The sequence below is a fragment of the Podarcis cretensis genome (assembly GCF_951804945.1).
Source record: "Podarcis cretensis genome assembly, chromosome: 4".
Lineage (NCBI taxonomy): Eukaryota > Metazoa > Chordata > Lepidosauria > Squamata > Lacertidae > Podarcis > Podarcis cretensis.
In genome coordinates, this window is record NC_137173.1 from 97,712,180 (window position 1) to 98,261,495 (window position 549,316).

General features: G+C 44.4%; 1 protein-coding gene and 5 long non-coding RNA genes across 9 annotated transcripts; 3 read left to right on the plus strand and 3 right to left on the minus strand.

Moving 5' to 3' along the window:
- Positions 1–1,872: 1,872 nt before the first annotated feature.
- LOC307214411 lies at positions 1,873–60,244 on the plus strand. Its single transcript, XR_013838053.1, has 4 exons — positions 1,873–2,131; positions 18,420–18,516; positions 57,376–57,609; positions 59,845–60,244. It is a non-coding gene; the product is annotated as an uncharacterized lncRNA (long non-coding RNA).
- A 2,177-nt stretch (positions 60,245–62,421) lies between these two features.
- LOC307214487 lies at positions 62,422–63,479 on the plus strand. Its single transcript, XR_013838148.1, has 2 exons — positions 62,422–63,387; positions 63,447–63,479. It is a non-coding gene; the product is annotated as an uncharacterized lncRNA (long non-coding RNA).
- A 104,649-nt stretch (positions 63,480–168,128) lies between these two features.
- LOC307214440 lies at positions 168,129–202,520 on the minus strand. The gene is made up of 3 exons (XR_013838093.1): positions 202,306–202,520; positions 170,683–170,855; positions 168,129–168,425 (listed from the first exon to the last, which is right to left on the minus strand). It is a non-coding gene; the product is annotated as an uncharacterized lncRNA (long non-coding RNA).
- On the minus strand, positions 195,362–196,653 carry LOC307214580. Its single transcript, XR_013838227.1, has 2 exons — positions 196,456–196,653; positions 195,362–196,315 (listed from the first exon to the last, which is right to left on the minus strand). It is a non-coding gene; the product is annotated as an uncharacterized lncRNA (long non-coding RNA).
- Positions 202,521–235,449: 32,929 nt separating the features above from the next.
- On the minus strand, positions 235,450–254,855 carry LOC307214450. Its single transcript, XR_013838104.1, has 3 exons — positions 254,804–254,855; positions 252,566–253,317; positions 235,450–235,743 (listed from the first exon to the last, which is right to left on the minus strand). It is a non-coding gene; the product is annotated as an uncharacterized lncRNA (long non-coding RNA).
- KLF12 (KLF transcription factor 12) lies at positions 251,328–487,077 on the plus strand. Of its 4 annotated transcripts, none has more exons than XM_079972930.1 (7): positions 251,328–251,521; positions 341,045–341,133; positions 387,096–387,633; positions 407,257–407,392; positions 421,299–421,358; positions 451,781–451,938; positions 477,401–487,077. In XM_079972930.1, exons 2-7 carry the CDS (start codon positions 341,068–341,070, stop codon positions 477,580–477,582), a joined length of 1,140 nt encoding a protein of 379 aa, XP_079829056.1. In that variant the 5' UTR covers positions 251,328–251,521; positions 341,045–341,067; the 3' UTR covers positions 477,583–487,077. The 4 variants fall into 4 exon arrangements, with proteins under 4 accessions (XP_079829056.1, XP_079829059.1, XP_079829057.1 ...); XM_079972931.1 differs by lacking the exon at positions 251,328–251,521 and adding an exon at positions 251,602–251,784; XM_079972932.1 differs by lacking the exon at positions 251,328–251,521 and adding an exon at positions 330,173–330,239.
- The last annotated feature ends 62,239 nt before the right edge of the window (positions 487,078–549,316 follow it).

Sequence of the window (549,316 nt, forward strand, 5' to 3'; positions counted from 1 at the left end):
GCTGAAGAATAAAAAACCCCTCTAGAAATAAATGCCCTTGAGGTAATGAGAACACTTCTCCACTATGAACGCTAAGGATTTGGCTATCAATGGGCAGTACAAATGAGAAAGAAACTTCTCCTTCTTTCTTCTTTGGTGATCAGTAAGATGAGTAAGATTGTCTTTCATGAACACGGTTTTAACAGTAAGTCCATAAGTGACTGTGGAGGCCAGTTCTGGATCCACACATCCTTCCACAGTGGGGAACTGGGCAGGAGTTGATCACGGTGAGGGTTTGCCAAGTGTGCCTTCCTCTTAGCATGTTTCTCTCTTTATTCCTGAGTTTTAGCATCTTCAAAGCCCATGTTCTCCAATTGGAGCACTTGAGGGCCAGCGTTTCCCAGTTGTCGGTGTTTATACTACATTTTTAAAAGATTTACCTTGAGAGAGTTTTTAAACCTCTTTTGTTGACCACCAGCATTACGCTATCGATTTTTAAGTTTGGAATAGAGTAGTTGCTTTGGAAGATGATAACTGGGCATCCGAACAACATGGCCAGTCCAATGAAGTTGATGTTGAAGAATCATTGCTTTGGCGCTGGTGATCTCCCAAGAAACAAACAGTGTGGTGTAGTGTCGGACTAGGACCTGGGAGTCCAGGGTTCGAATGCCGACTCAATCATGAAGCTCACTGGGTGGGCTTGCACCAGTCACTCACTCACTCACTCACTCACTCACTCACCTAACCTACCTCACAGGGCTGTGGTGGGAATAACATGGAGAGGTGGAGACCTGTGTATTCCACCTTGCGCTCCTTGGAGAAAGAAGTGGGATATAAATGTACTAACTAACTAACTAATTAAATAACTAAACATTCTCCTTTCTCAAACATCTCTGCTCTTTGAAAAGGAACTTTTCTGGGGGATCTTTGGAAGCACATCAGAGGTAAGTGAGATAGGAATCTCATAAGAATTTTGTAGAGGAAAAGGAAATGAATGATGTGACTGTTGTTGCTGAGGACACACAAGCTTTTTTTCATTTGTTTACTGCTGTTGATTGCACAAATTGGTTTGTACTCTGCAATCCAAATCACCACTACTATCATTGTTGGCTAGATGCAGTCAAGTGCTTATTTATTTAAGAACATTTTAAACCAACCCTTCACTGACTAGCAATCTCAGGGTGGAGTGCAACAAAGCAAATAGAAAATAAAATAAAAATAACAATTACATGAAGATCAGATCAAAGGCCAGGTTGTTGTGTGTGTTTTTAACAACTCAAACAACAAACATAGCAAAAAGCAAATTGCCTGAGCAAATAAATATGCTTTTAGCTGACAACGAAAACTCTACAGTCAGAGTCAGCTGTATGTATCCGAAGGGCAGACATTCCAGAGGGAGGCTGCGACTGCAGAGAGGTCCCTCCTGTAGATTGCTGCAAAAGGGATCTCATGATCTGAACTCAGAGGAAGGTTGATTCACATGAAGATGCTCCTTGAAGTATTTAGGTCCCAAGTTGTTTAGGGCTTTTTAAGTAATCACGTGAAGGGGCATACCTAGAGGTTAACCAGGTGGGCCCCTGCCAAGGGTGCAGGCCCAGGAGGGCACAAAAACCATGCCTCTCTGAAATGTAGGTGGGCTCAGCCATGACCCAAGACCAGATTTCAGCTCAAAAAGGATTTATTGTAACATCAAGAGGGATGGCAAACAGAGACACTCAGCCCAGGCAACACACCTCCCCGCCTGTGATAGGTCGCCTTATGCTGTAACTGGCGAATCACAATGCTGGCCCTATCACAGCAGGGATTGGCTGCCTGCCATCTGCCAGCAACTGTCATTGGAGGGTTTTAGAATCCTGTCTTTTGTGATGCAGGTGAAGCTCCTGAGCTCCAGGTGGCAGCAATGGCTAGGCTTGCAGTCTCCACTCTGGCTCACAGGGGCTAGGAGCCCACCCATTTGTGGCCACCCCCAGGCCGCTCCTCCGTTGCTCTGGGTGGCTGGATGAAGCCCCGGGCAGTTTGGTGGAGGAATCTGGCCACTGGCATGGGCCGTTGCAGCAGCCTTGCAGGGCTCCCTCTCCAGTTTGGTGGTGTGATTAGAAGTCTGACCGGAGCGCCCAGCATGACTCAGAGGGAAGAAAGGCAGAGAGAGCAGGTGAGAGTTGCAGCAGGAGGGAAAAGGGAAGGAGGCAGAGAAGTAGAAGGAAAAGGGGCAGAGCAGACTCAGTCCCCACGGGCACAGAGGAAATTGCTGGAGGAGCACAGAAAAGCAAACTTTCTGCATTTCTGGTCCCTGGTCTTTCCCAGCTTTGGAGGTACCGATACATCAGTGCCAGATTTACGTATAAGCCAAACAAGCTATAGATTGGGCCCCACTCTCTTTGGGCCTCCAAAAAAATTTAAAGGAAAAATACCCACTGGATGTACATTTCCAAAATATAAGCTAAAAAACAAATAAAATAAAACCAGTGTTGTGTGTTGTGTAGGCCCCTATGATGTTTTCCCATAGAATCATAGATACTAAGGATTTGCAAGGATACTTATCTCTCATACCTATGTCTGCGGTCAAGAAGCAAAGTTACAGGGCCTTCTCAGTAGTGGTGACCAGCTCCCTAAAATATCACTGGTTCGCTCCTTTCTATGTATAGAGTGCCTATATTCTGCATGGACTGGTTATTTTGTTATGTGCAAATGGCTTCAGATACCTATTAGGTCCATAAATTACCATATAGCATATATTCAACACAAAAAAACAGTGACCTTTTGTTGTTGACAAAGGACAGCTGGACATGTAAAGGGCCCCATTGCCTTCAGTAGCTTAGGGCCTTGTCAAACCTAAATCCGGCCCTGGTCCCGGTACAGCTGTTTGACAAGGGTACAAGGGAACCCAGGTGCACTTCTGACAAGCCCCTTGAATTTGACCCAGTAGCATATCGCCAGGCACTGCAATGCCTTCATGACCTCTGTGAAATGATGTTGACAAGTTGCTAAGCTCAACATGCACAAGCCGCAGCATGCGGTCCATTTTTGAAGGCAGCCCCGTAAAGATCCCATTACAGTAGTCCAACCATGTGTTGTTTGAGGTTGCAGAAATACAAACTTGAGGAAGCACAATGTCACTGTTGTGACATAACATTTATTCTCTGTGACAATAATGGGAATCCTACAGAGAGTGTTTTTATATTTTTGTAAAATGGAGATATCTGAATTGTTAAGCTGCATTAAGGTAAAGGTAAAGGGACCCCTGACCATTAGGTCCAGTTGTGGCCGACTCTGGGGTTGCAGCGCTCATCTCGCTTTATTGGCTGAGGGAGCCGGCATACAGCTTCCGGGTCATGTGGCCAGCATGACTAAGCCGCTTCTGGCGAACCAGAGCTGCGCACGGAAACACAGTTTACCTTCCTGCCGGAGCGGTACCTATTTATCTACTTGCCCTTTGAGGTGCTTTCAAACTGCTAGGGTGGCAGGAGCAGGGACCGAGCAACGAGAGCACACCCCGTCGCGGGGATTCGAACCGCTGACCTTCTGATTGGCAAGTCCTAGGCTCAGTGGTTTATAGCTGCATTAGACAATTGGTAACTTGAAAGGGCCTTCATTCGGCATTTTGTGGTCCTTCTAAAACACCAAACGAAACATTGGAGCCCAAGTGGAAGTAAACAAAATCATATGCAGCACAATTGAACCAATACGGAGCATCTTTAAATTCCACTGTGCAAGAAATGCTTGCCATTCGCTGGATCTTGCCCATGTTTATTGCTGTTCGTCATGATTCTATTTAAATTTGGAAATTAAATAAAAAACACCACAGTGAAACACTAGAAGAAAATTTTCTCTTTATTCCCTTCTTCGCCGTTCTGCCTCCTTCTCTTCCAAGGAAATGAGATTAATGGCAGTTTTACTGGAATCGGTCTATTACAAGATGATTACATTTAGATTAAGGAATGGTAGATTTATAGAGAACTCAAATATATTGAAGATGGAGAGCTCATTTAAAGGGCTGGGAAGAATTTATGGGTTGTAAATACAGATGCTTTTTATATATATAAAGAATGCTTGTAGTTTGTCAGTAAATGCAAGTTAGAATACAATCACTATTCTAAGCTAAGTTATTCTTCAAATGATCAGGTCTCTATTCCACATTTGGTTGGGAATGGCGGAGTGCACCTTTCAATCCACTTTGTCACTTGTTTATGGGACAACCTTTTTCGCTGTATGCCTTTACAACGTGGGTGTAAAGTCTGGGTGTTACTGGGCTAAAACTTCCATCACCCCTGACCGTCGACCATGGTGCAGAGAGGAATGGGGCACTGATGAGAGTTGCAGTCCAAGAACACTGGAGGGTCACAGGTCAGCTACCACTGTTTTATAGAACCGGCTCGTTTCTCTTGCTGCTTGCTTTGGTAGTTGAAGCAACCCTTTTGCTGCATTAAGATTGGAAGCACAGATCACGCCCGCACTGGAAAAATAATAATAAAGAATGAATACTGGTTCCTGGTGTGGACAAGGGCTGCTGACATCAGCAAGGGCAGTGATGTTGTGCACTTGCATGTTGTGGACCAAGACCCTTCCTGCCTCCACCACCACCTCCCTGCTAGATTACCAGGCTGTGGATCCCAACAGTTCTGCTGAGCTAAGTGCACCTCTCAGCCATGCCCCATCTGAAGAGTGCAGTTGCTGAGCAGGGACCTAGATAGGGTGAGGTGGTACCTGAGGAACCCTTGGTTGCAAGTTGTTTCTGTGGTAAAGAGCAGCAACTATAGTTTTGTGGCACCTTAAACATATAGGACATGGTTTTTGGTGAGAATTTTCAGGGAGGCAGGAAAAGATATATTTTTTATTACTATCCTTCCTAATTTGCGCTAGCAAGTTCTATAACTTACCAGAGTTTTACATTCCCCTTTTAAAGGCACAGTAGATATAGCTGGTTGCAGGCTTGTTTAAGCCTCTCAATATTAGAATCCTGGTAAGTTCCCTTATACCCCTCTTAAAAGAATAAACACGCCACAATCTTGTGTAAAGTATATAAAAGAAGTTTACTCACATTATCAGTTCACAGTTGGATCCCTGAAGGCAGACTTAATTACAAAGTATATACATGTGGATCTATCCCATATGGAGATAATCCCAGTGTCCACTGTTGGCTAGGAGCCAACAGAGCAATTCTAGCTAAAAGCTGGTCCAACGAGGGAGGAAATCAAAGAGACAGAGATGGCTGCGTGCCTTGTCCTTTTTGTTACCTGGACAGGTAAGGCCATGCCCACCTCTAGTCACATGCAAGGAAGGATGCTCCAGCCCAGGAGGAAGTTTTGACTGGCTGGACCAACATCCCCTTGCATGTCCACTCTAGGAAAACAAGGAATGTTGTATTTGACTGCTCCCAGTGGATTACATCCCACAGTTTTCTCAGTAGTGACGCCACAATTCTGTAACTGCAGCCAGGGAGACCATTGCCAGTAGATATGGATATTTATGGATATTAGATATGGATATTTAAATCCACAACCTAGGCATGCAACTCACTGGGCATTAGGCCTCTCTCTCGCTTTCTCCATGAGACCAAGCTTAGGAACTTGCCAGAATATGAAAACATGGTTATGAAGTGGACTCTAACTTAAAATAAATTTGTTATTCTTTAAGGTGCCACAATACCCTGTTGCTTTATTCTGTATTATTATTGAATATATTAGTCACCATCCAATACAAACCAATATTCCAGGTGAGGCAATAATACAATTTAAAACTAAGGCTGCAATCCTATGCCCATTTACCTAAAACTAAGCCTTATTGAAGTAATGGGACTTACTTTTGAGTAGATGTGCATAGGATTGCACTGTAAGAGTTTAAAATACTAAAGAGATTGCAGAGGCAACCCTCCATCCAGCTAGCAATATGAATAGCAGGGGTAGTCCTTAGTTGAATCAGAATAAAATTATTTTGCTTCTTTGTATTTGACATTATGAAGCTGTCCTCCATCATTTTCTTCAAGCACCTGCAGCTGCGCTCCCTAGATATATTTATCCATTTGAGTTCACCTTGAGCTTATCACATGCACATCACCATAAAATGATTGGGTTCAGTTAACAAGATGCTTTCTTGGGTATTAATAAAACAAAATGAAGGACTAGAAATCTAAATCATCTTGGCCCAGAATCTCATGCCCTGGTGCCCAAAGACCTTACGCTGATCCTCATCATTCCTGGATATAATAATCACAAACAGCAGCACCATATAAAGATATAATTGAATGAGTTCTTAATGTGTGGGATGTGGAAAGCCCTGTGAGGAAAATTATGAGGTTGCTCTTGGTCTGTGACTCTTAGGAGCATTTCACAAATAAAAAGATCAAATCCGTTTAAAATAAAATTAAAAATTAAAATTAAGGCCATCACAGAAGGATTCTGTAGTCTGAGAAATACAGGTAGATTTCAAGGCAAATATCAAACATTAAAGTCCATGGAACAAATGTCACTTTTTAAAATTAAATTTCTTAAACTTTCATTTGAAAACAACATAGTTTCACTGTACCGAGTAGAAGGACTGAAGAACATAAGTTAACTGTCCGCTATAATTATTATATGTACTTGTCTCCTACTGAATATATCTATATATCTTTATCTATGCTGATGACACTCTTCTTCAATTTTAAAAAATGTACCTTTCTATATCAAGTATGAAGCATAAATACATCTCCTATAAAATATATCTGTATCTATGCTGATGACACTCTTCTTCAACTATGAAGCATTAATCACTTAGCACAATAAAAATGACTTTAAAAGTTTATTTGCGCATACTAATCACTGGTACAATTCTTTTTAAAATTGTTAGATCATTGTTAGATCATTTTTAAAATTGTTAAAGTTCCAGTAGTATGAAATCTCTAAAAATAATCCACATTTATGTGTACTTTATCCAGTTCTATATATGCCAATTGTAGACTGCAAAAAAAAAAAAAGTTTCCAGAATTTTTAATTATTATTTATATTTATAATATATAAATATTATATTTATACAGATGGGTGCATCTGGCTAGGTTTGCCCAGCCACAATTGTGAAAGGATGGAGAGTTAGCTTTTAGACCAAGCCAGAACAGAGGAAAAAATAGGAATCATTAATGTGTATATTTCACATCAGCAAATCAACCATATGCAAACTGGATGCCACTGACATGTCTTTTAGTTAAACATTTCTGTTTATACATTTTATGGCTTAGGGCCCTTGTATCTACGGGACCGCCTCTCCTGGTATGCCCTGCAGAGGACCTTAAGGTCCGTGAATAATCATAGTTTAGAGGTCCCGGGCCCTAAGGAAGTCAGACTATCCTCCACCAGGGACAGGGCCTTCTCAGTGATGGCTCCGACCTGGTGGAATGCTGTGTCCCATGAGACTAGGGCCCTGCAGGATTTAACTTCCTTCCGCAGGGCCTGTAAGACGGAACTATTCCGCCTGGCCTTTAATTTGAATTCAACCTGATCTTTTATTTCCCTTCTCTTCCTTCTCCGTCCCCTTTTATGAAGATCACCCGCTCTGAGACCCCACAGCTAATTCTCCCCTGGCCTCCTCACTGGCCCAAGTAGGACCAATTCAGCCAGCTAGCCCTGGGGATTATCTAATTGATTTTTTATTTTATTGTTATTCATGTTTTTATACTGTATTTGATGCTGCTTTTATAATTGTTTAAATTTGTTGTTACCCGCCCTGAGCCTGGTTTTTGAACCAGGAAGGGCGGGGTATAAATACAATTTTTTTATTATTATTATATTTTTGCATATCTCACCTTGAGAACATCTGATGAGAAAGCAACTGAAATTTGGTGTGTGTGTATATATATATATATATATATATATATATATATATATATATAATAAATAAATATTAAAAGATAAGCTAGAACAGTGTTTCCCAACCTTTTTTGGGCAAAGGCACACTTGTTTCATGAAAAAAATCTCGAGGCACACCACCATTAGAAAATGTTTAAAAAATTAACTCTGTGCCTATATTGACTATATATAAAGTAACTCTCTTTAATAGGAATCAAATAAACACAAAGAAAGTATTTTATAATTACTTTATTATGAAATAGTAAGTAAACAGAAATATGAAAAATTATAAAATACTTTATTCAGTGCGCCTTTTGTCCCTCTCCTCGAAATGCTCCAGCTCAATGTTCCTCCGCGGGCTGGCCATTGGAGAGCCGTGTCGCCCACACCGCAGCCCAATACAATATGAACCCTCCCCTCGCAAGTGGCAACCCCTCCACACTCCCCACCTTAAGCCTCCACACGCGCCCTGCCCAAAGAGATGCCCGCCCGCGCGCGAGGGGATCCTTTACCTCAGCATCCCACCAAAAAAAAAAAAAAGAAAAAAGAGGGCAGGAGACTGCGGTCCCTCAGAGGCTGGGCGTTAGGAAGAAGCAGCCGCCTTCATCCAAGCAGGAGCAGCAGCAGCTGTAGCTGTAGTAGCGCCAAGCTGTGCCGGGGACTCCGTGCCCATGAGGGGAGGGAGGGGAGAGAGAGGAGAGGCAGCAGGTCGCCCTCTTAAGTCACGCGCGCGCAGGCACCACCACGCATCCCTCGCGCCCTCTCGCAGAGCCCCTGCTCAGCACCTCCCGCCTCGGGGACGCTCCTCATGAGCCGCTGAGAGGCCGCCAAGCCTCCAGGCTGCTCCCATTCAGCCTTAGGCGCGCGCCCGCCTTGGGAAAAGCGGTGCTGGGAGGCGGAGAGAGAGAGAGAGAGAGGACGCCGCTGGCCGCATCCCACCCTCAGTCAGTCGGCTCGGAGCTACTGAGGAGAGGGAGGTGGGGACGATGGCGCGTCTGTTCCGCTCGGGGCCAGCGTGCCCCCACCCCCCTCTCCAGAATCCCCAACTAAATACGATGCGCTAAGGGAGGGGGGAGAACCCACCCACAAAGAGGACGCCTTTCTGCAGGGCGCCTAAGGCCTCTCGCCGCCCGACTCGCCCGCCTTCCTCCCACGGCACACCAGGCAACGTCTCGCGGCACACTAGTGTGCCGCGGAACACCGGTTGGGAAACACTGAGCTAGAATATGGCCTCAGATTGGGGTAGAGCCCTTCTGATGCTGTTTAACTCTGATCATCCTCAGCCTGAAGGGCCAATAACGGATGATAGGAAATTAGTCCAACATTATCTGTAGGAAACCACAGTGGCTATGCTTCCCTCAGATCATACAGGATTATAATCTGAAAATGCTATTACTATAAATTGAAATGAAAAGTTGGGAGTCTGCTCATTTTTTGATGTATATATTGCTTTAACCGACATTGCAGAGTTGTATTAATTCATTCCAATTGGAAAATAACTCAGGATAGGTATGGATTTGAGCAGAGACAGATTATGAATTGCCAAATCATTATTTCTTCCTTTCTTTCGGCTGCCACCACAAATGACAGCGGCAGCCATGTTGGCAGCCTGGCAGCCATTTTGCATCCATTCTGTGGCATTGTCGGGGGGGGGGGGGAGGTTGATGCCAAACAAACAAAAATGGTTTAAAATATCCAGGGGTTAAAATCTACGTAGTAGACTTCTACCCCCTGAGGAGTTTGAAAAATAAAAATCTCATAAATTTTCTCAGGGGGAAAAAGCAGAAACTATTTTACAGCTAATTCCTTTGCCTGAACCTAATATCCAATGAGAACTAAGCCTGGTCTACTTCTGCTTTCTTGTTTTAGCAGCCAGCTGAGCTACTTGATCTCATCAGCTTGAAGTGGACCTTTATTGATCACCAGAAAAATAGAATATCTATGAAGGGGGAGGACTTTTAAGTCCTGAAATGTAGTCCAATCCATTTAACTGAGAGGCACTTAGACCTGCTTCATAAGAAACCTTTCTGCACTCAGATACATAATGTGGGAGGTGTCAGTAACGCAAAGTGCATGTCCATGCATTTTTCAGTGCTCTCCTCTGTAAAATGCACATCTTCTTGACCCACTTGCAGGCCCAGGCTGTGCACACACACACACCCCAGATGTGTTACCAAAAAATGACACCACACCATTGAATGGGATCAAATCAGGCTGCAACTTTTATTGACTACAGATGAAGAAGTTTGGCATAGGCCAGGCTTCCTCAGTCTTGGCCCGCCAGATGTTTTTGGCCTACACCTCCCATGATCCCTAGCTATCCGGACCAGTGGTCAGGGATGCTGGGAATTGAGGTCTCAAACATCTGGAGGGCCGAGGTTGAGGAAGCCTGGCATAGGCAATAGGTAACTGTTATGTACTGAAATATACTCGGAGTCGAGAGTGGAATTCATGTTCTTTATTCAGCTCATAGTGGTGAGGAGGAATGGAAGTTTCCCCAAAGTATCTGCTTTATATACATTATTTACACAATGGGCTGCACGTGATTGGCTAATTCCAGGATTCTCCTGTAGGCCAATCAGGTTGTGGATTCACTTCCATCTGGAGCTGGATTGGGTGGCTCCTGCGGACCAATCAGACTGCTGCATTTTGGATCCTATTGTTCTAGGACCAATCAGACTGCTGCATTTTGGATCCTATTCAACTCAGTACATAACACCCCTCCTCTCTAAGTTCCAGTCCTGCCCGGGAGGTCGCATTCATAGTCCTCAAGGTATGCTGGCCGCCTACGTGTGCATTGCAGCCTGGGGTATTCCCTGGTCTGGGATTCGGGTTCTGGCTCGAATAGGATATTGAATAGGATATTGAATAGGATCCAAATTGCAGCAGTCTGATTGGTCCACAGGAGCCACCCAATCCAACTCCAGGTGGAAGTGAATCCGCATCCTGATTGGGTGAATCCCGGAACTAGCCAATCACGTGGGGCCCATTGTGTAAATAAAGTATATAAAGCAGACATTTCGGGGGAACTTCCATTCCTCACTACTATGAGCTGAATAAAGAGCATGAAATCCACACTCGACTCCGGGTATATTTCAGTAACCATTTATTTCTGGCCCGCCTACTGGAAATGACATCAGGGTCAAACTGGCAGTGGGGATTCCTATGGCTTACATCAAATAGGGGATCCCCACGAGGATCGGTGCCTTTAAGAGCACTGAGGCCCAAGCCACTCTCTGGGCATATGGACAGAAACAAGCCCTTCACGGATCCCTTTAATGGGATACCCTATTACTGGAGATGTAGGCGAGGGCACCCTCCCCCCCCCCCAAACAAATGGAGTTCATGCTCCGGCAAGACTAATTGCCAGCATTCCAGCTTTGCATTGCCAGGGAGGAGGCACTGGCCGCAGGATGTGGGTGGCGCTGTGGTCTAAACCACTGAGCCTCTTGGGCTTGCCGATCAGAAGGTTGGCGGTTCGAATCTGCACAACAGGGTGAGGATATCCTATGCAAGACAGAATGGATTGGGTAAGGTTGAAAATAAAACCACCACATAAAAATCCATCCTAGGGCTCGGTTGCCCATTCCAGACACATCGTCTGAACTCTCATTGCAGGGCTGTAATGACTCTCTGCTGCATGGGGCGACTGTCCAATGGTGCAGTTAGATAATTTTACCCTCTGTACTTAGGAGTCTTATCTGGGGGACTCTAGATGGCAATATGTATTACTTCGAATTGTGGTAAGCCAAACCTGCTGCATTCTGGAGGGGCCTCCTATTCAAGGCAGGGTGAATTGGCCACTTCTTTGGATTCCCAGGTAAGGGTGTTGGGGTAGGGCAATACAGCAACATGTCCCCGTGTTGCCTCAGGTGGCAAAACAGGACAGAATGCCTCTGCTGCAACTCATTTTGCTGTGTGGGGCTCAGGACCTTAGTTCCAAAGTCCTACCCTGACAACACCACTGGAACTGTCCCCTTTGGAAAAATATGGTGCTTGACCTGATATGATCTGAAAGTGTCATCTGTGGTGGTTCATTCACACTTACACATCAGAGATGCTGGTGGCGCTGTGGTCTAAACCACTGAGCCTCCTGGGCTTGCTGATCAGAAGGTCAGTGGTTCGAATCCCCGCAATGGAGTGAGCTCCCGTTGCTCTGTCCCAGCTCCTGCCAACCTAGCAGTTTGAAAGCACACCAGTGCGAGTAGATAAATAGGTACTGCTGTGGCGGGAAGGTAAACGGCATTTCCATGCGCTCTGGTTTCCTTCATGGTATTCCATTGTGCCAGAAGCAGTTTAGTCCTGCTGGCCATGACCCAGAAAGCTGTCTGTGGACAAATGCCGGCTATCACGGCCTGAAAGCGAGATGAGCACCACAGCCTCATAGTCGCCTTTGACTGGGCTTAACCATCCAGGGGTCCTTTACCTTTCTACCTTTTTTACCGGCCGCCCCACAAAGCCGCCCTACCTAAAGAAGGGGTAAGCAGACTTGCTGCTCTCATGTGTTCTAAAGGGACAAGCAATAGAAAAGGAATGCACCAGCACTTTTTATCTAAAAGAACTGCATGCATACATTGTGTTGGTCATCACACTCACAAAAATACTGAGAATTAAGTGGACTCTATACCCGATAGCACTAGCCCAGCTAATATAAAAGAGTAGTAGTAAAGGTAAAGGGACCCCTGACATTAGGTCCAGTTGTGGCTGACTCTGGGGTTGTGGCGCTCATCTCGCTTTACTGGCCCGAGGGAGCCGGCGTACAGCTTCCGGGTTATGTGGCCAGCATGACTAAGCCGCTTCTGGCAAACCAGAGCAGCGCACGGAAACACCGTTCACCTTCCCGCCAGAGCGGTACCTATTTATCTACAGTGGTACCTCTGGTTACGTATTTAATTCGTTCCGGAGGTCTGTTCTTAACCTGAACCTGTTCTTAACCTGAAGCACCACTTAAGCTAATGGGGCCTCCTGCTGCTGCCACGCCGCCAGAGCCCGATTTCTGTTCTCATCCTGAAGCAAAGTTCTTAACCTGAAGCGCTATTTCTGGGTTTATGGAGTCTGTAACCTGAAGTTTATGTAACCTGAAGCGTATGTAACCTGAGGTACCACTGTACTTGCACTTTGACATGCTTTTGAACTGCTAGGTTGGCAGGAGCAGGGACTGAGCAACGGGAGCTCACCCCATCACGGGGATTCGAACCGCCAACCTTCTGATCGGCAAGTCCTAGGCTCTGTGGTTTAACCCACAGCACCACCCGCGTCCCAATATAAAAGAGTAGTAGTAGATAAGAATAATTACTCTCCAGAGGTTGTTCCTTTGGATGTGAATAACAAGAGCAGATCCAATATTCTGGCTTTTCTTAAGTGGAAAACTGCTCAGCAAACACAGAAAACATGTGCAGAGTGGGTCTGCACCACTCACTGCATCTGAGGAGTGCTGTTGAAATGTGCACAATGTCAATGCATTTTGGATTACTCACTTGTCTCCCCAAACTGGCTGCCTGCATCTTTAATGCAGAATGGATGCCCATCTACGTCAAAATTGATGCTTCTCTCCAGCATGAGCAAGGAATGAGATACCAATCCTTCTGCCTCTGTGAGTGGGTTCATTCCTTAACCTTTACTCAGAAACATGCCCATCACTGTAAACATTTCAAGATGAGAAATAAGAGTATTGCTAGCTAACCTTAGCAGAATGTTGAATTACGGGGATGCAGTTAGATGGTTCCTCGGGGTTTCGCTCCCCCTCCAAGCTGACTTTCCCATCCACTTTTGTTAGATATCATGATCTCGGGGCGTCTAAACCTGAACAACCAGCAAGGAACTGGCAGCATTTACAAAATGGTTATGATGTGTGCACGTTCAGCCCAGTCTGAAATAAGTTAACTTAGAATAGCAGCCGCTCTTTGCTGTTATAGCTGACTTTCTTCTAGGGTAAGAAAATAAAGCAGAGGGAAAGACAAGCTCCTTACTAAATCTTGACACCTTGATTGCAAATGGAAAATTAGCCATTTTCCACCCCCGGCATTTTAACATTTCGAAAGGTTTTTCTTGGCAAAGCTTGTCGCCAACACAACAGGAGATATGAAGGGGAAATATTAACTGACCTTGATAACCAAACACCTTGGGGTGGGGGGTGGGGATTGAATGACCATTCAAGTGTATAAAACTGTACTGTACAAGACAAGAGAAGAAAGCTAGTAAGGCAGAAAATGGCTGCAAAAGGAACTATTTGGAATACATATATTTTCTAAAGTAAGGTATTGTTTATGAGTGAGCTTTGGTATGTAGCTATGTAGAGATTTGGTAATTTGGAGGATGGGAGAAATTTGCCCCATTAACATTCATAGATATCACCTTGGCAAAGATGATTTCCTGGAGAATTAATGGCTGAGTGGTACTAATGGCCCTGCGCAATGCCTCAGGCCACCAACTCCCAGCCAGCATTTAATCTGCAGGAAATACATTGTGCTTTGACTGCTGCTCAGAATGAGCATTCAGCCTGTTATTCTGGAATCTCTCTCTCTCTCTCTCGCTCTCACTCTCTTTTAAGGGATAAAAGGACCTAGAATTCAGAGTCACACCCCCAACACTCCCACCCATAATTTTGCAATCAGACTCAAAAGAGCAGTGAAAATGCACATTCTATGATCCGAATGAATTATTCCAATTATAGACATGTGTATGCTTGTTTGTTGTTGTTGTTTAGTCGTTTAGTCGTGTCCGACTCTTCGTGACCCCATGGACCAGAGCACGCCAGGCACTCCTGTCTTCCACTGCCTCCCGCAGTTTGGTCAGACTCATGTTTGTAGCTTCGAGAACACTGTCCAACCATCTTGTCCTCTGTCGTCCCCTTCTCCTTGTGCCCTCCATCTTTCCCAACATCAGGGTCTTTTCCAGGGAGTCTTCTCTTCTCATGAGGTGGCCAAAGTATTGAAGCCTCAGCTTCACGATCTGTCCTTCCAGTGAGCACTCAGGGCTGATTTCCTTCAGAATGGATACGTTTGATCTTCTTGCGGTCCATGGGACTCTCAAGAGTCTCCTCCAGCACCATAATTCAAAAGCATCAATTCTTCGGCGATCAGCCTTCTTGATGGTCCAGCTCTCACTTCCATACATCACTACTGGGAAAACCATGGCTTTAACTATACGGACCTTTGTTGGCAAGGTGATGTCTCTGCTTTTTAAGACGCTGTCTAGGTTTGCCATCGCCTTTCTCCCAAGGAGCAGGCGTCTTTTAATTTCGTGACTGCTGTCACCATCTGCAGTGATCATGGAGCCCAAGAAAGTAAAATCTCTCACTGCCTCCATTTCTTCCCCTTCTATTTGCCAGGAGGTGATGGGACCAGTGGCCATGATCTTCGTTTTTTTGATGTTGAGCTTCAGACCATATTTTGCGCTCTCCTCTTTCACCCTCATTAAAAGGTTCTTTAATTCCTCCTCACTTTCTGCCATCAAGGTTGTGTCATCTGCATATCTGAGGTTGTTGATATTTCTTCCAGCAATCTTAATTCCGGCTTGGGATTCATCCAGCCCTGCCTTTCGCATGATGAATTCTGCATATAAGTTAAATAAGCAGGGAGACAATATGCAGCCTTGCCGTACTCCTTTCCCAATTTTGAACCAATCAGTTGTTCCATATCCAGTTCTAACTGTAGCTTCTTGTCCCACATAGAGATTTCTCAGGAGACAGATGAGGTGATCAGGCACTCCCATTTCTTTAAGAACTTGCCATAGTTTGCTGTGGTCGACACAGTCAAAGGCTTTTGCATAGTCAATGAAGCAGAAGTAGATGTGTTTCTGGAACTCTCTAGCTTTCTCCATAATCCAGCGCATGTTTGCAATTTGGTCTCTGGTTCCTCTGCCTCTTCTAAATCCAGCTTGCACTTCTGGGAGTTCTCGGTCCACATACTGCTTAAGCCTGCCTTGTAGAATTTTAAGCATAACCTTGCTAGCGTGTGAAATGAGTGCAATTGTGCGGTAGTTGGAGCATTCTTTGGCACTGCCCTTCTTTGGGATTGGGATGTAGACTGATCTTCTCCAATCCTCTGGCCACTGCTGAGTTTTCCAAATTTGCTGGCATATTGAGTGTAGCACCTTAACAGCATCATCTTTTAAAATTTTAAATAGTTCAGCTGGAATATCATCACTTCCACTGGCCTTGTTATTTGCAGTGCTTTCTAAGGCCCATTTGACTTCACTCTCCAGGATGTCTGGCTCAAGGTCAGCAACCACACTACCTGGGGTGTACGAGCCATCCATATCTTTCTGGTATAATTCCTCTGTGTATTCTTGCCACCTCTTCTTGATGTCTTCTGCTTCTGTTAAGTCCTTACCACTTTTGTCCTTTATTATGGTAATCTTTGTACGAAATGTTCCTTTCATATCTCCAATTTTCTTGAACAGATCTCTGGTTCTTCCCATTCTGTTGTTTTCCTCTATTTCTTTGCATTGCTCGTTTAAGAAGGCCTTCTTGTCTCTCCTTGCTATTTTTTGGAAATCTGCATTCAATTTCCTGTATCTTTCACTATCTCCCTCGCATTTTGCTTGCCTTCTCTCCCCTGCTATTTGTAAGGCCTCGTTGGACAGCCACTTTGCTTTCTTGCATTTCCTTTTCATTGGGATGGTTTTTGTTGCTGCCTCCTGTATAATGTTGCGAGCCTCCACCCATAGTTCTTCAGGCACTCTGTCCAACAAATCTAAATCCTTAAACCTGTTCCTCACTTCCACTGTGTATTCATAAGGGATTTGATTCAGATTGTATCTTACCGGCCCAGTGGTTTTTCCTACTTTCTTCAGTTTAAGCTTGAATTTTGCTATAAGAAGCTGATGATCTGAGCCACAGTCAGCTCCAGGTCTTGTTTTTGCTGACTGTATAGAGCTTCTCCATCTTTGGCTGCAGAGAATATAATCAATCTGATTACGATGCTGCCCATCTGGTGATGTCCACGTGTAGAGTCGTCTCTTGTGTTGTTGGAAAAGCGTGTTTGTGATGACCAGTTTGTTCTCTTGACAGAACTCTATTAGCCTTTGCCCTGCTTCGTTTTGATCTCCAAGGCCAAACTTACCAGTTGTTCCTTTTATCTCTTGATTCCCTACTTTAGCATTCCAATCCCCTTTAATGAGAAGAACATCCTTCTTTGGTGTCACTTCTATAAGGTCTTGTAAGTCTTCATAGAATTTGTCAATTTCAGTTTCTTCAGCAATAGTAGTTGGTGCATAAACTTGGATTACTGTGATGTTAAAAGGTCTGCCTTGGATTCGTATCGAGATCATTCTATCATTTTTGGGATTGCATCCCAGTACAGCTTTCGCCACTCTTTTGTTGACTATGAGGGCCACTCCATTTCTTTTACGGGTTTCTTGCCCACAGTAGTAGATATGATGGTCATCCGAACTGAATTCGCCCATTCCCGTCCATTTTAGTTCACTGATGCCCAGGATGTCAATATTTATTCTTGCCATCTCATTTTTGACCACATCCAACTTACCCAGGTTCATGGTTCTTACATTCCAGGTTCCTATGCAATATTTTTCTTTACAGCATTGGACTTTCCTTTCGCTTCCATGCATATCCGCAACTGAGCGTCCTTTCGGCTTTGGCCCAGCCGCTTCATCAGCTCTGGATCTACTTGTACTTGTCCTCCGCTCTTCCCCAGTAGCATGTTGGACACCTTCCGACCTGAGGGGCTCATCTTCCAGTGTCATAACTTTTATATGCCTGTTGTCTTTGTCCATGGAGTTTTCTTGGCAGGGATACTGGAGTGGCTTGCCGGTTCCTCCTCCAGGTGGATCACGTTTGGTCAAAACTCTCCACTATGACCTGTTCATCTTGGGTGCCCTGCTCGGCATAGTTCATAGCTTCTCTGAGTTATTCAAACCCCTTTGCCACGGCAAGGCAGTGATCCATGAAGGGGTGTTGTTGTTTGTATGCTTGTTTACATTGCCTTTTTTCCTTCAAATTACCAAATGGCAGGCAGTTTTATGGGTGAAATAGAGAACATGGAGCGGGTGTGTGTGTGAGGGATATAGAATATGAAAGTGTATGAGAGCCACACCCCACAAGTACTATATAAAAAGGAAAGTAATCTAGATTAGATGTTACAGTCTACTGATCATTGGGAGCCCCACTTAAAATGCAGCCCCCCCAGTGTTGACTGGGGGAGATTAGGATGCTGTGCAGACCCCCTCTCTTGTCCGCCTGATGCAGCCACTGATGCAGGACCAACGTTTGGTGGCCCCAAGCTGCAGCTTGACAGTGTCAAAAAGTCATAGCTCTCAACCTTCCCTTTTTTTGCGGGAAATTCCCTTATTCCAGTGCCGTTTCCCGCTGCTATCCCAGATTGTTAGATATCCCTTAGACTGTCCCCGGGACAGGTGAGGCTGCTGATCCCTTATTTTCAAATCTGAAAGTTGACAGCTATGAAAAGTGTGCCAGCAGTAAATCGCACCATTCAAAGTTGGAGTTAACTCTTTATTAGCAAAAACATGATCTTCACAGATTTGGCAGAGTATCGTGCCTAAGGAGCACAGCAGTTCACCCAAAGCAGTCTTAACCCATTCATCAGTTGCTGAAACTGAAAGTCTCTGCCTCCTCAAACGTATCTTAATTCCCCTCCTCTCCAGGGCTTTCCCCAAGCAGTCAGAGACTGTTCCACCCATTTCGGCCCTCTTCTGGTTCAGGAAGACAAGAGGAGCTTGTTTGCTGTGACTTCTGGAAACGGTGAGTAAAAGATTCACTTGTTTGCAAAGCTAAGTGTCTATGATTTATTCTATACTAAGTATTTTTGCAGGAAACATTTGTTTAAATTTAGATGAGGGCACATGTAAATCTAACCAAGTTTTAATGTGCTTGGAGCAATCACCATTGTGCTTAACTCTGTTACCGGAGGGTAGGAATCTCTCTTCCAAACCACTCTCTCCAACAATAACAGCATCAGGAACAATTCTCAACAAGAGAAATTGCTGAATTATAACTCATTACCAAACTAAAAACCTGGTCTGAATAGAGATATTGGATTCATGTCTTATTATACATGCTAAAGCTAATTTTGGTCATCTATCCGTGCGCTGCTCTGGTTCGCCAGAAGTGGCTCAGTCATGCTGGCCACATGACCTGGAAGCTGTATGCCGGCTCCCTTGGCCAATAACGTGAGATGAGCGCCACAACCCCAGAGTCGTCTACGACTGGACCTAACGGTCAGGGGTTCCTTTACCTTTTTATCCCTTTAAAAATCCCTTGCCCTTCCCTGTGGAACCAACTGCCATCATTAACAGTCATCAACACTTATAAGGTTGTAGCAACCTCTGCTTCAGAGTATCTGAAGAAGTGTGTATACATACGAAAGCTCATACCTAGAAAGCTTATACTTAGTTGGTCTTTAAGGTGCTACTGGAACATCTTTCAATAAATTAAAAAAATATATCTTTCACCATTGTTATTTATTACGACAGACCAATATGGCTGCCTACCTGAATATGTAATTCTCAACAGGGAAATGGTGCAAGGAGGAAAAGGGTTAAGCACTCCTCCACACCCCTGTCTCATAATCTCAATCTGGATTAGGGTCCCTGTGGGACTGATCTGTGAAAGAGGCAGTAGTTGTAAGTCTGTGGTTTTCAAAGCATGTGTTTAATGTGTATATTAACTATGACTGAGAAATAAGGTGAATTTTGTCTTATTGCTGACAGCTGTTGTGGTTTTAGCACTCTAAATCATCAATTTAACCTCTAAGAATGACTATCAGTGCCACTTTTATACAGTTGCCTCTGTGATTTCTAAGGGGAAACCTTGTCTGTGCTTACCTATTAATGTATGATCTTCCTTAGATTTGGCCAGCCCCTTTCTTAATTAAGTTTACATTGAAAATATGTTTTTTATTGTCAACTGACCTTTTAAATGCTAATGGCAAATGTAACCTCTAAAGTGTTATTGCAATCTTACGACTGCACTATTAATGCCATCTTTGTGTTGTCAGATTTACGTTGATACCGTGAGATAACTTTCTCTTGATTCATGAAAACCTAAGTTTCATTTATCAGAGTTTTATCTGATGCTTTGGTAATTGTGATACAAGTTACCATTCTTCTTGCAAACAGCCAGTTTACAATTTATTCTCAATCAATATAATAACTTGTATGCTTCTGGTATTCTGTGAAATTGGTTAACCTTCACAAATGGACATGAGAGAAAGGGGCGTGGCACCAGCCTGGGCAGTATGGTCTATTCTACCAAGTGAAAGCATCCTATGGCAAGTGGGGATTAGACTGGATCCCAAACTCATTCAGCTTGGTCATGTGACCTGGCAAACTGGCATAGAATATTTTTAAATGCTTCTTTCCCCTCTGCTAGGATAAAATATGTACTCTACTGGTGTCATCGTAGTGTTGTAAGCCAAAAATGGTTAATCTTCTGAGTTTACGCCAATAAAACTCAGAGACAAGAGGAGTTAGGAGTCCATTGTTGTTTATTGCAAAGCAATAGGTTACAGTCGAATCTTTACGGAAAACTGCAACCCGCCCAAGGGTCAGGGCGGTGGTATTTATAACATTTCAAACAAAGGATTTGAATTTTCACCAGTCATGTACATCATTACCTCATTTCATGTTTAATACACATGCGCAATAAGTGTTGCAAACTAAACTTTGATTCTCACCGTGATCAAACTAACATTGTGTTAGTGTGCATGTTGGGAACCTGTGTTACGTGTAGCCCTTTGCACCATGTATCAACTTATGTTCTAGCTTATGAGCTGTATCTCCGTGATTTACGTCTTAGCTGTCCTTCTGTCCCAGTGGGGGACGCCATCTTGCAAAATCATTAGTTTCTTAAAGCAACAGGTTACCATAACTTCTCTGTTGGGGGCATATTCAAGGATTTATAGGGGTTCACATTATCACATTCATTGGGGCCCTTTGGGCCACTACCACATAAGGAAGAGTTGAGACATCAATGTAGCTATTTATTTATTTTTAACTAATAAGTGTACACAGTAGGGATGGAGAATGTATGGTCTGCCCAGTTGGGCCCTCTAGTGACACAATCTGGGGTGGCACCACAGCCACCAATGAATCTTTGCACTTGACATGGGAGCCCTGCATTGCAAGGCGAGCCCCCCCACCCCAGTGGAAATAAAGACACATGACACAGATATTTAAGGTTAATGGGCTAAATATGGCCACAACTTTATTGGTTACAGGTGATGAGCGGTATTGGCTTAGGCATTGGTCCTAACCAACTATCCGGCTTCAGCCTGTTCGCTTGAAGTCCGGCAAGGGTAAACTACCAGTAGGGGGAGTCCTGCTGATGCACATCAACTAGGAATTCCCCCGGGATCACCGGTCGGGGGTGTGCCTTAGGCCCTCACCTCCATTGGCTTCGGACAGGGCCACGCCCCCCAGAATCCTTTATCGGACTACCCTTCAATATGCGGGGCAGGTGATGGCGCTTTCCCCCCCCCTCCATCTACATAACAATACCAATACCAATGCCTAACCACCAATACCAAGGAAGTTGTGACGATTTGCTACGAGGTAGGCAAAAAACCAAGTGGCTGGTGCCAATTTGCCAAGTGGGAAAATTCCTACCAGGCCCCTTAACGGCGACCAACCGAGGTCCATAGCAAGGTCAAAGACGAGAAAACCTTAAAGGGCGGGAAGGTGGGAAACCGGAGCAGCTGGAGGCGGCAAAGAGGGAGATCCCAGGCCGTCCCTGCGTTAAGTGGAGCAGGCCACGCCCCGCAGGCCAGCCGATGACACGATCGGGATTCCCTCAATCGCACGGGGGCTGAGAGCCAGCCCCCACACGCATGGTGGGAGGGTGAAGCCCGCAACCCCACCTCCTTTCTACGTCGCTGAGAGCCAGCCCCCGCGCGCATGGTGGGAGGGTGAAGCCCGCAACCCCACCTCCTTTCTACGTCGCTGAGAGCCAGCCCCCGCGCGCATGGTGGGAGGGTGAAGCCCGCAACCCCACCTCCTTTCTACGTCACTGAGAGCCAGCCCCTGCGCGCATGGTGGGAGGGTGAAGCCTGCAACCCCACCTCCTTTCTACGTCGGAAGTGGCTTTAGCAACACAAAACATTGGGCACTGTGGAAAATACAGTGGTGCCCCGCAAGACGAATGCCTCGCAAGACGGAAAACCCGCTAGACAAAAGGGAAACGAATTTCCTATGGGCTTGCTTCGCAAGACGAAAATGTCTTGCGAGTTCCTGCGGGTTTTTTTTTCCTCCCCCCCTTTTTCTAAGCCGCTAAGCCGCTTATCTGCTTATCCGCTAAGCCAATAAGCCGCTAAAAGCCGCTAATAGCGCTAATCCGCTAAACTGTCAATGGGCTTGCTTCGCAAGACGAAAAAACCGCTAGACGAAGAGACTCACGGAACGGATTAATTTCGTCTTGCGAGGCACCACTGTACAACATTGGGCCAACAGCTTCCTGGCCTAGGGCACTGGCATCACCAGGCAAGCCCATCTGGAAGGAGGGTCCGAATCTTTCATATATTTCCCACAATGTTCAGCATCCTGCAAAGCCAGGGGTTTCAAGTGGGACAAGTGGCAGTGCCAGGGAGGTGATGGTGGCAACCGAACCCAGGCCTAGTCAGGGGACAGGTGGAACCAGTGGGGCTCTTTCCTAGCAGTACGTTGAGCCTGCTTACGCCTTTTGCTGGTCATGGCAATCTCATAAGTTGCACAACTCTCCCCCCAACACGCACCAAAATCTTTTTTTCAAATAATAATTTTTATTAATTTTAAAATATTAATTATAATACATACCACAAAATTTCATCATTTATACAATCTTTTTTTGGACTTCCCTCAGCACCTCTGATGATCCACCGTTTTAACCACTTCTTATGCATTTCTTAAATTATTATTACCTTTAATTGTCTTAACTAACCCTTCTCCCCCTTATCTATTTTTGCAATAATTCCAATAATACTCCTCACAAAACTTCTGGCAAACCTATGAACGTAGTCTGGTCATCACAAATACTTTTCAAATAATCTGTAAACTTACTCCAGTCTTCTGTGAATTTCTGGTCCTGCCGATTTCGGATCTTTCCTGTTTATCCAATTCTGCATAGTCTATTAATTTCATCCTCTATTCTTCTTTCATCGGTAATTCTTCTTGCTTCCATTTTTGGGCCAATAACATTCTTGCTGCCGTTGTTGCATATAAGAACAGCTTACATTCCTTTCTATTTATATCACCTCCTACAATGCCCAATAAGAATGCTTCTGGTTTCTTTATAAATGTATATTTCAACATTTTTTTCATCTCATTATATATCATCTCCCAGAAGCTTTTCACTTTTTTTCATTCCCACCACATATGATAAAATGTTCCTTCTTTTTCTTTACATTTCCAACATTTATTACTAACTTTATACATTTTAGCTAATTTGACGGGTGTAATGTACCATCTATACATCATTTTCATCACATTTTATTTTAAGGCATTGCATGAACACACACACCAAAATCTGGAAGTGGGAAGATTTAAATTTTTGTCTGTGGGAACAGAATCACCTAGGACTTGAGCCAACCTGTGTTGTTCTGGAGCTCTGCAACATCTTTAAGAAATGGTACTTGGTTTTGAGGGAATGCAGTGCACCTGTCTCTGAGGAAGAATAATCCTTAAATTGAGATAATTCATAAAATCATAGAATTTTAGAGTTGGGAGGGACCCAAGGATCATCTAGTCTAACCCCTTGTGATGCAGGAATCTAAGCTAAAGCATCCATGACGAATGGTCACCCATCCAGTGGCGTAGTGTGGGGGGTGCAGGGGGGCTGGCCGCACCGGGCGCAACATCTGGGGGGGGGGGCGCGCTCGCCGCCTCCGGAGTCGCCGAAGAGCCTCGGGCGCAGGCTGTAGCAGAGCCCCATGTCTCGCGGAACCAACGAGCTGTGCGCACGTCCGGGCTGAAGGCGTCCGGCAGGCAGCAGCTCTCAGCGGTCCCCGCGGTCCCCACGCATCAGGGCTGCAGAGGACACGCCAGGCAGCCCCTCCTCACAGCCCCACTGCTGCTGCTGCTGCAGCTGCTAGGCCATGTTGCATTTTCCTCGCCTCTCTGCCCTCCTCTGGGCAAGCGGCGTCGTTTGGGCGGCAGCGGCAACTCGCCTCAGATCACCTGACACGGACCCGCCGCCGCTGCCGTGGCTACCTTACCGTAAATACCCCAGCCCAGGCAGCAGCAAGAAGAAGCTGGCAGCGGTGGCAGGTTAGGGGTTAGGGGGCGCAAATTACTTGCCTTGCCCCGGGTGCTGACAACCCACGCTACGCCGCTGCAGCCATCCTTTGCTTACACACCTCCAAGGAAGGAGAGTCCATCATCTCTTGTGGGAGTCTGTTCTACTGTCAAACAGCTCTTACTGTCAGAAAGTTTTTCCCTATGTTTAGTTGGAATCTCCTTTCTTGTAACTTGAAGCCATGGGTTTGAGTCCTACCCTCCACAGGAGGAGAAAACAAGCATGTTCCCTCTGAAAGAAAGAGGGGGGGAGACTCACTTTGTACGATTCACAAACACAGAACAGAGCAAAGCTCTCATCCACAGTGCAGTTAAATGAGGCTGTGGAAGCCTAGGTTATTTCCTACAATTTTTAATGTGAATAAGTTTCACTATCATTTTCTGTAATGCAACATCTGTTTTTTCCCTATTACATTTTTATGTGACATTTGTGGAAGCTACACGGCTTAATAAGATAAATGGCTTATTTTCTAAGTGCTTGAATTCAAACAAGAGCACACTCAAAAATATCTCAAAGAAGAAAGCTCTCTATTTCCCTGGAGATTATTACTGTATGATTATGGCAGATACATTCCAATGAATTTTACAATTGATGTTGATTTTATCGCATGCTGGGTGTAATCAAGATAGCAATTTCTGTCCTTGGCTTAGAGAGCTTTGGCCACAGAAACATAACCGGGGGAAATCAGGAAGTAGGTGACCACTTGTCTTGAATGGTACAGGAAAAACATTGTTAAAGCGGCAGAGACTTCATTCGCAACACTGTACCTTCCCAAGACATTTTGGTGCTTGAGGCAAAACAGTAAACAACTCCCCTTTCCAATACAAAGTGCATAGTACCCAAGGCTTAGGGTTGCCATATTTCAAAAAGTAAAAACCAGGAAGATCCCCAAATTGTTGAGCTTTTTTTTTTTTTTTTTTTTAAGGAAATCACCAAAACTGGTTATTCCACAATTGCCTTTCTCTGGGAATAAATACCCAATATAGTCAATATTCCCCTTCCACGATGGCCCAAACCAGGGCGCTTTTTCCCAGCCAGAACTTGTCAGAACTCAGTTCCAGCACCTCTATTTTCTATTTATAGAAAAATAAAAAGGCAAAAAGGTCAAGGACCCCTGACAGTTAAGTCCAGTCACAAGCGACTCTTGGGTTGCGGCGCTGGCCGAGGGAGCAGACGTTTGTCCACAGACAGTTTTTCCGGGTCATGTGGCCAGCATGACTAAGCCACTTCTGGCGAAACCAGAGCAGCGTCATTATTCAATGCCATCAGGGGTCTAACCCATTCTCTAGCCCCTCCCTCTAGGTGTCCGATCACAAAGGCTACCCTCGCCTCCTCGTCGGCAAAGTCATCGTACTGCAGGTTCAAGGCATACTGCATCTCTGTCTTAAAGCTTGGTAGTTCCTTGGGTCACCCCCGAATTTATGCACTAACCCCGGTACCTTCCTTGCAATGGGGGTGGGTTTCCCCTGTGCATCCTGAGATCTCCTTTCATCAAGCCGCGCCGTTAGCAGAGCCAGCTGGTGTTCCAAATCTCTGTTTCTCTCCTCCAGAGTTGGTCCTCCTCCAGCTCCCCCCGCTCCTCCGACTCCGGTTGGGTTGCTCATGATGCCCTTCCTTCGCACAGGCAGCGTCGAAGACTGACGGATTACTGTAATGGGATAAGGGGCTGCTTGTGCGTGAGCGCTAAGACTCTCACAGTTTTGTAGTTAGTTTTAAAACTCTCCCTCTCCGCGCAGCCATCAGTGCATGGCTGCCTTAATTGCTGGCAGAATCCGTCAGTGGGCGTTTCCTGAATTTCTTCCAGCATAAAAGTTCTTTGACAGAAAGTCTCCTCCTTGATTCCCTACGTGACAGCTTTCTGCGCAGAGTAGGCGTTCCAAGGGGAGGTCCTGAGCTCTCCCCACTGGCCTCGCTGGAAGCGTCTCTGAGCCTCCCCTCCAACTCTGTCTCCTCCGCCTCCCCTCCTGCTTTCGCGGAAGCTCTCCCTCTCCCCCTGCTGGTTCCCTCCTCAGCATCAGAGGGTCTCCCAGCATCCGAGAGCCTCTCCACCACCTTGAGCTCCGATGGCAGTTCCCTGACAACGTGCTTTCGAACTGCGGGGATTCGAACCACCACCCTTCTGATTGGCAAGTCCTAGGTTCAGTGGTTTACACCACAGCGCCAACCACATCCTATTATAGAACAATAATCCTGCCCAAACCCAACCGCCTGAGGTGGCTATCCACACTGCCTCATATACAACTCACCTGTTGTATCAGAGTCAGACTAACCAGTTGGTAGTTTTCCAGATATTCCATTTCTCCCTTTCAACTTTTCCCTTTTATGAAAATGGCCATTCCCCAGCCCTGTTGATGTGATGGTGTCATAATGCCACACCGACATCAGCATGCATGCGGATTTGTCTGGTGCCTAAACGCAATTCAGAAGAAGGGCAACACTTCCTAGGAGAACACTCTTGAAATAATTAGTAAATAAATAATCAGAGAGGTTAGGGTGACCTCTTTGGAAGTCAAAAACGAGAACATTAAACACAGCGAATTGTTTCACAGTTGAAATAGTGATGTCTGCTTTTTTTAATAGGTACTGTATATATAATGTGTAAAGGCTGTGTTTAATTTTTTTATAAAATGCAGATGTGGAAATCCACATTCTTATAATAATAATAATAATAATTTATTATTTATACCCTGCCCATCTGGCTGGGCCTCCCCAGCCGCTCTGGGCGGCTTCCATAGAAACCAAAAATACAGTAAAATATCACACGTTAAAAACTTCCCTGAACACGGCTGCCTTAAGATGTCTTCTGAATGTCAGGTAGTTGTTTATCGCTTTGACATCTGCTGGAAGGGCGTTCCACAGGGCGGGCGCCACTACCGAGAAGGCCCTCTGCCTGGTTCCCTGTAGCTTTGCTTCTCGCAATGAGGGAACTGCCAGAAGGTCCTTGGCGCTGGACCTCAGCGTCCGGGCAGAATGATGGGGATGGAGACGCTCCTTCAGGTATACTGGACCAAGGCCGTTTAGGGCTTTAAAGGTCAGCACCAACACTTTGAATTGTGCTCGGAAATTTATTGGGAGCCAATGTAGGTCTTTCAAGACCGGTGTTATATGGTCTCGGCGGCCGCCCCCAGTCACCAGTCTAGCTGCCGCATTCTGGATTAGTTGTAGTTTCCGAGTCACCTTCAAAGGTAGCCCCACGTAGAGTGCATTGCAGTAGTCCAAGCGGGAGATAACCAGAGCATGCACCACTCTGGCGAGACAGTCCACAGGCAGATAGGGTCTCAGCCTATGTACCAGATGGAGCTGGTAAACAGCTGCCCTGGACACAGATTTGACCTGTGCCTCCATGGACAGCTGTGAGTCCAAAATGACTCCCAGGCTGCGCACCTGGTCCTTCAGGGGCACAGTTACCCCATTCAAGACCAGGGAATCCTCCACACCTGCCCGCCTCCTGTCCCCCAAAAACAGTACTTCTGTCTTGTCAGGATTCAACCTCAATCTGTTAGCCGCCATCCATCCTCCAACTGCCTCCAGACACTCACACAGAACCTTCACCGCCTTCACTGGTTCTGATTTAAAAGAGAGGTAGAGCTAGGTATCATCCGCATACTGATGAACACCCAGCCCAAACCTTCTGATGATCTCTCCCAGTGGCTGCATGTAAATGTTGAAAAGCATGGGGGAGAGGACAGAACCCTGAGACACCCCACAAGTGAGAGCCCAGGGGTCTGAACACTCATCCCCCCCACCACTTTCTGAACACGGCCCAGGAGGAAGGAGCGGAACCACTGTATGACAGTGCCCCCAGCTCCCAGCCCCTCAAGACGGTCCAGAAGGATGTTATGGTCGATGGTATCAAACGCCGCTGAGAGATCCAGCAGAACTAGGAAACAGCTCTCACCTTTGTCCCTAGCCCGCCAGAGATCATCAACCAGCGCGACCAAGGCAGTTTCAGTCCCATGATGAGATCCCACTGGAAGGGATCCAAATGGTCCGCTTCTTCCAGGCGTGCCTGGAGTTGTTCGGCAACCGCTCGCTCAATCACCTTGCCCAAGAATGGAAGATTTGAGACTGGGCGATAGTTGGCCATCGTGGCCGCATCTAAAGATGGTTTTTTAAGAAGCGGTTTAATAACTGCCTCTTTCAGCGGGTCTGGGAAGGCTCCCTCACGGAGGGAAGCGTTCACCACCCCACGAAGCCCATCGCCCAGTCCTTCCCGGCTAGCTTTTATAAGCCAGGATGGGCAAGGATCCAGGAGACAGGTGGTTGGTTTCACTCGTCCAAGCAGCCTGTCCACATCCTCGGAGGTAGCAGATTGGAATTGATCCCACTCAACTTGACTAGACAGAACTCTAGCACTCTCCCGCCCCGGCCCTGCTCCCACGGTGGAGTCTACTTCTTCCCGAATCTGAGCGATTTTATCTGCAAAAAACTTTGTAAAATCATTGCAGGAGAACATGTGGCCCGTACTGGGCCCTGATGTTGCAGGTGGTTCCGCTAAATTGTGAACCACCTGAAAGAGTCTCCTGCTGCTGTTTTCTGCAGATGCAATAGAGGCGGTGAAGAAATTCTTCTTCGCCGTCGCTATTGCCACTTGGTAGGCTCGACGTTGAGCTCTAACCTGTGTCCGGTCAGATTCGGAATGAGTTATCTGCCACCGGCGCTCTAGCCATCTCAACAATTGTTTCATTGCCCTCAGATCCGTGGAAAACCACGGGGCTGTCCGGGCTCCATGCAATCGGAGAGGGCGCTTCGGAGCCAAACAGCCAATAGCCCTGGTTAACTCCACATTCCAGTGGGCCACCAGGGAATCAGCTGAAAGGCCATCAACATGGGATAAAGCATCCCCTACCACTCTCTGGAAACCATTTGGATCCATTAAGTGGCGGGGGCGGACCATCCGAATTGGTCCCACCTCCCTGCAGAGGGGATGGGTAACAGAGAAGTCCAGTTGCACCAGGAAGTGATCTGACCATGGCACTTCTTTCGTTTCGCTTTTACTTAGTGTCAGATCACCAACATCCATAGAGGTAAACACCAGGTCCAAGGCATGTCCGTGGCTATGGGTCGGGCCAGACTTATTCAGGGACAGCCCCATGGAGGCCATGCTTTCCACGAAGTCCCGAGCGGCCCCTTGTAAGGTCGTGTCGGCATGGATGTTAAAATCCCCTAGGACGACCAAGCTAGGTGTCTCCAGGAGAACATCCGCCATGACCTGAAGCAGCTCAGGCAGGGAATCCTTGGTGCAGCGGGGAGGTCGGTACACCAAAAGGAATCCTGTACTGCCTCTATTGCCCAACTTCCAGAACATGCACTCGGAAAACTGGGTCTTCCCAGTAGGACGCCTGGTGCAAACTAATGACTTCCTAAAAATCACTGCAACCCCCCTCCCTGCCCACATGACCTGGGTTGCTGTGCGTAAGAGAAACCTGGTGGACAAGCAGCGGCAAGGACAGGCCCATCTGCTTCATCCAACCAAGTCTCTGTTACACATGCCAGGTGAAGTCCTCCATCCATGATCAAGTCATGGATGGCAGTGGTCTTATGAATCATTGACCTGGCATTGCACAGCAGCACCTTCAGGTCATGTGGGTATCCCTTGCTGATTCTAGTATCCATCCGGTCAGGACCAGACCCGGAGGCAGGAATAGTCCTCAGACAACGACTAAACCTGCCCCCTCTGTAATGATATGGTCTAGTCTTAGCGTAACTCCTCCTCCTACCCGTGATCACTGAGATCGGTTGTCCCAGTGCATCCCCCCCTGTGGAACATGCCCCAGCCATTTTGTGGGATGGGGCCCACTCCCGGCAGCCCTGACCCCTCCCCCTTAGCCTGTTTTGGAGATTAGCTCGTATTAATGTATTATACTTGATAGTCCAAACACACCCATGGTCTCCTGTTTATGATGCAGTAAAATTTTACAAACCTCTGTGACAGCAGCATTTGGCACAGATGAATTTGACAAAGCAATGATGAGGTCAATAAGATGACAGAATAGAGGATACATAAAGATTCACTCTCCAGGTGGATAATTTCCTGGCAGTGCATTTCTGGGGAGTAAGCAGGGACATATAACTTTACAAGTGGGCTCTAGACCTCAGGAAATGCCTCTCTCGTTATACATTCCCCATTTATTACTGGGGGAAAATCCTGTAGTAATTTTGGATGCCTTTTATGTATACACAGCCACTCTCTTTAAAACATTGGCTTGAATTTCAAAAAGAGAAACAGGTGACTGGAATTTTATGGTCAGCTATTGGAGGCCAATTGGTTTCACATGACAATTGTTTGACCTGGGGGGAACGCTCTTTGGGGTTTGTTTCACAAAAGATAAAACAGAGCTCCAGCCTAGTTATGCTTCACTCTTTGTGAATAACTTTAAAACATGTATCCTCTGGTATCCCTGGAAGATGGCATTACATTATCTTGTCGCAATCCTTTTCAGGGTCCATTAATTTCCAGGTGCAAGCTGGAATAATGTAGAATAATATCATCATTCCATTCCATTTATACCATACGTGCAAGAGCAAAGCTGATGCACGTAGAAATTTGTACCTGCCACTGACAGAAATGAAGGCTGAGCCGACACCACAAACTCCCTCAGGCGCAGCATTGTGGCTGTTACCCAGCCCCCCCCCCCGCCCGGATTATTTAGCAGCTATCTCTTTGCAATGTTGTTTGCATGTTGCCTGTTGTGGGTGGGGTGGGAAACAATGAAGTCAGCCACCCACCATGGCGCAAAAATAATCCATAGATTAAGGTGGGCTAATAAAACACTCTAATTAATGTGAATTATGTCTTTGGGAAAATGGAGGCTGACGTGGATGGAAAAATAATTAAGGAAAACGGTGGATACTCGCACCTACAATTATGACAGAAGAGAAAAGGAAGACCTCAGCAAGATCTCTGAGAAACAGTAATGAATTAGGAAGCAACTGCCGCAGTGAAAATATGCAGGGGAGAAGAACGTGTGGTTCTAAGCTTGATATTTTTGCAGCACTTTAAACCCATTGATTATATTGATACTCTGCGATCTACGTTTAATGGAAAGCTTGATCTTAGGTGAACACTCTGGCTGGCAGTTGCATACCACATCGCGAGGGTGTGATGTTGTTTTGCTACCTCTTCTTTGATGCTGGTAGATTGCAGAAGCAGAGAAACATGCCTGAGAAGTATTCCCACAGAGGGAGGGAGGGAACTGAAAAACTACAGTGGCTCTTTGCAGAGCTTGTGTCTGAGGTACCAGCTTTTCAGAAACTGCAGCATTACCAGCCTTGTGTGGCAGCTCATGATGAATATGTGCAGCACAATCCTAGGCATGTTTAGCTTGGACAAGAGCCCCATTGTGTTCAGCAGGGCTTATTGCCTAGGAAGTGTGCATAGGATTACAACATTGACTTGCAGGGTTTCCGTACTGCTTTTCAACTTGCACCCCCAAAGCAGTGTGAACCAATTTTGCGAACCCATCAAAAAGCAAAAACTGAAGCAAGAGCACAGAAGCAGGGCTGTGCTGCTGGTCCTGACCCACAATTGCACGCCTCCCTCTCTACCTGGTGGTATTAGTTTCATGAGTTGTGGTTGTCTGCAGGGAGAAAGCCTCTGCGTGTGGATAGCTGAGAGGTTAGGAAACCACCCATGCTGCCTTGAGCTCACTGGGGGAAAAGCAGGATATAAAAGTACCGTAATAAAAGCATGAATAAATAAACAACAAAGCTGCGCAGAAACCATCCAAGTCAGAATGAATGCAAATGGCAAGCTGATACTTGTGGTCTTATTGTCAGCCAAGATTTGCTCAAGCCTTTTGAAACAATTTAAATCTATTATAATACAATATAGGAAGTTAAGGGATACATGGGAGATGAGTAGCTCAGTATTTTCTTGGGAGGGGAAGAACTTTCTTAGACATGGACCATAAGAGCAGCACACCATGTCACCTTGGTAAAGGGACCCCTGACCATTAGGTCCAGTCATGGCCGACTCTGGGGTTGCGGCGCTCATCTCGCTTTATTGGCCGAGGGAGCCGGCGTACAGCTTCCAGGTCATGTGGCCAGCATGACTAAGCCGCTTCTGGCGAACCAGAGCAGCGCACGGAAACGCTGTTTATCTTTCCACCAGAGTGGTACCTATTTATCTACTTGCACTTTGACGTGCTTTCGAACTGCTAGGTTGGCAGGAGCTGGGACCGAGCAACGGGAGCTCACCCCGTCGCGGGGATTCGAACCGCCGACCTTCTGATCGGCAAGTCCTAGGCTCTGTGGTTTAACCCATAGCGCCACCCGCGTCCCAGTTCACCTTGAGTCACTAGCAATAATTGCACTGGGAACAAGTGCATGTATTTGCAATGCTGGATATTCTCTCTGTGTGAGCCACCCAGCTATCGTTATGCTGCAAATATTCATTGCATCTGGAGTCAATCTGGATCTGTGATTTGGAAGGTTCTTCTCTTTGGAAATAGAACCGTGCAGTTCAGTTTTCCCAACATAATCCATTGAGTTAAATGCATCTGATTTTCACAATTGTGGAAGTTTTACTTTGTCGCCACAGTGCTTTGGCATTTCAGTAGTCCAGCATGTGCTCCCGACTCCCAGTTGTTTAAGAGTATTAGCCACAAAGTGATTTTTCCACTTAAATCAGGTTGTTGAAACATAGAAAGCTGACCAGGGATGTGAAAGGAGTGGAAGGCTGACTACCCCTGTTGTGACTCTCTGATTTTAAATGTTTATTGACCCTAACTATCCCTTTCTGCATGTATGCATCCCATAATGTACAAAACTAACATTCGTCATTCTCCTTAATTTGTGATTTGGCTGGCTCTTGGAAATCTTGTTTTAATGAAGGGAAGGTTGTGCATCTGAAGTGGTAAATGCCCTAATGTTATAAACAATGCAGCCTAAGCAATGAAGGGGGAACTAGTGATTTCCATGACAAGAGAAGGCAGCTCCACCTCAGCTGAGTTGCTCTGGAAATAGGCCAGAGCAAACTGCTTTGCCTCCATTTTGAGGGAAAACCCCTGAGGACTGTCCTATAATTAGCACTGTACACGGAAGGGGCAGCCGCAGCTACTGCAAAGCCTGTCACTGAGCCCGAGGGGATCAGTCAAAAATGTTCAGTCAAAAGCAATGCTCAGATGAGAATTTCAAGAAGCAGCAGAGCTCTTTCCTCCAGTGACCAGGCATCATAGTGGTGGCCTGCTACCCAAACCAGAACAAGTTGCAGAGACGTTCATAAGATCCAGTGGGCTGTTGCAGTGGCGTAGCGTGGAGGGTGCAGGGGGGGCCAGCCGCACCAGGCGCAACATCTGGGGGGGCGCGCTCGCCGCCTCCGGAGTCGCCGAAGAGCCTCGGGCGCAGGCTGTAGCAGAGCCCCATGTCTCGCGGAACCGACGAGCTGTGCGCGCGTCCGGGCTGAAGGCGTCTGGCAGGCAGCGGCTCTCAGCACTCGCCACGGTCCCCGCGCGTCAGGGCCATGGAGGGCGCGCCAGGCAGCCCCTCCTCACAGCCCCGCCGCCACCGCTGCAGCTGCTGGGCCATGTTGCATTTTCCTCGCCTCTCTGCCCTCCTCCTCCTCCGGGCAAGCGGCGTCGTTTGGGTGGCAGCGCCAGCGGCAACTCACCTCAGATCACCTCACACGGACCTGCCGCCGCCGCTGTGGCTACCTTACCGTAAATACCCCAGCCCAGGCAGCAGCAAGAAGAAGCTGGCAGCGGCGGCAGGTTAGGGGTTAGGGGCGCAAATTACTTGCCTTGCCCCGGGTGCTGACAACCCACGCTACGCCGCTGGGCTGTCGTAAGGAGGGGCGTGCGCAGGAGGTGAGAGTATAGCCCCACTTTGGTCATGATATGGAATGCCTGTGGTAGGATTGCCAGATTGCAACAGGGGAACCTATGTTTTAACTTTTGATACTGATAATGTAGTGCAGTTCTCTTCCCACTAAGCTGCTCCTATAATATTCTGTCCAGTCCAGTGTTTGCCTGTCTTTGCATCCTCTATGGCAGAGTCATTTCACAGAGAACAAGGTAAAGGTAAAAGCCCCCTGCACGGTTAAGTCCAGTCAAAGGCGACTTTGAGGTTGTGGCGCTCATCTCGCTTTCAGGCTGAGGGAGCCACCGTTTGTCCACAGACAGCTTTCCGGGTTGTGGCCAGCATGACTTAAACCACTTCTGGCACAATGGGACACCGTGATGGAAACCAGAGCATAAGGAAATGCCGTTTACCTTCCCACTACAGCCTTATCTATTTATCTACTTGTACTGGCGTGCTTTTGAACTGCTAGGTAGGCAGGAGCTGGGACAGAGCAATGGGAGCTCACCACATTGCACAGATTCAAACCGCCCATCTTCCGATCGGCAAGCCCAAGAGGCTCAGTGGTTTAGACCACAGCGCCACCCATATCCCTATGTACTAATACAGTGGTACCTCAGGTTAAGAACTTAATTCGTTCCGGGGGTCCATTCTTAACCTGAAACTGTTCTTAACCTGAGGGACCACTTTAGCTAATGGGGCTTCCCATTGCCACCGCACCGCCGGAGCACAATTTCTGTTCTCATCCTGAAGCAAAGTTCTTAACCCGAGGTAATATTTCTGGGTTAGCAGAGTCTGCAACCTGAAGCGTCTGTAACCTGAAGCATCTGTAACCTGAGGTACCACTGTATATACCCATTAGCTTTCAGAACTGCAACCTGATTTTTCAGGAGCAGCTGGTACCCATTGAAGCAGATGGCTGGAGGGCAGGGCACAACGCAAGACACACATCTGCAACCCAGCCACACACTTGATTCAGACATTCACAGTTCTTCCCTTAACCACTTTATAAGTGGACAACAAATCACGTATCTCTGTTGGCACTGTCCATTTCCCCCGCTTTGCCACCGTGTGCATTAAAAGTGAGAGTATAGGCCCACTTTGGTCATGATATGGAATCCCTGTGGTAGGACTGCCAGATTGCAACAGGGGAACCTACATTTTAACTTTTGATACTGATAATGTAGTGCAGTTCTCTTCCTACTAAGCTGCTCCTATAATATTCTGTTCAGTCCAGTGTTTGCCTGTCTTTGCATCCTCTATGGCAGAGTCACTTCACAGAGAACAAGGTAAAGGTAAAAGCCCCCTGGACGGTTAAGTCCAGTCAAAGGCGACTATGAGGTTGTGGCGCTCATCTCGCTTTCAGGCTGAGGGAGCCACCGTTTGTCCACAGATAGCTTTCCGGGTCATGGCTAGCATCATTAAACCGCTTCTGGTGCAATGGGACACCATTATGGAAACCAGAGCACATGGAAACACCATCTACCTTCCTGCCGCAGCGGTACCTATTTATCTTCGTGCACTGGCATGCTTTTGAACTGCTAGGTTGGCAGAAGCTGGGACAGAGCTCACCCCTTCATGGGGATTCGAACCACTGACCTTCTGATCGGCAAGCCCAAGAGGCTCAGTGGTTTAGACCACAGCGCCAACCGTGTCGCTACAGAGAACAACATATCACAGTGTACAGTGGTATCTTGGTTCTTCAAGTTTTTGAATGTTTTTCGGAAGCCAAACATCCATTGTGGCTGTCGGCTGTTGTTTCCGGGGTGCCTGCACCAATCAGAAGCTGCACCTTGGTTTTTGAACATTTCGAAAGTCAAACGGACTTCCGGAACGGATTAAGTTTGGTGCTTTTGTTTTTGCTATTTATTTTGCGTTTTTGAGGCTTTTTTGGTTAATTTGTTTTTGTGATTGTGTGGAACCCAGTTCAGCTACTGATTGATTGTGTGACTGAGGAAATGGATAAAAGCCCCCCATCCAAACAATGACTATCATCAGTGCTGGTAGGAAAGAAAAATAATTTTAATATCATCTGTAGTACTGTCTTATTTATTTTATAGTACAGTACATTATTACTTTCATTTTATGGGTCAATGGTCTTGTTAGATAGTAAAATTCATGTTAAATTTCTGTTTTAGGGGTTGTTTGTAAAAGTCTGGAATGGATTAATCCGTTTTGCATTACTTTCTATGGGAAAGTGCACCTTAGTTTTGGAACGGACTTCCGGAATGGATTAAGTTTGAGAACCAAGGTACTATTGTATTATAATTATTTATTATTATTTTTATACTGCCCTTCATCTGAGGCTTATAGGGTGCTTTGCAGTGTAAAACACAAAAATACATAACCTAATAACAAACAAAACAGTACCCCAACACACACACAATTTAAAAAACCATAGATTGTTTAATTAGCCGAAGACCTTGATGAAGAGGGACGTTTTTACCTGGTGTCTAAAGACATGTAACAAAGTCGCCAGGCAAGCCCCCCTGGGGAGAGCATTCCACAAGTGGGGAGCCACCACAGAGAAGGCCCGTTCTCATGTTGTCGCCATATGGACCTCTCATGAGGGGGGCACATGAAGAAGGGCCTCAGACGCAGAGATGGCTAGATGGACTGGGAAAATCAGAAATCAGGAGGATCAAACCTTCTTCAATGGAGAATGGGACAAATGTAGATTGTACGGTGGTACCTCGGGTTAAGTACTTAATTCATTCTGGAGGTCCGTACTTAACCTGCAACTGTTCTTAACCTGAAGCACCACTTTAGCTAATGGGGCCTCCTGCTGTTCTCATCCTGAAGCAAAGTTCTTAACCTGAAGCACTATTTCTGGGTTAGCGGAGTCTGTAACCTGAAGTTTATGTAACCTGAAGCGTATGTAACCCGAGGTGCCACTGTATTTGCGTGACCAGGCAGCGACAGACCCAGACCCACGGATCATAAGGAAGGAATAAAGACGTTATATGGAATTAAAATTAGGCCACAACTTTATTGAACTTCTGAATGTAGGAAACCCTTGGTTGAGGCCTTGGGTGTGTATCCCTCCCAGCCCTCCAGCTGGGGGGAACTGGGGCTCATCAGGATAAATGGGATATGGGGGTGCTCTGCGAGACTTAAGTATAGCAGGCAGACAAGCCATATCTCCACATGCAGGGTAGTTCACTGACGACTTTTCAGTGTATGGCCAGGGACACCCATTATATATCTCCTTTAAGAGGGGGACCCTGGAATCGCTGCCGCAGGGGGGTGAGTCACCACCCCCACCTCCAATATAGGGAAGAAAAGACTAAAGGATTCCACCCAAGTCCATAACTGCCAAAGTTGTGACGAATTGTTACGGGGAAGACAAAACCTGCCAGTGCAGGGAAATTTCTTCCCAGTCCTTCAACAGCAACCAGTCAAAGACCATAGCAGAGGTCCGGAGGCGGCGCCTATCGGCAATGGCGGATTCCTTCTAACCGGAGGGAGAAGCTCCGTAGAAATCGGGTCCACCGCTGCAGCGAAGCGGGGGACCCTTAAAAAACCTGCAGGCGGGAGAAGCCTGAGGCCGTGGGGCTCAGTGGGCACGCGGAGCGCACCCCGAACTGTCAAAGGAGCTCTGTAAAGAGCTCCAGAGCGGAGCGGGGTTGCGCTGTGCTGGGAGTCGATCGCTACTTCTACGGAGTGAAGCTGCATAGCAGTTGCCGGAGAGCGCTGACCTTTTTCCTGTGAACATCGAACTGAAACATCTACCCGTGAGTAAGACTTGGGAAACTTTGAAAGGATCAAAGGAAAGGACTTAAAATAAGCGAACCAGTAATTTGACTTTGACTTTGACACTTTGATCCTGGGACTTTGATCTTGAATTTGAATCTGAAATCGGCAAAGTTTAAACAGGAAGCCTGCTTTGCCGACTTGTAGACAGCTTAAAGCAAGGGACATCGGAGCTGGGAACCACAGAATTTGAAATTTTATAAAGAGCTAAATCTCACTGCCTGACAGAAGAACCCCCCCCCCAAAAAAAAGGGAAAGGGGGGGATTGAATCTACCACCTAACCCTTGACTTCGGTCTGCCTTAAGTAATTAAAAGGTCACTTTGAATGCACTGTTTTATAGACATTGTAACTATTACAGTAGACCTCTGCAAAAGATTGGTAACATTTTGGGACTATCTGAGCTTGTAACTGTTGCTTTCTGTGTAACACTATTATATTTACGAAGACATTGTTCTATAGTCGTCATCCATGGAACATTTTGCTACTCTGCTCCCCCAGAGGCATCTTGTGTTATAGCTGGGAATTTTCCACTGCAGCTGCCTTTTTACTATTGTTGAGAACAATCCTGGGAGCTGTGAGAACTGTGTAAGTGACCTTGACTTCTTGAGCCGTAGGAATGGATCAAGACAAACCACAAGATAAGGCTCAGGAGAAGGCGCAAGAGAAAGTTGTAAAATATAAAACCAGACAACAGCAGCAATTGTTGACACAGCAACAACAACATTACAGAAGACCATCTCTAACAGGCCTTTCTGTCCCACAAGTTACAGAAAGAGAAGAAGCCAAAGGAGCAGGACCAGTAGGATCAGATTCTGCAACATTGGATAAGATTCTCTCAGCTCTACAAAATTTGTCAACCAAGATAGACTTAAACACTTCAACTATTAAAGACCTTGGACAAAAGGTGAATGATGTGGGGCAGAAAGTGAACTCCAATACCCAGGCAATTGATAGGCTACTGCAGGAATCCAAGGAGACAAAACAGACAGCAGAGGAAGCGAAAGAGAGGATCTTGGCGGTAGAGGAAAAAATACCGCCAATTAATAGAAGATTGGATGACTACAAGGCACAATTCTCTTTGACTGAACTTAAGGAAAAGCAGGCCAACTTGAGAATAAGAGCAGTCCCGGAAACTGAGGAAGGAGAATTGATAGAGTTCCTCACACTGGAGTTTGAGACTTTCTGGGGTCTGAACCCTGAAGAAATTAAGATAGTGAGTGCCTTCCGACTGGGAAGGGTCAGAAGGAAGAACAAGGCGAGGGACTGCTTGATTTCGTTAAGATCAAAAGAAGAAAGAGACAAAATATTGAGCCTACATTACCAGAAAGCACTTGAGATTGGAAGTGAGAGAATTGAAATTTTTAAAGATATCCCAAAATACCTATTAGATCTTAGAACCAACTACAGTGATTTGGTCGTGCTACTAAGAAAGAACAATATTTTGTTCAGGTGGGAATTTCCGCAAGGCCTCTCGTTCACATTCAAAGGAAAGAAAATTAAGATAAGATCAAAGGAAGATAAAGTGAGTTTCCTGAAAGATTTTGGTGAAGAACTACGAAAGGAGGCAAGAACAAAAGACCTGGAGGCACTAGGATTGGGACCACCTGACTTGGACAGGCACCCCCTGGGGTTGGACCGGCCAGAGAAAGAGACACAACCATCAGAGGAAGAACAACTTTTAGGAGCAGTCGGAGGAACGTCATAATAATTACAACATGTCTCTGCAGATGCTAACTTGGAATATCCGGGGCCTAAATTCCCCTAGTAAGAGGAAGAGAATTTTCCATATATTAAAAAAGGAACAATTGGACTTGATTTGTCTACAAGAAACACATATAACCAGACTCCACAGGAAATTATTGATAAATAAGCGACTAGGCCAAGAATTTATCTCATCGGATAAAGTCAAAAAAAGAGGAGTAGTGATATACGCAAAAGAGAAATTGGCACCAAAATTTCTGTTTAAAGATGAACAGGGACGATTTATTGCAATTGAAATACAAATATATGGAGAAAAAGTTTTAATAGTTGGAGTCTATGCACCTAATGAGGGAAAATCAGACTTTTATAAAAAACTGCATGAGACGTTGCTCGATTACATGGACCAAAACATCGTTTTGATGGGAGATATGAACGGAGTTGTGTCAACAAATATGGACAAATCTGAAAGACAGGTAGTTACAAAAGATGGAAGGCTACCAAAGACTTTCTTTGAATTGACAGACAATATGGACTTGATTGACATTTGGAGAACTAAAAATCCCCTAGGCAGAGAGGGGACCTTCTTCTCTGAAGCCAATATGACATGGACAAGAATTGACCAAATCTGGATTACAAGAGGGATGGCACCTAAGATACGGAAAGTGGAAATCTGCCCAAAAGCTTGCTCCGACCATAACCCTGTGAAAATGGACATGAAATTAACACCGATTGGTTCCTTTAGATGGAGAATGAATGACACCTTATTCAGAGACTGTGAAATTATTAAGAAGGCCCAAAAAACTATGAAAGATTATTTTGAAATAAATCTGAAGACAACTGTAGAAAAAAGAATAATCTGGGATGCGAGTAAGGCGGTTATGAGAGGTTTTCTGATTCAACAAAACACTTTAAAGAGGAGACTTCAAGAAGAAAGAAAAGGAAAGATTTTGGAGAAAATTGGAGATGGAGAGAAGAGGCTAAGGACGAAACCAAAGTCACAGGAGATCCTGCGAGAAATTAAATTATATCAGGCACAATACTTGAAACTGGTTAATCAGGACATAGAATGGAAGATTAAACAAATGAGACAAAGAACTTTTGAATCAGCTAATAAGTGTGGAAAGCTGCTAGCATGGCAGCTGAAGAAAAGACAAAAATTAAACACTGTGACTAATCTTGAAGTAAATGGAAGGAATGTACAAAACCCACAGGAGATTAAAGATTGTTTCCAGAGATATTTTAAACAACTGTATGCACAAGGGCCACAGAATGAGACCAAGATTGACGAATTTTTAGAAACAAATGGATTACAAAATATTTCGCAAGAGAACAAACTAATATTGAATGAAAAAATTTCTGAACAGGAGGTTGAAGGTGCCATAAAGAATTTGCAACTCGGCAAGTCTCCAGGCCCAGACGGGCTTTCCTCCAAATATTATAAAGTGATGAAAGACTATTTAATTCAACCACTAATGGAGGTTTGCAATGAAATTATGGAGGGGAAAAGAGCGCCGGAGTCGTGGAAAGATGTTTACATCACTCTTATACCGAAAAATGAAGCGGAAAAGACACAGCTTAAGAACTACCGCCCCATTTCCCTACTTAATGTGGATTATAAAATTTTTGCAGATATTTTAGCTAAAAGACTGAAAAAAGTTTTGGCAGGAATTATACATAAAGACCAAGCAGGCTTTCTTCCAGGTAGACATATGTCAAATAATACAAGGAATTTAATTGATATTTTGGAAAAATTACAAGTTAATATCAATACGAAAGCAGTATTGATATTCATTGATGCTGAGAAAGCCTTTGATAATATCTCTTGGAGTTTTATGAAGAAAAATTTGCAAGGGATGGGGGTGGGAGAAAGGTTTGGAAACGGTATAGGGGCGATTTATTCTGAACAAAAGGCAAAGTTAATTGTGAATAATGCGGTTACAGAAGAAGTCAAGATAGAGAAAGGGACACGACAAGGCTGCCCAATTTCCCCTCTACTTTTTATTTCAGTCCTGGAGATATTGCTGAACATGATTAGAAGGGACCAACAGATTCAGGGTATACAGGTCGGAGTGAAACATTATAAATTAAAAGCCTATGCAGATGACCTAGTTTTGACATTACAGGAGCCAATCCCTAGTACTAGAAGAGCTTTGGAATTAATACAAGAGTTTGGTCAAGTGGCAGGGTTTAAACTCAACAAATCAAAAACTATGGTTTTAGAGAAGAACTTAACACAAATGGAGAAGGATAGGTTTCAGAGAGAAACAGGTTTAACAGTGGTGAAAAAAACAAAATACCTAGGGGTGAACATGACTTCAAAGAATGTTAATTTATTTAAGGATAACTATGAAAAATGTTGGTCTGAAGTGAAAAAAGATCTTGAAATATGGACAAATTTAAAATTATCCTTACTGGGTAGAATAGCAGTTACAGATAGGTAGCCGTGTTGGTCTGCCATAGTCAAAACAAAAAAAATTCCTTCCAGTAGCACCTTAAAGACCAACTAAGTTAGTTCTTGGTATGAGCTTTCGTGTGCATGCACACTTCTTCAGATAAAGCTCATACCAAGAACTAACTTAGTTGGTCTTTAAGGTGCTACTGGAAGGAATTTTTTTTGTTTTGGGTAGAATAGCAGTTATTAAAATGAATGTATTGCCAAGACTATTGTTTCTGTTCCAATCGCTACAGATAATTGACAAGATGGATTGTTTCAAGAAGTGGCAAAAAGAAATTTCTAGATTTGTCTGGCAGGGCAAAAAGCCCAGAATTAAATATAAAATTCTTACTGATGTGAAGGAGAGAGGGGGGTTTGCCCTGCCGGACTTTAAACTATATTATGAGGCGGCAGCTTTTTGCTGGCTGAAGGATTGGCTGCTTCTTGAGAACACAGACATTCTTGATCTGGAAGGGTATGATAATGCTTTTGGATGGCATGCATATTTGTGGTATGGCAAGGATAAAGTACAAAGGTCGTTCAAAAACCATATTGTCAGGAAAGCGCTGTTTAATGTCTGGGTCAGATATAAAGATCTTTTGGAGAATAAAACCCCAAGGTGGCTCTCTCCAATGGAGGCTAAGGCCTTAAAAAAACTTAACATGGAATCTAAATGGCCAAAATATTGTGAAATTTTGGAGCAGGAGGGAGATAAATGGAAATTGCAGAGTTATGAGAAACTTAAAGATAAGGTGCGTGACTGGTTACATTACTTTCAAATAAGAGAGGCCTATAATTTGGACAGGAAAAATGGCTTCCAGGTGGAAAAATCGAAGCTGGAAACAGAATTACTAGAACCCAGGGCTAAGGTATTGTCGAGAATGTATAACTTGCTGCTGAAATGGAATACTGAGGATGAAACGGTCAAATCTGTCATGATAAAATGGGCACAAGATATTGGTCATAATATTATGTTCGCTGACTGGGAACGGTTGTGGACCACCGGTTTGAAATTTACGGCATGTAATGCCTTAAGAGAGAATATTATGAAAATGATGTATAGGTGGTACATGACCCCAGTCAAGCTTGCAAAAATCTATCATTTGCCCGATAATAAATGTTGGAAATGTAAAGAGGTTGAAGGTACATTCTTTCACCTTTGGTGGACGTGCCCAAGGATCAAGGCTTTCTGGGAGATGATTTATAATGAAATGAAAAAGGTATTTAAATACACTTTCCTAAAGAAACCAGAAGCCTTTCTCCTGGGCATGGTCGGCCAATTGGTGTCAAAGAAGGATAGAACCTTTTTTATGTATGCTACTGCAGCAGCAAGAATACTTATCGCAAAACACGGGAAGACACAAGATCTACCCACCTTGGAAGAATGGCAGATACAAGTAATAGACTATATGGAATTGGCAGAAATGACCGGCAGAATTCGAGATCAAGGAGAAGAGTTGGTGGAAGAAGACTGGAAGAAGTTCAAAGTTTATCTACAAAATCATTGTAAAATTTATGAGTGCTAAGGGCAGTGTAAATGAAATGATGGGGTTCCAGTGATTAGGATAAGGAAGAGTATAAAGGGAAAGATAAAGGATAAAACGAATTTGAATGAGCTTGCTGGAAAATTTTTTAAAGTGGAATACAAGAAGGGAAGGCGGGAGGAAGCAAGGAAAATAAGGTTTTGAAGACTATTAGAACGAACCAGAGTTTTCTTTTAATGTTTCTTCTATTATTATGTTGAATCTTTTGTATGTTTTTGTTTTTTATGTTTTTTGATATTGTTTGTATTTCTGATGTTTGTTGTTTGTTGTCTCGAAGTTTGTTATATTTTGTGAAACTTAATAAATATCATTAAAAAAAAAACAAAAAAAACAAAGACCATAGCAGAGCCCGCTAAACAGGAAGAAAAAGTTAACCTGCAAACAAGAAACATTAAACTAAGGGAGGGGAGGGAGGGTGAATCTCCAGAGCCGACTGCCTGGCTATTGTCGGTTCCACTCCCTATTTATAAATGGGGCTGGCCCCACCTCCCAGCAAGAAACTTGATTACTGAGGCTGGGCATTAACCTCCAAAAATTAACACTGAGAGGCAAGCCAGCCCGTTTGCCAGTAAGTTCCCGGGGATCCCACAAAGGGCACCCACAATGTAAAGTGGGAGTTCTCATTAAAAGAACACTGTGAACACTTGAACTCTTTGGCAGGCTTCGAATAACTCTTGCAATATTATAAAGACTTTGGATATTTTGGAGGACTATAATTCAGATGAACTATAATATGCAGATGATTAAGATATTTAAAGGACCCTCAAAGTGGTGAAGGGAAGTCCTAAGAGTCAGAAAAATCTTGTTTTATTTCAAAATTTAATTGTGTTATTTATTTTGTAAAACCAATAAAAAATATTTCAAAAAAAGAGAGAAAAAAATCTCACCAAAGATCACCCTCACCATGAATTTACAGAGTGGTCTTAACTTAAGCTAGAAATTATTTCAGTATCAGACGTCTCCAAACCTCTGCCAGACTGTAAAATGGAAATAATCAGTGTTTTTTTCTGGGGGGACGCAGACGCAGGGGCACACATACCCCTCAACATTTTGTGAATCTTTGTACTTTTGTCCATTTACTGTATTTATTTTTCCCCAATTTGAACTATAAAATGGTGATTTTCTTGAGTCAAAATGAGAGTACCCCTAAACTTTTTTTTTTAGAAAAAAAGGCACTTGAGATAATACTTGCCTGTTCCTACATAGTTCTTACAAAACTTTTCATTTTTAGAAAAGTGATGCTGGACTAGATGGATCCTTAGTTGGATCCACCAGCACTACTGTAATTCAAAGCGGTGTTCAAACCCAATGGAAAAAACTAAATATTTGTGGGGGGGGGGTTGTCTATTTGTTTATTTCAAATCTTGCTTGCTCATTTCTTCGGAACGGGCAGCTTGGAGTGTTTATTTCTACATTTTGTACCCAATCTTTGCATAAGCTTACATCTAACAAGAAAGTGTCCTTTAAAAGTTCTTAAATGATACAGTGGTGCCTCGCAAGACGAAATTAATCCGTTCCGTGAGGCTCTTTGTATAGCGGTTTTTTCGTCTTGCGAAGCAAGCCCATTGACAGCTTAGCGGATTAGCGCTATTAGCGGTTTAGCAGCTTTTAGCGGATCAGCTGATAAGCGGCTTAGGGCTTAGGAAAAGTGGGGGGAAAGGGAAAACCCCCCGCAGGAACTCGCAAGGCATTTTCGTCTTGCGAAGCAAGCCCATAGAGAAATTTGTTTTGTGAAGCGCCTCCAAAACGGAAAACCCTTTCGTCTAGCGGGTTTTCCGTCTTGCGAGGCGTTCGTCTTGCGGGGCACCACTGTACTGGTATTCGAAAGCAGTTGCTATTAAGTAGTCTCCAAGCAGTTGCTATTAAGTAGTGGGTGGACATAGCAGACGACACAGAGATTTCTCCAAGTAGTTCTTTATAAGTAAGCTGGAACTGAACCGAACAGCAAACAGCTCAGCCGGCCTGCTTTTATAGGCAGCTGGCTGTCAACACTGTGACGACAACAACCCAGGGTTTCCCGCCTAAATTAACTGACGTGGACCTGAGTGAAAACTATATACCCTGGTGGCTAGGGTGAGAACTTCAACACATAACAGTTGCCAAATGTTCCAAACGACCAGTACCCTGGAGTTATGATTTGTGTTGTTCTGAGCATTGCTGCATTCTAACTGCCTCAGAACTCCAAGGAGCAATTGCTAAGGTGACCAGCTCAGACCAGCTTCAGTCTTCTCAGGTCTTCTCTGAGGTCAGAGAAAGCCCTTGCGTACCAGAGACTGGTTGAAGAACCAATTTCACCATGCCTTCAGTTGCCAGCCTTCCCAGTACCAAAGCTAAAATTCTACTCCAGGCACATTATGGCTCCTTTCCTGTTCGGCTGTTGTGCAGGGTATCCTGTTTTCAACTTGGTGCCTTTGTCCTGGCTCTTATCGGCTGCATTATGAGCATCTGCAGCACAGCCAATATCGAATGGAGAGGGTGGCAGGTTGGGAACATCATGGGCAGCAACAAACCTGGCATTGTGGGGATTGGGATCTGGGGCGCCTGTTCCGTGAGTAGAATTACAGTGAAGAAAATAAACATTATATGCACAGCGTTAAACGATGAGGAGTCCCTACCCGCTGAAATAACCGCTGCCCAGGACTTGATGCCATTAGCCATCGTTGCAAATGCGGTGGCCGTTTTTTGTATGGCCTTTGCACTCTATAACATCTTCAAGCCTGGAAAACACGACAATTTCATCTTTACCTTCTTTTCCATTGGAGCAATTATGGACTTGGCAGCGGGAACATTTGTACTGATTTCCATTTCGTGGAATCTGTATTCTGTCCTTGCAAACGAAGGAATGAAACTTCCCCAAGTTTTAGGAGTGCCTCTCGTTCCAAAAGACCAACGTGCTGGGTTTTCTATCTATATGGGGTTCCTTGCTGCAGCTTCACAGCTCTTAAGTGGAACGCTGGTCCTTGGAGAAAAATATTTCTGGAAAATCAGTCAAAAAGACACTTCCGGAGGGAAATTTGTAACCGATCCGGAAAATGTTAAAGAAAATGAAAGCCCAGAGCTAAGGATGAAATGCAGGCAGTATTACTCTACTGTGAAACCTGAGTGTGAAGATCCACTCACGATTCTGCGGAGATATCAAAGGCATATGCAAACAGAAACCCATAAGGAATGTGGCTAAGGAATGGTTCCAGTCCTGGAACTGGCTTTTTTAAAATGGTAGCCTGGAACATTCTGTATATTTATTATCAAATTTGTTGGTTATATCTTTTCTTATGCATTTTCTGTTTCATTTTCTGTTTTTAACTGAATGCTTCTGTATCCCACCCTAGGATGGTTACAACATACAGCAGGCTTCCTCAACCTCGGCCCTCCAGATGTTTTGGGACTACAACTCTCATCATCCCTGACCACTGGTCCTGTTAGCTAAGGATGATGGGAGTTGTAGTCCCAAAACATCTGGAGGGCCGAGTTTGCCTATGCCTGAAATATAGGGTGAACTATAGATAGGGAAAATAAATGAAAAGTATCAAACTGTTCTATTTAGATATTGATTTTATGCTATATCTCTTTTAGCAGTAAAAAGAATACTATCTCATTGCAAAAAAAGGGGGGCCTCAGATGATGATCGCAGGGTCCGCGTTGGTTCATATCGGGAGGGGCAGTCTTTGAGGTATTGCGGTCTTGAGCATGTCCACAAAATATGTATAGTTCAGTTTTATTAGCGGGCATGCATTGTATTTTTCTGCTGTTACATGCTACAGGACTATTTATATTCCATAAGCTTACTATAGTCTGAGGTGTAACAGAATTTGGAACAGACTCACAACAAAAGAAGTACATTAGGAGCGAACTCTGCCTGCCTGCCTAATGATTACTTGGCCTTTTGCCACGCTACCTATGGATGCGATGTCTTCAGATCTTGGACGCTGAGCAAGCATTTATGGAAGATCACATTTTGCTGGCCGCTTGTCTTGGGATTAGTCACCACTTGGATGGGCCGACTCCAAGGAAAGCGGAGGTGCTGGAGGATATGGTATTGGTGAGTCATTAAATGCCAATTTGTTCTTGCTTGAGTCATGGCTGGGTCTCTGCTGTGACATCTTTTAGAAAGATGCTCTGCTCCCGAGAGTGTTTTTGTTTTCCCCACATTTCAGCTGATTCATAGCACTGCAGTCTTTGGCAAGGTCCACCTAATCACTCTTTTCAGCCGTACTTCATTAAAGAGCATCGGGGTCAAAATGCTGAACCGTACATATTTGCTACACATCACTTCGCAGCTAAATTCGTAGCAGGCTCAATTCATGCATGTGCTCCAATATGCTGTCTGTAATTCTTCAGATGGCAGAGAAACCAGAACAGATCTTAAAGGATGTGCAGATTTATATGGGTGATATGGCTATATAAGGCTTTCAGTGCCTGAAACATCACTTTGAATTGAAGTGGGGAACAAACTGGTAACTGGCCAGTGTAGGGAATGATACCCTGGTGTTATATGTTCCAGCCTGCCACCTTCAGTTAACACTCTGGCGGCTGTGTTCCGAACCAACTGTAGTTTTCAAACAGTCTTCAAACTTCAAAATTCAATAAGGCAGGCCATATTGCAGTGTTCTTATTTGGCAGTTGCCACATCTGGCTCCTTGAGGGAAGGGTATGGTTGGCACACCGGCTGAAAGCACTCCTGGTCATTCTAAATGTAGGAGTCATCCCCTAAATAAAATGGATTTTTTTGGGTGTTGTAGCAGTTTCTTAAAGCAATAAGCTATCATTTTTGAAGCCCTTTCTTAGCAATTTCTTAAAGCGATAGGCCAGGCACCCCCAAACTCGGCCCTCCAGATATTTTTGGGACTACAATTCCCACCATCCCTGACCCCTGGTCCTGTTAGCTAGGGATGATGGGAGTTGTAGCCCCAAAACATCTGGAGGGACAAGTTTGAGGATGCCTGTGATAGGCTATCATTTTTGAGGCCCTTGGGGTCCCCACACAGTGTAACACCATTCAAAACAGGTTACATATTTGAAGATTTCCTAAACATCAGCCACCAGACCTTTTTCCTTCCTTGATTAAGCTTTCGTTTGTTCACCCTCGTCCTCATCCAATACTATACTGACATCAGTATTTCAGGAATGAAAAACACAAAAGACATCTGGGTGTCAATCACATATGGATGACATGCCTCAGCCCATAGACCGATATCTGGGCAAGTCTTCTGAGACGGCAAGCAACCAATCCTTTCTTTCCTCTGTCTTTATTTGTCCTCTTTGCCGTGCAGGCTGCGAATGCCTATTTTTAGATGATATCTAAACATTTCACATGTAATAGTTATTGCAAAGCAGCTGTGAGTACATTTTCATGAAAACACCTGAAGGCCAAGCCAGACACTGTTTTCCTCTCCCCAAGGGAGGATTTTAAATCTTATTCAGTTAATTTAAAACAACACTTGAACAGTAAAAAATGGTTTGCTCAGCCTTGCACAGTAAAAACACTGATTTACGACCACAGCGACTTTAGTGATAGCTTTATTATATTAAATTATTTATTGCTGGGGATTCAAACAAATGAATACTAAATACAAAACCAATAATAGACCCCCCTTTCCCTCCCCGCTCTCTTTTAAAAGTGGTTTCATTCCTTCTTCCTTCAGTGTTCTTCACCAAAGTGAATCTATGACACCACATTGGCTCTTACTGATGCTGTAGAGTGTTCTGCTAATTTCTTCTAGACAGGAATCCCTTTAATGATGCTTTCACGTGTCCTGCATCAGTTGTGTGGCTAACTTTTCTGGCAAGTGTGCCATAAGGCAAATTCCACACAGTGTTGAATTATAATAAGACCGGACTCAGGGCTGCTAACAACAGATTTAAAACACTTAATTGATGCAACAAAAAACAGCATAAAATACAATATAAAACGTGAATAACAATAAATTCAGAATTCAAAAATCAATTTGGGGGGAAATCCATCCAATAAACATTAGATGGTCACCAGGGCTAGCTGGCTAAATTAGTCCTATTTGGGCCAGCGAAGAGACCAGGAGAGAATTAGCTGTGGGATCCCAGAGTGGTTAATCTTCATAAAAAGGGGAGGGGGAGGGGAGGAAGGGGAATAAAAGATCAGGCTAAGTTTAAATTGAAAGCCAGGCGGAATAGCTCTGTCTTACAGGCCCTGTGGAAAGAAGTTAAATCCTGCAGGGCCCTGGTCTCATGGGACAGAGCATTCCACCAGGTCGGAGCCATCACTGAAAAGGCCCTGGCCCTGGTGGAGGATAGTCTGACTTCCTTAGGGCCCGGGACCTCTAAACTATGGTTATTCATGGACCTTAAGATCCTCTGCGGGGCATACCAGTAGCTCCTTTTGCCAGGTTTTTCCTGTAATATACTGAATATGGGAAATAACAAACCAGAGTATAGGTGCTATTCTATGCCACAGCCTAATCCAGTCCTCAGGACTCATAGCTACTTTTTCGGTGCACTACGGTCTTTTGTTGTTCATGCCACTTTTTGAAACCATGACGCACGCTGCCCATATCCTATGGTTACAACTCAGAGCAACACAGTTCCAGATTGCCATCTGATATTTGGAACAGGGCAACTTGGAGGCAGAGCCAGACCAAACATTTGAAACACAGTCAAAGCACATGACTTACCTCAAGGAACCACGGGAACTGTAATTTTCCCCTCAGAGAACTACAGTTTCCAGCACCATTAACAAACCACAGTTGTCAGGATTCCCTATGAGAATTCATTTTATTTAAAAGTGTATGATGTGGATTTGCCCTTTGCCATCAATACACAAAAGGAGCATATATCCTCTGCTTCAGTTCTCCCACACCCTGTGCTCTTGTTTTGTACAGAAATCAGTCATTTGGACCTACATATGAATATCCCTTGTCCCAAACCTTGCTTCTTAACCATTATTTCACTTCTGAATGTGTTTTGTCTATTGGGTATTCGGTGTGGGCACTACAGAAGCTCAGTCAAGCAGTTAAACTCACCACAGGAAACAGCTATTTAGCAAAATAAAAGAAAAAAAATTCCTTCCAGTAGCACCTTAAAGACCAACTAAGTTAGTTCTAGGTATGAGCTTTCGTGTGCATGCACACTTCTTCAGATACACTCACACACACTCTTTATGCACACATTATTTATAGGTGTTACAAGAAATCTTCACTCTCTGAGCCCAGAGAGGGTTCTTTGCTACAAAACCCTTGCTGTGCCAAAATCCACAAGTCAAGTTATGAGTTCAGTTGCTTGTAAAGCTCAGCAACCCTTCACAAAGTCTTCAGTCTTCCACAGTTCCAATTCCTCCACAGTTCCAATTTTCCACGCCACTCCAAACTCTCTGCACTATCCCACACTAAATGCTGTAACCTGAGATCCTTATCTACCCAGCATTACATGCCATTTCTGCCCAGAAACACTGATGCTTGCAGCTGCATTGAAAATGAGTCATCTCTGTTGACTCATGGAGAATTAACCCTTTTTTTCACTTAACTTTGCTTTGTAGGGATCAAACTAGATTGTCACTACTAGTCTGTACTGCAGACATCTGTGGATGGCTGCCGTGTGCTTCCACAAACTCAGACTAATCAATAGTATTAGTTCTTTGCATGAAGAACAGTCCTATGCAGTGATATCCCTGCTTTTCACAAGAATACAATATACTCCAAGTTTGGACTGCATGTCTGAAACTATATTTGGTATTTTGCACCCAAGTGCAATCTGCCTGTGCTCTCCTTGTTGCTGCATGGAACAATGCACAAATCAGACCTTTGGATTTAGTAAGTAAAGCTTTTAAACTTAATTAACAGTGTGTACTCTGTTCATTGGTAGATGGATAGAAAGAGGGGGGCAAGGATTTTAAGGCAGACTAAACAGGATATGCAAAAAGGTTTAACAACCTATATCCCGTGCTATACTGCTGGTTAACTCTGAGACTGTTTTTAACTCTGTTGGGGGCTCTCTACTACTGGGGAGTGTGCAGAGCCCCACGTTTTGAATTGAGACGCCCAGCCAATTCTTTTGTTAATTACCCGCATGTGGGCCATATATACTTTCTACCTCTGCATATGAGCCCACCCTGAACTGCTATTTCCAGTTTTCCAAAGCTACTTCCCTTCTCCTTCTCCCCGCAACTCCCCTGGCCTTGAGCACTGGAAATAAATTAAAGATTTGCTCATGGAAGGGTATACAAGATGGCCAGAAAATTATTTCATATTGATTTTTGTATGAAATTGAATTATTGTGGAGTTAAGAGGGATTCAGGTAAAGTTAGCTATGTTTTCCATACAGCTGGTTGTTCCTGCAGTCTCTCCTCTGTATTTTCTGGAAGCCTGTTTCAAGATTACATTTAGTGACTAGACACCATAGCCTGAATTCTCAATAAGGAGAAATTGGACACCGCACAGGTACCCACTGATAGGCTAGGTTGAGCGGTGAGAAAAGAAATGGAGCCATCCAATTTGAATAATCCAATTTAAATCCCAGGGTGCTGCACAAATCATTACACATTATTTAGAAAGCAAAACAAACTGATGGAGAGATGATGGCTAACAAAGCAGAAATTAATCCAAAATAATATATGTGAGTGCTGGGGAAATGTCAGTCAAATGGAAGCCCAAGACAATTTTGATTAAAACCAGGAGAAAGAAATGAGTTAACTGTGCTCCGAGTTGATAATAAGCAACATTAGAAGGCATATTGTAGTCGGTGACAGTTATACATGAGAAGAATGACACTGATACAGAAATAATTGGAGAAATTAGTTGCCTGACATCCATGAGAAAGCATTGCTTCCAATAATGTTAAATATGCAATCAATCAACTGGAGCACGGACATTATCATGGGAAGGATGAAAAAGAACACTGTAAGTGATAAGTTCTTACTAATGACCTATAGAAACTATAGGCTATTGAAGCCATTTGCATTCTATGGCTTAATGTGGACAAGAAAAATACCAGCAAGAGCTCCCCCTAGCAAACAACTACAACAACAATGTCCAATAAAATCTAGTATCCCCAAAGGAATGACATTGTGGTGACTCACAGATATATTACAAATACTGATTCAGGGGCAGTAAACCATAGGCGCTTGGGGGGGGGGGGAAATACACAGTACATTGCACGGGAACCTCTTCTAGGGAGTTAACATTAAGAAATGCTCACATGGTTATAAAGGATCTACAAACAGCAATTCTCTTGTTCCAGCAGCTGCACATTCTACCACTTATAACGTGTCTGGGCAGCTGGCCCATTTAATAAAGACTTTGGTCAAGAAGGATCCTAAATGTATACATTGATGGGCTTGATTTCCCTGCTAAGTATGTTTCTGAAAGGTGATAATCACAGACCTCAACAATTAGCAAGTCAGTTGATCTTTGAATACTCAATATATAAATTAGGGGCCTTCCAGGTATTTATGTTGATACTCATCCAAACCATCCTCATCAGCTTCCAGTGATGTAAAGGTAAAGGTACCCCTGCCCGTACGGGCCAGTCTTGACAGACTGCACCCATCTCACTCAAGAGGCCGGGGGCCAGCGCTGTCCGGAGACACTTCCGGGTCACGTGGCCAGCGTGACAAAGCTGCATCTGGCGAGCCAGAGCCGCACACGGAAACGCTGTTTACCTTCCCGCTAGTAAGCGGTTCCTATTTATCTACTTGCACCCGGGGGTGCTTTCGAACTGCTAGGTTGGCAGGCGCTGGGACCGAGCAGCGGGAGCGCACCCCGCCACAGGGATTCGAACCGCCAACCTTTCAATCGGCAAGCCCTAGGCGCTGAGGCCTTTACCCACAGCGCCACCCGCGCCCCTGTGATGAGTACCATCACAGTGCCAGTGATGAGTACCATTTAATTGCAGGCAAGGGCCAGCAGGTTTGTTTGAAGTGCACTGGATTGTGGCCAACAGTTTGATATCAGGCAAACATTAGTAAAGGTTTTCTATTGATAGCAATGATGGGAGATGTATTCATGCAGCTATTTTGGGCTCATTTTTGGTGTGGTGGTCAGTCAGAGGTAGTTCTTACCATATTCACTAAATGTGTTGTTTTTCTTAAGTGGCCTACTGATAGAAAACCCTACAAAGTTGGTTTCTTTGAAACTGAGCATAAGGAGAGGTCCTCATTATCAGCACATTCTATGCCCAGATGAAGATCTATGAAGATATATTTAGAGGGAGGGAGAGACTCTTTTCTTTCCTTCATCGCTATTCTAACTACTGGACCAGACAGGGAATCCCAGTTCTATTAAGGCCATATGCCAGAGGGAATGGAGTCTACACCTTTTCCTTTTCATATCTAATTTTCATTGCAACAGAACTGTTACTCACAAGCCACCTTATTGTGTAAACCAGAAGTGGCTAACTTGTGGCCTTCCACTTGGTATGTTGGGTTGCCATTGAAGATGACTTGGAAACTTCATCTGGTCCAAAATGCAGCAACCTGATTACTGGCTGAGAATGTGCATAAGCTGTGTTGTAAAATGCCTGCACTGGTTCATGTCTGGGCTCAATCCAAGGTACTCACATTAGTGCTTAAAGTCCTGAAAGACGTAGGCGCCAGATATCTTTCAGATATCCTCTATTGAACCTTTGGGGCATTAAAATCCACATGGTAGTTCCATGACCTCAGAGGTTCTGGCAGCTTCCGAGAGGGCCTTGAATTATGGTGCTGGAGGAGACTCTTGAGAGTCCCATGGACTGCAAGAAGATCAAACGTATCCATTCTGAAGGAAATCAGCCCTGAGTGCTCACTGGAAGGGCAGATCGTGAAGCTGAGGCTCCAATACTTTGGCCACCTCGTGAGAAGAGAAGACTCCCTGGAAAAGACTCTGATGTTGGGAAAGATTGAGGGCATAAGAAGAAGGGGACGACAGAGAACGAGATGGTTGGACAGTGTTCTCGAAGCTACAAACATGAGTCTGACCAAACTGCGGGAGGCAGTGGAAGACAGGAGTGCCTGGCGTGCTCTGGTCCATGGGGTCACGAAGAGTTGGTCACGACTAAACGACAACATATTTAGCAAGGAGGTTTCTGTAGTGGATCTGGTGTACAGCATTTGTCCTTCCCATTATTTTCTTTTCTTCCAGCTATTTTCACCTCATGTAAGGAAGAAGCATACAGACTGTTAAAGGTTGTTTTACATCTTGGTATTGTTTTATGCTTTGACTTTTTTAAAAAAAGAATAATAATTGGAAAGATTTTTTTAGGAACTGTCAGTAGGATTTTGATGCTGGTGTCCCATAGATGGCTTTGAATGTCTCTCAGCTTTGATGACTTCATGTTTTGCAAAAGGGATAGAAATATTTTTATTCTTTGCCTTACTAGCTGCAAGGGCTTTTAGTGCAGTGCTCCGGGTAATTGTGTGTGTCTGAAATATTTATATGTTAGCCCATTGATCTCCGACAGCCCGTTTTGTAATACCTTTCATCATGTGACTGTTGGCTATGAGGAACACCTGCTGAGCTTTGCAGTGCTTTGCACTGTATAAGGGTTCCTTCCTATACTAACATGTCAATATTAGCTACTGAACAGCTAGAACAATTTCTGTTCAGAGAAATTGCTAGTTCCGCTCTGTGTTTGGCAAAGTGCTAAAAAACAACAACAACAAAAACACGTGTGGGGAAGTTAAATGGATGGGACTGGTGCAATCGAGGGGTGGGGGAAGAGCTTAAGGGACCACTTAACCTCTTCCCCCACCCCTCGAGAGCCAGTGTGGTGTAGTGGTTAAGAGCGGTAGTCTCGTAATCTGGTGAACCAGGTTCGATTCCCCGCTCCTCCACGTGCAGCTGCTGGGTGACCTTGTGCCAGTCACACTTCTCTGAAGTCTCTCAGCCCCACTCACCTCACAGAGTGTTTGTTGTGGGGGAGGAAGAGAAAGGAGAATGTTAGCCGCTTTGAGACTCCTTAGGGTAGTGATAAAGCGGGATATCAAATCCAAACTCCTCCTCTTCTTCTTCTTCTTCTTCTTCTTCTTCTTCTTCTTCTTCTTCTTCTTCTTCACTCCGCTGGTGCCAAAACCACTATATGAGGCCATAAAAGGATGTTAGACATTAATGCCCCAATCAAGTTAAGGGGACTGATAGATATTAGAAGGCTTCTGTACAGACACTTCTTCCTGGACTGGGAAAAATGAGCATCAGTTTGATGCTCATCCAACTGCTCGTTCAATTTAAAATGTTGTCTGCCTGCAGCACATTGCTTTGAATGGGCCACACCCTCTGGTATGTGTTTGAACGCCACATTCTTGTGCAAGTAAGGTAAAGGTAAAGGTAAAGGTAAAGGTACCCCTGCCCGTACGGGCCAGTCTTGACAGACTCTGGGGTTGTGCGCCCATCTCACTTAAGAGGCCAGGGGCCAGCGCTGTCCGGAGACACTTCCGGGTCACGTGGCCAGCGTGACATCGCTGCTCTGGCCAGAGCCAGAGCCAGAGCCAGAGCCGTACACGGAAACGCCGTTTACCTTCCCACCAGTAAGTGGTCCCTATTTATCTACTTGCACCCGGAGGTGCTTTCGAACTGCTAGGTTGGCAGGCGCTGGGACCGAGCAGCGGGAGCGCACCCCGCCGCAGGGATTCGAACCGCCGACCTTTCGATCGGCAAGCCCTAGGCGCTGAGGCTTTAACCCACAGTGCCACCTGCGTCCCCTTACTTGTGCGTCCCCTACTTGTGCAAGTAGGTGCACATTAATACAGTCATATCTTGGGTTACAGGGACGCGGGTGGTGCTGTGGGTTAAACCACAGAGCCTAGGACTTGCCAATCAGAAGGTCGGTGGTTCGAATCCCTGCGACGGGGTGAGCTCCCGTTGCTCAGTCCCTGCTCCTGCCAATGTAGCAGTTCGAAAGCACGTCAAAGTGCAAGTAGATAAATAGGTATCGCTCCGGCGGGAAGGTAAACGGCGTTTCCATGCGCTGCTCTGGTTCGCCAGAAGTGGCGTAGTCCTGCTGGCCACATGACCCGGAAGCTGTACGCTGGCTCCCTTGGCCAATAAAGGGAGATGAGCACCGCAACCCCAGAGTTGGCCATGACTGGACCTAATGGTCATGGGTCCCTTTACCTTTACCTTGGGTTACAGACGCTTCAGATTGCGTTTTTTTTTTTGGGTTACAGACCCACCGAAACCTGGAAGTACCGGAATGGGTTACTTCCAGGTTTCGGCAGTCACACATGCGCAGAAGCACTAAATTGCGCTTTGCGCATGTGCGCCAAATTGCAACCCACACGTGCGCAGATGTGCCGCTGCGGGTTGCAAACACTGTGGGTTGTGAACATGCATCCCGCATGGATCACGTTTGCAACCCGAGTGTCCACCGTGCCCTCCTTTCATGCAACTAGAGCTGGATCAGTGCCTCAGAGCTTCAGGTTTCTGACCAAACGGTGAGGTTTACAACAAAATGGACATTTATCACCGTCTATTTAACATTGCCCTCGGCGCAGAATGAAACCTTCAGTTCAGGATGCCAAACCAGTTATCGCATCTTGGCTTAATTCACTTGATTCACTCACTCCATAAAATAGACTTCTTGCATTTGGCAGACTAAACAAGAAGTGATGAGGCACTTAGAGAAATTACGTTTCTACATTATTTCGTAATAAGATGTTAATGATATAGAAATCATACCAGTCATGCAGTTTTGGTCCATGGGAAACCACATGGATGAGCGTGAGGCTTGGAGATGCCAGAGACCAGCCTCCTCTGACTGACATGTTAATGTATCGATGGCTCCCTGCATGAGTATAAAAACTTTTATGACATTATATACAGCTTTTATTAATTCTTCAGCACTAGGTAACTCAGAGCCCAACAGTGTTATCTAAAATGACAAATTAGAGATCTTGGCTCATCATGCACTTTTTAATTTCATGCTTGTCTTCTGCAAAATCTTCCGCTATATATTTTACTTGCACAAAGCATAGATGCGGCACAAAGCTTTAAAAAGCTTTGCAGAAGCTTTGCAGAAGCAACTGTGGGAGACTGGAAACTAGATAATCCTCTGATCCAGTCTAACAGGACTCTTGCGTTCTCCTATTCTTTTGGTTCAGAACCCCTGTAATACTAGCAATCTCTTTGCTTTTGCTGATGTACATCTTTGTCCGTCTCCACTTCAGGAGACATTCAAGAGAATTGTGAGAATTGGCTGTGTAGTAATGAGCAGCTGGATCTGTGAAGGTACCTTGGTTGCATACCCTCCAACATTTCTCCAGTGAAAACAGGGACATCCTGTTCTGCATAAGGAAGCTTCTCCTGCGTTTGATCTCTTGCAAACATAGACATCATATACACATCTACATCATTGCGGTGATGCTGATAGAAACTGAGAATGATCAGGAACATACAAGACAGTAAGTCCCATTGAGCTCAGTGGAACATGGTTCTGAGTAAAAATGCTTAGGATTGCAGTGTAAGTCTTTACCCAATTATCTGGGAGTAAGCTCTGTTGAACACAGTGGGACTTACTTATGAGTAGACAATGTAAGGCCCCATTTACAGTAAAGGAATAAGCATACCCCATGTTTCCGAAGAAATGGCTGGCTGCTGAAGCCTTGCAATTAATTTTTTTTGTCAAGTGGATTGTTGACATTTTCCTTCAAAATTATAAGAAGGACTTTGCTTCACTGTTTCCTTCACTTGGTACAGGTATTTTGTTTTCAGTATGAACAAAATACTGTTTCAGTATGATCTTTTTTTTTTACATTCACACCACTTTTACTTATTCTCAGTGGCGTAGCGTGGGTTGTCAGCACCCGGGGCAAGGCAAGTAATTTGCGTCCCCTAACCCATGGATTTGCGCCCCCTAACCCCAACCACCAGATGTTGCGCCCGGTGCGGCCGGCCCCCCCCTGCACCCCCCACGCTACGCCACTGCTTGTTCTCTTAGATGTGGGAGGAGGAAAAAGGGAAATCAGGACATTCCACGATCAAATTGGAAACTGGGACAGTTTCTGTAATTCCAGGACTGTCCCTGGAAAACTGGGACACTTAGAGGGCATGTACAGTGGTACCTCGGGTTAAGTACTTAATTCGTTCCGGAGGTCTGTTCTTAACCTGAAACTGTTCTTAACCTGGAGCACCACTTTAGCTAATGGGGCCTCCCGCTGCTGCCGGAGCATGATTTCTGTTCTCATCCTGAAGCAATGTTCTTAACCCGAGGTAATATTTCTGGGTTAGTGGAGTCTGTTTCTGAAGCGTATGTAACCTGAAGCGTATGTAACCCGAGGTACCACTGTAGTTGCATATACACATTCATGCCATACTCCTGTGTCCAGAATGACACAGAAGTGTGTTTTGACAAGCAAACAGGCACAGGAGTGTCAATGAAAGCACAGCAACCAAGGTTGCTGAAGAGGCCAAAGACCATCTTTCCTACAGGGCCTGCTGCTCAGGAAGCCTAGAGACTCTTGGGGTGGCATATTGTTTAGGCATCAAAGTTTCATTTTAACTGCAGAAAGGTGGCATACAAATAAACGATGAAGAAGAACGATCACTATAGTGAATGGAATACAATTATTGTGGCTTCCATGGACACTTGGCAAAATTCTGTATACCAAATCTGTGGTTGGTACAGGATTGCCCACCATATCTCATTTGATCCTGGCTTTCATGTATCCATTTTAACATTAAATGAGATATATGTATTGTTCTGAATGCCGGGGGGGGGGGTGGTGCTGTGCTTCAGAGTTATTGCTTTTTGGACCTCTTGAACTTCTGCAGTCTTCTTATCGCTGTGACGCATAGGTAGAGTCCATTCCAGACAGCAAGATAATTTTGTGTCAGAAAGGCCCACTTGGCCATGTCTGTTTTCTGGTACCCCAACTCAGTGTGCATGCCCATCCCTATGCATGTGCACACAATATGTTGTATGCAAGAGGAGCAAAGGGGCATACATTATTCAAATATCGCGGTTAACACAATATAGCTTAGGAACGCAGGACACTACAGGAATTCGGTGTAGATACGTAGAATGCAATGTGTATGCCCTTTTTAAACACATGATATTGAAAGTGTGGAGCTATGCTGTACCACATATTTACATGCCCTATTTGGAAAAAGTGTAGACAAGTACAGGATCAGGCGATTCTGTTTTCAGAGGGGAAATAAGTTTATAAATTAAACTCTTAGTTACTAATGGAAAGCTAAGTGTTTCCCAAAATGCTAACTGAAATCATAGTATGTCTGCATCCACCCAAACACCATAACTAATCAATGATCTGTAGTTGGCTGATGATGATGATGATGATGATGATGATGATAATCCTATTAACTCTGAGAGGGAATTTTGTGTATGTGTAACTGCATCACAAGGCTGATACATCCACGCAGGAGTACCTATTTTAGTCATTAATTGGTGACATTTAAAAAAAAACCCCAACAACATTGAGCAAGATAGGATTGGCAGGAGAAAATGTTGTCAAGGCAATGTTGTCATCAGCCTGGAGAAATCATTTCACGATGACGGCAAAATGGCTGTGAAATAATCCTTATAATGCATATGCTCTGTGTAACCAAAGTAAATGCGGTCAACCGCCATACATCAGGATGTGTTTTGAGATACACATTTCACTTGGTGTGCCCTGTAGCTAATGAACATCTGAGAAGGTGAGTCACCTCATCCATCACCTCCTCTGTCTCCAGGCCCTGAAGCTCTAAATCAAGCTGATGCTGAACACAGTATAGCAGGACTGACAAGGCCTACACAGAGACAAGCTCCTTCTGATGTCGGAGGATGAATGAGGTGAAATAATTGGGCAAATACACCTGGTACAACACCTCCTGTGTGCTGGGATTGCACATGCGTCTACCTCACAACCTGGTTCTGCATCTGAAAGAAGAACATTGTTTACTGAATGTAACCAAATACCAAAAACATTGAGCATTTGCAAAGAATATTCTATAACACACCATCAGGGAATTTTACAGAAGAACATAAACAAAAAGGCCAAATTTATGTTTGATGGAATAAACTGCTAACACTTTCTTGATGCTGTCACTTAGTGTTTCCTAATTACTTTCATCAGCATCAACACAATTTTCTGATTTGATACAACTTGATTCATCAGATAGTTTTACAGACAGCAAGTGATTAACCAGAATGATATGATGACCTTGATGCATATAATTTTTTATACCAGATTTCTCCAGTCATACCAAAGCTGTACTTGATTTTTTTGAGATCAGAAGCATAGTTGATTAAAACAACCAAAACCCATAGGATAGGCCAGATTAAAATATGCTAACTATTTGTTGTTGTTTAGTCGTTTAGTCGTGTCCAACTCTTTGTGATCCCATGGACCAGAGCACGCCAGGCACTCCTGATGCTAACTATAGTAAGCAATTAACAAATCTTCATCGGAACTGTTTTGGCTTCATTTTCAGGGCTTCTCTGTTGCACTCTGTGCTCTCTAGATCTAACTGCCTTTGATGTTAACAGTGACTGACATTGTTATAACCAATTCTTATGCTATCTCCACATTCAATAAATTGGGTTCTTTTATCCTAGTAGATCTGATCCGCGATTTAGCCAAATTGCCACCCACTTGTTTTGCCTTGCTTTCATTGTTGCTTAAGACAGATCCAAGGTGATTATTTGGTGTTTAATTCCATTTTGTGTTTAATACCATTTTGTGCTTTGGTCCATGGGGTCATGAAGAGTCGGGCACGACTAAACGACTAAACAACAACAACCATTTTGTTATCCACTGTCTCTAATTTCCCACTATCTTGCCTAAGCGGATACGTTTTACTTTGGCCTCCTGGTGGTTTAAAAGCTTTCCATCATTTATTTTTCTTGGTGCCACTGATTGTTTTTTGTTTTTTGTTTACTTGCTACAGTAGACCTTTGGATCAATCACTGTAAATGATTTGTATTTACTCCTGGTGTTCCTCTCTTCTTTTTAGAGACAATTCAAGACATAACCTAGTGTACTTAAGCCTATTGATATCAATGATGTATTTAAATCTCTCTTAGATTGTGGCCCTTTAGTAGATCTACAGCTTTGCCTCACATTCTGCTGCTCGGAGTTCTTAAAATTTAGAGAAGCATTTAGTTCCTAAGCAGATCACTAATTTGAGCTGCACAGACTCAAAAGGGATAAATAGGGTGATGTATTGCAGATGTTCTGCATTTAATCATAGTTAGTTGGTTATAATTTTTGTACCAAAGTTGGCACTAAACATGGCTAGCTTTGATTCACAACTCCAGAGGCGATTTAAGTGTAGCATGGCCAGTTTGGCTGCAGGGGGTGCCACAACAATGGTGTGGAATGGAGCATGAGAGGCAGGGGGTACTGAATTTTAGCATCACACAGGGCGCCGCTGAAATTTGAGAGCCCAAAGTCTGCCACTGACAAGTCCCTTTCAACCTAAGTCAAAGGCAAGTAAAGCAAATGGCCTTAGTAGGTGTGCTGGGCCCGGGGGTAACCCGTGAAACGCAGTCCAGGACTGGTCCAGAATCCAAAGTTTCCGCTGGGAGACAGTCCAACAGGGCCAAGGCAGGACACGAGGCAGGAAACCAGGCAAGGACAGGTACAGGATCTCATGCAGGATCTATCATACAGCAAGGTTGCTCCCGCAACCTGGGGCGGGGTCCGACAGCCTTTTATCTTTGTCGGGGTAGCGGCCGGTCCTGATCCCCCAGCGACTTACTTCCCTGTTTCACCCGAAGGTGAGCACTCCTCCTGCAAGTACTCAGGTCTCTCCTCTCAGACCTTAGTCTCTGCAGCTTGGGAGACATTGGTGGGTTACTAGACCTCAGCCTCCCCTGACCAAACCAGTAGAGGAGCAGCTGTAAGTGATGGCCCACCTGAAGGCAATGAGGTAATCCCCACATCTGGAGCCAGGGCAGGCTCCGGCCCCTGACTCGGCCCAGCTGGTGTTTGTTGCAGGGGAACCTGTGCAGCCTGGGACTCTTCAGGATCAGGCCCCAGACTTGGTTCAGATGATGCCTGAGGCAAAGGATCTGGTGCAGACTGAGTCTCCTCTGGTTCTGAGTCCGAGCCTGAGTCCCAGGCCATCACAGTAGGAGAGAGAAGAGGGTGCTTCATTCTGTCTCCTCAAAGCAGTAAGCTACAGCCTTCAAAGTCTGCATTTAAAGCATCTCTCTCATCATGAGCCACTTCCACAAATACCCTCCATGGACATTAATGGAGCCCTGAACTCCGGCACTCTGTAATCCGGAGAAATGGGCATGGGTGGCCATCATGAAGTTCAGTTCCTTGTTCTAACACAGGGGTCAGCAAACTTTATCAGCAGGGGGCTGGTCCACTGTCCCTCAGACCTTGTGGGGGGGCCGGACTATATTTTGAAAAAAAAATAAAAAATGAACAAATTCCTATGCCCCACAGATAACCCAGAGATGCAGTTTAAATAAAAGCACACATTCTACTCATGTAAAAACACCAGGCAAGACCCACAAATAACCCAGAGATGCATTTTAAATAAAAGGGCACATTCTACTAATGTAAAAACACGCTGATTCCCAGACCATCCGTGGGCCGGATTTAGAAGGCAATTGGGCTGGATCCAGCCCCCAGGCCTCAGTTTGCCTACCCATGTTTTAAGACATGAGGTTAGAAGTGGATCCATCAGCTGCAGTTTGAGCTAACTAGGGTTAGCATTAACAGTGGTGCAGACATAATAATGCATCTTAGCTCTGAAAAGGGATTGGAGGAGATATTTATGCATGAAAGGGGAGGGGAGAAGAAGGGGAAGGGCCTATCCAATGATGATTGCGAGGTCAAAAATATTACAGCTGTAATCCTCCTTACTTAAAAAAAAAAAAAGTGTTAGCCACGTTACGGAAAAATAATGAATAATGAGCCAAAGTTAAGCACCTTTTAGTCCTATTTGATCTAACTGGAAGTGATTGACAAATTTGCTTAACTCTGCCATTGAAATCAATGAGACTGAAAAGTATATATCTTTGATAAGGTTCATTGTATTATGTGCACCTGACTGTTTTGCTCTTTTCTGCTATATTTCAAGATGACCAAAACTGTTTCTTCAGCACAGACCTAGCTAGAGCGTGAAACATATTTCAGTAGCTTAAGGAGCCACCAGCCATCAAAAGCTATTAACTGGAACCCTGTTGTCAACCATTAAGAATACAGAAATCTAGTGGGCAGGTGTGTCATTTGGAATAGCAGAGGCTTAAAATAAGTATTGAATAGGAAGAGAGGGAGAGAACTTCAGATAGAATGCAAGTTCTTGGGGTTTTTTGAATTTTTTTTGCATAAGAAGTACAAATAAATAGTATTTCCCCACAAGTTATAGCTCTGGCTAAAGGGCCTGCTATATTAAATGGCAGATAAAGTTTTCTGATACGGCTTTAAATTTTCCCATCTCTGATACTGATCTCATTTATCAACCCTACAATAAAATGTCTTCCAAAGTCAATTAACTTCTCCTGTTAGACCAGCCTACTACCTAGTATGACAGACGTTAAAGAGAATTGCGGATTCTGAAATAAACTATCTGATTTAGAACTAAGGCACTAAATATTTGGCTCCACATCCTAAAATCCGGTTAATAAAAGAACCAGGTTTATGATGATAGTCCTTTAGAATGGAAGGATCCCTTTCAGTTCTATCCTCTTGGAAATTGTTCCACTTTGCCAAGCCATTGGGAAAGCACCAGGAGGGACGGGTGGGTGGAAGACTCCAGTTGGGGGTTATGAACCCCAAATTGCCAACCCTTGAATTATTTGACGACATGCCAGAGAACTGTGGCTTAATCTGCTTCATCATGACAATTGGTTTGAGTGGTTTTTAATGAAAATATATTTCGAAATAGCTCATCTTTCAGGCAAATCATTTCAAGGCTGATATCGGAGTCGCTTCCTTTGCGGGAAATCTCATTGTCATTAGCACAACAGATACTTAAAGCTTGAGCTGGGATTTAATTCTGTAACGGGAGAGTTCTGGGATGATGTGACACTCGTCTTATGTATTTTTTATTGTAACATTTAATTGCACATTAAATATGTATCAAATTTGACAAAGACAAAGTGAACCTCAGAGAATAAACAACTCAACTTAATTCTGTTGCTTTGCAAAAGAAATGAGCCCAGCACATTCCTTTCCTTGCCTCTTGGCGAGCAAACAAAGCAGGGGTGAGAACCTTTGGCCCTGCTCCTTCAATCGCTGCTGTTGTCACCTTCCAATTTGTGAAAGGTTACTGTGTGAAGCTGGGAGCCATCTGTAGTCCTGTCTCGGCCTCCAGGGTTTTACAGGGTTCCAAAACAGCTTTGCAAGCCTGTTGTGGTATTGCTAACATGTGTGTGAACGTCAAAAAGCGCTATGTAAATTATGAGTATTATTTTACTATCAAGTATATGCATAATAGGGGGCCATGGGTGGCACTGTGGATTAAACCACAGAGCCTAGGACTTGCCAATCAGAAGGTTGGAGGTTCGAATCCCCATGACGGGGTGAGCTCCCGTTGCTCAGTCCCTGCTCCTGCCAACCTAGCAGTTTGAAAGCACAAAGTGCAAGTAGATAAATAGGGTCCGCTGCAGTGGGAAGGTAAGCAGCGTTTCCATGCGGTGCTCTGGTTCGCCAGAAGCAGCTTAGTCCTGCTGGCCACATGACCCGGAAGCTGTACGCCGGCTCCCTTGGCCAATAAAGCAAGATGAGCGCCGCAACCCCAGAGTCGGCCACGACTGGACCTAATCGTCAGGGGTCTCTTTACCTTTTTATATGCATAATACTTCCTTGTTGTTGAAATTAGCAGGCCCCAGAAGCACTTGATATTGGCTCGATTGTGCCCAGTAATACACACACACACACACACACTAATATTGTGGTAGGATTGCTGTTATTTGTAGCAAAGTATATAGTGAGACAAGTCATCTTTTGCCAGTCATTTATATTATATTATATTGTTCATGAAATGATCCAGTTCTGCTGAAAGTGATACATGAATGAGAAACATTTATGAGTCAAGGGTCCAAGAGTGTCTCGAGTCATTACGATTTTCCATGTTTTCTGTGGAAATCAAAGACCTCACTTCTCTCTTTTGAAGCAGCTGCTGTTGGTTTATGGAGCCGTCAATATACTTGGAGATTTTTCTTTCTTTTTTACTGTAAACATTGATTGCTGTACAAAGGAATTATAGACATTGTGGAAAGCCTCCCATAAGCTAAGAACTACACGGCTGTCACTGTGCCACAATGTCTGGGATGTTAAGTTTCCTTGATAACAATTTAAGGTGACTTTCAATATTGAAAGGGATCCCGCAACTTCTCAGAGAAACTTGGAAATCATTCTATAGAATGTTTTGCATGTCCTTTACAAAACATGTGCCCACTTGTTAATTTGTGGGAACAATCTAAATTCATGAGGAGGAATCCTAGTGTCACTGCCAGGGCTCCTAGCTGGCCACTGCATTGAAAACCGGATGATAGATAGGATGGGCCCTTGATCTAATCCAGTTCTTGAGTGAGTGGAATTGTGTGAGCTCACTTGTGCAATAGAACTTCCTTTCCCTCTGTTTCTGTGCTGGTGCAAGGGGGAGGAGGTTACCGTGGGGCGAGGTCCAGGACCTGAGTTGAGGGTTGGCAGACAGTCCTCCTCGGGTGAAGCGGGGTCCACAGAGGGAAGCCGGGCAAGGACAGGAACTCTGGGGGAAACAGGACTGGATGCTGGCCGAAACAGTTCATCAACGACGTTGCTCTCGCAACCTGGGACCAGGCTGACTGGCCTTTATCTTCTCTGAGGCCAGGTGCGGTCCCGGCCCCCAGGAGACCCGCCTCTCCTGGCCTTAAGGCGAGCACTCCTCCTGGGAGAAACCAGTTCCCTTCGCCTCTCTGCCCTGAGCCTCTGCAGTTCAGGAGAGGCTGAAGGGTTACTGGGCCCAGGGGGAGACTCACCTGTAGGCACTGAGTCCTCAACCACCTCTGGAGCCAGAGTGGATTCACCTGGTTCCTGCTCCTGAGGATCCAGCACGGGTGCAGGCGCTTCAGAATCAAGGCCCTGCCCCAGTTCAGCCGGCCCTGGAGGCGGGGACTCCTGTGCAGGCTGGGATTCCTCCGGTTCAGCCTCTGAATCGGATTCCCAGGCCATCACAGTTTCCCTTGTTTGTCCCTGGGGTGGGGCGGGGTGGACCCAGAACAGGGTGCAAGCTACCCACCCTTTCTTTCTCTTTTGATTACCCTTTGGAAGGTGCATTCTTACCCTTCTTTTTCTACTGATGTTGAATTTATTCAGTTATGTTCTGTAAGTGTAAAAAGAAAAGAAAAGAAAAGAAAGCCAGCATTCTGAAATACGGCATTGAATCCAGACTTAGTATTGCTTAAAGTAGACCCAAGTGACTCTAAACATGACTAAGTCTGGATCCAACTCATAATTTTAAAAAGTTTTTCTTTTTAAGGCAGGCAATGAACAGATAAACCAGGGCCGTCTTAATCATAGGTGCTAGGGGTGCAGGGGACCTGGGCACCAGGTTCTCAGGGGCCCCAGGCCGAGATTCTGGGGCCTGAGAGTTGAAGTCTGGGGAAGAGCCTGCCCATCGGTTGGAGCGCCACAGCGGGCTCTTCTGCTGTGGGCGGCTCTGCGCCACAAGTTCAGAGGCCAGCGAGCCAGCTCCACCCTCCTGCGCGCCTGGGATTGGCGTAGGGCCATGGAAAGGCCCATCCACAACTCTGGGCAACCTGGGGGCGGGGGGGTGTGCTGGGAGGATCTTTGCACCCTGGTGCCGCATATGCTTAAGACGGCCCTGGGGTACCACTTTTAAAAACGATGCAATTTGGTAACAAACTTTTCTTATCCCAGCTGATTGGTGAGATGCTTGTGTTTTCTCAAGTACGTCTGTCTGCTGCAGTACTTCAGAAAAGGAGCTCCATTAACTTGGTTTCCTTTCACTCTGCTTACTAGGGACCATTTATATTTTCTGCCACATTGGCAGACTCCCGTGTACTTTATAGCCAGAGATTGGCAGACGGCACTTTTGGCTCTATTCACTTTTAACTTCATTGCATTTAGGGAGGTCCTTCCTTCATTTGTTTCGATCTGCTGGACTTCATCTCTCCCTGGATGCTTTCCACCTGGAATCTGATTTTGTTCACCTCTTGTTTAATTATTTGTCGGTTTAATTTGGCACTCAGATTAGCCACAGCAGATTCTGCAAGTTTCTGCAGTCCCTTGGCACCCACCTGATAGGTGGCAGAGAGGATGGATGACTGACCAAAGTTAATTCATGCATATATGTGTATCTGGCATTCAAATTAGGAAGGAAGGTTCACACCATCGCCCTGCTCTTTCTCTCTATCAGATCTCATTTTAAATTAAATCTTTGTCCATACTTAAGTTCTTGTAACTGTTGTGCTGCTGTTTTTCTGAAAAAAGGCTCACTGTTTGGTAGGGTGAGCAGGGGCCTGTTTCCTGCCCCCACCTCTATTGCCATTCTCATATTGGGAGCTGAACATCTGCAGCAGGGAGTTTTTTCTCCCCTTGGGGGTTCCATATGTGATTCTGATATTCCAGGGTTCTAAATTATGAAGGGATCTTGCACAAATAAAACAAGTGTGCAACCCTCAAGACCAGGGCTGGATTTAGGTTTGATGAGGCCCTAAGCTACTGAAGGTAATGGGGCCCTTTTTTTGTCCAGCTGTCCTTTGTCAACAACAAATTGTTGCTATTTTTGTGATGCATATAAGCTATATGGTAATTTATGGACATAATAGGTATTTAAAGCCATTTGCTGCTTTGCTGTATGTAGGTTTTATTTTATTTGTTTTTATCTTATATTTTGGAAATGTACATCCAGTTTTCTTCCTTTAATTTTTTTTGGGGCCCCCAAGAGAGTGGGGCCCTAAGCTATAGCTTGTTTAGTTTATACGTAGGTCCCACACTGCTCAAGACCCCTTGCAGTCAATTGAGAGGCATGCATATTCCTTTAGTCTGGGACACCATAGATTTATTGTGGCATCAGCTTTTGCTGGCTGAAACCCATTTTGGTGCAGGAATAGGTGAATTCCTTTTTTTTTAAAAAAAAGAGTTAACTGATGCTATTTTTTTTTTAAAAAAACAAGCAAACAAATTATAAGAAATAGGGACAAATCATAAAATGATACACTGTGAACGGGAAGCTTATGTCAGGTTTTGGGCCTCCAAATGTTGGGGCATGGATTACTTTGATTATTATTATCAAATTATTTATTTATTTAAATTTGTATACCACCCTTCCTCCTCACATCTCAGGGCAGTTGGCAACATAAAAATACAAGATAGAAAACACAAACTACATAATGAAAACAAGAACAAGAGCAAAATAAATCAATAATCCCGCCTACCACAAATGCATTTAAAAGGGTGTCAGGTGTCAATCAGCCAAAGGTCTGGTTGAAGAGGAACATTTTCACCTGTGCCTGAAAGTGTATAATGAAGGTGCCAGCCGAACCACCTGGGGAGAACATTTCACAATTGAGAAGCCACTACAGAAAAGGCCTTTTCATGAGCTGAAGGGCCTCAGATGATGTTCACACGGTCTGGGGAGGTTCCTATGGATAGAGGAGGTGTTACAGTCCTGGCTGAGGCTAGTGGAAGTGATCCAAAATGTCTGGAGGGCACCAGGTTAGGGAAGCCTATGCTTACACTTTCAGGAGGACGGGAATGGAGATGTGATGGACAATAAATTGTCCATGATTGGGTACCCAACCCTGGGGAGGATTATTTGCGCTCTCAGGTGAATTCACAAAGAATCTCCCTTCAGACCTTCTCCCCCAATGTGGAAAGACGGGGTAAATTCAGCATATGTGATGCGGGCACACAGATTCAGACAGTAATGCCCAATGATATCAGTGCAATCCTATGCATGTTTCTCTGAATGGAAGTCCCACTGTGTTCAGTAGGTTTTACTTCCAGGTAAGTGTGCAAATTTTCCTGCTTTTCATGTCGAGTGATTCCCTTCACATTCCGTTTTATGGAAAGAGAGAGAAATCTGTCAATGGGGTATCACAGCGAAGTCTGACAGTGTAAGTCTGTAACACAGAGACTGAATAAAGCAAATTTAATGAACCTGGGAACTGTTAACCCACAGAAGGTGATGAACAACAGAGAGTCATGATACCTGAGGCCTTGCTTTTGACTTATGTCTACATAGATAGTGTTGCCATGACGACTCTTTGACTTTTCTTCGGGGGGGGGGCAGAAAGCTAGGGGAACTCCACATTTCTCATGAGTGTGTGGAAACAATAGGACAACACACTATATTCTGCAATAGTCTTAGAAATTGCACCCTTTTGAATTGCGTCCCAGTATGTGTTTCTTAAAATGACATAGCTAAATAACATTAAAATGGAGACAAAATGTTTAGTTATTTCTCCTTTGTTCCTGAGTCGTAGAGAAAACGTATCTAGGCCGTTGTTCATTCTGAAGGACTTCAGGACTGTGAGCACATAAAGATGTCATCCATCACCCACACCCGTAACACGATCTTCACCTTTGTATTGCTTTTGTGTGTGCAGCTTGGCAATGCAATTTATGGGACCTGGCAGACATGGATACAGAAACAGTTGCATGAAGGATAGGTAAAGGTAAAGGTACCCCTGCCCGTACGGGCCAGTCGTGTCCGACTCTAGGGTTGTGCACCCATCTCACTTAAGAGGCCGGGGGCCAGCACTGTCCGGAGACACTTCCGGGTCACGTGGCCAGCGTGACGAAGCTGCTCTGACGAGCCGGCACCAGCGCAGCACCCGGAAACGGCGTTTACCTTCCCGCTATAAAACGGTCCCTATTTATCTACTTGCACTTAGGGGTGCTTTCAAACTGCTAGGTGGGCAGGAGCTGGGACCGAACGACGGGAGCTCACCCCGCTGCGGGGATTCGAACCGCCGACCATACGATCGGCAAGTCCTAGGCGCTGAGGTTTTACCCACAGCGCCACCCGCGTCCCTGTTGCGTGAAGGATACTCCATGCTAATAATGGGAAGTGTGCTCCACACAATTACCAGGAAGTGGGGGCCACTGCTGTCGTTGCTGCTATCAAGCACATCACTGACCCCACCACTAGATGTCCATGCAGTGACCACTGACACACATGCATAAGCTCCGTCAGATTAGATATCCATGCCAATGCATGGACATCAAGGGGGTGGAGACTACAGTGTGCTCAACACTGATTGGGCGAGCAATATGACCTCACTTCCTGGTATTCACATGCAGGGGCACTGAAGGTTTCTGGAAGTGTAGAATCTAAGGTATATTGTCAAACTACCTGCTTATTTAAGAGCAGTTTCCAGGGTTCTTATTATTGACAGGGTTTTTTGCTTACAATGGCACATAGATCTTGAATATATGGTCATACCTTGGAAGTCAAATGGAATCCATTCTGGAAGTCCATTCGACTTCCAAAATGTTCCAAAGTGCGGCTTCTGATTGGCTGCAGGAAGCCCCGGAAGCCCCGTCGGACATTCGGCTTCCAAATATAGTTCATAAACCGGAACAGTCACTTCCGGGTTTGTGACGTTCGGGAGCCAAAACATTTGAGAACTAAGCCGTTCAACTTCCAAGGTGCGACTGTAATTGGAACTGATTTTACATATAATTTTGCTGGACTTCTGTCAAGGTTGTTGTTGTTTAGTCGTGTCCGACTCTTCGTGACCCCACGAACCAGAGCACGCCAATATTTATTAATAAACCACTTCTGTAGGCAACTTATTTAAGCCAATAATATAAACGTTTCTTGTGCCATTTTCTAAATGGAGAATTTAGTTTTAGAAACAACAAAAAGTTTTAAAGGACTTCACTGAACACCTTGAAGGTAGCTTTTCCAACAGAAAAGACTGGCCTTTTGTGTTTATTGGAGACTAATATCCGAGTGGCAGAGAGACTGAAGCGGCAATCATATCAGCACTTATCTGAGAATGAAGCCCACTAAACCTAGTGCGACTTACTTCCAAGTAAACATGCACAGGAGTGCCCTGTAAAACCTGTGCTAAATTGGGCTTAAAACCACTTAACTTTGGCTGAAGTGTGTGCCCAAAATTTTGAGACTTCATTATCTAGAGATCAAGGTTTGGCAGTATAAAGAACTATGCCTACAGCTTGATTAAAAGCAAAATACAATGGTACCTCGGGTTACAGACCCTTCAGGTTACATACTCCACTAACCCAGAAATAGTACCTCAGGTTAAGAACTTTGCTTCAGGATGAGAACAGAAACCGCACAACGGCAGCGGGAGGCCCCATTAGCTAAAGTGGTACCTCAGGTTAAGAATGGACCTCCAGAACGAATTAAGTTCTTAACCCGAGGTACCACTGTATAAGATTCCAGCTTCATCAGCCCATCTATCTGTGGTTCAGCTGAAAAGTAGGAGACTGTATACGTTGTATTTTACATTGTCTCCTGTATGAGTAATTTGGGCATCAAATTTTTGGAGAAATATTTCTTCGTATAGGTGATGATTAGTTAGCGGTGTGGGGAGTGCAACTTGCCAGCTGATAATATATTATGCATAGGATGTCATTATTTGACATTAATGAAAGAAAATGGCTTCAAAAATTTAGAAGCTGAGATAGCATTTGCCTGCAGGAGTGATCATTTGTTTTGAAATATCATTTGTCTGGAATTGCATGGGTATAATTGTTATTTTGGTTTTTATAATCGTGCAATGGCTTATGTGCTGTGTACAGCGAAGACAATATCTGGCCTCATGCGCTAACAGATGCACCAGGACTTCACCTTCCCTTCCTTTACCTTGCAGCCCCCATGCCCCCAGTCTTCCAGAGATGACTTTTTGGGGGGTGTACTAGAGCCTTTTTACTGTCCTTACGCTTCTCTAATTTGTATTCATGTCCGGAGCCCTCTTGAGTATGCAATGCAATTCGTGTTCCCTTTTGAACATTGCATTTAATCCAACCAAGATATGTTGTTTAATTTGCACTACTTGAAATCAATAAGAGAGGTATTCTACTGGAGCTCTTGAAGTTTTTGGGTGCCAGGCAAAGGAGTTCAGCAATAGCTTTTGAATTCTGTTCAGATGCTACAAGTTGCTTTTCAACAGCTGATCTAGTTCAGGTCACCGAAAGGTCTCTCCATTGTTAGTGAGCCAAATGCTTAGAAAGAAATTCCAGCTGGTGTTTTATTCTCATACTTCATGAGCCAATTCTCTCCACCATTGCCCACCAAGATGATTCTCTTCGGTATCTCTATCATATGCAATAGTTCAAATAAAGGAGTTCCATTATAAACACCATTGCACATAAAAGCTCTTAGCAGCTATATTAAATTCATTTCTTCCCATTTAAGCTATTTGAATGTGGCAGGCTCCTGGCTTTCTTTCCCTCTCCAGATCATCAGTGCAAATGAGAACAGAGTTCATTCATTCCAAAATTCCATACCCCAATGGATCCATAAATGTCTAAGATAGCCATCCTGCACATGCTGACCTGGGAATAAGTCTCATTGAACCCAATGAGACTTACTTCTAAGTAGACATGCAGAGGATTGCCCTGTAAAATGCATAAACTTTAAAATGACCAGATGGAAGGAAGGATAGAATTCCCATATAATTGAGAAAGATTTTGGCAAAATGGCCAGATGTAAAGAAGTATCAAATTCCAATATATTTAACAGTTAAGGGATGTGGGCAGCTGAAAAATGTGATGCCGGATTGGAAAGAAATGTACACACTGGAATACTTTATTTTGTGCACAGCTAATATTGTGGACTGCCCATACATGTGGTGTTCTGCTTTTATTTTTTAAAAATAATCTGGCGGTCGTGTAAATATCTACGTCAACAGAACAACTGAAACGATGTACAAGTACCACAAAATCACTGATTTTCACCTACAAGTACCACAAAATCACTGATTTTCACCTATGGGAAAACAGAAGATTCAGGAATATCTCCAAAGGTTACAAATGTAGAGGTGATTATAAAGAAATACTTATAGTTCATCTTTATAGAATTACACAAATATATAGAAGTAAATGTCCCTTCTCTTGGCTGAGCATGTTTCCTACTTGCAAGGAGTTGTATTATGGGTGTTCAAGCATACACTCACACTCACTTTAGGTTGGAAGGCCACACAAAATTATTTACACGCGTATGTGTGAACTAGGCCTTGACCCTTGCTGATGGAGAAGACAACCTGACTTCTCATTCTTTCTCCTGTGTGCATGCCCATCAGCACATCTTTCATGCTTGGTATTGCTTGCAGTTTCACTTCTAGCAGAAGCCATGCAAATAAACCTTAAATTATAATGTTGGAGGGAAGTGGAACTCAGGCATGCGCCTTTAGCAGTCTCTGTGTTACACTTTTTAATAGTATGGACCAGTCTGTGACAACTGAGTGGAGTTCATATTTCATGGAGGAAGGAGAAGATACTGTTCTAAGTCCAAAAGGAGCCATAAGTAGTGTGTGACCCTTGTGCATGAAACACACTGAAATGTGTGTGTTTTGATACACATGTATCAAAAGCAGGGGTGGAGGAAGGGGGGTGCGGTGGGTGTGGTCCACCCTGGGTGTCACCAACACAAAATGCGGGTGGCACTCACCATGGGGCCTGCAGTGCGCCCAAGCAACGCATCTCTCCTGGGAGTGACGCGGTGGCTTGAGTGCCCACAGGCTCCACTCTGCCCCAAATGGTCTGCCTGCTGCCTCCCCTCCCTCCAGCTGTAGGGCTGAGTGGGAGGAGGCAGGCAGACTCCGGCGGCCCTGCGGTGCGCCCTGCCCCATGCGCCTGAGCGGTTTCCTCCACTACTGATCAAAAGATCCCAAAGAGAATACAGTGGACGCTTGGGTTGCGAATGTGATCTATGTGGGATACACGTTCACAATCCGCAGCGCCACGTCTGCACATGCACGGGTCGCGATTCAGCGTTTCTGTGCATGCACAAAGCACAATTTAGTGCTTCTGCGCATGCGTGACTGCCGAAACCCGGAAGTAACCCGTTCCGGTACTTCTGGGTTTCGGCAGTCCGCAACCCAAAAAAACACAACATGAAGAAGCAGTAACCCGAGGTATGAATGTACAAAAATCAAGACATCATAGAAGGGTTGTGAATCTGAATGTCACGGAATTGATGTATGTGTATAATAATGTACACATCTAATCCAAATATATTGAGAACTTTTTCTGCTTTTAAACTGTGTCTTTATTTCTATCATGCGTTTTGTTTATTGTACATTGCTTTGGAAACATTTAGCTGGGAAGTGGTTTATAAATTAATCAATAAATAAGTTAAGAAAAGCACAATGTAAACAGCAGAAACAGGTAACAATGCCACCAACCAATAAATTATAATATACGATAGCAATGGCAGCAATAACCTTCAAGAAATACAATACTATTAGGACTACCACCCTCAATAACAATCAATGCTACTAAATAACAGGAACAGCAAAAAAATTTCCCTTTTTGCCCCACATGTGCTTTGGTGATGTGGGATAGCTCAGTTGGTACAGCATGAGACTCTTAAACTCAGGGTTGTGGCTTCGAGCCCCACATTGGGCGAAAGAGTCACGCATTACAGGGGGGTTCACTAGATGACCCTTGTGGTCCCTTCCAACCTGTCCTTCTGTCCCACTCAGGATGACTCCAGAACATTGAGAGACTTTTTAGGAGGCTATAGCAGGAGGCAGCAGCAAAACCTTCCATTTACAGATCTCATGTTCAAGGCCAATTTTTAAAACTGTCTTTTCTTGAAAAGGAAATTGCCAAGTATCTCTATGCATATATACACAAGAATCTTAGGGAAACTGTCGTCTGTTTTATGTGGTACCAACTTCCATGTTAAGTGGAGTTGTAATTGCAGTGGAGGTAGGGGTAGACATGAACTGCACACATTGTTTATAGTATTTTTTCCTGGACAAATCAGGTTGCTATGGCAGACATGTTCCAAAAGGAAAATGCTTATACCTCATGGTTTTCTTTTGCGTGGACAGGCGGAGTCCCCAGATCCCGCACGCCCCCCCCCCCGTCATGTGGAATAACGACTCAGGACAACATGCTATGGGATTAAATTGGCCACAACTTTATTAAATTTCAAATGTGGGTAGACCTTGGCTCAGGCATTGGGCGTTCTCCCTCCCCAGTCCCCAGCCGGGGACCTAGGGAGCATCAGGGTTATCCAGTGTGTGTGTGGGGGGGGGGATAGGCCGGCTCTGGAGAACATATGTTCAAGCAGAGATAGCCACCCCCATTACGCCGCTGCCGCAGGGGAGAGCAATGACGACCTTTCGGCGTACGGTCAAAGCCTCCCTTCAGAAACCCCTTTAACGGGGAACCCTGGTATCGCTGCCGCAAAGAGGAAGATGGACTAAAGGATTCTGCCCAAGGCCTGATACTGCCAAAGTTGTGACATTTTGCTACAGGAAAGGCGAAACCTGCCAATGCAGGGAAATTCCTTTCCGGCCCTTTAACAGCGACCTTGACGTAGTAGCGCCCGCATACCTGTGAAGAAAAGTTAACCTGCAAAATAAGACATTAACTGAGGGTGGGTAGGGTGGGAGAAGCTCTGGAGCCAAGTGAGGATTCCCAGGTAAGATCCTCCCTCTATTGTGTGGGCAGGTAATCCCTCCCCTACCTGGCCTGGTCTCCTTGGCAACGCTTCCCCCCAGGTGGGATTGGACAACTGACTGAGGTAGGCGGAGACCTCCAGGTATCCCACCTGAGGGAAGGCAAAGCCAAGCCTATGCTGTTGGAGCCGCTCCAGATCTAGGGGCTGCACGCGTCCACGCAAAGGGCGCCCCCCATTTTAGGCGGGGAGCGGTCATTCTTTTCTTTCTCCTGTGATGGACAGATGATCAGGGCTGGAGGCTTGTATTTTCTCTTCCCATGCAGTAAGTCAAGTCCCTTTCGACTCCTAACATCCAGCTGTTCCAGCTGTTCTTCTACAGCAATAACCATAGCCATTTGATATTGTTGTGTGTTCAAGCCTACTTCAGTTTTGGTTCCTGAAAAGACTATTTCTCTGCTGAACAAAGTGGTTTCTACACTTCTCACTCCTAATTTGTAAGCTTCAATCTTCACATGTTCTCCAGCTTGGTCCATTCTTGGTTCCCTCTTCTCCAGTTGCTTGTGGACTCCATTGGTGTCAAAGCACATTTTTGGGGGGGAGGGGGAGTTCAGTTCTGAAGTCTCAGAAAGTGCCCTCCATGTTCCAACACAAATCCGAGAGAGTGAGCTGGCTGTGCAAAAGGGCACTACATTTGATCTCAGGTGAAGAGCAAAAATGATGTATCTCTGGAGACCTTCAGCCTTTTCAAGAGCCTGTGAGGCATTGAGAGATTTATTTTAAGGCTTTTGTATACAGTGGTACCTCAGGTTACATACGCTTCAGGTTACATATGCTTCAGATTACAGACTCCGCTAACCCAGAAATTGTGCTTCAGGTTAAGAACTTTGCTTCAGGATGAGAACAGAAATCGTGCTCCGGTGGCATGGCGGCGGCAGGAGGCCGCATTAGCTAAAGTAGGCCTTCAGGTTAAGAACAGTTTCAGGTTAAGAACAGTCCTCCGGAACGAATTAAGTACTTAACCCGAGGTACCACTGTACTGTTTTCCAGGTATACAGCCTCCCAAAGTGGTTTACAAAATAATTTTGTAGGGGAAGTGAGATTAATAATAAAAAATGCACACTTTACTAAACATGAAGCATGTAAATAAGCAAGCAGGAAACTAAACAACCTGAAAATCCCAGGTGAATAAAACAAAGCCTTGAACAGGTGACAAAAATGATCCACTTCTTCTCCATGTTTGCTGTCTTAACTGCCCTCCAACAGTCTCAAATTTCAGCAGTGTCCTGTGCGATGCCAAAATTCGCCCCCTCAACCTCTTGCTATCCATTCTATATAATAGTTGTGGTGTCTCCTGCAGCACCCAGAGATGGAGAAAGATGGGAGAGGTGGGTCCAGTCCACGCCGGGTGCCATCCCTGAGGGGGGTGACATCGCCGTGCCGCCCCGACGCTTGTCTCGGGCACCACCCACCCAGGATGCCACGGGCGGCACCCCTGGGACATGCGTGGTGGGCAGCGCACCCCCTGGGATGCTTGCCCCATCCCCCTGGGACGCTCGCCCTGCCCCCTGGGATGCCAGCTCCACCCCCAAGGGCAGCTAGCCCCGCCCCTGGGTGCACGCCACTCCAGGTGCCATAGCAGCTAGCTCCGCCTCTGGCAGCACCTGCAAGGCTCTGCACCCGGTGTGACTGAAGGGGCTGTGCTCCCCTAAATCTGCCTCTGCCTCCGACTCCCTCAATATTTCAGTTCCCTTGAGTGGCACCACCGCCAATGGCAGCTCCGGGCCCTAAAGAAGCCAGACTATCCTCCACTAGGGCCAGGGCTTTTTCATTGACAGCTCCAACCTGGTGGAATGCCCTGTCCCACGAAACTAGGGCCCTGCAGGACTTGATCTCCTTCCGTAGGGTCTGCAAGACAGCGCTATGGCCTGGCCTTCCATTTGGATTAGCCTGATCCTCCATTCCCTTTTCCCTTTTCTATGAAGAAACCCTACTGGGACCCCACATTTAAACTCTTCCCTGGTCTCCTTGCTGGCCCTAGTAGGACCAACTTGACCAGTTAGTCCTGGTGATCATTTGATGTTTACTGATTGGGGTTCTCCCCTCCAAAAATGACCCCTGAATTTTTGAATTTTATTGATGCTGCATTATGTTGTATTTTCTGCATTTTTTCTGCTGTTTTAAAGTCACATTTTAATCAGTGTTTTATATTTGCTGTTAGCCGCCCTGAGCCTAGTTTTTAAACCAGGAAGGGCGGGGTATAAATAAATTATTATTATTATTATTATTATTATTATTATTATTATTATTATTATTATTAGCAGTGGCAGCTGTGAGGGAGCATTCAATTGCCTCCCCACGATCTCTCTGTGGCTGCTGCTGCCGGATTCCTCCCTTGGGCAGCTCATAGCAACTGCTGCACACCAGGCGAGGAGGAGTAGTGGCTGCTGCTGCTGAGGCCCAGCCTCTTGTGATGTTCTAGCTCTGAGGTGCAAGCAGAGGACAGGGCCACCCTTTTTTTTTTAAAAAATTAATTTTTTAGAAAAATTTTCTTTTACAGATTTAAATAACACATTCACATCCACTATAATATCAAATTCTTTTGGACTTCCCCCCGCTCCCTCCACAATCCTCATAATTTTATATTTATTTCACATTTCCTTTATAATTGTATTGCCAGTTAGTAAATCTTTACAACTCTTATCCCTCTCACAATACCCTTTCTCATCACAAAGCCTCTTTAAATCCAACTAGCGTTGTCTGTTCATCACAAATATTTTCCAGATAAATCGTAAACTTTCTCCAGTCCTGTGTGAACTTGTGATCTTTCTGGTATCTAATTTTTCCTGTCAGTTTATCTAATTCAGCAAAGTCCATCAATTTCCGTCTCCATTCTTCCAATGTTGGTAATTCTTCTTGTTTCCATTTTTGAGCCATTAAAATTCTTGCCGCAGTCACCGCATATTGAAAAAGTTTGTAATCACTTCTATTAATTTCTCTTCCTGTAATTCCTAACAAGAAAGCTTCTGGTTTCTTCACAAACGTATATTTAAACATCCTTTTCAACTCATTATATATCATTTCCCAGAAGCCTTTTACTTTCTTACACTCCCACCACATATGATAAAATGTCCCTTCCCTCTCTTTACACTTCCAACATTTGTTACATGTCTTATACATTTTTGCTAATTTTACGGGCCCAGCCTCTTGTGATGTTCTAGCTCTGAGGTGCAAGCAGAGGACAGGGCCACCCTGGGCAGGAAGAAAGAGGAAGCAGAGTAGAGCATAAGGAGTCTTGATTTTTTTATATAAAAAAATGCTTTCTGCATCCATGGGTGGATCTACCCGCAGGAAAAAACACGCTATAAATAAGTTATAAATTAAGTCGTTATATCAAAATAAAAGAAAAACAATATGTAAAATCGCATAGAAAAGTTTTGTGCTCTACAGCGCCATCTGGGGTTGCATGTTTATAACACATTTAAAATGCCTTTTTTTTTTTTTTTTGTGCTAATGTAGCTGACTTCCATGTCTAATCCTGAGCTTTTCTGAGATTTATTTATTTATTTTTCTTGTTGTAAATCTTCCTGAAGAATAGAATAGCATCAGGATTGGGGAGTTTTCTCAGGGCAGTCGAGGGTGTGTGTGCTTTGTCCCATTGGTGTGGTTGTGGTGGGAATGCTCTGCCACCACTATTCCTCAGTAGCTGCAGTCCAGGGTAGTCACCTTTGCCTAATGGTAGAGACAACCCTGCTCCATGGGATGGGGAACTGCGCTGGTAGATGTCTTCTGCATAAATGGACCATCAATTCAGTCCACCAGAGGGGCTATGTTTCAGCTCCGTTGTCCTGACTATACTTTTGTCCTTAAGCAAAGTTCCCAGTCGGGTGGCCCAGGACTGACAGAACTCAGCTTGTTGTCATGTTAATAAGTGGTTATTTATTGGCTTCCTTGACAATTCTCTACAAAACATGCATAGGGGGACGGAAAACATTTATTGACTGATCAGCCTGATTAATCATCTAACACATTTCTCACAAATTAAAGATGGCAATCTATGACAAGCTGTGTAAAACACAGTTGTATTCAACTATTTTTTTTATTACTCTGTCTAATGATTAACCGGGTTACTGAAGTCCCTTTCCCCCCAATCGGTTACCTGACAGTCCCAATTTACAAATTACTTTTTTTTTTTTTAATTGAGTTTTGTGCAAATACAAAAAAGACTCGACATAACAAACAAATCTACAGAAAACAAAGAAACAAAGCAAAGAACAGAAACAATAAGGGAAAAAACCATGGACAAAAATGAAGTGAAATTAACTATACAATACTATCCCAAAACATCAGTTCTCAAACAGAGTACTTTCCCTTTTGGAATAGATCTCGATTCATTCTATCTGTCTGATACAGTTTTCCCCTGTATTTCAATTCATGTCCTCATCTTGGTATAAGGAAACATTTTTTTCTATTTACAGATTTATTTTAGGCACAACCAAATTTGCTTGTTGAACCTTATCTCATTAGATAAGTGTTAAAGCATTCCCACTCCTTTTGGGCTACATCAATTGGTTTATTCCTTAATAATTTGGTCATTTTTGCGAGTTCCAAGTACTCGCTTAACTTTAATTCCCATTCTACTCTAGTAGGGATCTTTTCACTTTTCCAGTACTTGGCTACTAGCACCCTAGCTGCCGTCGCTGTATATAGAAATAATCTTGTTCTTTCTTTTGGTATATCATTAGTTAAAATCCCAAGAAGGAATGCTTCTGGTTTACAAATTACTTTTAAGACAATAAAATGGTGTCTACCATGTCAATACTAGAAAGTAGGCGCAGAAGTATGAATTTATATACGAAGTATCTTCAAATAGGAATAGAAGAAGAAGAAGAGGAGTTTGGATTTGATATCCCGCTTTATTACTACCCGAAGGAGTCTCAAAGCGGCTAACGTTCTCCTTTCCCTTCCTCCCCCACAACAAACACTCTGTGAGGTGCGTGGGGCTGAGAGACTTCAAAGAAGTGTGACTAGCCCAAGGTCACCCAGCAGCTGCATGTGGAGGAGCGGAGACGCGAACCCGGTTCCCCAGATTACGAGTCTACTGCTCTTAACCACTACACCACATTGGCTCTCATAGAGGATTTCTGGGAGTTATGGTAAGGTGATCTAGATAGGAGCTTTGAAGATGTGGACTGAGAAAGAATATAGACTAAATCTGCATTAAAAACTATTTGTGCCAGGATCCAAGAGGCATCCAAAACTAATTGTTTGATGGCATTGGACACCATCCAAGCTGTCTTGAATAAATAAGTCCATCCATGTTAAATGTTCAGAAAAATGGGATCCTCCTTAATGAGGGTCCTGGTTGTGTGCGGGCCCCTAAGGCACCCCTGCTGGGAGAGTTGTTGCTGGGCATGGCACAAGCCTTAACCATTGGGCCCCAGGATCGCGCCAGGCTGTTTGGGCCAATCGGGGCAGTTGGCACGATTCCTGGGGCCTATAAAAGCGGCAGCGCAGCGTAACTGGGGGTACTTGTATCTCGATGCCGAACACCCGCCCTCCCTCCCTAATTTTAGGTGGTACTGCTTTGGCCTTGCTTTGGATTGGGTCGCCTGCTTTGGAGCAGGGGCTGAGTAGGAATTTTTCCATTTGGCAGATTGGATGTAGCCACTTGGTTTTCGCCTACCCCCTTAGCAATCGTCACAACTTTGTAAGGTTTGGTGGTTAGGCATTGGCTTTTTGAAGTGTGTGGGAGGGGAGGTGTGGTCATCACCTGCCCCTCCATGAACAAGGGTATTCCGGTCAGTAAAGGAATCTGGGGGTCCTGGATCTCGTCCGAAGTCCGCTTCAGGGGCTAGGGCCATGCCAGGACCACAGGAACCCCGGGGTGAGCTTCGTTTGTCTTCATCGATGTTGCTCCCTCGTTTGGTGTTTACCCTTTCAGAATTCCAGCCAGAGAGGCAGGAGTCAGTTATAGTCTGTTGCCAGTGCCTAAGCCAACACTGCTCACTTTGCTGTAAGAGAGTCTGTGTACTGGTCCAGTAAACGCTTCCGCTGCGCAACCAGCAACAGTTCTCTTTGCAGAGCATTAATTAAGTCCAGTGCAGAGATTCTTGTTGCAGTACATGCTTCAGAGTCTTAGCAGCAAGGAAATAACGACACAGGGAAGCCTGTCTTTCCAAAGACAGGTTTATTGCAGAAAGATAACAGAAACACCTCCGGAGCTTTCAGACATTTTGCTTCACGCCCCCCAGGCAGAGAAAACAAACACTCTTTATATACTGAGCAACTTAACAACTTAACAAGCTTGACTACTTAAAGTCACATGACATTGCTAACTTGCCAGCGTCTAAGGTTTCACACCCTAACACCCCCTCTCGCTGGCAATACAAAAACAAAATTACTTCAGACCCATTTCTTCACAAAAGTTTTCATGCCGCTGAAACCCAAGCGGTTTTGTAAAACCATCAGCTTGATTTTCATGACTGGGACAGTAATTTAATTTAACAATTCCTGCTTTTACCGTTTGACAAACATTTTGAAAGCGGATATCCAAATGTTTTGTACGACCTTTAAACTGCCCATTTTGTGCTAACTTAAGACACGGTTGATTATCACCCCATACAGTGATTGGAGTGATAGCCTTTTCATACATCTCTTGTGCCAAGCATTTGTAAAATTCTAGATCTCTACATAACTCAGATAAGGCACAGAACTCAGCTTCTGTTGACGACAAAGCAATCAGGTTCTGTTTCTTGGATCTCCACCCAATCAGAGAGTTACCAAATTTTATTACACAGCCAGACACTGATTTTCTATCCTTTAAATTTCCCCAATCACTATCTGCCCAACAAGTAATCTGTGCTTGTCCTTCAGAAGATAATTCAAGGCAAAAATCTTTGGTGTATTGTAAATATCTTAACACTCTTTGAATTCCTTTCCATGCATTTACACTAGGTTTTGAAGCTCCTCTGCTGAGTAAGTTAACAGCGTAAGCAATGTCTGGTCTACTCCATTGCGAAAGATGAAGTAAGCTTCCCAGTGCTGACTGAAAGATTTCAGCACGCTTGAATTCAGCACTATCCTTGAACTCATTGTCTTTTACAAAACCCATTTCCATTGGCGTTCTAACACCTGCACACTCCGTCATGCCAAACTTTTTCAACATTTGCAATATCTTGCCTTTTTGATTCAGTAGAAAACTGCCATTTTTGGTCCTATTTATCTGAACACCAAGATAGACCTTTACATCACCAAGATTCTTAACTTTGAAGTGTTTATTTAACTCTTTGGCTAGTTTTTTTACTTGTTCTTGTGTCTTTGAAGTATAAATCAGGTCATCTACATAAACAAGCAAAGATTCTTGGGCATCTCCTGAACCTCTGAAATATAAGCAATTGTCAGCCTTGCTCCTGCTAAAACCAATGCCTACCAAAACGTCATTCAAACACTCATTCCAATTATGAGCAGATTGCTTGAGTCCATAAATAGATTTATGTAGTTTCCATACCTGATTTGATTTACCAACTTTCAATCCTGGCGGTAGCTCCATATAGAGCTCTTCAGCCAAGTCTGAATGAAGATAAGCTGTAGAGACATCAAATTGATTCACTTTGAACCCTTTCTGAGCAGCAACTGCTAATAGTGCCCGAAGGGTTTCACTCCTTGAAGTGGGTGCATAGACTTCGGAATAATGTAACCCCTCTCTTTGCATAAAACCTCGAGCTACAAGCCTTGCTTTGTACTCTGGTTTCCCCATCGCTGTTGTCTTTATCCTGTACACCCACCTACAACTTACTGCCTTGGTACCTTCTGGCAGTTTGGTGATGGAAAACACACCCAGTTCTTTCATAGAATTCAACTCTTTTTGCATGGCTTCACGCCACCTACTGGCCTCCTCCTGGGGTAATTGCTCAACCTCCTCAAAACTTTCAGGTTCGCAATTTGCCAAACCAGCCCAAACACTAATAGCTTGGTACCTTTCAGGAGGTATACCTTTGTTGGTACGCTTGGAACGCCTTAACACTTCCTGTGATGTTCCTTCAGTTTCCCCCTCTGACCCAGAATCACTAGTCGTCACCTGTTTATCACTAGTAGTTGAAGAACTTTCTGATTCTGACTTTACACGTCTCTCTTGCTGTATGGGTGAACTTTTAGAGCTAGAAGATTCTGACTTTACAGACTTGGGTGAACTAGGCGATTTCTCACCCTCGTCCTCAGACTCAAATTCCTCAGCCTGTTCTGGAACTAATACCTGCCCTGGGGCCTGAGTTTCATTGTTACTGTTCACCACATCAAATAGTATGTCAGGATTTCCATGAATTTTATTCCAACCATCCTGTTCACAAAATTCCGCACTTCTGCTGATTGTGATTTTTGTTTGATTGCCTTCTACATTCACAAATCTCCAACCTTTTGTGTTGGCTTGATAACCACAGAAAAGCATTTCTTTAGATCTAGGATCGCCTTTCCTACGTTGTGCCCTAGGCACCAGCACATAAGCACGACATCCAAAAACTCTTAGATGATCAATTTTTGGTTTTTTCCCAAATAGCATGAAGTAAGGAGTGTTGCCTACTGTGCTATTGTACACTCTGTTAAAAGTATAATTCGCATACAGTGCAGCCTCAGCCCAAAACCGCTGTGGAAGTCCAGAATCAAACAGCAAAGCAGCAATGGCTTCCTGTAATGTTCGAAATTTTCTTTCGGCAACTGCATTCTCCTGTGGTGAATAGGGATTGGTAAGTCTATGAACTATACCTTTCCTTTTTAACCACGTCTCCAGCGTGTGGTTCACATATTCCCCACCACGATCTGATTGTATTTTACGCACCCTGGTGTCAAATTTACATTCGACTTCTTCAATCCAATCCATCAGGATGGAAGCTGCTTGTGATTTTTCTTTCAGAAAGAAAACCCAACTAGCCCTTGAAAAATCATCCACCAAAATTTGCATAAATCTCGCACCTCCAAGCGATTTGACTGGCATAGGGCCACACACGTCTGTGTGCACAAGTTCAAAGGGTTTCTTGCTTACTCTATCAGATCTAGGATAATTACATGTCTTAACCTTAGCATGTTTACAAGCACAACAATCCAGAAAATTTGGACAGGGTTTAATGTTACACTCCTCAGCTAAATCTGGCATCTTGCTTACATACTTAAAGCATATATGAGCTAACCTTCTGTGTAGCAGATGTGCACAACCTGTATGAGGAGCCTTATTTACACACTTAGCTTGCGCTTCACCTGTTGAACATCTACCTGCTGCTAACTGCTCTTCATCCAAAACAAAAAGCCCATCCTCACAGGGAATTTTAACTAGCTTCTTCCCCTGTTTCGAAATGGTGCACACATCATTTTCAAACTCAACCTTAAAACCACTTTTTACCAGGCATGACACACTCAAAAGTCCATTCTTCATTCCTGGAAGAACGAAAACAGGAAGGTTAGTTTGCAAACAATTAACATAAATTGTGCCTTTAAGGTTCATTTCTCGTTTACTATTGTCTGCTATAGTCACAGTTTTTGCAACTGGCAATGTCTTGCAGTTCATCAAGCTGCCACTAGATGTCGCTGGAACTAAACTGTGACTTGCTCCACTGTCAATTATCCACTTCAAGGTTTGTTGGCTCCTTTTAGGACTCTGTTGTGCTGCCATTGCAGATAGTCCCTTATCAGCACCTGCTCCCCCTCTGGATCGTTGATTCTTGTAGTTCTCACTTTGTCTTCTCCTGTAGCTCCGGAAACTGACCTTGGACTGTTGAAATTCCTGTTGCTTTTCTGGACACTTTGCTATCAAATGAAACCTGCTGCCACATCGAAAACATGACTTGCTGGCCATAGCAGACACTTGTGAGGCTTCCTTACAGCTCTGCCTGCTAGTTCCCCCACGCTCTATGGTGGCTCTAAGGTGAATTCGCCTAAGAGCTTCCCAAATTTCAAATGCAGACCTTAAATTTTCCACATGAGGTAATTGGGAATCGTCTATCGATACCATCAACATGCATCTAGCTTTAGTGTCCATTTTATCATGTTCCCTGTTCTGAGCATGTGCAGCAGCCTGCTGCTCTGCTGTGGCATCTGCTGCAACAGCCACAAACGGCTTTCGCCTCTGGACATAGTCAGCCCACACTTCTTTGGCTTCCAACCAGACTTGAGCCCTCTTAGACCACTGCACGTAATTAGCAGAGTTCAACTTTGTAAAGGGAACCTGGAAATTTTCCCCTGCCATTCTTGGGGTCAGCTGCTACTCCCTCTGTGTGCCCTTGCTTCTCTTTGCCCTTGGGATTTGTTTTACTCACTTTTCAGACGCCTCCAGCCTTCTCTGAAGCCTTTTAAACTTTTTTTTCCTCCGTCTCTTCACTAGCAACCTACCACCGTCCTCTGGTTTTAGTTAACAAAACAAAAACACAACGGGAGGTCAAGCTAGCCTTTTGCAGCCTAATGAAGCTGTAAATCTTCACTTACGCAGCTCTCTCAACTTTCTGCAGCCTCTCAGTTCCTTTAAGAGCTGGTCTTCTCTCATCCGAAAGCTGCTCTCACTTTCTCTGCACACAATACAGCTGTAGAAACGTAGAAGGATCCATAACCTAAGAGAGTCTGTGTACTGGTCCAGTAAACGCTTCCGCTGCGCAACCAGCAACAGTTCTCTTTGCAGAGCATTAATTAAGTCCAGTGCAGAGATTCTTGTTGCAGTACATGCTTCAGAGTCTTAGCAGCAAGGAAATAACGACACAGGGAAGCCTGTCTTTCCAAAGACAGGTTTATTGCAGAAAGATAACAGAAACACCTCCGGAGCTTTCAGACATTTTGCTTCACGCCCCCCAGGCAGAGAAAACAAACACTCTTTATATACTGAGCAACTTAACAACTTAACGAGCTTGACTACTTAAAGTCACATGACATTGCTAACTTGCCAGCGTCTAAGGTTTCACACCCTAACATGCTGTAATCAATAAAGTTGTGGCTTAAATTTTGCCCAATAACTTAAACTAAAATTATGTGTCAGTGTGAAGTTATTTTCAGGGAAAGGGCTTGGGGGCCTCAAAGCACAAGTCAGAAGCCCAAGGCAGTATAAGTTCCTCAACTAAGTTTATTCAACATTTGTCAGTGACAACAGCTCACTCATAGGAACACACAAACCAAACTGACTGGACTACACAATAATAAACCCGAGCATGAACTGACCGCTGACAGTTGACAGTTGAAAGTACATGCGCTTACTTGCCATTAGAACGTCTGTCTACCAACGCTTATACGATTGGTTAGAATGCGCCTTGTAACATAAAATGTGTTAAACCCAATACATAACATCTCTCATGTGTTGAAGCGGCTGCAACACCAAGGTGACATTATATACTGCTCTTGTTCAGTTTGTCTCAGTAAGGTATTATCATTTCCTTTTCTCTTTGGACTCCCATCTGCTTTATTCCAGTCACTCTGCTAAGAACGCGGCCACTTATATACTGCCAAAAATAGAGGAAATGCCGCAACAATAGCAAAAGCCACAGAGTTTCAAAAAGTCTGCATATGATAATTTATATGTGTACGGTGCTAATGTAAAAATAAAAGACATCTCCCCTTATTAGGGAAGCTGGTGACCAGGTGGCGTGTAAGCTTGCTCAGTCTTATGTCTACGTGTTAACCTCCTGCCTTCCTTTCTTATGGTTCTGGATCTTGCTCTTTATTGTTTGTCAGCCGCTTTGGGATCCATGTGAATTAAAAGCGGCAAAGAAATGCAACCAACTGATCATTCTTTATCTTTAAATCAGATGGATTTTCAAACAGGACTTCTTAAAATAAAGGAACGCCCACTGTGAAGTAGAACCCACAGTCATCCTAGGCGTTGCTTTCTTCTCCACATGATTACACTTTCAGGGAGAGAGGAATACTCCCCAGTAAAGGCTCCGAGAGACTAAGGAGTAGACAAGAAAATTTAGGAATGTAGGCACCTAAATGACCAAGGCTGTTGATCTAATTGTTGTCCAGGCATTGAGGTCTGCCTTGGATCCGTTTATAGGCAGGCGTGGTCAGGTCGGATCACTGGGATGTCTAAGTGGATGGAGCAGTGCTGTTATTTGAGAGGATTGTTGTTCTTTAGTCGTTTAGTCGTGTCCGACTCTTCGTGACCCCATGGACCAGAGCACGCCAGGCACTCCTGTCTTCTACTGCCTCCCGCAGTTTGGTCAAACTCATGTTGGTAGCTTCAAGAACACTGTCCAACCATCTCCTCCTCTCCTCTCAAGAGTCTCCTCCAGCACCATAATTCAAAAGCATCAATTCTTCGGCAATCAGCCTTCTTGATGGTCCAGCTCTCACTTTCATACATCACTACTGGGAAAACCATAGCTTTAACTATATGGACCTTTGTTGGCAAGGTCATTTTAGCCTCTGTAGTCGAGTTCCTGAGCACCAGGGGCAGCAGCACACAGATCTGGTTCGAGTCCTGGCTGCTCCCGACATACCCTTGTTTTTTTGCAAGAGACAAAGGAGGTTTGAAGAACCATACTCTTGCCATTGTCTTGCAGATGAATGCAGCCCTTTAAGTTCCATGTATTCCTCCGAGGTTCAAACGCCAGGTGATGAGATCTTTGAACAAAGGGGCACCTGCTACGGTTACTTGGTGTTTACACTGAAACTTGAGTGGCAGGCCCTATTTCCAGAGTCCAATTACTTTCACCACCCTGGGTATTGTGTAACAAGACACACCGGAGGCTCTTTGGCGACCTGGCACATGGAATGGAAAAAAAGAGCAACAACCCAGCAGCATTCCAGGGGTGGGTTGGAAGCAAAGTGGAGCGCAAGCTCCCTCGATGAAAAAAACCCAGAAACCTTTGGAACAGTGTCTGGCCTATGACTGAGTCTAAGCGTTTCATTTCTCTAATGAGTTATGTAAATCCACTCACTGACTTGTAAAATTATTACCGTTTCATTAACTGTGGGACGGGCGCTAACCAAAACAGCGCCAGCTTTGAGAGCATTTTTACACATGGGGTTTAAAGCGATTCTTGCTTTGATTGCTTCATAATGCGAATTTAAAATCTGCATTGGCCAGAATATTCCTTCGGGTGACCTGCCTTGTGCAGTCTTCCTCTCTTTAATAATAATTTTTTATTGGTTTTTACACATATTTTCCAGCATATCATCCTTTTAAACATCATTTCAAAATCTTTGGCTATCACAGCCTAAGACTTCCCCCAACCTCAACTGATAGTTTTCTAAAATCGTTTCTAATTATGCATTCTGTTGCTATAGTTATAGCTATAAATTCAAATCTTAATACCTATTCTTAATTCTTTTCACAAGAATTTATATATTACTCCTTACAAAACTTCTTTTAACCCTACAAGTGATGTCAATTGGTTACAGTTGCTTTCCAAATATATCAAAAACTTCTTCCATTCCTTTAGGAAAGTCTGGTCCTGATGGTTCCAAATTTTCCTGGTTAATCTCGCCATCTCAGCATAGTTCATCAATTTCGCTTGCCACTCTTCTTTGGTTGGCATTTCTTCTTGCTTCCATCTTTGGGCTAACAATATCCTTGCTGCAGTTATCACATATAAAAACAATTTTTTATCATTCATATGAATTTCTGTACCCACAATACCCAATAGAAGGGCTTTTGGTTTTTTAACAAATGTATATTTCAACATTTTTTTCAGTTCATTATAAATCATTTCCCAGAAGTCCTTCACTTTCTTACATTCCCGCCACATATGGTAAAAAGTACCCTCCTTTTCTTTACATTTCCAACATTTGTTATCTGTTTTATACATTTTAGCTAACTTCAACTATCAGGTGTCGGGGAAACGGCTTTGCATATATGAAATTTATAACATATCTGCTGGTGACACGGATACAATTTCAAATGCATGGCGGGTGTGTGTGTGTTGTTGTTTCTGCAGAAGCAAGCAATGAGTGACAGTTAATGTGGCACATAAGATCCAAGTGACTGGTCCGGGAGAGTGATTGTATGTGCAGTGGTACCTTGGTACTCAAACGCCTTGGTTCCCAAAGCCAAAAACCCAAAAGTAAGTGTTCCGGTTTTCGAACGTTTTTTGGAAGCTGAAAGTCCGATGAGACTGTTGGCTATTGTTTCTGGGGTGCCTGCACCAATCAGAAGTTGCAGCTTGGTTTTCGCTATTTATTTTGCATTTTTGAGGCTCTTTCAGTTAATATTTTTTTGTGACTGTGTGGAACCCAGCTCAGCTACCGATTGATTGATTGATTGATTGATTGATTGATTGTGTGACTGCGGAAATGGATAAAAGCCCCATCCAAATAATAACTATCATCAGTGCAGGTAAGAAAAAAAATAATTTAAATTTTTATCATTTACAATACTGTCTTATTTATTTTATAGTACAGTACACATGACCCAGAAAAACTGTCTGCGGACAAACGCCGGCTCCCTCGGCCTGTAAAGCGAGATGAGCACCGCAACCCCAGAGTCGTCAGCGACTGGACTTAACTGTCAGGGGTCCTTTACTTTTTACATTGATTTTTACCTTTATTATTGCTTTCATTTTATGGGTTGTCACATTAGATAGTTAAATTCATGTTAAATTGCTGTTTCTGGGGTTGTTTTTAAAAGTCTGGAACGGATTAATCTGTTTTGCATTACTTTCTATGAGAAAGTGTGCCTTGGTTTTGGAACGCTTTGGTTTTGGAACGGACTTCCGGAACCGATTAAGTTTGAGAACCAAGGTACCACTGTATTGCTAAGTCTTGAAATCCCAAATTCAGGGCTGGCGACAGAGCCCAGAGCCTAAGGTACAGTGTCTGAGTGAAGCTTTTGGGCAGGACCTTGTGGCTTCTGGTCAGTTTAAAGATGGATTAGGGCAGTGTCAGCTCAACTTCTATCTTCATCATCACCATCATTTTCATATTTGTATCCTGCTCATCTGACTGGGTTGCCCCAGCCACTCTGGGCTGCTTTTGAAAAGTCTTTGGGTAAGACACCCTCCATTGTCCCCCCTCAGTTCTCCATGAGAGGAGAACCTCTGTCCTATAGCCTCATTGGGCCTGCTAGGCTCCACATTTCGTCCCTGGGGCCTTTTCAGCCAAGCCACACCCACCTGATGTCCCATTGGCCACCTGTCATGGATGCTTTAGTTGAGATTCCTGCATTGCTGGGGTTGGACTAGATGACCCGCACGGGTTCCCTTCAAACTCTACAATTCTGCAATTCTGTGTCATGTTTGGGGTAGATATCGGCAGGTCTTGGTCAAACGGCAAAATCAGTTTTGAAGCACAGGGTAAGATAGCACTTTGAGAGGAGCTTTTGAAGACACAGAGACCTCTTTCAAAGCATTTCTTTCCACTGAATAGCTGAAAATCAGCTTCCTGCACACCCCATTTCAGCCATGCCCTGGCTGGCTCCAGCTCAGTAAAGCAGACTATAGTTCTGAAAAGCTTTTTTCCATAATAAGTTTGTGATCTTTAGGATGGCACAGGGTTGTTTTTTTACATATAGAAATGTTGGGCATCACTCAAAAGCTGAGATGTGGTGCCTGCTTAGCTCTAGAAACCCTGACTAGAAGACGAGTCTCAAAATTATTATTTCTGGTGTAAATATGGAATGCTCACTGCAACAATACCAGACAGCATTCATGCCAAACTTTGCTATCAGCACTATCAGGGAGAGTGAAACTTCCCCCTTCACAACCTTTAATGACGATTGATTTCTTCATTATTTTATCACTTTGGATCCTTTTCTAGATTCCCTTGTTGACTCAGTTGCTTTCCCAGTCTTGGAGGTTTCCCTCACTTCTTTCCAGCATGTTCCCTGCTTGTGCAATGGAACATTTAAAAAATATTATTATTATTCCCTTGCACTAAACTCGTGACTATCCAGCTTTTTAACTTACTATGCAGAGATATAAAATATGCCTCCATGAGTCAATGGTGGCATCATAAATACTCCATTATAGGATATTAATGAAACGTATTGCCATGTTACCCATCATCCTAGCATAGCAGAGGCCCCGTAAAAACAGCAATAAATCAGGTGGTCTTAACAGCCAATCTACACACTTCAACACATAAAAATGTGGCCTTCCTCAGATATATGGCCCCAGGTTCTCTGGGTCCACCAGTCTGGTGTCATGTATAATGAAAATGGCCAGGATAATGACCTTATCAAGCACTACCAAACTTCATTTATAGACTAACTCCTTGTCTCTTGAACGCATGGTAGAAATTGTAGGCATCGTAAAGACACATCTGTTCGCTGAGTAATTCCATCAACCATATGCTCCCTGAAAAGATATATGCAGGGAGAAGTTGACGGTGGAGTTGGTGCTGCAGCTGGGCAGTCCGATGGAAAATCCTGCAGAAAATACCGCTAGTTATGGAGACACCCGGCACTACCCACTCATTCAAGGCAAGCGTTTCAGTCACCCTAAATTTGGACCCTCGACAAAAATATCCAAGAAGTAGAGTGCCTCTTTGTACTAGGCCGTTGTGAACTGGAATGTCTATACAGTGGTACCTCGGGTTACATACGCTTCAGGTTACAGACGCTTCAGGTTACAGATTCTGCTAACCCAGAAATAGTACCTCGGGTTAAGAACTTTGCTTCAAGATGAGAACAGAAATCGTGCTCCGGCGGCGCGGTGGCAGCAGGAGGCCCCATTAGCTTAAGTGGTGCTTCAAGTTAAGAACAGTTTCAGGTTAAGAACAGACCTCCAGAACGAATTAAGTACTTAACCTGAGGTACCACTGTATTGGCCTGCTCCCACCAGTTTGGACAGCGCTTTTTGAGAAATATATAGAACAATTATTTACTTGAATGCAAGTGTCTGCTGAAGGCATATGGCAGGGGTCCGGAACGAATTAAGTACTTAACCTGAGCTACCACTATAGTTAGTAGGAGAGATGGATGTTGAGTACTTCCAATTTCCTTTGTGTTGCATTGAGGGAGGCAGGAGGAGTATACCCCCCTGAAAAACTGAAAAATAAAATAACCAGGCAATGGATTTCTCTTGCCGTTGGGATGGCCTTTACCTAAGGCAAGCTGGGGCATATGTGGACCTTACGAAGTTGGTGCCTTTAAGGTTTGACCTTGCATGCAGTCATTGCTCAGGTGACAAGTAGAGTCCAAGAAAACTCTCCCATAAACTTTGCACCGCTGCATCATTCACATAGCAAATTGTTCGACGTTTCCCCCCTAGTTTATCCGTCACAGCAGCTAAGATCCTAATAAAGCATGAAGAGATAATTGTTTCTGCATGCTTCTTCATTGCTCAACACATTTCTGCTGCTGCAATATGTAAAATGAAAAATTTGGCATGTATCATTTGGTCCTCTGTTTTGTCAAAGCTGGGTGAGGGGGATGTCAGTAGAATGGGAAAAATTAACAAGAGGATGAGCGGCTTCACGAGCACGTGGAAATGGCAGTGGAATAGTCCTGGGATGACTTTGCGTGTCGAGGTCCCCCAAGCCACCCCTAAATAATTCACAATTCACACATAATTTTTGTTTAAGGTTTTTGGCATAATTTTGGCCACAACTTTATTAAAATACATAAATGTGAGTGGTTGCTTAGGCATTGGTTATAACTATGGTGCTGAAGGAGACTCTTGAGAGTCCCATAGACTGCAAGAAGATCAAACCGATCCATTCTGAAGGAAATCAGCCCTGAGTGCTCACTGGAAGGACAGATCCTGAAGCTGAGGCTCCAATACTTTGGCCACCTCATGAGAAGAGAAGACTCCCTGGAAAAGACCCTGATGCTGGGAAAGATGGAGAGCACAAAGAGAAGGGGACGACAGAGGACGAGATGGTGGGACAGTGTTCTCGAAGCTACCAGCATGAGTTTGACCAAATTGCGGGAGGCAGTGGAAGACAGGAGTGCCCGGCGTGCTCTGGTCCATGGGGTCACGAAGAGTCGGACACGACTAAACAACAACAACAACATCTGACCCCACGCCCAGGGACAGAACTGACTTCTGGATTCCAGCGAAAGCCAGTGAGGGAAAACAATATTGGGGAGAGCATGGAGCCGGGCATCAGACCCTCATCCCCCCCCCGCATGCTTCCGGGGGCTTGCGCGGCCCTAAGCCCCATTCAGGGGTACGGACGAAAGAATGGCAAGCCCCTGGATTCCTTTAACAGAATTCCCTTGCAGCAGCAGCACTGGAGGCGCAGGCCCCTCCACCAACCAATTTTTTAACCAATGCCTAACCGCAACCTTACAAGTTGTAATTATTTGCTACGCAGTAGGCAAAACCAAATGGCACCAGCCAATCTGCCAAATGGACAAAATTCATACCAGGCCCTTTCCCCAAAAGCAGGCGACCCCATGACAGGCATAGCATGGTCAACGCAATAGCCCTAGATTAGGGAGGGTGGGCACACAGCAAAAGAGCCCAGTCAGTGCTGTGTGACTTGATTTTATAACCTTTAGTCTTTTTTTATAACCTTTAGTCTGTTCCCCTAAATGGCAACACCAAAATTTGCCCAGTAACCCAACCGCCCAATCACTGCAGATGGTCATCCATACTAACCCACTCAGCAACAGAGGGTTGGCCTGTTCAGACCCCACCGCAACATGTGCTCTCTATGAAGGAGAACACGCTTTGTCAAGGTATGAATAGGTATCCTAGGCTAAACTCACGCATATGTTTAAAAAAGGCAGTTAAGACTCAAAGTAAGATACCCACCTATCTCATAATGAATGGCATATGCAACAGACATAGTAGACATCCATGGTCATCTTTTAAAACAGACTGCATTGGAAGCTTCAGAAAGGAGGGGAAAGAACATGTGATCATAGGAACAAGTTTCCTGGAAATGATAAAGTTTCAACAGAATGAATGGAATAGGATGTCCCTATTTTCACTGGCAGATATGCAAATGACACAACCTTGATGGCAGAAAGTGAGGAGGAATTAAAGAACCTTTTAATGAGGGTGAAAGAGGAGAGTGCAAAATATGGTCTGAAGCTCAACATCAAAAAAACTAAGATCATGGCCACTGGTCCCATCACCTCCTGGCAAATAGACGGGGAAGAAATGGAGGCAGTGAGAGATTTTACTTTCTTGGGTTCCATGATCACTGCAGATGGTGACTGCAGTCACGAAATTGAAAGACGCCTGTTTCTTGGGAGAAAAGCAGTGACAAACCTAGACAGCATCTTAAAAAGCAGAGACATCACCTTGCCGACAAAGGTCCGTATAGTTAAAGCTATGGTTTTCCAGTAGTGATGTATGGAAGTGAGAGCTGGACCATAAAGAAGGCTGATCGCCAAAGAATTGATGCTTTTGAATTATGGTGCTGGAGGAGACTCTTGAGAGTCCCATGGACTGCAAGAAGATAAAACGTGCCCTCCATCTTTCCCAACATCAGTCCAAGGAGAAAGGGACGACAGAGGACGAGATGGTTGGATAGTGTTCACGAAGCTACCAGCATGAGTTTGACCAAACTGGGAGGCAGCGGAAGACAGAAGTGCCTGGCGTGCTCTGGTCCATGGGGTCACAAAGAGTCGGACACAACTAAATGACTAAACAACAACAAATTTTCACTGGAGAAATATTGCAGGGTATGGTAACTGAATCAAGCCTGTTCCTCTCTGCATCGCCCTGTCTGGGTTGTGTTTCTTGGTCATGCTAGCATATATGACAGCCAGCCAGAAGACTGTTACAGAGCTTTGGGAACTTTTGTACATTTATCTAACTGCATTTTAACCAACGTACTTCAACCTAGGACTGGAGTATTCAAGGACAACGTGCAGTTCAATGAACTCAATCCATTTGAATGGCATAAACCCAAAGGTTGTGCTTTTTTTTGTCCCAATCCACAAATTCTGCTTTATGAAATTCAGATGGCAACTTCATTTAATTTTTATAACCCACTGAGGTGACAAGGCTGACAATGAAACAAATGAAAATGTCACAAAATTAATTGCCATGTGCTGACACATCACAAAGTACCACGTCAAACAGTGAAGCAAATGTCTGGATTTGTTTAATCTGCATTATACATGTTAATTATGTAGCCTGCAGTTGGCTGATAATGAATCACATGGAGAAGGGCACATTACTGATTGGATAACTGATGAATGTAGAACTCCAGGGGGTTTGCTAAGTTAGTGTGTTGCAGTTCTGCTTTCATTTTCACAAAGACTAATTAAATGAACTAAACAAACACGAGTAAAATCAGAATACATTCATTTAGTACAAAATGCCAGCAAAGATCAGAAAGGATACAAACACTGATTTGCATATATTATGATGAGAAGTAAGTCAAACATAACTCATATCTCTTGCTATCATTGCCTCTCAAATAGCACTATAGTAGCAGAAATATTTTAAAGTAATCCAACTGACATCAGAATAACTATTCCAGAGTTAAATTAAATACACATATATTTAATTATACTGGGACGCAGGTGGCGCTGTGGGTTAAAGCCTCAGCGCCTAGGGCTTGCCGATCGAAAGGTCGGCGGTTCGAATCCCTGCGGCGGGGTGCGCTCCCGCTGCTCGGTCCCAGCGCCTGCCAACCTAGCAGTTCGAAAGCACCTCCGGGTGCAAGTAGATAAATAGGGACCGCTTACCAGCGGGAAGGTAAACGGCGTTTCCGTGTGCGGCTCTGGCTCGCCAGAGCAGCGATGTCACGCTGGCCACGTGACCCGGAAGTGTCTCCGGACAGCGCTGGCCCCTGGCCTCTTAAGTGAGATGGGCGCACAACCCCAGAGTCTGTCAAGACTGGCCCGTACGGGCAGGGGTACCTTTACCTTTACCTTTATATTTAATTATATTAAATTAGTCTCATCAGGACTGCAGTGGAACTCCCTCCAAGGATTGGAATTTTGTTGTTGTTGCATACGTTTTTCAAACGTTTTGAATTTGTATTCCTTTCTGTGCTTTAAGAAAGCAAAAGTATGAACAGACTGCCCTACACAAAAGGGACAACATACCCCATTGATTTAAAAGAAATGTAATGTATTCATTATCTAGAATACTAAAATATGAGGGGTGAAAGGCCAGTTATGAATGTTACGAACCACATTTAAAACTTCTTGCCAAAGTGAGGGAATTTAATAAGGCACTGCAAGTTCAGGAAGTCGGGACTTGCTGGCCTTAAGTCTGTACATGCAGAGAGAAGATCAGAAGGAATTCCAAACCTGCCTTTCCAGGTTATCGCATGTAGACTCTTGCCTTCCGTTTGGGAGGGGAAAGACAGCACCTGACTGAAAAAGAGCTGCTGGTATCTTTTATGAAGATGAAGCAGCGACTCTGTTCAGTTCCCAGAGCCTAAGGCATCCACAAGCCCTTATTTTACATTTCTGCTGGAGAGGAGATATTAGCATGGAACTTTAGAAGAAGCAAATATAAATAGTAGGTAGATGCTCATGGTGAGACACTTGAAAATTGTTTCTAATGGATATTGGCTTCCTCCTAATTTACATACACCCACACCCTGAGACATAAAATAAATAAAAATATTAATTAATTGATCCAACACTGCCACATATATTGTACAACCAACAAGTATAGTGCATTATTCATTTGCCAACCCACCGAAGAAGACTCGAGATGAGAAAGCTGGGTGACAGGTTATTAAAATATAACAACTATACAATCTGCCAATCAGAATAATTGAGCCAAATTAACCAAAACCAATGAGGTCAATTGGTAGGAGGATTTCGACTCTCCCATCTCCTGAGCCAGATGCCAGACACACACTGTGAACATGCAACAAGACCCGATGAAAATCCTCCCCACTCACTGTGGCCTCCTTGGGTATACGGGCCTGACATGTGCACTGTGGCCCCATGGGCCCTGTAGTTCACCCTGGCAGGCCCAAACACCACTCTGGCTCCAATATTGGTCAGATGTTCTCCAAAATCCATTCATCTACCAGGAGCAAAGGCCAATTAGCCAAATTCAAATGAAACACTACTCCAGCGATAGAGACAACATTCCAAAACAGTGGGAAGTAGGCAAAAAAAGTGTTACACAGACCAAATGGTGTCACCCCCAAAATTCCTCAGTCCCCTCAACTAGCAGAGTCTATGCTGCAAAAGGGGGAGAAGGTTGGTTTTTCAGTGGGAAGAGTTTGGGCTGGAGCAGGCTTAAATAGCCTGATCTCTACTTCTCTATAGGGCAAATCGCCCTCCTCTTCTTGCAGGGAAGAAGGGTTTGAGAAATGTGTACCCCAAACAGGGAAGGAACAAAATTATCTGTAATATTCAAAATTTCCTTTTGCCAGAAACCATTAACGCTTCCACTTTCCTGACTTTTAATAGTGTCCGCTTATCAAAACTCATCAGAAAGTCATTCACAACTCTAGCTCTTTTAAAGAAAGCCCAGTTCTTTTCAAGTGGAGGACAGAAATCAAGAGTTAGTCACACTATTGTGTAGCTTAGTGTTTACGGTTCTGTTATATGACTGACATTCTCCAGTTGTAACTTGACTAACTCATGCATTGTGCAGGGTTGGAATCGACAAATCTCTTGATTCTATGAAAGAGGAATAAATTGGAAGCTCCACGTAGCATTGCATCAAAAATAGAGGTGTAGGAGAGCATAATTTCTGTGCCACCTGGATTTTGTTGCATGCAGCACTGTTTCCATTCCGCTGCAGTTAGTCTCTGCCCAAAATGATGTTACTTGTTTTGCTGCCTGCTGTAGCAAGATTATGTAAATCACATAACAGCATGTGATACCTTCAACATGAAGTTCAAGATTCAGTGTGGTTTAGGACAGATATGTTATTAACAAGCAAGCAGCCATATATGTATAGCTCAAGTGAGCTCAAGCTCCTCTAATTGAACAAGCTAACTGACAGGCTTGCTCTTCCTCGTCTTAAAGATACAGTATTGTGTATGATCACGGGGAATGCTTGCAAAGGGGGCTGCAGAACAGGAGACAGGGTGAAGCATGGAAATGGGGGTGGTCTGCGTCAAAGAAAGTTGATAAAAGGAGGGAGGAGGAGGGAGGGAAAAGGGGGTGAGGGTGATAACAATATGAGGGAGAGAGAGAGAGAGCGCATCTGCAGAATGGGGGTGAAGATAAAAGCAGAGGCATGGAAGTCTTTACAGAATAGGAGAGGATGGTGGCTTCATGATTGGGCAGAAGGCGAAAGAGAAGTGGCTTCAGAAATGGGCTTGGGAAATATAATAATAATATTATAATAATTTATTATTTATACCCTGCCCATCTGGCTGGGTTTCCCCGGCCATTCTGGGCGACTTCCAACTGAATATTAAAACAACAAAAATATTAAAAACAATACAGCATCAGACATTAAAAACTTCCCTAAACAGGGCAGCCTTCAGTTGTCTTTTGAAAGTAAAATAGTTGTTTATTGCCTTGACATCTGCTGGGAGGAATAATAATAAGTGAAAAGTGAGCTTAGTAATTGCATGGGGTGAAAAGGAGAAGCTTTAGGGGTTGGTGGAGAAATGGCAGAGGGCTTGGCGAGTGCTCAAGCAAGGGGTACAGCCACTAGCAAGGTGTGATAGCTTTCTTGTTGCAGAGCGTGATATGTATATTCTACAAGCGCATCCATACCCCCAAATATTATACTTTAGAAAGCAATGTGAGCATTGTATTAATAAACCCAGGCTTTCCTGCAAAAGCAAAAAGTATGTTTATTTCAAAAGTAATCACATTAGGATAAATATTTTAATGCTTCAACTTCAAACCGTTTACACTTGAGCAGCCCCATTGATTCCAGTGGGGCTGGTTTCTAAAACTGCTTGTAAGAGATTTAAGGCGCTGCTGTGTCTAACTTATCCATATGCATTTAGGTAAATGTTTCCACAGAGCAAACAGCTTATGAATATGAAAGCAAATGTTTGTCTACTGAGTCAATATTTTAATAGTGGAATATTTTCCAGTGCATCCAGGATGCAAAATAAATATAGCTGCAGCCTGAAAGTTACGGGCCCTTGTTTACCCAGTTGTAAGTCCTAACATGTTAAATAGGCCTTACTCTCAAGTAACTGCATAGGATTGTAGCCTGAATCTGTGTGGGTGTTGGTTTTAATATTGTGTTAATCATGTTTAGATTTCTTTTTTTTATGGACTGCTGTGCACACATGACTTAGTGTGAGAGTCTGCTTGCCTATGGATGTGTCAGGTGGTATTAATCTTTTGCAGTTTCTTCCCCACTGATTTGCAAACTGCTTTTAAATAAAAAACAGAATTAAACGCCTCTTGTAGTTTTGTTTACTGGGGTTTGTGTGTGTTTTTTGTTGCTGAATCATAGTACAACTACAATGGCATGATGTCTGAAGTTAAGCATGGACTTTACCTCAGTGGTCAGGTGCTATTATTTTTACAGCTGTTGTAATAATGCTATGCTGCTGCAATGACCACTTTACACACACACAGAGTCATAGCTGTCAACTTACAGATTTGAAAATAAGGGACCAGCATCCTCGAAAATTAGGGATCAGCAGCGAAAATAAGGGATTTTCTTAGCTTATGCAGAAATCCGGCACTAATGGAGCCATGCTGCTTTTGCTGTGACTGACTGTGTTTTGCAGGAGGTTGGACTAGATGATCCTAAGGGTCTACAACTCCGACCAAAGAAGAGTGGCAGACAAAACTGATGAACGACGTCAAGATGGCAAAGCTTACAGGCAGAATTAGAAACCAGGAAGAGGACCTCTTTAATAAAGAATGGGGGAAGTTTATAATTTATTTGAAAAGCTATTGTAAAGAGTTACATACATTGGTAGGCTTGACAGAAAACTTGTAGTAAAAATTTGAACTATGGATGGAGAAATGATTTATAAAAATAGAGTTATGAAAGGGATGCAGAGGGGGAAATCACTACATTAAGATGCTGCACTGGTTGGAGGGGATGCTAAGCAGCACGTCGGGGCTGCCGTTGTCCTGCTGTGAGGAGTTCCATCGACCCTTCCCCGCCCAAGAGAGAGGGAGGGAGGGAGAGAGAGAGACTCTCACCCACGCTGCCCGCGAGCCTGGCATGAGACGGTTGCGGTGACACGGCGGCCGCTGAAGCGCCGCCCTTCTGCATCCCTCCCCATCCCCTCCTCTGCCTCCTCCCTCAGGCCACCTCCTCAGCCGCCGCTGCCAACTCCGGCTTCCCCTGGCAGCACGGCGGAAGTCTCGCAAGAGAGGGGCTGCCTGCCTGCCCGCCTGCCGCCACCCGTCTCCTCACAACACGCCCCTGAGGGGGGAAAGGGAGAGACAGAGACGATGGCAGCTCGTGCGCGCGCTCTCGTGCGACGGAGGACCCCGAGCTGCTGCTTCCCTCCCGAGCTGGGCAAGCATGAAACCTGGGAAATTTAAGGGACATCATCAGTAAGGGACAGCAGCGGGACACTGCGCTGGGATAAGGGAGTTTCCCGCCAAATAAGGGACGGTTGACAGCTATGAACAGAGTCCCCCACCATCAGATGGAAGGGAGTACCCAGCTCACATCCCTCGGTTCAACCCACCCCCCTTCCTCTTTGGAGAAGTTATTTAGACTTAGTCCAGCCTTTCGCTTCCCTGCGTCTCCCTGAGTCCTCTTAAGGTAGCGTTGTTTGTGGCTTCCAGGCAACAGGGGAGTTAAAATGAGAAGGGACCGAAAAAGTTTTATGAAACAGGATCTAAGGTTTATTAAGACAAAAATATGGAGTTTTAAGAAAAGATGTTCTATGTAAAAGTCATAGAACACCAGCCCCGAGCGAAGCAAAAGAACAAGCAGATGGTAAAACGTAATCGGTTGCCCCATCTCTAAGCACATCCCTTCGCCTCCTCTCTCCCAATTTTTGGGCGTCTCTTGAGTTTCTCCTTGTACAGACACCTCCAAGCAGTGCCAGATTTACGTATAAGTTAAACAAGCTATAGCTTAGGGCCCCACTCTCTTGGGACCCCCCCCCAAAAAAAAAATTTAAAGGGGAAAAAAAGCTGGATGTACATTTCCAAAATATAAGATAAAAAATAAAATAAAACCTACATACAGCAACAGTGTTTTGTGTTGTGTAGGCTCCTATGATGTAAGTAATGGGCCCTGCCTGCTAGCCTGCTCCCTAAAATATCACTGGTTTGCTCATTTCTATATAAATTACCTTGATGAAATACATACGGTGGTGCCTCGGATTAAGAACTTAATTCGTTCTGGAGGTCCGTTCTTAACCTGAAACTGTTCTTAACCTGAGGTACCACTTTAGCTAATGGGGCCTCCTGCTGCCACACAATTTCTGTTCTCATCCTGAAGCAAAGTTCTTAACCTGAGGTACTATTTCTGGGTTAGCGGAGTCTGTAACCTGAAGCGTATGTAACCTGAGCTACCACTGTATTTTGTTATGTGCAAATGGCTTTAGATACCTATTAGGTCCATAAATTACCATATAGCATATATCCAACACAAAAAAGCTGTGACAATTTGTTGTTGACAAAGGATAGCTGGACATATAAAGGGCCCCATCAGTAGTTTAGGGCCTCATCAAACCTAAACCCAGCCCTGCCTCCAAGTCAGCTACCAGGAGTTTGACCCACTGCAGTTTAAAGGACCCAGGGCAACAGTTTGGATGGTCTATTCGCACTGCGTCACCTTCGGTGGGATGGGCATCCAAGTGCATATTCCACAGAAAGAAATGCCATGTGAATATGTAGCATCCTCACCGGCGTGCAAATGATGGCTATCTGCCTTGCATTGCTTTCAAGAGAAAGTGCACATTGCAGCTGAGAGGCAGAGAGCATTTGCACCCGGCTGCACAAATACATGCTCAGCCACAAGGAGAGGAAATGGTGCGGTCCACATTTGTTTAACAAATTGCAAGCACAGAAGAGCATTTTTTTAAAGCATCAGAATGTTTCCCAGGCTTATTAAGTGGCTGGCGGCTTCGCCACGGAAGTGACAGGAGTACCACTTCATTTTAAACTGAACTTGTTCTGAAGTACCCTTCTTGCCCTTTGCATAGGCAGCGTTATTTGATTTCGCTCAGATATTTAATGCTTCATTGTTGCTTTGTATGAGAGCAGCGCACAATCTAATTTCTATTGATCAAAGCAGTTTACAAAACGAATCCCTGCAAGCAAATCCCACTCAGATTATCACTAGTAATTTTGAAAGTAGCACTTTTAGATTTACGAAATCCCAATTAGCAGTGCAGGCAGAATTAGAGATATTCTACTGATGTTAGTAAAAGTCTATATTTAAAAAGACTAATAACGCCCTATGTAGATGTCATGACTGAAAGCACAAATACTTGCTTTTAAACTGCAGGATTTCCCAATGTTGCATTTATTTTTTCAAGTGTTTATGTGTTTGTTTATTACTCCCCATGGAACATCTTGAAGCAATTTCACAATCAAAATGTATTCAAAGACCATTGGCATTTACTATAATTTTTTCAGCACAAGTGTAACATGATGGCGATATTCTGTCCCAGTGAGCGGTCAAACTGCAGCATTTTACTCAGGTTCTGGGCCAATCCTTTTATTTCCTTATCTACCTTGAGCAGTTTGATATGGAAGGTGGGATCTGCAATCAGGCCACTGCAGTTTTTGAACTTGGCAATTGGAGATGAGGGGTAAAAACTCTCAGAAATCCAAACCTCTTAGTATATTGAATATGGAGAGCCCTAAATTACTTGCAAAATAATTTAGCCACTATGGCATGGCCAGACAAAAGTGTTATTTCCTGCAGTATGAGCTAATTGGCAGAGATAGCAGCAAATTCCTTAATGGAGGTGGTGGTGATTTTAAAAACTGGATTGCACGTGTATGTTCCTCATCAATTAATCTTAGACTATACTCCTAACTGGTCTAAAGTCTAAACCCAATTGGACCCAGCATCAGCACATGACATCTTCTGGCCACTGTCAGGTCCCCAGCAGGGGACGAACAGACAGCTGGGTCTGCCATTTTCATTACCCACAATGCCATGGAAAGCTATATCACAGACATGGTATGGAATTAAAATGGCAGCTCCTAGTAGTTCTGCATCTGCCTGTTGTTCTCACCAGTCAGATGAAACACACTGGGATTCGTCCACAAAGGAGGAGCGTCACCAACATAGAAGATACCCCACTATAATGGACTTTGCTGAAGGATCCCATATAACCACAGCCTGCCCTGGTATCTGTAGTGGGCCTTTTGAACTCATCACAACAGTAGTGGGCATTAGTAGATGACATGGTTGGGCTTACCTGACTTCTGCTTACCAGGAGGGGGAGCCAACAACAAGGTCAGCACGGTGCAAACACACCGTTGAGCCAATTTGGCACTCTCGCACCGCACCGACCTCACAACCACCTTCTCCCCTATCCTCCTCTACCTCCTGGTAAGCAGCAGGCACGCAACCAAGCATTTATGGCATATTTTAACGTGTAGGGCAGTAATTGTTGAGTTGTGGGTGAGCATATCAGACGACACAGCGATTCTTCAAACAGCTCTTGTTTATTCTGAGGCCAGAACTGAACTGAACTGAGGAGCTCAGTCAGCCTGCTTATATAGAGCTCCAGAACAGCGTAACTGTTGCAACTTTCTAAAAACTATCCAATCACTGAACGTCACTTTCGATCCTTCATTTGCATAACTATCTACAGTATCCCCCTGCTGGCCCAGGGTGAGAACTTCAGTACATAACAGTAATCACCGTAACTCTGATGATGATCATTTATTAGACTTCTTAGACAACTTGTACACAAGGCCTCTGAGTGACTTGCAGCGTATTTTTCACAAACAACAACAACCATAAGCATAAGTAAGCAAAAATGCATTATAATATTGTTACCCTGTTGGAAAGACAGAAGTTTCATAGATTTGGAAAATGTCCCATTTCAAACACAGATCTCAGTTGGTTGCCCAGGTTCACATGTAGAGAAAATATGCCTTGTTTAAAGAGGTCAGACACAGGTCAGCCTTGAAGACTTCATGCTCTGAAAGCTGCCAAGATCTGACCCATTGAATACAGCTGAAGTATATGGATTTGCATCAGCTGTATAGAAGGGCTCGCATGCCAGTAACAGGTGATAGAAGCCACAAGGGACTCAGCTACACAGTTGCAAATAAAACGTTTTAAGTGTGTTGTAAGTGCATTATACAAATGTGACACCAGGTGGCGATGGTGATCTTATGGCAAATTCAATATATATTTCTAAAGCATTTTCACAGCATTTTTTTTTATACGTGTCTAGATTCCACATTGGTTTACGCTGGCTCTTTTTTATTGAAAAAGCATAGCAGAGGCACCATGCAATCCTAACCATGTTTACCAAACAAAACAAAACCTTGCCTTTGAATTCTCTGCTTCTGGCTGCTTTTAAAAAAATGTAACTTTACGTTCTTGTATTTTAATGCTGGCTTGGGCCCTTTTTTTAATTGTTTAATGCCATTTTTAGGATTCATGTTTTTGTTACTTATGCACACACCTGTGTGTAGCAACTATACACACAGACATAGCGGTAACTACTGGGTGTCTAGTAACTTTTATAAATAAATAAAGTAAATAAGCTATACTGAATTTGCATTACTCTGGAGCACCGCCCCTTTAAACTCACGCCCCTTGTCTTTCGTAGCAGGGCTTTTGCAATCATCAGACTCACTTTAGTACTGAACTCCTGCCAGAGAAGCTTTTGCCTTCCTTGGGAGCCTTAGCTGTGTGCATTTGTACTTTGGCACTGCCTGGAAGGTTATTTGCTGCCGTACTGAGCAATGCTAGGTGAAAGTCAACACCTGTCAGATGTGGCTTCATTCCCTGTGCTTGGACAAAGAGACCAAGGGTTGAACAATCTCTGGGGTGAAGGCCTGCGCTGGGCAGAATGAGTTCTCGCCCCAGGAACCCTCCATCTGTTACAAACCACTCATGCCGTCTTTCAGAGTGATTAGGAAGCTTGATTCCTGTTGCATTTCAACCGTTTATTGCAAGGTACATTTCCTCCTAATGTGGATACGAAGGATTTAAAATTAACCGTCCCCCTTAAAAAAAAGCAACAACAATCCTTAATTGAATTTTAACAGATTCTGTGGTGCAACCCAAACCAGTCTACAAGTAGGAGAAAGAGCTCGTGGTCTTGTTCATATCTGAGGCTTACTAGATGATGATTTATTAGATTCATATACCGTATTTTTCGCCCCATAGGACGCACCGGCCCATAGGACACACCAAGGTTTTTTGGGGGGAAATAAAGAAAAAAAATTCCCCCCCCAGGCGCTTGCGGGGCTGGCAGCAGGGAGAAGCGCTCTTCTCCCCGCCGCCTGCCTTCAGACCAGGTCCGGGGACAGCGGGAAGACACGACGCGCCTCCCCATTGTCGCCGGAGCTTGCGGGGCTGGCGCTAGGGCTCTCCTGAAGCCTGGAGAGCGAGAGGGGTCGGTGCGCACCGACCCCTCTCGCTCTCCAGGCTTCAGCGAAAGCCTGCATTCGCCCCATAGGATGCACACACATTTCCCCTTCATTTTTGGAGGGGAAAAAGTGCGTCCTATAGGGCGAAAAATACGGTACTAGCCTTCATCTGAAGATGTGACTCTTAATTAAGAGTGGGTGGTGGTGGAATTTAATCCACTGCACGTTTAATGGCAAGCCTACCTAATTAGGGTTTTCCAAAACAATATGTGAACTGAAACACGGCTATCCTTCAAAATTTGCACTTCTCCGAATTTAGCAGTGCAGTTCTCCAATCAAGCAGCACGTCCAAAAATACTACATATACTGTATTCAAGTGTGCATAAAAATGCACATATTAATGAAAATAAAATATTAACATGCATATAATGTTCAGGAAAGTCGCTTTGCAAAGCTGCGTATATTTGGGGAAATTGCATACAAACAAAAATTCCAAGAAGGATCAAGTCACAATCCTAAAATATATTTGAATTTGGAGTTTAAATTTTTGATTTCAGGTATTTAAATACATGACACTAGAATATTTTGTTTTAGACTGCAGTCACATAACACTATTAATATTGAATTTTCATAGCAACAACAACAAAATCTCTTTACACAAATGTTTGACTGTTTTGCCACTTCTAGATGAACTGTTTATTGAGCATTCCTCCAATGATTTGTTTGCTGGGAAGTTAGATGATTTGTGTCAAGCAAGTATTATCCCATACTTCCTTTATTACAAATAAATAAATAAAATAAAATCTTGGAGGAAAGAGGTTTGTTGCACTTGAGTTTCAAACCAACTTTGATTGCACTACTTGAATTTGTGTTTAGAGAAGCCAAGCTACATGCAAGACAAAAGCAAATATAATTTTGAACATTTTGGAACAGAGGGATAGAAATGTCTGAAACCTGAAAAACACCATTTTTTTTAAAGGCAAATGTAGTCTGTCTAAGTGAACTAATTTCTAAATTAATTTTTATCAAAATGATTGTGATGACTGCATGATCCCATGAGAGTTACATTTTTATTATTGGAGAGTAGAGCAGAACGTTAGTGTGGATGACTACAGCTGCAAATTTAGTACTTAACTGATAAGAGATTCATTACCTCATCACTTCACATTATGTTTGTGACACAATCTGTCTATAGATGATGGAGGGTAGAGGGAAGTAGCAGTTTCTATAGGTACCGAAAGCCGTTTGCCCTTGGTAGAATTTAGCAGTGATATTTATCCTGCCTGTACCATTCTGCCTCCAGAGTAGTCTTACCTGCCTGTCTGCAAGTGTCCATCTGACGGGAGCCTGAGGCAAAGCCAGGCAGTCCCCTAGGTGCAGCGTGGCTAGGCAACAGCAGCAAATCACCTCCCTGCTCACATGCACGTTCTCTCTGGCTCCCTTTCTTTTCCACACTTCAGCAGCTGTGTGTAGCATGATAAATTGGGAGGGGGCACGACAGATGTAGGAAAAGCCAGGGCTAATAAGAACTCCAGCTTTCAGGGGGGCGGAAACGACTCTGATGGTGCCCATTGTGCCATGTGTGTTTTTAATGCACACGGTGGCAAAGCGGGGGAAATGGACAGTGCCAACAGAGATACGTGATTTGTTGTCCATATATAAAGTGGTTAAGGGAAGAACTGTGAATGTCTGAATCAAGTGTGTGGCTGGGTTGCAGATGTGTGTCTTGCGTTGTGCCCTGCCCTCCAGCCATCTGCTTCAATGGGTACCAGCTGCTCCTGAAAAATCAGGTTGCAGTTCTAAAAGCTAATGGGTATATACAGTGGTACCTCAGGTTACAGATGCTTCAGGTTACAGACGCTTCAGGTTGCAGACTCCGCTAACCCAGAAATATTACCTCGGGTTAAGAACTTTGCTTCAGGATGAGAACAGAAATTGTGTGTGGATGTCAATTAGGAGGAAGCCAATATCCATTAGAAACAATTTTCAAGTACCATACCATAAGCATCTACCTACTACAGTGGTACCTCGGGTTACATACGCTTCAGGTTACATACGCTTCAGGTTACACACTCCGCTAACCCAGAAATAGTGCTTCAGGTTAAGAATTTTGCTTCAGGATGAGAAGAGAAATCATGCTCCGGCAGCGCGGCAGCAGCAGGAAGCCCCATTAGCTAAAGTGGTACCTCAGGTTAAGAACAGTTTCAGGTTAAGAATGGACCCCCGGAACGAATTAAGTTCTTAACCTGAGGTACCACTGTATTAGTACATAGGGATATGGGTGGCGCTGTGGTCTAAACCACTGAGCCTCGTGGGCTTGCCGATCGGAAGATGGGCGGTTTGAATCTGTGCAATGTGGTGAGCTCCCATTGCTCTGTCCCAGCTCCTGCCTACCTAGCAGTTCAAAAGCATGCCAGTGCAAGTAGATAAATAGATAAGGCTGTAGTGGGAAGGTAAACGGCATTTCCTTATGCTCTGGTTTCCATCACGGTGTCCCATTGTGCCAGAAGTGGTTTAAGTCATGCTGGCCACAACCCGGAAAGCTGTCCTTGGACAAACGGTGGCTCCCTCAGCCTGAAAGCGAGATGAGTGCCACAACCTCATAGTCGCCTTTGACTGGACTTAACTGTCCAGGGGTCCTTTACCTTTATATATTAGTATGAATATTTGCAAGAGCTTTTTTGTTTTGGTTTGGTTTTTTGAAGCCTGAGTGCTGTGTTCCCTCGATCAGGGCCTGCATATCAGCCAGGAGAGAGAGATCGGGACATAAGTGGCTCTGGCCAAAGCGTACACAAACCACAAACATGCACAGCCCTTGGGGACCATTTTGGGGACTGAGAGATGCCCATCATTAAAGGGACAGGCTTCTGGGCGGGTGTCAGATCTCAGAGAAAAGGACAATCTCAAAAAAGGACAGGGCAGGGACAGAAGGCACATGACATAGACTCATAAAGCTGGAAGGGACCCACAGGATCATGTAGCCCAGGCATGTCCAGCTCCCAAGAGACTGCGACAGTAACTGTTGTAATCTACCCAATGGCTTGACCAAAGTTATTGAGTTTTTTTTGGAGAGCTAAAGTTTGAGCTGCTTCTTCTTCTTCTTCTTCTTCTTCTTCTTCTTCTTCTTCTTCTTCTTCTTCTTCTTCTTCTTCTTCCTCTTCCTCCTCCTCCTCCTCCTCCTCTTCTTCTTCTTCTTCTTCTTCTTTGTCTTCTTCTTCTTCCTCTTCCTCTTCCTCTTCTTCCTCCTCTTCCTTCTCCTCCTCCTCCTCCTCCTCCTCCTCCTCCTCCTCCTCCTCCTCTTCTTCCTCTTCTTCTTCTTCTTCTTCTTCTTCTTCTTCTTCTTCTTCTTCTTCTTCTTCCCCCTTTTCTATCTGGATCATAGGATCCACAAGGAAGGACCCGTGATCGCGATTGACCAGTTGGACATGCCTGATGTGGTCCAATGCAGGAATATGCAGCACGATGAAGGGAACAGGTAGCGAGCTTTCATTAAACATCACAATATGATTTTCGTTGGAAAGTGGCTGTGGAGTCTCAAGCTGTCTCTGGCCTGAGGTGTCCCTTGAAGGGAAAGGTGGGGATCTTTCCCAGGAGATGCCAATTTAGACTTGATCCAATGATTAGTGGAAGATGCTGGAGGATGCCTCATTGCTGCTGTCCAAGCATTAATTGATGCCGGATAAGGGTGTCTCCTTGCACTGGATACAACAGAGTTTCCAGGGGCTAATTAGGATGGCACTTACATGTGCCATTATGCACATCAGTTCTTGTGGGGAAATTCCCCTGAGCAGCAGCCCCTATTTGGCATAAATCACTAGAACTTTCTCTGAATACTTCACTTCAGCTTCCTCTATATAAGTGATACTTAGTTTGGACATCTTCTGACCATTTACACTAGCACCATGTTCTTTGATCAGAGTGTAGCTAAAATAAATGCATAGTCTCAGGGCATGTGCAGAGTTCCAGTTGAATTGAGCTTCTTGGTAACAAAGCAGATTTGTTTTAATTAATAACTATATCAATGTTTTCATTGATTAACAGGTTGAGACTGCTGCCTTTTTTCTTTTTCTTTTCTTTTTTTACCTGTAGGAGCATTTTTTTAATCTGGGGTGCTACAAGTTAAAGGTGTAATTTTTATTTTCTGAAGGCTGTTTTGGCTTGGGCAAATTGCCAAAATTTGGGGATGCAAAAATGCTAAAGAGGGACTTGTGTTTGCTGAACAGTAAGTGATCTTGCAGTGGCTTCAGTATCTCAAGGAAAGCACCTAAAGTATTGCATGCCTCCAACGCTTTAAAGATGAAAATTGTGTACAAGGGGGTCCGTAATGTCACACCATGGGTGCTTTCCTGCGAGACTCTTCCCACTGTTTTAAGGAACTCTGCAACAGCATGCCTCCTCAAATAGGATGTGTGTGTAAACTGGCCCCAAATGTTCCACTTAGCTGCAGTTGAAAAACATGGAGCAACTACTCGCATAGGTGTGTGTGTGTGTGCATGGAATGATGTAAAGGGAGCCTAGCATGGACATTGTGTGCACATATTTACCTTCACATGAACTAGTCAAAAATATGCATCATCCCTACTTTCCCACACCCCACCTAGGGATAACTGAGGAATTCAATGTATGTGAATTCTAATGCCAGCTGACCAGAACTGCCCCTGCTGTCATAATGTGCAGGTCAAAATGAAATGATCCTCCGGATTTCATACTTCTCTGAATTTTGCATTAGCCGTCTCCTAAAAAAACACAACACAACACAACACAACACAACACAACACAACACGGCGCCAATGTGCATCTGCAAATACCTTTAGAGATACATACACCAAAATTTGGTACAAATTTTCATGAGGCTTTTAAAATCCACAGATTGATGCAGAAATGGGTTAGAACAGGTTTATGAATGAACACATGTGAAACTGATGTGGACTGGAAGCAGGCTGATCCATCTGTTCCTATCCTCACCTGAGAGATATTTAATAATATAAAATAATAATAATAATAATAATAATAATAATAATAATAATAATAATAATAATAATATTTCTAAGGCCCTGGGGCAGAGGGCCAAAATAATTGGGGGGGGACACCTCATGTGCTTTTGTGCACATTATGAGGATGTTTTGAAACACCATTCCATAATATCTCCCCAAAAGGCCAAATGGGGACAACCAGACATAGATTCCAGAAAATAGATACTGTCTATTCCTGATGTTGAAACAGGCAAACAACGCAGTTGGAGCATATGAAGTTCTGGAACTCAGCAAACTTATTTCAGTTCGATTTATCAATCCATTAATTAGAAACCAGATTACTGATTTTATACAGATAATGAAATGAAGCAAGTCAATTTGATGGGATCGAGCAAGTCCAATTTTAATCAGAAAAGACAACTTTGAGTGGGTCTCCACTCTCTTTTAATTGTTGTGGTTTCTCAGGGCACCATCAGAAGAGATTCTCCTTCTACACAATAGTCAAACTACTTCACTTTGACACACTTCAGCACTGTTTATTTCATGGCCACAACACAAGGGATGATCGAATGTGCTTCAGGCACGGCATGTTGTGACATAAATGTAAAGAGATAATTCTCTTGTTTTATGAAATCAAGGTAACCAAGCAGTCACATTAGTGATAAATAATAAGCTAGATAACGTTCAGGCTTGTAACCGTTGAGTGTTCAGAAATGCTTTGAAATCCTTAAAGATCTCATATTCTTCCAAGCCTAATCTTTCATGTCTGGGAGGTTTCACTTGGTTAGGGAGCACAGGAGCTTTCACTTTAATAAATGCAAGTCTTTGTGAGCCACTTGTGCCCATAGCTTGTGCATGTCCTGGAAGATTTTTTTTTTTACTTCAAAGAAGAGTCAAAATACTGTATCACATGCAGGTTTTGGAACTCCTCTCGTTTTTCAAGTGTGGTTTGCCGTGAAGCATTTGATGGGAAGCTGTTGAATGAAAAACTACTTATGTGGTTCTTTATTTAACTTCCTGTTTATGCAGTCAAAGGCAGCAGTTAATTAAATAAATGGTGCATCTATCAAGAAAATGGTGAAGTCCTTTGGATGTTACCAAGTATAATGTTGAGAGCAGAGACCATAACTTATGGTTTGATGTTCTTATGTCTGCAGCTGCTGACCAGGTTCGTTTTTTTTTCTCCTTTCCCCCTTTTTAAAAAGCCTTAATGGCGCTTCTCTGACTTTAGCACATCAAAGACAAGTCATAGCATTCTGATCTGGGCTTCTCTGGTCCACGGTTCATAGCAGAGGTGGGAAATCTGTGATCCTCCAGGTGTTGTTGGATGATTCCAACTTCCATCACTTTTAGGCATGCTGGCCAGGGCTGGCGGGAGTTGGACCACAGGTCCCTGAACCCTGGATTGCAGGGATTGAATTTATACTTGCACCCCATTGTCCATCAGTGAAACTATGGCATTGAGATGTGCCGCAGGCTGATGAGATACACGTTTCAAAGCTTTAAATGGCCAACATTTGGAAGGGAATCCGTTCAGTGCAAACTGAACACAATTACACTTCATTTCCAAATAAGCTTCCATCGCTTTTGGGGAGGGTGGAAGAGAGGGGAAAACATTATGACTAAGTAGCTTGGCTTAATGTGTTTTTCTTTGCGCAACTTAATGTACTTGGTACACTTTGACCTACTTCTCATGACCGACCTACATGCTACACCGGGAGATTTGATTAAATCTCCAAGTGTGGGCTTTTGTTTTCTTGTTTTATGAAATGCTGTCATGGGAAGGAGTTGATCAGGGGAAATGACTTGGTGGCTGCGGGTGTCGGTGCTTCCCCCACCTGTGCCACAGTCCCAAAATAAATCAGCTTTTTCTTTCTTTCACACACACACACACACACACACACCTATTAGCTGCTTAGGGATTACAATGGGAGCTCTTGTATAGTTTGTGTACAGTTTTCTTCTCTAATGCAACTAGCTTAAAGAGGGATATATAGATTATTATGATTTTTTAAGACAATGAATAGGGTAAGGGTAAAATACCTGCTTGTAGTGCTTTCCTAATCAAATTGCTCAGAGGGAGAAAACATCTGGACTCCTGGCTCTCCTGATATAATGTGCAATTTGTACTGAAGTAGTAAGCCTGTGTCTGTACTGTGACGCCCATTTTTCTGTCCCCATCCCACCCGGGCAGAGCATTTCCATCCCAACTACACTGATGAGACACACCACATACCCCCTCCACTGCCCTAAGAAAATGCTTTAATCCTGATTTCACCTTATTTTATTATTTGGTAGAATTGCAAAAAAGAAAAACACACATCAATAAATAAAGTTTAGAAAGGGACTAGATTAGATGCAGATTCACAAAGCATAAATAATAATAATAATAATTCAAGACTCCTTGCACTCCACTCTGCTCCCTGTTTCTTCCTGCCCGGGTGCCTGCACCTCAGAGCCAGTGTGTCACGCGAAGCCGGGCCTCAGCGGCAGCAGCCTCTGCTCATCCTCACCTGCTCTCCAGCAACCGCTGCCAGCTGCCCAAGGGAGGAGGCCGGCAGCAGTGGCCATGGAGAGGTTGTGAAATCCTCCTTCACAGCTGCCACTGCTGCCACTCAGAACAAGCACTAGCTCATTCTCCCCCAAGCTCAGCAATGGCAGCACTGGTAGGAGAAAGGGGGACATTCCAGGATCAAATCAGAAGCTGGGGTGGCTTTTATGATTCTGGGACTGTCTCTGAGAAACAAAGACCCTTGGAGGGTATGCTCATGGAAGAGGCACACAAAGAGGGGCTTCAGATGATGATCTTGGTAGGTTCATATGGAGAGAGGCAGTCCTTCTGTTGCTTATGTAATTCACATTTACTATGGACAGTATAAAGGCAAGCATCTATCCTAAATAACCATAATAAAGTCTTATACCAAACGGAACGTGGGTGGCGCTGTGGTCTAAACCACTGAGCCTAGGGCTTGCCGATGGGAAGGTCGGTGGTTCGAATCCATGCAACGGGCTGAGCTCCCGTTGCTCAGTCCCTGCTCCTGCCCACCTAGCAGTTCGAAAGCACGTCAAAGTGCAAGTAGATAAATAGGTAACGCTCCGGCGGGAAGGTGAATGGTGTTTCTGTGCACTGCTCTGGTTTGCCAGAAGTGGCTTATTCATGCTGGCCACATGACCCAGAAAAACTGTCTGCAGACAAACGTCGGCTCCCTCAGCCTATAGAGCGAGATGAGCGTGCAACCCCAGAGTCGTCCATGACTGGACCTAACAGTCAGGGGTACCTTTACCATTTTAAGTCTTTTAAGTCTTATACCAGGTTTGAGGGTTTGCCCCTGAGATGTTTTTGGATTCCGGACTTCCGGGTTAGCGCAATCTGGTTAATGGCGGATTCCCTCCGAGCTCCGGAGGGAATCGGCTCCGCTGGTGAAGGGTTCTACCGCGACGGCGACGCGGGGACCCTCAGAAACCGCAGGCGCTGAAGCCTGTGGACTTGGTGACTCGGCGGGCACCTAAAGCGCCCCCCGACCGACGAAGAGCCTTTTTAAAGGCTGCGGAGAGGGTACGGGGAGTGGCGTGGTGCTGTGAGTGGACCACTACTGCAGTGGAGCGAAGCCGCGAGCCATGGCCGGAGACCGCTGACTTTCTTCCCTGAAATTCGGACTTTAATTAATCCGTGAGTAGAATGGAATTTGGACTTAAAAATTTGTACCCTTGAATTCGGTACGATCAGGGGATGTGCTAAAGGGAAGTCCGCACCCCCCTGCTTACAGAAGATTTAAAGCAAGGATCGGTGAACTAAGGTGGAGAGTTTTTTCTTTTTGGTGTTTTTTTAAAAGATAATATTTTCATGAATTTGACAGAAGAAGATTTGTGCTGGAGAGTAAGAGTGGAATTTTAGAAGCATTTGTTTAAACCCCCCCAGACCCGGGAGTGTCCTGTATGTGAGCTGGAGGAAAAGGAACAAGGAGTTTGACAGCTGTCAAAGGAGCTGTCAAACGGGCAGTGAAAGTTAAAAATCTTATTATTTAACACCTTTCTGGACTAAATTTGTTATATTTGAATTAAAGTGGTTGGGAACAAAGCAGTGAAATAACAAAGTAACGGACTGTTGGGAAAAGACTATTAAGTAACCAGAATCCCCCTAGGGGAAACATTGAAACACTACAATGGCTGCAGATGGTAAATTACAGGCAGAGATAGAAAGAATGTTTTTTCTCGTGGGAAAGTTGCAGGAGCAGACTACGGCTATGAGTAAACAACTTATAACCTTGAACTCTAAAATAAGTGACTCTGCTGAATGCACAATGGACTTGACCGGGTAAAAATCTGCAGCTGAATTAGAAGAGATAACTTCGGAACAGGAGGAGAGGGAACAAGGGCCAGTACAGATGGAGAGTACCAACCAGAAGCCTACATTGTCAGAACACAAAGAAGAAGACCTTTGGATTACAAACTTGCGAGAGATGCGAAAGAGGAGGGAGGAAGCCCCTGGAACACTTGGAATATTTGAATTTAAAAGAAATAAGAAATATGATTGCGGCTTCCTCTTTGAGCATGGATTGGCTGACCTTTCGCAGCAGCTGGTGTCAAGTACTTTGGATGGAAGAAAATCTGATGAGACTGAGCTAGAACTCCTTCGAGACCCGAGGACCAACAAAGAGGGCTACCAACAAAATCGGCAGAGAGAGACTGACAGAGATTTAAAGGCCTCAGATGTGAGGAATCCAGGCTAAAGACTGTTTTTGTGGACATGGGGACATTGGGAAGGGACAGAAACCGGGGCGGGGGGGGGGAAAGAATTTTTAAAAATATGTTTATGACCTTTGTGTTTGATTATTATGACCTATTTTTAAGATAAAAGGGAAATTCGTGGAAGGAATTCGAGTCGACCTTAGAAAAGGATTTAATGTTTATAAGAAAATTGGATAAGTAAAATTTGGCCGAGTAATAAGAATTAAGTATTTCTTTAAAAATATATATATATATAATAATAATATGTAAAGGATGAGAGATATGAACTTGCTGAGCTAATTTAATTGAATTAGGATGTATGAAGGGGGGGTGGGGGGAGGTCAAGAACTGGGGTTAGGAAAGTAAGGATATGAAATTTTATATGTGTTGTCTTTGTCTGTGTGTGTGTGTCTGTGTTTATAAAATGTGAAAACTCAATAAAAAATTTATAAAAAAAAAGAGAGATGTTTTTGGATTCCAGTTCACACCAACCTCAGCCAGCGTGGCCATCACTGGCTTAGACTGGCTGCTCTGTTATTTGCTTCTCCCATGAGACCAAACTTTGACAAATCAGTTTAATTTCATTAATTACGCCTTTAAATAGGACCAATGCTTAGGGTTTCAACCTTCCACTCCTATCTATGCATCTTTACACACAGGAAAATCCCACTGAGTTCTGTGGGTCCCATAGTTAGAGTCACTGCTTAGGAACAGCCAAATCACTTGATGGTTCATGGCTCTTCTGCATGTGCTCATCCGTCAATCTGTTCCGACCCTTTTCACATTAGCATGCAACTTTCTTAAAGGTAATGGTACCCCTGACCGTTAGGTCCAGTTGTGGACGACTCTGGGGTTGCACGCTCATCTTGCTCTACAGGCCGAGGGAGCCGGCGTTTGTCCCCAGACAGCTTCCGGGTCATGTGGCCAGCATGACTAAGCCGCTTCTGGCGAACCAGAGCAGTGCATGTAAATGCTGTTTACCTTCCCTCCAGAGCAGTACCTATTTACCTACTTGCACTTTGACGTGCTTTCAAACTGCTAGGTGGGCAGGAGTCAGGCCGAACAACGGGAGCTCACCCCGTCGCGGGGATTCGAACCACTGACCTTCCAGTCGGCAAGCCCTGTGGTTTTGACCACAGCGCCACCCACGTCCCTTTCATAAACTTTAACTTTCTTAAACACCCACGCAAAAACAAACATTGTAAATATGTGCTTCAAAGTATATCTTCTATCCAAATATGCACTGGTAGATGTATTTTCATTGATTTACTTTTCTGAGTTGACGATTGGATTGGCAGATGTGTGAAGCGAGAGAGCCGGTAGGTCTCGTAAGTTTCGATCAGCACATTTGTTCGAGAGAAGCTGATAGGCCAATTCATACTGGGATTTCCAAAGGTTGAATTCCTCGAGCATCATCTCTAATGGCTGATGTCTTTCCCACATTCCAACAAAGCACATAGCAATTCTGGGAACTGGGTGAAAACTGACGGAGGATGCATTTTTGTAGAAGCACAAATTGGCAGAAACCTGAGAGCTTTGGCAGTGGCCATTGAATGGGGATTGCTGGCTGCCAATGAACAGCTGCAAAGTGTTTGAGTGAAGAGCATAACTTTCAGGGGGGAAGTGGTAGTGGGGGGAATGCTTGACCCTTTTCCTGATGGCATTTTTCTTCTGTCACTTCCCACAGCCCATTCCTGTGTTGTGCTGCAGGGAAAAGCAGCAGTTAGAGAGAAAGGGAGACTATCCATTCACCTCCCTTCTTTGCTAGCACTCTCCTAGTGGAGGTTAGTGTGAATGAGGCTCTGCCCCACCAGCTTCAGTCTGCCCTGACCTGCACCCAGCCCTTCCTACACCCAGTCCAGTGGGTGGCAATGGCTGCCAGTTTCCTCCCCCTTAAGTGTCATGGATTGGTCGGATGCAGAAGAATGGTGGGCGGAACCAGCTGGGTAACCACACAGAGAAGAAGGCTCAGATCTCAGGGAATGGTGGTGGGACAACAATGAGTAGTCAGAGGAAGAAGAGGAGGTGTCAGAAGCCGAGGAGGTCACAGGGCTTAGTGAGCTGGCAGAGAGAAGTCCTGAATCAGAGGCTGAAGCAGGTGGGTGGAGGGTGGAAACCCAAGAGGTAGAGATGAGTCAGGTTGGTGAAGAGCCATGAGTGACTCCCCCTCCTGCTGATATAAGCTTCTCCTGATCTCCCAGAGCCAGAAGAGGCAGAAAAAGGGCAGAGGAGAGGTTGGCGATGCATGGTCACAGTCTCTGAATGCTTGGGGAAAACCCTGGAGAGGAGGGGATTTAGGCAGAAGTGGGGAGGTGGGGACCTTCAGACCTTCAGTCTCAGCAACTGCTTCATGGGGGCAACACCTACCAGAGATGAGTTGCTGTGCCCATGAGGCCTGACACTCCTGTGTTGATCGTTGTTGTTTTCTTTTTTTGCTAAGAAATAGTTAACTCCAACTTGCTCGGTGTGATTTACTGCTGGCTCGCTCTCAGTGTCTCCCCTTGTAGAACTCAGCAGGGAGAAGGATGGGGACATAACTCGAATAAGTTGACTGCCTGTCATTGGTTCTGCCTCCACCCACTGTTGGTCTTCCTGCTTTCCACCCCACCAGTCCCAATGGGCATCACTGAGCTCGCCTCTTGCTCTCTGCAGTATTTTGGTGACCAGCTCTGCAGCTTTGTGTGTGCCACTGAGCACATTGTTCATCTCTTCTAGGAACAAAATATGTACAGCATTTATGTTCTCTAATATCCTCCGCGGTCTTCTAGCAAATCAGAAGACTATGTCCCAGTGGTCGTATCCTAGGGACTGGGAACTCTTACCTCACCACTGAATGGATTTCTAGAATAGCTTGCATGTTTTATTGTTTCCAGGTGTTAGTGGTTGTTCATACTTGCCCTCTTTCTATGGTTAGCCAGTGACCTGACCTCTTACCAGCTGAAGCAGTTTATGCAGCAACTCTTTCTGACAAGGCAAAAAATGTATAGGAACTCAGCAACTATACCTCATTTGTCAGTTTCTGTTGAATACGAGACAAACGTCACTGGAATATGGGGCAAATAATATCCATAGAATATCTCTGTGAGTTGCCCTTTGGTCTTCTAGGAATAGCTCAAGAAGGACTGTGATTTCCCAATAGAACACGCTAATAAGATCTTTCCATAGCTACTCTAGATTTTTATTGATCAGCTTTCCTTTGTGTGGTTTTTCCCCACCCTCCCCAGAGCCTTAGAAATCCCTAGCTATGCAGTTTAATGCCAAATGTCTACATAACAGATAGCAAAGATGATGAGGTCACATAAGGTTGTGTCTAGATGGTTTGGCCAGGAGAGAGTTGTGATGAGGTGCTTTGCAACCAAAATGCAGAATGCAAGAGAATCTCAACTTTTCTGCCAATATGGCAGTGCAGTACCATGCGTGCTTGTGGGTTTGCTGTCCCTGCACCTGCCTTCTCTTCCCATAAGTTTTCACCCATTCCCCCAATTTTTCCAGTACTGAACTTACAAAACATACAATAAAAATCCTGAAAAACCACGAAAACAGAAAACTGCAAACATATATAACCCCCTTAACAGCAATAAGAAGGAGAACTTAATTGTAAATCAATCAAATGCTTGTTACAGCTAAATACAAAGAGACTGCATGAATCATTAGCTTATTGTTGGACATTATCTTTATTAGCATCAAGAAGGATGTCCCCAAAATGCAGCAAGCCTTCAGGCTCCCCAGAACTCTTCATCAAGCTGTCAGCAGCAGATGGTGTGCCACCACTCACCTGCTCTCCCTTTGGCTGAATTCCTGCTGCATGCTGGGGTGGAGAGGGAGATGAGCAAGGCAGTAGTGGGGTCACCACAGTGCAAAAAAGCCAGCAAGAGTGCAGGATTGGCTCCACACTGACAATGCTGCCTAACCCATCGCCATTTTCTCTCCCCCCCCTTTAATATTTTATTTTCATTTTTAAACACAATTTTTATACATTCACAACCTTTTCAAATTTTTCACTCCTGGGATTACTTAAATCCCTTGGACTTCCCCCCACCCCACCCCTGGTTTCCAAATTTCCCCTTATTTCTTTGCATCTAATTGCATTTTCTAGTTCATTTTGTCACTCTTTCCTTTCCTTTAACTAATATTACATTATATGTGTTACAATATTCCTGCTAACATTTTTAAGTATACACAGTGGTTTTTAAGATATTCTATAAACTTTTTCCACTCTTGATTGAATTTCTTGTCATCTTGGTGTCTGATCCTCATGGTCATCTTTGCCATTTCGGCATAGTCCATCATCTTGGTTATCCACTCTTTGGGACTTTTTCTTCCTTCCACTTCTGGGCATGTAGCATTCTTGCGACTGTTGTCATGTACATAAATAGTCTTTTTAATTCTTTTGGTATTTCATCTCCTGCTAACCCTAGTAAAAAGGCTTCTGGTTTTTTTGATAAAAGTTACCTTAAACATTTTTTCAATTCGTTATATATCAATTTCCAGAAGTCTTTTACTATTTTACATGTCCACCACATGTGGTAGAAAGTACCTTCTTTATCTTTACACTTTCACTGGTATGTAGCAGTGACTCAGCTGGAGGGAGGTGCATCCCTACCACATCATCTGCAACCGCAAGATGTTAAAGGGAGCAGGGAAAGGAAAAGGAAACACAATCACAAATGGAAATGAGACTGATGTTGTAGCCATGGAGTCAGCTTGTAGGCTCTACCACCAACCCGCAGCTCTTGTTCACTCAATCCCTTGCCTTGTTCTGTATTTCCAAATATATGTGATATTTAAAGATGGAGTCCCATCCACGTTTCGAGCATCAAAAATGGTCTTCTGATAACGTTGAGCCCCACGTGGAATTTGGTGAGAATCCTTAATAGCGTGGAATCCATGGGGTTACGACCACACAACACAGCTGTGCAAAAATCAAAAGCAATCTTCAATTTTGGCGAAACCCAGCCAGATTCAGCGGAGGCTGGTGAGTGATATTGGAGCACTTGCGGGGGAGGAGGCATTTGGAATGGGAGAAGGACTATTTCATTTTTGAGTGGACCATCCAGAAAAAGCCTGAGCTGTCCCCCACAAATACTGCCCTACTGGGTTTTAGAATAGGCTCCATCTTTCCAAGATCGGGACGCGGGTGGCGCTGTGGGTTAAACCACAGAGCCTATGGCTTGCCAATTAGAAGGTCGGCGGTTCGAATCCCCGCGATGGGGTGAGCTCCCATTGTTCGGTCCCTGCTCCTGCCAACCTAGCAGTTCGAAAGCACATCAAGTGCAAGTAGATAAATAGGTACCACTCCTGCAGGAAGGTAAACGGCGTTTCCGTGAGCTGCTCTGGTTCGCCAGAAGCGGCTTAGTCATGACCCGGAAGCTGTACGCCAGCTCCCTCAGCCAATAAAGCAAGATGAGTGCCGCAACCCCAGATTCGGCCACGACTGGACCTAATGGTCAGGGGTCCCTTTACCTTTACCATCTTTCCGAACTTGTCCATCTCAAGCCTTTAGAATAGGGATGAAGACCCGTGCCCCCCCTCCAGAGGCTGTTAGTCTCCATCTCTTGACAATCCCAGCCAGAATGGCCAGTGAACAAAAGTGAAGGGAGGGGTGGTTCATCAATTTCCCATCCCTGCTCATGTGAGCTTTAAAATGTGCATCTCCACAGCTGCATGCAATACTTGAACCAGTTCTGGTGAGCCGTTTTCTTCCTGCACAAAAGCTGACACCTCTGCTATCTTTCCATTCAAACCCAGGCATTGTGGTGGCAAGTGAATTCGGCTTGTACTTGCTCGATAATGAATTGGTGCTTCTTTCCCCCTTTTCTGTTCTGTAGATTTTCTTTTCATACTTCTGCTCCACTTTCCCCCTCTGGCATACATTATAAGAGTACTTGACTGTAGACTCCAGTTCCACTCAGATGTAATTGCTCTCCCTCTCCCCGTCTCCCTCTCTTGCTCTCTGTTTGTGTGTGTCTAAGGGGGAGACAGAGAATGGATGGTACTTTTGCTTCTGGGCTCTCTGGAAGCCAATTAGTCTCCTACTGACACCTCAAGGAATCCCTTCCATGGGCTTAGCTAACCTTACCTGCTAGCTTTTATTCTGCCAGCCAGTGGTCATAGCTGTATGAAGACACCCAGAATCTAGACCTTAAATTTATCAGCCTTGATGCCTCCTGTAAAAAAAATGTTTTACATATAACACATACGTTCTTTTTTACTTGCTAACCATTGTGTGCCATTTCCTAGCTTGTTTTTATAAGCCACTCTCTGTGTTCTTTTCCCTAGCAAGACTACTCAAGATTTATTGGTTCTGCAGAGGCATCCATTTTTATTAAAGTAAGCCCAAGGCTGCAAGACCAAACAAATGTAACCTCCATCCAGGCTTGTTACGACTTGTTGCACTCTGTTGGAGACCTGAAATAGAATTTCTAAAGAACAACCAAAGCTCTCAATCCTAGCGGATGCATAGTTTTCACGTGTGTCTCCTTTGGCCGGGCCATTTCAGAAAGGAAGTAGTTTCTCAGGGTGAGGATTCCTTAAGTGCCTCATCATCACTATGCAAAGAATGAATGTCTCCTGGTTTTAATTAGCCGCAGTGATGACCTCTGCAGTATTTATAGCATACCAGCTCTAAGTCAAAACATGAAGCCGGAGGCAATCAATGCATCGCTTTATCAAGACCCAGCCATTGACAGCTCCATATGATGAGATTAAGGACCAAACTAGAAGTGGCAAGGACAGCTACATATGTATGCATTATACATTTAAAGCAGCGTCATAGCATGGTTTCCCCCCAAACAATCCTGGGAGGTATAGTTTGCAACGATCACTGATTATTGCTAGGAGACCCCTATTCCCCTCACAGTGCTACAGTTCCCAGACTCCCCTTGGAAGAGATCGACTGTTAATCCAATCTGAAGCACACGCACACAGTACAGTGGTGCCCCGCAAGACGAACGCCTCGCAAGACGGAAAACCCGTTAGACGAAAGGGTTTTCCGTTTTGGAGGCGCTTCGCAAAACGAATTTCCCTATGGGCTTGCTTCGCAAGACGAAAATGTCTTGCGAGTTCCTGTGGGTTTTTTCCCCTCCCCCCTTTTTCTAAGCCGCTAAGCCGCTTATCAGCTGATCCAATAAGCCGATAAGCCACTACAAGCCGCTAAGCCGCTAAAAGCGCTAATCTGCTAAGTCGTCAATGGGCTTGCTTCGCAAGACGAAAAAACCACTAGACGAAGAGAATCGCGGAATGGATTCTTTTCGTCTTGCGAGGCACCACTGTACTGCTAAGGAAGAGAATATTGTGTGCAAATGTAAAAGAGCAAAGAGCCACATGAAGGTTTAAGGTGAGCATTGACAGATCTGCCCATGCTCCACTCCCAGCTTACGTTTTGTGCCTGGAGGCCTGGCTTCAGAGAGAGAAAGAGAGAGCAAAGCAGATGAAAAGGACAAGAATATTTCTGCCCTTCCTATGTGAGACAGTTGCTCGGTGTGCGTGGGATCTATTGCTAGCGATTTTTATGACTGGCTAAGCAGAGAAGATGGACAGAAGCCTCTCAGGCACTGAAAATGTGCTGGTGTTGTTGTGGGGGGCAGGGGAAAGACTGGACCTCATGGCTTTGGGGATTTCAGGGGGTTGAGAAACTTAGCAGGACTACACCTCACTTTGCCCTCGCTGACTGGCTGTCATTATTGGGAACAGAATGATAGACTTGACTGATTTTGATTTAAAGCTTTCTATTATGGGTAATGTTCACCAGCTTCACTAAACAAAAACTCCCTATGACATGTGTTTTTTAGAAGGTTCACGAGGGCTTTTTTTCTGAGAAGTTACACTCAACTCCATGGGATCATTAGTTGATGAAGGATTTTTACATATTGCATGCCAGGGCAGCAAAAATAACAATTATTGACTACACAACTTGAACCCATTAATATACATTTCTCTCAGTCAGGCAACTGGGGGGAGGGGTATACAGTCTCTCAGCTGTCCTTCTAAATTGGAGACCCGAGTTTAGTTCAAAAGCTCCTGAAATATCTCCAAACACATTCACCATTAGCCAAGTAGAAGCACCCATTTATTAGTCCTGCACAAACAGCATTGTTAAAGCAGACATCAAGTTTCCTAGTTCTGGAAACCAGTAAAAACCTTTGCAGACATATTTGTGGTTTTCCTGTTTTGTTCATGATTGCCCTGGCACTGGGCCACCTAAGGGCTGTTCTCTCCCCACACACCCCATTCTGGCAGTGAGGAACAGCAGAGGCTTCAAAGACTCATGACATGATGGAGGGGGAAAGGAGCGGAAATATTATTAATAATGAACTTTACTACTTGCAGGACAAACCAGAACGTTATGCTAAACCTGTGGTTGCTACCAAAAAATACCCTGCCACATTCTACCCCTTAGCCATCTCTGTTGTCTGTAAGCAATTGCTTGCGTCCTCATGCCATGACATGCTGTGTTTCCTCACTGCTGCTCCATTGGCTGCCCCTAGTTGTTAGTGGGAAAATGCAGATGGTTGAAACCCACCACAAACCAAGACATTCAACACCAACTTCGTTATAGCCTGTTGGTTGAAACTGCCTGGCCACCTCATTCTCTGTCGGGAAGGCCCGGTTCAAGTTATTTTCACATGCCGTAAAGGTAAAGGGACCCCTGACCATTAGGTCCAGTCGTGACTGACTCTGGGGTTGCGGCGCTCATCTCGCTTTATTGGCCGAGGGAGCCAGCATACAGCTTCTGGGTCATATGGCCAGCATGACTAAGCCTCTTCTGGCGAACCAGAGCAGCGGATGGAAACGCCGTTTACCTTCCCGCCAGAGCAGTACCTATTTATCTACTTGCACTTGATGTGCTTTTGAACTGCTAGGTTGCCAGGAGCAGGGACCGAACAACGGGAGCTCACCCCGTCACAGCGATTCGAACCGCCAACCTTCTGATCGGCAAGTCCTAGGCTCTGTGGTTTAACCCATAGCACCACCCGTGTCCCTTAGTTATTTTTACATGCCATAAGACCACCCAAAAATGCAGCTGCCACATCTTCACATGGTGTGCTTATTGCTTCCATTAGCAATATATTGTGTGTTGCTGAACCATCCCAGAGCAAACCTTCAGGTTCAACCGTTTCCTCATATGAGCACCGAGTGGGGCCTCAGATTCAAATAATCCATATTCACCATTTAAACCGGCATGGAAAACCTACCTGAGGGCAGCTGTCCCTCCTCAAACGCAGCGTAAGAACTGGGAAACACAACATGCCCTGCTCCTACTTGGGAAGTTCCATGGGGGCATGTTCACACATAACAAAAATCTCTGCTGCTGCTTGCGTGAGTGTTGGGAAGACCGCTCCCTCTCCTGCCAACTCCATCCGGCTTAGGGGGCGGGGCCTGCACTCGCACCCACAGCATAAGAGGCCTGAGAGAGGCCTCCGGGACACGGCTGCTGCTGCTGCTGCTTGCGTGAGTGTTGGGAGGACCGCTCCCTCTCCTGCCAACTCCATCCAGCCTAGGGGGCGGGGCCTGCACTCACTGCCACAGCATAAGAGGCCTGAGCAGCTACCGGCAGCAATGGACAAAATGGTTTTAAATGTTTTAATCGCTTTTAATTTGCAGCACTTTAAATGGTGGTTGTTGTTTTTTATAATATTATATTATTTCATGATTTTATTTTTGCTTGGGGTGGGATAAGCACTGAGTCAGCACTATTGTTCCTTGTTTTGTTTTGTTTTGTTTTGTTTTGTTTTGTTTTATTATTATTATTATTCTGTTAAATTATTATATAGTTTGTATTTTGCCTTTTAAGGGGGAGGGTCATGGCTGCCTGGGAGTGGGCCTCAGCCAATAGATTGGGTGGGGCAGGTTCCACAGGGGGAGATGTATTGGGACACCCGATCTCAGTGATCACGGGCAGGAGGAGGAGTTATGCTAAGACCAGACCATGTCATTACCGAGGAGGCAGGTTTAGTCGTTGTTTGAGGACTATCCCTGCCTCCAGGTCTGGTCCTGACCGGAAGGATACAGTAATCAGCAAGGGAAACCCACATGACCTGAAAGTGTTGCTGTGCAATGCCAGGTCAATGATGAATAAAACCACTGCCATCCACACCTGATTGTGGATGGAGGATTTGACCTGGCATGTGTGACAGAGACCTGGTTGGATGAGGCAGATGGGCCTGTCCTTGCCGCTGCCTGCCCACCAGGTTTCTCTTACGCACAGCAACCCAGGTCATGTGGGCGGGGAGGGGGGGTTGCAGTGATTTTTAGGAAGTCATTAGTCTGCACCAGGCGTCCTATTGGGAAGACCCAGTTTTCTGAGTGCATGTTCTGGAAGTTGGGCAATAGGGGCAGTACAGGATTCCTACTGGTGTACCGACCTCCCCGCTGCACCAAGGATTCCCTGCCCGAGCTGCTTCAGGTCGTGGCGGATATGCTCCTGGAGACACCTAGCTTGGTTGTCCTGGGGGATTTTAACATCCATGCCGACACGACCTTACAAGGGGCAGCTCGGGACTTCGTGGAAAGCATGGCCTCCATGGGGCTGTCCCTGAATAAGTCTGGCCCAACTCATAGCCACGGACATGCCTTAGACTTGGTGTTTACCTCTACGGATGTTGGTGATCTGACATTAACTAAAAGCGAAACAAAAGAAGTGCCATGGTCAGATCACTTCCTGGTGCAACTGGACTTCTCCGCAACCCTTCCCCTCCGCAGGGAGGTGGGACCGATTCGGATGGTCCGCCCCCGCCACTTAATGGATCCAATTGGCTTCCAGAGAGTGGTAGGGGATGCTTTATCCCAAGTTGATGGCCTTTCAGCTGATTCCCTGGTGGCACGCTGGAATGCGGAGTTAACCAGGGCTATTGACTGTCTGGCTCCGAAGCGCCCTCTCCGATTGCATGGAGCCCGGACAGCCCCGTGGTTTTCCCCGGAGCTGAGGGTGATGAAACAATCGTTGAGACGGCTAGAGCGCCGGTGGCGGAAAACTCATTCTGAATCAGACCGGACACGGGTTAGAGCTCAACGTCGAGCCTACCAAGTGGCAATGGCGACGGCGAAGAGGGCCTTCTTCGCCACCTCCATTGCATCTGCAGAAAACAGCAGCAGGAGACTTTTTCAGGTGGTTCGCAGTTTATCGGAACCACCTGTACCACCGGGGCCTGGTAGGGACCCCAAGATCTCCTGCAATGCTTTTGCAAAGTTTTTTGCAGATAAAATCGCTCAGATTCAGAAGGAGGTAGACTCCACAGTGGGAGCAGGGCCAGGGCGGGAGAGTGCTAGAGTTCTGTCTGGTCCTGTTATATGGGATCAATTCCAATCTGTTACCTCCGAGGATGTGGACAGGCTGCTTGGACGAGTGAAACCGACCACCTGTCTTCTGGATCCTTGCCCATCCTGGCTGATAAAAGCGAGCCGGGAAGGGCTGGGCGATGGGCTTTGCGGGGTGGTGAATGCTTCCCTCTGTGAGGGAGCCTTCCCAGACCCGCTGAAAGAGGCGGTCATTAAACCGCTTCTTAAAAAAACATCTTTAGACCCGGCCAATTTGGCCAACTATCGCCCAGTCTCAAATCTTCCATTCTTGGGCAAGGTGATTGAGCGGGTGGTTGCTGAACAACTCCAAGCACGCCTGGAGGAAACGGACCATTTGGATCCCTTCCAATCGGGATTCAGGCCTCACCATGGGACTGAAACTGCCTTGGTCGCGCTGGTTGATGATCTCCGGCGGGCTAGGGACAAAGGTGAGAGCTGTTTCCTAGTTCTGCTGGATCTCTCAGCGGCCTTTGACACCATCGACCATAACATCCTTCTGGACCGTCTAGAGGGGCTGGGAGCTGGGGGCACTGTTATACAGTGGTTCCGCTCCTTCCTCCTGGGCCGTGTTCAGAAAGTGGTGGTGGGGGATGAGTGTTCAGACCCTTGGGCCCTCACTTGTGGGGTACCTCAGGGTTCCGTCCTCTCCCCCATGCTTTTTAACATCTATATGAAGCCGCTGGGAGAGATCATCAGGGGGTTTGGACTGGGTGTTCATCAGTATGCAGATGACACCCAGCTCTACCTCTCCTTTAAATCAGAACCAGTGAAGGCGGTGAAGGTCCTGTGTGAGTGCCTGGAGGCGGTTGGAGGTTGGATGGCGGCTAACAGATTGAGGTTGAATCCTGACAAGACAGAAGTACTGTTTTTGGGGGACAGGAGGCGGGCAGGTGTGGAGGATTCCCTGGTCCTGAATGGGGTAACTGTGCCCCTGAAGGACCATGTGCACAGCCTGGGAGTCATTTTGGACTCACAGCTGTCCATGGAGGCGCAGGTTAACTCTGTGTCCAGGGCAGCTGTCTACCAGCTCCACCTGGTACGCAGGCTAAGACCCTACCTCCCCGCGGACTGTCTCGCCAGAGTGGTGCATGCTCTGGTTATCTCACGCTTGGACTACTGCAACGCGCTCTACGTGGGGCTACCTTTGAAGGTGACCCGGAAACTGCAATTAATCCAGAATGCGGCAGCTAGACTGGTGACTGGGAGTGGCCGCCGGGACCACATAACACCGGTTCTGAGAGATCTGCACTGGCTCCCAGTACGTTTCCAAGCACGATTCAAAGTGTTGGTGCTGACCTTTAAAGCCCTAAACGGCCTCGGTCCTGTATACCTGAAGGAGCATCTCCACCCCCATCGTTCAGCCCGGACACTGAGATCCAGCGCCGAGGGCCTTCTGGCGGTTCCCTCATTGCGAGAAGTGAGGCTACAGGGAACCAGGCAGAGGGCCTTCTCGGTAGTGGCGCCCGACCTGTGGAACGCCCTCCCATTAGATGTCAAAGAGATAAAGAATTACCTGACATTCAGAAGACATATTAAGGCAGCCCTGTTCAGGGAAGTTTTTAATATGTAATGCTGTGTTGTTTTTAACACTGATTGGGAGCCGCCCAGAGTGGCTGGGGAAACTCAGCCAGATGGGCGGGGTATAAATAATAAATTATTATTATTATTATTATCTGCCTCCCTCTCACCGATCTCAGCGAGAGGGGCAGCATTCTGCTAGGCCTTGAGGTTCATCTTCTCCACCCCAGGGGCAGGGAGGATGGACAATAATGCCATGTGCTGGAACACTCCCAGTGAGAGTGGGTGTTCTGCCTGTGGTGGAAGCAGTGGGGCAGGGCAGGGTACTGCCTCTTGTTCTTCTGCTGTCCGAGGCAGCCTCTTCACCCCGCCTCATGGGAGGGCTAGTTCTGTTTATGTGTAAACATGAATATTTACTCTACATCCAGCAAACTGCAGGGCCATGGGATGTTCTGAGTGGATGGTCCTAGTTTGAGGCCATTATCAGTGTTTGTGTGTGGTCACAAATTGAGGTGCACCTGTGAAGAGTGGATATGCGCAACTCAGATCCCCAAAAGATTATCATTTTTGCAATGGACTTCCTCTAAAAACCTTGTTCAGAGTAAGAAACTGCTCGGCTCTTCATGCTCATGTGTATTCTGATGCAGACATTATTGCTCTGCTTAATTCTTCTATACCTCAAAATATAAGATGAGATTTGGCACAAAATGTGGTTTTAATTCATCGTTGTTTTTAAGACTTGGCCCCACTGGACATCTCAAATGGAGCTGAGGAAGCTCCCTCAAATTGTGATTTTTTGAGGCTCCAGGGAACTGTGGGCAATCTCTAGAGTTTAGAGGAAACAGCACAATCTCTCATCTTGTTTAACCAAGCACAGGAAAACTTCCCAGCCCAAATTCAGCTACTGTGTTTATACAAACACAGTATTTACTCTCTCAAAGCTCTCCCCCGCCTCTATTTTTTTTGACCTTGTTAAGAAAACAAGCCTAAAAACTTTCCTCCCAGGCATCTCAGTATTTAAATGCAAATGCTGCATTTAACTGATACATGCTTCCTCTCCAGGCTCTCAAAGTTGCTTGGACTTTGCAACCATTCCCTGGAGATGAAAAACAACCACCACATTTGGGGGCATTTTTGGGGACTTCTTATCAGTATCCAGGACTTTAACAAAAATGTACGGAATTTCAGGGAGCAGTTAAATGGCCAACACTGAGTCAATTTTGAAATCTTTTTTTAAAAAAAACCAAGAACCTTTTGTGTTCTGTTTTCCAGGGCTGTCGGCAGCTACTGAGTTCTGAATTACAGGAAGGGCAGTTTGCCAGGATTAAGATGCACGATTCTTATGGTATCATATCCTCTCAACAATTCTGTGAGGAAGGCCCAAGACTGACCCGAGGTTGTCTAATGGACTTCCTAATTGAGCAGGATTTTTAACCCCAAGCCCCCTCCAGACCAACAATCAGTGGCAGAGGAAGCCGCTCAGGTGCCTAGGGCATAGCTGTCAACTTTTCCCTTTTCTTGCGAGGAATCCTATTCGGAATAAGGGAATTTCCCATTTAAAAAGGGAAACGTTTACAGCTATGGTCTAGGGTGCCACACCCAGGGGCAGGGCGAGCCGCGCATTGGGGCAGGGTGCACAATGGGGCCTTCAGAGTCTGCCTGCCTCTTCCCACTCATCCACCCTGCAGCTAGCGGGGAGATAGCAGACGGACCCAGGAGAGACGTGTGGCTTGGGCGTGCTGCAGGCCCCACGGTGAGTGCCACCTGGCATTTTGTCACCCCCCTCAGTGGTGACACTTGGAGCGGCCCACACTCACCACACACACCCTTCCTCCACTCCTGCCAACAATTACACTGGATCTCCAGGCTCCATGTTAAGAAGTAATTTTATTCAACTACTGTGGCCCATCAGTGTAAGGTTCCACTTGGTCAATGGGACCACGCCTCTTTCCTCTCCCCAAAATTCCATTGTGCAAATAGAATGCACTGAGGAGCATTCACATAGTGCTACACTGGATACCCTAGGGATGAAATCTGAGCATTTCAGCTCTCTCAGTTTTTCATTTTTCCAGTTCTCCGCATTTCCACATCACCTTTTAAGGACTCGTCCCCAAATTTCATCAGCATTTCCCTTTCTATACACATTTTTATATGCAATTTTCCCCAATATAACACATTTTTGTATATTATTTTCACTGATAATGCATTTATATGCACACTTTGTACACATTCCTTGGCTGGAAAATTGCATTGCAAAATTCAGAGCTGTGTGAATTTCAAATGATTGCTGTATTTTGGGTTTGCCTGTAGTTTGGGAAGGTGAGAATTATGTACGTCCACCTTTCAGTGCGAATGGTATTGTATTTCTCCCACATTCCTAAATGCAACCCATTGTATTTTTTACATCTATGGATTCTGGCTATATTTTGCATACCAGCTTCTCTTTGCTGTATTGAACACTACTTCTGAAATTACAAATAAGCACGCAGTCGCAGGCACACCTTGATAATAATGCACATCTCTTGACTGAGCTTTGCTCTCAGTGACCAGCAACAGTTGGCTAAATTGCTGCCCCTTGATTCAAAGCCCTGTAAATAAATCCTCTCCCAGACGCCGGTTAAACTGTCTGGTTTATTTCTAGCCTGTCATATCTTTGAAGATCATAACTTCATTGAAAAAGGCTCCTGCAATGAGTTGTGGCGATATAATAATGCATTGTGAAAGGAATTTATTCATTGGCAATAATTTCCTGCAAGTAAGAGCGTTGTGGTGTTTTTTTTAAGGGCCTCTTTTCATTCAGAACAATTTCCGCCAACTTAGCAGAAATCAAAAAGGAAATTTTAAAAATGATTTTGAGTACTTATAGAAGAGAGAGAAACCAGATAATAGACTTGGCGTAGAGTAGTGCTGACGCCTTTGCCATCTGGGTGTTGAAGCCAGCAACCCAAAATATTGCTTATGTTCTTTTATACATAAGCTGTGATACCATTCCTACAGGTTTGCTTGATTTTATTACTCCCAAAGCTTTATTTACCTGACAGACAATACACATCCGATAGGGATGTGCTTACCAACCATGAGATAAGTGGGTAGGTCAGCCTTCTATCTTTCCCAGCTGTTTTCTTCCCACCTTTCTTTCATTATCCAAGTCTTCTTTATTTTCTGATATCCTTGTGTTGTTGTTTAGTCGTTTAGTCGTGTCCGACTCTTCATGACCTCATGGACCAGAGCATGCCAGGCACTCCTGTCTTCCACTGCCTCCCGCAGTTTGGTCAAACTCATGTTTGTAGCTTCGAGAACACTGTCCAACCATCTCGTCCTCTGTCGTCCCCTTCTCCTTGTGCCCGCCATCTTTCCCAACATCAGGGTCTTTTCCAGGGAGTCTTCTCTTCTCATGAGGTGGCCAAAGTATTGGAGCCTCAGCTTCAGGATCTGTCCTTCCAGTGAGCACTCAGGGCTGATTTCCTTAAGAATGGATCGGTTTGATCTTCTTGCAGTCCATGGGACTCTCAAGAGTCTCCTCCAGCACCATAATTCAAAAGCATCTGATATCCTAACTGCCCTCAATTCTTCACCAGGATCTTCCTCCTCTTCAACTGGAAGGAGCATTTTGAGATATCTCCATGTGGAAGACCATAGGCTCCCCCATACTGAGGAAACTGACCAATCCCTGTCAGTTTTCTGATGGTACCATTCACCCCCACTGCATTCAAAATATGGACCAAACCAATCTGAAGGAAGCCTGCCGCTCATTGCACAACCAGCAGGTTGTTACTTGGTGACAATGTGGAAGGAAGCCTTCTGAGTGATAGCTTCAGCCCTTGGGAATGTTCTCCCTCAGGTAATTTGTGGTCAAATTGTGGTACCCTTTTAAATGCTGCTTAGAAATATAAATGTTTATTTCCTGTACTCTGACTCTTAATTTTTAATTCTTGGTTCTCTTTGTGCTATATAGTTCTGTTTTGACCAGCAAATGTTATCAAACATTATTGTTTTGCATTTCCGTTGTCTATTTTCTCAGACTCTCCAAGTGTCCCTATTTTCCAGGGACATCCCTGATTTAGAGAAGCCGTCCTGGTTTCTGATTTGATTCCGTAATGTCCACTTTTCCTTAGGATGTCCCTATTTTCATTGGAGAAATCTTGGAGGGTATTGTGTTATCCGACCTCCCAACCCTTCTGAAGGCAATCCAGTATAGGGAAGCTTTTTTTTTAATGTTTAATGTTTTATTATGTTTTTATATATGTTGGAAGCTGCCCAGAGTGACTGGGGCAACTCAGTAAGATGTGTGGGGTACAAATAGTAAAAATTATCATTATGGAATGGGATGTCCCTATTTTCATCTGAGAAATGTTGGTGGGTATGTTGTCTTGTATTGAGATAGACTATTATCTTTCTTTGTGTATACTGTTGTTGTCATCTGTCTGTCTAGGGAGACAATGGGAGAGTGCACCTTTGGGGTTGAAGTCAAGCCACTGGAAAGTTACAGAAGGAAGACTACTCAGATAGCATTTAGTGTTTGACACCCCCACTTGCCCACATTTATAGAATAAATAATATAAAACTGAACCATTGCCCCATCCATGGGCATCTCTAGTCTCCGCTGCTCCTTGGCCCCTTTTCTATACCTGAATGACACAGAGAGTGTGTATTTTGTGCAGCTGAATAAGCTGCTGTGACGGGTGATGGAGAAGGAAAGGGGTATTTCAGATTGCCATATGAGCTGTCAGATGCAATGTGTTCAGTGATATTTATAGGTGCAGGTTGCCGCAATGAGGAAGAAAAAGAAGCAAAGTTAAGGTTCTGCAAAAAGGGAAACAGTGACAGTATCGTCACTGTGCCTCGGCGATGCCATATGTGTATTCATTGTGACAATCTCAGGCTTTGAAATGGGGATCACAAATTCTAAAAATATCAGAAATTTGGGAAACTGGCTCAATAGGAAAGGCTTGTTTCTGTGTCAGGATATCCTTGGAGGAGCTGTCAAAGGCCATCTAGACCTAGGTCAGATGTGGCGAACCTCCCCCCTGGATATTGCTGAACTACAAATCCCATCATCCTCAGCAACCATGGCCAATGACAAGGGATGGTGGGAGTTGTAGTTCAGCAACATCTGCAAGGCCAAAGGTTGCCCACACCTGGTCTAGAAAGTTCATAAAGTAGAGAAAAAGCTATTTTCCTCTCTTATGCCAAAAGGATATTTTTTGGAATGCCTTTAAATACCATACTTAGTTCCATGTGTGACTTCCAGATCTGCTCAGGTCTGAAGATTTTGGATATGTCCAATCACAAGCAATGCTGTCAGCTTCAAGCTGAGGTGAGAGACATTTATGAGGCACCTCTGCCAAGCATTCAAGATGGTTTGGCTCTCCCTGGGAATGACGCTGACCTCTGGGGTTTCCGAGCTAGGTGATCTCCAGCCTTATGACCCCAGGTCGGGCGGAAACCCCTCACAATAGGATGCTTTTGGGATGCAAATATAAAAAGATGGATGTGCAAACCTAAAAACTGGTGCAGGGCAGATGGAATATCCAGTAGTCTGGGGAGCATTTCCCCAAGACACCTCCCTTGCTCCCAGTCTAGCACGACAATCCCCAAGGGCAAAATAGGCAGCTCCCTTCTGTGTGGATTTAACAGTGAATAAAACAGGCGTAGTCAGTGGGTTCACCTGTTCTGTGGGTTCCCCAGCGCTGCACACATACAGACACACAGCGTTGCCTGCTGTCCGGAACAGCTTCCTTTGTCTGACATTTCCCGATCCAGGACTTGAGGCCCCTGCTGTGCGTGACTAGAGCGACAGCCTCAAGTGCTTTGCATCCACAAGAGGAAATTAGGTCAGTGCCCTTCCCAAGGTTGATGAGTTGCCAGCTTGTGAGCAGAGGACATCTGCTCAGTTTCAAGTGGGCTGGCATAATGTTTAGCTAGAATAAAGGGGCTGAAGGAGAATTCTATGGGGTGGCGGAAAGTGCATTTCTGACGCTGCTACCTTACCTGACCTACCAAGAGCAGCAGTCTTGATCTGCCGCCGCTGTTTTGTTGCAAACGCCACGGGCGTTCACTCTCTCATAACCCCCCCACCCCACCCGCTTTTGTTCTCCTTCCTTGTTGGCTGCAGAAGTGAAGAGCTGCAAAAATAGGAGAAGAAATCCAATCCACAAGTATGGGGTGGTGGTGTGTTGAAATTAATCTAGATGTCTCAGATACCTGCTCTTCCAGGTCTAGAAGCCCACTAAGTATGGCTTGCCCACAGCTGTCAACTCTGCCCTTTTCTTGCGAGGAATCCTATTCGGAATAAAGGAATTTCCCTTTAAAAAAGGGGAAAGTTGACAGCTATGGGCTTGCCCCCCACTCTGCCCCAGAGCTTCTGACATCCTTCAGTCACTGACCTAGAAATAAAATTTTAAAAATCCTTCCAGTAGCACCTTAGAGACCAACTAAGTTTGCTATTGGAATGAGCTTTCGTGTGCATGTGGTTAAATCACAGAGCCTAGGGCTTGCCGATTGGAAGGTTGGCGGTTTGAATCCTCACAACGAAGTGAGCTCCCATTGCTCAGTCCCTGCTCCTGCCAACCTAGCAGTTCGAAAGCACAAAGTGCAAATAGATAAATAGGTACCACTCCGGCAGGAAGGTAAACGGCGTTTCTGTGTGCTGCTCTGGTTCTCCAGAAGAGGCTTAGTCATGCTGGCCACATGACCCGGAAGCTGTCTGCAGACAAACGCCGGCTCCCTCGGCCAATAAAGTGAGATGAGCGCCGCAATCCCAGAGTCGTCTGCGACTGGACCTAACGCTCAGGGTCCCTTTACCTTTAAGGTGCTACTGGAAGGATTTTTTTTATTTTGTTTCGACTACGGCAGACCAACATGGCTACCTACCTATATCTAACCTGGAAATAGCAGAGGTTGTATCATCATCTCTAGCGATTCCACTCTAAATGGTTCAACATTTGATCTTTTTCTTTCCCTTCCCACGCCTCTCCACATCCAGGAACCCAAATCCACAAAGAGTGCTGTTTACAATGTTGTTTTGTTTTGTTTTGTTTTTTTAGAAAAAAAGGTGTGGTCTTCTAGACTTTGTAAAATTGTCTTTTAGAATTGTAAAATCCTCCCCACCTTGCCACTCAGCTGGTACCGGCCTAAAGGCTCATTTAAACAAACAAACAAACAAAATGCAGGGATTTAAAATTCTCAGGGTGACTTTCAAAACGTCAAAGCACAAGGGGTAAACAGAAACAGACCCCAAAATAGCTCAGTAGAGCATGAGACCCTAAATCACAGAGTTGTGGGTTCGAGCCCCATGATGGGCAAAAGTTTTCTACAGTGCAGGGGGTTGGACTAGATGTCCCTCAGATCCCTTTCAGCTCTACAATTCTGTGATTCTATGTACTAAAAACAGCACCATAAAGACCACCATAAAAGTGTGACAAGCATCATTCAAGATAAAAGATGCAGAATCCTGGGTTCCAAATCTATACTCCACTCTGGAGCACGATCAGCAGCAAAATACATTTTGCTGCCAAAGGTGAAAGACAAGATTTCTGCCCCATTCCAGGCTGGCGGCTGAATCTGGTGTTATTTTGAGGGTCATTTTTTTTTTAAGGGTAGATCGGTAAGTGCATTTTGAAAGATAATAAGCGTCTTCCAGGTCTCTAATTCTTTGCATTTATTCTCTTGAACATCGCCATTTGGCTAAAACCATTTTGTTTCCCTGTTTTTAAAAGCCACATGTTGTTTAAACTGTGAATGAGTGCTGCCAGTACCTGGCTTTCTTGCAGAAGCTGCTGCTGAGACGGAGGATCCAGCTGCGCTGGGTTTTTGTGTGTTTTTAAGGAAAAACTTTATAATTGGCCGAGTTGCAGTGACTGTGTCATTCTGCGTTCCTTGTTCAATTCTCCCCACATTCCAGCCCTTTCGTGAATGTGATTTCCGGGCCTCCCTTTGGGGATCTTTCTTAGTCCTCCACCATCTCTCTCTCTCTCTCCCCCCCCCTCTCTCTCTCCCTCTCTCTCTCTCTCCCTCTCTCTCTCTCTCTCTCTCCCCCCCCCCTCTCTCCTTGGGCATCTCAGCTGAGCTCCATCGCCTACACAGTTTCACCTGCTGAATGCTGATAGTGACAGGAGCAGATAGCACTTTGGGGCAGTGACATTCCCCCTGTCTCAAAAAGAATCTAGCAGGCAGTGAATGCAAGAGCTGTACATCACCTTCCACTTTCTCTTGCCCTGGGGCCGGTGCTGCTTCCTGCTAGAAGAACAACCTTATTCCCTGTCCTTCAAGACCTTCAATTATTTCCCAGAATGCCCAGCCTGGGTCATAGCAACGCATGCTGTGGGAGCTGGCTGCTGTATACGTCAGGCTTATCTGTTTTTGGTCTTCCTTCTCTGCCTGCGTCTTAGCTCAGGGTCCTTCATTATATTCAGCCATACATTTATTTATGGCTCTTTCATTAAAAATGCTCAAAGCAGTGCCTGTAGGGAACCACAGGAGGGGCGAAGTGCATTTCTGGAGAAGGGCAGGCTCTGTTCCACACACTAGGTTTCGGCTGGAGGAATAGCGGTTCATTTCACTTTAATGTTCCCACCGTCCACATATTTATTTACTCTGAAGTGAGTCCTATCGATTCTGATGGAGTTAACTTCCAAGGCAGCGTCTTTTAAGATTGCTGCCCTGCACTAATTTAACGGTGGTCATAAAGTGCTCTGAGGGTGTGAAAAGTGGCTCTCTGTCAAGGAACCTGAAAGGTGGCCAGAGAAATGGGGAAGGTAATTGTGTGTATATGCGGGGGGAGGAGGGTTCCCCAAACATGGTACATGAAAAAGAAAAGAAATAATTCACCAGGCCATAAAAGAAAGACGTAGAGAAGGTGGAAAAAGATGTAAAGTTTAAAGAGAAGCCATGACAGATTCTCTCCACCTGGGGCGTGAGCCTGGTTTCCACTTCACAGTTTGCGTGGCAGCTGTACATGCCATCAAGTCAAAGACAACAACAACAGTAATAATATTTCTTGTACCCTGCCCATCTGACTGGGTTGCCCCAGCCACTCCGAGCGGCTTCCAACATAATATAAAAACACAGTGAGACGTCCGACATTAAAAACTCCCTGATACAGAGTTGACTCCAGGTGTCTTCAGAAAGTCGTGTAATTGTGTATTTCCTTGACATCTGATGGGAGGATGTTCCACAGGGTGGGTGCCACTACCGAGAAGGCCCTCTGCCTGGTTCCCTGTAACTTCTCTTTTGCAGTGAGGAAACCGCCAGGAGCTGGACCTCAGTGTCCGGGCAAAACGATGGGGGTGGAGATGCTTCTTCAGTCATGAATAGTGCCCCTCCCCTCTACTTCAGGTTGGCAGCCAGACTTTTCTTTTCTTCTAAATCTTAGCTGGAAAACCAGGATTTACCATCCTGATGGGAAACATCAGTGTATTGGGGGATGTGTGTGTCATCCTTCTCTGCTGCTGCTTTCCTAATGAGTGTGCTTAAATATTGTTATGGCCAGGATAAACCTAGAAATTAATAAATGCTAGGCTTTGGGTTATTTGTGGTATGAAGGGAGAATGCAAGCTGGGTGGGAATTCATGGGCTGGCTTATGCAAACCAGCATTACAAAAGAGGAGCACTACAAAAAAGTATTGACGGGCCATAGAAGGATCCTTTGGCCTGGGGAGTCAGATGTCACAAGGGTCGCTGGGGTAACTGTGTGTTTGAGGGGACTGGAAAAGGGGGGTTTGAAGCAGGGGCTTCTGGGCAGGAGGAAGAAGGGGAAAAAAACAAAACAAAGGATGAGATGCATCCTGGCGGGAGAGAAGGAAAGGTTGCCTGCAAAGCTTTGAGCCATGCTGTAAAATCTGGACTCCCTCCATGCAGACTGAAGGTGTATATAAGCAAATAAACCATATTTCTTAAAGCACGACAATCTCTGCAAATTCTCCAAAGGGACACAGACCCTATATGTGGGCCTGTGACCCCATGCACTGTTGCCACTGCTTGGCGGGGGGGGGGGGCAGGCACTGGGCTTTTGTAACAATATTTTATTTCACATTAAGGAGACCTGGATACCATAACTCTGCACTCTCCGTTCTTTCCTCTCTTCAATTAATCTGCCCTATTATGCCTTTATTTAGCCAAAATTCCAGGGCTTTGAAAGAGGATCCTTATAAGATCCACAGAATGGGCATAATTCCTTGCCTCCTGTGTATTGTGAATATGGAGTCTTTGTTCCATGAACTTCAGCCTACCATAGAAACATATTAAGTGCGCAGCAGCAACTATTTCAGCAAGGGCACCCATAGTGAGTTGACAGCACCACTGGAAACAATCATGATATATTATTTGTTGATTTGTTTTAATGAGTTAGAAATACATATATTTCTTGCGTTTATTTGCATTTGTTTATGTGTTTTGTTTTTTGGACCCCTTTTTATTTTATTGCAGCATAAGGAATCAAGCTGTCCATTCTTTCTTTGTCTCCTTTGGGCGGTTTGGGGCTTTGGGTTTGTGTTTAGAACTGCAAGAGTAAAACAGGAGGGGTGTTGCAAGGGAATTCTGTATGTTCACCTGACTGTGTGGATTCTGTGTGGCTGTTGATGGGTTGGCTGGCTTGGGAGGAAAAGTAGGCTTTGAAGGCGGGATAGCTAGCTGAAAAAGTCTAAAGAAACACAGATCCACACTACATACTGTATACCTGTTTTATTTCAGATAATCTATAGGTTCTTGCCAAGAATTCTGGAAGGAAAAGCTCAGAAGTCATATAGTACATGTGAAAGTGACTCCACATAATCTCAGGGGAGTATGGCTGTTCTCTAAAGTTGCATGGCTTCTCCTAGCTAGCCCTCAGCATCCATAGGGATATCTGCAGGAAGAGAGGCAATGGGCATAGATCTCTCTGAGCACAGGCCTTCCCAGGAGCTAGAAACCTGCACGATCAAGGTCCCAACTCCCAAGAAAGCCTAAACACACAGATATCTAACTGCATATGCCAGCTTTCCCCAACTTATTGTCTTCCTAATGTAACTTCCATCAGTCCAAGCTAGGTCAATTGACATGGGTTTTCCACTTCTATTCCTGGTATGTTGATGTTGTGGGAAATTGCAGTCAAATGAAACTATGCATGAGTGCTAGTTAGTGCACAAAAGAGTTAAGACCACAGAGTTCTGTTTCTAGACTCAGCTAGGTGATATCCTCACCTTTCCATGAGGGAGGAAGTGAAGCTGATTCTATTCCTTTTCCTCACTCTTTTTGCACCATATAATCCAGAACAGACATGTCTGAACTTTGAGTTCAGACCGCTTGTTTGAAGCTATATTGTGTATTTTGCACCTGTGTTCTCCTCGCTGCTACATGGAGTAACACATGAACCAGACCTTTGGGTTTAGTAAGTAAATCATTTTAAACTTAGCTATCAGTGTATATATTCAACACTATGCTGCTGGTTTACTCTGAGAGTGCTTTTATCTGCTGGGGGCTCTGTCCTGCGGGAGAGTATGCAAAGGCCCGTGTTTTGAATCTAGGCACCCAGCCGAATTGTTTGTTAATTACCCACACGTGGGTCAGATCTATTTCCCACCTCCACAGATGTCAGGGTTGGAACTGGTCAAAGTTGCCTGACATTGTGGCTGGAACTGGAAGGACAGCCTTGCTGATCCTTGGTCACATGGAGAACAATGTGTGAAGAAGTCCATAGTTTGATGAGCTTCCTGAGAAGCCTATTGGACACCATTGGTCTCCCTTAAAGAGCCTCGGATCTCAGAATTCTGTGGGGGAAAGCAACGGCTGTTAAACCAGCCCATAGAGGAGCCTGTTGCATCCTCCGTACAGGAAATCTGCAGGAGCAAACCTCTTTCCATTCAGTGACTGCTACCAAATCAAGGCAATTAAACATGTTTGAGGAGTGCTGTGTGTCTGAGAAGTAAATCAGTTTTAGCATAGAGCAGGTGCCATCTGGCATCACGTTATGTGTTGTGTTAGCATTGCCTCCTGGTCAATTTGAAAGGTGTTTTCACACACGGGGTTCTACCAGGCAGTTTCTTTTCTCCAGTTTGGTTTGTGAAACCCAAGTGTAAAGCTGGCACTGGACAGATGATTCATCCGCCTCACAGATGCCTTTCCTTCACCTTCTCTCCCGCATTAGCATAAGACGCAGGCGGGAGCCTGGCAGGCGAAAATGCCCTAGCTTACCTGTAGCGAATCACCTGCTGAATTCACTCCTTGGGGATAGCTCTGCAGCTACCTAGATGTCAACAGATTCGGTCCTGTCAGTATAGAAACCAAAGGGTGAAATCTTAATAAGTGCACAAACCCCTGGAAGAGAGAATATTTTGACATCACTGGACCTTTTCTCATTTGTTTCTAGCCATTGGGGTCAGAGCTGAGGACACGCAGAGCCCAGATGCTAAAATGAGGATATCATCTTTGCGGTCGCTGCATCTGGCTCGTTGGCTGACTTCCGGGCTGATCTGCTGGCAATCCCAGATTTGCCTGTGGGTCTGTCATCTGTCATATTGTTAGGCTGCTGACAGGCTGCCTCTGCGTGCCTCGCCTTCCGAGGCGGCTCTGCCTTTCAGCCGCATTTGCTGCCGCCGCCACTGATTGTATTACAGGTTGAAGAACAAAAGGAAAGAAAACACGGCTGTGACCTGTCATTTAGAAGTCAAACTCAGGAGAGCTTTCCATCCTATCTAGGTAGATGTATGCAGCTGTACGGCACATATTTCTCGTGGCAGAGATTAAGGGGGAAACAACAATAATCAGTGGATTTGAAATCCACAGAGACTGTTTTGTCAAAAAGCTGGATTCAAATAGGGTGCAACCGAGCCAAAGGTCATCCCATTTTAAATCGCATTTGTTCCAAAGGGGAAGCTAAGCACCTGCTTAACCTCCTCTCTCTCACTAAAGTCAATGAGAGTTCATTTGGATGGATTGCATCAATATTCTCATTTTAATCCACATTCTCCCACTAGATCAGCTATTATGGCTTCCTCCAGAGAATTCTGGGAATTGTAGTTGGTGAAGGTGCTGAGAATTGTTTTTAGAGAGCTTCTATCTCCCTCAAATAAATGCGTTTCACTGCTGAGATGGAGTGACTGCTAAACCAAAGCAACTGAAATAGAATGTTAGGGTTGCCGTATTTCTAGAAGTAATATTCAGGAGCTTTTTTTTTTTTTTTTTTTTTTTTTTTAGGAAACTCAGAATCTTGGGAATATGGAAACCCTATAATACATACTGTAGGTATGGCAATGCAGCCATACATCTGGAGTTAAGGATTGCATCATTAGAGACGGTCATCTGGAAGCGAGTCTTTGGCTATTGGCTGTCCAGCTGGCATAGGCTTCCCGACCATTACCTCTTTCAGTGCCTCTGGCGGGATGACTTTGTTAACCCGTGGGTAGGAAAAATCCATGCCAAACTTCTGAGCATCGGAATTTCCCCAGCGGACTCCTTAAAGATGAACCTATGCTCAGCCAAAAGCCTTATCGAGCAAAGATTAGCAGACATTGAAAATCAACACAACCTCTCCAGGGGTGGGGGTGTCTGCTCCCCCAGGTATCACAGAATAACCCCACCACTTGGCCTTCCATCATACATGTCATCTCTTTCATCTGTACCACACCGACTTGTATTTATTCGTGCAAGGTTCAATGTTTTTCCATCGAACCTGCTGAGCCACAGATTTTCCAAGGGTTTGGTGTCTCCGCTATGCGAGTGTGACGGGAAAACAGTTGAATCTCTTCCACATATAATGTTCAACTGTCCCTTACATAGCATAGCTAGGACTAAATTCCTGGGTCCTGCTTTACTGCGCTTGGTTGGCAGGCCTGTTGAGTCACATGCCGCACTGCTTTTGCAGGATACAGATCCTTCTGTAACTCTGCAGGTGGCGAGATTCCTGAATGCGGTTATCTCACACACAAAAACCACCAAAAAACAACAGCAACAACAAAAACTAATCGGACAGTTATGATGAGAGTGCATGATGGATCTCGTCTCCAGTTCTCCTTTTTCTGTGAACCATCCCTTGGATCTTTCCGGGCCCCAAGCTGTTATTTGTCACTGCTCAATGACCCACCCTTGCATCGTCGTGTTCCCCTTCTGTTGTTAGATGTATTGGTTTTTTATGCTTCTGTGCTTTTATGTTTGTACATATTTTATGGGCTAATAGCCGTAAATAAATTTGAATATGAATATACATACTGTAGGTATGCACTTTGAAAGCAACATGAAAGTCACTGGGTGTCCTTCAAGAACAAGACCTAACTTTTGTGCCACCTGCCTTGAACCCTCAGGACAGCACAGGCTGTACACCAGTAGGAAGGATTTTTAAGAAGTGTAAGTGGGAGGTGCAGCAAAAATTGCAGAATGAAGTGCTCATGTCCAGCCAGCCAGCCAGCCAAGTTCTCTCTCAGGATGACCCGCTTTGTTCCTCCTCACTTCAATTTTCTTTCCCATCCCCAATAGCACTCAGAGTGAGTCACTGAGCATGTTTAGTTCTCAAAGTGCTGTTACGTACACACCCTGCCCCACAGGTTTCACCCCTTATATTTTTAGTATTTCTGTCGATACCTTTCTCTTGTGCATGGGTATTGCAGTTTTGGATATCTGAAGATTGGCAGTGTGGATATTTTTTACTAATACTAATGCACTGGGAGAATATGTACTGGTGGTAAAGTCATTCTCATGTGCCATATTTGAGGGCATGATCCATACACAAGAAGGATGTATCCTACTATATAGGATCCAGAGAGAGAAAGAGAGAGATATGTTTTTGTTTTTTTTTAAAAAATATATATTTTATATTTATTTTATATACATATAAAATGTTACAAAACATAACATCATGAAACGAGAGTACAGATACCGAACAAGGCTGAGCCCACAAGAAGTAACAGACAGATACCCACCAACATTTCTCCGATGAAAATAGGGACGTCCCATTCCATAATGATAATTTCACTATATATACCCCACACATCTTACTGGGTTGCCTCAGCCACTCTGGGCAACTTCCAACATATACAAAAACATAATAAAACACTAAACATTTTTTTTAAAAAAACTTCCCTATACAGGATTGCCTTCAGATGGCTTGGGGATCTGAAAACTCCATACCCCACAACATTTTTCCAATGAAAATAGGGACATCCTACAGAAAAGTGGGACACTCCGGGATCAAATCAGAAACCGGGACGGCTTCTCCAAATCAGGGACGTCCCTGGAAAATAGGGACACTTGGAGGGTCTGAGACAAAATACAAGACACAGAATACTGTTGAAATGAAACCACAAGAAGCTAATACAAGAAAATCATAGCCCTATAGTGTCCCACCACAACTGACTATGTTTCTGAAGTGGTTTCCTGTTACACACAGTTACCTGAGGTGCTTTAGAACTTCTTACTAAATATTTTGTATTGTTTATATATTGTATTGTATTTTTTTCCCCTTTTCTTGTTTTATTTTCTTTTTGTCTTTTTTCTTCTCTTTTCTTTTTGTAAGTTTTAAAAGTAATAAATATTATTTTTTTTAAAAAAATAGAACTTCTTACTAAATATAAGCTTCTGAATCGCAACAATCATATACGTAATAGGATCTATGTAAAATTTAGTCACATGCTGTGCAAAGAAAAATATTTTTGGTAGCACCCTCAGTCTAAATATCTGAACTTGGTCATTTGCCTGTGGTATCTGAGTCGTGTCTATGTGACTCCTGAGTGAAACTGTCAGGCTTGGTAGTTTGTATGAGTTTGCTTCAAAATGGTGACACTTGCTATTAATTGGGTTATTTTCATTTCTACACACACACACACACACACACACACACACACACACCTGGCAGATGCTTACATCAACAATTACTGCTTAGCAGAGGAGTTGTGGGTCGTGTCTTGAGCAGACTGTAATTTATCACGAGTTTCCTCATCTCTGCCTCCTTGGCACATAATAATTTGGGGGAAATGGTTAAAATATTAAAGGAGGGAGAGAAAACAAATTTCTGTTAGCATGCCCAGTGGTGAGAGAAAATTACAGGTTTCATTGTGCTTTCTGCACCATCTGCCTCCATACAGAGCTTTAACCTGGAGGCTCTCCCCAGGGAAATAGCTATGGATAAGTTATTCAATTAGAACAGCATTATTGGGCAGCTACCTTGGAGAATTGGGTTGATGATGCTGTGATTATCCTCCTCCTGCATTCCTTCACGTCCCAGACAGGCTGCAGTGCTATTCAACTTCCTTAAGTGTTCACTCAGCTATAGAGAAGGTGAGCAATTGAAAAAGGGGCTATCAGGCACTGCCTGGAAGCTTTCAACTTTCCTGGTTTTAAACAGAGCCTATCTATTCAAAGACAAATTGCATTTAAAAAAGAACAACAACCCACAACACATCGCAGGGTAGCAAAGAACAACAAACCACTGAATCTTTGCGGGGAGGAGATAATTTTATCGTGTGCATTTAATCTGTTTCGTGCCTCAGAATTCAAGGAATGAAATATTACTCATTCCGTTTGGCATCGTTACCATAGATCTGGGCATACGTGCTGCTTAAAAAGCTGCAGATTGAAGCCTTTTGTATGTGGCATTCAGACGCTTTAACACCTTAATTTTGTCAGTTCAAAACTTGCCCTGTGCTCAGAGGCAGCTAACAATTCAAATAACAAATTCACAAAACAAATAAACTTACTTCTTCCCCAACAGAACCAGCCATAGCCAATGCAAGAGTAAAACCAGCATATTAGGCACTGAGTCTCAATTTGAAATTAAGTGCTTTGCCTGTTTGCCTCTGAAAATTCAGAGAGAGAGAGAGAGAGAGAGAGAGAGAGAGAGAGAGAGAGAGATGTTCCTCATTTCTGAAGTTTCTAAAACCAGCCTCAAAGGCCTTTAGTGCTCTCTCTGGGAAAAATCCAGTAACAACCAGTGAGGCAGCATAGGTGGGGCACCATTGCTGGCTGCTGCTGGGTAGACCGCCTCCCTCCTTGTAGCAAAGTTAAAACTGATATACTTAACCCAGAGCTTTCCAAACTTTTCATGTTGGTGACACACATTTTAGACATGCATCAGTTCATGCCACAGTAATTCAGTTTTACTAGCAAACTGGACGTTAAACTAACCCAGAGGTCGGCAACCTTATCTGAGGATGAGCCGGTTGACGCTCCGTCCATTGGAGGATGGGCCAGAGCGTGTGCGCACGGATGCTCTTTCGGGTCAGAGGAGCGCCCATGCGCATATGCTATTTCCGATGCTCCTCCGACCCGGAAGTGCACCAGAAATAGTGTGTGTGCATGCGCACGGTGCTTCTCCATCCCACACGCATGCGCACACGCTATTTCCGGTGCACATCCGGGTCGGAGGAGTGCCCATGTGCACAGGCACCATCAACCCAGAAGCTGGTCCCCGTGCCGCACCAGTAAGAGCAGGCGGTGGGGTGGGGAGGGCGGCACGGTCACCATGGGCTGGTTAGACAAGCCTTGTGAGCCGCTACTGGCCCATGGGCCTTAGGTTGCTGACCCATTTCCAGCCCCAGAAGAAGCGATGGGAGACACCTGCCCACTGCAGCCGACACACTAATGTCTCACGACACACAGTTTAGAAAGCTCAGACTTTGTAAAAAATTCATACATTTCAAAAAATTTAGAATCATTTTAACATTTCGAACATTGCCCTCTCTTTCTGCGGTTCCTTGATTTGTTTATATTTTCTGCATATTCCAAATTATCTTAATTTGCTCATTTACTCATCTACTTTAAATGTATACTCTTATAAAATTGCAGGTTATTACAATAATCCTGCCAATGTTCTTATCTGTTTACAGTTTGTTTGTAAATATTCAATAAGCTATTTCCATTCTTTTGTTAAAAGTTTGTTATCTTGATTTCTTATTTTCCCGGTAAGTTTCGCCATTTCTGCATACGAAGTTTTTGTATCCATTCTTCTTTCGTCGGGACTTCTTCTTCTTTCCATTGTTGGGCAAGTAACATTCTTGCCACATACATGAATAAATTTCTATACAGTTTGGGTATTTCTTTTCCCTGTAATTCCCCAAAAGAAAGCTCTAACTTAACCACTTGCACTGAGTGTGAGAGAGAAGAAACTAGGATCAGAATCCGTGTTTGCTTTATGGGACCCTGCTTTATGGGGGCGTGGTGCGTATCTCTTTTTTTTTTTAAAAAAATAGACAATTTCAACATAGCAAATTATCAATCCAAATAATCAATTACATTATTTTTTTCCCCTTTCCTACCCCACCCTCCCTCTCCCCCCCCCACCAAGGACTTCCCTCAGCTCCCCTCTCTGGTTTCTTTGCACATACAGTGGTGCCTCGCAAGACAAAATTAATTCGTTCCGCAAGTCGCTTCGTCTTGCGATTTTTTCGTCTTGCGGAGCGCGGATTCCCCGGGTATTAACGGTTTTACGAAAAAGGAAGCAAACCCGCAAGACGTTTTCGTCTTGCGAAGCAAGCCCATAGGGAAATTCGTCTTGTGAAGCACCTCGGAAAACGGAAAACCCTTTCGTCTAGTGAGTTTTTCGTCTTGCGAGGCATTCGTCTTGCGGGGCACCACTGTATTGTTCTCAGCATGTTATAAAATTGTACATATCCTTGCCTTATCTACCATGTGTTCAACTAATAAATTTGTGGATATTTATTCAAAACCTGCCAAGGTGTCCAGATCATTTTGTTGTCTTTTTAGGTAGGGCCTGGTGCGTATCTCGGGGGTGTGGCGCACTGCCCACAGGGGCGTGGCACGCATTCTGGGGGCGTGGCGAGTCACCCACAGGGGTGTGGCATGCATCCTGGGGGCATGGGGGGCAGCCGAGTTGGCACTTGGATCGTGGTGCCAGGGACGGTGCGCTCTCCCCGCCCCCCCTCTTCCTCCGCCAGTGTCCCCAGGTCTAGATGTGGAGCACAGGTAATCTCTGATCAAGAAAAGCTACTGCATGAGGAGTCCTGTGGCACCTTAAAGACATTTGATGAAGTGCACTCTAGTCCAGCAAAGCTTTGGCCATGATAAATTTGTTAGCCTTTAAGGTGCCACAGGGCTGTTTGCTGTTATTGCTGCCACATGCTAGAACAGCCCCTTTACTGAAAACTGCTGCATTACAGGCAGCCCTGAGTCTGTTCCCTTAAAGTACACCCCTCAAACTTACTCTCTTAGAAGGGTTGCTTAGGACTGCAATTCTGATTATTGAAAATGCATGCCTTCTAAATGGAAGGGGTGTGTTTATATCATGAAAAACTAACCCCCCATGCTTCCTTAAGGATTTTGAGTATTCCCAGAACTGAGAAGCAGGAAGAAATCTTACTGGACTCTCATAGTCCCCACCCCAGCCCCAGTATGGAAACAGACTAAGCAGCTCGCAGGTGCACAGCTAGAGTTGATGAAATCATGTACATTGTTGTGAATAGATGCCACAGGGAATCTAAGAATGGCCTTTTTATTTCTTCCAGATGGGACCCAAACAAATGCTCTCCACTCTCCTTCCAGTAAAATATAGACTGGCTTGGTAGATATACAGGTTGAATCATGTTTGTTTTCAGCATAAATGTCATCAAAGCCCAGTAGAATAATAACAATAACAATAACAATAACAATAACAATAACAACAATAATAATACAATTTGCAAACCATTTTCCCCTCACTAAAACGTGTGTTTGTGTAGTGTGTAGATTTGGCAGACTTCCTGTTACTCACAGATTTTTCAGTCTTGTATGGAACCTTTCATACTGATGCTCTAAAGGCAGACGGCGTTGGTCTTCACCTTTCTGGCACACAAAGCAGCAAACTAGCTGAACATGAAAATGTTGATGCATTGACTCCTCCAATCCTAGATTTACTGGTTTGAAAACAAGCACCAGTGCTCTGGCTGGAACTGTCTTGTTGTAAGTAAATGTGCTTTGGGTCATAGCTTAGAATTTTATTTTATTTTTTTGGAAACTTAGTGTATTCTAGAGTATGCTACACCACGCCTTATGATGCTCAGAAAGGACATAAAGAACAAACTTGGACAGCTCACTAGTCAACACTCTTAAGCACACCCTAGTAATGGCCAGTACATCATATTAAAATGTGTGTGTGTGTGTGTGTGTGTGTGTGTGTGTGAAGCTCAATGTTCCAGTTGTCAGGATTTAGCCTTAGCTATTTTCTCCCTGTTTTTTTCCATCTAGAAAGGTGACCATAAGTCTCTATTAGAGTTAGGCTGGAGATCTTCTATAACAAGTCAAATACAACAGTTCTAAACACACTCCAAATATTTTTTTAAAAAAAGGTTAAGTCCAGTCACGAACAACTCTGGGGTTGCGGTGCTCATTTTGCTTTACAGGCCAAGGGACGTTTGTCCACAGACAGTTTTTCTGGGTCATGTGGCCAGCATGACTAAGCCGCTTCTGGCGAAACAAGAGCAGCACATGGAAATGCCATTTACCTTCCTGCCAAAGTGGTACCTATTTATCTACTTGCATTTTGACATGCTTTCCAACTGCTAGGTTGGCAGGAGCTGTGGCAGAGCAACGGAAACTCACCCCGTCATGGGGATTCGAACCACCGACCTTCTGATTGGCAAGCCCTAGTCTCAGTGGTTTAGACCACAGTGCCACCCGCGTCCCGCAAAGATGTAGCATCTATCAAAGCTACACTCTCACTTTTAACTCTGCTTTTTAATAGACATGTGCGAAATCCAGAAGAACAATCTGCAGAAGCTACATTACTCATGACACAACATAAGAGAAAATCAATGGCAGCCTACATGGTGGGGATTTTACCCTCCCGACTAATATTTCTGCAAAGTAGTCATCTGGAAACCTGTGATGAGAATGATCTGATCCGTGTCAGGCTCCCGGGCAATTGCGTAATTCTCTGGCCCCAATGCCTAGAAACCTCTGCAAAGGTAATGGGATCTCCAGAAATAATGCACATTCTGGTAAGCCAATTACCTTTTTTTTACTACCAGAACCCAACTTGTTAGCTTTCCCAGTTGAAATTGAGATTCTCATAAGCCTTCCCCCTAATGTGCATGGCTGGACAGGTGCGTAACAATTAGATAAAAGGCCATTTTGTGGGTGCATCTAAACTGCAAAACTCCCTGCAGAGACATACGTCTTTCAGGTGTCAGGTAAAGCCTGTCCTGTTCTCTCACGTCTTTAATAGTTTTAAGTACCTCTCTGCTATTTTAGCTGATTAGCTCTACATTTATTTAGTTTGCCCTCCGCTAATCTAAAAGTCCTTTATTGCTGCTTGTTTACATTTTTTATTGTTTGGAGTCTTGTGAGCTGTCTCAAGGCCATTTGGCAATGAGGTGCGATAGAAATTGGAATACCTTAAATAAGTAAAAGTCTGTTCAGCATTATTTTGGCTAATTGTGGAGAGAAATCTGTGTGTAGACATGTGCTGCAGATCTGGATTTAGATCAATCTCCCTGTCTACAACATAATAATACTCATTCAGGCCCCATTGAACTGGCTTAATGCACCACTGCATGTGAATGGGTGTCTGGGGCTACCAGCAGTCATGTATGTCTAGTTGTGAACAAGTAAAGCTGGATAGGGACCTAATATTTTCATTCGAATAACACACATTGGCTCAGTTTTCCTCCTCCTGTAATACTACTCTGGAATTTAGAAGACTATTCCAGTATGAGTACAGTATCCAGAAAAGTGCTGAACTGGCAAAGAAATGAGTGTCTGTATTTGTCAACTTAACTGACTGAATAATATAAGGAAGTCATAAAAATTCAGAGAGAGAACCTGACAGAAATTTTGGCATAAGCTAGGCCTAGGGGGGAAATAAAAGACTTTAGGTGGACTAAATCCAAGCAAAATACTTTGGACTGGTTTCATGTTTATTCTTCAGGATATTTAATAACATTTCTACTTCCAGGGCTATTTTTAGTATATGACAGAATATTGAACACTTTTGTTTTGCTTTTTTAAAAGAAGGAGCAGGACAGTGTTGTCCGAATGTTACTTTGTATTTATGAGAATTGCTGTAACCAAATTTTGGCATAATCAGAAAACTGAGCCAGAGGACCTTAATTCTAAACATCTTACTTTTAAGCCAGTCTCATTAAAATCAGTGCCCACAAAAAAAGCCCAACTTTTACTTTTTCTAGATCCAGCCTAGTAAGTTTAGTAAACAATCTGTTTACTTACACACTCTTCAAAGGTCAGGTTCATGTGCTTTTCATTCATCAGTTGGAAAAGTTGCACAGGCAGTAAAGCTTAGATCAGTTTCAAAGTGGTGAAAGTTCTTAAAATATTGGTATAGGAACACAAGAATGGTTTGCGAGAGTCAAGCGGCTAAGCTGGAGAAACATACCTCTTTACACACTGAGTCAGGTAGACTGAGATACAACAATAGGCTTGATTACCCAAGGTGAGGGAGAGTGACTAGACTAAGCCTGACAGGACAGCTTACTCTATGGTCTTAACCCTTTCATGCATTTATTAGACTTAAGCATGTTGGTTATATGAGTCTGGTTATCCCAGAGGATCAGAGTTTCTAAGTGACTTGGAGAGTTGGGCATGAGAGCTACTGAACATGAAACTGCATTTATCTCTTTTCTTTCCATGGATCTGTATTTGATGGGTCTAAATTAAACAAGAGCTTGTTGCTCATAATATTTGAAGGAAGTTTAAAGGACATCTAATCAGTCATATTCAAAGACACCACACAACTCTATTCTGAGATGATTTTAGAGGAGTTCTTTAGAATGAAATATTCTTAGGTAGCTTTCAAAGGATTAGCTCATCATGTTTCTGTACATTAGCAAAAATCAATACATGCCTTTAAAAGAATAACAATTACTTAAAATGTTCATCTGAAGTGATGATGATAAAGGAAGAGCAAAATACTTGTGTTTTCTCCATTGTTGCTTCTGGGTTTCATGCAAAGTAGGGAGATAATTATACTAGAGAGAATGTGACAAGACCCAGATGGAAGAACGTAGGAATCACACTTCCTGAAGCCAAACTTCCAGGAGGCTGCTAACCATGGATTTTGAAATTCTGGGTCCTTGGGCAGAGCCAAGAAAAGGAAGCCATGATATGCAGACTTAGCAGGACAGAGCCTAGATATAGTTTGGTTTCTGTTACATTAATAGAAGTAAAGCCTGACACAAGAAGGCTGCAATCCTATATCACCTTACATTTCCATTGGACTCAGTGAGACTGACTTCTGCATAGCTATGCACAGGATTGCACTGGAAGTGTAGAACAGAGGAAAAATAACAAGAAGTTGCAAGCTAATAAATGCAACTTCCAATAGCTGGACACAGAGGCAGCACACACACCATTCAGTTAAAGCAAACCCACCCCAGAGAATCATGGGAAGTGTAGGTTCCCCTACACAGAACTACAATTCCCAGCACCGTTCACAAACTAAAGAATGGGTGGGGGGGGTATAAGTTAATTATAAGAAATATCTGTTCACCTCCCTGCCTCCTAGATTTATACCACCTAATGGATGGTTTACATTCCCCAAACTTCTGAGCTTTCAGTATAATTTTAATTATATTTTTTCCACATTTGTTATTGCTTAGGGAGTGAAAAATCGCAATAAGCTGCTGCTACTTGAATGATTTACTGTGCTGTTGATCTATGCCGTTTCATCTTACCAGTAAAGATCAAGTAGGTGGCAGTCTTAAACCTTTATTAGGGAACTGTCATATCACTCTCAGCCCCCATCTGATAATGGAGACGATTGTGATACCGTCTGGATGCGACACCCACATGCAGCCATGCAGCTCTCAGCTTCCAGCACAGCGATAACACTGGGCTACATTGCAGATCTGTGTGTGCATGGCTCTCTCCCTTCTTTGCCCAATCTGCAGTGCAGGGAGAAAAGGACTGCACTGTGTTGAAGCGTTGTTGTAATCTACACTCTCAGACTCATCCCCCTCCTCCTGCAGTGAGACAATGCATTGGAGTTTGCATTGGCAGGGCGCTTTTATTTATTTTTTGTTCTGTTCCATTTTATTTTAGTCCTTCTGCTGGTTGATTTTATCTTGCTTTTAAGGTCAGGTTCTGCCTTTTAGTTCTTGTGCCTTTGATACGGAAAGGGGGGGCATGTCTTCTTCACCCCTTCCGCCGGTCACCAGAGGATCCGAGGCGATGACCTCAAGGGCACCCGGCCCTACATGGACCCCTCAGCCCCCCCACTGTTACACAAGCACCGATTTTCTTGCTTTCGGTGCCAATTTACTCCATTTCTCTAGGACTCCATGACACCTCCTCTGTCCTCCATAATCCCTCAAGCGAGGTGTCAGGTGACAGACAGTGCCAGGTGACAGACTATGCATGCCTGGACTATTGTCCTTTCATCACCAGTACTCAGGAATTAATTTGGGGCTGGTGGTGGGCTTCCCCCGCCAGCCCCAAAGAGCAGGTCGAAAGGAACCTGAAGCCTGGAGAGCGAGAGGGGTCGGTGCACACCGACCCCTCTCGCTCTCCATGCTTCCAAGGTAGCCGCCTGAACGGCACCTTGTTTTAGAGCGGGAAAACAAGAGGGGAAAAATTCTCCCCCTCTCTGCGCAGCGCCTCCTGCCGCTTCGCTGAAGGGGCGCTGGGCAGAGAGGGGGAGATTTTTTTTTCTTGTTCTCCCCCCTCTAAAACAAGGTGCGTCCTATTGTCCGGTGCAGTGGTGTAGCGTGGGTTGTCAGCACCCGGGGCAAGGCAAGTAATTTGTGCCCCCTAACCCATGGATTTGCGCCCCCTAACCCGTGGATTTGCACCCCCTAACCCATGGATTTGCGCCCCCTAACCCTAACCCCAGATGTTGCGCCCAGTGCGGCCGGCCCCCCCTGCACCCCCCACGCTACGCCACTGGTCCGGTGCGTCCTATGGTGCGAAAAATACGGTACATAATACAGGGTAGGCATGGCAATTTTTAATTTCCATGTTGGCTAAATGCCTTTCTTTAACATGGTACTGCACGAAGCTTTAATTAGTTCAGAGCAGTTGCTTAACTTTAAAAGCTTTTACGCAATTATTTATTTTCTCCTAATGTTCATTAGATTCTCTGGAATTTGAAGAGGAAGTGGTATGTTCAGGCTTGAGAAAAACAATTATAAGAGAGAAGTGGATAGCTAAAATTAATTCAAAGCTGATAATCCAATAAGGCCACTTTTCTTATCGCAATAGCTATTAAAATCTAGTTTAGGATATCAGCACTGTAATTTTTAATCACAGCCTACTTGGATTATAGATGACTTCAAATTTGGCATGCAGACTGCAGCTTGGCTTAATCCAGAGAGAGCTGCAGAATATATAAAAATTGACATCGACTAGTACAAATTGAGAAAACATGACCTTTTAACGATGTTACAAGGCACCTCACCAAAATGAATAATCAGTACCAATCTGAAAGTTTCCTTATGCTATATAATTGGTTGCGTTTCCTGAAAAAATACACTGCCCTGATAAATGTGAACACTTGTCAGACATAGCCTAGATTCCCAGTCTTTTCCTGATAATGACAAGACAGAAACAGCAAAGATGTACGGGGGAGTGGGGAGACCAAGCAGATAGGTAGAAGACAAAAAATACTTTTACGGTCTATTAAGTTGTTGATGCACATCATGTGCCCACTGATTTTGTTGTCCCTATATCACATCTGGTCAAATAGGTTTTGCAAGATTTTGTAATGCTTCAAAATCCTGTATGACCTGTTTACTGGTGATGATAGAAAAATAAATGTCCACAATGATATTGCCTTGTCTTTGGTCCTACTGTGTTCTTGTTGTTGCCACAGCTATATATAAAGAAGTTCCTTGTCTTTTTGATGTTGTGTAGATTTAATATTTACCCCTTTACTCTCTTCCAGTATTAGCACAAACACGTCTAAAGGTTCTACTTTGCTGAAGTCAGAGTAGTGAAATAGCAGCTAAGGTGCTCAAATCATATATATACATGACTGACATCCTTCTTTGAAAATTAAAACAATGTCCAGACTTTAATATTCAAAAACTTTACTTGTGGAAACTTATAGTTATAGATAAATTAAAACATAATATTTACAGTCACATGCTTCTTCAAGCATGGGTTTACCATCTCTTCTAACTGGCAGTTAGAACACCTATATTTCCCTCTCTTTCCAGAGCTCAGCACTCAGCCTTCGGCGTCATATTTAGGCCATGCCTTGCAGCTCCCATGAGAGATTTCCACTTTTACCTTCTCCTGCACCTTTGCTCTCTTTATTTCAAGCAGAGAAGATACACTCCATTCTACTTAGCAGTGTTCACAGTGGATCCTAAAACACAGCCATCTTGCTTTGCATAAAAGAGAGTCTCTCCTTCAGTTCAGATTAGAACTGCTAGAGAACTTTCTAGAATTCAGTTACCAATCAATCAAATTTAAACACATAGTGATGCATACACGCATTTACAATTTCAGTGAATTAAGTTACTATAATTAACACACTTGACGTTGCTTTAGTATCAGGGAAATTATCACAGGGATATGGGAGTTGTAGTCTAGCAACATACGGAGGGTCACAAGTCCATCACGCCTTCTATGTGTACCTGGGAGTAAGTCTCACAGAGTTCAGTGGGGTTTACTGCTGAGTAGACAAGCATGACAGATGACACAATCTTGATGGCAGAAAGTGAGGAGGAATTAAATAACCTTTTAATGAGGATGAAAGAGGAGAGCGCAAAATATAGTTTGAAATTCAACATCAAAAAAACAAAGATCATGGCCACTGGTCCCATCACTTCCTGGCAAATAGAAGGGAAGAAATGGAGTCAGTGAGAGATTTTACTTTCTTGGGCTCCATGATCACTGCAGATGGTGACAGCAGCCACAAAATTAAGAGACGCTTGCTTCTTGGGAGAAAAGCAATGACAAACCTAGACAGCATCTTAAAAAGTAGAGACATCACCTTGCCAACAAAGGTCCGTATAGTAAAAGCTATGGCTTTCCCAGTGGTGACGTATGGAAGTGAGAGCTGGACCATAAAGAAGGCTGATCGCCGAAGAATTGATGCTTTTGAATTATGGTGCTGGAGGAGACTCTTGAGAGTCCCATGGACCTTAAGAAGATCAAACCAATCCATTCTGAAGGAAATCAGCCCTGAGTGCTCACTGGAAGGACAGATCGTGAAGCTGAGGCTCCAATACTTTGGCCACCTCATGAGAAGAGAAGACTCCCTGGAAAAGACCCTGATGCTGGGAAAGATGGAGGGCACAAGGAGAAGGGGATGACAGAGGATGAGATCGTTGGACAGTGTTCTCGAAGCTACCAGCATGAGTTTGACCAAACTGCGGGAGGCAGTGGAAGACAGGAGCGCCTGGCGTGCTCTGGTCCATGGGGTCACGAAGAGTTGGACACGACTAAACGACTAAACAACAACAGACAAGCATGGGATTGTGCTGTGAGTCTCCTCGCCCTCCTCTGCCTGGCAAAAAAGAGAAAAAACACCAAAATATGTCATGTGAAGTTTCAGAAAGATCCCCTCTTTAGGTTTTATGAACGAAACAAATCAGGGGTCTGAAATAATCACTTGATCCCACATATAGTTGCTGAAGGACCATCTAGAGTTAACTTTTGGACACGGGAGTTAAATATCTGCTACCTAATTTGTGCCCCAGCATCTAAACCTACTTAATTTCATCTGTCAGTTTACAGCAATTTCTATCTTGTACTCATGTGTTTTTCTAGCCACATTATCCTGTCTTTCAGGGGAATGTTTGAAAATTAATAGCATTAATAAACATGATTGATTAAAAAATACCCCAAGACTTCATGCTGGGTGCTGTGAATAATTATGAAATAAATCACCAGGATAATCTTCACAATCAAGATGTCCTTGTTCCTCTTTATTTTAAAATCTGGGGCTCAGCTCTTTGTAGAGGGACCTCAGAAAAAGTCCTCATAGACCTCAGAAAAAGGGAGATGGCGCCAAGCAATCGCCACAGGCGTGGTTGACTCTGAATTTGCCCAATCCCCCCCCTTTAAAACCATCTAAGCTAGTCAGTGGTCTTCACCTCAATTTGAGGTAGTGAGTTTCATAAGTTACCATACTTTTCCGTGTATAAGACTATGGTTTTTTTACTCTAAAATAATGTTCAAAATTTGGGCTCGTCTTATACACAGATAGTATCTCCCCCCATTTTCTTAAATTTGAGTCCCCAAAAATAGAGGGCGTCTTATAGACGAAAAAATACGGTAATTATGTACTTCCTTTGGGCTGTCCTGAATCTCCTTCCAATCAGTTTCACTGAGCATCCCCAAATTTTAGTATTGGGAGAAGCCTCTGTCTGTCCGGGTTCTTTACACCACACACAATTTCCAGTGTGTTCCTACTTAGTTGGGTCTTTTTTTTTTCTAAATTAAAAGCTTTATAGCCTTTCCTCATAGGGAACCTTCTGCAGTAATTTTGGTTATCATTTTCTGCACCTTTTCCAGCTCTACAATGGCCTTTTCGAAAGGGTGCAGTCCGTTAGTGTGTACCACATTCCACGGTCTTTGCATCCTGGAATTGTGTAATAAATATACAGATGAGTATGTAGCACCAACATTTTCATCGCGTGTTGCAGCCTGCCTGGTACTTAACAGCCTTGCTGGTTTTTTAATCTTGGGCAGGCAGCAGAAACAGGAAATGTACCATGGCTTGGGGACATTGTTGCACTTGGAGTCTCACAATTTTTGCAGGCCTGTTGTTGTCAGAACCTCAGACAGAAAAGACTCAAGAACATATTAGCAGAAGGAACTGAAATTGAGATAGATGTATGTATGTTAGGACCCCTATTCTGCTAAGGTTAACCATGATGACCGAATCCCAGTGGAAGCAATGGAATGGGGAACCCGTGGTCATCCAAATATTGTTGGATTTCAACTCCCATCAGCCCCAGCCGCTAAGGTGAGGAATGATGGGAGCTGTAGTCCAATAACCGGCGGTCCACAGATTCCCTAAGTCTGATCTACATCGACTGACGGAGCCTCTCCAGGGTTTCAGAGCTTCTACCACTAGGCTAAAGCCCTGCCCGGTTTATTTCAATGGAATTTAGTAATACCTAGCTTTAGCCTTATTGAGCCCCATCATTCAGAACTTTCACTGATTTCACTAGTAGATTAATCTACTAAAGCTTTAGTTTATTCATCAATGGGATGGTTTGAGATCATGAGGGCACATATTTCTTTGAGGCTATTTTTTTTTTTGTCCCGGTGCACTTCTGTACTAGGAAGTACACATTTGTACCACTAACCATTTGTCGTAGTTTTTATTTGATGAATTATGATTAACCACACACTTATTCCAGCATCTCAGGGGACGCCTCTATTGAGATTTTGGTTATATGCAAATTTGTTTTTATTAAGTAATCAATTGGTTAAAAGGAAGGTGATTAATCAGCTAAAATTATTTAATCAGAACATGTTTATAATCTACTTGCAAAACTGGGTAAGAATTGGGTTGCAATGCCATATTAATGAATTAATGCAACTATTACATAATTTTTCAATTAGCCATCTCTTCCCCTGAGTTTTTTTTTATTTTTTTAATAAAATATATTCCTTCCTGTTTGTGATGTTCTGGTTGAGTTCTCCTAATTTCCTCCCATCCTCCAGTCGTTCCTAGAAAGAATCAACCTTCCAGTATTTTTAATCAGGCAGTTGCAAATTATTCCCTAAACCGAGTACACAAGGCTTGCACAAGGGAATTCTGTATTGGCCGTCAGACTAGATTGCAATATTAGTTACCGGAAGACAAAAGCATAATTGCTTTTTCTTGTGGTGTGTGTTTTATACCTGCGCTTTAAAAACATTTGGCTAAATAATGACCTACTCCTTCTGTATCAGTGCATTGGCTTTCTGTTCCAAACGATTCAGGAGAGGGTTTATTTTATTTTGTTTTAAAGAAAGCTCTGCAATAAGGCAACCTCTCTATCTTCCTAGCCAGCTTCAGAGGACAGAATCTCAGCCTGGCTTAAATATCCAGGTGTCTTGAATGGCCATGGTAAGGAATTTTCTTATCATGAACTGATATCTAGCTTGTTTCTCTGGCTGCTTCAAGGCAGTTGCTATTTTTTTAAGGGATTCAGTCACATACCAGCAAATACATGTTGTGCAATTATGGTTTGGTGCTCTAGCACAGCAAACTCTTTTCTCCTCCAAAATCAAACCTTTGTGATATGGAAAGCAATGAGAATAACTGCACTAGAAAATGTGGGGTAACAATTATTGGACTTGTCATTGGTTAACTTCCCAGTAAGTTAATCGCTCAGTAAATATAGGGCTGCCATACGTCCAAAATTACTGGGATGTCAAAGACGGAATTGACGTCCAAAAGGCAGCACTTTGTTCTGGATCTTCATCAAGTCAATTGAAAAACCATGGCTATTTTTGCGTTTTTGTAAAAAAAAGCTCAACCATTTTGGAATTTTTGGGTCTTCCTAAAAAAAAGCTCAGCCACCCTAGTAAATAGCCAGAGCCCTCTAACCTCCTTGCTGGCTGACAGAGGAGAGAAGTATCCTCTTCCACACCCAGCATACAGAATAGTGGGCATTTGGGGGATGAATAGAGCTCAAAATCCCTCACCTGTCAGTCCCTAGGAGGCAAGTGAATGTTGCTTTGCAAGTGAAACATACTTGGAGTTGAGTGTGAATTTCATGCTCTTTATTCAGCTCGTAGTAGCAACGAATGAAACTTTCCCCAAAACGTCTAGCTATGTATATACATTATTTACACAATGGGCCCTGCATGAGTGGCTAACTCTGGGCTGCTCCTGTAGGCCAATCAGGTTGCTGATTCACTTCATCCAGGAGCCTGATTGGCTGCTCCTGCAGGCCAATCGGGTTGCTGATTCACTTCATCCAGGAGCCTGATTGGCTGCTCCTGCAGGCCAATCAGGTCACTGATTCACTTACACCTGGAGCTGGATTGGGTGGCTCCTGAGGACCAATCAGACTGCTGCATTCTGGATCCTATTGTTCTAGGGGTCAGCTCAGTACATAACAGCAAGGTAGCAACTTTTGTGGGTTTATTGGCAGGGCCACACTATTGCATCACTTCAGAGGCAGCCCTGTTTGCTGCTAGCCAGGAAGATCAGGCTGTAGAGGTATCGTTGGTGGTGATCAATCTTCTGTGACATGCTGCCTATTCTTTAAAAAGTTACCTTTTGAACCTGAATATCATACTCATATACCTGCTAATTGAAGAAGGAATGAATGGCATGATGCTACTTAACTTGAAAATGAAGGATTGTGAATGTTGCCAAAGTACCAAATATATATTGCTGCTGTGTGACTGGTGCAAGATCCCTTTGTCTCAGTCCAGCTGCCCCTGGGAGCCTGCAAACTGCCGTCACGAGTGGGGTGATTTTGCCCATTTGTACTTGTCAAAGCCAAGGCAATTTAAATGTTGACATTCTGCTTCCGTTTCCCTCTTTGTGGATCCTGGTTTAAGCCTTCTTCTATGAAAAGGGCTGGAAGAGACAATGACCCTCCAAAGCGACTTTCCCTAGTCAAAAAAAAAAAGCATTAAAAAAGCAAAATTACTTACAGCTTCTAAACATTTTATGAGGACCTTTCAGTTCTTCTGTGCTCTGTTACTGAAGTGCCTGAAACACACATGGTTATAAAATTAACACAAAAACCAAGGCTGAGTTTGTGGCTTTAAATTGTGCAAACATTTACACTCAATGTAAATGTTTAGTCCAGTCCAAATCACCCATCCACAGAGAAGGCTGCCTACTGCATCTGTGCATAATTCGTAGCCTTGCATTATTCATTTTTATCACATTCTTCCTCGCAGTAGCTCAAGACGGCATACATAGCTCCTTATCCCTCTTTAAAAAATATATATATATTCTGATGTAGGTTAGCAGTGACCCGTCCTTGATGGAGAAATTCACATCTATACTAAACATTTCTATTATTCCCAGTCTTAATCCAACACTCCAACGTCATTGGTCATACCAATTTCCTATCAACCTGAGCTGGATTATTCCACTAGTCTGGTACATATATGCAGTAGATGAACAGCTGCCAGAGTTTTCCCAGTGCCAAGGGCCTTCTGGCGGTTCCCTCGTTGCAAGAAGTGAGATTACAGGGAACCAGGCAGAGGGCCTTCTCAGTAGTGGCGCCTGCCCTGTGGAACACCCTCCCAGCAGATGTCAAGGCAATAAGCAACTATTTTACCTTTAAAAGACAACTGAAGGCGGCCCTGTTTAGGGAAGTTTTAAATGTTTGATGCTGTATTGTTTTTAATATTCGGTTGGAAGCCACCCAAAGTGACTGGGGAAACCCAGTCAGATGGGCGGGATATAAATAAATTATTATTATTATTATTATTATTATTATTATTATTATTGCTGAAGAAAAAGGGATGTGTTGACTTTGGATAAAACAAGTTAGAGATGGAGGTTGTGGTTCAGAGCCCCATTTTCCCCATGGGGAAAAATGCATTCGGTACTCCTGGCCCTCTCGTCTTAGGTTCAGTTAATCTTCTTTTCATTCCCGAGAAGAAACAAATGAGCAAGTCATGCCCTTGAATAATTTCCCCCTTGTTTGAATATTATAAATTTGCATGTGGCATGCAATTAACCATGTAGACCAATATTTCTGTATGTTGAAGAAACTAGTTTACTCTCCAAGAACTGCAAAGACATCGGTTGGGCTAATAGTCATACCTCGGGTTAAATGTGCTTCAGGTTGAGTGCTTTTGGGTTGCGCTCTGTGGCAACCCAGAAGTAATGGAACGTGTTACTTTCGGGTTTCGCTGCTTGCGCAGACACTCAAAATGACGTCACGCGCATGCGCAGAAGCGGCAAAACGGCGCACGCGCAGACGCAGGTTGAGTTCACTTCAGGATGTGAACGGGGCTCCGGAACGGATCCCGTTCGCATCCAGAGGTACCACTGTACTGATTTCTAGGTGGCAGCATAGCCCAGAACCCCTGCCCTGTGAGGGGGGGGGGGGTACAGCATCCATCTGTTCTGTTGCTGTGACCATAGATTTAATGACCTGTTTTGACACAATTGCACCCCTGCAGCTGTTCTCATATTCTTGTGCCAGCATCTGGTTCGGGTGCTGTGTTTTTTTGGTTTGCCGGTGGTTTTGCTTTGTCTCACTCGTCCTGCCTTTTTTGGAACCACATGACTCTCTTGTTGCTTTTTATTCACTACTTTCACTCCACTGCGTTGCTCTCTTCAGACAGTTCTTGGAGAGCAGAGTCCCAGGTCACCCCTTCAGCTGCAGAAACTTCTGCTTTGCTCTTATGCACACCTGCTGTTGAAGTTATGCCACTCTCAACAGCCTCTATGGCTCACTGTGTAACCTTGTGGCTTCCCCTAATTCCCTTGGTTTCTCCTTTGCGAAGAAAGAAATCTGTGGGGTCTAGAAGAACTTGTTTTAAATGAACACAGTGGATCTTCAGTTGTCAGATTGTTCCAATCAATGTCCACCTCTTTAAGCCTGGGAACTTCAGGTTGAGGAACTGCATCAGGACTCTTCGCCATGCTTTTTCCACAAGCCACAGTCCTCCTTCACCCTGTTCTGCGTCCACTTTGAGTGCTTTTGTCTGGCTGGAATGTCTCCTTGAAAGGAGGAAATGCCTCTTGCTTGCCAAGATGTGAGAGAGAGAGCAAGAGAGAGCAAGAGAGAGAGAGACCACTCATAAGGAGTGTGCAGAGACCCCAGACTTTAGTATGGTTGGCATGTAGCTACTGTCACATTGCTCTGCCCATTTTTGCCTCCATTCCACTTAACATTGGCATGCAGCTGCTGGCTCTGCAGATGTTGTGTTCAGGAAAGTGATTGGGAAAAGTTTGGCATGAACGAATGATTAACAGATAGATGCTGTATCAGCTTCCTGCAAACAAATCAGAACAACAACAACAACAACAATTTATTACTTATACCCCACCCATCTGGCTGGGCCTAAAAGTCAGATAGTTGTTTATTTCCTTGACATCTGATAGGAGGGTGTTTCACAGGGCAGACGCCACTACCGATAAGGTCCTCTGCCTGGTTCCCTGCAACCTCACTTTTCACAGGGAGGGAACCATCAGAAGGCCCTCGGCACTGGAGCTCAGTGTCTGGGCTAAACGATGGGGGTGGAGACACTCCTTCAGGTACACAGAGCCAAGGCTGTTTAGGGCTTTAAGGGTCAGTAGCAACACTTTGAATTGTGCTCAGAAACATACTGGGAGCCAATATAGGTCTTTCAGGACCGGTGTTATGTGGTCTCAGTGGCCAGACCCAGTCCCCAGTCCCCAGTCTAGATTAAGGTTACCAGACGTCCCCGTTTCCTGGGGACAGTCCCCGGATTTACAAATCAGTCCCCATACAAAATCCATTGAAGTTGAAAAGTGTCCCCAGATTCATTGAAAAAAAATCTGGTAACCTTAGTCTAGCTGCCACATTCTGGATTAATTGTAGTTTACAGGTCACCCTCAAAGGTAACTCCAAGTAGAACGCATTGCAGTAGAATTGCAGTAGTCCAAGCGGGAGATAAGCAGAGCATACACCACTCTGGCAAGACAGTTCATGGGCTGGGAGGGTCTCATCCTGCGTACCAGATGGAGCCCTGGACACAGAGTTAACCTGTTCCTCCATGGACAGCTGTGAGTCCAAAATGACTCCCAGGCTCCGCACCTGGTCCTTCAGGGGCACAGTAACCCCATTCAGGACCAGCCCACCCACTGAACAAGTGTTCAGTTTTTGTTTTTTTTTTAAAAAAGGTATAATCTAACTTCTGCATGAACTTTGTGAAAGCAAATCAGCATGAATGGTCAACAAACAAACAAACAAATAAATAAATAAATAAATAAATAAATAAATATGTTTCCTGGAGGAGCCCTAAACAGGTCTAGCCTCTCAGTCTCCCCTGAACTTTTGCTGAGTTAACAGCTCCCTTTGGAGCTCATTAATGCTCTGGCATCCACACTCGGTGATGGTCCTGAGCAGAACCAATGCAGACATTGCACTATGCTTAAAACGGGCAATAAACTGGAATGTGTTTATTTATTACAATTATGTACAGTATATCCTGCTTCCACAAATTCTTCTAAGGCAGCTTGCAAGTGACATTAAACAACAATAACATATTATTAAGTTGCCAGAATCCTTCCCACGGGGCAGTTGATGGCAGGTCATCCTGTTAATGCCAGTACTAACCAGCTAAATGAAAATTGGGTTCCTGGCATATTGAGAACATCACCAACCATTTCAGAGAAGTCATTTGTAATAAAAACAGTAAACCTAGCATTTTACAGCCCTGATTTCATTTTCTGAGCAGTCCCTTGGGAAGAAGCGCCATAAAAAGAAAAGGTGAAGGAAGATTCCCCCAGAGATCCTTTAATGGAAGGATGCAAAAAGTTGCAGAAAAACATTTTTTTTAATTAACCCCCTCACCTGTAGAATTTTAAAATACTTTTGAATGAAAGAGGAGCTAGTATAGAAAAGAAAATGCCCCTTGGATTCCAACACTGTTTATGAAATAATAATTTAAAAAGGAAGCAATTTCAAGAGAAATGGCAGATCCCACCTTTCTAAGATGATTGGACAATGGGGACAGTCAATGAATCAACAAGATTCATTGTGGTGCGATGGTTAGAGTTTGGAGAAGGACATGGGAGACCAGAGTTAAAATCTCCACTCAGCCATGAAGTTCACTGGGTGATTTTGGGCCAGTCTATGTCTCTCAGTCAAACCTAACTCTCAGGGTTTTTGTGAGGATAAGACGGGGAAGGGTACATGTGGAGGACCTTGTGTGATTCCTTGAGTTCTGTGGAGGCAAGAAGCATAGAATCGTAGAATTGTAGAGTTGGAAGGTAACAGACCCCTGGATGGTTAAGCCCAGTCAAAGGCGACTATGGGGTTGTGGCGCTCATCTCACTTTCAGGCCGAGAGAGCTGGCTTTTGTCCATAGACAGCTTTCTGGGTCATGTGGCCAGCAGGACTAAACTCCTTCTGGCGCAATGGGACACCGTGATGGAAACCAGAGTGCACGGGAACACCGTTTACTTTCCCGGCACAGCAGTACCTGTTTATCTACTTGTACTGGTGTGCTTTCGAACTGCGGAAGCTGGGACCGAGCAATGGGATCTCGCCCCATCACGGGGATTCGAACTGCTGACTTTCTGAACGTCAAGCCCAAGAGGCTCAGCGGTTTAGACCACAGCGCCACCCATGCTCAAGGGTCACGTAGTCCAACCCATGCAATGCAGGAATCTCAACACATGGTCCTTCATCCAGAGCATCCAAGCAACTGACATTTAAACAACATTGCACCATAGAAAATAAAAAAAGAAAAATTTGTGAAAATTATTGACATCCCATGCAACCTATAAAAAACAAAACCACACTCCAGTATAATTTTTTTTTTTAAAGTCAGTAAGTATATCCTGGGGGGGGGGGTTCATGTCAGGACAGCAATGGTGGCATCTTTGTGCCCTCGAGATGCAGCCAGGCAGCTGAAACCAGTGGGGGCAAAAAAAAATCACTGAAAGGGAGACCTTCAGCTACCTTGCATTTAAAGCTAGGACATTTCCCCTCCTCCCTCATGAAAATTTGACTGATGTAACGCAGGTGGTGCTGTGGTCTAAACTACTAAGCCTCTTGGGCTTGCTGATCAGAAGGTCTGCAGTTCGAATCCCTGCGATGGGGTGAGCTCCCATTGCTCTGTCCCAGCTCCTGCCCACCTAGCAGTTTGACAGCACGCCAAAAAAGTGCAAGTAGATAAATAGGCAGGAAGGCAAATGGCGTTTATATATAGGTAAAGGTAAAGGGACTGCTGACCGTTAGGTCCAGTCGTGGCCGACTCCTCATCTCACTTCATTGGCCGAGGGAGCTGGCGTACAGCTTCCGGGTCATGTGGCCAGCATGACTAAGCCGCTTCTGGCAAACCAGAGCAGCGCACGGAAACGCCGTTTACCTTCCCGCCGGAGTGGTACCTATTTATCTACTTGCACTTTGACGTGCTTTTGAATGGCTAGGTGGGCAGGAGTAGGGAACGAGCAACGGGAGCTCACCCCGTCACGGGGATTTGAACCGCTGACCTTCTGATCAGCAAGTCCTAGGCTCTGTGGTTTAACGCACAGCGCCACCCGTGTCCCTCATATATATATATATATATACACACACACACACACACACACACACACACACACACATACTGGTGTTAATAAAACAATCCCTTTAGTAAATAGTTATTGCAGTCTTTTACAATGTTTGATTTAAAAATCGGACCAATTCAGGATTCCATTATTAGCTGATAAATAATTTGTCGTACTGTATTTTACCCATGCTTTTGAGCACCAGCCAGAAAAGTCCCCTTCAACGACAAAAAAACTACTCAGCGTTCGTTGCTGTGTCACTACTGTATTAGTCTGACTCAGTGCAAACATAATAATAGCGGTGTAATATAGGTCAGCTTACATAATCCTAGACCTATAAAAAGTAGCAGATGAGAAGCAGAAGATGAAAAAGTTATTTACACACGGATGAATTAAGCTGTAAAAAGACTTTTCATCTAACCAAACCTAGGGTCAACAGCTTATTACCAATAGGAAGGCCTGTTAACAGATTGTAAAAATATAATATAATAAGATGAACATCAGATAAATGCACTGATGCTGTTCAGCTGAGCTTGAGAATTTAAAGTGCAAGAACGTTTCACACATTTTGTTCCAGAAAACAGGAAACTTTGAGGGGAAACGTTAAGATAACTGAGAGGGGTTAAGTCAAGACACTTCATTTTAATTGTTAAGACTGCCAAAGGCTCTTTAAGTAAAGGTAATCTTGAATTTGAAATTAAAAAATATTTGAAATTTTGGGTGATCAGTGAAGCAGCAGTGACCTGGCTTATGCTTTTGAGGTCCTCTGATAGTTGGAGTATTATATTTAATTGTAACCAGTGCATTCAAACTGTTAAAACATTTATGTTTTAGCAGGGGTCAGCAAACTTTTTCAGCAAGGGGCCAGTCCACTGTCCCTCAGACCATGTGGGGGCCGGACTATATTTTGAAAAATATATATGAATGAATTCCTATGCCCCACAAATAACCCAGAGATGCATTTTAAATAAAAGGACACATTCTATTCATGTAAAAACACACTGATTTCAGGACCATCTGCAGGCCAGATTGAGAAGGCGATTGGGCCGGATCTGGCCCCCAGACCTTAGTTTGCCTACCCATGTTTTAGAGGAACATGCCCTAGGAACAACTGAGCATCTGATGCTCACCTGATTGGCAAACTGAAAAACCCTGAGTTTTTGTGGGTGGACAAGTCAGTGAGATTGCACACTCCATGAATCTCTGAGGTCTGCTAAGTGCTGATGGGATCAGCCCCTCCATGTGTCCCTATTTTCCAGCGACAGTCCCAGATTTACAGAAGCCGTCCCAGTTTCTGATTTGATCCAGGAATATCCCACTTTTTCTTAGGACATCCCTATTTTCATCAGAGAAATGTTGGAGGATAGGGAGTTACTCGACCCCTGAGCCAAGGAGATAAGAAACTATATAAGCTGTAGAAGATATCTATACTGCTTTTGGGAGACATCTGTCTAGGGAAGTTTTTTCAATGTTTAACGTTTTCTTACATTTTTGTATATGTTGGAAGCTGCCTAGAGTGGCTGGGGCAACCCGGTCAAATGGGCGCAAAACAAATAATAAAATTATTACTTTTACTATTATGGAATAAAGGTAAAGGTAAAGGGACCCCTGGCCGTTACGTCCAGTCGCGGATGACTCTGGGGTTGCGGTGCTCATCTCGCTTTATTAGCCGAGGGAGCCGGCGTACAGCTTCTGGGTCATGTGGCCAGCATGACTAAGCTGCTTCTGGCGAACCAGAGCAGCACACGGAAACGCCGTTTACCTTCCCGCCGGAGCAGTACCTATTTATCTACGTGCTCTTTGACATGCTTTCGAACTGCTAGGTTGGCAGGAGCAGGGACCAAGCAACAGGAACTCACCCCATCAGGGGGTTTCAAACCATCGACCTTCCGATCGGCAAGCCCTAGGCTCAGTGGTTTAGACCACAGCGCCACCCGTGTCCTGTTCCTATTATGGAATAGGACGTCCCTATTTTCATCAGAGAAATGTTGTGAGGAGGTTAGATTACCCTCTTCCCAGGTGAAGGATGGAATTTGTTTCCACTGCAATGCAGAACTTGCTTTTATCTGATAGTACGAAGGTTGGAAAATGTAAAATAATGCACCTGGGCAAAACCTGCTAAATTAGGCCATTTAATTTCTCTCATATTATCCCTGAGAATTAGCACAGGTAACTGCATGAAGTTTCCTGTTTATCTGCATTGCTCACTCCAGGATTCACTTTGACGGTCACACTTGAGTGTGATCGGATCTTGAGACATGCCTTCTATGTGCCTTCACAGATGTGCATGTTCACTTTGTGAAACCGCAGTATGTAGAGCCCTTGACTATCAATGGATGTATACTAATGCAATGCAATGAACAGTTATTAGAGATACAGTGTAGATACCATCACATTCTCCCTTGCTTTTTAAAAATACAAACCTTTCTAGTTTATTGTGATTGATAATGGTCTGATTCCCTGGAGGCAGAAATATTCCAGGCATACAAATGCTTCCAGACATTGCCAACATAGTATTCACTTGCTTGGTTTGATCGGTTTAATGTTCATTGCAGAATTTTGTTTCCAGGCAAAATATACACTTTGCTTTGAAGGGCACCCAATCCTTCGAACAATGAGTTGTTGGTTGTTTTTTAAGGCAATGAAATGTAAAATATCTCAAACATCTGTCCCAATGTTTTGGTAACCTCCTCCCCAGAGTTCTTTCTCCTCCTTCCAGTTCAAAATTCACAGTTTCTGCTGTAACTCCTGATTCCTCACAATCTGTAATAAAAACCCAAGTGTGTTTATGTGTTTCCTCACATTCTTCCTGCCTGCCGCCTCAGCCTCTTCTAAGTGCCTCATCTCGTACCCTACTTCCAGCTCAGTCAAAATTTGATGGGGAAAGGAACTGCAAAATCCCTGCCCCCCAAAAAAAGTATGTCATTGGTGTTGCGTGCGCGCGCACACACACACACACAATTTTTATATATTACCGTACTTTTCTGTGTATAAGATGAGTATTTTTTACTGTAAAATGTTTAAAAACTTGGGTCATCTTATACACAGGTAGTGCATGTGAGGGACGTGTCATTGGTTGCAGTTGTGAGCAGGAGCTTCTCAGCTCAACAACTCTGGGCCGTCTCCCGCCATTTTCTTAAATTTGACTTCCCCAAAATAGGGGTAGCCTTATACACGGGGGCGGGTTATACACGGAAAAATACGGTAATTACTTCTTTACAAATTGGTACTGTTTACAAGTAGTACTAATTACTTGTTTACAAGGCAGAGTTATTAAGCTCACACTTCTTTAATCAGCAGAAAAGCTGAATGTGAGTGTTTTGTTTTTCACACCCGGGGGACATGTTTATTTTTTTTTTAAAAAAAATACAATAGAACAAATTTTTGATAATATAATGGCTTTATATGCAGGGCTGAGGGTGAGTTTGTGGCAATACTCAGTGGTACATAGTACCAGCTCCTCTTCTTTTTGCTGCCCATTTTACCGGCACCTTCCACACTTTTAGCAATAAATGGATGCCAGCACCACAATCTTTACACACACACACACACACACACACTTTCTCTCTCCCATTTATCGTACTGGAACCTGGGATCACCCAATGAAATGAATGGTGGCAGTTTGAGGGCAGACAAAAAGCTTAGTAATTCACACTGTATCCTTTTAAATTTTGTTTATTTTACAAAAATGTCTTGTAAAAATCAAATAGTTGTTTATGTGTTTGACATCTGGCAGGAGGGCGTTCCACAGGGCGGGTGCCACCACCGAGAAGGCCCTCTGCCTCACTTCTCACAATGAGGGAACTGCCATGGAACAATATTATATGCGGCGCATCTTTAGTCAGCTTGGTGTTTTGGGGTTTTGTTTATATTAAACATGTGTTTCTGAATGAAAAATTGTTTCCATAACTTCTCCGTCCTTTGCTTTTTGCAGTTTTGGTTAAGGATACCCCCTTTTGTAGCCCCATGAAACTTGTTTTATTTATTTATTATTAGTTTGTTATCTAGCACCTTTATCTTGCAGCGATTTGCAATGAGAAGGCCTGCATGCTGAGACATTGGTTCATATAGCTGGAACCTAAAGCACCTGGCTAGATCAGTTGGTTAGAGCATTGGTGCTGATAATGCCAAGGTTGTAGTTTTAATCCCTGTATGGGACAGCTTCATATGGGACGCAGGTGGCGCTGTGGTCTAAACCACTGAACCATTGGAATTCAGCAGTTCCAATCCCTGTGATGGGGTGAGCTCCCGTTGCTCGGTCCCAGCTTCTGCAGTTCGAAAGCACACCAGTGTGAGTAGATAAATAGATACCGCTGTGGCGGGAAGGTAAAAGGCATTTCGTTGCGCTCTGGTTTCTGTCACGGTGCTCCATTGCTCCAGAAGCGGTTTAGTCCTGCTGGCCACATGACTCAGAAAGCTGTCTGTGGACAAACACTGGCTCCCTTGGCCTGAAAGTGAGATGAGCACTGCAACCCCATAGTCACCTTTGACTGGACTTAACTATCCAGGAGTTTTTTACCTTTTACTTTTAGCTGCATTGCAGGAGGTTGGACTAGATGATGCTCAGGGTCCCTTCCAACTTTGCAATTCTATGATTTTGTTTAAAAAGGTAAAGGGACCCCTGACCATTAGGTACAGTCGTGACCGACTCTGGGGTTGCAGCGCTCATCTCACTTTATTGGCTGAGGGAGCCGGCGTACAGCTTCCGGGTCATGTGGCCAGCATGACTAAGCCAATTCTGGCGAATCAGAGCAGCGCATGGAAACGCCGTTTACCTTCCCGCCGGAGCGGTACCTATTTATCTACTTGCACTTTGACGGGCTTTCGAACTGCTAGGTTGGCAGGAGCAGGGACCAAGCAACGTGAGCTCACCCCGTTGCGGGGATTCGAACCGCCGACCTTCTGATTGGCAAGTCCTAGGCTCTGTGGTTTAACCCACAGCGCCACCCGCGTCCCATGATTTCGTTATAAGCTCACAAATTCTCCAAGGTTGAGTGTGTGCAGATTGCCAAATGTCTGAGCCAGGCCTTAGCAACAATATTCACAAGGAGACAGCATAGAAGAAATGGTTGGTTGCTGCTTTTGTAGGAAGGCTGTGTGGTGGATGAGGGATCTTGTGGGGTCAGAGGGTAGCTATATGAAAGCATATGGTGTTCACCTGTGGCTTCTGGAGGAAGAAGAGAAGATTTAGCCCATGGACCATTCGATTTCTGATGCCCAGGATTCTTCTAAGCGGGCCTGGAGCAGGTAGCACCTCACTTTCTGAGCAGTTGACAGCCCCTTCCTTCCTTCCCTTTTCTTCCAAATGGCAAATCCATTGATCTGCAGCATCTGAAAAAAAGAAAATGGCTTTGGGAAATTCTCCTTAGTCGAGGTAATCTTAACAAGACAAACAGCTTTTCTTTCCAGAGTGCAATGAAAGGAACCTCTTCATTCCCCAACGCTGCTTTGATTGACACAAAATGGTTTCCAAGCACTAGTGTGGCTGTTAAAAGATTAATTTTAATGGCTGAGAATAATAATAATAAAAAGCATGGCTCCCAGATATGCTATAAATCAGTCGAGTAACAGGTTTTCAAAATAGCTAAATATAAAAGCTGTGTACATGGATAAACAAACAATTCCTCTTGAAAAGGCATGGCCTGCACTTGGTGGATTTTATGCAAAATGCTCATCTGGGAATCCCTGCTAATGTTTGCCATTGTTGCTTCATTCATCTTTTACTGCGCCAGATTTATTAAGTTCTATTCTAACCTGCTTTTTGTGAAACAGTCCAGTTTTAATGTTGTCTCGTGGGTATTGTTTTCTAGTACTAGAAAGGATCATTGCATTTCAGGGGGTTGGGCTAGATGACCCTCAGGAATCTCTCCCAAATCCACAATTCTATGTTTTCAGGTTTGTGCATCACAGGTAGGTATGACTGGTTTCAAATTTGCTTTAGTTTTTAAAGTTTATTAAGGTTTTGTTTCGTGAATAGGAACAGATAAATACCTGTACAGTAAGTGTTTCTTTTTGTTCCGATAATGGGTTTTGAGTGCCTTTGTTTTTTGGAATAGAATTCCTTTTGTCACAGATTTGTACATAGTATATATAAGATATCTCCGCACACATCCTACACTCCCAATTGAAGCTTTGGTAATAATACTTAACCTCCTCGTGCTCAAGACTTGTTAAACCTGCTTGGCATTAACTTAATGCTGGTATTCTGCGGCGGTTGGGGAAAGTTTTTAACTGCGTTGGTGATAAATCTTCAAATATGAGGAAATCTTTGCTGTGTCGAATGCGGGGGCACAGCTGGGTTCCAGGTCTGTGTGTTAAAAGCTCAGACTTCAGTGCTAGAAAGTGAGGGCTGTCAAAGGCCGGGGAAAGAAACAGAGTTGTCAAATCTTGGCATGCTGCCTTTGAATGAGGGTTTCTGAGCAGCTTTGTCAGCGGTGAATGGGGGACTGAAAAGAGTTGATCTAAGGGAGAGAGCGGCTGTATTGATCTGGGCGCAGCAAAAGCAAAATAAGAAGAGCCCAAACCAAACAATAGAAAAGAGGGTCAGTAGCGATTCCACAGAGAAGGTGATCGTTAAAATAAAACCTGTTTTTGTAAAAAAAATCAAAAATCACTGCAAGGTCTGAAAGAGAGGGAGAGCCCAGCGTGGAGGACAGATACAGTCTAAATGAAAAGCCGTATGAAAGAATAGATCAGGATCAGGCCATGCGGTACCATCCTGCGCCAAGGGAAAGGGAAAATACTGGGCAAGGCTGAACCTGGTCCAGCTTCCAAACAAAGTGGGAAGGGTGTTTAAAACCCTTTCAGTCCTTTCCCGATGTTTGTTGACTGCTTCCTGCCTCTGGGCTTCCTCCTCAGACACCTCAGTCTCTTGGTCCCCTCTTTCATCCATTCCCCATGCTCTTTTATAAGGAATGGTTCAAGCCAGTCACAGGAGCTGCACCTGCCATCTCAACAGGAGCCCGTTTCCCCAAATACCCTGAGCTAGAGCTACCTAGCCACACGGCCACATGCTGCAACCTCCAGACCTTTTCTAGTTCCCTTAACTCCTCCTTCCCACTGGGAAGCCTTGGCCTCTATACTTGGGAGTAAGACCCAGTTAGTTCAGTGGGACAAACTGGAGAGCCAGTGTGGTGTAGTGGTTAAGAGCAGTGGACTCGTAATCTGGTGAACCGGGTTCGCGTCTCCGCTCCTCCACATGCAGCTGCTGGGTGACCTTGGGCCAGTCACACTTCTCTGAAGTCTCTCAGCCCCACTCACCTCACAGAGTGTTTGTTGTGGGGGAGGAAGGGAAAGGAGAATGTTAGCCGCTTTTGAGACTCCTTCCGGTAGTGATAAAGCGGGATATAAAATCCAAACTCTTCTTCCTCTTCCTAAAGATCGCTTACTTTATCAAAACTAAGGTAAAGAACTGAAGTCATTCAGAGCTCCAATCATTATTCCACACTTCTGACTGGCACTCTTGTGAAGGATCTGGGGCAAATAGTGTAATCTTTAACTCTTCCTCGAAGGGGCATACGTGGAACAGGTTTTATGAATCTCTCTTCTAAGACTATTTCCTGTTCCAATCAGCAGTTACCAGCTGTGCTCTGTTTGAAATTAAGATGTTAAATACATCACCATGGGAATTTTCTCTGCCTACAGATAACACTGTTGTTAATATCTATGTGGTCTCCACACCCTAAATTTCTTGACACCGTGCTGTTCTTGTAATGACTGAGGAAGACCAGAAATCACTTATGGTCCCAAAACAGACTCTGCAGAACAACTTGGCTAAGATTGGGTGTAGAAATGTTTACCATAGTGCTGGTTTGTAATGGCATGTCATTCCTGTTTTTGTTATGAGCCATGCGCTATGGGAAAATGTGAACCTTGTCATTTATTTACACAGCCATTTCTGCATTGCCAAAGAGGCCATTACATTTCAGGACACTTGGTACTGCTTTATGCAGCAATTTTGTTAGCTACAGATGCGCCAGTGTACACCATAAAAAGCATGCAAAATGGCCAGGAGATATGCACATTCTTAAATAAGCAGCAGGCCTACACTGAGGAACAGCGGCCTCTCAGCTTTGCTAAGAAGGACATCCTAGGAAGGCTTACTAAGATGTACCAACCCTTCATACTTTGCATCTGTTCTTCCAGATAAGCTGGTGCAACACTGCTATAGTTGCAGCAAACATGGCCAGCGCATGAAGCATGAAGCAGCCCATACCCACAAAATTAAACATGTTGGATTGGATCCAGAGACATGTAAGCGGGGGGGGGGGGGGATCTGCCAGGATCGTTGTTCTGCAAACTGTTGCACAATTACTAGTGGAAGATTTTGTACAACACAGACTTAGGGCAAGCAAACTTCTTTAAGCCATTGTGAAAAACCTGGTGAGACCAGAAGCAACTGTTCTATTTTCTCACACAAGGATCTTATGCTGTGTTGGCCCAAGTCCTTCCACGCTCATTCCAGAAGTCTGCCTTCAGGGCAGCTCTGAAGTGAACTTGGTTTTTTGTTTTGTTTTATGTTTATATAAGAATAGGTTAAAAGAAAGTGTGACTTTGCTTGATATTTGGCATGGCAAGTCCAAACTGTGCCAATTTGTATGCCTCTGAAGATACCATTGCCCAGTTTAATGTGATATAGCCAAATTTGACATGATGGTTCTAACCAGTGCCGATTTGGACGCCTCTGAAGATGTTGTCACCAACAGCAGATGACTTCTGAGGTGGGGGAGGTGGTCTCTGTTTATGTTTAGATGCCAGATGCCATGTTGACTCAAGATGGTGGACCAACAAACCATTAATTCAGCACTAGCAGCCGACCACAAATTGATTTGAGGCTAGCTCAGGTGTTCCCTGGGTCAGGGTCAGGTCTTGGGTTGGTTGGTGTGTGAACAGCCCTGAAACTCACAAATTACAGTATCCATATAAAAATCACAATGTTGTTGGTTTCTTCAAATTCTGAGGCAGTGCCAGGCATTTCCCACTAGCAGATGAATAAATGACCCTAGTCTTGGCTTGGCTCTCTATGGGACATTAATGGGCAATTAGGCTGCCTTCAATCCTGATTCCTCAGCAACCTTGCCATTTTTTTTTCAGAACGCTTCCCAGCATGGCAGGAACATGCTGTGAAACTGTGCCGTCTAAACATGGCAAGCAAATGACCTGTGCCGTTTTGAATTGACCAGCAGAAGATCTTACCCATTTTTGGGGTGTACACTGATTTCCAGGAACCAGGACTATTTATATACCATACATTCAAAGCACATGACTTCCCCCAAAGTATCCTGGAAACTGTAGTTTACCCACACACAGAGCAACAGTTCCCAACAGCCAGAAGTCATGTGCTTTAAATGTACAGTGCATATGCAACATAGATTGAGCTCCCTCTTAATGCTTGTGTGTGTGCTCGCTTCTGCAATTCTGTGACATCTGCTTTTACATTAGTAAAGAAACAGATTATTACAGAATCATTTGAGTTTCCCGTGCTATGTCTCTAAAGAATATTGAATAAAGGAAGGCTGCCCTGAACTTCCTATCAGTAGTGGGGGGTCATGAAACAATATATCGGGTGGAGGGGGGAATGAGATGAAAACTGCAGATGTCTTCAAATGTCTTCCTCTCCCAGGAAAGCAAATCTGACAAATTCCTTATATAAGCTTTCAAGTCTGGGTGGCGGATGTTTAATCATCCAGCTGCATCAGACACACTAAGACATTTTCTAGTGCTTGTGATTAATCACTCAAAATCAATTGTGACTGACAGGTCTGTAGTGAGAATGAACCAAGGAAGGAAGGGAGGGAGGAAAATGTTACTTCGTTTGCCTAAGAGTCACTGTACCAACCTCAACAACAACAACAACATTCCTATTATTACTACTACTGCTGCTATTGCTATTACTACTACTACTGTTCCACTCAGTGTTGTTCCATCTGTAGTGTTGAGAGGCAGCAGGAATCATCCCCTCCTGTGCTTGATGGAGCTTCCTCCTGGAAGCACCAAAGGATTTGCAGCTTTTCCGGCAGTCCTTTTTTCAAGCTGGTCTCTCTCCCTCTCTTCCCTCAAGATCGACATCACTTTCCCGTCATCATGAAAGTAGGCAGATCTTGCCGTTGTGATTTCAGGATCTCCACAGCTAGCCAGAAGCAGACCATGGTTTGGATCCTTAGAAAAGTTAACAAAAGGAAGTTTGTGGAAGCAAGGGTTACTAGTGTGGTATGGGGCGGGAGGTTGGATCCTAAGTCAAGGAATTTTGCATAAACATTTCCCATTTCCTCCCCACCTTAGCAGGGCCATGTCTCATCTCACATTGTTTTGAAGGTCTTCTGACTCTCCCAGGAGACTTCAGGGGTTGCAGGGGGGCAGCGGGACGGAAGGTGTGGGGTCAGTAAACTTTTCTTCCATGAGTTTCCATAAGCTAAGAAGTTCTAAGCCATGATTATATTTGCCACTGCACACACAGACTCACACGCCTATTTTCAGTCCAGTTTTGAATGCAGGTTTTCAAATTTACATTTTGACATTTAACAGCTTAGCTAAATATTTAAAATGTCTCTGCTGTGGTTTATTCCGCAGGCGTCAAATATTAAACATCATAAGCTGTCAACTAGTCATGCAAAACAGCATTACATGTCAATTATCAAAAACAGTCAAAATATTAAGCTATACCACACCAATGCAAATTATCAGATACAAAATACCATCGTAGTTCAGCTATCAAATCTTGCCAAACATCATCTGTAAATTATTTAATAGTGAAATTGTATATAACTGGGGTAAAACACAATGAATATTTGGCAAATGTTCACCAATAATTTAGAGAATTGCAAGTAGAACTTTTCACAGCAAACTTGAACTGCGGTTCAAGTTTCTCTGTTCAGAACTTTTGCATTCTGATTTGCCAGGGCTGAGCTCTTTCCCCTTTCACTGCCATCGAGGAGATGTATGCAAAGTTCCAAAGAGCAATTTCCCACTAGGATAAATTTAGAGCAAGTGACTAAGTTGATGGCTGAGCCTCAAACACCCACCAACTTGACGTGTCAGATGGTTTCCTTAGTAATGTCTACCTAGGATGCCTGTCCCTAGCTACTAGCAAGAGGCTGCGTGAGACAGCGGATTCCTCCAGGCCGGCGTTTCCTTGGCGATGCCATTCCAGAAGCCAGCCACACTCTGCAAGTCTCCTTTTTAAAACATAGGAACAGGTTAGACTATAACCCTGTGCTAATGACTCTGGGGACTCCTACAGACATCCTCTTTATCGTACACTCATTACAATGGGTGCTCCTATGATAGGATAATCTTTATTGTTATTGTCCCATACAGAACAACGAAATTGAAAAAATCTACATCAGACATTCAAAAACCAACAAGCCTGCTATGCCAGCTATCCCAGACTGGTTAACCCCTTAAAAACTCTGATACTCCATAATTAAATACAATATACTCCCACAAAGACTACCTAACACTGCTTTTAAAACCAAAATTGCATTTGGATAAAAACTGTTTCTCAGGCAGCTAGTCCTGTACCTTCTTCCAGAAGGCAGAAGCTGAAAGAGATCATTTCCGGGGTGCGCACTATCCTATGCTAGCTCTGCAGCTTTCTTGTGGCACCTGGAAGCATAGATTTGATCCAAGGTGGGAAGAGTGCACCCAATTATTTTCTCTGCAGTCTTTACAACCCTGGACAGCATTGGTTTTTCCCTGACCGTGCAGCTCCCAAACCACACACACAGACCATAGGTTAATGCACTCTCAACAGTGCAATGGTAAAATGCCATCAACAGGTCCTTTGAGAGATTATTTTTCCGGAGGATTCTCAGAAAATATAACCTCTGCTGTGCTCTCTTCATCAGGTCTTTACTGTTTTCTCACCAGGTTAGGTCATCTCTCAACTCCATTCCCAGAAATCCAAACACTGAAATCGAAATACAGATTCTCCATGTGAAGAGGAACACTGATCCCTCCTCATGCCAAGAATTTCTGCATGTGTGTACCTCTGTACAGGTATAGAGTCTCTTCTAATGCAGGGCACCTGCACAGACCTGTGGTCCTCCCTCGAGTTTGTGGTGGACTCTAAGTCACTGGAGGTTTTGAAGCAGAGACGGGAGGGGCCCATTTGTCCTGGATGCTTTAGTTGAGATTCCTCCATTACAGAGGGTTGGACTAGATGACCCCTGGGGCCCTTCCAACTCTACAGATCTATAATTTTATGATTCTCAGAAGGGTTGTCTGAATGTGCTTTCATTTACGGGGGCTTTTTCTCAGTACTGGCCCAAACAAAATATTGGTTCTGATTTCAGTGTTGCGTGTCGAGGTCCCCAGGTCCACCCCAATAACTCACACATCACACAGAAATTTTTGTTTAAGATTTTTGGCATAATTTTGGCCACAACTTTATTAAAATACAAATTTGTGAGTGGTTGCGTAGGCATTGGTTGCGACTATCTGCCCCCACCATGGGGGACAGACTGACATTCCGCACGATGCGAAAGTCAGAATGGGGGAATACATTTGGGGGTTACGCGGAGCAGGGAACCTGCCCTCACCCCAAATACAACCAGGAGCTCATTGCTATGGCCCGAGCCCCCTTGACAGAGTGGACAAGCAACAGTTAGCTCCCAATTCCTTTAACGGAATCTCTTGCAGCAGCAGCAGCATTAGAGGGGCAGGCACAGCCAATCCATGCCCCTCAACCAACCAAACCATAAACCAATGCCTAATCGCGAACCTTACAAGTTGTGACGATTTGCTACGCAGTAGGCAAAAACCAAATGGCCCCAGCCAATCAGCCAGATGGACAAAATTCGTACCAGGCCCCCACTCCAAAGCAGACGACCCCATGACAGGCATAGCAAGGTCAAAGCAAACAACCCTATTCTAGGGAGGGAGGGTCAGGCAATCCAATGCACGGGTGAAAAGAGGAAGCCCTAGCCTCGTGCAAGGAGTTTTACTATTTCTGGCTGTCAATCAATAAATGGCAACATTAACTTCTTCCCAACAACAAGGGAAGCCCCGATCGCATCAGTGGCCAACGATCAATTAGCCCGCCCCCCAACTTTGGAGTGTCCTGGCGGCCCCCACCGCAACACGTGCTCTCCATGAAGGAGAACACGCTTTGCCAGAACATCAAGGAGCTGCCATAATATCACACTGCCTCAGACAAACCCAGGACATTCCAGAGAGCAGCATTCAACTGCTCCCAAGCTCCTAACTACTGCAAGCGGAATTTCACTGACAGAAATGTGCCAGGACTTTGGGCTTTGATAGTGGACACTCAGGTTGAGAACGTGATCCGTGCGGGATGGATGTTCGCAACCCACAGCGTTTGCAACCTGCGTCTGCGCATGCAGAAAGCGCGAATTAATGCTTCTGTGCATGCGCGACCGTCAAAACCCGGAAGTAACCCGTTCCAGTAGTTCCAGGTTTCGGCGGTCCATAATCTGAAAAAACGCAACCTGAAATGCCTGTAAGCTGAGGTATGACTGTATAGTGGAACCTCTACTTACAACCATAATCCATTCCGGAGGTCCGGTCAAAACTAGAAACGTACATAAGTAGAGGCGCACTTTTCCATAGAAAGTAATGGAAAAGTGAATTGATCCATTCTAGACAATGAAAAACACCCCCTAAAACAGCAATTTAACACGGATTTTGCTGTCTAACGAGACCATAGATCCATAAAATGAAGCCAATAATCAATGTACTGTACAGTGGTGCCCCGCAAGATGAATGCCTCACAAGACGGAAAACCCGCTAGACGAAAGGGCTTTCCGTTTTGGAGGCACTTCGCAAAACGAATTTCCTATGGGCTTGCTTCGCAAGACGAAAATGTCTTGCGAGTTCCTGCGGGGTTTTTTCCCTTCCCCCCCTTTTTCTAAGCCGCTTATCAGCTGATCCGCTAAGCCGCTTAACAGCTGATCCGCTAAGCCACTTATCAGCTGATCCGCTAAGCCGCTTATCAGCTGATCCGCTAAGCCGCTTAACAGCTGATCCCCTAAGCCGCTTAACAGCTGATCCGATAAGCCACTTATCAGCTGATCCGCTAAGCCGCTTATTAGCTGATCCGCTAAGCCGCTTAACAGCTGATCAGCTAAGCCCCTAAGCCGCTACTAGCGCTAATCCGCTAAACCGCTAATGGGCTTGCTTCGCAAGACGAAAAAACCGCAAGACGAAGAGACTCGCGGAATGGATTCTTTTCGTCTTGCGAGGCACCACTGTACTATAAAAAAAATAAGATAGTATTGTAGATGGGAAAAAAATTATATTATTTTTTTTCTTTCTTACATGCACGTGAGTGGGCCTACCTGGCTACAAGCTGGGGGTGGGGCAAGGGTCAGTAAAGAACTGATTCACTTTGGCCAGGGTCACTTTTTTCCTTGCCAGGTCACGTTCCTCTCTGGACTTCCTCAGGTTAGTTCCTCGGTGGGGTTTGGGGCTGCAGTGCGCCCTGCTGTGCCTCTTGCAGGCAGCACCTCTTCCACAGCTTCAAGGGTGGGATGGGGGGCCCTCTCCCTGGCGGCGGAGGCCCCAGCACTGCCCCGCAGCCGGCCGGGCGAGCTCTGGGCTGCTAGAAAGGCCTCTGTTCATATCTAGAGGAAAGTTCATAAGTTGAAGCATCTACTGAAGGTCGTAACTGGAATTGTACGTAAGCAGAGCCATACCTTAAGGTTAGGGTCCATGAATAATCATAGTTTAGAGGTCCCGGGCCCTAAGGAAGTCAGACTATCCTCCACCAGGGCCAGGGCCTTTTCAGTGATGGCTCCGACCTGGTGGAATGCTCTGTCCCATGAGACCAGGGCCCTTCAGGATTTAACCTCCTTCCATCGGGCCTGTAAGACAGAGCTATTCTGCCTGGCCTTTAATTTGAATTCAGCCTGATTTCCCTTCCCTCCCTGTCCACTTTTATGAAGATCACCTGCTCTGAGACCCCACAGCTAATTCTCCCCTGGCCTCCTCGCTGGCCCAAGTAGGACCAATTCAGCCAGCTAGCCCTGGGGATTATCTAATGCTTATCTCCCCTAAAGGGATTTTGAATTTTATTGTTATTCATGTTTTTATACTGTGTTTTATGCTGCTTTTACAATTAAGTGTTTTATTGGCTAAGAAGGGTTGCTGAATAATGGTTTAAAATTAAGGATGCAAAAAGGGGAAGGTATGGGGAAGTCCGGGAAAAGAGGGTTATGGAAATAAGGTTGAGAAAATACGATTTTTTGTGTTTGTTTTTATGTTGTTTTTGCTTATGTTAAAAATTTGGAAATTAATAAAAATTTTATTTTAAAAAAAAATACAATTAAGTGTTTTAAATTTGTTGTTAGCCGCCCTGAACCTGGTTTTTGAACCGGGAATGACAGGGTATAAATAAAAATTATTTCTTCTTCTTCTTCTTCTTCTTCTTCTTCTTCTTCTTCTTCTTCTTCTTCTTCTTCTATGTAAGTCAAGGTTCCACTGTAAATTACCGTATTTTTTGCTCTATAAGACGCACCAGACCACAAGACGCACCTAGTTTTTGGAGGAGGAAAACAAGAAAAAATATATTCTGAATCTCAGAAACCAGAACAGCAAAAGGGATTGTGCGCAGCGAAAGCAGCAATCCCTCTTGCTGTTCTGTGCTTCTGGGATAGCTGCGCAGCCTGCATTCACTCCATAAGACGCACACACATTTCCCCTTTTTAGGAGGGAAAAAGTGAGTCTTATAGAGCAAAAAATACGGTATAAAATTACTATTGTTATCTCTATCATTATGGCAGCAATGACAGAGCGGATGGAAAGTGGGACCATCCAAGTCCTACTTCCTGACAACGAGAGAGTGTGTGTGGTTCATCTAGCTGAAACCAGACGTAATGGCGGACTTGGGCTTCTCAATTAAAACAAGCAGATTTCCGTTCTGCAACATGCAATGTATTTTGAGCTTTACCAGCGCGGGCAGGCAACAGTCAATGAAGTGGAAATGGAGGAAACATGGAGCAGGATGATGTCACACAACACCTTTCTTTTTATATTATTAGATGTTCCTGGGGGAAAGAAGGGAAAAACCTAGGGGCGGCTGTGTTCAGAGGCAGTCACATGCCTCCTACTATTTCAAGTTCAGACTTGTGAGTTCCAGAAGCTAGTGAACAATCGTATTCCACGCCACCCCAATCTCTGAGCGGTGCAAGATCCCAAGGGATCCAGAGGCTCACCCAGGGTCTGTGTTTCCTTTCGGAAATGAGGCACAGTGGAGAGCGTGTTGTCTTTATGATACAGTGGTGCCTCGCAAGGCGAAAAGAATCCGTTCCGCGAGTCTCTTCGTCTAGCGGTTTTTTCGTCTTGCGAAGCAAGCCCATTGACGGCTTAGCGGATTAGCGCTATTAGCGGTTTAGCGGCTTTTAGCAGCTTTTAGCGGCTTATCGGCTTAGTGGATAAGCGGCTTAACAGCTTAGAAAAAGGGGGGAGGGGAAAAAACCCGCAGGAACTCGCAAGACCTTTTCGTCTTGCGAAGCAAGCCCATAGGAAATTCGTTTTGCGAAGCACCTCCAAAACGGAAAACTCTTTCGTCTAGCGAGTTTTCCGTCTTGCGAGGCATTCGTCTTGCGGGGCACCACTGTACATGGTTTATATACAACCTGAACCTGCGGTGGAGAGGTTCACAGTATTAACACCCCAAAAGGGCCTTGTTTCTCCCCTAGCCGCAGCCTTGGATTCAAGCAGAGATCAGCCACGGCCCTCTCTCTGCCTTTCCAACCCGCTGGTTTTGCCTCCAGCGTTTAGCTTACATAACTGCTCAACTCTGGCTTTTGTCCTTCTCTCTATCTGCAAGTTGAGGGAGGTGGTCCCACCCATTTGCCACCTCGCACCAAGTCCGTAAATCCCCCTTAATGGCTCATCACCCAGGTGATTGCCTCATTAGGAAGCGAGTCTGGCTTGATTAGCTTTTAACACATGCTGGATCCAGGAATTGCAGTCGTCTGGCACCCACAAACTCATATCACTATATTTATTTGCCCTTTTTGCAGTTGTACCTCACCTTTCTTGCCAGTTGGCTTCGGGTCCTACTTGTTCCTTCACCTGCAATTTTGTTCATCTTTCCATCCTTAGCAGATCAAGCATCTTTGCTGCAGTAGCAATACAGGCTATGATTTCTTGGTCTGGGATTTCTTTAAATTTTACCCACCCACCCCCTAGAGCTACTACCACATGTGGTGGAAGTGTGAAGAAGTTAAAAAAATTTGGGATTCCATCTACAATGAATTAAAGAAAATACTTAAATACACCTTTGTTACAAAGCCCGAAGCCTTCCTTCTGGGAATGATTGGAGAGGAGATCAGGAAAGAGGACCACATAATGTTTCAATATGCAGGATTCTGTTAGCGCAAAATTGGAAAACCCCAAATATCCCGACCGTTAAAGACTGGCAAAGTAAATTGTTTGAATACATGGATTTGGCAAAAATGACGCAGAACATCAGACAGAAAAAAGGCATAAAGTTTATTGATGATTGGTCTAAATTCATAACATATATGGAAACAAACTGTAGAAATATAAAAATCACAGTAGGCTTAGTATAACTCTTGCGATGTGTGGAGGCTATAAAATTAAAAACTGCTGAATGGTCTTAATATTCACAGAACCCAAAACCGAGATGGAGGGAAGTCAATCATTTTCCGTTGTCATTTAATGTCTGTTTTTTGGTTGGTGTAGGTGTATTGCTTTGGTTGATGTCTGTCTTTTTTTATTGTATGTGTGGGTTATCTTTTATGTTTATTTTTCTTTTTTGTTGTTGTTTGATTATAGAAAATGAATAAAAATTAATTGGAAAAAAAATATTTTACCCACCCACCCCCTGATCCAGCTAAGGATTGTACATGTTGGATAGGCAAAGAGTTTTTGTTCCCCTTCCTGATCCAACAGATAGCTGCTGCCTAGCCTTGCAAATAAGTTGCAGACTGTGAAAATCAGCTACTCGTGAGAAAAGGGACTGGATTTCACCTTCTGCCTGCTCTCCTCTTTCCCACCAGAAAAAGATAATCAGCCTTTTTTTTTCACAACTCCTACTGCTTTCTTTGTGTGCTTTGTTGGATTGGGGCTACTGTGTGCATTAACAAAAAAGATAAATGCTCTCAGATTCTTGTTAGGCTCATAATTTTATTAATCAATTGCCTAATTTTCATTCAGTAACCTTGTGCTCTTATGCCTCTAGAAAGACAATTCATCATGCAGTCATTTATTTATTTATTTGTTTGTTTGTTTTCTTGCACCGCTTTTCATACCTACCGTAATTACAAAGCGATATCTAAAAATACAGTAGAATGACAACATTCAGAATCAAACAGCAGCTGCTAGGTAAGTCGCAGGTTGTTAAAGGGATCCATCTGGTAGGAGTGGTCAGGGAAAGCATCCAAAAATAAATATGTTTTCAGCAAGTACTGAAATTGCATCAATGTGGGCACTCGCCTCAATTCAGGGGGGAGGTGGAGGTGGTTAACTGATAAAATGGGAATTTATGAGTGAAGAAAATAAATACAACATTTTATGGCTGGGTGGCAACAAGAAAGCTCTAATGGTTTTTTTTAAGGCAACAACTAAGACTTCTTTATTCATATTTTAGTGACTGTCGTGAGGGTGGGGTAAAGCAAATCTTGCAACAATACTATGAAAATCACATGCTTCATGCAATGAAATAAATGCATGCGTGTGTTGGGACTGGGAACTACAACCATCTGATCTCATAGGTGGTGATGTCAATTAATTTACTTTCAATCAAATCTCTCGTGTAATTTATGGCTTTTAGATAAGCCATCATTTTTAGGTCCTCGGATGTCACAACGATGAGCTTCTGACGGAAAGATACGCAGATTAACGGGCTGCAATTGACCCACCCGATGATGTTCTCCTTTATTCGTTTATCTATAGATGAATGCCAGCCTAGTTTTTTTAACAAATGTTAGAGTCAAAGAGCAGGAGATGCTATGCAAGATCTGAACAGGGAGCCTCTTGATTTTCTTCCAGGAATACTTTGTATGAAATTTGCTAGGCAGCCCAGAAGTCTTATGCAAACTTAGACCCAGGCTGTCTTATGCCCCTTGCCTTTTCCCCATCCCTGCCACCACCATTGTGATGTTTACTGTAGACACGATCCCTCCTTTTCCGCCTCACCCTTCTGGCACCCCTTTTACCCTTCTCTGAAACCTTGCCTCCACCACTAGCATAGGCAATGCCTTCTTTGCTCTGCTAGAGAGCTGCCCCCAGACAGATAGGATCCCAACGTGGCTGCCTGTCCAAGCCTGCTTACTCTTTTTGGTCCTCCACCTTCTTGCCACCCGCTGGCTGCTTCTTCATGCCTTGGGAAACAGCCAACAAAAGCATTACGATGATGCTTTTCCATTCTTGTTACAGTGGTGCCCCACAAGACGAACGCCTCGCAAGACGGAAAACCCGCTAGACGAAAGGGTTTTCCGTTTTGGAGGCGCTTCGCAAAACGAATTTCCCTATGGGCTTGCTTCGCAAGACGAAAATGTCTTGCGAGTTCCTGCGGGGTTTTTCCCCTCCCCCCCTTTTCCTAAGCCCTAAGCCGCTTATCAGCTGATTCGCAAAAAGCCGCTAATCCGCTAAGCTGTCAATGGGCTTGCTTCGCAAGACGAAAAAACCACTATACGAAGAGCCTCATGGAACGGATTAATTTCGTCTTGCGAGGCACCACTGTATATTGTTATGAGTGCCAGACCTCTCAAGCTAAAATAAAGGCTTGGGGTGTTAAAACTGGGTGCCGGACCTGTGCGTATTAAGTTGTGTGCTAGACGCTTTCAATCCCCTGGAATCAGCAAGTGTTGAAAGCTCATTAAAAGGTAAAGGGACCCCTGACCATTAGGTCCAGTCGTGGCCGACTCTGGGGTTGCCGCACTCATCTCAGTGTATAGGCCGAGGGAGCCAGCGTACAGCTTCCAGGTCATGTGGCCAGCATGACTAAGCTTCTGGCGAACCAGAGCAGCGCATGGAAATGCCGTTTACCTTCCTGCTGGAGCGGTACCTATTTATCTACTTGACCTTTGACTTGCTTTTGAACTGCTAGGTTGGCAGGAGCTAGGACCAAGCAACGGGAGCTCACCCCGTCACGGGGATTTGAACCACCGACCTTCTGATTGGCAAGTCCTAGGCTCTGTGGTTTAACCCACAGCACCAAGCAAGGATAAATTCCTGATGAGGTAACTGCCTGGGGTGATAAGTCATTAAGAGAACAGAGGAGCAAAGGACTCTGTCAAATGGGCAGACTGATAAAGGGGGGAGTAATGTAAGTTGTGTGACCGAGACACAAAGCAGCAGCACATGATGTTTGATGTCTGCTGGATTCCAAGGCTGCAGCTAGGAGAGACCCTCTGGGAGTGATTATGCTGTGAATCCCTCCATTGTAGGCCCAGGTTGTATATATGTGTAAATAAACCATCTATCATTAAGACACTAAAGTCTCCGCTGTGCCTCGTTCCCAAAAGGAAACATGAACCCTTAGAGATTGCAGATAGCGTGCGACAACATGCATGACATATGCAGTTAACTGGGATATCCAGACCTTGCAAGACGCACGAAGCCATGTTTGTTGCAGCTGCTTCGTGTTCCTCCCCACACTGTGCACAACTGAGCACTGTTGGGCAAAGAGGAGCTTGCCAAAACGTTAGTTCAAGCAGGTGGTTTTGAGCTTCACTTTTCCCTTCCATTTGCTCGAGAGGTTCCTACGACAACAGAGAGCCTCATACTTCTGTGTTGGCAAGTGTGCAAGCCGAGAGGCAGATGTTCTTGCACCTACCCATTCAAATCATGTTGCCAAGCTAGTTAGCATCAGAACTATTAGTTAGCATTTGAACTGGCCACCTGGGAGTAGAGTTGTAATAAGGCAGTTTTAGGCCATGTGCTGCTACTTCACTCCTCATCTCTCTGCAGGAACGGGAAGCCTAAATTAGTTTGGAGAATGCCGAGTTTCCTTTTCTGCTTTTTCAGCATGTTGCTCATTAGCCCAGAGACTGAATATCCTTCCTCCTAGCCATGAATGGATGCAATGAGAAAGTAACACAATGGGCCCCATCCCCATTTGAGGGAAGATGGCCTGTGATCAGTTTCAAATTTGCAGAATATTTATTGTTGTTTGGTCCACCCAAGACCATCCTCAAAGTCACAGACAAGATGATAAACAACGAAACAAAAAAGGCCATCCTGATGGTGCCACAGATTAAAAAATAACACCTAGCCCAAGTGCTTGGTGTGGCTTCAGACGACTTTTCACAGGGCATTCACACAAAACCATCATCCAGTTACTTCCATGGTTTATCTGCCCTTCTTCCACCTTTTCTCAGAGCGCGGAAAGTCTCCGCAGGTGTAGGAACCCCTTATGCTACTCTCCCACCTTCTTTTTTAAGAGGCAAGGCATATCAAGTGAATGTATCACAGCTCAAACACATTCACTATGACCTTTGCAGTGGCTGCCATTTTATCATTCATCTGACCATCTGCCATGGATGCTTTAGTTGAGATTCCTGCCTTTAGCTGAGATTCCTCCATTACAGGCAGTTGGGACTAGATGACCCTTTTATTTATTTTCAGCTGACCTGTTGATTAGTGCTAAAACACTTTCCCAGCTATCTTTAAAAATACCACACACATTTGAATATTAGCAAAATGCAGCTGAAATGAAAATTGGACTGATTTTTAAAAATGGTTTAAAAACACAAAAACTCTTTAGCAACTTTCTCCCCCCTCCCATTGATCACGGCTCCAAAACAAACATTAAATGCTTTGCTTTTGTGCATTTTAAACTTAAAATGACTGTAATTATTGATAGGAACCGCATGTCTAGGAAGCACCCAGGTGCTTTGCATGTTGACTGATCCAGTCCCTGATATCTCCCGGTAAAAGTTCTCAGGAAGCAGGGCTGGGAATGGCATCTTCTTGAGAACCCAGAAACGCACTGATACTGAGACAGGTTGACCCTACAGGACTTGATCTCCTTCTGCAGGGCCTGTAAGACAGAGCTATTCCGCCTGGCCTTCAATTTGAATTAGCCTGATCCTCTATTCCCTTTTCCCTTTCCTCTACTATGAAGAAACCCTTTCTGGGACCCCACATTTAAATTCTTATTCACACACCTCCTTGCTGGCCCCAGTAGGGCCAATTTGGCAGGTTAACCCTGGTGATCTTTAGATGTCTGCTGACTGGATCCCCCCCCCCCACCAAAAAAATGACCCCCCAATTTTTGAATTTTACTGATATTGATGCTGCATTTTATGTTGTATTCTATGCTGTTTTAAAGTCGCATTTTAATCAATGTTTTATATTTGCTGTTAGCCACCCTGAATCCGGTTTTTAAACCAGGAAGAGTGGGGTACAAATAAAAATTATTATCATTATTATTAGACTCAACCAGGAAGGAAGCTTCATATGTTGCATTTTATTATTTTATGTAAAGCATTCTGTCCCATTTTATATGTGTTTTGGGATAACCACATCACACCCTCAAAAATTTCAGAGGGCACAAGCCACAGATTCATAATTTTGATTAACAAGACGATGATAAAATCCTATTGCAGGAAACCTTTAATTATTTAGTTAGCTTCTCTCTTTAGGATCTTTTCTATATAGTGATGTTAAATTCTCGAAAATAATCTTTTGGAGAATATTCTCAATTAATGAGAATATTAGAGAATTTTCATTTAAAACAGGACAATATTCATTTTAATGCATTGAAAAGGATATAATTATACATGTTTATATGCTCAGAGGGCAACCAAAAACTGTACAGATACTTTTATTCAATGGGGCAATGCGGTGAATTCACATTCTTTGATTTTTTGCACCAAACTTGAAATTGAAAATTCAACGTGAATGACTCACATTAATCACTAAGCCTGCCACTAACCGTATATTTTCCATCAACTTTGAATTCTAATTATGTTGCCAACTGCCAATGGTGAATGACACAATGCCCAGTAATGTAACTGGATATTTTTTTAAAAAAACAAACCATTATTCATTACTTACACTGGCAATATCAAAGCTTGTCTTATTATTTACTAGATTATTTTTTTAAAGTGGGTTGTAAAACTGGTTCTTACATTAGAATTTACAGTTTGTGGAGAATATTCTCCAGAGAATTTTCTAGCAGAGAATATTCTCACCTCACATCACTATTCCCATACTGATTCCTTCCTTCCCTACTTCTCCATTTCCCAGTTCTAGCCTTAACTCCCTTGCTTATCCTGATCTTTCTCCCTATATTCTTCCTGGTCGTAGCTTCCTTTGAGGAGGGAGCTGTTCTGGCCCATAAATGCAGTGGACAAGCATCATTAATATCTGGTGCCCTTGGGTAACTGTTTTAGGTCAAGTATTTCAATAACCACCACCTCCTCAGAGAACTGGCATTTTTGTCTCCTTTTAGTATTACAGATTACATATATCAAGTAGAGCCATGGGGTCTATTAAGGGCTCGCAGGGGAGTGATGCCACTACTTTTGAGTGCCAGCGCTTCACTTAAACTTATGAGCGTACATATATAATGAAGCCCTTTTCCAGGAGCAGCCAGCAGCAAAACTCTAAAAGAAATTAATTTATGCACTTTCCTTTGTACTTACCTTTACTGGCTCCTGACTCTGAAAAGCTTTGGATCAAACGCACCTTCATATTTTTCTCCCTTCCACTGGTAAATAAGGCTGTTAACTACAAATCTATTGTTAGCGATCACTAGTTTTGAAAATGACCATCGAATCACCAAGCAAATGCTGGCCAATTGGAGAGTTTTATGTTTCTTAAATGTGGTTGTGTTGAGAATTGATGCTCTGGTTTCCTTGGTCTTTTCAGACCACTACATTTGCTTAGCGCATGACCTTCTTCTGGAAAGATGCTTAGAAGATTTCTGAATTAAAATTTATCCGTTGCATTTGTTATAAAGGTAAAAGGTAAAGGACCCCTGAACAGTTAAGTCCAGTCAAAGGTGACTATGGGGTTGCAGTGCTCATCTCGCTTTCAGGCTGAGGGAGCCAACATTTGTCCACAGACAGCTTTTTGGGTCAAGTGGCCAACAGAACTAAACCGCTTCCGGCGCAACGGAACACTGTGACAGAAACCAGAGCACATGGAAACGCTATTTACCTTCCTGCTGCAGTGGTACCTATTTATCTACTTGCGCTGGTGTGCTTTTGAACTGCTAGGTTGGCAGGAGCTGGGAAAGAGCAACGGGAGCTCACCCCGTCGTGGGGATTCGAACCACTGACCTTCTGATCAGCAAGCCCAAGAGGCTCAGTGGTTTAGACCACAGTGCCACATGTGATATCGAGTCAACAAAGCTATATGTGAACCTGGCAATGGGCTGGGCAGGAGGAAGGGAGAGAAGAACTGTGCGTGGATAGCTCAGTTGGTTAGAGCGTGATGCTGATAACCCCAGGGTTGCAGGTTTGATCCCCTGATGGGATGGCTGAATTCCTGCAGGGTTTCTTCCAACTCTACAGTTCTATGATTCTAACTGTGCCCACAGCCAGGGGCCTCTTTGAAGGTTTCAAGTGTAGACGCCAGCGCTGCTGAAGAGGCAAGCTGCTTTTCCATTTCAAAATTCAACCTTTCCCTTCAGTTATGTTTGTTGTGTTCTCGGGGGCTACTCAGAAGTGCAACGACGACCCTGATTTAATCACCTCCACGCTGTTTGACAGGAAGGGTGTGGGGGGAAGAGAACGTCAAAAGGTTATGTCAAAGGGTGCTTTATGCCTCTGAGCCAGATTCATGAGGACGTCCCTTTTGCCCATCTCCTTTCCACTATTCTTCCTAAGAAACGGCAGAGATGCAGGAAGGTTTGTCTGGATTTGGTGAAGGAAGAGAGGGTGGGAGTCGGGGGAAAGTGTGGGTATCTCCAGGCAATCGCTGACAAGGGAGAGAGGCGAAGGCAAAGTGGCAGTGCTGCTGGGGTCTTCAAGAGTACGTTTATGGGGGTGGGAGATGTGGTATGACCCAGGAAGCCGGCAGGAGAGGCGTGGTCTATAGGATGACAAGCACAGCTGCGAGGGACAAAATGGCTGTGAGGCACTGCATTTATCCGATTATTTTAACACCTTGATCAGGGAAGCAGTTAACCTGGAGATCTGAAGTGCCAGGATTTAATAGACTGAAAGGGATACAGGATTTTGGAGGGTTAGAGTATGTTTGTTTGTGTTTGTGTTTATAGTATACAGTGGTACCTTGGGTTAAGTACTTAATTCGTTCCGGAGGTCCGTTCTTAACCTGAAACTGTTCTTAACCTGAAGCACCACTTTAGCTAAAGGGGCCTCCTGCTGCCACCGCGCCACCGGAGCACGATTTCTGTTCTCATCCTGAAGCAAAGTTCTTAACCTGAAGCACTATTTCTGGGTTAGCGGAGTCTGTAACCTGAAGCGTATGTAACCTGAAGCGTATGTAACCCGAGGTACAGTGGTGCCTCGCAAGACGAAATTAATTCATTGTGCGAGTTTTTTCGTCTTGCGAATTTTTCGTCTTGCGAAGCATGGATTCCCATAGGAATGCATTGAAAATCAATTAATGCGTTCCTATGGTCAAAAAAAGTCCAAACAAAGCCAAATTTGGTACAAAAAGAGTTTATTAAGTGCTCTTTAAAGTCACACATACTGTAAAGAGCATTTCAAAAATTGAAGGAACAATAATTTAAATTTCTAAACATGACAGAAAAGCATTTAAAAATCACCAAAGTGTACAGTACTGTACATACATTTTCTAAGACTCTGGGGGACAACTCGAAGAAGGTTCCTCTTCCATTCTTTGCTTCTTGCTGAAGAACCTGTCCATGGTCTGCTGCTTCATCCGCCTTTTCAGCACCTCCCTGAAAGACGAAATGACCCTCATATCAAAAGTGTTCGCAAGGTTACGTGTCAGGTCCTTGTCAGGGTGGTGCTGCTGTGCAAAAGCCTGCACATCTTTCCACTTCTGGCAAATGTCCCCCAGTTCTTTGGAGGACAGCCGTTCCTCAGTTGCTTCCTCCTCTTCCAGCGAGGCCTGCTCCTGCGCAGCCTCTGCCTGCAGTTCGACCAGCTCCTGGGTGGTCAGCTCGTGGTCGTGCTCCTCCACCAGCTCGCTGACGTCCTCCTCTGTGACCTCCAGGCCCATGGTCCTCCCCAAGGAAACAATGTCCTGCACCACTGTTGACTACGGTGCATCAGAGTCACTTGGTGCCACACAGTCCGGCCACAGGCTGCGCCAAGCGCAATTCAAATTTCTCTGGCTGATCCCGTTCCAGGCCGTGGTGATCATCTTCAAGCAGGTGACGATGTCGAAGTGGTCCTTCCAGAATTCCCGCAGGGTGATGTTGGTGCAATCAGTCACCTCGAAGCATCGCCTGAAAAGCTCCTTGGTGTAGAGTTTTTTGAAATTGGCGATGAGCTGCTGATCCATCGGCTGGAGCAGTGGCGTGGTGTTAGACGGCAGGAACATGACGTTTTCGTCTTGCGAAGCAAGCCCATAGGGAAATTCATCTTGCGAAGCAACTCAAAAAACGAAAAACTCTTTCGTCTTGCGAGTTTTTTGTCTTACGAGGCATTCGTCTTGCGGGGCACCACTGTACCACTGTACATGTGTATATATGGATCTGTGTATAAATAAACCTATTTTGCAACCCCAAATTGAATCCCTTGTAGATAGTCAGGGTCTGAATTACACTAAAAGGGGAAATCAGGCTTAATGGGCCAGATGACTTTATTAGAGTGTATATAGGAAAGCTTCTGCCCTTTTGGTCATAAGGGTGATTTCTCCTTTTGGCTTCCAAAAGGGCAGACTAGGTTCTGTCAATCACTGGGCCCTATGGGGAAGTTTTGTTCCTTCAAACTGACCGTTTCACCATGATGGGCTTCTTTTGCCTTTAATATGAATTATATGCCCATGTGTGGTAGGGATGGCGGAGCTGCTCCATTCAGTTTGCCTTTAAACATGAATCTACCGAACCTGCCATTTCCATTACCATATGAGACGACAAATGCAACCATCTTTCAAAAGTCACACTTCTCTGAATTTTGCAATGCAGTTTTCCGGCCAAGTAGCATGTAAACATTTATATACTGGGGTAGAGCATGCATAAAAATGCATATATTAGTGAAAATAATATACAAATAATATGCATCATTTTAGGGGAAATGGCTTTTCAAAAATGTATATATTGGAGGGAATGCATACAAGCTTTAGGAGAAATTTGCACTAAAATGCTGATGACTTAAGTCACAAACTGTCATGTGGAAATGTGAATAACTGAACTTAATAACTGGAAAAATAAGGAACTTGGAGAAACTGAAAGATCCACCCATTCCTAATTTGAGTGGGGGGACGAGAGAGCGAGCACTATGCTCCAGCCTTTTCATAAATCCGTGTTTTCGGGTGTTACGCACCAGATCATACTTGCATTTTTCTTCCCCTTTGTCTAAAGGTCTGCAGGGCTACCTGAGCTCTGTGTAGCATATCTGGACTGTTTCGCTGAGACCTTCCTACAAATCAGGAGGAAGATGCGCAGAGCAGGGAGGTGTTCCGCAATCTCATGATCTGCAATTAAATAAATCTACAAACGCTCCAGCTTAATGACTGGCCTTTTGCGTTACCTACGTTGTTTTTATTGCTTCCCAGCGCCTGCATCTGCTGCGTTATTTTTAATCTGCGCCAGCAAATTACAGTGACCCTCTTTATCTGAACTTCTGATCGGAGGCCGCCTAGTTCTCCCCAGGTCTCCCTCCCTCCCCTTTTCCTCCCCCCCCCCCCCGGGCCTGGAACCAGGGAAGCAGCTGCTGAAAGCAGAACAGTTGCCATAGCAACCTCCTGGCAGCTTCCTCCAAGTATCTGACTGAGCAATAGTGTTGATTCCTGAGGCTGGGTGGGAGGAGGTGGGGCTGGGAGGAGGTAAAGGAAGGTTACTGTGCACTTAGTTAATATGCAAAACCACTTACTGCAGTGTTGGATGAGCAGGGAATCAATGCAAACAAAGCAACGCTTGAGCTCCTAACGTGGGACTGACACACAAGTTGCTCTGTCCAGGGGAAACTCAGGTGCTTTGTCTAAATAAAGATGTTTTGCAACCAGACCAAAAAAAGCACTGAGCGGATATCCTGAATACATTTCTTAGCAGGGCTCTGCCCCTATAATGTTTCCCCCCTTAAAATAAAGGGTGGTGGGAATGGATGGGGAATTGGATATAGCTGGGTGCACAGACACGCAGGCACGTTCACTCCCCTCGTCGTGTCAATGCCTTTCTTCTTTTCAAAGGAAAATCCAGCGCTGAATCTCTGTGACATTGTCTGCCCTGTGGAGCCGACGCTCACAAGTTCAGGTTTGCATCGATTAAGCCGCATCGGTGACAAAACCAATGTGTTTGGATATGAAGGAAGGCAACGCGATTCAGATCCTAATTCCAGGAGGCAGTTCAGCAAGTCCATCGTCACAAAAACCACCAAGAGCCCTGCTGCACCTTTTAAAAAGATGCAAACTTATTCTGTCACGAGCTTCCACAGACTATAACTCACTTCATCAGACACAGACACCTCACCTTAACACAGATCATATTTATACCAACCGTAAGACTTAATAAGGCATAGTTCCCTGAGCAAAGTCATGAAGCTCAGGAACTTTCAGAGACCTTGTCTATCTCTTGGGATGTTGTCTTGCTGGAAATTGGATTCTGGAAACTGGATTCTGCTCTTGCATTGCTGCACTGATAGAGGGCTTGGGGATGCAGAAAAGTCCCTCATTTAAACAATATTTTTTTCAAAAAAATGCTTAATCTATAATATCATTATGGGGTGTTTTTGAAGCAATACAAGACTGCACATGGGCAGTCTCTTGTGCAGTGGTACCTCAGGTTACATACGCTTCAGGTTACATACGCTTCAGGTTACAGACTCCGCTAACCCAGAAATAGTACCTTGGGTTAAGAACTTTGCTTCAGGATGAGAACAGAAATCGTGCAGCAGCGCGGCGGCAGCGGGAGGCCCCATTAGCTAAAGTGGTCTTCAGGTTAAGAACAGTTTCAGGTTAAGAACGGACCTCCGGAACGAATTAAGTACTTAACCTGAGGTACCACTGTATTGCAAGACAGCCTTGTGGGATGAAAGTCAGTCTACCTCAACCTCACCAGCAGGTGCCATTGGGAATGTGAAGCAAGCCTTGTGGGCCTTGGGGACACCATGGTGCAAAAGCAAATTGTACTTTGGGTCCCCCTACCTTTCACAAGGGTCTCTTGCTAGGAGACTTAATTAGTCGTAGCCTTTCCCTGGGGGCTTGGTGGGAGGAGGAGAGAGTTTAGTGGAACTAAACTCCAAATGATTCCTCTTCTTGGCTACATTTAAGGTTAATTCACAGACAAATTGTGGTGTGTTAGGTTGTGATTTAGTTTTGGTTTCATGCCTCGGAAGACCACGGTGGTGCTATCTGCACACTGATTTTTACTGTAAAAAATATTTTCTTGGTGCAATTGTTGAGTGTAGATGATCTGGTGTAGAGAACTGTTGTGCTGGTCAAAGCGAAAAGTCTCCCAAGAGGTATAATCTCATGCAGTTCGAAATACACTTCCCACTACGTTGAATGTATAAAAACACTCCCAATACTTGTTGGAAATGTAAAACACAAGAAGGGACATTTTATCATGCTTGGTGGACATGTTAAAAAAAAACCCAAAATTGATATGGAGAATTTTGAAGATTAACTTTCAACTGAAGCCAGAATTCTTCCTGCTGGGATTTAATGATATACAGTTAGTAAAGAACTATGGAACTTTGCTTCAATATATGATTTTGACAGTGAGACTTACATGCACAAAGATGGAAGGGCTCATCACTACTAACATTGGAGGAATGGCTGTTAAAATTAATGGACTTAGCTGAGATGGCAAAACTGACATGTTTATTCAGAGAAAAGTCGCTGTTAATGTTTATGGCAGATTGGAAAACTTTCATAGACCTTTTGCGCAAAAAAGAAAATGAAATGATGACATTTGAATTTGAGGATGGAAGATTAGGTTTGTTTGTAGAAACTGGCTTTGGAGGGTGTTATACTCGAGTGGATATTGTTTATATACAGTTGTCCGATGAAGAACTTGGAAGTTCTTTAACTTCTGAACTTTCTTTTCTCTGTCTGTATCTTTTATTCTCTTGTATATTCCTTCTTCTTTCTTTCTCTCTCTCTCTCTTTCCTTCTTTCCCCTTTTTCTCTTTTTTTCTGTGATCTAATTGTATTCAGATCAATGCTTTAGTTTTGGACAAAAAAAGGACATATGATATTAACCTTTCTATTTCTCTTTATAAAAAACCAATTAAAAAAATTATTTTAAAAGAGAGAAAGAGGACACTTCCCAATATTTTTGCCACCCGTGTCCTTGTGTTCTCTGCCTGAAAGAGCTCTGCCCTGTTAAATGACTATGCCCTTTCTCTCTTACTGCTCACTATACCTAGAATTCTGTGCCAGAGCACTTACATCATAGTTTCGCCTCTTCCTCTTCAATTTCCTCCTCACAGTGTTTTCTGTGACTTTTTTGGCCTACCGCCTCCTCCAACCAAAGCAAAACCAAGATATAACTAGATTTGCTCATTTCCTTCTGTTCCTCCCCCTGTTGACTTCCCCATCACCCAATTTTAAATTGTAAGCTCTGTTGGGCAGGGGCCCATATCTTGTGATTATGTTTCCCTATAAGACACCATGTACATGATTTATGGCTCTGTACAAAGCAAGAACAGGAAGCCTGAGGCCCTCAAGCTGTTGCTGGACTCCAGCTCCCCATCAGCCCCAGCTGGCATGGCCAGTGATCAGGCATGTTGGGAGTTGTAGTTCAACAATATCTGGGGAGCTGCAGTTACAGATAGGTAGCTGTGTTGGTCTGCCATAGTCAAAACAAAATAAAAGAAAAAAAATCTTTCCAGTAGCACCTTAAAGACCAACTAAGTTAGTTCTAGGTATGAGCTTTCGTGTGCATGCACACTTCTTCAGATACAGGTTCTCCATCCCTGGTATAAACAATCATCCAAAATTCAAAATAGTCATAATACAGGGGGGATGTATTTTTCATGTTGCCAATCAACCCTTAATCTGGTGTCCTTGCAGCACAAACCTATAAATATCTTCTCAGAGGTAAGTGCAATGGGATTTACTTCCATGTAAGTTTGTACATAATTGCCTTCCTATGCTCGCTTTTGAATTGATGCTTTTGAATTCTGGTGCTGGAGGAGACTCTTGAGAGTCCCACGGACTGCAAGAAGATCAAACCTATCCATTCTTAAGGAAATCAGCCCTGAGTGCTCACTGGAAGGACAGATCATGAAGCTGAGGCTCCAGTACTTTGGCCACCTCATGAGAAGAGAAGACTCCCTGGAAAAGACCCTGATGTTGGGAAAGATGGAGGGCACAAGAAGGGGATGAAGGAGGACGAGATGGTTGGACAGTGTTCTCGAAGATACAAACATGAGTTTGACCAAACTGCGGGAGGCAGTGAAAGACAGGGGGGCCTGGCGTGCTCTGGTCCAGGGGGTCACGAAGAGTCGGAGGCGACTAAACGAATAAACAACAACAACAAATGCTCGCTTACCTGGGAATAAGGCCCATTAAACTTCCGTGAGATTTCTGGCTGAGTAGACTTGCCTTGGATTCCACTGCCTATCACTGTGAATGATGAACCATCACAAGTCTTGCAATCATTTTGAACAATACATTTTTTTGCACTCCTATCTTAAATCCATATACTTATATACATGCCTCATCAAGTTCAATGGGACTTAACTTCCTCGAATTGTAGCCTTTTCAGAAATTTGTGGTTACCACTGTGAGATACGCAGAAAATCACAGGAACGTTTGGTGTGATTTTTTCTTATCACGGCCTCTCTGATCTGTATCCTTCCTCGTTCTTCCTTTGCTTTATGTCCCTTAGTAGGGACGCAGGTGGCGCTGTGGGTTAAAGCCTCAGCGCCTAGGACTTGCCGATCGAAAGGTCGGCGGTTCGAATCCCTGCGGCGGGGTGCGCTCCCGCTGCTCGGTCCCAGCGCCTGCCAACCTAGCAGTTCGAAAGCACCTCCGGGTGCAAGTAGATAAATAGGGACCGCTTACCAGCGGGAAGGTAAACGGCGTTTCCGTGTGCGGCTCTGGCTCGCCAGAGCAGCGATGTCACGCTGGCCACGTGACCCGGAAGTGTCTCCGGACAGCGCTGGCCCCTGGCCTCTTAAGTGAGATGGGTGCACAACCCCAGAGTCTGTCAAGACTGGCCCGTACGGGCAGGGGTACCTTTACATTTACCTTTAGTTTGGCCACTTCATTGCGATATTTCATTTCTCACCACTAATACAGAAACATTTCAAATTCTGCGTTCCAGATGCGAAGATATAAAAAGAGGCAGGGTTTTCCTTTAAACTGTGCTTCTTCCTTAGAGATATATGGTTTACCTCCAATGCCTAGATTTCCAAAAGCAGTGGTGCTGCGTTGGCTGAAGAGTTGTTAAAATGGATTACTGATATTACAAGATTGTCAAAACATGTTTTGCTGGCAAAGGCAAACTTCCTTGCACATTACATGACTGTGATGTATTTATGTGGGGGAAAGTATTCCTTTTAGTGCTTTTGCTTCTATCCATTTGTTCAGTTTGCCGGCTTCTTCCTGATTAAATGTCTGGCTTTGATCAGTGATTTTCTTAGGGCCCTTCAGAAGCTTATCAGGGATTCCTCACCGAGAAGATCAACGGTGGTGGACAAGCATCTCTGAAAGGCAGCTTAACCTCTCCCATTGCTTCCTGCGGAAAGTGCGGCTGGGGCAGGCTTTTTGAACTCTGAATTCATGTACAGTAGCAGTACGACAACCACTCAAGACATATGAACTGAGTGTGCAACATATAATATGCCCCAGAATTCTTCACAAACTTCTAGAAAGCTAATGCAGCTAACATCAGGATTCCTTTTAGCCAGATGAGTCACTATGCAAAAGGATTAAAATAGCATCCCAACCATTTCTACCTTCAAGAATCTCCATGTTTTCTTGTCTGCACCATGGAACATCTTCCATGGAATTCCAGCATCTTGCAGAGGATTCTGGGAATGAAGACCAGCATTCTATATGTTGCAATGTAGAGTTACTGACTCCCACCTTGTCCTAGGCAGCCCCAACAGAGGAAGGCACACATCTGATAGTCAGTTCTTTGTTGAGAACAGGACGTACTTGGCAGCAACTCCATGATGCCCTGGATACACATGCTGTCCCCATGTCTGCACCCTGTGGAGCAGTTGCAACAGCAGTGGGAATGTGTCCCCCCCCCCAGCTTACGAGTGTCATGGGCCAGGGGTCAGCTTTACCTGCTGGGCAGCAGCCTGAAGGAGCAGAAGGTGAAGAGACTCCACCTGCTACTGATCAGCCTTCTTGCTCCTGATGAGAACCAGCTTTTTAAAGTAGGGTTTCCAGCCTCAGTCAGTTGCTGGAGACAACATTCGTTGTTCCCGACCAGACCTTGCTGCTTCTTGTGACCTCGGCGTGCACAATCTCAGGCTTCTCCTACATGGAAGTTGTCGCTGCTCTTCCCTCTTCAAACCCCTCTTGGTTCTAGGAGACATTGTGGTGGGAGATGGCAGGTATTTGACTGGCCAGTCCCTCTCTGGAACAGCCTCTTCCTCCAACACATCCTGAATGCCCACCTTTGCCTCTGAGAGCTCTGGTCATTCCTCCACCCCCTTCCCACCCTGGCTCCTGCCTCGCAGGTGGTGCCTGTTGGGATTTTGACTACGGGCCATTCTGTGCAGCTTCACACAGAGTCAATTAAGAGTTGGCCGAAAGCCAAGAAGACTGAGCAGAGAGGAGTTATTCTGCCTGGAGATATGAGACCTTGGATACAGCTCTACCATTGGTTAAGGTTTCACACAGGCATGATGACTTATGACCTTACTGACTGGAATGTGTGTTGGTCAGTGTGGTGTCCTGTGAGTCGTTTGGAGTTTGTTAAGAGAGCGCTAGTTAAGATCCGTATCTGTTCTTGTATGTACGTAGTAACTTGTAGAGTCTGCTGTAAATAATAAAAATCTGTAAGTAACCAAGTTACTATACTAATAGAAGCATCTGGTTCCTGCTTCGTCCATCCTGCCTGCAACTGATTGCTTTCTGGAACTCTGCGTATGCTCTGCTAAGGTCTGGCTAAGGTCCTGCAACAGGTCAAAGTTGCAAAACACAGATAACCCCCCAAATCACTAGCCCCCTCTGCTGGTCAGTCCCCTAGTGTCCTACCTCTGACACACACCTGTCAGAGCCCTGCTAGTCCTGACACACTTGCATCAGGGCTCTTTAACATGCTTTGGAAGTGAACGGGGGCTGCCACAGCTTTGGTGCCCAAGCAAATGTTTAAAAGATAGTGGCATACAAAGGATCATGAATTTGGGGTACTGGAGGAGACAGGTGGGTCCTTACACATGCAGCACACAGATTTATTTTGGCTGTTCATACACACACAGCCAAATTGGCCACAGATATTACTGTGCTATTGTGTTCGTTTCTCTCCCCCAGGAACCGACTCTTTCCCCCTCATTATACTTTATTGATAATAACCAGCAACTTTCAAGTACGAATGTGTCAGTTGTCATTTAATTTCCCCATTCTTCCATTTGGAAGAAATGGACTGGAAAAAAGCTGCCCCAGCGAGAATCCTCTGTGAACTTTGGAACATACTTAGTAACATATTAATGTGGGGGAAAGGAAGAGTTTGTATATTCTGGAGTTCAGTGTAGCTGCTGAAATTGTAAGCTGTGGAGTCCACAGTTCAGATCTCATCTTTGCCAAAGCATGTTCTCCAATAAATGAGAGCACGTGTTGCAGTGTGGGCCACCAGGCCAGGCCTCTTGTTGCCAGGCAGAATAGTTGTTGCCTGGCATCATTATTGGGTAACCGGGTTGCTGGGGCAAATTGTATGTTGCAAATTGGGTGGGTGGGACCATAGTCTTTAAATATTGGTGCACTCTGGTTTCTCTTTCTCTTTGCAGAGTGCATTGGATCACCCGCCCGCCCACCCTCTTTTCCGGTTGACCTTGCTTTGCCTGTCATGGGGTCGTCTGCCTTGGCGCAGGGGCCTAGTAGGAATTTTGCCATTTGGTGATTGGCTGTGCCATTTGGTTTTTGCCTACTACTCAGCAATTCGTCACAACTTGTAAGGTTGTGGTTAGGCATTGGTTATAATATGCTGGTGGTGGAGGGGTCAGGTTAGGCCGTGCCTGCCCCTCCCGTTGCGCTGAAGGGAATTCCGTTAAAGGAATCCTGGGGCTTGCCATGATTTCGTCCAATCCCTGTCATGGGACCAGGGCCGCCCAATCCCTGTCATGGGAATCCTTGTCATAGGACCAGGCCGGCAAGCTTTTGGGGAGCTGCTGGGGTGAGCGGCGTGGGTCCGACGCTTAGCTCAAATGATCCCCAAGTTAGACTTTCCCTTCTACTGGCTACCGATCGGACCTCGGGATGTCAGTTCTGTCCCAGGCGGGGGGACAGATAGTCATAACCAATGTCTAAACAACCACTCACTGATTTTGTATTTAATAAAGTTGTGGCCAAAATAGTGCCCAAAAAACCAAAACTAAATTACGTGTTATGTGTGAAGTTATTTGAGGGGTGGCCTGGGGACCTACACACGCAAGAGCCAAATCTTTAGGCAGCCTTACGGGCAAACTATGATACATTACATGCCTTTGAGGTATCTGCCTTCCAAAGTGATGGCAGTGGGACACAATTAGCATTGGGTGAACCTTGTCCAATATCTGCGCCAACAGCAGGTTAATTTTTGTCAGACAGCAGCATGGCGGGGGATAGATTGATCACCCCTCCCAGTGCCCTGTGGCTCCAGACCTGATTGGTTCCCCATGTGGGTGCCATTTCCAAAAACAAAAATATATGTTAAATGCGATGGCACCTTAAATGTAACATGTTGCTCGGCTGTTAGGCACAATAGTCTTCTCTTAGACATTATTTCTCAATCTGCAATCTATTGCTGATCTTCTTACTAGTTGCAGTCATGTGCAAACATCACTGGCCATTTATACAATGGATGAGATTGTGCAGAGCACATCATAAACAAAGAACTGCCCTGAACCTTCTTAAATGTTGCATAAATGCTTGAGGATATTTTTACGCATGTGTGTAGCGAGTGTCCAGATTCTGGTGGCTGTTGACAGTCCCACATGATTACTGACAACCCCAGTTTAATTTCATATATGTTCAAAACAGATCCATATATTTCCACTTTTTTAAAAAGACATGTAATAAGAATGGCTGGCAATTGGATTAAGGTTTGTGAATGTGTTGCCAAATTCTCGTACATTCATAATACTTGTCAGGGCCTGTTGACCTGCGCAGCGCACCTAAATGTCCGACGTTTGCTTTAACAATCTTACAAGTGCCTGTTTTATTTAATAAAATTTAGATGCCTCAAAAGGTTTACCTGCACACACACATACACACGTGCTGTGTCTCCATTGCAATATTGGACACTGACCAATCTGGGATTTTAGAGTAATCTCTTGATCTCTTCCTCTGTTCCCAAGTATGCAGAATCTTCCAACTGCAGTTCTCTAATAAGCTGTCAGGCCAGAAGATGAATATAAGCCAAGGGTTGTTTTTTTTTATCAGGAAGGAAGCTCTGCTGATGGAGCCGTACTTCTATTTAACACTTAATTACGAAGCAGGGCACAAAGACAAAAGCCTTTGAGATGGTTGCCATTAGAAACTGAGCCACCGTTCTTAGGGCTCTGGTCACTCTGCACTTCCCCACCTGCTCTCCTCTCTTCACCCTGCCGACTCACCCCCTCCTCTCCTTTAATTGACTGACCTTGCCTTGCCCGGGCGAGCTGAACTTGGTGGTTCTGCTGTTTTCCGTCGCTGCTAAGCTGAGCCACTGAAAGCAGAAGCTGGTAAAGGCTGGTGCCAGGTTTACAAAGAAGGAATCCCCCCCCCCTTCCCGCCAAAGGAGGAGTCTTTGCAAATATGGATCTATGTAAAGAAAGGACTGAGTGGGTGTACATGTGAATGCATGCGCCCTCTCCTGCAGAATTGGATACGGACATTTCCATTTACTCGAGGCAACTGTGGAAAGAAAGCTCTGTTGACCTATTTTGCCATCCAGCAAGGGAGGTGTCCGCATTAATCAGGAACCAGCTGACCATTTTCACTGCTAATCTCACATAGCCAACATGCTTCTACTTTCAAAGGGAAAGCCATAATTTGTTTGCTTGTTTTCTACTTACCATAATTTCCAGAAACATACTGGATTTAGCAATGTGGCATTTTATTAAATCAGTGGTTTTCAAATTCTGCTCCAGAGTTCTTGGAAGTTTGTATTGGACTGAATCACCACTATCAATCAACTCCATTCACTGCAGAGGATTGGTGTCAATGTATTATTATTATTATTATTATTATTATTATTATTATTATTATTAATTTCTTGTATCCCATTGCAGCTTCCAATGAAATATAAGGAATACAACACATCAAATATTAAAAGGTTTCTGAAACAGGGCTGCCTTCAGATGTCTTCTTAAAGTTGTATAGTTATTTATCTCCTTAACATCTGATTATTATTATTTAAATTTGTATACTGCCCTATACCTGCAGGTCTCAGGGCAGTTCACAATATAAAACACAAAATACATAATCAAAACAAAAACGACTGAATAATCCCCTGTAGCTCACATCACTGCACCCCTCAACTCCCAGCTCTAACTTTGTCCTTCTAACGATTCATGAGTTGAGGGCCCCACCCTTTTGCCATCTCACCTAGAGCCCCTTTCCTTTGTTCTCCTAAATGGTGTCAGGGACCGAGCTGAGGAGGGCTGCACTGAGGAGGAATGGAAGGAGCCTTCTCTGGCTCCTGATCAGGATCCTGAATCTTCCCAGGAGCAGGAGGACAGTATAGATTTGGAACAGTGGTTTGCAGAGGGACATAGTTCAGAAGGCAGAAGCTGGGAAGTACTGGGTGGTGAACACCTAGGAGGAAAAGAACTGGGAAAGAGAGTTGACAGACTCACTGTCGCTGGAAAGCATTCATCCGCTCAGCCCAAGGTCAAGAAGAACTGATAAGGTGGCAGCACAGAAAGCACAGTGGTTATGAGCTCAGGTTGCCAGACGCAGTAGTGATGTGGGTGACTAGTGAGGAAGTGGGTGGAACCCTTAATTGGGAGCACCACCATTCCTAGGAAATTGATTCTTCTCTTGCTGTGATCATTAAAGTTTCTAACTGGTAAGAAGACTCATTTTCCTTTGTTCTGCTTATGTACTGCCAAAGGGGGGAAGGAAGTTGATTCCCTGAAGCCTGACAAATGGCCCATCACCCAGGCGATCACCTCATCAGGAAGCTAGCCTCGCTTATATTTTAACACTTGCTGGAGCCAAGAGTTAGACAGATTTGGGCATAAAGCGTACTTCCACCCACTGCAGACTCATAACAATACTGTCCCCTTTCTCTTCCTGAACTGAGTTGCTGTTCACAGCCACAGCAGATCCATCTGAAGGCTGAGAGGGATACACTTCAGGCAGAGGAGAGGCAAAACATGTTTTATGGACAGGGCAATGCTTTAGACGAATTCAGGTGTCCTCATCACTCTGCGACAACGGCTGTCAAGTCTGAAACTGCTCTCTCATAAGCAACTTAAGACTGTAAGAAAGAGCTTTAACAGGGGAGAGAGGTTGAGTAAATTCTCCTTTGAGGCAGCAGCAGCATTAGGATAGCAGCCGTCACCTGTGGATGGTTGGAGCCCTGGAAAGGGGAAAGGTTAATCTAAAAGTTAAATAGCAAAGAAATTGAAGGCAAGGAAAAGCCTGAAAAGTCGTTCTTCTCTCACCCTTACAGCTTATCTTCGTCAGATGGAGTAACTCTCCCTCGTCTCCTGTGGACCATAGTGGGTTTCTTAATCCATCTTGATGCAAAATATAATCCTTTCAATTAGACTTTCCCTAACCCTAATGCAATGGGCCATTAAGATCTGAAGAGCTCTCCAGCCTGTTTTTCTTATAACAAACATCCACCATCTTTGGCATCAATCCTCTATACTGTATGTTGAATAGAGTCTGTAAACAAAGGTCCTTTCTGCCATTTTAATATAGCCCTCATTTTCTGGGTGAAGACATGTTTGGAATAGATAGCTTCAGTACACCCCCCTGTGTGAATACTGTATAAATGGAGGGGAATAATTTAAATCAGTACGATATTTCGTTCTTGGCACCAGATCAGGTATCTTAATGCCCATAGAACATGCTCCACCAATCTTTCTCCGGCTCAGGCAGACTGTGGAGTTCCCAGTTATGCCCAACTCAGGGACTGGTTTTTCTAGAAGAAACCTTTTCTGTGGGGAGAAACATGGTCAGCCATACCTGGTTCATGGGCCTTAGATTTCCAATTCCCATGTTTTCAAATTGTGATTAGGTTTATACAACGTTGTGCATGTAAACCACAGCTTCCTTTTCACCTCAGGAGCCAGAAACAAATAACAGAAATGGAAGAAGCAAAGCAAAACACAGTGACAAATAGATACAGCATTATGAAATATATATGGACATTAAAATATATCAGCTTGGACACTACGGTACAGGACTTTCCAATGGCAACCATTTTGGGGTTTGCGAGCGGTATTGGAATGAATATTGGAGGTTTGTCCTTCTAAGCAAATTCCTGAGTCATCTCTCTGGTCTGAACTATTAGAATTATTTGGGCATCTGCTAACCTTATTCTAGTCACTGATCTTCCTATTTATTGTTCTACAAGAGCGCTTGCATATTTGATCCTCTGCTACTGATCCGCTTCTTCAGGATAAAGCTTTCTGGATTTCAGACATACAGCTCATCTCAAGTATTGACTACCTCTTGAACTGGAGGCCCTGACCAAATTATCATCTTAACTGACCCCTTCCACACAAGAGCAAGGCTTCATAATAAGCATAAGATGGTGGCCCAAGTGACTCCCTTCCCCAAAAGTCGACAATGGACAAATGGCTACCAATTATTATGCTGATGCCGAGATATCTGGGAGAGTTCTCACAAGCACAGCAGTTTGTGCTATTGCATTTGTGTTTCTTTAAGACACCATTGAGCCCTCAGACATCTGATTATGTCAGTAGTTGGGAAGTTGACAGAAAAGTAATGAAGCTTGCAAAGGTTAATTTGTGGAGGCAAAATCTTGTCAGGAAGCAGCAGTACAGAGCAATATTTTCTAATCTGTGAGACTTATGTTCTCAGATGGTGGAGCTAAAGTGAGGAAAAGGGGAAATTAAGCAAAAAGGCTTTGGGTTAAATTTGTTGTGGGAGATTTAGCCCAGGTTTTGAATGGATGTGTATAGGAGTCTGAGACTTCTTAAGAGATTGTTGAGCAAGTGAAATTCCTGGATATGTACCTGGAATTTGTCAAAAAATCAGATGAAAAATTATAATTTGAATATAATGTGGAGAGTCAAATAGATAAAACAACATCTGTCCCTGGATGGACTCAGGTTGGTGTTTGAAACCCCTAATAAGTGTGAGTGTGTGTGAATTCAACAGTGCTTAGTTTGATTTTGGTTGTTAGTTTGTTGGTGATGTTAATATTGTTTTGTGGATTATGAATGCTGTAAGGCTTTGTGAAGTTTGTAATACAACTTTTCTTGTGGTTGCGCTGTTTACCCTATTTTTAAGTTGTTCTGTTAATAGTGCTTTATAGAAGGTGGCTGTTTTACAGATGATTTGTTAATTATTTTATATGATTTATGTTGTAATTGTGATGTTCTACTATGTTATTATAGGGACACGGGTGGTGCTGTGGTCTAAACCACTAGCACTAGCAATTCAAAACCACTAGCAATTCAAAACCACTAGCAATTCAAAAGCACGTCAAAGTGCAAGTAGATATATAGGTACCACTTCAGCAGGAAGGTAAACAGCGTTTCTGTGCGCTGCTCTGGTTCGCCAGAAGCAGCTTAGTTATGCTGGCCACATGACCCAGAAGCTATCTGTGGACAAACACTGGCTCCCTTGGCCTATAAAGCAAGATGAGCGCCGCAACCCCAGAGTCTTCCACGACTGGACCTAACGGTCAGGGGTACCTTTTCCTTTACCATTACTATGTTATTATTTATTGAATGTAAGCCACTTTGTGACTCGTGTAAGTAAAAAGTGTCATAGAAATATAAATCAAGCTGTTTCTGGGGAGCCCCAATGTTTCCCAGAACACAGTTTGAAAACTAGTATCCTACCTGAGGTTGGGGTAAACAATAGGGATTTCCTTGTGGAACGCCTTCACATCAGATGTCACGGTAATCTTTAACTACACAACTTTTAGAAGACACCTGAAGACATCCTTATATCAGGAAGTTTTTAATGTTTGATGTTATATATGTGTTTGAAGCTGCCGAGAGTGTCTGGGGCAACCCAAGGGATGATAATAATAACGATGATGATGATGTAATTTAGCATTCAGTAAATGGTCTTCTGTATTCAGCTGTACAGAAGAGCTATAGGTCAGTGGGAGAGCATCTGCTTCACATGCACAATGTTCTGGGTTCAATTCCTGCCATTTCCAGTTAGGGCTGGGAGAGACTCCTGCCTGCCCGATGAATCACTGATTCAGGCAGCTTCCAGTGTTTCTTTGTTCAGCCTCAGTCCAGGTACGAGCTAGAGATGGAGAGCCACTCATCTGCCATGGCTATTTAAATAAGCTCAGGCAGGTAACGATAAAAGAAATTCGGTTCCTAAAAGCACGGGCAAATTACGCAAAGCTGAGACCTGTTAAGTCACACAATAATCCAAATGCCAATACCATCGTAACAGTCAGGAAAGGAAATAAGATTAAAAGACACGATATCTCGCCAAAAGTGGGCAAGTGCTAAAGGAAATGGCTGCAGTAAAAAGCTCTGGGAGCCTCACAGTCCATAGGTGCGTGGATGATGGATGTTAATTCAATCCCGTATAACAAGGCTGTTCCAAAATGTTATTGGCCCAATAAATTCAGGGCACTGCAGCATATTGCAGGCTATGGTGGCCATGCCAGAAACAAAAAAGGGAGTGAGAAATGCCATCCGAAGTGTCTTATTATTATCCGAATCACTGGTTTCCCTTCAGACTAGCCAGCCAACCATTTGTAACCCGGCAAAAGCTCATGGAAAGTTCATGTGATGGCCTGGGAATCTGATTCAGAGGCTGAACCTGAGGAATCCCAGCCTGCACAGGAGTCCCCACCTCCAGGGCCGGCTGAGCCGGGGCAGGGGCTTGAACCTGAAGGGCCCTCACCTGTGCCAGATCCTCAGGAGCAGACACCAGCTGAATCCGCTCTGGCTCCGGAGGTGATCGAGGACCCATTGCCTGCAGGTGCTCCACTCTCAGCCCTGTCAGGGGAAGGTGAGGTTGCTTCTGGGTCCAGTAACCCTCCAGCCTCTCCTGAGCTTCAGAGGCGGAGGGAGGCGAAGAGAGGCGGAGGGAACTAAGTTCTCGCAGGAGGAGTGCTCGCCTCCAGGCCAGGAGAGGCGAGTCACCTGTGGACAGGGGCCGCCCTATGCCCTAGGAGATAAAGGCCAGCCTGCCCAGTCCCAGGTTGCAAGAGCAACATTGTTGGTTACCTGTTCCTGCCGGCACCCTGTTCTGCTTTCTGCCAGAGTTCCTGACCACGCCCGACTCCCTGCCTTGGATCCCGCTTCAGCCTCAGACCGGACACGGACCACGCCGCATGGTAACCCCCCCAGGACCAGCACAGTTCATCTGACCAATATGGGTTGTTGTTTTATATTTTTTCAAGCATTACTAAGTCACACATACATACCCCTTAAGCTAAGTAAGTGAAGGAAAAGGCAGTGGCAACAAAAAAACCCAGGTCCACTCAAAAGTAATGATTATGTTCTCAAAGATGAGGATGTGTGGGCATATCCATGAGGAATGCCATTGCTCAACGCAAATAAAATATGTGGATTGGGAAAATATTGTACTGTTATCCCTGTGCCTGCTACACTGACCCCACAATCATACCCTTCAACAGTACTGACAGGCAGGATTGGGCTGGCTCCAGGTTTTTATGGGTTGTTGGACAGTTAAGTTATGAGTCCAAGGGCATACTATTTTCAGGTGGAATTCAAGCACATACTGGCAAATTCAGGTTGCACAATTACAGCTGATTTGGAGCTCTTCTGCAAAAACAACAGCCCACCTCCCCCCCCCCCCCAAAAAAACCCAAAGACTTTTTGTGATAAGGAAAGTGATGTGGAAAAGCCCTGGAAAGTATGAAATAGCATTTTCTTGATCATCTAAACTGCCTGCAAACAAATCAGGATGGATGCTCAATAAACAGGTCTTCAGTGCTTTCCAAACAAAAATAAAGTTTTAGCAGAAATGCCTGATCAGTTTTCCTGACATGTTAACCCTTTTTATTGTCTTCAGACCACCCCCCCCAATGTACCCACAGCTTATGATCACTTAACAAAATTGTATGCTGATCATTGCCATGAATATGCCATTCCATGATTAAGGAGGAGCCAATACAGGTTATTAAAGTGATCTCTTGTCAGAACTAAACTGGGAATTTCTAAAACCCACGGCCAATTGGATGAATGAGCAGATAATAATTGTTTTGAACTGCATGCTTGCACAGACACACAAATGCTGCATTTATTTCCATTTTAACTCTATTTGGTTAGAATTTTGGTGATTGTATATTTTTAACTAGGGCCTTTATTGTATTTTCTTTGCATAGTTTTTCTTGTACACATTTTGCCATGCAAATGTTTATATGATCTTGGTTTTTGTTTATATTGCTCATTGGGTGAACTTTTAAAGGCCAATTAACATAGATGCTCAGAGAGAGAGAGAGAGAAAGATTCACTTTTTTAAAAAGAAAGAAAAGCACACCTGAGAGTGACTTCAGAAACTTAACAAATGATGCTTGATAAGGTCTAGGTGTTCCTCTGCACATGGTATTCAACTAGATTTTACTCAGAGTAGTCCTACTTAATATACCTAACTTCATCATGTTGATTAACTTCAGTGAGCCTACACATAAAACATCATTGAATACCACTGATGAAAGCACTTTCTTGAGACAATGAAATTATAATAACCATCCAAGCCAAACTGCCCTCTGCCAGGCAGGGGAACTGGAGAAAAACAGGCCTTCCAAGTTCCTTAAGTCTGAATGTTCAGGTCAGATTTTGGTATCCAAAGTCAACATTTGAAAATCCCAAAATTGGGGAGAAATTGCTTGAGCTCTCGTTGTCATGACTTGCTAATGCTACTGCAGTCTCTCTGCTGCCGCGTCCTACTGGGCAGCCCAGTCCCTAAAGCAGAAATGGACGCTGGTTTCCTCTGAGGGGCTACTGACCCAAGAGAAAAGTCAGTCAGGGGCTGGAGCTGATGGTGGGTTAGAACCAGGTGGACTAAGCAGATTGTATCGCTCTTTCTCTCTTTGTGCAACCTCATCATCCCTAAGTCTCGTGCAAGCTGTCCAGATGGTGTTTTTGACGATGACGAGAGACACGTGAAATTAGGCTAAAGCTTGCGTGTGATCCTTGTGCCTGAAAGTTCTTACCAGTATCCCTAAAGAGATTTGACTACCCAGACGGGTGGCAAAACTAGAAGGAGCCCTCAAAGCTGATACTGGTGAGATGTGTTCCCCTTGATCAAATGTTGCTAAATATAGAAGACCTGCTGAATATAGAAGATTCCTAAGCTTCAAAAATGCTTTCCCACCTGAGCATTTTTCTTAGAAGATCCAAAAGGACTTTGTGGCACTTCAGCAAGTGTTACTCAAGCAAGTGCAGCCCACAGCCCATCTGCTGCTCAGTTGTAAAGAATTATCCGTTCCAGGAGGAACCTCGAGATTTCTTTAAAAGCATGTTAATTAATGCTGTATAACAGAAGAAACAGAAGGAAGCGTTTTTAACACAGCACACAACTAAGCAGAGGTGTATTCCCCATTGTTGGGGGAAAGCTAGCGCTATAAATGAATTCGGAAAATGATGAGACACAACTTACAGAGCTTACATCCATCTGTTAACCAGGATGGAATCTGGGAGAGCCTCATGTGCACGAACTCTTAGTGCCAATTGTTTTGTATAGATGCTGCTGTTTCCATGTTAAACCCAAACAATAAAGGTAAAGGTAAAGGTACCCCTGCCCGTACGGGCCAGTCTTGACAGACTCTGGGGTTGTGCGCCCATCTCACTTAAGAGGCCAGGGGCCAGCGCTGTCCGGAGACACTTCCGGGTCACGTGGCCAGCGTGACATCGCTGCTCTGGCCAGAGCCAGAGCCAGAGCCAGAGCCGCACACGGAAACGCCGTTTACCTTCCCGCTGGTAAGCGGTCCCTATTTATCTACTTGCACCCGGAGGTGCTTTCGAACTGCTAGGTTGGCAGGCGCTGGGACCGAGCAGCGGGAGCGCACCCCGCCGCAGGGATTCGAACCGCCGACCTTTCGATCGGCAAGCCCTAGGCGCTGAGGCTTTAACCCACAGCGCCACCTGCGTCCCCATTTTTCCTTAGGACATCCCTATTATCATCAGAGAAATGTTGGAGTGTATGGAGTTATCCGATCACCGGGCTACCTGAAATCAGTCTCGTATAGGGAAGCTTCTTTAATGTTTAATGTTTTGTTATCTTTTAATATGTGTTGGAAGCTGCCCAGAGTGACTGGGACAACCCAGCCAGATGGGTGGGGCATAGTTAAATTATTACTATTACTATTACTATATAATAGCCCATGATGTGGGACGCAGGTGGCGCTGTGGGTTAAACCACAGAGCCTAGGACTTGCCGATCAGAAGGTCGGCAGTTCGAATCCCCGTGACGGAGTGAGCTCCCATTGCTCGGTCCCAGCTCCTGCTAACCTAGCAGTTTGAAAGCACGTCAAAGTGCAAGTAGATAAATAGGTACCACTCCGGCGGGAAGGTAAACAGCATTTCCGTGCACTGCTCTGGTTTGCCAGAAGCGGCTTAGTCATGCTGGCCACATGACCCAGAAGCTGTATGCCGGCTCCCTCGGCCAATAAAGCAAGATGAGTGCTGCAACCCCAGAGTCGGTTGCCACTGGACCTAATGGTCAGGGGTCCCTTTACCTTTACCTTAATAGCCCATGATAGTGAAAAACCCATACTAATGATGCATTAAATAGTAAATGTTGAAAACTGCGAGCACATTTTTGCAAAGATGTGTCTCGTATAAGTATACTCATCAGATGTATAACTGCTAGGCGCACACTTGGTGACAAATACAGGTTTGCCCTGCAACATCAAGGTATAAAATGGTCTTTATTGGGGACAGAGGTTTACTGGAACACAGATCTCAGGGGCACCATTTCAGAGGCAGGATTCTGAAAGTCAGCTTTTAAGATAAATATTTTCTACGACCTTAGCTTTCACACTTGTGTCATATGTTTGCACGCTACTGGAGAAGAGCCATACAACACACGTTGACAAAGATCGATTTTGCCACACACATGAATTATAGGGTGAGTGCAAGGACTGGGGACCATAAGGCCGATCAGGCGGTAGGATAACATAAACAGCTTGCACTACGTTATGGCTGGACAGCCCATGTTGATCATGCATCCATCTCTGCCACACCGTGGACCTGCTTGGCTAAAAGACCCTCCTTGCTGGAACTGCAGGGGTCCAATATGTTCAAGCGGCGCCTCTAAATTAGCCATCTGGATGTGTAATCAAGTGGCACCCCAGTGAGGAAACAGAGGCCCCACGCCGATGCTCTTTGTGCGGGGAGGGGCAGAATGACATTGTAGGTAGGATGATCTCAGCTCTGAGGCTCAAAATACCTCATGGTTCCATCTATGAGAGCCAGTAGAGAGCCTTTTGCTTGGACTAGAGAGACCTGTGCTCAGACTGCTACTCAGCCCAATAAGTGACGTGAGCAAGTTACTGTGCATCTAACTCACCTTGCCACTTCATTTGGAGGGTTAAATGGAATAACCCACTTGGAGGAAAGGAAGGATGCAAAAGCTTAAGGCTGCAAATCTATTTCCTCCAACATTTCTCTGATGAAAATAGGGACGCCCTATTCCACAAAAACATGAATAATTTTATTATTTATATCCCATGCATCTTGACTGGCTTGCTCCAGCCACTCCGGGTGGCTTTCAACATAACACACATAAAAACCTAATAAAACATTTAAAAGCTTCCCTATACAGGGCTGCCTTCGGATGTCTTCTAAAAGTTGTATACAGTGGTACCTCGGGTTACAGATGCTTCAGGTTACAGACGCTTCAGGTTACAGACTCCGCTAACCCAGAAATAGTACCTCGGGTTAAGAACTTTACCTCAGGATGAGAACAGAAATCGTGCGGCAGCAGGAGGCCCCATTAGCTAAAGGGGTACCTCAGGTTAAGAACAGTTTCAGGTTAAGAACGGACCTCCAGAATGAATTAAGTTCTTAACCTGAGGTACCACTGTAGTTACTTATCTCCTTGGCTTTTTCTCTGATAAAATTAGGGAAAGTGGGACATTCAGAGATCAAATCAGAAACCGGGATGGCTTCTGTACTGTAAGTCTGGGATTGGCCCTGGAAAATATCAGACACTTGGGGGACCACATAGAGGATCTGATATTTACACTTGCTCAAGAGTAAGTCCTGTTGACCTACTTAGGACTTACCTCTGAGGAGACATGCATAGGCTTGCATGTTACGTCTAGCTTCTCACTAGCGGCATTGAAGAAAATTCTTGAGCCTGACTTAACAAAAGGTGGAATCATGCAGTGTCAGTAACCAGTGTCTTTAGTTTTTGCCGACTCTCAGCTGTGGAAGGATTGGATTCTGAAAGAATATTTATTTATTTATTCTGCATTTTTTTCTATTACAACGTTCCCAGTGTTTTTAAAGTATTTCTTTTAGCACCAAGTGCTTTGAATAGCGAACTCTCTTGACGTTGCCTTGCCACTTATTGATAAACACGGCACAAGGCGGCTGCAGCATCAGATATGCTTATTCATACTTTCCATGTGCTGATGCAAATAGCCGGGCTGGGAGTTCACATTTCTATTTTTTTTTTTTTTTTAATATTTTTATTAAGTTTTGCATAACTATATTTCACAGACATACAACAGACAAAAGTAAATGAAATAAACATAAAAAGAAAAGAAAAAAAAGAAAAGAAAAAGAACATAAAATACGTACAACATAAACAACACAACTTTAACAACACAACATTAATTTTACAACAACATTGATCGACTTCCCTTTATCTCGATTTCGGATAATGTTATCTTAATTATCTTTCTGCTGTATCTATTCCAAAATAAAATTTATAACGTAGTAAGCGTTATCTCATGCCTACTGTGATTTTTTTTTTTTTAAATACATCTATATTTCTGATTAACATTTTGATTTTCCCCTTGTCTCTATTTCCATATATATTCTAAATTTATCCCATTCATTACTAAATTTTGTACTTTTTTGATTTCTTATTTTCTGAGTCAATTTTGCCAATTCTAAGTAATCCATTAATTTAAATTGCCACTCCTTTAATGTTGGGGTTTTTGCTGTTTTCCAGTACTGTGCTATGAGGGTTCTAGCGGCCGCTGTTGCGTATTGAAGAAGGGTTCTATCTTCTTCTTTAATATCTTTGCCAATTATCCCCAGCAGGAAGGTTTCAGGTTTTTTAACAAACGTATATTTGAAAATTTTTTTTAATTCATTATAGATAGATTCCCAGAATTTTTTGAGAATCTCGCACGTCCACCACATGTGAATAAATTCGCCCTCTTTACTCTTACATTTCCAACACAGTTTGTCACCTGTTCTATAAATTTTATGCAATTTTATCGGCGTTATGTACCATCTGTACATCATCTTGTACATATTTTCCTTAAGTGTCGTGCATGCTGAAAAGTTCATATCTTTACACCATAAAGCCTTCCATTTATCAAACTCTATATTATACCCTAGATCTACCGCCCATCTCACCATCACCTCCTTTACTTCCTCATCCTTGGTGTCCCACTCAAGCAACTGGTTATACATTTTTGATAGTAATTTTGTTTTACTTTCTATTATTTCAATCTGGAATCTAGATTTTTTCTCATTTATTCCAATCTTTTTATCTTCCGTCCACATAGAATTTATTTGATGATATTGAATCCAACCAGTCAACTTATTTTTTATTTCTTCGTATGGTCTAATCCTCCACCCGGATTCTGTTTTGGTTAATAAGTCCTCATACGTCCATCGTTCCCCCTCAATGTTTAATTTTTTAATTGTTAAAATATCAATTGGTGATAGCCACCAGGGTGTCTTCTGCTCCAGCAATTTTTTATTCCTTTCCCAGACTTCCAATAGTGGCCCTCTGAAAATATGATTAGAAAAACCTTTATGAACCCTTCCCTTATCTCGCCATAGATAAGCGTGCCAACCGAATCTTAAATTAAACCCCTCTAGATCTAACATCTCTCTATTTTTTATGACGATCCAGTCTTTTACCCAACAAAGACATGCGGCCTCATAATATAACCTCAGATTTGGGACCGCAAGACCCCCCCTATCTCTTTGGTCTGTAAGCAATTTAAATTTAATTCTGGGTCTTTTTCCCTGCCAAATAAATTTGGAAAGTAGTCTCTGCCATTCTTTAAAAATTGCAATTCCCCTAATTATTGGAATGTTCTGGAATAAGAAGAGTAATTTGGGTAATAAACTCATTTTAATTGCCGCCATTCTGCCCAACCACGAGAGGTGTAATCTGTTCCATGTATCCAAGTCCTTCATTATCTCTTTCCATGTTTTCTTATAATTATTTTCCATCAAATTTATATTTTTCATAGTTATCCAAATTCCAAGATATTTTACTTTTTTGGTTATTTTAATTCCAGTTTATCTTTCAAGCTCATTTATGATGTCTTCTTTCATATTTTTAGTCATTATTTTGGTTTTTTCTTTGTTCAATTTAAATCCCGATAGTTTTCCAAATTCTTCTAGTAATTTTATGACTTTGCCGATGCTCTCCTTTGGTTCTTCCAATGACAACATAAGGTCATCTGCATATGTTTTCAATTTATGTTCATTCGCGCCGATTTTTATACCACGGATCTCTGGGGTTTTCCTTATCTTATTTGTAATTGTCTCTAAGACTATGATAAACAGCAGCGGTGATAGAGGGCACCCCTGTCGAGTACCTTTTGCTATTTCAAACTGTTCTGTCAGGTTGTTATTTATAATTAATCTGGCTCTTTGTTGTGTGTATATTGCTCTAACTCCTTCTAGGAATGTGCCCTCTATCCCTGTTTTTTCCAGACATTTTATTAGAAAACCCCAGGAGACATTATCGAAAGCCTTCTCGGCGTCAACGAACATTAAAGCGGCAGGGATTTCGTTATGACATTCTAGATATTCAATAATGTCTATTGTATGTCTGATGTTGTCTTTTATTTGTCTATTAGGAAGGAAGCCGGCCTGATCACTGTGTATAAGGCTAATTAAACATTTTTTAAGTCTATGTGCCATTATGTCTGCAAAGATTTTATAATCATTGTTCAGTAGTGAAATCGGTCTGTAATTCTTAATATTAAGTTTATCTGAATCTGGTTTTGGGATCAAGGTAATGTAGGCTTCTGGTTGAAAAATACAGATCCCAAAGGCAATCTAAGATATACGCTGCTTTTGTAGATTTTCGTGGTGCATTCGACTCAATTGACCGCCCAAAGTTGTGGAGGAAACTCACAGAATTAAAAATTGATCAGCGCTTATTGATTCTAATGCAAAATCTACATTCTTCCAATACCTGTCAAGTCAAACTTAACACCAAAGGTCACCTCTCCTCAGACATCCCAAACTCGAAAGGGGTAAAACAAGGGTGTATTCTTGCCCCCTTTCTATTTAATTTATTTTTATCAGACTTGCCAGATTACCTTCAAAAAATAGAATCACATGCCCCTAAACTCAATCAGAAACCAGTTCCTCTCTTATTATACGCAGACGATGCTGTCTTACTATCACTAACGAGCTTGGGTCTGAAACGTCTTATATCTTCACTGATCCTTTACTGCGAATGTAACAAACTCTCTATAAATTATGAGAAGACAAAAATTTTGGTCTTCTCGAATGGTTGGAAATTAGAGAAATGGAAAATAAGAGGGCAAGAAATCCAACAAGTGAAAATCCATAGATATCTGGGAATCTTATTCCAGAGCAACTTAGGGTGGGCAACCCATCGCACAAATGCCATAAAACAGGCAAAGTGCATCTCATCAGCAGTTGCCCGTTTTTATTATCAGAAAGGTAATCAATTTATTCCTGCGGCCAATCAGATATTTCAAGCAAAAGTGCAATCCCAGATATTCTATGGTATCCCGCTATGGGTCCAAGCATATAACAGTGATATAAAAAAGATTCACTCCAGCTTTTTGAGACGTATTCTTGGACTCCCTCTTATGATCAAATATGAAACAATGTGTGCAGAAATAGGCATACACACAATGGAATACTGGGCATGGTCCACCTCAATAAAGTATTGGTTACGCTGCCATTTTCGCTGCCCTCCATCAAGTCTGCTCGCTGATTTGCTCAAAGACCCTTATAAATCAAGATGGTATCAGCACCTTGAAAAAAAAATTGAATCTTTAGGCATCGAGCTGGAGCTCCTGTACAATTCTAATGAGCAATATATTCTCCATAATATCCTAACTAGACTAAAGGATGTCGAGAGACAAAATATTATGGCAGCTGTAAACAAAATTTGCTCCCCCAGATTCTACGATTTAAATATCTTAGATTGCAGAGCCAATTACGTCTCTAAATTAATAATCCCAGCCCAACGTAGGGCTTTTATGCTGGCCCGTTTGAATGTTTTTCCCTCAGCATTTGTCTGGGGAAGATATCAAAACATTCCCAGAAGCAAGAGATTCTGCAGATGTTCTATGAATGTCCCGGACACTGTAGAGCATATCCTCTTTCATTGCCCATTGTACAGTACGCTCCGTCAACGCGTGCTGTCCCCCCTTTCGGGTGGTCTGGAACCCCAGCAAGCTGAATGTGTGGGACTCTACCTATCCGACGCTGACCAAAGGGTAACGGCGGGGGTAGCCGAGTTTTTGGCAGCAGTCCTCCAAGGAGCAGGTTAACAAGGAAAACCACTGATTCTATATGTATATATTTATATTTGTATGTAGCCAACTCCTGCCTTTTTATATATATCTCAAGGCTTTTATATGTTATTTTCCTTTTATGGTTTTACCTGCATAATGCCTAATAAAGGTTTGATAAGTAAGTAAGTAATGTAGGCTTCTTTCCAGGATGTTGGCATTTTTCCTCCTCTTAATATCTCATTCATAACATCACATAGTACTGGTGTTATATATTCCTCTAGGACCTTGTAATATTTAGCTGATAAACCATCTGGTCCTGGGGCTTTTCCTAATTTCACCCTCTTGATCGCTTCTCGAATTTCCTCTATTTTTATGGGTCTGTTTAAGGCGGTTCTTTCTTCTTCTGTTATTTTTTTTGGACTATTTTCTTCTAGGTATTTTATAATGTTCGTTAAATCTTCTTTTTCTCTTTTGTATAAGTTCATATAAAATTTAAGGAAGTGGTTTTTTATTATTTTAGGATCTTCCAGAACTTGGTCATCTACTTTTATTTTGTTTATGATGCTACATTTTCTTCTTTTCCTCAGTTGCCACGCCAGAAATTTTCCAATTTTATTTGCTGATTCGAAGAACTTTTGTTTCATTAACTTTATTCCCCATTCAACCTCTTGGCTTATTAATGTTGAATATTGTGTTTGGAGCATTTTATATTGTTGCTTATGGCAATCATCTTTTGGATTTTTTATCATATTTTTTTCACATTCTTTCAGTTGAAGGATTAATTCTTCTTTTTTTCTTTCCTTAGCCTTTTTTCTTTGGGAGTTTTGTTGTATCAGAAGACCTCTTAACACTGCCTTACTGGCATCCCATACTATATCTGTTCCAGTCTCTTTGTTAATATTTAAACACGGCACAAGGCGGCTGCAGCATCAGATATGCTTATTCATACTTTCCATGTGCTGATGCAAATAGCCGGGCTGGGAGTTCACATTTCTAAACGGACAAGGGGCTGAACTTAGCCAAAGGCTCTTCCACTGCTGGAACTTTACTCGAAAACAATCTTGGATTTACTGATAATGAGCAAAGAACAGTTGGCTCCATCTTCCCCCTTCCCTCCCGCTTCTGCCCTTCTTTTCCTGGGTAGCTTCAGAGGAAATCTATTTGTGAAGGGACGTGGGGTTTATCTCACCGTGGCCTTTTATCAGCAGAGGCAGGAAGCTGCACAAATCCCTGGCAAGTGTCCATCTTCGGCTTACAGAGAAACAGTTACTGGGTCCCAGACATGGTTCTCTTTAGGAAGGTAGACCTTCCTTGGGTGAAAATCCCCACCAGTGATGAGCAGAGTACATCATATTTCTTCAGCTCCCATGACCTTTAACAACAACAAAAGGCAAGTCGGGAAATACAATTTTTTTTTACTCAGGTTTACTGCATACAAGTAGAAGGGAAGGGTCATGCTGATGGCAACAATACTCCATAATTCTGAAATACAATGTAGACCAGGGGCAGGCAACCTAAGGTCCGGGGGCCAGATCTGGCCCAATCGCCTTCTAAATCCAGGCGCGGACAGTCTGGGAATCAGCATGTTTTTACATGAGTAGAATGTGTCCTTTTATTTAAAATGCATCTCTGGGTTATTTGCGGGGCATAGGAATTCATTCATATATTTTTTTTCATAATATAATCTGGCCCACCACATGGTCTAAGGGACAGTGGACCGGCCCACGGCTGACCCCTGATGTAGACTATTTTAGGTTTGCCTGCCACTTAAAGAACTTTAGTTCACCTGTCTAACTGATTTTATTTAAATGTGTTTGCATGTTTTCATGATCGTAACCTTGGTTCACTTTTATAAAAGGGAGCTCGTGGAAACGGAAGTGCTCAATGTTAGAAGGAAAGGCCATCTTTTCCCCATGTGTTTCATATTTCAACATCACAGAAGAATTTTTGATATATTTATGCTCATCCTGTGTTCTTGTAATCTGCTAGAGCAACGCTAGCCTAAAAATAACAATAATGAGGAAGTAGGCATTTAACCCTACTGTGTAAATGTTGCCCTCACTTACTAAAATTGATCCCTACTAATGAATCAACTGAAGGTTACTAGCCAGTGACAAACCGGGGCCAGTTGGAAGGTCATATGAGGCACAGCCCTACATTGTGGGATGCTCTCCTAGTAGTCCAATGGGCAGCAGGAAGGGTTACGGACTGCAGAAATGAAATGAGCTGTGTGTTCTTGCTGGAGTTGTGTGTCACATCAGTTGCCTAGAAGGTCTGCTTCGTGTCTATTCTGCAACACCCATATGCTTAGCTACTTCTAGGGGCACTGGTGGGCTTTATGCTCATTTCCAGGAGAAAACAAATCATTACAAGCTTGCGAAGGCCTCTCCGTTAATGGCCTTCTGAGGTAGGACGGTTGCCCATTCCAGACAGTTTCCTCATGGAAAATCTGGGCAGGAAGAGGTTGTTGACAACATTCCTGGGGACTGAGGCACTGAGCTTTACTGCTACGAAGGGATTGTGCAAGCTGGTCTTTTGGAAAACACAACTTTGAGAAGGGATTTCGGAGTCTGAAACAAGACCAGCAAGGACATGAGTCAGAATATGCACAGCCTTCACCATGGGGGATGTCACCAAATCAGGAAGCTGCATTCTCGGTCTTCGTTCCAGTTGCAATGGCTAGTTAGAACTATGTGTTATGAGACTTATGGCATTGTGGCATAAGTTGTTTGCCATTCTGCGATGTGTCCGAGTAATACAAAAACATGCACATGAAATCTATGTGGAACTGCCTTGCTGATTTTCACTTACAAGTTAAACTATGAACAAACTTTTAATCACACACTGGAGGGCCTCTGCAGGGCCACAGAATCTGTTCCAAGGGCCCAATCCAACCGGCTGGCCCCCCAGATCATCACCCTTTTTGCAAATGAAAATGGGCTTTGATCACTGCTCAGTAGCACCATCCCATTGTGAATGCAGATTAAGGTAAAGGTAAAGGGACCCCTGACCGTTAGGTCCAGTCGTGGCCGACTCTGGGGTTGCGGCACTCATCTCGCTTTATTGGCCGAGGGAGCCGGCGTACAGCTTCCGGGTCATGTGGCCAGCATGACTAAGCCACTTCTGGCGAACCAGAGCAGCACACGGAAACGCCGTTTACCTTCCCACCAGAGCGGTACCTATTTATCTACTTGCACTTTGACGAGCTTTCAAACCGCTAGGTTGGCAGGAGCAGGGACCAAGCAACAGGAGCTCACCCTGTCGCGGGGATTCGAACCGCTGACCTTCTGATTGGCAATCCCTAGGCTCTGTGGTTTAACCCACAGCGCCACCTGCATCCCTGAATGCAGATTACTTCTGTATTTTGGTTCCTACTTTGTTGACTGTTGCTAAATCCTGTGACAGAGGGTGGAACTAGCACTGAGTGACGAGAGAGGAGCAGCAGAGAAACTTTCGCTATATCTACCTGCTCTGTGTTTGATGCTGCACCAGGTCATACCTGGAGGAGGAGCTCCCTTCGCTTCTGTTTTGCAGCTGCTGGCCATGACACTGGACTTCAGGGTGGAGTAGGGAGATGCCCAAAAATGCTGGATTAAGGACTTCTAGCCTCGGCTGGGGTGGGTGTGAGTGTTCCGGTTTTTGTTTTTCTCAGCTGGTTAGTGGGTGGGCATATTGTTCCGTTTTATTTTTACTCTACTGCTAAGGTTGTGACTGCTGTTATGAGATGCTGTTATTTATACCTCTATCTGTCTATGTTGATGCTTTATATGATTTTCCTTTCTATTTTCTAATATATTTATGGATATGTTCTTTAGTGTGAGTCGCTTGGAGCCATTTTAGGTAACAAGCAACTAATATGTGTATGTGTGTGTGTATACACACACACACACACACACACACACACACATTTAGAAAAATAAAGAATAAGAAAATAAGGATAAAATTATAAGTGTGCAAAGTAAAATGACATAAAAGAATAAAATAACCAAAAAAAGCTTATAAGCATTACATGAGTGTTATTGCAGTTAACCTAAACTTAACCTTAATACAGTGTTCATAAAAATGAATTCAAATATCATTAAATTTGTCCATGGCAAGTTTACGTTTGTATGCAACTTGTTCATGTGTTTTTTAAGAAATATGTTTAATGAATAATAACAACAAACAAGGTGAATGGAAGAGGTGGAAAATAATAGCGGGAGGGGACGGGAATCTGCAGGAGAAAGCGGGATCTTAGATCTTTCTCCTTCCTCCCCACTCTGACATACCTTGGAGAGAAATGGTCAGCAGATTTCTGAGGGACAGCTTCCCTGAAGAATGGACAGGCATAAGACAGGTTAAGCCCTCGCCTCCTGCTCTCCACTTCTCCCTTGAAAGTGGTCTCCTGAGTCCAGACTTGCATTATGAAGGAAACGTGAGGTTAGGCTTTAATGCTTTCCTCATAATATGTCTTTCCAACCTACATCCCACAAACCAAATCTAAAGAAAAGCAGAACATTTAAAGGCCTTCAATGAGGGGAATCATTCATATGGTCCGCCTGCTTTTTCAATGCCTTTTCCTTGTTACACTCTGATAGGCTATTTACGTATTTTGCTTTGTGGCAAACCTGAAGTATTTGCATAAACTGCTCATGAATCATTGATACAATATAGATACAAGAGTGGAACAGGTTAGAAAGCTTTGATATTAGTGAATTTCTAAGAAAGAATATCTACTTTCCAAGCTGCTGATATTTCAGTACAAGACTATCTGTCAACAGGCAGAGCTAAAAACATAAATCTGTTTTATTGTGAAACATCTCTACAAATTAGAAACATTGATGGGCGCTCATATCATTAAAGCATTAACGAGGGCAAGATTACCTAGATAACTCTGCAGTAACAGAAGTAGAGATCTGCTAAAGGAGGGAAAGGACATCAAATATAGTTTTGTGTACACCTAAAAGTGTTATGTGTGAGTGTGGAGCATCTCTGAGATTTTGACTTGTCTAGCGTGTGTCTGTTACAGCAGCGGTCAGCAAAATGAAAAGCAATTTTGCGTTGTGCAGATCTTCTTGGCAACCTGCCTAGACATTTCTTTTGAACTAAATGTTGTCCCTGGACATTTGAAGGGAAATCTGAAGAGATTAATTTCCATTTATATCTGAAAAGTGTCTATTAGAGTGTGTCCAACAAGCAGGCAGACAAAAGGAAGCGATAGGACTGCTAAGAATTCGAAATCGGTGGGTGACAGAGGGTGTGACAGTCATCTGGGATCACACTGGGGAACAAGAGAGGCTTCTGAATACTGCGAGAGAGCTGATTCTTTCATGTGCAGCCTGAAAATATTTTCTACTTGGTACTGTAGGTGGGAGGAATTTTGATTACCAGATGTTGTTGACGGACTCCCAACACTAAGCAGCTCCAGCCAGCATGATTAATGGTCAAGGATGATGGAATCTGTAGTCCAACACCCATCCTGCTCTAGGATATTCAAGCATTAGACATAAGCTGAGATTTAATCAGGTAAACTTGCTGGATTTCCATATCCAGAACAATGGCAGGTGAAACACATTGCCGCTGGTAGCACGTTCTGCTTAAATCACACACCATTAATGCAGATGCGCTTGTCTGTTCCACTGGCTGCAGGCAGGGGAAGTGTCTCTGATGAGATCCAGCAAATAAGTAGCCAAGGAAAACAGCAGCATTGCAAGCAGGTTGGGTTGGGTTAAATGGTACGGCAAATGTAAATGACACGGTATCTACATAACTCTACGATGCCACTGTGGTATGGTAAATGCAGACCACTAGAATTTCTCCCAACATCACCTTGCCAACAAAGGTCTGTATAGTTAAAGCTGTGGTTTTCCCAGTGGTGATGTATGGAAGTGAGAGCTGGACCATAAAGAAGGCTGATCACTGAAGAATTGAATTATGGTGCTGGAGGAGACTCTTGAGAGTCCCATGGACTGCAAGAAGATCAAACCTATCCATTCTGAAGGAAATCAGCCCTGCGTGCTCATTGGAAGGACAGATTGTGAAGCTGAGGCTCCAATACTTTGGCCACCTCATGAGAAGAGAAGACTCCCTGGAAAAGACCCTGATGTTGGGAAAGATGGAGGGCACAAGAAGAAGGGGACGACAGAGGATGAGATGGTTGCACAGTGTTCTCGAAGCTACCAGCATGAGTTTGACCAAACTGCGGGAGGCAGTGGAAGACAGGAGTGCCTGGCGTGCTCTGGTCCATGGGGTCACGAAGAGTCGGACACGATTAAACGACTAAACAACAACAACAGAATTTATCCCACTGTCTTATGGATTATGATGGATTTGAGGAAGAGATCAGATCCATCACATTCACCAATGCCGTCTTCTCCACATCAGCTGTTTCACTTACCAGGAAAGTGGTGAAGGGGGGACCTAGATCTTTGGGGCAAGCAGGGGACCAGAATGAAAAAGGGCCGGGACTCTGGTACGCAACATCCAGATCTCGAATAAAAGAGGCACACAGAGGATACATATGGAGTGGAGCATTACTTCAGATAAAACTCATTTCTCATGAATAATTAAAGTAGCCAAATCTGTCCATTTCAATTTCTCATTTTTCCCAACTTCAGTTCTCTTTGTTTCCACATCAGATTGCGATATTTTCATCGTGAAAAATCACCAGCCTTTTAGTGCAAATTTCTCCTAACAGGGGAATGCTTTCAATTTTGCCTACGATCTGCATTTTTGCAAAGCAGATTTCCATAACACAATGCGGTTTTGTATACTGTGTTCACCAATATACGCATTTACACGCACATTTCACTCTGGTATATAGATTTTTTGTAGGATGGAGAACTTCAGTGCAGAAGTTGGGAAAGCTGTGTTTTGGGCCATGTATCGTTTTGAGAAGTGTGGATTAGGTACGCTTGCCTTTAAACGTAAGTGCATTCAAATGTGTCGCCCGCCCCTCCAGCCACCCCCAGTTGTTACCTTGCAAGTCACACACCAGAGTGGCAGAAAACCAGACACAGATCTCCAAGTCTCCTGAAACAGTGGAAGAAAAGGCAGCTGCAGATCCGTCCCACCCACTCTCTCTCCCTGTCGCTGCTGTCAGCCCCTTCCATCACCTGCCACACGGCACATCTGGATTTCTGTTCATCACACAGCAAGGGAAAGAGGGTGTGGAACGACATGTGCAGAAACTGAAAGGGTGTGGAGGAAATGGATGGGAGGCACAGTCGATGCCTTGTGTTTTCCACAACTTCGGGAGACTGAAAGGCCTGTTTCCTGTTTCTGGTTTGCAAGATGGAAACTTAAGAGTTTCACCGACTTGAAAGGGATTTGTCCTAGAGTAAGCCATTTGAGGTTTGGTCGCTTCCCTCCCTTTGGAATATCGCTTTAAGATCTACCAAAGATTTTCTTTTCAGATTTAAGGAAGAAACACCACAGACAAAGGCAAGTTTCCTTGCAAATATTGCCTATGAAATGCAATAATTGTGTGTGTGTGTGTGTGTGTGTGTGCCCGCGTGTGCAAGGTGGGTCTTTTATGGTGCTTTTTCTTCGAATAACTAAAAGCTGATTAACGGCCAGTTTTGTTGCTTAAAAAAAGAAAAAAAAAGAAACCACACGCAATTCAATCCTTGGAAAATGTGATCAGTAATGGTTTAGTGAGTCTAATACAAATAAAATCCAGATAATTAGCAGCTAGAGCTACCATCTACCAGCTGCACTGACTTACAGATACAATAGGAGTCATTTATGCAGCAAATGCTGAGTTAGCCCAAAGTAGCTGATTTTAATTTGATTTACAGCAAAATGTTTCCCCCATGCTACATTCCTCTTTGACCACCCTATGTTCCCTGCAGCCCAAATAAGGAACTACCATCTCCTGAGTCAGGCTATTAATCTTTACTTTTTATATATATATAAGATATTTATTAAGGTTTTCAAAGATAGTACATTGTAAAACAAAAAGAAAAGAAAAACAAAAGTACAAAAGTACAAAAATACGAAAAATAAAAACAATTTAAGAACACATAAAGTTTCCATTTACTTATTTTCATTTAACTTATTTTCCAGACCTCCTCATACCTCCCTTTCTTATATTCTAATTCAATTTGTTTGCTTAGCAAATCCTCACCACTGATTCTTTTAATTATTTCAAAACCTTATTTTCCATCTCTTTTATACATTACAGCTGAAAACCGCTTAATTTCCAGGCTATTAATCTTTACTGGCTGTAGCTCTTATGGAATCAAAGAACTGTAGAGCTGGAAGGGGCCACGGGGGTCATCTAGTCGAACCCCCTGCAATCCACGAATCATTTGTGATTGCTTGTTTACATCACATAATAATCAGATATACAGGTGTTCCTAAGGAATATCAAAACGTGGTTTGATATTTGGTGGAGGGATGAAATGTCCCAACTCTCATTAAATGCTACTCCTGCCTTTAAGCTGTTAAAACATGGCAAGAGAAGTGGCAAATGTCACACATTGTCTGAGAGCAATAGCCCCCCCCCCCCGCCCCCAAATTTAATGGATTTCAAAAGATGAGCACACCCCGGTGCTCCATAACATACCATAACAACAGCTAGTGTTTTCTCATAGCAATGAAAACATGACACTATTCAGGTTTACTGAGAAGCCCCATTAATTTCAATGGGATTTACTTCCAAGAAAGTATTGTTTAGTACTGCAACCTTTGATCAAAGAAAGAAAGAAACAGAAACAAGCCCCCCAAACCAATAAAATGATAATGAGGGCTCTCCCCCACCCCACTGCCACCCCCTGAGAGCTTTGCGTGTGTGGGTCTATATACAAAACAAATTAAGCTAGGAATTGCTTTTAACAGCTCTTTTGTGGCGTTCCTCTTTTGGAAATCTACCTTCATATACTAATTAACCTCTGGGTGACTCTGTGTAAATTAGACGATTTCTTTGCCGAATTCCTGCGGTAGTAAAAATAAGACATCTGAAAAGATTTAAGGGTAGCCAGCAAAGTTTCTTTTCCAGCACAGCATTAAATAATGTACTGATACAGAGGCAACATGGCTGGGGAAAACAGATTAATGTCCCCCTAATATAAAGAGGGGATGCTGGGGGCAAGAAGTGGGATAGGAAAGAATGATGATTCTCCCTACCCCTAAGGTTCAAGGGCAAAAACCTTGGTTGTGACCTTATCTGCAGGGCTCCATGAATTTCGTGATGCTCATGCTGATTTATACTAATTTGTGCTTTTAGGCCTATCCCTCTTGCAAAATCCGAGTCCCTGGAGTTCAGGGGTGTGGTTCAATCCTTGGGGATGTCTAACTAGGGACTCCACCCCAACCCCACCCCCCGCTGCTCCAGAGGGTAGACCCTGAACAAACTAAAATAAAGGAGATTCCCACTAAACATTAGGAAGGACTTTCTGACAATAAGAGTGTGGCGATCACACAGGGTCCCCAGACGTTTCACCTGTGCCACCACTTTATTTCTCACTGCCACCACCCAGGCCCTACCTGGTACAATACTGAGTCCAGTCAGGGTTAAATTGGAACATGAACTTTTCTTTATTTATTGCAGTTTAACAAGCTTGTGGTTTCATAAACGGTATCAGTAAATTACATTTATGCCTAAAGGTAAAGGTAAAGGTACCCCTGCCCGTACGGGCCAGTCTTGACAGACTCTGGGGTTGTGCGCCCATCTCACTTAAGAGGCCAGGGGCCAGCGCTGTCCAGAGACACTTCCGGGTCACGTGGCCAGCGTGACATCGCTGCTCTGGCGAGCCAGAGCCGCACACGGAAACGCCGTTTACCTTCCCGCTGGTAAGCGGTCCCTATTTATCTACTTGCACCCGGAGGTGCTTTCGAACTGCTAGGTTGGCAGGCGCTGGGACCGAGCAGCGGGAGCGCACCCCGCCGCAGGGATTCGAACCGCCGACCTTTCGATCGGCAAGCCCTAGGCGCTGAGGCTTTAACCCACAGCGCCACCTGCGTCCCACCATTTATGCCTAACTAGACCTATAACTTCCGCTACCTGCTCTCCCTCACTAAACCACCTCTCAGATATTTACTTGTCTTCCTAGCCCCTAACTGTTCCTGACTCAGCTTATTTCGCTACACTAACTCAACCTCCCCACAGACTCTACCCCAATTCACTCCCACTCCAACCAAACACCCAACTCCCAACGAACTCCTCCCTTCGCCCCTCCCAGAGCTGGTTTTATAGTCCCTCTGACTCCACCCCCCCCCCGGGTTCTGATTGGGTGTTTAACTATTAACTGTTTAACTATTTCACCTCCAGCACTCTCATATGTTAATGTCACAAAGAGCTGTTCAACAGTGGAACGGACTCCCTCTGGAGCTGGTGGGCTCGCCTTCCTTAGAGGTTTTTAATCAGAGGTTGGATGGCCAGTTGTCATGGATGTTTTAGCTGTGATTCTTGCATTGCAGGGGGTTGAACTACATGACCCTTGTCAGTTGTCATGGATGTTTTAGCTGTGATTCTTGCATTGCAGGGGGTTGAACTACATGACTCTACAATTAGATGATTCTATGATCCCCATTGTTCCTCATTCCAATGCCTGGTTCTCAGTGAAGTGGGTCTGGGCTCTATCACTGTGGTGTCTCTCATGACTGGACCGCTCCTTCATAATGAAACGTGTTCTGCGCATAAAAGACCGTGTGTCATGGGGATGGGTTTTGTTTTGACATGCCCTACTGCGTTTTAGGACGCAGGTGGCGCTGTGGGTTAAAGCCTCAGCGCCTAGGACTTGCCGATCGAAAGGTCAGTGGTTCGAATTCCCGCGGCGGGGTGCGCTCCCGCTGCTCGGTCCCAGCGCCTGCCAACCTAGCAGTTCGAAAGCACCTCCAGGTGCAAGTAGATAAATAGGGACCGCTTACCGGCGGGAAGGTAAACGGCGTTTCCGTGTGCGGCTCTGGCTCGCCAGAGCAGCGATGTCACGCTGGCCACGTGACCCGGAAGTGTCTCCGGACAGCGCTGGCCCCTGGCCTCTTAAGTGAGATGGGCGCACAACCCCAGAGTCTGTCAAGACTGGCCCGTACGGGCAGGGGTACCTTTACCTTTACCTTTTACTGCGTTTTGGTGGCGCTGTGGGTTAAAGCCTCAGCGCCTAGGGCTTGCCGATCGAAAGGTCGGCGGTTCGAATCCCTGCGGCGGGGTGCGCTCCCGCTGCTCGGTCCCAGTGCCTGCCAACCTAGCGGTTCGAAAGCACCTCCGGGTGCAAGTAGATAAATAGGGACCGCTTACCAGCGGGAAGGTAAACAGCGTTTCCGTGTGCGGCTCTGGCTCGCCAGAGCAGCGATGTCACGCTGGCCACGTGACCCGGAAGTGTCTCCGGACAGCGCTGGCCCCTGGCCTCTTAAGTGAGATGGGCGCACAACCCCAGAGTCTGTCAAGACTGGCCCCTACGGGCAGGGGTACCTTTACCTTTACCTTTACTGCGTTTTAAGCCTTTATGAAGTATCTTCAACTTGTGATTTAAGGGAGGGGGTTGAAATTCCTGCTCCCCCCCTCCCATCACCTGCCCCTTTAGTCATAGTTTTGTGCACATGCCCACTGGGGGGTGGGAGAAGGGTGTTTGGCATCCAAAAGGGTTGCAATTCCTGTGTGATTTAACTGTGATGCCTTTCAGTGCAGGGGGGCTGGATTAGAGAAGTCCCTTCCAACTCTACTGTTCTATGATTCTATGAACATCCAGTCATGTACATCCATGTGTCCTTGCTTCACCATCTCACATGGTACCAGTCAGAGCCCCATTTGCCATTTCTATAAAAACTAGCCCTCAAAAAGTCATTTCCCCTGTGTCTGAGGTCAGCAAGAATTGCTTTCAGGCAACCAGTTTTTCTTTCTTTCTTTTAGTCGCAGAGGACTACCATCGATATGGTTGGATAGGCTAGCTAATACATAAACCAGAGTGTATCGGGAGTGGTGCCAATATGCTTTTGCACCACAGGGCAGCTCTCAGAGGGAGTTACTGGCCTGATTTCTGTAGTGCCACCTAAGGAGGCCATTGCTGTTCACCAGACCAGAGAAAACAACTGGGCCTTAGCTGACCCAGTATATTATTGTTTCTGGTTTGGTTGTTCGGTCCACTCCTCTGCACTGCCACCTTTTGCAATCTCTCCCATACCTATTTGCCTCTACTCTATCTGATCACCAACCTGATCAGGGAGACATATTTCCTTCTGGCCCTTCCGCCCAGCTGCCTTCAGGTCTGACCTACCTCATTCAGGGTTCCCTTGATGATAAAACGAGGGCCCTCTTATGTGTCTTGAGATGCTTAGAGGTAGGCAGGTAAAGGTAAAGGTAAAGGTACCCCTGTCCGTACGGGCCAGTCTTGACAGACTCTGGGGTTGTGCGCCCATCTCACTTAAGAGGCCAGGGGCCAGCGCTGTCCAGAGACACTTCCGGGTCACGTGGCCAGTGTGACATCGCTGCTCTGGCGAGCCAGAGCCGCACACGGAAACGCCGTTTACCTTCCCACCGGTAAGCGGTCCCTATTTATCTACTTGCACCCGGAGGTGCTTTCGAACTGCTAGGTTGGCAGGCGCTGGGACCGAGCAGCGGGAGCGCACCCCGCCGCAGGGATTCGAACCGCGGACACAATGGTAATACGAAACTCTCTCATTTTGCCCAGAGGGGACTGGGCAGTGTGACATTGGGGGCAAAGGATGAAGTCTACAGGATGGGAATTACACACCTTAAGAGCTTAAAACGCAGCATGGTGCATTTCAAGTCACATTTGCACATTGCTGTACACACTGAAGAGGAGGCAGAGATGTCTTCATACAAAGCAGTTTCATACCTCTTTGTTAAGCTTTTTTTTTTTTTGCAAAATATCCGAAGAAGAAGAAGAAGAAGAAGAAGAAGAAGAAGAAGAAGAAGAAGAAGTTTTTGAGCTAAAAAACTACACTTCTGACATGGGTTTTCCTGGACATTTCACTTTTTCTAGGAAATTCCACCCAGACGCTATTTCTGACGGACAACTCCCAGATATGTCTCAGACATATGGCAGCCCTGCCTGCTCATGCAACCCCTTGAGCTACCTGTGCATGCGCAGTCTCAAACATACACACCTCAACAGCAACATGAATGTGGCTCACATTTTCATATCAAACAGAAGCTGGTTTGAGGGGGAAGCTCATTAAACAGCAATGTTTCCTTAAGAAACCGCGGGATGGATAGAGATTGCGGCTAACACCATGTGTAGATTGCTTTAAACGCTGGCAGTGGGGTGTGTGCTGAAGTCGGAGTGAACAGTCAGGTGGCAATGGATTTGCTGAGTTCGACAGGGCTGTGGATTACTGTCTTTTTAATTATAGGAACCTTTCGGAAAAGATGCCGCTGTGACTTGGAGAATAAGAAAGAAATGTGGGAAAGATAGGTACTCTGTTAAAAAGAACAGCAACGACATAATGGTAACTAAGTGATACCTTTCCCCACCTTTTCCACTTGCCCTTTGGTTTTTGGGGTTTCCATGGCAGCATCTCTACATGACCTGTGAAAGTGCCTCCTGCAGCAGCCAGTTTGACAAGAGCAAAGATAAGAAAGCCAGTTTTCAAATGGGCAGTGAGCTGCATATATCCCTCTCAATTTCTCTCTTTGGTTGTCCAGAATGACACATATTCCAGATATTCAGATTTTGTCCAAAAATGAACAGTGTAGCTTGTTGTTTGAATTGACGTTCCTCTTTATTTAGATATTCTGTCGGTGACTCCCTCCAAGGTTTTATAAAAGTTGTTGTTCATTTTGCAAGTCTGCTGTTGTAGTCGGTCCTATGTGTTTGGCATTTATACACATATGTGTTCCAAAGTGTTTACAGCGGTACCTTGGTTTATGAACTTAATCCGTTCCGGAAGTCTGTTCTTAAACCAAACCGTTCTTAAACCAAGCTGTGCGTTCCCATAGCAGCGGGGGACTCAATTTACAAATGGAACACACTCAATAGGAAGCAGAACACGTTCTGCTTCAAAGGCGAAGTTCACAAACCAAAACACCTACTTCCGGGTTTGCAGCGTTCTTAATCCAAGTTGTTCATAAACTAAGCTGTTCTTAAACCAAGGTACCACTGTAATGACGTGGGTGGCACTGTGGTCTAAACCACTGAGTCTCTTGGACTTGCCGATTGGAAGGTCAGCAGTTCGAATCCCTGCGACGGGATGAGCTCCCATTGCTCTGTCCCTGCTCCTGCCAACCTAGCGGTTCGAAAGCATGCCAAAACGTGCAAGTAGATAAATAGGTACCACTGTGGCGGGAAGGTAAACAGTGTTTCTGTGCACTCTGGTTTCAGCCACGGTGCTCCATGCGCCAGAAGCAGTTTAGTCCTGCTGGCCACATGACCCAGAAAGCTGTCTGTGGATAAACGCGAGCTCCCTCAGCCTGAAAGCGAGATGAGCACCGCAACCCCATAGTCACCTTTGACTGGACTTAACTGTCCATGGGTCTTTTACCTTTACCTATTGAGAATCCTATCATCATCATCGTCATCATCATTGTTTTGCTTGTTTCGTATCAGTTTGTTTGTGTTAATGTTTGGCCAAAATAAATAAATAAATAGATCGATCGATAGATTGATGATAGATAGATAGATAGATAGATAGATAGATAGATAGATAGATAGATAGATAGATGTTCCACTCTGGGCTAAATTTTCCCCTGGATCCCTTTCACTAAATCTCTCTCCCTCCTTCAGCTCCCCCCCCCCCCCATAATACAGCCTCCATCTTTAAAGTTTAAAATAAAATATACAGCTTGCTCTGAATATCTTTTTTAGGAAAATTCTGCACTTTGACACTGAAACAACCAAGATTGCAATCCTAACTTGGGAGTAAGCCCCATTGAATTCAGTAGGGTTTAGTTCTGAATAGACACGGTTGTGCTGTGAGATCTTCCTCACTTCTTCTGTGAACTGGTAAATCACAACGTCTAAGATGTGTGGACATGAAAACTGCATTAGCTTGCCCTTCTGCCAATAAACTACCTCATGCATTGTGCCTTCAGGCACACCTCTCTCTGTAAGTCAGTCTGATTATTATCGGAGCGGTCTCTTATTAGTTGGGTCAGCATTTCAGCCTTAAAAACCCCCAACGAAAAGGTGCTTTTCTGCAGAGTTTTATGGACCTGCAAAATTCTTATGAGTTATTTATTATTATTATTTACTTGCTCGCTGCTTGTTAAACAAAGGTCTTGAAGCGGCTACGTTTGAAAACACCAACACAGATGCATATGGAGCTGTGTGTTATGGAGCTATGAGGTACCAACCAAAAAACAAAAGTCTCTTCTCAGCTAGAATACTCCAGGGCACCTTGGAGACAGGCAGCTGAATCCTGGTTTGAGGTGCCCCAGCACAAGCCGTCAGTGTGCTGAAATATAACACGCACGAAGGTGTGGGGTTGCCGGTGTCAGTGACCCCTCTCCCTGCTCTCGTATACAAAGAGACAACTTGGGGCAGCCTGCTACCCAAAGTGACAAAACCATTAGTTGGTTGTATAAGGCATCTCCCGTGTCTTTCTCTCTCCCTTGCCTATTTTTGAAAAACAGTTTAGGTCGGGCCGCAGGTTTTAAGAAACATGGGGTCGCTGCTGAAAGCAGCATGCCTGGATCAGGTCCTCTTCAGCAATGTGCAGTACATCTCAATCCATGTCCAATTCCTGATATGGCTGGAATTAAGCTGACTCAACTGTCACACACACCCTCCCAATTTCCTGTGCATAGAACCACAATGCACCACCATGCTGTTTTGGGCTTGGCTAATAAAATGCTCTTTGAATGGTGTTAAATTCTGCCACCTGCTCTCTCTCTCTGTCCGTGCCCTGCCTTTTAAAAGCTTCCTGCATGCTTGTGCTGGGGATGTGCAGAACTACTGGCATAAACCCCATGTGTGTGGATTAGGTCTTGCCTCTGAACATGTGCAGAGTGCCTCTCAAATGGTGCAGAAACAAAAGTGGGAGAGAGGCGTGGAAGTGGGTTGGGAGTGTCCAGCTTCAGCGCGTGATGACACCTTACGTTTTTATGTATATAGGAAGATAATTGGGTGGAAGAGGAGATTTATTATTAATTATTAGATTTGTTGCCTGCCCTTATAGCATCACCAGTATTTAGGGTGCATTCTGTTGTGATCACTTTCAGAACAGTGAAACCTCCAGCAATTTGTTTGTTTAATGCACTGCTTGGTTATTTTTTTAAAAAAGCCAAAAACCTCAAAGTGGTTTATAAAAAGATAAAACTATAAAATCGAGGGGGGGGGAATCAAAACCCTACTTCTCAGGCTTCTCAGGCTTCATTTAGGATGGGAGGGGGCAAATCATAAAAACTTAGTGTCTTCTTGCATTTCTAACTTCAATGGATTTAAACAATTATAAAACCGAATATGAGAAATTTCAGTGAATTCAGATTCATGATTTATTAAGCCTAGATGAGGTCTTATTTCAAGTGGGCATCTCTGAAGATCAATAAACCTCTTCCCATGGTTTTAGATAATGGAACAGAAAATCATCCCATAGTTTTAGGTAATGGAAATACAGTTATAAATCAATCAACCTCCTGAGCCCTAAACTTTTGGGGTTTCATGCTGGTACATGATACATTTCTTTCATATGTGTGTGGAGTGGCACTTGCTAAGTTCATATAAACTTCTGTCCTTAAACTTCTGTCCTAGCCATCAGCCGGTCTCCTCATCAGCCTTTGTTGCTTCACACACACTCAAAACCTGGCCTGCTTGCTCATGAGTATTTCTTCTACTCTTGATGGGTACAAACTGCACATCCACAAAGAATATCAGAACAAAGAGGAAGGAAAAAGGAGGACAACTTTTCCTGCTTCTATATAATAATAAAAATTACCTGGTTGGGATCAAGTGCCTTCTGTTAAACTTTCCTGTAGCCACTGTTGAATTACTGTTGTTGATTCATACGATCCACAAGGGAGTGATTAGTTGATTGACTTTGGATGCTGCTAATTATATTATTGCTGAGTTTGCTATGAATATGGTTCTAGGATTTGTTTTATTGTACGTTATCGACTTGCTTCTAATTATGTATTTTGAAGATGTTATCTGCCTCCAAGTCTCATTGTGAGCCAAAAATGGGATACAAATGGAGAGATTCCAGGTGGCTGATCCATTCTGTAACTGGGTTCAATGGGTTGTTCCAGGTGTTGAACCTGAGGGACAGAAGACGGATGCTGCTGGTGCAACCCCTGCCATGCTGCTCAGCAGGCTTCCTGATGACCAAGCTGGTGGAGATTGTCTCAAACGTGGTGTTGGAGGCTCCCTCCAGTATGGTTTTGAGAGACTTCAATATTCACACTGAAGCTGCCTCCTGTGTACCAGCTTGGGACTTCATGGCCTCCATCACAACCATGGTGCTGTTTCAGTTCAACATAGGTTCAAGATAAGTGACTGGGCATACCTTCAATCTGTTTTTTTCATGGAGCATGTCAGTGGGCACCCATTGATGGAGAGGGGCTTGTGGCATGCCTGTTGTCTTGGACAGATCTGTTACTATAAAGAAGCAATGCAGAAGAAAGAAGCAGCAGCTGGTCTAGCTGCTGGAGGCTGGAAAGCCAGACAGGATGTTTGTGACTGTTGCCATGGCAATAAAGGGGCAGTCCATTCTCCGTATTGAGCACCGGATGTGAGCTCAGTGTGTGACATATGACCTGTACAGGATATACAAGGGTGGAGTTTGAGTTTCTCTCTGTTGTTCAAAGAGTGCAGACATCTTTATCTGTATGGCTGCTAAAGACAGGAATAAAGACATGTAAATACGTTTCTGTCTGTGTCTGATTCCCCTCCCTGGGGATATGCAGGGAGGAGGAGAAGCAGTGGTGTGTTTTTCTCACAGTCTGGGAAAAATCGCCGATACGGACCTCATCTGTTTTCCTGCCGGGAGTCGCGGGGCCGGTGCCTGGAGACTGGCACATCCCTCTGACCGAGGCAGAATTCCAACAAGATCATCTTCTGGTGAGATTTGGACTGATAGTGGCTGTATCTCCCTGCGGGGATGGTCAATTCATGGAGTTGATATGTTCTTGGACATATGGAAGCCAATGGATTCTTGAATGTTCTGGGTGATTTTTTTTTTGTTGGCATGGCTTGTGCTTCAATTGAGACTCTCTTCTCCCTTTGGAATTGTGAACTAGGCAGATCATTGGCTCAAATGTACCCAACTGCCTTTGCCAATGCTGTGGAGACCACAGAGCTCCCTGTTTTCCAAGGAATTATGACCAATGAAGCAGGAAGGCTGGAGTGCGGAAATCCCGATGTGAATCTGACCAAATATAAGAAAGGGCACCTTATCATGCTACCATGAGGCAGAAACCAGGGTGAAATAATTCTCTGCCACCATTCCATCCTCCAAGAGCCATCCAGCAGATCTTTTGTATGTGGGAAATGGTCCAGTAATATCTGGCCAGACAGAGATGAAGATACCATCAGATGTCTATTGTGACAAAGTTGCAAGATACTTAAAGTCTAAAAACACACAAATTAACATGGAATTTGTTAAGTTGTGGGCGAACATAGCAGACGACACAGCAATTTCTCCAGAGCAGCTCTTTATTTGTAAGCTGGACAGAACTGAACAGCAAACAGCTCAGCCGGCCTGCTTTTATAGGCAGCCGGCTCTCAACATTGTAGCAACAACAACCCAGGGTTTCCCGCCTAAAGTAACTGACGTGGACCTGAGTGAAAACTATCTACAGTATCCCCCTGCTGGCCCAGGGTGAGAACTTCAGTACATAACAGAATTGGATGCCACAGTTAGAGAGTCCTGGGGAAATGTCCACAGCACTATCTGGTCTGCTCTATTTTTTATCAGTTTCAACTGCTGCCATTCATTGTGAGCAAGCTGCTTGAAGGAGTTTGGGCAAACATATGTTCTTTTGACCTTTGCCCATCATGGCTTGTAAAAGCAAGCTGGAAGGGTGTGGCTGGGCGGGTCCAGGAAGTGGTAAATGTCTTGTTGTGCTGGTGATGACTTAAGGAGGTGGTGCACACCTCCTTGGACATAGATGTGTTAACCACTATCACTCATTCAACATTGCTTCCTCTAAACATGCTCCAATTACAGATTTTCTTGTAGGAAACTGATTATCTGGACCTATTTGAATCCAGTTTCAGGCCCTGGCATGATGCTTAAACTGCCTTGGCTGCCCTTTGTCAAAGGAGTAGAACCTTGTTGGTTCTTCTCGACCTCTTGGTGGCCTTTGATACCAGTGACCACTGCATCCTCCTAGAGTGGCTTTGGGGGTTGGGCGCTGGGGGCACTCACTGTGTCACACCAATCCCATTCCAACCTCTAAACCTGATTTCAGAAAGCAATGGGGGGACGGGGACTATTGCTCAGTGCCTTGGGAGCTGATTTGTGGGGTTCCCCAGGGGACAAACTTTAACATATACAAAACCACTTGGACATGGGTGGAAGTAGACATTGTGCTAAGGCAATTGTTGCAGTAGCAGAAGCCTTTCCACTTGCCAGATGAAACCAGTTCCTCTCTCCTCACATATGCTGTTCTGAGGGTTCTTTCAACCCTCCCAAGCAGATTTGGGGAGGGTGCAGGGTTGTATGTGTGTGTGGGAAAGTCCTGATGCACTAGTAGGACTTGCTGTGCTGGCTTTGGCAAGAGCACCAACTTAGTTGAATCTGCCCATATAACTCCATCCAGTACTCATTTTATGTGTGAATGGGGAAAGTATCTGAACCACCTCTTTGGTCTTGAGCACCCACTCCCAAAAGAAAAGAGAAATGCCACTTCTGAGAATGTTTATATTTATGGTCACTACTAGCCAGAATTTTGTCCTGCAGTGAAACCACTGGAGATGTAGCCTTTAATATGTTTATACTTGGTATAAGCAACCCTTGGTCGGGAGAGCATGAGACTCTTAATCTCAGGGTTGTGGGTTTGAGCCTCAAACTGAGTGGGGCTTTATTTGAGCCCCATGTAGAGTGAAAAATTCCTGCATTGTGAGGGGTTGGACTAAGATGACCGCTGTGGTCCTTTCTAACTCTACAATTCTATGATCTATGAGACATTCAGATCAATCCACATTTTAATATTAACCTTCCTAATTCAAAATTCTTGAAACAATATGCAAACTGAAAAGCAGCTGTCCTTCAACATTCACTTATCCAAATTTTGTGACATAGTTCTCCAACTTTAAAAAAGTGCAAAAATGCATATATTGCTGCAAATAGCATACAAAATGCATTATATTAGGGGAAAATATTTTTAAAAATGTGCATATTGTGGAAAATTGCATACAACAATTGTATATTAGAAGTAACATGTGCTGAAATCCTGACAAATTTTCATGAAGACTTTTAAAAATTCACAAACTGTGGTGGAAATGTGTGAACTTGAACTTGACTGAAAAATGAGAAACTGAAATTGCCACATTTGACCATCGCTAGTATATAGTGTGACCTCATAAGACCTTAGTTATCCAAATCTGTATATGATCAGAACTGTGTGTCTCTTCTGAAGCTCCCTCCATGTCACAGGAACTCTAAGTCAACAGCATTTATCTAAGCTTCTGATTGTCCAAATATGTTGACATTTCCCAGTGGCTCTGTATCAAAGTAACTCCTGGGACCGCTTGTGCCTCATGAGAAAGCAGTAATAGCGTATGTACAAATGACCTTCAACTCTTTTCCCACCCTCCTGAGGTTCAGAAAGAATGTGGGAGACCTACACATCTCTCTGGTAGTGAAACACACAAGCTCATCTGCAAAAAAAGAGCATGTGTTTCTCCCCTAAGAAAATGTACAGATTTCCCCTTTGCGAGACACCTCAAATTGGGGAGGCAACGTGCAGGTCATTTGTTCCATCTTCTGTTGCCACTTTTTTGCAATGTGCAATGAATCCTTAAGGCCTTTTCTGGGTAAGGCTTCTTGGAGTATCAGACATGCTGGTCCCTGATATTCCAAATGCCACTATAGTAGGGTTACCAGACGTCCCCAGATTTGCACATCTGTCCCTGGACAAATTCCATCCCCAGAATGTCCCCAGATTTGCAAATCTGTCCCTGGGAAATGTGGCTGCAGCCTCAGCAGCCCGGAGCCAGCCTGGTAGCGCACTTGGCTGTGGCTGGCTTCAGGAGCTGCTCGCTGCCATGGCGCCCGCCATTTTTCCTCTCTGGAAGTCCCCATGTCTTGTGTGCAACACATCATATGGGGACTTCCGGAGAGGAAAAATGGTGGACACCTTGGCAGCGAGCAGCTCCTGAAGCCAGCCAGAGCCAACTGCGCTACCAGGCTGGCTCCAGGCTCCCGACTGCCGCTGCCAAAGGGAAACTGGGGGTGTCCGGTGGTACAGATCTCCTGCCCCCTGCCCCCTTTGTTTTAACCGATTTGGGGAGGCTTGGGAGTCATGGGTGCCACGCCGTTGCCCAGTTTTTAAAAAACTTTGCACATTTATGTTTCACAGGGTGCGAAAGAAGGGCTTTGCACCTTTATACAATATGCATGTGTGCTTGGGCCCAGAGTCTTTTGCTTCACATTCCCACTACTGACTCCCTGTTGCTACTCAGTTAAAAAAAAAAAAGTGTCCCCGGATTCATTGAAAAAATCTGGTAACCATACTAGGGTCCCTAGCAGTATCAGTGTCGGTGGAGGCACAAACACACCCCACCCATGTTGACTTTACTGTTCCACTTAAATCAGCGGAGAAATGTGTAGATGTCCACACAAGGGACTCTGTTGTATATACTCCTCAGTATATGATATAAAAGTAGCCAAATGACAGAGCGACAGAAGCAATCACTGGAGGGTAATTCTCCATCAGACGAGAACAGCATTGACTGTGACCCAGGTTTTCCAAAGGTTCACTGCGAAAAATATTCTAGCGGGTGTGATTTGATGGTGTGAGTTTCTGGCACAGAGCCTGTGTGGAGCCATGATTTCTAAGAGAGTCAGAGATTGAACACATAACTGGGTCAATTCAGTGCTGAGATTCCCGCACACACACCCTGGGGATCGTGCCGGTCAGACTGCGGCTGCATCAGGGGAGTGTCACGTTTTTTAACGTTCCACCACCATGCAAGCAATCCATGCACGTATAAAGTAAATCCAGAGGGCTAGGCTAGAAACCTTCAGCACAACATGCTAGTTATGTGCATGCAAGTTTTGCTAACGTGGAGCGTGGGAGCTGGAGGCCAGGAGCTTACCTGTCTGCACACCTGCACGTCACTGCTGAGAGGAGCCCTGCAGATGTCTAAATCAGCAGCTGGCACCATCAGACTAAGGGCTACCAGAAAGCTTCAGGAGCAAAGTTGGAACAGAGACCTGGCGTCAGCCTTCGAAGAGGCACTGAATGCACCTGCAATGCTGTGGTTTGCTTCATGAGAAGCAGCGAGGGAGGAGGGAGGAGCAGATGCAGTCATAAGAGGCCTGTCCGAGGTCCTCGCCTCACAGTAGACAGCCCATCCCAAAAGCCTTTGCCGCATTGTGGTGCAGAGCAACCGGCCATCACCTAGGCTTTGGTGCTAAAGTGTTTCATGTGCTTGCTGACTTAATATAGAATTCAACAGTAAAATCTCTTTCAAGGTTATGGGGGGCAGGAAACAGTTTGGTTAATCTGCCACCTGGAGACTGTAATCTATAATGATTTTGCTGTATGGTGGCATGTATGCACGGTGACATTTCAGATAGATAAAGGATGGTGTCTCTAGACTAAACAAGCTTGGGTCCTACTATCAGATCAATGTGGACAGACTCAGAGGCCCCTTGAGGTCTGACCGATATCTAATGGATTCTGTGCTGATAGGCGGCAGAAGCGGAGCCTACGTTATCTCTATATCAGAGATTAAATGGGCGCTCATACAGCTGATTGGCTCGGCAAAACCCAGCACCTTTTCTATGCTTTTAGTCATCAGAGAAGGGTTGAAAAAGGAATTAGTAACACAATCTCTCAGTAGTAGGTATTTAAATTGATTTCCTGTCAACACAAAGGTTTCTTCCAAGTTCAGCAAATGAACACAAGACCTCTGCTAGCGTGTAGTGCTAGGGCCTTTGTGCACAATCCCTGCAGATGTTCCACAAGCACATTTTTGTCTGATCTGTCTCATGCCAAGGTAACATTCTGTGACAAACCTCCCTATAGCAAAGGGGAGGCAGATGCAAATCAAGACAGGGTAGGGACAAAGCAACACGGATCTGTGCTAAGGAATTTGTCAGCGATGGATGTTTGTGTGTGTAGACAGCTATAGGTCCCAGGAACTGAAGGACAAGCCCAAGTGAAAAGGGAGTCAAACATGGTGAAAGAAACCACCTGGTGGTCCCCAAAAGGACCAAGATGGAGGTGGAAGGAGCTGAAAATCTGGATTTGAGACAGCGCAAACCATTTGATCCAGAGGGGCAAGTGCAGTGGAGAACAGGACTAAAGGATCAAGGGCAGCAAAGGCCAGGATCCACATGAGCCAACTGCTTTAACTGAGAGGAGATTCGGACAGGAGGGCAGGAAGAAGCTAAGAGAAAAGAATCTTTGTAGATAAACTTCAACCATCTCTCCTCCTGCAAGCATGTCTCTTCCAAGGATAAAGTTTCCCTCCACCTTTAGGCAAGATAATTGGAAAAGGTGATGACAACGACAACAACAAATGATGATGATGATGAATTCAGGGGTCACTCTGGATCATACCCTGAATCCCTTCCAACTTTTGTGAACCTGTGAGGCTTGAATGTAAAGGAGGGCAAGTAGTCAGGGTAATGGCATTGGCTGCTCAGACATCTGCATCTACAGAAAATGAGCGCATGGCTGGGCCTTTCCCCCCACTCCTCTCACCTGGCTGTTAGGTAGAAGGAAAATAGCGAGAGTTTTAGTGTATGCATGTGTAGCAGGAACCCCCCACCCCAATCATTCAGTTTGTACAAACTTCACACACACTCACACTCATACACTACATACGCTATGCTTCTGTTATAAATTCATAGAAAATCAACCATACATCGGTTTTGCACTGTTCCACTTTTATTTTACTCCATGAAGGAAGGACTACAAAATGGGGAAGGTTTGATACAGGGCAGTCATAATCCCTTCACCATCCCAGCACATCCACAGGAGCCCTGCCCAGTTGCTATGCCAACCCTGATGGTCCTAGACAGAAGACAATCAAGATAACAAAGAACTTGCATATGGGAGTGGATTCAGCATGGACTGGAACAAAGGACAATGATCAGATCTTCCCTCAGGGGGCAGGAAACTGCCAACTCCCCTTTGTCTCCTGGAAGTGACTCATGGGGAGGGGGAGAGAAGGGAACCAGCCAGGTGACAGGACACTCAGGTTACCACCGCAACTCCTCCCTCAACCCCTCCTTTCTGTAATGTATGCATGATGTTTCTGGGGGTGGGCTTGACCTAGAGGAGGGGAATTTCAAAAGTTTTTATAAGGTCTTGCACACCATTTTTCTGTGTCTTTCCTCTCACCTGCAAGTGAGGGGAGCACCCTGTTGCAACAGTCAATAAAGGCCAAGCCTACAGGCTGCTGATTTGCTCCAATTTACTCTGGTTGGTGTCTTTACTTTTTGTCCAAGGGAGCCCTCGGATTTTTCCAGTAACACATGTGAGCTGAAAGTGGAATACTGGACTCTAGAGAGTGTGATCTGTTGTGCTCTGTGCTGAATCTAAGCTGGCTTCTCTTGCAATCTAAAGGAGAAGCAAGATCTGTTGGAGTGTTGATGATGTGAGCCCCAACATCCTGTGCTCTGGTTGTATATATGTGTGTAAACAAAACCATATATCCCAACGACGCCACAGTCTCCTCTAACCTTCGTCCCAAGGAAAGCGAACCCTGGCTATGTGCCGGGACCCCTGGAGTCTCAGTAAGAATATCAAGTGTCTGCAAAGGCCGAGGTGTTGCATGGGGAATCAGAATACAACCTTACTCTTTGTGACCTTGCAGCAAACAGAAGAAATGGAAAATGGAGGAGAACCAGTCTGGGAAACTTTGCTAAGTTGAAGTTCAAATAAGAGGGGTTTGATGTTTTTGTTTTTTTAAGGGAGAAGGGCTCGATAGATCAGTTATGTTCAAAAAATTCAAAATGGAGACAATGACTGGTTGAATGCTCATCACGACAGCTGAGCACACCTGCTCACCTTTCTAGCAAAACTGCCTCTCTGTATGGGGTGTGCAGTGTCAAGATATGACATGCATGCAGGAGAGGAGACGAGATGGGGGGAACAATGCCTTGTGGCTGGAAAATAGCTCCCACTCAGAAGAATACTTTATGGCATCATGAGGTAGACAAAAGGAAAGGAACTCTAGCTCATGTTAAAATTGGAAAACAAAGCTATATTATTCCCTCCACTTTTTTTTTTTAAAAAAGAATCCCCTCCTTTTGCTGTCTAACATCCCTCTCTCTTAATGTAGGTAATTAAAAAAGAAAAGAAAAAGTAGGTGCACATAGGGTAAAGAAAAGGCTTAAGGGCTGATTGCATTTGAAGCTAGCATAGGAGACTCAGAGGTGCATGAATTTATACTGCCAGTTGCAAAACCGAGCTCACCCTGCAAGAGAACATTCTGTCTTCTTTCAAAATATTACAGCCGTCTTCAACCTGTTGCATCTTGGCACTTTTGAAATACTTGAACTGTGGTGAATGCACTGGCTCCACAAAGCAGAAATAATAATAATAATAATAATAATAATAATAATAATAATAAAAATAGTGTTATTGTTATTATTATGGTTCACAGAATAGCCAGGGAGTTGCATTAAAGGTAAAGGTAAAGGGACCCCTGACCATTAGGTCCAGTCATGGATGACTCTGGGGTTGCGGCGCTCATCTCGCTTTATTGGCTGAGGGAGCCGATGTACAGCTTCTGGGTAATGTGGCCAGCATGACTAAGTTGCTTCTGGCGAACCAGAGCAGCGCACGGAAATGCCGTTTACCTTCCCGCCAGAGTGGTACCTATTTATCTACTTGCACTTTGACGTGCTTTCGACTGCTAGGTTCACAGAATAGCCAGGGAGTGGCCTTATTTGTTGCTAATTGCTTCACAGAAAATAAAGTGGCCTGCTTCAGCCATCCCATAAAGCAAACAATGGTTCCTTCCTTACCCCTGCTACCACCAGGAAACAAGCCAAGTAGACAAACCGGGGCTCGCGTTTTTCTCCCTCTGAAACAAACCCTGAGCAATAAGCCAAGATCAAACCTTGGTTGCTCCTTGTGGTTTACATGGAGACAAAACTGAGCCAGAAGTTGCCTGTGCATTGCCACCTTCACAGCAGTAACTGAGATCTGATTCAAACTGTTCAGACTACTTTTTCAAAACATCTAGTGACCCCAGATGGGAATGTGCATCAAGAAGTACATCTAAGCAGTTCATTAAGGCCTGAATGAGCATTGAAATAATGCACGTTTTCCCCCCTTTAACAACTGGTTATTTATTAATGTGTGTTGTCTTGCTTTTGTAAGCGACACTGAAAGTTCTGCTGAAGGGCAGGGAAACATAGAAATCTTTTAGATAAATATCCTCCGCATTGGCTACACGCATGGAAGCCTCTTCCCACACAGGGATGTCATATCAGGGCAACTATCTAGGGGACAAAAATTGTATTGCCCGATGTCCTGAAATTGTTACCGGAATTTATGCAATAATAACAAGTCTGTAGTACAGCCTGCTAAGTAGCGATCCAGATTGAAGATCTTCTATTTAACCACACACTTAAAGCCTATTGTCAGGGAACTGCCATCGGAGCCAGAGGGAGAGAGAGGGCTCCAGAGGGATTCCGGAGAGCGTCCCGGGATGGGGAGAAGCAGCCCATCTTCTGGGGAAGGAAATCAGCGTAGCACCAGTGGAGAAGGGGGGCAGATGGGGGAATCGGCAAGGCGGTCCCATGACTCCTCACCGGGGACCAGCGGGGAGAGCACGGGTCCTCCGCTGCCCACACCCTCCTTGCGCAGAAGGCTTCCGCACAGGGAGAGTAGGCGGAGACTAGGCGTCAAAGAGCTTCTTTGCTGGAAGAAGTTCAAGAAATGCCCACTGACGGATTCTGCCAGCGATTGAGACAGCCACGGGTGAGTGGCTGTCCGGACGGAAAAGGTTCACTCAGGCAACCCAGCCAGGTGTGGTGCCAGTTCACGCACGAGCAACCCCTAGAACCATTACACCTATGATGCTCAAAAATTTATGTGAACAAATGTCTGCGTTGCAGTTATCTTGTAGGGACTCTCCTTTTCCTGGAAAGGAGCAGCAGCTTAATTTCGTTTTTCTCAGTCTGGAATAACATGAAACTTTCTCATTCGCCACGTTTAGCTTTCTCTACAGGCAACTTATTGTCTTGATTGAGGCCTAAGAACATAAGAAGAGCCTTCTATCTAGATCATGTCAATGGCCCATGTAGTTTTCACAGTGGCTGCCCAAATGCCCACGAGAAATGCTCAAGCAGGATTTACTCCCCATGATCATGATAGGTCAGCCAGCTTGGTGATTACTTGCATTTCTCAAAATGAAACCTCTTAAAAAAAAAAAAAAACCCCACTAGCAAGCCCCCCTCCCTTTAACAAAGGAAATGTAATGTCTGATAGTGATAGCAATATGGATGACAACCTGTCAGTGAGAACTATTTTTGGCATAGGAGACAACTCCTAGTTCCTTTCGCCCTCGCCCCCAACAAAAAATATCTGAGGGGGCTGGGCCCCTCCAAAGTTGATGGGCATTGTCTTTTTTATATATATATAATATTTATTGGTGTTTCAAAAAGTTACAAAAATAAAAAAAGAAAGAAAAAGAAAAACAGAAAATACAAAATACAAAATTCAGAAAAAATAAAAACAATTAAAAACAAATCCATCTTTCCATATCTTATCTATCATTTGCTTGTTTCCTTGACCTCCTCACACCTCCCTTTTTTGTATTCTAGTTCATTAGTTGTTTCAGCAAATCCTTTCCTTCTTTGTTTTTAAGTTGATGGGCATTGTCATTCAAATGGTATGTGATCAATTATGTAGGAGTCGGCATACCTGCCCTCCCCCCAAATATTTTATTCAAGTTGGCACCCATGATACTAGGAATCAATTCAAAATTGGGATGCAAGACTACATAACAGTTTATGAAGACCATGGGACTGCCACTGAAAATAGCAGCCAGGTTAAGCATCCCAGCTCTTCCAGGTAACATCTTAGTCAATATATTACTTGTTCCGCTGTCATTTTTCAGACTTCCAATATCATTGGCCACTAGACCGGGAAAGGGGGGGGGGAAGAGATGCATCACTGCGTCAGGACATTTTCAAGCCCACCTTTATAGTCAAAGGGAATAGAAAAAACGCTTTTTAAAAAAACCTCAGAGAGATTCTCAGGATGCTGAATTCTGCCCCCAATACAACACGCTTGCAACATATCACTGATCTACAGCGCCAGCCATCAAAAGCAGATACTATGGGGGCCCCGATCTTCAGCAATGCCTATCTGAAAATGTGCCTGGGAGTGGGAGTTTGTGGCTCCCAGAGGAAACAGTGCCATTGAGATTGCCTCTCTTGGAGAATAACTTTGTGGGGGCTGGGTAATCTGAGCCAGACTTCACAGGACTTGGATTTCTGGCACACTGCAAGATTTCTGGGCAGGATTCTTGGGAACGAGGCAACTGTATACTGCAGTGGTTCCACCGGAAGTACAGCAGCGGTAGTTAAGATTATTTAATACCTGTGAAAATACAGCTCTCCTGTTGATGTCGTAACATTTTGTATTTGCTTTGTAAGTAAGAGGTTGCACCCTGAACTTTGTACGGTTCAGCATTAAAGCCCTATTTTATCCTGTGAGGGGTAGGCATGCATGGTATATTTTTGTATCGCTGCTGCTTCCCCTTCCCTTGGTTTGTTAACCTCCCTTTCTTTAGTCTTGCCAAAAATGGAGTTGAAAGCCGGAGACACAAACAGCTGCCGATGTAACAAGCTCGTGCCAAAAGCAGCCATATGGAAGTGAATTACAAGAAACAGCGTGAAAAGATACCCTTTTTTGCTTTTGAAATGTTGAGATGCAAACCTCTGCAGGCTTGCCTGGGGATTTGCAGTAGTGGGGGTTCCTGGCTGGACCCCGGGAGCGGATGGGAGCAGGGGTGGCTGTTGCAAAGTTTTCCATGCTTTCTGCATGCTGATTCCAGGCCATATGTTGGAGACACGTCCCATCAGCGTGAGTTCATTGGCTCCCTCCCTGGTTTATTTTATTTATTTATTTCAACAATGTATACATGCCACTTAATACCATAGTCTCTAAGGGGTCGTACGGTAGGGTTACAAAAGATACAATGAAATCAGCTGAAATGAACCTTTACATTGGGAAAACTTGCTTGAAATGCCTGCGGAAACAGCAAGCACTGAAAGTTCAACAGGGAGGAGGCCAGACTGATCTCAGCTTGAGCCCACAAAACCAATGGCTCCTGGTGGATACAAGCTGGGCACCCAAGCCATGGACAACTCCCCTGAAGACCTTGGTAATATAAGGGCAGGGATATAAGATGATATTTCTTCAAATGCCAAGGGTGCTTCTTTTACCAAATGTTTATGTCTTTTACTTATGTCGTTTTTACTGAGTACCCCATGAATATGGTGGCTTTTCTGCCACTCGTAAGGACAGCATATTTCTCTGCCAAAAGTGTGTCTATACACTGGTGTCAAAGGGAGGCTTCCCTTTACTATTTATGCTTCTGGATCAGTCATGGTCTTCTGTTATCGCCTGCTCTCTGCCTCCTTCAAACTGGAGGTGCCAGGGGTTGGACCCGGGTTCTTCTGAATGCAAACATGTGCTCCGCCTCTGAGCTATGTGCCCTCCAAAGCTCAGGAGGCCTTCTGATGTCATCTCCTGGAAAACAAGGGGATACCAACCAGCCCAGAGTTTGCTAAGCTGCCACTAATCACTTTCTCTCCAAAAGCACAGGCAACAATTCTCCAAACGATTTACATAACTGAGCTGACGCCTCTGGAATTCCAAAACTCCAAGCAGTTACCTGATTTACCTCTATGGTTGGGACAGCCCTGGGGCTTTCACAGTATTTTGTACAACAGGAACAAAAGCACACTTCCCCCAAATCATATTTTAATAGATGCACCCTTTCATTTCCCCATTTTTGGCCAGCTTCTGGTTTTGCCACTGTGAGAAGGAAAATACTTGATGGCTGCTGTCTGGAACAAACAAGAATACTGTCTGTGGGTCTTTACTAAATCAATGCAAACAGCCCTTTGCTTATGAGAGCTGCTGGATCCTCCAGATGATCTCCAGTGGTTTCTGGGGTGCAAGGCGATATTCGTGGCCTCATGCCATGTACACAGCCTGCATTTGGTCAGGGACCAATTCAGTGTGCAACTCCGTTTAAAGCACTGGCTGAGGCCTGCATTTTCAGGAATCGCTTAACAGCTGGAGTTGACCAGAACGCAGCTGCTCTCTGGCTACACCCCATTTACTCCCCACATCATCATCAAGGGCTGTGAAGGGAGGAGGCGCATGCCAATGCCTGACCACCCAGGGATCATATTCTTTCCACACTCTGGAGCCAGGCAGCTTTGTACATATTTTGCAATGCTAGAGGAATGAAAGTGGGCCACAGAAAGGTCAGAGACTGGGCTAAAGCTGGTGTATAAACTGGTGTTATGCCCCATCTGTGCTCTGGGGAGCTTAGGACAACATGTGTGAGGTTCTTGGGCAGTTGCCTCTCCAGGCACCAGCTTATCCCAGGACTTCTTAGCTTCAATAGGGTTGCTTTCTCATGTGCCATTTTAAACCAAGTACAGCCAGGCCACAAGGCTTAAATTTCAGTAGAACCACAAGAAAACATCTCAGTAGATTTCAAATGCTCATTTGTTTTTGGCTTTCATACACCATCCAATCAACCAAGCCTTTCAGTGGTTCACCAATTTAAAAAGTGAACTTAAAAACTATCAAAAAATAAAAACAAAAAAAATCAATATTTTAAAAACCCTTCTACCAGCACAAAAGCTCCATGTAAAATCAGCTTAAAACCATCATGAAGCAGCATAAGATCAAATAAAAAGGGAAAGCAAAATAGTTCTCTGATTCCACTGGCTTTATTAAAAGGCCCAGAAGAATAAAGAAGATTTTCACTACAAAATCCAAAGGATCCAAATGTAGGCTACAGATGAGCCTTTCTAGGGAGAGCATTCCACAACCAGGGAGCTACCACTGAGAAGGCTCTCTTCCTAGTAACCACCAGCCTTGCCTCTTTAGGCTTAATATATTGCTTCATTATTTTAAAATATATTAAGACAACAATCCAACAAAACAGAAATACACTTCACCCTTCTTCTGCCCTGGGTGCAGCCAGCATGCCTGTTCACATTGCAGATTGAACCATTTCACCTTCTATTGCCTGCTTTTTAACTGCAGAATGCCTAGTATCCAGCAAAGTTGGTTACTTGACCATTTTTCTGAAAACATTTCCCCACTCGCACAAGCTGTCCTAGGATAGCTTTGCCAGCTGAATCGATTACCAGATCATCTCACTCCACAATCGGCAAAACTTTTAAACCACCACCTACAGAACAATTTTCTTCTTCTTTCACGTCTCATATTTCTGTATATATATTTAGCTTTCCTTTAATAAAAAAATGGAAGTATACTAGTCACTTTCGTTCTTACCCTCCAACCCCCCCCCCCACAAGCTTTGCATTGTTTTTATGGATATTTTATTATGTAATGGTAATCTTGTAAGTTGCTCTGGAGCTTCCTTCTTAGTGGGTGAAGCAGTAAAGGAACTTAACTTTTGGAGTGCTGAGAGTAAGTTACCTGCCTTCAGAGGATCCAGAAGACCCCCACTTTCTGTGGGATCATAGCTCACTAGGAAGGGACCCTGGGCCTGCCCAGACATCTGCAGCCAGGCAGTCTCCCCATGGAGAAAGATGGCCCCATAGCAGTGGCGTAGCGTGGGGGGTGCAGGGGGGGCCGGCCGCACCGGGCGCAACATCTGGGGGTTAAGGGTAGGGGGCGCAAATCCACGGGTTAGGGGGCGCAAATTACTTGCCTTGCCCCGGGTGCTGACAACCCACGCTACGCCACTGCCCCACAGGCCTTCCTGGGGCAGATGTGAATGGGCAGAGTTTGGGGCTGGCCCAGCAGGCAGGGCTGGACCGACATTTTGGCACGTGAGAACTACAAAATTGCACCTCCCAGGGAAGAAGGGGCAAATGAAGTTCTACATCAGGTACAAGAGGGAAATAATTATCAACTTTGGGGATAAGGGCAGAAGACCAACGATGCCTCCTGTTTGCCAAGAGGCTGCTTCAGAAGCAGGATGGGGTGGAAGCATAGCTGTCAACTTTCCCCTTTTCTTGAGAGGAATCCTGTTGGGAATAAGGGAATTTCCCTTAAAAAAAGGGAAACGTTGACAGCTACGGGCGGAAGGGATGGCCGATGCAGTCGACAAGCAGCACGCCACGGCTGCCATTGTGGCTGTGGCAGCAAGGAATGCATTGCTTGGAGACTGCTGCCCCCGTGGAATCTGCTGCTTGAGGCAGTTGCCCCACCTTGCCGCATGGGTGGGCCGGCCCTGCCAGGAGGCAAAGCCCCCTTACCCTTTTGAGGCGCTTCAGGTCGGTAAGGCATGGAGTGGCTGCGCCAAAGGCAGCTGGCGATTCAGAGGACGACTCTGGAGTGACTCTGGGGGGAGTCACTCGCACCCAGGGCCTGCCCCCAAGGCACTTTGGCGGACCCCCAAATGGCACCCCCCTCCCACCAGAAAAAAAATGGGCTGAGTGCAGATCGAGGCAGGGAATGAAAATACAGTGGCACCTCGGGTTAAGTACTTAATTTGTTCCGGAGGTCTGTTCTTAACCTGAAACTGTTCTTAACCTGAAGCACCACTTTAGCTAATGGGGCCTCCTGCTGCTGCCACGCTTCCCAGTGGCGTAGCGTGGGTTATCAGCAAGGCAAGTAATTTGCGCCCCCTAACCCATGGATTTGCGCCCCCTAACCCGTGGATTTCCCTAACCTCCAGATGTTGCGCCCGGTGTGGCCGGCCCCCCCTGCACCCCCACGCTACGCCACTGACGCTGCCGGTGCACGATTTCTGTTCTCATCCTGAAGCAACGTTCTTAACCTGAAGCACTATTTCTGGGTTAGCGGAGTCTGTAACCTGAAGCGTCTGTAACCTGAAGCGTATGTAACCCGAGGTGCCAACTGTAGACCTGGGGTCTACCGTTCCAGGCGATTCTGCCGCCCGAGGCACTTGCTTCCGCGCAGCCCTTTGGTTAGGTCGGCTCTTCTCGCACCCGACGCCGAGGAAAGCGGCGTGACCCACTGGCGAGGGGGGCGGGCGCCTTCCCCGCGGATGCCGGGGCTGCCCTTCCCCCGCTTGCAGAGAAGGGCCGCTCGGGGAGCCCTCTCCGGAGAGGCGCGCGCCTCCGCTTCCCTCGCGGCCTGCGGCTCCAGCCAGCCGGCCGTCCATCCAGTGCCCTCCTCGGCCTCCGCCCACCCCCGGCTCCCCTCTCCTCCGCCGGGAGGCCGGGGGGAGAAGCCGGGCGTTTCCCCCGCAGCCTCCCTCCTCGAGTGGGCGTTTCCCTGGCACCCTCTGCCCGGGCACCGGGGACCCAGATGCCGCCCTTCCTCCTTCTCCGCCCATTGATGGTTGGGGGGGGGCTCTGCCCTCCCCAGGCAGTAAAGCCATTCATGCCTCGCCTGCATTCCAAGCCGCGCTTGCATTGCCTTCTTCCCCCACCCGACCCCACCCCGCCACCTTTTGGGTGGAGCAAGGAAGGGAGGTGGGCTTTTGTTTGGGTTGGTGGTGCCTCCTCCCCGCCCAGCCCCACCGCCCCCCTCTCCTCCTCCTCCTCCTCCTCCTCCGCCCACCCCCACCTTGAGGGCAAGGAGAGAGGGAGCGAAGCCGCCTCTGCCGCATCGCATCTCTCCTCTCTCTCCCTCTCTCTCTCTCCCCCCCCCACCGCTTTCTCTCCCCTCCCCTCGGCCCACCCTCACCGGGGCCCCAATGCAATCCGATGCGTCCCCGGTAAGGTTCCGCTGCTGCTGCGCTACATTGTGCCCTCTCTTGTTTCGGGAGCCTCCACCCACTGGCCCACCCTGCATTTAGCACATCATGTGATCCGGGTAAGTCATTTGCAAGTACAAGAGTTCTCTGTGTTGGCCCCCCCTCCCCTCCCCTCCCTTTCCATCCCCCCCCCCATTCATTTCCTGAGAACTGCATAGAGCTGATGAGGGGAGACGTGTGGATCCACCGTGTGGATGAGGCACCCGGATTTTGTGTGTGTGTGTGTGTGAATGTGTGGGTAAGTGAGTGAGAGCCAGAGGAAAAAGAGGGGGACCTGGATAAGGGAAAGGAAATTTTCTTCTGCTCTGCAGCTCCTGCTCAGGTCTGTGCCTCTTTAGTTTCTTCTCGAAACAAACCTAAAGAAAAATAATCTGGATCCCTTGTGCTGTCCCGTCCAGGCACTGCATTTTGTCTTTGGGGGGGGGGTTGAGGTTGGTTTGTTTTTTTTAAAGAAAAAAAAATCTAAAGAAGTGTTTGGGCTCTTATTGGAGGCGCGGGTTTTTAACGAGGGCAAATAAAGAAGGGAAAAAGGGGTTTTTTTTCTTCACCTAGCCAAGGAAAACATACTATTGGGACATTCTCAGTCCTGCTAAGGGGAATCCTAATGCATGTTAAGCAGTGTAAATTGACATTGGGGAAAACTGTTGGCTCAAATATTGGGGGGGGGGCGAGGTTTGAGAGGGAAACAAAAACAGCAGGTTGAATTGGGAGTTGTGCTGTACTAGTTTGCCACTCAGTTATTTGCCTGGGTGTCTGTGAGGGGAGAGATCGGCCAGCAAAGGGTTAAGGTTCTGATGACACTTTCTCGGTCTTAATTGTGCTACAACCATTATTGTTCTGGTAATAATGGTATGGAACTGTCACTTGCCACAATATTGCTCATGCAGTGGAAATTTTTTTTATTTATTTTTTTTGGTGGGGGGAACAGATGGTTTCTGCCTGGCACTCCCCCCAACCCCCACCTTTCCATTAAGGTAGCCCTGGCTGGAGTTGACAAAGGGAGAAGTTTGCATTTAGACGACTAGTGATGAATATTTGAGATCCAGCCTGGTAACTGGGCTACTTGTCTCAATATAAGCTTGTGGAAATGTGAGAGTACTGACCTGGGTGCCATGAGCTGGTGTAATTGCTGGAAGTTCATATGCAGAAAGAACCAATTCTTATTTGGCTCGCTGTCCTTAGAACTTCTGATGAACTTTTTTAAAAGTGAAAAGTGGGAGGAGGGGAGCCAAACACTTAATGAAAAAAGCAGATAGAGCATGCTCTCTTTGTATTGCTTTGTGCAGCATTCTCGGTCTCTTAACATTTCCCTCTCTATGGACAAGATGCATACTTTAATAATAGTTAAGGGAATTCGGTTGATTTCAAAGCTTGCAGTGGTGGTCTCTTAAATATATAAGTACAGTAGAATGCATAATCTGGATAAACTTGCTGTAGTTGGCATTGCCAGTGCTCAATACCGGTTCTTCTTCCAGCTATTTCAAAGCAATGTATTACATGCAGTATTTAATTTCAAACCTGCTTGTATGTAGGTATGTATGTTTGTTTGCTTCTCTCTCACCCCCCCCCCATTGAATAAGCATTACCAAGCTCTTCGTGGAAGCATTTGTATTTACATCAAAAGCATGTGTATAAGCTGTTACGCCAGACATATGCCAATCAAGCAAACGTCACGCTTTAAAACCACCTAGACTTGCTCCATTCCCTCTTTCTACTGGAGGACAGAGTTGGTTAGCTAAGTAAATGGTCTGATCTGAAATGTGTGTCTCATAATGGGTGGGACGAATGGTGCTTCACTTTGCAAAGAGGAGTGGTCATCTTTTCAATGCAGGGTGTAACCCTTTTTGTCAGGCTCCTATTATTTTTTAAAGGATGTTGCAACAGAGAAAGAGAGATTGGGGGAGAGAGAAACAGAAAGCAACTGTTCAGTTTTAGCATTGGCAGCCTTTTCCTTGCTGTGCTTTAATTCTGAAAGTGCTTAAGATGGAGTTGCCTGCTGGAGAACAAAGATGTGAGACTGAAAAGACGCTGAAGGCTAACACCTTGTTGTTCTGTGCCATGAGTTAGGTCGTTTGGCTCACAAAATCCTGCTTTGATTGGCTGACAGCCGGGGAAACAAATTGGCCCAATTTAAGAGTCATGTGGTGAGGAGTGGGCTGGAGATGTCGGTTTCCATGGTGTCCTCACTCCCCCTCCCCACCCAGGCTCCAGTATCTTGGCAGGTAGGAATTCATGGCAGTCTTACAAGGCTTCTTTATATGGCCCTGGTATGTGAGCTCCATTTTCTGCCTAGCCTTCAGCCTCAGCCTTGAAATGAAACAGGAGCAGTGAAGTGTGTATATGTGCGCGCACACACACACACACACACACACACACACCCCTCTAGTGTCAGCAATGGCACTGAAAAGCTTCAGAGATGGGATAGCACAGATACTTCCTTGGGTGTGCAGATAAAGTAAATACAAGCTGAATTCCTTCCCTTATGACACCAGCACACTTATGTTTGTCGAAGTGCATCGCTGGTTGGAAAACAGAGCACTGGCACATTGCTAGAAGTGTTCGGCATACTCTCTCCATACCTGGCAAAGTGAGGCAAGTATTCTCCCTCCCTCCCTCTCTTTTTCTGTTCCTTCCCTACGTATTTGAGCGCACTGGAGAGCAAGCTTTCTAAGCGGCACTATTTCCCCTCTGCCTCATGCGCAAACACAATGATGTCACTTTCCTTTTCTGCTCTCGGGTGGGTGGGTGGGGGGAAGAAGAGGGCTGGGCCACTCCTATTTGCTCTCAGGTCACGCATGGTGTTTCCTAGGGCTACTGCGGATACCATTGTCGGGGTCAGGAGTTTCTTCTCCTACGGAATCAAAGGTGACGCTGAGGAAGGAACAGTGGGTGGCAGCGGGGGCAACTTCTGGCCATGTTCTGCATATCTCGGATGGGTTGTGTAAGAAGAACTCTCAGGATGAGGGGGCAGATGTTGCAGTCTTCTTCTACCTGTGCCAGGCAGGGGTTAAGTGATTTTTGTCAAATGAGGGATTGCAAAAGCAGGAAAAACCTCCCCCCCCCCCACAACCCAGCCACTCCTTCTGGATTTCTATACCACTCGTGTAATGTTATATTTAGGATTTCTTCCCTTGCTGCCTTGGAACACATATTTGCGTAATTCCCATACATATGCATTTGCCCTCCCCTAATTGCAGTCCTCTTCTTAAAAAATCCTCCTTCGAATTGCAGTACTGAATGTGCACAACTGCCTTCTAAGCAGCTCTTCGCAGGCTTTTATGGACCTCTGGGTGAAAGGTATCTCTCCCCCCGCCCCCAGCAAGAACATGCAGTTTACTTACTCCTGCAATCGTTAATCCACCTTCCCGCCTTTGCTCCCAAGCACCAGGACAGTGAATTGGGATCTCTCCAGGGTGAGCACTCGGTTTCATGGGTCTTTCTGGACTGGGCAGGGGTGGGGATCAGCTTCGCAGTAGGGCTAGATCACCCCTTTCATATGCCAAACGCCTCCATTTCGGCATCAAAAGGATCTCAGGCAGTAGCATGTGGGGAAGGACCATATGACCTGCTGCTGCCAGCCAGAGAATACCAGGCTGCTAGATGGACCAGTGTTGCAGTTCTCTATAAGGTGGTTTCATGGCTTCATCCACAACTTACAGACCTGCCTAGTCTTCCCAGGTGCTCACATCGGCTGCAGTAGCTCATTTGGACAGCCAGATTCCAACCCATGTCACAACTCAGTCCATGTGGTGTTTGCATTTTTGCTTAAAATATTGCAATTTTATCTTTGCTTGCAAGTGACCTTGCAAAAGTGTGGGTGGGGTCAGAGGCAAGGCAGGCATTTTAGCAAAAGGAGAATGCGGTACCTCGAGACTGGATCATGAAAAAGTGGCCTTGAAGAAAATCTGGTTGGCAGTTTTAGCTTTTTCTGAGCCGGAAAGTATATGAGAAGCTATCTAAGGCACCCAGGTGAAGTGGTGAAATAAGCCCCTGTGAAAATAATTAATTAAAAAGATCCCAGTACGGAGGAAGGAAGGACAAAGACCATGTCCAGGAAGTGCGGCAGTGCAAGGCAGGCCCCAAACAAAATTTGCATTGCTTGAAGGAAACACAAGATGATGTGTGAGAGACTGGAGAGGAATGGTGGGGGGGTGACAGGAAATAGACTGCAAACTCTTACATATCTCAGGGTGTGGTGTGAACTGTGTCCCCCTCCCATTAATAGCAGCAGATGGCGTGAAAAACAGCTGGTCTGAAGGCACCGTGGTGGAAGTGGAGAGCAGGAAGTTTCCCCCTGAATGCAGCAGAGGGCTTTGGACTGGAGTTGAGAAGGAGGTGGGGAAGACAGCAGCAGGAAGGAGGCATTCTTTAACCAGTGGGGGCTCCTATGTTGGCTTGGAAAAGGAGTTCAGAAATTGGAAAGTGAACAGTACTGCTGTTATTTATCTGAAAGTTTTGTCAGCCAGCCAGACATGCAAAGGGAGGGTGGGCTGAGGGTTGAGGCCAAGCATATAAAGTGATATATTCAGGCTTCTCTGCTGATTTTTTTTTAATGGTAGGCCGCTAATATAAGCAGAACAGCTTAACTCCCCATAACAAGCTTTTCCTTTAATTTTGTTAAGAGGGAAGGATATTACATTCAAAGGCTGTTTTTATCATGGTCCCCTATGCAGAGGAGACAAAGGGCTTTCTGACCCCCTCTTAAAATATGCACTTGTTAGTGTGGAGAGATCCCAAACTCCTGTTGCACCAAAAAGGTCGGGAGGAAGAAGTTATTCTGGGGCATTCTTATATGATGCATGATCTTTGTTTACTCTGATGGCATTGCCTTAGGTTGAGAGAGGAAGACCCACACCATTTCTTAGTGATTTCTGAGACAGGAAACTAGACCCACAGAATGCTAAGTCTCAGAAGGGTGTGTATGTGTGTTGTACAGGGGGCATGCTGCATTATTTTGTAGTGCACCAAAACCTGCTGGGACTGAAAGCTTTCAGCTAGGAGGTTGCAGTGGGTCTTCGCTGTTTGTCCTGGTCTGCACTGAACCTGTGGTTGCCAGCTAGGCATGTTTGCTTTCCGCACAAGCTCTGAGGCTGGCACAGCTGCGCATCGTTCCTGCTTATGGAGAAGGCTGCCTTTTGTTCAAGGGAATGCAGTGCTTCAGCTATGACTCTTCTCTAAGGGAGCCTTTAGGATAGGTCCGCAGGAAACACTGGCCCATTTGTTCCTCCATATCTATTTGTGTGGGGTCAGGGGGCAAGGAAAGGTCCTTCAAATTCTCTTTTCCATTTTGCAAAACTTCCCAGCCCTATGTGCCTAGAATAAGTCTTACTCTCTTTGGGAGTTCAGGAAAGTGGAGAAGCACCAAGCTAGTTTTAGCTTAGTACTGTATTGGGAGAGAACAAGTGAAGTGGATCTCTGCCTCTCTGACCCTATTGCCCATGGCGGAGGAATCTCATGCATGGAGGCCATCTTTCCAGTGTTAGAAACTCAAGATATGTAAGCTATGGCTCCTTAAACCAGGGTTCCCCGTCCCTATCTCTGCCCACCACACAAACACTGGAAGCCCATTTGCCATGGTTATTTGAAAAAAAGATGGTTCATGACTGATGCATTGTGGGATTAAATGCTTCCATATTCAAGACTGACCTGGGTCAAATTTTAGGAGTGGCAAACTTGTTTGGACAGATACAAAACAAAACACCAAAGGTAAGCATTCAAAGCAATCCAAAAAGAGAGATAAAATCTCAAGCTGGAATTTATTAGTTAAAAATGTGGATTTATTAGTAAACAAAAAGAAAGGCCAAACACATTTCGGCCTGTAGTTGTTTTAGGCCATTATCAGGAGCTATAAAATGAACAACATCTCACATAAATTTTAAACAGTTAAAAACCAATCAAATAACTTTTGAGTAAGTATATATAAACATATACATAAAGTATATATAATTTGTTTACTTGGTTTCAAATGGTTGACTTTTTGTGACGTCGTGTTCCTTTTACAGCCCTTGATGAGGGCCTAAAAGGAGGGTTGGGCTGTTGTTGTTTTTTAATTGGGTACAAGAATAATATACAAATAAGTATACCAATATTTTCATTTGTATATCACAAAAATAGCATAATAAGTGTGGAAAAACATCTACAACATATCTTTTATTATTAGTGATCAATGTATAAATTTTTGGTTTATGAATTGGTTTGAACAATTAGGAAGAAGGAAGAAAAAGGAGGGGAGTGGTAAGTGGGCTGGGGTCGGGTGGTTATGCTTCTATTATTCTACTTAGTGTGTGAGGGGTTGTGTCAGGTTGTGTATGGGTTGTCTTACTATTCACTTGTTGTATTTCCTTGGTGGTGAGAGAGGTTGGATGTGGCTTAGGGTGTGGTTGGTTGCCTTTGGTTGGCTGTAGTGAGAATTGTTTTTGTTTGTGAACGGTGTGTGAGTGTTTGCAGTAATACCTCCGCGAATGTTCGCCTTGTCTAGCGTCCATTCCGGTGAACGTCCGCGGCAAATCTGGAAGTACCGGAATGGTTTACTTCTGGGTTTGCCGCTTGCGCATGTGCAGAAGTTAAAACTGTGCTTTGCGCAGAAGCACAAACCTCCACGCACATGCGCAGACGCGGTGCTTTGCCCTGTGTCTGTTTTGGCTAGTGGCCGTGGCTCCGGAACGGATCCTGGTCACAAAACAAGGTACGACTGTATTTTTGAATCAGGTTAGCAGGATTGATTTGTATGCTCTTGGAGGATTCTTGTTGTTGTCTTGTTGGGCTGTGTATGTTATAAAGGGGAACCAAACCGGGGTGAAGGCGTCTTCTTCTATTTGTGTCGGGCTGTGTTTTAATCAATAAAAACCAGCTGCAGCATCTTCAGATTTCGTATCTCTTTATGGAAAATGGTCCAAGATAACACCCCTCCTAAAGCTCCTGAAAGCCTGTTGCCACTGGTATCTTGGAGGTCTTTTTCTTACACCTTGGCAGTTACTGGAGGAGGATTCTGATTAGTGTGTGTAATTCGCCATTTAATGTTCTCTGAGCAGTGAAAAGGCCATAGGGATGCTTGTTTGCAGTTATTAAGTGCTTGCCAAGTGCTTCCTTCCTCCCTTTTTTGGGGAAGGTTCATTGCAACAAAGGCAGAGAAGTTTGTGGCAAGTTTGGTCGTGTTGGATTTCCCATCGTAGCTGGAAACAGAGGCAGCCTCCCAAGTAGTGGCGGCTTTCCTTTTTTCGTTGCGAGCTTTGTTTTGGAGCAGGAAACTCAAACACTAGATCCTGCAACAGTATTAGGCTTCACCACCTCATCTCAAAAATTCTGACGCAAAAAAGGGCTTTTGGAGCCTGGAGGTATGCGTCAGGTTAGAAAGGATACAGGACACAATCTGATGAGGTGTAGGTGGAGCCAGGTGAAATCTGGCAGAATCCTGAATTGTACTGGCTTTTCTGTTGTCAGAATTGGTTGCCTGTTAGAATGCTTTATTTACTGGTGAAATGCTGGCTGGCTGGCTGGCAGTCCTGTTTGCTCCTGCATCGGTATGGAAAGGGAACCTCCAGCTATTGTTATGGGCTCTTTTGCCGAAGTGGGTTGGACCCGTGTATGTGCCAGTGTGCCAGATTTAGTTCTGTATTTTTAATTTTAAGTCTGTTGCGCGGGATTCTGCCCACTTCATTTCGCAAGGCGAAGCCCATGGTTTAACCTCTCCAGTAGAAGGGGAAAACATAATGTCCCCCCACCACAGGAAATGAAGTCTTGTTTTGGGGGTGGGGGGTGGTAGAGTTGGAAAAGCACTGGTGGAGCAGGGAAACCTTGACTTTCTAAACTCTTGGCCAGTGGTTGTACAGCTGCAGCCTTCATGAGTTGTGAAAAGATGCAAGGCGATATCAATTTTCAAGGAGGAGACATAACACTGTATAAACAACATAGAAGAATGTAATTAATCCATTGTTATGGACTTTGGCTAGGGACGCTGGTGGTGCTGTGGTCTAAACCACAGAGCCTAGGACTTGCCGATCAGAAGGTCAGCGGTTTGAATCCCTGCGACGGGGTGAGCTCCTGTTGTTTGGTCCCTGCTCCTGCCAACCTAGCAGTTCGAAAGCACGTCAAAGTGCAAGTAGATAAATAGGTACTGCTCCAGCGGGAAGGTAAACGGCGTTTCCATGGGCTGCTCTGGTTCGCCAGAAGCGGCTTAGTCATGCTGGCCCCATGACCCAGAAGAGGACAAATGCCAGCTCCCTCGGCCTATAGAGCGAGATGAGCGCCGCAACCCCAGAGTCGTCCACGACTGGACCTAATGGTCAGAGGTACCTTTGGCTTTACCTATGGACTTTGGCTACACTCTGACACAAAATATATGTTGTCTGCAACATGAAAACTCTTGGTTTGAAAGGATAACTTTCTGTGCAGTAAAAGATTTGCTTTTTGGTGTTTAACCTTGTAGGTGTGCAATAGATAATCTCATCTTTTCTTTTCTCCAGTAAGGAAATATACTTTTAATATAAGTCTTGTGTTCTAGTTGGTCAAAAGCATTTTGCACTTGAGTGCCATGGATGAAATTTTGTTTATTTGTTATAGAAGCACAGAGAAGTTTCTCGTGGCTTTAAAAGGGGGCTTCTGGGAGTAGAGATCAGGCAGGAGTGGTATTTGAGCAATCATAGCGCCAAAGTGATTGTTTTACTTAACATCACTAACACAGCTCTGTTGAAGTCTTGGCAGAAGTTGTTGTTTCAGTTAATAGCATGTGGTTCCTGAAAGTGGTATGCTGTATCTCTTAGTGTGGGGAGGGGAAAGGAGGGTAGCCACAAATGCTGCTGCTGTTGCTTAACCTACAAGTCTTGGCTAGGAAATTATCCGTGAGGAAGGAAATGATGGAAGCTGGGTGACCTGGCAGTCTTGGGCAGAACTCTTGACCTGATCCTCCTCCCATTTCTGCCCAATTTAAACGCTTCTTTGTCCCATTTCCTCTTCAGCCCATTGTTGACTTATATTCTGTTGCCTCCAAAACTATATTTCTTACTCATCTCAAGATGCAAGTGTACAGGACATGTGTGGCAACACTGGGCCTTTGTGTCCATATACCACAGACAAAAAAAAAAAAGAAAAAAAGACTCTAAGCAAACCCAGGTTCTAAAGTACATTTGCTTATTTTGAGCTAAAAGTAAAGGTAAAGGTACCCCTGCCCGTACGGGCCAGTCTTGACAGACTCTGGGGTTGTGCGCCCATCTCACTTAAGAGGCCAGGGGCCAGCGCTGTCCGGAGACACTTCCGGGTCACGTGGCCAGCGTGACATCGCTGCTCTGGCGAGCCAGAGCCGCACACGGAAACGCCGTTTACCTTCCCGCTGGTAAGCGGTCCCTATTTATCTACTTGCACCCGGAGGTGCTTTCGAACTGCTAGGTTGGCAGGCGCTGGGACCGAGCAGCGGGAGCGCACCCCGCCGCAGGGATTCGAACTGCCGACCTTTCGATCGGCAAGCCCTAGGCGCTGAGGCTTTAACCCACAGCGCCACCTGCGTCCCATATTTTGAGCTACGTTAGATTATTTCATATAACATTCATGTTTCAACGTTTGGGAGTTTAATTTTGGGGCAAATAAGACCATGGTAGTAATGTGTATATAGATGGAGAGAAGTTCATGGGAAAGGCCATAGCTTAGTGCTTTGCATGCAGATAGATCGGTGGTCTGATAAGACAGCTTCCTGTGTTCCTACGGAGAGATGGGTTAGATGCATTGGGAAGCAGCAGTGCCTATAGCCGTAGGAATGAAATCAAGAACAGGAGAGAAGAGCAGGGTTCCCTACCCACTATCCGCTGAAAGCCCTCTTCTATACCTCTGTTGGTTCTGAATAGTCACCAAACATGCTTGGGTGTTCCTAAGCCTTCTCAGATGTTCACGACAGCTAGGAACTTGTATCTAGAATGGAAAGGGTTATACTGGTGGGGATAAATTCAGTGCTGTTAGGACAGAACTGCAGTTGGATTGAAAACACAGCTGTCCCAGCCACATCAAGCCCCAAAAGTACCACACATAAGTACTAACTCCATTTATCAATCTGTGTCATTGCAATGACTTGGACTGGCATAGTAGCAAATGGAGCCCAACTTTTTGTAAACAAAATTTCTCACGCATGCATGGGATTTCCCAGATGGAGGCGCAGCTTGACATACATGGTGCTTCCAGAACATATAGCATTGAGCGCTATCAGGAATGACCTGGGACCGAGAGTGGCAAATTTATTGAGTACCTACAACTACATAGGCAGGTGGACAGCTGTGGCCTCCAGCATCTATTTTGGTGGCCATTACTATTTCATTCTGATTTGTGACTGTTTTCTAAGTAGCAGTGCCTTCTATCACTCCTTGAGGTGGGCCAGGCTTCAATTTCTCATATTTTGGGCAAGTTGTTCCATTCAGCGAGCATGCCCATCCAATCTAGATTGGGTGCTTTTCACTGTTGTATTGAAACACCAGTCAATTGACTACGTATGTGTTGACTTCAAGGAAAATCAGACAAGAAATCCTTTTTGCATATGGCAGTCCACCATTCATTACTTAATCATGAAGTCATCTGATAGCACTGAGGAATGAGGTCCTCTTCTCCCCAGTCATTTGGGGGTCATGCATGCCCCCACATCTAGGAGCAGACTCTTTGCAACTCTTTCCAGAGAGTTATTTCCCTCAATGAAGACAGATGGCCTGGTTCTCCACACATGCTACAACTGGAGGCATCTCTGAACAGGGACATGGGGATAAGGAGAAAGGAGGCGCACAGTCTGTCAGCAGCTTCATTTTCTGTGATGAGGAATCTCCATGTGATCTGACATGGTGCTTCTTTTTAATGCTTCTGTCAAGGATGCTTTAGCTGAGATTCATGCATTGCTGGGAGTTGGACTAGATGACCCTATGATTCTGAAAGTCTATAGTTTTTTCTGTAACTTGAAATGACAAGGAAGACCAGAGACAATAAGGTCTTCAGTGTTTGATAATTATTTGACTGGCAGAACAAAGCAAAACAAATAACTGTTCTGCACCTTGTAGTTGCTGGAGAGTCCTCAAGTTGTTTTGTGTTTTCTTCATGTTGTTCATTGGTTAACAGAGAAGCTGAACCACAGTGGGAACCAAAATCCAGGTGTGCAGTGCCTCAGACCCCAAAGGCTCATCTAGCACAGTGTTATCGCACTACTATCTATTTTACAGCTTCCTATCAAACACCTGTTTTAACTTACTGGAGAAATAACGGATGCTATTGTTTTGGGGTTTTTTTTATTGACTTTAGTTCCTGCTGCATTGACTCAATGAAAAATAATTGAAAAGGTGAGGGTTTAGAGTGCTTTCTGAGAGGGAATGCTCAGAGCACCTGTGCAGTTCTCTATGTATGCTTAAATAGCTTTTGTTTTTACAAAATAGTATCTTCAGGTATGCATTTTTCAGTAGCATATGCCGTCTGTAGTGCATTTTCTGTACATTTAATATTAAGGAATTTATTTGCACAAAAGTTTTATTTTTCATTTAATTCACTGTACAGAAGTTTGGCTGTTTAGCATAGGGATGAATATCAGAAATGTGATCTTTATTGTTGCTGCAATCCTGTTGTCAGTTACCTGGGAGTAAGCCCCATTGAAACCAGTGGGACATTCTTCTTAGGAGACAGATATAGGATTGTGCTCTGAGAATCTTGCTTTGATGGGAGAGATTGTAGAATAGGCACCATCGCACCATACCATATTGCTTTTTATCTACACCGGAGATTTGTACCACAGTGTATGGTCTTTAATTGTATTTTTTCCCCTTTGCAGATTTAGAGTGGGTTAGAATACTGAAACACAGCCTAATAATTGTGATGGAATAACCAAAATATGATTGCTGGTTTTTAATGCCATGCAGACAACATGTTTTAGTGGCCTTCAGACAAATTAACTGGGAATGCCTTATTTTGTGCTGCTTTGGAAGATAAGTGTCTGTCTGTTTTGGGAGATGCATATCAATGATGGCACCTGAACTTCATCGGCTATCTCTATTCTCATTTGTTTTATAATAAATAATGTGTTCCAAGTTTAAGATCTCCCCTTTTCATGTTCATTTGAGGAGTGTTTCTCATCTGTTGATACTGCAGCGAGTGTTTAGAATGTCCAATTCCTTTCTACTCCCCTAACCCAAATCCATCTTTTGGTTAATTTCCATCTGAAAAGTAAGAATAGACAGTGAATTAGTTAAGCTTTCTGAAAAATGTTGGGGAAAGCAACTCTCAAACCATCTCCAGGAGACTTTGCGCTGAGAATTGCAGCCATTGCTTTTAAAGTCAATAAAAAGCTAATTGAAATCCCTTCCTGATGATTATCTAAGCCTTTTAACACACCTTCCCATGGCGCATATATTTTTCCTGACATGTCTCTTTTCTATTGAAGGGATGTTCACTTTGCATTCCTGAAATTTCAGTACTTTCTTGGAGACTGGGTTGCTGTGCTTACTAAAATAAAACAAAGAGTCTCCAACAAAAGGCGTATTGAAATGTGATGTAGGCCAAGACTTGACAATGTGGATTTTGTCCTGTATCCTGCATTCTATATCCTCAGGTACTTCACTTTTCCCTCTTGCTCCAGCCAGTCACCCCCAGTCCAGAAGTCGGGTTGTCCATGAGTAACCTATGACCTGGTCTTGTCTTATGACTAATATTCAGTCTTTTAATGAATCTATCAGGTACAGGGTTGTTGGCTTTGTGATCAGGGTATAGGATCTGATTTTGAACACTCAGCATTGAGAGACCAATGATGAGACTAGACAAGGATCATATAATAGGCAGGTGGCACTGTGGTGTAAACCACTGAGCCTTGGGCTTGCCAATCAGAAGGTCGGCGGTTTGAATCCCTGCAACAGAGTGAGCTCCCATTGCTTGGTCCCAGCTCCTGCCAACCTAGCAGTTTGAAAGCACATCAAAGTGCAAGTAGATAAATAAGTACCGCTCCGGCGGGAAGGTAAACGGCATTTCCATGTGCTGCTCTGGTTTCGCCAGAAGCGGCTTAGTCATGCTGGCCACATGATCTGGAAAAACTGTCTGCAGACAAACGCCGGCACCCTCGGCCAGTAAAACGAGATGAGCACTGCAACCCCAGAGTCGTTTGTGACTGGACTTAACTGTCAGGGGTCCTTTACCTTTACAGTTGTACCTCTGGGTGCGAACGGGATCCATTCCGGAGGCCTGTTCGCAACATGAAAAGAGCGCAACATGCAGCGGCGCGTCTGCGCATGCGCGTGACATCATTTTGTGCTTCTGCGCATGCACGAGCGGTGAAACCTGGAAGTAACCCTTTCCGGTACTTCTGGGTCGCTGTGGGACGTAACCTGAAAGAACATAACATGAAGCAAACATAATATGAGGTATGACTCTACCTTTAATTGCATTGCAGTGGCTCAGTGATCTTAAATAGTATTCAATAATGATTAATCAGTATACATATTTGTCTTTGAATTTTGTAAATAAATTGCTTATTTACCAGTTTTTAAATTTCTTTTTACTTTGTGTGGGAAGGAGTAGTAGATGAGGGACCTGTTACCAGATCCATCAAGCAAACCCCTCGTCCCGCCCAGCCCTGATCTAGACTATCTCTGAGATATGCTACCAAAGGGCTGTGTAACCTAATATGGATACAAGTGTCTGTCTCTTAACTCAACAAAATAATTAACCTGTTCTCTTAACATAAATGGTAGAGAATTGAATTATGGAATTTGAAGGGGCAAAGCTAAAAGATGAAAAGACGGTGCTTTGCAATAGAGCGCAATTTTTATTTTATTTTTTTAAAAGATGACCAGAATCGTGTGTACTAGTCATAAACTCTTTTCCCAAGTGCTAATCTTTTGTTGTCAAAATGGCACCATCAATGGACAAAAGGAACTCTATAAATTCCATGAGTTTATGAAAATGTTATTAGTTCTTAAAGCAGCATATTGAAACACCATTGAGGGGTTTTTTTGCAGCTCCACTGAGGGGGATCCTTTTTTGCCTAGAGCAGGGATATCCAACCAGTAGATCGTGATCTACTGGTATGTCCCCAGCTGATCCTGGGAGATTGTGGTATCCTTATTGTGTACAAAAAGTTACAGGGGGAGAGCTAAAAAACTCTGTGCAATCCTCCCCCCCCCAAAAAGCTCAGCAGCTCTGGGCAGTCCACGCCCCCCACGCATGCTCCTCCTCCCTCCAATGACAATGGGTAGATCACTGCATTTTTTTATACAGGGAGTAGATCACAGTCTCTTGGGAGTTGGACTTGCTTGGCCTAGAGATATCAGGGATTAAACCTGACATCTTCATGCAAAACTTGTGCACTGTATCTGAGGCCCTATCTGTGGTCTGCTAAGGGTGTTGAGAATGGTTGAGAGACCCGCTGTAACCCCCAGGAAGCTACAATTCCCAATGTTCCCTGGGAAGAGGGATGGACTCTTAAACCACTTTGGGAATGGTCACTCTATGTGGGGAACAGAGTTCTCTGAGCAATTCTCAGCACTCTCCAGCTACGGTTCCCAGGATTCTCTGGGGGAAACCTTGACTCTTGGAAGTGGCATGATACAGTGGTGCCTCGCAAGACAAAAAGAATCCGTTCCGCGAGTCTCTTCGTCTTGCGGTTTTTTCATCTTGCGAAGCAAGCCCATTAGCGGATTAGCGGATTAGCGCAATTAGCGGCTTAGCGGATCAGCTGATAAGCGGCTTATCGGCTAAGCGGATCAGCTGATAAGCGGCTTAGCGGCTTAGCGGATCAGCTGATAAGCGGCTTATCGGCTAAGCGGATCAGCTGATAAGCGGCTTAGCGGATCAGCTGATAAGCGGCTTAGCGGCTTAGAAAAAGGGGGGGAAGGAAAAAAAACCCGCAGGAACTCGCAAGACATTTTCGTCTTGCGAAGCAAGCCCATAGGAAATTTGTTTTGCGAAGCACCTCCAAAACAGAAAACCCTTTCGTCTAGCGGGTTTTCTGTCTTGCGAGGCATTCGTCTTGCGGGGCACCACTGTACTGCTTTAAATGTATAGTGCAAATGGCCCTTCCTCAAGACGGCTTCACTCATGAACTTTAAAATAATCACTGCTTGCGTCTGAAGGAACTAATCAGGGCTTTAAAAAACACACCAATCAATCAATAGTTCATTTCCGCGCTTTTCTTCCTTGGCTCCTCCTCCTTCCCAACCTGACACCTTTCCCAGCATTCACGTTTATTTGGCTACGAAAGGTCCCTGCACAGAACTGGCTTTCAGAGCACACATTTACATTTGCAGTGATTTGTGTGTACATATTTGCATGTTATGGATGTGTCAATATATAGGTCCTTGGAGTCCTGAAATGGAAAATTTCTAGTGGAAATATATTACACTTGCTGTCAGAAGCACTCCTGTAAACCAGTGAGCAGAGTTATTTCCCCCAAGTTAGTACTTGTTTATGTAGTGAAATTTCATGTGGGAGCTGAGGGAAAGCTGTCGAGTACAGTAATTCCCAAACTATGAGTGGCTTGCAAGGAATATATTGAATAAATAAGAGTTCCTGTGAGGCCAAATGCCACAGCCCAGGGAAGATGGTCCATTGCTTCTCTGCATGATTCAGGGTTCTGAGCTTGCCTCTTTCAGGCTAGCCGGAGGGGTGAAGTTGTGCCATGTTTGAATACCATCCTGTATTCTGATTCTGACCCAGTTCTCTGAATGAGCTTGCTAAAGTAGCCAAAATGTCAAAAAGCCTGGGGAGGTATGAGTTGGCATCTGTCTGTCTTGGGAGACAATGGAAGAGTGTGCCTTCAGGGGTGAAGTCAAACCGTTGGGGAGTTACAGTGCCTGCTGTGGCTGTAGAGACCAATAGGGGAGAGAGATGTGTTGTTGCAGCTGGGGCAGATGAAGGCATCCGGTTTTGCTGCTGCTGCTGCACCATAATGTTTCTTCTTTCCGCACTCCTCTCAGGGGTCATTCCTCCTCTGGTCACCACTGTAGATAGACGACCTGACTGATTGTCTCCATATAACCCCAAGATTTGCAGAAATACAAAAAAATGTATTTCTGTTGAGGGTGGGCAGCGGGGAACTGAAAACCCAAAGGGAGGAGAAATGGAATGGAGTGACGGTAGGAAAAGAAGAGAAGAGGCAGAGAAATGTGGATGTAAAGGGCACACGCCCAATCTCTTGTTCTCTGGCCAGCCATCAACAACCACCAGTTCCTTACTGTTGCTCTTTGGGCAGCTAGGGATGCCTGCTTGTGCCCCCTGCTTACTTGCCGCCTTGCTCTGGGTAGCCTTCTGCCTGAGAAGAGAGAACATTGAAGGTTCTCTCCCAAACACAATATTTTGTTTTGAGGCTCAACTTCTCTATACCAGCAGTCTACCCAAGTGCTGAGTGATGATGGCTAGGCTGTCATATGCTGGGGTTACTGAGAAGCAAGAGGCAAGTATATAGGGATGTGGGTGGCGCTGTGGGTTAAACCACTGAGCCTCTTGGGCTTGCCGATCAGAAGGTCGGCGGTTCGAATCCCCGCGACGGAGTGAGCTCCCGTTGCTCGGTCCCTGCTCCTGCCAACCTAGCAGTTCGAAAGCACGTCAAAGTGCAAGTAGATAAATAGGTACCGCTCCAGCGGGAAGGTAAGCGGCGTTTCCGTGCGCTGCTCTGGTTTGCCAGAAGCGGCATAGTCATGCTGGCCACGTGACCCGGAAGCTGTACGCCGGCTCCCTCGGCCAATAAAGCGAGACGAGCGCCGCAACCCCAGAGTTGGCCACGACTGGACCTAATGGTCAAGGGTCCCTTTACCTTTAAAAGGCAAGTACTGGCATGTTCAGCAAGTTGGGCAGAAGCGGAAAACAAGCCTTTTGGGGGGGAGAGGGGATCCTAAGCAGGAGAAAACCAGAACCACCACAAAATATCCTGATGCAGGTTGGAGTATGCTCAGTAGCTGCAGAATGCCTGTTGGGCAGATCTGGAAACCCAGGGAAAGGGGAATATACTAGAGTTCTGCTCAACTGTATTCAGGCAGAGCTGACAGCAACCTGGAACAGGAGCACTGCATACTACAACATTTTATTGCAGGTCCCACTTGTTCATTTCTAATGAAGAGTTGGATTGCGCTCCCTCTAGAGGAGGCTACCCATTGCATTTGCACGAGTCACTCCTCTGGATTTTGCCTCCTTCCAGTCAGGAGGCACACCCAGATGCTTGCGTAGTGCAAAAAACAAACAAACCCAAGAGGTTCCTCTGGGATAGGTAATTTCTGTACTTTTCCATACTCTCCCAAGTATATCTTTCTAAGTGCAAGAGTGAAGCGTGACTCCACATTCTAATTCAGAATAAACTGGGTCTTGGCTAATGGGAGCTTGAGAAACACTGTTGCAGCATTTGCCATGGCATTTTGGAAAGAACCCTCCTTCACTTCCATTGGTTGGTTCTGCTCAGTTATATTCTACTGATGTCATTTGCACCACTGAGCACCCATTCATAGGGCTGATGTAGAAAATTACTGAGGGTTTTCTTCCCCCTTTTCAAGCGATTTAGTTATTGATTTTGTTAGCCTTTGGGACGTTGATTTATTTATTTAAAGCATTGCAACCCCCACTTTCCCCACCATTAAAGTCGCGGCACATTTATAATTATTTTATAGGTAAAAGGTAAAGGTACCCCTGCCCATACGGGCCAGTCTTGACAGACTCTGGGGTTGTGCGCCCATCTCACTCAAGAGGCCAGGGGCCAGCGCTGTCCGGAGACACTTCCAGGTCACGTGGCCAGCGTGACATCGCTGCTCTGGCCAGAGCCAGAGCCAGAGCCAGAGCCGCACACGGAAACGCCATTTACCTTCCCGCTGGTAAGCGGTCCCTATTTATCTACTTGCACCCGGAGGTGCTTTCGAACTGCTAGGTTGGCAGGCGCTGGGACCGAGCAGCGGGAGCGCACCCCGCCGCAGGGATTCGAACCGCCGACCTTTCGATCGGCAAGCCCTAGGCGCTGAGGCTTTAACCCACAGCGCCACCTGCGTCCCATAATTATTTTATATAAGAATATTATAAAATCAAGTGGACTTTAACATTACTACCACATAATATTCAGACCAAATAGGTGGAAGCCGTGTTTTCCATTTTCTGCCAATGGTTATGAGGGCTAGAACTGTTATAGAAAAGAAAAGAAAGCCAGATGCTCGCTTTTATGTAATTTTTGAACAAAAGGCATATAAATGTGAGTACATGCATAGCTTTGACAAATAGAAATTAGAGCTGCCAGCCTAATTAGTTACGTTTGCAGGAATCTGTGAATGCATAAAACCAATAGTTCTTAAGAAAAGTAACCCGCTTCCTGGAGTTGAGCAGAACCACAGCTTTACAAACTGCTCAGAAGACTTGCAGGCTGGTCTTTCTATGGGTTCCTTCTAGAGGCAGGGCAGGGGCCAGCAAAGATGCCAGCCGCACCTCTGTCCAATTCCTTTCCCCAGCTCTGTTGCCTGAGAAGGGTGAGTAACATAGCAGGCAACAGTTTAGAAGTGGAGGGAGAAAGCGAGTTAATTCTACCTCTCAAATGGTGCCTGGTTAATTGACTGCATCTTTAAAATCATTTGGGAAGGTCTTCAGACAGTTTGAGCAATTAAACGCTTTAGTCCTAGAAGGGACAGAATTTCCCCCCAAGAACCTTAACAGGTGGCTCAGCATTTTTTCTTTGTAAATAACTCTCTGAGACTCTCTTGATATTTCCCTGTGTGTTTCCTTTATGGGACAGAATTGTCTCAGAGAAAGATGGCTGTACAGTGGTACCTCGGGTTAAGAACTTAATTCGTTCTGGAGGTCCGTTCTTAACCTGAAACTTCTTAACCTGAGGTACCACTTTAGCTAATGGGGCCTCCTGCTGCCACCGCACAATTTCTGTTCTCATCCTGAAGTAAAGTTCTTAACCTGAGGTACTATTTCTGGGTTAGCGGAGTCTGTAACCTGAAGCGTCTGTAACCTGAAGCGTCTGTAACCCGAGGTACCACTGTATATGGTTTGGGGGTGGGGTGAAAAACTGGATATGGTACCTTAGGTGTTTCTTTCTAAAACACATTGCTTCAGATTGGGTTGGAGAACCCACTGGTGATGTTGAACTAAAATTCCCATCACCCCTAAGGGCAGCAGCTGGAGGGACTTCGAGTCCCGCAATATCTGGAGGAGCACAGGTCCTCATCTCTGCTTTAGATTGTCCTGTCCTGCGCACTTTCTAGACAGTAGAAAGTGTTAAAAAGTGCTGCCAGAGGGCCATTTTAATGATAGTCATAAATGCTTCCCTTTGTACCTAATGCAGATTCAGCATTGGTATGGTCCTAAATTTCACAGATCACACGAGAGAGAGAGAGAGAGAGAGAGAGAGAGAGAGAGAGAGCCCTAAATGGCTATAGGGATATAACCCTTTTACAGTTGTGCCCCGCAAGACGAATGCCTCGCAAGACGAAAAACTCGCTAGACGAAAGGGTTTTCCGTTTTTCGAGGTGCTTCGCAAGACGAATTTCCCTATGGGCTTGAATCGCAAGACGAAAACGTCTTGCGGGTTTGCTTCCTTTTTCGTAAAACCGTTAATACCCGGGGAATCCGTGCTCCGCAAGACGAAAAAATCGCAAGACGAAGCAACTCGCGGAACGAATTAATTTCGTCTTGCGAGGCACCACTGTATCTGCAAAGAATATCAATTTTACTACAACCACAGAAAGCTCTCATCTGCAAATTTAACATAGAAGATTAATCTTGGAACTAAGGGTGATCCAACGAAGCTGGATATTGGGGGACTCAGAACAGATGAAAGAAAGTACTTATTCACACAGCAGACTGTGGGGATATGCTCCCATGGGAGATAGTGTGGGCGTGTCCAACTTGGATGGCTTTGAAAGAGGATTGGACAAATTCATGCAGGGAGAGGCTATCAGGGGCTACGAACCATGATGGCTGGTTTCCACCTTCACTACTGGAGGCAATAGGCCTCTGGACATCAGTTTCTGGGAATCACGGGATGTGGGGGAGAGAGTGCTTTTGCGTTCATGCTCTGCTTGCGGGCTGAAGGTATTTGTTTGTATCCAACAACAGGTTAAGACTCAGTCCAAAAATTTAATACAATTCCTCTAAAGTATATCAGATTAGCTCCCATATGAGCTAATGTGCCCACTGAAAGGCTTCTTAAATAACTTCCCTGGCTTTTTTTTTGGGAGGGGAGTCACTATCAACCAGTGTTGATGCCTTATGTCAGGCATGGCCAAACTTGGCCCTCCAGAAGTTTTGGGACTACAGTTCCCATCATTCCTGACCGCTGGTCCTTTTAGCTAGGGAAGATGGGAGTTGTAGTCCCAAAACATCTGGAGGGCCAAGTTTGGCCATGCTTGCCTTATGTGGTACATGAAAGTGGCCAAAGCTGCAGGCAGGCTTATAATTTGTACTCGGGAATTAGGATGGAAGGCTTGGTAAAATAATGTGAATTTACTTCAAAGGAGTCCTAGACAACAAAAAGGCCTTGGGACACCATACACAGATTAGCAAATTCATTGTGGCAGAAGTTTTCGTAGGCCTGAACCTGTTTAAGTCAGATCTGGCCCACAAAATATAATGTTTGTTAGTCTTTTTGGATTGTACAGCAACAGACTAACATGGCTATCCCTATTTTGAATTTCCATTGTGCTTCTTACACCAAACACTCTGTGTATTTCCTGCTTACTCATTTGTTTCTTCTTATTTTTTATTATTATGACTGCTATTTAATTTTTAGACCACTTAATGTAGTATATTTAAAATATTTCTAAGTGGTGTAGAGAAAGCTGAAGCAGCAACAGACAATGTAAACAAAAATACTACAAACATACACAGTTACATATAAAAATGTTACATTAATACAAAGTTACTAATAAATATGTAAACCGATTTCAATTCAATTGAATTTACTTGTGAGGCTTTCGGGACTTTTCTAGACATGTTGTGTGAGCAGTTCATTGTGGTACGTGTGCTTTGACATTGGCTTCATTCCATATAATATTACAACAATGAGTGTGTTGTCTCTTTTTGTAGAAAGAACAGAGCTGAGCTGTTTTCAGGAGCATAGCTCCTAGGGCAGGCATGGATCTTCAAGAGACAGGCAGGAGCAGTCTTAGCCCAGACTGAGGGACTGGAGCAGATCTGAGAGATGATCCTTTTGATGTCATCTGATTCTCTAGGCCAGAAGGATTCTGCAGATCCCTTCTCTGACCAGAAGTTCTAGGAGCATAAGGAGCAAGTGAATCTGTGTCTGATGTGGTTCAAGCCCTGTGGCCCCATCCAGGTGTACTAACTTTTTAAACTGTTTGAGTTGGGATTCTTCTTGATGAATTACCAAAGGACCTCAAACGTTCTCAACTGTTTGTTGGCTCAAGTTTGGTCAAACTGTAACAAAACCTGCATGTGTTCACTGAAACTGGCTGTTCTGATCACATGTAATAATGCATGTCCTTGTCCATGCTTTGGCACACTGCCACTTCTCATAGTATTCGTCTCTCATAATACTAGAACTCTGAGCTAGCCCAAGAAGCTGGAATATTCAGGGCAGACAAAAGAAAGCACTTCTTCACACAGTGTTTGAAATTAGCCAGGGGCCAGGCGCGCCTAGCTATCGAACACTTGCAAGCAAGTGAAGGTGCCTTGGCACAGGATGACACCTGACATCTCTACCATCTAAGATCCTTGGATCCAGACTGTTTTCACACACTAACGACACATCCTGTAGAATTCTATCAGTTATATTTCATCTGTACAATTGGAATGAATTTCAGGAACCAAAATGCTTTTTCAGGAACCAAAATGAGTCACCATTGAGCAAAAGAGGTCAGATTAGGCCAATATTTATGTGGGCTATCCCTGGATCAAGTGACTTTTCTACTTTAAGTTCTCAGAATTCTTAACTTAGCTCAAGGTTGTCATTTGAACTAGCCAGGTGTTTAATTGATAATCAATCACAGTCCGTCCATAGTTTGAAAATTAACACTTTAGAGCTGCTTTGCCCCCAAATGGCAACTAGACCTTCCTTGGTTTAAGAAGCCATTTTGCGCCTGGCTTATATATCCTGCGTTTCTGCACACAGCACATAGTTAAATTATAGAACTAGTTTCTACAAGATGTAGTAATATTCACCAATTTGGATGGCTTTAGAAGGTGATTGGACAAATTCATGGTGGAGAGGGCAATTGCTGGCTGCTAACCATGATGGCTGTGTTCTACCTTCAGGTTCAGAGGCCACATGCCTCTGTGTAGGAATCACAAGTGGGGAGTGTGCTATTGCCCTCAGCTCCTGCTTGCGATCTTCTCATAAGCATTGGGTTGGCTGTTGTGAGAACGTGGAACTAGACTTGATTGTGCTTGATTGCATTACACTTTCCTCCTCCCATTCAACAGAAGGACAGTGTCGTTCTACTCACACAAGTTGGCCCTTCTAGTTCACAGACTTGTTTCTTCTTATCATTAGGGCAGCAAAAATGGTTTCACCATTGGGCTGCCACCCCGAGCCAGCAACAGTGTATATAAGGCGGCGTTATCCACAGACTTATGCTTGTGGTCTCAATTTATAGTGAATTCTTCACTCTACTTATCTGTGTGTACTTGACAGGATGATCTTATCTTGAGATGAAACAGAGGCAGGTTTGAGCCCCTAATTATCCAAGGGCTCTTACACCTCAGCCTCTGATTAACCTTTGGGTCAATGTAAATATATTGGAGATGAAGTCAGTTGAAGGATTACTATTGCTAGGTAACTGATCATATGAACATGAATGTGGTCTTTCCCTGTGTAATCCCATATTTCTTGTCTCTGGAATAGGCTTTTCACTGTGCATTTAGGAAGAGATGCTGCTTTTCAAAATGCGCTTTCTCCCATAAAACAGGCATGCAGCAGTGTTTATTTCCTGCTTCTCCTAATACTTTTCTCTTTGTTCAAAGAGTGCTTTGCATCCTCCCCTTTTCAGATTTCTGAACTCTGAACGCAAAATGACCTCTGCAGGTTTTGCGCTGAAGCTTATCAAAGTAACAAGCTGGGGATCACTTGGCTAAGCCTAGGTAGGAAAATGGATGTATATGCTGTCCTCGTGTGTTTTTAAGTCACAGTTATGTCTGGCTCAAGCTTAGAAGTTAGTTTGGGGCAAATAGTGGGCGTAAAGTGCTGCATTCATGTGCTTATAATATACATTACTCAGTTCCTGAAGGAAGCATAAGTCATCAGAACTGTAAATGTCTTTTCAACCTGGAGTTAGGAAAATTGATCTTTTATTTGGACGGTCTTCAGTGCTGCTCACATAAAATATTGTTAAGAGTCCTTGTGCATAAACCTGGAAACTCATTTCCCATCAGACATTTTTATCTTTCTAGTTCTTACCTTCTATCAAACTCTCCTTTTTCAATAGTCTTCTCTTCTGCTACTGGTTCAATGATGACCTTGCTTTTTCTCAAAGACGCCACCAAGCAAAATCACTTAAGATGTATCTCCTGCTCATCAGTGTTAATTATGCCTCCAGAAAGCTGATGAAGGCAATCAAGCTTTATAGTGACTAGCTGGCAATAACAACGTAGGTAAAGTAAGCTCTTAAAAATATGCCCCCTGTGGGCACATTCACAAAACACTTTTAATGAGTAATTGGGGAGGATCATTAGTGTAAAACTAGCAACTGGTCAGGTTGGTTTTCCTCATGCGCTAATTCATCATTCTTGCTGTTTGCTGGCAAGGATATACCAGGGACATCATGGTCTCAGATCACCTGCGTTTGTCTGCTATGGCAGGTGGGCTGGAGGTGTGTTGAGATACTTATGTGACCGCTTCACAAGCACCATGCAGATGGGTCCGAAAATGGTGCTCTTCCAAAGCACTCATGTTCATCACTTAAGAACACTGCTCTCCAGTCCCGCCCCCCCCCCGCCTTTTGTATTGTATTTTAGATTGTAAACTTGAGGGTGTGGACTATCTTATTAGGTAAGGTAAAGGTAAAGGACTCCTGGATGGATAAGTCCAGTCAAAGGCAACTATGGGGTTGCGGCGCTCATCTCGCTTTCAGGCCAAGAGAGCTGGCGTTTGTCCACAGACAGCTTTCCGGGTCGTGGCCAGCATGACTAAACCGCTTCTGGCGCAACGGAACACCATGACGGAAACCAGAGCGAACGGAAACGCCGTTTACCTTCCCGCTGCAGCCGTACCTATTTATCTACTTGCACTGGTGTGCTTTTGAACTGCTAGGTTGGCAGGAGCTGGGACAGAGCAACAGGAGCTCATCCCAACGTGGGGGTTCGAACAGCCGACCTTCTGATCAGCAAGCCCAAAAGGCTCAGTGGTTTAGACCACAGCGCCATCCACGTCCCTACTGTCTTCTTATTGACACCTGTAAGCCAGGTCATGTGATTGAGTTGAATGGGCTTAGAATCCAGCCTAAGCCCACATCCTGCCCCATCTCACTGCTGCCTTTACACTGGCTTTGGCTCAGCTGAGCCCTGGCTGAGCCGGGGTGGGCAAATGATACCAGCTGAGCCAGGGTTGGGGATTTCATGCTGGCAAAGCCTGGCTGAACCAGAAATCTGCTGCATCCTAAACTGTTCATCTCAGCAGATCTTGCCATAGGATTTCCCCCTTACAGTAACAGAAAATCACCGGCAGGCAGTGGTTGAAAGTGGGAACAGAAGGTGCAACTGAAAGCACGATACTGAATTTGAGTATCATCTAAAATGCAAACAAATTTAAGTGAGAGAAAAACCTCCGAATCTGTCTCAATCCCACTTGTCAAAGGAATCCTTTAATTAGGTGCTTCATCTTTGACACATTTTGGGGAATCAGAAATAGGCAAATGTCAGTTGTCTGTCTGCACAGTTTTAAAGCAATTTGCATTTTTTAACAGCTTTCGCAATTGAATAGTATTGAGTTCAAAACGGTGTGACACTTCATTGGAAACAAATCAATTTAATGTCCATAGCAAAATTAGGAAAACCATCAGATCACCACCGGTTGCTTAATGAGAAATCACTCTAGCAAAGTGATCTGAGGGGTAGGTGGCCTGGACCTGCTACCTATCCATTTTACATGGACGTTCCCAACCGTCGGTACTGAGGGCGGTGGAGGTATTGCTTTCAGGATCTATGGAACCAAAGAATTGACCTCATGGTCAGAGAGTTACATTTGCTCATGAGGCTATCCAGGACCAAAGACCTTAAGTAGAGCTGACCAAAGGTATCTGAGCAACATAATGACTTTCTGACTGCCGCCCTGGACTTGTCTTGTACAATTTAACATTCAAGGTTGTGTGCATTCTGTGGGAGGCACGGCTTCCTTACCCATTTATCCCTTTTAAGAAACATTTGGCTGCAAACATGGGTTTGAAAGAATGTGACATTGTGTTTGGCGTACACCATCCTTTTTGCTGGTTTAACTTAAACTGGATCGCTAAGTCACATGACCAAGTGGAATGGATTTGGGATCTTGCCTAAGTCCACAGCACTTCTGCAGCTCCCACCCCAATAATTTTAAGGGCTTACACCAGAACCAACCGATCTCAATTCAGTCAGCTGATTCCTGGGTGAGCTGGGGTGGGGGAATATACACTGACATCTATCCAGCTGAGCCAAGGATGAGCAAGTTAAGCTGGCCTAGCCCAGCTGCTCCAGGAACCTCCTAGCTTAGACAGAGATCCACTAGAGCCTAACCTGCTCACTCTGGGTGGTCTTGCTATAGGATTCTTCCCTTAGCATGCTCGGGACTGCAGGACTTGCTCCATTGTAAGGCCAAGTACATCTTTTTGGTGGTGTTTCAATTTAATTTTTTAAAAACGAATATAATAGGAAGGTCTGCTCTGCAATTGGAGAGTTGTCTCATCAAAGGAAGGATTACTCATTTGGTTGCTTGGGTAACGCACAGTGTGCTAAATATTGACTTGAGAGGACCACGGCTTAAAGGAATCACAACTGTTGTTTAAGTTTCTTAACATATCCCCAGGGTGTTTGGGTCTGATTGTTTGGTGGTGCATGCCCATAACGTTATGATCATAATAATACTAGGTTGAAAGGAATGCTGATGTGATGCTAATTCTGAATATCTGCAGGGCCTGATAAGCGGAGGTTGCCTTTGAATAATGTTGAAGAGTGTCCATGCATCTTGACTACAGATGTGCTGGTAACACCAGCATTCCTCTGTATTCCAATGTGTGCGCACACAGCAAAAGAGACACCTGTAGAGCCTTTTCACAGGTCACTTTAGCCTACCCCTAATCTGTAGTATTCTTTTTTGTGTCTACACCAAAAAAGTGTCCCCAATATGAAACCCATGGTGCTGTCAGAACCGGAATACTGTATGCAGTTCTGCTCACTATAGCTCAGAAAGGGCATTGCAAAACTGCAAACGATGCTGGAGCCCAAATAATTATGCTGAATTGGGGCATCTTAGAGAAATATATAAAGCTAGCCTTTATGTGTAGGGATGATTTTTTTTCTCCTGCTCCCCTAAATACTTGAATTCTGAGTCTTTCAATCATCTGCTGACTTTGTTTTTGCTCCATACCTATTTAAGTCTAGTTATTTTTCTTTTTGTAATACTGAATTTATACCATGTTTGCTGAAATGTTGTCTTAGTTGAATCATCTGTTTTGTCAGCTGATTTCTCCCCGTCCATTCAATGTTTTGTGTTTTGATAACCAGTGGACTCTCTTGTAAACCGCTTTGGGCAAAGTTCACTGTGGAAAGGCAGCAGATAACTAAACAAACCTGTCAGTCAGGTTGATTGGCAGTTGTTTGGGGGCAGTCAAAAGAAAATACTTATTCGCACAACTGATATTTACCCAGATGGCTGCAGGATTGGTTGGTGGGGCGGGAAGGAGAGATAGTTTTATGGAGAGTAGATCTATCAATCGGTATTCTCCATGATAATTAAATGGAATCTCCAGACTTAGTGGTGGTGTATGTTTCTGGGATGTGCAGGGCAAACAGCAGGGAAGATATTGCTTTCATGGCCTGCTGTGAGCTTCCTTCAAGCACCTGAATGGCCACAGCGCAGCTGGAAATTGGTGAGCAGAAACTCTACAGGATGCATTTGTTGCTGGGCTGCACCATTTCTGACTGAAGATGAGGGCATGAATGTTTCATTTCTCTTCCTATGTATGCAAAACTAGTCAGGGAATAGCTTAGGCTGGAATCTTCAAGTGTTTTACGCAGGGATGCATTCAGTCCCCTGAAATGATGTGGACCGACAACATATACATCAGTTGTGTAGGACATCTGTTTATCTGGACCAGCTTGTAAGTTATTTTCCCTATTTAAGTTAATGATGTATCACTTAAGTCAGTGGCACATTGCTTAATAAGAAATGATATGTTACCACACTTAACCTTCTTAAACACAATTCGCAAAAGTGCATTTGTATTCCTTCCACCTCAGCTGCACTTAATGGGTATAGTTTTAATAACTCACTCCAGCAGAGCTGGTTAGGAGCTAATCAGCTGAACATCTAAAGGATTTGCATTAACATCTAAAAATTGGTGGATGCCACCCCTGAAGCAAGAGAGAGGTATACAAACGTGCAGAACAGATTTGGTTTAGCTGTTGCACGAGAATAAAGTTGCATTTCAGCTGGGACGCTAGAACAGATCTGTTCTCTGCTTGAGCAACATGAAGAAAGTTCAAATGCCTTTCTGAAAAATGATTTTGCATTGACCTCTTGAAGCACATTGCGAGGATGTTTTTAGATGACAATGAGGAACTTAGCCATTCATCCTGCAGTGGCCACTCCCAACATGCTAAATGCCCAGCAGCAGAATGATGACCCAACAGTCCGTTTTCTGTTTTGTTTTGAGTCAGTGCGATTCCTCTGTCTCACTAATTCAGTTTGCTGCCTTGGAACATACCCATAGGAACACTTAGGTGCCTAGGCTGGATATATGATAATAGAACAAAGGTAGATTAGAATTGCAAAAGTGCCAATGAAAGGACGTTCAAGGAATAATAATAAATAATCCTGGGTTTCCTATAGTGAAATCTGTGTGTCCACTGAGCTATCAGGACAGTTGTGGGAAAAGAAAACAGAAGTATGAACAGAGGCAGCATTTCATAAATCTGTGGAAAATTCATTAGAAGCTGCCTGAGCCATGATAGTGAAATGGAACCTGCATGTCGGCCTCATGCCAGGTGAGAGGACAGAAAATAAATGCTCACTGTCTGTGGGTCTCTGCTTGGTCTTCTGAAGCTCCTAGATGCCAGTTTCAAACTTTGATACTTGTAAAGAAGGACAGAGAAACGGGTGTTATTGCCCAGGGCTGGGGAACCTACAGTCCATGGCTAATTCTGGGTGGGTTGTAAAGAAGGGAAAGGGGGGTACCAAAGAAAAAGAAGGCTCCCCTCTCACTTTTGGCCTTGCTCATCACTCAGCCCCACCCTCCAATACCTCCACCCTTGGCATGCAACCTCTGGACAGATGTACACTTTAGGGATTACTGTCCTCAACAGGGAATGGAAATTCCCCATCCATGCTCTAAAGAGCAGTTGGCAAGCCCTTTCAGAAGACACACTCCCCCCCACCCCGTACCAAGTCCTATCAATGCTTTCCCCCGAAGAGGCAGTTTTGTGCATAGTTCTGCAGGGCCTGAGGTCTCTGGGATCTTGGGGTGCTTATTAAAACATTTCCCCCACAATGGCTGTAGGGCAGCATTCACATGCCTCCTCTCCACTAAATGCTTGAGAACTATGAGCTAAAAGTGCCCTGTGCAGCAACTCGTATTAAGGTGTGGTGGCTGAGAGTTGCCATATTCCCCAAAGTGAAAATCCAGACAACGTTATCAAGCTAATTTTTTTTTTGGGGGGGGGAGGCGTGGTGTGAAGTTCTTGAGCTTTTTTGGGGAACATCTCCCCCACCAAAATTAAATTTGGGCAGAATTTTTAAGCATTTTTAAAAAAAACACCCTACTTGCCATACATCTGGGTTTTCCTGGACATTTTCCCAGTTCATCAAAAATTCACCCGGATGCTATTTTGCATGCCGGATGTGTGTATGGCAACCCTAGTGGTGGCCTAGGTAAAGGTAAAGGGACCCCTGACCATTAGGTCCAGTCGTGGCCGACTCTGGGGTTGCGGCGCTCATCTTGCTTTATTGGCCGAGGGAGCCGGCGTACAGCTTCCGGGTCATGTGGCCAGCAGGACTAAGCCGCTTCTGGCGAACCAGAGCAGCGCATGGAAATGCCATTTACCTTCCCGCCGGAGCGGTACCTATTTATCTACTTGCACTTTGACGTGCTTTCGAACTGCTAGGTTGGCAGGAGCTGGGACCGAGCATCGGGAGCTCACCCCATTGCGGGGATTTGAACCGCCGACCTTCTGATCGGCAAGTCCTAGGCTCTGTGGTTTAACCCACAGCACCACCCGCATCCCCAGTTGGTGGCCTACTTGTTCTTTAAACGCCTATCTCACCCATCCTCGCCACAGCCCTACGTGAGAGGTGGCCTGTGGTACCCAGCTGGCTTCACAGCCAAGCAGTCTGGGTCTCCCTGCATCCATATGCAACCTCCAGGTCCACTGGTCCTCATCTTTGCCAGCAACAGATCTTCGGTGAGGAACCTTTGTGAAAGTGGTCTCGGCAGAGCGGAGTGGGCTAATGCCAGTTTGCAGGCAGCCAAGAGAGGGGAGAGACAGAGGCATACACACAAAGAGAGGGAGGCTTTAGAGAACTGAATCAGCAGCATCAATAAGCAGAATCCTTAAGGAGCTCCAAAGAGAGAAAGGTGGTGGTGATGGGGCAGACTGTACAGAGGTGGGTATTATTCAGGTAAGTCTGTAGCAACTTCAGATACTCTTGTAGCATGCAGTGGAGCTGTGGAAGTGGAAGATCTAAAACAATGTCTAAAAAAAAATAAATAGTTTACATGTAGCCCGTGGTGCAATACTGTGTTCTTCTGAGATGAAGGAATTTGGACAAGGGGAGAGTGGGATCATCTGCTCCTGTCTCCCCCTCTCCTAGCCTTGGATATGTAGAAGGGAATCTGTGTGATTATGTCATCTAAAGGACAGCCTTCCTCCAGTGCAGCTCTGCAGTGCAGCAACAGCAGTGAGTCCTGGAGGGGGTCCAGAGTTAATGCCTTTTAATCATGAATGGAATAAAGTAACCGGGAAAGTACAGTGCTAACAAATTAATGGGAGGGAGAAGGTTGTTCTATCGGTCTCCTTTTTTTTTTTTTTTTTAAAAAAAAAAGTCCCCTCCATTTATGACAATGTTGCTAATAGCATACAAATCCTAATGCTTTAAAAAGCTTTACTTAAAGTATAAGTAATATTAGCTACTGACATGCTGCTTAGCTGCTATGCTATGTAGTATATTGCTGAATAAGTAATATGCAAATATGTTACTTTTCCAATCTCTTTTTTTTGGGGGGGGGGGTGTGAAAATCCCATTAGAGGCTGGATGAGGATTGTGTTGTTGTTTGGCTGATGGTTTTTCTGCTTGTGTAACAGTATCTTCAGGCAACATCAACTTGCTTTAGTATTTGTTGCACGGTTAAAGCGTTTACTGTCATTTTCCCGTAATGATTTGGTCTTTGCGGTTAAGCTTGTTGGTATTTTGGATGTGTGTGTGTGAACTCTTGGAGCACACTGAGGGAGCTTCTGTGTGGCCGCAGTTGAAACAAAGCTTCCCTAATTTCAGTGTAATTTGCTCAGCAGCTGTGGTGCTCTGAAAGAAAAAATCCGGAAATGTTCAAAGAGTGAATAGAAATGTGGAGCGCGGCTTTCTCCCCCTCCCTTTCCTCTGTCTCTTTCCTCAGAAAACATAAAGAGAAAATGAAGCAAGATGGGAAAAGCCAGCGCTGGTAACTTCCAAAGTTACAAAGCTGTATTTGGGTGTGGGTGGGTGTGTTTGTGTGAGGCGAGAACCGTGGAGTGATGAATAGCCTTCACACAACTTTGGTATTTAAAACCAGGGGTTGCCTCTGTGAGTTGAAAACATTAGCATGCTGCCCTCCACCACTAAGAGCTCAGGACTGTTTACACAGGGCTGGCCCAAGACATTTTGCTGCCCGAGGCGAAAAACAAGATGGCGTCCCAATTCTCATCACACACGCAGGAGCTGGCGCCAGACTAGCACTTCAACCTTTGTTTGACCCTGGCAATGGGACAGTGCCCTCTGCTGCACCTGAGGGCAGGAAGAGCTAGCGACAGATAAAAAGGTTTAAAACAATCTCTCTACTTCACCAGGTAGCAAACCCCCATTCCAGTTGGAGGTATCTCTGAAAAAAAGTGAAACCTGGCATATCCAGGTCAGGCTACTGAAACCCTGGAGAGCTGATGCCAGTAAACAGTACTGAGCTGGGTGGACCTGGTGGCCTGACTCTGCACATTGCAGCTTCCAGTGTTTCCTCTTCTCCCCTCTCTCACAGGAGGGAATACCTCTCCTGTGCCCTTTTTCAGCGACACATGCAACCTCTGACCTAGCAGGCAACAAACAACACACCATTTGTTCCTAGTATTAGTGGTGTTTAAATTTAGGCAGATACCAGTCAATCAATCTGTTAAAATGCTTCACTTTAATTTACTAAGATTTCATTAATTGGGTGCCAGCCTTTTTTTTGCCACATTTTATTATGTTCCAGCGAAAGATAAAGGTCAATATATTTGCCCGCTGGGATCAGTTCTTTTCAAGCTGATAGTAATTGAAATCCCATTTCATTGGGAGAAGACATGGGAAAGGAATGGTTGGCATAGTCAGTAGTTCCTGCATCACTCTCTAGGCAGATAGGATTGTGGATTAGGACAGTGCTGCAGTTCCAGGTGCTATTAAAAGTTTAATGAGGCAAACTCTGTTTTTTGATCAGATGAATAATCTTTGCCTTTAGCTTTCCCTGTGACTTGTAGGGTTCAGAGAATCATAGAATTGTAGAGTCGGGTCATTTCGCCCAACCCCCTGCATGCAGGAATCTCAACTGAAGAACAAAACTGTAGAAAGAAATCTGAGTTTTGCTGAAACCACAAGTGGAGATCACAAAGATATTTGATGATACTTTGGGGTGTGTGCTAGAGTAAAATAAAAGAAGTATCATTTAACAAATCTTCTTCTTCTTCTTCTTCTTCTTCTTCTTCTTCTTCTTCCATTTATTTATTTATTCCACACCATTTTCCCTGACAGGATTCAAGGCAGTTTATGGATAAAAATGAAAACACCTCTTTATTATTTGCACCTGTGCTCTTCACAATTGTGAGACAGTTTGGGGCTATATTCATCTCATTCAGCCTTGATTGGCATAGTATATTCATCTATCTCTACCACCTTCTCACTACAGTTTGAAACTAGTTGACTCAAATCGTTCCTATTTCACCAATGGTCTTCTGTTGCCATGGTCCTGAACCCATTTGCTTAAGAAGGCAAGATGGTGATGGTTTAATTCTTCTGACTCCCAGAACCTGGACATTTGCCTTTGTCACTAGACTGGTTGCTATATGAAGTTGATGGTGGTAATTCTCCTATTTTCGGCTGGGTAGAGTTGAGTGACCACTGCCTGTTGTTTGCTTTAGGGGAAGCAGAGCAGTTTAGACAGTGATGATGATGATGATGATGATGATGATGATGAATGTATTCCTTATACCCCCACCTATCTGACTGGGGTGTGACTTTTTTCAAGGTTTCTCATTTGAATTGAATTGGGGTTTTTTGGAAGAAATTCTTTTTCATAAATAAGAATCGTCGTCATCGTTAACGCTGAAGTGATTTAATAAGTGAAAGCAGAGCAAGACAAAGCTACTTCCCTTCTTTTGTTCAACAAGGAGACATTTTCCGTTCTTCAGTAAAAACGTGAACATCCACATGGTTTGAAGAGGCTGTTCTTCCCAAGAGCAGGCTGTGAGGGCATTGCCAGCTGGACTGTTTGAGACAGCCAATTCTATTTTAATACATCTACGCAGTGCACTGTGTACAGGCATTCTGAAAGAACAAGAACGGCAAGTGTGTTTTCTTAAGTAACTGGTTGCCTCCTTCCCAGTCCACCAGGTGCATTGACTGGGTTCACTGGTACGAACAAAGGGTCTGCTTTTGCGATTAGGATGAGGGGATATTGATGCACAAGTGCCAACTGCTTTGCTGTGAGATTCTTAAGGCTACTGATACATGGCTGAAGTGACTGGACTGTGGAAGAAAATAGATGGAAAACAAGACGGGGGCTGCTGAGATTGTACAGTGAGATTCTCCCCCCCCCCCCCTTTACGCGGGTTAACAAATGGTGGTTCTGTCATTCACTGGCATGGTCCTGAAAGAATTGATAAGCAACATATGAAAGGATACATATACTGTGCATATAATTTTTGAGTGAGAAGGAAAATAAAAAATTAATTTTAAGCAACAAAACATGTTAATTGCGTGGGGGGGGGGGGAATGGCAAATGTCTCAATAATAGCAATGCTTAGCATTCATATAGCCTTTTCGCTGAGTGTTCTTGAAGCAGTTCAGGTGCATTGCCTCAGTATTTCTAATAACAACTCAGTAAGACACGCGGGTGGCGCTGTGGGTTAAACCACAGAGCCTAGGACTTGCCAATCTGAAGGTCAGCGGTTCGAATCCCCGTGACGGAGTGAGCTCCCGTTGCTCGGTCCCTGCTCCTGCCAACCTAGCAGTTCGAAAGCACGCCAAAAAGTGCAAGTAGATAAATAGGTACTGCTCTGCCGGGAAGTTAAACGGCGTTTCCGTGCATTGCTCTGGTTCACCAGAAGCGGCTTAGTCCTGCTGGCCACATAACCCGGAAGCTGTCTGCGGACAAACGCCGGCTCCCTTGGCCAGCAAAGCGCCGCAACCCGAGTCGTCTGCGACTGGACCTAATGGTCAGGGGTCCCTTTACTTTTTAAGACAGCATTCCTATAGCCTTTAGCTGTGTACTGGCCTAGGCTACCTCGCAGGGTTGGGAGGCTAAAAGACGAGACACTTAGTAAGCTGCCATGAACTCCTTGGCAGAGGCATATAATAAAAATGTAGCAACAGCTGTTCCCATGACCTAACACCTTCTAGTGAGGCCATGGCTAAGGTGAGATTTGAACAAGGAACTCTTGTAAATATGTAAGATTGGGAGTGGTGGGCCAAATATGACCTTCTAGTCCTCCCCAGAGGGACGCGGGTGGCGCTGTGGGTAAAACCTCAGTGCCTAGGGCTTGCCGATCGCATGGTTAGTGGTTCGAATCCCCGCAGCGGGGTGAGCTCCCGTCTTTCGGTCCCAGCTCCTGCCCACCTAGCAGTTCGAAAGCACCCTTAAGTGCAAGTAGATAAATAGGTACCGCTTTATAGCGGGAAGGTAAACGGCGTTTCCGTGTGCTGCACTGGTGCCGGCTCGCCAGAGCAGCTTCGTCATGCTGGCCACGTGACCCGGAAGTGTCTCCGGACAGTGCTGGCCCCCGGCCTCTTAAGTGAGATGGGCGCACAACCCTAGAGTCGGACACGACTGGCCTCCCCAAGCCTTGCTCCTCTCCAGACCAGGCCTCTAACCCCCTTTGCTCCACGTCCTAGAACACTTTTGCCTGTCCAGATGTGATCTTGAACAGTGGTGATGCCTCCTGCTTGCCTGAATGTGGGCTGGCATTTGTGTAGCTGGAATGTGGCCTACACAAGGTAAGAGCCATATTTGTTGCTTCACTCACTTTTTTTGTCTGCTGCCTTCAGATCCCTGTGGGGGACTGCGACCCTCAGTCTAGCTGATAAAAATTTCCCCTAATCTTGGCAAGATGTTGCTTTGATTCCTTTACTTTCAGCATTTATCTGGAAGAATGATAAATTTGTTTGCATCATACTCATATATTGTTCATATATATTGTTTGAGCAAGAAGCTTTTGTACTTCGAATGTAGGATTGTGATCACAGAAGAGGGACTTGGCAGTTTTGACTAATGTTTAGTATGTCTGCCAAGTGTTCGTATTGTTATAGGTTTGGTGGGGACCCCCCCAACCCCCCCCCCCCTAGAAATTAATAATTGGTAGGATTTTGGTTATTTGGGATATTTAGGGAGAAATGCAAGCTGCAGAACTGTACAAGACAAGGAATCCCTGCGCTGGCTTATGCAAACTAGCCTGTCTGGGCTAATGAAGAGCAAATCCATTAACATGACGAAAGGTTTTTGATGGCCCATCGAAGATTAATCTTGGACCTGGGCGGGCAAAGGTTGGGAAGGTGATGGTGTGTGTGTCAGAGAGTGATTAGCAAGGTGTGCTGGGAAAAAGGGGGAGAACAAAAACACAGAGATCCATCTTGAGTAGGAAGGCTGGGAAACATGCCTTCAACTCCAGCATGGCACTGCTGTGGGGGACGAGCCCTTCTTGAGATAACCATGCTGTAAGAGCTGGACTGACTCCCTGCAGACTGAAGGCGTAAATATGAGAAGAAACCATCTTTCTTAAACCTATGACAGCCTTCGCCATGTACAGACTCTGGTTGAGAACCAAAACCCAGGGAATCCCGTGCGCGGCTTGGCAGGGATTGGAGTGACCAGTAATGATAGGAAGGAACCCACTTGGTCCAGTCTTTAAAGCTCTAAGCGCTGCTCATGAGAATGTATGTAAAGCACTTTTTGGTGGAGTCTTAGTCAGTTTTCAGGAAGGCATGCCTGCTTTTGGAAGCCTCTCCTCCCCTCTCTCCCACCTCAAATGCAATGTGGCATAAATAGAACTAGGCAGCGCTCCAGCCTGACTACATCTATAGGTCACAACTGCCTTATCCTGATTTAGCAATGGGAACCCTGAGACAGGAAGTTGCCTTGTTTACAAGAAGCAGGGTAACCACAATTGCAAACAAAGCTGAAAGATTCCACTGTAGCTTTCGGTATGACAAACTGGCTGGGGTGCTGAATGCTCACTCGGGGGGGGGGGGGGGTGAGGCGGAGAGTGGTGTCAACAGTGACAAACTCTGCAGTCACACAGCTGGGTCCCTGACCCAAAAGCACACGCGAATATAAAATCTTCTTTGTTTTCCAAACTCCCGACTGCAGAGGCGCAATCCCTCCGTCCCTTGACACTCTGTTCTTGAGAAAGGATCACTTTTAGAGTAGGAAAGGATAGCCGTGAGCTGGTATCAGGGATGCCATGTTTCTGCATGGGTGTTTCTGTGTTTCGGTATGAGTCTCTGTTCTGGGTTTGCCTCAAATGGCAGCAACTTTTGCAGAAATGCAACCAGCTGCCTTCTTTGAAGTCGGTTGATTCTGCTGCATCATTGTGTTGGAGTGACTTGAATGTGGCCGTATTCCCTGACTCCTGTAGAAGTGAATACAGTGGTGACCCGCAAGACGAATGCCTCGCAAGACGGAAAACTCGCTAGACGAAAGAGTTTTCCGTTTTGGAGGTGCTTCGCAAAACGAATTTCCTATGGGCTTGCTTCGCAAGACGAAAATGTCTTGCGAGTTCCTGCGGTTCCCCCCCTTTCCCCCCTTTTTCTAAGGCGCTAAGCCGCTTATCCGCTAAGCCGCTAAAAGCCGCTAATAGCACTAATCTGCTAAGCCGTCAATAGGCTTGCTTTGCAAGACGAAAAAACCGCTAGACGAAGAGAATCGTGGAACGGATTCTTTTTGTCTTGCGAGGCACCACTGTATGGGAAGGAGGGAAGGCGCGAGTAGCGAGAAGTGCAGGGAGGCAGTGGTCAGCTGCCTCATGCAATGTTCCAGAAGTTCTTTTGCAATCCGCTAGCAAGCACCATTGCACTGGCTCCCTATTCCTGTTTGCCACAGAGAGCTTGCCACCTTCCTCTGGTGAGTGTGGCGAGCAACCAGGCTCCTTCCCAACCTTGAAGCTGCAGATATGGGTACAAATCATCCTGGCAGGTGCACAGTAATTCCCTCTCCCTCTCATACTCCAAGGTTGAGAAGAAGGTTAAAGGTGGCTTGGCAGCAGAGAGGCATGGCCATGCAGTGCCAAACCAGGAACTCCCACCCACATTTTCAACTCTTAATGCAATAAACAGAAGAAGGGGGGCTTTCTCAGCCACTGCTTGGCAGAGCCAGAGCTTGCATGATCCAGCCTTTGCATATTTTCTCCTCCCTTCCCAGTTAGAGAAGTCTGGCAGGGTTTCCTTGAAGCATCAAGAGCAGGGCTAGGCAACCTAAGGCCCGTGAGCTGGATGTGGCCCAGTCCCTTCTCAATCCAGTCTACGGACGGTCCAGGAATCAGCGTGTTTTTACATGAGTAGAATGTGTTCTTTTATTTAAAATGCATCTCTGGCTTATTTGTGAGGCATAGGAATTCGTTCATTTTTTCCTCCCAAATATAGTCTGGCCCACGGTGGACTGGCTCATGGCTGAAAAAGGTTGCTGGCCCCTGATCAGGAGCTTCCTTGCTGAGCATCAACTAAGTCAGTAGGGGAATTGCAGGAAGCAGGCAACCATTATTTTTTGTTTATTTATCAAGCTCAGCCCACAACTGTGGGACCCCTATAGAAAATTCTCTGGAGGAAGATAGCTTGGGTCATATCCAGCTCTGGCCCTTCTCAAAGTGGATCTAGTTCAAATTAATGGACATGCCTAACATAGTTGGATAAAAACCCGTGTCTGGAATTGGAGGACACCCATCCCTGCCTCTATTTTTTGAGATGCATACATTTATTTATTTTTTGGCAATATACAGCTTTATGGCAGGGCAGGCAACTGGCAGCCCTGGAATTCTGTCTGACTCCTGCGTGCTAATTTTTCTTCACCAGAAAAGCCTTTGTCTTCAATGCCCCTTTGCTATGAAGCGCTTCATCTGCTTGCCCCTGAGAAGTGGGCAAAAGGGCTTCCTAATCCCTGCTTCCTCCCGTGTAAATAGCAGCAGAAACTTGGGCACACCCACCCTTATTCACCTCAGCTGTTCACACCTCAGCTCTCATCCCCTTTCCTTGAACAGAAGCGGAAGCCCTGTTGGAGTTCTCCCAAGGGCCATCTTAGCTCTTTCAAGCCTCTGTGTTGGAGCTGACCCAAATCCAAATTGCTCGTAGTGGGGGAGGAGGATGTTGGAGCTCTTTGTCTGTGGCTCATGTGGGAAGGAGTCAGTGGGGCTGAAATCAGTTTTGTTGGCCCTTCATTGCTGGCTCAGGTAAAAAAATATATAATGGTCCCTGTATAAGATGCCTACCAGTGAAATAGATTCTGAGCGTCTTTGGTTCAACTCTGTCTCCTGTCTCGCACTTTCCCCACAGAAACCGAGAATAGTTTCTAATACCGTCATTGTGCCTCAGGATGAAAGTTGCAGCACAGAACAAGCTGAAGATTTGGGCACGACAATCGTTCTTGTGGCAGTTTGGAATGTAGAGCAAAATTAGTTGCAAAAGAGAGGCATGCTAAGATGTGAGTCAGCCGATCTGCAAGGGAACCTTCTGGATCATAGTTCATCTCTGTGAAAAGAGCACATTCAGTTTGCAAAAGGGATCTGTGGATGTTCCACGCACACATGGGTCAAGGGGAGGATATGGCCCCGAGTGATGCATCTGCTCCAAAGGCAGCAGGCTGTGCTCCAGCATGAACCTCCGAACGCATTTATTATTCTTTGTGGGCAATAATAAATGAGGCACTGCAGTCAGAGGTTTTGAGTTACAGTGCTGTGGAGCAGTAACCAGCCATCAACAGAAAATATACCTCACTTGGGCCGGATGCACATAAAACGTCTATAAGTTACAAAGTGCAATGTCAGAATTCGGGGTGTGTGTGTTCCTGGATGCACCCTATTCAATAAGCAGCTCAGTCACTGGCTTGAAGTAGCATGCTGTTTGCTACCTGAGCTGCTGGACCTTCTGCTGCAATGGAAACTGCTCTTTCTTAAGTTCCCTTCCCCTCTTGCGCAGTGGAAATGGCTGTGACCTTAACACGCAGGCCTGTTTCAAATACAGGACAAAATGCAAAATAAAGGTTGTGAAGTTCCTAATGTGTTAGAACTGCAGTTCTATGCACTCTGATCTCAGAATATGCCTTTCCGAATTCGGTGGGGCTTACTTCCAAATCTAACAAGTCCAATCCTATTCCCATTTCAGGAGTCTCTGTATAAAAGGAGTAAACTACTGAAATCAGTCGTCTTACTCCTCCTGCAACTCCTCCCTTTATTAATTTGTAACAAGCTGATTTTAGGCTGCAGTTCCTGGATGGGCTGGATTTTTTTCAGTTCTTCCTCTGCCCAGGTCATTTTGAAGACAGCATTTTCTCTTCCCTTCAGCTCTGATTATCTTGAGATGGTCTGCCAGATGTATTTTGGCAAGGCATCTGAAAGAACCCCAAGTCAACTGGCTTTTTTGAGTGCCCAAGGCTGCAGTCCTGTGTGCGCACACACCATGTGAAAGTCAGTGGGGTTTAAGCAGCCTGCAATCAGGAGGGCAGCTTTTGCCTCTGAAATTTTGGTTCATTTCCTCCCTTCACCTGTCTTTCAGTTTGTTTGTTTTAGTGGTGCTGACAGCAGGTGTTTACAGGAAGAAATCTGGAGATGGCGCTTGCAGCACGCAGTAAACAGGTTGTGTGAGAAGACAGTGCAGTTTGGCAAGCATGTAATCTCTCTCTCTTCCGTCATTAATATTATTTTTAAGAAACTACAAAATAAGGCTGGCCTTGTGATCTGTCACAACACATAAGTAGTTGCACTGAAACTCATCATATTGCGGCTCTGTGTTTTGTGCCTTTTAAGAAGGCAAAGGCAAGGGGGATAACAAGCTTATTTGCCATGTTTTCAACAGAGGAGCTCAGGCCTGTAAAAATAAAGGTTGTTAACACCTCCCCATCCCCTGCATAAATGTCGGTGTGGCACTGTAAAAAAAGCAAAAAGCAAAATGCAATTAATCTCACAGGTTTAAAGTTACTCCGCTTATCAATTGGTTTTAATAAAATATGAATCGCCTTAGTGCTGAGCGCTTGTCAGTAATCCCAGTGCCTTTGCATTCATTGTCCCGAACATGTGGCTGTCGAAGAAGCAGAGGCAATCTTTGGCTCCATTAACTGAAACATAGCGCCCTGATCAAGATAAGTAAGGAGCCTATCACAACATCTCCTCTTTTGTGCTTCTCTCTCTCTCTCTCTCTCTCTCTCTCTCTCTGTGTGTGTGTGTGTTGGATGAAAGCATGATACTTGTGAAATTTAAAACCCTAATTGTGCAGGGTTCTGATTCATGCAGGGAACTTCCATGAGTGGACCCGGCTGGTTTCTCACTACAGGTGTTGAGATCCAACATGATGTGGGTAGTGGCTGTGCTGTTGAGAACTTGACGAAGAGGACAGAGTAGCCAGCTGAGAACTTCATGATGGGAAACAGCTGAATAGGGCTAGAGCAGGGGTCTGCAACCCGCGGCTCCGGAGCCGCATGTGGCTCTTTTACACCTTTGCCGCGGCTCCGGGGCAGATACTAGTGAGGGGAGGAGGCACATTGTGCGCCCCGACACTTCCCACTGTGGCGGGCGCTGTACTGGCTGTGACGTCGCATGGGGGCAGTGCGTGCGTTAGTCACGCACCGTCCTGACGTCACCTTCCCGCCCGCCCGCTACATTGTAAGGGGCATGTACGCTGGTCACTGTTTTGAAGGGGAGTGAAGAACATACACACACAAAAAGGTAACTTGTTAATTTAATGTTTATTTCTATGAGGAGGAGTAATTCTGAGGGGTCAAACAAAGAAATAATAAAAAGTGACAAAAAAGTTATTTTTATAATGACGTGTTTTGCGGCTCCCAGTTTTTTTTTCTTCGGAAACGGGTCCAAGTGGCTCTTTTTGTCTTAAAGGTTGCAGACCCCTGGGCTAGAGGTCCACTCTGTTCTTCCGCTTCACATCTGGAGTACAGTAACTGGTTTGGACCACACATTTTAAGGACATTGGGAGACTGGAGTGTATTCAGAGGAAGGCAGTCAGGAGGGGGAGGAATCTGGATCCCAAGTCCCATGAGGAACAGTTGAAAGGAGAGAAGGTTAAGGAGAAACTAATGAGTGGATGCTGCCGGGAAGCAGGTTTTGGCTAAACCTTAGGGAAAACCTTTCGCTAGTTAGAGTTGTTTGACACTGTACCAGGTGGCCCTGAGAGGTGGTGGGTTCTGCCTCACAGGATTGTTGTGAGGGTAAAATGGGGAGCAGCAGGGAAGTTTGTATGCCACCCTGAGCTCCTTGGGAAAAGGTGCAGTAATGCAGTAGTAAATGAAATAAAAGCTGACCATAAAAAGCACTGGTCCACAAAAATGGCTCCATATTTGAGTTCTCCAATATCCCTGGGGCCCTAGTGGCTTACCTTGTACCCTGATGTCGTAATATTTTGAATATTTTCTTTTGATGTGTGCCCCCTTTGCACTTTTTTTTAGCATTGTGGCTTCTGAGTTGCTCTACCATTGTTGTAAAAATGCTAGGCCCGTTATATTCTACAGCGTCTCCACTAAGAGTAAAACCATACTTAAAAAGCAAGCAAGAAAACAGAATCTTCTGCAGTTGCCTATTTGACCTAGGGAGCTGTTATCTCAGAGCCTGTTTGGGCTTGAATACCCCTCTGAGGTTGCTGTAATGTGCCACCCCTCACTTCATAGGGCAGGAAGGCTTGCACGAAAAATCTTAACACAGGTCTCTCTTGTGGCTGATGCATGTACGATGGTAGTTTCCTTGCAGAGATGAATTTCTGCCCAGGGAAAAGAGTGTGCATCTTCACATATAAACTGTGGCATAAGTATGATACTTCACTGCCTGTATATGGTCTGTATATGTGCAGTGGCTGCCTAGTTTATGTAGTCTGGAGCACAGAAATGTATTCTCCTACTAACATGATATGATGGTGAACGCATACTTGAGAGCTCTCGCCAGCATAGTAGTGACAATTGTGGCGAGAGCTCTCAAGTATGCGTTCATTGTGAGCTAGGAAGCTCCTAGTTCAAATTTCACCTCAACCATAAGCTCACTGTGTGGCCCAAGGCAGGTGGTGGCTGTTGTTGTTGTTGTAGTTTCCAACCACTGCTCCCTCCCATCTGCGATAGGAGAATATTGTTGGTCTACCTCCCTGATCTGTTTTGAGGATAACTAGCAGTTAGTTTTAGGAAAACTGCCTAACCGTGTTCCTTGAACCCTGCAAAAATGCAATATAAAGGGTAAGCATTATTTTAATATTTTCTTGCAAGGAAATTACCTTTTTGTATGAATGTTTTGTGCATGGAATGGAACTTAAGGCTTGGCCATTCCTACAGGGCATCTGTTTGCAATGCTTCCTGCCATGCGTTGTTTTTAAAGATTAAAGCAGCCACAGGAGTCTGAAACTGTAGTTGAAATCAGGGGCCTAGGAAGAGGTGGAGGTCTGAGTGTTCCTGATTTAACACTTTCCTGGTACCCATTTCATTCTCAGAAGCTGCTTTCTCACTCAAGAGGTGGAGGGGGAATGCAGGGATGGAACCACCTGTCTTATGTCATTTGACCTCAGGTATCTTCCGGGGCAGAAGTGGGGAATCCGTTGTCTTCCAGAGGTTGTTGGACTTTAAATCCCATCATCTGTGACTATTGGACATATTGGGTGGGGCTGATAGCAGCTGGGGTCCATTGACAAATGGAGGACTATGCCATCCCTATTCCAGATGGACAGATTTACAGGAGAGAAGAGAGCCAGTGTGGTGTGGTGGTTAAGAGCAGTGGATTCATAATCTGGTGAACCGGGTTCGCTTCCCCGCTCCTCCACATGCAGCTGCTGGGTGACCTTGGGCTAGTCCCACTTCTCTGAAGTCTTTCATCCTCACTCACCCCACAGAGTGTTTGTTGTGGGGGAGGAAGGGAAAGGAGATTGTTAGCTGCTTTGAGACGTCTTAGGGTAGTGATAAAGCGGGATATCAAATCCAAACTCTTCTCTTCTTCTGTACATTAGCTGGTTACACAAACCAGGATTTTAATAGGCCTGGCTGTTTTTCAAGCCCTGCACAACAACTGCTTTTTCCAGAAGTGGACAATCCCTCCTTGTATGCAGCTGCCAAAGGAGCCCCCTTCTTAAGAATCTGGTTAGCATTCACACAAACAAATCCTCCATAAATATAGTATTGCTTACCAGTCTGCCATCCCCTGTGAATGCTCCATAAAAGCTGATGTATATTTTCGCACCATTTAGAATGCTTCATGTTAATTTCTCTGTGCGGCTTTAAATGCTGCGCATTTGTCATATTTCCGTAAACTTAGCATTTTATGAGCCTTCTGCGGATTCAGTTACTGGAGGGTAGTTTCTATCTGCACAGTTTAGAACTTTCCTTCCACAGTTTGAGAGACACAGTTGCTACGTTCCATGTGAAATTGCTACCATATATTTTATTACTTCAAGTCATTAGCTTACTTGTTAATACATTAGCTCAGATAGGAGTTTCATCTGTTGCGCTGTGCCTGCCTCCTTCTTTATGAAGCTGATTTATAGTCTTGTTAAGTCTCACAACAACAGTCATGTGAGTTAGCTAGGGCATTATTGTTACGAAGTGTAAACACAGGTTTAATTGATTGATTTGACTTATATGCCACTTTTCCGCAATGAGCCGTATCCAAAGTGGTGTACAGCAAATATTCAAAACATCACAATAGAGAACATTGTATTTCCAATTGTCCATTGTATATACAAAACACAGAACATGTCAGTAAATTTAAAACAACAACAACAACAACAGTTTAGCAACACAGATTAATTCCAGTGTTAAAAAAGCAAACAAACCAATTTAGGCTTAAATACAGAGCAAAAACGAAAGCTAGCCAACAATATATTTTCTGGTCCTGGTCTTGCTGCACTCCACAGGACTAGTAGGGTTGTATCCAGCTATAAGAGCAGACCCACTGAAAATAATGGTGGTAAGTTAGCCCATATCTGCTAATGTCAAAGTCTATTCTGAGTATGGATGGCATTGGGTACAACATGTGGTTAATGAGGTCTCCCTCAACCCCAGCATTCAGATTGCACAAGAAGTGAGTTGTAGGTGGGCACATGCTTATGCAGAGGTTTGTCTGTGGTTACGGACACGTGTGTGCCTCTTGGTTCATGTACATCTTGCTAAATCATGTAAAAAGTGTGGATGGGATCACGTGGATGGAATGTACATAGCAATCCTATGTGATGGTCTGCAGGTAGATCTGGAGGAGAACCCTGCTTTCAACCCTGGAAAACTGCTGCCAATCTCTGTAGACAGTACACTTCATTGCTAGATGGACCAATGATCTGACTCAGGAACACAGGGAGTGGACTTATGCCATGTGGTTAACATTATCAGCCAACCAACTTGGAAGGAGTCAGTCCGACTTCAACTAGGCCAACTGAATTTGAAGACCACCACTAACTTAGATCCATTAATTTCATTGGGTCTACTCTGAGTAGAATTCATTTGACGACAACCCCAGGCCTTGGCAGGATTTTTGGGTTTGCTTTTGCATCTGGGCCAATTATGAGTTGTTGTCCTTATGAAGGGTTGTTGTTGTTTAGTCGTTCCATCGTGTCCGACTCTTTGTGACCCCATAGACCACAGCACGCCAGGCACTCCTGTCTTCGTACAAAGGATACTTTGAGTAAAAGTAATTGCGAGCACTTTCATTCCACCTGAGTATTTGAATGGTGGTGTTCATGCCCATGCCCTGAGGAACCAGGTTATGGAGATCATCCCTTCTCTTGTTGCTGCTTGAGAAATGGCAGAGAGAATTCTGTGGATCCTCTGTAACTACGTCACCTCCCCAAATACACATACAGGCTTTCATCTCTGAAACGGAGAGGATATTGGCTTCACAACGGAGGCAGCTATGGTGCTTGTTCTCACACTTCCCTGTACAGACACAGGCATTAGCCTAAGAACATATGAATAATTGCGCTGTATCAAACCAAGGGACCCTATAGTCCATCATCATATTCCCACAGTGGCCAACCAGATGCCTGCAAGTGGGACTTAAATGCTACAGCACCCTGGAAAGTCAGTACCTGTCAGTGTGAACAGGGCTGAACTAGATGGACCAATTGGTCTGACTTCATATAAGGCAGGAAGCTGCCACCTTTAGGGTGCAAAATGCTAGTGAGTTCCTCTGTTCAAGTCCCATGGAAATGAATTGGAGCAGGCAGCAGATCTTTCTGCTGATCTCCCTTCCGCTCCTTGGACCTTTGTGTATATTCCAATTTAAATATCTCACATTGCTATTGAGCTATTTTCCAAAGTTTTTATATCATTAGGCTTTCACAGTGAGGGCTATCAGGCTCCTTGCGGAGAATGTTTTGACAACATTTGAAGCTTGTAGTTCACGCCATAGTTTCTGCTTGAGGTTTTGTTTCTTTCCGACAGACAGGGGTTCCATCTGTCTACCTGATGGTATGAATGCCGCCCTATAGCATTTATTGTGCTTAAAGCAAAAGCATTAATATCTGCCTGGCAACGTGATCTTTCCATGAATCAAGCAGCAAGTCAGAGTTCACCTGCTCCACTTCTGTAGGCCAAGAGAAATGGTGACTTTCCTAAGGCCACAAAATATGCTTCAGATATTAGCAAGAATTTGCAACTGGGTTCAATCCTGCGCTGGATGCGCTCTTAAGACATTACTGGAAACAAGGCCCATATTTGCAGTGATATTGCAGATTTGTAAACTCTCTTTAATTTTTAAAAGCTTTAATTCCAGTCCTCCATGGTTTGGAATCAACAGGTCCACTTTTAGTTTGCACATATATACACATACATAATTTTATTTGTATGCCATCTTTCCACAGTTCAAACTGAGCTCAGAGCTTACAACATGAAAAGAATACATAGTCTACAACATAACAAAAGTAGTCATAAACAATAAAGAAAACATTTACAGAACAATTTCCACATAAATCTGAATCCACATAGATCTAGAATAAATATACAAAAGACAACAACAGCAACAACCCCCTCCTAACAAAAAAAAAAAAAAAAAAAAACCCCGAACACTGTAGTTGAGTGCTAACTATTTTTGTTTTCTGGGCTCTTTCAATTGGCAACCTTAGGTTTGCCTTGCCTCCAAAGAAGCAGTGGAAACCTGCATTAAAGTTTGATTTCTAACTGCAAGCAGTTGCCATCGTTAGCCAATATGTGTAAAATGACATTTTAGTGCTAAACTTCAGACTGAAAAGTTGAACTGCACGCAAGATGGGAGGAGGGTAAATGTGACTTTATCATTCTCTACCTGCTAGGATTAGGTAGGAAATGCTGTATAAACGGAAGGATTTAATTTTGAATCAGTAAGGGCTTTCATCCTTTAGATCATGTTTATATAGTGTAATCTTAATTAAACGTTTTATAATGCTGAACTTTGCCATTATTTTTCTAATGAAAACAGAAGTGTGTAAAACTAGAGCTGCTGTAGCTCTGCTAATACCCTTTAAAAGTTATAAGAATAATAATCACTGGTGTCACCAGTTTCAAAATCCAGTGGGGAAGGAATGATATATCCTTACTACGATTGTTGTTCATTTAATTAACACAGGTTTCAGAACTTATTAGCAGGCCTCCCTGCCTTTAAGCTTTTTCTACCTGTGAGACAAAATAATGAGTTTCATTTGTGCTTCTGTAATTTGAATGGATTTTTATCTATTTGCGTTCTGTAATTGCTTGATCTTTGATACTTAAGCCATTTGCTCGCAGGTAGTTCCTAGGACTTAAAACTGGACTTTAATAATGCCAATGTTAGTAGTAATGATGATGATAAAGGGGGGGGGGGACCCTTAACATTTGGTATCAACATTGTTCTGCATGGTGGAAACAGCATCATTTCACTTTCCTGCCAACCTAGCAGTTTGAAAGTACGTCAAAGTGCAAGCAGATAAATGGGTACCGCTCCGGCAGGAAGGTAAATGGCGTTTCCGTGCGCTGCTCTGGTTTCGCCAGAAGCAGTTTAGTCATGTTGGCCACATGACCCGGAAAAACTCTGCGGACAAACATTGGCTCCCTCGGCCAGTAAAGCGAGATGAGCGCCGCAACCCCAGAGTCGTTCGCGACTGGACTTAACTGTCAGGGGTCCTTTACCTTTTTTATGACAAGAGAGAAGGGAATAAGTGTTGTTAAAAGTGTCTGATTGCACCAGCAGCAAACACAGATCCAAGGTCAGAACTGTACATTGTACACATATAGGGGTAGCTGGTCCAAAGGCTGCTTTTTTTCTGAAGAAAAGCAGCTCGGAGAGGGAGACTCAACGTAGTTAGGAGTGGAGGGGCTGCTTAACCCTTGCTGCCTCTCTGCTCCGAACTGCCCACCTAGCTAAATCCTGCCCCCCATCTTTCTCAGATCTCTAAACACACATTTGCAAGGGGGTCTTTGTGGAACATAGAAAGAATGTAGGGAGGGTTAAGTGCTCCTTCTGCCTTGTGACTTTCCTCCAACTTCCCCTCCACCCCACAAAGTTGTTTTCCCCTTCCTGCGTTGCGTAGCCTCAGTCTCAGGAGCTGGAGCACATGGTGGCAAGGTGTAGCGAGCGAAAGGATAGCACATCCTTCTCTACCACCCTGCCCCATGTCATAGCTGTCAACTTACAGATTTGAAAATAAGGGACCAGCAGCCTTGAAAATAAGGGATCAGCAGCCAAAATAAGGGATTTTCCAAGCACAGGTATGTTCAACTTCTGAGCCCCTCCAAGCCAAAGGCAGAAAGCCCAGCCAGCAGCCAAACGAAGCCTCAAGCAGTGGTTCCCACAACGCAGCAACCCAGCAAAGGGGATGCAGCAAGGAAAACCACCGTCCCCTCTCCGCTGGGAAGCGCTGAGCAAAGGCGAGTCCCCAGGCAACGTGGCCAATTTGATCGATCGGTACAAGGCATGCAAGCTCCACCCCCCAGTCGTTCTTAGACTCCTTATTGAGTGAGCAACGCAGCCAAGCAACACAGTTGGAGCCTCCCTCCTCCCTGGCCGGCAGGGAGGGAGGGAGAGGAGCTGCTTCCTTTGAAACCCGGGAAATTTAAGGGACATCATCAGTAAGGGACAGCAGCGGGACACAGTGCTGGGATAAGGGACTTTCCCTCCAAATAAGAGACACTTGACAGCTATGCCCCATGTGTGTGTATCATTGCATGGATTGCCACCACCATGTTTTCACTCTCGATCCCCTTTCCTCCAGCTTTCTGTGGGTGCAAGTTTGGAAATAATTCATGTAGTAAGCCCTTATAAACTTTGCAAGTGGGTAGGTGAAAACTCTCCTATTTTTCAAGTGAGAGTTGTAAAGTGTGTTGTACCCACTATGGAGATCGCAGTGTGGCTCCCCATGTTCTACTTGGGGAAAGGAGAAGAAGGAAATCTGGCTTTTAAGGGTGCAGAGCCTATTGCTGTCTGTGCAGAAGTTGCTATTACTTTTTCAACTGCCCTTTGCACATTCTTCAGGAATTGCTGGGTGAGCATTAATATTTATGCGGAATGACATTTGGGCCCCTACAAACTACTGGCATTCTGAGTCGCTTTCAGAATTGAAATCTGAATTAATTTCTTTAGAGATGAGAATTGCCCCTGTGAAGTCTGAGAGAAAATCCCAATTGCATTCTGTTTCTGCCACTTTCTTTTCCAAGCCAGTTTGATTCAGTTGCACGCTCCCGACAGAATACAATTTGTGTTCATATAACAATTATATTGTGCATGCACGTCACCCAGTGCAGCAGACGGATATCACAAATGGAATCTTGGGTTGTCATAAATTATAGTGACCCGAGTTGCTTTTGTTTGGCATAAAGTCTGCATCTATAGAGGGCAATTACTCTGCAGCCTGGTTTCCATGAGGGGTGATTTGCTCTTTCCCGACGCCGTGCTGAGCTAACCCAAGATTGGGTTTAGTGTGTTGTCCAAACTTACTCAAGTTCTCTCCTCGCCAACCACAAGGTGTAGTCAAGATCTGCACTTGGCTCACCATGTCCTGTATATCAGGCCAGTGTCTGAAATGTTTTGGGGGTCTCTTTCATGTTACATAGGGACGCGGGTGGCGCTGTGGGTTAAACCACAGAGCCTAGGACTTGCCGATCAGAAGGTCGGCAGTTCAAATCCCCGCGATGGGGTGAGCTCCCGTTGCTTGGTCCCTGCTCCTGCCAACCTAGCAGTTCAAAAGCACGTCAAAGTGCAAGTAGATAAATAGGTACCGCTCTAGCAGGAAGGTAAACGGCGCTTCCGTGCGCTGCTCTGGTTCACCAGAAGTGGCTTAGTCATGCTGGCCACATGACCCGGAAGCTGTACACCGGCTCCCTCGGCCATTAAAGCGAGATGAGCGCCACAACCCCAGAGTCGTCCGCGACTGGACCTAATGGTCAGGGGTCCCTTTACCTTTACCTTCATGTTACATAGAAGCAGCAGGATAGAAGGTGCTGTTTGATTCACATTTCCTCCAGTCCAGCAGATCCTGATCCGCATCAAGGCAAATGTAGGCCTGCCAGCCATTTATCCGTAAACTGACCCCTGTGTTGCAATACAGACAAGCTGAACAATATAACACAACACGATGGCCAATAACAATGGCACTAAACACTATTTATAGGCAAAAACAAATGATCAGAAATTAGAACCACAGTCTCTAAATTTTTTTCAGTAGTCGCGGTAGAATAATTCAAAAGTTCGATGTATACATAATCTGCCACCAAATATCGCCGGAACAGAGTTTCCGGATAACCAATCGGTTTCATTCAATGCTTCATCAGCTAATCTTGATCAATTCTTCATCAGCCAGACTTGTAAGAATTAATATGAGAAGGATGCAGTTCAATTTCTTAACAAGCTGAAATTACAATATACATGCGCTGAAACCTGTGTCTGTATAAAATAAAATGCATAATACAATATGCACAACTAAAATACATACCCAATCTTACTTGTATTTTAGTTGTACATATTGTATTATGCATTTTATTTTATACAGATGGTGATATTCTACCGCGACTGGTGACGAAGATTTAGAGACTTTGGTTGCAATTTATGATCATTTGTATTTGCCTGTAAATAGTGTTTAGTGCTATTGTTATTGGCCATCGTGTTGTGTTATATTGTTCAGCTTGCCAGTCATTTATGGCAGTCCGCATGGGCTCATCAAATCACTCTTTGCCAACTTCCTGAGGCGGCAGAAAGACAAAAGTTGTCAGTGGCTCGCAGACTGCCACACATGCCTGGTGAGCTGCCTTTGACTTGGTGGCTCACGGGCTGTGCTGGCTGGTTCCATCAAATGTGCAAAAGCAGCCCTCAAAAATCATCTGCGTGGAACCAACCATCTTGGCACACTCCCTTAGTTTTTAGATCTTCAGACATCTGGTGCAAGGAGTGTTGTGGGGGCTGGGGGAGGAAGGAGGCCATTGTCCAAACAGGGTGTTTGTTTGTTTGCTTGGGCAGCAGTGACAGATCTTGGGGTGGCGAGGAGGTCAGACTGACAGCCCTGCGTTTTCCCCGGCCGGTGTTCCAGTCTGGTGGGACCTCGGCCGTGTCCTTGATGCTGTGCCGGAGAGCTTCTTGCCTGTGACTGATGTGAGGGCCACCTGTCAGCAGCACATGTGATTGACGTAGGAAAGGATCTTCAAAGCAAGGGCACCGGCGCATGAGATTTGGGCAGGCCTTGAGCTGACAAAACAAGCAGGCGCTTTCTAGAAAGAAATCTCGTGAAGATAGGCTAAGCGGCCCCATGTAGTCCAGAAGGCAGCATCACACAAAATGCATGATTTGCAGGCAGGAGATACATCATTCTAATGTGTGTCGGAAATCTTTTCTTTTGCACTAGCTTTAATTAATGTGAAAGACCCCGGAGTCATTACAGAGCAGGGCCGCTGCCTTTTGATTCCAGCAAGGTCCTTTAAGCAGCTATTTGAGAAAAGCAACTAAACGGGGGAAGCCTCCTGGTACCTTGGGATGCTGTACCTGGTGAACTTCTGCTTGATATGTTGCCATTAAAGGCACAGGGGCATTGCAAAAAACATAAAATAAAAGGCGACAGCTTTCCTTCTAGGGCAATCCAATATTTCTCATTCAGGAAGCAACAGCACTGGGGTAAGCTGCAGGCTTCACCTTGTATGAATATTTCTCCTTTTTCTTTTCTTGGGTAGCAAAACACACATCTGGGGCAGGGTGAATTACGTTACTTGAGTATACATTTCCCGTCTCTGTTTTCTTGAGCTTCTCAAAATAGCTCTTTCCTGTCCTCTCTTCATTCACTTTCTTTTCTTCATTCCCCCCCCCCCTTTCTATTCACACATGAAACTTTTTGTTATTGTTATTATTCTGCCCAACTGATGAAAAGGGCTACTTGACATTTTGTGAGAGGATGGTAGAAATTTACTGACTAGTCCTTTTTTTAAAAAAAACAACAACCATGGAAATTAAATTTAAAAACCATATTGAAATCATAGCATTGTTACTGTTCCTTCATTCCTTTGCTAAGAGGAAGATTTAAGAGAAATTGGGTTTGGTTTTTTTGCTAAGAGCAGATTTTTTTGCTAAGAGCAGATTTAAGAGAAATTGGGTTATTGTGATCTCGCTTCTTGAGTCATTTAAAATTTCATATAACTCTGTATCAGAGATGGGAGAATTCCGTGCCCCCCGTCCCCACCCGGCCAGTATGGGTTGGAAATAGTTTGGCAGATAGGATTATGTAATTGGCTTTACAGTAAATCAGCACCAGTATTTCAGGCATCTGATAAACTAGAGAGAGAAGGGAAGGCTAGGACAGACATGTTCAACGTGTCGATCATGATTGATGGGTAGATCGCTGGATGGATTTCTGTCAATCGCACTATCACCAGGCAACCTTTGCTCCTCCCTCGCAGCTGGTCCCGTGAGCTCCACAGCATACACACCTGCAGGCTGAATGGGGCTTGCGAGGCAGCTGAAGGATGGAGAGAGTTGTGCCTCCACTTTTGCCATCCTTGGCTGGGCAGCCCTCGCTGGGTGTAGCAGGGCCGCGCTCGTGTGGCGGGCAGAGGGTGCAGCGGTCCCCCTCGGGAACAAAGGGAAGTGGGGTGCCGGGGTGCCGATGTTCCGCATTTGGGATAATAATAATAATAATAATAATAATAATAATAATAATTTATTCATACCCCACCGATCTGGCTGGGTTTCCCCAGCCACTCTGGGCGTCTCCCAACAAAACACTAAAATACAATAACCTATTAAGCATTAAAAGCTTCCCTAAACAGGGCTGCCTTCAGATGTCTTCTAAAAGTTTGGTAGTTATTTTTCTCTTTGACATCTGGTAGGAGGGCGTTCTACAGGGCGGGTGCCACTACCGAGAAGGCCCTCTGCCTGGCTCCCTGTAACTTGGCTTCTCGCAGGGAGGGAACCGCCAGAAGGCCCTCGACGCTGGACCTTAGTGTACGGGCAGAACGATGGAGGTGGAGATGCTCCTTCAGGTATACAGGACTGAGGCCATTTAGGGCTTTAAAGGTCAGCACCAATACTTTGAATTGTGCTCAGAAATGGGATGGGGTTGGATAAAAGGAGACCACTGTTTCTTCCTCCTCCATACAGAGCGACCTGTGTTTTAATCAGCTGTCACCTCAATTTGCGCAATACATGGAAGAAAGCGATGGAATCTACCGCGAATCTGTGCTAAGGAAAGAAAGGGTTTTTTCCTGGCCACCAGCACCCTATTCCTTGTGCCTAATGCCAATGGGATAGTGTGGTAGATCATTGCCAGTTTTTAATGCCGGATAGTAGCAGTTGGACATGCCTGGGCTAGGAGAACCTGTTTAGTGGCATGGACCCTGCAACATCTCTAAGCTCCTTCGTGTGAGCAATGCATATGGGAGAGTTGTGGACTATGGGAGCTGTAGTGCCCATAATTGCTATTTGGACTTGGTTCATTGTGTACACGATGACATCAAAATAATCTCCATGATGGTTGAGGACTCTTGACTATCCTCCCCACTTCTAGTGAGCAATGTGAGAGTCAGCACACATTGATTTACACCACAGAGACTGCAATGAGTTCATGCAGGTTTTTTCTATACTAATCAGGCCCATTCCAGACATCTGATTAGTCCAGCTATGCTTCTGAAATGGATCTGATTGATACCCAGAGAACTTGTCTTAAAATCTGGATATTTTGCTGGCAGTTTGGGCTTTCGTTTATGTTACGTGCTTACGATCATGCAAGATAGAGCAGACATGCATTTTCTCAATGAAAGCCCCCACCCCCTGATTTGTTACGCAAGCCCATTTAGTGTTGCTGTTGTAGTTGTTGTTAAACTTCAACCCCGGGGATGCACTCCATTGTGTCTCAAGACAGACGGATGCCAATAACAAGTATTATTTGTAAAATTTGCATATCACCCTTCAGCCAAAGATTTCAGGGCAGTTCACAGCATAAAAATACAGAGTAAAATTACAAAGTACATAACAAAAACAAAATAAACCAATAACGCCCCCCCACCCCAGATGTTTTTAGTTTTTTAAAAAATCGCAGGGATGTGATTTTAGTTGTATTTTTATGTGAGTTGTATTGGGAGGGTTTGTCCTGAAATGCAGCAGTGACTTCTGGTAGGAATAATGATAATAATCATCTCCTCCTTCTTCATAAACTTCAAGTGCTGAACACTTGAACTGAAACAGTGTCCCTAGAGCCTAGGATCTGAAGTGTGGTGATTTGGCAAGGGGGGGGTTCAATGCAGTGGAAGCAAGGACTATGTGTGACTGGAACAGCCTTCTTGCACATGAGAGCTCACCTTTGGAGAACCATATATTAACTCCCGTGGTCTTGCTGTTCTGATCCGATAATTTTTGTGTTATTAGTCATAATAGCATTTATCAAGCATGCTTGCACAATTGGCACATGCAGCTGGCTTGAATTATTTCGTCTACACTTGCCTTGGGGCGTGTGCGGTGTTAGGGAAGGAGTAGCACTTTTGGTGGGGGCATGTTATGCTCCTTCCGGGGTAGTTTGTCCACCTTTGGTCCCCACTCAGCTCTCACCTGTGGCTCCTAGAAGCTGTCAGTATGCAACAGCGGCCACAATCCCAGGAAACGGCCAGCTTAAACCAGGTGACGGTAGCTGATGGGTCTCAAACCCTCAGGGACTTCGGGACTTCGCCTGCATGCAAAGACAGGCTCTGGTGGATTGAGCAGTCGAGACCAATACAGTGGTACCTCGGGTTAAGTACTTAATTCGTTCCTGAGATCCGCTCTTAACCTGAAACTGTTCTTAACCTGAAGCACCACTTTAGCTAATGGGGTCTCCTGCTGCTGTCGCTGCACCGCCGGAGCACGATTTCTGTTCTCATCCTGAAGCAAAGTTCTTAACCTGAAGCACTATTTCTGGGTTAGCGGAGTCTGTAGCCTGAAGCGTATGTAACCCGAGGTACCACTGTAGTGGGTTCAGTGCTCCAGACGGTGGTTTCTGCATGTGCTGTAGAGGGAAGTGAGGGGCAGATGGGGCTTGTCAACCTGGGAAGGGAGCCCATCTAGGAGAAGGAAAACCCTGACCCTAAACCCCCACCGCTTTGCAGGATACCTCCAGGAGAAGAAACGGCTAAGGATTAACCCTACACAAATCCAGAGTGGAGTCCCTAAGACGGTTGGATGGCATCTTGTAAGCTGGCATCTTTCCAGCAATTCCTTCAGCTGCGCTGGTGCCAAATGTGTTGCTCTGCTTTCTTTTGAACCACATCAGTGAGGCCAAGAGAAGCGTCTTGTCGTCTGGGCAGCCCAGGACCTGCCCTGGGGAGGTCATTTTGGTGCTGTTAATGCAGAGGTTTGACTTCAACCCTGGCGGCAGATTCCCAACACCTGCCTTCCCCAACTTTATGACTTCTAGATCAGGGATCGGCAAGGTTTACATCGCCTGGGCCAGTTCACTCCAGTGGAGATCCCTCTGTGGGCCAGATTGCACATGTGCCCGTGATTTCCAGTGCCTGCGCACACATGATTTCTGGCGCCACGGAAGCGAGTCCCCGCGCCGTGCTGTGCCGGTTTAACGCAGCATGCAGGGTCTTGCTGAGCGGGTGGCTTGGTTTGGGGGCGGCTCGTGGGCCGGTTAAATGATCCCTGTGGGCTGCTTGTGGCCCATGGGCCTTAGGTTGGCGACCCCTGCTCTAGATGTTTTAAGACCACAGCTTCCAGCTCCAGCATGACTATCTTGGCTGATGGGCGCTGCAGTCCCAAACATCTGGAAGGGACCAGGCTTGGGGAATTCTGATCTATATCTAGTGTGCAGCATCACCTGACAGATTGAGATGTGGTGGGAGATGGAAATGTAGCTTTAAAAAAAATATCACCAGTAGTCACAAGTAATTAGACTGCTTGTTTAAAGGACCTTTGTAATGACCTAGATGTTTCAGCCCTGGAATTGAACCATATCCGGAAACTTTATATGGCTGGGATTAGTAGCAGTGTTTCCTCTTGTCAGAAAATAGATTTAGTCGAGGATATGACATTTGCATAAAAGAACTTCCCTTCGCCCTGGAGAGGGCTGGATGTACGGTTCAGTTTAATCTTCCTACTATTACGCTTGTTGCTAAATTGGGTTGCTAAATTGGATACTGTGGGAGACAGTATTTTCTTTACACTGCCTAAAACACATGCTTTTCAAGAATTAAGAGGAAATGAAAACAAACCCTTTTTTCCTCACCTCATTAAATTTTCCAGCTGCCATATCTGCAAGGGGAAAATGCTTGAACTGCGTCACTCTTTCCCCATCTCAGCAATTCAGATCCCTCCCCCCGCAATTATCTTATATATATATAATATATATATATATATGCTTTTCAGGTTTATACGTTTCACTAATTTTACAAACATTTCAAAACTTGACTTCCTTCCCTCTCTTTCTGTGGTGCCTTAAATTTATTTTCAATATCTTCTGCGTATCCAAATTGACTTAATTTGCTCATTTATTCACCTACTTTAAATATATATTCTTATAAAACTGCAGGTTATTACAATAATCCTGCCAATGTTCTTATCTGTTTACAATTTATCTGTAAATATTCAATAAACCATTTCCATTCTTTTATAAAATGTTTGTTATCTTGATTTTTTATTCTTCTGGTAAGAATAAGTTAATCAGCCCTTCAGATTAAGCCTATGAAAGTTACTAGTTTGTGACTATTTTTACTAGGCCACCTGACCAGGTACAGTGGTGCCCCGCAAGACGAACGCCTCGCAAGACGGAAAACCCGCTAGACGAAAGGGTTTTCCGTTTTGGAGGTGCTTCACAAAACAAATTTCCTATGGGCTTGCTTCGCAAGACGAAAATGTCTTGCGAGTTCCTGCGGGTTCTTTTTCCTCCCCCCCCCCTTTTTCTAAGCCGCTAAGCTGCTTATCAGCTGATCCGCTAAGCCCCTAAGCCGCTAATGGGCTTGCTTCGCAAGACGAAAAAACCGCAAGACGAAGAGACTCGCGGAACGGATTCTTTTCGTCTTGCGAGGCACCACTGTATATCATGTATCTTAATAATTGCTGATGCGACTTTGGTAGGTTGAAGTGAAATTAATCAACTCTCTTCTAGTTTACAAAAGCTTTTTTAGACTGGGCTAGTTCCTCCAACTTTTTATACTTCCAGCGCCTTGCCTTGCATTAACTCAGTGGTAGGACTCACAGGTGATATTCACCCTGTGTTTTAGTCAGAGGAGACCTACTGAAACCTGTGAGCATGACTACCTGACAGAGCATCTCCACCCCCATTGTTCAGCCTGGACACTGAGGTCCAGCTTTGAGGGCCTTCTGGCGGTTCCCTCCCTGCGAGAAGTGAGGTTACAGGGAACCAGGCAGAGGGCCTTCTCGGTAGTGGCGCCCACCCTGTGGAACGCCCTCCCATTAGATGTCAAGGAAATAAACAACTATCTGACTTTTAGAAGACATCTGAAGACAGCCCTGTTTAGGGAAGCTTTTAATATTTGATGTTTCAGTCTGTTTTTAATCTGTTGGGAGCCACCCAGAGTGACTGGGGAAACCCAGCCGGATGGGCAGGGTATAAATAATAAATTATTATTATTATTATTATTATTATTATTATGGGTCTACTCTGAGTAAAATTTAGTTGAATACCACCCATGCTTTGCATGCACAAGAGTCCCAAGGTTATAGGCTGGGAGAGAATCCTGTCTGAAAATGCAGACAGCGACTGCTAATCTTTGTAGATGATGGACCCAATGGCCTGATCTGATAATAAGGCATTTCTTTCTATTCCCAAAAGTAGCAGAATATACTGTGTTGTGTGCGCTCTGCTGCTGATTTGTGCAAAACCTTCCATTTAAAACAGAATTGGTACGGCACGCGTATTTTAAGGGCAGTGTGGACCCCGGAGGGCAACTTGGCCACCTGTTGACTAAAACCACAAAGACTTAGGGTTAGGGTTCCCGCAACAGCAGGCTGAGAAGGAGGTTGAAAGCAATGTGATTGGTCTGAGTGGGACAAGTGAGCACCGAAAGAGCAGAAAAGCAGCTGTTTTTCATTTAGCTGCCAAACAGAGCATTCAGAAGGCTGGATCGAGTGTTTAGGTTACCCCCACCATTGCCTGCACAGCTTACATCTTTGTAAATTAACTGTGATAAAAGTAACTGTCAGGTGCTTATTTCCTGAAAGGAAGCCATATCCTATAAAGCAGGGGCTGCATCCTTTATTGGTCAAGAATGGTATTAACTCTGTTGTAAACAAAATCTGCCCTTCTTCCCTTATGGGGTATCCAAGAGCCTGTATAGAGTCTTTAAGTGGGTTTCCTATTGGCAGGAGCAAACAACAGAGGCCAAGCAGAGAATATTGAGAAGCAAAACAGCTAGTAAGCCTGATCTTTATTGATCTGTTGCAACAGGGTGCTCCCCTCACACACAGGAAAGGAGGAGGACCCAGAACCAAGGTGTGCCTCCCCTTATATAGACATTTTAAATTCCCTCCCTGGAGCTCCAGACCACCCCTCCATACATCATACATACATCACACGGGGTGTAACCCAAGACCACCCCCCACAAACATCATACCTACATCACAGAAAAGATGGTCTACAACAGAAATTTGAATGTTGTTGTTTTTCCTGTCTGCCAGGTTTTCTGATAATGCCTGATCTGATTGCCTTTCGTGGTAGTCTGGCCATTCCTTTGAGATGGCGATTACCCAACTCCTGAGACAATGGGAAGGTTTTTTCACTTCCTCCCTCCTTGCAGAGAAACATTTGGTCAGCTTGGGAGTCAAAATGGTGTCAGGACTGTCTTCCTGTGCTGCTTCAGACATGTGGTTTATATATTTATATGTATGTGTTTGTTTGGTACATTTATGAACATTTATTACATATCAAAGACCTTAAAATTCTTGTAACAACTCCTAGTTGATTTGCCAGGAGCAACACGCTGGCTTTGGGTAGGGTTGAATCTGGTGGTGGGTGACGTCAGACGTCAAAGTGTTCAGGCCACCCCTTCCCTCCTTCTTCCTCTGACACCCCCTTTTCCTTTACTCTTCCCTCCTCCAGTTCCAGATAGGTAGCCGTGTTGGTCTGCCATAGTCAAAACAAAAAAAATTCCTTCCAGTAGCACCTTAAAGACCAACTAAGTCAGTTCTTGGTATGAGCTTTCGTGTGCATGCACACTTCTTCCCTCCTCCGACACCCTGTTTTTCTCTCTCTTCTCCTTCTTCCTTGCTCAGTGAAATGTCAGTGGAGACCTGAACTCATCCCTTGTGGAGGGCTTTTGAAATCAACACCCACAGGTTGCTCCCCTCCTCACATCCCACCATTGTAAAGGTTTCTCTGAATTTACCGCAATAAAGGGAACGATGGTTCGTGAAAGACACCCCAAATTTCTAACTTCCAGTTGCTAGAAGTCAGAAATACAGTGGCATTTTGAGGTTTCAGAGTTCATCCCTTGAGTTATAGGCATCGATTAACCTCAGGGCCCCAGGATTGTGTTTTCTGATGTAGAATGATTGAGGAGAGAGAGGATAGGCAAGTGGTTTAAAGGAGGAACCTTTGGGGCTCATAAAATTCCACACCGATGGGCTAGACATAATCTGGGGAGGTAGGGGACTGTGTTTTACTTTCAGTGCTGTTCCAGAAGGCATTTGTGTATCCCAGAGAATGTGATCTCAATGTGCTCACTGTTTCTAATTTCCTTGAGTCTGCTCAAAGGAAAGATGACGGTTTGCCACTAACCTTCTGGGCAGCTACTTTGCAGGATGGCTACTTTTAGAAAAAGAAGGTGGGTGAAAAGGTTAGGGTTGCAGAGGGGATTTCTGTTTTGTCCCGTGACTAGACACAAATTGCCTTTTGGGAACGAGAGGTGCTACAGATCCTTACTCTGAGAGGTGATTGAAGTATGTGTGTGCATGTGTTCACTAACATCAACACCTGGCATCTTCGAATCATAGACTGTAGACTTGGAAGGGACCATGAGGGTCATCTAGTCCAACCCCCTGCAGTCTTTTTGCCCACCCAAGGTGGGGCTCAAACTCACAACCCTGAGTCTCATTCTCTGCCAGCTGCGCTATCCCAAAGCACTAGGGTAAGTTCACTGGAGCCCATTACAGTGGTACCTCGGGTTACATACGCTTCAGGTTACCTATGCTTCAGGTTACAGACTCCGCTAACCCAGAAATAGTGCTTCAGGTTAAGAACTTTGCTTCAGGATGAGAACAGAAATCGTGCTCTGGTGGCGCAGCTGCAGTGGGAGGCCCCAGTAGCTAAAGTGGTACCTCAGCTTAGGATGTGGTGGATCTCTGGCTCAGCCAGCTGATTTCCACCTCAGCCGGGCTCAGGTGGTGCTAAGCCCCCAGCACAACTTACTCATCCTGGCTGAGCTGAGGCTGGTGTAATTTCCACCCCCCAAAAAGGGGTGTTCTGAGGGCTTGGCAGGGATGGGACCAGAGACTTAGGCTGGATCCTCTGTCCTCCCAACAGCTTGCTGCTGCACCCTGCAAGGCAGCTGCTTCACGTGGCCTGTGGTCTTGGTATTGGGAGTGATCCAATGTTCCAGCCCGTCCCAGAGCAAGATTGTCTGCCCCTGGTGTTAGTCAGGGGCAAGCAGAAGGAGACAAACCCAAAGCAATGAATCATGCAGAGTAGCCTGCTCTGGAGATCAGTACACTGAAGCAACAAGAGCCTTTCCTTGCCATTTTATTTCTCTTCCATTGTGGCATGTCAGGGTACCCCAGAACACAGTCTATACGCTGTATAGTTTCAATAAGAAAACAGAATCCTTTGGCAAATGGATGGACTGTCCTGTTTTTCTTAATGTGTTCAGTTAAGCATTTCTTTTACCCAAATGAAGCGCCTTTGAAAATCCCTTGCCTGACTTTTAATGAACATGTGGAAAACTCAGCCGGTCCCTCCTCTTTTCAGAACTAGGATTTGCTCTCCTTTTGAGGAGTATTGCTTCTGTTGTCAAATGAAAAAATCAAAACAGAGATGAAAATATTTAATTCTGGGCAATATTAGTGCTGGGACATTTATTCCAGTACCTGCCTGTTCAGGCTGAACTGGTGGGGGGAAATGCCTGCTTTCATACTTTGGTCTGTTTTTCCACGCAAGAGAGGCTGGCTTTGAGCAGTATGTGATACCCTGAAGGTTTAAGGAACTGTCAGGATTTTCTGGTGGCTTGACACTTGCTTTTGAACGTGCCTGCTGTGCCCGTTGAGACATGAAAACAGATGGGCAGAAGGATCACTGGGTGGAACTTCCACCGGTGTCGCAGGACTGGCGTATTAAAAAATGCGAGACCAAATAAATGAGTACTACTATGCATGGGGCAAGTTGGCGGGGAAAGCAGAAGGAAATTTCAGATAGCCATCTTATTTTTCTGGGGCTAACGGTCTTTCACTAAACCCTGAAGATGAAACTTAAATTTATTTAATTTTTTATAAATAGCCTTCTGCTCCATACTTTGATACAAACAAAGGAACAGTAAGGCTGCAATCCTATACACACCTAAGAAGAAGTCCCACTGAATTCAGTAGGGCTTACCTGCAGGGAGACATGCGTAAGATTGCACCGCAATTTAGCACTGAGCGAGGATAGTCACAAGGTTACATTTTCTGTCCCATGGGTGGTGTGTGTGTGTGTGTGTGTGTGTGTGTGTGTGTGTGTAATGCTTGTTTGTTTACGTAGAAATCCCTGTAGCATCCCTGTATTTTCAGAATCTAGAAAAAAAACAGTTATCGAAGGAGTATTGTCTTAATTATCCATGCCTCTTAGTTCAAACAGAAACAGCACTGTTTGCTTGGGTGAAAAGTAAATAACAATATTCTAATCAAAGGCTTGATCTCAGACATCTCAGATTAAGATGTTTCGGTCTCCTGTATTTTAATAATGGTAGTTCTACACAAATCTACAGGAATCCATGAGTGTTGACTTGGCTTTCTGGTCAGCTTCTGTTTTCGCTTGCCCCCGTTTCCCTCTCTTAACCCAACAAGCTTTCTGGCAAATTCATTGGGCTGAGCAGAGAAGGAATGCCTGTATTTTGTTTGTGCTGTGATGGGAGAAGATGTTAAACAGCAATAGGGAGACCTACTTTCTCCTTACTTTCTCCAAAGTTTAGCAAAAGTGAGAGATGAGATGAGATGGGGGAGCAGTGGTGAGTTGCCACTCACAAGATAGCTAGGGGCTGTATAATAATAATAATAATAATAATATTAATAATAATAATTTATTATTTGTACCCCGCCCATCTGGCTGGGTTTCCCCAGCCACTCTGGGCGGCTTCCAACAGAGATGAAAAATACACTAAAATATCACATATTAAAAACTTCCCTGAACAGGGCTGCCTTCAGATGTTTTCTGAATGTCAGGTAGTTGTCCATCGCCTTGACATCCGATGGGAGGGCATTCCACAGGGCGGGCGCCACCACCGAGAAGGCCCTCTGCCTGGTTCCCTGCAACTTGGCCTCTCGCAGTGAGGGAACCGCCAGAAGGCCCTCGGAGCTGGACCTCAGTGTCCGGGCAGACCGATGGGGGAGGAGACGCTCCTTCAGATATACTGGACCGAGGCCATTTAGGGCTTTAAAGGTCAGCACCAACACTTTGAATTGTGCTCGGAAACGTACTGGGAGCCAATGTAGGTCTTTCAAGACCGGTGTTATATGGTCTCGGCGGCCGCTCCCAGTCACCAGTCTAGCTGCCGCATTCTGGATTAGTTGTAGTTTCCGGGTCACCTTCAAAGGTAGCCCCACGTAGAGCGCATTGCAGTAGTCCAAGCGGGAGATAACCAGAGCATGTACCACTCTGGCGAGACAGTCTGCAGGCAGATAGGGTCTCAGCCTACGTACCAGATGGAGCTGGTAAACAGCTGCCCTGGATACAGATTTGACCTGTGCCTCCATGGACAGCTGTGAGTCCAAAATGACTCCCAGGCTGCGCACCTGGTCCTTCAGGGGCACAGTTACCCCATTCAGGACCAGGGAATCCTCCACACCTGCCCGCCTCCTGTCCCCCAAAAACAGTACTTCTGTCTTGTCAGGATTCAACCTCAATCTGTTAGCCGCCATCCATCCTCCAACCGCTTCCAGACACTCACACAGGACCTTTACCGCCTTCACTGGTTCTGATTTAAAAGAGAGGTAGAGCTGGGTATCATCTGCATACTGATGAACACCCAACTGAAAGAGTGAACGTTGGGCTGCCTGTGAATGTTTTCATGATTTACTTAACTTATAACTTAAAGGTAAAGGGACCATTAGGTCCAGTTGTGGCCGACTCTGGGGTTGCGGCGCTCATCTCGCTTTATTGGCCGAGGGAGCCGGCGTACAGCTTCTGGTCATGTGGCCAGCATGACGAAGCCGCTCCTGGCGAACCAGAGCAGTGCACGGAAATCCGTTTACCTTCCCGCCGGAGCGGTACCTATTTAATCTACTTGCACTTTGATGTGCTTTCGAACTGCTAGGTTGGCAGGAGCTGGGACCCAGCAATGGGAGCTCACCCCGTTGTGGGGATCCGAACCGCCGACCTTCTGATCGGCAAGCCCTAGGCTCTGTGGTTTAGATCACATCGCCACCCGCGTCCAACTTATAACTTAACCATTGGTAAAAACGAACAAACAGAAAACAATATCAAAAAGCTTCAGTCCCAAACCAGGAGCAGTGGAACCAGTCAATCTCATCACCTTCGCTAAGATATAGAAAAAATATAATTTCCACATGCCAGTTGACTGCATAGAGCAAAAATGTTGGCTGGACAGGTGCATATTTTTCCTTTCTCTCATTTTTTTAAAAATTTAAAATATTTATAAGCTGCCTTGCAAGAGTATTTATTATATACAGGATACATAGCATCGCCCTGGACAGTGGGGAAAAGGGACACAGTAGGGCATTGTCACAGTAGGGCTTGTTCATGTGTAAGTGTTTAGTCTTGGAGTTTGTGAATGCTTTCACAAACAGAAGGAGAAGAAATTATGTGCATGCTTTTCAAAGGCAGTCCCACGGGCAGTGTAATGTAACCTTGACATGTTTGGACTCATACCCAATCTGACAAAGATTACCTGTTCCCTCAGAAAAGTCTCTGTATTCCTTTGAAAGAACCTCAGATTTTAAATCTAGCTTCATTGGTGTTGAACATTTGGTTTTAATTAGGAAGGAATCAGGTCCTGGATGGTTTGGGATGCTAATGTATTTCTTGATGCACAAGGATGTGCTTTTATATCATAGTTGCTCAAAGACACCCAATAAGTAAATTTCCATGCAATCCTACTGACGTCTACACAGCTGTAAGCCCAGATTTACACCCAAGTTAGTGTGCATATGTTTTGGGACAGTGTCTGTGGAAATCTTGTGCATAGTGTTGGGTGGAGCCCATCATCCACTCGTAAAAAGAGGTGGTGCCTTTTTAGTTTTATGAACAGCAGCTGTAAAAAAAAGAAGATAAGGAGGTTTTACAAAGTGCTTCTGGTATAAATATTAATACTTCCATGGCAGGCATCCCAATTGCATCCAGACCTCCAGCTTTTGCAGCTCTCATAAGCCTCTGTTTGGCTTTTTACATCCTATGCAAGGCCTCCTAAAATCCTGTCCCTCATTGGGATTTGAAGCCAGACATTGCAACCATTTGGTTTAGCAGCGAAAACAGCCTAGTCTGTGGTTAAAGTTAATGTTGATGCCATAGTTAAAATCATCTGCTTTGTGGAGGGGAGAAGTTTGCAGGAGCGCATATGAGAACCCACCACTCCAATTTGCTGGTCCCACAAATGGTTCCCAAGTTCACTTCACAGATGGCAAAGTGGTGAGATTTGGAGGGAAATAACTTGCTCAAGAAAAGGGAGCGCAATCTGCAATCTGAATAGACCTGATCATGCTGCATATCAGTACAGTGGTACCTCAGGTTACATACACTTCAGGTTACAGACTCCGCTAACCCAGAAATAGTGCTTCAGGTTAAGAACTTTGCTTCAGGATGAGAACAAAAATTGTGCTCCGGTGGCGCAGCTGCAGTGGGAGGCCCCAGTAGCTAAAGTGGTACCTCAGGTTAAGGACAGTTTCAGGTTAAGAATGGACCTCCGGAACTAATTAAGTACTTAACCCGAGGTGCCACTGTACCTCTTTTTCAAGTGGCCAGGTATAAAAGAGGACAGAGTTTTACAGAACAGAACCTTTCAGCAGGCACAAGTTGCATACATACATTTGTAATTTTATTTGTATGCCACTTTTCCACAGTTCAAACCATGCCGGGGGGGGGGGGGGGAAATGCATGATCCTTTTTCGTCCTCTGTTTTTGTTTAGATTCATTTTTTACTGTACTGAGGAGAACCATTCATTCATAGGAAAACTAAGCAGTGAAGCAGAGTGTTCCTTATTGCCATGCAGTCTGGAGACTTTATTATACATGGGGATAGTGGTGTCCTGTCCCACTGCCCAGGTATCTGTATACAGGGGCCGGAGGAGACACAGATGCTGAAGAGAGATCTCAGATGCATCCATGGCAGGAAGAAGAAACAGATTAGACTGGACCACAAGCAAGTCCAAAAGTAACCTCTGACTTGTTCGTGGTGGTGGGGAGGCTGAATATGGTAGAGGTGGGCGCTGGCAGAGGATCTCTCTGCCCCAATGAAGGACCTCCTCTGCTTGTAATAAAATAAAGATGAGACCTCCAGTTTAATTACTTCATTAATGGTTCTTGATAAGGTGACCAGAGGCTTCACTGCCCTTTGTTTAAATGTTGTCTTGGCAGTAGATTATGGACTCAGCTACATTAGTCAGAAACCAGCATTTTGAATGCATTATAAACATGCAATACCAGATGGCACTGTAGAGCACAAAAACTTACTATGCAATTTTACATAGTGTTTTTTTTCTTTTGTTATAACGATTTAAGACTTATTTACAGCGGGGGGGGGGGTGTGTTTCCCTGTGTGTAGATCTACCCTTTCTCTTCCCTAACTTTTTAATGTCTCTTAACAAGCATAGCCACCTGTTTAGCTTTCAGACAACTTGATCATTTCTTTAAAATCTGCCATCTGTTGTTGTTGTATAGTTCTGCCCCTACTTTTAAATTTCCATATTTTTAAACGAAATAACCCATGCAAATGATCTGTATCTGGTTACATTTTTATAAAATAGACCCTGCTTGGCTGCAATCGAGTGCAGTAACTGACCTGCATTTTATTCGCCCTTTAAATATCCTCCTGTTTGTTTTGCAATTGAGCCAAAGTTCCACTTTGCCCAGTGAAAACTTCAAGACATTTTAACACACATTTTATGATCTTCAGAACCATTCTTGAATTGCTTTATAAGAATGACATAAAAGGAGAAATGATGCCAATCACCACTAAAGATAAATGTTATTTTAGTTTCTTTTCCAGCTCTATTCCGCCACCACCCTTTTCTCCTGGTGCCCTCTATTTTCCTGGAGGCAAATGGGAAGTGGCTGCCTCCTGAATTTTCGAAAAATAAATGTAGCATTAGCCTTCGTAAACGGCACCTTTCATCTCCTTTGACTTGTGACCCATAGAAGATTAAGAACGTTGCTGCTCTATTACCAAATAAGGCATTTCAGGGAGTTGTATTCCTTTCGCAGAGCTTCAGCTCATGAAAGCTTTCTTCCCCTGGAAATCAGGAATAACTTGCTTTAGGATGCAAAAAAAAATATTCTTCCATCAGATCTGCTCATTTTTTTTGAGGTCACCTTTAGTTTTTAGTTTTGGTTTTTAATTGTGTATTTTAGGGAGACCTTAGAAGAATTCCCCCTGCTTTGCAGGAACACAGTCCATAGATGAGCTTTTCCCCCCTTCAAGTCATTTGAAACTGTTACTGTATTCGGGCAGCATCAGTCACATGCTGGCAAATTCAGGCTGTGCAATTGTAGTTGATTGGGAGGTCTTTCTCCAAAGACCAAACTTCTTACAATACAGAAACTGTGAGATAACTCTTGCTTTGATGCAGTGTCATCTATCCTCCCCACAAACAGATCAGAATGAATGCTCATTAAATAGCCAGTGTTGTCTGATCTCCCTGCAAACAAATCAGGTTGTATGTTCAATAAGCAGGTCATTTGTAAGCACCTTTGCTTTAATTCAGTATTTTGCTTCTCTTGACTTACTCATCACATTTTAATATGTAAGGTCCTGCCCTCTTGGGTTTGTTTGGGGATAGACTGGCCAGCGTCTCCTACACAGCTGATATAAAAGCTGGTTTTAAGCCAAGCTTTTGTTTTAAACCAGGATTTTTGGTTTAAAGCTTACAGTCTTTGAAAGTGAAACTTCTCTCTGCATAAGTCCTGTTTGTGGCTACACAAGAAGAGTTTTGGGGAAAAGGGGTGCAAACAACCCCAACACTTTGCCTGGGATCACTGCAGCTCATCCATGTAGGGTTAAACCATGAATTACATGCAGACACGACCAATGTAAGACCAAAGGCTAGCATAAGATTTGTAGAGGAACTGAGGTGGGTTGGAGGAGCCGTCACAAGATGCAGTCCAGATGTACTCACCCTTCTCTTAGGAAAAGAAGCCCATTCTGTGCTCCCCCCCCCCCAGAATTGTTGAACAGAGAAAAGCCTGTTGTCAATTTGTGGTGGCTGGCAAATGGCCACCCAACCTCTGCATCAAAACCTCAACTGAAGGAGAGCCCACCACCTTTCAAGGAAGTCTGTTCCACTGTTGAACAGATCTTACTGTCAGAAGGTTCTTTCTGATGTTTAGTTGGAATCTCCTTTCATGCCTGTCCTACCCCTCTCAGTCTCCTCTTTTCCAGGCTAAATATACCCAATTCCCTCAACCGTTCCTCATAAGGCTATTACTTCCCTTGATCAGGGCACTGTGCCTCTGTTGATGTAGCCTAGACTGCTGTTGTTGTTGTTTAGTCATTTAGTCGTGTCCGACTCTTCGTGACCCCATGGACCAGAGCACACCAGGCACTCCTGTCTTCCACTGCCTCACGCAGTGAGGTCAAACTCATGTTAGTAGCTTCGAGAACACTGACCAACCATCTCGTCCTCTGTCGTCCCCTTCTCCTTGGGCCCTCAATCCTTCCCAACATCAGGGTCTTTTCCAGGGAGTCTTCTCTTCCCATGAGGTGGCCAAAGTATTGGAGCCTCAGCTTCACGATCTGTCCTTTCAGTGAGCACTCAGGGCTGATTTCCTTCAGAATGGAGAGGTTTGATCTTCTTGCAGTCCATGGGACTCTCAAGAGTCTCCTCCAGCACCAGAATTCAAAAGCATCAATTCTTCGGCGATCAGCCTTCTTTATGGTCCAGCTCTCACTTCCATACATCACTACTGGAAAAACCATAGCTTTAACTATATGGACCTTTGACTAGACTAGACTAGCATTAGCTTTTTTTGCTGCTATATCACACTGGTGATTCATAGAATCAAACATGTTAAGCTTGTGGTCTACTAAGACCCCTAGACCCTTTTCACAATATAAGGCGTTCCCCGTCTCATATTTGTGCAGCTGGTTATTCCTGCTTAAGTGTAAAACCTTAGATTTGTCCCCACTGAAATTCATTTTGTTAGTTTGGGCCCAGTTTTCCAATTTATTAAGGTCCTCTTGAATCCCGATTCTTGAGCAGAAGTCGCATTGAAATCACTGGAGCTTTTAAATAGACATGAATAGGATTCTACTGTAAATTGTGCTTAACTTCACTTCTTTGTTAATGACATACAGTGGTACTTTGGTTCCCAAATGGCTTGGCTCCTGAACAAATCAGTTCCCGAACATCGCAAACCCGGAAGTAAGTGTTCCAGTTTGCGAACTTTTATTGGAAGCCGAACGTCTGTTTCAGCTGTCGGCATTGTTTCCGGGGCCAATCAGCCAATCAGACATTGCGCCTTATTTTGCAAACGTTTTGGAAGTTGAACAGACTTCCAGAACGGATTGAGTTTGGGAACTAAGATACCACTCTACTATAAAGTTCTCTGTATAGCTTTAATAAATGATTAGAAAAAAAGCTGATTTGATTGTAAACTAAAACATGAACCTGTTAAGTCAGAAGCTGCATTGTAGAAATATGTAGATGAACTGGGTAAATTTTGCATTGCAAAATTGCTTTGGTATTGTTTTGTATAAACAAAATTGTACTAGTAGTTTTATATAAAAAAATTATTTGATGGGAGGAATGCCCCATTGCATCATTTGATATTATTCAATTTTTTTTAGAGCTGGGCTGAATAGAGTTGCTTTTTTAAAAAACAAAAAGTGCTGTATCAAGCGATCTTTGCATTCTTGTGGCTGAGATAAGATTTGAACCAACAACACTGTATTTCCTGCTCCTAACATGTACTTCATTATTAGCTCTTGATGTGATGCATGATATTTAATGAAATATCAATACCTTTTGCTGAATTTAGTCTCCAGGGTCAGCCAAATACCTTACTAAAAATACTCATTTTCTATATTAAAGGCATCCTCAACTCAAGATTGCTCATTTCAGACCCTCCATCTTGAGCCACCTTGTGTGTGTGTTTTTTTAAAAAAGATTAAACCCTGGCTCTAGTCTAGAGAATATTTCTCATTTTATTTCATGTTAGTAGGCATCCCATGTTATGGACCTTGAGAGATGTTTTTCATGCTGTGGGAGAGTTTCCACCTGTCACCTAGCAACTAGCATCCCATATTTTTTATGAATTTTCCCTTCCCTTCTATTTTAATCAACATATCATATCACTGACAATCCATAATAGCAAGCAATGACGTGTGCCTTACAAAAATATTGAAAGTAGGTGCAATCCTGGTTTGAAAGGTACAGTACGTAGAAAAGCTGATGTGTTGTAGGGCTTCAGTGCTTTCCTAAGTTGAAGAAAATGAATTTAAGCCTATTCACACTTTGACATCCTCTTCCCACTGTGACCATATTCCAGCACATGGTGAGATCAAGACCAAGCAATTGCCTTGCACACTTCTTCCTTGTTCTCCAGACTACATTCAGAAATGAAAAGCCAAAGGAGAAGATCCTAGAATTACTTTGACCCCAAGAAGTGTGTGTGTGAGAGAGAGATTGATTAAGGAAGCAGGAGGAAATTGGGGCAAAGTTTGTGACCCCAATAATGCCTGCTCTGGATTGCATACATTGAAAAAGTAAAAAAGTCTTGAGCAGCGGTTCTTGAACCTTTTTCTCTGGGCCACTTTCAGAATAAAAATTTGTTCATGCCACGCCAATTTTTTTGTCAATAAGAAATTGGAAATAACTCCTAGCAGGGCTTGATTTAGAACACAGAACATGACACAGAACAAGACCAGGGCCCTGCAGGATTTAACTTCCTTCCGCAGGGCCTGTAAGACAGAGCTATTCCACCTGGCTTTCAATTTGATCTTAGCCTGATCTTTTATTTCCCCTTCCTTCCCCCCCTCCCCTTTTCATGAAGATTACCTGCTCTGGGATCCCACAGCTAATTCTCCCCTGGTCTCCTCGCTGGCCCAAATTGGACTAATTTAGTCAGCTAGCCCTGGTGATCATCTAATGTTTATTGGATGGATTTTCCCCCTAAATTGATTTTTGAATTCTGAATTTATTGTTATTCACGTTTTATACGGTATTTTATGCTGTTTTTTGTTGCATCAATTAAGTGTTTTAAATTTGCTGTTAGCAGCCCTGAGCCCGGTTTTCTGAACCGAAAAGGGTGGGGTATAAATAAAAATTTATTATTATTATTACTTTATAATATGATCAGGGGACAGCCAGAAAGTATAAAACAATGCAGCTACATAAGAACATGTCTCATTCCTGAAATACAGAATTGACTGTCCTTGAATTTTCCCACCACACTTGCCATCCTCTCCTGCCACACGAATGTGGTGCGCCACACCCTTTGAGAACCAGGTGGCTGGAGTGGGGCATGCAGCCTTATCTCACAGTCAAAACTAAAAGTTGCCACTAGCCATGATTCTCTATGGGAGAGCGTGGCTTCCTCTATTCATTGACACCTCTGCCGTGTACTGGAAACTAGAATCAGTGTTGCAACAGCAAATTCTGAAGTGCAGGGGCTTGCCACGACAATCCCTGTAGCCACATACCCATAGTTTAATTTTTCAAATTAAAAATGCAATTAATAAGTAGTCGCACTCTTTCTAAAACTGCAAACCACCACCTAAAACAACAAGAAAGATGAATTTTTGACCATAGCAGGCATTAAGCAGACCTATGCATCTTAGGTCCAAGTTATCTGAAAGACTGTTTTCCCCATACAAACCTGCCTGGATTCTAGGCTTTTTGCGGGAGCTCCTGCTACTCTCACAGGCATGCTTGGTGAAGACACAGGAGAGGGCCTTCTCGGTGGCTGCTCCCTGACTTTGGAACTCCCTTCCCAGAGAAGCTAGATTGGCTCCCTCCTTGCTGTCCGTCCACTAGCAGGTGAAAACCTAGTTCCAACAGGCTTTGGGGAACTGGCTGCTTTTAATGAAAGGGCTGGCGCTGTGCTGTTTTGCTTGTGATTGTCTGTTTTTAAAAGCTATCGTATATATGTTTAATTGTATTTTTGATGATTGATTTTTTTATGTTTTTAGCAGTTCATGTTTTTATCTGTAAGCTGCCTTGAGTCCCATCGGGGAAAAATAAAGAAATATACAGTGGTACCTCAGGTTACATACGCTTCAGGTTACATACGCTTCAGGTTACAGACTCCGCTAACCCAGAAATAGTGCTTCAGGTTAAGAACTTTGCTTCAGGATGAGAACAGAAATCGTGCTCTGGCGGTGCGGCGGCAGCTGGAGGCCCCATTAGCTAAATTGGTGCTTCAGGTTTCAGGTTAAGAACGGACCTCCGGAACGAATTAAGTACTTAACCTGAGGTACCACTGTACTGGCAAAGGGGGGACCAAGAAAAGGAGGAGGGGACAAGTAGAGGGCATTTTGTCCAATTCCCTCCAAACCTGGAAGCAGTCCTGGTATGAGTAGTAGTGTCGCTCTTAATGTGAAAGAAGCTCAGTTACTAAAGGGAGGGGGGCAATCCTATGGCAATATAATAATACAGTGGTACCTTGGGTTAAGATCTTAATTCGTTCTGGCGTCTGTAACCCGAGGTACCACTGTAGTAGCAACAATAATGGCATCCATACCAAGGCAACATTTTTTGCATCTCCCCCCCCCCCACTTTGTTTATCATCTAGCCCAGTGTTTCCCAACCTTGGGCCTCCAGCTGTTTTTGAACTACAACTCCCATCATCCCTGACTAGCAAGACCCAGTGGCAAGGGATGATGGGAATTGTAGTCCAAAAACAGCTGGAGGCCCAAGGTTGGGAAACACTGGTCTAGCCTAATGAAGGCTTCTGGCGGACTCAAGAACTTGCTTGCTGTTTTGCAGCGTTTTGGTTGGAATAAAAGTGGCAGTTCAACCCTTAGCCGTGCACGCTAATGCATAATCTTCCTCTTCCTCTGCTTAAGCTCATTCAGTGGGTTTCTCTCTGATAAAAAGCTTATTTATTTGGCATGCGGATTAGCAAACAGCGTCCTGGGAGATGACATCATTGCCCCCGCTGTGAAATAACAGTGGCGCTCAGTTCCCGCCCATCCCTACTCCATTACACCACTGGTAATAATTGGGGGGTGGAATCAGATTAGTTTTAGACCAAAAGTGCCAAGGGAGAGCCGCAGTGATGTGCGACCCTGTTGTGCTTTGTGTTCGAAGGGTAGTCATGTTGGAACAGCTCTGAAGTAGTGAGCGTAGATAAGCGCAAATCCTGGCTGTGGGAAGAGCTGTGAAAGGAAGAATTGTCGGATGAGTTGGTGGCAACTTTGCTTAGAGGGTGTCTATGAATTGCCCGTGGCAGAAACATGACAGTAGCCAGGCGTTTCCAATAGCGGGAAGCCAAGATGCACTGTGGGTTGTGCGTGTTTCTGTGTGGCATGTGTTGAAGAAAGCACTGAAGTCCGGAGGGTTAGGGGACAGCAAAGAATTGGAAACAATTGCAGGTCAGAAAGCTTTGCCTTTGTGAAACACCCCATGGAGCTTTTAAAATGTAATCTACAAGTAATTTAACAGAGCCTTATGTTTGGGTTGCTACACACACACACACACACACACACACACACACACACACACACAAACACTTGGCAGTCTCATACCATGGAAATGCATATGTTTTACATGCAGTCATGAAAGTTGGCTGAAGGGACCAGTTTGGATATTATTGGCACAGGGACGGGTTGCTAGCAGCTCAAAGGCATCGCTCTCCTGTGTGCTTTTTTTAAAAAGTGGGGGAGAGGGTTTTTTTTTAAAAAAAAAAACACACAAAAAAACAAATGCCTAAGGCTCTCCGGCTGACTTGTGTGCCAAAGAAAATTTGCCTTATGAAATGGAAATTCTGAAGCAATTCAGAAGATGCCAAGACAGAGGAAACAGGGAAAAGGCAGTTTCCGTGATAGATCCAAGATGGAGCAAAGACATGTCCAATCGCTAGAGCACTCGGAGGCCAACAGCATTATAATAGGAGGTTCCTTTAGCCAAAAATGTAACTGGTTCTTTCAAATCAATACAGTGGTGCCTCGCAAGACGAAATTAATCCGTTCCGTGAGGCTCTTCGTATAGCGGTTTTTTCGTCTTGCGAAGCAAGCCCATTGACAGCTTAGCGGATTAGCGCTATTAGCAGTTTAGTGGCTTTTAGCGGATCAGCTGATAAGCGGCTTAGCGGCTTAGGAAAAAGGGGAGAAAAGGGGGAAAAACCCGCAGGAACTCGCAAGACATTTTCGTCTTGCAAAGCAAGCCCATAGGGAAATTGGTTTTGCGAAGCGCCTCCAAAACGGAAAACCCTTTCGTCTAGCAGGTTTTCCGTCTTGCGAGGCGTTCGTCTTGCGGGGCACCACTGTATAGGGTTGATTACCCCCTCTGTTTGCCTTCCTGTCCATTCATATCCCTTGTTTTCTTTCTCGTTTTTGATGCAGATGGAACACTTAACAAATCTTCTAACCACGGATAGGAGATTTGGTGCCCTGTAGGAATTTGCCCCATTAGGGTACCAATGCTATTGAAATCCCACAGGGAGACATTTGTTGGGGAGATTGGGGGGGTGGTAGGGAAAGGGTAAAGAGCCCCTCCCTCCTCCACTGCTACTTCTCTCTAAATTCCTCTCCCGATGCATTTTTAAAAGTGGTGTTGCAATGCTTGCCTATTATCTGAAGAGGTGGTTATGTGACAGGAAACAGTGTAACTCTTGTGACCACCCTTCACTTGCATGCATGTGCTTTAAAGTTATTATGCATGCATGCACACACACAAAGAAACAGACACTGAATTTCTGGAGGCCAAGGAGAAGAAGTTGGAACCTCCGAAGAACTCCAGCGCACATTTGTGCTTACTGACAAACTTATGAAAGGCCATTCACAGTGACAGGGAAGATAGGGATATGTCTTTCAAGGTTCAGGTACCAGAAAACAGAGACTGTCAAAAATTTGGATAGTTGGAGTATCTGGTCTTTGAGCTGCAACCTTATACTCACCTGTTGGTAACTCAATGGGGGCTTCTGAGTGGACCTGTATAGGATCGCACTGTTGGTTCACTATTACAGTGGTATTGTTGTTGTTTAGTCGTTTAGTCGTGTCCGACTCTTCGTGACCCCATGGACCAGAGCACACCAGGCACTCCCGTCTTCCACTGCCTCCCGCAATTTGGTCAAACTCATGTTTGTAGCTTTGAGAACACTGCCCAACCATCTCGTCCTCTGTCGTCCCCTTCTCCTTGTGTCCTCCATCTTTCCCAACATCAGGGTCTTTTCCAGGGAGTCTTGTCTTCTCATGAGCTGACCAAAGTATTACAGTGGTACCTTGGGTTAAGTACTTAATTCGTTCCAGAGGTCTGTTCTTAACCTGAAACTGTTCTTAACCTGAAGCACCACTTTAGCTAATGAGGCCTCCTGCCGCTGGAGCACGATTTCTGTTCTCATCCTGAAGCAAAGTTCTTAACCCGAGGTACTATTTCTGGGTTAGCGGAGTCTGTAACCTGAAGCGTATGTAACCCGAGGTACCACTGTACAAGTTTAGCACTGGGCAGTAGGTGGGCATTTGGATTTTTCTGCCTTTGCCATCCCTGAGAATGGTTTGCACGCAACACACAGATGACACAGCATGACAAAACTTTCCTGTCAATAATTTGGATGTAAGGCAGTGTTATTAAGTCTGCCTGCCTTTTTCTACATCTAATCAGATTGCAGATTTATCTGTGGGTTAGTGCCATTCCTTTCTGCTTACATTTCTGGTGAAATCTAACTGCTTGGAGGAGTCTATAGTGTGCCCTATTATGAAGTCGGCAGTAACAGTGGAGGACCCTGCGTGATTCCTGTCATATCCATGCACTCTGTTTGCTAGGAGGAAAGTAACAGCTTTTGGATAGTCTCTGTCATCTTTAACTCCGTCCCCTTGGCTTTGCGCAAGAGCACAAATGTGAACAGAAACATAAAAAGGATAAAGTATATGAATCCCAAGGGTGCGATCTGGTGCTGAGCATCAATCCACGCTCCCTTCTTTGTCAGATTCTTTACAGTTTACATCAGGCTGAGGCAAAGAGAGCGGCTCGTAGGATGCCTTGTCACACTTCGTTATGAATACAGATACCCAGGAACAGCAGCAAGAAGAAATTGCAGCATTAAAATGATGGATGCTCTGCGTTGGTGGAATAAGGAGGCCAGCTGATGTCTAATTAACGTGGGCCTGGAAGCCCTTTCCTGGCCAGCTAAAGCAGGTGAGGGTAGCCAATGGGTCTCAATCCCTCGGTGAGATAGTGTGATGAATGTATGGGGTTGCTCGTGCGTAAGTTGCTACCTTGCCTGGCTAGTTAGCCTGGTCAAACCTTTCCTGCCTGGACAGCCCTTCACTTCGTGGCTGTTCAGTCGCTAGCAGAATCCGTCAGTGGGCGTTTCTTAAACTTCTTCCAGCACAAAAGCTCTTTGACGCCAAGTCTACGCCTACTTTCCCTGCGCGGAAGTCTTCTGCGCAGGGTGGGTGTGGGCAGAGGAGGACCTGTGCTCTCCCCGCTGGTCTCCAGGGAAGAGTCCTGGAGACCCTCTCCGATTCCCCCGACTGCCCCCCTTTATCCCTGGTGTTACGCTGATTTCCTTCCCCAGCCGAAGAGTTCCCTCTCTCCCTGCTTGCCCCTCCTCCGGTATCGCTTGGGAGCTCTGCCTCCACTCCTGGCTCCGATGTCAGTTCCCTGACAGATAGGGACTTCCCCTGCATGCGAAGACAGTCTCCAGCAGATGGAGCAGAGGAGATCAATAATAGGTCCGACCATCAAGAAGGTCATTTCGGCAGAGATATATTTGGCTTAAGGAGTAAATCAAGAGTGGAGTCCTAAGACAGATAGTGCCTTACACGCCTCCTTCCAGCTACTCCTGCAGCCAGGACCTGGGGCCCTCCAGAGATGGTTCACCTCCCAGATCCAGTCATCCCTGGCCATTGGGCATGCTGGCTGGGCTGATGGGAGTTGGGTTCCAACAACATCTGGAGGGTACCAGATTGAGCTAGTGAACAACACAGTCATAATTATTAAGGTTCATATTTTAAGAGGATTTCACAATAAGGGGATGGGCTTTTATATCTCCCTCCATCCTCTTTTTAGAAGCAGAAGCAGAATCAGTCCTACTTGCATTCAGTTTCAGATAGGTGCGATGGGGCAGGGTTGGAGATCTGGCTCAGAGAATGGTCTGCAGGAACATGATGTAGGTGAAGCTAAGCAGGCCTGGCTCTGCAACCTGCCTGGAAAGGAAGCAACCTGGGAACCATATGGACATAAGGCACTCTGGGATCTTTGGTGAAAGAGTCATGGGTACCCCAGGAATCACCTGAACCTTTATATCCTGGCTCCATCACTGAGATCATCTACAGGAATGGTGGCGGTAGTTCCCCAAGTTGATGAGGCTTGTTTGAGAACAAGAAGAAACCAAGTCTTTAGTGTCATCCGCCCAGTCCTGTGGAATATTCTGCCAGTAGAATTTCAGCAGGTGCCTTCTGTGTCAACTTTTAAATTAAGTTTTAAATCATGAATGAATGAATGTCTGCTGAAAACTTTTCTATTCTACCAGATCTATGCATGCAATACAACCTTCCACAATGGCTAATTGATGTCAGTTTTTCACTTTTTATATTTTTATTACTGATATTTTTTTTATGACACAGTGATATATCTATATCTATTACAGTGGTACCTCGCAAGACGAAATTAATTCGTTCTGTGAGTTTTTTCGTCTTGCGATTTCTTCATCTTGCGAAGCACGGATTTTGGAAAAGCTTCAAAAATCACCAAAGTCTTCAAAAACCTCAAAATAAGGCCACCACACTGCGTGCTATGAGTTGCTCCTCGAAGTCAAGTCGCAACTGCACCCCCTGAATGCACGGTTTTAAGAAAAAGGAAACAAACTTGCAAGACAAAGGAAACAAACTTGCAAGACGTTTTTGTCTTGCAAAGCAAGCCCATAGGGAAATTCGTCTTGCGAAGCAACTCAAAAAACGGAAAACTCTTTCGTCTTGCGAGTTTTTCGTCTTACGAGGCATTCGTCTTGTGAGGTACCACTGTATCTATCATCTATTTATATCTATCTATCTCTCTATCTATCTATCTATCTATCTATCTATCTATCATCTATCTATCTATCATCTATGTGTGTGTAGTTAGAGGGGCTACTGGAGGCTCAGATGTGACGTCAATGAGATGGAGCACTTCAGGCTGCCTTGGGACTATTGCAGCTTCCTCTGGATTCTGGTTCTCCTTCAACGTCTCTTCTCCAGCAACCTGCTTCCCCATGCATTCATGCTAAGCCATGGGTTTGGCTTAACATTAGATGCAAACTGAGCCTCTGTAAGATGATTTTTGGTTTACCTCTTTGCAGAAGAGTACCCCCCATCATGAGAGATCTCACTACCAAGAGACTTAACTCCCTCAATGAGAACTGCTCTGTAGTTGTCTTCGGAAGCAATTAAGAATACAGTGGTACCTCGAGTTAAGAACTTAATTCATTCTGGAGGTCCGTTCTTAACCTGAAACTGTTCTTAACCTGAAGCACCACTTTAGCTAATAGGGCCTCCTATGGCCGCCGCATGATTTCTGTTCTCATCCTGAAGCAAAGTTCTTAACCCGAGGTACTATTTCTGGGTTAGCGGAGTCTGTAACCTGCAGCGTGTGTAACCCAAGGTACCACTGTAAAGCATTTGGTGGAAAGGGTTAATTATGAAGTGATTAAAACATAAAATGTTAGTAGAGGTCCCCCGTGATTTGAATACCAACAATGAAGATGTTTTCTTACAACTTGGCAGTGAAGAGGCAATATGTAAAAGCCAGCCAAAATTTGATGGCATAAATAAAGGCATAAACTTTCAGATTCCACCCTCCCCACCCCAAAAAAGGGCGTGCTGCCTCAATCCCTCTTTTTTTTGAAACTTGAGAGTATACATCCACTGTTTGTTTACTCTTCCCTCCAACTGTGCTTAGGTTTGCTCTGTAAAATGAACAGGAACTACTCTTTGGGATGCTGAAAAGTTTTGCTCAGAAGCCGGCAGTTTCATTTTTGATGGACTTGCCTATTAGCCACAAAAAGTATTGATACAGCATTTCATTACAAATTAGAATAATTACTGGGTATGAGATTTAGGTTCTTTTGCATGGTGGGGGGTTAATCCTACATTTATGCTCCACCTTTCTTCTGCCATGGAACCCAAGGCAACAGGTTCCCAGGCAGTCCCCACTCACTCATCAAAAGCACTGACCAGACCTGCGTAGCTTTTGCAAGTTGGTAGCCTCATGTGCCTTCAAGCCTTATCCTATATTGTTTCACTGACTAGTGCAAGGGTACAGCAGGGGGAGAAAGGGAGAGAAAGAGGGATGCACTGGGCAAAAGATTCCTGCCTTGCTGGAGGCTGAGGAGATGACCCTCCTGGTTGCTTCCAACTCTACAATTCTATGGTTCTGTGGATACTAGCAGTTGGAATATTAACATTTATTGTTTAGTCGTGTCCGACTATTCGTGACCCCATGGACCAGAGCATGCCAGGCACTCCTGTCTTCCACTGCCTCCCGCAGTTTGGTCAAACACTGTCCAACCATCTCGTCCTCTGTCGTCCCCTTCTCCTTGTGCCCTCCATCTTTCCCAACATCAGGGTCTTTTCCAGGGAGTCTTCTCTTCTCACGTGGTGGCCAAAGTATTGGAGCCTCAACTTCAGGATCTGTCCTTCCATTGAGCACTCAGGGCTGATTCCCTTCAGAATGGATAGGTTTGATCTTCTTGCAGTCCATGGGGCTATAAGCAATAATATCAAAAGTTGGATATACTGTACCACAACTGGCATGAGTTTATTGATTTTTGAAATAGATATTGGTAACCTCAGACAAACCTGTGTTGAAATGAGTTTGCCTTTATAATGTTGTTTCTAATACTTTTAACGTTAAATGGTTCATTGTAATTTCATTACAGTGGTACCTTGGTTTTAGAACAGCCTAGTTTATAAACAACTTGGAAATAGAAGGCTGCAAACCCGGAAGTAGGTGTTCCGGTTTGTGAACTTTGACTTAGAAGTGGAACATGTTCCGCTTCCTGTTGAGTGTGTTCCGTTCGTAAATTGAGTCCCCCGCTGCTAATCAGAGGCTTCCTGTTGAGTGTGTCGGTTGTTGAGTTCTGAGCACCCACGCAACACAGAGGTGATATTTGGAGCTTTTGTTTTTGCTAATTTTTTGCATTTTTGTTTGTGTGGCCTTTTCGTTGTTGTTTTTTTACTGTGACTTGTTCTTTGTTTTATGGGACTGACTTGTGACTGTGGCTTGTGACTTCGTTTTTGTGACTGTGTGGAACCCAGTTCAGCTACTGATTGCTTGATTGTGTGACTGCAGAAATGAATAAAAGCCCTCCATCCAAACAATGACTATCATCAGTGCACATAAGATTTTTTTAATATATAATTTATATCGTCTACAATACTGTCTTATTTATTTTATAGTACAGTACATTGATTATTGCTTTCATTTTATGGATCAATGGTCTCATTAGATAGTAAAATTCAGGTTAAATTGCTGTTTTAGGGGTTGTTTTTAAAAGTCTGGAACGAATTAATCCATTTTGCATTACTTTGTATGGGAAAGTGCGCCTTGGTTTTGGAACGCTTTGGTTTTGGAACAGACTTCCGGAACAGATTAACTTTGGGAACCAAGGTTCTACTGTATTGGCCAAGTGCTGTTTAGTTTCTGTGTGTGTGTTTTTACCGTGTGTCCTGGAATACGTCTGGCCAGTAACGTCTTTCAGTTCAATCCTGTACATGTTTACACAGGCGTAAGGCACACTGAGTTAAGTAGGTAAAGGTAAAGGTAAAGGTACCCCTGCCCGTACGGGCCAGTCTTGACAGACTCTGGGGTTGTGCGCCCATCTCACTCAAGAGGCCGAGGGCCAGCGCTGTCTGGAGACACTTCCGGGTCACGTGGCCAGCGTGACATCGCTGCTCTGGCGAGCCAGAGCCGCACACGGAAACGCCGTTTACCTTCCCGCTGGTAAGCGGTCCCTATTTATCTACTTGCACCCGGAGGTGCTTTCGAACTGCTAGGTTGGCAGGCGCTGGGACCGAGCAGCGGGAGCGCATCCCGCCGCGGGGATTCGAACCGCCGACCTTTCGATCGGCAAGCCCTAGGCGCTGAGGCTTTTTCTCAAATAAATGTGTGCAGGATTGCAGCCTGGCTGAAATTATCTTAGGGTCCTAGCCAGTGTTTGAGCTTTGGGTGTCATATTTTTTTTGGTCATGCATTGCAAGTGTTGCTGGATTGAGCTGGTATAAACATTCCCCTTGCCCCCTGGTCATCTAGCACAGCAGAAGCAGAGTGCTTCAAAGTAAGTGCAACAAGCAACATTTCTTTCAAATGAGAAAACAGAACGACTGCTTTTGTTTTGCTGAAGTGAAAATTAACTTAGATGGGTGGCTAATCTTATTGACTGCATTAATTTAACTGCTGCTTAGCTGCTCTTTGGAGATTTGCATAATGGATGAGATATAGATGTTCCAGCCTGCACAACAGCAAGAGTTTATTCCAGTTCAGTATGCATGACCAGTGTGCTGTTTTATTAACATGATTGCTACAAATAGCAGAGATATCAGAGCAATGCTCATACAGTGTTGGGAATCAGACCATGAGATGTCATGAGCTGCCTTTTTTGTAAAAGAGATCGTCACTTTGGTTTAATTCCTTAATGCATACAAAAACTTTTGGAGGGATGAAAAGTGACTGGCGGATCAGTGCCATCACTTGGAATGGCTACAGCCTTAGAAACTGAGCTATGGTTCCTATGTTCTAGTCATAGCAAGTACTTATTCACATAATGCATAATTAATTTTTGGAATTCATTAAGGGAAGGATGAAGTGATGGCTGCCAGCTCAGATGGGTTTTAAAAATGGATTAGATGAAGTTCCAGAGGACAGGCTTATCAATGCCTATTGGTCGTAATTGTTAAATGGCAGCACAACTGCTGAAGACCAGCTGTCAGGGGTAAACAAGTATCATTCTTTGTGTTTTGCTTGTGGGTACCTAGAGGCATCTGGCTGGCTGGAGACAAAATGCTGGAATAGATGAGTCTGATCCAGCAAAGTAATCCCACAGAAGGTGGGGTGACTCCTTCATTATTAAGGTTAGGAACACTCAGAAGTCGCTTGGGCACATGGAGGTGATTTATGGACACATGCCTTTAATGTGGTTCTTTCTTCCGACTCTGCCCCTGGCAGTTTCAGATTGCACCAAAACATCCCCAGGATCTGACCCCTGGTTAAAAATGGTGCCAGTGCAACTTGGTAAAGGCTGGTGGCAGCTGGTGGCCTAGGGAATACATGCTGGAGAAGGCAGAAGAGCCTACACAAACCCTGTGGCCCAACACTAATCCCATTGTACAGGATCAGGAGACTTAGAGATGCTCTGACCCCAAGCAATTGGCTTGCATTGAAAGTAAGACATGTGTTGTTGTAAAATAGGGATCCACTCACTGTACTGAATTTATTCCACGTTTTTAAATGAACAGCTGGAAAGATAAATGATGGAAGTCAAAGTTGCAAAATCTTTTCTTAATAGCTAGTGATTTATTATTCCTGTCATGGAACAGCGGGTAGAATGGCTGTTCTTTGATATAATTCTAAATGGTCCTGGATTTATTGAAGTGTTCATGCAATATTTGAACTGTGTCTCTCCTGGTGCTTTATGGGAATCTAGCGTGCCCCATGATTACTTGGAGCAAAGTAATGGGAATCAGGAGAAATGGTTTAAGGGTCTTAAAAGCCTTGAGTTCTATTCCTCGCAGTGCTGTAAAGTCTCCCAACGAGAAGGACATCACCGGTCAATGCACACATGGGCAATGGGAGCAGGAAATATTTCTAGTCTGCGGGGATACCGCATGTGTATTCAACACCCTCTCACACAGGACATATGAAAGAGAAACTTAAAATACCCATGCAGTCATTATAGCAAGGTTGGGGGAAAGTAAAGGAGATTGTTGTTGTTTAGTCGTTTAGTCGTGTCCGACTCTTCGTGACCCCATGGACCAGAGAACGCCAGGCACTCCTGTCCTCCACTGCCCCCCGCAGCTTGGTCAGACTCATGCTGGTAACCTCGAAAACACTATCCAACCATCTCGTCCTCTGTCGCCCCCTTCTCCTTGTGCCCTCCATCTTTCCCAACATCAGGGTCTTCTCCAGGGAGTCTTCTCTTCTCATGAGGTGGCCAAAGTACTGGAGCCTCAGCTTCACAATCTGTCCTTCCAGTGAGCACTCAGGGCTGATTTCCTTCAGAATGGAGAGGTTTGATCTTCTTGCAGTCCATGGGACTCTCAAGAGTCTCCTCCAGCACCATAATTCAAAAGCATCAATTCTTCGGCGATCAGCCTTCTTTATGGTCCAGCTCTCACTTCCATACATCAACCACTAAATAGGAAAAGGGATTGTAGTTCTACGATAGAGTACATCAAGGTGTGTGTGTGTGTCCCATGTTCTGTTGCCAGCATCTCCACTTAGTAGGATTCTCAGCTGGGAAATACAGTGGTACCTCAGTTTATGAACTTAAACTGTTCCGGAAGTCCGTTCTTAAACCAAAACCATTCTTAAACCAAGGTGCGCTTTCCCTAATGAGACCTCCCACCGCCGGTGCCCTTCCACCGTTCGGATTCTGTTCTCAGACTGAGGTAAAGTTCTCAAACTGGGACACTATTTCAGGTTTTTCGGAGTTTGTAAACCAAATCATTCTTAAACTGGACTGTTCTTAAACCGAGGTACCACTGTAGCTCTCTCTGTCGCTTTCCCTCCCTCCCCTGCCTCTGTTTCTGAGACCTGTGAAACTCAGACAATATTCCACTAGGTCAGGGTGGGAGACCTTCAGCTTGTGTGCCAAACTTGGCCTGGCAAGCTTCTCCCTTTGACCCATCAGGCTATTTGGAGCAGGGCACATCACCCACCCTACATCTGGTTTCAAAGGAACAATCAGGAGTTCTACGTAAGACTGGCTCTGAAGATGGAAACTTCAGCTGGTGCAGAATTTGGCAGCCAGGTTGCTCACTGAGGCAAGATGCTTGGAGCATATTGCACCGATCCTGGCTTGACTGTACTGGCTGCCAGTTTGTTTCAGGGCCCAGTTCAGAACTGCAGTAATGCTTCAAGGACTACCTCTCTCCATATGAACCTACCTAGACCCTGAGATCATCCTCTGAAGCCCTTCTTTGTGTGCCTCCTCCATGTGAGGTCCAGAGGGTGGCAGCACAAGAATGGGCCTTTTCTGCAGTGGCTCCCCGTCTGTGGAATGCCCTCTCCTGAGAGGCTTGCCTGACACCATCTTTAGGTGCCAGGCAAAAATGTTCCTCTTCAACCAGGCCTCTGGCTGATTAATATTCTACAGCCTTTTAAACTGGGGGAAGGGACAGGATTGTTGTTTCGTGTTGCTCTTGTTTTTATTATGTATTTTGTGTTTTTTAAAATCTTGCATTCTTATGTAGTGAACTGCGCTGAGATCTACAGATGAAGGGCAGTACACTAATTTAGTAAATATTGACAATAATAAAGAGAGTTCTCAGTTATTCCTTTGCTCAAGCAATGCGCACTCCCGATGTCTGTCAGCTGATGGGTGTTGAAAGTGCACCTTGCTCTGGGAGAAGAGGGAAACAGTTTCCATCGAAACCACTTTTAAAACCTTCATCCCATAGGTTATGAAGCTGTACTGTTGACACTAAACATCCCAGATTGAACTGTACTGTTAACCCTAGATCCCAGACTGGATGCTGTAGGAAACTGTGATTGTCTAAAAGTGATGGTGAACATTTCCAAGCTCTTCCTTTTCAGCCGAAGTGTCTTACCAGTGGGTCCAATTTGTTTCCCACCTTAATCAGGGCTGGGCGATGTATTGTCCAAAACTGTTTTGACCTGGCAATATATTGCATATCATGATGCGTGTGTGTGTGTGTGCTGTGCAAAAATCACACTGTGGGGAAAACTGTGAAGCCATTCTATGCTTCTACACAGCTCCATCCTTATTTTGGACATCGTGATATATTGGTATATCGTTTAACTGGTGATACGCTTCAAAGTTGAAAACCAGATATTTCCCACCCCTAACCTTAACCTGCTATGTAGAAGTGAGCAGCGCGGTTAAGTGTTAAGTGTGCTCATCTGTCGGTGACATTGAAGGCTTGGGCAGAGGCGAAGTTGTCATGCATGTGAGAAGAGAATACTTCACGGTGCATTGCCAGATCTCCATGCTGCATGACCAGTTATTCTGTGCTAAAACACACTAATGAGGGCTTAGAATCGCAACAGGGAGCAATTAATTAATGGTGCCTCTTGAGTTTATCAAAGGCGCTTGCACTGAGAAATCTTAATACACTTGGGGATATTTGCTCTTCCTCGTAAGTCGCTTGACATACTTCTTTCAAGCACTTTTTGCTTTTAAAAATATAGCTGCTTTAAAACTTTGATTTCCCGGAATGAATAAATCTACAGCCAAAGGCTCTTCTTTCATATCTTTCTTTTCTGAATTTGATCACAATTGCTTCATTCACTTGTTGTCCTTTTCACCTAAGAATTTTTTGCCCGAGTAGACTTCGCCCCTTCTCATTACTAAACTCTTCGTTAGTTTTCGTTTAGCTAGAAGTACCAGGATGAAATGGTAGAACCTAGAGGTCAAAGTTCTGTTGGCAATAATAAATGGTTACCTTCCGGTCTGATTTAGGAGGAAAGTGCCATTGTTTTCATTGAACATAAGCAGTTCCTCGCCTTAATTCTTGAAGGCTGATGGATGACTTTCTTGGTGACATGTTGCTTCTGAATTCATTGGTTAGTGCTAACGCTTTGTTTGGCACAGATTTCCAGGTGGAGGCACCTCTCCATCTTCTGCCGTGACAGCTGATGCAAAGATTTGTTCCTGCAATGTCTCTGTCAGTATTCAGTGCCTTTGCCACCTAACAGTTCAGTTTCCTTATATTTATAATGTTAATGCCAAAGATGCATGGCTTGTCTTGTGCTTGTGCCGTGGGACTTTTCTGCTGCCCCCTTCCCACTACCACCTTTGCGGCCCCTGAAGTTCTGTGGGACCTTCCAGAACAGAAAGTGGTTTGGTGTAGGGGGAGCAGGTGGGATAGGCTGGTGACTGGGAGAAATCAGAGAATTCAGCAATGCAGATTTTGCATTACAGTTGGAGAAAAGTGTGAGGGTGAAAGATGTGACTTTCAGCTGCCTAGATAAGCTATGCACCAACATATAAGTGTTCCTAATATATTGATTTTAGTATTTAACCAGTCATTATAGCCTACTTTCCTAGGATCACATTTGAATCCATATTCTACTGGATCTGTCATGTTGATGGTTGATTTATCCACTGAAAGCTAACTTCTAGGAATGTGCACATTACCTCCTGTTTGTATTACTCCACATTTCCCCTGCCTTGCATTTCATTTTCTAATTCAGCTTTCTGGGTGGGGCAGACAATGGAGTATGATACTGTGATGAGCCATGGCTTGTCACAATGGGAAAAAGCTACAAGAAGCCCCAGGCCCTTTCCCCACTCTCCTACTCCAGAACATGTTCAAGGAGAGCGGAAACCTTTGCTTAACTGCACTTGAGTGCTATGTCTGAACGCTAAACTGTGGTTAATCTTAACTACATTTTCTTGAAACGAGAGGGCTTCGCAATCCATAGTTTGAAGTTGGCTTAAAAAACACCTCAATGTTTTGATTAGCCACTGTTTTTCAGGTTTAGATAAGATGACTAGCTGCCGTTGATCAGAAACTGCAGCAGGAGAGCTTCCATCCTTCCCCCCCAAAGCCACACTGCAGAATGGAAGGAAATGGGGCTTATTGTCTGAATGCAGCCAGTGTTCCAGTTCATATCTTTCCACCAGGCACTAGTTCTTTCTCTTTCATTCACGGTAGAATGTGACTATGGAAAGGATCCCAAAGTGTTGGCCATATATGGGTTGTTCCATTTAAACTTATTGCTACAAATGCTTCCTGACCAGCTCTTCTCCTATCCTTGGCTATTGACCAACACAATAAAACCCACACCCCTATTCCAGTCTCTTTCCTGCCCCATTTTGTGGCTATCTGCTTCCTATCCACCCCATTTCTCACACACAATTGTAACACACCAATACAGTTTCTAGTGAAGATGAGGCTTAATTCACTTCCAAGCAATTGAAAATCAGCCTGAGTCAGTAGCTGGACAAGTAAGGAACATTAGCATTAGCAACATCATTATCAAAAGTTTTTGTTTTCACTTTGTAGAACTGAGAACCCAAAATGTTCTGGATAACTGCATTTGCCCACCTTGTTCGAGCTTTAGGAATCTGCAAAGGCAAACCCTGTGGTAAAGGAGGGATGCTAGACTACCAGCTTTCACTAACCAACCAACCAACCAACCCAACATCAAACTAACATTTCTCACTCCATATATACGGTGCAGGCCGCTGACTCATGCTGACCCAGCTTTTTCAAGCATTAAAGAAACAGCGGCCATTTTAGCCATGACAGGAAGAGATTGAGAGAGAGAGAAGGAATGGGTGAGAGAGAGACAGAGAGAAGGAGAGAAAAAGAGAGAAAGGGGAGGAAGGAAGGAAGGAAGGAAGAGAGAGAGAGAGAGAGAGAGAGAGAGAGAAGGAATGGGTGAGAGAGAAAGAGAGAGGGGAAGGAAGGACGGAAGGAAGGAAGGACAGACAGGGAAAAGGGAGAGAGAAATATGGAAAGAGGGAAGGAAGGAAGGAAGGATAGAGAGGGAGAGGGAGAGAGAGTAAAAGAGAGATAGAGAGTAGGGGAGAGAGAGACAGAGAGGGGGAGGGAGGGAGGGAGGGAGGAAGGAAGGGATTGAGAGAGAGAGAAGGAATGGGTGAGAGAGAGACAAAAAGAAAGAGAGAAAAAGAGAGAGGGAAGGAAGGAAGGAAGGAAGGGGTGGAGAGAGAGAGAGAGAGAGAGAGAGAGAGAGAGAGAGAGAAAGAAATATGGAAAGAGGGAAGGAAGGATGGAAGGAACATCTCCACATTCTTGGTTGTATAACCAAAAATCTGCATGCACCATGTAGCCAGTGGGTCATTCTTTAGAGCATTATATAGTTATCGCCCAGTTTCCTGTCCTTGTAGCTGCTAGAAAATGACGGGGTGGGGTGGGGGGAAGAAAAGTGTCTCTGCAGCCAGAATGTGCAGGATTTAACCAAACTTGAACCTAAGCCTATGCAACTTGTTACCAGAATGCACGAGGTTTACTGAAGTCCAAATTGCCTTCTGTACAGGACTGGCGAGTTTCATTTGACTTGATGGGTCCCAAGTTATGTGAACATGCTTTAATGACAGTGTCAGTCATTTATCTTCCTGGTGAGATAGAAATAGACACTGGATTTTCCCCCTGTTTAAAAACCAAATATTTAAAAAGTTCTTGTAGCATGGGCGTAGCCAGGATTTATGTTGGGGAGGGGTAGGACACCCACTTGGCACCATCCTCTGTCTGGCTCTGTCTAGCAGATTCGGAATGAAATGTCTCAACAGCAGTTGTTTTGAATTACTTTCTTTTGACCCCAAGTTCTCAGAAAAATCTGTCAAACTCTTCAGTCATTTGAAAATTATGCAGTTAAATAAAAAAATAGCACCAGGGAGTACCTTTCATGTGGTTAACATTTTGCAATATTACAAAGAACACACCTTTTTTCATCTTATTTTTAAAAATATCTAAACTAAAGCAAGTTTTCTTGGATTTACTGAAATCCTTTTCAGCACTTCCACGTGATTGGTCAGTTTGTGGAAGACACACCCACCTCTCAGTCGGGTTGCCAGTTGTGTTGCTAGAATGTGCCACAACAATTTCAAATATTCTGATTATTTCTACTTTTAGTTGAGTTTTTTTTATTTACAGTGGTACCTCGGGTTAAGAACTTAATTTGTTCTTAACCTCAAACTGTTCTTAACCTGAGGTACCACTTTAGCTAATGGGGCCTCCCGCTGCCGCTGCCGCACAATTTCTGTTCTCATCCTGAAGCAAAGTTCTTAACCCAAGGTGCTATTTCTGGGTTAGCGGAGTCTGTAACCTGAAGCATCTGTAACCTGAGGTACCACTGTACTTGATGGGGGGGCAGCTGCCCTCCCTGGCTATGCCCATGTGTAGCATTCCTTCAGCTACCTGCCTCTCCAAACTGGTACCGAGCAAAGGAAATCTTTGAAGGGATGCCAACCCAAACCTGCCGTATGGAGCAAAAGCCAGTCCTTCCTCCCCGCTGCAGCAAAGAGGCAAATACGCTTTGGGACAAGGAAAAGAGGTGGCGAAAGCCTTGGAAACAAGAGCGAAATGTAAATGTGTTAAATGGCACATGAACTAGTTTGGCTCCGTTGATTTATTACTGGAAAAACTGTCAAAGGTTCTGGTTAGCTTGCATTAAGAAAAAGAAAAGGCACTAATGCAGTCGGGGCAGAGGGGGGGGGGGATGGTTAAAGTATATCAGCTGTAAATTGGTGCAAAGCACTAAAAGGGACATTAGCCTCTAATCAGATTCCAACACTTCATTAAACCTGCCGGCTGGCTTTGAGAATGGTTCTTTTGTCTCCCATCTCTCTGCCCCCTCCTGGGCTTACTTTCAATGGGAGGGGGCCGCTTTCTCCATTTGGGCAAGACCACCTCCGGGATGCAGAATAGCAGGCTTGGCTCATCCTTCATTTTCCTACAGGCTGTAAGCAGCGATTGGCAAAGCTGCACAGTTGGTGACCCACCAGGGGCACATCAGCCATGTGTACCAGCCTGTGGAGGCTCAATAAAACCTCCCAGTTTTGCTTCTTGCCTGTAAATGCAAAGAAGAAGAACTGAGGAGGGGGAGCCAAGCCCCTGGCAGCCTATAATGTATGGCTGATGGGCTGCTTTTGGCTTGACAGATCCTAAGCTAGGCAGGTCTGGCTCCAGGGATATTTTATTGTAGAATCGGGCCGTCTTGCAGCGAATATCAGGGTTGGCTTTTCACAACTCACAAAAGAGGGAACAATTTTAAATGAAAGGTTTTGAGTGTGGTTGAAATGAGAGCCTCGCTGGTCCCCCCCCCTTTTTGACTCCACCCTAGGCTAATGGCCAAGCCACAGATGCTGGATGACACCCTAGGATGTGAAATCTGGACCCAATAAGTAAACACAAACTTTTTCTAGGAAGAGGATTAATTCTGGAATGATTTCTTTCCATGCTTTGGAGCACCTTAGTTGAACACTCCTAATCACTTATTAGTTCACACACACGCACCCCACCTTCACACACCACTCCGATAGGGAATTAGCTAAACCCACATTTTCTTTGTGTTCCTTAGGGATGACTTTTCCTCCTAAAAGCAAGTAAAGGCTTTTATTTGATTGAAACTTTTATGTATGTGAAGAAGACCCAATGCATCAAATTCTGCTCCCAGATATTCAGAATTCTGAAACAAGAAAGCTGAACCTTACACCCTGTTTTTTAAACTTATTTTTTGCAAATTAATAAATTTTCACACAGTCTCTTATTTGCATAATTTACTTTGCAGAGCTTTGTTGGTGCAGCTGCGAAGGGCACTGAACTTCCATCCCCTATCACAGGAAATCAATTTCAGCCACTTTTCTCACTTCTCAGACATTAAAGCAGGCATTAAACCATGCCTTTTGGAGCACATCTTTGCAGCCATGATGGCTAGAAACTTGCTATTTAAAGAAAGAAAACCTGAGATGCTTAGGAAGCTGAACGATGTGCCCAACAGCACACTCTGTTCTTTCCTGTGGAATTATGACATAGTCATAGCTCTGGTTATGTAACTTGTAAGGAAAGTGACCTCAGAAAGTAAGCAGTGTTGATATTTTGGTAATATGTTCTAATTTATTTAAACTTACACAGTTGATGAATTGCTTGACTTTCTTTCTTTTCTTTTTTAACTTCCGAGAAGTCTTGAATTGGTTTAAGTGCCCTGGTTATTTCATGGCTTCTCAAAGCTCATCCTTGTTTTCCTTGTTCTCTTTAAAGGACATTAACACATTGGAAGCAGAATGTTAATGCTTGATGGGATGCCTGCAGTCAGAGTCAAAACAGAGCTGCTGGAATCGGAACAAGGCGTAAGTGCGAGTCTCTTTCATCACAATTTCATTTTCCTTTTTGCCTAGTCACGTTGTTGGTAAACCTTCACAGGATTTCCCTTTGCTTCTCTCCCTATTTTCAGAGGAGCGTTTGTTGCAAGGTGCCAACCAATTAGTGGCAGCCACAGACATGCAACTTTCTTTTTTGTGTGTGTGTAAATTCCCTTCTCCTGGTCGACTCAGGTAACATCTCTTTCCTCAACACCTCCAGTCCACTTGGCCAAGACATCTCTGTTAATCAGGAAGCTGCAACATGACACCTTAAACCATGGGTAGCCAGTGCAGTGCCTTCCCGTTGTTTTGGAGTCCAACTCCCATGAGTCTCAGCGAGCAAAACTAATTGACAGGTATGATGGAAGTTGAAGTTGAAAACATCCATAGCACACAGCAATGGTAATCCCTATGCCAAACCATTGGTTTTCAAACTGGGTGTGAGGAAAACCTTGAGCTCCTTTGGAAGCTTTGCTGTGGTTCCTTGTGGAGAAGATCAGGGGTGGTGGACAAGATTTCACCACTTGCTTGCAGCTACTGATCATCCCTTTAAAAGGCAGTGGGGAACCTTCCCCAGGTATTGAAATTGAAATACTTTATTGTTACTTGTGCAACTTGTATACAGTGAGATTACACGAGCACCCCCCACTCAGCTCTCTTAGTCTTAATTCCCCTTGTTTACTGACGCACACCCACCAAATCCAAAAGTCAGTTGCCCTGTTGTGATCTTTTCCTTTAGCAGCCTAACAGCCCATGGATAGAAGCTGTTCTTTACCCTGTCGGTGCGACTAATCATGCTTCTGTATCTTCTGCCCGAGGGCAGGAGATCAAGAAAGTGCCGGCCAGGGTGTGAATCATCCCTGAGAATTTTCCTCACTCTCCTGAGGCAACGTTCTTCCGCTATTTCATCCAGCGGATTCACAGGACAGCCCATAATATCTTGTGCTGTATTCACCACCCTCTGTAGGCACTTCCTATCAGTTGATGCCAAACCACCATACCACACCGTGTTGCAGTATGAAAGGACACTTTCTATTGTGGAGATTAGAAGGAGATCATCAAATGTTGATTGACATCGTTCTTTCCCAAAACTCTGAGGAGATGGAGTCTCTGTTGGGCTTTCTTAACCACCTGGGTTGTATTGATTTTCCAAGTAAGGTCTTCACTGAGATAAACTCCTAGGATAAACACCCTTGCCTGGGCTCTGCATATCATTGGACTGTTAATAATGCCTCTTGGAGGATAGACAAGAAGGTGTGGGTGGGTGGGTGTACATGTGTGGAAATCTTTTTCCGGCTGGAATGGGTCCTCCTGCAAAATGGAAGATCCATTCTATCGTTCTTCCCACTTTTGCTTCTGGTCCCACCTGCTGCTGGAAAGCATTCCACAAGGAGATGCAACCCTGAAGCTGATGCAGATTCCCCACCCCTACTTTACAATGGGCAGCGGGCTGGTAGCATTGAGTTTTCCCAAAGGTACACCCTCAGTTCGTGGGGAGCAACGCGGGGCCCTGTCCCCCAAGCACCTTTGCAGGACGCATTGGTGAGTGGGAGCAGGCCCACGTCTTGCCAAGAGATTTGGTAGAACACTGTGCCTGGACGTGTTTCCTTATATCTGTATAATCAAAGAAGCTCAGTGCTTTCCTGTTTGTTTTGTTTTTCATTGAATTGTAGAGTTGGAAAGGGCCATGAGGGTCATCAAGTCCAATACCCTGCAATGCAGAATTTTTTTTGCCCAATGTGAGGCTTGAACCCTCAACACTGAGATTAAAATTCTCATGCTCTACTGACTAAGAGGACTAGAAAATCCCCTGAAGGGTCTAGGCCATGACAGACCCTTCCCAGTAGCTCTAATCCCATGGGTTGAAGGCGAGCCCAATTGTCCCCACCCTGAACATTTTAAAAAGGTCCAGGCCATCAGGATAAAAAGTTCTGGTCCAGCACTCAGACATGAATGCCTGCATTCACCTGTTCCTTATCGCTGTAATGGAGGCAGTCTGCTTCACTCTGTAGCATGGGTAGAACCAGTCCCCCAATTCTGTATCATCCTTTATGGTTCTTGTCCCACCCCCATGGTTATGCAGCAGTTTTAGCTCAAAACTGGGTGAGTATGCGAGACACGCCAGCTCCTCTTTGAATTTGGAATGAGTTCCTATCAGTTACAGCCCCTGGCCCTCTGAGCTCTAACTAGGTTTAGCGAGAGAACGAAGCCACGACTATCTGTGCAGTGGAAGGAAAGGTAATCGTAGTACTAATGATTATTATGATGGCAGCATAAAGCCTCTGTGAGGGAGGCTCAGAGTCTTTCCATCAGTGCAAGCATGACTTAGTTCAGTGATTTTATGTGTTAAGACTGCCTCTCCACCAGAGAGATCTAGGCAGGATCTAGAAAATAGTTGTGCTGCTATGTTGCTTCAGAACAATTCAATTTATTCACATGGAGTAGCTAAGCTGGGGTTTCTCAATAGGTGGCCAGAATCTATAGAAATGGGGGGCGGCAGGTAGATAGCGATGAAATTAAAACTTGAATCTGATGCTTGCCAGAGAACCTCTAACTGTTGAATGGAGGTAGCTGAAGGGAGGTCCTTTTATGTTTGGCCATGCAACTTGTGCATCATAAGAACCTAAGAGCCCTGCAGAATCAGACCAAAGGTCCATCTACTGCAGAATCCTGTCCTTGCGCCATAGGCCCCAAAATAGGGATGTCTGCTTCATCAGATGTGGCAAGTTCCCTTTCAGGTTGTTAGGGGCAAGTGCCACCAGTAGTTTATGGAAGAAGCAGCACCAGTTGGTTGGTGGCGCTTTTTCACAACATCCAAAGCTTCAAGAGGTAGGGAGCCGAGTTTTCTAGGGGCTAAACAAGCCGCTGTGTGGCTTTATTGAAAATGTGCTGGCCACATGCTTTGTAGCTGCTGTCTAATGCACCTAGATGTTACCATAGTAGCAAAAAGTGAATAGGTTTGCCCCCAAATGGTCATCTCTCCGCCTGCACTTTCTGCCTTAGTAACTTAATGCACTGCTCCGTGAATCCCAGTGTTGTGAGTGGAGATAGCTGCACCGAAGCCTTGCGTGAATAAAAATGTATAATGAAATGATGGGATAGCTCCCATCCCTTTTTGTACACCTCTTGTTCCACAACCCTGCAGCAAAGCTTGTTGTTGCAAACTCTGTATTGTGCTTTGTCAAGTAAAAATGAGAATATGCCTCCTGTGGCAGATAAAAGTGGTAAATAATCTTGTTTGTATGTTAAACTTTTCAAGGACTGAAAGAGTGATATTCCTTTTAAGCATTATTGGCATTTTTGTTACCGCCTTTGTGGAGATGATTGCTCACATAAGTTATCTTTCAGACCTCTCTCCCTCTCCCAGATTTTGTCGTCTTTATTTCATGCTTGAAGGAGAAGTTGTTAAGCTGTTATTTAGAGACGCCGGCATTCCATTTGTGATGCTCTGTGCCTTGTTGCTACCACAGAATGCCATTATTACACATGTCTCGGGGCCCAGCAGTTTGCAGCGAGAAGGAGTTTGTGGATAAATGGCGGTTTCATGCTTTGTTGGTGGGGAGCATGAATTAGGCACACCTGCAGCAATCCTCCAGCAGAACCAGGCCCTTGTGTTCACGTGTAGAACCGTCATTAGGACTTCGTGAAGTCACTGGGCGTGCCAAATGTCATGCGGTATTAGCAGTCTCATCCACGCTGAGCCTCCAGGCACCTTGGAAAGAGCTTTAAGGCAGCCTGAGAATTTATCCAAGTTGTGCTGGACATCACACACTACCTTCTGGACCAGAAATTGGCATCTCCCGGTGCAATTTAGAAATAAGTTTGGTCCCTGAGAGATCTCAGGAATCCAGGCTGAATTTTGGTAAGGAGGGGAAGAAACGATGCCCTCCCTAAAGTTTTAGCACTTAAAGACTCACAGCCGAATGTGCGCTGAAAAATATTGGTAGCGTGGGTTACTGTACGTGAAGAAACTGCGCCCACTTTGCTGCTCCCCACACCTCCCTGATTGCACAGAAAGGAAGCAAGCATCCAATTCAGACTAGCAATTGTGGGTGTTGGGAGTGAAACAAAACAAGCAAGCAGCCCCCAGTTGCGATGTGACTTCTCCCTAAGAATCCTGGGAATTGTAGTTTGCCTGGGGCAGCGGTTCTCAACCTGTGGGTCCCCAGATGCAGCGGCGTAGCGTGGGTTGTCAGCACCCAGGGCAAGGCAAGTAATTTGCGCCCCTAACCCCTAACCTGCCACCGCTGCCAGCTTTTTCTTGCTGCTGCCTGGGCTGGGGTATTTACGGTAAGGTAGCCACGGCGGCGGGGGCGGGTCCTTGTCAGGTGATCTGAGGCGAGTTGCCGCTGGCGCTGCTGCCCAAACGACGCCGCTTGCCCAGAGGAGGAGGAGGGCAAAGAGGCGAGGAAAATGCAACATGGCCCAGCAGCTGCAGCGCTGAGAGCTGCTGCCTGCCGGATGCCTTCAGCCCGGACGTGCGCACAGCTCATCGGTTCCGCGAGACATGGGGCTCTGCTACAGCCTGCGCCCGAGGCTCTTCGGCGACTCCGGAGGCAGCGAGCGCGCCCCCCAGATGTTGCGCCCGGTGCGGCCGGCCCCCCTGCACCCCCACGCTACGCCACTACCCAGATGTTGTTGGACTACAACTCCCATCATCCCTGAGCTCTGGCCTTGCTAGCTAGGGTTGATGGGAGTTGTAATTCAACAACATCTGGGGACCCACAGGTTGAGAGAGGCTGGCCTAGGGTGTTGGGAATTGTAGCTCTGCAAGTTCCCTTTATTCTTTGGGGGAAGCTATGTGCTTTTAATGTTTTTTGGGGGGCTGCAGCCTTAGAATCCTTCTAATACATGTCTGTAGCTTCTTTATTTTACTATGCTCATTGCAGATAATCAGTAGTGTGAAAATTACAGATAAAAAACCCCCTCTGCTCAGTGACATTCAAAATAAGTATCTCTCAACCCTGAAGTGATTGGGTGATAATCATTAGATACACAATGCCTTGATGTTAAACGCAGCATCACACTTCTGGTGGAATAGTGACCTAGAAGGCAGGTGAAGCAAATATTTTCTATGGTAATCCATAAGTCATTTAATGAAATGTATTTTCTAGACCAAATTAAACTGTGCCACTTGAAGTTGTATTATTGTCACTTTAGTAGGAACAGGAGACACCATCAGAATTGGGACTCGGTGCATAGAGGGGGAGGCCAGTCCTCCCCATCTCTGCCAAAAATCGGCAATAGAAGTTGCCTCCTTCACCTTGGGCTAATAACAGCTTCAGGGGAGCGAAGCCAGTTTTGATGTTGATATACCCATTTGACAGGGCAATGGATTGTTCCATTGGGATGCAGTTCTCAGGCAACCAGCCTTGGAGTACAGTGGTACATCAGGTTACATACGCTTCAGGTTACATATGCTTCAGGTTACAGACTCCACTAACCGAGAAATAGTACCTCGGGTTAAGAACTTTGCTTCAGGATGAGAACAGAAATTGTGCAGCTGCGCAGCAGCAGCAGCAGCAGGAGGCCCCATTAGCTAAAGTGGTGCTTCAGGTTAAGAACAGTTCCAGGTTAAGAAAGGACCTGCAGAATGAATTAAGTACGTAACCAGAGGTACCACTGTTCCTCCGTTGCCTTTGTTGGGGCTACTGAAATTTACTGAGACTAGTGGGAGAATTGCAATGGGACCAGAACAAAATAGCACAGACTACAAAGTTACCCGTGAGGATAAGAAACCCTAGTCAAGTTCCCACATGTCACCGTGTAATTTGCAGCAAAGAAAATGTGCAGCTTCATGGTATGGCAGGGTAGTTAACATGGTACACTCTAGGTATATAAAAAAAGGTAAAGGACCCCTGGGCGGTTAAATCCAGTCAAAGGCAACTAGGGCAGGGGTAGGCAACCTAAGGCCCAGGGGCCGGATGTGGCCCAATCGCCTTCTCAATCCGGCCTGCGGATGGTCCGGGAATCAGTGTGTTTTTACATGAGTAGAATGTGTCCTTTTATTTAAAATGCATCTCTGGGTTATTTGTGGGGCATAGGAATTTGTTCTCTCCCCCCCCCACACACACAATATAGTCCGGCCCACCACATGGTCTGAGAGATGGTGGACCAGCCCACGGCTGAAAAAGGTTGCTGACCCCTGGACTAGGTGGCTCGGCGCTCATCTCGCTTTCAGGCCGAGGGAGCCAGCGTTTGTCTGCAGACAGCTTTCCAGGTCATGTGACCAGCATGCTTCTGGCACAGCGGAACACCATGATGGAAACCAGAGCAGCGCACGGAAACGCCGCTTACCTTCCCGCTACAGTGGTATCTATCTATCTACTTGCACTGGCGTGCTTTTGAACTGCTAGGTTGGCAGGAGCTGGGACTGAGCAACAGGAGCTCACTCTATCGTGGGGATTCGAACCGCCGACCTTCTGATCAGCAAACCCAAGAGGCTCAGTGGTTTAGACCACAGCGCCACCCGTGTCCTATGCTGCGATCCTGGCAGGGGCTGCTGGGCATTGTTGGGCATGGAAGACATCTTGTTGGCTGTTCCTGTGCTGTTTCCCGTGTACTCCCCAGCCAATAATGCAGAGCAGGCGTGGGGAAACCCACAACGTGATGACATACTGTCACACTTTCATATAACAGGAAAAGGAGGGGGAACCTGACGCTGCGTTTCAGTGCTGCATTATATTCCTTTGATGGATGTCACACCGTGCTCCCTTCTGAGATCATCAAAATACCACAGTCCTTGGAATGCATGGTCATTTTGGGTTTGTACAAGACTGCCAAATTGCAAATGACAACATTCTATGGAAAATATTTCATGTGGAATTCTACATATATCTTGCACACGGGATTGCCTGATTTAATATGGCACTATTTCGGAGAGCTACAATGTGTGTCTGAGGTTTGAGAGTTAATAATATCTCATATAAACACTGCTGAAGCTAACGCAGGGACAGGAAAACCCCAAAGCAGCAATGAGAGAAATAGACTTAGAATAGGAAATATATTTGTCCCTCCTGGTTGGCTGCAGCTGGCATTTCGCTAGCAAGTGAAACTGTGGACTAAAAAGAGAACCTTCAAGATATATGTTAATCTCCAGGCTTTAAAATAAATTATTCAGAGCTTGTTTCGGTGAAACCTGAGGTGTAATATTTCTGTGCTTCTGTACAAGCCGTTGAAACCTACGTTGGGAACAACATAATCTAGTTTGAAGAATTAGATGAACTTGGAAGTATCACATAACCATAAATAGCAGGTGTTTTCTCCCTGTGGTCAATAGCTTTCCACTGAAAGGCTCAGAAACCACTCAACCAATTTGCATCAGCGAAGTGTCATTCAAAAGCCTGTAATGAGTAGGCAGTTTAATTTTACAAAAATCACTCATCGACCATGGGAATTTCAATTCAAAAAACATTCCGGTACTTCCTCTCTCCTCTCCTCTCCTTGTTTTGCTTTTATTTATTTCAGTTAAACATATATTCCTTTTCTCTGTGGATTATCATGGTGGCCAACAAAACATCATCATCATCATCATAGTAATAATAATAATAGTTATTATTTATACCCCGCCCATCTGGCTGGGCTTCCCCAGCCACTCTGGGTGGCTTCCAACAAAATATTAAAGGCAAAATAATAATGATTACATGTTAAAAGTGAGCTGAGCAACAGATATGATGACCAGTCAAATCAAATGAAAGCACCTATCAAAACAATATTTTTAACAGGTGGCAAAAAAAATTATTAAGGTGGGTCCCAGGCAAATCTTCCAGGGCAGATGATAGAATAAACCCTTGCCTGCCTGGCAAGCAAACTTAGCCCCAGTACAGGAGAGCCTCCTCCACTGATGTGAATGGGTGGGTAGGCTCATATAAGAGGAGCCTCAGCTGCTAGTTCAAGGCCCCTGTGACATCAGAGCAGCTACACCAATGGCAAGTGTGTTGGAAGTTTGGGTGCAGCACAGCTTGCAAAGTACCTTTAACCTCTCAAGCTGACCTCTCTTCCTCTTTGATGTTAGACTGATATTGTCAGGCTGCATCCTGTTTTACAACTTCATATATATATATATATTATTTTTATTAAATTTTCTGTTTTACAATTTAAAACACTCATTTTACATCCTTAAGATATCAGTGATTTTCCTTCTTCTCTTTCCACATTTCATTTTACATATCAGCAATCCCTGCACGTTTTACAAAAACTATGCCATTCAGTATTTCATTATTACATCCGTCAAAACTTATTTATACTGTTGAATTTATCTTAATGTGCCAGCATTTTCAGCTGTACACAGTTATTTCCCATATATTCAATAAACATTTTCCAGTCTTCTCTAAACGTATGTTTTCTCTGTTCTCTTATTCTATACGTTAAGTCTGCAAGCTGTGCATGTTTTGTCAATTTAAGTTGCCATTCTTTTTTAGTTGGGACCTCGCTTGTTTTCCATTTTTGGGCTAACAAAGCACGGGTCACAGTAGTGGCATACATAAATAACAATTTTGACACCTGGGAATTTCAGTCTGAATTATCCCCAACAGAAAGGACTCTATTTTTTTGGGGGGGGGAGTAGAATCATAGAATCATAGAGTTGGAAGAGACCACAAGGGCCATCGAGTCCAACCCCCTGCCAAGCAGGAAACACCATCAGAGCACTCCTGACATGTGGTTGTCAAGCCTCTGCTTAAAGACCTCCAAAGAAGGAGACTCCACCACACTCCTTGGCAGCAAATTCCACTGTCGAACAGCTCTTACTGTCAGGAAGTTCTTCCTAATGTTTAGGTGGAATCTTCTTTCTTGTAGTTTGGAGCCATTGCTCCGTGTCCGCTTCTCTGGAGCAGCAGAAAACAACCTTTCTCCCTCCTCTATGAGACATCCTTTTATATATTTGAACATGGCTATCATATCACCCCTTAACCTCCTCTTCTCCAGGCTAAACATGCTCAGCTCCCTTGGCCGTTCCTCATAAGGCATCGTTTCTTTTAAACATTTTTTTCAATTCATTATGGATTATTTCCCAATACTCTTTTACCCTTTTACAAGTCTACCACATATGAAGAACGTTTCCTGCTGCTCCTCAACACTTCTTTCTTAGAGCTCAGTATGAGAGGTCACGTTGGAGCTATCCTCTGAAAGAACAGTTAGACTAGAACCGTGGCTTGGCTTTTGAAAAATAGGGGGTCCTCGGTAACTAGCTAATTGCGAAACCCTGACCTAAAAGTTGAACCTTAAAACAAGATTTACTTTCCATATGCTTCTCCCTCTGCATATGAAAGGGTTTCAATAGGTAACTGACACAGGTAAGCCCAATAGACACCTCCGCATGCAAAACTGATTGGTCACAGAATTGTGGAGTTGGAAAGGAGCAATGAGGGTCATCTTGTCCAACCCCTTGCAATGTAGAAATCTTTTGCCCAATGTGGGTCTTGAACCCACAGACTTGAGCTGAAGAGTATCATCCTCTACTTACTGATGGTGAAACTGGGCAAGAAGAGAGTTCTGAAGGAGAGAAGATTGCCAAGAGGGGCATGGTCAAAGGGTGAGGAGGAAAGTGCAAGATTGTCAAGGGAGGTTCATAGACACCAGGGGACACTCGCAGCCCATGAACTGTGCACATTCCGGTGTATATAATACTAGCAAATTATTGCGAAACTTTGAACATGTGGTAAAGATGTTGCTTGAAGGACGTATCTGTGTTTACTGCTCATTTAAACGAGGCACGTGGGAAATGCCCCAGATAAATTTTGCTAGTCTTACTGACACTCGTGGAGCTTCAAAATCCTCAAACATTTCGCCTCAGGGAGAATGTCTGTATTTGCATCAAATCTTGAGCCCTATTCACTCCTTGCCCCTGGTGCAATTAACAACTGCATGAGGGGGGAGAGAGAGGGTCTTGATGGCCCCACCCCTGCCATCTCCACCCCACTGCCCATGTGTTGGGGGATCTTCTGAAAGGCACCTCTCAACAAGTATTCTCTCCCTGTGATTTAGAAACTTGCATTGAAATTGCACAGGGAAGACTGCATGTGGTTTATGTACGTAGAAACTAGATTCACCTCCCTAAAAACACTGCATATACATTATAAATGCACAAGCTAGTTCTGCCTAGATGACCTTTGTGAAGAAAGGAATGTGGAATGAAGACAAACAATAGTTCTTTCTTAGCAGATGTGCTAAGACACTGCAGAGCTACATTGGCATACGGGGCTTCTTACAGGTGGCCCATTTGATTAATATATATATTTTTGAATGCAGGTCTGCCACTACTAATACCACGTCTTGCCATTTGTGAACTTTTGTTTTTAAAAACCAAAACCCACTGTGTACTTCCCCTCCTCTCTACCACTAAAAGCATATACAGTGGTACCTTGGGTTAAGAACTTAATTTGTTCTGGAGGTGCGTTCTTAACCTGAAACTGTTCTTAACCCGAAGCACCACTTTAGCTAATTGGGCCTCGTGCTGCCGCCGCTGCACAATTTCTGTTCTCATCCTCAAGCAAAGTTCTTAACCTCAGGTATTATTTCTGGGTTAGCAGAGTCTGTAACCTGAGGCATCTGTAACCTGAAGCATCTGTAACCTGAGGTACCAGTGTACACGATGCTCTGTTAAAATTTTTTTAGAAAATGATGGTGAACAAGTAACTCAGCGACGCAGGAAGTATGGTTGGAACTGATAAGAATTCAAAGCAGCGGGACTGAAAGTGACAAATATTACATTTCCTTCCCACCTACAGCTGATGCAGACGTAATATTACCAATTGCTTAATTGTGAGCTAAGCAATTGAAAGTGGGCTGTGGGATTGCATGCTTCCTCTTCTGACTCCTTCCCTTCTGGGGTGAGAATTCCCCTCCCTCGAGTTTCACATTGGTTAATTATTCCAGCAGTAGCAAGATAACCAGCTGGCTTCGAAGTGGCTTCAGATAGCAGGTTCAATAGGATCTGCCCCAGCTGCAGCCAAACATGTCTCTTCCATATGTCTCTCTACAGCCAGAACAGGCGCTGTATCTCCCCAACGGTTTGACTTTGCTCCATGAAGGCACACACTTCCAGTGTCTCCTGCACAGATGGATGCCAACCAACCATGGTTAAGCTGGGCAGAATTTGCACCACATATAGGAGTGGGTTGTGGAAGTTGGCATGTGTTTTTGAAGTTAATCCCTTGCAGGGTTGTTACGTACTGAGTTGAATAGGATCCAAAATGCAGCAGTCTGATTTGTCCTAGAACAATAGGATTCAAAATGCAGCAGTCTGATTGGTCCTAGAACAATAGGACCCAGAATGCAGCAGTCTGATTGGTCCACAGGAGCCACCCAATCCAGCTCCAGGTGGAAGTGAATCCACAACCTGATTGGCCTACAGGAGAATCCCTGAATTAGCCAATCACGTGGGGCCCATTGTGTAAATACTGTATATAAAGCAGACATTCTGGGGGAACTTCCATTCCTCCTCACCACTATGAGCTGAATAAAGAGCATGAAATCCACTCTCGACTCCAAGTATATTTCAAGGGTGTAGGCTGCTTCCTATTCTACCATATACAGTCTAGTGTATAGGTATAAGATATTTCGAAGGATTTGCCACCGGATAGGACTGCCAGTACTTGGCTTTGAAAAATGCTCTTCTATTTGTAATAACCACAAAACAAGGAGCAGAGATACTTGTTGAAGCAAAGGAGCTATTTCCGGGACAATGGTTAACCTTGTTCCATGAGGGCCAGAAATAAATTTCCAAGAAATTTTACAGAACTGTTGTTGTTTGTGTGCTAACTTGGAAGCTCTGTGGAAGCAAAAAGGATTTATTGGTGCTTTTCTCAAATACTTTGTTGAACACTGAAATCTCAAGGAAAGGAGAGCCAAGTTTGTTTTTTTCTTGTAGCCTGATAGTTCACGTTGACAGCTAAAGGGGAACATGTACAATCATAGATGGGATTGACTTAAAGGTGGGTTAGGCCAAAGTGAATTTCTACTTTCAATTACTTGACTGCTTTTAGAAATCTAGAATGTAAAATATGAATGACAGTTGCATCTTCTGAAATATAAGAAACACACAGAGAAATGCGCGCACACACAATTAATAATTGACAAATTTTGCACTGTTTAAAAATGTTCTGTCAAGTCTTCTAACACCTTGTAGTTGCATGCCTTGGAACTAGCAAGGGACTCGGAAGGCAGAATATTTATAAACTGTTCTGTTTGGTGATATAGATCACGGTGTCACTAAGCAAGCTGCAACAAGACCCAAGCTGCATTGCAGAATATTCTCAGGGGGGAGTAAGATGACTGTATGCACCTGTGGTTGGGAACCAGATGCAATTTAATTAAAATCCTGCAAAAAGTAATAAAAAAAAATGGATAATAGCTGTTCGAAGGTGTAGAGAGTGTGGTGATGGCTGTAGTTTTTTGAAATTGTAAACAAAGGACCAGAATAGAATTTTAGGGTGTACTATGTTACCGTGGCAACAAAGTAATTTCTGTAAATCTGTAGTGAGGAAAATCTGCAATAAGGAACCTTTGGACCAGGAATTTAGACAGAAATGAGTGTTGGGAACCAACAAGTTACTTCATGCCTTAGACATAAGTTTTTGAGAATGTCTGAACCAGTAACCTTCATATAGATTAATTGGTTGAATTGGTGAAGCTACCATTGATTAATTGGTGCTGGCAAATTTTAATCGGGAGAGAGGAAGGAATGCTGTCTTATTTGGTGAGGCTACTTTGGTTCTGGTGTGTTAATGTAATGGGGAATGCAAAAGAAAATACAGTGGTACCTCAGGTTAAGTACTTAATTCGTTCCGGAGGTCCATACTTAACCTTGAAGCACCACTTTAGCTAACGGGGCCTCCCGCTGCCGCCACGCTGCCAGAGCACGATTTCTGTTCTCATCCTGAAGCAAAGTTCTTAACCTGAAGTACTATTTCTGGGTTAGCGGAGTCTGTAACCTGAAGCGTATGTAACCTGAAGCGTATGTAACCTGAGGTGCCACTGTATTGCTACAGAGGCTGCACGCCACTAGGGGGGTTCCAGGCACTCACCCAGGGTTGTGTTTCTGCTGGGAAATCAGGGCACAGTAGAGACTAAGAAATATGATTTATTGTGCACATATTTACACCTGGGCCTACTTCAGAGAGTGTTCAAGAGCATTACATCTTGTTCCTCATAGCAGTGCAGATTTGGAGTCCAAAGCATCCTTGTAAAACAACACTCTCCCCCCCCCCCCCGTGGGCACAGCCTGCCCCCTCTCCTGTTTCCCTAATTCTGGAAGCTGACATCCTAAACCAGTGGTTTTCAACCAGTGTGCCGTTGTATCCTGCGGTGCTTGAATGCTGGTCAGGGGTGCTGCGGACAACACTGGCCTCTATCCCTTTTCCTTCCCTCTTCTCTGAAGACTTCTTGTGCATGCTCTGGTTATCTCCCGCTTGGACTACTGCAATGCGCTCTACGTGGGGCTACCTTTGAAGGTGACTCGGAAACTACAACTAATCCAGAATGTGGCAGCTAGACTGGTGACTGGGGGCGGCCACCGAGACCATATAACACCGGTCTTGAAAGAGTGGCTGGGGAGGCCCAGCCAGATGGGCGGGGTATAAATAATAAATTATTATTATTATTGTGTCTCTGCCTCTCAAAGGCAGATGTTTGTTGCAGCAGCCCTGGCTACAAGCTCTGCAGGCGAATGGTGCCTCTGGGGCTGGCCAGGGCGTACTGGTTGCAAGGAGCTGAGGCAGCTCAGAGACCTGAATAATAATAATAATAATAATAATAATAATAATAATAATAATAATAATTTATTATTTGTACCCTGTCCATCTGGCTGGGTCTCCCCAGCCACTCTGGGCAACTTCCAACAAAGATTAAAAATACATTAAAATATCACACATTAAAAACTTCCCTGAACAGGGCTGCCTTCAGATGTCTTCTGAATGTCAGGTACAGTGGTACCTTGCAAGACGAATGCCTCGTAAGATGAAAAACTCGCAAAACGAAAGAGTTTTTCGTTTTTTGAGTTGCTTCGCAAGACGGATTTCCCTATGGGCTTGCTTCGCAAGACGAAAACGTCTTGCAAGTTTGTTTCCTTTGTCTTGCAAGTTTGTTTCCTTTTTCTTAAAACCGTGCATTCACTTTGAGGAGCAACTCATAGCACGCGGTGTGGTAGCCTTTTTTGAGGTTTTTGAAGACTTTGGTGATTTTTGAAGCTTCTCCAAAGTCCGTGCTTCGCAAGACGAAAAAACTCGCGGAACGAATTAATTTCGTCTTGCGAGGCACCACTGTAGTTGGTTATCTCTTTGACATCTGGTGGGAGGGAGTTCCACAGGGAAGGCGTCACTACCGAAAAGGCCCTCTGCCTGGTTCCCTGTAGCTATGCCTCTCGCAGGGAGGGAACCGCTAGAAGGCCCTCGGAGCTGGACCTCAGTGTCCGGGCAGAACGATGGGGGTGGAGATACTCCTTCAGGTATACAGTGGTACCTCGGGTTACATACGCTTCAGGTTACATACGCTTCAGGTTACAGACTCCGCTAACCCAGAAATAGTGCTTCAGATTAAGAACTTTGCTTCAGGATGAGAACAGAAATCATGCAGCGGCAGCGCGGCAGCAGCAGGAGGCCCCATTAGCTAAAATGGTACCTCAGGTTAAGAGCAGTTTCAGGTTAAGAACAGCAGAACGAATTAAGAACTTAACCTGAGGTACCACTGTACTGGGCCGGGGCTGTGATGGCTGCCTGGAGGACTCCCAAGGAGAGAGGAGAGGAGGCGAGGGAACGCTCCACAAGGGAGGGTGTTTGAAAAAGGATGAGAGGCTGCGAGCTCTGCAGGCAAGGGGTGACATAACTGAGCTCCCGAGCCCCACAGGGGTGCCACAGAAAGAACCTTGCCCTAAAGCTTTCTCCACCCATGGTAACCATGGGAACGCCCTCCCCTCCACTGGCAGAGAATCTCTTGCCCTGAAGAGGGTTTTCATTGATGTGTTAATGACTTGCTTCCAGCACCTTTTGTCATTCTTAGCCATTTCTATCCCAGGTGAGTCCCTGGCCGGACACCTTCCCTTTAACACTCCAAATATTATCTAAATTCTACCATTTATTACTTTCCAACGTTCACTAATGCTACCAGTTATGATTGCGCTTGCACCCCCAAACTTTGTTTTTTTACACTGTGAGTAAAAGACTTTGCTTGCTAAGTTGCTAATTTAACCCTCTGTCAACAGGTGGGATCAAACGGATCAATAGTGCTGCAAGGAACAGGGCTCAGTAGGGCTGGGCGATGTTAGGTTTTCTACATTGCGATGTATTGCTAGCCAAACATTGCGGTTTGGCGATATCCCGTGATGTTGAAACAAGCTGCATTGGACCCCAACTGGCAAGAGACAGGGTGAAATTGCTGCTGCTGCAGACTTTTCAGCTGAGCAGTTTAAAGATGCAAACAAGCTGTATCGGCGCCTCACCAATGCAACTTATTTCTCCCCCTGTGCCGTATGAGGGCAGACCATGATGTTGGTTTCACTCAGCAGTATATCGCTGGTGAAACCACCACTGCTCCTGAGTTCTTCTGCTAGCACGATAAAAATATCAGAATAATATCAGAATAAAAATACAGAAGGAATACAGCTCAGGGGCGGCCCACTGATGAGGCAAGGCGAGGCAATCGCCTCAGGTGATAGGACCCACAGTGTATTTCTTTATTCCCCTCTTGTTCTTCATCTAGATCTTCACACACCCCTTCGTCCTTGGGATGCCATTTTGTGGTTCACCTCAGGTGCCATCCCTACACCAGCTGCAAATCAAACAGCACTAAAAGGTGAATTTCGAACAGGGATATTTCCAGGTGTTTTTTTTTTTTACTGTCAACATCACCACAACCTTAACGCTGTGTGTAAATGAACACGTATATTGCCGTTAGTTCTCCCAAGTAAGGAAGGCAATATTGGTATTTATAAAGTAATGGTACCCATTGCAACAATCTCTGAGGCACACAGATAAAATCCCCCAAAACTGTCACTTGTACCTATGTGCAGATACATGATCAGAACCATTAACAACCTAATTATGGAATTCACTGCCCATGAGGCGTCAGTAGCACAGATGAGCCTTTTAAAGGGATTTGATAAATCCGTAGTCTTTGATATACATCCTTTACTTACTATCCATGTCATTATAAAGGGAGCCTCTATATTTGAAGAAACAATAAATCCCAGTTTCCAGGAACAAATATGGGAAGGCTGTTGTCTTCATGCATATGCCTAACCTCTCCTGAAAGCTGTCCTCCGGACACAGGGAAGCTCTGGTTTGATCCAGCAGGGCTGCTCTTAACTGCTTTGAAGGAGGCTCATTACATGAGTTGTTTCTGTCCTTTTTGTCTGCCACAAGCGCATACTATGCATTTAATGTGCTCCTTCCTATGGAGGCTCTCCGAGCTCCTTGTGAACAGCCAACATTGTCACTTGCCTTCATTTTTACCTGCCTCACTGAAGAGAACAACTGTAAATGTTATCTTCAAAGCACTGATTCCCACCCCCCCTTCCGAAAACAAATGGTTTGTATATCCAGCTGTTTTCCTGTGCTGAGTCATCAGTCTCAGGATAGGCTGTGAACTGAGAGCGCAGAGAACATTAAAGCAGGTTATTATATTCAAAGCAGATTTGTAGATTAGATCAAATGGTACCACTGTAAGAAGCAGAATGCAGACTCTTTTATGGCAAGAGGTGAAGGGTGACATTCAGCTTAATCATAATGCTTGGCTTCCTCCCTTGCGGAGCTTGAAGAGAAGGTGTCCTCTGCTCAGCATTCATCTGGGAGCCCCCCCTCCCAGAGGATCCCTTAATTACAACAAAGCACTCTTTGAAGATCATGCAAGATACTCAGAGGGGCAAACTAATGTACTATTCATGTTGACATCTCCTTAAACTGCAGCCCCTCTTTATCAATAGAATTTCTCTTGTGCTGGTGAGTGGCCCACTTTACATGAGAAGAGCAATAAATTAAGGAATAGCTGTGTTAGAAGGCCTTTTTTATAATAAAAAAAGTCGGTAAACATCTTTGTATTTTTAAGATGTTCATTGCCCAAACACTTCTTTTGCAGTGGGTTGGTTTTTCTTTTTTTCTTTTTTAGTATCGTATAGGAATCTACATTTACGATAAATTTTGAACAGGAAAAGAATTTGATTCATACCGAAAGCTGAATAGAACAAGCATCCAAGTATCCCACTATAATGCTTTAATGTGCTTCCAAAATAAATTCCTTCTTAGTTCTGAGTGCCTTGAAAACATTGCATAGTTTCTGCTCACTTTGCAGTGTTCTGTTCATTTTTGGGAAACAACACGCTGGACGTTTAATTGGAATTAGTTTGAAATCAGTTAACTCAAAATCTTCCTGGACACCACTATTCCTCTTCCTTCTTACAGAAGGAGACAAAAATCAGGGCTGAGGTGGGATTCTTCCGGCAATGTGAAAATTTGCTTGTCTTCTCCTCTCGCTCTCTCTTTGAACTCCATCTGCCTGTGCTACTCGCACTGCTGGTTGGAGGAGCAAACTTCATACAGGTCAAATCAGTACAAACATCAGGGAGCCAGGGAGCCAATCCAATGTCATTGCCTGCAGCTCCCCAGGATTGCTGAGCTGAGAGAAATTACCGGAGTCCCCCTCTCCTCTTCCATATTTTTCCCTGCCTGGTTCCCTGCTGCATGACAGCCAACAATGTCACAATCCTTGCCTTCCTGTCTAGATTCCAACCTGGGCAGTCTCCTGTCACTAGCAGCCTGTCCAGCCTGTTAAAAGATCACAGTTGAGCTTGTTGTTGTTGTTGTTGTGTAGTCGTTTAGTCGTGTCCGACTCTTCGTGACCCCATGGACCAGAGAACGCCAGGCACTCCTGTCCTCCACTGCCCCCCGCAGCTTGGTCAGACTCATGCTGGTAACCTCGAAAACACTATCCAACCATCTCGTCCTCTGTCGCCCCCTTCTCCTTGTGCCCTCCATCTTTCCCAACATCAGGGTCTTCTCCAGGGAGTCTTCTCTTCTCATGAGGTGGCCAAAGTACTGGAGCCTCAGCTTCACAATCTGTGAAGCACTCAGGGCTGATTTCCTTCAGAATGGAGAGGTTTGATCTTCTTGCAGTCCATGGGACTCTCAAGAGTCTCCTCCAGCACCATAATTCAAAAGCATCAATTCTTCGGCGATCAGCCTTCTTTATGGTCCAGCTCTCACTTCCAGTTGAGCTTACCTGTGTGAATTAGGATACGTATACAGTAATTCCCACCCCACCCTCACTTTTAGATAAAAATGTGATGGTGACCTACATAGGTCTCCATGCAACAACCCAGTAAGGTAGGTTAGGCTAAGTGGTTGTGCCTACCCTAAATTGTGCAGCCACCTTCCTGGCTTCCTACACCATGGGTTGGCAACCTAAGGCCCGGGGGCAGGATCTGGCCCAATCGCCTTCTAAATCTGGCCCGTGGACGGTCTGGGAATCAGTGTGTTTTTACATGAGTAGAATGTGTCCTTTTATTTGAAATGCACCTCTGGGTTATTTGTGGGGCCTGCCTAGTGTTTTACATGACTAGAATGTGTGCTTTTATTTAAAATGCACCTCTGGGTTATTTGTGGGGCCTGCCTAGTGTTTTACATGACTAGAATGTGTGCTTTTATTTAAAATGCACCTCTGGGTTATTTGTGAGGCATAGGAATTCGTTCTCTCCCCCCCTCCAGCCCTCCACATGGTCTGAGGGACAGTGGACCCTGCTGAAGAAGTTTGCTGACCCCTGTCCTAGACCAAGTCACAAACTCATTTTGAATTTCATCTTAACACAGTTGTGAATAGGTTCACTTAGGATGCTGAGCTACCTACCTTATGTAATTTTCATTGCGTATCCAGCTGTGCCCTTTGAAAACAATACAGCAATCCAAATCTAAAATGCTACTTTTAGTTTAACGTTAATCTTATTTACATCCAAATACTAAAAAAGCACATCTAGTGTATTATCAGTTGTGTGAGCATGTGCTTATGTAGCTGTTTAAATGAATAGACATGTTTTTTGGGTAGGGCCCTGGGAAACTGATTTCTCGGGGCCTATGAAGACTGTGTTATCAGTGAAATAGGAGATTTCAAAAACAATTCCTCTTACTTTTTTGGCTAAAGAAGAGTTTATGTGGGAAAGGCTCATACAGGCTGGGATGAGTTCCAGTTTCTATGGTCCCTCCAGGCCATATTTCCACATAATAATTTTTCTGCACAGAGAGACTCTCTTGTCATTAACTGTTAATGTGCAAAGCAGTCCTCACGCTTCCTGAGGTCTGTATCCCTTCTCTTAAGCCTGCAGCTCTACTCATTACAGACCTTACATACTTCCCTTGGGCCTTCTGTCAGCCTTTACACGTAGCAGAGCTGGGGGAAAATGTGTTCTGAGCAGCAGCTTTTGCTGAAAACGCCATGATCTGAGGGTGGAACTCTAGATTACTCAAGGCACGAGTGCCACTGAAAATAGCATCCCCATGTCTAGTTGTCCCACCCTCACCCCACCCACAAATTTTCTGAAATTTGTTGCCTGAAATAACATCATCATGTTGAGAGCTTCCTCACTCCCCACCAGTGGCAGCTATGATATGGAACCTCAAAGTGTCATGCTATGGTGCTGTTATCTGTCACACTCCACCCCACATCACAGCTGCCACTGGTGGGGGTGAGGAAGGTCTCTGGATGACCAAGTCAAGTTTTACTCAACGTTGCATGCGCAAGAGAGAACTAGACACAGGATTTTTTTGTTGTTGGCAGCACTCTGTGTTCTGTAGAAACTATTTGCCCCCTGATCAGTAGGCTTTTGGCAAGAAAAAAGCCATGTGTTCATTCCTCAAATCTTTTCCCCTCCCCTATTGCTGATATGGAGATTATTCAGGATGACTGTAATTTGCCTTGTTAAAAGGGGGCAACTCTTCCACTAAAACAGATTAAATGGGACACATCTGTAACAGCGTTCATTGTTTTTTTATGAGTGGGTTGTCACAACATATGAACCGTATATTTCTCAATCATATTTTTAGCATTTTCTTTCTTGATCGCCTGTTTGCTTTGTAAGAGGAGCATAAAAATGAACATTTGCTTACTCTTGATCATTCTTTCAACCCTCTCTCCTTCTTGCGACATTGAATGCTCAGAATCCTCAGAACATGCGCTCCCAAGAAGTCACACTGGGTTAAAATGACATTTTCTATAGAAAGAGAGAGTTGGACCCAGAGTCAGGCCGGGGTGTGGGTGTGTGTGCACGACCAATTATGACGAGTGAGACCAGTTCAGGAAGAAAAGCAACTAGTTTTGTCCAAATGTGTGAAACTATTAAGGGCACAAATCAGGGGCAACATTTGATAATGAATGTGTGTGGTCTTCCTCTAATTAATGCCAAAGTCTTTAGGGGAGTCATGCAGAATAACCTTTCCCTAGTTAACTGTCACAGAAGAAAGGAATGGGGGAACTATTATGCTGCTGTCAAGATTTTCCTGAAACAAAGAGGGGCAGAATTATGCATGCTGAGGGGTGTCTTGGGTGCTTTGATTAGCAGCAGAGGCCCAATTTTGCCATCAAAGGCATTGTTAATTATAAGCCACGCTGAAAGGCTCTTGTCATGAACATTGCAGAGAACGATATTACAAGAAAGTGTCGTTTTCAGTTAAGGTGATTCTTGGCTGCTGTTAGTCTGAAGTGGGCGGGGGATGGGAATCAAAATGTCCACATCATTTCAAGGTAAATTCGAAATGCTGTTGTATTTAATCAGAACGATTAGCCGGCAAAATAAAACAATCCATATTTCTTATTGGTTTGTTTGCATCAGGTTGTGACGTGACCTGACAGACTCTCCTCTTTGTAATGGTTGAAAATGGGAGAGTCTCTGAAGTAATGATTCCCTCTTTAGCAGCTGGCGGCTGTTAACAAGATGTCGTAAAAGTTCCTCTTTAAATAAGAGATCAGCCTTCATTATTCCATATCTTTGATGATTAAAGAGATTTTTATTGAAATTACTACACCAAAAAGCATACAAAAGAAAATGGAAATGCTAATTTGCAATCTGCCTACTGACCAAGCATCATGTCGTGATGAACTGTGACAGCCTGTGGCCTTCGCTTTCTGGACTAGCTAATCTGAAGTGACAAATAATGTACCACTATGTGCATTTTTTAAAGGGATGCTGTTGTAAAACAGTGATCTTCAATTTTTTCCCTAGCAATGATTAAATTGCAGCTACAAAACAACTTGCCTTTCTTCTGCCATAACCACTGATAACATACAAAGGCCAACGAAGTGGACGGGAGGGGACCTTCTGTAGCTTTCTTTGTGTTGATTTTCACTCTTTATCATGTGCTCTTAACCAGCAGATGTTGTATTAAGCAAGATTTGGAAAACACTTTGTTTTTTTGCAAGGAAAATAAAATGCATAATAAGAGTGGTTTGAAAAGCCCAGATTTTTGTAAGTCCAGCAGGAGGCAAGCTGAGAGGTGGTTGGCATGGCCTGAACAGAAGAAAGGAGGCAAATTTTGGCAGCTAGACTGGCAAGGAATAGGCAGGTGAGACTGGGCATCATTCAGATCAAACAATAGACTTGGGAAAGGAAGTAGTTCAATGGACAGGGCAGGACCAATATACAAATTAGACCATTTATATGTCTACCTCCTTGCCAAACTTGGTACCATAGAATCATAGAATTGTAGAGTTCGAAGGGACCCCGAGGGTCATCTAGTCCAAACCCCTGCAATGCAGGAATTTCAGCTGCAGTATCCATGACAGATAGCAATCCAACCTCTGCTTAAAAACTCCCAAGGAAGGAGAGCCCATTACCTTGCAAGGGAATTTGCTCCACTGTTCTTACCATCAGAAAGCTCTTCCTGATGTTTGTCCACAATCTCCCTTCTTTGTAACTTGAAGCCATTGGTTCGGGTCCTACCCTCCGGAGCAGGAGAAAACAAGCTTGCTCCATCTTCCACGTGACAGCCCTTGAGATATTTGAAGATAGCAATCATTTCTCTTTTTTAAAAAAATAATATTTATTAAAATTTTAAATGTTACAAAAAGAAAAAAAGACAATTCCAAGTTAAACAAAAACTTAACAACACATCACAATAAAGAAAGGAGAGAATAGGGGAAAAAATTATAAAAAACAGAAAAACAGAAAAATAGAAACAATTGAAAAACACAACGAACCTTCCCATAACTTATCTTTCATTTACTTGTTTCCTTGACCTCCTCGCACCTCCCTTTTTTGTATTCTAGTTCGGTTAGCTATTTCAGCAAATCCTTTCCATCTTTCCCAATTTTTATCCTATAATTTATCTTAATATAATGTAACTTTACCTTTCCTCCTTTCATCCATTAACAATCTATTTTTACTTAATCCTTTATAATATTTCTGCTAAAGCCACATAACTTCATTCCAGCCTCCTTCTAACATTCCTTAATTTTACAATGTTTCTGTAAATAAACTTTAAATTTCTTCCAATCTTCTTCCACCGACGATAGCAATCATTTCTCATCTCAGTCTACTCTTTCCTAGGCTAAGCATACCCAGTTCCCTCGACCATTCCATCGTTAGTCTTGGTTTCCAGATCCTTGATCATCTTTGTTGCCCTCCTCTGCACCCATTCCAGCTTGTCAATATCCTTCTTAAACTGTGGCACCCAGAACTGGACACAGTATTCCAGGTGTGGTCTGACCAAGACAGAATAGAGTGGTACTATTACTTTCCTTGATCTGGGCAGTATACTTCTCTTGATCCAGTCTAGAAGAGCATATGGGGTTTTTTTTTGCTGCTGCATCAGAGTGTACCCTCGACATGTTGTTGGACAATAACTCCAATCATTCCTGACCGTTGATCATGCTGACTAGAGCATTTGAAGGACACTAGCTTAGGAAAGACCGTTCTCTGACTAGCAGTGACCCTCCAGGATTTCAAACAGGAGTCTTTCCCAGTCTTGCCAGGAAACCCCACCATTCCTTTCCTCTGACCATGTTCAATATCATATGTAGTTCTAGGTGAGTTATTTTGGAAAACTATTATTTTTAACACCTAGGTGTGGAAACGGGGCTTTGAAATAGATGCACACACTTTTGAACAAATGATTTAGTTGTGCAGCACGATATGCTCTGCCAAATGTAAGCCTGTTTGCAGGTGTGAGGAATGGAGACAAGTCACCAAAATAAAAACATTCTAGAGGTGTTTTGCTGTGCTCAATTTATTTGTTGTAAACTGATTAAGTTTTCATAATACACAATGGCAAAAAATTAAGGATGTTTTAGCTGTGGTAGTTGCTAAGATTAGGAATTAAAAAACGGCAAAAGGCTGCCTCTTTCTGGTTGGTAGATACTATAGATACTATTCCATTCCATTTCAGAGGTTGAATTGCCTTGGGAAATACATAATTCTCATATGTCAGCCATGTAAACATGGTGGCCTTTTTTCGTTGCTAAACTTTACCATGTGTGGGGACACTTTCTATGACTGGAGTCAAAGAAACTTAAAATTGAAAGAATATTCTTAATAAAACAGAAGCAGGTTTATTTATATTCATGAATTGTTTTAATGTAACATGTATTATTTTTACACTTAGCAATGATATAAACAAACAAGCTGCACAATACAGAGTTAGCATCAACTTGCAAAAATAATGGAAACAAAAAACCCATACAAATAAATCATGTTTGTGGTAGAGGAGCTCTTCATTAAAATCGTATTCAGCATTCAACCTCGTACAATAGAACAGAAAGTACAGTAGTTGTACACACACACACACGACCAAATCAATAGAATTGTGTTTTCAAAAATATTTATTGTGAATACAGGTTTGTTGCATCCAATGCAATAGTTGCTGATGCATTGTGGTCCGAGGTAACCGTGAGCAGTTGCAAGCTGCTCAGTTCTGTGGGCACTTGGGGTCACAGAGGAAGCAGACAATGCTTTGTAACAGTCCTAGTTAAGCTGAGAGTAGACAGGACCTTGGACAGCTCCAAGGAACCTTGCCAAAGCAGCTGCAAAAGATGCTGTCTCTTCAAGGTGCTAGAGTCTACCTGAATCCTTGTGTTGGTTGACCAGGCCTTAAGTGTGGAAGGATCCGCTTCCCTGGAGGAGCTGCCTGGCTGGTTAAATGAGTCATCTTATTTTGACCTCTGCAACGCTGAGGAGAAATGTAATGCAGGATAATGGTAGGGCTGTGTCCTGTGCTGAGGAGGTCTGTATGTTGTTCCCCACCATCTATGGCAATCACACAGGGTCCCCAGACGTTTCACAGTCTATTGATCCCTGCGCCACCACTTTATTTCTCACTGCCACCACCCAGGCCCTACCTGGTACAATACTGAGTCCAGTCAGGGTTAAATTGGAACATAAACTTCTGTTTATTTATTGCAATTTAACAAGCGTGTGGTTTCATAAACGGTATCGGTCAGTTACAATCATGGGGTGCCTATTCAGACCTATAACTTCCGCTACCTGCTCTCCCTCACTAAACCACCTCTCAGATATTTACTTGTCTTCCTAGCCCCTAACTGTTCCTGACTCAGCTTATTTCTCTACACTAACTCAACCACCCCACAGACTCTACCCCAACTCACTCCCACTCCAACCAAACACCCAACTCCCAATGAACTCCTCCCTTCGCCCCTCCCAGAGCTGGTTTTATAGTCCCTCTGACTCCACCCCCCCGGGTTCTGATTGGGTAACCTGATTAACTATTTCACCTCCAGCACTCATATGTTAACGTCACACCATCACCCAAGGAAATTGGCTGAACCTTATCCGAGTCCTCAGCTGTGCACTGCAAGGTTCCCAGGTTGTGGATCATGGCACAACTGTGGGTTTCTGTCACGGAGTCTCTTTTCCATAAGCACATTTCATCAACTTGTATAAAGCAGCCCATATTTCTGAAGATGATGAAAATTTTGACTGCCATGTCTGATCGTCCCCATGCCATCCCCATTTAATTGGGAGAGATCGCACAAACTGCATGGACCGCCAAGCTCCCAGATGGTAGGCAGCTGACACTGTATGTTGCTTTCATGCTGCATTTGTGGATAGTAGAATGTGACGTGAATATAGCCAATTCTTGTCTTGCTTAATCTACAATGCGAAGGTCATTTGTGCGACTGTACAGATAGATTATCAGCCTCTCCAGGAAAGATAAGGTGCCACTGCAAATTGAACTTGGGGCTGAAATTGATGTGAATCTGATGTGAATGTTGTTTTTCTTTTCCATTGAATATTGAAATACTCTCACACCCTGTGAAGGTATAGAATCCTACCAGAACATCGCATTTGTCTCATCATATGGCTTTGCTAATAGCACTTGTAGGTATAGTTCTTTGTTTTTTACCTTTTCCAATCAATATCTGATGTAAGAGGGAACAAATAGCCTATTGATAGGGTAATGGCATCAACAGCCACTGTACACTGTATTTTTGAGACCTATTTTTCTACCATGTTTTTCAGCAAACCTCTCAAGCAGCCAGAATACAGTGAGGGGGAAAAGTATTCGATCCCCTGCTAAATTTGCCCGTTTGCCCTCTGACAAAGAAATGACCAGTCCATCATTTCAATGGTAGGTTTGCTGTAGCTGTGAGAGAACAATAACAGCAGTAAAAACCCCAGAAACCCAGAAGACAAAAGTCAGAGATTGAGAGGCCATTGTCTCATGCTACCACTGTCGAGATTGCGTGGATACACACACACATTTTTCCATCTTAGCTTCAAATTTTTGCACATTTGCACAGAGACAACAAGGTTTCCAACTCGGTGGTATGTGGGATTGGCAGGCCAAGATTATACAATGCTTCCATAATTTCCTTTCTTCCCTCATTTTCTCCATATATTAAGGACTCTTTGCAAACAATATTCTTTGTCATTCTGTTTTCAGTTGGCTTATAACTTTACTTGCCAAAAAGAAAGTTTTATTGTGAGAGCTGGCTGAGTGGTTGAATGTTTGCAGGTTGAGTGTTACTTGCAGGGCAGCACAAATCACTATCATTTAGATCTTAACGTAGGATGTACAATGTACAATGACCATTCTATAAATGTTGGTAGTTTCTCACTGTTGTTCCCCAGAGAGGATTCACTGCTGCAGTTTTTTAAAAAAATGTTTTTGCTATTATTTCCTTTAGTTTGGGGTCAGTTGTGACATCAACTTAGCCCATTTGACAAAATACATGAAAATTAGAAACTAATGGAATGTTTCATTTATGTATTTTTTATTAGATGTAATATTATAAAGCCCCCAATGGACACAAACAGGATCCTTGACACCCCCCCAAAAAAAAATTATACCATACCCATTCTAATATGGCACAGCTTAAATAATAAAAAACAACACAAACATACAATTTCCCCATAACTATTATATTAAAACTGTGCCTTTCCCAAGGTGTCTGTGCATCTCCTATCATCTGTAAACTTGATATCTCCAGCCTTGTAAATGTTGACTGCATGTGGGTCCCAGCATCCAAGCACAATGTGTTCCCAGGAATTGTTTCTAAGCCGAGCATTCACATAACAAGCTGACGATTTCCATGATTCCTATGAGAAGATTTCTAATAACTTCATGCCAACTAGCAAAAAGCAAACGGAAGGGGGGGAAATGCTGTCTTAATTGTCCGATCTCTCCCCTTTCCTACCCCCTCCCTCCCAATATGTTTTCTTGCGAAACAGCTGCTGTGGCCAGCAAAAACACAAAAAGTAAGGCTTCTGATTTATTTTTATTGTTTACTACATCTGGGTCTGGTTGTTTGGATATGTGAATCTGCAGTGTGTATGATGAGGTTTGTGTACTAATCCCTTGTGTTGGGATAAGTGAGTTTTGCATCTTGAGAGTTTGGATAGCAAGACCTGCATGCATTTTTAAAGGAAGGGTGGTTGCTTAGTTACAGATTACCTGCTTTGCATGCAGAAGGTCCAGGTTCAATTCACAACACTTCCAGGTAGATCTGGGGATGGCCCCTAGTCTGAAACCTTAAGAGCCATTTCCAGTTGGTATATGGTGAGCTGGATGAGTCAGTGGCCTGACTCAGTATAAGAAAGTCCCCTAAGGTCACCACATTGCAGGTTGCAGTGTTGTTTTTTAAAAGACATCCAGCAACCCAACTATATAGAGGTGGTGAAGTGAAGTGGTTAGGGTGTCCCATTAAGATTCAGCAGACCTAGGAGGGCAGCCATAAAGCTTACCTGGACCCCCAGAGAACCATGTACAAGTCCTTGTGCTCCTTAAATAAAAAGGGGTGTACATATGCATATCTGTACCTGCACCATTATAACCATATCTTTACGCGACAAAAGTGAGTAACATATTTGTTTATTTCCTTATCTGCTATATATAGCAAGAACTTTGACTTGGAGTTCAGTTTCTGCCCAAGTATTTAATGTCCAAATCAGCGCAGTGCTTAGGCAAAATAGGGTTCCGAGGCACAGCATGTGCTATTCATGGCTGAGCAAGCTAAGACATTGATCCAACAAGCCACACACACCTCTGGGTCCCATTATAATGGAATGGGGTTGGAACAACTTCAGCAAAGTAACCAGGACTCTCCAGGGCAAGGAAATGGCTTCATGACTTAGTCGATGCAGGAGGCAACAGTGGCAGCTCTGAGCAATGAGCAGCCTGAGCCCAATGCCTCATTTTACCTAATAATAGGGTTGGCTTTGTTTACCGAGCCTCCTGTTGATACATGGAAAACTATGTTTGGCTTGATCGGTCACAAGGTTTTGTTTTATATTATTTTTTTGGAGGAGAGCTGCATTTTGATACAGTTCATCTTTCACTGTGGATAATAAGAGTTTTGCATCACCATGTCTTAGAAGAAATGTCTGTTTCTGTATGTTCTATCCACCCAATTGTCCAACTTTTGTTAAATAGCGAAATAAATGAATGAATTGCTTTTTGCAACTACGCAATACATTGGCACAGATTTACTCTTCTCCATAACTCATTGCATCTGTCCTAGCAGTAGAGTGGATGTTGTTCTCATTTTTAAAAGGTGAGGTTGATTTCCACTGACAGTTGTGAGATTTATCCCTCATATCTATTAAATCCCAGTTGCATTTTCTATAGGAATGTATCTGGAGAGGGCAATGTTTATAGGTGTAAAGGAAAGTCTCAAGCATCATTACAGTAAATCACTAATTATAACTGTCTTTTTTATCAAACAAGGAAGTCCTGGCACTAGAATATTGGTTATTTATGTTATTCCTTCAGGAAGTGATGTTATTTAAGGAGTTGTCTGCAGAACGGAATACTTGCATATTTTATGATAGAAATTCTAGGAAGCATTATGCAGCACTTTTGAGAGCGAGCGCATGTATTTACATTTGATAAACAGATACATTATAAAATAAAAAACAGTGCTTGTAGTGGAGGCTTTATTCTAATTTAAAAGCTGACATGATTGCTTTACAAAGGAATGATATGACAGGGAAGCCAGTGCATTCTTCAGCCAACAACAACATAAATACAGCTGATAAGCTTCAATAGTTCTTCAGAGGTGACAGAGACAAAATAGCGTAACCGGCTGTACATCTGCTTTACATACCAAAAGGAGGAGGGGGCGGGTTAAAAGGAACATGTGCAGAGCCAATACAGCATCTGACATCTTTTCCTGCAGCTTCCAGCAGAGGTTTCACAACACCATGTTCCAACTTAATATACTAGATATGCCAGGGACCAGTCTCTTGTACCTTGGTACTCAAATGGCTTGGCTCCCAAACAAATTGGAAACCCGAACACCACAATCCCAGAAGTGAGTGTTCCGGTTTGTGAACGTTTTTCAGAAGCCGAATGTCCGATGTGGCTTCTGCAGCTTCTGGTTGAGTGCAGGAATCTCCTGCAGCCAATCGGAAGCCACGCCTTGGTTTTTGAACTGTTTTGGGAGTTGAACGGACTCCCAGAATGGATTAAATTCAAGAACCAAGGTATCACTGTATTGCCCAAATTTACTGTGAGATATTTAAATGCTGCACATCTGCAATGATTTCACAGGGGCCCAGACAAAGTGCGGAATTTTGACACTAGCTCCAGAAGTTGGCTTCCAGAGACTTTTCCTTTTCCATTAAATTTATTCACTCGCCTGCTCTGCTTTATACATAACCACCCAGTAACTTTGCTGTCTAGGTGGGTTGCAGCACAAAATGATCCTAAAATATACAGTGGTGCCTCGCAAGACGAAATTAATCCGTTCCGTGAGGCTCTTCGTATAGCGGTTTTTTTGTCTTGCGAAGCAAGCCCATTGACGGCTTAGCGGATTAGCGCTATTAGCGGTTTAGGGGCTTAGCGGATCAGCTGATAAGCGGCTTAGCAGCTTAGGAAAAGGGGGGGGGAAGGGGGGAAACCCGCAGGAACTCGCAAGACATTTCGTCTTGCGAAGCAAGCCCATAGGGAAATTCGTTTTGCGAAGCGCCTCCAAAACGGAAAACCCTTTCGTCTAGCGGGTTTTCCGTCTTGCGAGGCGTTCGTCTTGCGGGGCACCACTGTAATGATAAAATTTCCATCAGAGAGAATCACCAAACAGATGACTAACAAGCACGGCATCATAGATTTTCTGAGTTCCTGAGCTGCCACGAGGAGCCAGACCCACAGAGCAGGCCCCATCCAGTTGCAGGCTCATAAGGGTAAGTTTCTAGCTGTTGCAGCAGGGGTGGTGAACCTCTGGCGCAGGGGCCAAGTGCAGCCTCTCTGTCTGGCCCCTGAAGACACACACTCTCTGTCTGGCCCCTGAAGACACACACACACACACCTGAGCTGTACTCTTTAGCTGCCTGCCTTAGAATCTGATCATGTCTCTTCCTTCTCTGGATGGAGGATACATGTGTGAGCATGGAGAAAGTAGTCTACTGCACACCAAGTAAAATTTCCTTTCATTGCTCTGCCTACTTTTGTCTCTGGCTTTTGTCCTCCACTGACCCAGGGCCCTGGGTAGTCATAGCTGGTGGTGGGAGTGGGGCTGCTGCTCACCCAACTTGTTTCCTGCTCTGCTTCTTACTGGGAGGGAAAGGAGGAGGGGGGAGAGGTTGGCACGGTGCTAATGCACCAGCAGGGGCGCTGAATCGGCTCCTTCGGTGCATGTGCACCCCACCAACCTTGCCACCCTCCCCCTCTCCCTCTAGGTAAGCTGCCGCAGGGTGACGTACTGGAGGTTACATGAGTGGCACTATCCCATTAAAGCATCTGTCACTGCTTAGAACAGAGCTTTCCAAACTTTTCATGTTGGCGACACGCTTTTTAGACATGTGGTTATTTCACGGCGTAGTGATTCAGTTTTTCTAGCAAACCGGAGGTTAAACTAAACCCTCATAAGAGATACCGATACAGTGGTGCCCCACAAGACGAACGCCTCGCAAGACGGAAAACCCGCTAGACGAAAGGGTTTTCCGTTTTGGAGGCGCTTCGCAAAACAAATTTCCTTATGGGCTTGCTTCACAAGACGAAAATGTCTTGCGAGTTCCTGCGGGTTTTTTTCCTCCCCCCCCTTTCTAAGCCGCTAAGCCGCTTATCAGCTGATCCGCTAAGCTGATAAGCCGCTAAAAGCCGCTAAACCGCTAATAGCGCTAATCCGCTAAGCTGTCAATGGGCTTGCTTCGCAAGACGAAAAAACCACTATACGAAGAGACTCACGGAACGGATTAATTTCGTCTTACAAGGCACCACTGTACAGATTGCGCAACACACCTACGCCCTGCAGCCGACATGCTAGCGTGTCGCGACACACAGTTTGGAAAGCTCTGGCCTCGGAAGTTTGCCCAGAAGGAGTTGTGGCTCTCAGGATGAGAAAAGTTCCACATTCCAGTCCTACTGCTACGGTGATACTCTGATACGAGTGAGTGTAAATGTGCAAAATAGCAAATAAATAATAGAAATAATGCAAATAGAAACTATGCAAAATAATCTTTTTTAAGCTGGAGTCTACAAATTCCCAGGCATTCTCAAGTCAGTATTTACTTATGCCTGTCACCACTTTTCACAAAGATCAAAAAGAATGGCATTGAAATAATTTCACTCAAAAGTAAAAAAGGCAAAGCGACACAGCATGCAAACTACCCTGTTAATTGACATCAACATCTTGATTTCTCCTGAATTTTACCCCAGCGTAATTTGCATGCATCCAGGTTTGTATGGGTCTTGAGCAACAGAATTGTAGGTGTTATCTGCCAGACATGACTGGTAGCTCCCCTTGGCAGAGGCAGAAGCAAGCAAAAGGGAGGCTAACACAAGCCTTCCCACGTCGTGAAGCACTAGCTGAAAGTCTATGTGGGCTGGGCCCTTATCACTTATGTGTGCCACAGCCATGCCTCCCCACTGCCCTCACGTTCAGGATACAGAACATGTTTGCTTTTCTGTTGCTGCTTGGGCAAGTGTAATTGAGAGTGTTGAGAAACTGATACAGTGGTGCCCCGCAAGACGAATGCCTCGCAAGACGGAAAACTCGCTAGACGAAAGAGTTTTCCGTTTTGGAGGTGCTTCGCAAAACGAATTTCCTATGGGCTTGCTTCGCAACACGAAAATGTCTTGCGAGTTCCTGCGGTTTTTTCCCCCTTTCCCCCCCTTTTTCTAAGCTGTTAAGCCGCTTATCCGATAAGCCGCTAAACCGCTAATAGCGCTAATCCGATAAGCCGTCAATGGGCTTGCTTCGCAAGACGAAAAAACCGCTAGACAAAGAGACTCACGGAACGGATTCTTTTCGTCTTGCGAGGCACCACTGTACTTTCCTCTTTGCCTTCTTAGGGTAAGGAAGTAAACATTAGGAGGTTTTTTTAGCAACAGTATTCTCTGGTACAGAATACCGACACCTCTTTCTTTCTGCCTGTTACAGCCATTTTGTGCTGGCAGCCATGGCATTTTTCTCAATGTATGAGTACCAGAACTGCATATATATTTTACTTCCTCTCCCTCTTCATTCAGATGGTTGTTTTGGTATGCGTTTTACTTCGTATTTTACTATTTAATTTCTAAGCTGCCCTGAAAAATACTTCCGCTAAAGGCCACCGTATCAGTTCTTTCAATAAATTAATTATCTAGAAGTATTTTAAAAGGCTTCTGCTATCAGCCAATGTTTCCTACCCTATAATGGTTGCTGAAGGCTGCTAGAACATTGAATCTACTGAGGCATTTGCACTCTGCTATAAATGATTTGCTGTTTCACGTACCCAAAGCCAAGCAAAGATGGTATATAATTCATCGGTCTCTGTGGGGAGAGGTAGAGCCCAGCAGCTGTCTATGCATGCTAGACCCTAAGCCAAGCCTGCCCACATACTTACTGAACATCAGGCCTTTAGGCTGGAGTCTGCTGATAACTACTGCCGCTTTGTTCATATTTAACCAGCGTCCTTTCTCTTTAAAGAAGCTGAGCAAACTAATGAGGACCCGCAAAGATGCATAAACAACAGCCCTTCAAATAGTGATGAATGTCCTCAGCCACAGAGGTGGCAAAACCGGTGAGGAAGTGTGGGCAATTAATTGTTCTTCGGAAATCTGAAGCAATGAGCTATAAACCTGACCTATCACGGTCATGCCACCTGGGTTCAGTGAATATGTACCACACAGTATTGTCCCCAGAGAAGCCCCATATTGGAGTAATTTGAGACAATTTTGATGATGTGAAAGGAAGCAAACACTGGTGTCCACCCACCTTGAACGCATGCTTATGTGAGGTAGATTGAAAGGGGAATTCTTCAGTCGACTTGCTTATTTACCATTCACTGCAGGTGTATGAAATATGAGCTCGTCTGTTGAGGTGGTGGAGGGAAAGCATCCCTTTGACCTTGAAGGAGGCCTCTGGGTCCCGGCAAGCATAATGCAAAATCAGTAGAACTGTTATGACCCATTAACTATCTTGGAAGTGTGTAGGATGTCTGAGCTGACATTGCCGTAGATGTAAAGGTCAAGCTAAAATGTCAGTGGAGCTGCTGCTGCAACATTATTTGTGACTCAGTTTAGCATGTACAGGGAGCAGGGCTGACTTTATTATATAATCATAGAGTGTTCCTAGCAAGGATGATTCCCAGAACAAAGAGCAGCTTCTATCTTTAGCAGCACTGTTTCTTTTGACATGGTAGTACAGACTGTGATCACACAAATGCACACCCCATTCAACTGGAACGCTTCCTCAGTAATATTTTTACTCTTTTTTCATATAGAAAATTACATTTGTTGCTCAACAGTTATATTCAAATTTAACAAAACTAGTGACTTGTCACTCACCCAACGTGGATGTTTCTAACCCGAAATAAAAAACAACTGTGTTTTAAAGTTCCGTCTTAACTAATTTTACCCTCTCTAACATGTTTCTTAATATATTCTGTTGTTTCCTTCCTCCAAACTTTCTCATTCAGGAGATACAAGTGTCTCTTCCTTCCTCCTGAACAAGCAGATGAAGGGTTGACTCACTGGTCAATAATAATTTTTATTTTTATTTATTTATACCCCGCTCATCTGGCTGGGCTTCCCCAGCCACTCTGGGTGGCTTCCAACAAAATAATAAAATACAATAGTCCAAACATTAAAAGCTTCCCTAAACAGGGCTGTCTTCAGATGTCTTCTAAAAGTCTGGTAGATATTGTTCTCTTTGACATCTGGTGGGAGGGCGTTCCACAGGGCAGGTGCCACCACTGAGAAGGCCCTCTGCCTGGTTCCCTGTAACTTGGCTTCTTGCAGGGAGGGAATGGCCAGAAGGCCCTCGGCGCTGGACCTCAGTGTCCGGGCAGAACGATGGGGATGGAGACGCTCCTTCAGGTATACTGGACTATTCAAACATCATCAATTGACTCCCTATTATTTGATCACAATTAAGATTCTGTGATGTCAGAAACACCTATAGGGCCTGATAATAAGACATTAGAGTCCTCTCTTCCCTCATCTCTTAGAATATGCCATCAGGGTGGGAAAGGCAATTTCTGCACCAAAAGCAATCCTGAAACCACACTGAAGTGGACCTGACCGGGTTCATAGAAATTCAGAGCTATGTAATCTGAGGCAGGGTGTTCTCAGTGCTTCCCCCCTAGAAAAACAGGTGCCAGTACTCACCATGAAGTTGTTACAGAGTAAGGGCCACCATTCTTAACAATAACCCCCTGGGAAAAAAGCACTGGGTGTTCTTATACAGAAAATATTATGTGTGGTCCAAGAGACATTAGTTTAGATTGTGTGAGAAGCACCTATATTCCTAACTGGTTAGATTCCTGTATGTTGCAGATTTTGATTATCGTGGGGAAATTGTTGATCTTGCTATAGGTGAAAGTTTACTGAGGTTTGCTTGAAGACCTGGGCTGACGTACTAGGCACTGTCGACAAAGCAGCAGAAACATCTCTGTATTGCCTGTGTAACAATTTCCAGGGCAGTCTCCTTCACCACCCTCCAAGAAAAGGGTGGATTCACCCATCTAGCCACCCAGTTTCATCAGCAAAAGTGTTTCCCCGCTTCCCTGAAGATTGAAAGCATCCATGCTGTTTAGTGGGGATCAAAAGAAATGACTCATCATTCAAAATAGGGACTCTGCTCCTTTGGACTTACAAACACGGAGTCATCGCTTTTCTGTTCCCCTGGTTATGCATTTTCTGCTTCACTAACTTTTCCAAAAGCGAAATGGTGTTAAGCAAAAGAGATTATTCATTCCTCATTGATTTAAATAAACACTGTCCGTACGAAGATGGTTCAGGTGGAGGAAAGGAGTTGACGTACTTCCAGAAAGCCTCCATAGCTGGAACACAGTTTGCATGTGTGCTTTTAAGTTCACAGTTTCTAGCATAGATGTCTTAAATTACTTCTCAAACAAGGTCGAATGGAAACCTGTTGTCCTGAAGGGGCCAAGCTGCATGTTGGTTTGCCTTTACACTTCATTAGGTATTTTCCATGCAAACAGAATTGACAGTTATGGATGTAGTTCAAAGACTCAGTACCTTGTAACTTCACTGCAGGTTTCACAGGTTGTTGTTCTGTGTGTACTTAACACCTTAAGGTTGTGATCCCAAGGTGCTTTCTTGGAAGTATGGTCTCTTTAAAGAATTAAAGTTTAAAAGAATCACTGTACAGATAAACTCAGCCCCTGGCATCCCTCTGTCAGGCTTCTTACACAGAAGCATACCTGGGAACCCCAATTGTGTATTTCCACCCGCCTGTTTCTGACATTCTGGAAAAATGTGCTAAAGGCCTCCGTGACCCACTGGTGCAGTCTCATTCTGAGTTACAGATAACCAGAACCGTGTGTGTGTTTCTATTTGTTTGTGTCTGCTCATATATTTTTCTGCTATAAAATAAGTTGAGTGAAAGCTCTTTGTATGGGACTTGGGGTCTTTTGCCTTTTTACTTGCTGATGGTGTTACCCACAGGCTGTGGCAAGGAATACTTTCCTTCTTTAAACACACACACACACACAAAATACAGTGGTACCTCGGGTTACAGATGCTTCAGGTTACATACGCTTCAGGTTACAGACTCCGCTAACCCAGAAATATTACCTTGGGTTAAGAACTTTGCTTCAGGATGAGAACAAAAATCGTGCTCCAGCGGCTCAGCGGCAGCAGGAGGCCCCATTAGCTAAAGTGGTGCTTCAGGTTAAGAACAGTTTCAGGTTAAGAACGGACCTCTGGAACGAATTAAGTACTTAACCCAAGGTACCACTGTATGTTTCTCTCCTTGAAGAGAGATGTTTTGCAAATCTCCATGTTCCAGCAACATCCAGGGTAGGTTATTGTAGTGTGTTGTACATGGCAGTTTTGGAAAACATTTGGGAAAGGAAACTAGCCCATGACGTGCAAGTGGGCCATTAACTAGGCTCAACCCCTATGGGCAGGATCACAGTTTTATTAAAAGATTTGCGCTAGCTGCTGGTATGGTTCCAGGCTCAGTTAAAAGCATTGGTCTTGTCTATAACACCCTTGACAATGTGGGTCTAGAGCAGTGTTTCCCAACCTTGGGCCTCCAGCTGTTTTTGGACTACAACTCCCATCATCCCTAGCTAGCAAGACCAGTGATCAGGGATGATGGGAATTGTAGTTCAAAAACAGCTGGAGGCCCAAGGTCGGAAACACTGGTCTAGAGCATCTTCATGATCCTATTCCTTCTGCATGAAGCTCCCTGCCAATTAATAGCTTCCTCAAAGGCCTTTCTCCCATCTTTGAAAGTGATATGGGTGACACTGGAGAAAGGGCATCTTCCGTACTGATACCAAAAATATGGAAGCCCCTTGGAACGTATTTGCCTTGTACTTTCTTTGCTATCTTTTAGCTGCTAAGCAAAGTCCATCCTGTTCTTTTGTACCCTTAATGGAATTTGAGGTCCTTTTCAGTTGCCTTTTTGTCTGGGTTATGTTGGCCTGAGTGTTTTATCTGCTGTTTTGATTTCCCATTCCCTGGCGTTGCTTGTTTTTGTTCTGTTGCATTTTACTGTAGATTATGGTTCGGTTTGGTTTTTAAATGTAAGCTGTCCTGAGACCATCCTGGCAAAAAGCAGAGTATAAAATGCTATAAATAAGTCAGCGTCCAAGGACACCTTCACACAAAGCCCTGACCTGCATATCCTACATGTATGAAGGTGAAGGAACCAGTTCTCTAATTTGGGTCTGCTCTGTCATAGGGCGTTTAGTGTGAACGGCAGCCTATACATGCACACTTCTGTCTGAGTAGGCCTTGTTAAGGCAATCTATCTCCCCTTTTGGGCAGATCAAATGTATGCGCAAATGTCCCAGTTCACGGAAAGGTCCTATGCATGCTTGAGGCTCATGCTTACAGCCCAGCATGTGCAGGATGCGAGATGGTGCAGTCATGTAACTTTAGGCCAGCCTTTCTCAACCTTGAGTCCCCAGATGTTGTTGGACTACAACTCCCATCATTCCTACCCATCAGGGATGATGGGAGTTGTAGTTAAGAACATCCGGGAACTCAAGAAAGGCTGTGGACTTAATTGTATCATGGGGAGTGGTGGGTGGGGCTGTCTTTAGATGATAATTACTTCTTCTTCCTTCAAAATTCAGAGACCCCTTATCCAATCTGCTGAGTGGGGCCCTGAACTTCTGCTCCCAAGCCCTGCCCTGTGAGTGTGCCGCTAATCTCATTGTGAACTGGTTTAAAGGTACAGTGGTGCCCCGCAAGACGAATGCCTCGCAAGACGGAAAACTCGCTAGACAAAAGAGTTTTCCGTTTTGGAGGTGCTTCGCAAAACGAATTTCCTATGGGCTTGCTTCGCAAGACGAAAATGTCTTGCGAGTTCCTGTGGGTTTTTTCCCCTTCCCCCCCTTTTTCTAAGCCGCTAAGCCGCTTATCCGCTAATCCGCTAAAAGCCGCTAATAGCGCTAATCCGCTAAGCCGTCAATGGGCTTGCTTCGCAAGACGAAAAAACCACTAGACGAAGAGAATCGCGGAACGGATTCTTTTCGTCTTGCAAGGCACCACTGTACTTCATTTGTGTATACATAAGAGGTTATTAGTAAGCACTGCTTCTCAGACGTCTCACAGTCAGTTTCCCTCTCGTGGTATGTTTGTCTATGAAGCTTTTGTGTAGACAGTGAAGATGCTATTCATATTTCACAAGGCTTTGCATTTCTGACAGCACAGAATATTGCCTTCTTGTTGGGCAGCATTTGCAGGCTGGGCAGATTCCACGCACTTGTCATTTGGATCCATCCTGACAGCTTCCTGAAAACACTCTGAAAGACACCCTCGTTCCTGGGAGTTATGAATCACGGTTTGAAGTTATGGCCATTTCTGTGTTAAGGCTAATCGGGGAAGGATTTCTATTAATAATAAAGTCTAGCATCACTCATAACTTTCCAAGCGAGAGCCTTATTGAACTTAACGTGAACTTAAAGATCCTCTTCGAAGAGGAACCTTTGATAGGGTGGTTGCCACATTGATGTACACACCACACAGCATGTCTCACGTCCATTTCCTAAGATATATTCCATGTCTCTGAAAGGCTATAGTGAGTGCTTTTATGCAGGGCATAACTGGTTTTGTCTTGCAGTGACAGATATGTCCCTTTGTGACCATCATTCTTTTTTCAGGAATGAACTGAAGATGCAGTTTTGAATGTGTTGCTTTGAGTATTTCATCAATATTTGCCCCATCAACAGTGTTTTGTGGATTATGGTTCCACATGTAACAGACTCTGAAGGCAGAATTGAGTGCAAGATGATACTGTTAGGGGGGTATCCCAGCCTTTTTGTGGTAGTTCCAGGATTCCTGACCCCTCCTCCCATTTTTTTTAAATTAATTTTTTTTGGGGGGGGGGGCTCGTAGCTAATGTTAGTTCTACTCATAATAGGCTCACTGAGATTTATGGGCATGCTTAACTTGGGTCCAGTTGTTTTCAGTGAGTCTCAGCAGAATTTCATTGGAGACAACCCATATTTTATAGGGTGGCTGGGCATACTGCAAAATGAAGTGCTGGAGAAACCCAGCCATTCACCCCATAATTTCCGAGAGGCAACTGTACAAATAAATGACCATATGCAGATTTCATGCAAATTTGGGTCATGGTTCTGCCCCATGAGCCTTTTAAGTGCTTGTAAATTTCTTTCTGTACATTCCTGGGAGCAGCAAAATAAAGGGAAGAAAAAAAGGCTGAGGGGGTGTGTTGGATGCCAGGAGTAAATTTCACAACAGAGGCTTAATTCTGCTCCAAACTGGATTTATCTTGTCATTTCTCTTAGCACTTTCATAGTGGAATCTTGCAATACTGATTTATTGTTTGTTTTTGCTTCTGGTTTGCTTTCCCTTATCTTAATATGAGTTGTCCAATATACCCCAACAGCTATTGTATTATGCAACGCTTTTGGAATGTGACACCCATTAATGATGTTATTTTTCTGTTAAGCTGGGTCCATTTTGAAATCAGCCACAAACTTCCGTTCCAACCAGGACTTTAAAGGAGTCTGTTGGATGTCAACAGAAGCAGATTTTAAAAAGAGGAGGGTGAATGAGGGTTTTAAGAAAAGATGAAGGAGGGCTAAACTGCAGCCCTAGTTTTTAGACAATGAAACCATCCAAAATGCTGCTATATTGTGTTAAGGGTGCCTTTATCAACCTGACATCCTTGAGATGTTTTGGACCACAACACAGGTTGATGAAGGCTGCACTGAGGAGTCTTTTGCACAGCCAAATTTCATGGTCGTGCGAAACAGCCTGTCAATAAAAAATTCTTACAGGGTTGGTTCGAAACCGTATTTATAATTTTGTGTTTGTTTTCGTGTCAAAAAGACCTCCCCTGTTGGGCACTGGTTGGTTCTCCTTGTTGGTGTTCTTCCTGCACAGAGCAATGGTCCTCTTTTTTCTTTGCCCTCATTATCCCAGCCTCCTCAAGTGTCCTGATTAAATTGGAACATCATGAATTGACAGAAGCTGCCCAATCCCAAATGCCCCGATATGTTATCCTCTTTTTATGTTGTCCTCATCTTCCATTTAATATGATCTACCCACATGATGTATCACAATGCTACATGTGACACGATGACATCATGGAGGCCTGTAAACAAAATAACATGGTACAGTGGTGCCTCGCAAGACGAAATTAATTCGTTCTGCAAGTTTTTTCTTCTTGCGAGTTTTTCGTCTTGCGAAGCACGGTTTCCCATAGGAATGCATTGAAAATCAATCAATGCGTTCCTATAGAGACCATCCGGGGACAGAGGGGAAGGTGCGCGCCTTCCCCCCTCTCCCCGGACCCCTTTTGAACCAAGGGGCGGCAACGGGGAGAAGCGATCTTCTCCCCTCTGCCCCTTGCTTCAAATGAGGTCCGGGGACAGCGGGGAAGACGCGCTGCGCTTCCCGCTATCCCCAGATCTTGCGGGGCAAGCTTCGTTTTGCAAAGCAAGCCCATAGGGAGATGCGTCTTGCGAAGCGGCTAAGAAAACGAAAAACTCCTTCGTCTAGCGAGTTTTTCGTCTTCCGAGGCGTTCGTCTTGCGGGGCACCACTGTATGCCACAGTCAATCAGATTAGATAAGAATTTAAGATAAGAGCTGTGCTGGATCAGGCCAAAGGTTCCTTTTTCTGCTAGCCTACGGTTTAATGTGAATGAGTATTGGTCTAGTTGACAACATCCAGAAGTTCCCAAACTGCTGCTGCTGTGCTGGCGAGGAAACAAACCAGAAGCTGGCTTTGTGTAAACCACGTTTCCCTCAAATAAGCCTCAGTCAGGAAGCCAAGCAAACTTTATTTAGGGTGCTTGTGGGATTTTCTGTCTCTGGTGCCAGAGCAACTTGCTCACCAGTCTTTACTGGGTGAGGTGGCATTTGCTGTTCTGCTTCAGGCACTGTGCAAAAGCAGACCCTCCAAGCGTCCCTATTTTCCAGGGACAGGCCCAGATTTACGGAAGCTGTCCCAGCTTCTGATTTGATCCGAGAATGTCCTGCTTTTCCTTTGGATGTCCCTATTTTCATCAGAGAAATGTTGGAGGGTATGGAGTTATGCAAACAACAACAACCCTCCACTGAGCCAAGAAGATAAGTAACTATACAACCTTTAGAAGACGTCTGATGGTAACCTTGTACAGTGGTACCTCGGGTTACAGACGCTTCAGGTTACAGACTCCGCTAACCCAGAAATAGTACCTCAGGTAAAGAACTTTGCTTCAGGATGAGAACAGAAATCGCACGGCGGCAGCAGTGGGAGGCCCCATTAGCTAAAGTGGTACCTCAGGTTAAGAACAGTTTCAGGTTAAGAACGGACCTCCAGAACGAATTAAGTTCTTAACCCGAGGTACCACTGTATTGGGAAGTTGTTTTTTTATGTTTAACGTTTTATTATGGTTTTATATATGTTGGAAGCTGCCCAGAGCGACTGGGGCAACCCTGTCAGATGGGTGGGGTATAAATAATAAAATTATTATTAGAATAGTAGGGTTTGCAAAAGCAGCACAGTTGGTTAGAGCGTGGTGCTGATAATGTCAAAGTTGCATTTTCTATCCCTGCTTATTTCTGCCTTGCCAGGGATTGGATTAGATGATCCTCAGGGCCTTCTAAGTCTACAATTCTGTGATTCTGGAATAGGGCACCCCTATTTCCGTTGGAGAAGTGTCGGAGGGTGTGCAAAAGCATCACAGCATGGCTCCCTCGATCTTTCCAGAGGAGTGAGAGAGACCCACAAGCGCCAGAGTCTCACAAGCAGTTGGATATTCCCAGAAAGCATTGAGTGAATAGACCTGCAGGCAGCCATAGCATCGTATCAAAGTGAGGCTTGCTTTCTCCGCCTTTCCTCGCCACTCTCCTTTGAAAATAATCATATCATATCTCATTGGGTCATAAAGAACTTGATTTATTGAAGCCAATTCATGAGACACTAAATCATTTCAATAAAAACAGCTGCATTTCACAGCTTTCGGTTTTATCCCATTAAAATTTCAAGTCTATAATATGCAATTATGTGTATACTCAAAGTAAAGATATCATTTTCTGTGGGAGGGGGGGGAAAGGAAGTATAAATTTCTCCCCCTTAATTTGTAATATATTCAGGCTTGACAGTACTAATTTGCACTGCAAAGTAATTTGGGCATAAGAAGCATATGTCAACATGAGGAGTAGCTGCAGTTTTGTCTCTGGAGGATCACTTAAATCTGTCTTGTTACAGATATACTGTAGTTGATTTGCTCGTCTTAATTTTTGACCCAATAATGATAATTTATGAAATTCAGATCCTTCTTTTTCTTCTTCTTCTGAGAATACTTGGGAGGGTAGAAAAGGCAGGAAATGTGCCTTATAATTAATTTCTGTTCATAGGACTATTTAGTGAAAGCAGAGACACCCCAATGTCATGTTTTGCGATGCAGGTACATGCTACCCAAATTAAAGATGTGAAAATAGCACTCCATCATAATTTATATGGAATAATGGGATTGATTTGCAGGGGGGGGGGCGGTTGGGTGTCCAGAAGGTGAATCTGGATTCTGAATTAAGGTTGGAATCCAGGCCTTGAGTCTTGCTCAACCTGAACAGAGGCTGTAGGACATAAAACAAAGACATAAACATGTTACAGACCCTATTTTGGCCTTAATAGTTCAGGCTAGGTTGCTCCTATATGTTGTGGCCAGTTATCCATTGCCAAAAAAGAGGATTTGCAACATTCCCCACTCAAAAAAGTGGGGAGGACATCATTTTGCATCAAATTTGTATACAGTGGTACCTCAGGTTACATACGCTTCAGGTTACACACTACACTAAGCCAGAAATGGTGCTTCAGGTTAAGAACTTTGCTTCAGGATAAGAACAGAAATCGTGCTCCGGCGGTGTGGCAGCAGCAGGAGGCCCCATTAGCTAAAGTGGTGCTTCAGGTTAAGAACAGTTTCAGGTTAAGTACGGACCTCCGGAACGAATTAGTTACTTAACCCGAGGTACCACTGTACGGTAAATTATATGTATAGACACACATTTAGAAATAATTGCTATGCTTTAACTATTTAATGCATAGAATACTAAAGACACCAGATGACTTGTGTGCTTGCTCAGACTAAGTGCCAATAGCTGTTGGTGGGCCACTCCAAGACCTCCCACTTTTTATGGTTCCTTTTCTGCAAACCGGACTTGGACTAGACGGCCCTCAAAGAGAGGACACCTTCAAAGAGAAGACTGTGATGGAGAAGATAGCCACCGTGGTGTTCCCAGATGCTGTTGGAGTCTGCTGTCATCATCCCAGAACATTGGCCATGCTGACATGGGCTGATGGGAGTAGGACTCCAACAGCATCTGGAGTTCTCCAGATTGAGCATCATTGAACCACACGGTAAACCCTCAATTCCTTGTTTCATCAGAAATGATGACGAGATAGCGATGAGATGGGAAGTGTGTACATACACAGGCAAGGATGGTTTTACCAGACCACCTACAACCCTTGAAAATCTATGATCCCCAGTCTCTAGATGCACAGTTCTTTGCAACTGGGGGCAGCTCTGTTCATTTCATCTTGGGCAACAGCGCTGGGGGTTCGAAGTCTAGCCCATGTTTATCTTCACATCAGCTCTAGAGCTTTGTGTAGGCTTGGGTTATGGAGAGAAGCTAAGCCTTTGAGGTTTATGTGGGTTGTGATTTCAGCCTTAATGTGCTTATCGCTCCTGAAAATCTGGCCCCAAATTCCTCCCAGAACGCCTTACAAACTTGAAGAAACACTTGCAACTAGAGTTGACGTTCACCATCTGCAATGTTGAGAAGGGAGTCTGACCTCCCACTGAATATGAGGATGTGATTCAGCTTGGAACATGATGTACAGATATGGGTAAAAGTGAAATGAATCAACTGTTTAAATAGGGGGTAAGGAAGGATACAAGAGACTTCTGAGTAAATATGAGTTGGGCGTTAGCAATGCAGCAAGAGAAACCGCTTCACCTTAAAAACAGCTCACATCTGCAGCGAGGTGGTACAAGAGAACATCTCTGCTGATGTTTTGAGACATCTCTGTAAAAAAAAAGTTGTTGACACAAGATGTTCACAATGGCTTAATTACCGTATTTTTCGCCCTATAGGACGCACTTTTTCCCCTCCAAAAATGAAGGGGAAATCTGGGTGCGTCCTATGGGGCGAATGCAGGCTTTCGCTGAAGCTTGGAGAGCGAGAGGGGTCGGTGCGCACCGACCCCTCTCGCTCTCCAGGCTTCAGGAAGACATCCGCAGCCTAGGCAGCCCTGCGGGAACTGAAGCAGAGCGTCCCTCGCGCTGGCAAACATCCGCAGCCTGGGGAGCCCTGCACAAGTTCCCCGCAGGGCTCCCCACGCTGCGGATAGCAGCTGCCACCCGGCACGCGGGGCGCCCTGAAGCAGAGCACCCCTCGCGCCGGGCAAACATCCGCAGCGCGGATAGCAGCCCACACTGCGGATAGCAGCATGCCGCCCGGCGGGCAAGGCGCGCTGAAGCAGAGCGCCCCGCGCATAGGCCAGCCCCACAAGCTCGGGGGAGAGCAGGGAGGCGCAGCGCCGCCATCCCGCTGTTCCTCGACCTGGTTCGGTTTCCCCGACCTGGTTTTGGGGGGGGGGAATAAAGGAATTTTTCCCCCCTTTATTTCCCCCCAAAAAAACTAGGTGCGTCCTATGGGACGGAGCGTCCTATGGGACAAAAAATACGGTAATTTGAAATATTCAAATATTATTAATTCACATGAATGATTGTTCCTCAGAACTTTCTGGTAATGTTTGGATAATGACATTGTGCTGTAATGAGATTCTATTGTAATGAAGAACAAGCAGAGTGGAGAAATAAACTAGTGACAAACTAACTAGTGACAAGCTAAGGGCTGATGTGCCCATGCGCCACCAGTGGAATATGTGAGATGGAGCTCACCTAGTTCTGAGATGGAAATGCAACAGTTTTCGACTTGCAAACAGGGCTGCTTTAATATATTTCTGTGCTGCTTTTCATTCAAATGAATCGCAAAGCAATTCAGATCATAGAATAATTATCAAATCATCAGTAAAACAATTAAAAACTATAAAGCACTATTATTCACAAACAACTAAAAGAATAAGCTAAACAGTACAATTACAACAAAAGTCAGTCTGAAGGGGCTTTAGGTAAACAACTATCTGATGTTTAGAAGACATCTGAAGGCAGCCCTGTTTAGGAAAGTTTTTAATGACTCATGTTTTAATGTATTTTTTATCTTTGTTGGAAGCCTGCTAGTTGGGCGGGGTATAAATTTATTAGTAGTAGTAGTAGTGGTGGTAGTAGTAGTAGTATTAAATATTTCATCTGTTCCCTCCCCATCACCACTTTGGTACCCTCCTTGTAAACAGAGACAGCATCAGTGAGTACAAGCACCCCATTTTTTTGGGGGGGGGTAACATCTATAGTTGGGACGCAGGTGGCGCTGTGGGTTAAAGCCTCAGCGCCTAGGACTTGCCGATCGAAAGGTCGGCGGTTCGAATCCCTGCGGCGGGGTGCGCTCCCGCTGCTCGGTCCCAGCGCCTGCCAACCTAGCAGTTCGAAAGCACCTCTGGGTGCAAGTAGATAAATAGGGACCGCTTACCAGCGGGAAGGTAAACGGCGTTTCCGTGTGCGGCTCTGGCTCGCCAGAGCAGCGATGTCACGCTGGCCACGTGACCCGGAAGTGTCTCCGGACAGCGCTGGCCCCTGGCCTCTTAAGTGAGATGGGCGCACAACCCCAGAGTCTCTCAAGACTGGCCCGTACGGGCAGGGGTACCTTTACCTTTACCTTTAACATCTATAGTTACCCTTCATACCCAGACAGCATAAAGGCAGTTCCAGAGGAAGAAAACATTTTACTAGAGCAGCAAGAGGATGGTACTCAGCCCAGCTCAGAAGCATTCTGGGAAAATGAGAGTGGGGGGGTAGCTGTAGTATCTCGCTGAGTACTCAGAGGGTCTCTCGTTGATTCGCCAGGGAGGACTGCGAGTGTTCCCTGCCTGAAACCCTGGAAAGCTTTTGCCAGCCAGTGTAGACAATAGAGCTACAGTGGTGCCCCGCAAGACGAATGCCTCGCAAGACGAAAAACTCGCTAGACGAAAGGGTTTTCCGTTTTCTGAGGTGCTTCGCAAGACGAATTTCCCTATGGGCTTGCTTCGCAAGACGAAAACATCTTGCGGATTTGCTTCCTTTTTCGTAAAGCCGTTAATACCCGGGCAATCCGCGCTCCGCAAGACGAAAAAATCCCAAGACGAAGCGACTCGCGGGACGAATTAATTTCATCTTGCGAGGCACCACTGTAGATGAATCAATGATTTGACTCAGTCTAAGGCAGCTTCCCATGTCCTTATGTTCATTTCAGAGTGCCACTAGTGCGCCTCCTTAATAGAAAAGCTGAAAATAAAAAATAAAAAGAGGCAGTGACTGACATGATCCCCAGTGAACCCTCTATGAGGACCCGACGTTGGGCCTCTTTGAAGCAGCCGCCCTTTCCTTGCCTGTTTGCCCTTCGTTTCAATGATGATGCTTAAAATAAACATACACACTGTTAGCATCCGAGTGGTTTTTTTTGCATTGGCTCCTAGATGGTAATGGCCTGTTTCCCTTTCCTTCCTTCCACAGTCTCCAAACTCTCATAGTTACCCAGATATGGAAGCTGTACCTCTTTTGCTGAACAGCATGAAGGCCGATCCGGAAGAAGATTCCTTGTCCACAGACCATTTCCAAACGCAAACTGAGCCAGTGGACTTGTCGATAAACAAGGCCCGGTCATCCCCCATCGCTGCTTCGTCTTCGCCTGTGTCCATCACCGCCTCGGCATCGTCTCCTTCTTCCACTTCAACGTCCTCTAGTCGGCCAGCTTCGTCACCCACAGTAATAACATCCGTCTCTTCAGCATCTTCTGCACCGTCAGTATTAACGCCAGGCCCGCTCGTGGCATCTGCATCAGGTGTTGGAGGGCAGCAGTTTTTGCACATAATCCACCCAGTACCCCCCTCCAGCCCCATGAACCTACAGACCAACAAAATGAGTCACGTACATCGCATCCCAGTCGTGGTGCAGTCGGTACCCGTGGTCTACACAGCGGTGAGATCACCAGGGAATGTGAACAACACTATCGTAGTACCGTTACTGGAGGACGGGAGAAGTCATGTCAAAGGTACGGTGCCCATCCCCCCTCCCCCCAGGTGCGAAATGTACTTGAATTTTAAGAAGGGTGAAGCCCAGACTAACTACAGTGGTGGCCCGCAAGACGAATGCCTCGCGAGACGAAAAACTCGCTAGACGAAAGAGTTTTCCGTCTTTTGAGGTGCTTCGCAAGACGAATTTCCCTATGGGCTTGCTTCGCAAGACGTTTCGTCTTGCGAGTTCTTGCGAGTTTTTTCCCTCCCCCCCTTTTTCTAAGCCGCTAATAGCCGCTAAACCACTAATAGCGCTAAGCCGCTAAGCGCCGTGCTTCGCAAGACGAAAAAAACCGCAAGACGAAAAAACCGCAAGACGAAGAAACTCGCGGAACGAATTAATTTCGTCTTGCGAGGCACCACTGTAGTAGCTCATGCTACTATTAGCACACCCAATCATTTTGCAAGCCTATGGGAGCTTTTCCTTCTTATCTTACATGTGGAATTGTAAGACTGGAGACAAACACTTGTTAACTGGAGAAGCATGGGGAAAATATCAAATATTAAGCCAGAGGGCTAGCATGATAGAGTGTCTACAGGACAACTGCCAAGTGGGGAGACTCCAAATTAAATTCCACCATTGCGCTGGGAACCATCTAGCTCAACCGAAGATCTGCTGGATCCTAACCCCAGTCATCCCAGCAGATCAAGCCACAGGATTGTTCTCTCAGTGTCTGTGTATTTAGCAGAATGCCAGAAAGGGACATAGGCTGGCCACCAGATTATAAATCAGGATAATACAGGCTTCTTGATCAGACTGCCTGCTACATGTGTACAGCTGTACCATATATAAGCTCCTCTTTCAGGTGTTGCTCCAAATATGTGGACACGGGCGATAAAGAGTTGGTGGCTTGTGGATGTTGGGGGTGGGATTAGTTTGGACTTCCATATGTCCGGATTTTCTCGAACGTTACTGGGAGGCAGAAGTTTGGCAAGTAAACCAAAAAACTTCAACAACTTTCGCCGTGTCCTGCGAACGTCAGTGTCAGTGATCTTCTTCCTCTCTCCTCTGTTCATACAAGTAGGGTGTTTTTGTGTGTGTATTTGTGTTTGTGAATAGTCCCAATTTGTTCGTGAAATGGAAGATGTCACAGCCATTGTCATCTTGTGCTTTCCTCCCTCCCTGAGGAAGTCACCAGTAATATAGAGTCAATAGTGGGATAGGAGAGCTGGAAATGATGCCAATTTATTTCACATCTGGCCACCAGTGTGCCCCTTTTGTTTCAGACAGTACATGGGTAGACAAGTATGAAATGTTGGGGATACATTTTTTCACAGCCCTCTAGCGTATACAGTGGTACCTCGGGTTACAGACGCTTCAGGTTACAGACTCCGCTAACTCAGAAATAGTACCTCAGGTTAAGAACTTTGCTTCAGGATGAGAATAGAAATCGTGTGGTGGCAGCGGGAGGCCCCATTAGCTAAAGTGGTACCTCAGGTTAAAGTCAGTTTTAGGTTAAGAACGGACCTCTGGAACGAATTAAATTCTTAACCTGAGGTACCACTGTATGGTGGCTCACTTACCAGAAGTAATTCCAGTGTTAACTCTGGAAGTGTATATTCAATTCTCGCCAAACTAAGCCTCCTGGAACAAAATATATACCAGGAGGCTTCATTTGGGCAGAATCAAGTATATACTTCCAGAGTGCTTTACGAATGTGATGCTGGCAATGATGGAGTCAGGGAGCCAGGCATTGTTGCGTCTCTGGATGCTCTAGAACAGGGCTGTCCAACAGGTTGATCGCAATCTACTGGTTGATCGTGGGGTGTCCCTGGTCGATCCTGGTTGACCTTTGAACCCCCACCAAAAAGCCCCCCAAAAAGCTCAACAACTGTGACAATGGGTAGATCACTGCCAGTTTTTTAATACTGAGAGTAGATCGCAGACTCTTGGAAGTTGGATGCCACTGCTCTAGAACATAAGAAGACCCTTGCCAGATCAAGCCAGCCATTCCAACACCTTCTTCTCATAGTGGCCAAGAGCACTCTCATCACTTGTGATTCCCTGCAACTGGTATTCAGATGCATATAATCCCTCTGACAGGGGAGGTAGAACAGAGCCATTGTGGCTTGTGGCCATTCATCGCCTCACCCTCCCAGGAATTTGCCTAATCCTCCTTTTAAGCGTTTCACTTTGGTGGCCATCCCCACCTGTGATAGAGGACCACCCATGATAGACAAACACACTCTCCTAGCCATGTATTGTGAACTGCTGGCTTCTTGACAACACCCTCCCCCCCCTCTTTTGGAATCCCAGGCAGCTGCAAAACTGGGAGATTTATCAAGCCCTTAGTGCGCCACTATATGTGACTTGGAGGGGGGCATTCAATCTATCTGGTCAGGAGTTTTGCAGGCTTGCACTAACATTCCCACTATATCAAGCACCATGTGCAAGCTCAAGGACTGAGAGTTAGCAATAGCCCTCCAGGTTTCGATAGGGATGATGGTTGTATTCACACTGCGGCATAGAGAAACGGTTTATATAGCAGTGGAACCCAGCTAGTATTCTGCGTGCTGGTTGCACCAAACATCTGCACCAAATATCTGCTCAAACTAAGAGGAAAATGTCACACTGGATTTGGCTTTGGTCTTAGCAAGCTTTAAGGATGTGATAACAAAACAGTTTATTAGACATAAAGGTAAAGGAACCCCTGACCATTAGGTCCAGTCGCGGATGACTCTGGGGTTGCGGCGCCCATCTTGCTTTATTGGCCGAAGGATCCCGTATACAGCTTCCGGGTCATGTGGCCAGCATGACTAAGCCGCTTCTGGCGAACCACAGCAGCGCACAGAAACGCCGTTTATTAGACATAACTATCAGCCAAATGATCCTAAGCTAGTACAGCTTGATACTGTTCCATCTGCAACTTGAATTGCATTTGATTTCAGAAGAAATGGATTTTAAGGAGATTTCTTTAGCTAATTAAAGAGAATAGTTACATAAAGGACAAAGGACAAAGATGCTCTGGTGAGAAAGACCCATGTGACTGGCCCTGCCTACACCATTCCACTATTTAGATCCTACTTGAAATTAGGAGGGCTACACCTCAGGGAAGATGGCAGGTGAGAGACTTTATCCCGCAAACCAGTTTGCAGGAATGCTCCATAAAATCAGCATGTTCATATATGGTTTTATCTGGGCCAGATTTTTTTTTTCAGGGTAACATTTTTTTCCTTATTGTTGTATTGTCTGAGCAGAAGAGACTCCACAAAAATTTCTTCCCACCATTTCCTTGTCTGGTTTTGTATGTGAGATTCCTCCTGGCTGCATGGCCTTGCTTTTGCAAAACAGAAATAAGAAATTGTTCTAGGAAAACACCTTTTGATAGTTTGCCTGTTTATTCACAGGGGGAAACCAAAAAATCACAAGCTTTGTAAAGCAGGGTGAATGTCACTTATTTTCTACTTATTTTGTGTTGTGTAGGCTCCTATGATGTAAATAATGGGCACGCCTGCTAGTTTGTTATGAATAAAAAATCATTTTAAGCTAGAGCTTAATAATTATTTCACTATTAATATACTTCTTCTTAATTGTATTTCACTATTAATATACTTCTTAAATGTATTTCAGTTCAACAATTACTTTGATAAAATACATATTTTGTTATGTGCAAATGGCTTTAGATACCTATTAGGTCCATAAATTGCCATATAGCATATATTCAACACAAAAAACACTGACAATTTGTTGTTGACAAAGGACAGCTGGACATATCAAGGGCCCCATTACCTTCAGTAGCTTAGGGCCTCATCAAACCTAAATCCGGCCCTGTAGAGAAGACAGATGTCCCCACCCAGAATAAAGACCTGAGATACTAGCAGAACATAACATACTTTGTTGTCCCTAGCAGTATATAAAGAGGCAGCTCTTTTAAAGATATTTAGATTTTTTTAATTTTAAAAAAATTCAGTGTTACGTTTCATTAAGGGATTTTGTAGCAACAGTGAAGCCTTTTCACCTATTGGCTGAAATGGTGTGATGTCATAGAATGTTTAGAAAGGTAGACGGCTGAGGAAAGTGTACAGTAATTTAAGGTCCAGCTTTGTGGGCTGAAGTTAATGGTAGATTGGTTGGGTGCAAGAATGGAGGAGTCAAGGTCACTTTTAGATATGTAGAAGTGTCTTGTCTAGAAACCTGGGCTCAGAAAAAGCTATGTCCTGCTGTTGTTCAAATCTGTAATTGCTTTTCTTTCCCCCGGCTTTGTTTTATGTTGGATGGTGAATCAGTTATATATCAGATACTTGATGTGATTTAGGTCTTAACACTCTTGAGAATTCGATTTCCTGTAAATGGGTGTGAGTTCTACAGTGTTCAATTTAAAATGAAAAAGGTTTAACGTTTTTGCTGTGGAAAAACAACAACACACCATCCTCATAGATGTGTATCTGAGCTATACGTAGGTAGGTTTCTGCAGATGTCCGTAGCCTCTATTAATCCTGCATGCCCCTGGCAAATTATTTTGCTCGTGAAATTACTATAAATAATGACTTTGATTGGACAGAGTAATTAATAGCCTATGGTAGATTAGCAACGAAACGCATGTATAGGAGCTAACCCCACCTTCTCCCATCACACGAGAGCACACCGTTAACTGCTTAAACCGCACAGTCCCATAAAATCTCAATAAAGCCTGAAAAACTGTGGAGTATGTGTAATCTTGCTATAAATTGCAATAAAAATTACCCTGTAGACTCTATATTATGATCATTAAGTTCATGGATGCTGCTGCTGTGTACATAAAGTTTTATGGAATAAATCGACCAGTTTTGCTGCCCCTATCAGAAAGCAAGCTGTTTTTGATTTAAAAGTTGATTGGTGTTCTCAGAGCATTTTTCCAAGAGCGCAAACCATTTGTAATGGCCTTTAGTGGAAAGCGGCTTGGGCGCTGGGATGAGGAGGCCTTGTATATCTGCCCTGCATTGAGGGTCCTTTATTATGAGGCCTAGGAGAAGTTACATGTTTTCCGCAAAACGCACATTCGCACAGCTGCTCTGTGTACATTAAATAAACCTCTGCACAATGTCAAATCTCACTGGGCTTCATTTGGAGTATATTACGTCTCCCTGTATTTGTTTGAAATGCTAAGCAGTACATTTAATTTTGTACTTTTTTTTCCTGCATCACTTCTCTGCCCAACGGCGGGATGATGCTTTCCTTCTCCAGGAACTATGTAGTTTATTCCAAAATCCTGTTGTTGAGATACTGGTAGACTATTATTTTCTGCTACACCAGTGGGATTATAATTTATCACCTCCAGGAAACACTCTTCTCCCCTTCCCTTCTCCTGTCACATTATTATTATTATTATTCCAGTCATACCTCGGTTTAAAGTAGCTTCAGGTTGAGCATTTTTGGGTTGTGCTCCGCGGTGACCTGGAAGTAATGGAATGGGTTACCTCTGGGACTCGCCGCTCGCGCATGCGCAGAAGTGGTGAATCGCGACCCGTGCACACGCAGACGTAGGTTGCATTCTGCCCAGGGTACCACTGTGTTGTTGTTGTTGTTGTTGTTGTTGTTGTTGTTGTTGTTGTTGTTGTTGTTGTTGCTGTTGTTATTACACCACCCATCTGGCTGGGTTTTCCCAGCCTGGCTTTAGTAAAAGCTTTCTGATTTGTTAAACAACGGTGTGCTGTGACATCCAAACTATAAAACTGTGGTTGAAACACTGCCTGCAAACCAGGATCAAATCCGCTCAGGCTTGAGAGGCCTAGCACAGCATTAATCCCCTTTTTCTGACAATAAATGGGCAGAGGAAACAGCTAACCAGAGGAAGCCAGCATTCTCAGATGCTGCCGGCAGCCACAAAGGAATTCTAGAAGTATCACCATTGCCCAGAAAGTATGGTTCTGTCTGGCAGACTGAGCAAAGAACATTGAAAGCAATGTTAGCTGAGGGTTGTGTGTGTGTGTGAGAGAGAGAGAGAGAGAGAGCAGCATGCCTCCAGTTTTAATCCAGAAAAAAGACTACTTTCCAGGTATCAAAAATCCTGGGAACCAGCAATTTAGGAAAAGTAAATATTAACTATTATTATTACTTTTATTATTACTACACTCAATAATTTGGTTCTTTCCCATCATATGGCAATACTTCACCCCGAACAGACTGTATTTCCAGGCATAAAGAAAAACAAGTGTTCTCACAGAGCTTTAAAAACAACCCTCCACCCGTTCTCTTTTGGTTTTCATTGCTTGGTATGATTTTTTTTTTTTTAATGCTTTTGCTTCAGAGTACATTTACATCCTGAGAAATGCAGTCACGCCCACCTTGAGTGTGGGAGTTTATTCCAAATATAGACTGAGATTTGCTTCCGTTCTATAATACCAACCCAGTTTATGGGAATTAATCATCTTTGGTAGCTGCGAGGGATGTCCACAAAGATGTATTAAGCATTAAGCTGCCTTGGATTCATTATAATTCAGGATATCTGGTACAGTAGTAGTCATAAAAATGTTGACATTCAAGATCTCCAGGATTTCAAGTTTCAGTGATGTAATCCTGATAATAGATTTCCCTGGCCTGTTGCTGAATTCTTGAGCATGAATTGCATTGTTAACAGATTTGGCCTCATACATAAACATGTAAGATCATTGGGATCTTTTGATTTTGAAAGGGCACCCCCACCTTTAAAAAAATTCCCCACTGTGAGGAAAATGTACCCTAGCTTTCCGGGTGAAAAATGAGATGATCTGAGGCAATACTGCTTTAGTCTGTTTGAAGAAGCAAGGGTAGTCTCCCATGAACAGTTGCTGTATGGTGGTGTCTCCTCTTGGTGGATTAGTCATATGTTGTTATCATTTACCTGTCTTCTCTAGTCAGTCAGATTGATTTGGGGACTTCAAACGTTATATAAGAATACATTTTAGCAGCACTTGGGGTATATGGAGTCTTAGAGGAAGGAGAGCACTTTGGTGGCGGACATGTTGTAATACCAGTGGCGTAGCGTGGGGGGTGCAGGGGGGGCCGGCTGCACCGGGCGCAACATCGGGGGGGGGGCGCGCTCGCCGCCTCCGGAGTCGCCGAAGAGCCTCGGGCGCAGGCTGTAGCAGAGCCCCATGTCTCGCGGAACCGACGAGCTGTGCGCACGTCCGGGCTGAAGGCGTCCGGCAGGCAGCGGCTCTCAGCGCTCGCCGCAGTCAACACGCGCCAGGGCCGCGGAGGGTGCGCCAGGCAGCCCCTCCTCACAGCCCCGCCACCTGCTGCAGCTGCTGGGCCATGTTGCATTTTACTTGCCTCTCTGCCCTCCTCCTCCGGGCAAGCGGCATTGTTTGGGCGGCAGCGCCAGCGGCAACTCACCTCAGATCACCTGACACGGACCCACCGCCGCCGCCGTGGCTACCTTACCATAAATACCCCAGCCCAGGCAGCAGCAAGAAGAAGCTGGCAGCGGCGGCAGGTTAGGGGTTAGGGGCGCAAATTACTTGCCTTGCCCCGGGTTAGGGGGCGCAGATTACTTGCCTTGCCCCAGGTGCTGACAACCCACGCTACGCCGCTGTGTAATACTAATACTAATACTAATACTAATACTAATACTAATACTAATACTAATACTAATACTAATATATTTATATCCTGCCCACCTGGCTGGGTTTCCCCAGCCACTCTGGACAGCTGCCAACAAATTATTATTATTATTATTATTATTATTATTATTATTATTATTATTATTATAGTGATAAAACATTAAAAACTTCCTGAAGCAGAGCTGCCTTCAGATGTCTTCTAAAAGTCAGATAATTATTTATTTCCTTGACATCTGATGGGAGGGCGTTCCACGGGGTGGGCGCCACCACCAAGAAGACCCTCTGCCTGGTTCCCTGTAACCTCACTTCTCTCAGTGAGGGAACCACCAGAAGGTTGAACCTCAGTGTCCAGGCTGAACAATGGGGGTGGAGACACTCCTTCAGGTACAGTGGTACCTCGGGCTAAATACTTAATTCATTCCGGAGGTCCGTTCTTAACCTGAAACTGTTCTTAACCTGAAGCACCACTTTAGCTAATGGGGCCTCCTGCTGCTGCCGCGCCACCGAAGCACGATTTCTGTTCTCATCCTGAAGCAAAGTTCTTAACCTGAAGCACTATTTCCGGGTTAGCAGAGTCTGTAACCAGAAGCGTATGTAACCTGAAGCGTATGTAACCCGAGGTACCACTGTATATCGGGCCGAGGCATTTTAGGGCTTTAAAGGTTAGCACCAACACTTTGAATTGTGCTCGGAAATGTACTGGGAGCCAATGTACCAAGACTGGTGGTACGTGGTCTCAGTGGCCGCTCCCAGTCACCAGTCTAGCTGCCACATTCTGGATTAGTTGCAGTTTCCGGGTCACCTTCAAAGGTAGCCCCATGTAGAGCGTATTCCTCTTCTGGGGTACTTTGTCCACCTTTGGTCCCCACTCTGCACTCAGCTGTCACCTGTGGCTCCTAGAAGCTGTCAGTAGGCAACAGCGGCCTCATCCCATCCTGGCCATGCTGACTGGGTCAAATGGGAGCTGGAGTCCAGCAACATTGGAAGGAACCAATGTTGGCTTACCTAATGTGATTTAGTACTGTGGTACCTCGGGTTACAAATACCTCGGGTTACAAACTCCGCTAACCCAGAAGTAGTACCTCAGGTTGAGAACTTTGCCCCAGGATGGGAACGGAAATTGTGCGTCGGTGGCGCGGTGGGAGCAGGAGGCCCCATTAGCGAAAGCGCATCTCAGGTTAAGAACGGTTTTGAGTTAAGACCGGACCTCCGGAACAAATTAAGTTTGTAACCCAAGGTACCAGTGTACTTCGTATGCTCATATGCAAACCTTCTCTCTGTCCCGTTACAACTGCTTTGTTATTGATTGGTATTCCAATACTGACATTATTAATTTAAGGGGAAAGAATAGCCCAGGTCTCTTTTCTTCTTTTCTTCCTTATTCTTCCTTATTCTTCAAGAAAGAAGTTTTCCTCCAATTTTCTGTGCTCTCTTACTACAATAAATGAAGTGTCTCTGTCTGTTACCAAATCAACTCATGATGTGTTTAATCCAGCCATGCAATTGATAAGTCTACGAAGACATATTAGCCAACACAAGAATTAATTGTGCAAATAGAAATCCCAGCTGCTTATCTTACATTTCAGTTCTGGTGTCTAGAAAAGTTGAGGAGGAAATCTAGATATAAGGTTGTGTTTAGCAGTGATGTGGATATAGATAGATATAGATATTATACAAACACATTGGGGGAAAACCAACCCTTGTTAGTTCCTTCAGGATATTAAAAACTTTTTTTTTCTGTATGAGATTAGTTCCCATTTCTTGCCAAATGTGTGTTCTCTAAACTCAATGGGATATTTTAAAAACAGTAACCAATACCAAAACCCCCACAGTGTTCTGCTGTTTGTTTGTTTGTTTGTTTTTGTTTCGCTTTTTGCTTTGGGTTAATTTCAAAGCTGCAAACCTTCTCCAAAACAAATAACAAACATTGGTTCAATTTAAGGTTAGTCCTTGTCTCAAAACTTAATATAACTTGAATGCAAGGCTCAACCTACAACAAAAATGGGTTTGTTTGAACATATTGAGAGACATTTAGTAGCAGCAGCAATAATATTTCCTTTATGAATCATTTTCCGTGAAGCATCCTGAAGCGATTTAATATAATAGAATACATACAAGAGTTACCATATTTTTTGCTCTATAAGACTCACTTTTTCCCTCCTAAAAAGTAAGGGGAAATGTGTGTGTGCATCTTATGGAGCGAATGCAGGCTGCGCAGCTATCCCAGAAGCCAGAACAGCAAGAGGGATCGCTGCTTTCACTGCATAGCGATCCCTCTTGCTGTTCTGGCTTCTGAGATTCAGAATATTTTTTTTCTTGTTTTCCTCCTCCAAAAGCAAGGTGCGCCTTGTGGTCTGGTGTGTCTTATAGAGCGAAAAATACGGTATATATAGTGAAAAAGTTAAAAGAATTACACATATAAAACCAAGTTTGAAACTATAGTTTAAGAAGGCACATAGAGAATGCGCCTGTCTGATATGTAATGGAAATGAGTCCCAATGAAGAAAGGATGAAAGCAGCATTTGCCTGGGCACGTAGCTAATGGGCACCCAGTGAAATTATTTCAGCAGTGGCATAATATGGTGGTGATACTCTGCTTCGATAGTAGCAGAAGTAGTACTACAAGTAGTTAGTATTTGCTTTGTGTTAGATGGTGCCTTTAGGTGGAGATATTTATTGGAAATGTCAGCTTATGCATTGGGGGGTGAGTTTTCATCTGCCAGCCGATAACGGGGGCAGGAAGGCAAGTTGGAGTAATTGGAAAGTGACAGGGCAGTAGCAGTGATTTAGGAAATCACCCCCTTTCACCTCGAAACATTTCCTTCAATCACATCTTATCTTTAGGTCTCTGAGCTTTCTGGTCCCGTCCTATATTTCGGAAGTGTTCGTCCACTTCACTAAATCCCCCAGAAAGGGCAGCACAATTAAAAGTGATGGTAGATCATGGAAAAGCCAGGTATAGAGTAAGCTACTGGGGTGGAGGGGGTGGCAATGCCAGCGAATCAGTGTCCAGACAAATGCAAGTGATGTCTTCCAGTTGTTGTTGTTGTTGTTGTTGTTGTTGTTGGGGCGTTGCATGAATCTAATTATGCACAATCAATACATCATATTTCTGACAGCAGAATTCGCTTATGATTAGAAACTGTGATGGCCCTATGTCAATTCACAAGGCAGGTCATTTGTGTTGTTTGAGGATTATAAACATACTGGGCATGATCTAACAGAAGCTGAACGTTTAAAACATTTACCTGTTTTCTGTCAGTTATATAACATATACGCAAACAACAGTCGGGTGCTGTGATGGTTTGTGTATGCTCTTCGCAATAAGCACCTTCTGCTCACTCAGAGAGATAGTTACAGTTCTTTATTTTACTTTTTTCCATTTTTTATTAATTTTCCAAGTTTATAACAAATACAACACAACACAACACAAAAAACAAAACATATAAAAAGAAAAACAAACATATAAAATTTCTTCCAATCAGAATCCAAATTAATTTCCATTATTAAGTGACTTCCTCGAATCCTTCCTAACTGATTTTCATTAAGTCTCATTTTAGCAATTTTCCAATATTCACTTTCTAATATAATTAACTAGTTCAAATTACTACCTTTCTTTTCATCATAATCTCAATCCATAGTATTATATAATTCAACATACTTTAATCCTAAACCAATTTAATACTTGCAGGTATTTCCACTTATATTTTAATATTTAGCTAGGTATTCCTTAAATTTCCTTCAATCTTCTTGATATTTCTCCTCTTTCTGATCACGGATTCTTCCAGCTCCAAAAAGTCCAACATCTTCATCTGCCCATCTTCCACTGTTGGTATTTCTTGTGATTTCCAATTTTGGGCTAGTAAAATTCTCGCTGCAGTTGTGGCATACAAAAACAATTTAACGTCTTTTGGGGGCAATTCCATTCCCATTACAGTTCTTTATTTTACATATGTACAAGCAGCACAGTACAATCATGCATCCGAATCGTCAGGTTCAGATTCAGGGAGTGGTCTTCTGCTTCTTCTCCAACAGAAGAGGCGGGGGAGCTTCATGGGACGTCTCTGATCCCTGCGCTTTGACCTTCTCCTTTCCTGTCCTGAAGGCACAGGCTCTCCGTCTGTTCCTGAGCTCCCTGTGCGGTGCTGGAGCTCTGCTTCAGCATCAGAGAGCCTTCCCGCCTCCTGGCTCTCTACCTCTTCCCCTTCCATCACTTCCTCTCTGTCTCCTTCTGACTGTTCCCGCTCTGACTCTTCTCCTCCCCCCCCCCCCGACTCAAAGGCATTCCTTGGCAGTCCCGTGACAGGTGCAAACTCTTTGGGTTTCTTGGAAGAAATCTTTGAAGCACAACTACACATTTAGCTGTCACTAATGCTCCTGCCAACCTAGCAGTTCAAAAGCACATCAAAAGTGCAAGTAGATAAATAGGTACCACTCCGGCGGGAAGGTAAACGGCGTTTTCGTGCGCTGCTTTGGTTCACCAGAAGCGGCTTAGTCATGCTGGCCACATGACCCGGAAGCTGTACGTTGGCTCCCTCGACCAGTAAAGCGAGATGAGCGCCGCAACCCCAGAGTCGGAAACGACTGGACTTAATGGTCAGGGGTCCCTTTACCTTTACCTTTAATGTGCATGGGCACCTTGTGATTTCTCTGTAATCTTCCTTGTGCTGGAGTGTAGGTGAGGCCCAATACAGTGGTTCCTCGGGTTAAGTACTTAATTTGTTCTGGAGGTCCGTTCTTAACCTGAAACTGTTCTTAACCTGAAGCACCACTTTAGCTAATGGGGCCTTCTGCTGCTGCCACGCCACCGGAGCACAATTTCTGTTCTCATCCTGAAGCAAAGTTCTTAAACCGAGGTACTGTAACCTGAAGTGTCTGTAACCCGAGGTACCACTGTATGTATGAAGGCCTGCACAACCTCTGCATGTCAAAGAAGAAGAAGAAGAAGAAGAAGAAGAAGAAGAGTAGTAGTAGTAGTAGTAGTAGTAGTAGTTTGGATTTGATATCCCGCTTTATCACTACCCTAAGGAGTCTCGAAGCGGCTAACAATCTCCTTTCCCTTCCTTTCCCACAACAAACACTCTGTGAGGTGAGTGGGGCTGAGAGACTTAAAAGAAGTGTGATTGGTCCAAGCTCACCCAGCAGCTGCATGTGGAGGAGCGGGGAATCGAACCCAGTTCCCCAGATTACGAGACTACCGCTCTTAACCACTACACCACACTGGCTCTCAACTGAAGACAGCCACATATTGGACCGGCCAGCCAGGTGTTTGGCAACACTTCTTTAGGATTCCTACCTGGGCAGCAAAACCGGGCATTTTGTGGGCTGCATTCAGCTGGAGGACCTCTCAAGTGTTGCAGGTTTAGTGTGCCCTGCTTTTTCAACATTAAGGCACTACTCAGCATCTCAGCATGCCAACAGTTCTGTTAGAAGTCCCACTCCCCCAGCCCACCAGCGGTTCCCTGCACATGGAACTATGTTAATATTCAGCCTCCGTGTCCAAGAAATGATCGTCTTGCCGCATTAGCAAACTTACTGCATAATTAGTTGCATAATTCAGAAAGGGCAAGATAATATAGCTGCCATTTTAAAGCCACAGCTAAGTGATGAAGTTGATGAAGTATCATTTGCGAATAGGCTTTAATACTGAAGGATGTTTTCCCCCTTTAGTTTGCTAACGGGGAATTGGGAATTGATGGTCTCTTACGTTCTATGAATCAAGTGATTCTAGTCGCCGCGTACAACTTCGCAGCAAAGCAACAACAACCCATGATTTGTTGTAGAGGTTAGTTAGGCAATTGGCATTATTGACCAAAAAAGAGAGAAAAAGATTGCCTTAAAATTCTAAAGTATCTCTTAAGAAATTGCATTTGCCTATTCCTTGCTTGAATATCCCAGCTGTTCGCTGCTACAGAGGGCAAAGCCACTATGCCATTTGATACTGTCTGATTACAGAAATCTGTGGATTGAGCTTTTAGGAGAAGAGCAAACATTTCAAGGGCCCTCATAAAGCCACAACAGGATTTGATAATATAGAGTGCCTTTGCGAATATAATTCTAATGATGATTATGGTGAGCTCAGTCCTCTTGAGATAGGCCTCTGTCATCAAATCTTTGTGATTCCCATTGGGTCTTTTCCAGTTTGTGTTCTCCTCCTCCTGTATTTTCTGTTTATCTACAGTAAATAGAGATTGGGACTTGCTCCTTTGTACTTCAGATGAATAAGCTTATCTTTCAGGAGGGCTTAAATCAGGTTAAATCTTAGGACCGAGTCTCCCGTTCATTTAAAATAAATTTGTGCAAAGCCATCTGCAGGTATTTTTATATGGTAGAAGAATTTTTCAATATATATCCTACATAAGAAGACCTCAGCTTTGTCATATCTTGGAGATTGATAGGAAATTAACATTTAAAAAAAATACAGTGGATTTTAAAAATACTATGTGATTGTGGCAACTTGGAATAACTTTTCACCATGAAATGATGGCAAAGAATTTGTTTTATTTCATAGAATTGGAGAGTTGGAAGGACCCCCAAGGACCATCTAGCCCAGCCTCCTGCAGTGCAGGAATTTATTCATTTAAAAATCTTTTAGGCCACTCTTTAGAGCAGGCATCCCCGAACTCGGCCCTACAGCTGTTTGGGGACTACAGTTCCCATCATCCCTGACCACTGGTCCTGTTAGCTAGGGATGATGGAAGTTGTAGTCCCAAAACATCTGGAGGGCGAAGTTTGGGGGTGCCTGCTTTAGAGTTAAGCTCTCTCAAGAGGGATTTCAACTCTGAAGTATAAAATTACAATAAAAACAAAGCCACCATAAAACATTTTAAAATATGAACTCCAATGCAAGCAATATTAGGGTGACCTTCTAATGTCAAAATGGAATGTGTCAATCTGGCATCATTGTAAACCCGACGAAGACCTGCGTGTTTCCTTAAACATGCACATGAAACCTCTTCTTTATATATTAGTTCTAGAATTACTGCCGAGATCCAAAAATGTCAATTGCCCCATTAGAAAATTCAGCAGACTGCAAAACTTGCTTCTCCCAGATCCCACCTTACAAGGAAAGCATTTGATTCACTTTGCCATAGAAAGTCTGCCACAGAAATCATTTGTGGGGCAGTATACATGGGGAGGATTTGCGTAGATCAACGGGAGTTTCTGTTTTCCAATTATTTGCCATAAGCATCAACAAAAAGAGAAGCCAATAGGAGAACACTTCAGTCTCCCAGGACATTCAATACAGGATCTCAAAGCAGCTATCTTATTACAAAAGAGTTTCAGAAACAGACTTGAAAGAGAAGTTGCTGAATTACAATTTATCACTAAACTGCAAACTATGGAGAGACCTGGTCTGAATAGAGATATTGGATTCCTGTCTCATTACATATGCTAATCATCTGCATACTATCCCTTGCTTTTTCCTTAGGACTAATTGCAGTTGCTAACAGTTGTCAACAGGTTTACCATACCCATTGAGTCAATCACCCATCTCCTACTACCCTCCTGAGAAAAACTCCACCCCACCCTCTATATATAAGGGTCTGGTGACTTCAGTTTCAGTGTATCTGAAGAAGAGTGCATGCACACGAAAGCTTATACCAAGAACAAACTTAGCTGGTCTCTAAGGTGCTACTGGACAATGTTGTTGTTGTTTAGTCGTTTAGTCGTGTCCGACTCTTCGTGACTCCATGGACCAGAGCACACAAGGCACTCCTGTCTTCCACTGCCTCCCACAGTTTGGTTAAACTCATGTTAGTAGCTTCGAGAACACTGTCCAACCATCTCGTCCTCTGTCATCCCCTTCTCCTTGTGCCAACATCAGGGTCTTTTCCAGGGAGTCTTCTCTTCTCATGAGGTGGCCAAAATATTGGAGCCTCAGCTTCACAATCTGTCCTTCTAGTGAGCACTCAGGGCTGATTTCCTTCAGAATGGATAGGTTTGATCTTCTTGCAGTCCATAGGACTCTCAAGAGTCTCCTCCAGCACTATAATTCAAAAGCATCAATTCTTCAGTGATCAGGCTTCTTTATGGTCCAGCTATCACTTCCATACATCACTACTGGGAAGACCATAGTTTTAACTATACGGACCTTTGTTGGCAAGGTGATGTCTCTGCATATATATATATATATATATATATATATATATATATATATAAAATCAACAAAAAATTATCCCATTTTTGGTTTACTGAAAAGCTTTGTGGAAAACCAGAAGTGGATTTTTGTCTGAAAGAACTGTTCTGAAACAAATTACTGGACCAAGCACAGGCTCAGAGACATTGCCCTGAGCCACTATTTTGCATTGTAGTGGACCACAGGGTTCAATAAAAATAAATCAAACCCCCTTCTAGGGAATAATAATAATAATAATAATAATAATAATAATAATAATTTTATTTATACCCCACCCTCCCCGGCCAGGGGCGGGCTCAGGGCAGCTAACACCAAATATGAATTACAATAAAACTTAATAGAAAACAAACAAACAAACAATTAAAATACAGCTTAAAATGCAGCTTAAAATGCAGCCTCATTTTAGTAGTAGCCCATAAATCAAGAACATACAGGGATGAAACATCAGATATTCACCCGAGCCAGTTATCCATGCTATTCATACATGGGCCAGCAAAAAAGCCAAGGGAAAATTTATATACCAAATCCCATATAAGGGATCAGAGTGAGTCTAAGCCGAAGGGCAGGCAGAACAGCTCCGTCTTGCAGGCCCTGCGGAAAGATGTCCAATCCCGCAGAAGAAGAAGAGTTTGGATTTGATATCCCGCTTTATCACTACCCGAAGGAGTCTTGAAGCGACTAACATTCTCCTTTCCCTTCCCCCCCCCCACAACAAACACTCTGTGAGGTGAGAGGGGCTGAGAGACTTCAGAGAAGTGTGACTGGCCCAAGGTCACCCAGCAGCTGCATGTGGAGAAGCGGAGACACGAACCCGGTTCCCCAGATTACGAGTCCACCGCTCTTAACCACTACACCACACTGGCAGGGCCCTGGTCTCTTGTGACAGAGTGTTCCACCACATCGGAGCCACTGTGGAAAAGGCCCTGGCCCTAGTAGAAACCAATCTAACCTCCTTGAGACTTGGGACCTCCAAAGTGTTGTTATTCATGAACCTTTAGGTCCTCCGTGGGACCAGGAGAGGAAGTCCCGTAATTAATCCTGTCCTTCTAAAATGGCATTCAGTGGGTAGACTCTGCTATGGCTTCCTGCTGATAAGATCCTGAACAAGGCAGTGCACACACACACACAAACACACACACACACACACACATACATCTGCCGTGGAATTCCTGTGTTTTCTGCACTTTGCTAACATTTCTTTCTGACCTGACTTGTATTTAAAAGGTAAAGGTACCCCTGCTCATCAGGGCCAGTCGTGACTGACTCTAGGGTTGCGCGCTCATCTCGCTCAAGAGGCCTGGAGCCGGCGCTGTCCGAAGACACTTCCAGGTCATGTGGCCAGCGTGACTAAGCTGCATCTGGCGAGCCAGCACCAGCGCCGCACACGGAAATGCCGTTTACCTTCCCGCTAGAAAGCGGTCCCTATTTATCTACTTGCACTTAGGGGTGCTTTCGAACTGCTAGGTGGGCAGGAGCTGAGACCGAAAGACGGGAGCTCACCCCGCCGAGGGGATTCGAACCGCCGACCTTTCAATCGGCAGGTCCTAGGCTCTGTGGTTTAACCCACAGCGCCACCCGCGTCCCCTGACTTGTATTTAAGTCCTGCTTAAACCTTATTAAAGGTAAAGGGACTCCTGACCGTTAGGTCCAGTCGTGACTGACTGGGGTTGCGGCGCTCATCTTGCTTTATTGGCCGAGGGAGCCAGCGTACAGCTTCCTGTGTCATGTGGCCAGCAGCACACGGAAATGCCGTTTACCTTCCCGCTGCAGCGGTACCTATTTATCTACTTGCACTTCATGCTTTCGAACTGCTAGGTTGGCAGGAGCAGGGACCGAGCAACGGGAGCTCACCCCGTCACAGGGATTCGAACTGCCGACCTTCTGATCGGCAAGTCCTAGGCTCTGTGGTTTAACCCACAGCACCACCCGTGTCCCTTTAAACCTTATTACTTCAGAGCTAAATGCTGCGTCATTTGTTAAGCTTTCATCGTCCATATTGTCAAGCTACCTAAATCTGAAAGGAGTTATGTGCACAAAAAGGTAGCATTCTTTCCAGTTGTGATTTGTGGCTTCTAAAAGGGGGGGGGGGTGTTGTTTTCGGTGCTGCACATTTGCGCTGTGTGTTGTTTTTTGCCTCTCACGTGAGATTGCTGTTGTGAGGAGCCTCACGACTCTTACTGCCCAGGTTACCTAGGGGTGGCTGTTTTCTGTAGTACCAGCACAGATAATTGCTATAGATGTAATTGCTGTCTGCAGTTCTAAGAATACTTGCGCTGAAGGGAGATGTTCGCATAAAGTGTGGGGGCCGCTGCCAGAAGCAGCCGCCTCAGCTCACCTCCCTGCTTTCTCCCCCATTAATGCCTCCTAAATTAAAAGACCTGGCATGAGGTCATCGTGCTTTCAGTTCCTCTGCCCCCACAGCGGCAATGAAGTGTGGAGGTGGAACATGGCAATGCGATGGCATCACGTCTTAGATCTTTGTTTACTGGGTGTTCGGGAGAGCAAAGAGGAGACATGGGGTTGCTGGGTCCATTTTTGCCTTAATAGGAATCAGCCCATTGAGCAAAGTGGGACCTGCTTCTGAGAAAATACCTTTAGGGTTAAATTGCAGGCCTGCTTCTTTAACCCCACAGCCTAACCCTAGTTCTTAGATCAGTGGAGTGACATTACCAGCTATCTATGCAACACAGACTTGTCTCCATATATCAGCATATGGGAACATGAGGATAGTTCGTGTCAATTGCAGAATGAGCTCGGAGGCTAGCTAGAGATGCCACAACATTATTTTGCATTTCTGTTTTGTTTTTAATTTTAATTTTTAATTTTCATTATTACCATTTCCAAAATCACATTCGCATTCAAATTTCCACCGTTAATATCTTTCTTTATAATAAATTTCCACCGTTAATATCTTTCTTTATAATAAATTTCCACCGTTAATATCTTTCTTTATAATAAATTTCCACCGTTAATATCTTTCTTTATAATAATAATAAAAATTCAACGACTTCCCTTCTTCCCCTTCCCTGGTTCCTTTGATCTTTCCCACAATTCTTGCATATTCTTATATATCCATTTAAGTCCACTTTCTCCTCTTATTCTTCCTTTATTATATATCATACTGTTGAATTTATCTTAATGCTGCTAGCATTTTCACTTGTTTTCCACTCCTCATTATATACTTGATCTTCTTGCTCTCTTATTTTGCTTGTTAGACCTGCTAACTCTGCATATTCTATCATTTTTTAATTGCCAATCCTCCTTACCCACCATTTTGGGGCTAGCAAGATCTGAGCTGCTGTGGTGGCATACATTTAAAAAAAAAAAAGGAATTCTGACTCCTGGGTACTTCTGTCTGTACCATTCCCAGAAGGAATGCCTCTAGTTTGGGGGGAAATGTTTTTTAAACATTTTTTAAATCTCATATATAATTTCCCAGTACTCTTTAACTATTTTGCATGCCCACCACATGTTTTGCATTTGTTCTCATCAGGAAGTTAGAGTGTTTAGTTGCTTTTTGTTTGCTTAATTGATTGATTATAGATATCTGCGAGCCAGCTTGGCAGCCCCACAAGCCTAAAAGGTGGGGTAGGAATATTTTAGTACAGTGGTACCTTGGTTTACTAACTTAATCCATTCTGGAAGTCCGTTCTTAAACCAAAGCGTTCTTAAACCAAGGCACGCTTTTCCATGGCAGCAGGGGACTCAATTTACAAATGGAACACACTCAACATGTTCTTTTTCCAAGGCAAAGTTCACAAACCAAAGCACCTACTTCTGGGTTTGCAGCGTTCTTCATCCAAGTTGTTCATAAACTGAGCTGTTCTTAAACCAAGGTACCACTGTAAAGGGAAATGAGTACAATGATTGCATATAGTAGAATTAGCTGGAGGTGTTGCCTAAACTGACTTTAATCCATTGTGTATCTTCTATTTCCCAGCACAAATGGACCCACGTGGCCTATCTCCCAGACAAATTAAAAGTGACAGTGATGACGACGACCTGCCAAATGTGACCTTGGATAGTGTTAATGAAACTGGATCCACAGCTCTCTCTATAGCCAGAGCTGTTCAAGAGTAAGTATTGAGTTTTCAGGGTGGACGCCAAGGCGGATGTTCCTAATGGAAACACCTGGTCATGTGACATTCTCTAGACATTCTCTACATTTGAATCAGTCTAGGTACCGAGCCAATTCTACTAGCGTTTACCTTTTCTGCTGTATGGGAATGTGTGGACATGCTCACTTTCAATTAGAATCCGATTTTCCGTTTCTTCTTCTTTTCTCCTCGTTAAGTTGTAAAGCTTTTTGTAAAAAATGTTTGTAAAAATGAGAGTGATCTGTATTACCATCACCGCTTAGGAGCCAAAATGGTCATCTACCCAATAACACTACCTTTTCAGTGGTGGCTTCTGCAGTTCCCTCTTAAGGGGAAAGCTACCACACCTATGTTCTGGCCTTTTTAGAAGGGTAATTACAATATTCTGCCCTGCCTCTAGAGTTTTTGCTCATACGGATTCTCTATCTTTTACTGTAGATGCTTTTCTATTTTATTTTATTTTATTTTATTTTATTTTATTTTATTAAAAAAAAGATGTGTGTTTACATTTTAGTTTACCTTTTTCGTTTCATTGTGTTGATGCTTTTGAGATTAAATGGTCAAAAGTGATATTTATGTGGAAATAACAAATTAAATAAAAAAGCGGGACTTTGTGCGTACAACCCTGGGGGGTGGGCTGTATCACCAGTCACCTTTGATGCACAGTTGAGCTTTTTCACCACAAGGCGGGGAGAAAGGTGAAAAACTGTGAAAACTCTGAAAGTGAAAACTGGCCTATAGGTTACGGAATAACAGAATGATAAAGTTGGAACAGGTGCAGAGGGTTTAGAAGGAAAGAAAAACATTCTTCATTCTGCAGAAGAGGCGATATGTTTCCGCTGTCAAACTAAAACACTAGATTAATGCAACCTGCAAAATCTTAACGCATGAAGGGAGGGAATAAAAAGATTCCCCAATTCTGTAATTATTGGCATTGACCATCCTTGCTCTGCTTGTGATGTCAGTGCAATATAATAGGTTTTGACATTATTTTTAGTGCAATAATTAGCATTCCCCTCCCCCTTGTGTGTTTCTTCGTCACACAAAGCAAGTTTTCAAACACTGATCTTGGAGTGTTTTTGTACTGTAGTCACCTCAGTGAGTGAAGAGGAGTCCATTTTGGGTGGACGGAGCCTAAAGCAAGTTAAAAAAGAAGTGTTGAACTCTGTGTGATCTGGAGAGAATCTAGGTCAATCACCTAAAAAGGCCATGTGTGTTTACAAAGTGGAGCACCTCGGGAGAAACATAGAAAATAAGTGAGAGGCAAAATGAAACCGAGATGCTAAAAGTGTTCTACCGCAGCTTTCCCCCTTAGCTCCCCCAGACTTTTAATACTGGAATCTATTGAGTAACTTTTCCAAGTACGCAAATCTAGCACAGAGTTTTAGCATAAGTATGCAAATGCAATATATTCTTGTTTCTGAAGCTGCTGAACTATAGCTGACCCGCTCTGGCTCAGTTTTTGCTTTTTCTCTTAATGCGGCGCAGCGATGAGAAGCATTAAAAATGCTGATTGTAGCAAATATTCATCAGTGAGCAAAAGAAGGGAGAGCATGCCACTGACAAGCAGTCATAATAATCCAGGGCTAATAGAAAGTCTTTTTCCTGCCTTAGGCAAGGTTGTCCCCATGAGAACTGAGCCTGTGGATTAGGGAACAAGGCAAGACATGGGTATCTTGGGGCACTGAAGGAAAGCGAGAGGAAAACAAGTTGGAGAGAGGGAGTGACAGAGAGGAAGAGACTCACAAAAGGTCAGGGGCAGAGCAAGCCAAAGAGGAGAAAAAACAGTTCTACAACCAATGATCTATAAGCAGAAGGAGTCCAGTAGCCCATCGGTATTTTGTTCTCCCTTTTATGTGACCTGCTAGGAGGCTGGCAACACACACAGACACACACCATGCAAGGAAAGCAGGGAGATGAACTTGCATTTTAAAGCAGGCCAGCGATGAGGTGTGATTCCTAGCACTCTGGTGCAGAATCCCAGGTCATCACAGAGAATTCTGGGAGGACCTTTTAGAATTATTTTTTCAGGGATCCGACTCTTGTCAGAACCAGCAATCATATGCCACATGAGGCATTGTGGGTGCCACACTGGTTTGCTTCCTACGTAAAGGGACCCCTGACCATTAGGTCCTATCGTGGACGACTCTGGGGTTGCGGTGCTCATCTCGCTTTACTGGCCGAGGGAGCCGGCGTTTGTCTGCAGACAGTTTTTCCGGGTCATGTGGCCAGCATGACTAAGACACTTCTGGCAAAACCAGAGCAGCGCACGGAAACACCGTTTACCTTTCCGCTGGAGTGATACCTATTTATCTACTTGCATTTTTTGGAGTGCTTTTGAGCTGCTAGGTTGGCAGGAGCTGGAACAGAGCAACGGGAGCTCACCCCATCACGGGGATTCGAATTGCCGACCTTCTGATCGGCAAGCCCAAGGCTTTGTGGTTTAGACCACAGCACCACCCGCTTCTTAGTTGCACCTATTTCAGTCCAGTCCTCCAGTAAACTGGCATTATCATCTTGATTCATGAAAAAAATTGTTTTTCTTTTACCTTACTGACACTGAATTTCAAAATGCTGTGTCTTCTTGCTGTTAGGCTCCTACCCTTGCTCTTATTTACAATACTTTGATTGAAACGTAACCTAAACAGGGCTCCACTGAATATTTGCCAGTAGATATCTCAAGGAAATGCAGTAGTAAAAAAACTTAGGCTCAGATCCAAAGAAATTCTCAGTGCAGTCCTAAACATGTCCATTCAAGACATGAAACCCTTTAAGCTCAATGGCACTTAATCCCAGGTAAGAGTGCATGTATTGCAACCTTAGTTACCCTAAAGGTAAAGGTAAAGGGACCCCTGACCATTAGGTCCAGTCATGGCCAACTCTGGGGTTGCGGTGCTCATCTCGCTTTATTGGCCGAGGAAGCCGGCGTACAGCTTCCGGGTCATGTGGCCAGCATGACTAAGCCGCTTCTGGCAAACCAGAGCAGCACACGGAAACACCGTTTATCTTCCCGCCAGAGCGGTACCTATTTATCTACTTGCATTTTGATGTGCTTTCAAACTGCTAGGTTGGCAGGAGCAGGGACCAAACAACGGGAGCTCACCCCATCGCGGGGATTCGAACCGCCGACCTTCTGATCGGCAAGCCCTAGGCTCTGTGGTTTAACCCACAGCGCCACCCATGTAGTTCCACTAAAATTGATGGGAAATAAATGAACCCCAACTTGATATTAATTTCAGTGGGACTTAATCATGGTGGACTTTATCTGGATTTGGGCTATACACTTTGAAAATATACAAACATCCCTTTAAAAATCCTTTTCAGTAGCATGGATTTACCATGGGTGCTAATTTTTCCTCTTCTTGAATTAATCACGTGGGTGATCTTACCCAATCAGGGATGATGTAATAAGCAGGGTGGCATTTGGGCAGTGTATCTGTGATGATGTTATTGGATGTCAGTATGTACAGTCATAAGCAGTCAGTTTTAGTGGTGTGCATGTCTCTAAGGGCACAAGCACAACTCAGAACAGGTGATGGCAAGCTAAATAAAGTAGCTAACATCTTCCCAAGACGGGCTGGAAAGTGACCAAAGAAGTAACATTTTTCAAACTGGTTGGCATTTTTCCTGGGAAATGGTGTGAGCTTCAGCTGAATACTCATACTAAAATATCACTTCCTTCATAAAAGGTACATGGTATATGCAAGCATGAATGTGTTGGCAGACAAACAGTGGGGGGAACGCTCCTTTATTTTCACATTCTCTGTAAATGCATGTAAATCAACAGAGAAGTGTGCCATATAGTCTACTATGGATGAAGTACACTCATACCTCCACGTTCTGGCAGAAGAGGCTGCATCTCTGTAACAAGTCTTTCTTCCCTAGCACAGAGGTTGGTGCAGAAAGTGCTCTTTACTTCATTCAGATTTTCTCAGCACAAAAGAGAGTGTGGCTCAGAAAGTGAGAGATTGCTATACACTACAGCAGCTCTGATGTGATTTACTGAAGATGGTAGGTGAAGGACTCCTTTGGCATTAGTATCCATTGGTCCTCTTGTCTCATAATGATTTGGAACTCGATGAGGGTCAAGACCAGCCTTTATGCTGCTGTTTTTAAGACAAGATCTATTGGAAGGACTTTGGCCTCTGTATTTTAATTCAGGAGTGCGATTGCTGGAGGAGGAGGCATAATATTGTTAGGATGGGGTTTGTTTTTGCCTCCTCAGAGGAATCCAGATCCACTGCCTAATACAGGCCATGCCACCAAGCCAACACAGTTTACCAGCATGGATTGAAGCCTCCACTCCAATTTTTTGCAACTCCGGGAGAGCAGCAAAAGGCGAGGGGGTTATTGAGCTCCCAGTGGTCTGCATTGAGCTGGGCACTCGACTGTGAACCCTGTTTGTATAGAATGCCTGAGGCCCTTTGTTTTGGGGAGACTGCTGAAGTTGCACAGTGCTTCTTGCTCTAGAGAACTTTGACATGCAACATATTGAATATGTCTTCTGCTGAATTACACCATTAATCCATCTAGCTCAGTATTGTATACTCTTAATTGGCTTTCAAAGATCTCAGCCACAAGTCTTTCCAAACCTTGAGAACTTACATATGCAATTTACATGCCTCCTCCAACAATCCAGGCTCATGTTTGGCCCTCACCTTCTTCTTCTTCTGTTTCCATGGCAACTGTGGGTTGTTGGTGTTTTGTTCTTGGTTTTCTTGTTTTGTTTTTTTAACCATGTGGCAAATAGGCCAGTAGATTGCAGCAGGAGACCTTAGGATTCCCCCCCCCCCCATAGATTGCCTCCTACGTGGCATGAAAAGGAATGTATATTGCTCTGGGTAACTTAAGTGTCCCATTACACAACCCAGTGTGGCAAAGATGGGAACAGGGTCAGCTGGGATTGTTTGATGCTATCCTTTAGACAGAGAACCTGGCTGATCTGGTATAGGATTCAGGAGATGTTTTTTGAATGTCTGCATGTGCATGTCAGATGCATCCCGGAAACTGGTGATAGGTGGTTCTGGACATGTTCTTCTGGGATTGTTTGAGGCCCAGACTAGGGGAGGTCAGTAGCTCCTGGTTCTGCTGTGAGTAGGGGTGAAAATCAGAGCAAGACAAAGCAAAAAGCATCACCTTGGAGAGAGAAGACAATGTGAATTCAGGACCATAGGTGGTGTTTGTGGACATCCAGGTTATCTAGCAAGGTCTTGGAACAACTAAGCGGATTTTATAGCAGTTTAGAGGCTCTGTGCCCTAAGTGCTGTCTCCTGGTCAGTTAAAGGGCTGGTGCCTTCTTTTACAGCTGTTGGGTCTTTTGAGTTAATGGTGTTTTCAGGTGTGGAGATCTCTCCTCAGGACTTCCTTGGTCCCCTCAGGAATCTGTGGGTCAGCCGTTGGAATCTGGAGGCAGAGGTATCTCCTTGGGGTTCAGGATAGCCTTTAGAACAACACAAGATGGACTAGGGCTTGAATCCATCTTGGAGCTGCAGTTGCCGGAGGGTTCCAACACTGAGGATTCCTGGTCCAAGGCATTTGTCCTCTTGAGTCAAAACCAGGACAGCCACCATTTATAGATTTCAAACTCCCACCAGATCTGTTGTTAGACACCAGCTTAATAAAACTAGGAGACGTCAGTAATTTGTGCTTTTGTAACCTGGACACTTGAAAGCTATAACGCACATGTCAGAGCTGCCTCCAGGTCCCAGCTCACAGAGGACCAACGCTAGGCTGTAGTTATGTACAAAAGTCTTTATTGAGATTCAGTCTCCATTTCAAAGCCGCAGTGTGCAGCTCTACGTCCCGACCTTAGACCGGCGAAGTCCTGTCTGAGTCTCCTCCCCCTCCACACCAGTTTAAGACTCTCGCTTTGCTCCACCTCTTCCTAAATTCCTTTCTCCTCTGGGCCCTCCTGCCCGCTAGGGTCTCATCCTTCCTGGACTCCTCTGACGCTGACCCTGACGATTCTTGCCCCTCCTTCCGGCGGGCTTTAGGACCTGGTTCCCTATCCGGGCTACCTTCTGTGCCGCTCGCCTGTACATTTGAAATTGGCGCGCTCGCCCAGCCTGCAACTTTCCTCTTGACCGTTCCCTCGCTCTCCGATGGAGGCGTGGCCACCCCTGACTCATCTTCTCTCGCTGGTGGTGAATGTGTGGGCTCTGATACCTGGGACTCCTCCCCCCCACTACGCTCTGGTGGGGAAGCTGGTCCTGATTTCCAACTGCTGCTCTGGGAGTCCCCGCTGGCCCCTTGCTTCTGGGGTGTCCCCCTTGGGTCGCCCCTTGCCCTGCCCATCGGCGCCCCCTTCTGTGAATCTTCCAATTCGCTGGAGAGGCTCATGGAATCTATCGGGCTGCTGTCATCTTCTCCTACGCTGCCCTCGGATTGCTCCCCCTCGCTCTCCATCTCCTCTCCTCCCTGCGCTCCCGCTGAGTCCCTGACAGCACACCACATATAGCTTGTGTAGATTGTGGTGGCCTTCCTCCTTCCTCCAGCTCCTGCAGTGATACTGTGACTTTCAGAAATGCTACATGTTGAATGTTACATTTATTTGTTACTTGTTGCTTTCTGTCACAATATCTGAGGTTGGTGAAGAACTTTGTCTTGTTTACAGCGTCACATGATTTAAATATCCCCAGTGCACCAGAGACGGTGTACTCTTGCCGTTTGGTTCCTGTTTGTACCACATTGACCTCTCCCACATTAATAGGCTCCCCTTAAACTTGCCCACATTTCAGTGTTCAGTGCCCTTTCCAGATTAAAGTTCCAGATAAGAACGGAGGGATGGTTTGCTTTATTACTCTGCATGCTTGTTTGCTAGAAAAGGAACCTTAGAACTGAAAGCATTCCCATTCGAGATATGGTACTTGCTTAGTGATGGTTTCACGATGACTTCAGGCAGGTGATGATCAAAAAGCCTGGGCAGTAGCAATGTGACTGCAACCTCCTATTCAGGAGCCAGCACATTCATGCTAAGCCATGGTTTGGCTATATGTAACATGCAAGTTCAAGCTGTGTCTGTGTAGGGCCATTCTGCTGTACAGTGGTACCTTGGGTTACATACGCTTCAGGTTACATACGCTTCAGGTTACAGACTCCGCTAACCCGGAAATAGTGCTTCAGGTTAAGAACTTTGCTTCAGGATGAGAACAGAAATCCTGCTCCGGCGGCGCAGCGGCAGCAGGAGGCCCCATTAGCTAAAGTGGTGCTTCAGGTTAAGAACAGTTTCAGGTTAAGAACGAACCTCCAGAATGAATTAAGTACTTAACCTGAGGTACCACTGTAGTCTCTTCAAATAAAAAATGATGCAATCGTATTTGCTCATAATGGCCTTTAGCCTTTGTCTGCTAGTGCATCTCTTGGGAAACTGAAAATTCCTATGAAGCTGCCCTGCTTTATGTATGTATTTATTTCAGATTGGTTTTCTTCCAAAATATGTAAGCAATATGAGTGGCAACAATAAACCCTTCACCCTGAATGCACTTATATACTTACAGGAAAACTAAATAGTAAAAGATCAATACCAGCTGAATAATCCAGAAATGAGGGGTGCTAAACGGTTGTAATATGACTTGGGAATTCAAAAGATATTTTGGTTAAATTGACATAATTTGATTTTGCTTGGTACGTTAAATGTGTGTAAAATTGCACAGAAATCATTTTAAATGATTGCCAAGTGCTTGCAGTTGTATATTTATATAGTTTCTATTATCCATTATTAATATTACTTAGTATTAGCTGACATATTCAGAAGGTGAAATTAAAATTCTTTGGTTTTCTAAAGGCAGCTTCTGTGCTTCTTACCAAGATAAATGTTGTCCAAGCACAAAAATAATAGCAGAATTGAATTCCTCACACACAAAAACGTGTTTTTAAGACCCCTTGCTGAATAATTTTTTTTTTTTAAAAAATCATCTAAAATGACATGCCCTACAATGCCGGGTTGTTAATCCAATGTTACATAACACTCAGGGTTAGAGATTTGTAAGAGAGAATTGTGGGTGGAATTTTCCTGCCTCCTTGTCAATCCCCTCAAATACCACCTTTTTTTTTTTTTTGGTCCAGCAAAAACCAGATTTGTGGGTGGGATTTTTGGTGTGTTTCTGTGTGCGTGAGACAAGGGCAGAATGAACTAAGTACAGATTCTTGTCCTCCCCACTTCTTCCCTGAAAATTCCCCTATCCCATTCACTGTCTTGCAGCAAACCTTCCTAGAAATATATATTTAATTCTAAATTCTAAACATGTTCCAGGCTAGCTAAGAAAAAAAAATTACTCAAGCCCAAACAGTGAAGGGGTATATCTAAGAAGCCAGAATATTAAGGTTGATGTGCTGCCCCAAACTCCAGTAAAATATAGGTGGGAAGAGCATCAGTTCACATTTTTAAAATCAATTTTTCAATCCTGGACCATGGACTTAGCAGATCAGTCTGATCACCCCACCCCCACACTGGAAAAAAGAATAAATCTTCTCTCCACAGGCTGATGCTAGGTTAAAAGCTAACCTGTATGTATCAGTATGAGCCCCTAAACTGGTTGGTTTAGGGGACAACAGTAAAGATCTATAACTTATTAAGGAGAGCTGAAGGGATAAGGAAGAGATAAGAATTAAACTGGCAGGACTGTTCTAACAAAACTGATTCTTTTGTTGGGTGTTTAAGGGACTGAAAATGGAATGTAACAGAGAAGGCAAAATCAGTGCTTGAATTCCAATAGGGCTAGAAGAATAGCTAGTGTTTTTAGAAAGCTTTCTTTTTGATGGGGGGAGGTCAGGAGGGGCAAATCAAGGGCTCCCCATCCCCAATAATTCAAATACTAGGTTAAATTAACAAATCTAACAAAGACACGAAATGGGCAGCATTTCACCAGTAGTTTTGAAATGGCAGCCTTTTCTCAATTTCTGGAACAGTTTTTCACAGCTACCTAGATTATTATGAGCTTGTTTGCAGCGCTCTTAAGTGTTAGATTATTAGTTATCTGGATATTTTGTTTCTTTTCATTTTTCATCCCATATATAAGATATATTAGCTTGTACAGTTGTTTTCGTCTTTTAGTAAACAGAAATGGATACAATTGAACCGCTTTTGCATTGTATTAATTTCAGTGGGAGAATTAAGCGCATGCTTCACTCTCTTGTTGAAATCAGTAGGACTGAAATGTGCTTGCAGTTGCTTGAAATCATTTGTAGTTTGCTTACTTTGGCTTTTTGTATCTGTGCCTTTTGATTTTTTAAAATATCTATACCTCACTCTTCTTCCAAACATTTCAGAGCAGAGTTCAGGGAAGCTTACCAGCAGTTCTCAACCTGTGGGTCCCCAGATGTTGTTGGACCACAACTCCCATCATCCCTGAGCTCTAGCTAGGAGGTGATGGGAGTTGTAGTTCAGGATCAGACCTGCATCCTATGAGTTTCCTACAGGACACTTAAAAACAAAAATCCCCTTTTGGATTTCAGCAATGACAGTTTAAAAAAGAGAAGAGAGCTATTCATCACCTAACAACCACTAAGATTGAGCAATAATCAACCAACTGAGCAATTGTGTACTGGGCTCAGTCATGTTTCTGGGCTCAGTTAAGAGTGCTGGTTTTGATCTTTAAAGCTCTTATTTATTTGGGATAGAGTTATTTGAAGAACCGTCTGTACCCATATGAACCTGCCCAGGCCTTAAAATCTGCCTCAGAGGAACTGCTTATAAGTTTGCCAGTAAGGTCAGTTCAGTTGACAGGCACAAGAGACAGGGTCCTTTCTATGTTTCCCACAAGATTATGAACTCTCCAGATTGTAAGAAGGATTTGAAAGCCCACTTGTTTGAAAGCTGTTACTTTAATATCCTATTATTGACTGGATCAAATTTCTATTTTGCTCCTTTATTTATTTTCACCAGCCCATGTTTTTAAATACTTGCTTGTAATGCTGCATTTGAAATGTTATTTTTTGAATGTTAATGTGGTTTATATGGGATGTAAGTTGTCTTGGGTGGGCTGTGCCCAAAGGCTGGCCTATAAATAACTTTATATAAGTTATGTTTGTTTAAAACTTTTGAGGACCCCGTCCATTTCATTGTTCACTTGTTAGAACCCCATTCATTTTAGAGACAGGGTGTTGTAGTGGTTAGAGCATTAGTCTGGGACCATTGGAGACCAGGTTCAAATCTCCAGTCAGCCATGTTGGTCACTTGGGTGACCTTGGCCAATCACTGCTTCTCAGCCTAAACCTACGTGAGTACAGGGTGGAGTACAGGGTCAGGTTTAAGGTGCTGGTTTTGACCTTTAAAGCTCTATGAGGCCTAGGACCCACATACCTATGGGACCACCTCTCCGTGTATGCCCCTCGGAGGACCTTAAGGTCCACAAATGATAAGACTTTGGAGGTCCCAAGTCGCAAGGTGGTTAGATTGGTCTCAACCAGGGCCAGGGCCTTTTCAGTACTGGCCCCGACTTGGTGGAACTCTCTGTCCCAAGAGACTAGGGCCCTGCGGGACTGGACATCTTTCGGCAGGGCCTGCAAGACAGAGCTGTTCCGCCTGACCTTTGGTTTGGACTCAGTCTGACCCTTATGTTTCCCTCCCCTTATGGTTTTGATCTATGGGCTATTTTTAAAATGAGGCTGCATTTTAAATTGTATTTTAACCTGTATTTTAAATTGGGATTTTTTTTTTCCTATTATGTTTTTATTGTAAATTTACTGGTGTTAGCCACCCTGAGCCCGGCTCTGGCCAGGGAGGGCGGGGTATAAATAAATAAATATTATTATTATTATTATTATTATTATTATTATTATTATTATTATTATTACCTTGTAAGGATTAAAAAAATAATAATGAGTGTGTCTGCCATGGGCACCTTCAGCACCTTGGATGGAAGGTGGGGTGATCTTAATCACATCAAATTGAATGGTTCTTTCCCATTTCTGTTGCTTACATTAATTACGTGACCCTTTCCCCCTTGCTGTTACGGGGAAGGCGTTCCTTTCTTTTGCTGCTGCCGTTGCCATTTGTGGCAGCAGAGCTGATTTCAGGGGCTTCCTCCTCCTGCCATTTTATTTCCCCAGTTGTATTGTGCCTAGGTATTCCACTGTGTTTAATAGTGCAATGAAAACAAATCCCATTTGTATCCCGTTAGTAAGTGATTGCGTTCATTCTGTAACAAATGAAATTTGAAGTGAAGGCTTCCCATTGAGTTTGATTTTTCATTTGTTTTGAATGAATGCCCATCCCTAGTCCTACCCCTAGTCATTGCCCCTTTCCCGTGAAAATAATGGGGGAAGTTATTTTGCATCCCACATTCTGTATATATCTCACATTAGCTAGACTATAGCCATGTAATAATACCGAAAATGTTTACCACAAGAAAAGCATTAAATAATAGAAGGTCCTCTTTGTCCAGAACACCAGTCTTCATGGTAAAACTACCAATTACAACTGGGTTTCCCAGCTTCCTGTCAGCCTCCTTTGGGGTTAGTTAATTCTGGAGCACTGGTGCATTAGATATGAGTGGATATGAGTGGATTAGATATGAGTGGATCATGCCCTCATGCAGCCACATATTACCCGCTATCAGAGAAGCCTGTCGCTTGTTTTTATGAGTGGTTGCATTCGGACATTATGCTATTCCACGATTTACTGTTGCTCCTCCCTTCCCTCCTTCAGAACAGCCGTGAAGATGAAATCAGAAATGTTCACTTCCGTTTTGACCTACTGCCATTTAGAATTACCACAGTTTCGTATTCAGCAGTCACACAAAACTGTAGTTATTTCAGAGGAGATTAAGAATAATAATAATAATAAAGCTTCCAGTTTCTAACAGCTGTTGGAGAGGATTTTGAGTGGCGCAGGGAGCGTAGTCATAACTCGGGTTACAGATGCTTTGGGTTGTGTGATTTCGGGGTGGCGCACCGCGCAGAACCCGGAAGTACTGGAACGGGTTACTTCCGGGTTTTGGTGCTTGCACATGCACAGCGCTAAATTGCGCTATGCGCATGCGCGGAAGCATCGACTCGCAACCCGTGCATGCACAGACGTGGCGCTGCAGGTTGCAAACGGGATTCCTGCATGGATCACATTCGCAACCCGAGCGTCACTGTACAAGTTTAGACATGTGTCCAAATCAGGCCTCGCATGTCTCTAATGTGAGCTTCCCATCTTCAAATCAGAAGGTGCGGCTACTTACTCTTTTATATCTTCTAAAACTAAACTTGGGGGGGGGGGATATACTCAGGTGCCTCCAATTTTAAATAAAAATGTGTGCACCTAAGCTCTCAGAAATTTGGAAAGCACTAGTTTAGAAGTATGTCGCCCATTCTTGGGACATACTCCCAAGCAAATTTTCATCAAGTTGCAGTTCTTAATCCATAGCACCTTTTGTGTTTTTCATTGTTCAGTACATTAGAATTCATGCAGCGTAATAGCCTCCATGTAGGGTTGCCATATTTCAAAATGTAAAATTACGCTGTTTCCGTTGCTTTTTTCATCGCATTGCCATACATTCGGGTTTTCCCTGACGCCATTTTTACACCCAAAAACCAGGACATTTCCCTGACATATGGCAAGCCTACCCCCGTGCTGCCCTATTTCTATAATATCTTCAAAATCTCCCATGTAGTTTCCAGTGGCTTAATGCATGCCTCCTTCAGAAAAATATCATGGAATATTCCAAGCAGATAGGCATGAGGTTTTGCAGACCAGTTGCAAGTTGTTGTTGTTGCTGCTGCTGCTACTGTTTTAAATGGTATAACTGTTTGTTTTTGCCATTGAATGAATCCCATTTCCTAGCCAATAATGCAGATGATCAGAATTCTTCCAGAATCATAGATACCTTAGAATCATAGTTGGAAGGGACGTTTCATACAATTAAGATGGAAGAAGATTACTTCGTCAATGCAGGAGCCTTGTTCTGAAATACTTATTGTTGAAACTTGTACGCCTTAGACTACTGTTTTCTGTGAAATCGCTACATTTAAATTCTCAATTAAAATGCTTTACTCCTAGCATTTTCATCGGTGTGTCAAAAAGCAAATGGTGGTCCGGTATTTCACTTCAGTGCCGATATCATTTTATCATTATTCATAAAGTGCCTGTCATTATGCTTCATTATTTCTGCCTTTTCCCTCAGAGCTGCTGAAATTCTGAATCTGTGAATTTCTGCATAAACTCTGTCAACCTGAGAAATAATTTTTTTAAACTAGGTCGCAGGGCCTCCCCAGAATACCTCCTTGGCAAGCATGCAGAGTCGGATTCTGGCCACTACCCAGAATGAGAAGCTGGCATGCTTCCTGTTTTTCACCCATCCCAGGTCCCAGCTCATAATTTACCTTGAGCTTCAAGCTCAAGTAAACTCCTCACAAGAGCTTTGGGCTGGAATGGAACTGGAAGCAAGACAACCTTCCATTCTCTGGAATAGCTGGAGCACAGTGGAGCACTAAGAGAAAAAGGTGGGACTTACACTGACCTTGCAGGAAGTGTGCCCTTATATTCCTAATTTTGGTTATCTGGTTCGAAGTGTACTCCTGCTCCTAGCAGATTAAATGGAGTGGGTCTACTCTAAGTAGGACTTAGCTGACGACAGCCCTAAATCCTAACAGCAAATGTAGTTGAAATAAATGTCAGATGTTTCCATTGAAAAAGAAGTCATAGCTATCATTTTTTAAAAACACTTTAAATTACCCAGTGATGGACTCTGTCCCTGTAAGATTAAATCCATCACTGTTTCAATGCTGCTCCAGGTGAATTTCAGCTGGAAGAACACAAAATCTTTGGTGTAGGCTGTCTGTGCTTGTTGTTGGGGCTGTGGTTTTTTCCCCCCTGTACGTTCCCCTCCCTGTTGTCTACCCCCCTCTGACGTTCTTTGGGGTATCTTAAAATTGCTAATTGTCTGTGTTCAATTTCCAGAGAGAGCATGTGGGGCTGTGCCAGGTCAGCTGTTAACACTTTTCGTTTTTTCAACTCCAGGTATGAAGTATTTTATTGTGCATTATATAATGTTGATATTGTGTACTTGAAATTTCTGGGAAGCAGTTTGCTTCTGTTTTATTTCCCTCTGTCATGTGGCTGGCCACTGCAAAATAAAACAAAGGATTTCTGGAGGGAAGGTGCAAAGTCAGTACTTCTGTATTTTGCTCCATTGCTTCCCTCTTCACTAGAAAGCGGGTGTGGGAGCCACTGGTATCCAAAAATCTCTAAGGGACCCAACATTATATCCTCCCGATATTGTTGGACTACACTTCCCCAGCCAGCCTGGCCACTGATCAGGTGTGGTGAGAGCATCCAAGAACGTTTAGGAGCCACCATTTTGGCTAGCCCTGCTTTAGATGAACAAAATGTAGCACCAGCCTTGGGATTCACCTAGTCAAAAGCATGGTAAATACCCAATTCTTACAGCCTGCCTGAGACTGCAGAAACGGGGGGGGGGGGGGGTCCGCCCTATTAAGCACCTGGGGGACAACATTCATCTCGGAGGGTAGCAAGTTCGGCAGGCCTGATGTGTCAAAATTGCTGCCGTCCCGATAGGTGGCCAAACTCTGCATCTGTGGACACTGAACACAAGTAGATTAGAGAAGGGCGCCTTGCTTGCCAGTCAGCTCACATTCAGTATTTTTATCACCAGGTTCACAACACTTATAATTCTTCCATTTGCACTTCATCTGCCCACCAGAGGGCTGCTTCGCACATCGTACATGATTGCCATTGAGAAAGCAAATACTATGTATTTCTGTCCGCATGGGAAGGCAGTTGTGTGAAGCATGTCCAGCAGGGATTGGGCTGGTTTCCACCATGCCAGCAAAAGCCTTTGTTTTGGGATGACATTGTTGGGATGGTAGGAACCAGTATAAACCACACAGGAGCTGCTTCACATGAATGAATCCCTATCCAGAATAGAACCCACCGTTTGTCTTCTTGGAACAAAGGAAGCTGTCTGCCAGAGCCTTGCTCCATCAGTCTGTCTACACCAGGGGCAGTCAACCTTTTTATACCTACCACCCACTAATGCATCTTTCTTGATGGTAAAATTTCCTTACCGCCCGCCAGTGCTCGATGGAAGGAGGATTCAGCTTGTGTCGTAGAACCCCCTACCGCCCACCTAGAATCCTGAAACGCCCACTAGTGGGCAGTAGAGACCAGATTGACAACCCCTGGTCTACACAATGGATGACTTGCTTGTCGACCTCCAGATGAGGTTGGACTCCAGGTCCCATCAACCATTGCCAACGTGGCCAGTGGTCAAGGATAATGGGAGTTGGACTTCCAACAACCTCTGGAGCAACACAGGTTCCCCACTCCTGGTCTCCATTGACTGGAAGCAGTTCTTCCGGGTTTCAGAGATGAGGCTTTCTCAGTCCTGCCTGGGGACGCCAGAGGTTGAGCCCGGGTCCTTTCACATGCAGAGCATGTGTGCTCTGCCACTCTGCCACCAAACTTTGGCCCTTTCCTGTGGTGGCAGCAATGTCCCTGGCACAAAGTATGAAGTGTGGGCCTTCGCCAGATGTTGTACCCCGTGAATCTGTGCCCCTTAACCTTTACTCTGTATTCATTGAAACTGATGTCATCATATGTGCTTGACTTCCCAGGAGATGAGAAAGACCCAAAAGTGCTGCAGTGTTGGTGCTGAATCTGGACCCTAGCTGCTATTCGTATCGTGCTAGAAAGCCAGACCAGCACCTAATGTTACACAAGCAGTGGCAGTACACAAGCTCAGTTTTAAAAGTGAAGCCTGCTGTGTAGAACACCACATAGGCAAACTTGGCCCTCCAGATGTTTTGGGACTACCATTCCCATCATCCCTGACCACTGGTCCTGTTAGCTTGGGATCATGGGAGTTGTAGTCCCAAAACATCTGGAGGGCCAAGTCTGCCTATGCCCGACATAGGTGAATTATTTCAGTCTGGCTGGCATCGTGCTTTGACCTTGTAGAACTGCTCTTCTACTTAAGCCTGTTTAATCCATTTGTGGCCACTGAGGTGCAAGGACTTGCATGGTCCTTAGGAATCCAACCTTGCAATTTCAACAGCTGCAGAGATTGCAACAGAACCTGGCCACACATGCGGACAGCATACAGACAATTGCAGGTGCTTACTGGCATACACTGAAGCCAAGTGTCAGTTTTGGTGTTTGGTGCTTTCGTACTTCAGTAGCTTGGAGTGTTGCAAGCAGCAACATAACTTCAGGTGGCTGCAGATGCCTGTAACTGTTGACATGTTTCTTGCCTTTTGATGCTTTAAATGACAATGTGCTGACTGCAGTATTGACTGTCATGTTAAGGTCCAGTGAAAGTTCAGTTTAAATCCAGGTCAAAGAGGAACAGCTGTATGTATAAACTTCCAGCCCACATTAGAGTAGAAACGTGAGAATTGAGACAGTGAAATTTTGTTGGTTCACCATCCATGTTAGTCTGTCATAGCTGGCCACAAGGATGTATTATTGAAGCATGCTTAGAAGTTCTAGTCTCTCTCTCATCCACACACACATAAATCTATCTTATCTATCTAAATCTATATAGCTCTCTGATGTGTACACATGCATGCATACATCTTTTCCCCCGGTTGGGGAGAGAATTTGTGTTTTCTCTTTGAGACCCAAGCTACAGTGGCAGAACGTCAGAGCCACATATGCGAAGAAGGGATCTGTAGAAGAAAAACAGCAAGTGTTTAACTCTTCTCCCTGGTGGGACACCCCCCCCCCAATTCTGTTGTCATGTGTGTGTTCACCATGTTGAGTGGAGAAAAGCAGCTGAAAGATGTCGCAGGGAGAAAGTAGCAGACAGAAGACTAAGTGAAGAGTCCATCCATCAGCTCTTCTCTGCAGACTGACACGTACATGCTTTCAGCAGAGAATAAGCAAATATTTGGCCTCGTTAAGAGCTAGTTGCAAGGTCCATACTGCTAGGGAAAAAGTGAAAGGACATTTTATGTTGCTTTGCTTGGATGTGGTTAGTTGTCATCCTTCAAGTAATGGGTGCTCTGCTAATACCTAATATATCAGGTGCTTTGATATGGATGGATCACATGAAAACTGGCAGATGTGTTCAGTGGTGCTGTGCTCCTGTCAGAGAGTTTTCAGTGGGTCTTGATAGAGAAGTTGTTGACCCTACCCATTCTGTGTGAGTCATCTTGGAGAATCCGTTACTTTCAGTGTGCTGAAAGTACAGTTTTGTTTTGCTCTCCTTAAAACGCTGGTCTGCCCTATTCTTTCTTAACGTCTTCTGCTTCATCATTTTTGGGGTCAGACTTGCAAAAACTTAATGTAGCTAAAACTAGAATTATGCTCATGGGTGTAGCATGTCTTTCTGATGCCATGTCTAATGTACAGTAGCCATCCTTTAGTGGAGAATGAACAACAGGGTGGTTAGAACTGCTACAGATGTACCTGGAACATGTTCTTTACATGTTCCCATGACTTCTGAAATATAGTTTCTCCTTTCTTTTTGACCATGCAGCTTCGATGCCCTTCCAGAGCAATATTAGATGAAGCTAAATGAATATGTTAGAGAATTATTCTTATTTTTAAAGGAGAGGGAACAGTTCACCAAGTAGGGCAGCAAAGTAAGTGATTTGCAGAGTTGTATGGTTAGATGTGGACTACTGATTTATTACTAACGTTTGTCATTATGGAGAAGGGTTTCATGAGCAGGAATTGCATTGCAAGGACCCTCAGGGACGGCAATGTGTAGCCATACGTTGCACACATGCCTGTCAGTAAAGACTGGCTGGGTCTCCCAGTGTCAGGGGCGATGGGCGGATTTTGCCCTAACCACAAGTATCATTTCCAAGTGTAGTAGATCACTATCCTCCATAAGAATGTCAAATGTCAAATATTGATTTATGGAAGAAAGTAAAGAGTAGCAATCTGGGATGAAGAGCTTAGGCAGGTGTCCTTGTGATATTGTTTGAGACACATGCTCAGGACTTTTTATTTCAGCAACCTTAAATTTAGTTATTTGTTTTGCTGATTTTATCTGTGTTTTTATGTACACTTGTTTTTTAACAGCTTTGCTGGTTTTTTGTATAATTACATTCTGTGCACAGCTTAGAGAGTTTCCTACATGTTTCTGAATAAATCAACGAACCTCTAGCTTTTGAGAAGCAAGGTTGCTCCTATCTGCAGAGACCCACACTAGGGTTGATTTTTTTTTTAATGTATGATAATAAATCCCCAATCAATGCTTTATAAATGTCACCAAGTTCATATTTCTCCTTCGCCCTTTCTGCTCTCTGCCTGGCATTCATTTGGCTCTTTCAGCCTCCTTTTCTTTCTGATTCTCCTTTGGCCACACAGCAAGCTCCCTTTTGCCAGATGGGTTGTGCTTGGCAGCTGGAAAATCCAGGTGCCAAATTCTAGAATGTAGCTTTTGCACGTTGACATGAGGGCCTGTTGTTGCCTTCTTAGATCACAGCTTGGCTTACTCTCTGACTGGCAGCTGTGGAACAGCCTTTGGGGTTTCATGTAAGGGGGAAATGGTTGTGGGTTGGATGCATTGCTTGGCTTGAATGATCTTGTTAAATACTATTTTCTAAGTCTAAGGTGAAATTACTTGCATTTTGTCTCATTCATATATATATATATATATATATATATACATATATATTCTGCTTTTGTTCACACTGATAATGCTTACCTTTTTCAACACCCTTGTTAAATTATTATTATTATTATTATTATTATTATTATTATTAACTATTTCTACCCTGCCCATCTGGCTGCGTTTCCTTCCCCCTCCCTGCATCCACTCATTCATGTTCATCCATGCTTTTAATTGCATAGACATTGTACTTAACATTCAGTCTGACTGTATCGACATGCTTTTTGAAAATGAATCTAACCAATTAATCAATATTGAATGTATTTATTTATTTATTTGATTCCATTTATGAATCACTTCCCATAAGATTTCTCAAAGCCTTTTCGTAACAGAAACATCAACGATAAAAACTACGGAAAACAGTTCCATATGTAAAAACAATTCTGTACATGCAGACAATTGAAAATAATTCTATATGTAAAATCAGTCAAAAGCAATCCTTTTACACTTGCCCGAGAGTAAATACTATTAAATGAAATGGCACTTGCATCTGACTAAGCATACATAAGATTGTCAAAATATACCTCTCAACCCCCTCATCTTGAATTTTTGTCTGGAAAGTGCAGTGGTCCCCAAGACTACAGATGTTGGACATCCCTAGATGAAAGAGTTCTCTGATGGTAGAGCCAAAGCAATATTCTACACAAATACACCCACAGTGAAAATGCAGCCATTTTTTAAGGGTTGTGTTGTGTCTCTGGAGCCGGCCTTAACAGATAATGCTACAGAATGAATGTGAGAAAGAGAATCTATTTACATTCTTCATATAGCCTTGAGTATATTTTTTTTCTGATGAGAAGACAGGCTTCCTAGGAATGCTGTTTATCTCCATCCCTACTACACAAAAAATCATCGGTGTGGATTTGTACGTTGCATTTTGATGTGATTAAGCATTTTAAGCCTATTGATTTCATGCTGAGGATTAATGATGCTGCATGAACAAGCATCAAGGAATAAAACGTATTTACATGCTTGATTTGAAACATGTCCCCCCCCCCCTTGCAAAAGACTCCAAAGAACCTGTTGCTGGATAGGAAAGAGATAGCAACAAAGCAAGACGAATCGTGCAATTGTGCACTGAAAAAGACCTGAATTGACTCGTTTTAAGCATAAAGAGATCCAGGAATATGAGGGCTTAATCAGGATTGATTGCACTATCTTGGATACTTAACACCAGTGTTTGACTTACTCTGCTGGAATAAGAGATTAAAAGGATTTCATTATGTGTAACTGCGTATTGGATTTCATTATCGGTAACGGCAACTAATCAAAGAAGGATACTTAGTCACCCCTGATTAATGAGCAGGACTTTGTAACTGAAAAGTGTGCTGGTTTTAGCAACTTAACGGGCAGGACCTATAGATGTGTGTATGTCTAGGCAAGCGGTGCAATATTGTAGATGAGACTCTCGATTCTGCTGTGATTGAGCTCAGAACTCCACAAATTCCCCAGGAGGTCTGACTGCATGTTGTACACAGACCTGTCTTAACTGAAACCTCACTGACCATTTATTTTAAGGAGAAAAGCGATTTGGGGAGGTAGCGATTTGGAGCTGAGAAACTGCAGGCCATTTGCAGGAATTAACACATTTTTGGAAACAAGAAGTGGGAGGGAAGTAAGGAAACTTTGTGTTAATTTGGAGCAGTGAAAAAGAAGACAGAGAAAGAGTTAAGCTGCGACTTGTTTATTTCAAAGGACCCACATCGAAAGCTTCTCTTTTTAAGAAACAAATGAAAGAAACCGCTATTGGGGTTCTATTACACATGTTTGCATGTAATGGATGGTTCGGCCCTTATATTTAGCTCATTGTTTTGTGCTCTGCGATTTGCCAGTGCGAGCTTCATTGTACTATTCTCAAGTTTATTGCCCAGCCAATTGGCCATTCCAGAATCCAATAATTAAATCACAAATGGTCAAACATGACCAAACATTCTCAAACATAATTGGTGGCTCCATGTATTATTAAAATCAAATTTAAAAATTGCCCTACCATTACAGGCAATATCAGCAAACATACATCTATCAAAATCACCCAGTAAGTTACATCTATATTAGCGTATTAATTTACTAAACCCATCCCACTTTAAATTTAGAATATTGTTTTGTACTCCCCACTTTTCTGAGAAGTAGGCAGAAGCATCCTTTTACAGGAAATGTTTTCCCGTGAGGAGAGAGTATGGGAAACTCAGGATATTTTTCGAGTAGTGGGGGAACCAGTAAACGTCCCAACAGGCAACGATAGTCTTTAAAGCATTATCAGTTCCCCAAAGGCAACACCATCACCTTGACGATCCTGAAGGCTCCCACTTGCTATTTAGCTGCAAAAACATGGTCTCGCTTTTGCTTTGCTGGCTAAATTTAAACTGGAAAAAATGTTATTTCCAGGCAGATGTGCAAGTTTGATCTTAAGATTTAATGCTACCTCCTAAAACCTTTTGGCTCAAGGTGTGGTTGGTGAATGTTAAAAGAAACAAATGGGATCAAGGCAGTCTTGGGAAAGGAGGAAGTATAAATCAGCATGCTAGCAGATGTAATCATGGCTGGCAGAAGAGCTGGTTTTGTTGTCCCCAGTGGTTTTGTTCCTGTGTTGTTCTACGGTTTGGGTCCTGTTTAAAGGTAAAGGGACCCCTGACCATTAGGTCCAGTCATGGCTGACTCTGGGGTTACGGCACTCATTTCGCTTTATTGGCCGAGGAAGCCGGCGTACAGCTTCTGGGTCATGTGGCCAGCATGACTAAGCCGCTTCTGGCAAACCAGAGCAGCGCACGGAAACGCCGTTTACCTTACCTATTTATCTACTTGCACTTTGACGTGCTTTCGAACTGCTAGGTTGGCAGGAGCAGGGACCAAGCAACGGGAGCTCACCCCGTCACGGGGATTCAAACCGCCGACCTTCTGATCGGCAAGTCCTAGGCTCTGTGGTTTAACCCAGAGCGCTACCTGCGTCCCTTGGGTCCTGTTTACCTTGCCGCATAAGTCCCTCCCCATTCCCTGATACATGGCGAGGATTATCTGTTCCTGATACCATCCACTTGAGAAAGCACCAGGTTGGGTCAGCTGGCGTATTAGCATCACACCACCCTCTCCAACTTTCCATCCCAGTATGCAGCAACAACCAGGCCAAAGGGCAGTCAGGTAAGCGGTACAGCCCTACCGTGAGGTCTGCTACAGGTCCCGCCCCCAGGGCCTGCAGAGAGCTAGGAATTTAAATGAGGAAACCACACTAAAGTAAAGCCAATATTCTGCGTCATCTTTGGCAACAGCACTGTGCTTGCCTAATTTATCTATCATCTGGATCAATGGTTCTTAACTTGTGTTCTAGGCCTAGGGAAATTGAGGGTTCCCTTCATTTAATTTAGTTATTAAAGCATTTTTAGACTGCTTCTTAAGGTAAAGCCTTGAGGTTGAATCCTGACAAGACAGAAGTACTGTTTTGGGGGGACAGGAGGCGGGCAGGTATGGAGGACTCCCTGGTCCTGAATGGGGCAACTGTGCCCCTGAAGGACCAGGTAAGCAGCCTGGGAGTCATTTTTGACTCACAACTGTCCGTGGAGGCACAGGTCAATTCTGTGTCCAGGGCAGCTGTCTACCAGCTCCATCTGGTACGCAGGCTGAGACCCTATCTGCCCGCAGAGTGTCTCACAAGAGTGGTGCATGCTCTGGTTATCTCCCACTTGGACTACTGCAACGCGCTCTACGTGGGGCTGCCTTCGAAGGTGACCCGGAAACTGCAACTAATCCAGAATGTGGCAGCTAGACTGGTGACTGGGAGCAGCTACTGGGACCACATAACACCGGTCTAGAAAGACCTACATTGGCTCCCAGTGCGAAAACTTGGGACCGAATAGTCATTGAATATTCATAAAGCATTTTCACTGAAAGAAGCAGCCTCGAGGGCACCGTTCTGTTGCTGCAGAGAAAGAAGAACCTTCTGTTTTGAGAAGTAATTTTGGCCTTTTCCTATTATTTTAGTAAGCGTTCATTTTGGCATCTTCCTGTGGCTTTTTTTTAGTAAGCTGATGTAGGCGTGTTGGGTGGGAAATACCGTCGACTGTGCAGGAGCCCTTTTTGAAAATGCCTTAAACCACACCAGAAAGTTTGCATTGATTGTTCTGCCCAAATGTGTCTCAGCGGATCGGAGAAATTGCACTGAAAATTACGACGGGGTTGTTTTCATACCTTCGGCTAATGAGCAGATCCTGGGGAACTTGCCGTTCTTGGCTTTCAGAGTTAAAGCGTATAATCGCCGGCTTGTCCTTAGTAATTGCCTTTCTGTGCCAAGTGGGGCGACCCAGATCTCTGCCAACCAGGGTGACAGGGTTCCTGCACCTCTGAATAGGTGAAACGATGAGGACATTTCAGGAGAACTAAGTTTTCCTTATCCTTCCACCATGGCAGTAGTAAGTCCTTATTAGTTGTGCAGCTGGTTTCCTGGGGCAGCTAGGATGTTATTCCCTCAGACAGCAAGGCGAGAAAGCCTATGTGTGTATGTGTGGATGGGTGACTCCTGGAAGGATTTGCATGAGAGGGTGGCAGTGATGGTTGAGAATTAACCCTCTCAGCCATTGTGGAGATGGGGAGGCCATGCTGCTACTTGCGTCTCTCAGGCAAAGACTAAAGTCTCTTGCAAACGTTTCATTTCTCTCTGCCATTTCCTCCCTTTTTAGCTCCTGCACGAAATGGCTCGGTCACTCAGCAATCATCTGTTTTTGCGCTTCCCTTGGCACGCGCACGTTTTGGTGGTGGGGTGTAGCTGGAGTTGAGGCTGGCTCTCTCATTTCTAGCTGATTCTGTCATTTCCGTTAGGCCTCAGTTTGAACAGATGCCAAAACCAACAGGTGACCCCCCTAGCAGCAGAACAGCAGGAAGTAGGCCACGCATGCATGAGACAGTTCACCAGAGGGGCTGTCTGGCTCGTCTCCATCTCTCTGCATAATTAACACACACAGCCCCCCCCCCTCCCCACATACTGAGAAGAAAATCTGTGCAGAGCAGCTCAGCTGCAGCAGACACCAAACAGCCACTGGAGAAGAATATAGATAAAGGGAATGGCAGGGAGAGGGCAAACTGTTGAAGTGCAGAGATGCACTGCGGTCTTCAAGGGAAACGGTAGTTGGTCCTTTTAAGGAGGTGGAACCAAATTCTATTAGCTGCTGCAGAATAGCATCTGCTCAATTACCCATTATGGATATTTAAAAAGGAGGAAAAAAAGGAATTGCAGAGAGTACTCGGGCTCAAATCACATTATTAAAATTGGTTTAATACTATGAAACAATTCATTTCAGGCCAATTCATTTGTTTTGTTGCTGGGGTGTTTTAATTCAGGGCCTTGGCTAGTTATCTGGCTCTCACTAACTACATGTGCTCATCTAATATTAGAATGAAGAACAAATACTTCAGAATATCTAGCCTCATGGCTAGAGATACGGGTCCCTGTTCAGCAGTTCAACACTGATCCACCTGACCGGCTATATTTTCCCACTTCCCTATCTCTTACGACTTAGCTTACTCAAGAGATGAACACATATTTTAAAACAAATGTTGAGCCTAGAAGCTAGTTTTACAATTCTGCAGTGCTTTTATATGTGTGTGTATGTCACACATGTGCGTATGAGTGAGATCAGCATGAATGGAATTAGTAAATACATGTGTGTCTGTGTGACTGTGCATATGAGCAACTGTGTGATAAGGGGGCAATGAGTACTGTGTGCACATTTTTTGTGTCTTTTGTGGTGGGGTAAATAGGTGAATTGGTTGTATAAATGGGAACAGCAAATGACGCTGGTCTAGAGGAACATTCCTATCCCATCTGTCATCATGACATTTGTTTTTGTAATGTGCACAAATTTATATAGTCACTGAGTAAAACCTGCAAGAGAGCAGTAGTTTAGTGAGTGATAACTGCCCAGATTCCTTGCTCTTAATTTACAGAATTGAAGTGGCCTGGCATTCAACTGCAGATAGGAAAACATGAGGAGATTTCACCCCTCCCATTTCCAAGAATCTCCTGACGAGTCTGCTGATTCTCCAGAGAGGAGAAGCAGTGTTCTGCCTTCTACTTATTCAGCTCCAGCACCAAGTCAGTCAGTCAGTCAGTGTGTCGGAGAGAGAGAGAGACTGAGTGTTAGAGATCGTGTGTAGAGATAAGGTTGCTGCTAAGAGCAGCTGCAGACACTCAGTGTAGCATTCATTTATGCTTAGACCTATTTAGCTCTGTATATAGTTTTGTATCATAGTTGTAGTTATAGAATAAAAGAAGATATTCTACAAAGCTGCTCTCCGAGTCGTTTATACACTGCCAGACTCTGCTATACTCTGCTGTGCGGCGACTATATTGTGGAAGTGAATCCGGTGCTCACAACTCTAAGCTGTGAGTCCACAGCACTTTGACCTGCTCCTGTCCAGGAGGTGGTCTCTGGAAGTGCTACCCAGCTCGCCTAGCCCAGTCGGGGTTGAAGTGCATGAGTCCAGTTGGTGACACTGGCTCAAGGGCGATGCTGACAAAACATACTGAAACCATCTTCTGGATTTCAGTATATAACTCTTGGGCTCAACAAACTTGCACCTTGAAATTAAGGACACTGCTTTGCATGTTGGAATCAATGACTTCAGTGTCGTTTTATTGATGCTGAACACTGATCAGAGCTCCCCCCCCCCCCACTTTCACCCATAGGTAGGCAATGTTCCTATTTCCTCCCTTCTTAAAAACTCTCACGTGATGAGAGTATTCTTGGGGAATCGGCAGGAATTGTGAGAGAATCCAAGGATGTCCATATTTAAATGAGTCGCTTCATTTTTTTCAAAAAATGGGGTATAGCGATATGAATCACTTACATGGTAATACCGATTTGAGTCTTCCCGTGTATACAGACCATAACCACACCACTGATGCATGAGAGAAAAGCACCAGAAAACACTGGGTTAACCTGAGGTACACTTAAAAATATCTGAAGACCAAGACACCTCACATTGGGGGTGAGGGCTCAAAACAGCCCCATAATTATTCACTGGCATGGAATGCTAAGACACACTAGGGGAGCTGTTGACATTTGGAATGTGGGTTAGGGCAGATACATTTTGCAGCCCTCATCCAAAACAGGAGATTCATAAAAAAACCTCTGGTGGGCATCAAAACAAAAGTGGTGGCTGGCTCCAGTGTCATTAACAGTCTTCACTAGTGGTGTGCTGGATGGGCCAGGAACTCTCCCCCCAATGTAACCACCACCCTGCTGAAATTTCTATAGGTAGACTCTAAGTTGGCGGACTCTCCCCTGTTGTGCATGTGCGGTATGTTTTTGATTGCATAAGCGAAAGCAGAGAAGGACTCAAAGTGGCATTGGAAAGAATACCATTGCCATATGGACTACAGGGTGAAACTTAATTTTTGCAGATTTCTTCAATGAGGGGGTCTTAAAATACATATTTTGCAGGGTGGGGAATCAGATCTGCTATTATTTTTGTGATTGGACAACATTTAGCTTGACAAGTCTACGTTTGATTAAGCCTCAAATAAACTGCTCTCAGAAAACCAAAGGCTTTTAATTTTACCTTCTGAGAGTGTCAGCACATATAAAATATGTATAATATATCAATACAGGTGATAATATTAATACATAATATAACTGCAAGTACTTGGCAATCATTTTTAATTATCTCTATGCAATTTTACACACATTTTATTTACCACTAAATTTTATTAATTCAACCAAAATATCTTTTGAATTCCCAAGTTGTGTTACAACTTTCTACCACCCCTCATTTTGGGAATTTGAAAATTGGAAAAGTCAATATGGCCTCTGCTGTGGAGGGCTTCTTTTCAAACTTTCAGCCATTCCATTTCACTGCCCCTCCCCAGAGTTTCCCTCCCTGCCCCAAGCGAAACCCCGGTTATTTATGTGTTTGCTACACATTTAGTTGAAAAGTTAACCTTAAATCTGTTTCAAACTGGTATCATTTTACTTTGAAAAGGCATTTACTTTGAAAAGGCATTTAAAGGTAGCTTCTGTAAAGTATTCATCCCAGCGGGTTAATCTGTATCAAATGGCTTGTGTTGAGAACACAGTCGCAATATATAATTAGGTAGAATTTTGAGTGGAAATATTAGAGCAGTTATTAGAAGCGGTGAAGTGCAACATCACTGATTAGGATATAAAGAACAGTTGTGGAATGAGATTTCTTTGTCAGGGCAGTTGGCAACAGAGAGACTAGCGGGCAATACGATAAGAATTTCTGGGGTTGCAAGTAGTGATTGTAAATCTGAGCAAACAAAGGTCACAAAAACTGACCGCTTGTTCCTTATTGTTTTCTTTGTATGAATGGGAGCTCTTCAAATAAGATACGTTAAACAGAGGTGCACCAAATATCTTGCACACCCTCAATACCTCACCAAACTAATGGCCTTAATTTTGCTCCCCTCCATTCAGTCTCTTCTCTGCACCATTTTACTTTCTCTTTGCCCTCAAAAGAAAGTCAATTAATCCACATTGTTTTGGGTACAAGCCACTGTGGAACCATCGTGAGAATTAAATGGAATTAAATGGCAGAAATTATGAACGAACGAGGTTTCAGCCCTGTGAGGGCAAAGAAGGAAAACCATGACGTTCATTAGGGACAATCTCTAGGCCATATATAAAATGTTTGCCACACTTCATCTCCTGCTTCCAGGTCTGGAATTAAAAGTATAGGATTTTCAGTATAGCCAGCTATGCATGTGCTAATGGTGGCATGGGGAAATGAAGTCCCATCCCTTCACTCCAAACATGGCCTTAGATTGGCCCATCAAGCAGTAAAATCCAAGGTTATTTTGGAGAACACTGATTCATTTACCTGGTTTGCATGTAACACCAAGCCAAACCATGGATTAGTGTGAGGGTTCCCAGAATAGCAGTCATAGCCTTTTTGCCCTTCTTCCAGCCCCATGGTACGGCTGAGAGTTAAGCCGTGGTTTAGCTTAGTGTGTCATCTGAAGCCAGGCTCAATGGTTTGTCTCCTTCAGATAAACCATGGTTAGTAAGCCATGGTTAGTAAGCTGCAAGACGCTTCTTGCCCAGAGATGGAAAGACAGCAAGATACCTATTAGGGTGGACTGGCAGATGAAATTATTGGACTATGCAGAGATGACAAGATTAACCAGGGAAATCAGAAATCAGGATGATCAAAACTTCAACAAGGAATGGAATAAATATATAATGTACTTGAAAGACCACTCTAAACACTTGAACTCTTTGGCAGGATATAAATAACTCTTGCAATGACACGTAGACTTTCGATACAATGGAGGATGATAAATTAGACAGATTCACAATATGCTGTTTAAAAAGTTAGTTAAAGAACCTACGGAGGGGAGGAGGGAAGTCTTGAGATTCGGAAGAATCTTGGGTAAAGTTTAACATTAGTGATAATACTATTTGTGTGAATGAATTTGTAGAAATCGAATAAAAATTATTTCAAAAAAAAAAAAAGGAAAGAAACATTGGCTTGTGATTTGTCTGGAATGAGACAAACCATGGTTTGGCCAGGTTTGGGTGACATAGTACGACAAACCCTGACTTGGCTCACAGCAACATGAGAACCATATGAAGCATATATGCATAAAACAGAGGCTGCTTTCACCTCAGCTCAGACAGAGGTGACATCGTTGGTTGCTTAAAGCAGGTGAGAGTGACAAATTTGCAAGGAAGTATCTCAGGCTATGCTTGGGGGGATCTGGGTTCAGATCCCTGCTCTGCCAGGATGTTCCCTGAATATAAATCCCCTGCCTCACAGGTGGCGGTAAAATGGTACAACCTAATGCATGCCACTTCAGGCTCCTTGGAGAATGGCTTGGCTGTCACTGTGAAAAGTCCATAAATATTGCAAAAATAACATTTACTGGACCTACGGAGGCAAAAGAGGCAGGGAGAGAACTGTGTGGGTGTGCATACAAACGATACCAGGCAAAATGGCACATTTTTAATTTTTTGTATTATTAAAAGGATTGTATTGTGCTTCAGTGGTGCTCACAATCACCAAAGGTCAGGAACAGTCAAGGCTAAATTGCTTGAACACAAAGGTAATAGAATTATCTCATTACACTGATCACCCATTTTCATTGCTAATCCAGTGTAGTTTAACTTTGCCCTCACCCCATCTTGCTCGCTCTCCCTGCAATAGCTGCAGCAAAAGACAGGCTGACTGACTGGCTGCCTCCTGCGATTCAAAGGTGTAAAAGAAAACTGATTGGCTGCTAGGCCCATTTTCGGAAAAGGCCTTCCTTGAACCAGATGCAACTGGAGAAAAGCAAGAACTGGCTCTAATTCTCCTGAAGACCACAGAATTTAGAATGGAGAGCACATTTCAGAAACACATCAAAATTCCTGCCATGCTCAGACAATGCCACCTAGTTTTGGCCCAAGAACATAGGCTGAGAAGACTTTCTCTTTGAGAAAGAGGCAAGCATCATTGCCGTGTTGTGTAATATTTAGCCATTACTTTGTATTATGCCATGGCAAGACATTGTTTGGTCGTCTCCCATAATATAACCTCTCTTTTTAAGAAAAAAATATTCATTTTTATTAAATTTTCCACTTTAACTATCCAATCAAATCACATTAAATATTCCAAATTATACATATACATATCAAATAATCCAAATATTCTCCCAAATTATAATATTTTTTTTAAACAGGACTTCCTGTGCTTCAAGTTCGGAGGGTTCTGATCATCTCATACCTCTATTGCTTTTCATAGTCGTTTCCGATGGTTCCTCTAATTCTTCCTGTTACTAACCTTCCTTCTTTCACGGCCTCTGAATTGTTCCCACAAGCGAGTTGAAACAAGCAATGGTGTGTTTCTGTGTGGATTTTATGTCTATGATTCCCCTCTATAAGTTTGCAGCATCTCCTCACATGCTGGTGTTTCTCCCGAATCAGTCCATCCCACAATATAATCTCAGGGCTGGTTCATACTTTCTTAAGCAACAGCAGCCAGGTAGCACACATAGCGTAAGACAGACATGTCCAAGGCGTCGATCGCAATCGACTCGTCAATCCTGCAATGGATTCTGGTCGATCCCGACCAAGGCCTGGGGTACTTCCTCCCGCTGCCCTCTCGGCCACTGGGCACCCGCACGGCCGCAGCTGGAGCAACTCCACAGGCAGCATGGCAGCAAGCGCTCTGGCTGGCGCTTTCACGGCCGTGATGCTGAGCCAGGTGGCCAGCCCCGGAAAGGCGCGAGGTACCTGCCACCACCCCCTGCAAGTCGTAGCTTGCCGTAGCACATGTGGTCTGCACCACCCAGTCTCAGCTGGCTGCCCCAGAAAGGCTCTTGGCGCCCACCTTTCCAGCTCCAGCCTAGTTGTGTTTACTCGAAAGTAAGCTGCCCCTCAGTTCTACATGGATGCTGAACTTTCCCCACCTTTCCATCTCCAGCTTAGCTGCGTTTACTGGAAAGTACCCCCCCCACACGTAGCTCTTCATCTGGTAAAGGGGGAATTGGACATTTCAGGGTGCATTGGCTTCCTGTGCGCCAAGGGCCCTGGGAGGGGGCCGGTGTGGGGGTAATAATTTGTTATTATTTTTATCATTATCATCATAATTTATTATTTATACCCCGCCCATCTGGCTGGGTATTCCCAGCCAAAGATAATATGTTTAAGTTGAAGAATGACAATGGGAGAGTGTGGTAGATCACTGCCCGTTTTTGATGTTGGATGGTAGATCTCACCCTGCTGGAACTCAGACATGGCTGACGTAAGAGATGCACAACTGTGGATGGAGATAAATATTCTAAATTTGAATGTTCTGTTTGAATACACGTTTTGCTCATTGCAAGGCTTTTGTTTCCTGGACAGGGAAACATCCCAGTTCTACTACACTTAGAACAGGGGTCAGCAACATTTTTCAGCCATGGGCCGGTCCACCGTCCCTCAGATCATGTGGTGGGCCGGACTGTATTTTGAAGGGGGGGAAAGAACGAATTCCTACGCCCCACAAATAACCCAGAGATGCATTTTAAATAAAAGCACACATTCTACTCATGGAAAAACATGCTGATTCCCGGACTGTCCGCGGGCCGGATTGAGAAGGCGATTGAGCTGCATCCGGCCCACAGGCCTTAGGTTGCCTACCCCAGACTTAGAATGTCTTTTGCTCCCTTTGTTGAAACACACTCACTCCTTAGCAGCAATTTGTATGAGGAGGGCCATTGACAAATGTGCTACCTCCCTCACCCAAATCACCGCCAGAGGCTGGGAATCCCTATGTGATCATATCACCTCGTATGTTACTTTCTCCACAAGTCTACACTCATGGGATTGGTTTTAGTTGTCCTTTCCTGAACCTCTTCCAGCTCTACAATAGATTTGTGATTACAGTCACACCATAGATCTGTATAACGGCATTATGATAGCTGCAATTTTATTTAAAATGTCTTTCCTGATGAGCCCTAACATGAAATTTACAATATTCACAGCTTCCGCACACTCAGTCAACACTTTCATGGAGCTATCTGTATCTCGTTCCTGGTCAATTCCCTGGCAGTTCAGACCACATATGCATATATGTGAAATTGGATTATTATTATTTTTTACCTCATCGCTTTCGACTTGCTAACATCATATCACAGTTGCCATTTTGCTGCCAGTTCTCCCAGTTAGGAGAGGTTTTTGTGGAGCTCTGTGGAATCCCTTTTTATGGTAGCCACCATGAGCAATTTGGCACCTGCAAAGGGTTAACTGGCACTAGACCAGTTTTCCTGTTTTTCTTCCTGGAAGTAGATAAGGAAGATCTCCCTCCACCCGTGTTTTTGAAAAAGCTTGTTTTAAAAAGCCTCCTGTTAGAAATATTTGAGTCAATAATTATGGCCTGTTAGTGCATAGTTCCCTTTGCATGGAAATAATTTAGTATGCAGGGTCTATCTAAAAGACACTGTTGTCTAGAGGCAGGTTCCTGGCCATATGATGATGGCATTCTTGCTCCAGAGGAATATTTCCCTTGATGAAGAAGGAGCGCTGTCTTGAGTCAGGTATTCAAGGTTTGCTTTGTGAACTTACCCAGCTTGTGTAGTCTGAGAAAACCAGCCTTAAGAGTTTCTCTGTCTGCAGCTTTTAAGATAGGAACCCTAATTATAGTGCTTCATCTATATAGAATTAGAGAATTTTTGTGCTTAAAATGTCCCTGAAGAATGTTCAGATTTCTTTCCAAATCAACAAGCCTTGTCTAAATGCTGAACACCTTAGATTTGATATACTGCAGGTGAGGACAGATAATAGATAGTAAATCCACTTGTATATAACAAAGAATATATATGTTGATAGACACCTGTCACAACAACTGACTGCTAAATCTTGTGGTCGGCTGCCTTTGGCTTGGTCGTTGATACATTTGATTTATTAGTTTTGGCTGTTAGTGTAATTCTGCACGTCAGTTGCTTCTGATGTTTAAATATATTTTCGCAAAATCTTATTGGCAATTTCTTCTGACCTTCATCACATTAATAAACATGTGGCTAACCCACAGAGAATAATGAGGATATAAGCTTGTGTCAAGGAATGCCCCAATGTATGCTTTGTAATGCATACAGTTTATTTATTTCATTAAAAAAAATTATTCCCCTTGGTTGTAAAATTTAATTTAAAAAACCTCAAAAGGGTTTTGTTTGAATGTCGCTAGAACTTTTAATGAGGGGTACTAAAACTTCGCTAACTAAAATCAACTTTTTAAGTCAATGTGAGTTTGTAACGTTGGATTGGTTCACACATGCATGTGTGACCATCGCTTGACAGCTCATCGCGGAATATGTGAAATTAACTTCACTGATCAGGAGATGTGAAGTGAATAGTAAGTTTCTTGTGCTTGTTCTCTGACTTTTCCATCTGCATACAAGCTATCATTTGATGCAATGCAGCCGTGGAGAGCATATGGCCCTGCATATGTCAATGGACTACAACTCTCCCAACAACTTTTATACGTTCAAATTTACCACCTCTGATTTAATGTAAGCAAATAGCCCTTACATTCAGTAGCTTTGCCATTCCCTGTTACATGCATTATTCTTGGACAGCTGTCAATCTTAGATGCTTGAATCAGCCTTGCAGTTGATAGGAAATCATGGATTTGATAATAAATCTGGAACTTCATTTTCCAGTTCATTTTAGGTTCCCCCTTTTCTAGTCATTCTCTGACTTGGAGTAATAGCTATGAATAATATTTGTGACAGTTAACAGCTGCTCTCTAGTTGGGACTTAAGGCCTTATTAACATAAGAAAAAGGGAGTAAATAGAATGTTGCTCTGTCCTAATTTGTTTAAATACAGTGTGCATATGTATACCATATGCATATGCTATAACGCCATGCTGAAACGCAAAATTCCAAGCTTCTGTTAAGATCCCTTCTATTACTTATTTTGCTTTTGTGGAATTGCAGTATAGAATCACATTTGCACCCTTCACCCACCCCTGAGATTACGCTTGAGCCAGCTTAAGTCTCAACCATTATTATTATTATTTATTAAATTTATATACCGCCCTTCGTCCAAAGATCTCAGGGCGGTTCACAAGATAAAAATGCACGATAAAAGCACAAATAAATAGCTAGAACAAAAACAAAACAATACCCCCACATCCCTATTTGATCCGGCCATGTTTCTGCCACTATCTGAACAGTCCAGGGCAAATCTACAAATTACTCTTGCACACACACCATTTTGACCATCATTTCCAGGTTGCCTTTTGAATAGCTGTGCTTACCATATGCCATTCCTTTCCAACAAAGTAAAACCAGAGTTCTCATGGTTTTGTGCCATGTGTCAACTTTTGCCTTTGTGTCAAATGCAAGGGAGTCGGCTTGGTTTTCTTCTCCAGCGTTTTATTTATTCTAAGCAAAGTGTACAGTTTCATTTCAGCCTGGATTCAGCATCTTAACACCAAGTCCTCACTGATCCTTTTAGACCCCTTGTTTATTATTTGTTTCCGCCGTGTGTGTGTGTGTGTGTGTGTGTGTTTTAAAATCCTTTGTCTACCTACTCCAGAGCTTTATGTGTTGGGGATAAAGAATTCTTCTGATTGATCCTTAACGAGTCAACTGATAGCAAAAGGGAATGAATGTTCCTTTTCCCTTCCCTCTTCAGGCTTTTAATCCTCACTTGGTTTCCACCCATCGCAGCATCTTTCCGCTTGTGCGCAGGGATAGTCCAGTTCCTATTAGCAAAAAAAAGCGCTGCAGTAATTTTTCCTCCCCTGTGCAGGTCAGTGAGGTCTGTATCTTGTGGAGAAAGCGGGAAGTATGGAATTACCTTCAAGAAGGAAGAACAAAGGCCAAAGAGTTTATTACAGCTAGACAAATTTGAGGCTCTGGTGCCACCTAGAGCCAAGAAGTAATATTAACAAATTAAGAATACTGTTTGCAATCCCCACCCAACTGTGTGTACAGTGGTAAAGGTAAAGGTAAAGGTACCCCTGCCCGTACGGGCCAGTCTTGACAGACTCTGGGGTTGTGCGCCCATCTCACTCTAGAGGCCAGGGGCCAGCGCTGTCCGGAGACACTTCCGGGTCACGTGGCCAGCGTGACATCGCTGCTCTGGCCAGAGCCAGAGCCGCACACGGAAACGCCGTTTACCTTCCCGCTGGTAAGCGGTCCCTATTTATCTACTTGCACCCGGAGGTGCTTTCGAACTGCTAGGTTGGCAGGCGCTGGGACCGAGCAGCGGGAGCGCACCCCGCTGCAGGGATTCGAACCGCCGACCTTTCGATCGGCAAGTCCTAGGCGCTGAGGCTTTAACCCACAGCGCCACCTGCGTCCCGTGTACAGTGGTACCTCGGGTTAAGTACTTAATTCATTCCGGAGGTCCGTACTTAACCTGAAACTGTTCTTAACCTGAAGCACCATTTTAACTAATGGGGCCTCCCACTGCTGCCGTGCCGCCGGAGCACGATTTCTGTTTTCATCCTGAAGCAAAGTTCTTAACCTGAAGCACTATTTCTGGGTTAGCTGAGTCTGTAACCTGAAGCGTATGTAACCTGAAGCGTATGTAACCCGAGGTACCACTGTATATGTACTTGCAACTCAGGGTAACTCTTCATGCAGCCAGTGGTGGACTGTGGCCCACAAAATCATGGATATCTGGTCCCATTGCCTTTAATTATGAAATGTAAAGTTGGAAAACTTCTCATTAATGGGCACCATTGCATCTTATTTTCCTGCAGAACCATTTCAGTTTTCAGAGCACAGAAGGGACAACAAAATGATATTAAGCATTTTTTAAAAAATGTTTTCTAAAGTTGAAGGTATTGGCACATTTCCTATATTTTTTATTTAAGTCCAACACCAACAGGAACCTTGTGAACTATGTTTTCCATGGATCCGAGCATCCCTGGGTGTTGCCAACAGAAGTTAGTGGGGGCACTCTTGAAAGCTTCCCCTTATCTCCAAGGGTGTAAGGAACTTAGTTGAAAGAGGATCAAGAAAGCCCCTTTGCATAAGCACAGCCCACACTGTTTTTTGGATCCAAGCGAACAACTCTGTGTTCAGTGACAGAGAGCCAAAATGAATTCTAAAAATTAAGAAAGCAGAGGTTATACAGGATAAAGAGTAAATGTGTTTTCCTGTCCCCTGGGAGAGACGTTATCTCTTACAAAGAGCAGAAAATCTATGGGCCCTGCAGTGCAGCGTTGGCAAAGTTTGATTTGAAAACGATTTAATTCCATTGCATTCTCTTCCCTGTGGCAGAATATCATATCATATATCCCTCTAGCTTATATTCGTGATCATAGTTTAAGCTGTGCAACAGTGGAATTTTTCAAACTGCAAAACCCACGGTACAGAATCTCCTGAATTAAATTTATTGCATTAGTGATACACACACAGAAAGAGAGAGGCAGAATTTAATTATGAGCGTGTTAAAGTTCTGAATTCCATTTTTTCTGCTCCAGCTTTGTTTTAACTCTCACGATAACAGTTGCCTATGATGCCAAAGAAAGGTTTTAATCATGTTTAAACACGCATTTGTTGATCATAAGAGTCATTAATGGAGTTGATTGCAATCCCATCTTGGCGGAAAGGTGGGGTAAATAAAATAAATAAGTATTAAATAAATTAATATTAAATAAATTAATATTAAATAAATTAATATTAAATAAATAAGTGGTCAGAATCCTGTGTCTTCTTGGGCTCTGACTACACATTATTCTTGAATGTGTGTCATGAAGCCTCATCTACCTGCTTCCTTGTTGCAAGTTGGACCAGAAAAGGGAAAGTTGGGTGCCTATTTCTTTTCCTTCTCTACTGCTTTGCTTCTCAATTCACAGTCTCCCCAATCCTCCGTTCCTCATATGTTCCAGACATGTGTTTATTCTCATGCATATGTATCTGGGATCCCACAGGAGGAGAAAGCAACCAGAGGTAATTTATTGCAACAGAAGATTTGTGAGCTGAGTTCAAATTTTAGAGCCCCTTCTTCTATGGTCACAACTTCACTCTGAAGTTTCCCATCTCAGTGCTGTCTCATGACACTTGTTCAGATGCAGTGGGCAGTCTGAGCATTAAGAAATCGATGAAAGTTCATTCACAGAGAACACAATTGCTGTGATCTGGAGGCTGAGTCAGATTTGTGAGTCAGTGTGTCCTAGGAGGGAAGGTCAAGAATTGCGGTTAGAGTTTCCATAGTCAGGAAAGGAAGAATGAGTAGAAGGTCCTGGACTTGGGTGAACCTGACCCACAAAACTTGTTTGGAGTATTTGGTCTCTCAAAAGCCTCATCCAGAGTCCAGTCAGGGAGCCAGGAAGTGAAGTTTTAGCAATATAAATCTGGTACAAGGGAATATTATTTTTTAATCTTCTGGGGCACATACCCTCCAACATTTCTCTGATGAAAATAGGGATGTCCCATTCCATAATGATAGTTTTACTATTTGCACCCCACACATCTTACTGTATTACTTACGCTTCTGAGCACAATTCAAAGTGTTGGTTCTGACTTTTAAAGCCCTAAACGACCTTGGCCCAGTATACCTGAAGGAGCATCTCCACCCCCATCGTTTTGCCTGGACACTGAGGTCCAGCTCCGAGGGTCTTCTGGCGGTTCCCTCCCTGCGAGAAGTGAGGTTACAGGGAACCAGGCAGAGGGCCTTCTTGGTAGTGGTGCCCTCCCTGTGGAACGCCCTCCCACTAGATGTCAAAGAGGAAAACAACTACCAGACTTTTAGAAGACATCTGAAGGCAGCCCTGTTTAGGGAAGCTTTTAATGTTTGATGGTTTACTGTATTTTAATATTTTGTTGGGCAGGGTATAAATAATAATAATTATCATCATCATCATCATTATTACTGGGTTGCCCCAGCCACTCTGGGCAGCTTCCAACATGTATAAATACACAATAAAACATTAAAAAAACAAAACAAAAAAACCCCACTTCCCTATACAGGATTGCCTTCAGACGGCCCTGGTTTTGGGTAACGCCAAACCCTCCAACATTTCTCCAGTGAAAATAGGGACATCCTAAGGAAAAGTGGGACATTCTGGGATCAAATCAGAAACAGGGACGGCTTCACTAAATCAGGGGCATCCCTGGAAAATATCCAGATTATCCAGAATCTTAAAAGAGTGGCGAGGTGGCTTGAAACGTCCTACAAAAGACATTATTACCCAATTGTCCCTCGGGGCTTCCTGCACCTGCTCCAAATGAAATTGAAAGGAGCCTTCCTGTGGGAGGAGAGTCCAGGTACATTTTTTGCCAGACGTAAATCAAAGCGTTCAAGGTCCTTTTGAGGTGGCTTTTATATGAAACCAAGAAAGGTTCCCAAAAACAGTTTACTCTGCCTTATTTATATTTCCCTCATCGTGTAATAAAAAGAGAGCAAATTATTTATGCCCTGATTAAGAGCAAGATAGTTAACTCATAATTCCTGCGCTGCTTCATAAATTAAGCCTTCATTGGAAACGAAGCACGGTTAATCGTCATCATGAGACAGAGAAAAGCCAGCCGTTTTGGATTCTGCTGAGAGCTGCCTCTGCATCTGCCAGGACTGCTCCAAAAATTTTGTTGTCTGATGCGGACCAAAAAATGGCGCATGCACACCCCTGCCAAACTGAAGTGTGTAATATTTTAGCCTATTTGAATCCCTGGGGCAGAAAATCTCACAACTCTCTCCTCTCGGGCAATGAAATATCAATAATAATAAGTGAAACAATCAACACTTTGCAGATCTCTTGACTCCTAAAATCAGTCACGTCTTTACCCCTCCCTTTCATAGCCAAACCAGAATGAAGAGAAACGATCCACATTTCTCCAGCTTGGATAATTTAAATAGGACACCAAATAATAACTTTTGGCACAAAAATTATATTACTTTGATGCAGAATGTTGATTGATTATTTTTTTAAGCCCACAAAACATACAGGGACCTTTCTCTATGAGTTGTTTGTGGCCTACATGCTCTTTTTAAAGCAATGTTTCCTTTGCCCGGCCACATGTGGGTAGGTATAAAATCACCTCAGGTGACCAGGTAAGGTGGCTGTTTTCAAGCCTGCCCTTTAGCTTACCCAATTAGCTGGTCTTTCTTTTATTGCCAGCCACAACCCTTTTGCATTTTGCCTCTCAGCCCTTCCTGGTGTGTGTTCTGCTATGATCTGAAGTTGCATTAGTGGTTAGTCTGTTTGGCCAAAGCTCGCTCCTGAGAGTTCTGTAAGGCGAAATAGGGGCAGCATCTATTAGGAAGTGCTTTGGGCGTCATGAAATCCTGCCTTTGCCCAGGGTTGATGACCTAACCCTTGATAGATTTTTCAGCTTGGTAGTTCTGTTCCCTGCTCCACTGCAGTACATGAAATTATCGAACCAAGTCTAGGGTTCCAGCTTCGTCGGTTCTATGATCTTGGAGGCAAACCAGGGGTGATAATAAATTCTCCTTAGTTTGGAGAATTTGGAACCTTGGCTGCATGTCTACTATGCCTAAAAACGAGCTTTTATTTCAGTGCTGTGCTATTGTGGCACATAGATCAGTGAAAATTTGTACCTTGTGGTATACCTTGCTCAGTATATCAAAATCAATGAACACAATGTTATGGGAGTAGGATGTTATTGCAATTGCAGATATAGGCTTTTGCCTGTGATTCTCCAGCACCAGACAAAGGTGGACTGCCTTTTCCTCCCTGTTGGTCAGCTCGTTTTTAGGCATAGTAGACCTATAGCCAATGTTGCAAAATTCTCCAAACTAAGGCTGTGTCATTTATTATCACCCACTCCAGGAGTGACCAACCAGGAGAAAGAGGCAGCCCGCCCGGGCGGAGGCAGGGAGGCCGACAGAGCCCAATAAGTTCCAGTTGAGCTCCTTCTCGAGCTCAGATTGCCTACACCTTTGCCATCTGCAGGCAATCTGAGCTGGGATTACATCATTGCTTCCTGGCCACCACAATGTATTGCCAGCTCAAAAGGTCTGAAATCGGTACCGCGATCTGAACCAGTGTCAGACAATATTGCACAGCTCTACCTGTTACAAGGGACGTGGGTGGCACTGTGGGTTAAACCACAGAGCCTAGGACTTGTCGATCAGAAGGTCAACGGTTCGAATCCCCGCAATGGTGTGAGCTCCGGTTGCTCGGTCCCTGCTCCTGCCAACCTAGCAGTTTGAAAGCACGTCAAAGTGCAAGTAAATACCGTATTTTTTGCTCTATAAGACTCACTTTTTCCCTCCTAAAAAGTAAGGGGAAATGTGCGTGCGTCTTATGGAGTGAATGCAGGCTGCGCAGCTATCCCAGAAGCCAGAACAGCAAGAGGGATTGCTGCTTTCACTGCGCAGTGATCCCTCTTGCTGTTCTGACTTCTGAGATTCAGAATATTTTTTTTTCTTGTTTTCCTCTTCCAAAAACTAGGTGCGTCTTGTGGTCCGTTGCGTCTTATAGAGTGAAAAATGCGGTAAATAGGTACCGCTCCAGTGGGAAGGTAAACGGCGTTTCCGTGTGCTGCTCTGATTTGCCAGAAGCGGCTTAGTCATGCTGGCCACATGACCCAGAAGCTGTACGCCGGCTCCCTCGGCCAATAAAGTGAGATGAGCGCCGCAACCCCAGAGTCGTCCGCGACTGGACCTAACAGTCAGGGGTCCCTTTACCTTTACCTACCTGTTACTCCTTCAGCTTCCAACACCTCCTCTTCCGAGGCTTCTACCTCTTCTCTCTCTGACTACTCATTGTTGTCCCACCACCACTCCCTGGGGTCTGAGCCTTCTTCCCCTGGAGATTCCCCAGCTGGTACCTCCCACCATTCCTCTGCGTCCAGCCAGTCCATGACACCAGGCAATACTGAGCTTAATGGACCAATAGGTCTGATTCAGTATAAGGCAGCTTCCAATGTTCTTACGTTCCATGGGGTTCAGGATAGGTTGTGGGGCACAGGCAGCATCTCACTGCCTAGTGGCAGGGTTGGCTCAAGGGAGGGCCTCTGACCACACACACCCCCGGGAGGCTTTTGGGGGGGTTGCAGGTAACTGCCGTAGGGAGGAGAGGATGAGGAAACCTTGCTTTCCGTGAACCACCTTATCTTTGACAGAAAGGGAAAGATAACATTGCCAGTCTGTTTGAAGCCACTTTTGGGTTGCTCGTTTTGAAGATCTCTCACTCCACCTAGCGGCTAAATGTACATCTTCAGTTTTGCGAGAAAGCCATTTATTCGTTGAGGGTGGCAACTGCAAAACGCTTTGCCCAGGCCCACTAGTATGCCATTAGAAGGGCTAAGGGGTGTATTCAGCGTGTTGCGGGAAGACCACTGTGTTGAATGGAGTTCTGAATAAGAGCATAGTGAAGCATCCCCGAGCCAGGATTTGGGCAGTGACATCATTATGGAGGGAGACACTGCAGTTCATAGAATCATAGAGTTGGAAGAGATCCCAAAGGGTCATCGAGTCCAAACCCCTTGCAATGCAGAAATCTCAACACACAGTCCCCCGCCCACTTTGAAACCATACCGGACCCTGCTTAGCTTCTGCAAGTGTGCTAGTGGTTTTACTGCTGAACCTCCCTGGCACGATATGTCAGTGGCACCAACCCCTGCCACAGCTGTCAGACACAGGGGCCACAGCCTAGGAAGCAGTTCCATCCTTGAGTCCCAGCTGATAGGACAAGGGGAAGTGGAGGGTGCTATCCTGGTGTTGCAAAGAAGAAATATCTATATCTGTTGTGACCGTCATAGTGAGTTCTACTTCTGATGTTAGTCCAGAAACAAGTTATGCACAAGGCATCAAATGATTTGGGGAACCTAGTTTAGTTGTTAGGTATAGTTCAGTTGGTAGAACATCTCCGGGTTGTGGGTTCGAGCCCCACGTTGGACAAAAGAATCCTGTGTGGCAGGGGGTTGGACTAGATGACCCCTTGTGCTCCCTTACAACTCCACGACTCATATCTAAACATTATGGTTTTTTTATCAGTTGACTTCAGCATTTATCTCTAGACATACCCATATTTTTCGCTCTATAACACGCACAAGACCATAACACGCACGTAGTTTTTAGAGGAGGAAAACCAGAAAAAAAATATTCTAAACGAAATAGTGGATATATGATTTTTGTGGTTCATGCTGTGGCCACAGGCATGTGATCTGACAGTGAGTTTGGAGTAGCCCAATGCAAAAATCCTGAGGATCCATGTGGATCCATGCTTTGTAACCACAGAGGAGGGAAGGAAGGGGAACCATGGATCCTCTGCTCACGACTGCAGCAGATCCCCCCCGCCACCCGCAGGCATTCGCTCCATAACACGCACAGACATTTCCCCTTACTTTCTAGGAGGAAAAAAGTGAGTGTTATGGTGCAAAAAATACGGTAATCATCTTTTATGTAGACCCCTTTAACATCAGAAAGGTGTTAAATGTATCACAGTGCATACCAAAGATAACAATTTTAGATAACCTAATACTTGTGGACATAAAAGTTATTCTGTCTTGGTTTGTCCCAGTAAAGCATAAATGGTTACCACATTTCTAGTATACTAACTTGTAGAGTTGATCTCGCCAAGCCTGATTTGTTGCTAAGCTACAGGTTTGCTTGTTGATGTTATATTTCAAACTTCCTCCATCACTCCTTCACTGATACTTTCTCATTTTTCTCCTGGGCTTTTATTTCTTTATTTTTACAACTTAACGTTTTGGCAGCAAACAAAAATGCTCCACTACTTCTCTGTAGCCCTTTCTAATTCACCCTTTCCGTATTGTGAATAACATCTAATAATTGGACTGTGTTTAATTCAAACCACTGTGGGAAAGGAAGGGCAGCCTGGGCTGCTGCTTCCTGTTCGGCTAGATTGTGCGCCCCCTTTTCGCAATATTATATGAATAGCATTTATCATTAGCTACACTGAAAAGGACAGGGGAAACGGGGTGTAACACAGTGATCGCGTAGTAGCTGCGAGCACTGCAAAAAAAGGGAAAGGTAATAACTATAAAGCGAATTACCAGATATCATATGCAGTAACGCTATCTACAGTTGCCAAGGGGAGAAATCACTCATAAACAGAAAGCATTCCCCAAGGTTAGTAACTCTTTTACTCATGCAAGGAACAAATGAATTGATCAAACTGACAAATTTGATTAGAATAAGCCTGGAAATATTGGGAAATCGCGCGGCTTCTGCTGAAACCAGCTGGACTCGCTTCCCTCCTCCTCCTCATTTTTTCCCTTAATGGTAAAGGGACCCCTGACCATTAGGTCCAGTCGCGAACGACTCTGGCATTTAGGAATTCATTTGTCTTTTTTGAAACTTTTACGCTACCTATTTTTCTTAAGAAATTCAAGGTGGTGAACAGTGAACTGACAGCTGTGATTAAAAAAATAGCCACCAGTGAAGTGGAGCAGCAGCTGGGGTACCCTAAGTGCCATGACATCACCATATTTCATCCAGATGTGATCCCACCCACTGGCTCCCCCCCCCCCAGCATTGAACAGGATGCGTGCAAAGAAAACCATTGGTGTTTCCAACTGCGAGGAAGCCTACCGCTTAGTGGGTAAATGTTTGTGGGTGGAGTCACCAACATTGCACAGGCACAATCCTGTCCCCTTTTTCGTGCTTCTGGTGCAAAGATGGGAAAGGCTCGTGGCCCTCCAGATTTTGTAGGACTACAGTTCACATTATCTGTGTCCACTGGCTGGGATTTATTAGAGTTCTTTCTTTATTATTATGGAGGGAACGGGTGGCGCTGTGGTCTAAACCACTGAGCCTCTTTTTTTTTCTTTTTTTTGAAAATAATATTTATTAGTTTTCCAACAATTTAAACACTACAAACAACGAAAGAGAAAAAAGAAAAGGAAAAAAATGAACAATACAATACAAAAACACTACATAACACAAACACATTAAACTAACAAAACAAAGCAAAAATAGTTTAAAACACATCGAACAATTTCAATATCTTATCTTTCATTGAGCCACTGAGCCTCTTGGGCTTGCCGATCAGAAGGTCAGCGGTTCAAATCCACGCGATGGGGTGAGCTCCCGTTGCTCTGTCCCAGCTCCTGCCAACCTAGCACGCCAGTGCAAGTAGATAACTAGGTACCACTGCGGTGGGAAGGTAAACGCCATTTCCGTACGCTCAGGCACTCATCCAATTGCTCCAGAAGTGGTTTAGTCATGCTGGCCACATGACCTGGAAAGCTATCTGTGGACGAACGCCGGCTCCCTCGTCCTGAAAGCGAGATGAGCGCCGCACCCCATAGTCACCTTTGACTAGACTTAACCATTCAGGGGTCCTTTACCTTTTACCTTATTATTTACATTTGATCCTTCCGTCTGAAGAAACCTGGGGCAGCAAACACATTCACAATTCAGAAACAAAACAACCCAAAACAATTAATGACATTTTAAAAGCAATTTCAGTTAAAGCATTATTTCAGCTAGTCCAAAAGGCAACAGGTTCTCAGTCCCTGAATTCGTGTTTGCATGGAAGGAGCACATGAAGACTGATATGCTTCTAGCTTTAGTATAATCCGATTTGTCATTTCGACAAAATTCATTTGTTATTTGCATGAATCAACCGCTTACTAATCCCTTAACTAAGGGAGAAGAGAGAGAAGTGTCTTAGAATTAGTGAAATAGTTCTTGTTTGAATCTTACATGACTAGGCATGAACAAGATTCTTGCATGAACAGGCATGTAGTATTAGATATTATTTCCTTTTAAGGAGTCAGCTGTTCCCCCCTGTTTTCCTTTATATCTTACGTCGCTTTCACTCATAAAATATTGGATCTCCAGAAACCCTACAGCTAATTGTTTTCTTACCCATCTTTTCTCAAAATAGAATGGCCTGAGTATTTGAGCTTAACTATTGGGTTTATATTAGCCATCCATCTCGGCTATTAAATGCTCACCCAGATTTTAATATATGGTGTTGCTTGAAGGGGGGAAAGAAATTCATGCATTGGTTTATCTTGTGAGCAGCCTCCAGAGCAAGCCTGCACAACTTGTGATCTGTTGAGCCGAACTCAGTTCACGAGACAACGTGATACCCTTCCTACCCGTTTTTGCTGTCCCAGGTAGATAGCAGAAACAGGTTAGGGATGGCTGGTACACTAAGCTTGATTCCATGGGTCACATGTTGTGCAAGGCTTCTGTGGGAAAAGGGAGTTTCTAGCTACACAAAAATAAGTGTCCTATCTCGTTGAACTTTATGAACCTCTGTGGTAAGGGAAAAAAAGGTTGTGTTTTGAAACCAGTCTTTAACTATCAACATTTTGGAGATAATTCCTGTGATTTTCAATTAAAGAACGAAAGCTCTTGCATTCTGCCATTATTTGCAACAAAGGGCACAGATGGTCATTAACCTGCTGCTTTTTTTCTTTTGCCTTGCAGTTCAATTTCACCGTTTAGTATTGAGAGCACAAGGCGCCAGAGAAGGTCCGAATCGCCTGACTCTAGAAAGCGTCGCATCCACAGATGTGATTTTGAAGGGTGCAACAAGGTGTACACGAAAAGCTCCCACCTGAAGGCTCACCGAAGGACGCACACAGGTAAGGGTTTTGCCAAAGGTTTTCGCTGTATGGACAGTGTGAGCAGCAGTGTCTCTCATCGGGCACGTTCTATTTTTGACATGATGAAAGTGCACAGTAAACATGAATGAGCTTTCACCACTGTGTAATAAACAGTAATTATTTTCAACATATAGCCTTGGGGGTTATTAAGCTTCCCAGCATCATGTGATTTTAGAATCAGAGGTTTTCCTTCCATGTGGGCACACCTCTGTTGTTCCTGTTCTTTCTCAGTTAAGGTCAAACTCTGAAAAATCAGAAGTATTATTTTTGCCCTAGGCCCTCCAGATGTTTTGAGACTACAGTTCCCATTATTCCTGACCACTGGTTCTGCTAGCTAGGGATCATGGGAGTTGTAGGCCAAAAACATCTGGAGGGCCGAGGCTGAGGAAGCCTGCCTTAGATCATTAGGGGAAGAGAAGTTAGGGTGTAACTGTGAATGGGGGAGGAATTAATTCAGTTTTCATTTTAATGTGAACCTCCCTGATTCACATTTCCTAAACTGGTATGTGATCTGAAATGAGGCCATCCTTCAAAATTTGTAGTTCTCAAAGTTTTGCAATGTAGTTCTCCAACCACAATGAAAAACATACAAAATAAAAGGCTTATATTAGGGCGAAATGCACACAAATATGCTTGTATTGGTGAAAATAAGCAGCTATCTTATTTTTAAAAGACATCTGAAGGCAGCCCTGTTTAGGGAAGTTTTTAATATTTAATGCTGTATTGTTTTTAACACTCGATTGGGAGTCGCCCAGAGTGGCTGGGGAAACTCAGCCAGATGGGCGGGGTATAAATAATAAATTATTATTATTATATAAATAATGTACAAAAATGCATTATGTTAAGGAAAATGTGTACAACTTTTCCTTTCTTTAAAAATTGAAAACTGATGTGGAAATAGGGAGAACTGGAAAAAGAACCAACGGGAACTGTCAAATTAATCCACCGCTACCTATAACGATAGAACTGCCAACCTAGCAGTTCGAAAGCACGTCAAAGTGCAAGTAGATAAATAGGTACCGCTCCGGCGGGAAGGTAAACGGCGTTTCCGTGCGCTGCTCCGGTTCGCCAGAAGCGGCTTAGTCATGCTGGCCACATGACACGGAAGCTGTACGCCGCCTCCCTCGGCCTATAGAGTGAGATGAGCGCCGCAACCCCAGAGTCGGTCATGACTGGACCTAATGGTCAGGGGTCCCTTTACCTTACCTATAACGAAGCAAATGTTTTGTCTCGCCATCTTCAGAGGACCTGGATAAAAGTCCTGAACTTCCATCTGAGCAAAACAAGAGGAGAATATGTATGGAGCTGGGTAGGGGAAAGGGGGAAAAAAGTATCAGGATTCCAACTGATTAAAGTTACTGTCAGAATAGAAGCATGCTGCTTGGCCTGACCTTGACACCAATGCTCAACACATGAATATTGGAGGCAGGGATGCTTCCATTTGAACCCATAGCCCCCTTCACTTAAGTACCATCTGAAGGCAGCCGGTGTGTGCAAGCCAAACTTCAGCAAGCAAATGCTCATAAACATGCCTCTTCCGGACGCTTGTGTCCTTTGTTCTGAATGCCTCTTTAACCAACACTACGCCTTTCCCATTTTTGGCCTCAGGCATCCCAAAAGCGTTCTCTTGCCTGCTGAGGAGGAGCCCCCATTCCTCTGCCACAGACCCCTGCCCAGTGTGTTGCAGAGGTTCCTGTGGAGCATTCTAGGCCACCTTCTTCGTTCAGGCAGGTCACAGCCTCTTGGGCTTCAGGGTAGCCGCGCCTGAACTGAGAGTGAACCTTCAGACCACACCCGGCATTGCCCTGTGGCTGCACACTCAGGGGAGGGTTGGTAAGTGGTGGGTAAGCTGCCTTTCAGCAAAGGTTGCCCCTGATCACCCACGACAAGGCTTCCCAGGAACCCCAAGGCCACTTGGAACAGACCTTGGAAACCGAGAGTAGAAGGCACAGGGCCAAGAAGGGGTGCATGCTCTCAGCATCTCTCCCTGGTGGTTTGCCACACCCGACTTGCAAAACCAGAGAGAGGTTATGAACTCCTGGTGGCTACACCTGGGGGGGGGGGGGGGCGGGACATGAAGTAACTGGTGGTTAGCCCTGTGGCTTCTAACGGTTGCACATCAGAGCGCAGGAACCAAACCCTTTTCATAACTTCTATTCTCCTTTGGAGCCAGATGCTGACTGATGTTAAGTACTGCAATCCAGACTGCCTTTGGAGGAGTGTAATTTTGTGGGGGGTTTAATATATGCATTTGCCATGGGCTTTTGCGTTTAGCGGTTGGAACACACTGCAGCGTTCGCAGCACAACTTTGCCTTAATTAAACCCATCGTACGGAAGAGCTCGCTGGAAAGCCCCTCCTGGAAAGAAAGTAAAAAATCACAGGGTGTCTCTGATTGTTTTAATCACCTGAGCTTGTAAATTTTACTCGCAGGCGGCAATCCTAAACCCAATTAACTGGAAAATAAGCTGTTCTGTTAAAATCAGTGGGACCTAAACAGATGTTTTGCAACACTTGGGTTAAATGTGTTTTCGGTACAAAATGTCTTTTGACTTCAGTATCCCTAAACAAAAGTGCTAGTTTGAGGGGGGGGGGAGAGAACCACCCTCATTAAGGCACCAATAAGTGGGGAGCACATAGGGACGCAGGTGGCACTGTGGGTTAAAGCCTCAGCGCCTAGGACTTGCCGATCGAAAGGTCGGCGGTTCGAATCCCTGCGGGGGGGTGCGCTCCCGCTGCTCGGTCCCAGCGCCTGCCAACCTAGCAGTTCGAAAGCACCTCCGGGTGCAAGTAGATAAATAGGGACCGCTTACCAGCGGGAAGGTAAACGGTGTTTCCGTGTGCGGCTCTGGCTCGCCAGATGCAGCTTTGTCACGCTGGCCATGTGACCCGGAAGTGTGTCCGGACAGCGCTGGCCCCTGGCCTCTTGAGTGAGATGGGCGCACAACCCCAGAGTCTGTCAAGACTGGCCCGTACGGGCAGGGGTACCTTTACCTTTACCTTTAAGTGGGGAGCACAATAATGATTCTATATTGCTTTTGTTTGGGTTTTTTATCATAATATGCACGCGGGTGGTGCTGTGGCCTAAACCACAGAGCCTAGGGCTTGATAATCAGAAGGTCGGTGGTATGAATCCCTGCGACGGGGTGAGCTCCCATTGCTCAGTCCCAGCTCCCGCCAATCTAGCAGTTCAAAAGCACGTCAAACTGCAAGCAGATAAATAGGTATCGCTCCGGCCGGAAGGTAAACAGTGTTTCCGTGTGCTGCTCCGGTTTCACCAGAAGCGGCTTAGTTATGCTGGCCGCATGACCCGGAAGCTGTACGTCGGCTCCCTTGGCCAGTAAAGTGAGATGAGTGCCGCAACCCCAGAGTTGTTCACTACTGGACTTAATTGTCAGCGGTCCTTTACCTTTACCTTTATGCAGTAATATAATAGATGAAAGACTGAGCTGAGTAAATGACCGCTTAAGGCAAGTCTACAGAACAAAACCAAAAGCAGCCCATCATCCCTGTATAGTCCAAAAGGGTAAAATGTAGTGCTAGAGTGCATTGGTTTGCATGCAGAAAGTCCCAGACTTCATCCTCAGCATCTCCTTGTATGCCTTGGGAAGATTCCTGTCTGAAAACCCTAGACAACTACTGACCCAAATGCACCAGTGGTTTGATTTTGTATCAGGCAGCTTCCTATGCTCCTATGTATTGTGGCTTTCCGAGTATCTGATGTTGCTGTTGTTGTTTAGTCGTTTAGTTGTGTCCGCCTCTTCGTGACCCCATGGACCAGAGCACGCCAGGCGCTCCTGTCTTCCACTGCCTCCCACAATTTGGTCAAACTCATGCTGGTAGCTTCGAGAACACTGTCCAACGATCTCATCCTCTGTCATCCCCTTCTCCTTGTGCCCTCCATCTTTCCCAGCATCAGGGTCTTTTCCAGGGAGTCTTCTCTTCTCATGAGGCGGCCAAAGTTCTGGAGCCTCAGCTTCAGGATCTGTCCTTCCAGTGAGCACGCAGGGCTGATTTCCTTCAGAATGGATAGGTACACACCGCTTTTGCAATCCAAGAAGTTTACTATGGGCCTCCATGGATGACCATAGTTGGCAGAATTGATGGATCAAAGACCGAGTTGTGTGAGTCTTACACAATCTATTAATCCCATAGTTTAAACCACAAAAAACAACAATCACAAAACGTAATTACATTGCTTTCGTGCACCTTTTGGGAAGTTTGCACGGTCTCATGCGGTGTTGAATGTGAACATACTTTACAAGCTAATCTCATCTTGCATTTATATCTGAGCCTTTGCTTTTTTGCCCAGAGCAAAGTGAGTCAACTATTTATGTATGGCCCTGGGGTAATTAGTGTATGATATTGGCTAGGTATAAATGAATTATGACAGCCCTGCACGCAAGGATAAGCAGGCTTCAATAGGAAAAAAACCAGATCACAGAAACTTGTTGTTGCATAATTTTACCTTTTCATGCAGTGCAAATGCACCATTAGGCATGCTTGCAAAATACTTAAGTAAGCAGAATTGCGTAGAAATTGCTAAATGGTTTCATATGCCTGGAACTCATAACTTTCCTGAGAAGCTGACCATATCTGAGGGATCAGGATTTAGAAATCCTGGTTCAATTTGCTATACACATACAGAAAAGGTTCAGGTAGCAGGTGATAGGAAAGACCTCTGTCTGAGACCCCAGAGAGGCAGTGTCAGTCATGGCAAGCAGATAAATAGGTACCGCTCCCAGTACGTTTAGCTCCCAGTACATTGGCTCCCAGTACGTTTCCGAGCACAATTCAAAGTGTTGGTGCTGACCTTTAAAGCCCTAAACGGCCTCGGTCCAGTATACCTGAAGGAGCGTCTCCACCCCCACCATTCTGCCCGGACGCTGAGGTCCAGCACCGAGGGCCTTCTGGCGGTTCCCTCATTGTGAGAAGCAAAGCTACAGGGAACCAGGCAGAGGGCCTTCTCGGTAGTGGCACCTGCCCTGTGGAACGCCCTTCCAGCAGATGTCAAAGTGATGAACAACTACCTGACATTCAAAAGACATCTTAAGGCAGGGAAGTTTTTAACGTGTGATATTTCACTGTATTTTTGGTTTCTATGGAAGCCGCCCAGAGTGGCTGGGGAGGCCCAGCCAGATGGGCGGGGTATAAATAATAAATTATTATTATTATTATTATTATTATTATTATTATTATTATGGCAGATAGTATTGGGGTGGGATGGACTGTGCTGCGATAGCTTAGTTGACAGAGCACAAAACTATTAATCTCAGGGCTGTGGGTTCAAGCCCCACGTCGGACGAAAGATTCTTCCATCATAGAGGGTTGCGCTAGATGACCCTCATGGTCCCTTTCAACCCTTCAGTTCTATGATTCGATGAAAGCAGTTTCCTGTGCTCTTAAATCCAAAACATTCATTGACTGTAGAAAAGTAGGTATCAAGCAGGAGGGATGTAGCTTGGATGCCTAGAATCCTGTGGGTCAGACGCTACAGGAGATCTGTGCTTGTTGCTTTCACTCCATCCAGTCCATCCTGATAGCATTTGAAGCCAAGAAATAGCATGGGCGGGACTGACATGCTATGTACCTAAGACCTTTTCTGCCTGCATGCGAAGTAACTGTGTGGTGTCCTGGGTTAAAATATATCCTAAATATCATGGGAAGCAGCACTGCTGTATCAGCAAAGGAAAGGTGAACAACTTCATTGAGCTGGTGCAACTTTTTCTGCTGGTGATTCAGACGTGTTTGGGGAGAGTTGGAAGCATCTACAACAGTCCAGATGCTTTGCAGCGATTAGTGCCTTCCACTGGCATTTCAGCTTGGGTTACGGTCAAAAATCTTTGTATGAGCATCAAATCCGCTAGAGGGCAAACTCTAATAATAAACTGCTCCTTGGAAACCCAAGTATGGCCATACCAGAAGCTAGGAATTCTGAGTCACACATGCAAGGTATTAAATTCTGATTCCCTGCCTCCCACCCGTAACCGTCTAATGTAGCCGAGAAATATCATGTGTAATGTAAATTATTACAGGGTTATGAATAAATCTGTGTGGTCTTATTTCAATGGAGAAACTATCACAAGTCATGTCACCTGTGATTTGTCAGCATAGATTCTACTAATTGCTAACAGTGACTCTCCTAATGACTAATCTGTGAAAATCAGATGGCAGGTTTCTTATTTAAAAACACTGGATACTCATACACAAAATATGCATCCGTTGTTCAAGTCTGTCTCTCCACATGTATAGTTCAAAAAACCATAGTGCCTGCTATGTGGCAGTTTCATACAAAAGAACTTATTTGTGCTAATTATGGCCTTTGTCTAGGCAAAAAGGACTGGTTGCCATACTAGAAACAAATGTACATTGTTTTCCAAAAAGTTGTCCAAACTTGCTAGCCCACAAGCCTTTTTCTAGCCCACCTATCAATACCTATGTGTGTTAGTCATCTGTGGTATATAAACAGATTAAAAATGAATAAAAGATCCCAGTCTTCTAACTTGAACTTTCTTGTCCAGTCACCTGGAGAGGATTCTTATTTACCACGGCAGGCAAGTAGCTATTTACAAGCCTGCCCTTGAATTCCTTACATCCTTGACCGAGGAGAAGGGGCTTATGACTAAGAGTTGTAGCAAAGTAATTTTTACTCGGAATAGACCCACTGAAATTAAAGGCTCTAAATTTGTCATAGTTATTCATTTCATTGGGTTTAGTCAATAATATCTTCCACAACTTAAATCATGACCAGGGAGCTGGGCATGTTTAGCCTGGAGAAGAGGAGGTTAAGGGGTGATATGATAGCCATGCTCAAATATATAAAAGGATGTCATATAGAGGAGGGAGAAAGGTTGTTTTCTGCTGCTCCAGAGAAGCGGACACGGAGCAATGGATCCAAACTACAAGAAAGAAGATTCCACCTAAACATTAGGAAGAACTTCCTGACAGTAAGAGCTGTTTGACAGTGGAATTTGCTGCCAAGGAGTGTGGTGGAGTCTCCTTCTTTGGAGGTCTTTAAGCAGAGGCTTGACAACCATATGTCAGGAGTGCTCTGATGGTGTTTCCTGCTTGGCAGGGGGTTGGACTCGATGGCCCTTGTGGTCTCTTCCAACTCTATGATTCTATGATTCTATGATTCTATGATTCTATGATTCTATGATTCTATGACACATTTGTGTTCCTACCAGTTTGAAATACAGCGTGGGAAGGATGACTATGCATGACGCTACGCTTACACCAGTGTTTGAAACTTCTAGGTGCATTTTGCGATGGGGAATTTCATTAGCGCAAGCGGTTTCTGAGCTCCGGGCGCAGTAGTGCGCCTGAAATTTCAGATTAAAACTGCAGAGTGGAAGGAAAGGAGGACCTTTTTCTGCCTCCCCATTTCCTACTCTCTGAAGACTGGAGAAAAAACCCTCTTAAGAATATCGGAGGTGGGCAGGGGAAGAACTAGACCATGTGAAAAATGAACATAATAGTTTAGCTGCAGTTCATTCCTTTCCAGCTTTGTATTCCATTGTTGCGCCTAGGTTTAAAGTGCCATTTGGCTCATTGCTTTCATTTCTCTGTTTCTAACACTGGCTTACACTAACATGTTCTTTAATGGTAGCTTTCTTTTTATTTAGTGTCCCATCACATTGCAGCGTGTGGCGCTGTGGGTAAAAGCCTCAGCACCTAGGGCTTGCCGATCGAAAGGTCGGCGGTTCGAATCCCCGCAGCGGGGTGCGCTCCCGCTGCTCGGTCCCAGCGCCTGCCAACCTAGCAGTTTGAAAGCACCCCCGGGTGCAAATAGATAAATAGGGACCGCTTACTAGCGGGAAGGTAAACAGCGTTTCCGTGTGCGGCTCTGGCTCGCCAGAGCAGCGATGTCACGCTGGCCATGTGACCCGGAAGTGTCTCCGGACAGCACTGGCCCCCGGCCTCTTGAGTGAGATGGGCGCACAACCCCAGAGTCTGTCAAGACTGGCCCGTACGGGCAGGGGTACCTTTACCTTTACCTTTACACATTGCAGTGTAAAAGGTAAAGGTAAAGGGACCCCTGACCATTGGGTCCAGTCGTGACCGACTCTGGGGTTGCGGTGCTCATCTCACTTTACTGGCCGAGGGAGCCGGCGTACAGCTTCCGGGTTATGTGGCCAGCATGACTAAGCCGCTTCTGGCGAACCAGAGCAGCGCACGGAAACGCCGTTTACCTTCCCACCAGAGCGGTACCTATTTATCTACTTGCACTTTGACATGTTTTTCAACTACTAGGTTGGCAGGAGCTGGGATCGAGCAATGGGAGCTCACCCCGTTGTGGGGATTTGAACCGCTGACCTTCTGATTGGCAACTCCTAGGCTCTGTGGTTTAACTCACAGTGCCACCCGCGTTCCGTTACATTGTAGTGTAATAGTGACAAAATATGATTCTATGCCCCAGGGAACTTGCAGTCTCAGTAGCCTTGCAACAGAAGGCATGGAGCTGGATCTAAGGTCTTGTGTATCCACACGATCTCCACTGGAAGATTCAGGGTTGGAGTTGAAGGGTTCATGATGTTATAATTCGGAGTACTTGGCCTGTGATTAAAAGAAAGTGCTTTGAGCCTGCTTAAATATAACGAAGGGGACCTATCAACAGTCCATCTCTTAGCAGCCATTAGCCCAGTTCAGATGTGATGGATAGCACACTTCAAATTGGCAGAGCACTTCAGGCACATTATTTAATTAATCCTGTTGACAATCCTGCAAAGGAAGCCTAGTGGTGTTGTCCCCACATTTCAGATAAAAGCGGGGGCAGAGAGCATAAGGCCAGCTTGTGAGTTTGTGGCTGATCAGCTTATAGCTCATGCTCTGGGTCACTTTGTGACACCAACTCCAGGAAAACGGAAGGTACAATGCGCAGCCTCGATGGGCTTTAGTATTATTTCAGAGGATGACGATCGTGTCTGAAATAAAATGCCTTGATTCTGAGCTAGTAGAGAAGCCTCTCTCACTAGACTTTGGGGCTCTTGATCTGCACATAGAGGCATTGCTAAATGCAGCCTTGCTAAATGCAGTCAGAAATGCAGCCTTGTTACATGGCATCCTGTGGTCCAATGTATTTTCCTTTTTAATAAATCTGAGACACCTGCAGAAGAGAGGGTGGCAGACAACTTTTGTGTTTTGTTTAGTCTGAGCCTGTTTAAACTCTGCATTCCTCAGGCTCCACCAGATATTTATTTGAATAAGAAATGGCACCTGTCATTAGTCTTTGTTCATATTTTCTCCCCTTTCAGTAGCTGGAAGCACAGGTAAGACCTATGACTGGAGACATGAAAAATAAGTTCAACTTGTTCTGTGACCTTTAAGCACCATTCAGTACCTTTTGTTTAGTTAAGAATGGTTTAATACTATTTGTCTGCTCTACCTGAGAGAAATTTACTTGCCTAGAGTAATCCCTTCATTTGACAGAATGGAGACGAGTCATTCTCTCCTAATCCTCTCGGGGTTGGTCTCCATTCTGTAGACTCTTTGGCTTTCTTTACGGCAAATTCTCCACGTTCATTTATGCCACAGGCGACAACAATTTGTCCCACAACAACCTTGCCAGACTGAAAGGTTACGTCATCAGCCCGAACTCCTTACTACTTTAAGGTTGAAATACCAATACTAGCAGTACTTCAAGTGTAGCTTTATCATAGAATCATAGAATCATAGAGTTGGAAGAGACCACAAGGGCCATCGAGTCCAACCCCCTGCCAAGCAGGAAACACCATCAGAGCACTCCTGACATATGGTTGTCAAGCCTCTGCTTAAAGACCTCCAAAGAAGGAGACTCCACCACACTCCTTGGCAGCAAATTCCACTGTCAAACAGCTCTTACTGTCAGGAAGTTCTTACTAATATTTAGGTAGAATCTTCTTTCTTGTAGTTTGGATCCATTGCTCCGTGTCCGCTTCTCTGGAGCAGCAGAAAACAACCTTTCTCCCTCCTCTATGTGACATCCTTTTATATATGTGAACATGGCTATCATATCACCCCTTAACCTCCTCTTCTCCAGGCTAAACATGTCCAGCTCCCTTAGCCGTTCCTCATAAGGCATCGTTTCCAGGCCTTTGACCATTTTGGTTGCCCTCCTCTGGACACGTTCCAGTTTGTCAGTGTCCTTCTTGAACTGTGGTTCCCAGAACTGGACACAGTACTCCAGGTGAGGTCTGACCAGAGCAGAATACAGTGGCACTATTACTTCCCTTGATCTAGATGCTATACTCCTATTGATGCAGCCCAGAATTGCATTGGCTTTTTTAGCTGCCGCGTCACACTGTTGGCTCATGTCAAGTTTGTGGTCAACCAAGACTCCTAGATCCTTTTCACATGTACTGCTCTCAAGCCAGGTGTCACCCATCTTGTATTTGTGCCTCTCATTTTTTTTGCCCAAGTGCAATACTTTACATACTTATACTTATCTTTCTGTGTGTATTTCCAATTTCACTACAGAAACCACTAGAAGCTACTATTCAGGGCTATCTCTGTCATAAAACATAGTGAAGCAATTGCCTCAGAGAGCAAACTGATTTACCAGTAAAGAGTAGCAGTTTTGACATTTATTTCCTATTTTCTAAAACTAAAACCACTTAGATTTTCTGCTTCCAGAAGCAAATAACCTCAGCCAGTTCTGCCTGCAGTATAGATAAATGAATCGTATTCTTCAGCTTTCATTTTTGTTACCTGTTTTTGCAGTCAGCAAATGGATTGCTGCGATGTTAAAGGATTTTTATATATTTGTTAATTTAAAAAACCAAAAATATTATTTTTTATATTTTTAATAAAATTTATTTTTATTATTTTCCTCTTTAAACAATATTTTCGACAATACAATAACAAACACAAATACTTTTTGCTCTGCCAAGCAAAGGAGGACTTCCCTCCTTCCCTTCAGCAGGTTTTCCGCTTTCAAGTCCTGTCTCGCAATTTAGTTCTTTAACTGAAAAACAAAACATTATATGCCACTTGATTGTAAATAAACACCTCAAGGATATTAGGATAGAGCACGCAATACAAAAAGACTAGGCTCTGGAATAATAGAATCATAATATTGCAGAGTTGGATGGGACCAGGATGAGGGTCATCTAGTCCAAACTCCTACAGTGCAGGAATCTTTTGCCCAACGTTGGGCTCGAACCCACAGCCCTGAGATTAAGAATCTCATCCTCTACTGACTGAGCTGTTGTTACTGTTGTGATCTTCTGCTCACATAGCACCCAGAGTGACAAATAAGGAATTGGTGACTGTGACGTTAACATATGAGAGTGCTGGAGGTGAAATAGTTAAACAGGTTACCCAATCAGAACCCAGGGGTGGAGTCAGGGAGACTATAAAACCAGCTCTGGGAGGGGCGAAAGGGAGGAGTTCATTGGGAGTTGGATGTTTGGTTGGAGTGGGAGTGAATTGGGATAGAGTCTGTGGGGAGGTTGAGTTAGTGTAGCGAAATAAGCTGAGTCAGGAACAGTTAGGGGCTAGGAAGACAAGTAAATATCTGAGAGGTGGTTTAGTGAGGGAGAGCAGGTAGCGGAAGTTATAGGTCTGAATAGGCACCCTATGATTGTAATTGACCGATACCGTTTATGAAACCACACACTTGTTAAACTGCAATAAATAAAAAGAAGTTTATGTTCCAATTTAAACCTGACTGGACTCAGTATTGTACCAGGTAGGGCCTGGGTGGTGGCAGCGAGAAATCAAGTGGTGGCACAGGGATCAATAGACTGTGAAATGTCCGGGGACCCTGTGTGATCGCCACAGTGACCAAGAACTTGAGATGCTTGTTAGAATAGGTAAAATGGGCTTCTAATTGTCAAATTCGTTGGCCTAAGGCTATGCCACACTAAATGGACATGGTCATGTTTAGTTTCTGAAAGTTATGACTTAGAGAATTCTTCTTCTTTGGCTATCACTCATAGCCGAGCAAGGTTGTCTTCCATAAACACGGTTTTAACAATGAGTCCGTATTATTACAGACTACTTAGAGAATACCAGGCAACAGTGACCCTGAGACATGATAACTGGACCGTTTAGGAAATCTTATTTTTTGTGAGCCTATGGTAAATTAGTGAGCCACAATCTAGTGCTTCTAGATAACGGCCAGTGTTTTGCCATTCCAGAACTCAGGGGTGTTGTTAGATTCCAACTCCTATCAGTCCCAGCCAGCATGGCCTGTGGTCAAAGACTATGAGAGATGATAGTCCCAAAAGCATGAGGAGGGCCAGAGCACAGGTCTTCAATATGGCAACCATAAATATAAATGTAGCAAATACGTACGGTGGAAATAAGTTCTATCAAAATCCCAGGACTCCGTTTCTACATTAGGATTCAGGTGCAAATGAATGCAGCATTCTGCTGAACATGCAGGTGTGATTGCAAGGGTGTGATCATAAAGCATCCATAAATGCACACACATGCATGCTGGAGAATGATTGCTCTGCTCTGTAGGTCTGACATAGTGCCCAGCTGGAATAGATCCCAAATTGTTATTCCCACAACAGTGTGTTAGAGGGATGAAGAAAAGCAATCCTTCGATTGTGCTCGGTCTCTGAGTTGTTATGAAAAGATTTTCGGCAGTGACTGTTGGCTTTCTAAATAGTTGTGTGTGTGTTTATGTCTGCGCGTGTGCCACCTGGGAATGCTGATGATTTCATTATGTTCAAAGAATAAGATTTCCCCAAAGTCCAAATCACTGCTTAATAGTGTGCCTTCTAGAACTTCAGCCCACATGCATTCCTAGAACAAGATTAAAAACCGGGCCCTACAGCTGCGTGGGGGCTGTGCAGAATATATACGTTACAGATTTAAGGTCACTTAAAGTAGACAGATGTAAGCTCCCCGTTCAGTTACCCATGGAGTTGATTTGTGGTAACATGAAATGCCATTTGGAAGTGTTTGCATCTTCATAAACATGTAAACAGTTTCTCAGGGCTGAAGCAGTATGGTTTTTAGGCAGAAATCTCAAAACAACCATCCTGGGCCTGCCGAAAAATTCCAGGGGTAGTCAACCCTTGCAACTACCGTATTTTTCGCTCTATAAGACGCACCAGACCATAAGACACACCTATTTTTGAAGGAGGAACACAAGAAAAAAAAATATTCTGAATCCCAAAAGCCAGAACAGCAAGAGGGATCTGGCTTATGGGATAGCCACACAAAGCCTCTTCAGGCAGGGGGATGAAGGCTCCCCCTGCCCGGAAGAGGCTGTGCATGGCTAAGCCAGAAGCAAGGACAAGAAGCAGGATCAGTGCGCACCGATCCCTCTTGCTCTCCTGCTTCAGCGAAACTAATGCCAAGCCTCTTGAGCAAAGAGGCAGGAGCGCTCCCAGTGCGCTCAGGAGGCTTTGCGTGGCTATCGCTGAAGCCAGGACTTCCACAGACCCTCACTGTTTGTACCACTTGTGAAAACCACGCTATAGCTTGACCACCAGTGGAATGCCCATTTTGCACTTCTGTATGAAAGAGCAACTTTTCAGAGGTCCTGAGACCAGCCCTGCAAGTTGCCATGTGTAACAAGGAGGAAGCTAATATTGGCTGATTTTTATGGTGCCTGAAAGCACCATAACACTGCAGTCTTGTCTACTTTTTTCCAGAAGTAAGCCCTGCTGAACTCTGGAGGACTTGCTTCCAAGTCAACATGTGTAGGATGGAGCTGTATAATGTGAAGAACCTTGGAAGGTCAGATGCTCAGATGCTTCTGGGAGGTTCATAAGCATGAAGGCAGAACCACCTCCATTTTTCGCAGCATCTGGAATGCAGAGGTTTATTGCCTTTGAATGCAGAGGTCCCATTGTGCCGTTGTAGTTGTTGGTAGACCTTTAGGATAGCAGATCTCTGGATCATCCAGTCAACCTTACTCCAAACGCATATTCAGAAGCCAGTGCAAAACCTTGTGCTTGCCCCATGGAAATCAATACTTCTGTTTCTGCCATAACGTTATGACTAACCAACTGCCAGAGCAATATGAATAATTTTCAGGTTGTAGTTCACCCACAGATGACATGAAAACCAATGATACCACTGGAAATACTCCATTTGCAGCAACATTAAGAAATACTTCCTAAAAAGTGGGTTCTTATTAAATCCAGTCACGGGTTACAAAAGCATGCTTATAATTATGTTATAATTCCATATCAGGCATTTTTTAATAGATTGGATCTCTGTTAAACCAAATAGCAACCATCTTTAGGCTCCTTTGGGAGAAATGGTGGGATATAAATTTAATAAAAATGAGGTGTTGTGGGTGAAACGTAACAGTCCAGAGCAGAAGGTCCCATGAAACAGAGGCAAGTACCGTATTTTTCGCTCCATAAGATACACTTTTTTTCCTCCTAAAAGTAAGGGGAAATGTTTGTGCATCTTATGGAGTGAATGCGTGGTCCCTGGAGCCAAATTGCCCAGGGGTGAAAAGCAGATCATGCTTTTTTTTTTTTTTAGAAAGAGGGAAGGGGGTGTTGAAACAAAGAACAAAGCTGCTTAGCAGCTGATCAACAAGCAATCAGGAGATAAGGGACTCTAGCGATAAAGGAGGCTGCCACAGCATGAACCACAAAAATCAAACATCCACTGTTTCGTTCAGAATATTTTTTTTTCTCGTTTTCCTCCTCTAAAAACTAGGTGCGTCTTATGGTCAGGTCTTATGGAGCGAAAAATACAGTAATTCAAGGCCCCTTAATTTCAAGGAGACAAGGAGCTCTGGTTGTACGTCCTGGTAAGATGTGAGACAATCTAGGATCCCATTGCCACCCTTCTGGTCACCACAGCGCTTTGTCTCCAACCTGCTACAACATCTTTTTTCTATCTAAGGTTTTGCAATATTGCCTTGAGCATGTTTTCTTCAAGTGATTTGCTCTAAAAATGTTAACTGTTTTCTGTGTCCAGCATTTCAAACAGAGAAAAAGTTGAGAGGTATTAGCACTACAAAAAGTTGCAGTCTGTCTGGCCAGAGACCAGAGCAGGACCGGAAAAATATGATATCGCCTTCATACCCCCTCCAGCACTCAGGGCAGGACTCTTGTCGTTTGCAAGTCATTATGATGCTTCAGCCTTTCTGTGTTGAATGGGACAAATATTTGTGTAATGACGAACGGGGGAAATAACTTTCGATCAAGGAAGTTTTAGGGTTTTTTTAGACAGCAGCTTCCTCGGGAAGGAAGGTGCTGCAATTGGAGAGATGTCAGTGTTTGTTTTAAGCAAGAACAATTATTTCAGCATGGGTAGCTTTCAAGGTAATCTCACAATAAGTAGAAATGGTCAGTCTTTTTCAACAGGAAACTCTCTGGAGGTAGTTTGCTTGCATCCAAGCTGTAACCAAAGGGCTGTGGCCAAAGAAACACGCTTGCAACTTTGTACCTGAGCAAACAGCCAGCTTGGCAGTTCTCCCTTAAGAATGGACTATGGACCCTTGGGTAGTAGAAAAAGGCTGTATAAACTTTGCATTGTAACCTAAGGGACATGTTTCACCCTGCTTTAGAAAGCATAGCTATGTAAGCAGTAGAGGAAGCTGATTCTTAGCATTTTGTTTTTTGAGTTCCGTGTTTTCCTTTCCGGTTCCGTACTAAAACTTAAGTTTCTATATCACTTGTCACTCACGTGGATTAGAACGTGAATCCCTTTTCAGAATTGGCAAGATAATGGTGCTCCTTAAGACTATAGAAAAATTAGGTATGGGCTGGAAGAACTGGAACAGCAAGTGCTTAACTACACTGGAAATATAAAATGGTTTGTTGTTGTTTAGTCGTTTAGTCGTGTCCAACTCTTCGTGACCCCCTGGACCAGAGCACGCCAGGCACTCCTGTCTTCCACTGCCTCCAGCAGTTTGGTCAAACTCATGTTGGCAGCTTTGAGAACACTGCCCAACCATCTTGTCCTCTGTCGTCCCCTTCTCCTTGTGCCCTCCATCTTTCCCAACATCAGGGTCTTTTCCAGGGAGTCTTCTCTTCTCATGAGATGGCCAAAGTATTGGAGCGTCAGCTTCAGGATCTGTCCTTCCAGTGAGCACTCAGGGCTGATTTCCTTAAGAATGGATACGTTTGATCTTCTTGCAGTCCACCGGACTCTCAAGAGTCTCCTCCAGCACCATAATTCAAAAGCATCAATTCTTCGGCAATCAGCCTTCTTTATGGTCCAGCTCTCACTTCCATACATCACTACTGGGAAAACCATAGCTTTTACTATACGGACCTATAAAATGGTAATACATGCTTATTTCCTCTTACCACCAAATTAACAAAATCCTCAGCACCTTACAAAACTTCAATTCCCAGGATTCTGAGTCGGAAGCCAGATCAGTTAAATTGGTACCACGCTCCCATAAATTTGTAGTGCAAATGTCCTAAATGATATATGGACTGGATTTGCGATAAATCTATGAAACCTTCTCAGCATATCTTGGGCTTCACTCTTACAAGCTTCACTCCTGGCTCAGATTTTCATAATACACCTCCTGTATGCCCCTATTATGCCCAGAAGTACACCTAGTTGAGACCACAGAGAAGAATTGCTCAGACTCTGGGATGTCAGGAAAGCTATGCAAATTCCAAGAGCTGTGTTGCAGGACCTACTGTGATGCTGCAAAGGATTCTGGGGCACATCTCTCAAGCTGGCCTCTTAGTCAATGAGTTCTTCGAACCATTGATTAGAACAGCCTTTGTCAACTTGGAGGGTACCAGGTTGATGAAGGTTGGATTAGAATCTCCTCCTTCAGGATCCTCACTACAACTTGGTGACCTATGCCTCATTTTTCGACATTGTTTGCAGACAACAGCAGGCAATTTGTGAGGAAATAGGGGAAGGGTAACTTTAGAAGAGAACTTGGCCTGAACGTAGGAGTGACACATTAACCAACAGAAGAATAAGATGAGGGATATATATTCTTCCTTAAGTTTCCTGATTTATTATACATCATATCACAACTTGCCCAAAGTCCATATGAGTCAGTGTTAGAACAAGGAAACTAATCCGTAGTTGCAATTTCTGGGACTTTGCCCCAAGTTGACCCGTAATGGATTATGAATAAGTTATTCTGTTCTTAGAACATATAGTTCCCATGTGTTTGCTCAATGTCAATGTGCTAATGAGAGCATTTATTTGCATAATTTGCTATTACGATGGTTCTACAAAGCTTACGTTCAATAACTTCCCCCAAACAGATAAAGATGATTCAGCCCATTCACTTATATTGCATACTTAAATCATACTGAATCAAAGTGCTCTCGTGAGAGCAAGTGACTCAAGGCACACTCATTTCTGATCAGTTTGTGACTCAGTATATTCTGTCTGCTTTGATGCAGCTCAATATATGCAAACTGTGGTGTGATAATCTGCTTGGCTTTGCAACTCTATGTGAGTATGGCTGCTTCAGGAAGCCACTGTCCTATTATAGGTTTGCAATGTCATAGCTGAAGTTGTCTGAACCATGTGGGAGTCCACATAACAATGAAACTTAACTTGCCATACACTTTCCTCATTTTCACACTTCAGATAAGGCCCAATTTGGCATCACCTTTGTGTTTTCATCTGAGTGGCAAGTGCACAATGAAGTGAAACATCATTGATTGCTGTTGCCCTGAAGAAGAAAATTTACACCTAGGTGCGGTTTTATTATTCATTCATTCATTTGTTGTATTTCTGAATCTCCCTTCCTACCAAGGAAGTTCAGAGTGATGTACAATAAAATAAGGTTAAGGACCCACTTGATGGTTAAGTCCAGTCAAAGGCGTCTATGGGGTTGTGGCGCTCATCTCGCTTTCAGGCCAAGGGAGCCAGTGTTTGTCCACAGACAGCTTTCCGAGTCATGTGGCCAGCATGACTAAACCACTTCTGGCACAATGGAACACCGTGATGGAAGCCGGAGCACACGGAAAATGGTTTACCTTCCCGCCACAGCAGTACCTATTTATCTACTTGCACTGGTATGCTTTCAAACTGCTAGGTTGGCAGAAGCTGGGACAGAGCAACAGGAGCTCACCCCGTCATGCAGATTCGAACTGCCGACCTTCCAAATGGCAAGCCCAAGAGGCTTAGTGGTTTAGACCACAGCGCCACCCGCTCTTACAATAAAAATAACACCATAAATAAATAACACAACACCATAAATAATGCAACAGTTACCAAGACAACTATAAAATACCTATGAGAATCAGAACCATCAAAACTGCTACTGTTAGGTATTAAAAACAACCTAACCTCACTTTATAAAAGCCTGAGTTTAAAAATTCTGCAGCTGACATCTAAGCATCAAGAAAACAAAGCTATCACAAAGGGGGTAACATTCCAAAGTTAGATTGCTACCACCAAGAAGACTCTATGGCACATTCCCCTACTGTGAATTTTCATAAGAAACACCATCTTAATAACTGAGTTGGCTGGTATTGGAGGAGGTATTGCGTATACTTGGCCCCGAGTCATTTGGGACCATATAGGCCATTACCAACATCTTGAACTGGTCCCAGTAGCACACAGTGCAGTGCAGTTAAAATACATTATACAAATTCTGGCTGCCCCAGTTTTCAGCATAGCAAGAAAATATGAAGATGTGAGTCCACATCACGGGGCTCAACTGAGTTCAACTGAGCTGGCTTGATGTCTCATTTGATACAGATATGATGATGATTAAATTTATTACCCACCCTTCATTCACAGGCCCCAGGGTAGGCTTCAACAGTTTACAATTCAGCATTAAAAGCAGAAATATCTAGCAGGCTATTCTTCTAATGTCCTCTCCTCTACCATGCCAGCCCAGTACTAGATGAACTGTTGCTGTTTTTGGGGACACCAGGACATGCTCAGCAGGTAGGGATTCTCGTCCCTATTCTTGACCCTTAGTAGTTATATTTTTTTTTCCAAGTGAATTTTTATTGTTTTCCTTATATATTCTTTTCCAACAAATTGTAATAGCACCATACATTCCCTTTGACTCTGCCGAGTCGCGACCCCCCTCCCTCCCCACAACTGGTATATTTATCCTCTTTCCATCACGCACATCATTCTCATATTAGTACTATTATACATTGGAGGTATTATGTCAATCCTGCTAGTGTCTTGACCTCTTTACAATTCTTCTTTAAATATTCAATAAATTTACTCCAGTTATTTTGGTATCTTTGATCTCCCTGGTCCCGGATCCTCCCTGACAGTTTGGCAAGTTCTGCATATTCTGTCAACTTCGCCTGCCACTCCTGAATAGTTGGTATATCTTGTACTTTCCATCTTTGGGCCAGAAGGGTCCTCGCGGCAGCTGTAGCATACATGAACAAATTTTGATCTTCCATTTTAATTTCTGTTCCTATTAAGCCTAATAGACACGCTTCCGGTCTTTTGGGGAAAGTATATCTAAATATTTTTTTGAGTTCATTATAAATTGATTCCCAAAATTTTTTTACCTTATCGCAGGTCCACCACATATGGAAATAGTCGCCATCTGCCTTTTTACATTTCCAACATTTTCTTTCTTTTTTCCTATACATTTTAGCTAATTTTACTGCGTCAAATGCCATCTATACATCATTTTTAGCAAGTTTTCCTTTAAACCCTTAGTAGTTATAACCTGAAGCGGCCTTTGTGTCCTCCATCAGGTCTCATGACAGACATTGCATCAATAGATGCCAAGTTTGAGGAACTTGACAAAATCCCTGCACTGAACTGGATACGATGAGCTTCTTGTACCAGAACTTGATTGTAACCTGGAAGCATTCTGAAACTGAAATAACTATTGTCGTTTAAACTCACCCAGGCGGCTTCCATGGGCTTTTGGAAATTCTGCTGTCCAGTCCCACATTTTTTCCACAGTGTAGCAGCTATGGATGCCCTATGCTCATGTAAAACTAGGACTCCATGGGGCCTGAGGGGGCCCGAGCCCCCTCAAAAATTCGTTTGGGGGGGCTCTGCCCCCCAATAATTTAAGAAAAACAAAGCCACTCCCGATCTAGAGAGGGGATGGGGTTGCGGGCTCTCGACCCATCAACAATCTCGCGGGGCTGGCGTCAGCCCCGCGAGAAGCGGGGATTCCCCCTAGCTCATTACTATTCACCGCCCACGGCGGCAGCCAATCGGCTGCCGCAAAGGGCGGGCCCTCACAGGTTCACTTAAGGTCGGGGCAGCCCGGGGCTTGCCCCTTTCGTTCCCCCAGCAGCAGCGGTTTTGAGGTCTTGGGCCCCCCCAATATTTTTTATAAGTCGGTATGGGCCCCCGCCCCCCCAATATTTTTTATAAGTCGGCGCCCCTGAACTAGGACATGAAATGTTATAACTTGCAAGCTTGAAACGGCCACACTATTCAAATTCTAGGAAAGGGGTTATTGTAATATTGCTTGGAATACAGTTTATTTCTTCACCCCTTCAATTTTGGGGTAATAGACACATGTGTGTAAATGCCTGGGCTGCATGTCTTGCGTTTTAAGGAGAAAGGGGGAATAAGAAAATACGTGTTTTTGACATGGAAAGAAGGGGGGGAGAATAGGCATGTGCAAATGTTAAATTGGTAATAAAATAATGTCTTGTGAATAAAATGAAAACCTTCTTAAACGAAAATGGAAATAAAAGATTGAGCCATGGTTCAGCATCTCCCAGGCCACCAGCGTAACATGGGAAGGGGCCAGAGAACTTTCCCGGGAGCACCCCACCTATCAACAAAGGAGAATCAGCAGCTGTTCCCACTCTTTGTCCCACTCCATACACAGAATGCCAATTCCCTGTTTGCATGTTCCCGCAGCGGTTATGTCAATTACAGTGATGTTTTCACATTAAATTAAAACACTTTTATTGTCCAAGTAATGTGTATTTTGGGCACAACCCAAAATGCAGTTAGTCACCTGCATAACTACTGGCTAAGTACTCTCGCCCCCCCCTCGCCAAGTGGATGGGAGCATAAATGGCATGAAAGATTTGCCTTTCAGATTTAATTTGGTCGTCGAGGTGGCCATGCACTTTAATTAGACTTTGTTGGGATTCCAGGTCAAGCTTGAAGTATAATCATTCCCCCCTCCCGCCCTTTCGCTGTATCAGGTTATGGGTGTGGTGAACAATCATTTAACAACAGTAATTAATGGGGAGTTCAGCATGTGGGCATGTTCAAGAGTTGTTTGGGGAAAATGTTAAATATTTGTATTAAAAATAGCTGATGAAAAATCACTAAGGTCTCCTTTGGGTTAGAGTCAAACCTGCAAATTATAGTTTATTACAGCTTACCCTCCGGCTGCCAACTATAACTATCTTTACCTAATCTTCAACTTTATCTGCTCAAAATGCATTGAAAAGTGGAGCTGAAGCCAATTTGGGGTGCAGTGTACTGGTGGTTCAAGGAGCCGGGGAATGCTAATTCCCATTTTGATTCAGCAAAACCAACAAAGGGGGTGGGTGGGAGCTAATTCTACACTCAACTAGTCCAATTTTCCCAGTGTGGTATTCTAAGCTTGCTGTTAAGAAAGCCCTGTGAGTTTTTACGTCGCCCTGACCTGGTGTGGGAGACTCATGGAAGAGGCGGCAGATATCCCACTAACAGTAGCTACAAAGGTGGATCCATAAGTAGCCGACCCTCTGTGGGTTGGAGCATGTCTGCCTGCCTGTCAGCCTCCTTAAATCGTATGACGCCAGGTTGATTGGTGCCCCTTGGGAAATGATGGGTCTTGCGTTTGGTGATGAATTTTAACAGCAACGAATGTTGGTCCTGTTGCAGAGGAACAATCAGCAGCACATGAAAAGCCATGGGCTTGCATTCAGTGGTGCTTAAATTTGGGGGGTGGGGTGGGGTGGGACAGTGCGGGAGGAGAAATTAAATGCAGTTCAAATTGAAAGGAGAACCAACCCAATTTGCACTTTCTAAAACAGCACGAGAAATAAAAGACACAGCTGTCCTGTGGAATTAGCAATTCTCCTAATATTATTTTTTTGGTGCAATTCTCCAGGCAGGCAAGGGGTTTGAAAAACACATATAATAGAGCAAAGTGTGCATAGAAATGCATATATCAGTGAAAATAGCATACAAAAATGTGTTTCATTAGCAGAAATTGCTCTGTAAAAATGTGTTTGTTAGGCAAAATTCAGAGAAAATTACACTAAAATGCTGATGGAGACTTTAGAAAATAGTAATTGCAGACTGGTGTGGAAATATGGAGAACTGAAGACTGGAGGACATAAAATGAACAGATCCCCCCCATCACTAGCTGTGGGGTAAACTCTTAATGAGAGAACATGTAAACATATAGGCCACAATCCAGCACAGATGCAAGCGCTCTGAATCCCATGTGTTGGAAACAAAAGCTCTGTTTTGGATTGTGGCCATGAAATTGGGGGAGTGGGGGTAGAGAGAGAACAAAAGGTGAGGAGGAGCTGTTGGTGCTCAAAAGTAGTAATTTATTATTGCATGGAAACTCTTCTTCAGGGGCAAAAGGTCGTGCACATATTCTTAGTGCAGTACGCCAGCTAAAACAGCTCACTCGGAGAATGTCCTTTCAAAAGGATTTCTACTGAAAAAGCATTGGGCAATTTATTTGTAATAATAAATTACTAGCTCTCAGCACTAGATTGAGATTCTGCCTCTCCTTTTGTTCTCTTGGTTTCTAATGCCACCCCTCCCTTTTTCCACCATGAAAACAAAACAAGACTTGCCAGACAAGATGAATCCTCTTCCCTAAATGTTGAGCTTGCTTAAGAGTCAGGCCTTTGTGCTCAAATTGGAAGAATCTGACTGCCCATCATTGAAACAGGATTAAAGGAGAAAGATGGACTGATCTAGATGGACTCTTTTTATGTTCGCAAGATACAAAATATGTAGATTATAGCAGTCTTCTCAAACCTGGTGCTTTTCAGATGTCTCCAGCTCCCATCATCTCTGAACATTGTCTAGGGCTGGTGGTAGTTTGAGTCCAACAACATCTGAAGATCACCAGGCTAGGTTAGATAGAAGGATGGGACATGGGGAGACCATGTGCTCAGAAAGAAACAAGACTCTACTACTGCCTTGCAGTGTTGTGTGCCAATTTAAGAGAAGCACTGGGATGCTTGACAAGCAAGAGGAACAGTGGTGACTTTCTTATTTTCCTTCCATGTATTGGCGAATGAAGGGAGAACGGGGCATGATCAGATGTTTCCCTAGCTTCATAACAGATTAGCAGGTCCTTGACAATTTCATTCCTAGCTTAAGAACAAGTGGGTGGGCAATTGGCATTTAAATAAATTAAGTCTACTCTTTGAGAGTAGAAAAGACTAAGGAGTAAACCCTACACAAATCCAGAGTGGAATCCTAAGATGGATGGTGCCTTGCATGCCTTTTCCGGCAACTCCTGTAGCCAAGCTGGTGCTAAACACATTGCTTTGCTTTCCTTTGGACCACATTAGTGAGGTCAAGAAGGGGTCTCATCTGGGCAGCCCAGGACCTTCAGACACACTGCCCAGGTTTGCATGCCAAGGAGTTCACTTGCTGCTAACACAGCAGTTTGACTTCACCCCTGGAGGCGCACTCCATTGTCTCTCAAGACAAACGGATGTCAGCAACAATTCCCAATGAACTGTGTTGATGCACTCATGTCCAGCTTGCAGGCTTTGCACAGGTCACTCTGAGCACAATGCTGGACTAGGTGGACCACTGGCCTCATCCAGCAGGTTCTTGTTATTTTCCGAATTAATAACTGTAGTTTAAACCTCTCAGATGACCTGTTTTCTTCATTTCCTTATAGACCTATGTCACTTCCTCTGTAGTTGCCAGATTTCTGGCTATGGACTGTCTTCCAAGTCAGAGGACATATATTGGTGTGTGGGTATGGGATTGCTAGCCAGCTGTTTGTGGCGAGAGTATGTCATACTGCATTTCAATGCATGCTGTCTTTAGCAATTGCCAGGCCATCTGTCGCTCGGTTCGTGCCCATATACCAGCTGCCAAATTCCTGGGGCCCAATAACATGACCATCTAGATATGAATAAAAATATTCCAACTGTCTGTTAGCATTTGGCATTTAACTTGAGGGTGGGATACACAGCGATGCCACAGCCTTCACTGTTGTTGCTGCGAACATGTGAACATTTCAATCTAGGATAACACTACTAAACCAGGTGAAACAGCTGTTCTTCCATTGCTTCAATTGGGCAATGCCAAGGATAGAAATCCTCTTGGCTACAAGCTCTGAAGAAATGTGGATTACCAAGTTGTTGCCAGCCCAGCTTCTTTGGGGTTTAAGCCAGAGGGTCATAGAATCATAGAATTGTAGGGTTGGAAGGGATCCTGAGGGTCATTTAGTCCAACCCCCTGCAACTAAAGTATCCATGACAGATGGCCATCCAACTTCTACTTAAAAACTGCCAATGAAGGAGAGTCCAGCAGCTCTTACTGTCAGAAAGTTCTTCCTGATGTTTAATCGGAATCTCCTTTCTTGTAACTTGAAGCCATTGGTTCAGGTCTCTAGAGCAGAAGAAAACAATCTCTCTCCATCTTCAATGTGACAGCCCTTAAGATATTAGAAAATGGCTATCCTCTCAGTCTCCTCTTTTCTGAGCTAAACATACCCAGCTCCTTCACCCGTTCCTAAGGCTTGTTTTCAAGACTCTTGGTCATCTTGGCTGCCCTCCTCTGCACATGTTCCAGCTTTTCAGTATCCAATCTTTTGGCTCCCAGAACTAGGCATAGTACTCCAGGTGTGGTCTGACCAAGACAGAACAGAGCCGGACAATTACTTCCTTTGACGTGGACATTATACTTCTGTTGAAGCAGCCTAGAAGAGCATTAGCCACTTTTTGTTGCTGCATCACACTGTGGACTCATGTTAAGCTTGTGGTCCACCAAGATCCCTAAATTCTTTTCACATATACTACTGGCTAGCCAGGTGAAAGGGGGGTTATTTGAGGGTGGGGCTTGTTGGATTGCTGTTGTTTTTATGTTGATTATGCATTTTGTGGTTTTATATTTTGATTTTATTCTGTGAACCGCAGGTATAGGGTGGTATATAAATTCAATTAATCATCATCATCAAGAAGCAACGGTAGGTCAGACCAGTACCCAAGCTTAAAAAAAAAGCCTTTGTTAGGGGCCAGGCGTAAAATGTGGCCAATTTCTGTAAAGCAGGCGTGGCTTGGACTACAACTCCCAGCATCCCTGGCCATTGGCTTTGCTGCCTGGGGCTGCTGGGAGTTGGAGTCCAATGACATCCAGCGGGCAGCAAGTTCCTTGGTATAAAGAATCTTCCTTGCTGGAATGACCAATTGCCTTTGGCCTGTGTTATGTAGTAGTGACAACAGACACCGTCACCACCCAGAAATTCCAGTTCAAGGCCATTGCAGGCTTGAATCCTGACACTTTAGAGACTTGATGATATCCGTTCCCGCAAGGTATGGCAGGTAAGTGATTTGCAATGTTGCATGAGCACCAAGTCTCTCTCGTTGATCTTCCTTTCCTAGACTAAGGTTGCCAAGGTTTCTGAACCCAGTATGACGATGCCTTTCCCCCTTGTCTCCTAGGAGAGAAACCTTACAAGTGCACCTGGGAGGGCTGCACCTGGAAGTTTGCCCGTTCAGACGAACTGACGAGGCACTACCGCAAACACACGGGAGTGAAGCCCTTCAAGTGCGCGGACTGTGATAGAAGCTTTTCTCGTTCGGATCACTTGGCGTTGCACCGCCGAAGGCACATGCTTGTCTGAAAAAGGCTACATTGTCCCCTCTCCCCACCAAAAAAAAAAAAAAAAAGGAAGTACCAAGAGCTGGGTCTCTTTTAACTACAGCAAATTCAGCAGGGCTGAATCCCATTTTGATGGCGTTAGCACAAAAGGGGGCGTTCCACGTTGTCCCATATACACAAAGAAGCAGGAAGTGTAGTGCCACTGTTCTGTCTCCCATCTGAAGTCGGCTTTCCAGCATGGGCAAAGTTATCACCTTCAGCTAGGAGATGATAGCCTGAATGCGACAAGAGTGGGCATTATTTTCTAACCCATGTCCTTTTAAAAGTATTTATGGCTTGTACCTTTTGTCACACTTTTTTTTTCCTGCTGAAGAATTACTGCTATCACAAAGACCGGATATCATAAACATTTGGAAAGAACAAGCCTCCTGGATCTCCTCTTCACCTGTTTCTCCTACCACCGCCTTTTTTTAAAGATTATTATCGAAACACGGCAGAATATCACCACGCCTGATTGTTGAGTGCTCAACAATCTACGAAGCCAGCTCTAGCCAATGGAAAGAGGAGGGATACAAATGTATCTCCTTGAAGCAAAAGGATTCCTCAGCACACTTATGCAATAAAGATGGCGGTATTTTACATATTTACCCCTCTGTCATCATGCCAGACTCTAGAAGCCACTATTTTTTTTAATCCTTATTTAAAGTAAATCTCTGTTTTTGTTAGAATCTATAAAACAGGCACCAGTAACATTTCAATGTGAAATAACCCTCTCTACATCTGTTTGCTTAATTTATAACAGGAAGAGACCATTAAAATGTAACATCCTGGCTGCACAGTAGAAAAAAAAAATTGACCCACCATCCCTAAACCAACACATTAACCCCCCTGCATATTGACTTGAAAGTGAGTAATGTCCAAACATACATGTACATTGCTTCACCTCTCATTTCTTCCCTAATCAGCAGGTGTCGACTCCTTAACTGAATGTGTGAACTGATTCCATTGCACAGCATTGCGGGATGGGATGGGATAAAACCTTTGGATCTGTACTGCTTGATCTGCAATGCTCATTCACACATGCAGGTCGAGTCGATTCTACAGCCACCATGCTGAATGCACATGTGTGAAGCAGCCTTCCGACTCGCTTGAAGAATTTACTTTCGGTGTAAATGTGCTTAGAGCTTCAGCCTCTAAGAATAGCTGTTTCTGAAAGGGAATTGAATACGTCAACATCAATGGCAGGAGTAGTCAGGAAAAAGCTACTTTAAGTAGATTTTGTGAGGTCTCCGAACACTTGCTGTTTCCTAAACATAGAACCTCAGTCCAGAAAATGTCGCTGTGTCTTATTAAAAGCAACGGCTAGTCGGGGTAAGTCTTCTGTTGGTTTTGGCAAAACTTAGTCATGACTAAGTTGTGCTGGGTTGAGGCAGAGTGGGTAGGCATTCCAAAAATGTCTGGAGAATGACTATCTGGAGCCAAATATCTGCTCCATGTATGTCAAAGAGCAGTTTTGACAGGTGGGATTCACTGATTCTAGTAACATTTTCTTCTGGAAGAAAGTAGCTCTCGTGGGCAGATTTTGCCTGAAAGTTCCCTGAGAAACTAAAGGCCAACAATCTCGCTCTCTTGCTCTGATGGTGTTGCTCAAATGATGGCAAGAACTTCCCCTAGCCCCTGTTTATAATAGATGAGACAGGCTGCAAAAACAAAACAAAAAAGGCAGAAATAAAATGAAGCGTTGAGCAGGACACAAAGCCTGACTTCTCTCAGACTGGCTTAAAATATTCTTAAAGATGATAATGATGGTTATTATTAATTTCATTTCTATACTGCTTTAAAAATTTTAAGAAAGAAAAAAATCAAAGCAGTTTACAACCTACATTAAACGGTCAGCGAAAACAATCCGGAATAAAACATTACTGGAGAAAGTTAAGTACATATTCAAGGCAATATGAATGGGAAACTAAAGTCTAGTCCTAAAGATTTCAAAATAAAACATTGCTAGATGAAGTCAAATGTAAGATGTGCAACAGAGAATAAAATATGGTAAGTATAGAACATACCGGATGCTGTTATTGATAACATACCAAGAAGCCTACAGTTGCCCCTATCACAGCAGCAATACATGCATTTAGTACCTGCCTCCTGATTTTTAGCCGAAAGGACCATCAGAAGTGGGCTTATCTGAATGGGAAATATGTGAATGGCTCTCATCACAGGACAGTAGAGGACAAATGGGACCACACTGTATGTCTCTTGTTTCGGAAGGGCTGGTATTAATTCCCTCACTGGCACACAGCTTAATAGTCTTTGGCTGGAGAAGTTTGGTAGTTTGGGGATAGGAACATGTGACTAGAAGGTGGATCAGCAGAATTGTAAATCATAATAAGCAAGCTTCTACAAATTGGCTTTCTAGGTAGCAGCCTATATGAAGAATTTAAATCTGACCATTAAAACAAAGGGAGATTCAGGGAGTTCCCTGGAGAGAACTATGCTTGCTCACTTATTTATAATGGCTTTCTTAAGAATTAGCCATACCACAGCTCTGGGTCACCTCAGATGTCTAAAATACTCAGCTGGCAATGGGATGTGTCATATATCCTAACATCTATGAGTTGTTTCTTGAGGATGAAATTATCACCAAAAGGAGAGAATCGAAGGACACAATCCACCAGCCCTACCCCTCACCCAAGCCCACAGAAATTGCACACATTTTATACAAGTGTGTGCAAGTTATACCAAGCAGGGTACAGACAGAGTGCAAGTTCCGTAGGTCTATCTGCAGGAGCCAGGCAAACCGAAACACTTCCAAGTTCCATGGGCTTCCATGAGAATTAAGCATGTACTTAACACCCCTATTCACATTAAGTAGGATTATAATTGTATTTGGATCATTCCCAAGAAGTCGCTCTTAGTGCAGGATAAATCAGCCAACCCTTCACTGATCATGCAGAGAACAAAATTCAGCATGACAAAATGTTCAGAGAATGGGGGGAATTCCTAGATGAGCCTCCCCACCCCTTCATTCAAAAAGCAGTTTTGACCTGAATATGACAAGAGATGGGCGATTTTTTGTATTTTAGCTTTTCCTAACTGATGCCTAAATAAAGATCAAGAGGTTCTCGTTGTGCAAAGGTGGTCTAATACATACTGGGGCTTCGCATTCCCTTCTATGAGAAGGGAGACCATTGATGTGGGCAACGATCTGAAAACGCTTCCCTCTGCGCTTGTGGAACTCTGGGTGGAGACAAAACAAATTTATCAACATTTGGCATAGCATTTAGCTAGGAATCTGCTAACTTAGCCTCATTGTGTCACACTGTGAAGGAGCTTCTGTTTATTCACGGCTTATAAATGGGAAGAGATTTTTTAAAAATGAAATTGGTCTGTTTTAGGCCACGTTAATCAGTAGGCAAGAGAACTGGCTTCCCTAAAGGAAGTGTGGAGAGGCTTTTGTTTTTAACACTACTGTTAAAGGTAGCTTGCCATCAAAGAAAAGGGTCCGTTAGGATTGAAGAAGTTACCTAGATGCATCTCTTCTCTGTTTATTTGTTTGTTAGAACAGAAAGGGGGAGGGTTCTCTCTCTTTTCCAAATATGCTGCAGTAATGCATTCTTCTCCTTAAAATTGTGCCATGTAAATGATACATGCAGAAGAGCTCCCCTGTTACGATGTTGAAGGTATTGTGCCCTGCCTAATGCAGCCATAGCCCACTCAAACTCATGCAGAAATCCATAGAATCCATATCAAGGTGGTTGGAATCTGACAATATTTTCACTAAACAGCAACCAGGTTGAATTTCCTTTCGGTGAATCCAATGCGGCCAAGTCTCGTTCTTCTGATAGAAGAATTGAAGCAACACTGAACCAGTAGAAACCAAACTGAAACAGAAAAGATTGCTTAAATATTGACTGATCAATACACTCACAGAGCCAAGGGTCTAATGCACATAGAAGAAGGGTCAATGTGATGTGGGTTCTTCTGTGCAGCACATCAGTTCACTCTTAGTCCCAATTCATGTACTCGTTTCCTCCTGATATTCATGGTGGAAGGGGGGATGTATGTGCCCACATTTGTGTGTATTGGGCACTACGCCCGGTGAGTGTGTGAACTGGCCTTTCGCTAGCACGACCTACATCATTTCCTGGCCAGCTTCACACCTGATGTTCTTTGGTTGTACACTGCAAGCATCCCACCTAAACCAGCCCAGCATATTATGAACACAGTGCGATGCAAATATGGCGACCCTGAGCATATCACCATCTCCTCCAACTCATTTGTTTGAAAAGATGTAGCAAGCGATCCCTTTTGAGAGCAGCCTTTTGCAATATGAGTTCACACACGGAATTCAGATGCAGTTGCTCCTTGTGTCCTCCTCTGTTGATTTTATTCACTTGGATGAAATCATCTTATTTAGATTAAGGTTGAGTGACTGGTGTTGCTAGAGACGCCAGATTGATACAGTGGTGCCCCGCAAGACGAATGCCTCGCAAGACGAAAAACTCGCTAGACGAAAGAGTTTTCCGTTTTTTGAGGTGCTTCGCAAGATGAATTTCCCTATGGGCTTCCTTCGCAAGACGAAACGTCTTGCGAGTTCTTGCGAGTTTGTTTCCTTTTTCTTTAAGCCGCTAAGCCGCTAATAGCCGCTAATAGCCGCTAAGCCGCTAATAGACGTGCTTCGCAAGACGAAAAAACCGCAAGATGAAGAGACTCGCGGAATGGATTAATTTTGTCTTGCGAGGCACCACTGTATTCCCATTTTGGGAGCTTTCCTTGTTGAGATTTATCCATTCAGGGGAAGTTCTTGTATGTCATTCCTTCCCAAAGCTGTATTGAAGCAAATATATCTTTGCAAATATATCTTTGTACGAGGGTGTCTTTGATAATCGATAAATTCTTGCACGATAAATAAAACTCATGAGCCCTTTCAGGATTTTTTTTTTGGGGGGGGGGAATGGAAATAAATACATCAAAATAAATATTAGTGTATAATTATATTTAAAACATTGATTTGTTTGCTCTTTTCACATAGAAAATGATGTTCGCTAAGCATAAGCAACCGTCAGTGCCCTTCTGCCCCCATGAACTTCCCTACATGTCCCCACACAAGTGCATATGGCTAATTGTGCGCATGTGTGTGATCTGAACTAAGATCTAGTATTGCTTTCAAGAATTTTAAAAAAAGAGACAGAGTTGGAAATAGCTTTTCTTTAGGCTAAAATAATTTTACCTTATTAGGAAACCAGCTTGTATTACTGTATTATGCCTTTGCCTGTGTTTTATAGATGAAGATGTATAAAGTTAAAACTGCTATATTTTCACAGTTTCATTTTTAAAAAAATATCCGTAACCGTGCAATGTGTACTCAATCAATCATGCCCATTGGTACTTTTAAATATGCTGACATTAAACCGATTGCAGTACCAACACAGTTTTTTAGTATGGACCTCAATTATATGGATACTGCTTCTTTACAACAAAGAAAGAAAGAAAGAAAATAGAATTGAAGGTATTTTACTGTACTTGTAACAGTTTCAATATTCTGTAATATATTATGTGATAGTGAAGAAGTATTTTCAAGCTCACAGTTTTTCACAGGATGTAAATAATTGAAATGAAGGATGGTTTTTGAAACAAGCTTTTAGTTGTCATCACCAAAAAAAAAAAAAATGTGCTCAGAAAATGCATTGTAAAGCTTTCATAATGCAATTAACAATTTTAAGAGGTGGGAAAGAATGTTCCAGTTTGTCAAAGCATGTTCCTGTTGTATCATGTACACTTGGCTTTGTATTACCTGAGGTTGTGTCACTAGACAGTGGAGTCACTTTGAATTTCTGCAAGCTAGAGTGGGGGGAAGCAAAATGAAATTACTAATGGCCAGAATCCAAATAACTGAGTTCCATTTGCCCAATGTGTTCCGTTTTGGGTTCCTCAACCAGCAGCCCCGCCATGCTGCATGCTAAACTACGTTTGAAACTGGCACGTGTATCACCAACACTCCGTAATATGGCATGGGAATATGGGTGGGGGTGGTCTACAGTTCAAAGAAAATAACTAAAAATAAGGTTGGTTTTTTTAAAAAAATACTGTACAAGCCCTTGGATATACTTAATGTCGTTCTTTGGAACTTGGCCTTCATCTGCAGGATTTTCTGATTATTCTTCCCAATAGTAACCATTTAAGCTTTTAGCAGGGAAAATGAATAATCTAGACTTTCAGACAGAGGGCACTTCACATCTTACTACTTTCAGTTAAGTGGAGTAACAGAAGCAGTCTGTTTACAGGGTGGCCAAATATGGATGTCTTCACTCTGGTGACGCCTGTTCGGAAGCCAATGCACATGATGGCTTCTAGTGCCCATAACTTGGCCAGAAAGAAAGATACGCTCCCTGCAATTAATACACTATATAGAGGAGCCTATTTTTCTACCCTGGAAAGCAGAAGTAGTAATGTGTGATGTGGCCTCTAGGGCCAATTAACGTGAGACTTGGATTTGCTGCGAGATAACAGCCCCTATTTTGTGATCAGCTCCCTGCTGGTGGCAGGGTGAAGATCTCGCATATAAGAAGGCATTATTTTTATTGTTTAATATGGTGGACTTTTCATTAATTGTTATTCTTCTGGTTTTCCTCCTGTAAACTCTTCAGAAGAATGCCTCTGCCCCGCGAAAAATGGCAGTCATTCTTACCTGATTCCAGCAGAATTTAACCTTTCAGATATATTTGTAGATCTAAAAAGATTCTGAGTCAGTTTGCACACTTAAGCAAGCATCCTAGGGCATCCCGGGTCTCATTATTCATCAAAAAAAAAAGGACATAAATCAATTTGCAGACAATCCCAAGCCCGAGGCATTTGGGTGCTGGGGGGAAGTTGTGAACCCAGTCCATTGCCTGCCACAGAAAATCCTTAACAGGTCAATGTCCAAAGTAAGAATATTATAATGATCAGATACTTTTTTGTAAGAATCTCTACAAATAAATCTCCAGAGGTGAAACAATTTGAAAAGTGCCTGTCTGTGAACATTAGGGAAGATGGGGGTGTTCCCTATTCTTTTTACATAGCAATAAACTGTAATTGAATTGTTATACAATTCTGGTTTCAATGGGGGGGGGGCGGGCAGGGAGGTTACACTGGGTTCATGCGAATGCAACACAGCGAATCACAAAGTGCCATTTGTCTACTCTCTTCAGTTTTCAATTTACCTATTCTGTCCAATGTCGATGGGATTTCCCATTGCCCAGGAGGAGGAAATAAATTTACAAGTGACTTAGAAAAAGTTCCATGGTAGCATCAAGTCAATCTGTTGTAGATGTATAGGATTTCTATTCTTTCCCAAATCCTGCCACCAATAGTTTTTGGAGTGTTGCCTAATAATTCCAACCATGGACGTCACTGCTAAAATGAAGTCCGTAAATTTTTTCTACTTCATGTCCAGCCACATATTTTACACCACATTGGCAGTTGATGTGCAGTCAGATTTTCCTTACTACTCAGTAAGCTGATGCAGGATGATCAAGCTGCTCAGGCTCCTTTGATTAAAAGTTGTGAGACTTAATGCCTGCCTTTTAACTCGCTGAACAATACCCTTTTTCTAACATTTCAGAAATAACCCTGGAACGGCAATAAATGTCACAGCGAGTGGGTCGGCAGGGCTTTTCAATTTTTAAAGAACTGGGTTTTGTCTTAGAACTAGCAAGAAGGTAATAGAATGCTCACTTGACAACTTTGAGAGGTACTGAAATAATTTTCAACAATCCCTGATTTATACTTTAGTCTTACAACAAATGATCAACGCAGGCTTTAAAAACACCCATTTTTAAAATATATTCGACTCATTGTTTAATTTATATTTGCCATGCAAAGCGTTTAATGATCACCCCTTAATTAATTTCAGCCTCTGATTTGTTTGCACGAACGAGGGTTAATCAGAGAGGGGGAGTAAATGAACACAAGCAAAGAGACTGAATCACTTGTAGCCCTCAGTTTTCTTCACTTTTCTCTCAGTATACAATAGCATTTCCCCTTTCCTGGAGGAATCAGCAGTGGAGGCAATTCAGAAATATAAGTACGTATACGTACTTGGAGGAATATTGCCCGGGATGTTCCCTTGCCCGGTCATTATTGAAATGTACGGGAAGACAAAGCAGATTGTGACCAGGAGAAAAAAAAGCTTGTGAAAGGGACATCTTACTTGTCCATAAATCTGAGTTAACAATCCTTGACCTTCCACTGGCTTGGAAACGAGTTCACAAGCCCTGTAACAGGCCCATCAGTCTGAACACAGCCTACCAGACCCCATTCCATGCTTGTTTTTTGCTGCCTGCATGAGACCTCGAAAACGGGACAGGGAAGTTAAGCACAGAGGTCATGACGTAGATAGCGGGTCACAAGTTGTGCAGGCCTGCCCTTTGACAGTTATACCCTGCGTGGTATAACTGAATTATTATTTCGCTGCTCCTCTCTTTAAAATAGGAATACTATCCAAAACACCCCTTTAAGGCATCTCTGCTGCTTGCTACCATGAGGAGGGGAGGCAAATGGTATTACCAATGACAGGCCAAAAGCATGTGTGGGGAATCTTTGGCCGGCCATATGTTGCTGTCCCATCAGCCCCAACAAGCATGACCGATGGCCAGGGACGAGGGGATTCGCCATTCATTGTTTCCCCACATATGCTTTAGATGTATTGTCTGGTCTAAAGAATCGTTCAAATGCTGGTCCATTTGTGTTTGCTGGTTCCTGTTGAAAGGGGAGGTCAACTGGTGCTTTGAGGATGAGGGGAAGAGGGCAGGTTGTTAACGAATGGCAGATCCTCGTGAAGCAATATCCTAGCGTTCATGCCCTCTCTGCAAACTAGAAGGGTAGCTTCATCCCAGGGTGTAGCAGTAGAGCAGTATTCAGTTCTCTTTCCTGATCGAATACGGCAGCCATTAGCCAGTGAGCCAAGTATCTATACACCCCAAAGTATTAAGTACACCAGTGCTAGTTCCTTAATTTTTTCTTCATTACCTTTCAAATGGTTTTAAGTGCAAACATGTTTTTTTTTCTCTTTCTTTTTATTTAAAGGCATTTACTTTCCCAGTAGTTTTCTTCTTGTGCGTTTAATATGCTACATAGCGGTTAAGCAACGCCTATGTTATCAGTTGGTTAATGATTATGTATGTGTTGTTCTTGTATTTATGTATAGTGTATGTATTGTAAATATACTCAGAGCTTTTCCTCTTCTTTACTGTAAAAGGGTGGTTTCTTTTTCTTGTTCCGTTCGCCCGATGATCATTGTGAAGGGAGTTCCCCCTAAAGAAACCCCATCAGAGGACAATTACTTCATGAACAAGTGTTAACGTTTTTAATGTTGTCTCAGACATATTTCTGTTGGTGCATTGCTTTTATGTATTCAACTTTCCTATGAATTGAGCTGTGAATTGAAATAGAGTTTAAACCTTTAAATGTATGCATTGGTATAAATATCTGAGTGGAGGCATGAAGGATAAATAAAGCATTTTGTATGGAACAACCCCCACCCCAACCCCTTATTATTACTCTGGAGTACTCTGGACTTACTCGATATAGAAGTTTTTGTCACAAAACCTTTACCACAAATAGGGTGGAGTTCTTTTGTTTTTTTAAAATAGATTTTCTTCTTTGAAGAAACAAGTGTGTGTGGTTTTGGATCTTGGTGGTTGTGGAGATTGTACATCATTGTTACGCACTGAGATATAAAAGGGAGAAAGTTTCCATTAGGCCAAAAATCTACTGCTGTGACTCTTGGCTCCCTGGTGCCCCAAGCCCACTGTTCCAAGTGGCCCAGTCTTTGAACTACCATTTAAATTCTTGCAATCCCCCTGACATAACAACGCTGTGAAACACTGTGGAAAAGTTAACTGGAAACCTCCACTGCGGACAGCCATTTAGGCCTGGCACAGTGACACAGAGCAACGTTACATCAGGGGCATTGTGGGAAATATAAACACTGGCTCATAGTTGCCAACAGCTATGTCTGTAATGTGAGACCCACAAGTGCAGGAAGCAGCCCCACAGAGAGCAATCTGCTGGTGGGCATCTCAAACATATAGACGGACCTGGTTCCAATGTTGTGCATGAAAAGACTCCACAAACACAAACCAGCAATAACCACAACAACATTTACATTAAAGCCAGCATAAAACAGAACATAGAAAACATCTAAAACACATTCCTATTTTTAAAAGGCAGAGTTAAAACAACCCACCCACCAAAAAAGGCTACAGATAACTAAAAACCAAAAACGGGCCAGAAAAGAAATGTTTTAGCCTGGCACCTAAATATATGTAATAATGGTGCCAAGTGAGCCTTCCTGGGGAGAGCGTTCTGCAAGTAGGGACCCACCACTGAAAAGGCCCAGTCTCATGTTGCTGCCCTCTGGAACTCTCATGGAGGAGGCACACAAAGAAGGGCCTCAGAGAATGATCTCAGGGTTCAGGTTGGGGAGAGGCAGTTCTTGAGGTACAGTGGTACTTCTGGTTACGAACTTAATTCATTCCGGAGCTCCATTCTTAACCCAAAACTGTTCTTAACCTGAGGCACGCTTTCCCTAATGGGGCCTCCTGCTGCCGCCGCGCCGCCAGCGTGCAATTTCCATTCTCATCCTGGGGCAAAGTTTGCAACCCGGACCAACTACTTCCGGGTTAGTGGAGTTTATAACATGAAGCATTTGTAACCCGAAGTGTTTGTAACCCGAGGTACCACTGTGTTTGATTCCTAAGCCACATAAGGCTTCATAGATCAAAACCAGCACTTTGAAGTGGGTCTGGAAACTAATTGGTAGCCAGTACAGTTGGGCCAGAATTGGTGCTACGTACTCAAACCGTCTTGCCCCAGTGAGCAACCTGACCACCAAATTCTGTGCTAGCTACAGGTTCCAAACCATCTCCAAAGGAAGCCCCACATATAATGCATTGCAGTAATCTAACCTAGGAGTTACCAGAGCATAGACAACAGAAGACAGGTCATCCTGTCCAGATAGAATCATAGAATCATAGAGTTGGAAGAGACCACAAGGGCCATCGAGTCCAACCCCCTGCCAAGCAGGAAACACCATCAGAGCACTCCTGACATATGGTTGTCAAGCCTCTGCTTAAAGACCTCCAAAGAAGGAGAATCCACCACACTCCTTGGCCGCAAATTCCACTGTCGAACAGCTCTTACTGTCAGGAAGTTCTTCCTAATGTTTAGGTGGAATCTTCTTTCTTGTAGTTTGGATCCATTGCTCCGTGTCCGCTTCTCTGGAGCAGCAGAAAACAACCTTTCTCCCTCCTCTATGTGACATCCTTTTATATATTTGAACATGGCTATCATATCACCCCTTAACCTCCTCTTCTCCAGGCTAAACATGCCCAGCTCCCTTAGCTGTTCCTCATAAGGCATTGTTTCCAGGCCTTTGACCATTTTGGTTGCCCTCCTCTGGACATGTTCCGGTTTGTCAGTGTCCTTCTTGAACTGTGGTGCCCAGAACTGGACACAGTACTCCAGGTGAGGTCTGACCAGAGCAGAATACAGTGGCACTATTACTTCCCTTGATCTAGATGCTATACTCCTATTGATGCAGCCCAGAATTGCATTGGCTTTTTTAGCTGCCGCGTCACACTGTTGGCTCATGTCAAGTTTGTGGTCAACCAAGACTCCTAGATCCTTTTCACATGTACTGCTCTCAAGCCAAGTGTCACCCATCTTGTATTTGTGCCTCTCATTTTTTTTGCCCAAGTGCAATACTTTACATTTCTCCCTGTTAAAATTCATCTTGTTTGTTTTGGCCCAGTTCTCTAATCTGTCAAGGTCGTTTTGAAGTGTGATCCTGTCCTCTGGGGTGTTAGCCACCCATCCCAGTTTGGTGTCATCTGCAAATTTGATCAGGATGCCCTTGAGTCCATCATCCAAGTCATTGATAAAGATGTTGAATAAGACCGGGCCCAAGACAGAACCCTGTGGCACCCCACTGGTCACTCTTTAGCAGGACCACCAGCTGAAGCTTCTTAATGCCAAGCCATAGTTTATGTGTGGACTCGCTCTTTGCATCTTCCAGAATGGATGTTGGTGAATACCTTCCACCCCAAGAAGCGCACTGGAGACTGAAAGACGGAGAAGATACTGGGGGAGGGGGAGGTTGCTGAGGGAGACCATTTTCAAGGATATTCTACGCAGCTCTATTCATACAAGGGGGAGAATGGGAAAGCCCTGTATGAAACAGCTTTCTCCTCTGCTACTGCAGTCTTGCCTTCTTTCTGGAAAATGTCTCCACACTGTTCAGAAGATGGATCACACTTATCTGATCTGACGCTTCCCAACTGACACTCGGCCGCTCAGCCTGGCGCCTGTCTCATCACCACTGACCGCTAGACCCTTATAGAGCCTCCGGCAACTTTCGACTGTTTAGGTAAGGATTCATGTAAGTGCAGGGGCATTCCTCAATGCCTTGCTTATTTCCCCTGAATTCTGATAAATTCCACTGGCATTACTGTTTGCAGGCAAGCTACACAAGATCTGAATGAACCACCTAGCAGTAGAAAAACTCCATACTTTAGGAGGACAGTGGTGGTTTCCCTGCTCATCGTTCTCTCCCTTCGGTGAATATACCCAGCTATTGTCCACCAATAATGAATTTTGCTATTCCAGGTTTATAGCGTATAACAGGGGTACCCAAACTAAGGCCTGCAGGCCAGATAAGGCCTGAGGGACTCATTTATCCGGCCCACAGTCACCCCCGCCACCCTCTGCCGCTGCCCACACTTCCAGGTCGGAGGAACATCGGAAATAGCTTGTGCGCATGCACAAACGTTCTTTCCGGTGCATATCCGGGTCGGAGAAGGCCCATGCACATGCGCACAAACTATTTCCAGTGCTCCTCCGACCCGGAAGTGTGCAGGAAATAGTGTGTGTGCACACGTATGGGCACGCGTTCCCCAGCCCTCCAGCCCACCGTGCAATCGGCGCTGGAGACACTGGCCCAAGGTGTGGTAAGTTTGCTGGCCCCTGCCTTATAACATCAGTGCACATGGTGCACTGCACATGGTGCAACTCCACACCATAAGCAGAGCTGACGATCTAGTATCTGAGAAGAAGGAACAGCAATGGGATGGGAAGAAAAAGCACATGGCCAAGGAGTCTTCTTCCACTGCGTTGCACTTTCACCTTATAAAAGAGGCACACTCTTAATCTATCTTAGGGAAGGCCCCAGCTCTGGTACAGCATCTGGTTTGAATGCAGAGGGCCCCGTGTTCAGTCCATGGTATCTCTAGGGAGGGCTGGGAGGGAATCCTGCCTAAGTCCCTGGGAGTGGTGGTTGAGCTAGATGGGCCAATGGTCTGACTCTGTGTCCCTGAATCCGCACAGGAAGCTGCAAATACCCAAGGCAAGCTGGGGTATATACAGAAATGATGGTAGCACATCCACTGTTCCAAGAATTCCTTCTGCAAGGATCAGAGGTAAATATTTCAAACAAAATAAAAACTTTAAGCAGGTGCCTTTACTGTATTGCTTTTGTACCTGGTTAAAAACATTTTTGTTTAGGCAAGCCTAGACATTTAATTTTAACATGCACTTTTCTTTTATTTATTTTTAAAGAAGCCCTGATGATTTTACTTATATTTTGAGAAACCTTAGATCAACTGGTTTTTAAAGTTTGATTTTATTGGTATTTTTAAGTGAATGTTTTGTGTTGTTTTATGGAGGCACTTAGAGGTTCTGATGATTATGTGGTACATAAATCCCGTTCAACAGAATGTATACAAATTATGTGTGTAGCAAAGCAAATTTCTTCTTGAAAGGTACGAGATGTGAATGCCAGCCAGATTTTTCAAAGCTGCCTGCATACATGGCTGTATGCCCAAGTTTGGCCAGCCCATGATCCTGTTTAATCTCCCTGTTGTCGTCACTATCAGAGTGATTATAAAAGCAATTTTAACGCATGGGCCTAACTCAGTGGCTTATTGCTGATAATTTGCAGCCCAGTGCAGTGTGTAAGCTGCATCCTGCAAACCACCTTGGGTGGCAAATACCTGAAGGGCAGAATAAAAATGCCATGCCGCCAAAATGGGCTCTCTGTGGGTTTAATCTATTATGCCTGTTTCACAGAAGTGAAATCATCACTTGATCATGCGATGGCTCTCAATGGATGAGGCAGGCCTTCCTTTCCACATTTCTTCCAAGGAATTCACAGCAGCTTATATATAGCCCCAGGCGTCTCCTATCCAGACAGACTACAGGACCAGTCTGAAGACTGCTTCACGACAGCAATAGAACTGTGTCATGTGCCCTCAAGCCATTCTCTGTGCCATTTAACAGATGCGTAGGAGAGGTTTGATTTGTGTAGGTGAGTGTGATTCGAAACCAGAGCTTAATCAACCAGGAGTGTGGTGTTTTTTAAAGCGGCAGTATACAAGGGATGTAGTTCATGGCAATAGGAGAGGTATTTAATGCACATGTAGAAAGCACATGACTGCATGTGCTTGCCATAGGAATCTGCTTGTCCACTGTGGGTTTACAAGATGCTCTTCTGTTCTAATGTGTGAAGCACCAAACATTATCTCCCATATACAGTGGTACCTCGGGTTACATACGCTTCAGGTTACATACACTTCAGGTTACACACTCCGCTAACCCAGAAATAGTGCTTCAGGTTAAGAGCTTTGCTTCAGTATAAGAACAGAAATCGGGCTCCAGCGGCGTGGCAGCAGCAGGAGGCCCCATTAGCTAAAGTGGTACCTCAAGTTAAGAATGGTTTCAGGTTAAGAATGGACCTCCAGAACGAATTAAGTACTTAACCTGAGGTACCACTATACAGTGGTACCTCGGGTTACAAAGACCTTGGGTTACAAACACTTCGGGTTACAGACTCCGCTAACCTGGAAGTTGTACCTCGGGTTAAGAACTTTACCTCAGGATGAGAACAGAAATCACGTGGCGGCAGCAGGAGGCCCCATTAGCTAAAGTGGTACCTCAGGTTAAGAACGGTTTCAGGTCAAGAACGGACCTCCAGAACGAATTAAGTTCGTAACCAGAGATACCACTGTATGCCTGATGTCAACTTTCATCCCTGATGTTGCCATCAAAGGAGCAAGTTTGGGTACTCAACTGCTAGTCATCAAACACTGATGTGATGACAAATGCAGCGATGCGTCTACATGTCTGAACGAGCCCTTCCTATGTCCGAACTCTCTCTTAGTGAGAAAAACGAGTATTTGCTCATTTATATAGGCATATGAATATACGCATGGTTTAAGTTGCCCTTTGCAGTGTATTAAGACCAGTCCAAGAAAATACCACCCAGGCAGCAGCATGTGTGTGAAAAAGCTAACCCTACTCTTAAGGGTGACTTTGTCGAGGAAGCCAAAACACTGAGCATTGCCCAGCGTTGCATTGTCACAGGCAAACTCCATTTGTCCGTGTGGTTTCCTTCCCCTCTTCCCTCGCCATCTGTTACTTTTAATTGGGATAATTATTTCTCTAACGAAAACCAGAGCTTTTGAGCTGCAAAGCTTTTGGGGTTTATCAAAAGCATCCGTCAAGCTAAGCCATATGCAGATTGTAATGGGATTCTTCCTGGCTAGATTGCTAATATATTCGAAAGTGATACGGTCCCACAGCTCCCTTATATTGAGGGTGCTTTATTGCCTTTTTGACAATACGTTAATTGTTCCATTTCAGGCTGTTGTCTGGAGTTAATATTTCTGTTTTCCCAACAGTACTGTAAGTCCAAACGGCATCTCTTCCCATTAAGTCTGAGCTCTCCAATGAACACCCACACGAGACACCCACTTGACATGTTGCTTGTGTCTGGAAAGTTACGTCTTCCATTTGATTAAACAATGGTGAAATTGTCTTCTCCTTCGTGCTGTTCTGATTTCACATCCAACATGAAGAGTCCAGGACAATGAGCATGCCAGAGTTGTGTTGCTTTTTGTTTGGTTTTTAAGTTAAATGGAGCAGGAACAGAGCTCAACTATCCCTGGAGTAACAACTGGCAACTGGGAGCCTGTGGCTGAATTTAGCTCCCCCAAAAGCTGCAAGCTCACCCAGAAAGTTTGGAAAACCCTAACCCTGCCCCAGAACTTTATCTGCTCCATCAGCCCCCGGGCTAAATCCTGGAGTCACATCTTGGCTCAGTGGCAACTTTAGCACCTTCTTGGCCCTGTCTCCTATCTACCTCCTATTTTCTGTGTAGCTGAATCCCTTGCTGTGGACTGCAGGCCCTTCTTTACCAAACTGCACAGTCTGGTATTCTACTGTTGTGGGTGCTGCCACAGGCTCTGTATGCGAGTCTTTCAGCTCAGCTGTACCATCGTATGTGGCTCAAATGCCTTCCATGCACACTGTGTGTAGGAACACCAAACCTGATCTGGTGCAACACTGAGACTGGTGCTGCGTATTGGCAAAGGTGCACAATTTGAGTCATTTATTTCATTCCTTAGCAGAGGATGGGCTCACATCCTTAGCATGAACACTTAAAGACACCTTGCATGCTCTCTCTCCTTCCTTCCTTCCTTCCTTCCTTCCTTCCTTCCTTCCTTCCTTCCTTCCTTCCTTCTATTCACCAAATCAGGTTAGCTTTAGGAGATCCAGGGCTTAATTGGTTGCATATTTGTCAGTTCCAACATTTATTGGCCGATCCTTAAGGCACAAGCAACTGGACCCCTTACTAAATTTGAAGGAATTTGATTAAATCTGGGTCACCTAGGCAGAGGAGTGGTATCTTTTCTTAATAGAGAACTTCTTGATATTTCTGTGGGCCCATTAGAAGGGCTTGAACTTACCTGGGAGAAGAAACTACAGTTGGAACTAGATGATTCCATGTGAAATGCAAGATGGGCATCTGAGCTTTATAAATTAATCTCAGCTCAGGGAAGTTCTGCATAGGTGACGCCACACTAGTGTGCAGTTTTCTCTCATGCCATCAAATATCCCAGAGGATTATTGGCATGGTTGTGATAGCAGGGGAACATTTTCCCACTTACAGTGGGGATGCCCTCTGGCATCCAAATTTTGAACTGATGTTTTTGAATAAACATTTTAAGAATTTAAACACCCCCATTCAAGCCTCCCCACAACGTGCTCTTTTGAACTTGTGGGATAACCAAACAGCATTTTTCCAGTCTAAAGAACTTCCAATGTGGATGCTGCAGCAAGACGTTTTTCGGCCCCAAAATGGAATATAATAGAGGTCTTAACCCTCCCATTGTGCTATAAGAATATGTGGGCTCTGGCTATTGCAGAAAAAATAACTCACGGATTGCATGTCTGTAAGTGTAGGGAAGTCCCAGAAGATCTATGCTGTTTGGTGGCATTTTGTTTTTTACATGTCAAATTCAGATATTGCCAAACTCTTTCCCCACCAAATTGTGAAATTTAGCTTTCATTATATGTTTTGCTGCTTTTATTTTTCCTCATTAACTGCTCTTTATTTATTTGGGAAATATTACCTCCGTGCTGAACCTATGTTTTGTTGTTTTGATTATGCTTTCTTGTATGTTTGTCTGTATTTTGGGTTTTATATTATTAATAATAATAATAAAAGCGAGAGCGAGAACCTGGCATGCTGAACGCATCCTTCCAGCCACTTCATCTGGCTTGCCAAGCGCATGAATACTTCACTACAGTCTCAGGCAGGCACCAAACGAGGCCGATGTACTCTGCTTCTGATGTACCACAAGCTGGCCTAGTGTATATTTGTGTGCATGTGTGGATACACAAACACACACACACACACACACACACACACACACACACACACACAGAATTCACCATTCCATAAAATGCCTTTGTAAAACTTGAATAAATAAAACTTCGTTTCTGAGATGACTTTTTTTTTTTATTGCACATGCTGGTTTCCATACAAAATATTAACAGAGAGAAACCAATAATAAAGTTGAGTTTTGCAAATGTAAATAGTGAAACCAGGGCCCTCGATAAGCGCTATAAATCTCCACACACAGGTTGCTGTTTAATCTTTATGTACAGGTGCGTCTCAAGGTTATCTCAAGAGGGGGCTTTTGTAACTTGTCATCTGCTTGGTCTTTTATCAGCATAAAGCATTTCCCCTTGTAACGTTTATTGCTTTTGCCAGTGAAAGCTTAGCTGTTGCCACAAGAGCATGCGTTGGCACAAATATAATAAGCCTCCCCTATCTCCACCTATCCTCTTATCAGGGCAGAGCTGCACATTACCCAACTGCTGACCTCAGACATTTTGCCGCCTGAAGTGGAGCCCAAATGACACTCTCTCGCCAGAGAAAAAGAAACACCGGAAGCTGCCTTTTAGACTGAGTCGGGACATTGGTCCATCTAGTTCAAGACTGGTGGCATGGACTGGCAGAGGCTCTCCAGGGTTTGGGGCAGGATCCAGGTACCTGCAGATGCTGGGGACTGATCCTGGGACCTTTTGGCATGCAGGAAAAGTGCTCTGCCTCCGAGCCACAGCCTCCTGACCTTCCTTGATTCCAAACTTCATCCAGCCTTCTCCTCCCATTCACGGTTCTGCCTGAAGCAGAGCACCTCCTTTTTTGCTACCCATTTGTCTGCTCATTAAGTTGCCGTTTCATTGGCAGTTTGCCAAACCAAGGCCAGTGGAGGGAGGGGAGGGGCATTTGCAGTGGAGAATTAGGGGTGGGCCGTGTTTACTTGTTGACACACGTTTAATTATGGCATCCATTTGCTGTCCACCCAACTAAGTTCTCTGGGTGGTTGACACAGGCAATAAATTGCAAAATACATGTTGGAAAATATCCTTAAGGCCAAAGCATGGGTCGCAAAGCAGAAAGCCTGGCAGAAACCCTGCCCATCACTAAAATCAGCATTTAAAAATACAGCTAGAACTAAATCCAGCAGGTCAGCACAAAATGTGGTGCGAAAACTGACCTGCTGAACAGATTGTAGTTAAAAGGCATGGGAGAACATGGAGGTCTCCAACTGATGCCTAAAAGACCACAGCTTAGGTTCCAGGTTATCTGGAGAGGACATTCCTTAAGTGTGGGGCCACCACTGAAAAAGCCTTCTTCCCAGAACCCACCCACCCACTCCATTAACCCCTATTGAAAAAGATGGGAAGAAAGCGTCACAGTTGATCATATCCCTTACCTCTACGCTGATTTCATAAAACCCTGTGATTTGCATCCATAGGTGTTTCTACCGCTTTTGCCCTTGACGTTTTCATGAGTTGTTGGTTGTTGTTTTTTACAGCACCCACCACATACAGTGTGTTCTCTTTGAATGCAAATCAATTGAGCTTTGTGTGATTACACATCATGAGCTTCCCAGTGAGCCCTGCAAAAGTCAACATCATAAAGCAGGGAGTTTGCCAGATTTGATGCAGCTGCCCTAATCAGTTTGCTGCGCCAGTGTAGACATTGACCTGTGACCATTTTTTTCTTCAAAGCATACAATTGCTCTCAAAAAAGAGAACGTGTGGATCTGTACGTTTTCATGCGCCGGATGGTTTCAGGATTAAATTGGGTAAGAGACCTTCACACTTTCCAAAAGTACGTGCAAACATTAGTCATTTAAAAATGACTAAAAACCATCTGAAAAAATGTAGATCATCTAAAAACATTTGAAAAAAAAGAAATGTTTCAAAGATTAAGATCTAGGGCATAATGATGAAGAATAAAATCACAAGATTCAAACAGTCACAGGAGGAAGGAAACAAGCTGTAGCTCAGTGGTACAGCACTAGTTTGATGTTCAGGTAGAGGGGACGCGGGTGGCGCTGTGGGTAAAACCTCAGTGCCTAGGACTTGCCGATCGCATGGTCGGCGGTTCGAATCCCCGCGGCGGGGTGAGCTCCCGTCGTTCGGTCCCAGCTCCTGCCCACCTAGCAGTTCGAAAGCACCCCTAAGTGCAAGTAGATAAATAGGTACCGCTTTATAACGGGAAGGTAAACGGCATTTCCATGTGCTGCTCTGGTGCTGGCTCGCCAGAGCAGCTTCGTCACGCTGGCCACATGACCCAGAAGTGTCTCCGGACAGCGCTGGCCCCCGGCCTCTTAAGTGAGATGGGCGCACAACCCTAGAGTCAGACACGACTGGCCCGTACGGGCAGGGGTACCTTTACCTTTAGAGCTAAGAGAGACTCTTTGTATGAAACCATGGGGAGTCACTGCTAGAAAATGTAGATAATAGTGAGGTAGATGGACCACTGGTCTAAGGCAGCATGCTATGCTCCTAACAATTGACAGATTTTTTTAAAGAAGAACAGTGATTTCTTTGGCATTGGGACTAATCTAATGCAAATATTAAGCATCTATTAAGCATGACATAGGGATGTGGGTGGCGCTGTGGGTTAAACCAGAGCCTAGGGCTTGCTGATCAGAAGGTTGGTGGTTTGAATCCCCGTGACGGGGTGAGCTCCCATTGCTCAGTCCCTGCTCCTGCCAACCTAACAGTTCGAAAGCACGTCAAAGTGCAAGTAGATAAATAGGTACCGCTCTAGCGGGAAGGTAAACGGCGTTTCCGTGCGCTGCTCTGGTTCGCCAGAAGCGGCTTAGTCATGCTGGCCACATGACCCAGAAAAACTGCAGACAAACATTGGCTCCCTCGGCCAGTAAAGCGAGATGAGCACCGCAATCCCAGAATCGTTCGAAAGCACGAAGTGCAAGTAGATAAATAGGTACCACTCCAGTGGGAAGGTAAATGGCGTTTCCGTGCACTGCTCTGGTTCGTCAGAAGCGGCTTAGTCATGCTGGCCACATAACCCAAAAGCTGTACGCCAGCTCCCTCGGCCAATAAAGTGAGATGAGCACCACAACCCCAGAGTCGTCCGCGACTGGACCTAATGGTCAGGGGTCCCTTTACCTTTTTAAGCATGACATAATAAACCTTCAGATGTCTATAATAATGATGTGTGCATTCATGGCACATGAAAACTAAAGAGAGAGCCCTGAGAAGAGATTCCCTGAGCTCAAAGGAGGAAATAGCTGCAGAAGATGGCATCAACCCTTTCTAGCTTGCCAAGAGGCATCACCAAAGGATGTCTCAGACTTTTCAATTCAGCCAGTTGCTCCAGGACCTCGCTGAGATTTCTTGGCTGTGGCTGTAGCACTACTATCCATGGTTCTGAACCCACAACCTGATCTCGCTCCAAGGTGCTGACCCTTGCCTCACCCCACTGTTCTGCCTACCTGCTTCTTGGGGTCCTGGGAACTGACCTCCCTTGCTTGGGACATCAATACACTTCAGTGATGGGCATCACAACAGACCATGAACTCTGGATGTCGTTGGGCTCCCTTCAGCTCTGACCATTGCCCATTCCAGTTGGGGCTGATAAAAGTTTAGGTCTCAGAATATCTGGGTGGTGACATGCTTCTCACCCCTGTCATAGGTGGTCCTGTGGTAAAGTCTTCTATGAGTATGTGCCTATCAGATTTCTGATGGGGATGAAAGCCCATCCACAGGAATGAATGCCTCCTGAACCCACGCAAAAGTGGTTCTTAATGCTCTAGTGTGTATGACCAGTCCGTATGTACCTACAAGTCTGAAGGCACCAAGTTAATCAAAGTATCAGTCAGTTTAAAATTTGAGCCAGCAATTTGTAAACTGAAAAATCAAGCATTCAAACATTTTCAACATTATATCGCTTTCAGTTTTTTTAGGAAAAAAATGTGGGAAAGGGAAAGTTTAGAAATGTTTGTACCCAGGGGGTCCATTAACTGTTTTGGTGGAGAAATTGCTTACATTCCTACACCTGCGCTACTGGGTTCTCCTCATGTGCTCTGCTGACAGACCTCCCGAGTAGCAATGTAAAGTCTTAATTTTTGAACGTGGGAGACTTAGCATCTAAACTGGTTGAAAACATTTCAAAGGTCTTCTGGGGATTCTGGAAGAGTTTGTTTATCCTGATCTCGGATGGCTGAATCCAAGAAAGCCCACTTAATTCACTAACTCCTCAGCTCATCTTCGCTGGTCTGAATTTGAGTCATCTTGACCTCTACTTGTGAAGTCCTCTTTTGTTGTCTACCAATCTAGCTTCAAAACCTCAAGCACATTTTTCCACTTGAATCAACAGTGCTAACACATACAGTTGGATAGCTGGGAACTGCATACATGCCAGGAGTAGGACGATGTTCCAGCCAAAGATAAGCAATTTAAGATGAGCTTTCTATTGTGGCTGGATTCACAGGTGGAGAAAGCACTGCTGTGCTCTAGTCATGCTTGGACTAGACGGGACACAGGCTATTCTTACATTCTTAATCTGAGCAAATGTGATGAAAATTTGGCAGGACCACCGACAGAAAAACGTTGGGGGCTTGATCTGGCCCTAAGGCTGCTGGTGGCCCTTACTCTGTGCAAATCATACAGCTGTCAACTTGAGGCATTAGGCTTTTGAAGGTTGGTTTTTTGCAAACCCAATAGCTCCAGGCATTTCCATGTTTAATAAAGTAGACCTTAATCAAGTGCTTGTCCCCATATCCCAGATGGGACTATGAATGCCCACCTGCAACAAAATAGATACATCAAGCCAGTTCAACGGGTCATGAGTATGACTACCAGGTCTGGGAGTTGACCTGAAGTTTCAGGTTTTAAGCCTCCTCAGTCTCCAGGGTAAAGCCCAGGGTCAGGGACCAGGATCAAGAGGATTTGCCATTTTGTGTAAGTAAGTAGCCACAGGAGATGTGGAAACAGAATTGAGATGGCCGCCCATGAGAAGATCAGAGTTCATCTTTCCTCTGACGCAAGTAGCATAAAACTGCCAGTAGACCCTGGAGGAAGGGCTAACAGAAGCTTTGGAGGAGGCGGCTGATGTTTGGGGGGGGAGTGGGATGGTGTTCATCCCTTCCCTTGCACACCATGGCCATGATCCATTTCATCTCTTCACCCCCACTACACTCTGGCTATTTAAACATCACACACAATGAATGTCAAAGCTAGCTTGGTTCTGCAAGTCAAGAGGGGTGGACCATAACCGGACGTATTAAAGATAGTTATACCAGCCCATGGGTGATTTTAAGAAAAGTTCATTCTGCATTTACTCAGAAGCTCTAAACAAAATTAAAATAGGGCACAATTCTATGGCCCTTGAGAGGGCATTTTTGAAGCTATAGGTGTTCTCTTTCTCTCTCTCTCTGTCTCTCTATCTTTCTGCCTCTGTCTCTCTCTGGAGAGTTTCTTGTCTATATGATTGGCTTGACAGCAGGGCATTTCAGAACATAAAGCGCAAATAGAACCGTGGCTTCACCTATAGCCAGCTTGTTTCCAAATGCACTAATTTGTTCTAAACAACATTCATGCTTAATGCTCAGGTATGTTTCTGCCTTCTCACCTCATGCGAGCACCACAGTGGAATCCTTGTATCTCAAAATTTACACTCATGAAACTAAGGGCTGTTTACAGTATTTTCCACTTCAGGAGACTGCCAGGTAAAATCTTTCTTTTCTTTTTTATTGCTATGCTCTTTATAATGATTTTTTGCTTTAATGCCTGAAGCTCCTTGGCAGGGGGAAAAACCCCTTCTGAAAACATTGCCGTTCTTAATGATTACTATAATTACAGATTTAATCACTACAGTACACTGAATTGCTTTTCACAGCATGGCTGGCATTTATTTGTTTTAGTCAGGCATACATTCCATGAAATTATCCATTATTATTATTTTGTTATTTTCCTGCTAGGATCACTACCGAATAAGTGGTAGAGGAAAGTCCCCACTCACGTCTGCGTAGCTATCCAAATGCCTGAACATCTGAAACTCTGCAATACTTTGAACTGATGGCCTTCCCTGTTAGTGCCGCCCTGATGTCAGGGACTGGTTGGACACAGAGGAATGGTGGGGGGCACCAGTGTGTTGAGCCCTCTCCTCCCCTCCGCCATGGCCAGCAGAAGGGCTTTGGCAATTTCACTTTCTCTGAAACTCAGTTTCCATGTGGTTCCATGGAAACCCTGACAGGGGAGCATACGCACTGGGTTCCGCACAATGTCCACATGTGAAGAGGCCCGACAAGGCCTACTACAGCCATGGGGGGGGGCGATGGGGGCTGTCATTGTTGCACGTAGCCCCTGTGGGGCCCGCCATAGCTGTGGGAAGCCCAGGAGGGGCCGGCCACAGAATATTGAGGGGACCCAGCCCCCTCCTTGAAAATCGCGGGCTTGTATAATAGGTGAAGAGTTACCAAAAGAAAACAAAAGACTTTTTATGTACGCAGCAACGGCAGCGAGATTGCTGCTAGCCCAGAGATGGAAGGATGGAGAAGTACTGATCAGAGAAGAATGGCAGACTAAACTGATGGAGTACGCAGAGATGGCGAAACTGACAGGGAAGATCAGAAACCAGGAAGATCAAGTATTCCTAAAAGACTGGAATAAATTTTCCATATGTTTAAAAGACCACTGTAAACAGTCTAAATTTTTGGCAGGGATATAATGACACTTGTAATGTGAAATCAACTATGGTAACTATGGATATATAATAGGTGGATAAGGGTAAAAGATGCAGAATACTTTATTTTAAATATGGAACCCACGGAGGGAGGGGAGGAGGTCTCAAGGTTTGAATGAACCTTTTCTTTTAATGTTTGAAATGGTTAACGTTAAATTGTGTAAAATTATGGAAAACCAATTTAAAAATAATTTTGAAAAGAAAATTGAGGGGCTTGGCCTTGCAGGGTCCCCTAGATGGCGCCCCTGTAGAGAAGCGTTGTGCCTTAACAGAATGATAGAATCGTGGAGTTACATTAAGGCACGCTCTTAATTTCCTGTACTGTCCCTGATGTAGCACTATTCTGGGGCATGATGGGAAATTAAATGGGTGGCTAGACCCAGCCACCCAGTGCTACATAGCGTGCCACCACCATAGCCAGCTAAAACTGTCAGGTCCCATGCAGGACCTGCACAGATCTGGAGCTGGAGCCCTGATTCCACTGCCCAAGTCCCAGATTTCACAAAAGGGTCGGTGCGAAATGTGCGGCTGCTTTTGCACGTGAGTTAAGTTCCAGCTCTGCTGGTTAAAACTTGGTTCTTCGGGAAACAGGTTCAGCGCTGGCTCAAGGTGATTTGATCTGGTTTCATGTTCCAACTTCTGGATGGCTTTTACGGCTACTTTTATGGCTGCGGTTTTAATTGCTGTTGTTAGAATTTGAAAACGGTTTATTGTTGCGGGTTTTATTGGTATTTCAGTATGTCCGACACGGCTTCAGGCATGGCACTGACGACAGAGAACATGGTAGGAAGGTAAATAACGACGACAATTAAACTCTTATAAAACAGACATATGCTTGCCGTACAGGTATTTCCTTTGCCAAGCACTGGGCACTGCTGCTTACAAACCCCACTACCCCTCTGGAAAGGGACGCAGGTGGCGCTGTGGGTTAAAGCCTCAGCGCCTAGGACTTGCTGATCGAAAGGTCGGCGGTTCGAATCCCTGCGGCGGGGTGCGCTCCCGCTGCTCGGTCCCAGCGCCTGCCAACCTAGCAGTTCGAAAGCACCTCCGGGTGCAAGTAGATAAATAGGGACCGCTTACCAGCGGGAAGGTAAACGGCGTTTCCGTGCGCGGCTCTGGCTCGCCAGAGCAGCGATGTCACGCTGGCCACGTGACCCGGAAGTGTCTCAGGACAGCGCTGGCCCCTGGCCTCTTAAGTGAGATGGGCGCACAACCCCAGAGTCTGTCAAGACTGGCCCGTACGGGCAGGGGTACCTTTACCTTTTTACCCCTCTGGAATTAAAAAAACTTTATAGAAGGGCTAAACTGCCACTCCACTAAAGTTTCCACATACACCCGTATCATCTGGTTCATATTTCATAGCTCCATTGGGCCATGCTACCATTCACATTGTGCAGGAGAAATGCACACACACAGCATGTGTGGGGCATCACGTAATAGCAAGGTGAGCCAGTTTCTTCTCTATGCATGATGTTATATTGGGGGCGGGGAATGAAATGGGGTAGGGCAGGGGAAGAGATTGTCCCAGTTGGTGCAGTCCTGGGAAGTAGTGGCTGGTGGTCATTGGAGCTGGTAGATCGGAGGTCAGGGAGGTCAAGCGTGGGCAGAGCCAGAGCCAATGGAAGGTGGAGCCAAGCAATTCTAGGTTTGACCCCATCTTCCTGCTGAGTTCTGCAAGGGCACCACAGGGACTCAGTTTGCATTTCTAGATGCACCTCTGGAATCTGCACTTTCTGAAACAATGCGAGAACAGAAACGCAGCTATCCTTCCAAATCCTCACTTCTGCAAATTCCGAAATGACCTTTTCCAGCCAGGTGATATGCACAAAAATGCATTCACTGTGCTAAAGTTTGTGTCAAGAAAATCACAGCGAGAATTGCATATATTTTGCATATACGTAAGGGGAAAGTGAGCTCCCGTTGCTCGGTCCCTGCTCCTGCCAACCTAGCAGTTCGAAAGCACGTCAAAGTGCAAGTAGATAAATAGGTACCGCTCCGGCGGGAAGGTAAACGGTGTTTCCGTGTGATGCTCTGGTTCGCCAGAAGTGGCTCAGTCATGCTGGCCACATGACCCGGAAGCTGTATGCCAGCTCCCTTGGCCAATAGAGCAAGATGAGCGCCGCAACCCCAGAGTCAGCCACGACTGGACCTAATGGTCAGGGGTCCCTTTACCTTTACCTTTAAGGGGAAATTGCTTTGCAAAAATGTGTCAAAATTGCATGCAAGACTATGTCTATTTGAAGAAATTCGCATTAAAACGCTGCTGGATTTTTAATGAGGGCTTTTAAAAAAACCCAAATTCACGACTGATGTAGAAATGTGGATAACTGAAGAGAAGGAAAATGAGACTGAGAGAAATCAAAATTGACAGATTTACCCCATCCCCACCTAGGAGGGAGTCCGGTAAGGCAGCAAGCATATCAATATTTGCACTGCGCCAACCTCTCTGCCACCTCAACCCTCTCCTTCCTGGTAAGCAACAGCGCCCCCTCTGGCAGGAAGCTAGCATAGCCAGTCCATCCCATGATGTGAACTACTTTTCCCCTTTCGTGAGTTGCATGTCGAGGTCCCCAGGTCCACCCCAATAACTCACACACCACACAGAAATTTTTGTTTAAGATTTTTGGCATAATTTTGGCCACAACTTTATTAAAATACAAATTTGTGAGTGGTTGCGTAGGCATTGGTTGCGACTATCTGCCCCCACCATGGGGGACAGACTGACATTCCGCACGATGCGAAAGTCAGAATGGGGGAATACACTTGGGGGTTACGCGGAGCAGGGAACCTGCCCTCACCCCAAATGCAACCAGGAGCTCATTGCTATGGCCCGAGCCCCCTTGAAAGAGTGGACAAGCAATAGTTAGTTCCCAATTCCTTTAACGGAATCCCTTGCAGCAGCAGCATTAGAGGGGCAGGCACAGCCAATCCATGGCTGTCAATCAATAAATGGCAACATTAACTTCTTCCCAACAACAAGGGAAGCCCCAATCGCATCAGTGGCCAACGATCAATTAGCCCGCCCCCCAACTTTGGAGTGTCCTGGCGGCCCCCACCGCAACACGTGCTCTCCGTGAAGGAGAACACGCTTTGCCAGCCCACAAGCTGGACTTATTGGTGGCCTCAGATCTCAAGGTACAGGTTGGTGGTGCTGGGGGAGGCTCTCCTGTAAGTACTTGGGCTCCAAACCATTATGAGATTTGCTCTTTAACATCAGGAATACAAGTCATCAGCACACGAAGGAAAAAGAACTATGTCCTGTGAGTATAAGTAAGGAATGTTCCTCTACCTCCTTACAACCTCGCTGCTCTCAGTCCTCATGTTAAGTATTCTTGAGCCTTGAGTTATTTTTACTGCACCTTCGTGAATATGTTAGCAAAACGCCTGGTGCTTTGTGTGAATGAGCACTCGCTTGCTGCTACTTTAAAGCACTCTCGGAACATTTTAATATGCTGCGTCTCTCAGCCTGCAGCCAGTTTCTTCAGGGTAATTTTCCCGTTTTGTGTAGCCTCCTTTGAAGTGTTGCAGATGAAAGGCTGTTGTGAAGTGCACTCGCGTTTGTGTTTTGTTACTAGGTTAAAAGAAAAGCAGAGTTCAAAATGTTTGTTTGCTTTCCTAAATTTTACCTTGTTGTATTTATAACCATTAAAAGCATTTTTAAAAAGGGAGGGGGGACCCTGAAGAGTTTCTCGTCGCTGAAAAGAAGGCAGGATCCTAGGGAATGAGCACCCTGTTGTGACATCAACTTGGGGAAAGCCCACCGGAAGCTTAGATCCCTCAGTGTGTGTTGTGATGTCAAGGATCTTCCTATGTTCCTGAAATAAAAGATAAAACAAAACGCTCAGTCTTCGGGTTACACCTGTGTTTCAGCACGCAGCACACTGGGAGACGAAGAAAGGTCATCTGCGTTTGTGCAACCAAAATGATGTGAGCATCTCATCCCTTGCAGTTCTTCTCTTGCCTCTTCCTGGTGATGTATGAAGCCGCCTGGAGGCAAGGCTGGAAGAATGTTCCAGAAACCGGAAGCCCCTCAATATAGCAGGACACTCCTTAGGGTTTGGGAAAACCAGCCCCACCAGGCCCAGGGGGGAGTGCAAAAAACACCTATCAGACTCTGGCACGTATGTTGCAGCACAATCAAATGTGGGAAAATCTTCCTGTCCTGTTCAAACTGCAGCATGCAATTTTTTTTCCTCAGCTCACCCTCACTCTGGATGCTTTTGAGTACTTGGGTCATGGAAAATGAAGTACCATGGTACCTCGGGTTACATACGCTTCAGGTTACAGACTCCGCTAACCCAGAAATAGTACCTTGGGTTAAGAACCTTACCTCAGGATGAGAACAGGAATTGTGCAGTGGCGGTGCGGCGGCAGTGGGAGGCCCCATTAGCTAAAGTGGTACCTCAGGTTAAGAAGAGTTTCAGGTTAAGAACAGACCTCCAGAACAAATTAAGTTCTTAACCTGAGGTACTACTGTAATTTCTTATATGGTTATTGCAGAAAAGGGATTTTTCCCCCCTAAAGGAGGCACTGATACAACTTCTTGCCAAGGGCACAAGCACATTTAATTTTCCATAAGGCTCACCATCGCCATCTAGTATCACGTTGTATATTGCACTTAAAGCATGCTTAAAACATTTTATTTGCAGCTGTATAGTTGAGTCCCAGCTGTGTTCAGTGAGCCTTCCTATGGATGGCCAAGTGTCACACTTTAGTGAAGCCAATCCTCTGTTTAACTGTGTCATCTCTTCGAAGGGCTGTCTGGTCTGGGGCCAGTTGCTCAACAACAGTTAGTAGCACCTGCATGGCAGACAAATGCAATTAGCTGCATTGTATTTCTCTTTAAGTTGTAGGATATGGTTTCTAAACATCGATTCATACAGGCAATGACCAATTTATGTCTGTCCAATTGATGCATGACTACAACAACCTGGAAGTAGCCAACCCGGAAATGTATGGCACTCCGTTGTCACACACGATGATCTGGAACACAACCTCCGGGTAAAATGGGGTTGCCTGTACATTGCAAATAGGTAAAGGTAAAGGGACCCCTGACCATTAGGTCCAGTCGTGGCCGACTCTGGGGTTGCGGCGCTCATCTCGCTTTATTGGCCGAGGGAGCCGGCATACAGCTTCCGGGTCATGTGGCCAGCATGACTAAGCCGCTTCTGGCGAACCAGAGCAGCGCACGGAAACGCCGTTTACCTTCCTGCCGAAGTGGTACCTATTTATCTACTTGCACTTTGACGTGTTTTCGAACTGCTAGGTTGGCAGGAGCTTGGACCAAGCAATGGGAGCTCACCCCGTTGTGGGGATTCAAACCGCCGACTTTCTGATCGGCAAGCCCTAGGCTCAGTGGTTTAACCCACAGCGCCACCTGCGTCCCTACATTGCAAATAAGTTTATGCAGTTCTGTGGCCTCTTTTTCTGGCCGTGCCTAAGTGACCACACTAGTTTACTCTCTAGTAAGCAGCTTTAGAGTGGCAGCCTCAGCCTAAAAAGATGATCCCTCAGTGGCAGAGCATCTCCAGCATGTTCTCATCTCCAGGCAGGGTTGGGAGAGATACCTTGCCAGTCCCTCAGCCTTCCTCAGCCTGTGAGTCCCCAGATGTTGTTGAACTACAACTCCCATCACCATTAGCTAGCAAGGCCACAGCTCAAGGATGATGGGAGTTGTAGTCCAACAACATCTGGGGACCCACAGGTTGAGAACCGCTGCTAGACAATACAGAGAAAAAGAAAGAAGATACTGTTTACCATATGCGGTGGTCATGTGGGGTGGTAAAAGCATTCTGGGAAATGATATACAATGAATTGAAAAAAATGTTTAAGATAACTTTTGTCAAAAAACCAGAGGCTTTTTTTAAAGGAATTATAGGTGCGGAACTACCAAAAGGAAAGACTGTTTATCTATGCAATGACAGCAGCAAGGATGCTCTTAGCTCAGAGATGGAAAGAAGAAAACGTACCGACCAGAGAAGAGATGTTGATGGAATATGCAGAAATGGCGAGGCTGATGGGGAAATATTGGAAACCAGAAAGACCAGAGATTTGTGAAAGACTGGAATAACATTTTAATATATTTGAGAAACAACTGAAAACAGTTGAAATTGTTGGCAGGAATACAATGACACTTGTAAAGTAACATGAATTTGGGATCGTATGATTATATAATAGATTACAGTAAAAGATGCAGGTATAAAATTTAGAAATGGAACCCATGGAGGGAGATCTGACGATCTAAGAGAACCTTTTTTCTATTTCTTTTATGTATGTATAATCTTTAGGTAAAACTAATAAAAAAATATTATTAAAAAAGACAACACTGAGCTAGATCTCACTCAGGGTAAGGCAGATCCCCATGACAAGGAAACCTTCAGCAGAGGTTCAGCCTGCAGGCTTCCCAAGAACATCTCCTTGGCCGCTGTGAGGATGCAGGATGAGAAGGGCCATGGGCCTGATCCAGCCGGTTCATCTGCCATTCAAGTGCACCTGCCTGCAGCAAGAGTCTCCCTTTTGTCTGTAGAACAGGAAAGAACTTCTAGTGCATGGTATGACCTCATCTGACTCTCTTCTCCTGCCCTTTGGTTCCTTCTTCTCCTTGCTGGGACTGTGTAAAAAGCCTTTTAGCATATTGCTTCTTTTAGTTTCCAGGATTAATTGTGCATCTTTGAAAATGTGTGTTCTGAGGTTTCTGACTTGGCCTGCGCTGCCACCGTTGCATATTGGAGGCTGATTCCAGTGTGGTTTCTACCCTCCTTTCTCGCGGTACATTTCCCCCAGACTTGATCGACTTTATGGGTTTCTTGCTGTTAGATGGGCTTGTTGCACGTCTCACACAGACTGTACTCTGCCTCCCAGCTAATATCCCTGCAATAGCTTAAAGGGTAATATAGCTTTTCTTCCTGTGTAATGTTCAGAGATCTTTGTTTGTTTGTTTTGCCTCTCTAAAATCTTCTGGAAATATTGTCAAATTTACCAGAAATGAGATTTTGTAATGAATCCCCTGTAGAATGGTTTAATCATAACTTTGCTGTCTTGTAGTTGTACTTTCAAAGTGGAACGTTCTTGCTTTTCTCATTTGTTTACAGAAAAGCTTTCATGTTTTGCATTACAATAGCACGTGGAGTTTTTCACTCCCAGGAGTACACAAACAGTTCTAAGGGCAAAGGACAATGATAGGAAACAAATTGAAAAATCAGAAATACAAAGTAGAAGACAAAGACATCTTGTCTCGGGTTGCTCCGAAAATTAAACCCCTGAAGATGTGGTGGATTCTGGGAACTGTCCAGCCAAGGCTAAGCTCCATGGGAGAGGAATAAGCAACTATAAATGTTCAGGTTCTTGGAAGGGCAACAGCAGGGATCATTCAGTTTGTAGTTTAAGGGTTAATCTTATACTTAAAGTCAACTAGCCAAAATGGGGACAGCCAGAGGTGTTGTTCCAAGTAGAGTGGTGTGAACTTCGCCAAAGTGGGATGTCCTTGGATTGGTCGTGTAGTTCTAAGGGAGTTTTTCCTATGTACATGTTAGTTGTATGACTCTCTGTTATGGACAAGGCCTGATCTAATGAAAACAAGAACTCATTGTTTTATTCCCCTCAAGTTTTATACCATTTTCATTCAGTTGACCCAGGAAATTGTTGTCAGGGTCTTTTGCTCTGGATTCTGCCTGTGTTTAATACCATAAGTTTGGATGGATTGCAATATAATGTAGACTAGAAGATCCATCTATTACTTTTTTGTATTTTTTTGTTTTGGTTGGACAACAGGTTGGGGGTTTTTTTCTGTCAAGGGCAGCATTCCTGTATGGGTAATCTGTTGGGATTGCGGTGATCATTTTGGCCGAGGGAGCCGGCATTTGTCCGCAGACAGTTTTTCCAGGTCATGTGGCCAGCATGACTAAGCCACTTCTGGTGAAACCAGAGCAGCGCACGGAAACGCCGTTTACCTTCCCGCCGCAGCGGTACCTATTTATCTACTTGCACTTTTGGGTGTGCTTCCGAACTGCTAGGTTGGCAGGAGCTGGGACCGAGCAACAGGAGCTCACCCCATCGCGGGGATTCGAACTGCCAACCTTCCGATCAGCAAGCCCTAGCTCTGTGGTTTAGACCACAGCGCCACCCGCGTCCCTTACAATCCAATGTAGCCTATCCAAATTTGTAGGCGACGGTGCCACATAGCTAATTCAGAGTGAGGCTAAAGCTTCCTGACCTCACTCTGGGCGGTCTCCATTATGCCACATAGTTAGTTAGAGCTGTCTTCATCTGGAATGGTTGTCAAGAGTGACTTCTGCACTGTGGGTACTTTTTGCAGCTCCCCCTCTCCAATAAATTCTTTTTTCTCATGAGGCAAATAAGTCCCCGAAAATCATCCTCCACCCCAATTTCTAGATCACTCCCACATTTTTTTCAGTGTGAACTTAATGAGGCCCTTTCTCAGCTCAAGCTTTGTTCTGTCCTACAATTCAAATGCAGTGCCGCCATCAGCAGTTTTCTGCAGAAAGTTTTAGAGCCAGGGAAGCAGGAATTGCCCAGATCCATGTACCGGTAATTAAGTTGTTTTCCATAAAGGCTGGTGTGCCCCTTCCTCTGCTTTTCAAACATGAAATGAAGATCTGACACGAGAAAGGCAGGTAATTTCAGGGTCCTAGTCTCTAATTTTCATGTGACGTTCCATGAAGAAAACAGAGTTTGCCATAAGAAAACAAATCCAAAGGAGCTAATTTATGGCGGTTTAGTAAGGGATTCATTGGAGGGGGGAAATATTTAGACACCATACAGTTAAAGCACATGAGTTCTCCCCAAGAATTCTGAGAACTGTAGTTTGTTAGGGGTAAACTACAGTTCCCGAGAAAGTTATGCGCTTAAAATGCATGGCATGCATTCAGCCACTGGCTTACATTCAGTTCTTACAAGCATCACTTGCCTGGATTCTATCACCTAAAACTGTAAGTGGACACTGCCATTTAAAAAAAAAAATCTTTTGAGCAACCCCTTCACATAGTAAACAAGGATGTCAAGAAGGAAAATAACTAGAGTCGTTCTTCCTGGAGGTCCTAATTTCCAGTCAAGTGCATTGACTTGCACAGGTTTGCTAATTTCTCTGCTGTTTGGGATAACCGATGTACCTATACACTCATTTGATTTGGGGACAGATCTTACTCTCCTTCAGCATTTAACCTGTACAATCCACTCCGTTTTCAAATATTAGTAGAGAAAGAGGGAACGATGGAAGAACTTTTAAAAAGTTACACAGTGCTAAGAGTGCAATCGTACACACCTCTTCTCAGAAGTAAGTCTTACTGTGTTCAAAGAATCGTAGAATTGCAGAGTTGACGTGACTCAAAGTGTCAATCTTGTCCAGTCCGTTCCAATGCAGGAATCTCAACTAAAATATCCATGATAGATGCTTCAAAACATCCAGTGAAGAAGTGAAGAACCTCCAGTGAAGAGTTCATCACCTGAGAGCCAGTGTGGTGTAGTGGTTAAGAGCGGTAGATTCGTAATCTGGTGAACCGGGTTCGCGTCTCCGCTCCTCCACATGCAGCTGCTGGGTGACCTTGGGCCAGTCAAACTTCTCTGATGTCTCTCGGCCCCACTCACCTCACGGAGTGTTTGTTGTGGGGGAGGAAGGGAAAGGAGAATGTTAGCCACTTTGAGACTCCTTCGGGTAGTGATAAAGCGGGATATCAAATCCAAACTCCTCCTCCTCCTCTTCTTCTTCTTCTTCTTCTTCTTCTTCTTCTTCCTCTTCTTCTTCTTCTTCTTCTTCTTCCAGGGGAGTCTGTTCCAGTATCAAACAGCTCTTACCATCAGAAAGTTCTTCCTGATGATTAATTGGAATTTCCTTTCTGTAATTTGAAGCCATTGGTTCAAATTCTATCCTCCAGAGCAGGAGAAAACAAGCTTGTTTTCTCTTCCATGTAACAGCCCTTGAGATATTTGAAGATGGCTATTATATCTCTTCTAAGTGTTCTCTTTTCCGTGTTAAACATACCCAACTTCCTCAACCATTCCTCATAAGGTTTGGTTTCCAGTCCCTTGATCATCTTGGTTGCCCTCCTCTGAACACATTCCAGCTTGTCAATATCTGAACACAGTATTTCATTGGTGCTTATTCCCAGCTCTTTACTTATAGGATTGCAGTTTAAATTGCACAAAATCCGGAATACATTTAGGATTATGATGGCAATACGCCTAATTTGCCAAATTTCATCCATATTAAAAATTGAGCCAAATTAGGACAAAATAATTCAGAAAGGGAAATCCAGTGCTAGCCTAAGGATTAAGAATCCCACTCTAAAGTAATAATAATTTAAAAAGTGCAAAATTTGGAATTGCCTGCTGGGGCAAAATTTCAAAGGTATTTTCATGAAAACTAAAAACAACAAGAAATGAAATAATGGAGGGAGGGGGTTCTACACATCCTTGTTTCATACAAAAGTATCCAACTAAAAGGAAATCACTAACCTTAAAAAAATTGAGCACATGTAGACCGCATTGAATTCATTGTGTTTAACTCTTCTAATGAAATCAGTGGGACTTTTGATCATCCCAAACCTGCGGAGTCATTTTTTGTCAGATATTGCTTCATGACATGCAAAGCTGATAAAGAAGAGCCAGGATTGACAATGGGTGCAAGATGAGTTGCGCCAGAGGTTTAGGAGCACTCCTTAGCACATATGCACACACTTCATTGTTTGCGGAAGTAACAGATGCAGGACTCTGCTTGTCTGTATCAGATACCAAAAACACCTCCAGAAAAACAACAACTACTAAAACGTATCCAAAGAACATCTTGGATTGTGTTTCTTAAGCACTCCACCCCTTGCTATGCCTACACCACAGTTTTGAAACTGATAAGAGTTTCTAAATCAAATCACAATATGGCTTGATCATCATTCAAACTGAATCAGCAAAAGCAAAATCCCATTGGGGATTCACGATCCAGTTGGCACGCCTTTTTACATGCTGACTCTGCTAAACAAAGGAATGTCTGAGGGCTGACAGGTAGGAATATAGTAGAAGCAGGAAGGAAACAAAGAAAGAAAGAAAAAACCAGGAAGTTTGTCATGAGGCTCAAAGGCCACCATACATGGTTGGTTAGCTGCATTTGGTTTGATGGGTCGCAGTTGCGCAGGTCCAAAATGGAACAACAACCCGAAGTCCCCCAGTTCCCTGTGTACCACTCACTTGATATTTTTGTACATGTGTACCCATCACTTTTAGGTACCTATGCCGAAATTATAGGCGAGAGAACGAACTCTGGAGGGCATCTTCAAGGCAGACAAATGGCTGGCTCTGTGATGCAGGATGAGTCCTTTGAGATGAGAGCCCACCCCCAACGTAGACAGACATTTTGGGTAGCAAGATGTTATTCCACATTTTGGCTCCCTGCCTTATTTCCCATGTACATTTCACAGAAACAAAGCCAGCCAAGGTCAGAACTAGATGTTACACAACTGAACTGTGGAACGTTCCCCCCCTCCAGCTACATCTGGCTATTGATGGCTCCTCTGACAGCTGAACTGCTGGCTTTGGAGCTGCTTCTGGGGGTATTTGGGGGTCAAGCTGCTGTAGGGCTGGCCAAGCCACCTCTCTACTGTTCATAAAACATTTTCCATCATGTTTTGTTTGTGTCTAAATGATGTTGCTTCACTTCGCCTGGTCCTAGTGGTGGTCAAGGGGTTAAACAGTCTTTCCAGGGCAAGTTTCCATCAGCAGGGTATAAGAGATGATTTTTGTGTTGATATATTTAAACGTTGACATGGAGTGAGAAGCCCCTGAAAGACAGAAGTACGATGGATCCCAACGTCTGAAGAAAACTTCCAGATGCCCACATGACCACTGCCACCTTGTACCAAGTCTGACTATGTGCCCATTCGGCCCAGTGGTGGCAGCACCGGAGGATCTCAGGCAGAAGAGCTCTTTGCATGGACAGGTGGAGTCCCCCAGATCCCGGACGCACCCCCCCCCCGTCATGTGGAATAACGACTCAAGACAACGTGCTATGGGATTAAATTGGCCACAACTTTATTATACTTCAGATGTGGGTAGACCTTGGCTCAGGCATTGGGCATTATCCCTCCCCAGTTCCCAGCCGGGGACCTAGGGAACATCAGGGTTATCCAGTGTGTGGGGGGGATGGGCCGGCTCTGGAGAAGATATGTTCAAGCAGAGATAGCCACGCCCGTTACGCCGCCGCCGCAGGGGAGAACAATGACGACCTTTCGGCGTACGGTCAAAGCCTCCCTTCAGAAACCCCTCTAACGGGGAACCCTGGTATCGCCGCTGCAAAGAGGAAGATGGACTAAAGGATTCCGCCCAAGGCCTGATACTGCCAAAGTTGTGACATTTTGCTACAGGAATGGCAAAACCTGCCAATGCAGGGGAATTCATTTCCGGCCCTTTAACAGCGACCTTGGCGTAGTAGCGCCCGCATACCTGTGAAGAAAAGTTAACCTGCAAAATAAGACATTAACTGAGGGTGGGTAGGGTGGGAGAAGCTCTGGAGCCAAGTGAGGATTCCCAGGTAAGATCCTCCCTCTATTGTGTGGGCAGGTAGTCCCTCCCCTACCTGGCCTGGTCTCCTTGGCAACACTTCCCCCAAGCGGGATTGGACAACTGACTGAGGTAGGCGGAGACCTCCAGGTATCCCACCTGAGGGAGGCAAAGCCAAGCCTGTGTTGATGGAGCCGCTGCAGGGGCTGCGTGCATCCACGCAAGGGGCGCTCCCCGTTTTATGCGGAGAGCGGTCATTCCTGTCAGCTGCTTCCTGGTGCTTTAAGCTGAAAATGCCAGGTATTGAATCTGCAGCTGACATTCCCAAATTGCCACTGTTTGAAAGTTCACAGCCTCCGCATGTGATTATTAGGAACTCTTGAGCACTGCAGATGGGATCCAATGGGCTGCTTTAGGCAAGTTCAGAAGCCCTCTTCAAAGTCACCCAAAGCACCTTGGTGAAGAGATAGGATAAAAATATAACCAGTGCTATTTTTCCAGAAAAAGAGGTGCCAGAACTCACCATGAACATCTCCCTCGTTCTCTCAGAATGGCAATGGTGTCCAGCTGAGAGGTGCCAGAACTGAATTCCTGTGAAGAAAAGCCCTGAATGTAACCAATAAATAAGCACGTCTGTGGTGTGTCTCTCAGTAAGTGGAAGTTTCACATGTTCTTTGTCTTCCATGCATGTTTTCAGTTGCAGCCAATGGGGACCAGATGTGTTAAGTTGTGGGTGAACATATCAGACAACACAGCGATTCTTCAAACAGCTCTTGTTTATTCACAGGCCAGAACAGAACTGAGCTGAAGGGTTCAGCCAGACTGCTTATATAGAGCTCCACTAGAACGCAACAGTAACCATTTTCTGTAACTATCCAATCACTGAACGTCACTTTCGATCCCTTATTAGCATATGTGGACCTGAACTATCTACAGTATCCCCCTGCTGGCCCAGGGTGAGAACTTCAGTACATAACAAGAAGTTATGCATGTATTTGAATTATGAACTCCCTGCACTCCTCCTGGCTCCATGGAAATGGCTGGAAGCAGCTTTTGATGCAGATAACGTGTGTATTAAAGAGAAGATATACATACAGTGGTACCTTGGTTTGCATACTTCTTGGTTTGCATACGTCTTGGATTACAAACATGTCAAACCTGGAAGTTTGCAACCTTTTTTGGGATTACAATCCATTTTTTTGGATTACAGACAAAAAAAATATGGAGGCCCCATTGGTGAAAGTGCGCCTTGGGTTACAACCTGTTTTGGTTTACAAACGGACCCCTGGAACGGATTGTGGTTGTAAACCAAGGTATATGTATCTGGGGATTTTAAGTATCTTTGAAATATTTTTATTTACCGTATTCGCTTGAATATAAGCCACACCTTTAAAATTGGAGGTGAAAAAAGGGGGGGAAAGGGGGGGAAATACCCGAATATAAGCCACTCCCTTCCTCACCGCTCCTGCTGCATACTGGGGGGGGGGGGGAGCCATGCTGCATTGCTGGCAGCCTCTCCCCCTCCTCGCTCTCTCCCTTCCCGGCCTTGGGGGAGAGGACGGGGAAGTAGGCACGGGGTGAGCACCGCTTCACAGTGCTCCTGGCGCTGTTTGCCCCACGCTCCTGGCTGCGTACCATAAGGTCGCGAATATGAGCTGCACTTTAACTTTCCACAGTCAGAATTTGGGGGGAAAGTGCGGCTTATATTCGCCAATACGGTACTTGTTTTTTAGCTGTGCGATTGGTAATTTTAACATTTGTTGTAAAGCGCTTGGAAGTTTCTTTTTTTTTATTAAAGTCAAGCGGCATATACGTTTTGTTAAATAAGTAAAAAATATATCTACATCAATGTATCCCCCGGCCACTTTCACCTCTGTATGTATGATTTGGCTGCAGTTCATTCCTTGGCAGAAGAACCCCTTTTTTTGTCCGTTCCTTTACTTGCTTTGAACTTATTTCCCATGGGAGTTGACGTTGCTGAAGAAAACAGATGTCTTAGTGTAATACCTGGAGGGGGTTCTTTAAGCGAGTTGAATGTTATTTGTTTAAAGAATCCGCTAAAGATATCTGGCAGTTTGTTTTGACATAGTTCACAAAAAAATATATTTATTAAGATTTAAATAAATAAATGGAGATTTCTGATTCAGAATAACCATGTCTGCTGCGTGAATCTGTTGAAACCTGCTAAGTGTTCCCAGCCACCATGGACTTCACATTTTCCACTGCTGGGTGTCTGGGTGTCTCCAAAGTTGCTATCAACAGGGTTAACCCTTCATTAGGTAAGACAGCAGTAATTACAACCTAGTCCTTAAGCCTGCTGTATCAGAAAGGAATTGCACAAAACCCTCTTCCCATGTTGCACATTGATGGCAGAGAGCAGTCACGCTTTTAGTCCCCACCCCACCCTGAGAACAAAGTCCTTCCTGCAACAGGAAGAATTTTTTTATAATATTTTGTTAATTTTTGATAGAAAAATCAATGCCAACAAAGCATGTGGAGAAAAATCGAGCAAAGACATTGTTAAATAACTGAATCACTGAAAGCATGACCAGGGCTTCAACCATCCATGACACAGCCGCTTGGACTACTGCAATGCACTCTATGTGGAGCTACCTTTGAAGGTGACCCGGAAACTACAACTAATCCAGAATGAGTCAGCTAGACTGGTGACTGGGAGTGGCCACCAAGACCACATAACACCGGTCCTGAAAGACCTACATTGGCTTCCAGTACGTTTCCGAGCACAATTCAAAGTGTTGGTGCTGACCTTTAAAGCATAAAATGCCTCGGCCCAGTATACCTGAAGGAGTGTCTCCACCTCCATCATCCAGCCCGGACTCTGAGGTCCAGCGCCGAGGGCCTTCTGGCAATTCCCTCACTGCAAGAAGCTAAGTTACAGGGAACCAGGCAGAGGGCCTTCTCGGTAGTGGCGCCTGCCTTGTGGAACTCCCTCCCATCAGATGTCAAGGACTTTTAGAAGACTTCTGAAGACAGCCTTGTTTAGGGAAGCTTTTAATGTTTGATGTTTTATTGTGCTTTTAATATTCTGTTGGGAGCCGCCCAGAGTCGCTGGGGAAACCCAGCCAGATGGGCGGGGTATAAATAATATTATTATTATTATTATTATTATTATTATTATTATTATTATTAAGCATGAGTGGCCAGGGGTCTAACGTTAATGATACTTCTATTTACATAGCTGATATACAGGGACCATGCCCTGTCAAAATGATTGCATTTAGTTTGGCCTCTAGCAAGCCTTCTGCGCTGTATCAGATCCTTGGAAACAGCCTGAAACTTTCCCTTGCCATCCCATCAAAGATGGACCTTTGGAGTCTTTCCAATGGGAAGCGATTTCTAAACAAGCAGCTGTAAACAGAATGGCAGTTGGGTCCTTATGTCTAGGAAGAGGGTCTAGATAAGTGTTTAGTGACAGAAGAACAAGAGCAGGGTTTGGGTTCAACGGTTGAAAGAACATATAAAAATAACCTGGTGAGCTTGCCACACTCCCACCATAAAGGTATGAGGGTCTCTCTCTTGTCCCTCATCAACTTCAGGATGAAGTCACTGCTGAAACGTGAGCAGGTATAATTGATTTCTCAGTTAAATTCCAGATTATTGTAAAATGGAGCAGAATGCATTTATGAGTCCCAGGAACCTTGAATGAAGTGGCAAACCAGCCAGGCACTTGGGGTGACTTCCTTTCCAAAAAATGACTTTAAAAGCTGGAGAGAGAGTAAATATGTGTGAGCCTGGAATGTGAGAAGATAAAGGTCACCAGCTCTCCGATAAAGTGTTCTTTCCATGATTACTCAGAAATGCACAACGTTTTTAACATTCTTCTAATTTACACAGTTGCTTCTCCAGTTACTGATGCAATAGCCCTGAAGGTAGACAATATATTTATGGACGGACAAATCCTCTTTATAGCTTTCCATTCATCACTTTGCTCATGGAAGGCTCGATCTATGGGGACATTCCATCCATCCAAAGACATCCCTGAGGCCAAATAGTTGTTAAAAATGTGCCGTCCGGTAACTGATTGTGGTGTAAGAGTGAGAAGCACACACCGTATCTTTACCTGCGAAAGAAACCAAGCATCACTCACACCAACAAGGGCATTGGAAATGTCCTCAGAGAAGCATCGACAGGACATCGCCTGCTTTCGGGAACTGATCACTAATAAATCACCGTCCCTATTTTGCCCTTAGTGAAGATGCTTTTTCTAAAGGGTTAGATCCAGGCACAGTGATGCTTCACATCAGTCCCATTTATTTCAGTGCGTCTGCTTGAAGCTTGACTAAATCCAACACACAATACCTCTTTAAAACACATTAAAAGCACACACGCACGCACCCCAAAGAATCCTGGGATCTGTAGTTTGTTAAGAGTACTTGGAAACGGGGTAAACTACAGCTCCCGTGAGTCTTTGTGGCAAGGTGTGTGCTTTGAATGTGCTTTAAAGGTACGATATGTGCAAGGAGCTGCACATATCCTGTAGTAAAGGGACCCCTGACCATTAGGTCCAGTCGTGGCCAATTCTGGGGTTGCGGCGCTCATCTCGCTTTACTGGCCGAGGGAGCCGGAGTACAGCTTCCGGTCATGTGGCCAGCATGACTAAGCCACTTCTGGCAAACCAGAGCAGTGCACGGAAATGGCATTTACCTTACCTCTGGAGCGGTACCTATTTATGTTCGTGCTTTCGAACTGCTAGGTTGGCAGGAGCAGGGACCGAGCAACGGGAGCACACCCTGTCGCGGGGATTCAAACCGCCGACCTTCTGATCAGCAAGTTCTAGGCTCTGTGGTTTAACCCACAGTGCCACCCACGTCCCTTTTATCCTGTAGTGTGTGTGTGTGTGTGTGTGTGTGTGTATATAAATTAAGCAGTCCAGTAGCACCTTAGAGACCAACTAAGTTTGTTCTTGGTATGAGCTTTCGTGTGCATGCACATGAAAGCTCATACCAAGAACAAACTTAGTTGGTCTCTAAGGTGCTACTGGACATTTTTTTTATTTTTATATATATTTCTACTGCGTCAGACCAACACGGCTACCTACCTGAATCTATATCCTGTAGTGACACATATAGCTTGTGCCGTGGGTGGGGAGGTGTTGAGCAGGTGGAGAGAGTTGAAAACAAGACTGAGCTCAGGGACAGGAAGCCAGAGCAGTAGCAGAGTGCAGGCTTCCATGTGGGAAGACCCAAGTTCATTCTCCAAAATCCCCACTTAAAAGAATGAGGTGGCAGCAGTTAAAGGGAAAGAACTCTGAGCTGCAGTTAGAAGAGACAATGGCAAGCTATATGGACAAACAGGTGACCTATGAAGCAACTTCCTTCCTGATTCTCAGCGCTTATCCACACCTACCTTTCCTCCAATCTTTCCAGACACAGCCGGCAATTTTCAGCTCCCTGTCCGAGCATCTTTATTATTATTATTCTTGCTCCAGAGCTTTCCCTCCTCTGCTCCACAGCTTTCTTTCAAGCTCTGTTGGAGGAAACGTCAATCTGAACTGACATTTGCTCCAATTCAGCGGTAGACTCGTAATCTGGTGAACCAGGTTCGCTTCCCCGCTCCTCCACATGCAGCTGTTGGGTGACCTTGGGCCAGTCACACTTCTCTGAAGTCTCTCAGCCCCACTCACCTCACAGAGTGTTTGTTGTGGGGGAGGAAGGGAAAGGAGATTGTTAGCCACTTTGAGACTCCTTAGGGTAGTGATAAAGCAGGATACCAAATCCAAACAACAAAAACCCACTAAGGCACAGGGGGCAGAATGCGGAGGGTGAACAGAGCCTGTGGCACCAACCCAGCCCCCGGTGCTGCTGGAGCGACTCAGCACCACCAGAGCCAAGCGAGACCACGCTGTGCCACGTAACTGTCCATGCAGGGGGGAGCCCAGTGGATGGACGTGACCCCTGGTGGGTGAATCCCCCCCCCCGAGGCCCACGGAGAGGAGTGCCAGGCCAGGCTGTGCTGTGCTGGGGTCACCCCCTGCCTGTCTTCTTCCGTCCCTGCCCACTCACTGTCCGGGGAGCGTGTTAAGCAAATAGCGAGCAAGTGCTGGGGATGGAGAAGTGGTACTAGGGTCAGGGATGCGGCAATGAGGCCAGGCCGGACTCCGGGACCCAGAGACCCCAGGCAGGGAGCAAGGAGAGCCAGGACACACCTGGGTGGGAGGGGGAATCCCACGGAAGCCGGCACCTGCACTGGGGCACCTCATTGTGCACCCCCTCATTGTGCACCCAGGGCTGTAGTCCCCCTGGCTCCTGCTATGCTCCTGATTAATAGTGTTAGGGTTACAAAGACATTGTCAATAGTCAAAGCATGCTAATATCCCTAACCAGTGTGGTGTAGTGGTTAAGAGCGGTAGACTCGTAATCTGGTGAACCGGGTTCGCTTCCCCGCTCCTCCACATGCAGCTGCTGGGTGACCTTGGGCCAGTCACACTTCTCTGAAGTCTCTCAGCCCCACTCACCTCACAGAGTGTTTGTTGTGGGGGAGGAAGGGAAAGGAGAATTTTAGCCGCTTTGAGACTCCTTCAGGTAGTGATAAAGCGGCGTATTAAATCCAAACTTTTCTTCTTCTTCTTCTTCTTCTTCTTCTTCTTCTAACCCATTTTATCAGGTGAAGCAACATGCCATTTCCCATATTTATTTCTTGTTATATCTGTCATCAGAGTGACGGTCTAGCTCTTCCTCTCCTATGCAATCCCACCCATCAAAGTGACTCACAAAGGGTGGCGCATAATGCCCCATCTTTGAGGGATGCTGCTTAGGCACTTTTAATACTTTGCAACAACATACAAGACTGGGTAAACCCATGATCCTAAAGTGAACATATCAAAAGGTTCAGTCATATGCTGCATTCAAGGAGGCACAAATGGTATTTAAAACAGCCATTAAAAACTTAAGTATCGAGTCTTGACAAATGGAATCTTGCCCGGATGGTCCAAAGGCTTCATTCACAAGGCCCTAATATGGAATTGGAATTTATTAGGTACCCTCTTGCATCATATAAAAATGACGCAAAAACTAGACAGGCCTGTTCCAAAGCGAAGTTTACCGTGTGGAGTGCCCGCACGCACAGGACTGAACATCTTTTCTGGTAGGGTAACTTGTTATTTCCAAATATACAAGGACTAGGCTTAAGTAACAGCATTTAATAAACTGGAAATAAAGGCTTTCCCCAGCAACACAATCCGGGGGGGAACATTCATTTATTGTGCGAAACCTCAAGTCACTCAGGTCAGTGACATCGAACAAAGAACACGGAGATTAAGGCCTCAACTTCTTACTCAGAAAAGATTCCTGGAGGACCACCTCGTAAGACTGATGGGCATTTGGGTCAGAAATAGAATACTTCTATTACACCACTTAACTAACAGTAGTTTTCACAATCTGGTCACACAAACACAGGTCTACAGCTCCTATGAGCTCTCTAGCCAACCCAGCCACTGATCCAGATGAAAGCTAAAGGCCAAAACATCTGGAAGGCACCAAGGCCGACTTGTGGCATTCCCTGCCGTGACACGTGGTCTATACAGTGGTGCCTCGCAAGACGAAATTAATTCTTTCCGTGAGGTTCTTCGTATAGCGGTATTTTCGTCTTGCGAAGCAAGCCCATTGACAGCTTAGCGGATTAGCGCTATTAGCGGTTTAGCGGCTTTTAGCGGATCAGCTGATAAGCGGCTTATCAGCGGATCAGCTGATAAGCGGCTTAGAGCTTAGGAAAAGGGGGAAAGGGGGAAAAACCCCGCAGGAACTCGCAAGATTTTTTCGTCTTGCGAAGCAAGCCCATAGGGAAATTCGTTTTGCGAAGCGCCTCCAAAACGGAAAACCCTTTCGTCTAGCGGGTTTTCCATCTTGCGAGGCGTTCGTCTTGCAGGGCACCACTGCATAGCCATTAGTTTCTACTAGTGGAGCCTGCGACAAAATGTTGCAGCATGCTGTGCCTTGGTCCCAAATGGAATCATAGAATTTTGGGGTTGGAAGGGACCCTGAGGATCATCTAGTCCAACCCCTTGCAAGGCAGGAATATGCAACTGTCCCGTATGGGGATTGAACCTGCAACTTTGGCATTATCAGAACTGTGCTCTAACCAACTGAGCCATGATACTCCTTCCCATTCCACCTCATTGCTTCACCCCATCAGCCGTCAACCCTGTGTCATACTGGGCATGCTCAGTCCCCACTGAATGGTTTGGGGGATTCTCCTTTTTTTTAAAGGACTTCTGCAAACCTTGAGGTTCTCTGAAGCCTGTTGGCACCAATACACACATACAAACAAATCTATTCTTTGTCTTCTGTAGTGAGTGTGTGTGTGACAGTCTAGAAGGGGATCTCAGCCCCCTTGACTTTTTTGAACCTGCTGTGGCTGTGAGACTCTGCTTCAGAGGTTGCGTCACCCGTCCTGAGCAATGCCGATGGGGGGAGAGGAGGAATGCTGGTGTTTCCTACTCCGTAGAGAACGTGCCTGTAAACATAAGGAGAGCCAGAAGGAATGGAATTTCTTTATCTCCTGAGAGTGAGTGGAGAGAGAATAGCTGTAGGCCAGGGGAATTCCTTCTCTCAGAAACGTGAGCCTGGCGACGAACAAAAATCCAGTCCTTCCTAGCAAAATCGAACCTGAGAAAAACCATCTTTTGCATCTCAGGAAGCCTCGCCACTTTCTGATATGGACTAAATCCAGCGCGTTTCTCCCTTCCCCCCCCCACAGTGTGTTCTGATTCAATTTGGGGGCCTTATTGGTGTTTTATAAATGCTAATGTCAGATGTCCCCTTCAGTGATGTATGGAAGTGAGAGCTGGACCATAAAGAAGGCTGATCGCCGAAGAATTGATGCTTTTGAATTATGGTGCTGGAGGAGACTCTTGAGAGTCCCATGGACTGCAAGAAGATCAAACCTCTCCATTCTGAAGGAAATCAGCCCTGAGTGCTCACTGGAAGGACAGATTGTGAAGCTGAGGCTCCAGTACTTTGGCCACCTCATGAGAAGAGAAGACTCCCTGGAGAAGACCCTGATGTTGGGAAAGATGGAGGGCACAAGGAGAAGGGGGCGACAGAGGACGAGATGGTTGGATAGTGTTTTCGAGGTTACCAGCCTGAGTCTGACCAAGCTGCGGGGGGCAGTGGAGGACAGGAGTGCCTGGCGTTCTCTGGTCCATGGGGTCACGAAGAGTCGGACACGACTAAACGACTAAACAACAACAACAACAATGTCAGATGTTCTGAAATTTGGTACATTAGGTACTATGGATGCATGCAGGATGAGGAGGGTCGTCATGACCGGCTCTTTGAAAAGCTAACTCCTGATTAGCTTTGGACCAACTTCATATATCATTATTTGAGTTATCCCCAGCTACAAAAGCATACCCTCCAACATTTCTCTGATGATAAAGGGACGTCCCATTCCATAATGATAATTTTACTAGTTATACCCCACACATCTTACTAGGTTGCCCCAGCCTGGACAGCTTTCAACACATATGAAAACATAATAAAACATTGAACATTTTTTTTTAAAAAAAAAACTTCCCTATACATGATTGCCTTCAGACGGCTCAGGGGTTGGCCAACTCCATACCCTCCAACATTTCTCCAATGAAAATAGAGACAACCAAAGGAAAAGCGGGACATTCCGGGATCAAATCAGAAACAGGGACAGCCTCTCTAAATCAGGGATGTCCCTAGAAAATAGAAACACTTGGAGGGTCTGCAAAAGGCATGAAAATCAGGAGCTGGTTCGCAGGAAGGGCCCTTGATTTCTTTTCTCTTTGGCTACTCACAGCTTGACCCCTTTGCTTTATTATGGATGCATGCAGCATGAGGAGGGTCATCATGCTCTTTGAAAATCCTGTGTGATTCTGCCTAAACTGAACAGGAGGCCCAGTGTTTGTGACTTGTTGTGCTCAACTGCTAGATAAAAAGGGCAGTTTCTAGTGTGAATTCTCTCTCTTTTTTTTTTAATAATATTTATTGGTGTTTCAAAAAGTTACAAGAATAAAAAAGAGAGAAAAAGAAAAACAGAAAATACAAAATACAGAAAAAAATAATAAAAAACAATTAAGAACAAATCCATTTTCCATATCTTATCTATATCATTTGCTTGTTTCCTTGACCTCCTCACACCTCCCTTTTTTGTATTCTAGTTCATTAGTTGTTTCAGCAAATCCTTTCCTTCTTTGTTTTTATCTTACTAATTTATCTTAATATATTGTAACTTTACATTCTGACCTGTTAACAATCCATTTTTACTTAATCCTTTATAACATTACTGCTAAAACCACATAGCTTCATTCCAGCATCCTTCTAACATTCCTTAATTTTACAATGTTTCTGTAGATAGACTTTAAATTTCTTCCAATCTTCTTCTACCGACTCTTCTCCCTGGTCTCGGATTCTGCCAGTCATTTCCGCCAGTTCCATGTAGTCCATCACCTTCATCTGCCATTCTTCCCGGGTGGGTAGATCTTGTGTCTTCCAATACTTTGCAATAAGTATCCTTGCTGCTGTTGTAGCATACATAAAAAAATTTCTATCCTTCTTTAGCACCAATTGGCCGACCATGCCCAGGAGAAAGGCCTCTGGTTTCTTCTAGTGTGAATTCTCACACATCCATTTGATCCTCCAATATGGAGGGTTTTCTGCTCAGTCCACAAACCAGTTAAGCTGATCAATCCATTGGAATTGAACTTCAGGAATAGCCATGAATGAGAGCACAAGCGTTGGATGAAAAAGGTCCTTAGGTTAAATCTCTGGAGTCTCAAGAGTAGGGCTAGAGAAGACACTTGTCTGAAAAACCCTGGTGACCCTCTGCCAGTTAGTGCAGTGAACTAGATGGGCCAATTTTCTGAATTGGTTCAATAACAGTTTCTTTATTAGAACTCACACCAAGAGTCTGAAGCAGTGTTTGGACTAAATTACAATACCAAATACTGGGCGGGGAGATATCTTTTCAGTACCATAATGAACTTGCTTTCCCCCCTGCACCTGTGAACGGTGTGATTCAGTGGGCACTTGGAACAGAAAGCTGACACCATCAGAAAACCTCCTGAACTACCAATTCTGAGAATTTGCTTTTTCAACCACCTGGGTTTCCGTAGCCTCAGAAGAAGGTTATCTGGATTTCAGCAGTGACTCTTGCTTGGAGCAGAAAGCTGCTCTCCTGATAGAATCTTCTGGCACATTCTTGATCTAAGGATCTGCCTGAGGCTGGGTGAAATGAGGCCAACATGACTTTGTCCAAGTCTCTGCGACCAAAAATTGAGTACTTCTATGAATTAGTTCAACCCGGATGTTTTGCCCTCAGGATCACTGGAGGAGCGATACAAGGAAGTGCTTCGGTCTTCAAGTCTCTCGTATGGCATCTCAGATGATCGATGCTGACGTGCTGTCTATCAGGCCAGCACAATTTGTGCCGTACTGAGCTCAACACAGCTCCGTGGCCATGCATCAGGGCCTACCAAACACCTGAGAGAAGAAGACCAGGCCCATAGTGCCCGGGGAGGTATTGTCATTTGGTGGGAGAGCATGTGCTCTCCATGCAAATTTCAGGTTCAGGCCTTGGCAATCTCCAGCTTCAAGAAACAAGCAGGAGAATGAAGTGGTTTCCCTGCTGCAGTGGAGATGAAACACTAGCTTCCTGGCTGCAGGATCACTGCTGCTTACTGTGAGGAGAAAGGGGGAGGACAAAGTGGTGGAGAGCTTGCGCCAAAACTGTGCCCATCTCCCCACTGCCTTCCCGTCTGCGAAGCAACCGCAACTGGAAAGCTAGCATTGCTACTTCACCACACCAGGCAAGCGACTTCTGCCTTCTCCAGGTGATCCACAATGCCAACCGTGGATCACACCAATAAGTTAAATCTCCTTGGGGCCACAGCCAAACCCTCTGGCAGATGTACCTGAAGTATCCATATGGGGTTTCAAACACCTGCTTGTCCCACATTTTATGGATACCTATTGGTGTAAATATATGTGATAAGGCCCTTAGTGGTCTTCATACAGGAACAGGGGCCAGTGGCTCTGTTTCATATTTACTGCAAGCCACACAAATATCTTGCCAGGAACAAGCCGGCAGTAAATCACACCGTTCAAGTTGAAGCTAACTCTTCATAGCAAGAACGCAATCTGCACAGATTTGGCAAATCTCCGCCTCCCCAGAGCTATCTATGTCTCCTCCTCTCCAGGACTTTCCCCAAGAAATCAGAGACTGTGCCACCCTGCAGTCAACCTCACCTCCGCCCTTTTCATACCTCTCCTGGCTCTGGGGGAGGGGAGGGGAGCTTCTCGCAGCAGAAATTTGGCAACTTCCTGCCACACAGCATCTGTCTACAGCACAGGTGGGCAATCTGTGGCTCAAGAACTGTGTGTGGCACTACTTTCATGCTGGTGATAAGGAGGGGAAAGTGGGGAAGAGAAAGAAAAGGGGTCAGTTTTGGGCTCTGACCACATCCACCACTGACTGCAACCCCACCCACAAGTGGCATGAGGCCCTTGACAAATTAACCCCCAGAGGAATGTGGCCCTCAGAAGAACAAAAAGTCCTCTGCTTCTGGTCTAGAAGATCAGGTTGAAGAAAAGAGTAGCCAGGGTATGAAAAAGCTTTTTTTAAAATATCCTCCAGCTGAAATACTTTTAAACCCTCAAAGGATTAGTGTGTTGAAAGCCATTTTAAATTGGGATTCATACATAATCAAACCATTCAAAAACATATAAATAGCTTCCCAAATAAAGTACTTCATATTCACTTTTTGGGATCACAAAAAATCCTTTGTCTCTCTCTCTCCAGACTGAATTGAGATTTCAGTTTCAGCTGAGTGTGTTTTTGCTTTTGGGTGTCATTATTTGGCTTGGCTCCTTTCCCCCCCAAGCCTAGCTCCTTCGGCTCTTGTTTGAATTCCCCAGCCACTTCAGGATGGGAGTTTGATCAGATGTTACTTATTTCAATGAGGAAAGTTTGGGTATTTGCCTTCCATTTAGCAGGGAAATGGGGTGGAGCTCCAAGGGGGTGCTTGATCTCCGTCCAGGCCTGGTGCAACCGATATATTCAAAGCCTTCTTGTCGAAATATGCTGGAAAATCGAGTTCAGCTGGCTGGATCACCAAGCTGCCAACTCAGCGTAGCTGGTGTGTGTTTGTGTGTGTTGAGGAGGGGAACAAAGTTCGCCTTCCCTCCTCGTCCAGGCACTTATCGGAGGCCCATTGCCACCGTGTTTGAGCACCTGCCATAGAACTACTATGCCATATCTAAAGACGCTGTGTACATTCAACATGCCAACGGGCAAGGCTAGCTGTGTCAAAGAGAAGGGATTTGGCATGCTGTGTTCATGAATACCAAAGGAAAGAATTTGGCACTTTTCTAAGCAAACGTTTGAGATTTCTATAGCAAGGCAAAACATTGCAAATCACAACAGTGGAATAAAGCTGTGTACACACACACACACACACACACACACACACACACACATTTACCCTGCATCTGGCGTAGTTTAGGAAGTGGTGTGTGCAACCACAGCCCATATCTACCCCGTCATTCGTTGTGAAATGCTGCCTTTTGATGCACTTTTCTCCAAACCGGTTTTGATCCGAATTGAGAAAAAGAACAACCCAACTGCATTTTAAGCGGGCCATGTGTTCACAGCCTAAGTAAGTGTGTTTGCCAGTGGCGTAGCGTGGGGGGTGAAGGGGGGGCCGGCCGCACCGGGCGCAACATCTGGGGGTTAGGGGGCGCAAATCCACGGGTTAGGGGGCGCAAATCCACGGGTTAGGGGGCGCAAATTACTTGCCTTGCCCCGGGTGCTGACAACCCACGCTACACCACTGGCGCTTGCTGTTGTGTGCTGATTTAATAAGCACCAGTGGCCGTGGAGCCAAACGCAGCGGACCTGTTCCTCTCGCTAACCTTTATAGAGCAAACTTGCGGTATGTCTCAACAGCTCCCACGTGAGCCGGTGTGTCATTTCCCCCTTTCTCATCTGAGAACATCTCGTCTCAACACCTGTATAGACAAGATTATTTAGACAGGAATTTACTCTAGGGGAGGGAGGCTGCCTGCTTTTCGGAGATCCTCCCTTTGTCAAGAGTGGTCACATGGCTTCTCCAGTCAGATCTCACGAGCGAGGAGTGCAATCCTGGCACGTAAAAGTACATTAATTGTCTCAGGGAGGGAGGGAAGAGAGAATAAACACTCCACAAACATTAAAATATTCTGTGGGAGGAAGAATCTTCCAGAATGCATAGCAGAGCTAAGTGATGGCTGAGATGAGAAGGGCAGATACCTGAGGAGGCTATAAGAATCAGGAAGAAAAATATGATTCCTTTCTCACCAAGACAATTAATCATTTCTCTACGGTCTTGAATAACCTGTACAGAATGAACATGCACATCTAGCCTGTACTTGCTCTTTCACTTCTTCCCATTGCCTCTTATCTTGCGCCACGAGAAAAAAAACATCTATCAGGCTGATTCTCGTTTTTATATCCAGGTACACACAGCCAAATATAAATAATGCGCTCCCCTGCTCCCCCCTCAACCAAATGTGAAGGATGTGTGTTACAGTATGAGTTAAGGGTAAGTGGGTTTTACTTAGCCTAACTTGAGCAAGAGACTGCCGGGGAGCCCTGAACCCCTGATACCACATTGGGAGGGCAGGCAACAGAGGGGAGGAAGGAAGCCAGAGTCAGGAAATGCAAGTTAATACTGGATTAAATGGCCTGGGACCCAAAACCTTAATGTCCTGCCCATTAAGATCTGCCAGGGAGGGATGGGGGTTCTCCTCAACAGCCCTCCTTGGGGAGCTATATATTTCATGTGGATGTGGGAGAGGTCCGTTTCCACAATGGTGGATTTTTTGGGGGTGCCAAATTTAAACCAGGCTGCTTATGCTGGCATTTGGGCCATGCTAATTATACCCCAGTGTGGCATCTGCCTAGCTGTTGGTTAGTTTCTTGACAGTTGTGATTTTATGCAGCTCTGTTTCAGGCTTTGTGAAATACATACCTCGCCCTCGGGTTAATTGATGCAAGGTGGGATGGAAACATTTTCATTAATAAATCTGGAAAGGATAAATATACGTAGGATTTGCCTCAGTCACACATTCGCAGGAAGCGCTGTCATGATGACACATTCGTCTCTCTGCGACCGAAGCACCATAAAGAAACAAGCGCAGGGCTAATGTACCTGTGACGGAGCCACACCCTGCCTTCCACCATCAAACAAGCAGGTGAACGCCCATATTTGCCTCTGGCCACTTGTGGTGAGGAGGGGGAGAAGTCCACACCTTCGCCTCATTATTGCTTTTCTGCTCAGGACCGAGGATTTGAAGCTATTTCCAGAAGTGTCACCTTCGCCTCTTAAGTGCTCAATTAAATTCTGCACCGAAACCTGTAATTTGGACAGCCGCCCAAGAAAGAGGCAAATTCTCACAGAGCTTAGCTACACGTTACGTGCAAATGCTTGTAACTGTCGCCCCGTGGGTCCTCTTGATCCTGAACGACGCTTTTGGGATCGGGTGCAACTGAAAAGAGAGGAGCAACGGGGAAGATACACTTCACCTTTTACCTGCCTGCCATTTGAGTCACCCCCAAAGCACCTTTGACCTTTGAGGCTTCAGATGACCGTTTACACTCAAGCCATTTCTGTTATGTACTGAAGTTCTCACCCTGGGCCAGCAGGGGGATACTGTAGACAGTTATGCAAATAAGGGATTGAAAGTGACATTCAGTGATTGAATAGTTTTAGAAAATCGTTACAGTTACGTTGTACTGGAGCTCTATATACGCAGGCTGACTGAACCCTTCAGTTCAGTTCTGTCCTGGCCTGTGAATAAACAAGAGCTGTTTGAAGAATCGCTGTGTCATCTGATATGTTCACCCACAACTTAACAATTTCAATGTCCCAGTCAAATCACCAACACCGGCACCATCGCAAATCAGCAGGCATGTGTGGTGGCAGCTCTCTGCTTCTTCCCCCAGTTTCCACAACTTCCTCCCTCCTTTCCGTGCAAGTCAATGGAGAGTAGGAAAAAGAATTTTCCTCTAGTTGGGTGGGGCGAAGGCAAAGGAGTTGCAAGCAGGGAAATGGAGAGGGGTAAGTGTTAAGTTGTGGGTGAACATATCAGACGACACAGCGATTCTTCAGACAGCTCTTGTTTATTCACAGGCCAGAACAGAACTGAACTGAAGGGTTCAGTCAGCCTGCTTATATAGAGCTCCAGTACAACGTAACTGTAACAATTTTCTAAAACTATCCAATCACTGAACGTCACTTTTGATCCCTTATTTGCATAACTATCTATAGTATCCCCCTGCTGGCCCAGGGTGAGAACTTCAGTACATAACAGTAAGTGCTCCCACAAACATAGTGGTGGCTGGTATCCACTGAGACTGGTAGGGTGGAAGGCAGAGAGGCCATTGACAGATGTCAATGACAGCCAGAACCAACTCAGTCTAGTTTTGCCCTACGTTGTCCTCCCTACTGAGTTCTGTAAAAGCCACAGGGAGGCAAAGGAGGAATAAGTGAGACACCAGGGTCTCCCTCTTTTCCCCTTGATGTAAGCAAGTAAGAAAGCAGAATGCCCTAAACCAGGGCTGTCCCAAGGGGCTGGAGTGGGCATTGTGTTCAGCTGCTGAAATTCTGCCACGCCAGGCAGCCCCACCCTGTATTACCTATCCAGTTAATCAATTTGGGTATACCAGACCCTCCAAGTCCCCCTGTTTTCCAAGGACAGTCCCAGATTTACAGAAGCTGTCCTGGTTTCTGATTTTGATCCCAGCATATAATGCCTTTCTTCAGGACGTCTCTATTTTCATCAGATGTCCTCCCATCAGATGTCAAGGAAATAAGCAGCTATCTTATTTTTGAAAGACATCTGAAGGCAGCCCTGTTTAGGGAAGTTTTTAATATTTAATGCTGTATTATTTTTAACACTCAGTTGGTAGCCGCCCAGAGTGGCTGGGGAAACTCAGCCAGATGGGAAGGATATAAATAATAAATTATTATTATTATTATTATTATTATTATTATTATTATTATTATACGGAACATGGGTGGCGCTGTGGGTTAAACCACAGAGCCTAGGATTTGCCGATCAGAAGGTTGGTGGTTCGAATCCCCGTGACGGGGTGGGCTCCCGTTGCTCAGTCCCTGCTCCTGCCAACCTAGCAGTTCGAAAGCACGTCAAAGTGCAAGTAGATAAATAGGTACTGCTCTGGCGGGAAGGTAAACGGCGTTTCCGTGCGCTGCTCTGGTTTGCCAGAAGTGGTTTAGTCATGCTGGCCACATGACCTGGAAGCTGTACGCCGCCTCCCTTGGCCAATAAAGCGAGATGAGCGCCGCAACCCCAGAGTCGGTCACGACTGGACCTAATGGTCAGGGGTCCCTTTACCTTTATTATTATTGTTGTTGTTGTTGTTGTTGTTGTTGCTATTATTATTATTATTATTATTATTATTATTAAGTATGGAATAGGATGTCCCTATTTACATCAGATAAATGTTGGAGGGTATGGTATACAGACCTATAGACTTCCATTGCCACGCGCCTCCACTTGAATGAAGAGAGGGCGTGATGATGATGTATCAAAAGTAACACCAACAGATCCAGGAACAACATGGGCTCTGGGTGTTAGTGTTCATGACTATCTCTTTTCTCAACTGGGAGAATCTTTTGCATAGTCACTCGACTGGCAAATAGTGTTGCCTAGAGGACTCTAAGCAGACAATGGTTTCTGAAGTTTGTATGGAGAAGGCTCTTGGCCTTTAGTAATTAATTTTTATACCGCTTAATGCCTACATGGCTCCTAAGTGGTTTACAAAAGCAGAAACCTGCTGCACAACCAGCTAAAGATAAAAGACTAATTCAACGTACACTATCATTAAAAGACACAATAAAACAATCTCATTAAAAAGAACACACAGATATTAAAATGGGAGACTCAGGTCAGGAGATCAAAGGAATACCTGGCCAAACAGGTTTGTCTTCAAAAAGCTGGCGGAATGCCAATACAGATGGGGGCCTCTCATATTTTAGCAGGGAATGCTGAACACTGGCACCTCCAGTGAAAAAGCCCACCTCCGTCTCACCACAAGCTGATAATCGTCATGCCGCAGTAAGATTAACCCTTTGTTTATATTAATGCCTTTACTGGGCAATGGAGAAGTCTGCTTGTCCGTTAACTTGGTCCAGAGTTGCTTAGGGTTTTATATGCAAGTGAAAGAACCTTAAAACTGGCTAGGTACCTAAAAGACAGCCAGTGCAAATACTGGCGTGATGCGTACCTGCTTACGGTCACTTCTCACCACTTGGGCGATGTTATTCTGCATGAGCTGCGGCCTTCAAACCAGCTGGAAGGAAAGCCCATGCAGAGCACATGGCAGTAGTCCAAACACGAGGTTATCAGTGGAAAAGCTACCCTTGTCTAGCAAAGGGTGCTGTGGATACACCCGCCCAAGTTGGCGATCAGCACTTTTTGCTGTGGGTGCCATCTGGGTCTCAGTGGGCAAAGTTGGTGCATTTGTATACCTGTTCTTCAGAGGGAGTGCAAGATAACAGGTAGCACCCCCCAGTTCTCAGGCCTGGAGCCACTCCCCTACAATGTCTCTGCCTGGGCAGGATCCAGCTTCAAGTCTATTGGCCCTCATCCAGTCCTCCACCCATCCCCAGGCACTGGTTTCCCTTGTGCTCAGCCTCTCCTGCTCCCAACAGCTGGATATAGATGTCAAACAGCACTGCTGGGCGAAAGAGTGCCTTGTGGCAGCCCACAACTAAATCATCTATCCATCATCTATCTACGTATCTATCTATCTATCTATCTATCTATCTATCTATCTATCTATCATCTATTGATCTATGCATCTAATTATTGATACTTAGTCAACGATATACAGAAATGCAAACCCACTGCAATGTATTTTTTTTATATATTACTGTGGTACTTTGGTTCACGAACTTAATTCATTCTGTTAGTCCATTTGACTCCCGGAACATTTGAAAACCAAGGCACGGCTTCTGATTGGCTGCAGGAACTTCCTGCACTCAAGCAAAAGCTGTGTCAGATGTTCGGCTTCCGAAAAACGTTCAAAAACCAGAACACCTACTTCTGGGTTTTTGGCGTCCGGGAGCCGATTTGTTTGTCAACTAAGTGTTCGAGAACCAATAATATGAAAAAGAACAAGGGCAGAAAGGAGAAGAAAGGGCAGAAAGGAGAGAGAAAACCAAAGAGGAGGGAGAAAAGAGATTCAAGAAAGATAAAAAGGACTTTCGGCTCTCTGTCCTGTAGCCCAGTATAGTCTTCACTCATTAAGATCCAGACATTCTATCTTTCATAAACCGGTATTTTTTCAATCTTCAAACCCAGATATTACAAGTTCATTTTCTAGATAGATAGATAGATAGATAGGTAGAAGATAGATAGATGATAGATAGATAGATAGATAGATAGATAGATAGATAGATAGATGATAGATACCATATTTTTCGCCCTATAGGACGCACCATCCCATAAGGCGCACCTAGTCTTTTCGGGGGGAAATAAAGGGAAAACAATTATTTCCCTCCCAGGCGCGGGGCTGGGGCAGGGGAAGCCCGAGCTTCCCCCGACCCCAGCCCCCAAACAGGCAGCTCTCTGCAAGCCGTGGGAGCCCAGCTTGCTGAGAGGTCCGCGAAGCCTGGACACGCTGAGCTCAGCGCAGGCAGGCTTCAGCATGCAGGCAACTCTCCGCAAGCACTGGGCTCCCGCTGCTTGCGGAGAGGTGCACGAAGCCTGGAGAGCGAGAGGGGTCGGTGCGCACCGACCCCTCTCACTCTCCAGGCTTCAGCGAAAGCCTGCATTCGCCCCATAGGACGTACACACATTTCCCCTTCATTTTTGGAGGGGAAAAAGTGCGTCCTATAGGGCGAAAAATATGGTAGATAGATAGATAGATAGATAGATAGATAGATAGATAGATAGACAGACAGACAGACAGACAGACAGACAGACAGACAGGCAGGCAGGCAGGCAGACAGACAGACAGACAGGATTGTTTGTGTGCCACAAATGGTATGCATGAACAGCTGGTCTAGTTAAAAATTGTGGACTAGTAGATTTTGTAGATATAATTGCAAAGCTGACCAATGTACATGCTAGACCAGGAGTGTTCAAAGTCTTCCCTGGGAGCCTAATCCGGCCTGCTGGTTGGGTTTAACCTGCCCCCCACAGGCAGTTCCTGAAGCATATTTAACCTGAAGCGTATGTAACCCGAGGTAACACTGTATTAGAAAAACTAACCAATAAACTGAAACTGACACGGGGACAAATTGAAGACGATTGCTTCACCCTGATATTGCTCCCCTTTATCACATACACAGCCCAACAAGACAACAACAAGAATCCACCGACAGCATACGATCAGAAGGTTGGTGGTTCGAATCCCCGTGACGGGGTGAGCTCCCGTTGTTCGGTCCCTGTTCCTGCCAACCTAGCAGTTCGAAAGCACGTCAAAGTGCAAGTAGATAAATAGGTACTGCTCTGGCGAGAAGATAAATGGCGTTTCTGTGCGCTGCTCTGGTTTGCCATTTTGCTGGCCACATGCCCCGGAAGCTGTACGCTGGCTCCCTTGGCCAATAAAGCGAGATGAGCGCCGCAACCCCAGAGTCAGCCACGACTCGACCTAATGGTCAGGGGTCCCTTTACCTTTACCTTTATTGATTTATTGAAAACTAACCAACTCCCTTGAGCAACTGAGAGTGCACCATCAACGATTGGTCGCTACCATGGGTGTGCTGCTTCCCTGGAAAAAAGCAGTGCCCAATGTCTTTGCCATTTCGCAGCATCATACACTGCCAACATCTGTCGGCGGTCACCTGCACAAGTCATTACACACTGTCATTACTGCGGTAAATAAAATTAAAGCCCCTGCTCTCAATGATCAACTATTCTGGGAACTGATGAAGACTGTGAACAATTGCTGCTTCACACTGAAGTTTATCAGCGATCAAAAAGACAACTGTGTGAGACATTTTGCAGCCTTCTTAATACTGTTGTGGAGGGTGTTTTTTTAAAAGAGACATTAATGCTTTGCTAAGTGATGAATTCAAACAGGTTAGGCATGCCATTGCTTATTTATCAGAACTACTTGCAAACTTCAGTTAGCAGTTACAAGGAAATGAGATCAATCTTATTAAGGCCAAATCTGTCGTCTCTATGTTTACTGAAAAGTTGACTCTATTCAAGTGCAATATAAGCTGCTGTGAGCTATACCAGTTTCTAAGCCCGTCGTAGCTAGAAGTAAATGGTGAGATGAAAGATAATGATCTTCAAGTTTTTTTGCAACCATCTTGATATGCTAGATAAAGATATAGCTGATGGTCGTCTTTTGATGCTAATTCCAGAATGAGTGAAGAATCCCTTTTCAGATACTGAGGAAGTTGGGCAGTGAAGGAACAACTAATTGTGCTACAAAATGATACTGAGCTGACGTCAAATTTTAAGAAATCGTACCAGGAGTTTTGGTTACAGAGAATAATTTCTTATTACTATCCTGCACTAGGGATGTGTGCACATCCAAAACAGTATGAGAACTGAAACACAAGGCAGCCTTCAAAATCCACACGTATCCAAATTTTGCAATGCAGTTTTCCTACCAACCAGTGTTTACAAAAATGCAGACATGAGGTAAAAAGTGCACATAAAAATGAATGCACTGGGAGCAAGAGCATACAAATACAAAATAGCAGGCATACCTTAGGAGAAATGGTTTGCAAAAAAATGTGTGCATTCATCAAATCCACTTTCAAGAATTGGTTTGTTGGGAATAATGCACACTCAAACACTGAAGAATTACAAGGATTTTTTTAAAAAAATAATAATAATTGCAAATTGCTGCAGATACGTGGAAAACTGAATTTCAGGTTGGAAACATGAAAAACTGAGAGACATGACTCTGACAGGCGCTTCCAACACTAGTGCAGGCAGAGCATGTCTGTTATTTATTTGATGTACCGTATTTTGTTGCCCTGTCTTTGATTGTGCATTGTCCTGGGCGCCTTCATGAGGAAAGGTGATTTGTGAATTTAATAAGGTAAATGAATAAATGACATGATATGACACAAGAGCAAAAGGGAATGAGGAGAGAACGGGGAGTGGGGGAACCTAACTCAGACACCAACCACTAAGTTCTGCTAAGAGAGCCAGTGTGGTGTAGTGGTTAAGAGCGGTAGTCTCGTAATCTGGGGAACCGGGTTCGCGTCTCCACTACTCCACCTGCAGCTGCTGGGTGACCTTGGGCTAGTCACACTTCTTTGAAGTCTCTCAGCCCCACACACCTCACAGAGTGTTTGTTGTGGGGGAGGAAGGGAAAGGAGAACGTTAGCCGCTTTGAGACTCCTTAAAGGGAGTGAAAGGCAGGATATCAAATCCAAACTCTTCTCTTCTTCTTCTAACAACCAGCAGGGATCAAAACAGTTCAGAAAAAGGGGGAGTCAAATGGAGCTGGTTTCTCAGCAGAACTGATGCAGTGGCCCTTCTGTCTTTCTTCCCTTCTGCCAGAGCCTGTTCAAATGTCAGCCTTTCTCAAATAAGAAAGCAAGCATATTTTTTAACATGCATGCAGAATCAGAACAGCAAAAAAATTTATATGGATTTGGCCAATAATTTGGCAAATCGTTTTAATGATGGTTTTGTAGTGCTTTTTAAATTATTTGTTTTGTTCCCACTGCCTTCCGGGACATCTTCAGGAGAAGAAAGGGCTAACGCTACACAAATCTGGAGTGACGTCCCTAAGACAGTCAGATGAAATCCTGTATACCTTATTCCTGCAATTCCTGCAGCCAAGCTGGTGCCAGCGTATTGCTCTGCTTTCCTTGGAACCACATTGGCAAAGCTGGGGGGGGCTGTTGTCTGGACAACCCCGGACCCCCATAGGCACTGCCCAGGCTTGCACCCCAGGGAGGTCACTTCGGTGATGCTAAAACAGAAAAAACTGTTGTGTACTGAAGTTCTCACCCTGAGCCAGCAGGGGGATACTGTAGATAGTTTTCACGCAGGTCCGCATATGCAAATAAGGAATTGAAAGTGACGTTCAGTGATTGGATAGTTACAGAAAGTGGTTACTATTGCTTTGTAGTTGAACGCTATATAAGCAGGTTGGCTGAACCCTTCAGCCCAGTTCTGTTCTGGCCTGTGAATAAACAAGAGCTGTTTGAGGAATCACTGTGTCGTCTGATATGTTCACCCACAACTTAACAAAAACAACACAGGAGGCAGCAGTTACAAGTTACTGGTCTCCACAGCCACAGCGGGCCCAGTGATTCTCCAACGGTTTGATTCCACCCCCGGAGGTGCACTCCATTGTCTCTTAAGATAGACGGATGCCAACAACTGCTTTTAAAGTTTTAATTAACGTTGTGGTGCACCTCCCTGCTGTTTTGTGAGATGGCACAATACAAAACACTTTTATAAATAAATGAGTAAGTAAGTAAGTAACTGCGGGATGGCGACCATTTGTCTCAAGAATGGCTGTGTTTCGCACCCTTTCCCAGCTGCAAAATAAAGACGACCTGAGCCTGCCATGCACTCTGGAAGAGTGAATTAAACTGATATCATTCACAAAGCAGTTCATCTGAAACTCAAGTACATTGTCAACCACCTCCAGTTGCTGCAGGCCTTGATGCCATGATTAGCTAAGCAAGAATCTACCTGCTGCCTTAGAGTTATATGGAGTGACCTGAGGGTATCTACAAGCTTCTCACGCACAAGAACACCTACCCCCCCACCCCAGCCTTTGGCTTAAAATGCAATTGTTGCTCCATCCAAGTACTATATCATAAGTTGTTATTGCACAAGGTGTCATTAAAGGTTGCTTGTATTATTCACCAAAGAATTTGTCTGCACACAATAATGGGTTGTGCCAAATATCCTGCAAGAGTATAAGACCTCAAGCGCTTTTCAGGTAACAACTGTCTCTCTGAAACATAAGTAGTGGGTCCTCTCCCCCCCCCCTTCCTAATAACAGTGCATTTTAAATATAAGTATCAGGTTCAAACTTAGAATAGTAACTTTAATTGCAGAGGGGAAATTGGCATGGTGTGCTTTTGCATTTAGCAACGTACGACTGATCTGTACATTTAGCAACGTACAACTCGGAAGGTCTTCCACCCACAACCAGCTCTTTATTTCCATTAAACCCAGTTTTGCGGCTCCCTAATCCAGCATGTGTGAGAAGGATTGGGAATTAAGAGACTGGCATGCCACAGTTTATCATCCCTAAGTGGGTTTGTGCCAACAATCCAGCACACCTGGGATGGCATCTACAGAAGGCGCAGTGAACCTGCTGCATGAAAGGGAATTTGACCATTAAGAATACTGGTTGAGGCTGATGGGGAGGAAATTGGTTTCCATAGCACAGAGCAAACACAACCTGGATTGCAGAGGCTTGTGAATCTTTCAAGTACAACACCTTTGCCTTGTCTTGAGTTTTGCCATAAACCAATTTATACAATAGGGACGCAGGTGGCAGATCAAACAATGGGAAATAAAGTAATGTACTTACATGTTTCTGCTGCTGTTCACAAGATAATATCACGCGGGTGGCACTGTGGGTTAAACCACAGAGTCTAGGGCTTGCCGATCAGAAGGTTGGCGGTCCAATTCCCCGCAACAGGGTGAACTCCCATTGTTCGGTCCCTGCTCCTGCCCACCTAGCAGTTCGAAAGCACATCAAAGTGCAAGTAGATAAATAGGTACCGGTCTGGCAGGAAGGTAAATGGCGTTTCCGTGCGCTGCTCTGGTTCGCCAGAAGCAGCTTAGTCATGCTGGCCACATGACCCAGAAGCTGTACGTTGGCTCCCTCAGCCAATAAAGCGAGATGATCGCCGCAACCCCAGAGTCGTCCGCGACTGGACCTAATGGTCAGAGATCCCTTTACCTTTAATCTATACAATCTGAAACTTGTATATATTGATCATATATGAAACTGTAAGAAATAGCAGACAATTTGGGAATGGTGATAGTAAGAATCTTGGAACAGAAACAGACTGGTGAAGAATCGGAATAACTCTGAAAGAACAAATCAATAATAATAATAATAATAATAATAATAATAATAATAATAAAATTTATTATTTATACCCTGCCCATCCAGCTGGGTTTCCCCAGCCACTCTGGGCAACTCCCAACAGAATGTTAAAAACACGATAAAACATCAAACAGTAAAAACATCCCTAAACAGGGCTGCCTTCAGATGTCTTCTGAAAGTCAGATAGTTGTTTATTTCCTTGACATCTGTGATGGAGTTTCACAAGGCGGGGCCACTACCAAGAAGGGCCACTGCCTGGTTCCCTGTAACCTCGTTTCTCGCAGTGAGGGAACCGCCAGAAGGCCCTCAAAGGAGGATGTTGGGGGTGGAGATGCTTCTTCAGGTATACAGGGCCAAAACTGTTTAGGGCTTTAAAGATCAGCACCAACGCTTTGAATTGTGCTTGGACAAGCAGTGTACTTGGAGTACGTGATGTTTCAGGGAACGTTTGATGCCAGCGGGCACCAAGCTGGCACGGCTACTGCCCTCATGAGACCCTCTTATGAAAGGTCTCAGTAAATAGCTCCTCAAGAATCCACAATGCACAAGGGAGAGGCATACATAAGTTTGTGTTCCTGTCATTTTTTTCTGATCTAGAGGCTCATTTTCCCAGTTTGAGGCTAGAAAGACACAAAGCAGGAGGAGGGCTTCGGGCTATTGTTCCCATTATCACTTAATCGCAGAATTATAGAGCGGGATGTGACCTCCTGCAATACAGGAAACCTGTGGGGATTCTGCAGCAGTGAAGATATATTTCTTCACAAGCATAAAAGGTAAACAGACTTTGGGTTACACTTTTCTGTGCAAATTCTGCCTGCTCTTCAGATACCACAAAGCATCACTGGGTAGTGTGTGTCAGTTACAGTTCCCATGATTCTTTGAGGGTGTTGCTTTAAATCAGTGGTTCTCAAACCTTCTTTATTACTGTGTTTGCAATTGTTCAAGATAAAATCTGTTTTGGAAAGAGAAGAAATGAGCACTGAACCACTGATATACTCTTTATTTACTGCGCTTGCTATTGTTTGAGATAAAACCTATTTGGGGAAAGAAACTACTTTTGCCATTTTTATGTACTTTTAGTGTTTGTTTACAGATAGCTGCCTTGGTGATATTAAAGGTAAAGGGACCCCTGACCGTTAGGACCAGTCACAGATGACTCTAGGGTTGCGGCGCCCATCTTGCTTTATTGGCTGAGGGAGCCAGCGTACAGCTTCCGGATCATGTGGCCAGCAGGACTAAGCCGCTTCTGGCGAACCAGAGCAGCGCACAGAAACGCCGTTTACCTTCCCGCCGGAGCGGTACCTATTTATCTACTTGCACTTTGATGTGCTTTCAAACTGCTGGGTTGGCAGGAGCAGGGACCGAGCAACAGGAGCTCACCCCGCCGCAGGGATTTGAACCGCCGAGCTTCTGATCGGCAAGCACTAGGCTCTGTGGTTTAACCCACAGCGCCACCTGCATGATATTATCTTGTGCCATTTACTGTATGAACAGCAGCAGAAACATGTAAGCACATTGCTTTATTTCCCATTGTCTGATCTGCCTGTCCCATGATGGCCGACTCTGTCTGACGTAACCTCATTGGAAAACACTGTGCTTGTCTGAACAAGATATAAAGACTTACTTGAAAATAAAACCCCAAGGTGGCTATCACCTATGGAAGCGAAGGCTCTGAAAAAACTCAATATGGAGGCCAACTGGCCAAAATATTGGGAGATTTTGGAACAGGAGGGTGACAAATTGAAATTGCAGAGTTTTGAGAAACTTAAGGATAAAATGTGAGACTGGCTTCATTATTTTCAAATAAGGGAGGCTTACAATTTAGATAAAAAAATTGGCTTCCAGGTGGAAAAATCAAAATTAGAAACAGAACTGTTAGAACCCGAAGCTAAGATACTATCAAGAATGTATAACTTGCTGTTGAAATGGAACACTCAGGATGAAACGGTAAAATCTGCTATGATAAAATGGGCACAAGATATCGGACATGACATTATGTTTGCTGACTGGGAACAGTTGTGGACCACAGGTATGAAATTTACGGCATGTAATGCCTTAAGAGAGAATATTATGAAAATGATATACAGGTGGTACATGACTCCAGTCAAGCTCGCAAAAATCTATCATTTGCCCGATAATAAATGTTGCAAATGTAAAGAGACTGAAGGTACATTCTTTCACCTTTGGTGGACGTGCCCAAGGATTAAGGCTTTCTGGGAGATGATCTATAATGAAATGAAAAAGGTATTTAAATATACTTTCTTGAAGAAACCAGAGGCTTTTCTCCTGGGCATGGTCGGCCAATTGGTGCCAAAGAAGGATAGAACTTTCTTTATGTACGCTACAGCAGCAGCAAGAATACTCATTGCAAAGCATTGGAAGACACAAGACCTACCCACCTTGGAAGAATGGCAGATGCAAGTAATGGACTACATGGAATTGGCGGAAATGACTGGCAGAATCAGAGACCAGGGAGAAGAGTTGGTGGAAGAAGACTGGAAGAAATTTAAAATCTATCTACAGAAACACTGTAAAATTATTGAATGTTAATGACGTTGGAATGAAACAAAGTGGTTCTAGTAATAAGGTAAAACAAGAATATGCAACAGTGGATTGATATTAGATGAAAATTTGAAGTTATAATATGTGAGGTTAAATAATTAAGAGTAAACTAAGAGGGTATGAATTTGCTGAACAAATTTTTAAATGGAATACAAAAAAGGGAGGTGTGAGGAAGTCAGGAAAACAAGTAAATGAGTGGTAAGATATCAGAAAGAGGGTTTTTTATTTTTTATTTTTATGTTTAATTTTGGTTTTTGTATTTTTGTATTGTATCTTTTTTTTACTGTTTTGTAACCCTTTTCGTTAAAAATTTAATAAATATTATTATTAAAAAAAAGGAAAACACTGCTTGAAGTGAGAGTGAGTGAAAGGAAAGTTCTAGATGGAGGTGTGTGAGATGTATCATGGCTCACTTACACATGCAGGTCACCTAGAAAGCGTTGCAGGTGCCAAGTGTTTGTGTGAATCATCCCAAAGACTGTGTGTGTGTGTGTGTGTGTGTGTGTGTGTGTGTGTTGACACAGATCAGCACTTCCAACCTTATGCTTACTCAGAGGAGGCAGATGTGAGCAGCTGTCGACTGCTTTGGTATCTGCATGTCTTGCATTTTACGCTTATCAAAACAGGTTTGTGTATATGAGCGTGTGTTTATCCTGTGCAACATTTCTATACATTTGTGGAGGATTAAATTAAATCCAGGAATGCACAGAAAACTCTAGCGCTGGATTCTCAGATGTAAATTCAACCGCAGTCTATTCTGTTTAAGGTCACCATCCAAACCTTCTTTACAAATGAGATTGTTATCAGTTCAGCTTTCTCGTGGGCAACTGTTATAAAGCCGCAGGTCAAGCTAATATTGAGGTGGGTTAATTTGAATCGTCATAACTAACCTGTGTTCTTAAACATGCCTTTCAAACAACCTTTCTTGTGTGTTACTTTCTTCTGACAACCCTCACTTGCTATTTGACAAACCTGTTTTCCTAGAATATTCTAGAGGCCTCTCTTTTTCTACCTCTTTGGTATATTATTGCATGGAGTGAGACAGAGAGATGTTGGGTTGAGAAAAACTAAATGACTTTGAGAAAGGCATTGAAGTTCTAATAAATCACCAGTCCGATAGAACAGCCAGTAAGAGTGTTGACTCATGCACAACCACAGGGTTGACAAATTAATAAGAAAGAGAGCCTCTTCCCTAGTGTGGGAAGACCAAATAATAATAAGAAATTAGGGATGGAGAGGAATTCTTTAAGGAAATAGAACTAAGTTGCGCTTCCGCAACGAATGTGCGGATTGCAGTGTAATTACGGTATCATGTGGACTTCGTACTTCTCCGAATTTTGCAATGGAGTGCTGAGTTGAAATTATGAAAGGAATTGTAGAAAAACAACCTTATGGGGTAAAATCGTGTATTTTGGGGTAAAGTATGTTTAGACATGTGTACCTGAGAAAACTGATATATGTTCCATAGATTGATGAAGAAATGGAACAGGACTAATTTAAGAAACAACACGATGTTAAATTGATACAGCTCAGAAATCATATGAGCTGAGCATCGCTAGGGGAAATTATGGAGAAATTAAAGGGAAGATCTTTGGAAGTGACAAGTTGAACTAATTCTGAAAATGAGAAAAGGTCCCTAAACTTCTAGTTGCTCTTCTGATAATGGACTTTGAATAAAGTGCCTTTATATTCTGTTCATATGTTTTATAAGGAGCAGATGAGCCGCCCAGAACTACCCACTTCTCTGTGCAATGGAAAATTCCAGGGCGGCTTCATAATCAGTTTCCTTTGGAGTAGGAGACAGTAGTGACTTAAGACACTCTGTTTGCAAATGTACAGGTTCGGCAGGTAGAGGTTGGAGCACCTCGCCTGTGAAGAAATGCTAAAACATTTGGAACTCTTTAATTTTAACATCAGGACGTCAACTAAGGGAGATATGTTGGGGAAGCAATTTGTTTATTTTTCTCTGTCATAATACTTAAGAAATCAGGCGAGGAAATTCATTGGCGGTAGAGTTAGGACAGACAACAGAATGTAGTTCCGCAATCAGCATATAATTAACTTGTGGAATTCACTGCCACAAGATACTGCGATGGCTTCTTATTCAGATGACTTTAAAAGTGAATAAGTGGATTAGAAAGGGACAGGTCTATCAATTGGTTATCATTGGAAACAGGATTTATTTTAATTATTTTGGATGAAACTCTAGCAGCAATCTTCCCCTGTTGTCTCCTCCGCTGTAGAAATTTAGTTTGTAACTCGTTGCCTGATTGTCTGAGTAGTTTACCTCATAATGCCTTACTGTGTGTATAATGCTATACATACTACTAATACCACTACTATTGATCTTCTGGTGTTATTGTTTAAATTTCGGTGTTTGAAACTTTGAGATTTAGTTTTTTAATGTATGCATTTGCCGCATTTGTGAGCCACCTTTTAATGAATCGTAAACTCAAAGTAACGTACAAACCAAACAGTAAAACCGACATAAACCTAAAAGGAAAGCTAAAAACTTTCATATTCATTTAAACAAAAATCAGTCAAACGTATCCCATCCACTAAAGGAGGCTGTAATATCGAAAACTCTCCAAGGTGAAGGCCAAAAGCCTGGCTGGAAACATATCTGCCTGGCACCATAGAGTAGCCAATGTTTCTCCCAGGGGAAAACATTCCATAAGCAGGGGGCCACCACTGAAAAGGACCTTTCTCGTGTTACCACCCACTACAGCTCTGTCAGAGAGGGTACATGGAGAAGGACCTCAGATGACGAATGAGGAGTCCAGATTGGTTCATGCGGGAAGTGGCAGTCCTTGAGGGACCGGGATGCTGAGCTACATAATTTATGCTTTAAATTTCATATACTGTCTGTGCTTATTGTTATAACCCAGTGTAATGCCTTTGGAGGAAAGCAGGGGTTGGTTTTTGTTTTTTTTAAAACCTACTTTGTTATTACTTTATATTATGTTTATCCAAAGCTGGACAGCAAACAGGTTCCATTTCACCTGCACAATTTGCTCCAAATACCAACTGCCAAACGTCACTGCTTTCAAAATCACCCCCCTGGGCAGAAAGTACTTGCTTGGGATACACCACAACAAAAACATTTGGAGACACATTAGAACTACATTTGTCACGGTGATGTTCCATGAGCATTTCTCAAATGCGGATCCCTTGCTGAGTGCTGCTGCCGGCAGGGCCCAGAGGTCAAGGAAGGTAAGCAAACCTGACTTGGGCAGCCTCCGTTCTCCCATCCGAGTTTGTCGCTTGAGGTGGTCAGTAACCTTTCGCATCGCCTCAAAGTCTTGTGACTTCAGAGGAATGTTGCCTTGTCTAGGAAAGGTAGACTGGTGGCGTTTCACAACCCAAGCTGGGCGGAAATCTCAGGAAAGAGATACCTTCTTTGCACCAAAACAAAACAAGACAAAAACTGCTGGAGGGGGTTAGCTGCTGAATATACACACAGCCTGTCTTCTGTCCGTAACACTGGCTGCCTTAACTGAAGGGAGCAATTCAGTTCAAGGGTTTTATGGCGCTGTAAGGCCAAAGTCCAACATACTTTGAAAGCACCTTATCTGTTATGAACTCCCCACTGTTGCCGCCATCATCCTGTGCAGCAGCAGGGATCGTTCCATTTGCAGCTTAAGGGTCAGTTTTGCAAGGGGGTGATTCTATGGCAAGATCCACTGGGACAAGCAGTTTAGGATGCAGTGGGTCTCTGACTCGTGTGACTCATTCGCAACTCAGCTGGGCTCAGCTAGCGATTTATCAGTCCCCAGTCCTGCTTCAGATGAAAATGTACACCAGAGTAACTTGCATATTCCAGCTGAGCTAATGCCAGCGTAATTGTCCCAAAAGGGGTATTCCAGGGTTGTAGTCTTGGTGGGACCAGAGTAGAGAGACTTATGTTGCATCCTCAGCCAGTTCAACTTGGTCACATGACCCGGCAACCCAGTGTTGAACACCATTTTAATGGCTTGCTTAACCTCTGCAGAGGATGGGATTTGGATCTGGTGTAGCTTTCTGCCACACTAACTTACCCTTACCCCAGGTGTTGCCCCCTCAGTGTTAAAGTTAACTAGCCAAGAGGGTTGCCTAGCAACCAAGCAGTGTCATGATCTTGACGGAGATAGCACATAGCTCAATTGGCTTTGTAGTTCCGAGGCAGTTTTCCTCTGTATGTTTGGTTGAATGTCTCCCTGCTATGTACAAGGCCTGAACTAAGAAAGACAAAGTCCCTTTGTTCCATTCACCTCCAATGTTTTTGTTCAGCTTACTTAGTAAAGTAATTACTTTTCTCTCTGGATTCCATTTGCATTATTTAAGGGACCTTGCTAACACCCTTAAGATCTGTGCAGGAGGCTGCCTTGATGGGTGACATTGAATCCACAGCTAGAGCACACAGACCAGGGTTGTTATTTCCTGCTAGATGTTGCACCACAATTGTGGGATCCTTTTCTCCTTCTGACAAGCCTTTTTCTCTTTCAGAAGGCAGACACGGTGGAATCTTTAATCTCTGGATTGTTTTTATTGGAAAATTGCTGGTGCATTTTGATGCTATTAATACATGCAGTTTGCCTACTGCTGCTTCTGGGAGTGCACCTTTCCCATGTCCAAGTTCGACTCAAATGTATGAAGAGACAACAGACCTCCCACAGGTCCATGTCCTGTCCAATATGTGGCTTGGCTTGCTCGGTGCTATAATGCTGGCCTCAATTATGAAGTAAACTTCAAGCCCCATGCTTTGAACTTCAGATGTAAACAAAAAACCCTTTTCGGACATCTAGTATGAGCTACGTGAGCACCAAAGGCTCACTTTCTGGCTGGCCTGAAAGTATCTTAGCCATTACTGGGGTACAGGTCATGCTTATTTTGAGGGATATCAACATAAAAGTCCTATTTTCAGGTTTTCCTTGCAATAAGTGTGTCTTTCTAATTCATATGCAAATACCTTAACATGGCTATCTCTTATGAATGAATAAGGCTGCAGTCTTAAATACCAGCCTTGTGGAAACTCCAGGCCTGGCATAATTAGGCTAATGGGGGTCCTAATATGGGCTCACAAGGCTGTTTTCCCCAAACATGGACACCTGCCCCACAGGAAGGTAAAGATGTAGCTACAAAGGAACTCCCATTTGTTGCTTGGCAAATGTGGCTCACCAACAACACAGCCTTTAAGAGTTGTCCCTTTGTAAGCATGGTTAGGACGTGGGTGGCGCTGTGGTCTAAACCACAGAGCCTAGGACTTGCTGATCAGAAGGTCGGCGGTTCGAATCCCTGCGACGGAGTGAGCTCCCATTGTTCGGTCCCTGCTCCTGCCAACCTAGCAGTTCGAAAACACGTCAAAGTGCAAGTAGATAAATAGGTACCGCTCTGGCGGGAAGGTAAACGGTGTTTCTGTGCGCTGCTCTGGTTTGCCAGAAGCGGCTTAGTCATGCTGGCCACATGACCCGGAAGCTGTACGCCGGCTCCCTCAGCCAATAAAGCGAGATGAGTGCCACAACCCTAGAGTCATCCACGACTGGACCTAACGGTCAGGGGTCCCTTTACACTTTAAGCATGGTTTGGATTCATCAAACCACACCTGCAAATGGAGAAAGCAAGGCTCGCTGTCAGCGGCAATTGACTGATCAACTTAAAGTTGTCAGCTGATGTCATAATGATATCAGGTGACTGGCAAGTGGATGGTCCTGTTTGCCTGTCGAGTGGCCAGTGGGGGAGGTCAGTTCCCCACCGTGGCCATAGATGCTGCCCACCTGTTCTCCACCGCAAATGCCCTCCCATCCCCAGGCCGATTTCTCCAGTAACCAGGCTCACTTCCGAATCTAGAAATATTTCATCCTAGTTACTTCTCCCCTGTGAAATGATACCAAGTATTTTTCTATCTCTGCACCTTTTGGTGTTAATAGGCCAGCAGTCACTTGCACTCTTTACTGAGATTCCATGTGGCCAGAAAGGAAAGAATGAAATGAATGTAAGGTCAGCTGAGGCAAGGGACATAATGATGCACTTGCTCTCATGCCTTTGAAACAAGCGCTTAGCCGCAGAATGCAATGGGGTTGCAACACACAGGGCTGCCTAACTGCATCTTACAACATAATGGGGACTCCACGGTGGGTGCCTAACACATTTATAATGTATGGTGTTTGGGAAATGAAGAAGAAGAAGAGTTTGGACTTGATATCCCGCTTTATCACTACCCGAAGGTGTCTCAAAGCGGCTAACATTCTCCTTTCCCTTCCTCCCCCACAACAAACACTCTGTGAGGTGAGTGGGGCTGAGAGACTTCAGAGAAGTGTGACTAGCTCAAGGTCACCCAGCAGCTGCATGTGGAGGAGCGGAGACGCGAGCCCGGTTCCCCAGATTACGAGTCCACCACTCTTAACCACTACACCACACAGGGCACTCAGAAGTAAATCCCACTGAACTTGGTGGAACTTAGGCTACAATCTTATACACGCTTATCTGGGATGCCTGGGAAAAGTGGTGCTGAACCAGTTCTGGGTGGAATGGCACTCCTCCTGAAGGATCAGATTCGTGCTCTTAGATCCATTGATGTCACTGGAGGCATTTTGAGTCCATGGAGAGGAATGCCTTCTACCAGCTTCAGTTGATGGTCCAGCTCAATCCCTATATTGATGTGGCTTTGGTAGCCACTTTGGGTAACCTCAGCTTTAGATGAATGAAACGAGGCTGCCTTTGAAACAGCTGCTGGTGCAGAACTCAGTGGTGAGACTGACCATGGGTACCAGATGGGTCAGGATATATTGCACTAATTCTGGCCCATCTGCAGTGGCCTGCGATACATTTTTGAATCCAACCGAAAGTGCTGCTTTTAACCTGTACAGCACAGGACCTCTTGAAAATCATTTGTACGATCACTTGCAATAGATTATTATGATTTATTTATTTTTACATTGCGTATGTCATTCTTTGCGTTGGACCTGTGCAATTTCTGTCATCATCGGTCACCTTGAGACAGTTTGCATAGTAAGTCAGTTAGTAAGTGAAATGACGAGATAAAACAATAAATAACAGGTACACACAAGGGAAGGTTTTAGTTTAGAAGAGAGTAGAGAACCTGTTCCCTTCCAGATGTTTCTGGACTACAATTCCCATGATCCCATGATTCAGAAACTACAACTAATCCAGAATGCGGCAGCAAGACTGGTGACTTGGAGTGGCCACCGGGACCATATTACACTGGTCCTAAAGGATCTTCACTGGCTCCCAGTACGTTTCCGAGCACAAT

Bases quoted from the DNA above. Each gene is read 5' to 3' on its own strand.
- KLF12 (XM_079972930.1), top strand. From the start codon at position 341,068: ATGTTAATGCTTGATGGGATGCCTGCAGTCAGAGTCAAAACAGAGCTG. The intron at 421,359-451,780 runs GTATGAAGTATT...TTTGCCTTGCAG, and splicing joins TTTCGTTTTTTCAACTCCAG to TTCAATTTCACCGTTTAGTA. The intron at 451,939-477,400 runs GTAAGGGTTTTG...CTTGTCTCCTAG, and splicing joins TCACCGAAGGACGCACACAG to GAGAGAAACCTTACAAGTGC.